The 576,716-nt window shown below is 38.7% G+C and overlaps 4 protein-coding genes across 16 annotated transcripts; all 4 read right to left on the reverse strand.

Moving 5' to 3' along the window:
• Positions 1-14,630: 14,630 nt before the first annotated feature.
• On the reverse strand, positions 14,631-359,053 carry DCLK1 (doublecortin like kinase 1). Of its 10 annotated transcripts, none has more exons than XM_072720012.1 (18): positions 358,867-359,053; positions 353,320-353,714; positions 336,178-336,524; positions 181,475-181,574; positions 113,494-113,610; positions 95,738-95,832; positions 80,697-80,784; positions 77,781-77,889; positions 70,954-71,011; positions 70,353-70,472; positions 66,168-66,314; positions 54,546-54,679; positions 52,716-52,793; positions 52,245-52,341; positions 49,574-49,654; positions 39,211-39,324; positions 33,677-33,750; positions 14,631-20,308 (listed from the first exon to the last, which is right to left on the reverse strand). In XM_072720012.1, exons 2-18 carry the CDS (start codon positions 353,693-353,695, stop codon positions 20,251-20,253), a joined length of 2,193 nt encoding a protein of 730 aa, XP_072576113.1. In that variant the 5' UTR covers positions 353,696-353,714; positions 358,867-359,053; the 3' UTR covers positions 14,631-20,250. The 10 variants fall into 10 exon arrangements, with proteins under 10 accessions (XP_072576113.1, XP_072576112.1, XP_072576115.1 ...); XM_072720011.1 differs by lacking the exon at positions 358,867-359,053 and adding an exon at positions 358,472-358,718; XM_072720014.1 differs by having other exon boundaries at positions 16,965-20,308; positions 80,700-80,784.
• A 43,942-nt stretch (positions 359,054-402,995) lies between these two features.
• Positions 402,996-455,879, reverse strand: SOHLH2 (spermatogenesis and oogenesis specific basic helix-loop-helix 2). Its single transcript, XM_072720016.1, has 11 exons — positions 455,740-455,879; positions 444,192-444,406; positions 435,848-435,909; positions 435,667-435,771; positions 433,617-433,716; positions 431,842-431,952; positions 412,011-412,158; positions 411,742-411,833; positions 410,545-410,666; positions 405,435-405,691; positions 402,996-404,011 (listed from the first exon to the last, which is right to left on the reverse strand). The coding sequence occupies exons 1-11, from the start codon at positions 455,785-455,787 to the stop codon at positions 403,991-403,993; spliced, it is 1,281 nt and encodes a 426-aa protein (XP_072576117.1). The 5' UTR covers positions 455,788-455,879; the 3' UTR covers positions 402,996-403,990.
• Positions 455,880-470,996: 15,117 nt separating this feature from the next.
• Positions 470,997-510,474, reverse strand: CCDC169 (coiled-coil domain containing 169). Its single transcript, XM_025996596.2, is given in 10 exon segments — positions 470,997-471,197; positions 483,206-483,282; positions 483,850-483,903; positions 484,125-484,140; positions 484,142-484,218; positions 503,389-503,429; positions 503,713-503,823; positions 506,956-506,996; positions 509,377-509,490; positions 510,374-510,474. Coding segments are annotated over 10 exon segments (732 nt in total). The 3' UTR covers positions 470,997-471,097.
• Positions 510,475-520,109: 9,635 nt separating this feature from the next.
• Positions 520,110-550,290, reverse strand: SPART (spartin). 4 transcript variants are annotated; one of them, XM_025996795.2, is made up of 9 exons: positions 549,841-550,290; positions 545,370-546,181; positions 542,896-543,093; positions 540,657-540,824; positions 536,779-536,902; positions 531,373-531,567; positions 530,242-530,400; positions 530,072-530,162; positions 520,110-521,734 (listed from the first exon to the last, which is right to left on the reverse strand). In XM_025996795.2, exons 2-9 carry the CDS (start codon positions 546,177-546,179, stop codon positions 521,461-521,463), a joined length of 2,019 nt encoding a protein of 672 aa, XP_025852580.1. In that variant the 5' UTR covers positions 546,180-546,181; positions 549,841-550,290; the 3' UTR covers positions 520,110-521,460. The 4 variants fall into 4 exon arrangements, with proteins under 4 accessions (XP_025852580.1, XP_025852579.1, XP_072576119.1 ...); XM_025996794.2 differs by lacking the exon at positions 549,841-550,290 and adding an exon at positions 549,509-549,797; XM_072720018.1 differs by lacking the exon at positions 531,373-531,567 and having other exon boundaries at positions 549,841-550,253.
• Positions 550,291-576,716: the final 26,426 nt, after the last annotated feature.

A 576,716-nucleotide genomic window follows, 5' to 3' on the forward strand; every position in this document is an offset into this window, starting at 1 on the left:
TAGTGAGGCCTCAAGACAGCAGTGGCTAAGCCCAGCAAAAGCTCGCTGCCATTCTACAATTAGAGGGGGGAGGTGGTTGCACAACATTATGAATGTACTTAATGCCACCGAATTGTACACTTTAAGGGGGTTCATTTTATGCTATGTGAATGTCACTTCAATTAAAAACAAAACAAAACAACATCAATAGCTGTTGCCACATGGGCCTTCTGCTGGGCTACGGTGACTTAAATACCTGAGATTCGAGGCTGAGCGTTACCACCAGACAGGACGAAGGAACTCACAAGGTCAAGGCCCAAAGGCATCCGTATATCCGCACAGGAGGACCTCGTGTCCAGTGAGAAGGGAGGCAGGAGGAGCTTACATCCACACTTCTCTGGAAAGGCTGAGGACGCGCAGGGGAGAGGTGAGACTCCGGTAGGAAAGGACTGTCGGGCAGAGCCTGTTCTTAGCCAGCCTGGCCTGCACCTGCAACTTACCAGGCATCTGATGGGGCAGAGTGGATTTTATTATCTCGACCTGCCTCCCTCAGGGTTACTCTTTCCTTCACCTTTACCACACGATAGCTCGTCTCCTCCTCCTCTCTCTCCTCTCATCCTCCTCTGGCCCAGTCTGTAACATTTTTCTAGGTGTGAAATGCTTGGCAGTGTGCAATGCAATATTGCTCTTATCATCTCGTTGTTACCATTTGCCCTTGGAAGGCCTTCTGAAAATGCCTTTACTACAAGGGTAACGCTTTATTTTCATGCCTCCAGACCCACCTCCTTCTTCCTCTTGGATTCCTCCCAGCTGGGGGATTAGGCCTTGGCAATTTAATCACCTCGCCTCATTGACCCAGTGTCTATGGCCTGAGTAACATCATCGTTTCCTTTCACGGCATAATGTGTATTTTCTGGCCAACTGTTCTGTTTCTTCTCTTCTATACAATTATGGGAAGACAATGCAATCAACATGCCTCTAAGCTCTTGTTTCTTTTCTTTGAGGGAGTATTTAGGCTTTCTTCTTAGCTCCCTGAACTGCTCATTTCTTTCTGGTTCAACAACACTTACTTGTCCATGCGCCCAAAATGATCCTTTTCTCCTGCCTTGATATTCTCCTTATTATTCGCACTCTGACGTTTTGTGTGATGGTGTGTCCTCAACCCACCCGCACAAGGGTGTTCTGTGACTCTCAGTAGATACAAGTACATTTAGGTTTGTGGCTGCCCATCAGCGTGCATACACAAGCTATTGGATCTGTGATTCATATCCTGATGTTTTTATGCATTGGCCTTCCTGAGCCAAAGGCAGACGCTCAACTACTGAGCCACCCAGGCATCTCTGGGCTGATTTTTTTTTTCTGATTTTTTAATAATAGCTATTTACCACATTTGTGAGCATTCAGTGAGGCTGTGACTGGGGAGGTATAGAAAATATATCTGGAAGATAGTAGGTGTTCCATAAATATTTGTTGGATTTAGAGTAAAATTATTTTGATCTCATGAAATATTTTCTCTGATCCGAATCTCTGAATTTAAAAATGCACCTGAGTGCAAGAAAACAGTCACTCATTGTGGTGGTGGGAACATAAGTTGGTACTTTTCTGGAGAGAAATTTTACCACATATATCAAACATATTAAACATATGTAAATGCTCCATACCAGCAATTCCAGTTTGAGAAATTTACACTAAGAAAATGGTTGATCTGCACAAAGATTTTACTCTGAGGATATTCACTGAAGTCTTGTTTGTGGTCATAAAATATTGGAAATGCCTAATTGTTTATCAGTAAGGGATAATGAAAAAGATCACGATATACCCATGAAAGGAATAGTGCAATTATTTAAAAAGATGTAAAAGAATACTGGATGACAGGCATGATATACATGACATTTTAATTGAGAAAAGGTTAAAATGTACTTGGATATTTAATAGACAAAAATTAATCTTGATTATTTAAAAAATATGAAGTCCTGATGTCCACCCATTTGCCAAATAGGCTTTACCTATAACCACTACCATGGCAAATGGCAATTCCCTCCTTCCATTTGCTTGAAACAAAATTTTGGAATCATCCTTGATTGTCACAGCCTGCATCCAATCTCTCAGGAAATTTTTCGACCCCTACTTTCAAAGTGTACCTAGAATCTGAGCCTCACCAGAATCACTGCTATTGTTCTAGTGCAAGCCACCATCATCTCTCAGCTGGTTGGGTACAACAGTCTTTCCTCTGGTCTTCTTGCTGTTATACCTCACAAGCTCTCAACACAGAGAGCTAATGTCTTGTAATGCCTTGTAAGGCATTAGAGCTAGGCTCATAGCTTCAAGCTCACTAGGAGTCCAACACATAAAGTATCCTACAAAGTCCTCCACACCTCACTCTTCCCTCATTACCTCCACCACAACACACTTCTCATTTCTCCAACACACCAGGCAAACTCTTGCTTCAGGCCTTATCTACTGGCTATTCACAGATACCTTCGTAACTCCTCCCTCAGCTGCTTCCAGTCTTTGCTCAGACCTTCTGGGTGACCTTGACTGCCTTACTCAAAACTGCACCTTGCCTCCCCATTTTTTTTTTTTTTTTTGGTTATATCCCTCCCAATCACCTTTCATGGTTCTTTTTTTTCCCCATAGACTTATGACTTTCTAATTGCCATTTTTCATTGACTTATGAGGTGTTATGATTTCTATAGTTAACATTGCTGATACTGAGATACAACTGACAATCACTATGTCTCCCAATTTATGGGCAGCTTTTCTCTTTTATTTTTTAATTTTCTTAAGTAAACTATACCCATCGTGGGGCTTGAACTCATGATCCTGAGATCAAGAGTCACACGATCCACTGACTGAGCCAATCAGGCGCCCCACTTTTCTCTTTTAGAGTAGTGTATAGGATGATGGTGCACGTTACAGTTGATGTATGATGGATTGTTTGCAGAAACTTTTGTGATTATTCCCTTCTTTTTATCCCCTCCCCTCTTTTATTTTGTAGCCCCTCTATTTCCCTACCTGCCTGCTATGCTAGCTGGCTTTGATAGATATATACTGTGGCAGGAGGGGCCAGTTCTGAGCCTGGTTCTTAAGAAGCCCTGGAATTCTGCTTCTGCCATATGAACAACCCCAAGCTAGTCTGATGGATGACAGACAAATGGCCCAGTTGCCTCTACTGTCCCAACTGACAGACAGAAACTGCTGAAAGCAGAGCTGGCCAGCTCCTAGGGAGCTAATTGTGAATTAGAGGAGTAATCTCAGAAGAGGTCATAAGAACCACCCAGCTGAGCCCAAACAAGTGACCCACAGACTAGTGACTTAAATAATGTCTTTTGCTTTGATGTCTTTTATTAGGCAATAATAACTAATACCAATGGTGCCTGAAATTCAACGAAATACATGAATAATTTTCTTATTATGTTGATAGTGTATTTCCCTCCAAGTAAAATATAAGCTTCAAGAGGGAGGGATGTTTGTCTCTTGTTTTACTGATATATGCATCTCTTCCACCTAGAAGCCTCAATAAATATTAGTTAAATGTCTTGAATGTATGTAAATATGGGATAATTCTATTTTTTTAAAGATCAGAAGCATAACTGCTGACATCTTCATAGTACTTATCTCCCGGTGGTAGAATTACAGATGATTTTCCCCTTTTTGTTTACACATAATGTACAATTTTCAACAATGAACATGCATTTCTTTAGTCAAAAATCATTTGGGTTGTACTTACACCTTGCAACAATAAAACTGTAACTCATCTAGCCACTACTCTTAGGGAGATATACCTCCTCACTGCCACATTGTGGGCTTAAGTATTTTTATTTTTGTGGCATCTGGAAGTTCTAAGGTTAATGATACAAGCATTTTCACTGCCATGGGAAAAATATCAACTCTGAACAACTTCCCACTTTAGGGCATGGGTCTATAGAAATTATTGTTACCCCAAAACTTTTCCTGATCTGCTTTTTCAGTTCCACATATGCTAAAATTTAGTCAATACCTCTCTTTAGTGCTAACTGGTCACTCCAGTTATTTGCAGCTATTAGCACATCGAAATGGTGCCTGTTGGTTGGAGAATCAAAATCCTGCCTCTATCTATCTATCTATCTATCTATCTATCTATCTATCTATCTATCATCTCATATCATATCATCATAATAATATTTATTTATTTTTTTATTTTATACTCAGGGTTAGTATGTATTTCTTGAACATCCCTTCTACATAACTAATAAAAGCCAGGTTTAGACTAACAAGATAAACAACCCTTAGGTGGAAGAGGGTGGTAGGGCTGACACCCCCACAATCTATTTGTTCACTGTTGATGAATGTTCATCATTGGTGGACTTTAGTCAGTATATAGGCACAATAATTATAATTTCTTTATGTAATTTAATGTAAAAGCTAGAGTACTTTTTTAAAATTGAAATATAGTTGACACACAATGTTACATTCATTTCAGGTGTACAGCACAGTGATTGGACACTCAACCACTGTGCTCCCAGTCCAGTTGCTTCTTAAGGCATTCTTCTTGCTTCCATCCCTCCATCCTTTTGTCCCCAAACATTTGTTAAGCACCTCTTCTTTTTAGGTGCAGTGCTAAATGCTACAGAGAAAAATGTAGATGAGAGGAAGTGAGAGAACTGGCCTTCCAAAAAGGAGAGACAGGCATGCAAAAACATATTTGCCCTATAGCAGAGTGAGTTTTATTTATTTTTTATTTTTTTTAATTAATTTTTATTGGTGTTCAATTTACCAACATACAGAAAAACACCCAGTGCTCATCCCGTCAAGTGTCCACCTCAGTGCCCGTCACCCATTCCCCTCCAACACCCGCCCTCCTCCCCCCTTCCACCACCCCTAGTTCGTTTCCCTGAGTTAGGAGTCTTTATGTTCTGTCTCCCTTCCTGATATTTCCCACACATTTCTTCTCCCTTCCTTTATATTCCCTTTCACTATTATTTATATTCCCCAAATGAATGAGAACATACACTGCTTGTCCTTCTCCGATTGACTTATTTCACTCAGCATAATACCCTCCAGTTCCATCCACGTTGAAGCAAATGGTGGGTATTTGTCGTTTCTAATTGCTGAGTAATATTCCATTGTATACATAAACCACATCTTCTTTATCCACTCATCTTTCGATGGACACCGAGGCTCCTTCCACAGTTTGGCTATTGTGGCCATTGCTGCTAGAAACATCGGGGTGCAGGTGTCCCGACGTTTCATTGCATCTGAATCTTTGGGGTAAATCCCCAACAGTGCAATGGCTGGGTCGTAGGGCAGGTCTATTTTTAACTCTTTGAGGAACCTCCACACAGTTTTCCAGAGTGGCTGCACCAGTTCACATTCCCACCAACAGTGTAAGAGGGTTCCCTTTTCTCCGCATCCTCTCCAACATTTGTGGTTTCCTGCCTTGTTAATTTTCCCCATTCTCACTGGTGTGAGGTGGTATCTCATTGTGGTTTTGATTTGTATTTCCCTGATGGCAAGTGATGCAGAGCATTTTCTCATGTGCATGTTGGCCATGTCCATGTCTTCCTCTGTGAGATTTCTCTTCATGTCTTTTGCCCATTTCATGATATTTCATGGCATTTCTATACACTAGCAATGAGACTGAAGAAAGAGAAATTAAGGAGTCAATCCCATTTACAATTGCACCCAAAAGCATAAGATACCTAGGAATAAACCTAACCAAAGAGGTGAAGGATCTCTACCCTAAAAACTATAGAACACTTCTGAAAGAAATTGAGGAAGACACAAAGAGATGGAAAAATATTCCATGCTCATGGATTGGAAGAATTAATATTGTGAAAATGTCAATGTTACCCAGGGCAATTTACACGTTTAATGCAATCCCTATCAAAATACCATGGACTTTCTTCAGAGAGTTAGAACAAATTATTTTAAGATTTGTGTGGAATCAGAAAAGACCCCGAATAGCCAGGGGAATTTTAAAAAAGAAAACCATAGCTGGGGGCATCACAATGCCAGATTTCAGGTTGTACTACAAAGCTGTGGTCATCAAGACAGTGTGGTACTGGCACAAAAACAGACACATAGATCAATGGAACAGAATAGAGAACCCAGAAGTGGACCCTGAAATGTATGGTCATCTAATATTCGATAAAGGAGGAAAGACTATCCATTGGAAGAAAGACAGTCTCTTCAATAAATGGTGTTGGGAAAATTGGACATCCACATGCAGAAGAATGAAACTGGACCACTCTCTTTCACCATACACAAAGATAAACTCAAAATGGATGAGAGATCTAAATGTGAGACAAGAGTCCATCAAAATCCTAGAGGAGAACACAGGCAACACCCTTTTTGAACTCGGCCACAGTAACTTCTTGCAAGATACATCCACAAAGGCAAAAGAAACAAAAGCAAAAATGAACTATTGGGACTTCATCAAGATAAGAAGCTTTTGCACAGCAAAGGATACAGTCAACAAAACTAAAAAACAACCTACAGAATGGGAGAAGATATTTGCAAACGACATATCAGATAAAGGGCTAGTTTCCAAAATCTATAAAGAACTTATTAAACTCAACACCAAAGAAACAAGCAGAGTGAGTTTTAAACAGTAAATAGTATGAAATAGTACAGTAGTGCACAAAGCAGAAATGCCCCAGTTTAATTACTGGGGGGTGAGGGTGGGAGTGGTTGGCAAAGAGTTCACCAAATGGAGATGCACTGGTGGGTCTCCCAGGATGATTAGAACTTGACTGGGTAGAGGAGGGGGTGTTGGGGGAATGGAGGGGCACAGGCAGCAGATGAAGAAGGAGAGAGAAAATAGGGACATAGAAGTCTTAATTTTGAGGGGCACCTGGGTGGCTCTGCAGTTGAGCACCTGCCTTTGGCTCAGGTTGTGATCCTGGGGTCCTGGGATCGAGTCTCACATCGGGCTCCTTGCAGGGAGCCAGCTTCTCCCTCTGCCTGTGTCTCTGCCTCCCTCTGTGTGTCTCTCATGAATAAATAAATAAAATTTTTAAAAAAGTCTTAGTTTTGAAAAATAACCACTTTTCTAGACTATCATGGCTTTCGCTGAGTGTAGTGGCATTTCCATGCTGGTTGTCCCCTGCCCCTCCGGGGCTGACCAGTGTCACCGAGCTGGAGCAACAGTCACCAGCTGTGCACAAGTTCCCTCACTCAAATCAGTAGCTGCTCTGTCTCACTTTGCATCTCATAGAAGACACCCTCCTAAAGTGTGCAATTCAGGAGTTTCTAGTATCTTCAGAGTTGTGCGACTTTTACCACTGTATCATTTTAGAACACATTCATCGTTTCCAAAAGAAACCCCATGCCTTCTAGCAGTCACTCCCGGCTACCAGCTCGCCCTAATCCTTGGATTTGCCTATTCTGGATATTTCATATAAATGGACTCATACATTATGGGACCTTTTGTAAGTAGCTTCTTTCTCTTAATGTAACATTTTCGAGGCTCATCTGTGTTGTGCAAATCAGTGCTTCATCTCCTATGACAGCAGAATGCTACTGATGGTATGGACGTACCATATTTTGTTTATACATTCATTAATTAATCACATTTGAATTATTCCACTTTTTGGCAATGACGGATAATTCTGCTGTGAACGTTTGTGTACAGGTTTTTGTGTGAGCGTATGTTTTCAATTCTCTTGGGCATATACGTAGGAGTAGAATTGCTGGGTTATATGGTAGCTCTATCACAGTCTGAAGAACTGCCACACTACTTTTCAAAGTGGATGCCTCATTTTCAAATCCCACAAGCAATGTATGAGGTTTTAACTTCTTCAGATGCCCTCCAACACTTGTTGGTGTCTGCCTTTTTTATTTAGTCATCCCACCGAGTGTGAAGCGGCGTCTCATGGATATTTGAGTTTGCATTGTCCTAATGAGGAATGACGTTGAAGCTTCCTGGACTTTTTCTTTTGAAAAAAAAAAAAAGATTTTATTTACTTATTCATGAGAGACAGAGACACAGGCAGAGGGAGAAGCAGGCTCCCTCATTGGAGCCTGATGTGGGACTCGATCCCAGGGGCCCAGGATCATGCCCTGAGCTAAAGGCAGATGCTCAACTGCTGAGCCACCCAGCTGCCTCCACTCCTTTTACAGTCATTCCTTTCTCTCAATGTATCTGCCTGCTCTGCTTTTTAATACATAAGTGTTTCTCTGGATTTTAAAAAAAAAGAGAACACCATTAACTCATTCCCTTTTAGCCACATTTTTATTTCTGGCTTTCAATTCTCAGCTGCAGCTCTCTAAAGAGTTAGCTATAACTGCCTGGCTCTATGTCCTTATCCTATACTCATTCCTCCGCAGGTCACCATGTGCATGGCTCCCGAATCCAATGAGATTGGTGCTGCCTTGAGCAGTCCAAGGGTGGCTGCTCTGCTCCTCACTCCCCACTCCCTCTGCAATCTGGCTTTTAGGGTGCATTGCTCTTTGGAAACTGCACTTCCTTGTCAGGCACAGCTTCTCAGGTGTGGCTGAACTCAAATGGAGGAATGCAGGTTTTCTCAGAAGAAGGGGAATTTCAAATTCCTTCCCTCAGTTTTGATCTGCTGCACAGAATGAGTCCCTGCTTATACTTACAAATGTGATCCGTTCCCTCCCGCGACCCCAGCAGCAGGCAAGGGGCATGGCAGGCTCCCTCTGCTCTCCAGGGACCCGGGAGCATTCCCAGCAGGGACTGGGAATGACACTAGTGTCAGCCAAACCAACAGGAAGAAAGAAAGTCAATAGCAAGGGCAACTGGCAGATTGTTAAAGCTGGGCCTCGCGTGGAGGAAAGATAATGGTCTGGTGATTTCACATGTAAACATTTTTAAGATGCCAATAGCCAGCAGGCAGCCTTTCACATCGGATATCTGTGAAGAGCATCAGCTCCAGGGGAAGGCCAGGAGGCAGGAAACTCTCACCCTGGACTGAAATATAGTAACTTGTATTATAGAGAGGAGCGACTCATTTCCAAGTGCCAGATTGTGCCTTCCTGATTTACGGCAGGACTTTTGAGGCTGACTACTCAAATCTAAAGTTACTGCAGCTGCCTCCCGTGCTTGTGGAGGATGATGATGACATGGAAGACAGTGTAGGAGAGTAAATAGAGCTCTAGGGGGCCAGGTCCGGCCAGGAACTAGGTCCCATGTTACAGAAGGTACCAAGACTGTCGCGGTGGGAGAGCAAGGATCGTCTTTATGGAGGGCAATAAGATGGCAAACATTTAGATCATTAAGCTGTCTCCAGCAGGAAGCTTGCTGCACTGTGTGATGCGGACTCACGTTTTTAAATTACCATTCCCCTTTGCATGCACACAGAAACCATGTGCATGTGTGCACATGTATATACCACACATATGCACACATAGATACATACACACATGCACACGTAGAAACATACACATTATACACACATGCACATGTACACCACACATACCACACACAAATACACACACGCACACATATATGCATATGTGCCACACATATGCAACCATATACATATATATATACCACAGATACCACACATATACACATCTACATACCACATACACATGTACGCACACATATATACACCCCACATGCAACATATATATACACACACCACATACACATGCACACATATATACATATTTACCACATACATATACGCCTATACATATACATGCATATATATATACATCATATACACCACACACATACACACATGCATCCGTAAGGGCCTACAAAGATGCCACACACAAACACACACGTAAGCACACACACCCCATACACACATATGCCACATACACACACATGTATACACACACTGCACACACACACCCCATACACTCTCCCTCTCCGTGCCGCCGCCCCGCATCCACATTCTTTGAGGGTAACTAGTTAATAACACCACTGGGAACTCTGGTAATGGCACTCGTGCCCCTGAGGCCGTGGGGTAGGCAAAGGAGCTTGCTAACTCGCAGCCCGGCCCGGAAGCAGCGTGGTGCAGGTCTGCGCTCTAAAGCTAAAGACTGATGTGATAGAAGTTAGAATGGAAAAGCTCCACCTCTATGTCGCAGGCTCTCTGGCTCACATGGGATTCCTGAGAGTTCCTGTAGTTGGGACATTTCTCAGGACATATTCGTGCCCCGCAGCCCAGGAAACAGCAAACAGCCTTCCCACCAACTGTGCTTTTGAATACCTCGAAATGCTATCTGTTTCTCTAATAGGGGCATACAGCCTCTCTCGTGAAAGCTAACCTTCTTGGAAATGATTCCCAAGTCTCCAGACTGTAAGAGGCATGGAGGCCAAGGCCAGAGTTGCCCAGAGGCCAGTCTGGATTTAGGACCACATTAAGGAGAAGTGAAACCGTGTGCATTTATGGTGGGGAAGCCACATGGGTTTCAGTGGTAGATGGGCCCCTGGGGAGGAGAGCAGTTTGGAGCCTGGGACTGAGCAGGTACAAACCATGTCATATCAGGGTTGTTTTTGCTAAAACCTTGCCGGGGGGAGCTGGGGACTGGGAGGGGCCAGGAGCCTGTGATGGGAGGCCTGATTTGGCCACAAAACCTGGCCTTCCTCTCATACTTGAGAGCAAGCACCGCTGACAGGTTGGGGCTAGAGCTGAGCAGGATGATCCCGAGAGTGACTAACAGGAGTGTCCCCTTAGGCCCAAGGGCATCCTCTGCTCCTGTAAGCACCATTGCTGCCCACTGGGATCTGGTTAAGAGCAAGTCCCAGGGGCTCTGCTCAGCTGATACTGAAGAGATCCGAGGTTCATCTGTAAATACCCTCTGGCAGTTGGGTCAGCCAGGCTGTGGATCTTTGTTTTCCCCACTTTCATGAATGCAACTCTGGGCATTCTAGAGACTCAGGCTGCCTGGCTGATTTCTGCCTCCTTCCTTTTCTCTCCCTTGGTGTATTTTCATCAGATATTCCAGTGCAAGGGTGTTGAGAGAGGGTCTGTTGTGAGAAGCAGCAATACTAAGGCATAATCTGTCAGCATTTTTGCAGAAAAGCACAGTCAGGTATGGGCAAATGAGGAGAACCCACAAAACTGTGAGGAAGGAGAAGTACCTTGAGCAAATCAGAGGATACAAGTGTGTAAATGAGGCTCCCCTCCCGGCCTCGAGCAGGAAATTTTCAGTTTTCCAATTTAAGAAACCACTGTGACCTGTTAAACCTCCACAACAAGGAAAGTAGAAACAATAGAAGCTATTGATGAGCAAAAATGGTTTACTCGGCAGGAGAGCAGGATTTGGAAAATGTTATTAAAAAACGGGACATCCACGATGGTGAGAACAATGGGCACCATGATGAGAGAGGAAATTGAAAATGTGTGCGTTGTTTGGGGCCTTGATTTACCTGTTGAAAGTGAAAGGGTATTTCACATTCTGAATAACCTGCCAGCAATGACAAGTTCACTACTTAATCAGAAGGACCCAGCAAATTAATAGGTAATTCTGGTGGAATAACAAAACCTCTCTTGGGTGGAACATTAATTATCACCCTGCTGTAGGGAGAGGTGACAATGTGGATTTGTCCAGGAAGAAGGAGAGAGAGTGCTATTTTCAGGGTCAGTGAATTTCTCTTTTCTTTCTTTCTTTCTTTCTTTTTTTTTTTTTCAGAAGTGAGCAACATAGGAGAGAAAAATGATTTTTCCCTGTGAACAGTGAACTGATAAGCTTTGTGAGGTGGAGATTCTATTCCTTATAGGAAAGGATTAATGTGGGACCAGCTCTTCTGTTGGCAAAGGGAGGTTGCCCTCTGCTATTGCTGTGAGGGGGTAATTAGGATCCATATTAGCTATGAAAGTGTCTTTAACATCCCCTAGAGAGCCATCTGCCCTGCCTTACTTCCTCCTTAGCCAAGTCCTGGGGATCTGTATCTGGAACTGTCTCATTTTTAAGTTTACTTACCACACACAATGAGGATATGTGCCAGTCCCTGCCCTGTCTCTGGCATGACAGCTGATGGTCCGTGAGACCCAGATCCCTGAGCTGTCCCCTGGCCTCACTGGGCAGACTCTAGGCCTCTGTCTCACCAATTCTGAGCTTCTCCATGTTCTCTATGTATGTTCTCATGGCTTGGAGTGTCTTCCTCCTTCTCTTGGCTGACTCCTACTTATGCTTCAGGCCCTCGCTCTGGGGTGTCTTCTCCAGGAATCCTCCTCTGAATCCTCCCCATCACAGACGAACTGCAGAGTGCTCTCAAAGCATTCCATGCTTTTCTCTGTCACAGCCCTGATCGTTCTGGATGATACCTCTCTATTTACTTGTTTCATACACAGGACCTCAAGCACGGCAGAAACAGTAGTTAGGTGTTTTACCTTGTGACTTAAGATCCAGCAGAGGGCTTGGCACCTGATAGGCATTTGCTAATGATGGGAGATGACCTGCCCTCGAGGGCAGATGGGGGAGGGGGATCTCTTAGGCTGAAATTTCTGTTAGCAATAGAGGTTCAGGGAATGTTCTCCCAGGTGGTGAGGAATGGGTCCTCCAAGGGGATCTTGAAAGTCAAGGAGAGAATGGACAGCACAAGATGGGAATTAGAACATCCTTGGGAAGAGCCCCACCTCCTGCTTCCTGCAGAAATGCAGGGATGGTGCCATGGATGAGATCTTACTATTATGCACCCTATCACTGGGGACCATTCACTTGGCTAAGGAATGTGGAAGAGGCAAAAGCCATACTGTATCCACACCAAGGTATGTTCTGTGATTCCCACAGACAGCATCTCCTGAAACTGGTTTTGACGAGCACGCCGGGAGACATTAATATTAATATTTTTCTTTTTCTTTTTTTTAACTCTCCAGATAATCCACCAGGTTGTAAGACTGAGGCACCTTTGAGCTCAGCCACCTTCATGTCCTCCTTCCTTTCCTCCCTCCTTCTCGCTCTTATCTTTACTCTCCTTCCTTTTTTCCCTTCTTCTAGAGGTCTTCTAAGGGTGGCATTGTGAATTGTTGTAATAGAGCAGGCTGCAAATGTATTTGCATGTGACTGATGCTTGGCTTACAGACAGCCACAGGCTACACATGCTGAGAGTGTCGGTCCAGGGCTGGTAGGGATGCTGCGCCCCTGACAAACTTGTGTTCCACCATCTGTGAGCGATAAATCAGTCTCCCCAACCCAGGGACATCCAAAGTAGAAGATTTCTCACTAGATTGGAGAGCCTTAAAAACAGGAATTGTGACTTATTCGTCTTAGCCTGCACAACATATCACCTACAGTGGGTCCTTGGCAAGGCTTGTTGAATAAACAGACACGGTTCAGTATTAGCCTATGACAAGGTTTAAAATCTCATGCTAATTACAGATGGCAGAGAGGACTCTGGGAGGCCCTCCACCTCAGAGGCCAGGAGCAAAGCCAAAAGTACCACAGGCTGTGTGCACCGCTGAACAGGCAGATGGTAAACACGTATCTTCAAGCGAGAAAATCCAAGTTGCCATGAAAATCCAAAAGTCTCACTGGGCAAGGGTGCATCCATCTACGTTATCTGACCTCTGGACCCAGAAGCCTCAGAATAAATGGCAACCCTTCCAGCTGGAGACTTTTTTCTTGCCTTAAAAAGTCTTCTGATCTGTAGTAAAACCAAAAATGGACAGCAGAGTTTCCCTTTTCTTTTCTAAGCCCAAACGAAGTGCCTTCCATGTGGTTGGCACTTACTCAAGAAACATTTGAATGAATGATTTGGATGTGCAGGCAAGCTGGCAGGGACATCTGTCACAGCGCTGATGGCCAGCCTGAATTTGGCTGGTCCAGCTGGCTGGGCGGGGTTCCTCGTCTTCCCTCGGTGCTCCTCCCGGAGCTGGGGGAATGGGCTACCTCCTAGGACACAGCAAAGCTTTCCTTCTGTTTAAGGAGGGGTTAGAAGAAATGGCCCAGGAGGCTTCTTTGCCGGTCTCTTGTTACCCGTTTACCTCCATTTTGCATAAACTTCCTTTCCTGCAGAGAAGCCCTACCTTTCCAACTACCAATCCTTTGGGGTCCCCAGAGGCTGTTCCTTCCGAGTTTCCTCCTGTGGCAGTTTTATCATCTTCCATCCCAGAGTCCTTGCCTTTTGAGGCTTCCGCATCAGGGCCCATTTTGGAGATGTTCTGCGCCTTCACAGGACACCAGGGAATCTGCAAGTCACTTTTGCTGGCCGGCTTTTCAATCTTGTAGCATTGAAAAACTAACACAGGAAAGAATTTGATTCCATTGTACAGTTTTGCAATGTTCTCGATGATCAATATTGCATGTGAAATGCCTAAAGGGGAATTGCTATAAAAATGGCAGCTGATTACAGGTCAGTGGATAAAACAACACTCTTCTCAGGAGGGCTTCTGTGCATAGGTTGCAGGATAGAATAGGGCTGAATGGTATTTGATTTCTTTGTGTTTATCCAAGTCACTGGCCCAGGCAGGAAGGTAATATATGAAAAGGGACATTTTTGAAATAGTTGTTTTTGAATTATGCCCATGAAATATACACTCTGCTGTGGGGGACATGTGGGAAAGCTATTCTCTGACCGCATGACTAATTTTTAAAGCCTTGCATAGAGAGAATTCCCCCCAAGAACACAGCTGGGTTATTCCTTCGTGGACTGAATGTGTCAATTATGAATTGAACTAAAATGAAATTTTACTCCATTATGGCAAAGAGAACCAAGGAGTGGACGCTGCAGCTAGGGTATTACATAGTAGTTCATACACCAAGTACTATTGTTTTATTAACTTTAAGAACATGTTTTACATAAAAACAGGCAACATCAAAAAAGCTCAGTTGAGATAAATAAACATAATATATCACAGATGATTTCATTCCACATTAACCTACATTTATTAGCTTAAACTGAGAGATTAGGGGAAAAATCGGATCTCATTCCAGCTTTAATCGTGGATACAAATCGTTCAAAAGTTATTTCATTAAGATTCTGAAAATCAAAGATTAACCTATGCCATCTGATCCATGCAGCAATTGATAAATTCAGTATTTTCAAAGGAAACATTGAATTTTTTTCTTGCACCAAATTGAAACCTTTCAGAAACTTGTTTAAACACATCAAGTACCTAGCCCACCTTTTTAGTATGCATGAGCAAAATACTATTTAATTTCACACCCAACTAATCCTTTAATAATTTTCTTTCAGCCAGAATGAAAAAGGCTATTATTAATTTCCTAATAAAATTAAAAAAAATAGTTATCAAGGCTATGACTCTAACCTTGGACCAGTTTCAATTTCTTTTTATTTTTTCTGAGCATACATCAAAGATTAATGTCAATGGCAAGTGAGAAATTGTCCCTAGAGAACTATTCAAGGTCTTTTTCTTACCACATTTGATTGGACTGGAATGAATTGACATTATAGCATCTTTATCATCACTTTTAAAATCCTACTTTCTCTTAATACCGACAGTGAAGGCTTTTAGAACTATTATTTACTTTAAATCAATAAAGTATATCACAGACAAAAATATACAATTTTACAGTAAAGCAACATTAAGGGTCTCTTTTCAGTTGACCAAAAAAGAATGCTGAAGAAATTTACAGGTATGGTTTAATTATAGCGATCGCACTTCCTTTAGGGCAAGATACTGCAAACCTCATGATCAAAACACCTGCCAGTTAGAAGCTTGATCACTGAAAAATGATCACGGCAGCCTCAGTGTTGAAGCCTATCAACAACAACAACAAAACCGAAAAAATCCACCCTAACCAGAGGCATTCTAAGCCTCTACGTTGAATTTCCTGTTTCCCACCAGTTTACGACCCTTAATGTTACTGGATGGATGGTTGCATATTTGAGATGATTAAAAAATAAAAGACAGGCTTAAAAGCACCTCCTCCTCGAGTATGTAATTACATACAAATTAAAGATTCCTTCTGACAGTCCTAGGAACCCCATTTGTTACTGTTTTATGTATAAGCACCATTGAGCCAATTTTAAAGCACATTTGCAGTAATCAGATGTTTAGTATCTTCAAGTTGTGTTGATTTATTTGCCTTTGAACAACCAAAAAAAGTATAAAGTGTGTTGATTTATGCTCTTACCATATCTGAATTGACAAAATGTTAATTCTGGAAGTGCTTTTAATCACTATTTTCCCCAACAGACAAGAATGGCTTCCTGAAACCTAATGATTGAATAAAGAAATCTGCATCTTCAGAAGAAGCCTATATCTGACCCTCTATCACAACATGCAAAGTAAGGGTAGGTCTGAGAGTATTTTGCCCAAACTCCTAAGGGAAATGGCAGATAACATCCAGGAAAGGTTAACTTTTGAACTGACAACTTCAAGTTTCCTAAAGATCTTTGGGGAAAAAAAATCATAATCATAATCATGTAGCAGTTTAAAAAATAGCAATTTACAAATTATAGAAAAGATATGTTATCTACAATAAATGCCAGGTGACTCATTAGTGTTTTTTTAAACACACATCCAAATGAATCACTACGTTGAAACCACCATCTTGCATCTTGGTGCTTTCCACAATTCTGCAATTACAGTGAAGGGGACATGCCAAATTTGTTGTTGTTGCTGCCCTTTTCTAGGGAGAATTAGGCAGAAAAGGAAGTGAACAGGCCCTATATAGCAAACTTCAGCCTGGGGCACCTTTTTATGGTCAAATTAAAAACCTTTGAAAACAGAAGTTTATCTTGGAAATGCTGACAGATCCTTACCCTGAGAAGGGCTAGCAGGCAACACAATAATATTAGGAAAGCTGTCCCTCAAGCACAATCGTACTTCAGCGTGGGGTACAGAGTCGTCTAATGGGCACCGTTGGCCAGCAAACAACTGTGATTTAATGTGTGTGAGCCTTGGTCGTACGGTAGCTCCATGACCCTCTAAGCTAAACCAATTTTTCTTTTTTCTTTTCTTTTTCCAACTGAAATATGCCTCAAAGGGTAAAGGATTGCAATTTTAGCCTTCATTCATGGATATATTGCTTTCTTTCAATAATATCTGACGGGCCTGTTAACCACCACCCATGGGGGTACTGAGTATTGCAGGAAGGTCTCACTGAATACAAAACACTGAGTGTTTTCAGCAGTTTATTTGTATTTTTTCTCTGCTTATTTTAATATGCACCACGTGTTAGTTAGATGAGGGCTACAGTAAAAACATTTTCAATGACTGAAATCTTACTTTTCCTTCTAATGATGTGGAGCAAATCACATATTCATTGATTATGACGAATAAAATGATTTCTGCTACAATGTCTTCATCAATAGGAACAGTTCTCATCTACCAAGATGATTTACACGATGCAAGTCATGGAGTTCTTCTTTAGTTAGTCTACTACCCAACTAAAAAGATGTATCTAAAAATTCCCTTGAAAATACCATCTGGTTGGTCATGTATCGATAAAGGAAAGACAGTCCCCATCACCAGGCCACCACCATAAGAGCTATAGTAAATACTTAGAAAAAAAAAATATATGGAAACACTGTGGCAATGATTAAATCGATAATTACAGAGATACACTGCCATAATGATACATATTTATTCTATGATAAAGTGAAATAAAAAATAAGATCAATTTGGTTATAGAAATTCCTTAAAGAACACCACCACTTAATTATTTCAAACTTGAACTATCCCAAGAATGTCGTGAAAAAAATTTGAAAGCACTGGCTAAAAGCAAAGCAGTCTGGATACACCAATGTAATCAGCATGCCTTGTGCTTGTCTGTTAACCCTCTGAGTACATCTCTGACATTCAGAATCTCAATAGCTTAATGCTGAAGATTGCATTCCATCTGATTACTCAATATTTCTACTTGACAGGTCACATTCCACTGTTTATTCAGCATAGATCACTCAAATTCTACAGTGATGCGCTAGGATCCCCATGCTGAATGGGCCCCGCATTCCTCCAAGCTACTCCTCTGCAGTGTGGAAACACTCCACAGCTCTACAGGATCCACAGTCCCCCTAGACTTGGACAGAAAAAGGCCTGATCCATGCACTGTAAGTTCTGTACATAGAGGCTATAGCAATATATGTAATGCCCACCGGAAAAACAGTAATTTGGACAAAGAAATGAAAGTGACAAACTTCTGCAGGTAGGTCTCTGTCCATAGGATTCTTCATATTCACGCATTTAAAGTTGAGGCCAAGCTATATCGCTACTCCTTAATCTTAGAATAGTGCTTTGCTTTATAGTTCTAGAGAAAGCAGTGACTTCTGACCAGTTCAAGGTATTTTACTAATATGGAATCTACCTACACATCAACACCCTTCCTGGTGTTCTGTGCTCTCCCCTCCACCCCCCCAAAAAACCCAACTGCCTTGTGCTACTTTCTGATGCTGTGTGCTATCATTTCAGAACTCTCTAAAAGGGGAGAAAACTCTCAATAAATGATCTACTGTTTATATGACAGGACAACATGGACCAAAGAGATAAACCAAAATGTGGAAAAGCAAAAAAAACTGGGGAAACTCTGTTGCAAAAGTCACGGCGTGTTGTGATTTTTAAAATGTATGTTAACACAGACTATAGTTTATAAGTTGAAGAGTTAAAAACAGCAATTGAAGACCAACATGTGTTTGAAAATAAAGAACCGACTATACGAATTTCAAGACTTTCAGATACTGAAGTATATTCAGAACAGAGATAGTAAGTGCTGTTTAGCCATCCAGTTGCAAATCTCATGAGACATCACTCACTGGTTGTCTCCTGGGTCATAGAGCTGAGCAAACCTTAGCAGGACATTTGAGTTGGACCCTGGCCTCCAAGATGCCATGGCCAGCCTCTTCTCTATGCATTGCAGTGACACACTGGAGGCTGTGGGCCCCCGTTCTGAAATGGAACACGTTCTAGAAGAAACTCACTGGGGATATAGGGCTAGGCAGAAAGGTTTGGTAACAGGAGTGAAAACGCAGGTCTTAGACAGAACTTGGCCCAAAGGGAAAAAAACAACACATCTCTCTAGACAGCTAAAGACAGTGGTATAAAAAGGTCATCTCAGGGAACAGAGGTTTTATTCTCAGGGGTATCTTCCAGGTCTTCCATCCAGTTCTTCCTGGGAGACTGTAAATAGGTAAACCTAAAGGTGCCCATGGAATTCTCTTACCAATAGTTTATTTTATTAAAACCCATTCTTAGAACATTCTGGAGTGTGCCTCCCCTTGTACTTTCTCCTTGGCCACCTTGCAAAGCACTTGGCTCTAGGCTCCTGTGCCCCAGCACTCCTCTGTATGGATCTTATACCCTACGTGAATTTCATGCTGAAGACTGCAGTGCTCGAAAAGCAGGTGAGAAAAAGAATGGGGCCTTGTTTCCTCTTTCGGTTTGAAATCCCAGCCCTATTGAGCACCTGGCAATTTATTGCTCTTTTCCACCAGTTGTTTTTGCTTTCCTGTAGACGTCTCATACTGAGCAGGCAGTCCCTCACTCACCACGCACAGGACAAGGCATGGTGACTCCCGAGGGTCTGTGCTGGCACTAGCAGCAGCTGATTTGGAAGCAGCATTTCTGGGGTATCACCAGCCTATCTTCATGTGGAGGTGATATGGTGATGGTTGGCCGGGGTGGGGGGGTGGGTCGCCATCTATGTCCTGGGTCAGGCTGTCGGCCAGACCCAACGGCCTCCACTCGGGCTGCAGGACTCACAGCAACTGAAAGTCATACCTCTCAATGAAAAAAGTCCCTTTCATAATGGGATTGTGAAGAAGAGAGGTCTTATGTGTAAGTTATAAGCCTGCTATATTCTAAACCCACAAAAAAAAAATGACAAGCAAGATATCGTTCTAGATGTCCTTCTTGTCTGGACATCTCAGCATCTAGTAACATCCCTTGATCTGCAGCAAAATCAAGAAATGTGTGTGTATACATCCAAAGGCCTGAAAAACTCTCCAGGGGTTCTCCACAAAATCCTATGCACTCAGAGGGTTAACATGTGCTATATTACATACTGCAGATCCTAGTTTGACTGATGAACACATTCATTGTTTCTATGTTTAAAAAAGTTGCAAATTAGCCTTAACCCTTTGAGGACCCTATTAGCAGCAAGTTGCCGTCTTCGCAAACAACATGTGGTCATCTCACTCAGCAAAGAGAAATCGCTACAAAGATACCAGAAAACACACTTTCTGTTTTGCCATTCAAGCATTGAGTGCTAGATAGATCAGATGAAACTGTTTTACATTAATTTGGAAAAGAATCTCAGAGTCTCAAAGGGTTAAGCCAGGACTTTGAGTAAAAGGGTCTTATTAAAAGGGCGAATTCGGGGAGCGAACAGTCTCAGATGAGCTTGGGGAGTAGTCTTCCGATTCCGAGTTGAGTTCAGGTGGAGCTGGCTGGGCCTTGTACCGGCTTCTCACATCCTGGTTGCGTCTTCGTCGGAAAACCTGCCTCTCCTTATCAAGAGCGGTGGTCTAGCAGGGGCATAAAATGAGAAAGAGGACAATTAGGCTGAAGGAAGTGGTGAAAGAAACACTTTCTGGAACTTTCTGAGGTCTGAAAAATAGGCTGGCCAGCTTAACTGTCCATTATGGCTCACTTTTGTTGACAACAGTCACCACAGTTGGGGAGCTTTCTGCTCCCTCCCAATGCAGCTCTTAAGAGCACCTGGTCATGACATCAGAAGGCACAGGCAGGATGGATGATGTCGTGGGTTCAACCTCTCCCCAGCCTTCCCCAAGCTCCACATCTATTCCTTCTGGTAGCTCCCAGGCGAGCTAGAGAGCCCCTGGTAAATGGGAGCCCCAGGCGTGTGTGTCTGACATGTGAGGACGCCAGGCGTGCCTCATTCATCAACATTCAGCTCCAGGTGGCTGTATAATAAAGATGAAAGGTGATGAGGTTGTCAGACATGGAAACAGAGCCACAAGCTCATCCCGTTATTTTAGCACCTCCTCATTTGCAATTATCTTATTATCTGTTGATGAGGGAGTATGGCTCAGTCTCTGGGAAGGACTGGTTTAACTTGACTGAAACCAACGCCTGTAATTCCAACTGCTTCGAATGCAATTAAGCCAAATGGAAACCTTCCCCTGGATTTAACTTTGCAAAGTTCATTTTCACCAGGGTACACGGTAATTTATGGAATGGAGACCCAACTTTGTAGGTATTTCAACTGTGGGTCTCTATGCCTCATTTTCCTGATGAAACCTCAGATGATCTCCAGGATGTGCTACCCAGCTGTAGCTCTGGAAGTTATTATGACATCAGAATTGGGAACGGCATGACTTCATTACAGATTTAATGGGTGTGGGGAGGAATGGGGTCATTACAGAGAAACCTTACACAGAGAGCAGAAGAGTAGGTACAAAGCCTGAAGAAAAATATAGAAGACATATAAAAGTTGAAGGCGTCCTTGTTTGAAAGTCTCTCTTTAAAAGGATGTAGCCTGGAGGTTATTCTGCTTTTAAGAGATTACTTTTCCTCTGTAGGGATATATACCACCATTTTCCCTCTTGAAAATTTACTGTTAGCTTCTTCAAAGAACAGAGATAAATTTATAGCCAGCCTGGTTCTGAGAACAAAGTGAAAACTAAGCCCCTCATACAACTGCAGTATAGCATTAGAGCAATCTTAGATCTGAAATAGGCCAATCAAAGTTCCAAAATGAAGTAATAAAGAGAAAAAGAGTGCCAATGTGTAGAACCAGTACAGTAAATGGCTTTGTAAGGCTGAACTGCTCTGCTTTAAAAACTCTCCGCATACTGAAGAACAATGTTACAAATCAATGAGGGAGATAAACCTTAATAATTCACTTCTCCTTTCACTAGACAGTTAATACAAAGATTCAATAACTGGTTTGTTGACAGGTCTACCTTTGACTCTTCCACTTGCAGAATTTTAGAGGACACATATACAAATAGAATTCTTGGTCTTCTACCCTCGGATTTTGTGATATTTTCAGCGTTATAAACCCAAATTCCTAACTTTATTTAAAACACTGTAGAGTTACGACACATGGTATTTTGCTTTCAAAGCAAACTGAAAATGTTCTGTTTGTGTAAAGTTGAATGTTTGTAAAAAAACAGGCGTCTATTTAGTCTGACTTACATAAAAAACCATTCTGTATTTAATCCAAGAGTAATATAAACTCTCCTCTTGGTCATAAAAAATATTTCTATTTCTACCTTCTTGAGAAAGAAAAAGTCATTGGCATTGGACTAAATATTGAACCATGGACTGAGGCTTTCTAGGGTGGGGAAGAAAAGCACACTGGGATTGTAGTCAGGAATTCTGACTGCTCTGTCCATCACTGGCTGTGTGAACTATTTACTAAGCTCCTAGTTAAATAAGGAATAGTAATAACCCCTTCCTGCTGTCCTAGAGTTGCTCTAGGTAAAAAAGGATGTGCAAATGCTTTTTAAATGGCTGAAATGCTCAGAAATGGAAGGTGTTTGTTTGTTTGTTTTTTTCCCTTTATCATTGGATGTAAGATACAGTTTTAAAATTAAGGAGCTGCAGGTCAGAGGAAAACATGCAAAACAAAGCTCGCATCAGAACTTAAAGCACTTTCCCTTCTTTCTTCCTCCCCTTGGCGCCTTCTCCATATTTACTGTCTCCCCATAATCTACTCAATTACTGCAAGTCATGCTCTTGGCTGCAGCCACTGAAATGGGCCCTGTCTCTATAAATACTGCAAGCTGGTTTATGCAGGGGCTGGTGGCACTCAATGTTGAGCCCAGGCTTGGATGGTTCCATTCCCCTTATTTTCACTTTCATTTCAACAGATCCTTAAAAGGGCAACCACATTCTCTCCCTTACTTACTTCTCTCTGGACAACACTTGCCCTTGCCCTTTGACCGGTCAGTTCTCACCACTCCTGCCACTTTCTCTAGTTAGCAACTTCTAAATATTTGCCCCCTTTGTGGATGAACCCTGGTGCTCAAATGCTCCAGTGCTTTCAGTTGTGCCACTAACCAGTAACTTCAGTTATTTTTGGAAATAGATCATGTCATGATCACACGTCATGGAATAAGGGTGTGATGGTTGTTTCTGTAGGATTTATAGGCAGAGAGAATTTTTAAGGCATTCTTTGACCAAGGCTTTGCCTTTACAAGCAGGGAAACTGAGGCCCAGGCATGTGCAGAGACTGGCCTGAATGGCAGGGAGACTGAGGCCCAGGCATGTGCCGAGACTTGCTTGAATTGCACTGCTAAGTAGGAAGGGAACTCAGTTCTCCTCCTGCAGAAGGCCCAAGCAATTTCTTCCCATTTATTCTGAAGTCTATTGAAATAGAATAAAATGGAGTCACCATATACCAGTAGCTCACTCTGTTGTTCCCAACCAGAGTGAGCTGGAGAGAAGACACTGACCACAGGCAACACCAAATGCCCAAAGACCAGGGCTTTCCCAGGCTGATGGCCAGAGAACCCCTCTCTTTCAGAGACAGCAAGCCAGGCTCCACTGCCAGTACAATCCCATTCTGAGTCTGTAAACTCCAGGAGAGGCCTATCTGATAACAGAGAGGCAGTTTCCTACCTACCCAGATTCTCAAAGGCCACACAACTAATGATTGGGTCTCCAACTGACTTGCTCTCAAAGATGTTCCAGAGGGTGTCACTGTCTATAGACCTCTCTTCCCTGGGTTCCTGCTCACTTGGCTTCCAGCTCCATACTATGGTTCATTTTAAGAATGTCTTCCTTCTCTGTGTTCCATGAAGCCTAGTCTTGCTATCACTGTGCACCCTGCCTACACCACAACTGCCTCCAATTCATTGTCTTCTCTGCCACCCTGTAGACTCTTTGAAGGGCAAGATCAAGTCTTGGGCATCCTCTCTGTATTCTCCATAGTTCACAAGCACACAACAGATACTCTGCAAACATTGCAGCTTTTGAAATATGGGAAAGTACAACAGAGGTCACGTTATCTCCCTCTTGAGCACCCAACCCCCAATCCATCCTGCACACAGCTGACAGGTCAATTATCCACAGGTCCAATTTATTTACCATTCCTTATAAGGCCAACTCCTTGTCCTAACATTCACAACATGCTTAAGGGGAAAAACTTCCAGTGTCTAGTTCCTGTAATTACTCAAAATGACCTGTAGACTTATTCTCCATTAGCAGACACTTGATTTTCTTACACAGCATCCATTCACTCTGTTTACAGTTAACCATACCTCAGTTTTCCTTTGGACATGCCCCACTCCTGTACTATGTGGTTCCTGTCAGGATGACCATATTCTCATCTTTGAGAGTGGGGCAAGGATGGGCTTATGACCCAGAAGCAAGTGTGAGCTTACTGCATTCCTCAATATCCATGATGGGTTCAGGATGGGCATCCAACCCAATTAACAGGACACAAGGAGATTTTCACAAGGACTTCATATTTATAATGAATCCCGATTTTGGAAGAATGGTAGGTTTGGAGTTACTTCCCATATCCTGGTACCATATGCAGCTCCAGACTAAGGCCAACATAGGGAGGCAGAGTAGAGGGATGGAAGGAAACCAGGCCATGACTGAGTGCTGAATCGATCCGTCACTGAAGGCAGACCCAACCCTGGAACCTTTCAGATTAGATGACATAATAAATTTCCTTTTTGCTTAAGCCAGTTTGGTTTGGGTGTTTGTTGCCTACAATCAAAAAAGTCCTAACTGATATGTCTGAGTACACTTCATTCTTGCCCTACATCTTGGCTCAAGGTGCTCACTTATCTGAAATACTTTTTTTTTTAAGATTTTATTTTTATTTATTCATAGAGACAGAGCGAGAGAGAAAGGGGCAAAGACCCAGGCAGAGGGAGAAGCAGGCATCATACAGAGAGCCTGACGTGGGACTCGATTCAGGGTCCCCAGGATCATGCCCTGGGCTGCAGGCGGCGCTAAATTGCTGCGCCACGGGGGCTGCCCTGAAATACTTTCTTCCTGTCCACTCAAACTTATCTACGTTCCAAGGTTTGATCAAATTTCACCTCCTGCATCACACTTTCTCTTTCTAAATTCCTCAGGCAAGTATTGTCTTAACCAAACTTTTGGCACTTTTTGCACATTTGCTTCCTAATTATCTGTCTATACATATGTCCCAAATACCATGAGAGCTCCTCAATGGTAGAAACTGAAACTTCTTTGCATTTTCCAGAATGCCTAGCAGACTATGTCACACATATTAGAGACATATTAAATATTTCTTAATTAATATAGAATTAAACCATTTCAGATGATTGTGTACTTTCTGAATAACCCAAACCAATTGAATAATACAAAAGAGTAAGAACTTAAAGGTATCACAAGTCAATATTTAAGGATATGTGACCAAATGGTTACATCACATTAATAGTCCTTAAACTCATATACTTATCTATTCAACAACCATTTATTGTGAAATTCTCAGCACAGGAAGCACTCTCATATCATATTTTTTTAGAATTTTAATTGTGGCTATAAAATGAACTTGCCTCTAAAGTATGTACATTTTCAATTTTACACTTGAATTCTGTATTCCCCACTTGTAATTCAGGACAGAAGAATTCAGCAAGGAAAGAGAACAATGTGCTATTCCATAATTTTAAAAAGGCATTGCTGTAAAACTATATGTAATTCAACTGATAATTTATTTCCCCCCATCAAAAAGCATCCCAAACATCATTTTTCCTCTACAGTGCTGCATTACAAATTTAAATTCTGTACCCTTTCAACCATTTCTGAAAGTCTGCATTCCTCTTTATCAATTACCCAAATTCCCAGTATCAAGAAAATAGGGTCTCTTCTTCCTAATGCCTATCTTCATAAGGGAAAGTCATCCTCAAGTATAGCCTTTATGTTCCATTAAAATTTAAGACTTATCCTTAGATAAGGTAATAAATCCTAACAGATTTATTATTTTATTAGTTCTTTTGCACATGGTTTGTAGGTTTGTTAGAACCAATATGAATGAACTTGCAATCAAATTCCCAAGTGTTTCCTCGGTAAGTTATCACTTCGTTAAGAACTTGTAAGAGAATCTGAAGCCTGCATTATCACATTTTGGTGCTAATTACCACAGGTTAGAGGTGAGCAAGAAATCTCTTGAGATTCTGGAGTTGACCAGCAGTAACCAAAGATGAAGCTCTAATCTAGTTACTTAAAATATGTACCCAGTAATGACAGCTCTCCTGTGTACTTAGTTACAGTTAAATAATAGTGTACTGGGGGAGGGATCCTGGTATACAGTACAAATAATTGACCAAAGAAAATGATAAGGAGAAACTAATATAAGCCTGTCTCACACAGAAGAAACTCTGTATGTCCCTATCTCAGACTGTAAGCCCTTGGGAATCACAGTGTCCATAGGAGCTGCTGGATCAAGTGTAAAAACTGAGGATTGTTAAAATAATGCCAGTTACCTGGCAACTCAGCTGGGTGCACGCACAGTAGTTGGAAATCTTAGAGAAATTAATTACCATCAGGTTTCGGAGCTTGCTGTAATACCAGGCATGCATGAATGAAAGACAATGCTTGCCTGGGACGACTTTCCCTTATGAAGATAGGCATTAGGAAGAAGAGACCCTATTTTCTTGATACTGGGAATTTGGGTAATTGATAAAGAGGAATGCAGACTTTCAGAAATGGTTGAAAGGGTGCAGAATTTAAATTTGTAATGCAGCACTGTAGAGGAAAAATGATGTTTGGGATGCTTTTTGATGGGGGGAGATAAATTATCAGTAGTTTTACAGCAATGCCTTTTTAAAATTATGGAATAGCACATTGTTCTCTTTCCTTGCTGAATTCTTGTGTCCTACTGAGGAAACACAGTCCAACAATAGAGACATCTAATGAATTCCATCAGTGGCCTCTTCTATTACAATGAAATGATACTATCCTCCAAAGAGCACTCAGATATTTTAAGTCTTTATTTCTGACCTTACATCTGGAAATCAGCATAAATATGGAGGACATACCCAACTGGCCTATCTATGCGATGTTGAAGGGAAAATACAAGATGAGGAAGGAAAGTAAGGAATGCATCAAGAATGAACTAGAACTTCAGCTTTGTTTCTCCTAGTGTGCAGCACCCACATGTCTGCAATATTTGTCTTGCTTGGTGGCTTCCGCTCAACCCCCTTGGAAGCAGCAGTAGGGGTTAACCAGGAGAACTAGTTTTTTGTCCTAGCTCAGCTGATTATGTATCCTTGGATATGTTTCTTCAGCACGCTGAGCCCCAGTTTCATGGTCCATAGACTGAAGGGGAGGTACAGTGCGTGATCCCTAGGGAAACTTGCACCTAAGATACACTATGAATATGCTTAATATCACCATTAATCTACTCTAATGGGGTTATGTTTATCTCCTAGCCAACAATAGGCCTTGCAGTCTATGGATCAAAAATAATTCTGTTCTGCAGTATACGTGCAGGACTTGCAAGAGATGCACCTCATTTAAGTTGTGAGGCAATGTTTTCTGTCATGGCAGTAATTATTGGATTTAAGTAACTGCATTTTTCAGAGGCAAACGTTGACTGCTTTTCCGTTTTTGCTTTTCTTAATTTATTGCTAGCCATCACAAGTAGTCTTCATTTCATTAATAAAAGAACATTATTGTGCATTTTGCTTTTTAGCCCATCCATTATTCATACCACCAAGGAGACTGAACTGAGGATGCAGCTGTTGGGCATTAATCTCAGGAACCCTTTCCCTTGCTTGCCCTCACTCTGTAGGGACTGAGTTACGATTTGCTTGCCACTCTGGAAATATTTTGTCTGCTAGTAAAATTAAACTGGCAAATCGATTGAGATATCCATCCTCCTCATTTTATTTGGCTTACTGTCATACTTATTACGAATTGTTTTGTTTTGCTTTAATATCCTTTTGGGGTCGTGCCAGGAACTGCACCACATATCTGGATCTATGACATGGTATTTCCCTGAAGTTAAGATTGTTAAAATGGCAAAAAGAATGTCTCATGGAATGAAACCTAGTAGCCTTCTAAGCTACTTTCTAGGTGTGACTCTCCTAAATGCTTTCCTTACCTCCCGGGGGCAGAGCTGCTCCCATGCTTTTCCATCACTTCTACATACACAGGCTCTTCCTGCTGCTCCATTCCTAATGGAATCCCAAATTGTCTTTGCTGTCTACAATGGGTTTCTGATGGCCTCCCACCAGAGGGTTAAAATCATAGCCACTTGCTGAGCTTAGGCTTCTAGAGGACAAAATTCATGTGCTTCCTCTGCTCTACAGACCCTAGTTTCCTTACAATAGAAGCTAAACTGAGCTACCGTCTTGTTTTTCCTTCATCATACTAGTAACCTAAAGCACAACCACAGCCATAATTAATCTTATGAAAATCTACGAAAATTTAGAATTTACTAAGCAGGTTAAGTTAGGGGTAATTCCTTTTTTTTTTTTTTTTTTTTACAAAAAATAACTTTTTAGCTTTAGAGACTTACTCTTGGATTGCTATAAATGGAATGCTATTCTAGAGCATCTCATGTGTAATTTGATTGTCCAAACTTTAATTTACTCCAAATCCTTCAAAAACACTTTTATCCTCAAAATTAAGGTTCCTCTATATTAAGGGTTCCCTGATTATTCAGTTTAATAATTTATGCATTAATTTAACAAATATTTATTGAAGGCCTACTATGTGCCAGGCATTCCAGTAGATGGTAGAGATACAGATTTTAACAAGATGGTACCTTTTATTTTGGAAACATTTCTCCTGAGAATAGGAGTCGAAAAACTTTTCCTTGGAAGGCCAAATAGTTAATGTTTTAGCCTTTGCAGGCCACAGGATTCTTTGACCCAACTACTCAACTCTGCCACTGTCTGGCAAAAACAACAATAGGCAATTTATACATGAATGTGTTCCAAGAAAACTTTCTTTACAGAAATAGACAATGGGCTAGACTTGACCCTTTGACTGTGGTTTGCCAATCTCTGCCCTACAGGGTAGCATTCAAAACTTACACTTCACTAGGATATTTGGTAATATACTACCTTAAGTAAACTTTAATGCCACAAATGCTCATAAATAATACAACATATAAACTACTCAGGGGTTTATTCCCATCAGAGCATCAAAAAAGATGCTCTGATGGGGATGAACTCCTGTTTATGTTCAAGTTCAATAACAAATGCTTTGATCTGCAGTGAGATCAGTTTTCTCAGGAAAATCTGTCTGCTGTGTGGAGTGGATGATTTTCTCTTGGAAGTGAAGGAGAGCCTGTGAGTCAAGCAGTCTTTTCTGAGTTCTTTCTCTGGGCTGGGGTCTGTGAAGGCACTTTGGCATAGGCAGTTCATTTAATCCTCACCACATATTTGGGAGGTTGGTAATACTCTCCTAGTGTTTATAGATGGGGAAATTGAAAATCAGAGAAAAACATGTAACTTGCCTAAGGTCACATTGCAGGAAGTACAACAGGCTGGATCCCAAACCAGGGCTTCCCGACAGCAAAATCACAAACTTCCCACATGCTATGGTGCCAATCTTTAACCAAGTTCATTTCATCTCAATTTTCAAGACTTTTTGCTTTCTACAAGTGTCATGTGGCTGACATGAATTTGAGAATTGTCTGACTTCAGCAGATCGACTTATGCTCTTTCTTAATAGAGTAACAGTGTGCCAATAGTTATGATTAAGTTCCTCACGACAATTCTTTCCTACATGCTTGCACCAAATAAAATCTATATCATATCAGTGAACATCACTGAGAGCATCTGGAGTTAAAGTATGGCAGGAATAAATACGGAGAAGAGTGCAGATTTTTTTTAAAATCAAAAAGAGGAAAAGAGATTCTGAAGCAAGGTCAAAAATAAATGTAATATCACTAAATTTTTTAAACAATATTGAATCACTGAGGGTGGGGGAGAAGTATAAAATCTCACTTCCATTTATACCCCATCAGTAAGTCTTGGAATGCCATGGCAACTTCTCACTTCAATAACAAGTATGTTGTATTTTTAAAAGATAGATATGGTTGGCATCCTCTCTTAAGGGGTGTCTGAAAATAAGGAGGAACAAAATCCCCAACAGTAAGCAACCTGTCTGACTTGGTGAAATAACCCAGATGCTTCATTCTTTCCGTACTTCTCTTAATACCATCTGTGGAACTACCGTGCCGGGTATTGCCCATCTTTTGAGTCTCTGGGCTTCACTTTTTAACATCATGGTTGCAAAACCAAACTTCCTACTTCCCTGACCTTTTTCTCTGTAATCACCGTTTGGGTGGTTTTGAAGTTAAATCTACACCTTTCCTATGTGTTCAACTCTTGTTACAGAGGGAGTCTCAGGGCTGGCGTGGACAAGGGTGGTTAATACCTTGCTGGAACAGAGGCATCTGCTCGTCCTTCTGGCAGTGCTCTGACACTCATCAGGGAGAGCTTTCTCAATGGCAGAGCAAGGCCAAGGCAACTTGCAGTGAAACAACCTGCAATGCATGGAACTTGCTGTAGACATTTGGCTGCTGGCTGGGGCTGGCCTGGGAGCCCTTCTGACACCATGCTGGGGTTCCTCTCTGGCTTTCATGGGAACTCTCCTTTCAAACCCGCACCAAGCCAGAAGCATTTAACTGACCCCATTCCTTTTATCATAGCCGAGCATGACAACATTTAATAGCCTTGCAAAGATTGCGCACGACTGCCACCGCTCTGCCTCATTACTCACTGTTTCAGGATGGTGCTTGAATCCAATATGCACATTTTAATCCCATCATGCCTGGGAACTCAACCACTCTTTTGTCCTGGCTCATCTCCGCATTTTATCTTATTTAGCATTTTTAGCTTCTGTCTTGTGATATTTGTTTTATTTAATTGGGTTACTCCATTCTGCCTGTTGCCTCATTCTGTGTACAGAAGATGCAGGATTCTTCTCCGTGTGCCATAGCACCTGCCACAGGGAAAGCTTCACTTGGGAGAGGCACAGGATATGTGTGACCACATCCCCTTTGGATAAGGATGCATCTTCAGCGGGGGGAGAATGTAATGGGATGTAAGTGCGTTCCAGTGGCTCACAGTAAAGCCAGGAGGGAGTGGAATGGCCCAGGCAGCTCACTCCTGGGGGAGTGTCCCCTCTGGACTCAAAGTGACAGGAGCCAGGTCTCCTGGAATAATAAGCCAAGCAGGAGGCTACTCCCCTAGCTACAGCCTGAGAGGAACTCTCTGTTAAGAGGCAAGAGAATGAAGGAGAAAGAGGGAAATGGGCCCCCACCATTTCTCCACCAACACCATAAAGCTTATTAAAGAGGGACATGACAATTCTGGGCACCCAGAAGAGATGCTTTTTCCAGCCTATGGCTGAAGTGAGCTGCTTTACAAAAAGCAACCACGACTCTCAAGTGTTCTGCTCAGAGTAGTGAAAACAGCCATGAGCACTTGTAAACACAACAATTGGGATCGGGGATATTTGCCTGTAATGATTGTTTATGTTGGAAGTTGGCTGCCACCACAGTTAGACAAATGCTCCCACTTCCGTGGAGATAAAAGGCAAGCATTTGCAATCAGGGAGGAGAGTGTGTTCGTTCTGAGGCTAAATGGCATTATAAAACTTCCTAATTAAGCATATATGCCGATGAGTTTTTAGCATCCGTTCTCCAATTTAACTTTACGTACTGGGTGTGCTGTTTACTACAACATTAACTATAAACATTGTTGTTACTGCCCCCAGCTGGAAAACAGAGCAGTTTATGTGTGGAAGAAAAAAGAGATTATCTCCCATCTGCTCCTGCCCATTATTCAGGAACTTGTCATTTTGTCTGCTGATGGGAACCATCACTAGGATTTTAGTCAAATGGCCTTTTTATACTTGGCTACGTTTATTAATTATTGTGTTTACTTGGCATTTTGCTCCCATCCTTAATCCCACAAATTTAGCAATGTAATTGTCTGCAGCTCTCTTTTTGAAATCAGATTTAATTTATGTGCAATTTTTGTTAAACGAATATGCACAACTGTAATTAGACATATTTGATGCATATTTTTAGTTGTGTATCAATTTTACTCGTATATATTTGACTACTATGCCTGAGGTTAGGAGGCATACAATAACAACAACAAAAAAAAGGGCGGAGCATGGTGTGATTCGATTTATATAAAGTACAAAACCAGGCAAAGCTAATTAACGTTGATAGAGTCCAGGTCAGGGTTTACCCTTGGGCCTATGTGACCCTCCTGGAAGGGCCCTGAGGTGGGGAGGGGATCTCTGGAGGTGCTAGAAATGTTCTGTGCCCGATCTGATCTGTGGGCTCCTTACAGGGGCGTGTTCCATTCGTGAGAATTCATTGAGACGTGCATTCGTGATAGCTGCACCCTTCTGAATGCAGATTATCTTTCAGTGCAAAGTAAAAGACGGATGGACCATTTCTTACATTAAAAAGCCAAAAAGAAGAGTCTGCATAAAGGCAAATCGCGATTGATCCCTCCTCCAAAATGGTTAAAAATAAAGCAAAGGTCTTGTTATGCTTATAAAGTTAATTTACTTAAGTAAATAAAAAGGTTCTGTTGCACCACCTGCATGCTTATCAGTCTAGAAGATACAAACAGGCTTCTGTGTAAAACTGATTGTAAAACATTTCACTTAAGTTTAGAAGTTTTCTGGCTTTAAATAGACTTGGAAATTATCATGATTTTAATATACTGAATAATTTGTCAAAGTGTGCCCTTTACTGCTTCCTTAAGTCCTTTGTTTTGAGTATAGAAATAAAAAATTAGGAATAATTAATTGGGGGTTAAAATTATGTATTACATATATGTATATGTATACATATATATATATACACACACACACACACACACATATATATATATATATATATACTTCTCTTTTTGTAAAATTTAGTAGGCCAATCCATGAAAAAAAATCAGGTAGCCACCACATAACTGCAGTGAGGCTTCATCATTTGGGGGAAACAAATATCAAAACCAATGAAATTTTTCTGTGCAAACACGAAGATGTGGAGCTTTACCAGGAGATCATTTCAGAAACATTAACGTGGAGGAGAAAAGTTCCCTGGGACTTCTCAGAGTAAATTTTTCAAATCATCAAAAACCATCCTGCCTGTGGATAACTTTAAGAGACACAAACAATGCCCCTTGAAGAAAATGCCAGGGCAGTTGACTAGAATAGAAAAATGATTGGATAGAATTCTTAACCCAGTTAAAAAAAAATCGATACCTCCCATACACAGTCCCTTTTGCTTCTGCAGATAAGCCAGCTAAGTAATCTGACAGTTACAAAATACTGTAAAATAAATTCATGCAATAGCTAGTACATAAAGGGATTTCCAGGGGGGAGGGAGGTAACAATAAAACGAAAACAAAACAAAACAAAAAGGTGGAGAATTTGAAAACACAAGCTTACCAACACACACAATGCATTCTATAGCTCATTGTACTTGGAGGAGCTTCTATTGCTAACGTGTAAATGCATTGTTTCATCCATCTAGTAAGGTCAAGGTTGGGCTTGATGACTTTAAAATGACAGTATATACTTCTATAGAACGTACGTGAAGGCACTATTGTTCTTCCATTTGTTAAGGGACAGAAGAGCACCAGAAATCATTGTTTTAATTAGCAACATCAGGAAAAGGCTTTGGCATTAATGCTAAATATACTGTCCTTTTAACTGTAAGGAAAATTGATACTGAGCATGTGCAATGGAAAGAAAGCTGGCAAATGTCAGTGTGAATAATGGGTGAAAAAAAGGAATGAGGGGGTGTGGCATCTCAATCAAGATTAAAATGAAACTGATAAAGCAGCATATGGACTGGATAACAAATCAAAAGCATGTTTATCCACTGAAGGAACTGGTTAATGGAGACTGCCAGCACGTTGCCATGGAAACACTGACTGTTGAGCTGCACCATCTCATACCTTATCCAATACATTCCTGGTTGTTGGTAGTAGTCCAAAGACCCTGATCTCTTGATGGTAAACCCGTGGTCCAGCTGAGCAGAGAGAAATGGGGGCAACTCAGTGGATCGACATTGTGCTAGAGAATTACGACTCCAGACCAAGCTGTTCTTCATTGACTATATATTGAGATATAGTTACGATGCCTCTTCTGTAGGGTGACTAGCTAATATCCTAAATCTGCACATTGAAAATAAAAAGGCAAGAAAAGACACTAATCCCTCATGAATATCTCGGAGGCCAATTTGTTAGAATAGATCTAATTTGTCAGACAAGGTTTTGAATGCACATTTAATAATGTCCTCTCAATTTCAAAAGATATAAACACCTCTTCATATGCCATAGAATGGAAAATGCTTTACAATTAAATAAAGTACTGAAATCAGTTTTAGCCACCTAAGAGAAAGCAGATTGGACTCCCTCCTCCCCATCCTATCCCATCAGGCTTAAATTTGAGGGCTTCATAAATATGAAATAAAAGATGAAAAGAACCCTCACAAGTCACAGCAGTTTGGATTTCTTTCTTTAAGAGTTAATCTTCAAAAGCAGAGCTACTCTTAAAGGTGAATCTTAATTACATTTCTGAACTAAAAAGATATAAAACAGTTTTCTCCCTGAAAATATAGAAAATAAAAGGAAAGAGTTTTCACTGTATATTAAAAATACATATGTACAGTTAACTGCTTATGATTAACAAAAGGTACAATAAATAGAAGACAGGGTAAGTTCTCAAAGTTGTTCATCCTGGAATAAGATGTTAGCCTTTGGCTACCTAGGAATGAAAGATTCAGTCCCCAAATTGGAAAACAGTAATCATGCTATATGCCCACTCCCTCCATTCCGCCCATGAAAGGATGCAACTTGCACGCTTTTCTTTAGAGAGACGCTCATGAGTGCTTTCAAGTGTGGTACTGGTGCCCTGCTGACAGTTCCTACTTCTGAATTCACAAAGGCATTGCAAATACATGCCGGCGAACCAGGCATTCAAACTAAAAACTGTTTGGAGGATTTGGTGTTCTGATTACAAACTAGGCTATCCTAGTGTTCAAGGAACAGCAATGTGAGATTTTAATCCTAAAGGGAAAAAAAAAGTGCATTTCGTTTCATTTAGGGGGAAAAAAAAATCCAAGTATCCTTGCTGTTAGGGAGTTGTATGAAGTCCCACGCTTCTGTTTCAGTCCTTGGAGTTGGCTACTTAGTAACTAGTCCTCTGTTGCCATCTACAGGCAAAGTGTCCCATAACAGGACACACGGGGATGTATGTGCTAGTGCTACTGGCTTTCAGGTACAACTCAGCTTCCCAGAATCACAGTTATTTGCACACTGATTAGTATGGATTTGTTCAATTAGACTAAAGTGCTCTATTTGCATGAGCAAAATGCAAAAGAAGAACTTTAAAGCATTAGGAAAATTATCAGTTAAAATAATAAACAGAATTAAATGAGGAAAAATAAATTGGAACTGACATCTTAGTCATCGGTTCTTCATCAAGCTGAGCAAATCTAATAACGCCTCCCTCCCTCCCTCAGCTCCCAAGAAGTCCACCGTTAAAATGTCATCTCTAATTCCATTTTATGTCTATAAATTGCATTTTAATAACCTTTTGTTTCCCTTTCTCTGTTCTGTTTTGCCTGTGTGTGTGTGTGTGTGTGTGTGTGCGCGCGCGCACGCACGCACACGCGCGTTTATCCCCCAACTACTGCAAAAGGTAGTAAAGGGACAATGGAGTCTTTCTGAGAGGCAGTGTTGCAGTTACAAGGACAGCAGTGGGCTCCCACCTAATCATGTTGCCTGACCTCAGTGTCAGAACACCCTTTCTCCTTTTAGAAGGGCTGGATGATCCTGGTGAGCCTCCTACTGGTAATTACTCTCCTGGCCAACTGGAGGACCTCTTGCAACCTTAATACAAAGTTATCATTTGTCCTTTCTTTGGTCTTAATGATGTAGGGCGTGGAAAGCAGAGAAGGAAAAAATGACAACAGAAACAAAGAACACTGAGCTTCAGAACCGTGAGCGCAGGCTAAGAGACGCTCATGTCACATATTACTTCTGTGACGAGATCCTGCTTGTTATGACAGTATGCTCTATTTCCTCTGTCACTCTAGGAAAGAAGTGCCATGAATTCCTTTCTAAGCATTGCTGATCTCCAGTGGGTAGTTAGGTTTCTAACTAAGGAAGGAGAAGTGCCAGCTATAGGCTAATGATTTAATTGTTGATTTCCTGAAAAATACAAGCTGATTAACACAACAGTCTTAATAGTAGAATTTTTCATTTTAAAGGGTATATATAATTTCCAACCAATCAGTTGGAAATATAGAGGCAGTTTAAAATACAGTGCATTATTTTACAGCCTCTGGGGAGAGCATGCATGCCCATGGGAAAAAATTGTTTGAATGAAATTTATGCTGCAGTCAGTTTTTTCTACATCAATACAAGCCATTACAAAATTATATTAATTATAAAGGAATTTTTCATGAAGGTGAATTAATAATTATATTGCATTATTAAATTGTCAAATGGTGTTTACAGAATGTACCATCTATAAAGGAAATTCTTTCTACCTACTGCTTATATTCTCTCTCACAGCAGAATATCATTCTTTTGCAGGAAAACCTTCATTTGACTTGGAATACAGTTGGCTCTGGAACAATGAGAGGGTTAGGAATGCTGACCTCCAGCACAGTCGAAAATCCATGTATAACTTTGACTCCTGCCAAATTGAACTACTGAGAGCCTACTGCTAGCTGGAGGAAGCCTTATTGATAACATAAACAATCGATTAACACATATTTTGGATAAGTATTACATACTGTATAAATAAAGCACACTGGAGAAAAGAACATGTCATTAAGAAAATCATAAGAGAAAATACACTCCAGTCTTGTATGTATTTATTTTAAAAAAATCCACATCTAAGTGGACCCGTGCAGTTCAAGCTGGTGTTGCTCAAGGGTCAACTGTCATGTAATCATTTAATCATTTAATGCCAGGGCTCCCTCCTCTTGTGATAGTCCCCTGAGACTTAGTCTCTGGCCTTTAAAAATGAGAAAACTGGTGTGGAGTATAAATTGACTTATCCAACGCTATTCTGAAAGTTAGTCATGAAGGCAGCCAAACTGGCTAACTTTTAATCTCCAGCCCCGTCCTGCCACTGGTGACCTCTCCCAGGTTCTAATGGAGGGTGTGCATATTTATGAGAGAAAAGCATTCTGGAGAGGGTGCATAAATGCGTAATCATGGCAGGCCAGATTCTCCTGATACAACCCTTGAAATTTATAGTTGCGCTCTCTTTAATGCTTGAAATACTGGCGATACTAATGTGAATTGTGCTTTAGAGTGGACAGACACTTTTCCAGATATTTTTCCAAATAGTTAATTATTTTGAGTCTGGGTTAATTTGATATTTTTCTTTATCTTTGTAGTGAATAAAGAAGACTCAATAAGCACACAACTAATGTGTAACTCAGCCATACACAGTCCATTTCACAATTTATAAGTATATTGCTAGTTTGTACAGTTTCCATGGAAACATGTTAGTGATGAACCGAGAAACCAACATGGAATTGTATTCAGGATAGTCCAATCATGATATTCAGTGGGGAAAAATCGGTAGACCTTGATCTTCAAATACTAGTTGGGGTTTTCTGAGATCTACTTAGATAAAGTTTTAATAAACTCAGATGGATTAGGTTTTGAAACTTATCCCAGTTCGATTAAAGTAGGATTTCTTCTCAAATCTGTGTTGTCTATCCATTGGAAAAAATTGTCCTGAAGTTCTTGCCCTTAATCATTATAAGACTCCCAGAATACTGTGAACAAACCATTATTGAGCAACCAAGGCAAACTTAACCAAAGACCAATTAAAATAAAAGACCAAGAATAACGAAAATAAAAACAAAATGACAAAGGTGGAAAAGCACCCTTTCTAGCAGCTGTAAGCCCTCAGCAGAAGCAGGAAAGCAGTCTTTTTCATGGAAAAGCGTGCTGGCAGTCCATTCCAAAAGAAAATTGTGGAACTGAACGTTTTGGAATAGACATATCTTGAATGAATGATGAAAACAGAGTAGAGAAGGTCAGGTTTAGCTGAGAATCACCATAAGATTGTTAATTCCAAAAAATTACTGGCTGAATATTAGCTGATAACAAAGAACACTGACATCTATAAAGACATGGACAATGTACTTCTACACTGCATTTCCTTAGAACAAACTAAAGAGAGAGGGCAAAAAGAACAACTGGCAGTTTAAAACCCTCAGCAGCACTGAGTAGCATCTGAAAGAGTCTACATTCTATTCAACACCGTGAGTGGGCTCATGAGCCAGTTATTCACTCATAACTCATGTTGAAAGGGTTCAGTCAAAAAACATGAAATGCAAACAGTACAAGAAAGTGTATATACATTTGTGCCACCTGCAAATTCTGGAAGCTCATATCAAATAGTTAGTAACCCAGATCTGGGATGGATTGTATCAAATATGTCACTTATTTGTCTTTCATTTATCTGGAGCTCTAGTACAACCAAAAAAAGAAAAAAAAAAAAAAAAAGGAAAAGAGAATAAAACACCCGAAGAAGTGGTGAAACATTCAGTATTGCTCATGAGCATAAGGTACTGTTTCGCAGCATATATACTTTTTAAAATTCGATACTGCAGTGTCTAAGTTCTTTCTTGAGAAAAGAAAAACAGCTCAAGCGATTCCACATTGAATATGCTGTTAAAATTTACATACTCTGAAAAAAGAGGAAATTATTAAAAACTCAAGTAATCAGGGACTTGAATATATTTACTCTAGAATATGACACCAGGAAGTATGAGGTTTCATTATTTCTCTGCCCAATTTAATCTTTGCCTAGAGCTGCTATCAAATTGCATATAGTGTATGTCTGCATGTATAGAACAGAAAAAAAATCCTTGTGCAGCCACATCAATAAAATGGTAAATGGAAAAAGACTTTCAACTTTAAAAACAGGAATTTCTAAGGAGCAAGACACCATTATTTCTTTGGGTGTTCACAGCAACTCAATTTCGCTGAAAATCTTACTGTGCAAGCCTTCTGCTATGTTTTGGCTTTCATATGGGTCTTGTACAAAGATCTATAGTGTTCCAATCTCTCTCTGCGGTGTTGTCTCTCTAGCTTCCCTCTCCTTCCAGGCCTTGGCAAAAGGACACTATGAACTCTTTTTCTCAGAGCCCCAAAGTTTGCATTGGCACAGAGTCCACTGTGGGGGAGGTTTACTGCTTTAAAAAATAAATCATGAAATTAATATATACTGCAAGACACCCTGGAGGTGTTGGATAATGATGCGATTCCTAGGGAAATGTTCAGCAAAAACACATAATACATATAAGCCCCAAACCTCCCCCAGTGCATTAGATGGTTGAGCTGTCTAAAGAAATGACCCATTCTGCTGTCTCTGGGTGGAATCTCCTGAGTAATGCCTGTCTCTTAGGTGGATTGCTTTTAAAAAGTTATAGGTGGATATTTCAGATGCTTACTGCTATGACAGAAACTCCGGCTGCTGTGCTATTCGGCTTGGGGCCTGTGTTGAAATGCTTCTTTATCTTTCCAGCTACTGACAGCTGATGTTCATTTTCTGGGAGGCCGTCATCCTAGAAAAGAAAAAAGAAAGAAAAGAAAAGAAATGAAAAAAAGGAGAAAAAGAAAAAAATGAGATAAATGGAAAATGAAGCCAAGATCTAGTTACAAGTGGTGATCTTAGAACTCCTAAGATTTCAGAAATAAAGTAACCAATGTCTTCTCATTAAACATTGTTGTTGAAAGTATTGCTCTGAGGTCTCATTCGTTTCCACATCTGCCCTTAAATTAATTTGCTGTATCATCTGACCCCCAGAGTTCTGTTCCTAAATAAAAGTTTTTATTTCTGGTTTTGGTTTCTAATAAAATTGATCTCAGCCACGGCTCTAGGGACATATGTCAAAGGGCAAGTTAAATCTGAAAAACCAAAAAAAAAAAAAAAAAAAATCATAAACATCATCTTCTTCTTCTTTTTTTTTTCTGAGCCAAGAGTTTTATCCTCTTAGCCCATCATTCAGACCCCAGAACGAGGAATCTGACAGTCCTGGAGTCATGCGAGGGCCCGTAAATAAACTCTGTCTGGTTCCACTGTTACTCAATTGACCATTCTATAATCCCAGACAACCTTCCAGGCAAAAAGTTCTTCCTTAAGTTTTAAATCCTCCTTACTGCCTTCAAGTCATCTGTGATTCTGACATACTGAGGCTTATTTTAACGAATGCTTCTGCTCTCTGCGGGAGTTGTCTATGATGGAAGCTAGTCAGGCTGCTCCCCTTTGCTAAATACCGTTAGGATAACAATAACCAGAGCCGTAACTATGTGCCACCACTTACTAGCTCATGTTGAAAAGGCTGCCCAATCCATGAAGACAGAGAGTACATTTTGTTCACTACAGAACCCTCAGCACAGTGCTTTGGCACACGGTAGATGCTTAATACATGTTTGTGGAATAAATGAATGAAGGGGTAATAAAGTGTTTGTTACTATCTGTTAAAACCCAAATTCCTGGCAAGACTTCAACGCCATTCATCATTTTCCTTCTCTCTTTCCTTTCCATCATTTTGCATGTTATTTCTTGGCTCCACACAGGAAAATAAATTGCTACTTCCCTCGCATTACATGCTTACTCTTTTACATAATCTAGGCTTTCCTTCTTTCAGCATTTGGCTATTCATTTATTCAGTCACTATTGACTGCATGTTTATAGTGGACCAGGTACTATATCAAGAGATGGGGAAAGATGGCGAGCAAAACTAGGCATGGGCTTTGCTCTTACAGCCTGTGGCCTCTCTTGTTCTTCAAAACATGGGTCTAAATCACCTGTTCCAAAACATTTTTCCTCTACTAAGTGTAATTCATTATAATGGTTCTTCTGTAAACTCTTAATACTTTTTCATTTTATACATATATATATATCTGCACTATTTACATTCTTTTTGGTGTTGGGTGATTCTATATATATATACATATATAGCTTATATATGTGAATTCATAGAGAGAGTTTAGAGTTTTATATATACAGAGACAGACATAGATATAACATATCTATATCTATATATTATATACATAATATATTATCTACTCTGAACTCTTGCCTTTGGCACCACATCTTCCACATTTTCTGTAATCCTTAATATAAGCACTTGGTTCAGCACCCTGCTCACACAAATATCAATTTGCGATATTCTTGGACTGACTTATTAATGACTAGAAGAATCCACTATTATGCTTATTAAGTCACATCTGAAATCAAATCTGGAGGAAGGATGCTTTCCAGTGATTGCAGAGAGAATTCAAAAACTTCTTAAAAATCTGCATTCTAAAAAGACTCAGAAATAAAGTGAAGGATGGGACGCCTGAGTGGCTCAGTGGTTGAGCATCTGCCTTCAGCTCAGGGCCTGATCCCGGAGTCGTAGGATCCAGACCCACATCAGGCTTTCTGCAGGAAGCCTGCTTTTCTTTCTGCCTATGCTCTGCCCCTCTCTCTGTCTCTCATGAGTAAATAAATCTAAGAGAGAAAGAAAGAGAAAGAAAGAAGAAAGAAAGAAAGAAAGAAAGAAAGAAAGAAAGAAAGAAAGAAAGAAAGAAAAAGAAAGAAAGAAAGAAAGAAAGAGAGAAAGAAAGAGTAAGTAAGTTAGGTTATCAGTGGGATCATACTTGGGGAAGGGACATACACAGGGACATATGAAGTACTTACTCTGTCCCGGGCTATGTCGAGGATGGCAGGGGTAAGAGAAAAAAGGTCCCTGCCCACAAGAACCTTGTAGGCTAATTGAGAGACAAAGTATGCACACAATATCAAATAATAAAGCAGATCAACAAGATAAGAAAGAGCTGTCATAAGGCATGTAACTTCATGGCTCAGCTAGAAACATGGAAGGAGTTCAGAGGACAGGACATATCTTCAGTTGTGAACACAGCAGACTTCATGAATAAGATGGAATCTAGCCTGGTCTTTCTTCAATGATGAGGAGCAACTGATGCTTAAGAGCGGAGGGAATGGATGTTTTGGTGTACGGATATGAACAAGTGGGGAACCTCAAGGCCTGTTTGCCAAACAATGAGTTAACCAGTTTATCTATAGTTAAGAGTATGTGGGAGAATAATGATGGAGAACACTGAGAAAAACAGGAAAAAACTGGCCACAAAGGACCAGAGATAGAAACCTTAGTCTCCACTTGGAATAAAACCAATACTTTTTAATAAGAGGGGTGTAAGGGTAGGAAGGGTGGAAGACTACCCTCACTCAGAAAGAATTAGAATTATGCAATCTGGAACTTTAAACACAAGGGTGGATTCAGTGGTATATGTGAACCACTTTTTTAATGGTGGACGAAACAATAGGCCTCTGGAATCTGAGTTAGAGTTCTGAGAGCATTTGAACATTTGAGGGATGAAACGTGCATTTACCGAGAGTCTTCCAGGTATTAGTGTCATGTATCTGACACAGATTGGAGCTCTGCCTGAGGGAAAAGCAGCCTAATACAGGGGTTTCCCCATTGGGCCTCACCCCCAAGATTATACATATATGTGTAATTATGTCGTAATAGAGTTCTAGGCTAGCACAGGCAAAGTGATTTGTTTGAGTTTTAGCTTATAAACAAATTAGAAAAACAAAACTGGGAAGTAGGTTGAAGGAAGGGTTTTCTCTTTAGGACAAAAACATCTTGGGCGTATCTGTAGTCTCAGGATCAGAAGCTGCTGAAAAGGAAGAGCTGGAAGACACAAGACTGGAGCTAATCAGAGTGAAGGGCAGGGATGGAAGGGAAATGAGGCAGTTCACCCTGGGGAGGTGCAGGTTCACCCGGGGCAAGATGAAGTAAGGAAAGAAAGGGTGAGGCCCGAGGAGTTTGAGGGTAGAGGGGAGCAAAGATAAAAGAGAAAGGCAGGGAAAGAAAGATGACCCAAGTATTAACTGCTATGTGGCTCTCAGCGAGTGACTTACATATACGAGCCCCTTAATCCTCAGATTATCCTCTATGTTATGCATTACTAGGACCATTTTGAGGATGAGCAACCTGAGACTCAGCAAGGCTGAGTAACTTGCTCAAAGTCACACAGCTAGAAAGTGGTTGAGTCAGACGGGGACTGAACCAGGTCTGAAAGTATTCTTTCCACAGCACCACCCTGCATCCATCCAGGGCATTCATTAGCATGGCATCAGTTACAAAAGGGCTCCCTCGGGTTAAATCATAGGATTCCATGAATCCTCTCTCTCATGATAAAGGTGGGACAATGGTAAGGAGAAAGAAGGATTGAATTAGGGGCTGAAAAAAACCAGAGAATATCCATGCAGGCCTCAGTGGAGCATGGGGAGCATTTGTATAGAGGGCAGTAAAAGGATCCTGAGCACTTCAGGGGTCCAGGGAAATGTGGTTGACTTTTATGTCAAGACGAGACTGGTTGTCTATTCATCTAGGATGTGGCAATGTGACCTACTACAGCTCTGGAATCCTGTGTAGAAGAGGCAGCAGCAGAGGGCCTGGCTGACACTGGAGGACGTGAAGCTGCACTGGGTCACGGCGGGGTCCTATGATCCATACAGGCAATGTTGAACAGGCTTGGTGCAGATATAGAACAAATAGTAAGGATTCCATAGGAGCAGTTCTTCCTGACTTACTGAGGGCGATTAATCTCGGGCTGCACCCATCCTGCCATCTCCTCAATTCCCCAGCAGGGGTTCCATCTAAGCCAGAACTTTCCTTTTTCTGACTTTTCTTCCTCCTGCCAATTTCTGAGATAAGTTTGCTTTCTCACCACCCTCAGAAGGGACTTGATTATTATTTCCCTGCTCTGTCCTGGTCCTGATCTCCTGTCAAGACTCTTAGCAACTCTTTTAGATGTTGGGTCCTGAGGGTTCAAGCTTCCAACTTTAAATTCTAGCGAAGGTTTCAGCTTCCCTTGGGTTATTAGTTCATGTTGAAGCAATGAAAGTCCTGAAACAACCTGCACAAGGTGTCAGAGACGTTTCTGACTTCATAAATCTTAAAACATTTCAGTTTTTTTTCCCCAAATGAAATAAGGTGTCTCAGAGAAGGTAGAGAGGGTGTGCATGTGAGTGTCTGCATGCATGCGCACACATGTACACACACACACACACACACACACACACACCTCACAGCAACTAAAAGTCTGCAGAATTTCTATATAAATTTTGAAGGCTTTGAGCATAATTGGATTAAAAGACAAACAATTGGTTTTGCAGGGACCTAATCTGTACCTGAGGCATACAGATTGATGATGGAGATTTAGCTAACTTACTGTCTTGCATCAATAAAATAAATAGGGCCATTAAAAACATACATTTTTATATATACATCTTTATCACCATTATTCTGAATAGATTGCCAAAAATGTGCTATGAGTTTTCTAAACGTGACAAACCTGGCAGTATGTTACAAATAGTTATAGTATTATTACCATACGTTCTGGTATGTAGTTTCTGGGAGTAGTTTCTGAAGTTTGACATGGGCTGGTTGTGGTTTGAGGTTAGTGGTTTTTGATTTAGAAATTCCCATCCACCACTTGGCAGAGCATTGCAACTGACAAGAAGAAAATTAGTTTGCAAAATGGAAAATGAACTCTCACAGCTGTCTGTAAGAGATCTAGCCTCCTGGTCTCCATTTCTCCAGCGGATGTTGGGGAGCAGCTGTGGGGAGGGATGTGAAGGCTTGGATGTGAAGTCACTCAGGGGAGTGAATTCCCGTCTTTCCTCAGGGAAACCATTCCAGGGGTCATGCCTCCTCCTCCCCTCATGGATTTTTGTTTTTGACTCATGGATCTGGTTTTCAGTCAATTCATTATCCGACTCTATTATTAATAATAATATGTGAATTTATGAGAAGTATGACAGTCTTGAGCAGTTTACTATCAGAATATCCTGATTTAGTTTTAAAAAATCTCTCAAGTACATTAGAGCACTCTTCAATAGCAGCTCCATTTTGTACCCCAGGGTTTGGCCTTTTGACTCTTGTTAACCATCTCCAGCTGTATGGCACCCAGCACCTTTGACTCTGTTCAGCTTGGGCCTATGCATCCTCTATGTCTACAATTCGCACTGTACTGGAGGAGAAAATGTGAAGTAAATTAAGCTCTAGCTTGGAGAAAGGAGAGGGTAAGGTGCCCAAATAGAAAATGGAATTCCATTTCATCATTTATAATTTATGAATATAAATAGGTGTTTTGTTTATTATTACAGTATCACTGAGGATTCTCTTAATTTCTAACAAATTCTGACAGCACAAGATAAATGCATATAAAGTTTTGTGCAGGGAGAACTGCTTTTTTATTTTTATTTTTTTAAAAAAGATTTTGTTTATTTATTTGACAGAGAGAGAGAGAGAGAGCATAAGCAGGGGGAGCAGAAGGCAGGAGAAGCAGCCTCCCTGCTGAGCAAGGAGCCCAATGTGGGGTTTGATCCCAGGACCCTGGATCATGACCTGAGCGGAAGGCAGATGCTTAACTGGCTGAGCCACCCAGGTGCCCCAAGAGCCGCTTTTTGTTAGCATGGAATATCTTGGTAGATTATCCAGGCTCTTATTTTGTCTTCTCTTTTTCTTTATTCTTTTTGAATATCTTGGCTTAGTAATATTTATTTATTATTTATTTACTTATTTACTTATTTATTTATTTTAGTAGCCTCTCCTTAAAAAGAGTAGATTGGCAAGATAAATGAAATAAAATTTAAAGGCTAGGGAGGTGATAGGAAGTCTTGAATTGGCTGACTACCTACATTTGACTTATTTTTTTTTTTAAGATTTTTATTTATTTATTCATGAGAGACAGAGAGAGGGGAGAGAGAGAGAGAGAGAGAGAGAGGCAGAGACACAGGCAGAGGGAGAAGCGGGCTCCATGCAGGGAACCCGACGTGGGACTCGATCCCAGGTCTCCAGGATCACGCCCTGGGCCGAAGGCAGCGCCAAACCGCTGAGCCACCCGGGCTACCCTACATTTGACTTATTTAAACCAATCCTTCCCACCAGGACAGAGGTTCTCAATCTTGGTTTCACACTCTAATCACCTGGGACCTTTTAAAATTCATGATGCCTGCCTAGATGCTAGTGTAGACCAATTAAATCGGAATCTCTAGGGACATAATCCAGGCATAAGACCTTGTTCTAGAAACTCCATTGAGCTTTATGCTAGAGACTTCTCTAAGGCTCAGTTTCCTCATCAATAAAATCAGAAAAATAACTGGAAGTAAAACATAAACTGATAGAATTGTAGCATTCAGATGGACCTTTACCCTAGTATCAGGTGAATAACATGGGATAAAGTAGGTCAACAGTTTGAAAATAAAAATATAATAATAGCAATACTTTTGGGATATTATAATGGTGATATTTAACCCTATTTAAGAATTTTGGGTGCTATGTCAATTACATTTATGTCAATTATGTTTACCACTAACCTATCTTTCCTATTAACAAAGTGTTGTTTGGGGGAAAGTGACTCCACCTTCTCCCCAATGTCTGGAATGATCAAGATGTATTAATGCCTTTTTCAGCCTCCTATGTGCCTAAATTCTGTGGTTCTCCACCAGATGAGTACTAAGGTATATCAACTTAAGCCAAAACAATTCCTGTTGGTATCCTGCAGCCATGGTAGAGGTAACAGGTGTGATACTAAAGAAGACAACAGAGCAGATAATGCACACACTATCTATATGGAGCTGGGGATACACTAATGGAATTTTTCGGGAGATGAGAAGGTTTTCCTTCTTAATCAAACTTCTTATACACCAACATCCATCAAAGTTTATATTTCATCAGCACATAGCAACAGATGACAGAGTCGTTGCCTGTCTCAGACCCAAACTCTCCACATATCTATCAAGTACCTACACAGTACTTGTGCTTAAAGACTATCCTCTCAGACCCTTCAAATATATATTCCTTTCTCCATCCTCATTACAACTCAAGAGGCTGATTCTATTATCTTTAGTTCACAGACACAAAAACAGGTTCAAAGGAGTGAAATGACTGTCCCAAGGTTACAACGGGAGGGTGAGTTGATGCTCCTTCTGGAAGCCCACATTCCTCTGCTAGACACCTGGCTGCACACTGATGCTGCTTTTGTCCATCTGGTTTGCTAGAGCAATCCACTGAGACACCTTGCTCATGACTCTTTCGATAACAGAGCAGAGGCCCAGAACACTAAGGAGCACGGTGGGATTCCCACCCAGAATGAATGAAAAAATGTGTCTGGAGTAAGGTTAAAACAAGTGATTTTTGTTGACTAGGTTTTCTGATTCTATTGTTCCACTCTATGTTTCATAAGAGACTCCCTTTTCAATTCCAAGGGCACCAAGTTGAAAAGGTCACTATATGAGCAACAGACAAAATTAGGACAAATGAGAGTCAGGAAATGCTCTCTGATGACTTCCTCAGGGCTCAGATAATTATTATTACCTCTTTCCCCCTTAGGTAGAGTCCTCAGCAGTGATCAGATAATTTGATCGCCAAATGCAAAATGTCTTGTTAAATGGACTTCCGTTTAAATGCCTAATTTATTTATTTTGATTGGTTGGTTGTTCATTCGTTGCACTTGGAGACCTTGACAAATACTAAATGCTGGCTGTGAAAACTTATGTGTGGTTTTTCATTTATGTTTTTGAGACAGTAATCATTTTTCTGATTTAGTTACTACATAAATAAAATTTCAAAAGTTAAGCAATCATTTCATACATTTTGGGTTTTTTGGTTTTTTTTTTTAAGTTTCTGCTAACATCAATATACATCAATATTTTTTCCCTTAGAATCTAAGATCCATTAGAATTATATAAAGGGTATATTTTAGTTTTAAATCTCCTAGATAATTCCTTAAGTGTTTATCCCTGCTTTTAGGAAATGTCTTTAGGGAATCTGAGAGGGAAAACTAAAATGACAGCAGAAGTCCATGTTTTAGAGGGAGTGGTGGAGCCTAATTACCAGAAAAGCGGGACCATGTGTAAAAATGTGTACAAAGCAGGTTGAGAAGGCAGAAAGTTACTGCTGATACATGTACATGCCTTCTAAGGAGGATCCTAGGAGCAACCTAGTTTTTCAAAAGTAAAAGCCAAAACCTTCCTAATTTTGTTTCTTTATCCCACAGAGTTGGGATATATATGGATATAGGGTTATTTGGTTTGGAATCAGGTTAAGGCTGTTTTCAATCGCATTACAGTCCCCTCAAATATATAGACAAACTTGCTCACATCCACAAAGTTATCTTAAAACTAATATGCATATCCTGCTGGAGCTGGCTCTGCTGGACATCTCCTTTCCAGCCTCCTTCAGGATGGAGCTCTGATCTCCTCTTCTAGTATATATCCTGTATAGGACCCCTGTTCCTACACAGAGTCTAGCTGGAGTAGCCCTTCCCCCACTGTCCTGTGACTGGTTGTATCAGAGCTTCCAGAGGGTGGACTTGGCAGGCAGTCAAGATTTTAAAAATCTAAAATGGCTATTTGCAACCTATGCAATCTCTTTCCTTTATGGCTCTTTGTGAGCCTTCAAAGGCCATGTTTCAAACTCAGATTTTCTGGCTTATTCTATGTGGTCATAATCTCACTGATTCTAGTGCTACCATGCAGTTTGACAATTTGTAGATCATGGGCTTTTAAGCAGCATGTAGATCAATCAGAACCAACTGCTGCCACCAATAAAGGCTGCATGCAGCTGGTCTGTGCCTCTTCCTCCCAGCATATCTAAGGGAAAGGTGCCATGACCTAGGTAAGTTACTTTGGAGACATTGCTAACTTGTATGAACAGTCATTATAACGATATGATATATACATGCATTCGTTTGTAATATTCGTGGTGCTTTCACATATAACAAAGGACAGGTAGATATACTGTGGTGCATAGGAATTTAAAGCAAATGGACTTGGAGAGAGGATACCTAGCTGCAAATTTTGGCTCCATGATAAACTTTGCTACTTCGGGCAAGTCACTTGCCATAGCCTCAGTCTCTGCATCTGTAAAATGGGTATAATAATACCCACTCTGCCTATCTTACACACTGATTATTAGGCTTACATGAGATGTTTCCTAACTTTTCTCACTTCCTAGAAAAGGATAGTTTTTGTTTAGCAACCTGGGGTAAATGAAAAAGTTTTGAGGCTGGAGATGATCACTCCCAGACTCTAGCTGCCCTGCCTGACTACCCTGGCTGAGGGTATTAATGTCTTTACATATCTGTACACCAATGGGGAAGCTCTACTCTATGAAAATATTTAAACAAACCTTCGCTGTATATCTATGCACATTCATATTCAACATTCATAAACATGTATCATGTATCATGAGACTCTAGTACTCAAGTAGCAGCAGCAGCATCTGGGAACTTTTAGAAATTCAGAGCCTCACATCTACTGCATTAAAATCTGCATTTTATTAAGATCCTCAGGTGACTTGTGAGCATATTCAAGATTGAGAAGTCCTGTGCCAGAGTACCTCAAGCCTTATGTGGAGACCCTTGGGTCAACTGTATTTTTGGTAGGAATAACGCAAAAGCAGTACTGACTCAGAAAATCTGCTCTTATTGATGTATTCAGAATGCAGGATGGGGGGCAGAGGGTAGCATCCATGTGCATGCACCTCCCCAGTCAGAAGGTAGTCCCATCTGAATCAAATGAAATGCTCTGTTCCAGGGACCATGGGAGTGCACATCGGCACAGCTACATCAGAGGCCCTCTGAGACCCCCTAACCATTTTGGCATGTTTGAGAGGGAGGAACAAACACAAACACAACAGTTGACAAAGGAGGCAGCATCATGAGGAAATCTGCAATTTTACAAGGGAATGTTAGGAGTCAGTACAGGGAAAGGAGGAAGTCACTTACGTTAACCCAGGGATGCTCAAGGACCTGCACAGCCGAAAATCGCTGATCCACGTCGACCAACAACATCATGGTGATGAGCTCCTGTGGAAGGCAAATGTTTGATCCCGTTTGTCTAATTTTTATGGCAAAAATCTGAGCGTGCAGCCATACTCTTTTAGTTTGGAAAAGCTCTAAATCTTAAATATATCAACTCAACTTACCCACAGCCACACCTTTAGAAGTCAAAGGAAAGGTGAATACTTAGAATTATAAATCAATTGCTTAGAGTCGAGAGAAAAAAAAGAAAGAAAGGAATATTAGAATAAATTTCATTAAAGTATAGTTAGTAGAGAAGAAATCAGTTACACAAATTAAAGAATTAATATCCCTTTCTCTGTCTAGAATTTTGTGCTTTATTAGCAGATTTCTAAGTTTAAAAATTTTTTTTTAATTTTTTATTTATTTATGATAGTCACAGAGAGACAGAGAGGCGCAGAGACACAGGCGGAGGGAGAAGCAGGCTCCATGCACCGGGAGCCTGATGTGGGATTCGATCCTGGGTCTCCAGGATCGCGCCCTGGGCCAAAGGCAGGCGCCAAACCGCTGCGCCACCCAGGGATCCCAGATTTCTAAGTTTAATATAGAAATCTGTTACGGGGAAAAATTAGAGAGGAAGATAAACCATGAGAGACTCCTAGCTCTGGGAAACAAAGAAAGGGTTGCAGAAGGGGAGGTGGGTGGAGGGATGGGGTAACTGGGTGACAGGCACTAAGGAAGGCACTTGATGGGATGAGCACAGGGAGTTATACTATATGTTGGCAAACTGAATTTAAATAAAATATTTTAAAAATAAATTAAAAAGATAAAACTAAAAAAAAGAAATCTGTTAAACTTGCCTCAAAAATTTCCACATCAATCAATGCCAATAAAATGGAACTATTAAGAGGCAGATGATTTAATGGTGCTGAGATTAATGAGACTTCCTCATGAGCTCAAAATGATTGGGACCAGGAAAGCACAGATTGAGTTTTAATGATGAGTCTGTCTTACATGTGTCCACTTTGGATTAGAAGTTCCCGTGTAACAAAATGGTTAGATATGTGTTATCCAGGTCCTTACATTCACGGGGTCTGAGTATCATTCCATGATGGAGATGATTTATTTCCACTGATGTAGAGATTCTCCCTTAAAGTTCTCATTATGTTCTTCTCCCACTTCAGACTCCTTTGTGCAAGAAGGCATTCATTCCCTTTTCAACCTGGGCCAGAACTTATTAGAGCAACTATGTTCTGTGATGCCCTTTGCCAGGGTACATGGGGGTATGGGAAGGAGATGGTCCTGTGTGTCAATGACTTTGAGCCCTCTTATTATGTGATGACAGCACTGAGGTAGATAGGTTCCTGAAGAGATTGCTCACAGGCAAAAACACCTCTACCCCACAATATGATAGGACCACCCCATCTCCTTTCACCCTGCTGCCTTTCTTCTGACACTTCTCTCAACTCCTCTACATTTTCCTAGGCCTAGAGGTAGCTAGAGGTCCTGGACAGCTGAAGAAAAGGAAAGCTTTGGACCCAATGTGGATCATTTTCCATGGAAAGTGGCCAGGCAGAAAAATTCAGATTTTAAATTGAACTCACACTCAGGAATGGAGAAGGTAAAGGCATGCTGAATAATCAAGAGTCAATTATTTCTCAACATCAATTTTTTAAAAATTTAAGTCAATGCTTAGAGATGTAAGTTTAAGGAACCAATTAAAAAGTTTTCTTTCTTTTTTTTTTAAAGATTTTATTTATTTACTCATGAGAGACACAGAGAAGGGCAGAGACACAGGCAGAGGAGAAGCAGGCTCTATGCATAGAGCTCAACGTGGGACTCAATCCTAGGACTCCAGGATCATGCCCTGAGCTGAAGGAAGACACTCTACCGCTGAGCCACCCAGGTGCCCCAAAAAGTTTTCTTTTTTAAGTTCCACTAGTATCTCCATGTGAGATTTTTACAGTTTTCTTTTTCTCTTATTCATTCATTATAATACATGTTAAACACCAGTTATATATTGGTCACTGCACAGGCATTGATGATACACCAATAAACCAAATACACAAAATTCCTGGTCTTGATGAAATGTGTGCTTTAGAGGGGAGAATCAGAAAATAAACGACATAAGATGTATCCACCTGTCTGTATCTACCCATCTAGAAAGGTAGATAGATAAATGTAATTAAATGGTATACCAGATGGACATGTGGGTGTAAGTGCTATAGAGAAAAATAAAGCAAGTGAGGAAGATAAGGTGAGCTAGGTAGGTTAAAGAGCTGCAGTTGAAAAGAAGGTGGTCTGGGAAGCTTCCCCTGAGAGGATGAAATTGAGTCGAGACCTGAACAAGGTAAAGCCACAAGCTATGCTGAAATCTAAGGCGGCCTGGTATGGGCCAGGTGTAGCAAGAGGCTATAGTAATGTAACTGGAGTGGCAACAGCAAGTGAGAAGGCTGGGGAAACAGAGGCACTTGGGATGGCTACAAACAGATGATTTGATGATCCTGATCTCTTGGAAAACCTAGTAATTATAACCAAAATGGACAGAAATCGCATTTACAATATCATTAGGTCTTTTTGCATAAAATGAGTCAAAATTAGTAATTGCATTAATACACACTGGCTGTAAGGAAAAGGAAAGGCACTGGAAACCCACCTTTGCCGAGTCAGAAACGTTATCCCAGTACGGAGAAGGAAAGTCCACTTGTCCCATCAAAATCTGATCGAAAAGCACCTCCTGGTCGTCACCACTTCTGTTCAGGTGAAAAACAAGGGAAAAAAACAGCACTAAAATGTCAACTCAGGGTATGTCTCTTCATTCTTATGCATTAGAGCCCTTCCTTTCCCCATAAATGTGTAAAATGTGTGTTTTTAAGCAATTCAAAATGTCAATATGGAACTGTTTTGGACAATTAGGAAAGAATGAGTTTTTAAATTATATGAGGAAGATTTATGGAAGGCATGTAAATGAGCATGTACAACATAGAAAAAATAACAGGCGCTGGAAGTGAAGTTCTTATTATGTTCCTTTCCTGCTTCAGGCTCCTTTGTGCAAGAAGGGGGAATGGATCACTCAGAGAATGTAGAAATGCTTTGTCGGTGCTGAATAAAAGATTACTGCCCATACCCACGGAATGGAGGGAAACCGCACAGCAGGATGTAAGTGATTACACCAGCTGCCCAGATGTCCACCTTGAGGCCATATCTGGAAAAGTAAGTGATGTTAGAGTTAGCAAAAGTCAGGCCAGGACAAATTATGGGGCACAGTAAAATAGATGACTCTTCTATTCTAAACCAAAAACCAAATGAAACAAAATTTAAAAAGTCAACAGCAAACACTAAACTAAAACCCACTGGCTAAACAGAATTCAAGGGAAGAGTAATAAAAGAGAGAGAGAGACTAAGACAAATGAATAAAAATTGAAGTAAAGCATGGCTAAAGATCATATCTAAGTATCAGTGAGAGGTTTCATCAAAAAGGTTATCAATTCAAGTCAGATCAATTTTAAGATAGTGATGGACCCTTGAAATGAAGTCTCTGATTTTAGAAATAATAATTACGAATAGGACATTTTTTGATTTGTGAAGCACTGACATACAATATCTTATGCTGTTTTTCGAACCACTCTTTACATTACATAGATAAGTACTATCACCTATTTCATAGAGGAGAAAACCAAGAATCAGAGGGGTAAGTAGTTTTGCTCAAGATGGTGGCAGAGCTGGGTTCCAACCAGGGTCTCCAAGAGCCCAATTCAACCCTCTTGCTACCCTGGGCCCTCCCTCACAGCAGACTGTCAGAGTATTCACAGTAATAAACCAGAAAGTGTAGCTATGCTGAAGGCAGCACCCTCTCAGGAATGTCAGACAAGGTTACAGGTGTGGGCTCCCAAATCACTCAAATTTGACAAATAAAAAAGTCCTTATCACCCCACATCCCACTTCGGGATTTCCTGATTGGCATTCCCTTCTCATCTATTCTGTTTCTCTGCCTTTCTGGTCTATGGTCAAGCAGAAAAACTGTCTCTAACAGGTCTCAGTGAAAGACACCACCAAGACTCCCAGGTCTGGGTTGGTGCTTCTAATTGAGGGGGAAAAGTAGGGCCATCTCCCCTTGCTGTACTACCCTTCCCCAGTCCTTCTGCGGGGGGGCAGGGGGTAGTGCTTCAGAACTTTGCCTCTGACCCTTGGTAAGAAATAGAGCTGTATCCAGAAGGAGCCCTTTATTCACACAGCCTTGAGCTCAAATGCTGATTCAACCACTATCTAGTCATGAGCTTCCATGATACCCAGCCATCGCAGTGAGATTATTCATGTACAAAATGGGAATCATACCGTCTACTGAGAGAGTAAAAATCAAGTAAAGGACCTTAAGGCCTGGCAGATAGTAGGTACTTCGTAAATGTTAGCCCACTCACCTTCTCCCCCCATTCTAGAGATTTTCATTCATCTAATACTGCTGCACACAGAAACCTGAAAACTCCCAGTGGCCCTCTGATGCCTAAGGGTGTTTGTACTGCACAGATAATCAATGGACCACCAAGAGAGCCAAAATGAGAGTGGGACAGGAGAATAAGGACAGCTGAGAGAAAAAAAACCACAGGAGACTGTAATCACCGCACACAGCAGTGTCTGTTTCTTTTATCCAAAAGCGAGTTAATTACCATCACTATATGTTTCTCTGTTAGTCCGAACATTTCTTACTCTGGGGTTAATAACTGCTGTTCCACCTTTAACAAAGGCCGCATGGAAGCCTTGAACAAGATTGCCGTAATTGGCAACTTGATTGGAGAAACAGAGAAAATGGCTCTCCCTTTAAAGTTTAGAAAAAAAAAAAAGTGAAAGAAATCTGATAGCTAATTCTGTCTTGATGGGACAGAGCTGTTTTCTCCTGTTCTTGAAGCAGACTAGTTCTTTGGCAAGCACAGCACTCCAATAAACCAATGGAAGCTTTTACCCAGTCTCCGCGATGATTTCTGGAGCCACATATGTTGGGGTGCCACAGACTGTGTACAGGGGGCCATCGACAATGGTGGCCAGACCAAAGTCACCCAGCTTCAGCGATTTGCTACCATCTTGGTGTTCATATACCTAAAGTAAAAGGAAAGAGTGAACTCACCTTATGACCAAGAGCTCAAAAGCTCTTTTTTGAAGAAATGAGGGGCTTTGAGGCTTAAATTTAAGGTATTTATCACAAAGTGAAAAAAAAAGAAAACAGGCAGTTATGCAATGATATACATACAAGAATATCTTTTTTTTAAAGATTACTGCAGAATTGGAAACATGGTGAACAGCCAGCAAATGGAAATTCAATAATAAATGACAGTATGTTGATACAGTGGGATGCTACAGGACCATTAATGTGGTGATGTGGGTTTATATTTATTGAAATAAATTATTTGGGGGAACTAAGGACAGATTTCAGACTGGCTTGCATAAAATGTGTATTAAAGAAAAAAATACATGCAAAGAAAAATGTCTGAAAGAACACAATGTTAGTGTGTATGTCTCTGGGTGGAGGATTATGGGAGATTTTTTCTTTTGGCTTATCTGTATTTAATGTTTCCTACAATTAAAATTGATTTGTGTAATATTATGAAACATAGAAAGTCTCTAGTGCAGTACCTCCAATTTATGAAAATAATTACCTCTCCGTTTTAATATGTAAGAAGCTTTAAAAATATAGTTTTTTAGTAATTGAACAAAAAAACTACATGTATATTAAAATACTTTATATTCAGTGGCCCACATTTCCAACAAAACCTATTTACATTTTTTTTATTAATAATTGAAAGGGATATTAACATTTCATTTCACCTGAGGCAATTTAGAAAGATTTATCAGGTGCAGAGTCAGCATTCTGTCCAGGTTTCCTTATTAAGGCAGTAAAAATTTCCAGTCCTTCACCCAACAAATCAAGAAAAGGATGCATGTGACCATAGGCAAGTATTTATACCACTTTAATTCCAGCCCATGATCAAACCAAATGGGTCTGCTCTAAAAAGTATCCCAAACAACTTCTACTATTTCAAAGAAAAGATCAAAGGGCATTCAGGATTCTAAGTCAGTGTCCTCCATTGGAATCAATAAGATAAAACCACAGTAAAAAGCTAGTATTCCCAGCAAAGGCAGTCACCAGGAGATGCCTTGAGGAAATAGTGAAGTTTTCCATGTACATCAAAATAATCCAGCTAGCAAACTGAAGCCTGCATGTTCTTCTGTTGCTGCCTTGTGATCATCTGAACTTGATACAACAGCCTGAACCTCTTGCACAGCAAGACACATATCCACACATCAGGAGCGCCACTACTGTTCACACTCCACGTCACCTTTTCTTTGGAAAAAGTAGATTAACTTCTCAGTTCACTGCAGCATAAAGTGCAGATGTTTGGCCAGCTAAGTGGCAGTATCAGCAATGGTCATTTGGATCTAACTGTTTTGGCAGAGGCAGGGAGTCAATCTTCCCTTCTGGAGAGACTGTGTCTTTTCTGGGCAAAAAAATAATATGTATATATATATATATATATATTCTTTTACCTTTCTCCACACTCAGAACATGGAGTCTTCTCCTTAAGGGCTTGACCTGCATCTAGTTTAGGCTCTTGGGCAGGTGTCCAGAGGCTTGCGGGGTCACCTGCATTTAGGCTTTAGGGCAAAGACAGCTGTGTGTCCTTCATTGATGTGGCTTTGCCCAGTTGTCATGTGGGACGGACACTGTCCTCTCTCCTTTAACAAAGCAGCTCTCCAGCCCATCAGTGGGAGTAAGGTCTGAGTGAGGGACTCCGAGGCATTAGAGCTGCAAAACACAATCTCATTCCCAGCCTAAATGTTCTCTGGCAAAAGAAATTTCTAAATCATAGTCTGAGCACCTCAGCCATTCTGGTCATCCAAGTGACAAGCAAATGTTTTTCATGAACAGAAACCTGAGATGGAAACATCTAGAAGATCATCTAGTTTATTTCCCGAAGAGAGAATTGTTTACTTCCCTAATTCCATTTTGTTAGCAATAAGCTTTCTAAAATGCAAAATAAACTCTCACTTTGATGTTCTGTTAGGTCCAAACATCCATAGTTCGTGTTTTATGAGTTTGTGCAGATTTCAATTTACACAACTCCATTTACACAGGAATTTTGTGGTTTTTCTCTAAACATACTATCTATAATCACCTAACTTTATTCAAAAGTTGGATGAAAGAAGATGTTGGCAGATCCAGTCATAAGTCACATTTTGGTTCTGAATATGAACATGTATTTCTCCTACACATAGCAAAGGTTTTATTTTTGAGCCTCTACATCTTACTTAATAGGAATTCCATCTCATATGCAGCCATATGCCAGTTATATTTAATATACTGAGCAACAAAGTTCAAAGTTTCAATAACTAAGGGGAAAAAAGCACGAAAAAAAATCTTATCTAAAATAAAGAAAATTAGGATTACATAAAAGTAATGACTCTTTTAAATAAACCAACAGTATTAAATAAAACACACAGAATCTATCGTTTTAATGTTCTTTTTATCTCTGACACTTCCACAACGTTTTTGCTTTGAAAAAACATAGAATTTTCATGAACACAAAGAAGTTAACTTGATGCTTATGATAGACAATAAGAGAGACAAAGCCCTAATCCATGTAATTGAAAACATTTCTAGACACAACGACATTAGAAATGCTTCAGCAAAATGTTTTTGCAGGTGAATAAATGTCCAGGCCTTTGGTTTGGAATTCTGTTTAACTTACTGTCAGGCAGGGCAGGAAACAAGGTTGCCTTGGGTTTTCCTCTGTCAACACTTTGAGAGAAGGATACAGAAGAATATATTCCAGTGTTTCCTCTCCTCCAATGGGAGAGCACCTTTCCTAAGCAATGTAATAAGCCCACTTCACAACTGGGGTTCACCATTAGCGCTTGCTACAACCTGCGCTGGGCTCACCCTTATCTTTTACCAAGCCAGTTACAGAGGGGCACGGAGGAGGCCATTTAAAAATGTAATTTAAATTCTGTTAAAATCACAGATTGCTAAACACATCTGTTTCAAACATACAGGCGTGTGTGTGTGTGTGTGCACGCCTGCGCGCGCGCGCACACACACACACACACACACACACACTCAAAAAGCCATCTTCAGAAAGTATTTTCCCAAATGGCAGCTATAAATTTACTTTGAACTAAGTTTTTAATTAAAAGTTAGGAATTGGAAACGCTTCTAACAAGTTCACATTTAAAATGGCTTATAGCGCTCCCTGAATCGATTCTGACCTTTGGTCCTCTGCATGTCTCCTCATCCTGAACATCTTCCAGGAGGGACATTAACAGGCTGCAAGCACAGGCTTGGGCAGCCCAATCCAGCAAGTGGAGTTCTGCTGTACAAAAGAACTTTTTGCTATAACTGTATTTTAAAGCCTCCATAAAACATGACCCACAAGTGAGGTGGGAATACATTGATTGTCAATCAATGAGTATTCACAACATGAGATATAATTTAATGTTCATCCCAAGCCCTTTAAATACTATAGATGTTCCCCCACATTTTAAACACTGAGAGGCTATTAAAGAGACGGGGATTAGTGCAAATTACCAGTATGTAGTGCTTTCACTGTTTTAACTAAGCAATAAAACTGTGTAATTGTACAACACTAATTGAATGCAGCTACACATAATTGTGGGCTGCCATATGTATCCTATTACCATAAAGATTGTCAGTATTTTGTAAGCTACTCTTGTGATCATTGCAGATGGCTACAGTCAGAGAAGTTGTTCTCTAGGGTTTATTATACGGCTATAAAGACATCCCATGATTTGACAGACTAAATGTGTTAAATGGCAACAATTATGAAAGAAGTCCCAATTAAAAGCTGAAGGCATGTCCCACCAAGAATAGATACAGTGAAAGGTCAGGTATTAGGTTTTAGGCACACTGGCATTTTATACAGGGTTTTTCCTTTTTGAGGAAGAGTTTTCTTTTTGTTTCTCTTTCGTTTATTTTGGGTTTTGCAGTAGCTGTAACTTACTGAACAGTAGATGTTTGGGCATAGGCCTGATTTCCTTTGGATTAGAAACTGAGACCATTTGGAAAAGTTATTTGAAAAAAATAAAACATTTAATATATAGTCATAAAATGCAGCTGGTGGCCATAAAATATTATGAAAATTCACAGATAACCTGAACCCAGGCAAATGGTTTCTGAGATTCCCATAATAGAGAACTAAAAGCTGACTAATATAACAGATGTGTTGGAACAAACATAATTCTCAATGTTGCTGTGAATTCAAAGATAACCCTGTTGAAATGCTGGCTAATGAATCATTAGCATCCATTGAAATATTTTTCACAGAGGAGCCCAATAGGTACTAAAAAAATTTTTCACCAAATAGAATTGAACAAAGGTGGCGTGAAATTGACAGTCATGAAAAAAAGTCAATTTACTTTTTAACAAATATGGTGTCCCTTTAAAAAAGACACTCATTTTCCTCCAGCCACGGTATATAGCCTTTACAATCCTTTCTAAGGAAAATGAATTAAAATTAAGTCTTTAATCTTTAAGAAGTGAAGTAAAACAACATTAATGCAGGAGATTATTTTACAAAATGCACTTTATGGTCCACATACTTTAAAATTAAACCTCCTGGAAAAAAATTATTGTAATGTAAAAATCTTTATGAAATCAAACAAATAATAAAGATCGCATAGACGTCAGAACAGGAAAAAAAGAAGTCAGAAGAGGGGTAACGATATCAGAGGGAAAAATAAAATAGCTCTCAAAGTATTAACTCTAGAGATATCTGGGAAGATGGAGGATGAGTGGAAACTCCAGAAAGCCCGATTCTCACCCTCACTTTAAAAGAGTCATGAAACTATCTAAAGGGGAGTTCTACATAGCTGCAGTGAGATCCGTGCAACAGGCACGTCTGGATTCTGTGAGCCATTGCACATACATACCCCCTTGCTAAAACTGTGGGAACTTAATGTCATTGCAATTTTTAAAACTCGTATTACATTTTTGTCACACAAGCAATATCCAATATGTCATTGTAGGGAAATTAGAAAAGACAGATAATTACAGAGGGAAAGGAATTAAGCTCACCCATAATCTTGACACCTAGAAATAACCATCATTAACATTTGGGGATATAAACTTCCAGCCCTTTCTTTACCTCTCTTTCCTGCTTTTCTCTTGCCACTGGACAATATATCCTGAGTGAATAAGCATGTATCTACATCACGATTTTCAGTGGCTCCTGGATATTCCATTGCATGGATGTACCTACCATCAGTAATAATCCCAACAGCTACTACAACTGCTATTTACTGAGCACACGAGATATGTCGGGCATTGTGTTGAGGAGTTCATGCTCTTTATCCTATCTGATCTTCACAACAACCTATTAAATCATCTTACTGATATTTTGCAGATGACAAAATTGAATCTCAGAGATGTTTCACTGTTGTTCAATGTTTGCACAGCAAATATGTGGGAGAACCAGAACCTAAATTTAGGTAACATCTGAGTCCAAGATTTTAACCAGTATGTCCTCCTTCCCCCTCATCATGCCATTATTTAACTAATTAGTGCCCTAAGTTGTTTCCAAATATATGTATATATTTTTTTCATACTAAAAACCACTGAGATGAACAACCCTACATATGGATAGAGATCTGATTTTTTTCTCCTTAGGTTACATTTGCAGAAGTGGTATTACTTGATCATGGGATACTCATACTATTTAAGGTTTCAATTATTTATTAGCAAATTACCTTTCAGAAAGCTTCTCTGAAGTTACTCTTGCACCAACACATGTGAGATAATTGGTATCCTAATAACCTTTCCAATACTATATGTTCTTATTATTAATCTTTGCTAGTCCAGTAAGGCCATGTCATTTTAAATGAGATGAGTGATACTACTTCAGTCCCTAATGACAGAAGGGATGAGTAGTGGAGCAGACAGACCCAGGCCAACCAAGGCAACACACTACACTTTTATTTCCTGTGTTTTCTCATGTGCAATCACAGGTCCTTGGAAAAAGGCCCTCAGCAAATGTGCTAGTAAAGTAGCTGGTATATTCTTATACTAAATGATGTTTTGGGAAAATGTTGTCTTACTTCTATTTTTCCCTTAACTTTTATCCAAATTAGGAGAGCAGAATTTTTTTTTTTTCTAAACACCTATAAAAAATGATCATTCAGGTTCTGCTTGGTCATTTTCAATGACCATAATGGCTACATGTAATAAAGGCCAATTCTGTCATTTGCCACAATAGGTCTTCATTTCACATCAATAATAACGCAGGGCAGTTGGGGCAGGGCTAGTGACAGAGTCCTGAGAGGCCTCGGGCTCCTTTCTCCTGGATCCCCCAATCATCAGTCAACACTCTGCTGGCTCAAGATCATATGACAGTGGACTGACTGCAAATCTACTCAACTGTGCTTTTGCCTAGGTCTTCTAGATGCACTCTACCTGTGGCACTTGCCTTGTGTACCAGTGTAGTTAGCTATCTTACCATAAAATGGATTTATTTGGAGATTAAGGGTCATGGGATTAAGGCAGAAAGAAATCTGCCATCTTGTGGGCTTGGGGCTGGCTTGAACTGGAAACCAAGAGGAACTGGAGCATATCAACACTTGGAAAGAACACGATACCTTACCTTACTGTTACGTATAATCCAATTAGTGAAACAGAGGGTCATGTGCTAGGCATGCCATTTTGATGGGCAGCCAGAAGCAGGTACAAATACCTGGATAGACAGTTTCTAAAAGGAAATTTCTGGCCCCGATAGGCAGATTTTCTGAGAAATTGCTTTCTCCCAGAGCTGGGGAGTTGAGAAGGAAAAAGGTTTTTGAACATAAACTTTTATATTTCAAGAAAATGGCTGTTTATTTCTGGAATCTAACAAAAACTCATCTTCTAAGTTATATTTTTGCCATTAGATACTTTGATTTTCCTAAGGAGGTGGCATCTGTATATACATTTTAAAAGGCCCTCCCAGGGGCACCTGTGTGGTTCAGGGGTTAAGTATCTGCCTTTGGCTCAGGGCATAATCCCGGAGTCCTAGAATCTGGTTCCGCATCAGGCTCCCCACAGGGAGACTGCTTCTTCCTCTGCCTGTGTCTCTGCCTCTCGTGAATAAATAAAAAATCTTAAAAAAAAATAAAATAAAATAAAAAATAAAAGACCCTCCCAACTCCTTGGAAGAAACTCAGGCTGCTATTGAGAATTTTTCCTGCCAAGGGTGCAAGCTTGCCATCTAGTGGTGACTCCTGCAAACTGAAGGCGGTTGATCCCAGGAGGACAGTTCTGGTGGTTTTGTTTGTTTTTTAAAAAGCAAAATGTCTCTTTTAGTTATATACTATCTTACACACACACACACACACACACACACACACACACACACACACACATCCTGTGCACAAGTATAGCTGGGGAAACACTGCACTATCCCCACTCCGTGGCATTTAGACTGAGGCCCATGTGAGTCCTCAGCGTAATGAATGAGTTGAAGAATGGCTTGGACCTCTCATGTTGTGTCTGTCCTCTAGTCTGTGAAGAAGTGTCACTCATTCACTCACTCTTTCATCTCATCCACCGTCCCATCCCACTGGTCACTCCTCTATGATCATTAAGCTCCAGGCCTGACAGCAAAAAGAACCATGTAAGATCATTGAGATGATTAACTTGTGAAAACAAAAACAAAAGAAAACAAACAAAACAAAAAATTAGGAATGATACAATAATTTTATTATTGGGTCAATTCTCAGTTTTCACACCAAATGTGGCTGGAAACACCACTGTAAATCAAATCATGTTCTCTCATTAAAAGACCTTGACCTGACAAATACATAGACTTGAATAGGTCAATATAGATCCCTAAGGCCAAGCTACAACATTTTTATATATCTCTATAAGGATTAAAAATTAAAAATTCTGGAAGTTCCATAAATATGGTACTGTATAAAATAAAATCTATTGCTGAATTCGACACTTAAAAAATAATTCTTTGCTAGTTATAACAAACATTAAACACTTAGCTGGCAAGAATCTTATTAGTAATCTAACAAATTTGAAAAAAAAAAAAAGTAATCTAACAATTTAGGCTTTTTTGAGGTTCCTTAATAAAAGAGTAATGCAAAGTGTGGAGTGAAGCCTTTTTATTTGGTAAGTTTATTTATTTGGCAGTAAAAAAATGGACTCGAAATCTTTAAATTTGTCATAGCATTTTTCAAAAATAGTCTCTAGCTCTACATTTTGCCAGGAGATGGCAAATCCATGCATGGGTAGATAGTAAAATTTTAAAAGCAATGTCAAAAAAGATGCAAGATGATTTTTATAACATATAATTTGTTGTGAAACAGTTTTATTTTTAGGAATAATTTAATTTTTATTACAAATAAAACGGGAATAAAAAAGAATGAAGCTAATAGTTCCATGTTATCTTTTTATCTTTATAAAATCCCCTTAAAGGAGGCTCAAAGGAGTTAAAGAAACTTGTTCAAGGTCATAAGACCAGCCAGTGGAAGAGTGAAGCACTTGGTTTTGAACTTTGGTGCATCTGACTATAAATCCTCAGTATGTGAATGTGCCTCCCATGACAATTTGCTCTTATTTCCACATAAAAGTCAACAGAACGTGAAATTAACAGAAGTCGCAAGTTCAGTTAGCGATATCCTAATTTTGTTCAATTTTTCTATTCTTCTACCTATTTTTTACTTAATAGATTTATCCCTGTAAAACTCACCAACTCTTATTACTTCCCTAGAAGAAAGTACTAAAGTGGAGAAGCAGAATTACTTTAGTTCATATACATATATATCAGACCTATATTGCAAATGGCTTCAGTGGTGTGTGTGTGTATTTCACATTAGCGATATCTTAATTTTGTTCAATTTTTCTATTCTTCTACCTATTTTTTACTTAATAGATTTATCCCTGTAAAACTCACCAACTCTTATTACTTCCCTAGAAGAAAGTACTAAACTGGAGAAGCAGAATTACTTTAGTTCATATACATATATATCAGACCTATATTGCAAATGGCTTCAGTGGTGTGTGTGTGTATTTCACATCCCTGCATTGGAAAAGAAAGGAAAAAAAGAGTGAACCTTTTTCTTTTTCAGTAATTTAAAAAAGTAAAATATGTTAGAACGAGCACAGTATTTTCAAAGTGTCCTGCAAATTGTAATTTTAGAAAAAGTACCCTGCTAAGTAATCATGTATGGCATTTACAGAAATAGATAACGCTCTGGTGAGAAGCAAGTGAGCAGTGTCACACAAAACCAAACTGCAAAGGGTGGGTGGGTGGGGGGAAATGAAACTTTAATTTTTCAATCACTGAATTTTTGGGACTTAGAGAAGTTTTTAAACAAAGGCTAATTGTGAGTCTGTTCCCATGAGATGATCCTACATAATTCAGGACAGAGGAGTAATGAATGCAGACAAGAGAAAATTGCTGCAGGTTATGGAGGCAACTATGCAGAAGAGAATGTTCTGGCGACTGCGGAGATGTGGAATTTGAGGGGCAATTAAGTCAGAACTCCGGCACTTGACCTCAGCTGCCTTCATTAGCCAGTAGCTCCAAGTTTATGAACGTAATTACGGTGAACTAACTGCATGTGTATTTATTTCTTGAATGCCTCTTTTTCCTACTTGAATCTCAACTCCATGAAGGCATCTGTTTCTCTGTTCCCTGGCACCACATCTGGCACAAAGCAAGCATGCAATAAACCTCCTTCATGCACAGCTTCATGTCGTCTAGAGGTTAAAATCTTGGACTCTGGAGTAGGGCAGAGCTAGGCTGAGATAGGAGTTCTTCCACATATGACTTATAATGGCTTTATGCAGGTCTTTTAACTTCTAGGCACTCAGTTTCCTTAACCTGTGAAATGGGACAGTAATAGAATTTACCCCATTTGGCCATTGTGAGGATTAAATGGGATGAGGGTAAAGCGCAGGGCAAACTCATGGGTAGGTGGCCATCTTAGCAGATGTCACCAGCCCTTTCTGTGTAGTGGGAGTTGGGTTGCTCATCTGCTTCTACACTCAAATGCTCATTTGGGTCATGTGGGGGAGCTTGTTTCCAAGAAGATCTGTACCCTGTCACCAGTCACCAGATTCTGATTTGCTAGGGCTGCAGGGAGGCTCAGAAATCTGCATTTTTAAAAGGCATCTGGGAGTAGTTCAGATGCAAGGAGTCTTGGACCACCCTTGGAGAAGCACTGCTTTAGAGAGAGAATCCTCAATTCCCAGATTTCTGAAGAGATGGACAAACTAACAGTAATATATAATACATGACTCTTGGGCCTGGGTAATGAAAGTTAAAGAACTAGCATCTTAGTTGGGGTGGGTGGGTGGGGGGAGTTTATTTTTTTATTTTATTTATTATTTTATTTATTTTATTTATTTTATTTTATTTATTTTATTTTATTTATTTATTTATTTGTTTATTTATTTATTTATTTTTGGTGGGGGGAGTTTAGAAAATGAATAGGTTTCATTAAAATTCCAGCATGGAAAGCCAGCAAAATTTATGTTACTCCCATATTTACCAGTGACAGCTCGCAGATGCCCAGTTTCTGTCTTCTCAATTATTTCCAATACTGTCCCTTTAACATCTGGACTAGGAAAGGACTCTCGTTTGTTTGCTTCAAGAACTCTCAGTGTTTCCCCAGAGACATGGAGTTCAGAAAAGTAAAACAAATAATTATAGAAGGGGATAGGGATGTCTCTGATTTTTTTTTAAAGATTTTATTTATTTATTCATGAGAGACACAGAGAGAGAGGCAGAGACACAGACAAAGGGAGAAGCAGGCTCCATACAGGAAGCCCAACGTGGGACTCGATCCCAGGCCTCCAGGCTCACACCCTGGACTGAAGGCAGCGCTAAAAAGCTGAGCCACCCTGGCTGCCCATGTCTCTGATTTTTAAAACCAGTGTTATGATTATTTTTATGCTGAAGGGTGTCTTTAAAACTCATGATTTATTGTCTTAGCCTTTAGATCATATTATTGAAAACTAAATTTGGGGGGGGCTTCCTTTTTTTCTAAGTAAAAACTTTTTAAAAAAGATTTTATTTATTTATTCATGAGAGACACAAAGAGAGGGGCAGAGACATAGGCAGAGGGAGAAGCAGGCTCCTTGTGGGGAACCCAAAGCAGGACTCGGTCCCAGGACCCTGGGATCATGATGTGAGCCAAAGGCAGAGGCTCAACTACTGAACCACCCAGGTGTCCACTAAGTAAAAACCTTTAACATCAAAGTGCTGTAGATACATTAATATACATGTAAATAAATGCTCCTCAGGGACTCTCTTGGTCTAGCCCAAGGTGTCAACCACAGCCCTGGATTTCCCAAGCTCTATTCCCCCAAGGCTGTCTGAGGTTTTTATATGCTAATTATTAGTCAAGTACTCCCAACGGGCCCTGAACCCTTAGAAATACACTTAAAAAGGTTAGTTTCCAGCTCAAGTCCAGCTAGAAACTAGCCTTTATAAGAAAGAAAAGAATATTGGAAAGGAAAAAAAAAAGAAGTATTCATATTCACTTATGAGTGCTTAGAACTCAGGATGCTTGAGGTTAGAATTCCTCTTACCAGTAGATTCTCTGGCTTAATGTCCCGGTGGACGATGTTCAGGCTGTGCAGGTATTTGATGGCGCTGGCCAGATTGTACAGCATCCCACTGGCGTCTCGTTCAGTGTATTTGTTAGTTGAAGTAATGGCATCAAAGAGGTCTCCTCCCTGAGAAGAGAACAGCAGGTGGAGCAGCACGTTAGCAGATGATCCAATGGTGCCTCCTGGAGAGGTAACTGACAGATTATCAAGGAGATGAAGAAGCATGCAGGATCTTTGGGCTCCTAGGGCTTTCCCTGCCACTTCCATTGCAAAGGCCCACAGACTTCCTATGGGGATTTCTTTCCCCACCGTGAAAGCCAGTATGGCATCTCCTCCATAGCTCAAAGGAGCAGGTGAGGATTCTCTGCCATCCAATGTGCAGTGGTTTCCACAGCCCCAACCAGGGAGGAGAGGCGGAGCCAGGTCTCCAGGGCAGAGGCCTGTGGCCCCTGGGTGCCCTGGCAGCATGTACCACCTGCCTCATACTAACTGCCAGCAGAAGTTCAAAGTCATAATCCCAAAGCTCTCAGAATGAGAAACAGGTAATACTGCAGATCACATCCTTAACAAAATGTTCTGCTGCCTTATGAAGTACGCACGCGCGCGTACACACACACAGACACACACACACACACACACACACTCCATTCGCTTCATTCTCTAGATTTAGCTCTCTTGGAGTGGGTGTAATGTTTTCTTTTTCAATAATGTGCTTCTTTGTAAGAAGCAGAGAAAAGGACAGAAACTGTCATTCCAATGACGAGAGAGAAAGAGAGGAGGAGGGGAGAGGGTGGAGAAATTTCAAAGAAAGTTTTCTAGGACCATTATTCATCTGAACTTTTGTTTCCCTTGTTCCTTGCTAACATATTGTTATTTGGAGAAATAGAATGCTTTTAGGCTCCAATTTTAGTTCTATTTATTTGAAACCCTTTCAGAAATTTGGGTCTGATTTACTAACAACGTTTGCATCATTCTTGCACACAATGCACCAAATAGCTGAACATAGGAGCCAACTGTGTTCATCTATTGCCTAATGTGGTAAGGGATTTCATTTTTTGTTTTTAAATAGCAAAAGCAAAATATAGGCCTTACAGGCTGATGATTTTTGAATTTCACGAGCTGGCCTACCCTCTGTTCCCCTGTACCAGCCTCCACTCAGGAGGCTGCTCCCACAGCCCATTCAGCCTTGACAGTTCCCAACCTGAGCACCTACATTTGTGTCAAAATGAACACTTTCTCAGCTTTCTCTTTCTCTCAAAGGCAAGGCTGCCAAATGCAGGTTTACAAGTTGTTTCCATGCCTCCAGGAGGCAGGATTTTCAGTGTGGCTATGTGAACAGCACCCTGATGTAGTGAGATGTGTGTGTGGCTGTGTATGATGATCCCGCGATGACTCCACAGTTGTCCTAGTTATCTAGGTAAGCTTCAGGCATCCTGTGAGCTCGCTTCCTCTGCATCCTCAACAACACAGTCAGCCAGTCCTTCCTGTAAGGCATGCCACATACACAGCTCTTCTCCTGGGTAAGAGCTATTGCCGCACTATCCCTGGGGGCTCCATGTGGCCCCACAACCTGCACTGCCTCCCAGGCTCTTTATTTGAAGCATCCAAGGAACTGACTGTTACCTTCCCACCTGGTATGTTGGCCTTCTCCTTCTCTCTTCAAAAAGTTGGCATTCCTTTCCCATGGCTCTCCATGTTCGGGTGCCCTCCTAATTCCAACCTGTCTCATTGCATCTCCTGCCACTAGCTAGACCAGTTTGTCGACTTTATGCTCCAGGGAGGATATTCTTCCCCCATCATTAAAACATGCCCAAATCACCCTGCGTTCCAAGCCTGTCCTTCTTAGAACCCCCTTCCTAGAATGTCCCATCTAGTGCCTTTGTCTCTCTCCTGCTGATCAGTTAGGGCCTGGCCACAGGGCAGCCTCCCTCACCCTTCCTCTGAATCCCTTCCTCTGAACACATTTGCAATGTGCATGGGCACATATCTGTAGGCAGAAGTCTAAAGTCTTGTTCTTATTAATTATGGAATTTCACTTGTAATTACTGTTACTTCACTATTTTCTAGAATACAGGCCTTGTTTATCCTAAAGCCACAGGCACTCTTTGGCACACCATCAGACTCATGACAAGTATGGCCCTAGCTACAATTCTCCGGGGAAATGTTTATGGGAGCCTTTCAACTCAAGCCTGGGGTTGGCCTTCACTTCTCAGGATGCTTCCAGATCTGGCCTCACAGCAGTTCTGGAGCAACCTAAATGTAAGGGTGTGATCTGGTGGTACAATTGAGAAGTCCCGATGCTGGACTATGCAGACACTCTCTGGCCTTGTTGGGCTATCCTGGTCAAATTCCCAGAGGGAATCTGCAAAAGGCTGTTAAGTGAAGTGAAGCCTCCCAGTGGTAACTGAGCTATTGTCACCTGACCTAGGCTTTCCCACCAAAATGTATTCTGAACTCTTAAGCTTTCACTGCTTTCATTTCTCAGCTTCAAATGTGTTTGTCTTAACTCTTCAAAAATCAGCCAATAAAAGGAGGCTAATCAGTTTTTAACAGCATACAGAAGGGCAACAGGAATGGTTTGAATTTGTTGCTCTGAAAATTAAAATCATTGTAAAAATATTATCCTTGGACCTAGAGAAAGTATATTTTACAATATGGGTGATTACCAAACTCTACATGGCAATAAAGCACCAATATGAAAATCTTCCAAATAACTGAAATCAACCTTTCTTTGTTGAAATAATAGTTTACCATTTTTATCTCCCTCGGTCTCAAATGTGGCAATACCTTTGCTTCACTACAAATCAACAAGTCCCACTTCTCTGAAAGAAACAAATCCTAACATAAAGTAGGAAAAAAGTAGGCTTCATCTGCATATATAAATAACCACAAAAAAAAGCCAACAGATCTAGAGTAAAGCAACTCTGAATAATAAAAGCTTAAAGGGCCCTCAAATGAGCATTTTTCTACATAGTAACAGATTAGCTTATTACATGCTGTCTTTGTCTTAAGTCTTTACAGAAGGAAATGCCACATTCCACAGTGCTGATTCCTGCCACCAGCTGGGGCATGTGATTCCAAACATGATTCCCGGAGCCCCAGGCACTCACTGATGGGTACACACAGTTGATGCAGAGGGTGGTGTGACTAATTTACGACATTTTACAACTAAAGTAGAAATTAGTTACACCTTCAGTTAGATTAACATAATAGGAAAAAGGCTTGAGAAAAACAGCACTTCATGAACACTAGACACTAAATTGGTAAAAGCTTTTAGTTACTGAAAATTTTAAATATGGAAGTAGAGGGAACAGGAGAGTCACCTTTCACTTAGATTCAACCATTATCAATATATGGTCATTTCTATCCATATTCTATGATTTAATAAAATACAAATGTAATTTTATGTAACAGATGAGGTTGTAACATCTACTGAAAGGCAGCAGAATATTTTCTACTGTGATTTTTCTATGACATTGGTGACTAAAAGTTTAAAGCTTTTTCTTTCTTTTGTTTTTTTTTAATAAGAATGGTTGATACCTTTGGATGTGGTTTGTGAAAAAGTACACAATTTCTACTACAATCTTAACAACAATGATCATATTGGTACCAAATACTTTCTGTGTATTAGAAAATACATAGTGGAGGGTGCCCAGGTGGCTCAGTCAGTTGAGTATCGGACTCTTGGCTTTGCCTCAGGTCATACTCTCAGAACCATGAGATCAAGTTCCACATTGGGCTTAAGATTCACTCTCTTCCTCTCCTGCCCTTCCCCTCACCAAAAAAAAAAAAGAAAGAAAAAGAAGAAAGAAAGAAAGAAAGAAAGAAAGAAAGAAAGAAAGAAAGAAAGAACATGGTGAAAGCCACCTTTCTTATCTTCACCATAACACTCCTAGTACGTACTATTAATCTTCTCATTTTACCTTTGAGGAGACAGGTACAGAGAAGTATACCCAACATCAGAAAGCTATATGTCAAGGTTGGGACTTGAATTCTTGCGGTATAACTCTAGTGTTAATACTCTTAACTGTTATGCCAATACATGGACATGAAAGACTAAACATTGGTAGAAGGAAATAAAGGAGATAAAATAGAAAATAAAGAGCTCGATCAGATAGGAAAGTGTGGTACCTTGTGGGTTTATTCTTTTTCTAAGATACACACCTTTACTAATTCCATGACAAGATACAGTTCTGTTGGCACATCCATCTCTTCGATCAGAAGAACAATATTGGGATGTTTCACTCTTCTTAAAATAGACACCTCATTCTGGATCATGTGCTCCTGTTGAAGAGAAAAATTACCTCAATCAATATACACATCAAAATACATGAGGAGCTAACTTCAATGAGTGAAACTATACTGAGGATCAAAGGAGATATGCTTTGGTAAAAGAGAATGAGTATATCCTAGATTGAGATACTCAGCCTAGAACTGCCAAAAGATGTTGAAGGTCCTCAGATGATGCTTGCATCCTATCAGGATAAGTATAATTGCATATAGAAGGATGGAATGAAACTTAGATTGCAAAAGTAAATGAAGAAAGTAAAGAGGCAAACAATGATAATGGAGCAGAAATACAATCATTCCAATTAACTTTTATTGCAAGAATATTTATAGGATAAAGTTATGTTCCAATAAATATATAACATTCTATTCCACCAAAATGCAATTCTTGGGGTGACCTTATGTTTATTTGGGAACTGATCTTCGTGTTTCTACCCCAGCAACCCCCTATTTTCATAACAATATGCCTTATACATACTTTGCCTCGACATTTGCTTTTCTTGATAATTTTCAGAGCATACTCCCTAGCGGTTGACCTGCAAAGAGAAAGTTATTTGTAAAAAATAAACTCAATTTCAAATCTGTTGAGTCATTTTGTTAAGGATTAATTTATTAGCCCATATATCTTGCATCAAACTGGTGTGAATATTTTGTAAAAGATTCCTTTTTTCAAAGAAATATGTAAATCTTAAGGAGTGGACCAAGTGTACAGACAACAAATATGCTAGGATAGAAACATCTTGAGCTGTTTGTTACCATTTTTGCAATAAAACCACCACCATCGAGGTGCCTGAATGGCTCAGTAGGTTAAGCTACCAGCTCTTGATTACAATTCAGGTCATGATTTCAGGGTCCTGAGATGGAGCCTCACATCAGGCTTTGAGCTCAGCAGGGAGTCTGCTTTAGGATTCTCTCTCTCCCCCTCTGCCCCTCCTCCCTTGCTCTCTCTCTCTCTCAAATAAATAAATCTTAAAAAAAAAAAAAACCATAACTCAGGACTCTTGTTCTTAAGGACTCTGCTTCATATACAGCCCAGCCAACTCTGACCTTCCTCTGTGATGGGTGTGGGAGGGAGGGCTTAGTCATATAGGCACCTTTAAATAGCTTCCTAAATTGTGTTAACATTTCTAAGATACTGTAGTGCCAAAAACAACAGCTCTATTGTCGAAAGATGTATACTTAATAATCATAGGAAACCACTATTTTACAAGCATTGCCATTTCATTTCTTTTTTTTTTAATTTTTTTTAATTTTATTTATTTATGATAGTCATACAGAGAGAAAGAGAGAGGCAGAGACACAGGCGGAGGGAGAAGCAGGCTCCATGCGCTGGGAGCCTGATGTGGGATTCGATCCCGGGTCTCCAGGATCGCGCCCTGGGCCAAAGGCAGGCGCCAAACCACTGCGCCACCCAGGGATCCCCGCCATTTCATTTCTGTTGGGAAACCAGAACAGCTTAGCTTCTTACCCATAGATAAAAGCCACCATGAGGGATGCAAATGAAATACAGTGGGAGTCGGATTGATTAAGAACAAAAGTTTTAAATAGGGTTTTAAAATCTTCAGTATGAAAAAAATAAAAATAAATAAAAATAAAATCTTCAGTATGAATAATCAAGGGGGGATTTCCCTTGATTACATGTTTAGAGCAAGAGTAATTTGCCCATAAATTAAGAGGTCAGATATTAGCAGTGTTTCTCAAGGGCATTTTAGACACCACTCATATCATTTGCTAAAAGTGCTTCTCCCACTATACTTCCAGGCCCCTGCGTGGACAAATGAAAGAGTGAAGTCATGCACATGCAAGAGGATTCTTCACCTCATAAAAGGACCAGGGTCCCTTTAAGTAGTCTCTTCTTAAGAGGTTTCTGAGGAGTTTGTTTGCAAATTTGAAAACGTCTAATCAAGAGGAAAACTAAAAGCTGAATAATTTCTGGATTCTGCTTTTCATGAATCACTAAAAAAACTATAATAAAACAAATCTGAAGGGTGTCTGTGTGGCTTAGTTGGTTAAGCATCTGCCTTTGGCTCAAGTCATGATCCCAGGATCCTGGGATCGAGCCCCACATTGGCCTCCCTGCTTAGTGGAGAGTCTGCTTCTGCCTCTGCCCCTCCTCTTCCTTCCCCTCATGCTCTCTCTCTGGCTCTCACTCTCAAATAAATAAATAAAATATTAAAAAATAAAAATAAAAAATAAAACAAATCTGAGAATTGAATCCCTGACACTCTCATATCTGGTTTAAAACATTTCATCTGATGACAGAGAAAACTAGATTATTGGACTGACCACTGTGATAAAAGCCAGCAATTGCAGGCAGGGCCTGTGAGCTTGGGTGGAGGTGACACTTCCATTCTGTGCCTCCACAAAGGGGATGGTGTTGGTGAGAAAAGAGGGGGATTTATTAGTTTTGTCATTTCCCATGTTACCATTTGATCCTGTTTCCCTGGAATAAGTAACATTACAGGACTCAAAGTAAAGGGCTAGTGTGGCACCAGGAAGGCTGAGTTCCCTCAACAGCCAGACGGACAAGGAGTAGAATTTCCAAGGGTCAAGTGGGTGTGTTGCTGGCTTCCAGGACACCAGGCCAATTAGGTTATGTCCTCAACCTAGGACTGAAGGACAAATATGGGCAAGCCTGGGCTGCAGTGGCTTCAGGACTTACTGGGAAAAGGGACTTAATGGGTTCAGTACCCAGAACCTTACGTAAGAAGATCCAAAACTCAGTTAGATTGACCCATAATTTATATCAGATGGTGAGCCCTGTAGAGGACCACCAAAATTAATACTGAAAGTTTTCTTTCTTGATTCCTTGAAGGCAGAACCATAAAGTCCTAATAAAATCCTTAATTATTATATGTTTATAGGAAAGTGGCTGAGTCTGGAAAATAAACCTGAGAACAGCTGTTAGTACTAAATGTATACCATAAGTATAAAAACTTAACTTCTTGCTCTAAGTTGGTAAATGAAAACACTTGGCAAGAAATAAAACCTTAAACCAAGTATTTGCCTTCCTGCGGACCCTAACTCTGAGGACCACTGTGCCTGTGTAATTCTTCAGTGAGTGATTACAAGCAGGGTTCTTTGGTGGCTACAGAGGTGAACAAAACCTGGGCATTTCAGACAGGTGAGCAAAACCTGGTCCTTGTCCCAAGGAGCCTACAGCTTGTTGTGGTGAGAACACCAGACACCAGGATTGCTAGTGAAACTAAAACCCATTTGCTCATTCCTGAAATTACATTCTTGACCTTGCACAGAATCACGGAGCTTTGAATGTCACAGCAAAGGCAGTGGCAGCAGCAGCAGTAGCAGCAACAGGACAATCTTTGTTTGCTTTTTCCTTCTATTCTATTTCCTTCTATTCTATTCTTCTATTCTATTCTATTCTTCCTTATATTAACTCAATTTGTAAGGTCTCCTTCCTATTAAGATTGACCCAAGGTTAGAGCTTGAACTATTAAGAGAGAAATTTCCAAATTTTATGAATTTGAACTAAATCTAATTTTTTAATGTTTGTGCTAAAAAATAATGGTTTGGAGAAAGCAGTCTTGTTTAGTGATTCTCAACCCAGGGCCAGTCTGCTACCCAGCCCCCTTCCCTCACTCTGGGTTGGGGGGGGGGGCAGCAGAACACTTATTGATTGGGATGCTCTGGACTAATGTGCTTTTTGTTGTTGCTGTTATGGGGGTGGTGCTAGGTTTTCAAGGCACTAAAGTTCTGTGGAAAAGGAAAAACAGCTTCCCAGGCATTTCCATTGTAGAATTTGATGGATTTCATAGCAACCGATCCATTATGGATTAGGTTCTCAAGCAAAGAGACTGGGGGTCTCGTCCCTCTCTATAGTCCCAAATATGTCCAGTGTAGGCCTGAACTAGCAAAGGCTCCGAGCATGTTGGCTGAGTTGTGGAAATTCCAGAGGATGTTGGCAGTTAGGAACCCCCCCACCCCCCGCAACAAAGAAGGGTTAGTAAGCACCACCCTTCCTTTGCCACATAATCATAAGCCCATCTCAGCCTCTTCAGAAGAGGGTAATTGTGGAGAGCAGAGAATTGAGGCATTCCAGAATGTCTTGTCAGACATCTCTGGAAGTAGAGTCTGATTTTGAACTTGAGCACAAGCCCAGTGCCAGAGCATCCTCAGGAAGAAGGGAAGGAAGAGTACTGTCAGCTAGCTGAGAAACAGCTAAGCTTCACCCTGACTCATCCTCCAAATCACACTTCAGAAGGAAATGCCTTCAGACTTTAGGTCCAAGGTTTTGGAGGTTCTTGAGATTTCTGAAGACCTTCTAGGAAGATGCAACCCATTTTTGTGGCCTTGAAGTCCCCGTCCGTTCAGATGGGTTTGAGCCCACCTATATGTGCTGTTCAAGCCAATGGTTTCCTTGCGCAGTTCCTTGGGCTTATAGGGGAGGCAAGGAGAGAGGGAATCATGAGCAGCTAGAACCTCAATACAATTCTGATGCATACACTGCTAAAAAATGCAAGCAGTGCAGGTGGAGAGGAGGACCAGAAGCCCCTGGAGACACTGGCCCTACTCATAGCTGCACCTCTTATACCCTTGGCTTGTAGGTAATTAGCCCATGAAGAGCCCCCAAAGCCAAAGATGAAAGGCACTTCATTGCGCCCTGTACTCATGCTCTGAGCCCTCATGGGTCTCTTCAGCTCTCTGAGTTCTCTTTGGGACCTCAAGTATTCCATAAAACAGCTTCAGAATAGAGCAAGTCTCAGTTCACCAACCTCCTCTGGCATGTCCTAGGGACTCCTGAGGCCGCTGGCAAAACTGCTACAGGGGAACAGACAGAAAGCTAAGTGGACCGGGCAACCACTGCTAAAGGATATGCTGGGACAGGGCCGTGGAACACAAGGCCTATGCAACACTATTATTGTGTCCATTGTTGTAGGAAAGCCTTCCCTGTGACAGCATATTACTAACAGAGGAGGACATACTTGCTCTTGTTAATACATATGCATCCTTCAAAGTATGGCAGGATGTCCCCGCAAGCAATGTGTGCCATTCACAACATTCTTAGCTCACTTTTATTTTCTTGGACCTCTGGAAAATATTAAGAGAATGTTTCATGATGCCTCCAGGGAGAGAGGGCACATGCCATATGTCCTCATTCAGCAGGAGCAGAACACTGAAACTTTTGGGGGCAATCGGTGTTTTGACTCCGAAGGCTTATACAATGAAACCCAAGATGAGAACTCATGCAAAATGAACACAATCCAAGCTAGAAAGAAAGAAATGAATTCTGGATAGAGACATGAGAAATGTCTCTTGTGGAAAGACCAGTAACTGTTAGACTAAGATGCCATCATGATCTCTGAGCAAGCTAGGAGAAACAGCACATGGCTGCCACACCAGGCTGAACAGAGGACAAACACTGGCGGATAACCAGATACCCCACATAGGAAGGGCATGGCAATCTGCTAAAAATGGGATTTTTCTGCCACAATGGAAAAAAAAGTTAAAAAGAGTTGAATCTACTATCAGTAAAAGTAGAAATGAAATATAAAATTATATAAACATACACACACACACACACACACACACACATACACACTTCCACCCTTTGCCTTACGAGTGGCTCTCCTGATTTAACTTTTATCTTTTTTGTACAGAGACAAATGTGGTATGCTAAGCTACATTCTCATGAGAGACTCCTTGCTGGAGGGAGTGAAGTGGTCAAAAGTGTGGGTTTTGTATCTATGCCTTATTAAGTACCTACTAGCGGAGCGACCTTGGGCATTTAACTTCTCTAACAGCATTCTTTGTATGCTTTATATAAAACAAAGACAATATTGGTATTATGGGATTATTACGGCAATTACATGAAAAATCATAAGGGCTTTGTCTGTAGTTTATGCTCAGTGAACAGTGGTTGTTCCTGGTTTTGGAGGTGTGAGGCCTACAAAAGTAATGGAGAACTTTCTATATTTGGCAGTGATGTAACACATGGTCAAACTCTGGTGGCAGTGGGGTGATTGAGGGCAGAGGGGAGAAAAAGTAGCCTAACAGTAATTAATAAGAGGTTTTCTTATACTACTTATATTCCATACCCCTCCTTCACAGAGTGGCTGCTACAGTGGCTTGCTGGCCCTGGGGGGAATACCCTAGCCCAGCTGGTATGCTGCGGTTGAGCGAAGTTAGAGATTTAGTGCACAAAGGTATCTTAACGAGGGCTCTGCTGCCTTCGTGGAGGAAGCATCTTCCTAAGAGTGGCAAAGGGGGCAGGGGAGCAAATCAGTGGACACTGACCCAAGTGAGGACCCTGGTGATGCCTGAGGCCCTGTGCAGACTTCGAACTCTAACATGGCACAAATCTTGTGCTTCTAAATCAAAGCCCTTAAAGAAGAACAAGTTCTGGATCTTGCCAAGACTAAAGCTTGTAGTCCAAGGCATCCTCTCTGAGAGGTAGAGTAGAGTGAAGGAGCATTATTTTCAGACAGTGCTATCTAGTAGGAGCCCAGCCTCACCATGGGCAGAGAGAAGTGACAGGGAACCCAGTCCCCAGGAAGCGCATGTGCACTTCCTCAAGAAGTGCAGGGTTTCCCCTAACTTTTCCACACTCTGTTCACCAGCTCTGAGAAGGAGCTGCTGGCAGATCAGGTCCCTGTAAAGCAAAAATCTGTTCAAGAAATGAAGTCCAACTAGAACACTGGGCTTGGGGTTTGAGGCCGCCATAATCTGGGCTATGACTTTATTAGTTGTCACTTTATCTAGGAGCCACCAGCCACTGTCTTTGATTAGGTATCAGGATCTCAGAGATAGACCTTTTACTCCAAACCTCTTGCCCTTGGCCCACAAGAGTACCAAGCTCATTCATTTTGAAACATTTTAATATATTAAACCATTTTTGTTGGGATCAGTATATACTCATTTTAAAGCTTTTCAAGGTTACTCTATTTAATTTGATGATAGTACATTAGTATACACCATATAAAAGAATCTTCTGACCTCTACAAGATGCCTCAAAAAAGCGTAGAGAAAAAAAAACATTCAATACGTATTTTTTTTTTTTTTAACAAAATGAAAGGGCTCACCTGAAAGATCTGGCAAAGTTTTGCTGAGTACATTAAAAAGGAAAAATCAAAGTCCTTAATTTATAGATTGTCCCAGGAATCACTACATTTTTCAAATCTGTTGTTAGATGGGCTTTTCCTTCTTTAAAAAAATTTTTTTTTACATCTGGAGTTGAGACAGTAACCTATTCCATATGTGCCACAGACGGCAAATAAAGACACAATCTTGGAAAACATAACGCCAAATGTTTCCTTTAAAGTCTGATGCAAATGATATCCTTCTCACCTTTCTACACATTCCTTGACAACAGCAAAATTTCCATCCCCTATTGTCCTTCCGACTTTATATCGTTCTGTTATTGTGGCCGGAATCTGGAAGCCTTCCTCCGACACTTCTGAAAGAATCATTAGTACATTTTTATTGGTAGGAAAGGGAATACAGATGTTGCCCCAGAAAGACATTTAGAAGTAACATCTAATAGACTGGAACTGATTGAGAATCGATATGTCACTTTCTATACAGTGAGGCACACCCCCCCTCTGCTGACATTGTATACTCAACAGTTCTTCCTAAGACGAATGATAGACCAAAAGGAAAGGCAGACTGTATGGTGTCCGCTTCCACGGACGGAAGAGTGGCTGACACTTTCGCTCCTTGCGTTTCATGCCAATTTGATCAATAGTGTTTACTGACTGACTACCCACCGTCTTCAGAGAAATGACATTCCTAGGTATGGCTCAGGAGGAAAGTGGAGGTTATAGGGGACCCGGGCTGCTTGACATTGGACAAGCATGACACATGCCTGCTGTTTGGACACTTAGCTTTACTACATCCTGAAACGGAGATCTCCGTAAAATTCCTTATGAACTAAGCCCCGATTGCCCGGCCTGCCTAGTATCAAGGAGCAGATTTTAGACAAATGTTCTCACCAGCAACCTGCATAGCAGATGTTGAGTTAAAATTGCAATATTTATTATGTCTGTGAACAGAACAGTTTTGTAGTTTCAATTATGTTAGTGCCACTAACACAACACATTTTCCCCCTTAAAATGCATTTTGAAATATTTTACAAATGCCTAATAATGCTTTAAATATCTAAGGCCATAAAACTAAATAAGCCACACTTAGGTCACATAAATATACTGGATAACCTTTAACATCTTTGGGGTGTAAAAAGCTTTTTATAGCTGGGCTCTAAAATTTACATGCTTTAAAGTTATAAATCCTAGCTCTCCCTCAGGCAACCTGAATACAAAATGTGATGGAGGCCTAGTGTGCTTTCTAAATGTGCTCCTATTCTGACCTTTAATCATAAACTGAGACTAAACATTTCTTCTCAAAATAAAATTAAAACCTTAGGTTGTGCACAGGCTTTCTTGGTGATTTTGTATTCTCCAGGAGTCTGCAACATTGGGGAAGAACAAATGGAAACTCACAATTATCACACATCTGCTTTAGGACTCTTATTCTGGTTCTGATCATGCTCAATCTGCACCACTCTGGATCCTAGGGTGGAAGGAATTTCTGGAAAGTGATGTACAAACGTGGGACATTTGCTGCTACTACTTTTACCTTCGGCATTTTGTGCAGCCTCTTTACCTCTTTATAGGTGACATTTTAGTCTTAACCCACCAGAAGCTATCACAGTGGTCTCCAGAATAAAGTGAGAGCTGATGCTAATTGACACCCCCTCCCTAATCCCCACCATCTCACAACCAGAGAAGCCTCTGGTTTCAGAGACTCAGCCTGGGGATTTTTGTCTACTCCATGGGAATTAGAGGAGATCTTTGGAGAAGTTTCAAATCCACTGCAAAGCACCGAATTTATAAAACATCACTCAGATGACACGGTCTTAAGGCTCTTTACTACATGGATAATAAAAATAACCATCCTTGGCTGTCAGAAGCAAGGCTGACTCCAGATGGGAAATGGAAGGAGGTACTTCATCCTTCCTTCCACTGGGAGCATCAGTGAGGCACCCATCTGGAGCACATGGCTTGGGATTTTTTCCCCCCCTATGGATAAAAATGTATCCTTTAGGCTTTTGACTAAGAAGGCTGTGCCAAGTCTTAGCCAAGGACCATTTCATTTCATTAGGTAAATATAACACAGTTGAACAAAAAGACTTCTAGATGGCTGAATTTCATACTTCTGGAAATATAAAAAAATATGATACTGCATGGTAGTCAGGAAATAATTCATGTGTGTATCACTTATTTCACTTGACATAATAAAAGGTACTTTTTTGGAAAATTAAATCATGTTTCAAACAAGTAAGAGATGCTGATTCTTGAACAATGGCTTGATTATATCAGTCTTACACTTTCCTAAGTACTTTCTCATAATTGATTTGAGGCTGAAAATGACCCCCAGGGAGAAACAGGTATATATTACAATCTTATACAATTTTATAGGAGAGGAACTAAGATGTAGAGAGATGAAGAGGGTTATTCAAAACAGTCTAGTGAGGGGAGCCTGAGTGGCCCAGTTAAGCGTCCGACTCTTGATTTCAGCTCAGTCATGATCTCAGGGTCATGAGATTGAACACCTATCAGGCTCTGTGCTGGGGGTGGAGCCTGCTTAAGATTCTCTCTCCACCTCTCCCCCTCAACCACCCATCTTCTCCCTCTCAAAAAAAAATTGGAAAAACAAAACAAAACAACCCAGTGAGTTAGTGAAAAAAATCAGTTCTGGAATCCAGGGCCTTTGATCACATCACAGAGAAATTCTAAAATGAAATAGCCTAAGGTACAAAGAATATTTTTTGCAATGGCTATCAAGTAATTCTCTTAGTAAAGCCATATTTTCACATACTCAGTTCGCTTATGTTAGAGTACATCTGTAACAGTCAATCAAGAGAGGGCACTGTCTTGAATATACTGAAAGTGAACAGAATTCAGGAAAACACAAGCAACAATTACTTCCTTTTATTTTCAAAGTATGCACTAGCTGGCTTCTTAGAATACTTACGCCTTCCAAGGATGTGAAATATCTCCCAATTAGGCTAATTCGCTCTTCCTGTTCCCATAGAGTAGATGAGATCCCTGGGGGAAACCATATGCAATCCTATCCCTAGGAGCTGCTTTAGGCTTCTGTTTCATAATGCTTGAAAAGTTACAGTTTCCTGAAGAAATTTAGCCAACCTGTCCCCCCCTCCCCCCAAGCTAAGCCTTCTCCTCAGACACCAACTCCCAAGCTCACCACCTTCTCCGGGTCCATCGTTCTCATCCATTGAGCTGCAGACTTTGGTGGATGCAAGGGAAGTAGAGGAGCCTCCATGCTGGGAGCTCTGTAAGGGAACAGAAACAAAAAATAAAAATACTCGGTCAGACTGCCAGTCTGCAGGTGCGATGCCCAGCCCAGGATCTTACACCCATCATCGGGGAGGATTTGGTCTTTACACTCGAAAGGGGAGGTTCTTAGGCTATTCAATTAGATTACTTATCTTTCCCGCCCTATTAACCATCTATTATTGGTTAATCATTCTAAATTTGGATGTTCCATGGCTTTTTAGTCCTTTTTCTCAAGATCAGCATCCCTTAGCTCCCTGTTTAGGTTTGTCAGATTTTAAGCATCTCACCTCACTTTTCCAGTCTATCTGCAAACAGGCCTCAAATATGGCGCCACTCTGATATCCAAATTTTTTTCTGTTCTTACCATAGGAAAAAAAAATTCTCTTCAGTTTGTTTATGGAATATCCTAAAAAAAAAAATTGAGGCTTACCACATTCTTGGAGAAAGGCTACAGAGTGGGTTTGTTAATTCCACTTTGAGATAAAGACACAAGCACTAAGTAGGTTATCAATACGTTAAATGTCATAAAGTAAGTCTGAGGCAAAGACAAGAATAAAGCCTAAGCCTGGTGATTCCCTTGTATTTTGGGCATATTTTGAACCAAGACCAATGACAGCAGATAGGATAACAACTATATTTCAAAGCTCAGAGGACAAAACAATAGCAAATATTTAGTACTATGATCAGCTATGGGGAAGTACTGTAACGATGAACCTTGCCATCTCTGCATCTATTCCTTGAGAAAACAATTTGCATATTTCAATGTTATTTCTAAACAGTGAACACAGCTTGTCCTAAAAGATCTTCCTTCTGTTTCCCTGGGTTTATCCACTTTGTTGGCCTGATGGGAGCAGGAGGCGGTTGAGGGGGCGGCATTGGCTCATGGTGCTGGCTGTCTGTGGAGCAGAGAGAAGGGAAAGAGCATCTGTAGTTGAATTAATAATGAAGAGGTGGTGAGAAGCAAAGTTGACCTACTTTTCCTCTGCTTACCTGTTTCCCTTCAACCTCCTCCCCATTCCATCCAGCCTTAACAGTACACAAAGTAGGAAGGAAGAGAAAGTCTTACATAATTTCTTTACCCCCAATAGTATCTTATATAGAAAAAGCAGATTTTAGTTTTCACCAAAACTATCGTTGGGAAAATGCTACTGAAATCATTGCAGGGCCATTTGAGTCCACTGCCTGTTTTCCTAGGTGTGGCTAAGATAAGCATGTTCCACTGGATGAGTTCATCAAAGCTGACAGTTGACATTGGGGTAAAAGCTAGATTCACAGCAGTGATGCATCTGCTTCCTTAACAGGACATCCTAGAAGTTCGGTGGTTACTCTAGTATACTGCTGAATAAAACACAGTTTGCGTGGTGTGTCCTTTATTTTCCTTCCACCAATCAGTCTGGTGACTTGAGTGGTTTTTTTCAGCCTTTCTCATCCAGCCTCCCTTTGTGACGAGCAGCACACATTTATCCTATATCTGGCTAGAAAGTGGGATTCAGACTGTAACCTTGCAACAGTTTTCTCTTGAAGTGACACTATGTGGTCATAACCGACTCTGTCGAGGGTACTGTAAATGTATGAGCTTCTAAGTCATGCTCTGCTGACTTTTATGGATGTCTGTTTGTGAAAACCTTGTATTTGTAATATTGGAATACAAGGCTTAGACAAGGCAGATTTATAATGTTGATATCTGGTGAAAATAACCATTACCACATTTGAGGGGAAGGGGTGTGTTTTCCAGAAAGTGAGATCTTTTATCCTGTGTCCATTGCTTTTGCTGTAGACATAGTGTGGTTCCAAGAAGAAAAGCAGTTGGTAAATGTCTAAAATGTAGACCTTCTCTTCTGGGCTTTCTGATTCTTGAATTTCTTCCAGCATCCTCACAAGTGTGTACATTGTGGTTCAGGGTGGCAGGTGCTGTCTTGTCATATGGTGTTTTAAATTTTAGAATACAAAGACACATTCTTTCATCAAGCACTCAAATTAATAGACTTAGTAGCGTGTTTCCTAGCAAAGATGTCCACGATTATGTACTCAATTCCAAAAGCTTGTTCTTTTAATAAGAACTTCAGATACTCAAAATAGGACGCTGACCCAAAGTATATGAAAACATCGCTGTATGCACATTACAGTTCTGAACTGTAATGTTCAGAAACTTACTGGATATTATTCACTCAAGTGCCTTATCAACTAACAAATAGCATTTTTAACAGTGCCACCTAACATCTGAGGCCAGCTGTGTTCCCTCTGCCTTATGGACAAAAACCCCTCAAGGTTTTTAGGTTCTGTTTAAAAAAAGAGAGAGAGAGGATTACCACAAATTTACGTACATTTAGAATTGCTTATTTTCAACTTTAGGTTTGAAAATCTACCCCAAATAATTTAAAACTTCATGCTGAGGGTAACAGACAACTAAAAGAAAATAAAAAAAAAAAATTAAAGGGAGTTTACTTACAGATAGAGAACACAGAGTGGAAAGTTCTCCTTTTTTTTTATTATGATCAAATAGAGTAAAATAAATATATCAGATTCCTAATGGTGTTCTCTTTTCTCTTTCCCAAAGAAGTAAAATAGTTAACATTGTACACTTTTCTAAGACAATGGTTATTCATGGATTCAAAAAATTTCAGGGATTGAAGGAAATATTCATATTACATATTACTTATTCCACTGTACTTCCATCCATAAATCCCCACTACAAAAATCCTAGCCATTTAGTCAAATGGCCTCTGTCCAAACACCTCCACTACTGAACACATTTTTCAGTGGTCCCTTGATTGTTCATTGGAGACAAAGTTCTTCCTTATATTGAAATGATGTCCTACATTTTTGACTTATTGATCTTAGCTCTCACATCTGGAGCTACCCAGTGCAGGTCTAATTCATGACAGTGCTTCAGGAATTTGGCAATAGCTTCTGGACCCCTTTAGTACCTTCTCTTCTTCCATTTGTATATTTCCCGTTTTTTTTTTTTTTTATTGTTCATCATACTACACAGTTTCATGACCCCTTCCACTCTCCTGTGGATAAACTCCAGTTCTCAATATTTCTTGTTAATGCCAGTGCTCAAAACAAATGTAATATTTAGGTGTACCCTGACCAGCACAGAGCAGAGGACAGAGCTTGACCTTGTGAGTGGAATATCAATGCACTTTAAGATCACATTGGCTTAGCAATAGTACCATAACTTTTTAGCCTAACACTGAGCTCACGGTTATATCAGGTCTTGCTAGTCTGTATTTGGGAGTTTGGTACTTTGGATCAAGTCTAAGACTCCCTGTTTATTCATGTTAAATGTTATCTTTATTACATTGATATCCTTGCAAACTATTATTTTTCTTAATTCTGATTCTGCCACCTGACGTTTTTGTTCTGCCAGTTGAAGTGATTCAGTAAGCAACATGGCTCTTTGTGTATGCTAGTTACTAATCCTAAATATACTAATTTAGACAGTGTTGGAACACTTTTATTACTGCTTATAGTCTGATTGAAAGATTTTGAGTGTAGTAAAGGGAAAATGTGTAAATTCTTGCTCTTTAGAATTAACCCAAAGAGATTAATCAGCCTTTATTTAGACCAACAGAAGCTGAAAAGCCTGCTTATATTTTTTCATGCTTACAAGTGAAATCAGTTTGCTTATTTGTTTTTTCTGAACAGATAAACCATTTTATAGTATGCATAATGGTAAGATTTTGTGTTTGCTTTAGTTTGCTAATTCTAAGGCATCTGGATGTGTAGTACAGAACATATACTTTTTTTAGAATTTAACGCAATTAGTTGCTCTAAGAGACACTGTGACATTTGAAATGTTATCACCTCCAAGCAGATTTAATGGAAACCAGGTGGGCAGGTTGCTGGCACCTGGATGCTTTTATGACACACCTTCATAAAAGTACCGCCCTAAGTAAGAACACATCCTAAGTGTGGCTATTTAGCTTGGGATCATATAACAGATGGAGAACATATCACACTTTGTGAAATAAGTGAGAAAGCTGACATAACAGCTCTAACCACATTTTATCAAGATGTATTTGATGACTATGTAGTTAAAAACAGTTCATTTTAAATATAATGGCATTAGCTACCCCTGCCATTTGTATTAATGGTGTCACTCAACTGAGGATCATGAGGATCACACTGAATAAAGTTTTCAAAAATATCCAATTAATCCACTGATCTATTCAAGGTAGAAAAATCTCACCAGAAAGTTTAGCTTTGACTGGATAATTATTTACTTCCACTTCACATCCTGCCTTGGCATACAACTATTAGTTAATATTAACTTGAAAAATTGTAAAAAGAAGAAGAAGAAGAAGAAGAAGAAGAAGAAGAAGAAGAAGAAGAAGAAGAAGAAGAAAGAAGAAGAGGAAGAAGAAGAAGAAGAAGAAGAAGAAGAAGAAGAAGAAGAAGAAGAATTTAAAAATCAAGTGGATCAACTTTAGAAAGGAAACAAAATCAGGAAATATTTAACAAATTCAAACCCCTGTCTTGGTATTCTTGATTTGAAGTCTATAGAATCTCTAAAGATGACCTCCTTTAATAAAAAAAAATTAAATCATACTCTTGCTGTTGAAAGCTTGAAACCTGAGGATTCTAAGTGTGTATAAAAAAACCATTCATTTGCTTTCCAAGTGTGTATGAACAATAATAAGTTGGTCACATCAATCTGTAATAACTAATAAGATTCTACTACATGAAACAAGGCAAGGGGAATTCCTTTTTTCCAAATTCCTCTATCAAAAAAAAAAATTCCTCTATCTGCATTCTTCAGAGCATGTTTAGCATAAATACAGTTTATGGGATAGGTAATCATGTGCATAACAAGAATCAATATTGAAAAATGTAAAATATTATTATAGAGATTTGGTCAAAGTTTAAAAAAAACTGGACAACAGTTATTATGAAATTGGTTTACTCAGAGGAAAGAAAAATGAAAATGGGAATACTGGTATCAAATCGATGTTAGTGAAGCTACCCACGGGAGCCAAGATTTCAAAAATAAATGTATTTAGTTACAACTTTGTTTTATCAGGCAGCCCTCTTGGCTCTTGTGTCCAGTCTCTATACTCACCTAGGCCAAGATCTATAAATCCAAAATCTGAACCATTTGTCCTGAAAAGGCTGTTGTCTTAGGGAGGGGGGAGGCACAATGTTTCTTCTTATTTCTTCATGAAATCATAGTTTGGAAGGGACCCAGAAAGTCATCTAGGTTATCACCTTTTGATAAAATAATTCCCTCTGTGATTTACTTCTCAAATGAGATTCCTAGTCTGTGATGAAGGGAGTTCACTACAATTTTTGTCACCCACTATACTTTATTTTAAACTCTATTATATTAAGAAAGTATATATACAATTTGGAATTTTATAAATTTGTAAACATTCCTTATAGTTGTGCCATATTGCTTTGGGCACTGGTTACGTTTACGTTATCATGAAAATAATAAAAAGAACCAACTAAAGCAACTCTAATTTTAAGATTAAAATGAACCTAACAAAAACATTAGATTTAAAACTAGAATTTTGGACTTCTATAAGAATTTTAAGAAAAATATTTTTCTAACTAAGCCAGTAGAATTTTCTATATTCCTTTATACCACATTATGAATGAAAGTGTGTTTTTTTTTGTTCTAGATTGAAGTTGGGTAATCAAGTACTTTATTATCATCACTATTTCTTTTATTATATATTTATTTTACATATTCATTTATTCAGTGACTTAAAATAACTTGTATACACACCCACATACATATATCCACATGATCATCTCCCTCACCCTACAATTAGAAGACCTTGGAAAAAAAGGCTTCACACTCAGGAGACAGCTCGTATGTCTAAAAAGTGCATGTCAATTTTTTTTTCAATCAGTTGACCATTTGCCTGACAAATTCACCATTAAAACAACCCTAAGAGGAAAGCACAATGATTTTAATATAAGCAGCCAAAACAGAATTCTTCATCAGATCCCCTTATTTTGTCATATTGCCAGTATTTTATACTTTAGATGGCAAGGAATGCCATTCTACAGTATCTCAAGTATCAATTCACTGACACTAATTACATCACAAGAAAGCCATACACATAATTATGAAAGCAACCATTACTCCTCACAGTCATTTCAATGTCAATGTCTTCTTATAAGTTTTCTGAAAGAAACTCACTGAACAACATAGGTGTTTTTTCCTGTTTATTACATAGTTATTCTAAGGTGGTAAGTGTCACAAAGTCAACTTTGAGGGGAGTAACATGGTCCAGTGGGAAATACAAGCTATAACATTTTACAATGAAACCACAGCACAAAGTGATGGAACTTCCAAAAGTGGGTAGTTAAATGAAACATCTCATAGTTCTATAAAACTCTGCTGAGGGCCTCAGTTAATGGATTTTTAAATTATATTGCTGTTTAAAACATTTTAACACCAAATGCTCTTTTTAAGAGAATATACATCCAAGCAACTCAAGTGTATGCAGAAAGTATGTCACCTCTTTGTAAAAATTTCATCCAAATTTACAACATTCATAGTGTATTTTGAAGTAAAAGTCCTTAGAACAAATAATTTCTTGCTTGTTGATGAATATAAACTAAAAAAAATACACATCACAAGAAAATTAGCTTTCATAGTTCTTTGCCTGTGACCTTTTAGATGCCTACTATCCTGGCTTCGAAACCTTTTTGTGGCCATATATAATACAAACACCCATGTATTACATGCACCATTTATACTATCTTGGAATTTATCCATCATCCTTACTAAAATGAACCACATTTTAAAGACACTATATATCATGCACTCTTGAAAATTACAGCTAGCACTTCAGATTTCCTATCCTTTCCACATGCGTTACAGACACAAAATTACAAATATTTTTCAGCTGGCAGTATAACAAACTGCATCAGGCAACTGGTATATTGAATTCAATATATCTCTAATTTTTACACTACACTCTTATGGGATATCTCAAACAAATACAGTTTTCACTCTCATGCATAATTAAAGATGCTAGCAAGGCTAATGCAAACATGTATAAATGGGCAAATGTATGCATATATAACAAATTCATTCAATTAACATTTTCAAGTGTGTATACATTAATATAGATATATACACACATATAGCAATTACAGGAAGGTTACTACTGCAAATATGTCAGCAGTTAGAATAGTGTTTTGAAAGAACATACAAAATTGCCTTACAGGTTATCTGGCTTTGTTAACAACTTACTTCAAATCAAACATAGTTTGGATTGTTTTATCTTTATGTTTCAGCTACCACAACTCTATATATCATTATTTCACTTTTTAGTGACTATTGATTGACAATCAATACATCTCATCAATACATACACATTAGAGAAAACCACAGTGATAGGATTCACTCATTTTGATAATTGAATGTCAAGACGTAACAATATAAACATTAATGTGTGCTTATATTTAATAATTAACACAATATTGAATTTGTTTGAATTCACGTTTTTTTCTGTATAACTGGATTCCAATTTTTTTGTTTGTTAAATAAATCAATACATCTACTGGAACCATCTTGCCTTACTAGTTAAGCATACTAATTTAGCATACAGCTTTTCAACTTAAAAATGCCCTAATACATCACATTTAACAATTTATGACATGAAGTTTTTACACATACAATTCCACAAAAGCCAGTAACTCATAAGGCTGTGTCACCATATTTTACTATTTATGGTCTACAAACATACACAAATGCGTACATAAGCACACCCATATAAACACTGAGCCCTGAAAATTTACATAGACACCCACACACCTGTATAGATATATGGCCACATATGAAAAATTTAGTAGCCCAATAGCTCAAATATATGGGATTATTTTTCAAGAATACTGTTCTCTATTTTCATTAAGAAATGTAGCTTTCAGGCTTCATTGTTTTTAAATGGGGAAAGAAATAAAAACAAAAAGCTAGCCTAATCATGTATAGATGGTAAAGGATGCAATGTGGGGAACACATACCATATATAAATGTTGCTTCAAATGGTTTTTGAAGATATTAATATTTAGATGAGTCAATGTAAGAGCACAGGGATGTGTACAGATGGGTGGGTCTGAAATGTCTTAAAAGCCTATGACAGTATAGAAACATTGTGGATCTTTCCCCCTTAGGACAAAGAAGAAATCAACCACATGGCTTCAGAACCAGTCTTCTGAGTACACACTGAACTTCATACTTGATAGACTATTGTTTTACATTTCTAAAATGCTGAAAGCAGGGAAATCCTTATCCTATCTTTTTCTATGATGTCTAAGGGAAAAAAAGCGAGGGCAAATGAAGAAATGTCAAACTTTTAACTCGAGCACAATGTCTCTATAGCACATTTAAGGTTTACCATAAGGACGAAAATGGATGGCTTTTGCTGGAGCTCTCTCCCGCTCAGTAGAACAATTTTAAAGTTCAATGCCTAATTTTTAAAAAATAATTCTGTACGTAAGTAAATTTTAAGTGCCTATAAATCATCAATTTGATTCTACCAATGAACTGAGAACTGCTGGTTTGTTGCTAAGAGGTTTTTTTTTTTTTTTTTAATTTTTGCTTTAGTATAATGGAATTATGCTCTGCATAGAAAGAGATCTCAAAGTCTATAAATGGTGTGTTGTTTCAATCTCTGAGGGGCTTTCGTTTCAAAAAGTAAATGACATATATTGCCTCTGAACAGTGCTTTAATAAAAGTCATATGTTCAAAAGATTAAATGCTGGGGAATAGCATTTCCTTTGGAACTGCCTGAATGGAAAGCTGGCCATGATATCTATCGGCAATTAGCACAAGTACAGTTTCTTTTTGCCATGTCTAAACAAAGCCATGAGCTTCATATCAATTGGCAATATCTGCCACTTATCCAGAACAAATAGCATTTATTGGGCCTTTCTAAGCAATACTTGTCCCTAAGATTGACAGTGCAGGGAAGTTAAAATTTTTGGAATTTATTTTTGTTCTGGACCATCTGACCCCACCAGATTTAAGTTAACTGTTCCACTGCTTTCTTTGCATTTTTGACAGTTCAGTCAAATACATACTAATCTTTTATGGACTCAACTGTATTAAGTAATGCATTTTACAAAGACATAACTAGAACAGACACTAGCATAGGCAACTTCACAGATGTTTACTGTTTGAGCTAAAACAAAGCAGCCTTTTGATCTCAGCAGGAGTCTCTGTTCATTTCTATTGGAAACAGTTTTAAAACCTGAAGTCTGGAACAGGTATTATTATGAAATGTTCTTTCAAGATGGAATGATTCAGTTTGTGGTTCGAATAACCTGCCAGAGAAGTGTCTTTCTCTCCAACAGACAGGATAATGAGGCACTAATTATTATAAGGCTAAGTTTTCAGATGCTGTTAGATTGCCTGGACTCTTTTCTCTTTTTTTTCTTCTTTTGGGTGAAATGTTTTATTCACTTGAAAAGTGAGATGGTAACATATGTAACTATAAACCAGATGGTAAAATTTGATAGTTGAGCAATTTATCAAGGAGATAAATTGATGCCATTTAAAACGGTATGTGACAACTGAATTTCTCTCCATCTTGAATCAAACATTTTGTTTTTAAATTCAGTTTTCAAGTAAAATTTGAAAAGAACTCAAGGAAAGGCCTCCAAATGGCATCATACAATTTTAATTTATCACCTACTGAGATATGTCAAGCCTGTAGAATATCAAAACCATGCTTCACAAGTCTTAAATTGTTAGTGTTTGAACTAGTAAAACTAAATGATCACTAGGGTATGGCTTACATACAATAGACCATACACGTAAAATTAATTTTTAACATTCAGATCTTAAAATAATTATTTTATGTTTAAGCAAAGCTGACTATGATTTTTAAAACAGAAGACCAGAAGAGCAGAATTAGTAAGTTAATGTTAAACAGTGGGTTATAATCATAGATTTACTGGGTTTAACACAAAAGGAGTTTTGCATACGAAAATTTCTACAACATCAGGACTTTTCGGAATGGCAATTTGGATTTTTGGGGTCTGATTTGCATAGCACCATTTAAGAGAATTTTTCTTTTAAATTGTTTCTTCTTAGAAGAAATCCAGACACAATTTTTTTAGGTCTGTGTGTTAAAAAAAAAAAAAGAGTTTTGTAGTTTCAGCCTTTTCACATTTGAAAAATTACATATATGGTTGTAGGGAGGAATTATGTAATTTATCGCAATGCCACTGAACAAGTTCTTCATGTTGGTATATTGTTTAAGCTATATTTATGTTGCTTCCAATGAAAGGTAAGTTTAAAAAAATTTACTTGACAACAAAAGCAAGTAAAGTTCCTAATGCCTAATTTTAGAGTCTTCATGAGCTGTGTCCTTGACACAAGTGTTTTTTCTCAGATATTTTAACCCATAAAATGGTAAGTAGCCGTGTCTACTGGCCAGGAAGAAAAAAAAAACTTGAATATTTTTATTATTTTGCAATAAAGTATCTTTAAAAAATCAGCAATCCAAACTTTAAAAAGAATATAACTTTAAGAAAAAATGTCTGCTAGTACCATTTTAATTCCCTTGATCAAGAGTATAGGAAAACTGTATCTATATGTCTACTTATGATTAAATGAAAAGCTCATCTGCAGAAATTATTGCCTTATATTGCTCTACCATTAGCTCGTTCTTACACTCAATATTGGGTCCATATATGAAATTCATCTAAAGCCAGGCCTTGCAAAAAAAACCTCAGCAATGGAGCTCCCCAACCAAATCAATGTAGGAAATATATATATATATATATATATATATATATATATATATATATATATATATATAAATCTTCAAGGATTAACGTGATGAATATAAAATTCCTGTAAATTCCTGTGTATTTACTTTTATATAATTTGAGTTCATAATTTCAAGGTATGCAAAACTCTTTTGTGTATTTTGCTGTTAGACTTTTCTTAGGAAATGTGAAACACCTTCACCGAATCACAAACCATATACATTGCTCCATTGTCTCTTTTACACTGAGTCTCCTACTGAATCCAAATCATCCGAAGAGAGGGGGCGATACAGGTCCTGTAAGATGAAGGGCGGTATAGATTTGTTTACTTGGCTTTCTTGGGTGCCCTGTGGCTCTCTTAGGAGTGAAGCACTAATGAATGAGCATCCTTGGTTTCTAATGTCATCAGACCTTTTAGAGTCTTCAGTTTTGGGTAAGAGGAAAGATAATAACTGAGAGACCATTGAAACAGACAAAAATAGTGCTTATTTTGCCTAACTGGCTTGAACTGCTTCTGAGCTATCCCTTTCTGTGTCCTGTTGAGTTTTATAAATCCTGAGGTCTATGGATGCCAACTCCACTACTATGTGTCTAGGCAATTCCTCCTTGAACATTTCTTTCCCATTCTGGGTAGACAAGGAATGTGCTTACCTCACAAAATAATCTGTCAGGAACCCCAGATGGTATTTAGCAAATTCTGGTCACAAAGCAGCAACCCAATGTTGTTGCACTGCATATCGCCTAAACCCAATAAAAACTGCCTTTTCAAAATTTTATATTTAGATAACAGAAAAATTGCACACTTGACCTCCCCTTCCCTTCCCAATGGTCTTCCGGTTCTCCAACCACTCGCCATCACCTCTTTACTTCCTCCCTCCAGCCTTTTCTGCTAGGAGATCTCTCAGTTGGTAGCCAGGCAACCGGCTCAGATCTGCAGACAGTCTAGAATTCTGGCTTCTTTTCTATTTTGTACCACCCACATCTCACATCATCTGACTGATCAGATAATCTACACAAGTCAGCCCTGTGGGAGTATAATGGGGAGCTTCATTCAACCTACACAGCACAGTACATTTCTTCCTGATGTATTAAGAAATAAGACCAAAACGAAGTTCATGGATAGAAAAGATCCTATAATATCTGCTTCTGTGATCAGTTAAATGCTTCTAGACAGCAATTTAAATAATAGTGTTTTGAAAAAATAGGGAGGTTGTTTGGTACATTGCCACCAATGCTTTTATGAAGAAAACTAACTGGCATGCAGACTCTTATTGCATATGACTATTCTAAAATACCAAGAGCTGTAACATAAAAATATGATTTCAAAGGAAGGAAAAAGCTGATTAAATCATCATAATTAACATAAATAGGAATATAGATTTTTCCTGACTGTGAAGAAAGCGGTCAAATGTATCAAGATTCCTTTAAAAATTAAAGAAATACATTCCTATTTTTTTAAACGAGGTAGGCAGTGTAAGTGTGTGTGTGTGTGTTTGTGTGTGTGTGTGTGTCTGAGTGTGTTGGGCACAGCCAACTCATTTTCCTGGCCATGTTGCTAGGCAACACAGAAGGAAAAATAGAACTAGCTACTGTTTTCCAATTTGTAATAAAAAGAGTTAATTTATTCTTTGAAGTGTCTTCTTTTAGCACTTACCATCTTTTACTTATTTCAGTATTTCCTGCATAGGAGTATAGCCAACCATTTGAGAAGAACATTAACCAAATTTGAAACAGGATCAGTTTTTAGGGATATGCTAGGCCCGTTTTAACTGGGAGGGGTTATTTGATGCAGTTGCCTCCACACCAAGATGAAAGCTTCTCTCGCTAAAGCATCTGGGAATGTCTCCATGCATTGACATGGTACATGGATGGAGGATGTTCATTTACGGCCTAAATTTAAAAGCCTGGAAACTGAACCATCTCTGAATTATCCAGTGCTCTGCTTACAACATGTGCTTAATAAATGTTTTCAGATGACCATAAGCCTCTGTCTCCCTGAAACAAATGGGATTATTTTCCCTCTCAAGTAGATGCTTGCACTGGTAGTTTAAATGATGCAGTGAAGAATCTACAAGAGAGCCACCCTTTATAATCATTTCCCAAGTGCTGGTAATGTTAATTATAGAAGCCACTGGCCACACAGCTGCTAGTCTCTGGAGAGAAATTTTCTGCTTCATTGGGACAAAATTATAGTGATGAAGAGAATACAGAGGGCAGAAGAAGCAAAATCTACCCTCATTCTGCCAGTGAAGGGACAGTTGGGCAAAGCACTTTATATTCTCACCCATGGAGGTCTCCATGATACGCAAACAGGGAGAGAAGCTCAAATCTATGGCAGGGATTCTCAGTCACCATAATTTAGTCTTAGCAACTAAGTATGAGCTAAAGCCTGAATCTGAGTTTAATTTGTTCAAAGGATGAAGGGGGATTACTATGCCAGGTGTATTCTCCAAAGTATAAACTTCAAAATAGAAACTATTCTCTCAAAGAGCACTATCTGTGCTATATATGACTGCTCCTATAGAAGGGGGTAACTTTTCTAGAAATGAAACACCCTAAAAAAAAAAAGAAAAAAAGAAACACCCTACTACACCTTCCCCAACTCAAGTATAGACACTTAGGGGATCATATGAATTTGGCCAATTCTTCTTTTAGAAGTTCACTACTGATTCCTGTACTTTAAAATGCAAAATTAGGGCAGCCCGGGTGGCTCAGCGGTTTAGCGCCGCCTTCAGCCCAGGGCTTGATCCTGGAGTCCCCAGATTGAGTCCCACGTCATGCTCCCTGCATGGAGCCTGCTTCTCCTTCTGTCTGTGTCTCTGCCTCTCTCTCTCTGTCTCTCATGAATAAATAAATAAAATCTTAAAAAATAAAATGCAAAATTAGACTGTGGCCAACAAGAAACCCATAGTGAAAACACTCAGATGGAACAGAATTATTGGATTTCCTATCTGGAAGGAGCCTCTTTCTTGTTTTGCCTTGTTTTTCCAACTGAGACTCAGGATAGCAGACTGGAAGCCTTTTAGTGGAGGAATTGGTGCCAAACCCAGGCCTCATCAAATAATCTAAACCAGCTACACCTGATGCCAGGAGGCTCCATGGAGAAAGACAGCATAAGCTGACACGTGGTGGGCCAGGTACCAAAGGGACCCGGGTCTGATGGAGTCCCCAGCCCCCCGCTTTTAGATGGGGGCATGCGGATGCAACCTTGCAGGAAGCTTGAAGGGAAGAGCTTCCATCTTGGAAGCAGTTTAAAGTTATGGAACTCAGAAGTTTCATTTTAAAGCATAATAAAAGAAACCAAACCAAGAATCTACTCTTTGAGTTCAGAAGCCTCCAAGGAGCCCTGGCTTATTATTAAAATGTACAGTAAGCACCATCATAAAGCCTCCTAAGAGCACATATTCCTCTCCACCTCGCTCATGAAATCAGGAAGTAAAAGGCCCTCGCTTCCCTCCTCAGCACCTTCTTCTCTTCCCTTTCCCACCCCTTTTATTCCTGCTGTAGTATTACTAGAAAAGACAGACAGTACAGGTTTTGAGAGGATAAGAACAGTAGTTCTTCCCCCTTCCTGAGCATGGAGAAGCTAACGCTGTTTCCAGTAACTTTTTGACTTTGGTTTCCAAGCTCAGTATACTTCTCTAGTATTACACAAGAAGCTAAAAAAACAAAAACAAAAACCAACAACAAAAAAACCCCACCAAAATGCACATAGTGATGAAAGAGAAGGCACTTGATGTGGGTTTCATTCACAAAAACACATGTCACATGTATCCATCCTCGGTGCCACAGACCCTAAGCGGCTCTGGACCACCATTCTGTGCCATAAAGCAATCCCCCACCATAACCCCCATTTTCCTTTTCCTTCTTAAGGAAGGCTGATGGTCAGCAATGAGATCTAATAACCTCATTACAACTAAGGAGCTTCCAAACCAGTGCCAATAAAGTCTTGGTCCATTCAGAACAAAAAGAGGTGGGGTATTTAAAAGTGAGGCAGCAACTGTTAATTCTTCTCAGAGTCAAGATTCGGACAAACTCAGAGAAAACAAGAGCCCTGAGTTCTAGCTAAGAGGCCACAGCCATAGCCCACCTGCCCTCACCTGGTTATTACTTAGAGACAAGCAGTGCTCTTGGGAGCTGGCACCTGGGTCACTGCACCGGGAGCTCAGGCAGGTCTTAAACAAGGAGCTTGCTTTTAAGATCCTTACCCTCTGCTTCCGCAGGCTTCCCGGGCTGGTGGGTGATGGGCTTGGCGACTTGCCCGAGCGCGGAGTAGACAGCTGACTACCAGGGGTTCCATTAACTGGAAGCAAAGAATCAGAAAAAGAAAATGGCTTGTTAAAAATTTTTCATGACAAATCATCTTTGCAGAGAAACAAGCAGTTATAGAGCGATTTTTGCTAAAATTCCAGGACCCTTTCTATGTAGTCCTAAAAAACAGCTTCAGTGAGTAATCTTCGCAGAAATTCACTGTCTTGCTAATCTTTTGTTAAATATAGCCATCAGGCTACATGAACATCCTGAAAAATGTACTTTTGATAACTTTCCTGATGAATGTATTAACGGTGCCTTTAACTGTGCCCATAGTTTTAGCCATGTGGTGAAGGTCCTGAGACATTTTCAATGGGATTCATCCTTCGTTCTGTAGTTTAGCTTCCCAGAACCACCCAGTAGGAGTAAATATTTCCACGGCTCCCAAGTGATTTTCTCAGTGTCTTGTTAAAAGAGACCCCTATCTTTTTACAGTTAACAACTCCCTTCTAGAAGCTCCTGCATCCACTTGTCCCCTACATATCCCTCTGGCCTAACTCTGAAGGACCTGCCTTCAGCAGGACAAACTAATTGGCACACACTCAGGAACTCCTTACAGTCTGTCTTCATTGCTACTTGAAAATAAAAGCTGCTTTCTGATAGGTTTAAAATCACTGGAATTCTCCCGGACTCTGAAGACTTTCAGACATTATCACTAAATGCAGTCAAAGCCACAGAACTCAAGTAAGCAATTCCTTTCTCTGAGTAACATCACCTCCAGAACTGACAAAACACTCTGGACACAGGACTTCTTCCTAAGAAGATATATAAGGTTGCCACTCTATTACCCACACACATGACAACATCTTCTCATGTTTTACAACCACAGTCCATGAAGGAGAATTAGCAACAATAAACATTTTCCATGAAAGAGAGCAAGAATGCATTTAACTTACCTTCTATGAGTTCTAACATGGACACAGTCTGAGTGTTTAACCTGGCAATAGCAAGAGACGAAATCCCTTCTCAGCACTAAGCCCAGCACCCGCGGAATTGGGAAGCAGTTGGATTAGTTAAGGATGGCTAAGGCTGCTCCCCGAGCAGGCTGAATGAGATTCAGGATTCATCAGCAGATGCCTTTTCTGCGTAAGGCTGACGTCTTCCAAGCAGCAGTGGGAGGTGCGGGTTCTGTCTTAGGCTACATCAAAGGTGTCAATTAAGCCTCATGCCAAAGCAGAGCCACCGCAACCCCCACCCCCGACACCAGTAAGTCCCGGAAGCCAGAGCCCTCTCCGGCTTTGTTCTGAATCATAATGAAGTGCCTGGGGGGCAAGAGGCCCAGTGACTCACCCGAAAATCAAAATGACAATAACTTCTAAAACCTGGTGACTACCTGGTAATAAGGACGCCCTCACAAAATTCAGTGGCCTGGGACAGTGTTTATTGGTTTATCACCAACAACGTCTGCACAAAAACTTAGTGCCCACGAGAGTGGGAAGCTCCCTGTTTTGTCATCTTCTCTAAAGACCTTTAAAAAAAAATGTCACAGAACCCAGGCTGCACTACTGTGTAGTTCTGGCCTTTGGAATGTATTCCGTGACGCCTTCTAAACAACAACAAACAACAATTTTGGGGGTGGGGGGGCAGATTGAAGTAGGAAGTGCTGAGAATGTTTTAATTTGCTTGCATTCAAGTCTACAATCCTGTCTTTGTTGAAAGCGAGATGCTCAGGCCTCCTCTTTCTTGCCAGACTGCCAGCCCTTGGCCTCTGTGCGAAGGGCTCAGACACAGGCGAGAGAGAACCAAGGAACTGCAGGCAGAGGCAGAACCTACAACTACCAAGCCAAGAGATCCCTCTGAGTTGACAGAAAGACAGGTTCTATGACAGTAATATTTTCTTGGTCCACTTCTCCACTTTGCATCTCTACATCACACCTAAATGCTACCCAGACTGGGGGGAGAAAGTAAACGGGGAAGCAAGCTGAGTATTGACATTTTTGACTTTTGATCCACAAATTTTATAAAGCTAACGGAAAACAAAGAAAAAGAGAAAGTGGACTCCAGTATGACAGCCTTAGTCTTTTTAAAAAGCAAAACTGCAACACGTTTGCATTTAGTAAGTGCCCATTCTATGTGCATCCCAGTTTATCAAAGAATTATCTTCTATGGATCAGTTAATGCACTTAAACCTTTTACATGTGCACTAATGAGCTTATATGTATATATATATATACACACATGTATAGTTTATATATATATACACATATATGTATATATATAAGCTCATTTAATACTCACAGTAACTATGAGGCAGGCAATATTAATTTACCGAAGAGGAAACTGAAGCATAAAATGATAAGCAGCTTGACCAGCAAATATGGAGACAAGAGCCCCAAATCTAACCAAGAGAATCCAGAATCTGTACTTTTCACCACCACATTGCCTAAGGCTCCAGCTTGCTAGCCCGCAGGGAAATCAGATAACTGAACTAGTAATCACAATAAAGTATTTTGAGGAGGGATGTTTTGGCTGTTGCCTCTGAAATCCTAATAAACTATGGGATCAAAGTCGCCCTACACCCTACAGAAAGGGTAAGGAAATCCAACCTAAGTGTTAATAGGATTTTGCAGGTGAAAGAGGATAGGGCTCAATGAAGGAAAAGTGTTGGCAGGGATAGGGGGAGGTGCACCTGTTTTGTGGCTCGGCCTGGGGAGGGAGGGAGCAGTGTGGTGCATTGAAAAGACCTAAAGAAGTTGGCCTGGCAGGTAAATGGAGCTGGAGGGAAAAAGTCTTACAAATGAAGATGGACGGGGATCCCTGGGTGGCGCAGCGGTTTAGCGCCTGCCTTTGGCCCAGGGCGCGATCCTGGAGACCCGGGATCGAATCCCACATCAGGCTCCCCGTGCATGGAGCCTGCTTCTCCCTCTGCCTGTGTCTCTGCCTCTCTCTCTCTCTCACTGTGTGCCTATCATAAATAAATAAAAAAATTTTAAAAAAAATTAAAAAAAAAACACAAATGAAGATGGAGGAGTTGGTAGGGGTCCCATAATACAGGGCTTTAACATTCATGTTATGGAATTTGATTTTTATCCAAAGGGCAATGACAAGCTCTTGAATGATTTTAAGCCGGAGCCAGGAGATCACATTTGTATTTTTAAAAGCTCTCAAGAGCTCCTGCCCATCAAGAATGGATTAAGGGAGAACAATAATAATGGGCTCGGAGATATACCTAAGGAGGATGTCTAGGCAGGAGGGAGTATGGCACATTTACAAGTCCTGTGGTCAGAGAAATGGTGTAGCTGGGTCAATGAGGGTGCGGAAGGGGGAGAGGTAAATGGAAACATTCAGGCAAGATTTTAGAGGTACAAAACTATAGGATATGGTAACTGAGTGGTTGAAGAGGATTGAGGCCATGAAATGGGCAAAAGACATGAAGAGAAATCTCACAGAGGAAGACATGGACATGGCCAACATGCACATGAGAAAATGCTCTGCATCACTTGCCATCAGGGAAATACAAATCAAAACCACTTGAGATACCACCTCACACCAGTGAGAATGGGGAACATTAACAAGGCAGGAAACCACAAATGTTGGAGAGGATGCGGAGAAAAGGGAACCCTCTTACACTGTTGGTGGGAATGTGAACTGGTGCAGCCACTCTGGAAAACTGTGTGGAGGTTCCTCAAAGAGTTAAAAATAGACCTGCCCTACGACCCAGCCATTGCACTGTTGGGGATTTACCCCAAAGATTCAGATGCAATGAAACGTCGGGACACCTGCACCCCAATGTTCATAGCAGCAATGTTCACAATAGCCAAACTGTGGAAGGAGCCTCGGTGTCCATCGAAAGATGAACGGATAAAGAAGATGTGGTTTATGTATACAATGGAATATTACTCAGCCATTAGAAACGACAAATACCCACCATTTGCTTCAACGTGGATGGAACTGGAGGGTATTATGCTGAGTGAAATAAGCCAATCGGAGAAGGACAAGCAGTGTATGTTCTCATTCATTTGGGGAATATAAATAATAGTGAAAGGGAATATAAAGGAAGGGAGAAGAAATGTTGGGAAATATCAGGAAGGGAGACAGAACATAAAGACTCCTAACTCGGGGAAACGAATTAGGGGTGATGGAAGGGGGGAGGAGGGCGGGTGTTGGAGGGGAATGGGTGACGGGCACTGAGGTGGACACTTGACGGGATGAGCACTGGGTGTTTTTCTGTATGTTGGTAAATTGAACACCAATAAAAATTAATTAAAAAAAAAAAAGAAGAGGATTGAGGCAAGAAGAGAGGGAGGGAGTAGGTTTGGAAGGACATAAAAAATTTGGACATGTCAGACTGAAACAACTTATTTAACATCAATTCTGCAGTATAGGTAGATATAATTTTTCCTATTTAAGATGAAATAACTTGCCCAAAGATGAACAGTTGGAGAGATTTCATTTATGTCTTCTCAAAGAACTGTACTTCTTTCCTGTGAGAGTCCTGTCCTGATGCCTCAGGACCCATCTAGAACTTTTGTCTCCTGTATTCAGACCTCTGGATTTCCTTCTTTATCACTGGGGCACCTCCTTCATTTAAAGCCAGTGGACTTGGGACACCGGGGTGGCTCGGTGGTTGAGCATCTGTCTTTGGCTTGGTTGTGATTCCAGGGCCCTGGGATGTGTCTCTGCTTATGTCTCTGCCTCTCTCTGTGTGTCTCTCATGAATAAATAAATAAATTCTTTAAAAAAAAAAAAGCCACTGGACTCAGGACTTCCATTTGTGTTGCCACCTCTCCTGAGAGATGTAGCTCAAGTGCCAAACAAGCCATTTACGATCAAACATTTTTGGAACACAACCTGCTTGAAAGTTGGGAACAGACTGAATTCTTAGGGTCAGAGTTCTATTCAGATTCTTCCTCTTGGCCACCTAAAAGAAGCATTAGCAACTTCTTAAAATGGTTCTTGACATCCAGACAATACCACATAGTTTATTGTTGAATCACTGCTGGAATACATAATTTTATTTCAGAAGTAAGTCTGACACATGTATTGAGTTCAGTTGTTTTTTATCCTGTAATACCAGAAGTCTCTGAATGCCAATAAAATGGGCTTTGTCACCTATTTAGTAGAACTTATTAAAATTCAAATGACAAATGGCATCATTTTACAGAGTAAAGTATTATTTTATTAAAGGATTCTATAGGGCAGCCCGGGTGGCTCAGCGGTTTAGCGCCTCCTCAGCCCAGGACATGATCCTGGAGACCTGGGATGGAGTCCCACATCAGGCTCCCAGCATGGAGCCTGCTTCTCCCTCTGCTATGTCTCTGCCTCTCTCTCTCTCTCTGTGTCTCTCATGAATAAATAAATAAAATCTTTTTAAAAAAATAAAGGATTCTATACTTCGAATGGGAAAAATTAAACTCAATATGGTTGTTTTTAGGGTACCTGGGTCATGATCCTGAGGTCCTGGGATCGAGTCCTGTATCTGGCTCCCTGTTCACAGAGAGTCTGCATCTCCTTCTCCCTCTGCTGCTCCCCCTGCTTGTGCTCTCTCTCTCTCTCAAATAATAAGTAAATATTTTTTTTTAAAAAAGAATGGTATATGGGGCATCTGGGTGGCTCAGGTGGTTAAGCAGAGGTCTGCCTTGGGCTCAGGTCATGATCCCAGGGCCCCATATCAGGGTGTCCCTGCTCAGACGGGAGTCAGCTTCTCCCTCTGCCCCTCTACCCCGCTCCTGATCTCTCTCATGCTCACTCTCTCTCTGTGTCTCAAATGAATAAATAAAATCTTAAAAAAAAAAAAAGATTGCTTTTAAGTGGCCAAGCAGGTCTAACGATTAATTATTTCAATGTGAAGATGGCTACATTTGAATTACTGAAGTACTCATCAGATCCACTGCCTTGAACCCATTAAGGTTTCCTTTACTCAGATCTATCTGGGTACATTTTCCTTTAATCCTGTATCCCTTGGTCTTCTTGTTACCTCCTGAATGACAAATGCTAAACTTTAGGCTGGATTGTTCACAGATCCTATGAGGATCAATCACATAACCAGCCACCCAAGAGCTGTGTATGACATCTGTGGAGCTGACTTTACCCCCCTTACTTTGTGCCCTGCCTCCATCCAGCCGAGTCATCATCTAAGCCCATCAGGGACACAACAGCATGAGCTGGTCACAGGATATTACTCCTCACGCAGGATCCAGCCTCACCTTTCCCTTTATCATCTCAGATAAATGATCCTGCCCCATTTTACTCACTGAAGCCATAATTCAGGTCTCTGTAATCAGTCAGCACACACAGTGTACACCACATACTTACTACACGTCTGACTCTATTGGTCCCTATGTCCCAAAACTTATAATTGAATATGAAAGTGACTAAAAAACTCTAGAATTCAGAAATACTTCACTTATTTTTACTCATTCCTTGCTCCTTTTATTTTTTTTTTCCTTGCTCCTTTTAAATGACTAGACTCACATGTATATTAACTCAGTAATGCCTTAAAGGGTTTCTTCTCCTTATAGTCTCATTTTAAAAAGTCTCGGACCACATGTGGAAGCTAAATGTTTAAATGTCTCAAACTGGTCTCAAAATCAGAGCAATCTCCAAGCAAGATTAACTAATTACAAGGGAACTTTTTAGACATGAAAATCTACCTTGTCTTTTCCTGATTTCCTTTCTGCACTTAAGATGGCTCATGTATCTATAACGCTGCTCTTGCAGAGTTAAGAGGAGAGAACATGTTTGCAAACATATGGGGTCCGGCTGTGTATTTAGAGAGTAGGGATGCAGGCGTGTTGTTGAAGAGATCTAACTGCTTGCCTTAGACTTTCATCCCCTGATAATGGGAGGAAGCTGTAGATACTCTAAAATCTCTTTTCTTAGCCCTTGTCCATTGTTTGCTACCTTATTTGGAAGAAGAAGAAGAAGAAGAAGAAGAAGAAGAAGAAGAAGAAGAAGAAGAAGGAGGAGGAGGAGGAGGAGGAGGAGGAGGAGGAGGAGGAGGAGGAGGAGGAGGAAGGAGAAGGGAGGAAGGAGGAGGGAGGAGGAGGAGGGAGGAGGAGGAGGGAGGAGGAGGAGAAGGGAGGAAGAGGAGAAGGGAGGAGGAGGAGGGAGGAGGAGAAACAAAAAGCAGAGGGAGTCAAATGAGGCCAAGAGAAAACAAACTAATGGGGTGGGGGATGGGAAGACTTAGGGAAAGATGCTTTTTCCTAATTCTGTCTTCACAGATGCTCAACTCATAGGTGAAATGGATCATATTTTTTTAAGAGAGAGAGAGAGAAAGCGAGCAAGCCTGGAGGGGAGGGTGCAGAGCTCAACTCAAGGCTTGATCACAACGACCCAAGATCATGACCTGAGCGGGGAAACCAAGAGTCAGTCGCTTAACCGCCTGCACTACCCAGGCACCCCTACATTTCCTTCTTAAACTAAAATAATGGATTCAATTCAAAGGGACTGTCTGCTGAGAATAATGAGAACTGAGAAGCCCACAGAAACTGTGGGGATGTAGGAAGTGACCTGACTGTGAATTAAATTTTTTTTAATAAATATGTACAAAAAGACCCTTGAACACCAGGAAATCTAGGCAACTTGAACAGATCCTAGTATTTCTCAATTCACTCATCTGGCCAATTTACCCAGTAGTTATCATGAACTTTTAAGCACTAAGCACTATAGAATGTATAAAAAAAAAACAAAAAACAAAAAACTCCTGCTTTCAGAAACCTTAAAACCTAGGAGGGTGATATGATGTGTCTCCTATAGGCCAGGAGCCAAATCAATTGTCACTGGATCGTAGAGGTGCAGAAGACCCTAGATAGTGAGGTGATCAGAAGATCCTACCTACATTGTGAGGTTGCACAGAGTCATCTGGGCCAACGGCGTGTGTGCCCTTTTGACAGCTGAAGGGGCAAAAGAAGGCTCTTAAGACTCAGAAAGGGGGATCCCTGGGTGGCGCAGCGGTTTAGCGCCTGCCTTTGGCTCAGGGCGCGATCCTGGAGACCCGGGATCGAATCCCACGTCGGGCTCCCGGTGCATGGAGCCTGCTTCTCCCTCTGCCTATGTCTCTGCCTCTCTCTCTCTGTGACTATCATAAATAAATAAAAATTAAAAAAAAAAAAACACACACACAAAAAAAAACAAAATTATAATTAAAAAAAAAAAAAAAAAAGACTCAGAAAGGTATCAAGTAGGGATCCCGGGGTGGCGCAGCGGTTTGGCGCCTGCCTTTGGCCCAGGGCGCGATCCTGGAGACCCGGGATCGAATCCCACATCGGGCTCCCGGTGCATGGAGCCTGCTTCTCCCTCTGCCTGTGTGTCTCTGCCTCTCTCTCTCTCTCTCTGTGTGACTATCATAAATAAATAAAAAAAAAATTAAAAAAAAAAAAAAAAGAAAGGTATCAAGTGGAAAAGCCCAAGGGGTATCTGCTAGTAATTTAAATTGGTTCACAGGATGAAGCATGAGTCCAGAGGAAAGGTGGGAGATAGGGCTGGAAAGGAAGACCGTGGCCAAATCAAGATTGTTCTTCATCTGAGAAGAAGGAGTTTGGACTCTTTTTTGGCAGGCAGAAGTAAGGACAAGTCTGACATCAGGGTGCAGGGCAGATGTAAGGGGCAGAGGAAAAAGGCAGGGAAGAGGCCACCTAGCAAGCAGTTTCTGTAGCCTGTGAGAAACTGGAGTCCTAGAGCAGCACTGAGAAGGGGAGCCAGGAAGACAGGTGATAAACTGAATGGGGGGGGGGGGGGGGGACGAGTTAAAGATGATTTCAGGGTAAAGGGGGAAAAAATCTAATTCAACAATGAAATAGGATCACCTGGAGACCTTTGATTTAAAATTATGAAAATGTGGGCTGCCTGGGTGGCTCAGTAAGTTGAGCATCTGGCTCTTGATTTCAATTCAGGTCATGATCTCAGAGTCCTAGGATTGATCGCCACATGGGCTCTGTACTCAGCAGGGAGGCTGCTTCTCTCTCCTTCTCCTTCTACCCTGTCTCTTGCTCACATGCTCTCTCACTCTCTCAAGTAAATAAATGAATCTTTAAAATAATATAAATTAAAATTATGAAAATGTGTCAGCTGGGATCTCAGAGTCCTTCTCTGAGGGAACTGGACATGTAAAGCCCAGTGTGGATGAGGGTCCTGAGACTAAAGGGCTCTGAAGATCCTCTGGTCCCCATGGGGTGCTTTGCCCCCACCCCACAGGGTATTGCAGGAGAGCCCTTAATTGTAAATGGTCACCACGCTGCCATGCCCATTCTTATTCTACAAACCTTTCATTGGGGTGGAGGGAAAGACATCCTATATTTCTATTATTTAAAACACTACTATATGCAGGGTCTCCCAGATATGCATCATTGGCTCAAATCTGACTTAAACCCAGTTACTTTTTTTTTTTAATTTTTATTTATTTATGATAGTCACAGAGAGAGAAAGGCAGAGACACAGGCGGAGGGAGAAGCAGGCTCCATGCACCGGGAGCCTGATATGGGATTCAATCCCGGGTCTCCAGGATCGCGCCCTGGGCCAAAGGCAGGCGCCAAACCGCTGCGCCACCCAGGGATCCCTAAACCCAGTTACTAATTCCTAATTGCCTACTGATGTTTTTCTAAAGCAACTCACACTCCACATACCTGAAATGTATTCACCTATCATTCCTCCTCAACCTTCAAACATGCTCCTGGTCTCTGATTCCTCTCTCCTCTTCTGGGCTCATATCCAGTTAAATTCCTGGTTCATTTCCTTTTCAAAGTCTACCCTATTCCTAACATTATTGTTTAAATTCTATCCGACAATTTCTTTCCAGCATGACTACAATAGCCTCATAGAGTTCCATGGCTCTTGGCCCCTCATGTGTAGTCACCCTCTCTACTACTGCACCATTGTCTCTAAAATTCAAATAAAAAATCATGGTCTTAGCTTAAATTCTTATTCACCCCCTAATACCCATAACAAAAACACACCTTCATAAGCCTTTGCAATGATCAACATCAACGTGGCTACCACCATCTTCTCAAACCCTTTCCTCCAATCTATCATGTGCTTTTGTCAGACTAGCAACTTTAAATATGCCATATACTTTGGGCAGCCCAGGTGGCTCAGCGGTTTAGCACCGCCTTCAAACCAGGGCGTGATCCTGGAGATAGGGGATCAGGGCGTGTCAGGCTCCCTGCATGGAGCCTGCTTCTCCCTCTGCCTGTGTCTCTGCCTCTCTCTCTCTCCTCTCTGTGTATTCTCATAATAAATAAATAAAATCTTTAAAAAATATATGCCATATACTTCATATTGTGCCTTACTTCATATTGTTTCTTCAAGTGGTGATGCCCTCCTGGTCCTTCTTACGCTGGCAGGATCCTTCAATTTGTAAGTTCTTTTCTCTTGGAAATTTTCTCTGACTCCATGAATGAGATCTAATCCTTTCCTCCTTTGGGCTGTCATGGCACTTTCTACACTATTACAGTAAGTGATATATATATATATATATATATATATATATCAACTTGAAGGCAAGAATATAAGCAACATGAAGACAAGAACTGTGCTTTAATCATCTTCATATCCTTGGGACCTAAGATATGACTGGAACACGGCAGATGTTCAGGGAATATTTATTTAGTTAACATGGGGCATTTACAGTGAGGAGTTCATAAAGGCAGTTGATGTAGGGTTGCTGCCTGCCCCCTACAGAGAATGGGTCAAGATCATGGTTCAAAGCTTTGAAAAATACCTTTGGAGATACTCATCTGCTGAGGGTAAGGAAGCACTACCAGGAATTGATCGGTACAGGGAAAGGGAATGGAAAGAGAACTAACTTCACATGCAGCAGAAAATTCCAAAAACACAAGAGATGAATCATCAGCCCCCTTGATCTTTCTGGTGCACTCTGTTTTCAAGAATTCCCTTGGAACCCCAAAGCAGCCAAGATCCTCCAAAGAATGTATAAGGCTGAAATATTATAGGAAAAGACTAAGCTAAAAAAAAAAAAAAGCTAACAATTTGCCTTTGAAGGTGTCTGATATAAATCTAAAAAGTTGACATATTGGACTAGAAAGCTGATTAAAATTCTCTTTGCTTCCCCAGCTTTAATTCCTGTCTTATCTGCATATGTTGCATAAAATATGTTTATATAACCACAAAAAGGGAAAATTCGAATAGCATAAATAAGAAAACTGCAGGATTTCCAGAGTCACATACAAGTGTGAAGCATGGGGAGGACAGAATGGTGCTTTAGCCATGGTAGGAGGTCATTAACTAAGTCACCCAGCTTTATCCTCTGTCAAATCTTTACCCTTGCACTTCCAGCACCCAGCATTGCTGGTCAATGATGGAATCTCCATGCATATTAGATGAATGAATGGTTGTTGTCAGGAGGGTTCCTACCTTAGACCACAAACTTATAAAGTCAAGAAAGTCCATTAGCTCATGCTTGAAGTGATGGCACCTACTGGGGCTCCATTATGTTTCCCATGGCTTCTAAAGAGACAGTCTAAATAGTTATTATTTTAGGATAAAAAGTTGGCCATCCATTTCAATGGGAGTAAAAACTCTAAAGCAAACAAAAAGCCCCAAAGTTCTTCTAAAGTGATCAATGAAGAGGTCAAAATTTTGAAATCTGTAAATTTTAAGATAGACTATAGCAATGAAAATTCAGGATAGGTAAATGTGGTTTTCTTACATTTTTAACATTAAGAAAACAATATAAAGCAAAACTAAACATCATTCTTACTGAAATAAAATTAGTTGCATATTATTCTTTTATTTTAGAGATATTTTGTTATAACCTCTTTGTGCAGAAAAAGGAATTCGTTTAAAAGAATTTCACTTTTAAATTACACATTTTATGAGACGTCTGTGTTCCAAAGATAAACACACATGAATAAAGATTCAACCCATATTAAACACTCTTTATGATACTCTTATATATTCTTGTTTCTTTAAGAAGCAACTAAAAACTACATTTCCCATTTCTTAGTGATAAACGCAGTCAAAGTCTCAGCGCACAATTGTCTAGGGACACATCATTCTTTGTGTGTTTTAGTAAGGCTCCTGGTTTCTCTTTTCTTGTAGTTCCAATTGCCTTTTCCAACTCTCTGTTAAGGAGATTAATAATAATTCAACAAGTATATGAATTATGTTATCTCTAAATTATTTAGGGGGCTTGACCTGTGTACTTCTTGAGAATAGAGGCTGTTTCTTTCATCTCTGCCTTATTAGTGCCTAGCTAACACCTGACACTAGCAGACCTGCACTTGATATTTCTGAATGTGTAAATGAACACCTTACATTCATAAATCACCTCTAACTTCCTTTAGTTCCAAGAAGAAGAATGAGTAAGGGACGAAGAGAAGATTTATAGAGGTTTCCCATTCTTGTTCTAACACTGACTTACAAAGGAAAGTTTCTGTTTACCACTTAACCATACATCATGAAGCTGGAGTGAATCATTTCACCTCCTGGAATGCTGGTCCTGGGACTAATATTCAGGCTTCTATTGCAAAGTGTTATGCTGTTGTAAATTGCAACATTGAACTAGGTACTGTATTAGTTATTTTCTGGAGATCAAATCTCTAATAAACAGAGGTGAAGAAACAGATATCCAGGATGGCCAGCCTACCTTGTCTGGAGCACTGGGAGCCCCAGGTGCCAGCCCTGAGCTGCCACTCTTAACTCAGTCACTCTAGGCCAGGCAGTTCCCCCAGACCTCACTGCTTCCTCATTTTCAAAAATAGTCTATATTATTATATAACAAATAATACTATCATGTCTTGACTGTAGTTGGGAGATGGTTAGGAGAATCAAAAACGATCAAAGACATAAAGATCCTACGTAAACTCTGATGTCATTTAAATATAGTTAACAGTATTATCATGAACATCAGAATGGCACAAAAACTGAGCAAATCTTGGGACACCTAGGTTGCTCAGGGGTTGAGCGTCTACCTTTGGCTCAGGGCATGAACCCGGAGTCTTGAGATTGAGTTCCATATCAGGCTCCCCAGGAGAAGCCGGCTTCTCCCTCTACCTATGTCTCTGCCTCTCTCTGTGTCTCTCATGAATAAATAAATAAAATCTTAAAACACAAAAAAGAAAACTGACCAAATCTTAACTTTATACTAAGCTCTAATCTCTGTATAATATAGAAAGGTGAATATTGGAAGTAGAAATTGAACAAACGAAATAGAAATTATTTCAAACTTTAAGTTAATACTTTAAGGGTAGAAGCAAAGATTCTTTAATGTTATAAAGACAGGTTCATGGTGGCAACTGGGTCTGGGGCAACATCAACCTTAAGAGGTATGAAAGTAAAATTATTCACATTCTAGTCTTTATGATTTCTGAAGAACAGTGAACAGGCCATCTTAGGAAAATGGTGATGCAGTTAATGTAGCGATAATTCAGTGCTCCTTTCCACTGGGTATAAAAGCCATACTTGGGTGAAGCCAAGAGTCTTAGGTGACCACAGTGCAGGGGCCCAAGGCAGGCACTTCCCTGACACCCAGCAGCTGCATTTGCCCAGAAAAGAAATGGAAATATCATGGGACTTCCTAAACTCTGAGCTTAGATACTAGGGAAAGAGAGTGGTCTTGGGAACACTGACATAATCTACAGATTTGTGACGGGGTATTGCAGAAGGTCTGTAGACCTTCTCTAAGTTAGAATCATCCAGAGGAAGGTGATAGGGTTTGGTAGCAAGTCAGAATCGAGATAGTCATTGCATATTATAAGCTGTTATACAACCAAGAAATGGTTGCATAAAGTGCTTTCTAGATCAAAAGGCAAAATTTTATATGCATAAAGGTCTCATGTTAAACAAAATGTGATCAGTACCATTTAATTAATTTTGACCTAGAAGTTAAAAACACCTTGATGAAGTTTAATTTTAGAATGGATTCAGATTCCACTTTCTTTATAGAAAAGATACTACCTGCCATGTCACACTTACCACAAATTCCAAGTTAGTGCCAGTCAAATCAACCAGATTTTAACTAGAGTTGAAAGGGCTCAGGGAAACAAAAGTAAAGAGAAATCCTTGTTTGAAAAAAATCTACTGATTTTGAAGTAATGCATTCTATCCATTTTAAACTTCTAAAAGGAATAGTTACAAATGTTGGCAGTGACAAATACAAATACATTCATTACATTTGCCTGTCTGCTTTTTAGTTTCTGAAATTACTTTTAGTAAATGATACATTCATTTATATTTATAAGATTACAAGTAGATATATTAGATGTATTATATTTGTAAGATTTATATAATCTTCAAGATGCTGAGTAGTGATTATGTTACCAGTTAATTCTCAAGTGAAATGATTTCCTGTATTCATAATTATCTTTTTAAAATTAGATTCACAATTCCTTTTTTCAAACTCAAATTTTTAGATTCATTTTTGGAGTAACACAGGTTTTTCACTATTTATGCAGTTATTTCTGAGTTGCAAAAATTCTCTCTCCATGTTTTTCTCTTGTATTCCCTCCTTCAATCTGGCTGCCATAAGCAGACAGAAAACAGGACACTTATTCTGAATCTATAGTAGCAAACTTAGTAGCAGACAGTAACTACTCCAGATCTCATGATTCCATTCTTTGACATGTGCACGATAATCCAACTTATCCCCCTTCCTTGACTTATAAGGACAAAAGAAAAAAAAGAAAAAGAAATTCCTGCCCAAGCCTAGGAGCACTTAACTGCCTGCCTACAGGTCTTAAAAATAAAACCTGTTAAACGAATAAACAAAGAAAGAAAAAGCAGAGGGGGCCCATAAATATAAGAAACAGATGGATGGTTGCTAGAGGGAGGGATGTGGGGGATGGGCACTATGGGTGAAGGAGAGTGGGAGATACAGACTTCCAGTTATGGGGTGAATAAGCCATGGACATAGAATGCACAACATAGGAAATGTAGTCAATGGCATTATAATAGCATTCTACGGTGAGAGACAGGAGCTACCCTCGTGGAGAACACAGCATAATGTACAGACTTGTCAAATCACTATGTTGTACACCTGAAACGAATGCAACATTGTGTGTCAACTCTACTTCAATAAAAAAAAAAAAAAAACTACTAAATCTACATTTTAAAAACTGTTAAAAACAGTAACAACAAAAAGTCACCAGCTATCATGCTTAAATTATGTATATTGATTCTGTTGAAATAGCTATCCCATAAAAAAAAAAAACATAAGAATTTGGTTAATCACCCATTATTAGATATCTCCCCCACTACACCTGGTATATACTAAGAAAGAAGAGAGAAAAGATTAAAAATTCGTCAATGTCGGAGTGTTTTAGATTGGGGACTGATTTTGTTTTGTAATATTGTTGTTTTTTACAGTATTGCTAATATTTCCGTTAATGTGGGGCTTCTTTCTCCTTTACAACTTTCCATGATTATACCAAATGACCAAGATTTTAGGAGCGACAGGCTGACTAGGCCCGCGATCTTGTTCTTCCTTTCTGCTCCATGGGGGTTCATTTGACAGCCCAGGTTTGCTCAGAGAAAATGAGCAATTTTCTTTGGTCAAGACTGAACATGCTCTAAAGAGCTCAGGCTTCACCTGCTGGCTGATTAATGAACAAGCTAAGGTCTCCAAGGGGAGTTGTACATGCACCTCTCTGCCATTTGGTAGAAGTCCACATCTCTGTGTACAGGTGGTATCTCTCTTAAAGGGAAAGACTTTCCCCAATATCTGTTTCCAGGGAAGGGATGATCTTCAGACAGAAATTCTCTCTTGACCCAGGTAATAGGCTCTCAGAAGGTGGGTCATTAAAACCTTGGTCTATACTTCATGGTACCTAGAGCTCTGCTCTTGGCTTGCAAGGTTAAAGATGGACATTGCCACTTGGAAGCAAGTAGAGGCATAGAAAGGAAGTCATCTCTGTCATGCCAATAAATGAAGATGAGCAAGTCATATCTTTTACCAGATTATGCAGTCAAATGACTCCCTATATTTATTTCCCTTTTATTATCTATAATTCATTAGTTCTCAAACTTGGGTGAGCATCGGAATCATCTGGAGGGCTTGTGAAAACCCAGACTGCTGGGCCCTAAACTCCTGGGTTGCTGACTCAGTGGGTCTGCAGAGGGCCTCATCAAGACTGCATTTTTAACATGCTCAGATGATGGTGCTACTGATGGTCCAGGGAACCACATTTGGGGAGCCACTTCCTTAACCCCTGTGTTTCATAGTATGGTACATACATAGATCATCTGATTAAAATTGCTTAGAATACTTGCTAAAACATAGGTTTATGGCCTATGTATCAGAATCTGAGGCATGGGGGCAGCAGTCAGAATGACAAACTTTACTGAGTTCCCAAGTAACATTCATGCACTCTATACTTTTGAGTCTCAATACCTCACTCATTAGCAAAGTCTCATTTCAGGGTTCCGTTCAATCTGGGTGAGCTATGTCATATTAAGGAAAGAGTTCTCAGCCTACCCTTAAACTAGGAGAAGCAAACAAGCTGCATCTCAAGGGCTAACCATGATCTGAGACTTATTCCTTGACTGGTTATGATGTGGGGCATGCTGTGAGAAGGGGGCAGTGGCCACCCGTTGAACATCAAAGAAGAAGATCTTTGGAGACTAGGGATTTGCTGTGAACAATAAAAGCCCAGGGAGAAGGCAATTCAGAGAGAACCAAGATGAGCTAGGTGCTCTAGCTACCCAGCTTACTAAGAGTTTCTTTTTCCAAGACTTCCTTTGGAGGTCATAGTTTTATTTTTTAATTAGGAAAAACAGATCGGAGCACCTCTCTCTTTTTAAGTATGGAGGTTATAACTCACACTGTAGTTTAATAGCTGGCGAATGATGCCAGAGACAGGCCTTGTTGCTCCAGCTTAGAGATCTCTGCACATGTCTCTTGGCTCACGCTGGCGAGTACAAGGCCTCCATGTAGCCACAAAGTGTCTTTGTCTCTATTCATAAGAGCTTCCTCTGTCTTCATGAAATTAGGGACAATCACCTTGATGTACATATCATTTAATAATTCCCATTCAACAATTTATATTATTTAATAAATAATTCTCTTCAGGAGTGAAATAGACCTTATTCCTGAAACTAAAAAGAAAGAACCAAAAACCAAACCAAACCAAACACATACCTTCTGACTCATTTTATTTTTAAGACCAAAGAAGGAAGATGCAGGGCTGAGACAGTCATTTGTTGAGTACACATCCTGCTATAGCACCAGCATAGAGCCCCTGAGAGGCAGGACACTGACCCAGAGTCAACACAACTTTTCCTGCTCCAGGCTCTTATTCTTACTGCTTTTAGTTCCAGAGCCACTCTGGGGCCCAGAGTAAAACATGTGTTTTATGGAAGTTCAGTAAATACAAATTGGAAACTCCTCATAAGCCAGTGCCAAGTAGAAGAAATGCTTCAACAGAGGCTTTTGGAGTTGGAGGGGAGGGGGGTTTGCTCTTAGCGTGAAAAATTGATTTTGGTGGTAGAAATGACGCAAGTCGGTAGTATACTTCTATTTGTGGGCAAATTTGGGTTTCCTGAGTCTTTGCTAAGTAAGTTTTCCCAAGCTTGATGCTTTTCCTTTAAGCTAACATGCTAGACTCCAGCAAATCTGTTCCACACCACTCCAACTTGTTCTAAAATTATAAACCGGAATCTACCCTATCTTAAAAACCTCATGCTCTGGGCTTCACACACCCTCTGCTCATCATGCGTCAGAAACAAGACAGTTTCTTCATCTCCTGTGGTGCTTTACCTGAGCTGGTTGATGCAGGGGATTTGCTGCGCCTGGAAGGCCCCGGGCTCTTGGTGGCGCTCCTGCGCGATGATGAAGCTATTTTGGTGTAAGAAGTGGACTTCACCACTCGACATTCTGGAGAAAGAACAACAACCACACATCATTATAGGAGCATGGCACAAACCATTCAAAATGCACAGAAAACCTGGAAACAGATATATATGGCCACCCTCAGCCGCATCTACTTCCTGCCAACCCAGTGCTTATCTATAACAAAAGCCAAAAAACAATGAGGAAAGGGTACGGTGGGCGGGCGTCTTAGACACTGAAGTAAATAATACTCTAAGCCTTGTAGTTTACCTTGTTTACAATAATATTTTGGATAGATGAGGAGTAATAGCTTAGTAAAAGGGTGCTTTTGTTGGTTCTCTCCACCCGCCTTGTGTGTTATTTGTGTTTATGTATTTCTTTCAGGATAAATTGTTCTTTCTTCCAAGAAAAATGTTAGACCAAAGGTCAATCTCATAAACCAAGATATGCAGTGATTGAGGATTCTACCCATCAGGTCCCAATTTATTGGTCTTAGGGATTCCTTGCAGTGCTAGCGATGTTTTTTGTTTGTTTTTGCCATATGTTAAGAAATGACACCATTGGCTCAAAAGAGGTCAAATTGGTGGAGATGACTTTACCCTGCTACAAGGGCACCGTGTGAGTGTGTGCCACCACACAACAGTGTTTATAGGATGGTTCTAGGCCTGAGGATGAAAAACAATTTGCTTTTGTTAGATTTAAATCTTTGGTGTTTGTGTTCATGAAATTTAACATTAAACTTGGGTTCAACATTTCATTACCATAAGTAATTATGCTAAAAAACACCTTTCTAAATAAGTGTGCATTTATCTGATTATTTCTTTAGGAAAGATTTAACCTCTGCACATGAAATTTAGTTTCTAGTTACTGGAAACCAGGCACATTGCAGGTGCTTAAAAAATTCTGTTGAAGAAAGTAGGATTTTGATTCTAAAGAGATGCACTTTTGAAAAGCTTTTGACGAACTGCCCTCCAGGGAGGCTGACCCAAATTGTACTTCCATCAGAGTATGAGAGTACTCATAGCCTAACCCCTCACTAAGGTTAGGTTCTATCTTCTCAAAAAATCTTTAATTTCTACACAATATCAGACTTCATTGCCTTAAAACTGAATTGCCTTGATTACCAATAAAGTTCTATATTTTTTCGCAGATGCTTATTAGCCATTTGTATTCTTTTGCTATTATTTGCTCATGTCCTTTGGCCCTTTGCAATTCGCATGTTCTTCTTCTTATTGGTTTCTAAGAATGCATTCTGTATTAAAGTTCTTTCCTTTTGTCTACCACATTATAAATATTTATCTTTGTAGGTAGTTGTTGAAGTATGTTAGCTTTAAATGTGGTATTCTTTTTAGGTATAGTAGTCTAAAATTGAAATCTATTGATTAGCTTTTCCCTTATGCATTTTTTGCCATTTTATATTTCAATAACAAAGAAATCATAATAATTCCAGATCTATTTCTGATGCTTGAATTTGAAATTTTCTTCCCTACTCATGAAATTTCTAATTTTCTGAGCTCAAAACATGTTTTTCTCTCCTTTATACATTCTGAATGGCTTTATATAAACATCTTTTCCTATTTTTCCCAGACCAACAAAGTAGTTCATATTGTTTAACAGAGAAGACATGTAAGTGTACATAAAATACAAATGTTGGAAGGCTGTACATAGGAGATAGGGGAGAATGTCTCCTGGAGAGCATTGAACTATAGGGGGTAGTGAGGCAAAAAAGAAGAGGAAGGATTTCAGGAAGAAAAAGAGAGGAAAGAAATTCCACCTTGAGGTATTAGTTATGTGGTCTTTTTGTCAAAAGCAGAGAGAAAATGATCCAGGGCATTACTGAGCATATCCAGGCTTCCCTGGTAGTTACTTGGGTCACTGTTGGCTGCTCTAGCCTAGCCAGATGGTCCTGAAATAGACTTCTATTTCTTATAGAGGGAGAGGGAGAGAGAGAGAGAGAGAGAGAGAGAGAGAGAGAGAGAGAGAGAGATATCAGCAAAAATTAAATGACAGAAGTTAGCAAGAAATATAATAAAAGATACAACCAGAACCTCAAAAATTATTCTCATGGGGTGACAGTGTCCACAGTGTGTCTACAGAGGTTTAATTCACAAAATAGATTTTGGGACATGTGAAGAGGACATCCAATTAGCTCAAGGCTCTGTCCATGTAACAGACAACAAATCCTGGAATTTGTCCTAGCCTTGGATACTGGCCTGGCCTTTTGGAAATATATTAGCAACCAGATTGGATGGCTGCAATATTGCTGGTCCACTGGCATGCTTCCAATTAAACTTCCATCATGTGTCCACTGTGTGCCAAGTGCTGAGCATGGCAGGCATACTGAAGAAAATACAAAGTTTTGGGACTCAAAATACCACCTGGTAGTGCAGTATGGAGTCTTCTAGCCACCAGTAATTTGAACGAAATCATTGTTGAAACTGAGGGTTCTTTTGCTAATTTTTATGTCATGAAACTCATGTTTGAAAAAACCTTGGTATGAAACAAATTGTTTTGAATAATAATACATTGTTCATTTTAACTCAAAATCAGGGCTATAACGAGGGCAGGATGACCAGGACTTTTTGTCTCAGATCATGAATGTTTAGGGGTCACTAAATTTAAAATAATAATTTAAAAAGCTCAGTATCTAGTGAGCAAGAATGAAAAGTTAAAATAAGAAGCTACCAGATGGTGCACATTGGTAATAACACCCATCTGTGAGTCGCAACATGAATTAAAAAGCTGATTTTAGGGTTTGTCGCGTGCTGGTTGCCACAGGTGCCAGAACTGCTAGTTATGGCTCCAACTACCAACCAGGGCTCTGGGATCAGCAAAACTGAACCAATCTTACTACACTAAGTAGTAGCTACCATAAAGATGTTAGGTAGCTCAGCCTTGTCAGAGCCAATGTGGGCGTTTTGTTTGATTTTTGAAGTATTGAAAAGAACTCATGGGCTCATGCCATGCTTCTAGAGCTGCTCTTGCTTCTCTTGAACCTAGTTTTCACCATATCATTAATCTATCAAAAGTATCCATTTATTAGTCTGCCCCCTCACCTCCTACTCCACTTGGTACTAACCAGTCCTGGCATGTGAAAAAGTGTGTAAAGTTCCTCCATAAATATTGGCCCAAATTGCTACTGATTCTTTTTTTTTTAAGATTATTTATTCATTTATTCATGAGACACACACACACACACACACACACACAGAAAGAGAGAGAGAGAGAGAGAGAGAGGCAGAGACACAGGCAGAGGGAGAAGCAGGCTCCATACAGGGAGCCTGACGTGGGACTCATTCCCAGGTCTCCAGGATCATGCCCTGGGCCGAAGGTGGTGCTAAACCACTGAGCCACCCAGGCTGCCTGCTACTGATCTTCTTACCACTTGTGTGAACTCTTACTATTCACTGACTTCATCCAACTTCTCATTTTATAGAGAAGGAAACTGGGTCTCAGTAAGGCTAAATGACTTCTATCAGAACCCTAGGCTTGGATTGGTGGCTTCTTCATGACCCCAGGATCTGATGTTGTCACTTACGCAAGCTGTCCTACTGTGAATAAAGGATGAAAAATTTCTATCAGTGCCCATGGTTGGGGCAGAGAGACAAGTAAGTGATGGTGGATAGTGGGAAGCATTGCAAACAACCAGTTCCCATATTGACATTAGGGTAAAAAATGAAGATACTAGAGCTACAACTCTATCAAGATGCCTATCGTATCAGGAAACAGAACAGAACAAAACAATAAATGCTCTTTCAGAAGTGGAGTTATAGTGAAGTATTAGGCTGGGGGTCATGGAGTCTGAAAGATAATTACAAATATTACAAATCTTGTACCTCTTGCCTTCAGGATAATAGTGAAGCTTCATGAGTCATATAAGGGATTAGAATAATTCTGAAAGGCTAGGGCTGAATAACAGAAAACAGAAACAAAACAATGACAGCAACTGCTTTTTTCCTAGGGTCAAAATAAAAGCAACTGAAGAAAATTGCAGCTCCAAGCCATAAATTAGGAAAAAAAAAAAAAAAACCCAACAAACCAAAAGACTTCAACCATCTTTCCCATTAAAGTTTAAATTTTAAGTACTTTAATTAGTTTAAATGGTAATGGTGTTTTATAATGGTGAAAAATGCAGTGAAGAAGGACAAATGCTTCATTACTTTAGAGAGAACACCAAAATCTTTGTCAGCTTAGAACCACAACTTAGAAACATCATAAATAATATGATCTAAATGGCTAGTAAAACAGAAACCCTTATTTGTTCTCACAAAAGACAATTTCATAGCCTCTGGCAAGGAAAAAAACAGCACTCTCCATTCTCCTTCTCTTGTGGGGCCATTTGTTTTGGGAGGGTAATCACTTCATTCTGATATTTTTGGCACCCTTGTATTATGAGGGATGCATTTCCTTTGGCAGTGGAGATAATGGACAGAACAGACACTCCTTAAGAAAGACCATATTGGGGGCGCCTGGGTGGCGCAGTGGGTTAAGTGTCAGACACTATGTCTCAGGCTCGTGAGATCCAGCCCCATGTCAGACTCCATGCTCACTATGGAGTCTGCTTGAGATTCTCTCTCCCTCTCACTCTGCCCCTCACACTTGCTTGTGCTCTCTCTCTTTCTAAATAAATAAATAAATAAATAAATACATCTTAAAAAAAGAAAAGAAAGACAATATTGAAGGATTGCAGGTAAGCCACTTGAAGCTTCCAGATAGTAATTTCTCTTGCTACTAAAGGTTGAAGTCTACCCAAAGTATAGAAAATCAGATCAAGCACATTAAATGGGTGTCTGGTGAGTGAAGCTACCACAGCAAGCAAACCAGATTTAATTAAATCTCTGCTTTGGAAAGTCCCTATACTCACAATTCTGTGAAGGAAAGTATAATTCTCCATATGGTCTCTATGAATGTTTGCCTTACAGATGTCCTCAAGATTTGGTAAGATAGGAATTAGAATATTTTCCACCTTCACCCTGGACCCCAATTCAAGAAATGAGCCTTCTGTAATGGACAAATTTAGAAAGACAACCCAGATGCCGATGTATAGGGAAGAGACTAAAACAGGAACAAATTCTTTGGCCATGTTCCCAGTGGCATGAGAACCTCCACTTATGCAGATTCTCCCCCCACTCAGAAACAGTTGGTAGGTAGGCTGTAGTGTTGTGGAAGGTGCTAGAGAAGAGAAATGATGGCAGAATGCCACCACAGGCACTAACACCTCACCTGAGTTCACACAGCAGGGACATTAGTGCCTTCAGAGGGACCCACTTGTGCCTTCTGTAGAACTCTGAAGAGCAAAGGGGAAGTCCCACGTGCCTAGACAGCCTTAGTGACATGCTGCATGCTGGCTAGAGAATATTCTTTAAACAAGGTATGTTTCTACTCCTCTACTCTCTTTTCAAAACCAACCAGAATAAAAGCACCGTCAAGCAGAGGCCTCTCAATTGATACCTGCTCGAAATTCAGTTGTTCAGAACTGTTAAGGAGATGAGCAAGTTCACCTGGAAGAATCCATCACGAGCAGTAGAGGCTTTGTGCTTTCCTCCCCACCCTGATTACAAAGATAAGCTTCCTCTCAACTTGGCAAAAGCACAAAGCCTCCAAATGGAATAGCATTCCTCTCTTTGGTTATATGCAAAAGGGAGTCAGGAAGCACATTCAGTTCTAGAGACTTTTTATAAAAATGACACAAACTCAACGACCGAGAGAGAACTTGGGATTCTGTCTCTAACTCTCCACCACGTCGCTCTTACATGTTCACATGCCCTCAGTTGGAAGGAGCCCTCTGAGAATGCCAAGGTTATCAGCGGTTACCAAATCAACTCTCCTTAATTCATGAGTATCTTCTCCTGTCTCTAGAAGTGGCTGTCCAGCTTTCTCTGGAGCACCTCTGGTGCTTGGAGGATTCACCATGTCTGTCTCATGGTTTTGAAGCCTTCACCATCCTGCTTAGTCTCTGGATTGTCAGCACTGGTGAACTTAACAGAGCATTCTTGGTTATGTCTGGCAACTAAGGTTTACTTCTGATAGAAACATGATGATTTTTGCACTTCACAGTAGCATCACAGGATATCCAAATACAGGCTCCTTGCAGGAAGGGTCAGTCTGCATCTCCCCAGCAAGGACTGAAGCCCATTCTCTCATTCCTGTGCCACCTGCATTCTGAGTCAATCCTGACACTTTGACAGTGAAATTCCCATCCCTACTGGCTGTGGGGTTGGGAACCAGTGTTACTTCCCTAAGCTCCATATGCAGCATGTCTAGAATAAAAGCAGTCGAGATTGAAACACTCTGAGACATGGTTTTTCAAAAACGAAGTATGTAGCAGACTGAGCTGAAAGTGAAGGCATTGGTTGGAGTCGCTTAGCTGGAGAGTAAAGTCCCAGAAATTGAGATTTTTAAAGTACCTTCTAAAAATACAGCTACGCGTGTCTAAACCCAGCACCTAGACTGGCCCACCACAACTTTTCAGAACACTCAGCTGAGCACTCCAGATGGCGCACACGTGTTCCCACAGCCAGGGCTGCTGGCTGTGAAGCTAACACCAACCAGCTCTGGAAGCACTCATTGGCTGAGACTCCTTTATGTAACCTCTGCAGAAGACTTTAGGGCACTGGGATTTTCTGTACTAATGTCACAAGAGTCACCCCTCAGAATGATTCTCTTCTCTAAATACTTTCCTTTCTCCTAACAGTCAAGTAAAAGTTAATTTTCCCTTCATAACAATGTAGACATATATGGAGGTCTGGGGTGGGAGCAGTTTTGCTCTAAGACATTAGCCTGGTAACCCAGGTTCCTGCTATCTTATTTCTGTCACCCATGAGTGTTCTTGTCCATTTGGTCCCAGCCTGCTGGTCAGGCAGTCCTTGCGGTTCAGCCCTGGAGGAGGGAGAAAGGAGGGCGACCTCCAGACACTAGGCAAGAAAAGCTGCTCCGTGCCTTGTTCTGTCCGGTCCTCATTTCCTAAAACGAATTCTGTTATTTCCTTTGTCCCTCATGTCAGTGATGCCTGGCTGAGAACCACTGCTAGATCCCTTCATCAGGCCACGTTTCCCATGGTCTTCCATCCATTCTTAAGTTCCTCCTTGAGGGTGTTATGAAGCCATCACTAACCACCTGCCTGGGTCCCTGAAACAATGCATTTTGCACATTCTTTCTATAGCTGTGGCCAACATGAATTGATAGTTTCAGTCTTCTATGCATTCACTATAGTGCAGATGATGCAACTGGCCACACTGAAGGTCTTCCAATTGTCTGCTAAAATTGGATCAGCGTCGATTGCTTCACCCATCTCTGAGAGCATGGGAGGACACAGGGCCTTGAAACACTGGGGGTTTCTCACTTGAGAGTTTGGAGAATGGAGGAGGTTATGGGGGCACAGCCTTCTGCGCTGTACAAATCTTAGTGATAGAGAAGGGCCAGGAACATCGCCCAAATAGCTGCTCTCCAAGTCATCATTTCCCTTCCAGGGACCACCTGACCTTGCAATGAAACTTTTGGAGCCCAGCCCCAAATAATGCTACCCGGGCCATGTTAGTTTGAGGCCAAGTACCCAGGCAGATACCTTTCTTACCTACTGAGCCTGGGAATATGTAACCCTATTCGTCAAGCCAGGCAGAATTGCCTCAAAACGCCACAATCATATACCCTTTTGCCAATATGAAGTCAAGATCTTGTCTTTCTGGAAGTCTAAAATATACCTGTAGTTGTTAAGCTTGTTTTCCCATAAAAGCCCAACATCATAAGCTTTAAACTTGTCCCTGAGGGCAGCCTTTTTTTTTTTTCTGCATTTGCCCAGGATCTGCTGCCTCATTAGCCCATACAATTCCACTAACAATCTTCATCTTTTTGAAAGTAAAGCAGTTACTAAAATTGAGAAGCACCCCTTGGCTCGCTCTGAGCCTCTCATCAGAAACCTGTGTGCCTTTGGTGGGAGGTTTGAACAAATTACAGACCAGACATTGAGGGCCTTCCTCCCAATGTGTTCCTGTTGATAGACGCATGCATGTCATCTGGCTCAAGAGGGATGCATTCTCGGTCTTCACTGAACACTGAGTGACTGAGTATACAAATGGACAATAGCTGGACCATGCAGAACAATAGAACTCTGACCCACTACTTCAGCAAGCAAGCCAAGCCTCATCTATGCTCACCAGCCAGGAAGCCAGCCTGCTGTAAGTCAGACTAGCCACAAGTCAGATTGCGTTCCCTAGTAACGACCCAGGAAGCTAACCAGTAACTGCTGTAACAATCAGCCCAACATGGCCAAGACTTGATTAATAGATGACAGCTTCCCCTAATTTTTGTCCTTGTTTCCAACTTAAAACCAGAGAAAGCTAAATATGTACCCCAGCCAATCACACAGCTAGCCCACCCACAGCTTCCCCACACCAACAATCAGCCCACACCTGAAGCCTTCCCTTTTCGCCGTTTATAAAGCTCTCCCACTCCTCTGCCTGCTCTAAGTCTCTGCCAAAATGCAAATGATGGCGGCTAACTCCTTTGCTCTAGCAAAAAATAAATAGCCTTAGCATGATCTTGTTTGGTTGGTTGGTCTTTGTTTCTATAACACACACAGCTCTCCCTTTTAGCCTCAAATAAAGTAACTGGCTTGAGTCAAGCATCATGTCGTATGAAACAGGCTTACCTTCATCCATTAGAGTCATGAGAACATTCACAAGGGGAAAAGGCTGACTGCAGAAACAGCAGATGAACGAACATCTCCAGTCTCACACTCTGGGCCTACACTGATGGGGTGGGTTCCCATGTGTGACAGCGCACATCATCTGAATTTCTATTTCTATTTCTTCTTTTTTGCAAAGTGCGTGTGTTAATTTATGAAGGCTGCTATAACAAATTGCTGCAAACGTGGTAACTTAAAGTGACCAAAATGTATTCACTCAAGATGCTGGAGACCAGAAGACCAAAATCAAGGTGTTGCAGGGCCACGGTCCCTCCAAAGGCTCTCTAGGGAAAAATTCATTTCTTGCCTCTTCCAAGTTCTGGTAGCTCCAGGCATTCCTTGACTTGTGGCCACACCACTGACATCTATGCTTCCATCCCTGCACGAACATCTGCTCTGTGTGCCTGTTTTATCTCCTTTTGCCTGGCTCATATGAGGACGTTTGTGTTCGGGACCTCCTGAATAATCCAAAGTAGTCTCCTCATCTCCAGATCCTTAGCCTAATTATATCTGCAAAGCTGCTTTTTCCAAATAAGGTAATATTTAAGAGTTGATATCTTTGGGTGGTCATTAGTCAATCTACTGCAGCAGGTGTGACACAACTTCAGGACAAGCATTTCTTGAGAATTTTTTGCAGAAAATCTCTTGTTATTCCCCTGCCAAAAACCTTTCCGTGACTCCTTGCTGCTTTTTGAGAACATCCTTGGCACACTCCATAAGATTCCTGTCTACCTCAGCCTCTGTCTCATCTTTCCTTTGGGTACAATATTTCAGTTTCTTACATGCACTAAATATCTTCCTACCTCTGAGCATTAAAACCTTCATTTCCCAGCATAAGACTCAAGTTGGCCATACTACTACCTCACCTGGCTAACTTCTGCACATACTTCCTGCTCAGATTAAATTCATTCATTTGAGCAACTGCCTTTGGCTCAGGTCATGATCCCGGAGTCCTGAGATCGAGTCCCACTGCTTCTCCCTCTGCCTATATCTCTGTCTCTCTCCCTGTGTCTTTCATGAAAAATAGATAAAATCTTAAACAAAACAAACAAAAAAAAACAAGGACAAGTGCTGGTTTTATAAGTGCTTTGCCAAGAATTGAAAGGGTGATGTGACAGTGAGTGGCTGAGTGAGTGGTTTTTCTCTACTGGTGGTCAGGGAAGGTGTCTGGGAGTAGAGGACATTGAAGGTGAGCTCTGAACACAAGGAAGAGCCAGCCATGTGCGGATTAGAGGAAACAAAGGGAGGCAGGGAAGAGATCAATCAAGTCAGGAGTGAGAAGACTAAGAGAGAGGTTTGGATTGTACTTTATGCAAGATGGGGAGTTATAGAAGGGTTTTAGGCAAAGCCATTTTATTTGTGAGTCTACAAGGTCACCCTGGCTGTTACGTAGAGAAAGGGTTTCAAAGGGGCTAATATAGGTGAGAAAAGATGCTGGCTTGAGCTATGGTGAAGGAAATGGAAATGGACAGAACAGACTAACTTGGGGTATGATGCAAAGATGGAGTCCACAAAACTCAAGGATGCACCAGATGGGGTGTGGGGTGGACAGGACAATTTCAGCCTACACGATCTTTGGTGGGTGTACTGCTGAGTCCTGATGAAGGGTCTGTACATGCAGTGACATCACATGCCAAAGGGCAGGGAGCAAGTGTTTACCAAGGCCTATGGTCTTCCTGCAGGATAAAGGACAGACTCTCCAGCTCTTTACAAATCCTTGTCCTTCCCTTGACCTATTCAATTAGAATCACTGGAAGTGGGACCTGGGGCATTAACAAAATCCCGTGGTGATCCTGATGGTGTGGATCCACAGACCAGAAAGCTTTTGCCATTCTCTGGTACACAGATAAGAAAATTACTAAACGAAATTCAGAGGCTCAGAGTTTGAAGTAATTGTACAATGTGGCATTTGGAAAGAAGGATAAAATTAACAGAATGAGATGAATTAGCAAGACAAATCAATCTTGAAAAAGCAACAGGTATCTGTCCCACTTTAGATTGGTCCCAATTCACATGTTCAAAAACAATAAACTATCATACTGAGACCTAGCTGAAAGCAGACTTTGAAAAAAGAATAAGAATTCACATTTATTAGCAACTCATGACCACCTGGTTCTTGTTAGCTATAAAATAGAAAGGCTCTGAAAATAGACAAGAAATAAGAAACAGATAAATTACTCAAGAACTGAAAGCTAGAAAATGGGTATGAACTCCTAGGGAAAAGAAAAGGATATAAAAGAAGCTCCCCCGCCAAAAAAGAGCATAGAACTATAAATTGAAATTAAATTTGATAGCTTTAGCTCTCTCGTTGGGAAGGCTCCTCTATGTCTGGCTTTATCTCAGCCATGCAGAAGCAAGGATAATGTACATCTTTGGTTCAATGGTCTAGCACAGGTCTGAGTGCTTCATGGTCAGGAGGTCTGGAAGGGGCCTCACTGGGAAAGATGAAGGTGTGGAGCTGGTGGACAACACAAAGTAATGAGAGTTGAGAAAGCCAGGTATGTCATTCACAAAGGATAAGGTTTTATTCTGAATTGTCACATGCCCCCTTAATGGGATTAGGACTAGAACCATTTAGATGACAATGGGGTCTGCTCTTCTCCCACTAAAACAAACTCACAGGCTCTGTGCTGTCCAGTAGTTTGGGTTCTGTTTAGGAACATTCCTTCCTACCTTGTGCTGATGTGGTCCATGGACCAGCAGCCTCAGCATCACCTGGGAGCTTGTAGGATCTTAAGTTCCACTCCAGACCTACTGAATCAGAATATGCATTTTACCAGTGTTCCTAGTAATTTGTATTCACATTAAAGCTAATGCTATGGAGAGGTACCCTTAAGTCAGTGACTCTGATCTGAAGGAGCATGTGAAAAAGGTTCCTGGGCCCAGGTCCCCAGAGGTTCCAACCCCATAGGGTTGAAATAGATCTTGAGCAAGCACCTTAGCTGACTGTGATTCTAACACTCAAACAATAATTTAAGAAACAGGGCCATAAGATGGTAATAAATAGGAGTTAGTTGCTCTAGAAAGGAATAAATAACAGATAGACCCCAACAACTTACTGAGAGCAATATTTAAAAAGAGTGTTTCTTGACTTCCTTAATGGTAAGAATCACTTGAGGGTTATTGGTAAATATTCAATTTCCCAAACCCCTTCCCCTAGACCAACAATCTAGGAATTTATATTTTTAATATGTTTCCTGGATGGTTTCTTATACCTAGAAAGGCTTAGAACTACTTTGCTGGGAGGCACACAGCTCAAGAAAAATATCTATGCTACAATTAAGTACCGCTGTGCAAGGTGGGCCTGAGCTATCCAGCTTATCACCTGGTCAATTAAAGAAGAGGACCCAGGTTCTTGATAGGGGGAGGAGTTTACATATAAAAGAAGTTTCCAGAAAGTCACTGACCCTCATCTAGATGTTCAGGACATCAAGCCTGATTGGAAATAGAGATTGTCTACCAGGAGGGGGTATACCTGCATTTGAAGAGAAATCATCGGAGTCTCATCCTGAGAAAAGACAACCAAACCTGACTCCACATTGAGTAAATGAGATTTGGGAGTCATGCTTTTGTGTCTGAAGGTAAAGATAAGACCTGAGGAGATAATTCTCCATAGAGTTGAGGGCCCATTTCTGGGTTCTCTATTCTGTGCCATTGATCTATGTGTCTGTTTTTGTGCCAGTACCACACTGTCTTGATGATCATAGCTTTGTAGTACAACCTGAAATCCGGCATTGTGATGCCCTGGGCTCTGGTTTTCTTTTTCAATATTCCCCTGGCTTTTTGGGGTCTTTTCTGATTCCACACAAATCTTAAGATTATTTGTTCCAACTCTCTGAAGAAAGTCCATGGTATTTTTTTTAAAATATTTTATTTATTTATTCATAAGAGGCACAGAGAAAGAGAGGCAGAGACACGGGCAGAGGGAGAAGCAGGCTACATGCAGAGAGCCTGATGTGGGACTTGATCCGGGGTCTCCAGGATCACACCCGGACTGAAGGCGGCGCTAAACCACTGAGCCTCCGGGGCTGCCCAAGTCCATGGTATTTTCATAGGGATTGCACTGAATGTGTAACTTGGCTGGGTAGCATAAACATTTTCACAATATTAATTCTTCCAATCCATGAGCATGATATAGTTTTCCATCTCTTTGTGTCTTCCTCAATTTCTTTCAGAAGTGTTCTGTAGTTTTTAGGGTATAGATCCTCTACCTCTTTGGTTAGGTTTATTTCTAGGTACCTTATGCTTTTGGGTGCAATTATAAATGGGATTGACTCCTTAATTTCTCTTTCTTCAGTCTCATTGTCAGGGTAGAGAAATGCCACTGATTTCTGGGCATTGATTTTGTATCCTGCCACACTGCCGAATTGCTATATGAGTTCTAGCAATCGTGGGGTGGAGTCTTTTGGGTTTTCTATGTACAGTATCATGTCATCTGCAAAAAGGGAGAGTTTGACTTCTTCTTTGCCAACTTGAACGCCTTTCATTTCCTTTTGTTGTTTGAGTGCTGAGGCGAGGACTTCCAGTACTATGTTGAATAGCAGTGGTGAGAGTGGACATCCCTGTCGTGTTCCTGATCTTAGGGGAAAGGCTCCCAGTGTTTCCCCATTGAGAATGATATTTGCTGTGGGCTTTTCATAGATGGCTTTTAAGATGGTGAGGAAAGTTCCCTCTATCCCTACACTCTGAATTGTTTTGATCAGGAGTGGACATGGATGGAGCTGGAGGGTATTATGCTGAGTGAAGTAAGTCAATCGGAGAAGGACAATCATTATATGGTTTCACTCATACAGGGAATATAAAAAATAGAGAAAGGGATTATAGGGGAAAGGAGAGAAAATGGGTAGGAAAAATCAGAGAGGGTGACAGACATGAGAGACTCCTAACTCTGGGAAACGAATAAGGGGTAGCAGAAGGGGAGGTGGGCAGGGGGATGGGGTGACTGAGTGATGGACACTGAGGGGGGCACTTGATGGGATGAGCACTGGGTGTTATACTATATGCTGGCAAATTGAACTCCAATAAAAAATATATATATATATATTTTGGACCATATGTATATATGATAATTCTCCTACCAAAATCATCTTTGAGCCAGCTCTGTCATCTCAAGGAGGAAAAAAATAAAAAGTCAATAGGGAAGCTGAAGGGGGGAAAAAAAACCCTAACTATAGGACAGGAATAAACATTCCAACCCTGGTATAGAAGAAAATAATCAGAACGTCATGATAAATGATAAGCTGAACTTATGTGGTTATAAAAGGATTGAGTAATACTCAAGAATGGTAATGCAAATCTACTTCTGAGCAAAATCTCATTGGGATGGAATTTAATTTAAAGGTTTTGCCTTCAAGGAATAGGGACAATCACAGGAGTTGATAAAACTTAGCTACTTCAGGGAAGAAACAGGTAACACAAATGTGTACATTTGGCAGAGCACAAAAAGTCAGGAATTGAATCAGCCATACCCTCCCTAAACTCTTCAAATTCATGTTTTAATATATAATTCCACTACTGGTTTGTGACCCCATAATCAAAATTAAAATAATCAGAGCCTTAGAATGCAGAAGTAATGATTCAAGTAATGGTTCTATAGTCTAAAGAAATAAAACTTTGTAAACAACTTGTGATTGTTTTTCCACCATAAATAATTACTATGGAGATAGCATAAAGGTGTTCTGTACCTAAAATAATAGTACCACTTACAGGAGGGGATTAAAATGCTAGAAGTTCCCTAGACAGGGGCGCCTAGGTGGCTCAGTTGGTTAAGCATCTGCCTTGGGTCAAGCCATGATCTCAGAGTCCTGGGATAGAACACCATGTCTGGCTCCCAGCTGGCTGTCTGCTTCTCCCTCCTACTCGTGGGCAAACTTTCTCTATTTCTCTCACTACTCTCAAATAAATAAAAAAAAATCTTCTTCTCCTTCTTCTTCTTCTTCTTCTGAAGAAGAAGAAGAAGAAGAAGGAGAAGGAGAAGAAGAAGAACTACTAGTAGTAGAAGTAGTAGTAGTTCTGGAGGCACATTATCTAAAGGCTAAATAGGTTCTTAAGAAAGTTTTCATTTCCTTCCAAGAAAATACATAAAAGTATGGCAGCCAATCATGTTTTTCTGCAACGGTTTATCTATTGTTCTAACTATGAACAGGCTTTAGAATTAGTGACTTCTTGGCATATTACAGAAGTACCTATCCTGAAGAAAAAAAGATTTTAGTAAGAGTTCCCCCTTGGTGCCACACAAGCAATACTTCTTTTCTAAAAGTCTCTGAAGAGTGCCACCAGGGAGATCTATTCAAAAAATTAAATTAAGTGCTGCATATAAATTCATTTTCTGTGAATCCATTATGCCTATGGATTTCTAGGGTACTCTTTGAAGGTAGCGGCATGAAAGAACCCAGGAAACAGGGATGAAATAAATTCTTTTCCTTTTTAAAATAACTCAGTACGTGAACCAGACAACACCCACATTAGGACCACTTTTCTAGACTTAGTGTTCCGGACTATTCTACTGCTCCAGGAAAAACAGCAAGTCAGTTTATTTCTTTTGAAGATTAAATAGGATAAAGAAATTTGAAAAGCCAGAGACAAAGTTTCACAGGTTTAATGCAAGTCAGATATAAATTTTGCTTCCTAAGATCAATAATGTATTCTAAACTTCTCCAGGTTAACCACCTCCCCTCAGCCCTACTACTGCCCATGCTGAGAAAGTAACTGTGTTTCCAGCTGGATGGTGAGTCCCCAAATATTACCTTGCAATACAATTGGAAAGAAGAAATGTTTCTGGATTGCTTATACCTTTGGCAGAGTGAGCTTGCCTCAGAAGATAAATCCTGCTATTCTACAGTCAGCAATTTCTTAGGTGACACACTTGTCACACACAGCTAATGATGTGACATGTTAAAGTCTTGGGGGGACATCACAGGTTGTCCAAGAACCACAGATGACCCGTCCGAATGGACAAGGCAGGGGGATGAACACCTGAAAATGGCTAAACCAATGTGAAATGGGCAATCCTGGTGAATATCCCAGCTATTCCCAGACCTGCATTTTTAGCAGCTCGGATGGGTCTTTGAGTTTTGGATGGAACAATTAAAATGTTGTACAAGCAGATAAGATATTTGCCATCATTTCTGTGACCTGTTACGCTGATCACTAGATTTCTGGCTGCATGATCTGAGCTGCTCACAGATCACAAAAGATACTGTGTGTAGGGAAGAATAAGAAAACGGGAATTTGGGGAGAGTAGCCATAAATATTATCTTTAAAACAAAATTCCCGGTTTTTATTCAATGAAAACCTGAGGAAGGCCATTATCTAGGAACTGATCTCATGAGCATAATTTAATCACTTAAGTCTTGTAGCTAGGTTTTTTGTTAAGCACAGAGTTATATCAGATACAAATAGAAACCTTTGCCGGAAAGTATGCCCACCCATAAATAGGGAATGTAAAGTTATGAATGACAAAGTTTTCCTGGATAAGACAAACTTCTGAACAATTTCTTCTTTCCAAATTCTTTCACATTTATGCAATGTGAGAGGGACATTTTAAGGGTGAATTAATTCTTATGGGTAATTCTCTCATACTCTGAAAACTTAAAATTTCCTTTCCTCACTTTGCCAAAGAGTGTAATATTTATTATCCTGTTTCTCATGTTTCCTTGTTACTTGACTTTTTAATGAGAAGTATCCTCCCCATCAGCAGTATGGATTAGCAGCCTAATAAAATCTTTGGTTGTATAGTTTAATTTTAAAGTACTCTCTTCATGAGCCATTTATCTATTTTCCCTTCTATTCCAAATGACAGACATTAAATTACATCTCTGGGTAGATGTGATTAATCTTCTGTTCCAAAGTGAAGAAAAGAAGAAAAAGGTTAGAAACATTTAAAGCCTCTTTTCTTTTTTTATTAGGAGAAAGCAGACTATGGGTTGAAAATCTGATTTATTTCCCTTAAACCTATTTGAAGATCACCTTTAAAACAAGGGGTCAAATGTGGCTTGAAACGAATTCCCTGTGCAGTACTTATGTAAGTCCCTGGGTTATAGTATTTCAAGGCTAATAAATTTTGTAGTCATAGGAAGACAGCCATCTGATATGACAGTATATAGGATTTTGGAGGGATTGTGGTCTTTCAGTAAAAAGGGTCTGGGTAGAAGGGAGATAATATAGTCGACTTGCAGGGAAGCTGTCTGAAATCGGATGACATTCTATTTGCACTTGGCCCTCAGCCATCAAACAAATGAGTCATTACTGTAATCCTCATGGTAGTTATCTCCGGTAGAGTAATTCACTGAATGACTTCAGTAGGCTTCTTTTCATGGCTAGACTTATCATCTTCAAATATTTACCCAGTAAACGGAGATGTTGAGCTAAGGTAAACTTGTATTTTTATGGTAAATTTGGTCCTTTATTTCCAAAAACAAAGAAAAAGTGTCAAGAGATATTTAAAGACATTCAATTTCACATAGAGAGGGTTTTATTCTTTTCTGAAAATATTAGCAGAAATGTATTTAAATAGTTGCTAAAAGCCTATTCTCTGTTAGAAAACAGAAAAGTCATCTTGTTCTCCTCAGCCTTCCTGGCACATCATGTACCCAACAAAAATCAAAGAGTCCTAAACATCATTTAGGCTAAGAGAGACAATATTGAACATGATGGTCTCTTAGTAACGACAGGAGTCTACATGAGGTCCACTGGGCCTCACTTAGGGAGGAAAGCATATTCATACGTGCCAAATATAAACATTTAATGAAGACTTTTCCTCTTCTTCTTTGAAAATACCTATCAAAATGTTTTAAATGGATTTATTGTTTTTATAGGGATGATATATACCCATTGTAAAAATCCAAACAAAGCAAAAAAAGTTAAAAGAAAGCAGTAAATCTCAAATTAGAAGTTAGGAGCTAAGTCATGCTGGGACATACTAGGATTTTCCGTGCCCTTACTTAGCAACCACTTTTTAAAGTTTATAAACTAGACTTCTTTCTTTGTTTGTATACAGCTGAAGATTTATTGATTTTTTTCATTTTTAAAAATTATTTAAGTTCCTTTTTGTCAGTTTTGTTAGGAATACAGCATAAGACATCTTGGGATTCTGGTTCATTTCCTCATCTTTTTCTTCCCCCCAAAGATTTGGTGATACATATTATTTTTTAAGAAGAAATTTTGCTTGGGGCACCTGGGTGGCTCAGTGGTTGAGTGTCTGCCTTTGGCTCAGGTCGTGATCCTGAGGTCCTGGGATAGAGTCCTGCATCAGGCTCCCTACAGGGAGCCTACTTCTCTCTCTGCCTATGTCTCTGCCTCTCTTTCTGTGTATCTCATGAGTAAATAAATAAAACAAAATAAAATAAAATAAAATAAAATAAAATAAAATAAGGAATATGGCTTTTGATTTTCAGGGTCATTGTTCATTCCTCGCCTATAATATTTTTATTTTTACATCTTGATTACTGTTTTCTCCCAACCTTTTTTCTTTCTATATATGAAGGGAAATTAAGAGAAAATGCCCAAACAGGCTATCACAACCAGACAATTACTAAGGATACATTTATTTAAAATGTACTATAAAATAGTATTTCATGACATAGAATATTCTATGTGTTCACATAGAATATATGTCATGAAAAAAGTGGATTATCAAATGAGAGCATACAGTGCATATGTATGAAAATAAATGTTTCTTGGGATCCCTGGGTGGCGCAGCGGTTTGGCGCCTGCCTTTGGCCCAGGGCGCGATCCTGGAGACCCGGGATCGAATCCCACATCGGGCTCCCGGTGCATGGAGCCTGCTTCTCCCTCTGCCTGTGTCTCTGCCTCTCTCTCTCTCTCTGTGACTATCATAAGTAAATAAAAATTAAAAAAAAAAAAAAAAAAGATTTTATTAAAAAAAAAAAAAAAAAAAGAAAATAAATGTTTCAAAGGATATTTATGAAGAGTTTTAATGCTGTTTTTCCTCCCTAGGTCAAGGGATTACATTTTTAAGAAGTTTTTTCTGCATTTTCAATTTTTTGTAATATATGAGCATTGATTTTTAAATGTAAAAATGCTCTTAAATTTTACAAAGTTTAGGTTTTATTAGAACAAACCCAAACAATAAAGAAAGGTATAATGTAAAAATGTCTCTCCCCTACTTCCCCATTTAGTTTAGCACCCAGAAGATAATCAGTGATAATTTCTTGGGAGTCTGTCATAAAATGTCAGCGCATATATAAGCATGCACAAAGATGCATATGTGAACATATATGTGTATATGTGTTCTTTTTATTCAAACAGAATATAATATATAATATTGATATTTTGATTTTTTTCCCTACTTAATAATATGTATTGTGCAACTTTCTATATTGGCCCATTTAAATAGGCTTAATATTTATTAGTGACAGTGCAGTATTACATTAAATGGATATATCTTAATTTATTTAGCCAGACCTCTGTTAATAGCTTTTAGTTTTTCTTTAGATTTTTGTGGTTATATATAAACTGCAATAAACTTGACATATAAACTTGTGTACACAAAATTTCTAGAGACAGTTGCTGGATCAATGATCAAAGACAAATGAGCATTTAAAATTTGTATAAATTAGAGCTGTTTGGCACTATCCAGATTCTCATCAACTTTGTATGAGAATGATTTTCCTCTTGCTTTCACAACACATCCTTTTTTTATTAATGTTTATTTATTTGAAAGAAAAAGAGAGAGGGAAGGAGGGGAAGGAGGAGGGGGGCAGAGGGAGAGGGAGAAGCAGGATCCCCATTGAGCAGGACCCTGGGATCATGACCTGAGCAGAAGGCAGATGCTTAAGGACTGAGCCACCCAGGTGCCCATACAACACGTTCTTTACATGTTGAGTAAAAATGGCATTACACTCTTGTGTTAATTTATATTTTGCAACTACTTCTTGAAAATTTTGTCATTTGGGCTTTTCTGTTTGTCCTTTTCTTTATTGATCAGCATATACTCTCTGTGTTACAAAATTTAGTCCTTCATAAGACACATTTTACACACAGTATTTTTTTATCTCCTAACTTGAAATTTGTATAATGTTTTGCCATATAGATTTTTAAAAAAGATTTTTATTTATCTATTTATTTTAGAAAGAGAAAACATGTGAGTTGGGGGAGGGGGAGGGAAGGAGGGGGAAAGAATTTTGAGCAGATTCCATACTGAGTGCAGAGCCACACAGGTCCGGATCCCACTACCCTGAGATCATGACCTGAGCCTAAAGCAAGAGTCAGGCACTCAACTGACTGAGCCATCCAGGAGCCCCTGTCATACAGAATTGTTTTGCATTCTGATTGGCTAAACTTCTGTTCTACAGGTTCTGGGAATTAATTATTAAAAGGAACCTACTTGGGCAGCCCCAGTGGCTCAGGGGTTTAGCGCCGCCTTCCGTCCAGGGCATGATCCTGGAAACCCGGGATCGAGTCCCATGTCGGGCTCCCTGTGTGGAGCCTGCTTCTCCCTCTGCCTATGTCTCTGCCTCTCTCTCTCTATGTCTCTCATGAATAAATAAATAAAATCTTCAAAAATAAACAAATAAATAAATAAAAATAAAAGGAACCTACTCAATATGACATTTAAACAAAAGGTCACAAAGTATTTCCAAAGAACGTTCTCATTAGATGGGTGACACAGTAGGTTCTGTAAATGACCAATAAGGATTCAGGTAGACTATAGAGTTCTATCTCCAGAAACAGCATAAAATGTTGAATTTTAGAAAATTTTTAAAAATCATAAAAATGTTTACAAAAAAACCTAAACTGGATTAGCTAAGTAATTCTCAAGTTGCTTTATCCCCAATTACACCATGACTCTTGTAAAAATAAAATGACTATATTATAAATCCAGGTATATAAATACAGAATTTTTCTCCTTGTGCTTGAGTAAAAATGAATGGTGGGATTGCTAAAGGGTATGGGGTTTATTGCTGGGGTGATGAAAATCTAAACTTGATCGCAGTGATGGTTGTGTAATGCTATGAATATACTAAAAACTAGTGAATTGTGCACTGGTTGGTGCACTGGTCGGTAGGTGAGTTGTATGGTGTGTGAATTCTATCCCAATAAAGCTGCTATAAAGGAATAAATCATGGTGTGTTTTGAGTATAGCTGTGTGCAAAATAAATTACTGTGGTTTGCCCCCACATTGCCTGTAGCATCTTCTGCCCGCGCTAGGAAATAGTCTCCTTAGAAAGCAGGTTTTCAGGGGGCTCAGCTTTGTGGAGACGCCCTTCTCTCTTTGTTTATTCTCATTTGCCCTCTTTCCCTTTTTGGGTTCTCTGGATAGGGTGAGGGGCAGGGCAGATAGATGGGGACTTGCCAACCTTCTCTTCCACGTTTTTGTTATTCTTCTGATTCCTGGTATTAGACCATTTTACTTCAACATAGATGCTTTATAACATATCACGCCACAGTGTAGATTTTAGCAGAATAGTTTCGGATGGTTCAAGGAAATGTATCTTGGCTAGTACCAGCTGGGACATACATATCATAAGGGAATTTTATGCCCCAATGTGCCCTCATCTTACTAAAGGGAGTGTAACAAGACATGTTATACAATCACTACTTCTTGGAGAATCTCACCTCTCACTTTAAATACCTGCACTGATTATTCAGTGGTAGACTTTTTTGCTTTTTATATATCTTTCGTTAGGATCTTTCATTAAAATGCAATACGAAGAATAAAACTATAGGCATTATTACATTATTTCCAGCAGCTTTCAAGGACTCTTAATCATTATGAGTATGAGTCAAAACTCAAGGTAAACTGCCTTTCTCTCTTTTCACAAATCTGAAGTGAGTCAGAGATGAGCAAAGATCTCTAAAACTAATTTAATTCAGTGGAATCATCCTTAATACACATAACTGGGGAACACTGTCAAGGTTTTTGATCCCATTTATTAATATATCTGTGAGGCCTTATTACCTAGGAAAATGTTAGCCAGATCGCAAGTTAGTACCAATAAAAAAAAAGTACTAATAAAAAAAAGTGGGTACTGAAAAGTTGAAAAGTTCACCTAAGCTAAGGACCATACCCTCTCATTCTTTTTTGGGTACTAATAAAAAAAGTGATCAAACCATAAAAATTTATCAAGTATTCTGGAGGATCCCACAAAGGGTCCTCCCTTTGGTGAGGACCTCAAGGAATTCAGTGTCCATGAAGACCTTTAGTCTGTCCTTACCATGTAAAAGTGCTTTTCTTTGATAAAGGGATAGTCACTATCTTACTAACACTAGCAGTTTCTGCTTTGACCATATCTCACTTCCCTGTACCACACATGTGACATTGTCTGGTAGCCCTTCCTACTAAACATCTCAGGATATTCACCTGTTCATTTGGAGATTTAGACATAAGGTAAGTAGCTCTGGATGATTCAAGGAAATTTTTCTTGGCTAGAAAGATAAATGGAAAGCCCCTAATATCTCAGCGGGAGAAAGGCGTAATTGGAGTATGTTAAAGCATGATTGTGCACGGATACAGCTTCCTATATAACAACATACAAGCCCAAATGGATTCCTTTTTGGCAGTATAAAAGTGAAACTCTGCTTTCAGATGTACAGTTGTGCCTGCACACAAAAGAAAAGCTCAACAGTATTTGTTTAATAAATGCTCAGTGAATACAAGAGACTCAAAACAAGGACTTCTACTCTAATTTGTGGTTTCTCTCAAGGGGTCCAAACTACCAGCGGCCCATAGGAACTCCAGCAGGCAAAGGGATAGGAGGTGAAGGTGGGAAGCAGCTTTTCCAGAATGATATGAAATTTTCTTGCTGTTCATTCACAGCCACCACTCTAAACTTTTTCATTAACTGAATGAATTACCACTTGGTAAACATTTCTCAAGTGTCTGTGTGCCAGACACCATAGATATTCAAAGAATAAAATCCCATCTCTTTCCTTAAAGAATGGTGCATACATGATCACCTTTGACAAAGTCATTAATGGTTTCCACACACTGAGCACTTCCTCTGTGCCAGGCACGATGCTCATTCTCTTATACGCATGATTTCATTCCACACTATGATGTAGTGTAGAATTAAGTATGACTTGGTTATATAGATGAAATGAAGGCTTTGCATGGCAAAGGACCCAGGGCCACACAGACATACGTATCAGAGCCAGATCTTGAACTTGGTGCACTCTGATGTGGGAGCCCCAGAGTGTCCTGCTGTCCTAGCAGGGAGGGGCAGGGCTCCTTCCAGCCTGAGGGCCAGGGGAGGAGAAAGCTAGTGGGCATGGAGAATGCCTCTGCCGGGCATTCTGATCTTTGAGCTGGGCCTAGAAGTAGGATCCTGTGAGTCTTCCTTAAGAAAAAGAGGAAGCAGCATGGAGAAGGGAAGAGGGACCAAAATGTACAAGAAAGTGGGGGGAAGTTCAAAGGGACTGCACAGGAAAGTGCTCAGGGGAGGGCCGGGAGCTGGAAAATAAGGTTGTGGAAAGCCCTGTGGTCCTACTGCTCGTATTCTTCTATTTTTCCTTTGTGATTCTTCCTGGATCTTAAGCCTGCCACTGACATGGGCACTCACGAGGAGCAGAGATGACAAAGGAGAGAAGATGCCCAAGAGCTCAGATCCCAGCCATGTTTCATCTCCAAACTCTACCAGACAACAACCCTCATTTTCAAATCTTTAGATGCTGTGAGGATGATTAGCATAAAGGGCGATTCCAGACTGGAGTGTGACTAAAATGGCAATCATATTCAGGTATTTCTTGAATGCATATTTTTCCTATAGGAAGGAATATAACTTCAGATGAAAATTCTTTGGGTGGATTTTTTTTAAAAGATTTTATTTATTTATTCATGAGAGATACAGAGAGAGGCAAAGAATAGGCAGAGGGAGAAGCGGGCTCCCTAACAGGGAGCTCCCTAACAGGGAGCCCGATGTGCCACTTGATCCCAGGACCCTGGGATCATGACGTGAGCTGAAAGCAGATGCTCAACCACTGAGCCACGCAGGTGCCCCTCTTTGGGTGGATTTTTAAATATGTTTTGGTCATTCAGAATCATCCTTAATATGCCTTTATAAATATAACAATAGAAGACCAATTGTGGTTGGATGTTTCATGGTTTGTGAGGACAGTATTTAGTTTTAGATTGGCTCCCTTTAAGTCACCACATGGGTGTATTTTTCTAAGCTGTATTTATTTTAAGTCTTCTCTATAATCAAGGTACACACTACCCTTATTCTCATTTCCTTTGGGTAGGCTGTCCTCTTTAAATGATATCAGAGATGGTTAGTCACATCTTCACATTTATAGCATGTGGTTAGCTATTTCTATGAACTATTTTATGTCAAGACTTTAGAGAGGAACATAAGATAGCATCTATTTTATGAGAAAATATAACTTTTACAGTGGTCTTTATAATTTGGTATCCATATAGTATACCAAAAAATCAGGGATTGCTGACACTGCATAAACTTGAAGATAAACCTTCAGCTCAGGTTATGATTCCAGGTTCCTGGGATCAAACCCTGTGTTGGGCTCCCTACTCAGTGAGGAATCTCCCTCTCCCTCTACCCCTCCTCCCTGCTCATGCTCTCATACTCTCTTTCTCTCAAATTAATAAAATCTTTTTAAAAAATTCTACGAATACCACAAAGACACTTAATTCCAAAGCACTGCCAAGATTATAGATTACTGTCAGTGGTTGCTTGACCTTCTCATGAATGTTTTTTTTCTAGTTCACACAAACCTAAAGCTTTCTTAACAAAAAGTGCTCTTTCCTCCATAACTTAACCACATTCCATTACTTCCATTCTTAGAAGAATACAGCTATAGTGTACTACTTTGACATCATCATTCAGAAGAACTTCAGAAACGAGATGTTAAACATATATATTCCCCCAAGAGAAAGAAATATTTTAAATATCTATTTTGAAACTGGGTAGAAAATTGGTGAAATCTGCTTTAGAACTCATAGGTCTCTGAGAGGCTTTGGTTAAACTGTATGTAGCAACAATAAAGAAAAGTAAAAGTGAGTGAAACAATTTTAATATGCTACTAGAATTTAAAAGAAAAAAAAAAACAAGTGAAGATCTGTTTTCTTTGAAAGCATATAGAAAACAGGGATGCCTGGGTGGCTCAGTCATATAAGTGTCTCTTGATTTTGGCTCTTGCATAATCTGAGGGTCATGAGATGAAGCTCAGCATCAGGCTCTGAGCTCAGTGGGGAGTCTGCTTGGATTATTCTTCTCTCCCTCTGTCCCTCCCCCCACTCATGTGCGCGCACTCTCTCTCTCTCTAAATAAATCTTTTAAAAAAGGAAAGAAAGAGACTATATAGAAGATAGCAACATTCTTCTTATCAAGGAATCTAGTAAAGCTCCACAGGGAAATTCTCTTACATCTCATAAGAGTTCAGCACTAGCATGTCAAAATGAAGAGAATGAAGAGGGTATGGTCCTTAGCTTAGGTGAACTTTTCAACTAGAGGTTAAAACAAATCTACACACAGATCATTTCCACATGAGGTGGTAAGAGTGCAAGGACAGAAGACAGAGGTGTGTCTAGGAGCTCGGAAGCTCAGAAGAGGGACATACTCCATCTGGGTGTGGGTTAAAGACTCACAGAAGAGGGCAAACTTGAGGTAAAATGTGAAGAACCTGTAGACATAAACTAGGTGAAGAGAGGTTAATGTATCACAGGCTAGAGAACACAAAGTCAAGGGCAGAGCAGGTCTAAGGCAGCACAGAGTGGAGAACTAAAGCCATTCATTACTGAGTCATTCAGTAGAACAGTAGAATGAAGGAAGGGGAATGTGGAGAGGCAGGTAGAGGCCAGATGATTTAAGGTTTGGGGGACCACTTAAAGGAGTAATGACTTTATCCTTAGAGGATGGGGAAGGGGCAGTAAGGAAGGTCCTTGATCTATTAAAGTACTGCATTTTAAGGAATGAGAGTGACTTGATCAGGTCTGCATTTTAGAGAGTACATTAAAGGCATGTGAAGGAGAGATGTGAAAAGTGCAAGGCTGAAAGCAAGGAAACCAGCCAAGGTGCTTCCCAATGCCAGGAGAAATGAGGACTGCCTTGACCCAGCCTACATATGAAGAATGGAGGGCAGGGACCAAGTGTGAGTAAAACTAGCTGGATTGGATAGTGGGTGAGAAAAAGTCAATATGACTTTTCAGGAGCTCAGTGAATAGCAAAGGGATCAATAAACTGATGTGTGCAGTAAGTATTTGACAATATTACTGGGACTATGGCAAGCAGAGTCACAATAATGCACATTCCAGGACAACTTTTTTTTTTTTCTATCAAAGGCTACTAAACCTTGGGAAACCATGGGAAGAAAATGAGAACTAGACACATTTTAAAAGTACTACATCAACCAATTCTTAGAATTAGTTAGTTGGAGGATGCCATTGGTGGTGAGGATAGGTAGTGGGCTAAGTCTTCCCCTCCCATGTAAGTGAAACATAAAAATTCCAAATCACTTACTTAAAAACAAAACAAAACTGAGAACAACAATGAACTTGATTCAGGAAACACTACCAAAAACATACACACCTGATACAGGAGAGTGTAACTGATAAAACTATTTTACATTTAAGTACTTAGATGATTGGCTTATTGTAGCTTAAACATTTTAATTTTTTCTTAATTTTCGTTCATAATAATTACATTTCATTCAGAATTGAGAGGCCACCTCCATGAGCAACAGGCATTTTTTTTTAAGATAGATTTATTTATTTATTTATTTATTTATTTATTTATGAGAAAGGGAGGGAACTGGGGGAGGGGCAGAGGGAGAAGGAGAGAGAGAATCCACAAACAGACTTCCCACTGAGCATGGAGCCTGATGGAGCCTGACATAGGGACATGGGGCTTGATCCCAGGACCCTAAGATCATGATCTGAGTTGAAACCAAGAGTCAGCTGCTCCACTGACTGAGTCACCCAGGCATCCCAAGATCATTATATTGTAGAGGTCTTCAAAAATATATGAAAACATTAAATAACCTGGATCCAATATGTATGATCCAAATAGCACAAGGCACCAAAGTGAGGCACATATGCCTGGTTAACCCTGTTCTTTTAATGTGGTTTTCTTTTATTCCCTTCCATTATTGCTTCTAAAGGTCACCTTTTAACTCACACTTAAAGTCTGGGAAAGCCTAAATAAGTTCCAATTATAGATACAAGATTATTTCCTGGAACTACAAAATGCCTATAAATGTCTTTTCCTAGGAAAGTAGGCCACAATGGACCGTATCTTCAACTGTCAGCTAAACAGTTGCCTGGTTTTCCAGGAAAAGCTTTGCAAAAGAAATGAAACATATTTCTCATTACCCCAAGTCCTTAAGAAGATACTTAAGAAGATACTTAAGACTTAAGTCTTGTATGTGTAAATAGAAATGTCTGTAAAACTTGCTCTTACTAATGAGTGAGAGGACACATTAGCAGTAAACATTTCCTATACTATAAAGATATCAATCGTAAATAATGAGAATTAAAAATTTCATAGATAATAAGAATCAAAACTGGCTGTAGTCTCACCATTTTAGCATATTTGAAACAACAGTGAAGAAAAAAATTTAGACTAATCTGGTTGGTTTAAAAGGAACTGTAGAGTATAATTCTAAAACTTCATGTCCAGGTAAGAGAGGGAAAATGAAGGAATCCTATGAAGGATGGCTTTTTTTGCCACCTCTATTCTTGCTAGGACCTGCACCTCCACCTTCCACATGCCTTACAGTACAAATAATGTATGTCCTCCTTATAAGGAGCAAGGAGTTAATGATTTCTTTGGAGTCTTCCAGCACAAAGATAACATCTAAAGGAATAACTAGGTAGGGCTGTCATCTACATTTTCCAGACCAATGATTCATCAAGATCCCTGGCTCCAGGGCCTAAGTGACTTAGGGAGGACACCTAGACACTCATTTTGTTCTAACTAGTTCCTGGATGCCTGAGAGGACATATACATCAGACCACCGTGCTCAATAAAAACCCTAGCTCCCAAGCAAAAACAAGACTCAATCTCCTTTTCTTTCTGAGTTTTCCAGAAACTCTGCACCTGCACTTTCTCTGTATTCAATAAACTCTGCTCTCACTTCCTCTCAGCTCACATTTGATTCCCATCCTGTGCAAAGCCAATGGCCCTCCTGGCTGGTCCTGTGGGACTTCCTCTGGTCCTTGGACCCAGCCAACCTACACTACAAGCATGAATAGATAAAATAAGCACAAGATAGTTCTTGGTTGGTATGTATGACCAATGGTGCCATTTTGTTTGTGTGCCACAGTCTAGTTACAGCTTTGAATCTCTGTGCTTTAGAACATGATGTTTTACCTCTTTAAGTTACAGGCAGAAAATGAGGCCCTGCTTAGGGGAGACACACACAAGCAATCACTGGCACCTAAGTCTGTCTTGGGCTCTAGTTCATGCCATTTTTCTTCTATTTTTTATGACTTTTTTCTTAAACAAAAATGATGAATTCATTCATATTATCAAAAATTATGATAAACAGAGGAGTGGCTAGTGTCATCTCCCAAACATTTCCTTATTCCTAATTTTCTCAAGCCCCAGGAAAATAATACAAGAAAGGGAGCAGCTTGAGTATGTTAGTCTTTCATGTATGTCTGAATGAGAAAAAGTGATGTGTGTGTGTGTAAGAGAGAGAGAAGACAACTAAAGTGTACAACAAGTATACACAGTTCCACAGTACTATATGCGGGAGAATGTCAACACTGACATTGATTATAGCCACTGGGAAAATAACTAAGCAAGCAGGGGGAAAAAAAACCCTTACAAAAATGTAGTTTGGCCATGTAGAAGGAATACTAATTATAGTAATTTCTCTGAACTGCTTACCACATGCCTAATTACCAGGCACCATTGTGATGAATATGTAAATCATTAACTACACATGAGATTAACTTGTGCACATTTTCACTACAACATTGAACTCTGCTAATGTATAGTTAGCCTTCATAAATTATCGTTCTTTTGGTATGATCACTGGCCCATAACTTAAAATCTTGGAAGCTTATAAGAAATGACAAGGTGAGGATGGAATCAAATGAATATTTTAAGTAATAATAATTTAAGAAAACTGGCATTTATAAATAAGGACAAGGAGGAGGCTATTGGTAAAAGATATGCTGGCTGTTCTATATCACAGGTTGTTTACATATGAAATATGCCTCAGAGGTTTTAAGAGGGGAAAAATGGATATACTGAAGTAAATATCTGGGAAGTTTTATAATCAAATTCCTAAAGAACATTTAACAGGTATTTTTAAAAAATATACATGAAGAAACCATCAAAAATACCCCCAGCTTTCTCTAAAATCATACATATTCTGTAACAAATAGTACTAAATACATTGACTAAATATTTTTTTCTTCATTAATTAGAATATGACATTGTGGAAAAATATGTCACAAGAATTGGAAGAAGAAATCACTGAACATCAGCAGTGGAAAAAAATCTAGATAATTTGAATACAAATATGACTAAGGAAATGTTACAGGGGAAGCATAAGTTGATTCCTTTAGCTTTAAGACATTTTAGTTTCAACTAAATAAACACTTTATAGAAATTATTCACCAAGTTTTCAGTCTGAGCACCACATAGGCTTATCCTAATTTATAACAGTGTTTCTCCTTGGCACAAATAATAGTTTGGGCCAGATAATTCTTTATTGTGGGGGCTGCCTTGCATACTGTAGGATGGTTAGCAGCATCCCTAGCCTCTATCCAGCAAATACCAGTAGCACTCCCTCCCATCCCTAGTAATGACAAGCAAACATGTCTCTGTATATTGCCAAATGTCCCCTGGAAGGCAAAACTGTTCCTTGTCAAGAGCTACTGCTTTATACAATGTGGAAAGATGTACACAAATAAAAAATTCTGTTAATGTAGTCATAATTTAAATGCACTAGTCAAATTCACTATTTGAGACAAGGATAGGGAACTTTTTCTTTGATGAAAATTATCAAGCCACAGGAAAAAATTAAACTCAGCAAAAGGAAAAACTCAACAAAGTGTGTTTTATTTATTGATTTTTTTAGGGTAGGTGTTGAGAGAGTGAGAAAGAAACCAGAAATAAGGAAATATTCTCCTTTGCTTGTAAAATTAAGAACAGAAGACATAAAATTAATTCAGTAAACACAGCAGATTATAAAAATATACTTGAGTTCCATATTATGCTTTCAATAGAGAGATGAAAACTGAAAGATAAAACACAGGAGACCTAATCAGGAGAAGACAGCAGAGATGGGGTGGTAGTGGAGGTGGAAATGGGACAGAGCTCTGGAAGAGAGATCAGCGGATTGGCAGTTAAAAGTGGAGCTTCTCTTGGCTCCCCACTCTGCCTTCTCTTAGCCTTCTCCTATTTACCCTGAGCCCAGCCCCTCAACGCAGGCTGCCAATATCCTTCTCCTCAGGCTCCACCAACTGCTCACTGTGGCCATGAAGGAGGATGTGTGGATAAGAGACGAGAAAACAAGGCCAAATCACTGCCAGGAGTGGAATGACGGTTACCACAGAAGGCTTGGGAACTGGAGGACAGCATGATCAATGCCTCGCTGTATCCTACAGAACAATTTTTTTTTTTTTGAGGAAGTGTTTCTGTGGAGAATAATGAGGGAGCTAACTGCTCAAGAGAAAGGTAATGAGAGCCTAAGACATTGCACACCATAGAACCATTTACATTTTGTATGATACTTTAGAGGGTAATAGCTGTTATTTGCTCCTCGTAACCATCAACAACAAATTTAGATTGCTTTACGCACAGGAAGTGTTTAATAAATGCTAGTTCAGTTTAATTCGATTCAATTCATTTGAAGTTAATCTATGATCTCTATTTAACATAAGGAAACTAAATCCCAGTGAAGATAAATGACTCGCCCACAATCTCATGGTTGGTAGGTTTTGCAGCCGTGGACGAAACCCAGGTCTCCTTAATTCCAAAATCTAGGGCTTTATTCACTACATTAGTTGCTACAAACTTGAGGCAGATGTACTGATCCTCTCTGTTTCTTTATCACTGCAAACAAATTGATTTTATACCAAGAGTTTGGATATGGCCTCAGAATCCTTTTGAAGACAAGGCTCCAGAGAGGTCCCCTGAAAGAACTTCTCTGTGTCCTGCAGTGCACCAGGCTACCTATCCAACTGGAGGAATAGATGATAGAGTAGAGATGCTTTAAGAGAGAGAGAGGGAGAGAGAGAGAGGAAGAACACACATGAGCAGTGGGGAGGGGCAGTGGGAGAGGGAGAGAGAGAACCTCCAGCGTACTCTCTGCTGCGCATGGAGCTGGAGGCAGGGTGATTTCACCACCCTGCGATCCTGACCTGAATCGAAATCAAGAGTTGGTCACACAACCAACTGGGCCAGCCAGGTGCCCCTCCAAAGTCTTGATTTAAAAGACACTGCTGTGAATCATTTTATAAGGCAAGAAGAACATTCTCTTATAATTTAAATAATCACCAAATAATAAAAATTTGAATTCCTTTGTGCCAGGTTCCATTTAAATGGGAAGGGGGAGCAGGAAAAGAAACTTTCTTTTTTGGCACCTATAAAACGCTGCAAACTAAATTCCTGTAAACAATTCTTGTAAAACTTTGAAACTAAATTAAGTATTAAACTTTAAATGCTTAATCACAAGATGTTTTTACTTAAAAGGAGTTTTGATGAATTGCTTCTATCAGTTGTCCTTCAGCAGAAGATTAAAAATTCAAGGTCTTTTTAAGCTCTCTGATGTGACATAACTATATTATGTCACACACACTTGGCAAATTAAAGAGAATGCAACGGAAAATGTCTGATTCTAACTCAGAGGCAGGAATACTGCTATGGAAGCCTTGATATAACTTGTTGAAACATTTTCTAACCTTAAAACAAATGTGTTTTCTATTAGTTGGCATTTAATATGTCTCATTTTGGTTGTTTTTTGTTGTTGTTATTTTTTGGCTTTGTGTGTGTTTACTTTTTATTTTATAATTATTATTATTTTTTTCTTTAGCTTGTTTATTCCCATTTCATTGTCATCCACTTTATGAATGCTTTGGTCAAGTTACAAAATCAAGTTATAATGATTCTATATGTCACCATACGGCTAATGTCAGACAAACAGTTTTTAATATTTTCTAAGAAACAAGATATTGTAGTTAGTGCTCTCAGAACTATTTTCAGTCTAAAAAATGTTAAGGCTACACTCACACACAAATGTTTTAGAAGGAGACTGTCCACCCCCTCCAAAGCCCAAGTTTGATACATGGCCTAAGAAAATACCAACGATTCAAATATGGTCTTGGAACAACCTACTAAACCACAAACAATATAATTTCCATACAAAAGCATAAAATCACTAGGATCCATTTGCCAAAAATAAAAAAAAAACTCCCTTCAAATTTATGGATGAACCTACCAACACCAGATCTCAAGAATTCTTCATATGGTTAGTTTCACTGCCAGTGAAGCAAATATCAAACAGGGTCTTATATGTTTATTGTTAGATATAAATCCAAGAAAGACTTCTCAATTACACATATTTTTGAAAAGCTTAAAGTTGTGTGTCTACATGCTGAGGGTACAAATAACAAATAACAAAGCTATGGCTATCCTAAAACAAATACTATGGAAATAGCATTTCAAGCAGCTCAAAACATCATGTAACATTCCAGTAGTGAGGAAATGTCAATCAGCATAGTTCTAGTAGGGAACTCTTCTAAAGGTCCTGTTCAACAGGGGTCTCTATTGAACATTGCGTGTTCAAAGGAAATGAGAAAGTGTCTGAATACTGGCTGGGTGAGGGCAATGGTTTCAGCTCTCCTTCTACTTCTATCTTCTTCCCTTCTGCATTTTAGAAAGAAAGGGTGGGCCAGGAAAGAAGAGACCCTCAGAGAGCCAGGATGGCTAATCTGGGTTAACAGGAACTGTGAAGACCAGCTGAGATGGGAAAAGCTTCCTTTGTGCCTTTCCAGATTGATCTGGACACCTCTGCTTGGGCACTGGCAGCCTCCATAGGACAGGAAGTGCCCTCAGTAAAACTGCAAAGAGGCCAGCCAGTGCCCTCAGTAAAACTGCAAAGAGGCAAAGTTTGGTTTTTTGCCCTCCTCATCTTCTTTCTGAAATCTAGGCATCCTTCCTAGAATCCCTCACCACCTATCTCTGCAAGGCATCCTGTCAATTCCTTCACAGCAATACAATCTGAAATTCTCTCGTTCACTTCATTTATTTCCCTTTCCAATAGATTGTAAGTTCTGTGAGGGTAGGAACCTGGTCTGTGTTTTCACCTCACAACTCCGGCACCTAGACTAGTGCCTGGCACAGAGCAGAACAGAGGTTGTTAAAAGATAAATGAGCCCCTTGCTTACTCCCTGCCTCGTCCTGTTCCTGTTGGGGAATTCACAGGTACAATGACTTCATGCTGCCCCCAGACAGTTCTGGCCTCCAAGCCAGCCTAGGGTGGATAGACACTGTCCTCACCACATCAGTATCTGTATTGTTTGTGGAGGATCAATACCACCCCCCACCCCAAATCCAGGTTACAGGCCTTGATTAGCCGAAGCCAATCATCATTTTCTTCCTGCATACCGTGGAGGTAGACATGTAATATAATTTAGTGCAATCAGAGGGAAGCTCGGGGATTCTGTTCAATAGCTGATGAAAGAGAAGCTTCCCCCCTTCTTCTTCCTTCACCAGAGCTGGGAACCTGCAAAAGCCCTGGGACCTCTGGATGGTCATCTTACTCCCATGAGGTCAAAGATGGAATACACAGGACAACAAAATCAAAAGCTTTTCAAAGAAATCAAGCCACAATCCTGAGACCTCATAAACCTCTGGCTCAAATCTATCCTGAAGGCCACATCTGGATTTCCCACTTAGGTGAGCTCATTCATTCTCTTGCCTTGAAGTCTGTCAATGGCGAGGTTTCCTAACTGATACCTATCCCAGTCAGAAGTCCCATTTCCCATTACAAATTCCAGCAAGGTATCATTTGACTAACTGAATAAAGCACAGCGCAAATGAGGTTTAACTCTCCCAGAGAGTACTTTTACCTAAAAATTGAAACAAAGACACACAAATGTGTTTCATTGTTCTTTTCCATCCTAAGCCACCATCATTGCTAGCTTCTAGGACCATTCCACTCAACCCAATTACCTAATGGTCCAGAGAAAACAGAATCACCATTGCAACCACACAGCATGAATTCCTATCTTCACCTTCATAAGTGGGATTCATGATAGACAAAGTCACTGGAGTAAATTCAGGAAGCAGATGTTTTCTTCTTTTCATTTTATTAGTTTGTCAAATAAAGCACTTTTAAAAATCAAGGAATAACAATAACAGCAAAATCTTGTGCTGTTTGTTGAATAATTATAAAATTGAATGAAAGCAGTGCATAAGAAATACATATAAAGGGCTAAGAGATTTCTGAGGACAGAATGACTACTTCTGACTTGAAGGTTTGGAAAGACTTCACAGATGCTGCATTTGTGCTAAATTTTGAAGGACAGGAATGAGCAAGAGGCAGAATTGAAGGACAAGAATGAAACCCTGAATTCTACCTGGCAAACTGAGGGTGGCTCTCAGTTTGATATGAGCATAGAGCATGTGCTAGTTGCGGGATGGAAACTACTGATAAAGTCTAGAAGTGTGGGTGGAGAGCAGAATGTGCAGGACTCTGAAGTCCTGTCTCAGTACTGTTGTCCTTGGGAAGATTTTTTTAGTAGATAGTGACATAACCAGGTCTGGGCTGTAGGAAAGATTGATTTGGCAATGGCCTGAAGAATGATCAAAGAGGGAAGTCACAGAAGCCTAAACTAGGGTATATGGGGAGGTTTTGCGGACACCAGAAAGACTTTTGCCTCACCCCTTGCCCCCAGCTTCCCCGCAGGCCAGGGCTCAGAGGAAACCAGGGCCCAGGGTCAGTGTAGGTTAAACAGCTTTTGGTGAATTAGCCTGAAACCTTTATCATCACTTTTAATGTAATTTCTCCAGAAAAACAATTTTGTTTTAAATCTTCAAAAGAATAGCCTAAAAACAAAGTTTTAGTGATCACCTATTTAGAGGTAGGAGTTATTGGGTTTAATAATTAATATTATTATTTAAATTATCTTTTAAGTTTAAAAATAACATTTCTAAGAACATTAAATTTTTTCCCGACATTCTAGGGCTGCTTTGAGATTGTAGTCTAGACAGATTCTCACCCTTAAAAATGAGCTTTTGAGCTTAGGATCTTAAAATAGAACTGTGTTGACATTCTAATACAACTCAAGAAAGAATAATGGTTAGAATAGGCTTTGTTTCTCTTTTCCTGATGAGGTCTGAATTAGTAGGAGATGGAGAATACAGAACAGATAAATTATGGAAGGAAATAAAATGTGTTATAGGTATTAGTATAAAAGATCTAAGACATTTTGAATAAGGCATAGGAATTAGGAAATCTCAGCCAATACTATCTATCATTTCTCAGGAGAAGATAAGAAATTTCTTATCATCCAAACAAGACAGGCCATTTTATTATTCAAATCAGGCAGGAGAAAATGTTGGGTGAAGGACAAAGAAAAAGAATATCGATTATGCTAATTATAAACTAGGTTAGACAATAGGCTTCTCAATTTGTCCTTTCTTGTGGTCGTATAATTTGTGGGGGCATGATGTAAGTAATCAATTCCTATTGTTGAGTTAGCAAAGAAAGGGCTTTTTTTCCTTACAGCTTTGTGCTGAGAGATGGATACTCAGACGCACAGATTTTCTTGAACAAGAAACCCTAAAGCTTTAGCAGTAAAAAATACATTACCAAAATAAATAAATAAATAAAAATTTTTTTTTATTTTTATTTTTTTTATTTATGATAGTCACAGAGGGAGAGAGAGAGAGGCAGAGACACAGGCGGAGGGAGAAGCAGGCTCCATACACCGGGAGCCCGACGTGGGATTCGATCCTGGGTCTCCAGGATCGCGCCCTGGGCCAAAGACAGGCGCCAAACCGCTGCCACACCCAGGGATCCCCAATAAATAAATAAATAAATAAAAATAAGTAAAAATAAAAAATAAAAAATACATTACCTCTTCAAAGTATTTGAAGGAAAAAGGAACCTGTTTACAGAAGTTTGCATAGATATCTCGGCAAACAGAGACTGGGGCTCCTAAGTTGTTGTGAGCATTCCTAATATAAATGCTTTATTGTGTCAGCACGAGGCAACACATTTTCACTATCATACAGTAGCGGCTATTTTATGCTGTAGGAAAGGAAATGAGATCAAGGGATGGACAACCTGGCTGCCAGCATCTCCTGGGTCTGAGCCTCTGCTGCTAGCTGTCCTGCCAAGACTGGCCTCATGGAGGGGGGGCTGGAATATAAACTCATGAATGCTACTGCTCCTATTTAAACCTATAACTTCTGGTTAAAAAGAAAACCATAGGCTCAAAATGGTGTCATTTAGGCCAAGGCACCCAACTGGGGCTTAATACTAATAGCATTTCCAACTTTCCCCCCAGAAATGTCACCTTAACTGTCAGTCAGAAGAAATTTTTGGATTAGACTCAGTGTGGTAACGTGCCATAGAGCTCTCTCCATGCCTCAAAAGATGAGGTAATCTGCAGGAGAAGACCCCCTGCTCTTCCTCCTGAGGAAAACTGACCTTGCCTGAAATAAGGCCTTTTACTAATAACTCTTTGCCCCACCCTCCTTCCTATAAAAACTTGCCATTTTGTGTAATTCCTCAGAGCTTCCTTCTCCTTGCTAGATGGGATGCTGCTCAGTTTGTGAATAAAGCAAATTAGAACTTCAAATTTACTCAGTTGCATTTTTTTTTTCAGATTTTACTAATTTATTCATGAGAGACACGCAAGAGAGGCAGAGAAACAGGAAGAGGGAGAAGTAGGCACCCTGTGGGGAGCTGGATATGGGACTCGATCCCAGGACCTCGGGACCGTCCTAAGCCAAAGGCAGATGCTCAACCACTGAACCACCCAGGCATCCTTGATTTTTTTTTTTTAATACTGTCAACCTCATCTTTGTCCAAAGAGGGTATTAGAAGTGAATATTTGCATATGAAACTGAAGACACAATATCTGTGAAAGCCATACCCCTCCCCCTGCCCTTGCTCCCCACAGGTTAAAAGCAAGAGCCCTGGAGTCAGGCAGGCCTGTGGGGAAACCTGGCTCTCCGTTGTGTGACCTCAAGCAACTTACCTGCTTCTCTAAGATTTCCTCATCTGCAAAGCAGGATAATACCAACGTATAGCATTTGGGGTGGGTTTTATGAGATCATGTGTACAATGAAGCAATGCCTGACACACTGTAAACCTCCAATTAACTCCAGCTATTAATTGTTATTGTTATTTATTTATTTTTCCTCAAAGGTAAAGGATGCTAAAGGCTTTATAGGAAGGCATCTGGCAGAGATTTCAAAATCCAGGGTAAGGAAGGAGGCGAGTACTGAGAGATTCACAGGGCAACGAGGCATTTTGGGTGAAAACTAGTCTGCTCTTTAACTTCAAGGACTTGAGTACTCCTTAAAAGAAAACAAAATCCCCTCTGGGAATGAGAATTGCCCATTCCCACCTGAAACAAGCTTGCATCTACAACTCCACATGGAGAAACTTCCAGCAACCAGCACCTTCCTCTCTGGGAACACTGCTGCCCTATACCACCCGTCATTCTGCTTCCTCTGCCTTGGTAAAGACGTCTGCCCCCATATGCTTCTCCTTTCTTGTCTTCTCCAGATGCTATTTTCAGAGTTCACAGAGAGCTACTGACCCAGTACATGGTCCCAGCTCCCCTAACAGAGTTTGGTTTACTATGACAAAACTGGATGGGTGCCCTGCAATTTCCTTACCTGTCTGTAAGCTACCTTCAGATGCAAATTACATGCTATAGAAACCAGCAATAATAACTGAAAGGCACCAATAGGCAGTACAGTGATAAAATTACTCTACAGAAATCAAGACATTGTTACTTCTTTTAAAACTAATCTGTGATCTGTGATCTGCCTCTTTAGAGGAGATAATGAAAGAGCACAGAAGACAAAAGAATTTGACAAAACAGAAGTACACTCAGCCTGAGTATACACAATGTTTTTGTCCAGTCAGTAGCCATTTGAAAGGGAATTACTGATTTTGTGCCTAACAAAAATGGAGAGTATCCCCAAAGTAATCTAAATACTTGTTTCCTTTTTTCCCTTTTTTCCTTCTAAACCTGAAATAGGAAGGGTGGATATCCCTTCCTTAAAACAGACCATTTCTTTTTTTTTTTTTTTTTAAAGATTTTATTTATTTATTCATGAGAGACAAAGAGAAAGGCAGAGACATAGGCAGAGGGAGAAGCAGGCTCCCTGCAGGAAGGAAGCCTGATGCGGGCCTGGATCCCAGGACCCCAGGATCACGCCCTGATCCAAAGGCAGAGGCTCAACCACTGAACCACTCAAGCATACCAAAACAGACCATTTCTTGAGGGACCTAAGCCCTTCCCAATCCCTCAGATTGCTCTTGGACAGATCTATAGAAAAAAACTAGCACTGTGGGGACATTCTAGGGGGGCCACTGCGGTTGCATCCGGGCACAGAAGGTGCAGTGAAGACCCTAATGTGGCATTAAACCAACCTCTAGGAAATAGGCCATAAATTGCTGATGGGGTCCGGGGAGGGGGTGGGTAGAGGAGGTAGTGAAAAGAAGAAGTGTATTTTGTGTATAGTTCACACAAAAATGCTATGTCTTTTTTTTTCTTAGAAATTTTAAAAAACATTTTTTTTTACAATTAACAAAGACATTGATTCATAATCTGCCAATGGGGAGATATAAGAATTGATAAAAATTTTCAAATTTAACTTTTTTTTTAAGATTTTTATTTATTTATGAGAGAGAGAGAGAGAGAGAGAGAGAGGCAGAGACACAGGCAGAGGGAGAAGTAGGCTCGATGCAGGTAGCCTGACATGGGACTCGATCCCGGGTCTCCAGGATCACGCCCTGGGCCGAAGACGGTGCTAAACCGCTGAGCCACCAGGCTGCCCCTCAAATTTAACTTGAAAAATCATCAGTGGTTTCAAATTTTAGAACAGAGATCTATAGAGACTGCTAGATTTTCCCAGCAGTGGCCACCTTTCCTGAGCTAAACTCCTGTATCTAAGAGAAAGGTAAGTTGTTCCATGCAATGGCCTCACCTCTCTAGGGATGTCTGTCACCACTGACAGGCCCACCCATGGGATCACAGTGGCATATCTGCTCTTTGAAAGAAGATGGTGGGTATCTATAAGGTTCCCCTAGAGCCCAAGCATCAGACATGGGAGGATCAGACACCTGAGGTCACATTTGCTAGGGCAGACTCTAGAATGGCCCTACTGTCGCAGTATTTGTGCCTGAAGCAGAGGGTGAAGGGTCTCTGGGACTGGTACCTCTGCCACACAGATCATTAATTTCTCAATTTTAGCTGCCCCGTGCATTCTGAAGGAGAGCTACTACCAGGATATGGATTGGATTTGAACAGTTTCTTGTGTCGAGGTTAACCAGACAGGAGATGTGTTAGGGCCATACAGATCATCATCTCAGAGTTCATCATACACACCTTAACTAACAAGAGGATCCAGTGAACTGAAAAGGTTAAAACAGTTCTAGCTTCTGTAGAGGGCTGACGGTTTTTTTTAGGAGAGTAAGATGGTATGACAGTCAATGGCACACTCCAGGAGTTCTGTCACAGACATGGCATCTTTGGACAGGCCCCTCGCCTTGTCAACCACACTCCCCATGTGAACAAATGAGGATCATCGAATCCGCCTCCAGGATGCTTGTGGAAATGCAATGAAATAGATTTCCCTCAGTGTCTGTTCCATAATAAAACCTACTCCAGGGGGACCCGTACTTCCCAAACCGTTCCTGGATGTCTTGGCATCCTCATCACAGTAATCAGCATGGATAGAGCTGGGCAGAAGGGGTTTCTGACTGTGATGAGCTGGGAAAGTATATGACTTATACCGGGGAAGTGCTCTGTGTACCATGCAGGGAGATGTGAAAATGTCCTGATAGAGGCCACATGGCTTTTACTAATGTCTGCCTGAAAGGCCTGGTGTTAGGTCGGACTCAGCTGAAAAATAAAACCCAAGTGGATCCCTAAAACATCCTCAAAGCAAGGTCCCACGATATTTTCCCTGGATACTTAGCAGGAAAAAAGAAGACTATACATTCTTTCACCAGAGCCTATATAAAATGTATTGTCCCTTAGTATACAGTATTCGTATGTTAAGTTATTTCCCCTTGGGGCACCTGGATGGCTCAGTGGTTAAGCATTTGCTTTATTTAGGCTCAGGTCCAGATCTTAGGGTCTTGGGATAAAGCTCCTCCACACCCCACAAGTCCAAAGGTCTCCCTGCTCAGCAGAGTCTACTTCTCCCTCTGTCTCTGCTCCTCTTCCCCATGTAAGCATGCTCTTTCAAATAAATAAATAAAATCTTAAAAAATATATTTGCCTTTGACTTCATATCTGAATAAATACTTTTTTGAAATTGCATCCAGTTATGAATTCTGGCACTGCCATTAACACCTTTGTTTCATAAGAATTTTAAAATACTTTTTTCATTTTTTTCTTCCTAACCATCTTCTCAAATAAATGATTTTTAATGGAGATACACAGAAAAAGGTTATATGCATAACTCCTTTGCTATCACAGTTTTAATTTGCCCACAAAATCACTTTTTTTTTCCCTTGTCTTAAAACTCTGGCAGCCCAGACTCTCTTCACAATGTGAAGCAAAAACAAGATAAATATAATTCTCTTTATAAATTGTTGCTCAGTGGTTTTACCCAGCAAAACCTGTGATACTGTGTGTGAGAGAATTTCAGAAATGCTGAAAAAGTTAAAGTTCATGCTTATGGGAAAACAAGGTTTTAGAAATATGACATGATAAAGGAATACGTTGGCTAGAACTTTGTATGATTGGCAGGTGACAAGTGCATTCAGCTGATCACAGCACTGACCAGAGAAAAGGATTAATTTTCCTTTGATTCTAGTCTGGATTATTTTTATTCCAAGTTGGTAATGTCAATTTAGAAAAGAGGAAGGGATTTTTATAGAAGAATAAAATAAAGCAGCAAAATGATTGTTAATGAAAATATTAACCTGATATTTTCTGAGGTTGCCAAATTCAGAGTTGATCATTAATTATCTCATAAGCAAAACAAACAAACAAGCAATGACAACAAAAAAGACCACAGGAATTATTTGAGGGCAAGGATCACAGCTCTGTTTGTTTGTTTGTTTGTTTGTTTGTTTGTTTGTTTGTTTTAGAGAGAAGGTATGACCAGGAGGGAAGGACATAAGGAGAGGGAAGAGTCTTTAAGCTGGCTCCACACACAGCACAGAGCCCAAAGTAGGGCTGAGATCTCAGGACTCTGAGATCATGACTTGAGCCGAAATCAAGAGTCAGATACTTAACCATCTGAGCCACCCAGGAATCCCTAATAGCTTATTCATTATTATATCCCCAGCATCCAGTTTAGTCCCTGGCAAATAGTAAAATCTCATAATTCAATCAAATATAAATAGGAAAGAGATTACTTGAAAGGTAAAGATAATTGGAGAGACCCAGTGATTTTAGGAATTGTTTTACAAGGCACTAAGTAGCAAATAAATATTGAAAAGAAACATTTATGGTTGCATTATGTTCTGGAATCTCTACTAATTGTACCCAAAATTTCCCATGAGGAATTTAAAGCTCTATTCATGAGAAATGAATGAGAAAATATAATAATAAATTAAGCCTAAGTATAATAGTATCATAATACGATTTTAAAGCAATTAATTCATTAATCCTTAGAACATATCATAACTCTGAAGACTGAAGAAAAGGAAAGATTCGTTCTTTTTCTTTTTTCAAAGTCACAGAAATTGAATAGTTCTAGGTCAACAATGAAAACCATCTTGAAGGAAATAAGAAGTGTTTTAAAACAAAAAAGCCAGCAAATCAAGAGAATTTGATTTTTAAGGATGGGAGTCAGAGGGTTGTGAGTCATTGTACTCCTTACTCACATCTAAACTTCAGGCTCGGGAGGGATGAGGTGCCTATCGGCTTCAGGTCCCAGTTGGTGAATTAACTGACAACTACAGGGAAAGCCAGATCAAACTTCCAGAATACCAAGAAGCAAAACCCTGAGTATCCCAAGAGCAAAAGAAAAAAAAACATCCATAAAACACACACACCATAAATAACTTTTGCATTTGAAATCCAGCATCATGAAATCCAGCCACTCGGTTACCCAGAGTGGGACACTCAGTAGATCTAAGAGTGGATTACACAACTTGGAACTTCCAGAGACTACTGGTTCCTCCAGGTAGCTCTCTTCCCCTCTCAAGTTCTTCCCTTCTCTCCACTGGTTAAGCTCATCTCCCCATCCCTGAGTCTTGGTAGTCCTTCCCCCTCCAATAAGATGCCCAGCCTGCCTATATTTAGCAAGGGACATAGAGTAGATGGCCAGTAAATCTTAGCTTCATCATCCAATCCTACCCTTTCCTTTTTCCTTTTACCTCTTTCACTTCTTCTTCAGTTATGCTTCCCTCCTTCTTTCCCTCTACAACCCTCTAGATGCCTTTCCTTAATAGCCAAAGTATAAAACTAAAATTAAATTCTGTATGTGTGTATACGAATGATGGTGAATATTCACCTATCTCTACTTTTAGAAAAATGATCCTTGGATCGCCTATAACTAAAACAGCTACACTGGGTATTGAGGTAGAGTTTTTGTTTGGTTTTCTCTGTTTGTTGTGGTTGTGGCTCTTGGATCACCTGTGGTTCATGTTTCCTGTGGTCAGTGGCATTTCACAGGGATCAGATCCAGTGCCCCTTCCCATGTGAAAGCTTTCAAACAATCCCCACCCTGCCTTTAAAACAGAACACCAGTGGGAATTTAGGAGGTAGAAGGCAAAACTACCAGGAGGAGGAAAGGCAAAAGAGTAAGCAAGCCAAGCCTGGTAGGATGGTTTTCTCATTGTGTTTCAAATTAAGCACAAACTAAAACTTACAACCTGGAGACTTAATTTGAATCCCAACTACATGACCCTCCACCCATATGTTTCATGTACCATGGTAACGTGGCATTTTAAAAGTAATTAGTTATCCTGAGAATGTTTTCAGCAGAGATTAGCATAGATTTTTTATGGGGAGTCGCCAGTTGAGAGGTGTTCTCTAGATGGCTGGAGACTGCCCAACTGGCCTGACATGCATTTTGGAATTTGAGGAGATTTCCAGAGCGTGAGGTAGTGTAGCCAGCTCATGGGCCTGCCAGCTCACGCTCCTTAAAGCCAGACAGACCAGAAAACAAATAGAGACCATGTCCAAATCCTGCCATGGATCTTTATTTATTCTCTTCTCCAAACATTTTTACAGTCAAATGCTATGCTTATTCCTAACAGGCATACTAAAATGTAATAATTTCAAGTGACTAGCAAAATGAATGAATCCATTCTATAGCCTCATAGAACTCATATATAACATCTTAATTTTTCTTTCTAAAAATGCATTGAATATTTTGTAATAAGTAGCCTCTTTCCCCCAAATCAGGATAAAGTTCACTCTATAAATTGCATCAAGGTTTATAATCAAAGAAACATTTCATTGTTATAGGTGGCAGCAGTAAGAGTTAATATCTGGCAGACACATTGTCTAGGAGATTGTACAGATTCCAACCTGAAATGCAGAAGAGTGAGGAAGTGTAGGGGGAGATTTATCAAGCTCATGAGACAGGAGAGAGCATTGTTATTGTTTTTTTTATTTAAGATTTTATTTATTTATTTAGAGATGAAGAGAGAAATGTGACCAAGGGAGAGAAGGAACAGAGAGAGAGACACAAACAGGCTCCATGCTGAGTACAGAGCCTGACACAGGGCTCCATCCCACAACCCTGCTGAGATCATGACCTGAGCCAAAATTAAGAGTTGGACAGTTAACCAACAGAGTCCCCCAGGTGTCCCCAAAAAGGGGCATTCTAGATACTAAATTGATAGATGAAACACAAAATATTGATTTCCACTGTTAAATTTATACTCACTTACAGTGGTAACTTCCCATAGACTAGACTCTTGCCATACTTTAGACAGGGTGGGATAATAAAACTAGACTCAATTTTTGTTTTGTTTTGTTTTTTAGAGACAGCGCAAGAGTGGGGTTAGGAGGTGGTGGGGACTGGCAGAGGGACAGGGAAAGAGAATCTTAAGCAGGCTCCAAGACCAGCATGGAGCCTATCTCCATGATAGGGTTGGATCCCATGATCGTAAGATCATGACCTGAGCTGAAATCAAGAGTCAGACACTTAACAGGGGCCCCAAGTCTCAATTTTGAAGGGCTTGGATTCCAACTCTGTCACTCACTGTCTGTGTTCAATGAATTCACCAAACACTTGTTGGGCAACTGTTACGTGCTAGGCACAGGAATTAGAGCAGTGAATAAGCAACGAGTTTGAGCAAATTGCCTGACCTTTCTGTGTCTAGTATTGGCTTGGCAAAATTAGCTAACTAATGGCTGGCCATATCTACTTCACAGGCAGTTGTAAGACTCAAAAAATACTCCTATTTAATTAGTTGACTTATAATTTGTCAAAAGAGCCAAAAAGAAATTTTCTTTCCCAAGAGTTTCAAAAACAAGTAAACAACTTCTGTTGCTGATTTAAGTTTTTTAAAAATGCCTTAATTTAAAAGTTAGAGCTAGTGGATTCATTTCTTTGGGAATAATAAATATCCCTTCTTTTCATTCAGGAAGGCTTTGACAGGCTTATAGGATCTTAGGCAGTGCCTGGTACCAGTTCTTTAGCTCCCTTGACAAGCCAAACAATTGAAATCCTAGTGATTTTCAACTTTTTTTTTTTTTTAAGCAAGGGATCCTTTCTTCAAATCCTGTTTAGATCCCCAATGTTAAGACAGATGCCAGTGGGGATGCTTTGGCTGAAGGGGAAGGCTCCTCTTCACTGCAGGCTCAGAGACTCTTCCTGGAACCCTAGCGATCCCAGAATCAGTTTGAAAATCACTCTCCATTCCCAGCACACACTTGGACTCCTCTCTTTTTCCTCTTCTTCCAGAAGACACTTTAGTGTAGTGGTTAAGAGAATGGGCTCTTCAGTTAGGCAGCCTAATTTTGCATCTTGGCTCCACCAATGAATAGTTTACCTTCTCTAACTTTGTACTCGTGCTCTGTAAAATGGGGATGATGATAGTACCACTCTCACAGGGTGGTTCATCCATGTGAAATGCTCAGCAGAGAGCCTGGTGGATAAAAAGAACTCATTAATCACTAGCGATTGTTTTCCCCTTCAAACCTACCCATATGGAAGAGTCAGATAATTTTTATAAATTACTACATTCCATGTGTCATCTCCCCATTTCAAACTTTATAATGTTTTCTCTCTCTGTTATTATACACCAAATAAATGATTAACCCCTTATCCTTCGATGTATGTGTCCATGTGTATAGATACAGCAATATGTATCTATAACTATGTCCACATCTACATATCTTCTATCAACCTTCTCTTCTCTATCAACCTGCCTCATCTTTCACTCCATAGACCTGCCCTTTGTATGTCCATGCCCTTATATATTTGGAGGATAACTATGCACAGAGCACTGTGGAAGGAGGTAGGCATGAGGTACATTATAATTTCTGATTTGGATTTCCTAAGTAAATTAGAAAAACAGAATCCATAAAAGGAGAAAATAGCAGGGATGTTGGGTAGAGTGTTCCAAAATGAATAGCAAGAATAAAAAGCTTGAAGTAAATAGTCTGGGAGAGCTGAAAGGAGTATGTCTGAGGAGACTGAATTAGGAATTGGAAGACATATGAGTAACGTGGAGGATAATGCATGGGAGCTGTGGAGGAACCCAATGAACTTTATAGAGGGGGGCTCATGAGAGACAAGCTTTGGACAATGGAGGGCAAAGAGGATGACCACAGTTCTACAAACAGTGTTTCATTGAAAGGTCCCTAAAAGGGGATGATGTGGTCAAGATGGAGTTTGAGGGCCACTAATCTGTGTGCAGAAGGAACTGGGGAGGGGGAGTGGTAGGAAGAGGGACACCTGTTCTGGGGGTACCTCAACCCAATGTCTCCCACACAGACAAAGCTGGAGTGTATCTACTTCTCACTTCTCCTATGCAAACAGTAGTAGTGAACAGTGCCACCATCCAAGAGGCACCCAAGCATAGGAACTTCCAGTTGTTCCTGACCCTTCTATCCCTGATTCCTTACATTCAGTAAGTCACCATGACCACTCACTTGTGCTTTTGCATGCTTCTTAATTCTGTGCACTGCTTTCCATCCCCCTGTCAACAACCCAAGAAAGGTCACCAACATCCCCACAATGACAATCTTAAGTGTCATCTGATTGGTAGTATCTTGCATTCACTCTTGGGTCCCTCCATCCATTCTTCATCCACTCTGCTTCCAGAGAGATCTTTTTAAAATGTGAATTGGGTCATGCATGTCATGCCCTGGTTACTATTGTTCCAAGGATGTTCCACGTCATTAAAATGGTTTTAGAAGATACACCACAGCCTGGCCCCAAACTCATTTCCTGCCACTTTTTCTCTTCCTCTCTCCACTCCAGCCATTCTGGATTTCCTTCCATTCCTCAATTCTAGTATTGAAACATGCTTTCTCTCCTCCTGAAAACACTCAATGTTACCCACACGCTCACTGACTCATCCACCTTGGTGACCTCGCTGACACCTACTCCTCCTTCAGATTTCAGCTTTCCTTCCACATCCTCAGAGAAGTCTTTCCTAAACCCTGACATTAGTTCCACACTGTCTCCTGGCCCTTGTATTTCCTTTATCATAGTGCACATTATTCCTAGAGTTATTCTTTTAATGTCTATCCCTCACACTAGACTTTACGTTCCCTCAGGCAAAGACCATATCTGTTTTACATATGGTGGCAGCACCCAGAATAGTGCCTGGCTCAAAGGAATGCTCAAAAGATACTTGTTGAATGAATGAATGAAGAGAAGAATAAAGATCACTTGAGAGGTTCCTGCTGGGACTCAGAGAATGAAAGAAGAATTAAAGACACTTGGGAAGATACAGGGATGGGGCTGGTACCTGTGGGAAGGAGCTAGTGAAGCAGAGGGAAGGCCAGATGACAGGGCAGGGTTAGAGTTGCCACTTCTGGAACTGGGAGAAAATGGTATTAATGACAGCACCAGATTTCTGGACTACAAACTGATTTTTGGTACTTAATATTTTGGGTCAGAGGTATAAACAAATAGAGAGGAATATTGTGCCCACCACCCTGAATGTTTCATACGACCTCCTTAATGAAGATGAACTCTATCCAACAAAAAAAAAATGTATCAAGGCTAGAAACCCTGCTCTGCCCTAGAAACACAGAGTGGGAGTTTATTTATTTATTTATTTATTTATTTTTTCCGATTATGACTTGAGCTGAATCAAGCCTCACTTTTAAATTCTGCTTCTCTTAAGATCCTTATGAAAAAAGTGTCAGAAAAAAAAAAAAAAAAAAAGAAAAAAGTGTCAGGAAAAAGGAATCACATTTTAAAAAGTAAACACTATGTACTGTACTTTCACAGCCTTGCATACATAAATATTTCTTGTTTCACATATCTTCTGCCTATCACCACCCCACTTAAGTCACCCAAGATCTCCTGGGGAGAAGGACCATGTCCTCCAACCCCTCTGCATAGTACTAAGCTCAGAGTTGAACATACAGCAGATGATCAGTAAGTATACATCAACTGGCTGTTACACAAAGAACGGAGCACTGACTTGAAGTCAGATCTGGGTTGAGAATCTGTTTCTTTAGCCGTACAGTGTAACTAACCTCGCCCTTCCCCCTACCTATCTATACCAGGTTCTGGTGAGGACTGCAGGAGGTAGCACACATAAAAGCCCTTCCCAAGTTGTAAAGAACATATAATTGCATGCTTTCTGTTGTTATTAATACAGTATGGAACTTGAACACTGGAAGAGTATAGAAGAAGAGGGAAGGTATTTGACATTTATTAGGCATTGATGCAGATCAAGGACTATGCCAAATGCCTAGTGTGTGCTACCTTTTTTAATCTTCATAAAAACTCCATGAAGAAATGGGCTCTGAGCTATTAGTTACCCTCCCAAAGTTGCATACAACTGCAAGTGGCCCAAGTGACTTCAAAGCCCATTGTCATCCCAGGGCACCTCAGGCTTGTCTTAGTCCACCAGCTGCTTCACACCTGACCATGCAGCTGCCTCCCGGGACCAACACACAGGAGTGGAGCTCTAGCATCAGACCTCAGAAATGGAAAGCCCGGTCATCTCTCCCTTGTGCCTGAAAATGACTCGGCTTCTGCACTGGCTCCTTAAAGGAGCGGAATAACTGCTATGAATCAGGAACTTAGGAGAAGTAACTAGGTCAATTGGTCAGTATATTAACCCGTTGAAAGGCTGCAAAAGACCGGAGGAACAGAAGGCAGCTTGAGAGATCTCCCAAAGTTTTACACTAAGATCGAAGAGAAATGTGAACATACAAGGACAGCCAGGAAGGACCTTAGAAACCAGGTCAAAGGATCTTCAGGAAGTCACACTCCAGTCTGGTTTAGAAAAGAACCCAGACTCCTAACCGAGCTCCAGAGCCAAGTTCAAGACGCCCCCATGTTGACAATTTCACCTTTCCTCTGAGCTGTTTAAAGGGCATCTGAGTCACCAGGACGGCAGCCGGGGCTTGGTGGGCTGCCCTGGGCCTGAGAAACATAATGGAGGAGGAGACGGTGGAGGCTGTGGGTGTCAGGACTCTTACGAGAGAGCAGTGGGGGGCAGAGAGGCTAGAAGACAAGTGATAAAGCTGGTGGCACAAAACGTAAAGGACACACAGGCTGGCTCAGCCCCTTGATTCACCACTGAGTCAGGCTGTGAGCAGGAAGCACAGCCTTGGATTATGTTTTGGAAAAGGACAGTGAGGTATATTTCAGGTCTCTGTGTTCCCTTTGATCATCAGAAGCAAAAAGAACAATAATTAAATAGAAGCTACACTTTTATATTAATTAAAAGCCACACAATGAATATCGTGGCCAATTTTTAAATCCCTGAGAGCTATAATTGATCCCAGTAAGAAATGGCCCCATGGTGAAGATAACGTGTTACGGTGCGGGGGCAGGCAGATCTGGGTTCACATTCCAGTTCCACCATGTACTGTGTGTTGTCGCGGAGGTTTTATTGTTTCTCTGACCCTCAAATTCCTTATTTCTATTCTTCCTGAGAAAATTAAAAATACCATAGATAAATATGAATACTTACTGCCTAGCACAATATTCAGTCAGTAAAGGGCAACAGCTACTTTATTATTAGCAGTAGTGGTAGCCACGATGTTTCAATGCTGTCTATCTATCTCTATATATTGCAATTCCTTAATTAGGAGGGCATCAATGGTTAGAAGTCTTCTACACCTGTCCCGGAAGGGTGCCAGTCCTGTGAAGGATGCCCCGGAAGGCAGAAGAGACCCTCGGAGAAGAGACCCTTGGAGCGGCATGTTCCTAAAGGTCTGTGTGTCTAGTAGTCAACTGCTTGTGGATTCAGTAGCCAACTGGCATAGCTGCGGTGTTCTTTTGACGTGGAATCGTTCTTTATATGGTACATTTAAGTCTCACAAAAAGCCTATGAGGTACAGACTATTGTTAGCCATAACTTACAGAGGGGGAAACTGATTCACAGAGCTGTTAAGCTAGTATGGGTTGGGGCTGGGATTGAAACCAGCTAATCCAGAGCCGATGCATTTAGCCACCAGCCTTTGACCTGGGAGGACGCTGGGAGTATCAAGATACACACCCAAGCCCATCTGTTTGTAAACTGACACTAGGGCTTTGTATTCATCTGATCCTGGTGGTAGTCTGGTAATGCCGATGTTAGAATATCATGTGAGCTGGTCCTAGATTCTGTCCCTTTGAAGCCAAGTAGATTCAAGTAGGGAGACCCCTGCACAGCCAGCCCTAGTAGTCATCCCAGTAGTCATGCCAGTGCTTGGGCCACCTGCCACTGGTAGTGAACAAATCACCACCCCATAGCCATCACTTCTGGAAAACTGATTCCCAAATCTCACCTCCTGTCTCCTTTAGGAAGCTGTACCACTTTAGTTTATAGCAACATCACCAGGGGGCCAGGACATGGGAGCCCTTGTGTGGGGAGTGTCTGTGGAGAAAAGGGCCGACATTGCCCAAGGATGCTCATTCAACAGGAGAACACAGCCTCATCTGCATGCTATTTGATCTAACACATTTCTCTTTATAATTACCACTAAGTCAAAAAAAGAGAAATGTTGACGGGATGGTCTTAGAAAATACTTAGAAAATAAATTTACTTGAAACTCATCAATTTCCTTCTCTTTTATTGTCTTATTTCCCTTCTTCCTATCTTGTAGTTACCGTCAACCAGTAAGTACTTGCTTACTGAGGACACCATTTGTCTGTCAAGCAAATTTACTCTCAGACAGTGAGTGCCCGGGCTGTGTTACTGCTCATGGACTCTTCAAGTAGACCAACAGGGACGCAAACAATTATAATCCAGTGAGACCCAGTCACACACTTCGAAGCATCAAGTGCCATAGTAACACAAGAGACAGCCACGAGTGCCATATTGAGGTTGGGGAGGTTCCAGGAGGTTCCAGGAGAGGTGGTAACACTGCCCTGACTCTTCACGGATGACCAAAAATTAACCAGGTAGAGTGGGAGGGGGAAGCCAAGAGAACAGCATGGACCAGCATACAGAGGCCACAGGCAGAACAAGGGTCTGGTATGTCTGGGAAGCTGGGTGTAGAAGGGAAACCGGGGAAGGGGAGGTGAGGCACAAAGACAATAGTGAGTATACAAGACAGTATAAAATACTAGCCCCTGGGGGTGCCTGGCTGGCTCAGTCAGAAAAGCATGCAACTCCTGATCTCAAGATTGTTGGAATCTTGAATTCAAGTCCCACACTAGAGAACTAAAAAAAATATAAAACTTCAAGTCCCATGCTGGAGAACTAATAAAAAAAAAAAATATATATATATATATATATATATATATAAAACTTAAAAAAAAAAAAAAAACAAAAAATCCTAGCCTCTTGCCTTTAAGAATAGCACAATAAATTCAGGGAATCTTGACACTGACACCCAGAAGACAATGAGAGAAAAATTTTAAAGAGCAGAACAAATGTAGATAATAGAAAGAACAAGGTAAGCCAGGACAGCGCAAGAGGGGTCATATGGAGGTGGGTTTTGCAGCCATATCTAAAAGTACAGACCCAAACCCAAGTAACCCACTCTTTACTGAAGTGTAACAAGTTGACTTTCTCTGATCCCTCGTCTTTTCCCAAGTCTACCTATCTTTCCAATGTGTCCACGACTTCTTCTCCTTAAAGCTCTAAGGTGCATGCCACTGGTCCTTCTAATGCAGGACTTCTATGTTTTCATAGAAACTGTAGAGTCTGTTCAAAGTCTAGATCTTCTGATGGGAGGTAAGTAGAAGCAAAATCTTTTTTTTTTTTTTTTTAGTTTCTTTGAGGAATGGGTGGATTCCAGAGTATCCAGCACGTCACTACAAAGGCTCTTGGTCAGGAAAACAACTAGATCAAGAGTTCTTGACCTTGATCCATATATGAATTTTGGGGATGTGTAACTTCTTGGTATTGAAGGTTCATATATGTGAATTGTGTGTGGGTGTGTGTACACTTGGCAGGAAATGCTGATTTTTCTAGACTAGGGTCCATACCTCTCATTTAATTCTCATGATGGAGCATATTCCCCAGAAGATTAAAAATCAATGATTTCAGACCAGGGTTCAGCAAACCACAGCCTGCAAACCAAATCCAGCCTGTTCTTACAAAGTTTTCTTAGAATACAGCCACACTCAGGTGTTTATGTGGCTACTTTCACACTATAACAGTAGAGACGAAAAGATGCAACAACAACAACAAAAAACACCGTATGGTTTATCAAGCCTAAAGTATTTGCTGTCTGGCTCTTTACAGACAAAGATGCTTACCCTCAATTTAGAGAATTTTTTAAAAGATTTTATTTATTTATTCATAAGACACACACAGAGAGAGAGGCAGAGACATAGGCAGAGGGAGAAGCAGGCTCCATGCAGGGAGCCCAACGTGGGACTCGATCCTGGGTCTCCAGGATCATGCCCTGGGCTGAAGGCAGCACTAAACCACCGAGCCACCAGGGCTGCCCTAGACAATTTTTTTAAAAGGCTTTATTTATTTGTGTGTGAGAGAGAATATGAGAGAGAGAGAGAGAGAGAGAGAGAGAGAGAGGGAGAGTGTGTGAGAGAGAGAGAGAGTATGAGCCGGGGGGCAGGGTAGAGGGAGAGGGAGAGGGAGGAGCAGACTCCCCGCTGAGCAGGAAGCCTATCCTGGGGCTCTATCCTGAGATGATATGACCTGAGCTGAAGGTAGACACTTAACCCACTGAGCCACCCAGGCACCTCTGGACAATATTTTTTAGAACCATCCACTACAATTAAGTGCTTGTTGCTAATAATTCATCACCACAAACTAAAAGTGAGCAAGTAATTTTAGAATCAAAGTTTACCTTGCCCTAACTGGCAACCTCATAGATTAGTTAACGTGCTACAGGCTGGCCCTTTCTCCTTCTGTCCTCCTTGGAAGTCTGCTAGACCGGGGAGTGGCTGAGAGAGACCAGCTAGAATTTTTCCAAAATGACCCTACTGCAGGCATCTTAGACCCAGCTTCTTTTGCAAACTGTGAGAGAAGAGATAGTTAAGCAAGAGAATTAACATCACTCTAAATAATTCAAATGGAGTCCTGCTGCTGGCTTCAAACCAAAGATGAGAAATTATATAATTAGCTGCAGCAGATTTAAAAGACTATATAAAATATGCTAATGCTCTCACAATGTTAAGGCAAAGCTGCAGAAACAACACCATATATTAACTAGCTTATAGGAGCAGTCCAAATAAAAAGAAACATCCTAAGGGTATTTTAAAAATAACGATATCTCTCAATTTGATGGAATACCATTCTTGGGTTGCAAAATAGGTGAAGAAAAAGTTTAATTCCACTTTAAAACATATTTTAAGTAGCACATATCCACGTTCAGTGCATTTTTTTTTTCAGTGCATTTTTTTAATTAAAAGTATATTGGTTTTTAAGTCATTAAATCAAAAATATTTTTTATGTGTTTTTCACTGTTGATATTGTTTGGATAGTTCTCATCATTCTGTTATATTTGCTGGCAGATCAGCTTATGTACATGGGCTTTAACTGTACATGTGCAGAGAACAAAGCAGGCAGATACCATAGCAAATATGACAACGCATGAACCCCAAGCTATGCAGCCCTATTCTGTGTCAGTGTCTTCCACACTGAAACCTAAAGAATAGTATGCTTGACCTAAACTTGCAGTTTCTTTATAAAGCGAGGTATCTGGAGCTGGGAGAGAGAGCTGAAAAAAGTAACAGTCTCTTAGCCAGAGGGGAAGAAATACTTGCAAACCTAATCTTAATGTCAGGGAACCTCAAGTCTTATCCTCCTCAAGAGTGCATCATCACATGCTTGAAGTCTGAGTCTTCCTCTTTGGGTTGCTACACGGACCTCATGTGGTTTTTCAATCTCATTTATTAAAGTGCTGCTGCCTACCGTGGACAGCCTCGTTGCGTGAGTTAGCCACTTGTGGTGAAAGTTTTTTATCATAAATTGGCATCTTCCATATTCACTAATATATTGTTCAGATAAATATTTTTAAATAGTTCAAAATAAAGATCTAAAATCTGTTCCACTTTAATCAAGAGATGAGGGTTTCTAAGCACCCCCAGAATAATTTGTCCATTACATTACAGCTTTGCATGTGATTTTCACCCACATCATCTAATTTAATCCTCCTGGCAACTTGTTCTGATTGGTACTGCTTTTGTCTCCATTTTGCCAGTGGACAACTGACTTAGGGAGGGTTAGTACTTTGTTCAGGATTACTCAGGTGATAAGAGCAGGACCCTCCTTCTCCAAGGGTGGTGTTCTCTTGAAGATGCATTTTAGGCCAAGGCTTTGCACTGACTGATGAACTGATGCAACCTCACACAATAGAAACCCAGGACTGGACATCGCAACCTGGCTTCAAGACTCTCTCAGCTCTAACACTAGCATGCTGGTTGACTTAGGGCAGTCAACTTAACTCCCCTCTGCTTCCTCACATATGAAATGGAAGAACAGAACAAGACATTCCCTGAAGTTCTTTCAACCCTAACAACTAGGAATTTTACTGAGCAAAAGTAATCCAGTTCCCAAATGATCTATCTGAAGGGAATGTACACAGTGTGAAATACCAAGTACACTCAACAAGAAGATGAAAGAGATTTTTGTACTATGCACATTTTTAGATGATTCATGCCACAAGTCCCTCTCAATTAGCACATTTCACCAAAAGCTGATTATCCACACAGTTATTAAAACATTTCTATGATCCTTATACAGAAATTGACTTTTGAGATGGAAGGGTCAAGTGAGAGGGGTCAGTCTGTCCCTTCTGGATTGGAGCTAGTCATTTTGCCTTTCTCTGTGTGTAAAGGTCCAAGGTCTTATCAAAAAAACTTATCAAAAAAAAACTTATCAAAGAAACTTAGCAAAGTTCATTGTTTTTGTTACTTTGTTTGTTTTCTCCTCATTATAAGTGGTTAGTATGGTTATCATTACCTAATTAGCATGATGTTTTCTGAGATCTTGACAGGGTCCGTGTTGTATAGAAAAATGTGTCTGAGATCGAGCCCTGTATCGGGCTCTTCACTTAGCAGGGAATCTGCTTCTCCCTCTACCTTTTCCCCTCCCCCTCCTCATGTGCTCTCTCTCTCTCTCTCTCTCTCCCCCCCCTCACAAATAAATAAATAAAATCTAAAAAAAATAATTTAAAAAATGTGTTTGTTTTCTTCCTGGGTTCCTAGGAGGTAGGTTCTAAGCCCTTGAAATTTCCCAAGTGATAGGAATATCCATGTCATTTATGGCAGGTCCCCTGAGTCACATCTGAGTTTAAGCTAATGAGATGACCCAAGATGGGGGGTTGGTCATATCAAACCAACCAACTATGTGATGGGAGGTGGGGTGAGCTCTGAGCTGCATGATAACCACATGACCTCCTACGAGTGGGAGAGCTACAGACTGAATGAGTCAATCAACCAGGCTTATAGTAATGAACCCCCAATAAAATCTGTATATCGAACTCAGTGGAGCTTCCTGGTTGGTGAACACATTACAGTGCCAGGAGGGTGACGTGTCCTGATTCTTCAGGGATACAGCATGGAAGCTCTACCTCTGGGATCCTCCCATATCTTGCTCTCTGTGTCCCTTCATTTGGCTGGTCCTGGTTGTATCTTTTATAATAAAATTATAATCATTGCCAAAGCACAGCAATGTCCTGAGTTCTGTGAGTTATTCTACCAGATTATTAAACCTGAGGGGAGTGTGGTGGTAACCTCTGAATTTTAGCCAGTTGGTTAGAAGTGTGAGTGGCCTGGGGACCCCTGAATTGGCAGCTAGCATCTGAAATTCAGGTGGTCTTGTTGGGGACTATGCCCTTAACCCGGGAAGTATGTGCTAACTCAAGGTAGTTAGTGTCAGAGTTACAGTGCAGCGCTACAGCCCGCCTGCCACTATAGAGCTCTACCAGGGTGTACATCAGGCACCTGCCCACCTAAGGCTGCTTGCACTGTTACCTTAGCCTGGAACACTCTTCCTCTGGGATCTTCACAGCTGGCTCCATCACCTCCTTCAAGCCTTTGCTCAAATGCTACCTTCTTACTGAAGTCTCCTCCAACTACCTTACAACTGCACCGCCACCCCCCCCCACATCCCACCCACCCCCCTTTCTTCCCTACTTCATTCTCCTTCCTACCACTTATTTTCTGATACATTATGTAATTTGCTTATGAATCTGCTTATTAAATATCTTCCTTTCCTAATAAGCTTCACGTGGGCAAGAATTTTCCTATCTTTGGTTCGCTGTTAAATGTGTGGTGCTCAGAACAATGCCTGGCACATAGTATTCACCAAATATTAGCCAAATTGGGTAGAATCTATACCTATATGCACACACACACACAATTGTATTATAAGTGATACAATAAATTGAATTCATGCTAATCGTCTATAAACTCTGCTATGTAAGATGTTAAGCTACCCTGATTTCCACGTTTCAAAAACCCATTCCATATGGGAAGATTTTATATCTCACTTAAGGAAGAAGGAACAACAGTACTGATTTTCCCATAGGTTTTTAAAAACTAATCATAATGTAAATTATCTTCTGACTTCTAATATTATCCTTAGAATAATTCTATTGAAAGGCTATTAAGTATGAAATGAACACAAAAAAGGTATTAAGACATAAGTTTAGCTAAGGTGACACAAAGGTTGAGAGGCAAATCTATAAAAGAAGAAATTTTGTGTCCTCCAGAGCTAATAAAGTCAAAAGCTTAATAACCTCAGTTTTCAATAGTTGGGCAGGAGCTCTGTGGTCCTACCAGTGAGATGTCCCAGCTATCATATCGGTGGGATGCCCTGCAAGCAAACAAAAGGCACTGACTGAATCAGTTGGCCCTAGTGCACCTTCACAGTGAAACTAACTGCAGAGCTTGATTCTGTCTTTGATCAGGATGATGCCAGTTTCACCCCGACCTCCTGACAGCGGTTTGCCTTTACTCACTACCCTCTGCTAAGCTTACAAGATGTGGCTTCTTTCAATTCCATTGCCTGCACTCCTTGATAAGGCTGCTGCTTTTGTTTGGCTTTGTTCTGATTATTTGATTAAGATTCATATGAATTCAGACAAATTCTTATTCAAATCTGTTTCAGGTCTCCAAGAAAAGTTGGACTTAGGATTTCACAGTGATTCTGCCTATTGAAACATGAAGCTAAGTCACCCACACAATCTTTTTTTTTTTCCAAAAGCTTTATCCGTTTGTTTATTTTTCCAGAGCTATCTCAAAAAAAAAATATCTAGTTTTAGGCAGCAGAGAATCATATAACATCAGTATCTATTTTATTTTAGTTACTCAGAACACTTACGATAATGGAAATCTAGAGAGACAACCTTTAGCCACCCACATACCAAATTATTACTCAAATTTGGAACTAGATTTTGGAATTACCTTCACATCAAGTCTTTTTCCACAATAATATTCACTTCATTGGCTTTCCCTGAGTAGATATCTAACTTTCCAGGACTTCTTTGTTTAAACCCCAAGAATGCCTGCCACATAGTATGCTCTTAACTTGTGCTTGGTATGGGGAATTGAACAGGCAGATCGCAGAGGCACACAAACCTCAGTGCATATGCCTTGTGGCCGCACGGTAAGAGGAAGGTCCTATCTGTACCCTCCTGTATTCGGGGGCATGGGCAGATCAGTGCATAGGACAAAAGAACATGTGTTGTCCTCTTCTATGGCACTGCTCCCCTGCTGCAGAAAGAGACTAGCCCAGCCAAAGCTGGACATTGGGCCTGAGGCTGCCCTGCCTTTGCCGTCCCTGAGGACACACATAAAGATTATTATAGCTTTTCCTTTCTTTTTCTTTTGGCCTGAGAGCTTTCAGGCAGCTATGTTACTGGTCTTTAGCTAGAGAGGTCCCTAGTAGCATAACTTAGTTGGGAAGAGCAAGGACCTGGAAATCAGAGAGATCTTATTTCAACTCTGTCCTCTGCAATTATTTATCCTCAGGCAGAATTTGGATGCCTAAGGCTCTAAAGTGGCCAGAATTAATGACTAAAATGACTAAGGTGCTCTCTGGCACAAATACAAATTAAAGTGCTGGATGGAGGTTCAGCTATGCAATGAAACAAGTAGAATGTGGCTTGACATCACATCAGAAAGCCCCAGAGAGTTCAGGTGATTGCAAGCTAACCATGAGCCCATATGGCTTGGCTGGTGCTTAAAGAAACCATGATTACATTTTGGCTGCATTTGAACACATTTGATGCCTTTATTAAATAAGTTTATATTCTCTATGCTATTTGAAGCCTTCAAGGAGTACTGCATTCAGCTCTGGGTTTATTTTGAGGAGGATATTGCTGACCAAAGTATTCAGAGAAAAGTAATCAGGAGAGTAGGGTGGTCTTAAGAGAAACAGTTGAAGAAATCTTCCTAACAGATCTGGAAAAACCAGCTCTTGGGAAGTGTAGAGCCTCATTCTTCAAGCGTCTACAAGGCGGACAGGTGGAGGAGATCCCTTCTGTATCTACTGACTCAGCTAACTTATCTTGGGCTTCTACGACATTCAGAGCACTGTGATAAGTGCTGGGGGATACAGAAATTAGTGATACAGAGGACACTGGGTATGTGACCTTAAGCAGTTTCTTAACTTGTTTTAACTTGGGGTTCTTTATTTGTAAAGCAACACTGCAGAGTTTTTCTGAGGATTAAAAGAGATAAATATCTGTAAAAAGAATGAGAACTCAGTAATTGAAGGAAACCATCAAGATAGGGGAAGGCAACTTTTCAACTGGATTTCAAAGGGCAAAAGGGAGTTTGGTGGGTAGTGATGGGGAAAAGGAAGAAGAACATTCCAGGTTGATGGGTATGAGCAGGGACGGAGATACTGAAAATAAATGGCTTTTGGGAGACCAGCAAATAATACTGTGTGGGTGGAGTACAAAGGAGGGATAAAGCAATGAGAAGGCTGTAAAGATACAACAAACCTAGAATGACATGCCAAGGAGTCTCTGGGCATCAAGTGAAGGAGTCAAGTGAATACAGGAAAATCAACCTGTGTACAAACACATGATTATACAATTGAAGACTGAAACCAGGAAAACAAATTAAAACGTCACTGTTAAGAGTCTAAGCAAGAGATTATGAGGCAATGGCCTAAAATAATGGTGGTGGCATTGAAAGCAGGTGATAAAACGAGGGATACGAGGAGTAAAAAGGTGAGGAGCAAGTAAACGACAACTCCATGTGTTAAAGGAGAATGTTGATACCATGAACTAATACAGGAGACACAGAAGAACAGATAAAGTTGACTCGGAAGATGATGAGGTTAGTTGTGGGATAACACTGGATTTCAAGTGGCTGTGGAATAACCATAAGGAAATCCATACCAGCATGTTGGAAATACGGTTCTGGAGTCCACGAGAGGAATCAGGGTCAGAGATGGAGATCTGAGAAGAGGTGTACTTAGAGTATATTGTCAAACATAAACAAACTTGGGTTTGAACTCTGCCTCCAGCACTAACTAGCTGTGTGGCCTTGGACAAATTATTTATCATCAAAGCTTTAATTTCCTTAATTGTAAAATTGGGAAAATTATACATACTTCAAAGACTTTGCTTATTGCATACCATCTGGTTGCCATTTGTCACCATCACTGTCTACCATAACCATCATTGCTGAAACCATTAAGGTAGATGAACTTGGCTAGGAATTGAAAGTAATTAAGTAGAAAGAAGGGTTGAAGAATGAATCTTCGGGAACAATTATTAAGGGATACATGGAAAAACAAACGTGAAAGCAGCTCAGGAACAGTCAAGAAGGTAGGGCAGAAGACCAGAACAGCAAAACACCATGAAGGACAAGAGGAGGATTTCAAGGAGGATATCCTCAGACACAAAGAAGTTGGGGAGGAAAAAGAAAAAAAGGGCATTGGATACAGTGATTTGAAGGTTATCCTTGTTTATGGAACTATCGTATATGTGGTAGGAGTGGAAGGCAGTCACCAATGAAATAGGATTCAAAATGGATTTTCACCCAGACTGTGAGGGGATGTGTATCAGCTACCGAAGTGAATTGTAAGACTGATCACCTGCTAGAAATTTCAGAGTAGATATAAACCAATGACATGCCTTAGTTTTCTTAGCCATTTCAAAGGTAGAAAATGCTTAATGTTATCAGAGAGAAAGAGAATTTGTGAGAAGGACTTCTTTAGAGAGAGTTTTTCTATGAATTCCCTCATTCCAAAGGAGGGGAGATACTTCTCTTCATCTCAGTTAGGGCTTCACTGGGAGATCTGAAAATACTGGCCAGCATCATCTGCAGATGGAGGGGAATAACACACTGGTGTTGGAGTGTTTGGCTTTCCCTGGAGAACCACTGGCAGCAGAGTAAAGGAGGCTTGATTGCATTGGGTGGCCTTTTGTTGGGGGGGAAAGGACGTGTGAGTGTATTGATGGATCTGAGAGTGTGAGTTGGCATGTGGCTCATTTAAATTCTTCCCAAGAGGATCATCTGAGGCCAACAGGGAGAGCTTTGGCAAACAAGAACTGAGGGAGAACACCCAAAACTGGAAGAAACTGAACTGACCACATCAAAAAAGAAGAGTGCAATGTTCCCAATAAGAGTCCCTGAAGAACCCTAAAAACACCCATAAGCAGAGTTGGCTTAATATAACATCTGCTAGCCCTGACAGCCTGAAGCCATCTTACAATAGTGTGGTCATGTAAGGACTCCTCAACTCGCCTTTCTCATCACCCTGCTCTTCGCCACTCTTTTGTATTCCAGCCCTGAAAGCTTCAAAAACAATAGGGAGGAGGTAAGTAAAAAAGGAGAACCCGACCCCTTTCTTTCAGAGAAAGGACTTATTACTTTGGGCCCTGGGTGGGTATGGAAAAATAATTCCAATTTTGAATGACTATTGAATGGGGCTAGATATTTTCATTTCAGAACTGAGATGGTGATTTGTAGCTAGAAGAGTCCATAATACTTTTTAGTATCTTGGGTGAGAAGAGAAAAGTCTCGAGATTTGTGTCTCAGCATCATATAGTGGCAAAAGAAAAATTTGCACTACTATATAATTTTAAAAAGTTAGTAAAAGATAATTTTTTAATGAAAAAGACTCCTCTTAACACATTCTTATGTTTAAAAAGTGAATCAGGACGAGGACATGGAGGCCTCAAGGACAGTAGTTTAGCTTTTTTTTTTGTAATTTTGCCTTTTAAAGCTGTTTGGCAGAGAAAGGGCGCTGTGGTTTGATAAGATGTGATAACATGTTAGAGATGACTAAAGGCTGTTTGAGGAGAGGAGAAATTCAGTTGTGGCTGCAGGTTGAGGAGAAAGAGACAGCGAAGATAGGGTAAAATAACAGATTCACAAGGAGAAGAGGAAAGGAACACTGATAAGGCAAGGTCACAAAGAAGAGGGAAGACAAAATCAAGAACTTTGCATTTGCCCTTAAAAGAACTAAAGGCTCTTCTTCCTTTGAAACATGGGGGGTGGGTTGGGGGGGGGGTGGGTAGATACAGAGACATTTTGCTTTAGGAGGAAAGGCAAATAAAATAGTTTACAGTGAACCACTTTGATCATCCCAATGCTACTGGGATCATCAAATGAATGGAAGCTCATCTTCTGCAAGTGAAGGCAGTGGGTTTTATTACCCTGAAGGACAGAACCAGGACCTCTGTGTACAAGCTAGGGAGAGATTAATTTGAGGCCCCAGTAAGAAAGAACTTATTTAAAAAATCAGTGTTGGCACACAGTGGCCTTCAGACATAGTTGTAAACTGCAGAACAGAGGGTTCTAGCTGTGGATGGATGAACAGCTGTGCGAGGGTCACCTGCACTAGACAAGGCAGTGGGCTGGTGGCCTCCAAGAGTCCTTGTGTGCGCACTCATTGTCAATGTTAAACGTGTAGGGTATTTCCACATTAACGATTCAGGTATCACTGTGACTGAATGCAATAAATAGAAGCCGTAAGGACCAGAAGAGAAAGTGTAAAGGGAAGACTGCATGTGTTATGCAATGACTTGCCTTCCTAAGTAGAAAATCATCTATTCGTTGCAAAGGAACTAGCTTGGGCTGGAGTTAGAGCTTGTCTCCAAAGCATAATACTCTATATGTCTCCATAGCTTGGCAGCTATGAAATTTGAAAATATCACTATGTTCTGGGGAACTTTGTATTTATGCATGAGTTGAAGTGTAGCTATGGTGGAGAAAGTCTCAGAACCCCTCTAGTTTTACCACTGCTAAGAGGTGAATGGGAACTTGCTGACAAGAGCAAAGCACATTACCAATGTACTCTTTGGAACTCAAAACAAACAAAACCCCTAAAACCCTCTAGTTCAAGCATCAGGCTGCATTCTGTAAATCAATGCAGTCAAGATTATACTAGATTTCTGCAGGACAATGAAATGTTGATAGCCATCAGGTTTTGTTTTGATTTTTTAAAAATAAGAACTATACGTTCCTAGAATTAACATTTATTGAAACAATAAAATATTCCAGCATGAAGTACTATGCATCTCAAAGAAATGTGCCCACAGATGCAATTTAAACTGGTCACATAATCCAATTAAAATTTAAATCTATAAAGAGAAGTCAGGATGTTGTGACCCCATTAGTCATTTCCCACAATATTTTTCCAAAGGAATAAAATACACTACAGCAATGAGTATCAAAGCAATATTTTGAGTCAAAGTTGAGTACCAGAGATTCTTTGACATCTTTAGACATAAAAGATATTAAAAGTGATATGATGTGTCACATTTCATATAAGTGTCAAGGCTGATAGTTGTTTCTGCCTAAACATACTACCTGGCACATGCTAAGTTAGCTTGGTCTATTGAATAAATGAATGGAAGCATGAAAGAATGAACGAATTTTGTTAGCAGTAGCTCAAAATCTACTCTGTGAGGAGGACTGGTCTCTTTCCAGACTCAGCATTTTCCTGGTATTCACAATGACCTTGTGGTTTCCCAACATCACCAGCCCCAGGACAGGATGGCAGGCCATCAAAATTGATGTGGACATTCATGCTGGGATCTCTGAACGTTATCTATTTGAAAAGTCTGACTGGTTCTAAATGTAGTTTGGTTTAATCTTCCAGAGATTCCCTCCAGAAAAGAATGGATATTTTCAAAGGTCCTTTCATTCCCTTTTACCTCCACCACAGGAATAAAAGTTGAGAATAGGAAGAAAGCAATAGATAATAATTGCCTTTTGGTTCTAAAGAGCACCCAAACCAAATCTTGGTGACATCTGCCTCCAATTAAGGGCAAATGAATCTACGTGGCTGAGTCCAGCTGCAATCCACTATGAGGGATATTTCAGCTGAGGTGTCATTCACTAACATCATTCACTAAGTAATAAGGAACACAGTTTTGAACGTGCTTTGACATTTATTATCTTATTTGAGGTCCATTACAAGTCAGGAAAAAAGGTGTTTCACAGAATAGGAAACAGGCTTGGAGATACAAAGACCACACAGCAAGTAGGCCAGGAGCTTGGACTACACCTGTCTTCTAACCCTACACCAGTCTGTTTCTACTATTCTAGGTTCTAACTCCATTTTCTTACCACCCAGAGTTGGAAAAAACACTCAGGGATCATTGCTTGGGGAATGGTGTCTAATGCAGCTTCTATCTTATCTCATTCAGGACATGGATCCCCGGAAAGCGGTCATGATGGAGTATTTCTAGAAAAGTTTACCCGGTGGATTCTGGGCACCCAACACCAGGGGGCCCATAAGAGAAGCCAAGGATGTTCCTACTAGAGTCCTATACCCAAGAAGAACACCACACTCCAGACAGGTGTGTCTAGTACAGAGAGAAGCCGGACTGGCATTCCCCAGAAATAGGACATTATGCACACACATGCACGCACACGGACACACACACACACACACACACACACACACACACACATGGTATTTAAAAGTCTTAGTGCAGTTTTAAACTTTCATAACTTTGAAAGTATGAATGCTACCAACTTACAAAAATCATGTGAAAGGCCAATTATTTAAATGTTGTCTATTCTTCTATGCTATACTTATTAGAGTTCTACAGTCTTTTGTGAATTCTGAAGAACGTTTTTAATTTTAACTTTTTGTTTCAGTCAACATTGCCATGTTCAGTCAGAGGGGCTGAAAGGTTTTATAATATATGACATGCCTACAATCCATACAGCAAATGAGCCATATCTTACAAGAAACGTGCAACTAAAATCTTTGCGTGTTCTACTGTTAAAACTACATCACTCCAAACTAAGATTGTAGCACTGGCTTTCTTTTAAATTAAAAAAAAAAATACCTAAAGCACTACTTTTTGTTAATACCAATTCAATCTTATCTTCTTGGATTCAATTCATTCTGCTAAAATCTGCTAAAATCCTTATGGATCCTTGTTTTCCTACCAGATGATTTCATCCACACACCATCAATGTTCTCAAATGGACATTTCTAGCCAGACTAAACTATACAGAACCCTATTGGCATGACTTTCAGCACATAGTCCCTTCCATCAGCATGACCTTATGGGCCAACTCTAATAGAGATTTCCTCCACACACTGCCATCAATCTATAAATCAATACCTCTTGGACAAGACAGTTCTAGCAATTAAAAACACAATGACCTATGTCCTTCAGACCATATATTTTTATCTTAGTCAAAAGGATTTCAAGAGAAGTTCTGTCAAATGCACCAACGCACTGCTCACATGATCTCACAGCATTCTTCTGACCTACCAGGTGAGTGACCCTACCTATGAAAGGTCAGACCAGGGGCCAGTCTTGTCACAGCTCTGTTGTCTATGTATTCTACTAATTAATATAAAGCTGTAATTGTACAAATTTAAAGACAGGTCAAAACAAACAAAAATGAGTTTACTTGTAACTCAAGTTCAAATAAAATCCAGACACCTTCAAACATCTTTTTGTGGGTTGAATTGTGTTCTCACAAAAGATATACTGAAGTCCTAACCCTAGCACCTGTGAAGAACCTTATTTGGAAATAGGGTCTTTGCAGATGTAACCATGTTAAAATGAAGTCATACTGGATTAGGATGGACCTTAATCCAAAACTGGTGTCCTTACAAGAAGAGGACAATTTGGACACACAGAGAAGGCCTCATGAGGTCGGAGGCAGAGACTTGAGTAATGCTGCAGTAAGCCAAAGGATTCCAAGGACTGCCAACAATCACCAGGAACTAGGATTATAGCTTAAGGATTCTTACCCAGAGCCTTTGGAGGGAGCATGGATTTTCCCGTACCTGGAATTTGGACTTTTGGCCTCCAGAACTATTAGAGAATCAATTTACGTTGTTGGAAGCCACCAACACTAATTTATGGTGCTTTGTTACAGCAGCCTTAGGAAACTAATACAGTATCTATGCAAAAATTTGTAAGTTTGAAGTAATGCCTATTAACATCAGAATCAAGAGTACTCAGGACTTGGTAAAAAGAGAGTGGGAGAGATATACCTAGATTCCTGAGCAGGTGGCAGGTCCAGCAGGGGTGAGATAAATGGGTGAAGAGACCAGCCAAGCAAGTTTGGGGGTGTTGGCTTGAGGCTGGGGGACAGACAGGAAGTGATACCCCAGGACAGGCTCATCACCAAGGAGCTAACTGTCCCCCTGCCCAGGTGTGAGGTGGGCATTTCTCCACAAAATCCTGTCGCTTTTTAATGACAACAAAAATCACCAATTTGTCAGCTTATCATCAATACATAAGCAAAACTATGTTAAGCTTCCTGTCTCCAATTTGGCATTTCCCTTGCCTATGCTTCATCGTTCTAAATGAGACAGCAGCCCATGCAGGGGAAGGAGCTGTTGGCCTGTCTGTCTCTATATATAGTGCTGTATCCACCAATTTTCCAAGGTGCTAAGATTCCACTGATTGATGACGATATTGCTAAAATGGGTTACATTTTAAGATGGAAAAAGGAAGGCATTTTTTTTTTTTGGTTTTTCTTCCCATGTGAAAATTTAGGGGAAGAAGGATGCTCCCTCACAGTTTCTAATATTGATCCGGCTCCAATGTAGCCCATGAAATATAAGTCTATAATGGCAGGATTCCTCATTGGAGAGACCTTATGAGGGGTCTCCAGGAGCTTTCCCAGCAATAATTAGGGGGATGTATTATTGCTAATCCTGAGCACACCATGAGCTGGGTTAATTTTGAAAGATAAAATAAAAGTGCTGCCTTGTGGCAAAAGGCCACTTCTTGATGCCATTAAATCAAGCCCAGCTCTGCTTGAGTATTAATTCTAAAGATGTCTGTACCCCCTGCTGATACTCCTTTTAGGAAGCTACTATGGAACAGGCCAAATGAAGCCTCAATGTACAAATACCATTTAGCAAGTACAGATAAGCTGGGATAAATCATCTCAGAGCACTTAAAAAAAGATTCAAATTTTAATACATTAGCACTAGAACATGCTGTACAAGCAACAGGGAAATTGCAGTTGTCAATGTGTGAATTTAGTCTCAGAGTAAGTTCATCCAAGGAAGTAAAATCTCAATTTAGATTCTTTTTCTACCCCTTCCCCCAATCCGCGTGTTTCTCTTAGGATGGGGGAAGATACTGTTACTCAGCAAATGGATTTCACACCACAAAACGGTTAGGGTATATTCATCAGAGGTAAGAATGTGAAGTTCTCACTTTCTTACTAAAATAGTTTGAAGTGGTCTTTCAAAGTGCCAAACCATAAATGACGGGCGTGGTGTTTTGATGTATCATTATGCATGTATGTAGATAGATATCTATCTACCTATCTGCCAGCATTCTTTTTAATGAGAAAGGTTTCGAAAGATAAATCACGATGGATTTTCTGGTATTTTTCTGTTGTACTTTCCAGAAAGCTTGTCTGCCCACTGTCACAGGGGAATGGGATGGGAATGGTCTGGTGTCAGAGCACAGTGTAAGAGAGGGAAAGCCCAGGACAGAGGCCTCACCAGGAGGGGTTAGGTTGGAGAGAGACCCCAAGTCCAACTGGAGGCTGGATAGAGACCTTGACAGCTCCCAGGTCAACAACGCTGATTTGAAACTGAAGTGTATTCCAGTTGGAATTTGACAGGTTGTTTTCTATCAAAGCAACAAACGAAACATTCATTTCAGAACGCATCTGTTCTTTCAGACTATTCTACCAGAAGCAGCTATTTTCTTTAAATTGAAAGTCAAGGCAGTTTATTTTTCTCAAAACTGTGCTGTCAGTTCCCCCGCCTGACTCCTAACATTCTCTTGTTCTATGTTACAGCAAAGCTTTCTCACCTTGTAGAAGGAAGGGGTGGGTGGGGGACAATCCTCCCTGAGGGCACCCTGTGCATGGTATATTTATATAAATCTTTGCTCCCAAAGGGCACATCAACCAGAGATAAAGATGGAATGTATTATTTAGAGAGAACTTATTTAGAGAGAAGGAGATACTTTCCAGTTAGTTTCTTTGAACCAAAATAACTTAAATCTCTTCAAATGACACTTCTGTCATATTATCTATCTATCTGTCTATCTGTCTAACATATCATATCATATATGTACTTTCATTGGGAATTTGAAGTTCTTACAACTCAGGGGCAAATCTCTAATTCTTATCCCTCCCTATATATTCTAAGTCATTTTTAAATGATGAAATAATTATACTACATTTAAATGCACAGAGATGATATGCATATGTGTGTATTAATATAGACACTGTATGTGAATGTGCATCAGCAGTGGGAGAGCATGACCCCTACCTCTCATCCCTTATCCTATCTTGTCAGTGCTTAAGTATTCCCCATCCACTTTGTCAAAAGCTCACCAATTTGTTTCTGCATGCATTTAAGCAGAAAATTCATTACCACTTCAAAAAGCATTTCCAACTATCTGGTGTCTGAATTGTCCATAAATATGTAATATTTCCCTAATTAAATTAGATGTAATATGATTAAAGAGAGGTCTCTTTTGTCAGTGCAATAATCTTTACTGTGATGCTGTTAAGGTTCTGAAATGACTTACAGCACCAGAAAAAAATCATTCTTGAAGTCACAACCTTTTGCATTAACTTCCTGAGACACATCTTTCCCTCTTAATGGACTGTCTCTTCTTTTTAGAAACAATCACATTTCAATTTGAATCGAAGGACACCACCTTCCTCTTTTTTGGTCCCTTACAGATGCTAATATAGACATACAAATTCTGTAGTAGTTCAAGGAAAAAGGATGTGAGGCCACCGTCCTAGTTAGGAACCAGAGGAAGCTAGTGAAAGCTCTATCTAGAAACACACTCAATAACTTTATGATTACAAATCTCTCAACTACCTATGTTGACAAAAATAGATAATTAAAAATGTGCATCTTGGAAATCTGCATTTTGGTTTTCTATAAAGCATCGATTTAGTTATTAAATGATTATAAATTAGCCATTGGTGATTTTCTCTTCTGAATGATTTAACCTTTCCAATTATCATTTCATCTGTTTTCTATATAAAAAAAAATCAAAGAAATTCGAGATATGGAAAAGACATGCTGGGTGAGGATCTGAAACTGATTTGGTAGCTTTGGGGTTGACATAATCTTGGCCTGGTTCAGCTCATTTTGGAAAGCTGCCTCAAATTTCCCCTGGTTTTGAACTTTTTTTTTCCTTACCACTTTCATCTAGCAAGAAATCATCCTGGTAACGGAACTTCTCCGGTCCACATGCAATAAAAATGTCATCGTCACCAAAAAAGTCCTGAAGGCACATCACCTACAAGAGAAAAGCATGGCACTCAGCAAGGGGTCAGCAGAACAGCAATTACAACATTGCATCCCTGCAAGTAGACATCTGCATAAAGCCACTTCCCACGTCTAATGGAATCAACAGGACAGCTTTCTCTAGAGGAATTTCAAAAGAAGGTTTCCAGCATCTGTTACTAGTAAGAAACATGTTACATTTCAGTTGTGCAGGAAGACGGGATAAGGAAAGTAGAACCGGTAACTGTCACATTTATTACTTGACATGTCAATAGGCTATGAGGTAAGAACCCTTTATTTTTCACAATACAGTGGATGCAGCAACATGTGGGAAAGGAACACCCCTTTATTCATTTGAATGTAATATTCCTTGAGCAATAAAAGCCAGCATAAGATTTTAACAACAAATATAGTATACACGCGGTGATCACTGTTTGGGGAAACTATTGAAAAAAATTATCTGTATCATAATATGCATTTAAGGATCTCCTTTAGACCCATTCTACCTCTAGTTGAAACAAAAGTGAAAGTTCTCATAAAAGGAATGATCTTATTTCTAAGATTCAGATACAGAGACTGGGCAACAGTATGCTCACCACTCAAGTCATGCCAAACTTTAAAACTCCTGTGCTGTCCAGTTTCTCGTAGTTATGCAAAAGAAAAGTTTTAAAATAACCTTTTGATATTTATTCAACTTATTATCCAATAAGAACTTTAAGAGAGCTAAATGTTTTCTTTCAAGTACCTGTGGTCAAAAGGAATAATTTCAAGTATACTACTTACTGTCTTTGGATGTGTGATGCAATATTTTGTTTACAATATGTATGATGCCAACAGAAAGCACAGGGAACACTGCTGATTTCTATCCATTTTCAATTTCTTTTGCTTAGAGCACATTATGAAGCGGACAATTGAAGGTACCCATTCAGAGCTGCTAAAATAGACTTTTTAACAGCATTTTCCTTTGAATATCTGAGGCCCACAGACAAACCCCCCTGGAGAGCTAGATCCTTTTGGCCTGGATTTACTATGAGCTCCTACCTTTATTTTCTTTTGCAGTTATCTGCAGGGCATCTCAGATTCTACTCTCTGTCAAAGCTTGGTAGCACTGCCCTGACACATTGACAGCACTGTAAAGCTTACAGTAGTAACTTGGGAGAACAGAGCATTACTTAGAGACCCCAAAGACAATGATGTGTAGCCGTCAGATAGTTTTTCCAAATAAGCTCTCATTTCCAAATAATTGCTTGGCTGAAATTTTAAGAATGGCATTTCCATAATAGTTTGATGATAAACATTAATTATAAGTGAGGTACATCCATGACATATTTTTGAAAAGCTTAAAAATATAGGTGACTTAAGAAGGACATTGTAATTATCACGGAAAACAGACTAAAGATCTTCATGAGTGGTATCAGAAGCTCTAGTCTTCTACTTGGATTAAAAACAGGCCCTTTGAATCCAGAACCCACTCCACTTCACTCCTCCTTTTCTGTCTGATCCCAACTGTGACCCTGTTCATCTTTATCTTCACAACAAGCACCCCACCCAGCCTTTGTGATCAGCAATTGATGTCAACCCCATATAGGTCATTTTCATTATACACACCGAAGTCTTTATTGAGCCTACTATATGCCAGTTAGCATAGAGCATATACACACAAAAGTGAATAAAACATCGTCTCTCCCTCAGGCAAAAATGTGAATAATTAACTTCAAAAGGCAATTATTTCCTAAAATGTGAATGGTTAAAACATTTTGTGCAGGGGGGTGTGGGTGAGAGGGGGAAGGGGAGGCTTATGGCCAAATAGATTTGGTAAATACTGAGCTCATTCAATATAAACAAGTTTCTTTATTTCTGGTTCTTGCAAAAACCCTTAATGGGCTAATGTACACCACTACTCCAAAGAGGAGATAGAAAATACGTTATTTCCCAAACTTATTTGATTCTGGAACTCTCCTCTTCACATAGTATCCTATGGACTAATGTGTGACAGGGTTCCCTTTGGTTCTGTACTGACGGCCAGGGGTGAAAAAAACTCAGGGAAACAACACACAATGGAAAGTAATGTTACCCACTCTCCTGGGCAGCCAGATTTCTCTAGCTGATAAACATTTATGATGGGCCTACTGTGTGCTAAGCTGTGTGGCAAACATTATGATGACAAATCTCTACTACATAAAAAATGTTCTTTTCCAAAGGAAATGGTCCTTTCATTCCACATATTCCCATCATTTGTATTCTAAAGCATCAGATTGTAAACCAGATCACATTCATCTGTGTGTGAATGTTTTACGCTCTTGCTAAGCAGGCAGATAACTATCATCAAAACTACAGCATGGGATAAGGGGGTTGCCAGCTAACTAACCTCCTTCCATCATATGCCCATGACCATCCTTTAAGCCTGAGACTCAAAGAACAGAAGAGCCAATGATCCAGCTTGGACAGTTTAGGTTTAATTCTGTTGGCAAGTGGGAAATGAAACATGATGAACTTTTGATGTTGTTTCCAACTCCAGGATTCCAAGAACATAAAAGGAATGCAGCGATTGTTAAAGAAAAACTGTCATCGCCTAGCACAAAAAGACAGGGAAAAGTCATTTTGGTGCCAAGCAACATGTATTCATTTACCTCTCAGTCTTCAGTGACTAAAACCAAAGAATTTGTTGAACTATTAGAAACTGTAATGTCTTCTGTGCTCTTTGCTCTGGCATCATTTAGCCATTTCCCTGCTCACAACCTCCCACCACAGAAGGTGTATGGTCAGTAGATCAAATTCAAATTTATAAAATTGCTCCTTGTTAGAAGCCTTGGTAAAAGATTTGGTAGAAAAGGAGGCTTAAACACAAGGTTATGATAAAGATGGATTTAGGATAATCTGCGCACTTCAATTATCCATGCTTTCACTCTCTATCATTGATCTAGAGGTGGCTGTAATGTATTCCATCTAAAAAAGAAAGAGTAATGGAAGATGTATAACCCTCTCCTGTAGGCCAATACATTGTGAGAATTTTCCTTTAGGCATTACTGGACATTCTAATCAAAAGATTACCAATGTTTTGCACAAAGATCTGATTTTATATATCTATACAGTGTTACTCCTTTTAAAATTTGAGGTTCTCAAAATTCAGTGTGATAACAAGTTTAAAAAAACAAATTCCATGTATGGATTAACATCTTTCAGACCTGGGCCTTTTCCTGTCCTCCTTCCTCCTACCACATCACTCCTGAATTTATCCTCCTACCTGTGCACCTTGGCATTTCCCTCAGGTGCATTTCTCACTTTTACCTCCTTTATCCCCAATCCATCCTGTTTAATTCAGTTAATCTATTCTTTCTTTTAAACTTTCAAAAACTCTCTCTATGACTCAGAAAAACATCAATGGTTTACCATCATCAAATTAAAGTTTATCTTCTGAGTCTGGCATTCCATCTGGTTCCAACCTACTTTTCAAGTCTACAGTAGTCATGCCATGTACCTGATACTTAATAAGCATTTCTTGGATGGTTGGATGGATGAATGGATGACTGGATGTTTGGATGGATGAAGGGATGGGTGATCAGATGTTTGGATGGATGGATGGATGAATGGATGATCAGATGTTTGGATGTTTGGATGGATGGATGGATGGATGGATGGATGAATAGATATAAGGACAAATACAAGGACTATGCTCTAACCCAAAACACATTCTAATTTATCTACTTTACATATTCTTCTCAGAAAAGGACTTCTTTCCTACTTGCATGGGTTTTTGTATGACTTTTTTTTTTTTCATTTGATACCCCCTCTTACCTAACTCTGCCTGTTCAAATCTCTCCTATGACTTAAGGCTCAGTTGAAGATTCAAGCCTTACCTTCTCTATCCACTTCAATCCCAAGTGATTTACCCCTTCCGTGAACCCCTAGTCATCATTCAATAAATGTTTACTAAATACATATTATTTACTACCCACTGTACTAGCCCTTGAGATTACAACTACCCTAATCCTTCATCTCTTCTTTTCCAGCACATAGTGTATAGACTTACACTCCAAAGAATTCCTAACACATTGTGTATCAGTAATTCAGCAAAAAGTAAACTGCATTACCTACAAGTGGCTTATGTCATGAGGCTGGAGTCGGGTGGCTGAGTTGCAGTCTTTGCACTGTAACCACCTCTGACTTAGGCAAGTCAGGAAATCCCACGTAGCTATCTTAAAACACATCCTATTTCTAGAGATCCTACATTTAGTCAGGGTAGACATAGTGCCTCCTGTAGGGAAGTATTCCTCAGTACCACAGAGATATCTGCTCTAGCACAATTTCTGAAGAGCCCACCCAGGTTCTGAATTAACCCAACTCTGCCACTTAGATGTTCATTTCTTTGTGCCTCATATCAAACACGTTTATTGTATACTGGTTGCTTCAAAGATTAGATGAGTTAAGACTGAATCAAAAGAGAATAAGTCCTCAATACATTTTATTTTTATTAGCTCAAATGCAATTTTACTTCCAAGTAAGTATAAGTGAAATGTATACCTAATATAAATGAATAAAAAAATAAAACAAAGTAGGTAGCTCCTGGGCACTATAGCAACAGGCTTCCTTTCTAAGTGAATTTGGATAAAATACAGCATATGGGTGCCCCTTCTCACCTGGAGAATAGGGATTCTACTAGTATAATTGTTTTTGTGAAAAGCATACTTGGAGTTATGCTCAGGAATACGGTGCAAAGCTGGTAGAAGTTGCTAGCATGATGCTGGATATGGTGCATGCTTCTGATTTCCATCAAGCTTCCACTGAAATGATGCTGTGAATGTCATTAATGAGTATGATCATCATAGAACACAGGTCTGGTTCTATGAACCACTGTCTGAACTCAGGACCCCTTGGGATCTGTCACGACTTTTAATTTTGTGGGACCCAGAGATTTGTATTCCTCTGAGAAAACTGTCCTCTGTCAAAATGTCCTTACACTAGAAAAGAAACTCTATGTATATCATATGCAATTCATAAAGGAGGTAATCAGTTTATGGCATACAATGCTTAATATACCATCAATTAATTTTCATTTCTTACCTGGTGCTTTGGTTATTATATGAAACTCTAACCCCAAATAATGACATTGCATTTATTGCATCAGACTTTATCTCTGACGGTGCTTAGCATAATGCCACACTCACTGTACCTTAAAAAATATAGGTGCCTATAATTGCCAGATGTGCTGGAAAAAGCCCTTGAATGAGAATCAGGACACTTGGGTTCTGAACCTAGATTTGACATAAACGTTGTATAAACTTGGAACAAGTTCCTTAAATTCTCTCGGTTATCAGCTTCTACATTGGTGCTACAATGTTTTACCATAGTACTTTATATGATAAAGATATAAAGAAAAGATGAAAATTTTTCTTGGTATGATAGCAACAAGAGTTCTCTTGGAGCCTGGGTGGCTTAGTGGCTTAAGTGTCTTCACTTTGGCTCAGGTCATGACCTCAGGGTCCTGGGATAGAGCCCCACCTCCAGCCCCACCTTGGTCTCTGTACTCAGTGGGGAGTCTACTTTTCTCTCTCTCTCTCTCTCTCTCTCTCTCTCCTCCCCGCTTTCTCTTTCTCTCTCTTTCTGCCTCTCCCCCACTCCTGCTCTCTCTTTCTCTCTCAAAAAAATAAAATATTTTTACATGTAATCCTCAATATATATTATTGCATTGAACCCTCTCTGCTATAAAAGGAACAGACTCTATTTACAGTAGTTAGGTGGTATTTGTATCCATTGTACAGATTAAAAAAACAACTTAGCCAGATTCAACATGTGTAGAAATTCGAAACCATTCAAAAGCAGGCTCTTAATTACCAAGCTACAGGAAAACAAATCTATCCAAAGTATAGAAAAATGTGCCCTTACATTTGTGTATTATAAATTTCAGTTAATAAACTCATTTTAATAATAGTTATCACATATATTATACATTAATTGTTTATAGCAAAAAGTGTCTAGCAAATTTTTTTACAAGGAAATTTGAATTATTTCTTTGATCCTAGGAAAACATATTCAGTTTTGACTCTTTTTACGTGAAATCTGGATTTATATCTTTTCCATTAACTTGTCACCATACACACTGGTCCCGGGAGACTGAGCTGCTTCCAGGGAGTAAAAAAAACACTATATACAAATATGGACTTCCTCTCCTCTGAGCTTCCGGCTTGAGTTGCGCTGTACCGACAGACATTCAAACAAAGGCAATAAAAGCATCTGCTATTTACACATTTCCAAGAGCAGGACGGTGGAATCCATTCCGCCTCACTGGAACGAGATCTCCATGGTTACACTGACGTCACGGAGCAGTCCTTATCTTTTCTTTTACAGGAGCGCCCTCTACCAACAATGGGATATCTCTGCAGCCATGGCCTCATTTTTTTTTAAAGCCACGCGAGTCATTGTGTCCCTATAAGGTGCCTCTCCTTGCATGAAACACTAAAATATTTTACTATCACCTACCTAATGTATTTTAAGTGAAATTACGATCACAAAAGTAAAAGCCATGAAACTCAGTCCATTTATTGGAATCACTGAGTATGCCATATCTTTTGTTTTAATTTTTTCTTTTTAAAATACTTATTTATAATTTCTCATTCTTCTTGATACCAGTTAAAGGGGACATACTGAAAGGTTCAGGTCTTTTTTTTTTAAGATTTTGTTTATTTATTCATGAGAAACACACAGCGAGAGGCAGAGACATAGGCAGAGGGAGAAGCAGGCTCCCTGCGGGGAATCTGATGCAGACTTGATCCTAGCACCTTGGGATCATGCCCTGAGCCAAAGGCAGATGCTCAACCACTGAGCCACCCAGGCACCTCTGAAAGGTTCAGTTTTAAGGAGATGCTCTTTACCAAAAAGAAATGCTTATACCCGTGTTTAAAAAAATCCAATCACCTGTGCATCTAAAGCATCAGAATCAATAATCTCCTTCTTTCTGCACAATTCATAATGTGACCATTATAATTAGTTTTCAGCTAAAACTTGGCACATGTGGGCCTCCTCATCCCACCAAAACCTAATTTTGATAAGGTTTCTTTTCCAATTTCATTCCATACTTGGCTTTTTCTCCACTCTTAGCAGTGAGCGTTGTTATGCACATGATATTATAAATCAACCACTGTGAATTTTTCTGTTCTATAATCATGTAACTCTATACATTTCTGATTCAATAATATGCCTATAATTTGTCTTATTGCCAAATATCAGGAATGTGTTCTATCATATTATTGTCAGTAAAAACACATCCTCCATTGTTTCTTTACTTTATCACTTTTTCATTTCTCTGATAATAAACTTATGTAAATAAATTTCTGATGAAGAAAAATCCCTTAAACTCTGGTTCTTGCCCAGAGAAAGATAAAGCCATTAATAAAAGAAGTAAATTACTCAAATAATAATAACACAGAGAGGAAAATAAAGATCCTCAAACTACTTTTCACTAGTTTGAAGCTCTAAGACACTTTTTTTTTTTTTTTGCTGAGTCAATAAAAAAAACAACAATTATGAAATTGATAGTATATTCATTCCTTGGTGGTGTTCTCAGCTGCTAGTCTACATGAACAGCAGCTAGGGCAGTGTATTGTGGAATATACTCTAACAGAACATATTCTTAAAGAAAAGGAGTCACTAAAACACTAGCTAATGTGAGGCATGTGTTGGGGATCTTGGCATGCAAGTAAAGCAAAAGCATGTGCATTACAAAAGTTGGGCTTCAAACCCAGAAAAATAAACCGAACCCACAAAACCCGTGTCAGGCCCACACCCTCCAGATATAGTTCTCTGGGTCGGGAGCTGAAAACGTATTTAGAGCAACCAGTTGCTCTCTTGCCATTTGGTTAACTCTTACTCAACTTGCATGTGACCAGTGAATCACAGTGCTATGAATTTCCCTTCTGAGATTTTTCGAACGACCCTAAGGCCAGTGCCAAGATCCACAATGTGCCACGCCCAAAAACACTTGACTCACATCATTATACTGATTCCTCACAAGGACCCTTTAGTGAATCCTGATTTTTAAAAAGTTTAATAAGAAAAATCACAATCCAAAGAATTGGTATCTGTGTGAGGGCTAAAACCATAAAGACAATCCTTCTGTCTTTTATATTCTTGCATACTGGCTTGTTGCTTAAGGTTGCAGGCAAAAAATGATATTCCTAAAGCTATGGAAGTATGTGCCTGCCAGGAACATTAGTAAATGTTCCTTGATATTGAAGTATGGAATTGGTTGCTTTAAATATTTCTACTTCTATTTCTAATCTACTTGCCTAGATAAATGGCTTAACATCAAAAGAGATTTTTAATTTGATTCAAACTAGTCTCCTCAAGTAAATGATGTTTTACTTTTTCTTTTTTCTTAAAAAAAAAGATTTTATTTATTTATTCGCGAGAGACCCAGAGAGAAGGCAGAGACGTAGGCAGAGGGAAAAGCAGGCTCCTCACAGGGAGCCTGATGTGGAACTTGATCCCAGGACTCTGGGATCACGCCTTGAGCCAAAGGCAGATGCTCAACCATTGAGCCACCCACGTGCCCCAAATGATGTTTTCTAATGATAATACTGTAAAGCTAAAATCACCAAAATGATTGTTACTATTATCACCATCACTACCATGAGCATCAGCATTGTCTCCTAACCATCAGCACCACTGCCATCATCAACATCACCACCTTCATGGTCGGCACTCTCATACAATTTTGGAAGTTTTTTTCCCCCCTTAAATAAGCTGAGGACAGAGCCTTTTGTCTTGTGTGGGTTCAGTATTGGTCAGTGTTCTACTCATAAGATGGTTAACCATTTCTAATTGAGAATAATGATTCCAGTAGTATTTAGTACAAATGCAACCTAAAATTTCATTCTAAAACTATTAAGTGAAAAATTGCTTTTTTTTTTTACCCAAACTCAAATGTAGCTAATAAAAACATTTATATAGAATTAAAAATATTACTGGAGTAAAGTACTCCTTCCAAAAATGTCCTTCAGAGTAAGTCAGCTTTTAAAATTGCCAATAAAAACATTCTCTGGAATAGTTTGAATAAGATACCATTTTTGCATAGTTGTATTAAGATTCAAGCACAGCTAAGAAAAGGCTGAGAGACAGAGATTGGCAGTGGTAAGACAAAAAATTTTACAGTCCAAAATGAAGGCTTGGCTTAAAATATTGTTTTTATAAATAAACGTTGATATGGGTGTACAACCATGAATACATACTTGGAGATATTCCTTACTCAATGGTCTTTTAGAAAATTATATATGGTGACCAAAACACTCTAGGCCAATATTTCTTCTTTGTCTTCACCTTATACCACATATATTAGAGTTTCCATAATTCTTTTTTCATCTAAATTTAGAGTTGAGTGAATAACAGGGCTGGTTGCTATTTCCCCACAATGCATGAGCTATGTGTGTAAAGCATAAGGACTTCAAATGCTTTCAGAGGCCTGGAAGATAATACAAACAGTGAAGGGGGCCAGGCATAATAAAACAGTGCAAATGGGGCGATAAATGGTAATTAACATAGGCAGACAATAGGAAATTGGTGGGGGAAGGTAATAAACTAGAACCTTCCCTTCTCCTAAGGGCAGCAGCTTGACCCTTGTCATGCAGCAAAGTAAGGCCAGGGCTGCTAGACTGAGTTTTTAAGAAAAAGTGAAATCAGATTTTCATTTAAAAGTACCTGATTTTTGAAAGTTGGCAATAAATTCTTTTATTTTTTTCTTTCTTAAAAAAAGCACTGTGCACTCCAAATAAAACACACCTGTGTCCTGGATTCGACCCATGGGCAGGCAGTTTGCAATCTTTGGGGCAGAATTCCCCACTAAGTGGCCATTAGCAATGGTTAATGTGCACAAGGCGGGTCACCATAGCGGTGCCAAAGTCGCAAGGAAGGCAATGAGGCTTCCCAATAGACCCCGATTGCTAGAATTTCTGAGCATAGGGTAGGACATGGTCAAGACCCAACACATGTGCTTGCTTACACAGGTGTCCTGGGAAAAGGGTGGATTTGTCGACTGAACTTGTTTTTTGTGTCCTTCCTCTCTTCTACCCTCCCTTTCTCCTTCCCGGGAGAGAAGAGGAGTGAAATAGCATGGAGAATCAGTAACATGAAATTTCAGAGCAAATGTTACCAGCTCAGTAGAGACGGAACCAAATTAACTCCCTGTAATAAAGAGCAGAAGCACAGTTCACTCCTCTCTCCCACCCCTTATGGCAACTCCTGTCTACATGGTCTAATGGTGGTTTCAATAGCTACTGGCTTCATCATAAAAATGAAAGGTCTCTTCTAAAAAAAATGAAAATCAATCATAAGCAGTAATTTTCTTTTTGTATCACATCTGCTCTGCCCAATTATGAAAAACAACCATGGCTACTAAAAATTATTAGAAATGTTAGCACTAGTTGGAAGGGAGCAGAGTAAATAAAACTCAACCATCTAGGGAAATAGATTTGGGGCCTAGCACATCAGAGTGAGAGGAGAAACTCAAGGGTTTTCACAAATAACTTCTTTCTTGGAAAGGTGGGGCGGGGGGCGCTTGTGTTTTATTCTTGGCCTATCAGCTTCCCCCAGGTAGGAGGGACGGGGTGTGGGGAAGGGGAAAGGAAGATGGGCTAGGAGGGGGCGGCCAGCAGCTGCCCTTTGTATGCATATTCCAGGGCTGTGGCAATGCTGCGCATGTCCAGCTCGATGCTCTGAGCCCAGTTCTCCACATCCCCGATTTCCTTGAGTGCCTGATTGAAGTTCTCCACCATCCCGATCCACTGGCCTGTCTGCTTGGCAAACTGGGCGGCCTAGACCTGTAGGGTCTTCGCCTCGTGGTCCAGCTTTCTCTGGTTCATGGAGGCCTGGGCCACACCCACACTGAGGCGATGCAGCAGCGCTTCGGTGAGGCAGGTGAGGCAGGTCGCTGCGGGGATGGCCTCCCGCCTCCTCTTCTCCTGCAGCTTCTTGCGTTCCCTCTGCTTGGCCTGGTGCTCCCTCAGCAGGCGCGACAGCGTGGCGGCGGCGGCTCACAAATAACATCTAATGGCTAGTTTTTACTTACTAGGTTTCTCACAAGTCAGGAGTAATTTGACATGATTCTTCCTTCCTTTCACAAACTTGTCTAATATTACTGCTGGCCTTCTCTCAAACTGTGATGATTATTTACTCAGAATATCTTTAAGGGCATATAAAGGGTTAGGCTCATTTTTACAGGGGACATCTACCTAGCACAGGGAGATTCTCTCAATATTTGGACAAGAACACTCATGTTTACATTTTCTAATGTTCTAGCTTTCATTTAACAATGCACCAATATAGACCGCATACAATAAAGCTGTCAATGACAACAGTGGCCTTGAAAAGTTTTGCATAGTAGCACTGGAATCAGAGAAAGTCACATTTAAAACTCAATTCCAGGGGATCCTTGGGTGGCGCAGCGGTTTAGCGCCTGTCTTTGGCCCAGGGCACGATCCTGGAGACCAGGGATCAAGTCCCACATCGGGGTCCCTGCATGGAGCCTGCTTCTCCCTCTGCCTGTGTCTCTGCTTCTCTCTCTCTCTCTATCATGAATAAATAAATAAAATCTTTAAAAAAAATAAAACTCAATTGCATTAATTACTAACTGGGTGAATCAACTGGAAACCTCCTTTTCTTCATAGAGAGAATGAAGATAATATTGTATCCACCTCCCAGGATGGCAGAAAGAATTTGTTGAGATAATGTACCGACAGGTGTCAGGGAGAGGAAATGTTGAGTAATGAAAGGCAAAAAACAGTAATGAAAGGCCTTAAGTTAATGCTGCTGAAGCATAAACTTCCAAGATCACACTCAGAAAAGTCAATGATCACAGAATGGAAGGCAGAATAAATCAGCAGTTTCCTGTTTGTCCTCTCTTGCACTGCCTTTCTGATGAAAATTATTCCATCTTACTGCTGTCAGACTTTAGACAACCGTAAGACATTAGAATTGCAATCAACACTAACCAAAATGCATGAAAATAACATTTTCTTTCCCTCTGTGTATTATCCATTTTTCTTTCATATGTGAAGAATACAACGCAATAACTCTATTAATATAAGCTATCTCCTTACATCCCCTGAAAAAATCATATTCTTTTCAAGTGCCTGACAAGTAGATGACTAAACATCCCCTCCATGCTGAAACATTTGTCCATGCCAATCACAATTTCCTTGATGTTAAGGGAAATGAAATCTAAGCATGAACTGCCATGATGAGCAGCCACTTACAGCTTTAAAACCATAAAAGAGGCATAACCGTTCAGCAGGAATCTCAACATTGAGCTTCTCTCCTCGTGTGTCATTTAGACAACTTCAGGTTTGAAATCTCCCCCATTATTAGGTCTCATTGATATAAATAAGGTTAAAATCACCATATACAACAACCATGCTACTATAAAGCATCATAATTTAATTTCTACAGTAACTGGGCTGGAAACTTCTTGCATTATTTGTAGTGTTATACTGCCCTTCAGTGTCCAAACATATGAACTGTTAACAATGTTTTTTGAGCTCAAGAAATGTCTCTGTATGAACCTTTATAGAGAACAGAGTAATTGTTTTTTAACAGTATTTCAGTGAGGGGTGTTGCTATGGTTTAAGCTGTGCCTCCCCCCCAAACTCATATGTCGGAATCCTAATTCCCAAGTACCTCAAAATGTGACCTTATTTGGAAATTATGGTCTTTGCAGACATAATTAGTTAAGATGAGGTCATGCTGGAATGGGGTAGGCCTCTAATCTAATCTGTTGGCCTTATAAGAAGGGGATGTTCGGAGATGGACATGCACACAGGATGAACATCATGTGATGATGAAGGCAGAGATCAGGGTGATGCTTCTAGAAGTCAAAGAATGCCAAAGATTGCCAGCAAAGCACCAGAAACCAGAAGCAGGCATGGGACAGATTCTCCTTCACAGCCCTCAGAAAGAATCCTGCTAATCAGTCAATCCTGTTAATCCTTCATTAACCTGATTTTAGACTTCCGGCCTCCAGAATTATGAGACAATAAATTCCAGTTGTTTAATCACCCCACTTTGTGGTACTTTGTTACAGCAGCTCTAGCAAAACAATACAGGTGTATATCCTTCATGCACACAAAGATATGGAGTAACATAAAAATTTTCCATGAAACACACTCATCTCGTTTTAACCAAAAGGATTAAGAAGGAAGGTTCAAAGCATAACATTATTGTTAAACTTTAACCTGAGGATTTTTTTAGTAGCATCAGCTGTTAGTGGCTTCATTGTCCTATTAAGTTCTAGAGCATTTTAGAGACAAATTCTGAAGCCTAGAACACTTTATTCAAATATTATAGATGTTGTACTAACCTGAAAGAAAGGCAAACACATGATTTTTATTCCATGATTTTTATTTTTAACTGCCATTTATGCCAGTTAGCTTTTACGCCACAACGACCAATTCTTCATTGTAGGAGAGTTGTGCAGACTCTGGGTTATCTAGACTCTTATTTTCTCTTTGTCTTTTCTGCTTTGTTCATGGTTGGCCAGTTGTTTTACAAAATATATACAGGGTAGAGTATTAAGAACAGAAAAGCCTTTATGGGATGTCTCCTTGACTTCTAAAATAGAAGCAGGGAAAGAACTAGTCCTGAAAATTCCCCAAGAACAAGTGGGTACAGGCAGGACCCTAGACTACAGGGAATCAGAACTGGATTGTCATAATCTTGACTCAAAATCACTCTTGTGAGATCCTGATGTCTCTTGAGTGCCCTCTTGTTTTCTCTAAAGAGGGATTATACTAAATGAGTGGCAGCAATACCACTCTTTTAGCTCTTTCAATTCATGACTTAGAAAGGACCACATGCAATAGACAAACTGGGGAGGCAAATGAATGTTTATCACGAGTCTACCAGGCCCAAGGTCCTAAAGATTAAATTCATGTTTATTACCACATTGAGGGGCCTCTATAGTTAGACTAGTGGGTAACAATGAAAATATCATTGATTTTACAATTTATTATATGCTCTTATCTAATGCTCTGGTAAGGTAGAATATCAATAGAAAGCTTTGGGGCATGTTTTATGAATATGAAGACTGTGACTGTAAAGCACTGATTTTACGCTGAGAAGTGAAAGGTTATTACTAAATCTTTGGCATATTCTAGTCAATGATAACCTTAAAACTTCAATGTTCCAAGTGTTTCTAGAACCATGAAATAGTTAAATTATCACTGCAGGATTATAACATCTTGGGAAAATCCTTTATTTTTTTAAGATACAAAAATACTTCTAGAACCATGAAATAGTTAAATTATGGCTACTATTTTATAAAGTTAAACTTGGGAAAACAGTCTTTTTTTAAATTAAGAGATACTTTTAAAAATGCAGTAAAATCCTCTTGTATTAAATTATAAGAAGATAATTGGGAATAATCATGAATTATTATGGGCCCTTTTCCATACAGAACTTCTGAAAATGAATTAAATTTAGAATATAACAGGATGTGTAAAATTACAGAATTAAAGACATTCAAAGGAATAATGCTGTGAAGTGCCAGGTTTTGAGAATTTATAATATAGGGTTGTGGAAAAAAAAAGAAAAGAAAGAAACCACTTTCACTAACAATGAAACTATAAGAATTCCAGGAGCAAACATTTTATAAAAGAGGAAACGAACATACAAATTGTATGAATGCATGATTTAAGAATTCATAGACAGTGCCACAGTTTCAAAACTCTCCACATTGCTCTCCTATTTGGCACGTTCACTTTGCTACCTAAATCTCTGCGTCCTTGAAGCTATTAAATGCAGCTAACCAAATTACACTGAGGCATGTGGCTGGAAATATTTGTCTTCATATCATAAGTTTAAATCTTCATTAATAACTTGCCAGAACATACTTTTTAATGTTTTTTGCATCCAAGTTTTTCTAGACATACAAAAAAGTGAGCATCAAAAATAAACATTCTTATGACTTCCAAGGGGTTTTTGTAAACTGAGACTTGTGGGCAAATCTGTCCCAGCTGCCTGTTTTTATAGAGTCCAGGAACTAAGAATGGTTTTTTCATTTTAAAGGAATTGAAAAACAATCAAAAGAAGAATAACATTTTGTGTTAGGTGCAATTCAGAGTTAGGTGTTCATGAATAAAGTTTTATTGGAACACAGGCAAGCTCACTGGCTTCCCTATAGTCTATGGCTGATTTTGCGCTACGATGGTGGAATCAGTAGCTATCTCAGAAACCAAATGGCTCAGAAAGTGTAAGGTATCTTCTATCTGACTATTTCCAGAGAAAATGTGTTAACCTCTAATATAAGTCACAACTCTGGTTACTTTGATATGAAATCAGCAAGCTCCTTTATATCACATACCAGGTCTTAGGTTACCAGTGCAGTTCGTTAATCATTATAAATCTAGCAGTCTCCTCAACACAGGGTAGGTTATTTCACAAATGTGTCACTCATGGTGCTAATAATTTTTAAAAATAAATATAAATTTAAAATTTAAAAATAAATACACACAACTAGCGGGCATTGTAGGAATATTCCTGTAGATGCCAATATCTTGCTACTCTGCTCAGGCCAATGATCCAGGCTAGGTGAGTGCTGGCCATTTGTATCTGTATGACCAGTTGATCCAGCAGTGCCACTATTTCTTTCTTTCTTTTTTTTTTTTTAAAGATTTTATTTATTTATTCATGAGAAGAGAGAGAGAGAGAGACAGGCAGAGGGAGAAGCAGGCTCCACTCAGGGAGCCTGAACGGGGACTCGATCCTGGGTCTCCAGGATCACGCTCCAGGCCGAAGGCAGGTGCCAAACCACTGAGCCACCCAGGGATCCCAGTGCCACTATTTCTTTACTCTGACTCAAATTTAATTGAATTAACACCAGAACCTGGAGTTTCTGTACTGGGTATACATGGCCCTAATTCCATGTGATACTGACATGCTCTTCTCTAACCAAATTTTATTCATTTGGTTGTAAGTGATGTATCAACATTTATATATATATACATATATATATATATTTTTAAAGATTTTATTTATTTTTCACACACACATGCAGAGAGAGAGAGAGGCAGAGACACAGGCAGAGGGAGGAGCAGGCTCCACGCAGGGAGCCAGGATCACGCCTTGGGCTGAAGGCAGCGCCAAACTGCTGAGCCACCTAGGCTGCCCAACATTAAAAAAAAAAAATATATATATATATATATATATATATATATATATATAAACACACACACATATATATATATGTTTGTGGACATGTATATATATATATACACATATATATCTTAGTATATATAGATATATTAGTTTACCATATCTTAGTGGGTAATATATAGATATATAGATATATATCTTGGTTTACCAGTTGCTGTGCAAAGCACAGAAAAAGAATCCTATTTACTGAAACCTTAAAATGTCCTCCCTTGAAGAAGAAAGTTCATTTGTGAGCAGCTAAGGACTAGTTAAAAAACCATGTTGTTGTTTTTTTTTCTGTAAGGACCAACTGGAAGCCACTGAGAATCAATCCACACTTAATTCCTGTTTTTTTAGGCCCTGTCCACTTTTAGGGGTGCATTACCTGTGGGAATGTAGAATGGTACAGCCCTGGTGGAAAACAGTATGGAGGTTCTCCCCACATTCAAACATAGAATTACCATATGATCAGCAATTCCACTTCTGGGTGTCTACTCAAAAGGAGTGAAAGCAGAGACTTGACAAGATATTTGTACACTTATGGACACACCCATTATTCACAGCAGTCAAAAGGCAGAAGTAACCCAAGTGTCCATCAACAGAAGAATGAACAAACAAATGTGGTATATCGATACAGTGGAGTATAATCAGTCTTAAAGAGGGAAGACTGTCACATGCTACAACGTGGATGAGCCTTGAAGACATTATGCTAAGTAAAATAAACCAGTTACAAAATCCTAAAGATCGTATGGTTCCACTTATATGAGGTAACCAGAACAGTCAAATTCCTAGAGGTAGAAAGTAGAATGGTGGCAGTTCCAGGGGTTGGGAGAAGGGAATACACAGCTACTGTTTAATAGGTACAGAATTTCGGTCGGAGAAGATGAAAAAGTTCTCAAGATGGGTGGTGGTGCTGGTTACATAATCATGTGAAAGTACTTAATGTCACTAAACTGTACACTTAAAAATGGTTAAAACTGTGAATTTTATGTTATGTGTATTGTACCAAAATAAGAAAATATTGGCTTCCAAGAAAACATCAGTACACTCTCTTGCTGGACAAAATAGTGGTTACTTCCAGCAAGGACTTACTTGTGCTTTTCTCCCTCAAAGGTCTTACAGGAAGGACAGGAGGCAGCCTTGACTGAGTTTCCAGTGTGATCAAGGGCACTGTGTTGTTTTATCTAATTCTACAGCTTTCCAACCCTGGTGTCAGCATCTCCTTAATTCAGAATGTGACCACCGAGGTGCTGAATCACAGGGCTGATCCATAGCAGCTGTAACCCAGGAGTGGAGATGGGAGGGAGGAGAATGAACACAAGAATGGGAAGAGGGAAAGAATGGGAAGGGGAGAGGGGAGGCGATATGGGAGAGCAGTGTGGGCAGGGAAGTGGGGAGGAGAGAAGAGCAGAGAGAAAACACAGAGTGTGATTTCTGTGACTAGTTCTCAGTGCCAGACCCCTGGTGCCAGCCCACAACTCCAGAGTTGTGTTCTAAGTGATTTCTCAGTGTCTTAATAAGCTCCAAGTTGCATGAGCTAACGTGGGTGGGATCCTGCTCCTGGCATCTTACGATACTGGACAATTAAGTGAACATTAGGCATACCCTGATGGCATACTCTGAGCTGCAGCCCTGCTAAACAACAGATCACATTTTCATGGAGGCATCAGGGTCACCTTAAAGTCCCTTAGAATCCAAGTCTGTGAATTCACCACAAGAACGGATCCATGCTCTGGGGACAGGAAAGTAATCCTCTAAGAGAGGACAGAGATCTACAGAACCTTCCTCATCTTCTGGAGCAGGGGCTTACAAAGCTCTGACACGCGCAGCTGAGAGGCTCTTCTTTTATAGGCTCTGTCAACCCCTAGCCACCCATACCTCTCTTCCAGTGCCTGTTGGCCTAGCAGCACTCCCACTGCCCTGGCTCAGCCCACGTGATATTCCTGGGCCTTCCCTCTGTCACCTCTCAATTAAGAAGGGAGGGAAGAAAACTGACTGGAAACATCTCTCCTAAATGTGAATGTTCCTGTTCTCCTGCCAATCAATCCCCTCCAGTGTCAGTACTTTTAGAAAAGGAAGCTTATGAAGCTAAGCACATATTTCACCATGAAAGGTTCCCAGGCAACAAGGTAAAGTGAGGACAATTTGGAAGGAGGTGAGAAGACACTTCATGGCCCAGAGCTAATTCTGGCTGTCCCTGAGTCAACTCCAGCTCCCCACGGCCATGAAATCATACAGCTTCTTCCAGTCACAGATTTTCTAAAATGTGTATCAGAGTTTACTGTGGATTCCTGGATAATGTCAATTTCTTGTGCATCATGTTGCTAAGGAACCATGTTGGGCGGGGCTGGGATCAGCTGGTTGACCAGCTCACTGAAGGACCCTTAGGCACAGAGGACCACAACCACTTCTCTGAGGTTTGAGCCTTGTTTTTTGTTTTTGTTTTTTTTTAAAAAACAAGGGCTCCAGAATGGATTGCCACTCGCCCTGGGGTGGGCTCGAGGACTTTTCAGGATGGGTAACTGAAGGCCAGCCCGGAGGTAGAGAGTTGGACATAAGTTTGGACCTACTTCGAGACAGGTTCTTTCCATCCTCACCCCTTCTCCGCACTCACTATTCTCTTTCTCTCATAAATAATTTTAAAAAATATTTCTATTTATTTATTCATGAGACACACACACACACACACACACAGAGAGAGAGAGAGAGAGAAAGAGGAAGAGACACAGACAGAGGAGGGAGCAGGCCTCCCTCAAGGAGCCTGATGTGGGACTCGATCCCAGATTCCGGGATCACGCCCTGAACCAAAGGCAGATGTGCAACTGCTGAGCCACCCAGGTGTCCCTCTCATAAATAATTTTTGTACTATAATTTTTTGTTTCATGTTTAATCAAACTGTATTTCAGTTCTGCCATCAGAGACCCATAAAAGGAAAATTTTAGTGGGCACAATCTTGGATCAATAATCGACACTTTCATTTCAAAATTATTAAGACATATGAATAATAGTCTGAGTAGTTTTTTCAAGTGTGATCTCTAATAAACAGAACCAGAAAGCTGTGTACCCACATGCTACTTTGGAAGTGTGCTAAACCACATGACCTCTGGTCTTGGCCAAGGTGGGTGAGCAGTTAAGTCGTAACTTGATCTGTACCTCCCTACACTTCTCTGAGAGATGAGTCATCTTACATTAAAATATGAGTCTGAAAAAAGAAGGAAAACAGATGCTTACAGTTTCCACAAGTCTAAATGATATAACTTGACAGAGCAAATACCTAACCATATGAAAATTGAGTGATAATGCAACATTGCTCTCAGATATGGGCAGGAAAATTCTGAAGAATGTAAAACCTTGACCTCAAAAACAATTCCAGAACCATAGTCATAGCTCAGAGTAAGTCCTAATACAAAGATCATAGTTGTTAAAGTTTTGTGAAATATTTACTCCCGGTTGGAGGGAATGAAACACTTCTGTTTAAATCTCAAAAGCAAAAGCATCCTTCCCTTTTTAAGGCACCAGGCAATAAATTTGATGAACACCTTCCACAGTTCTCATGGAGGTTCCCCCACCACTGGGCTGGAAGGGGTCAGTGTAAAAGGAAAGAAGTAGGGATACAGCTCCCCTGGGGGGAGCTTGGGGCCCTAAGCCGTCTGCAAAAGAGCACCTTCATTCAAACAGCTTCCTCTGGCAGATTTTCCTCTTGCTTCCCTTCCCTGAACACCAGATAAGGCTGCTCCTGTTTACAATAACCATCATCTACAGTATTTGGTAGAAAGTCAAATTAACAGTAATAGCTGCCCACACTGAACATAAAATGAGGGCATTATACTATGGCCCACAAGGCTGTCGATCTATTAGACCTGCTCTGAAACTCAATTATAATAGGGGACAGCTGAAATGCTTCTCTCACACAGGTGGGTTGCAAATGGGGGTAGTGCCACATCGAATTTCTGATTCATACATTATTTCTTCAATAGATTACATATTCTTGGCCTTCCTTTCTAAGGCAGAATAAGAGTAAAATAAGAAAAGGGAAAAACACCACCTTACATCAAGCCCAGAGGACTTCTCTGCAAATAATTGCCCTTCCGTGGACCCTGCCGAAAAGGTTTTTTTCAAAATGGTACAGACTCTCTAAACCCTGACCTTCTTCCACCGGCCATCTTAACCAACCAGTCAGCCAACAAGAAACAAAACAGTCCTCACCAGTTCAAAACAAAGCAAATGCTCCAGGTTAAATCTCTCTGGGTCTACAGTAAAACAGTGCAAGTTAACAGAAAATGAAACCGGGGAAATCATCCCACCATGTAACAGGAGACCAGTGCCTCAAGCAAGTTTCACCTCTCCTACACCTGTAAGGAGACTAGTTTCGGAATCAACATTCGGGACACATAATCTGAGTATCTGAAGCCATGATCACATGGCCATGTTGGTGTGGCATGTGTAGTGGGTTGAATGGTGGCCCCCCAAAAGATATGTCCCAGTCCTAACCCCCAGACTGTTCATATGACACTATTTAGACACCTTATGGATCTCTCGAAATTAGATCCCTCTGAATTAACTGAGTCCAGTGACAGATGTCCTTATAAGTGACAGAAGAGAAGACAGAGAGGGGAGGGCAAAGGAAGACAGAGGCAGAGAGGGGAGTGATGTGGCCACAGCCAAGGAATGCTTACAGTCACCAGAACCTGGAAGAGGCAAGAAGAATTCTCTTCTAGAGCCTTTGGAGAAAGCGCGGCCCTATTGCCATCTTGATTTTAGACTTCTGGCCTCTAATTTGCAAGAGAATGAATTTCTCTTGTTTTAAGCCAAGTTTGTGGTAATGTAGGGCAGCAGCCCCAGATGGCAGACACAGTCTGTGCACCAAAGCCTGAATATCTCCTTACTGGGGTCCCTCTTTGCTGCAGACGTGTTTGCCTCCACCCAACACACACTCACTCAGGTGTGACACAAGCAAAATCAGTTTGAGACCTGTCTCACTCATCTTCTTCCCATTCCTCCTCTCTCCCCTCCTCCCATCCCCCATTTTCTCTCCAACTCCCTCCCCTCCTCCTCCCATCCCCATCTTCTTTCCATCCTTCCTCCCACCTCTCCTCCCATCCCTCACCTAAAGACCTCCTTTCTCTTTTCCTTCAGGGGACCAAGCTCCTCATTTTTGTTTTCTTTAAAACTGCTTAGCTTTCCTAAGTTTTGCTCATCTTCCTGGTGAGTAAAGAGAATTTTCACCCATAGACTCTGCCTGAAATTAGTTGAGAGCAACATCAGATTAAAATGACCCACATTCCCATATTTGAAGGCCGTTCACTTTTCTTTAGGGTGTGAACAGGCCTCTAATGGTATTTGCATTTTTTGAAAGGTAGGAATTTCCTAGACAATCCTGCTTCTAATTTTTCTCCAAAGGATACACATGGTTAATTTCACAGATATTTTGGCTAGAGGAGAACTGGCAAAGGAGGGAAGCAAGAAGGGTAGCGCCATTTCAGGGCCCCCAATGTCACTGATGGGCCTCAGGCCACATACAGGGCAGTGAAAGAGCAGAGATCAGACTGGGCAGTATAGGAACCTTCCAGACCATGGAAATGGAACTACAAGGAAAGAGGGCCCAAGTCATGGAGAAACAATTTATATTCTCACTAAGGAAATATACCTGATAAAGCAAAGCAAAAGCGCCAGGAATACACTCAGTTCAGTTAAAAAGTGGGTCAAATCCAGCTGTTTGGCATCACGAAGCTCAGAGAGCCAACTGAAGTGATAGGATTTCCACCCTATGCACCATTGTTGTGCTACAAATGAGGCAGGCAGAGAATAATCAACTGATTCCATGTAGATGGAGCACTAAGAGAAAGAGAAAGAATCCAAAGGGGGTTCCCTGGACCCCAGATGGGAGCTCTACCATTAGGAACAATACATACACATGCACTTGCTGAATGGAAGCAGAGGCTCAGAGCTTCGTGAAAGTCCCATGAGAGGTGAGGAGACAGGAGGAGACGTGTGCTTTGATCAAGACTTCACAATAAGGGAACTCTCCCAGGGGCCCAATGCTGGGTTCTGGAGCTGCTAACACAATGCAGGGATGAAATCCCATCCTTGGGTTTTGTTTCCATTTGGCAGGACAGCGATCAAGGTACAAACTACTCCTATCTTCTAATAATAGTCCTACCTTGGACTTCCTTTCAATGTCTAGACTAAATCCTTTCAGTTCTTCCTTACTGCACTCCCAGGAGCTTCTTCTTTTTCATCCACATTATTAAAATTCTCATCCACAGACTGCTGACCACAGACTTGGATTCCTATCTCTTTCCCACTGCTCAAGTATTTCTATAGTCTTTGCCCTCTACTTGGTTCAACACCAGCACAGCTCTAGCCCACTCCTGCCCACAACCTGGGCCACATTTCTCTCTCCTTTCCTTCCCTTAAGATTTTTATGTGCTTCCCAAACACTTTTCAGCAAATTCTTCCTCCATATCAATTCTCAATTACACAAATCCATCAACCCTTGGACATGTACTGACTGCTTACTAAGTGCTTAGCTTGTGTGTGTGTGTGTGTGTGTGTGTGTGTGTGTGTGTGTGTGTGTTTAGACAGGGAGTGAGAGAAGCAAGGAAGGCTAGAGACAGAGAGAAAGAAAGGCCTTATGTTCAGAGCTACACACAGAGTGCTCAATAAATATTCCTAAGGAATTTACAAGCACATAATTAGGATGGGGCCAGATTATAAAGGTTCATGAAAGACTAGGAGAGGCATTCTTCCTTAATATGGTGTGGATTGTGGAGTCACTGTAGGTTGCCAAACACAAAGAAGTGACCAGCAGCCTGCAGCATGTTAGAAAGGCATCAGGGAGACGGGGTGGGAAGTTGGGAGGGGGCACCACTGAAACAGATTTGGGAAAGAAGCAATGATGAATACTGCTGTGAAGATGGAAATGAGAAAGAAGCTTCAAAAGATGGCCAGAGTGCAAAAACAAAAGAACTATGTGGTGAATTAGGCATAAGGGACAAAGTAAAAGGAGGCTGAGTGGTGGTTCAAATACATCCCGTATATTGATAACCTTCCACCTTCTCCTGTAGGGCTGACCCCTTCCCTCTCTCTTCTGTCCATGAAACATCATCAGTCATGGAACTCACAGTCCCCAAACTGAACAAATGCATGAGTTTTCCCACCACCCAGTGCCTGCTCTTCTCCCACCTTTTGGTAATATCATTACTAATCCACTTGCCCACATCAGCTCCCAAAATATCCACGAAGAACACAGAAAAAGAAAGATGTGAAAGGGTTGAGGACAGCCAGATGGGTGTGGTGCCAAGGGAGAAGAGATGCTAGGAGGAGAGATGGTCAAGCAAGACAAAAATGCAACAAATCCCCTGGATTACATAGTTGGGTCCACTGTGACCCCACAAATATCCCTTCAGTGGAATGGCACATGCACAGTCCAGTGAGCTGAGGATTAAATGGGAAGAAAGAAAACTCTGCCCACACAGAGGAACCCAAGTCCACTTGCTTGCAGAAAAGAACTCCCCTCATGCTCATGACCCACCTAATCCTTCTAGACACAAGACTCTCTTCTGGAAAGTTCTCCCCAACACCTCTGCCACTGCCTGATTGGACTGGATGTGCCCATGTTGCCTACAGGGCTCACCAGGCTCTTCTCTGTCAGAGCACAAACCTCTCTCCTTCTATGTCTTGGACTGTGAATATGCATCTTTGTGTCCCCCACACTTCGCCCAAAGCTTGACAAAGAGAAGGTGCTCCACAAGCGAATAAATAAATGAGGAACAGAAGGAAATGAATGGAGAAACTTTCTTCAAAGGCTTGGATAAGAAAAGGAAGAGAGAGCTCAGCAGAGAGAAGGAGGAAGGGCCAAGGAAGCCTGTTTGGAGGAACGTGTTCAAAGGCTAAAATGAAGGAAATGTCAAGTAGTTGAAGATGCAAAGAAGAGGGAGCAATTGCTGACCAGGTCCCAGAGGACAGGGGCCAAGGGCACTCAGGGGTAGGAGCAAGCTTGGGGCAGGAAGAGTCAAACCTCACTTTCTGAAGACTGTGAGGAAAGGAGGTAACGTACGTAAGGTTTCTGGGGTGAGGGAGAAGAGCAACAGTCTGGAAGTTGAATGTGTTTATGCTTTGGTACCTCTAAGTGAAATAAAAGGACCATATATCATCAAATAGCAAATTGAAGCAGTAAAGAGATATTAAAAAAAAAAACAAGTAGGAAAAGTGACAAGTTTAGAATAATTACCCAGGAGGAAATATTTATTGAGCACATGGTATATGCTAAGTGTTATGGGTCAGACTGGGTCTCCCGCTCCCAATGTGTATGTTGAAGTCCTAACTACTTAGCACCTCAAAATGTAACCATACTTGAAGACAGATTTATAGAGGCAGCTGTATTAAAATAAGGTCATTAGGGTGGACCCTAACCCAATCTGACTTGTGTTCTTATGAGAAGAGTAAATTTGGACAGACATACAGAGGGAAGATCTTGTATAGACAGAGAGACAAGACAACCATCTTCTAGCCAAGAAGAGGGGTCTCAGAAGAGACCAACCTTGCCAACCTTGTCCCTTGATCTGGGACTTCTAGCCTCCACAACTATGAGACTATAAATTCTCAGTCTCGGGGTGCCTGGGTGGCTCTGTTAGTTAAGTGTTTGCCTTCAGCTCAGGTCATGATCCTGGGATCTTGGGATCAAGCCCCACATCAGACTCAGAGGGGAGCTTGTTTCTCCCTCTCCCTCTGCCCCTTCCCCTGTTCATGCTCTCTCTTGCTCACACACTCTCTCTCAGATAAATAAATAAAAATAAATAAATTCCCAGTCTCTGGTACTTTGTTCTGTTGCCCAAGCTCACGAATACACCAGGCATGGAGATAAGAACTTTAGCATAATTAACTTATTTAAATCAACAGCCCTAGGAAGCAGGTGTCATTGCCATCCTTGGTGGGCAGCAAGGAGGTGAGGGAGACGTTGTGGAATGTCTCCAAGGACACAGAACCTGTGTATGACCACATCAGTCTGTCTCCAGGGGTCTCAATCCTTATGTAGTGTTCCATGACCAAAGACTGGTTAAGGGCATATTTCAAGTCAACTCTGGTTGAAAACCACATCTTTGAAAAGCATCAGTCTCCACCATTAACTATTTCCCCAGTCATGAACAGGAGCAAAGAGGGCAGATGGGGCTTATGGTGTGGACTGGGCAGCAGACAAAGGTATCAGAGATCAGGGTGAGTGAGGCATACACAGGAAAAAACACATATGAGCCATGGTGGAGAGCCAGAGATGACTGGGGAGACAAGGGTTCTGACCTACATGGGACTGGAGACCCCACTGTCCTATGTCATCCAGCTTATCACGGTGCCAGCCTGGTATGCCATAGACACAGGATGCAGAGTTTCAGGGATGTAACACCAAGATATCTACTCACCATTTCTAGACAAGTCTCGCTTCACACTGTATGTGAAGGAGTGTCAGGGAGCCTATCTAGTCAACAAACTCAAAGGTAAAGCCAGGGACACCTCCTGAGCTGGCTGTCACTTCCACCCTGACCCCATTTTGTACCACAGCTCTGACACTATCGCTTAGTATAAAGTGGTTCTGGGGGATCCCTGGGTGGCTCAGCGGTTTGGCACCTGCCTTCGGCCCAGGGTGTGATCCTGGTGTCCCGGGACTGAGTCCCACATCAGGCTCCCTGCATGGAGCCTGCTTCTCCCTCTGCCTGTGTCTCTGCCTGTGTCTCTGCCTGTGTCTCTGCCTGTGTCTCTGTCTCTCTCTCCCTGTCTCTCATGAATAAATAAATAAAATCTTTTAAATAAATGGTTCTGAAATGGGAAAGAAAGGGAAAGGAGGTCTGTGACCCATAAGCAAGAGGGTGAGTTTGTTTTTTGAAATCCTGAGTTTGAGCATCACACAGATCTGCCTATGTTTCTTCTCTTGCTTTCCACTGCTCTGGCCTAACTCAACTGAAGCCACTTTATGGATTTCATACAAGGGCTAAGTGGAAACCCAGCATCTAATGTCATTTGGGCTAATCTTTCTCACTCTCCTTGTGCCAACTCACCAGGGCAGGAAGCCCTCCCTATCTACTCTGAAAGTCAGTGGCCATTTACTTGATGTGACTTGGAAACTTTCACAATGGACATTAGCCTCAAACCCAAAGTGCTCCTTCCTGCAACTTGTAGGGGGCCACATAACTCCACCCCAAGTTTCCCCAACCAGAGTGGTACTGGTAGACTAACTGGGACACTGTCTTGTCAATGACACAGACAGGAGACAGCCTTACAGGGAGTCCCTGTGGCACCCTACAGCATGAGTAGCATGAGTTATCCAATTAACCTAATTGTTTTCCCAAGCTCCAAAAGGATGAGGACACAGAAAAGGTTCTCTTTGGAACAGTGTGAAGGGGTAGGCTTGGAGGCTGCAGTGAGGGAGAGAGGAGCTGTCCTGCCCAGTTCAGGTCAATCCAAGGATGACAGGAGGGGCCCAGTGGGTAAGGAAGGACGGCACAGATACATTAAGCCGGTGGGTGGTGGCAGCAGTCAGAAACCAAAAGGAAGTTCTGGAACACCTCTCCTCTTGTCAGCATTTTTCCAAGGCTGGCATAACGTTTACCTCCTCTCCCTCACAACCTCAGAGACACTTCTGCACACTGTTATGGATGAAACTTTAGCCATGAGCTTGAGGCAAAATTCCGTGAATGGTAATAAGAAAGGCTGTCCCGGGACCTCAACTTTTCTTAGGTTAGGAATGAGGCTTTGTTGGAAACTGTACAAAACAACTCTTTCAGGCGGTTCCAGTGAGCAGACCCAATCATCACTGCAATGTCCTAAAACAATTAACCCAGCTGTAGAAGGATCCTTAGTACAATCTGGATATTACTCTTTAAAGAATTGTGTCGGGAACACTCTGAAAGTTTTACTTACAGAATTCACACTTTCTCCAGCTCTTTACAAAATGACAAATATAAGACACTATTTCCTAAATATATATGAATTCAAATTATATTAGCTGTTCTGAATATATAAACTACTTCATGTATACCAAGAGACCAGATGCAAAGCCATATTCTTTGTAAATTCCAGTTGATTATGGTCTTCCTCAGAGTGTCTGAGCTGCTTGGACAAGTCTTCCCTTTGTACAACTTCTGCACTCCTTCACTGGGGACTAGCAGGCACGAAAGGTATGTTAGCCACTCACGGCCCACCTCAAATAAGTTCCCTGAGAGCAAGCAAAGGATTCATGTGTATGAGGACTGCTTTTTGATAAACCCCACTTCATTGGAGGAGTGTTGCAAAACACTCACAACTTGAGCATATTGCTCTGATTACTGAATATTAAAATTGCTGATGAAAGTTTAGAAATGCATGCATTTAATACAGATCACCACGAGTGTTCTGATGACCTATCTCTTGTCTCTTCTCCAGGGCACCTTGAGTAACAAAGGAGAGAAAATAACCATGAGGTTGGAACACAGAGCCAGGTGTGGGCACAGACAAGGTAAAAAGAGGTTGAGAAGGAGCGGGTTTAGAAAAATCCAGTTCACCCAAATGGCTCTGCTCATCAGTAACTAAAGCAATAATAAGCACATGAGTACAGTTCTATGCTCAGCGACTAACTCCAAACCCACATGGCATCCTAGGAGTGTAGAAGAGATGGAGAGGTGTTCATTTTTCTTCCCCATAAGGAAAGTGAAGGTAGGAAGAAGGAATTTATTTATTTATTTATTTTTTTAAATAACAACATTTTTATTTTTTTAATTTATTTATGATAGTCATACAGAGAGAGAGAGGCAGAGACACAGGCAGAGGGAGAAGCAGGCTCCATTCACTGGGAGCCCAACGTGGGATTCGATCCCGGGTCTCCAGGATCGGGCCCTGGGCCAAAGGCAGGCGCCAAACCGCTGCGCCACTCAGGGATCCCGGAAGAAGGAATTTAGATACAACTTTGGGAATAGGGCTAACCTACCATACACGGTGGGCCAACTGCACTGCCAACAGTTCTGTGAGTGCTTGAGCGCCAGCTCCATTGGTGGAGTAGGGACTCCTCCATTGGTGGAGGAGGACTGGGGTAGATAATATGAAGTAGAATGCCATGGGCCCTGGATGAAATCTTAATGACTTGTTACTAATGATTTGTAATAAATCAATATCTGTTTCAGATACTGTGTTGACATGATATGAAGAAAGCACTTGCCTATCTAAGAATTGATTTTCTGCTTTGTACGATTCATCATGCCCTTCCTCTCTTTAGTTAAGTCTACATACAATCCTTCCGTAGTCAATTTCCCATTTTTAACCCTACTCTTTAAAACAAGGTTATTATTAAGAAGGAAAAAATTAGAAATGATACATAGCAAACTAATTTGCCATTTAACAATGCAATGTAATTTGAAAACCGCTGAAAGAATGATCGACATATATAACATATTTGTCCACATGGTGTCACTAGAACCCCAGGAAAGTCAAATCTCAACCTGCACTATTACATCAGACTTCTGTGCTGGCTTTTTTTTTTTTTTTTTTTTAATCCTTTAAATGCCCCCATTTCATGCAAAGTGATTACAAAGCGAAAATGGTATGAATTAGAAGAGGAATAAAATTGTCTTCTAAGAGAGTTGTAAAGTCAGGTTAACCCCCAAACACCATACACACCTATGACATATAATACTGTAAGAGTCCTAACCATCATTTATTGATGGCAAGGCACAGTACTAAAAGCTTTATGCACACTGTCTTATCTAAGCCGTATAACACTGCCTTCTTTGCATGGCGGTTATACCTGTTTCTAAATGAGGACTCCGAGCCCTCTAGCGTTTAGTAATTTATGGAAGTGTCCCCAATGCCCAATCTTTGCTAAGCAAAGAGGCCACAAAGAGGGGAAAGCCATGTCTCTGGCCTGGAGGACTACAAAACAATCCAGCTGAGAGACAGGCTCACCCATGAAAAGGCAGCAGTCCAAGGGCTGTAAACTAAGTGCCAAGAGGCTGTCCAATGACTGTTAAAAGCCAGATAATTCATCCCATGATCTAGGAGACCTAAAACTAATCCCTGAAGCTTCCTGGAAGTCAAAGGATGCCAGGTGATTGATCCTCACAGGGGGTTCAGAAATAAGACACCCACAGAATCTGCCAGCGGGTGAGGGGCAGAGAGCTGGTGAACAGCCAGCCACTGCCCTTGCCTGACAGATGCGTAATAGCCCCTGCATAAGTGATATTGTTCCCAGAGTTATCCTTTCCTGTTAGATCCCTACAGGCCCACCCATTTCTACTGCTTTCCACTCCCAGTGCCAAAGTACTGACTCAGAGCTGTTGGGGTTGAAAGGGAATGGGCTGATTTTTTTTTCCCCCAAAAGCTGCTGAGCTGGCTCCTCCGTCAAATGATGATTCACTGGGAACAAATGCTGGCAGTGAAAGGCCAATCATGGTCATTTACCTCGTTCAAATCTTAACAGCTGGAGAGCTGCAAGTTTCTGCAACATGTTACCCTGCAGTAGGGCTGAAAATGACCTTTGTCTCCACAGAGGCACCCAAATGTGGGCAGTTGTTTCCTCTTCTATGAGATGTGGATGATTCTCTGAGCAACTCTGGCAGCGAGTCAGCTGGCTGGGAGCACACTGGTTCTTTTGTCATACTGGTAAACCCTATCACAACCGAAAGTTTGCCATTGGGAATATAATGAAATCTCATATACTTAGGACTCATAGGAGAAACCTCTTCACATATATATATTTTTTAATTCTGGTGAAAGACACATAATGTAAATTTACCATCATAACCTTTCTCAAGGGTACAGTTGGTAGTGCTAAATACATCCATACTGTTGTGCAACCATCACCGTGATTCATCTCCAGAACTTCTCATCTTGCAAAACTGAAACCCTGTTCCCATTAAACAATGACTCCTCATTCTCCCCTGACCCTGGTGACCTCTGTTCTACTTTCTGTCTCCTGGAATTTGAATACACTAGATACCTCATATAAGTGGGGGAGAAATATTTGTCTTTTCGTGACTGGCTTATTTCACTTAGCATAATGTTTACAAGGTTCATCTATATTGTAGCTGTTAAAAAGAAACAAAAAAACTCAAAATGGAGTCACTTGTACTACAGCTCATGTCACAAAACTAGGGCTTAATACCTAACCTAACTATAGTTTCAACTTTCCATAGGAATGTAGTCTAAATTAGTCAGTCTGGAATTTTTCAGCAAGCACCAATGAGGTAATCTGCAACATAGATACTTCCCATCCCCTGAAGGAAGATGACATAATCCACTCTTTGCTTCTTCCTTCTCTCTTCTGCCCAGAAAAGTCTTCTATTTTGTATAGCTCCTTGGGGCTCTTTTCTACTTGCTGGATAGGATGCTGCCTGATTCATGAATCACTGAATAAAGTTAACTAAATCCTCAAATTTGCTCAGGTGAATTCCTGTTTTTTAATAGGTTTGGTGGCAGCAGTGGGATTTAGAGCAAAATTGGGATGGCCCTTGGGGCAACAAGAAACACAGGCATAGCATAGTATCTGCAAATGCCTTTTTGAGTTCTGCCTCTCTTGCTATTTCCGAGGGCCATGGGTAAGTTCCTCTTGGTTGTAAACTCTGATCTCTTTGTGTCAAGCTCCCAATCTAACTGGCTTTCCAGTCAGCCCCTATTTGTTTAGAATGACTGGCTTCCCATTGTGAGCTGCTAGTGCTATGGGCCACAGTTCTTCATTTGATTGGGAATTCCATCCCTGAGATTCCATATTAGGAACTACTGGCTGCAGTTCCTCATTTCTTTGGAATCCTTCCCCAGATTCCACATTGGGAACTGCTAGTGGCAGCTGCAGCTCCTCATTTGTTTAGAGTCAGTCTGTAGTCCCCAGTTGTTGAGGTCTGCGGGTTCAATCCATTCTGTAGTCCCAGGTTCCACGTTAGGAATTTTTGGAGTAAGCGTAGGGCCTTTTCTTGGCCAGGCCACAGTAACTGGTTACTGCTGATGTGTTAAGGCACATGTGTTTGAGGTTGACCTAGTGTCAATCTAACCCATTCTGCGACCAACTCATCCTAACATAGGAGTCTTTGGGTTAGGTAATGAGAACCTCAGAAGTAAAAAACCTAAAAAATTGATGGGCACAGGGTGAGCATTTAAAAGCTGTTGGGGAAGGGGCACCCGGGTGGCTCAGTTCGTTGAGCGTCTGACTCTTGGTTCCGACTCAGGTCATGATCTTAGAGTCATGAGATCAAGCCCAGCATTGGGCTCCACGCTCTGCAGGGAGTCTGCTTGAGATTCTCTTTCTCCTTCTGCTCGTTCCCCCACTTGCACACTCATGTGCTCTTTCTCTCAAATAAATAAACACATCTTAAAAAAAAAAGTTTTTACAACATTCATTACCTAACCCAAAGACTCCTGTGTTAGGATAAGTTGGTCACAGAATGGGTTAGAATGTCAATAGGTCAATCACCAACCTCAAGAAAATTTCTGTGCGATGAGGTACACTGTAAAACACTGCACAATTCTCAACCCAGGAACACATCCCTCTTAAGTATTAGCTTGATTCCAACAGGACCAAAGGCTTGGCTGAAAGAAATATGATCCTTAAAATCTAAAGAGTTAATTGTATCACTTTCTGGTACCACATTTCTGGTACACACGCTTATTTTATATCTAAGAACTATGGTCCTGGAAGCTATAAATATTTACAAAAACAGCAAAATCTTACTCAGCTTGTTCTTTGTCCTGAGAATTTGTATTGGTAACAGTCAGGTTAGGAGTTCCAACATATGGCCAGACAAATATGTGGATTGGACTCCATTTGTGGCTAGACATGACTGGACAGAAATGTGAGTTGAACTCTGTTGGCAGCTTGGGTCTCACCCTGCTGCTAGCCCTCACTGGAATGACAATGGCCAGTAGAAGGAAGGTTCCAGTTAGATAAGATCATTTAAGAAGTGCATTTAAAAGTAAGCATTCCCAAATTAAATAAACAGAATGGGATACCTATTTTAATACGTATGCAGAGGCTTCCAAAAACCTTCAGAATTCCAAAAAGAGCTTCATGAAAGTTACATTGCAAAAAGATAATGAAAAATTAAAGATAAGAGGTACCTAAATTATGGACATGACTCTTACTGCTCCCTCCTGTTCCCCTTTATTCAAGTACTCATCCTACTAATCCTCTCTCTGAATTGCCTCTACGTGACCATAAACAAAAATTACCAACTTAATGCCTCACAAACACCTATGTGTCTACTTTCAAAGGAGGGCCCCTCCTAGAGTTGAAATTCTGAGGGATTTTCTGGTAAACTGCTATGCTATTCCTTTAAGCTGTTAAGGGAAGCAGAAATTAAAATTAGAGTCTGTAGAGGGGGTCCTGAAAAGACTAACAGAAGACAGTGATGGGTGAGAATTCTTACCAGAGTTAGCTCTCCCAAACCTCTACCCATAGTGCCCAGTTAGGAAAAAAAAAATAAAATTTCATGTTGTTCCTTCCTTTCCATAACCAGACCCACTGGTTACTGAACCTTTCTCTCTCAGGGATAGTTACTGCCTTCTTTCTTGTCCTGTTTTGTGTTCTAAGAGCTTGGCTTAACTTTCCGTTTGCCTGGAACATACAGTCAGTTCTTTCCCTTGACTATCTTTGGGAGTGAATCTGGATTTTGGGAAGGTAATGACCTTTACTACCTCTTAGAGGATGCCTCTTAGGGCCATGGAGTTTTTTAAAGACTGCCAGATATATTTACTGTGAGTTCTGGCTGAAACCTTAAAAGATATTTTAAAGGATTTAATGACTTTGTGAACAGAAATTTGGCCCAACTGGAAACTGATATTCAAGGCCGGATGGGAATGTTTTTTAGGGCCTCTAAGCTAAATGGACCCAGAAGGAAAGAAAAATCTTCTAAATAAAAGGATTTATGGATGGATCCACCTATGATGTCTTTATGTTGCAAAACAACTCTTTGAGGAATTAAGAGCAACTGTCCTCATCTTACAAATGTTGGCAAAACTAAAAATGCAGCTCTAGAGACAGTTCAAAGTTCACCTAATTCCTTTTTACCAATCTCCAAAACTCCCCTATTTATCTTAAAAAGGCTTGTAACTTGCATTCTTCTCTGTGACTTTGAGACTGTAAGCATTAAAGTAAAAACTTTAGAGAACTAATTCTTAATAGAAGAAAAACAAGGGGGAAAGGTCATTTGGAATCTGGACTAATGGGAAATCTTAAGTGTATGGTAGCTATAAAATCTGCTTACATCTGTCAGTCTGTGTGTGTGTGTTACAAATGTGTTGTATTTTCTATCTCTGGTTAGTATTGCCAAAATCAATTTGTAGAAGAGTTCTATTTAATTGGCTTAAAGAAAATCAAGCACTTATATAAATTAAGTATTCATAAAAATTCTCAAAAATGTAACAGAAACTAACTCAACCACTTTTCAGGTCTCATGACTCTCAGGTTCACGTGATCTGGGATAATCTTTGGCAAATAAAAGCCAGTTTAAGTTTGGCTTTGTTAAAACAGGCCATGTCTTCAGAGTGACCAGCATTAAATATAATGCAGACACACAAAGTTTACTCTGCCTGGGCTTATCAGTCAAATAAGCTCATGTTGTCCCTTAACAGAATCTGACAGTCAGAAAAACAACTTAGAATAATGGTTGACTTTGATGTCTCATGAAGTTTTTGTGGGTCATCTAAACATAATTATTAAGAGTAAGTAAACTAAATAGATGTAATAGAATAAAAGAAATGAAACTTTAAAAAGTTTCCCCAAATATTTTTGGTAAATTAAATCCTTAAAGTTTTGCTAAGTTAAATCAAATGATGGATAGTCATTAAATATCTAGACCATTTCTCCAAATTAGACTGAATACTAAAATATTAATTACTGAACACGGGCTTCCTTTTACATAGAAACTAAAGATGTTTGTGTCCATTAGTGAATGTGTTCTGTGCCATACTGAAAAATTTACTATGAGAAAATCAATTCCTAAAAAGTATTTTTACATTTGTCAAGCTATGGAATGCTAATATAAAAGTTCATAATTCTTTATTTTCACTAAAAATTAAGGGATTTAGGGTTAAAATTCTAATATATACTTAAAGCTACTAGAAATAATAAGGGAAATATCTCTGTGTACAAGGAAAAAAAGGATATGTGTTTTGGGTTAAAGAAAGCATGAGGAATGGAGATACATCTTGTTGAGAAAAGAGAAAGTTATAGAAGGTTTTTGGAGAATGAATCTTTGAAAAGGGAGTTTCTCTGGTCACAGCTGGCTAAGATTGGAATAAATTTAATTAAGTGAATGAATTTTAGTATAAAAACAATTTTTAATTTTTTGAGCAATTGTCATACTGTTTTCTGTAACAGCTGCCCCATATTGTATTCCCACCGACAGTACAAAAGGGCTCTAATTTCTCCATGTTCTCACCAACACTTGTTATTTTCTATTATTTTCTTTGATAGGAGCCATCCTTGTGGATATGAAGTGGACCTTTTAAAACTTTCCAAGGCTGGAGTGCCTGGGTGGCTCAGTTCGTTAAGAGGATGAATCTTGATTTTGCCTCAGGTCATGATCTTAGGATCCTGGGATGGAGGCCTACATTGGGCTCCACACTTAGTGAGGAGTCTGCTTGAGGATTCTCTTTCTCTGACCCCTCTCCTTGCTTGTGTTCTTTCTCTCTCTCTAAAATAAATAAATAAATCTTAAAACAAAAACAAAAACAAAAAAACACCAAACAACCTCTTCCAGGCTTGAAATTCTAGGATAAAGCCCTGATTTAGTACTTAATAGTTACAGAAATGCATCACACATTTAAGATTTAAATCACTTATGGTCTCCAGATTCTACCCACCACATAGAAGGATGTCAGGTTTGAATGGAAGAGTTTTAGGGTGGGTCCCAGGTCCCTATGAGTATTTCTCACAAGGGAAAGAAGGAACCAGAAATCTGACCTCCCACATGAGGACAACCAATTTAAGTGAATTCCAGCTTGGTGAAGTCAGAGTTCATAAAGTTCCATTAATTTTTAAACTTAGAATGAGCCCACAATGAAAGCACAATGTGAATATGAACAAAACTGAACAAAGATCACTATAAATGACTCAACACAAGTGAGTGCTTTTTCATCAGTCTTCAAACTTGGAATATAATTTTTCAAAAATCTAAATGCTAATCATGTGCTTAGCGGGAGATTCAAATGATTCAGAGGTGTTTGGTTTCCAAAGTCCATTCATTAGGGTGAGTGGCTTTTTCATATGTTTTATCTGTCAAGCTTTCAGTAGGGTCCAAAAGTCTTTTTTTTTTTTTTTAATTTTTATTTATTTATGATAGTCACACACACACACAGAGAGAGAGAGAGAGAGAGAGAGGCAGAGACATAGGCAGAGGGAGAAGCAGGCTCCATGCACCGGGAGCCCGACGTGGGATTCGATCCCGGGTCTCCAGGATCGCGCCCTGGACCAAAGGCAGGCGCTAAACCGCTGCGCCACCCAGGGATCCCCCAAAAGTCTTAAAAAGTCTAGAGATACAGGGGAAGATCCTTCTCCAGAATTTGTTTTCTAAGGTTGGTTGAGAGTTCATCCCTGGAAAATACCACTGCCAAGGGGCCAAGCCAAAACCATGCTTGGCCTGGTTACCACCTCTTAGGCCTTCCATTACCAAACCTATAAGTGGAACGAAGGTGAGTCAGTGGAGATTCCTTAGCCTGAATCTTCCCATCAGAAAGTTAGGGATTTGGAAAGAAGAAGTAGCAAATACAGGAAACAACAATGAACTGGAAATCTTGGTTTTTGATTTGACTTCCTTGACTGTGGGCAAAAAGTTCAACCTCTTTGAGCCTCTATATTCTCAACTGTAAAATGGGATGGATACCACTTACACCTAGTGGTGCAGATCTCAGCATTATGTGAAAACTTCTGGTCCACAACTGGTTGTCAACAGGTACTCAAAGATCAACAAGAGACCAGCCAAATAATCCCAGAAGGTTCCCTTTTGGATGCTGTTCCCTAGGTGGATGTCTGTCTTTTAGCTGAAGATATGGCTTCAGTCAATGTTCACAAAATAAATGCTAATATAATGTCATTCTTTGGATATCCTTTCAAGTTCTGTGATTAACAGTCATACTCCGTGTGAGATCTAGATGAAGCCATCATGTCATTCACTCAGACCAGGGTGAGACGGCTCTGGGTGCTCTCTACCTGTTTGTCCCACAGTGTTGGCGTGGTGAAGTAATGGCTTCATGTGTCCCCCTAATCCTGCAGTGAGTGAGAGAGCAGCTTCCCACCTCTCCCTGTTGCACTGTTAGCAACAGCAAACCATCGACTCTGGAGTTCCAGAAATACAGACACTCAAACCACCTGCACTGCCTGCCTCTGTTTGCTAAATTCGATTTTTCTCTTTTCCGTCTTCACGTAGGATAATTCTGCCACCATAACCCTTTCAAAGGGGGATCCCTGGGTGGCGCAGCGGTTTGGCGCCTGCCTTTGGCCCAGGGCACGATCCTGGAGACCCGGGATCGAGTCCCACGTCAGGCTCCCGGTGCATGGAGCCTGCTTCTCCCTCTGCCTGTGTCTCTGCCTCTCTCTCTCTCTGTGACTATCATAAATAAATAAATTAATTAAAAAAAAAAACCCTTTCAAAGGAAGGGGAAAATGCTCTGCAGAGACAGAGATTCTCCATTTGCTTTTGCTTTTTCCATCTGTATCACTTTTTTTCTTTTTTTTCTAGAATTCCCCTGATCCAGGTGTCACCTTACCTCATCTCTCCCCCCCAACCCCTCCCCCCCCCACTCTACTCAGTGAACGCCCCCACCCACCTACCATGCTTTCCCATAACCCTTTCAAAGGAAGGGGAAAATGCTCTGCAGAGAGAGAGATTCTCCATTTGCTTTTTGCTTTTTCCATCTGTATCACTTTTTTTCTTTTTTTTCTAGAATTCCCCTGATCCAGGTGTCACCTTACCTCATCTCTCCCCCCAACCCCTCCCCCCCAACTCTACTCAGTGAACGCCCCCACCCACCTACCATGCTTTCCCAGCCTCTTCCTTGTTTGGCTCTCTCACTTGACAACACCCAACCACCTCCAGCACACACACACACATACACACACACGCACACACACACACAGACAAGAAACCTCCCTGTGTGTCAGCACCCTGGTCCCAGCAGCACCATGATGGAGCCTCTGCAGTGCCATCCATCACCATGGAAACGAGCACTTGCAGGCACTACAGACAGACACAGCCATTACTGGGGCTAGTGCCTGTCAATCCACATGTGAGTGTGTGCGCTTAAAATAGAAGTTCTGCGAATAAAAACAGCAATTAGGGAAATCTGGAAATCTTTCTGAATACAGATTCATTTAGCCCTGCTGCCAGCTGACTTCCCTTTCATGTTGTCTTTCTCCACCGTTGTTCCTTCGGAGAGGTGTGGAAAGCCAATAAGCCAGTTCTCCCTGGAAACAATGCCTCCTGAAAGGAGGATTAGCCATCCTTAGGGATTTTTAGGTTATGAGTATCAACAATAGCAGGTGTGGCACCAGCAATCCCTTTAGAAAACCTGACACTGATCCCTGTTCTCTGCTTCAAAAAAAAAAAAAATTGAGACACTTAAAATACAAAAAGGGGAGAAGAGATAGTCTTTAGAAAATGATAAGTGAAATGTAATGCTAAAGAAGCTAACACATAAATACCAGGGAAGTAGAGGAGGCTGTAAAAGAAAGCTGACTTCAGGGTGTTTATTCTGCAATTAGCAAAATGATAAGTGACTAAAAGGTAATTGACAGCTCCCTAGGCACCAGTAAAGTGGTTACTGCAAGGAGAGGGCATGGCAGCCTTGGCCCCTGGGGGTCAGGGACTTGGTGGTGGCAGTCTCAAAGTCAGGCTGGCTGTGATGGGCCACCTGGAATCCATGCTGCCTTGTCAGGCCATCCGTTCTTCCCTTTGCAGAATCTTCCTCCCCTCTGGCCATGTGGCAATGTCAACTAGCAGAAAATTAAGAGTTCATTTTAAAATGCATAGTTGACCCCCAAATAATCTGCAATGGAAAAAAATAGATATCAGAAAGAAATTCACATCCTCAGCACAGAAGCATTAGTATTCATATTTATGCCTAGGTTTAAAGATAAGTAAAAGGGGGCGCTTGGGTGGCTCAGTCAGCTAAGTGTCTGCCTTCCACTCCACTCATGATCCCAGGGTCCTGGGATTGAGCCTCACATTGGGCTCTCTGCTTAGTAGGGACCCTGCTTCTCCCTCTCCCTCCTGCTGTGCCTACTTGTGCACACTCTGCCAAATAAATTAAAAAAAAAAACAAAAAAAAATAAAGAGAAGTAAAAAGAATCTGAAGGATCATTATCAGAGAGCTGGAGAAGATATCAAGGGTTCATAAGGTCTAGCTGTACTCTGAAGCTGGATAAAGTACATGATTCCCACTTTACAAGAGGAGGCAAGGGAGGGCCAGGACGTTGATTTATTCCTGAACTCTGCTGAGCAAGGGACCCCTTCTCTCCTTCTGTAGTTTATTCCCGTTAGACCTTTTCACAGGTATGCATTTGGCTTTCATTGCTATATATCAGCCTATATACAGACTTTTAATGAGATCTGAATAGCCAGCTAAAGTCATAAGCACATACCAGAGAAGCAGAATTGGTAACTTCTTTCACAAAAAAGGCAATTTTTTATCATTTGGCTGAGATTGGCTTCATGGGATGGTTTCTTGTGTGGATCACTACTGTCCTTCTATGAGTAAAGGACCAGAGGTTGGGGGAGGGGTGCTGAAGAAACACAGATACCACTGGGACCCTCGTGATGTTAATAGCAGACCAAGACCAAGATCTTTCCCTAGCAACAGGTTGCATTTATAAGTAGACCTCCTCTTGGTTTTTCAGTACGTAAACCAGCCAGTAAATACAGGTTCAGTGTATGCTGAGCACAGGACAGACACATGGTCAGAGGGGAGACACCTACAGAGTAAAGGAAAACATGGTAGGAAGGCAAGTTCTGCTGCCTCAAGGTAATCTGGGTAATCATTTTTAAAAAGTCATTTACATTTGCACTAACAACGTTTCATGGTTTTTGAAAGCTGCATTTTCCTATGATATTTTATGTAGAAAAACCTTAAAATTATTTGTCTTTCCGGTGCTCGCATTAACTGAGCAGAGAAAGGTTAGAGCCGGGGACTGGCTCAGAACGAAATAGTGATGGTGACCTGTCCATGGAGGCAGTGGCATGCATGCACATGGCCAGCCAACAGCCCCTCCCACGTCCACAAAAACACAGATCTCCAGGTGGCCAGACACTGGGCAGCTGGGCCAAGCCCCGCAGAAGGACTTGGATGGGTCACTGAGAGACCAGGGTCAAAGCACCACCACCACTCCTCCCTCCACAAAGTGAGTTCCTGCAGAGTCTGTCTGGTCCAGCTGCTTCCTACACTAAACTGAGCTTCTTCTGCTACCCCCCTTTCTAAGAAAGGAGAGACCTATGCAGACGCTTTTGTTTTTTAACTCATAGCAGTCCAATGCTAGACACTGGGTTAAACCTTTTTGCACACATTGTCTCCTTTCATACTTAAAATGACCCTGAGGAGGATCACTGCCCTGGTTTTTCACATATCAGATGGAAAGAAGTTCCCTGTGTGTCAACACCTCACTCACCCTGAGCAATGAGTCCAAAAGTGTGTGTGTATGTGTATGTGTGTGTGTGTGTGGGGGGGGGGGGGGACGAGATGAAATCAAAGTCTATAAAATTTGGTTCTCTTTCCTTAGATTTTAGGTAACCCAATGCTATGTTCTCAAAAGGCCAAAAGCTTAGTGTGCAGAGCCACTTTTCTAATATATTACTCACGTCTGAACAATTCCAGATTTCTTATTGCATTGTTTCCCACTTCTTTTCTACTAGGGCCAAGGCACACCCCCATTGCAGGGGAGTCCCTGGTCTCCCCGTCCTCTCTCCATCTATCAGTGATAGGGCACCACTGTCCTCAGGGCTCGGCTACACCAGCCTGCCCCACACACTGGCTGAGTCACAGCATCAGACTAGCCCCCGATGTGAGAGTAGCAGTCTAACATCGGTGCCTGCAGTGGGGACAACACACCCAGGCCACGGGCAATGCATCACTCATACACGAGGCCAGGGGAGTGTTTTGTACCAGTGCTGTGCAGCCAGCTGCTCTCGGCGTTCCTGACACAGGTGCCCATCCTCCCCACTGCATCCCAGAAGAGCCACCTGGAAGATGTCTGACACTCATTCACTCTGTAGCCCACCCAGTTGCCAAGTCAAAGTTCTTGGGGGGAAAAAAGTATTAACTCATTTTTTGATTCACATCTTACAGCTTAATATTTATTTTACCATTTATGAAAATCTAAAAGAATGGCCTGAAGTGCTTCCCCATTGCATGCCGATGGCTTTTTCTTTACTCATTCTGGTCTCCATCTGTGGTTTCGAAATCTATATTTCAACACCTGACCCAGAGTTACAGAAACTGGTTACTCCTTACCATCTTCTGAAATACTAGCATGTCTTGATAAATAGCAGTTTCCATGGAGATGACAAAGGAACATTACCCACTTCGCAGTGAGCTTCTGATTTTTATCTTGAACCATTAGCTTTCACCACAGCTCATTCATTATTCATCTGCAGTAAGGAAATGGCTGCAGCCCAGAACATTTCAGGAGACCTTCTTCAGCGTGGCCACCCAGAACTACATGCAGGTCAGCGGCAGCACATGGCCAGGAGGGAAGCCAAGTCCAGAATTTAAAGGGCCATTGGAAATTACACACCAGCCCTCTGTTGCCTGCGGTCACATCCTCCATGGTGTAAGCTAAGATACGCAACAAATGATAAATTAGGAACTTTACACATTACCCCATCACTTAGAGGATAATGCGATAAGGGATCCATCCCATATTCACTGTCTCCAATGCTGAGGGTGTGCTCTTCTTCCTGGAGTGAATTCTTTGCCGCCCCACTCCCTCACTCCCTTACAACATATGTTTACTGGAAAAGTTTATGGGAACTTAATTTTTGTAAAAGAGTAACACTTTGGAATTTCAAAACATGACCCTTATATTTTTCACCTTTGAAGAAAATCTTTAATCTTGAAAGAAGAACTGACATGTGATAAACTAAGAGTGGATAGGTACCAGATATAATCATTGTACTTGGAAAGGGGAAAGATGCCATCAAAAATTACTTCTTTTTTTTTTTTTTTAAGAAAGTAGAACTCTGGGGCAGCCAGTCTTAATCATTTTCTTCTATGTATATGTAATAAAATATGAAAATCTTATCTGAAGGCAGCATACTTGTGAAGAGGCTGAAATAAGTACAGAAAACACATTCCTGGCCTGAGGTCCAAATTCCCAACAATGTCTCCCTTTCAAAAACCATGTTTTAATTGTCCTCAAAGATATAAAAATAGGCTTAATATCAGAGTACAGTCTGTACTAATACTAAATACCAAAACACAAAATTTTAAAAACCTAACACCGCATGTTAGTAACATATTCTCTAATATGAAACTAAAAAATTATAGCATCTACTCCATCACCTGTATTTTAAACATTACAGACCCACAGCTACTACTTTTTCTCTTCTGGAAAAATCCTTTCCACATCCTGCCCAGGAGAGTGCTAAAGGCTACATGGGCTTTTAAAAGCAGCCCAAGATTTTCCAGAGCTCAGCAGCTTTGTCAATAAATCAAAACCAGGGACCGTTTCTGGGTAATAAAGGGGGGTTTAAAGTGCAGCAATATGCATTAAAGTTCTGGAAGACCACAGAAAGAATTTGGCAACAGGTAGGAAAGGAAATGGGCCCCTTTTCTTACTGAGCGAGAAGGCACCTCTCACACCTGGCTAAGGTGGGAATGTCACCAGCAGCCTGCAAAAAGCCTTCATATTTCCCAGGATATGGGAATATGTCGTGTCCCACAGAGGGACGCTTTTCTGTTCCCCCTTGAACATCAACTGCCTTTGGCTCTCTTGGTCTGCTCTCCACCCTGCCTGCTGGGCCTCTAGTGGTTCCTCTGTCCACTTTCTCCTGCTGGGGTCAGGCCCTTCTTGGCTATTCTGATCACAGGTTTTTACCCTTCTCTGAACTTGTAATGTATTCAGAGACAGGGGCTCTCAGGGTAATAGACCTCTGAGCTCCCACTGGTTCCTTGGTATGAGTTCTGTAATCCCAAGCAAATGTGAATTACTTAAGGCCAAGCCTGGACATCTCTGGATTCCACACGGCACCTGAGTAGAGCTGTCTATACTCACTGACCACTCCCGATTAAATTCATCTTGAATTCCAGGTGAGCCTTCATGGGCATAGCTGTGGTTAATTCTCATTTACTGGTTTTTAAACAGATACTCAAGGCTGGAAATCTGAGGGAGGGAGGCGTAGATCCTTCTGAATATTCCAACCAAGTTATTTCGAATTTGAAGGATTCTCTTATAGATAATGTCTACAAAGTAGGCCTGGAGAAAAAAAATAACGACACTGACTATAGAGAATGACATTTTCAAATTCCTCCAATGTGACTGCTCTGTTTTCCTTGTGAACTGGGCTCCTGAAGGTGGGGAGGACAGATCCTCTCCTTGGCAAATCTACGTCTGGTTCAAGAACTTTGTGTGAGCTTGAAACTACTTCCCTGCCCTACCCTCATGTAACAAGCGACTCATCTATCTAGAAAAAAACCTAAGAAGATCATAAACATTGGCATTGATGAAGCTTTTTAAATGCCTTCCTGGAAAATGCCACATAAATCACCTAAAATGTCACAACCACACACACACAGAAAAAAAACCTACAACAAAACCAACGACACTTCTAATCATGAAAATTGAGCTTTATAAATTCACTGGCCTGAATGTATGTTGGTTTCATTGTCACTCTGAGAAGTACCAAGGCAACTGATAACAAATGAACAAATCCTTTCTGATCTGCAAGTAAATCAAAGACAGTAACTTGGTTCCCACAGCTTAGCTTAGCTTTCTAGTTCACACTTGTTCCTCCCAAGAACCTTAACTGCCAACAGGTAGACAGTCAACATTCAGTTCTGCTCTTTAGAAACTCAAAGCTGTCTGAACCCACTTTGGAGACAAATAAGCCCCTTTGATGTGGGAAAATGTGCATGGCCTTGTGTTAGCAATCCAAAGACTTGCGTAGATGATGAGTTCCTGACAGTATATCCAGGCTCAAGTTTCTAACATGAATTGCAATGTAACATGTTGGCAGCACCAGGAAAAAGCCGCCATTTCTGACTTCTCTTGCTTTAAGAGAAAATGCTCTAGATCGAGGAGGAATGGAAGGTGAAACCAGAAGGATATACAGACAATGTTTTTACATTTCTACTTTCTACTGGAAATCTACAACTGACATCCCACTGTCATCCCAAAGCTTTAAATCCAAGACCATTGGCATTTCCACAAACTTAAGTCTCATTGCTGACTTTCCTTATCTCCAGCACAACTGTTCCGATCTCAAAACCTTAGCATCTTTCTTGCCCAGTATGCGCATGGGTCCAGTTTACCTGGGATGATCCTGCTTTATGCTGGTTTCCGCAGGATCCTGACCAGTTTAAGCACGTGTCCTGGAAAACAGGTCCCAGGTTGGACAACAAACTATATTATCACTCTATGTTTCTTCTTTTCCCCAAAAATCTCATCAATTTTTCCTTTGCAGCACTTGATCATCCACTCTTCATTTCAAATCCCCCTCCTTATGAGCTGCACTAATACTCCCTCGCATATGGTCTCCAGTCTAATCAATTATACGCATGAATCTGCTGCTCTAAAACCCTCAGTGTCTTAATTTCATTTAACGGATGAAGTGCAAACCCAGACTTTCCAGATCTTTCCCATTCTGGCCCTTATGCTGTTTCTAATTACTTCTAATTACTTTACATAACATGTGAGTCCAACAAAAGGGCCTGCTCAGCTTTCACCGAACCTATGAACCTGCAACAGTGATCCCACTGCTCAGGCTGCTCCAGCTCCAACTTATCTGAGGCTGATTCTCTTTATAAGACCCAACTCAAATCTCATTGCTCTTTAAAACTCTCTCTTCTGTCCCCTGCCTTCAGTACCTCTCCTATATGACATTCCTGCAGCAAAGAACAAGGTGGGCTCAGCACTTAGCAGAGCCCACTACCCTGCCTGGCCTCCTCCGTGTCTCTATTCTGCCTCTCTCCAAGTAGATCTTAAGCATCCCAGTGCAGGGACCTTATAATTTTCTCCTCTCAACGGCATCCAAGTCTGCTCAGCAGACAGGAGGCAATATGAAGAACAGGAAAAGTACAGGATCTGGAATGGCTTGTCTTAGATTTGTCACTTACCAACTGTGACACCTTGGGAAAGGGACATAAGGTCCCCTCCTCAGATTCCACATCTATACAATGGGGATGGTGACGATGACAATAATTGCCAGGTTGTGGTGAGGAAGAACGGTAAGTGAACCTGTTATAAATTACCAAGTCCTATATACACGAGGAATGAATCCAATGTTTTTTTTGATAATGGCAAAGATAATTATACCTGGCCACAACCTAATCAGAAGTCCTATCACATGATGCCTCAGAGAGGTATCATTTGGACTTGAGCCGACTGCATCGTGGGCAAGCATCGCAGCACCTGAGATCAATTGCTTTCTCTGAACATGCACGAGAAAGGCACTAGGAAATGTGTTAGTCTTAGGGTTACCATATTCCATTTTCTCTATGCAATGCTGAAGTCTTTTAAGAGCTGACTGTGGAATATGAAAGGCAGGAAGAATGGGGGAAAGGGGCCAGCTCACTTGTCAGTTCTAGCATTCAGACTACTTTCAAGTTTTTTTCTCTCATCTGCCAGACATCCTTTTGAGATATTGGAACCAGTACCATGAGCCCTTTGAAAAGAAGAAAGAGGGGCAAAGGAGCATGCAGCTTCCAAAACAACAACAACAAAACCCCTAAGCCATTCGGCAGGGATAGTTTGAGGTCATTTTGAAATGAACTACATCTTACACTTCCAGCACCATGCTTGGCTGAGGTATTCCAGCTACACAGCTCTTCTGGAACATTCCAGGTCACAGAAACCTGTGCATTGATGGATGTTTGTGGCACGAGTCAAGCAAATTAGACAAATTGCATGCATGAAAGCAGGGAAGTGGTTCTTCTGAAGCTGCTTTTCTTTCTGAAGGCTTCCCACACCATAGCATCGTCAATCACATTATGGCCCACAAGAAAAATCTTGAAAGACTAATGCTCAGCTGACTTCAAGCCACGTATTCTTAACTAATAAAACATCTTTGCATCAGCTTGCAAAGATACAGGCTCTAAGCTAATATAAGTTACCAATTTTGCAAGACAGTTTGCTCCTGGTAATTATACTAAAAATAAAAGAAGGCAGCCAACTGGCGAGTTGTCTGTTCCTTTAGAAAAGATATTTCATGTTCCTTCAAGCTTCATTATCAATGATTGGCTCAGATGAATGAGAGGCTTCCAGCAGCTTTTGCCTAAGACCAGGCTTGACAAATGTGGCATTGATTTTGGCAGAGTTCAGGCTCTGCTTCAGTTTTCAAATGTCTGGCACTGTACATGAGCTTCTGAACCTGACCTGAAGCTATTATGGGCTTTAAAATTTTCAAGCAATTGCATCATTAAGCAACCAGCATGTGATGGCATTACTATCTTATCCACTGCCCAAATACCACAACGCATTTAAAGTCGTTGACATAAATCAGCAAAGAAAAGCACAGAGGACAGCAGTAAAAAATGGCCCATTATTAAGACCCGTTCAAAAGCATACTGGTTGTAACTGTAGCATATTCAATTTGAAAACGCAGATCTGCCACAAATTCAGAAAGCTATAAGGAGCAATTTGGGGATTTCCATCAAATAGCATATGTGCTGAGCAAGTTTTTTCCAGGTATTTTCAAAGGTACCTTGTAGTCATAGGGTTTGTTCCTTACCTTTTCAAACCTCTGCTCCAATAGAATAAGATCAAGAAAATGGACAGAGCTTCTATGTACAGTAACAAGGGTTTTCTTTGTTACATCAAATCACTGATATTTCCTGTTTTCCCAGTATCACCTTGGAAAGATAAAAAAAGTGTCTGTATCTAAAAGGATTGAATGAGAGAAATTACTGAAAGTTTGAGTGAATTAAGTTCATTTTACTAGTAAATCTAACGCTATACATTTTCTTTGTTTCTTTTTTAAAAATTTTATTTATTTATTCATGAGAGACACACACACACACACACACACACACACAGAGAGAGAGAGAGGCAGAGACACAGGCAGAGGGAGAAGCAGGCTCCATGCAGGGAGCCAGACAAGGGACTCGATCCTGGGTCTCCAGGATCACGCCCTGGGCTGAATGTGGCGCCAAACCGCCGAGCTACCCGGGCTGCCCTGTTTCTTTTTTTTTAAGGAATCTCCTTTTATTTTTTTTTAAGTCGACTGTTTTATTTTTTATTAAGTTTTTAATGTCAATTCCAGTATAGTTAACATACAGTGTTATATTAGTTTCAAGCGTACAATATAGTGATTCAACAATTCTAGACATTAGGGACACCTGGGTGGAGGAGGAAACTAATCTGGTAACTCTATTAACAAAATCAGAATGATAAGAACATTTTTGTTTTATGTAAACATTCCTTTGTCTCCTTTATTTTTACTGAGGCCAAACACTGAGGAATAGTCTGAAAGGCTCTTCCAGATCATCACTGATTAACAGGAAATTATCATTTGCAATAAAAATTTCCCTTCTTTCTAAATCATTAGACAAAATACACTGGCTTTTCTGACTAAATCCCACGTGGGTAGAAAAAGATTGCTTATTTTTAGTGGCATGCTGTGACAGACAACCTGAAAGAATATAAATTAACCTAGGTATGAGATCATACATATTTTCCATAAACCTTTGTTTCCTCACTGGTATTATAAATGCAAACCTAGCAGAAATGTTTCAAACATGAGCAACCACCCAAAACAGTTTGCCTAAAAGATCTTCTAAATTAGACTTTTTCTTAAGGCCAACAGTATTTTTGATCTACTTTAAATAAAGTAATCAGTGCTCTAAGTAGGAGAAATAGATGAAGACTTCTCTTCCTTGAAATTCAGTTGCGCCAGTTTAAATAGCACTGTGTGCAATGCTATCTAATCTCACCTAAAATGGTTAATTTCACACGTCAACTTCGCTGGGCCATGGTGCCTAGATACATGCTCACACCATTCTGGATGTTTCTGATGTTTCTGTGATGGAGGTTTTGGATGAGATTAATATTTACGTTGGCAACTCTGAGCAAAACATTGGCCTCTCTAATGCAGGTGGGCCTTATCCAATCAGTTGAAGGCTTGAATAGACTAAGACTGACCTCCCCAGGTTAACAGAGAACTCTGCCAGCCACAGCGTTCCACTTGAACTGTAGCACTGGCTCCGAGTCTCAAGCCTGCTGGCCCAACCTGAAGATTCTGAACTTGCCAGCCTCCATAAGCATATGATCCAACTCCTTAAAGTAAATCTCTTTCTCTCTATATATATTTATCCCATTGATTCTGTTTTTCTGGGGAACCCTAATGCACCACTTATCTGAAGGGTTATTATCCACTCTGTATCTCCTCTGTACACATCTTGCTTTCATCTATTTGGATAGCATAACTTTATTTTTGCATATTTAATACTGAGCATTTAATTTCTTGGCCACAAAGTTATATACAACTGTACTTAGAGCTTTTTTTTTTTTTTCTAACCCTGTGATTCCTGCATGCAGTTAAATTCTTTAAAACCCCTTAGCCACTTCCTTGCATTTGCATGCAGGAAAATAGTTTCTTCTTAGCTAGGAAAGGAGTTTAATGAAGCAGTGAATGAATAAAAGGTCGGATGGAAAAACCCAATCAGTTTCCAGAGTGGCTTCTCTCTCCTGAGGTTACATCTCTGATGTGAAATTAATTCCAAGATCAGACTCATCCACATACAAATGCAAATCCAAGGATAGCTGATCTCATGATCCTCTCCATGAAGTATGAACGCATATTGTCTAGATCGGGTTCCTCTTAATGATGAGGGAATATGAGATGCATTATTGATGAAGACAATATCTTCTCTTTATTGATGAAGACAATTCTCTTCCATTTTAAGGGATAAAAAAATTATGGTAGAGCAGAAAGTTGAAAACTTGATTTGGAAAAAAATTAAAAAATAAAAAAAGAAAAAAAATAAAAAAAAAAAAGAAAACTTGATTTGGGGGTAAAGGACATTTTCACTTTCCTGACTTTTTCCAGTGTGAATGGAACAAACATGGCTCTAATTTCAAGAGTTGATTTTACTCTGACAAAGCAAAACAGTTCCACAGCCAATCACATGTTTATATCTATCAATAGTTTTTAATATCACTAGTCATGAGGTAGTGTTGGCCTAATTAAGTTTTCTGACTAAACTGAAAACGACTGGTTTGTAGTAAAAACATTCTTTTTAACACAGAAATTTTCAAATAAGGTTATTAAGTCAGAAGGCTTACAATGACATAGTCTTTAAATCAGATTTTTTTTAAAAAAAGGCAGACAAAAATCAAAGTATGCCTCTCATAGATCAATTACTGTCAAGTGCTTTGTTCCATTATAAAGAAATAATTCAACTAATCAAATGAGCAAGTCTGAGATGTTCTGGATAGCTTGATGCTACAGTCTGAAGTTCAGCACTGTTGCTACAAGCTTTGTTACTAAAACCTTATCTAAAATACAATGAGTCTAGGGGTGCCTGGGTGGCTCAGTCAGTTAAACATCTGCCATGTTGGGCTCCCAGCAGATGACCCCTCTGCCCTCCCCCCCACCCCACTCCCACTCATGCTAGTTCTCTCGGCCAAGCTGTCTTTCTCAAATAAATAAATAAAATCTTAAAATTAGTAATAACAAATAAATTTAAAAATACAACCAGCCTATTCTCTTGCTAAAGATGATCAACAGTTTCCCTTGTTCCAATCCCTAATTCAGACCATTGTTCTGGTAGCATCACTCAGTAAATTCTTCTTTTGATGTACTGTCCTCAGCACTGACTTTGGTTACTGACTGCCTCTCTGTGCATTTTTGTAGCCTATTCAAGTGCCCTAAGGTTAAATAAAATTGAAATAAAATTAAAAATTGTATGAAATTGTAGGAGTCTTAGAGGAAAAATGTCAAGATAAATTTGAAAATATGACACAATATTAAAATACTGAATACTTTTATAAATAATTATTCAAGTGGAAGTGCTTTTGAAAACAGATTGACTTGGGGCACCTGGGTGGCTCAGTCAATTAAGTGTCCAACTATTGATTTTGGCTCAGGTCATGATCTCAGGGTTTTGAGATTAAGCCCTGAGTCGGGCTCTGCGTTCAGCAGAGAGTCTGCCTGAGTTTCTCTTTCCTTCACCCTCTGCCCCCCATACCTCTCTCTCTCTGAAACAAATAAATATATCTTTAAAAAAAGAGAAAGAGAACAGATTGATTTTTAATATCCTAAAATAAGAAGCCTTTAGTAAGTGGCCAGCCCTCCCGTCTACTTAGGGCCTGATATGACTGCGGGCCACCTCATACCCACACCGGTGGCTCTTCTTTCTCCTCATGTTCTGGTTCTCTAGCCCTCTCAATTCTACCACTCCTCCTTTCACTCCGCTTCAACCATTCTATTTTTTTTTAAGATTTTATTTATTTATTCATGAGGGACACACACACACACACACAGAGGCACAGACACAGGCAGAGGGAGAAGCAGGCTCCAGACAGGGAGCCTGATGTGGGACTCGATCCTGGGTCTCCAGGATCACACCCTGGCTGAAGGTGGTGCTAAACCGCTGAGCCACCCGGGATGCCCCACTTCAACCATTCTAATCATCAGACTTTCTGCAAACCAAACTCTGAGTTCCTCTTTGATCACAGGTTTCCATATTTCCACCCACCCTCCTTCAATCCTGCCCACTGGTCCTTCATTCTTATCATGGCTTCTGTCTGGACCCATGATTGGCCTTTTTAATCCTACTTTCCCCTGAAACTGGAGAATCCCTCAACTACTTAATCTTTTTTCATAATCGAAAATTCTGGGTAAATGCCATCACCTTGAATTTCTGGCTGGAAAAATTTTTACTGGAAGAAACCCAAACTGGATCTGTTCTCTGTCCTACAAATCTGTGAACCAAATCGCACCTCAGCCCGGCACCTATAGTCTTCGTTTCTGAGCCACAACAAATTACTTTTCAGTAGCTGTATTAGGGTTCTTCAAAAGAACAAAAAATATGTATATGTATATGTGTATGTGTATGTATATGTGTATGTGTATGTATAGGTGTATGTATACATATGTCAGAGGAGATTTATTATAGGAGCTGGCTCATGTGGTTACAGAGGCCAAGAAGTTCCATGATCTGCCATGTGCAAGCTGGAGAACCAGGGAAGCCAATGGTATAATTCAATCTGAGTCCAAAGGCCTAAGAGCCAGGGAGCCACATGTGTTAAGTCCTAAGTCAGGATGCCCAAAAGCCAGGAGCTCCAGTGTCTGAGAGTAGGAGAAAATGATCTCCCAGCTCAAGAAGAGAGAGAGAATTCACTCTTCCTTCACGTTTTTGTTCCATTCAGGGACCCCATGGATTGGATGATGCCTGTCCACACTGGTGAAAGCAGATCTTTCTCAGTCTACCAACTTAAATGCTAATCTCTTCCAGAAACATCAGCTATTTGGGCATCTGAGCCAGTGAAGTTGACATGTAAAAATAACCATGACAGCAGCTGTTACCTAATCACAAGAGGTAGGTCTGAAGATTCAGCTTAACCTTCATAAATTTGCCCTCTCTCCTCCTGAAATTTCCTGGGATTGTAACCTATCCTTTTCTCCCTCCTTCTGATTTTGAAAAATGATATGTCCCTCACCTTCCTAGAGTGAAATCCTTAGTCTGTGCCTTAGATGTCCCTTTATCTTTCACTAGCAGACCTTTTTCTTTTTTCTCTCTCTTCTCCAGACAGTGAACTTACTTACTTCTCCTTTCTCCTAAAGAAGGGTTCTACCCTCAACCTGCCCTGCCCCTTCAGCTTCCTTCCATTTGCCACCAAACCCTCAGGGCACACTGTCCATTCTGCTCATCTGCATTCCACCTCTCGACCTCTAAAATTCAAGCTTCCTTCTGGCACCACTTTTCCTGCACCCTCATCAGCTAGTAGCCTTCTGTCCAAGCAGCTAGTTGAATTTGGGCTGAGCCTAGCTCCCCACCACAGGACAATTTAAAGTGCTCCCTGCCCCATTTCTTCCCACACGTCACTCTCCCAGACTTCTGCTCTGCATTCTTGATGCCTTCAGGAGGCTGTCTGCCTTCCCCCCAAGCATTTTGTGACAAAGATTCTACTGAATATCTAGGGGTCAAAGAAAGATCTTCCTTGATCTTTCCTGGGCAACCAAAAAAATTCTTCCCTCTCTTTTTATCCTTTAGATTACAATTTCCCTTCTTCCTATTGAAACTCGGTTAGTACACGCACGTTATAGACACTAAATAAATACCTGCTGAAGTAAGGTGAACATAGGTATATTTTTAGTATGTTGATTAAGTATCTTATGAGGCTTATATCAAATTAACATTTAAAAATGACAAAATAGAACATAGAGGGTTTAAAAACTTCAGTGTGCTCCATCATGACTAAGTAATTACACAGTCAGGGGCTTCACCCCTGCCACCAGTTATACAGAATAGGGCCTGAGAGAGCTTATACTTAATGTTTGTAAATAAACGATACATTATTGAGCTTCATTTTCTTTTAATATTTTATTTTATTCATGAGAGACACAGAGAAAGAGGCAGAGACATAGGCTGAGGGAGAAGCAGACTCCCTGCAGGGAGCCCGATGCAGGATTGGATCCATGACCTAAGTCAAAAGCAGATGCTCAACCTTTGAGCCACTCAGTGGCCCTACATTATCTAGCTTTGTAAGAAAATCTCTCATGAGGTTCTTTAAAAAATCACTGATTTTTAATTAAATGTGTAATGCACAAATTGAGAGATTTTTAAATTTTGTAGTCATGCTTTAGAAGAAAAAGGTGCCTATAACTTTTAGAGATACACTGAAACATTTCCAGATGAAATGAAAATTGCAGAAAGAGTTGCATTAAATGAAGCTGCAATTAGTAAAGGTTTTACTACTAAAGTGTACTGGGCATTTACCACTTTCTGGGCAGTAAAATCCAAAATATATGGGAACAAGATAAGCACAAATTTTCATGGTGATAAAGGATTTTGATTTTCTGGCATGGTTTTTAAATTTCCCTGAGTAAATCTCTGCTACCACAAGTAGACTTGTTTGTGGACATCACAGTCACTCAGCACAACGGAGAGCCTAGTCATTATGCTCATATCTGTGCTGAGCTGGACCTGAGCCTCTCCCCAAAAGTCAAAACTGTTTTGTGGGGTCAAAGTCAGTGGTGGTATCAGTGGCCTCAACTTGTTTTCCTTCTCTTCTCTGTCTCTCTCCCTTCCAGAACACTTTTTTTTTTTAAGATTTATTTATCCATGAGACACACACACACACACACACAGAGGCAGAGACACACAGGCAGAGGGAGAAGCAGGGAGCCTGACATGGGACTTGATCCTGGGTCCCCAGGATCACATCCTAGGCTGAAGGTGGTGCTAAACCGCTGGGCCACCGGGGCTGCCCTCTTCCAGAACACTTTTGAAATAGAAAAACACTTCCTTTAATCTCAGGCCTCACACAAAATTGCCTTCCTTCCACCTGACCGAGCAAGGCCTTTTCCCCCATTGTCAGGGAGACGGAACCTTTAGCCCAATGCCTTTGACTATCATCCTTTCTGGCTTTGTTTTTCTTGTTATAAACAGAGAACCATTCTGAGCTGGAATTTAGAAAAACAGTAGTACTAAAATAAACTAGGTTCCTTTCTCCTTGTGAATGGTACCTCATGTCTTATTACGTCCCAGCACCAAACTCTTCTTGAAGAAATTGGCAGAAGGCCTCTTTGAAAGCCCTCTGTAATGATAATGATTCTCGGGGGCTCAGGGCCTCCAGTCAGAGCTAATTCCAGACTGTTCCTTACAAAAGTACTGACTTGCTTACAAAAGCAATGGTAATAATTGCAGAAAGCTCCCAATCTACTCCCCAAATGTCTTAAGCTCCAGGGAGCAAAGCTTTTACATCTGGGACAGTGATGTGTGGAAGAGCAGCCAGCTACTTCAAGTAATTGTTAGCCTCAAGTCAAGCAAGGTCTTTCCCCACTTCACTCCTAAACTTGGCTACCATCCCTCCATTCCAGGAGTCTAGCCCACTCTCTTCCCTCAGTTCTTCCACTTAACCCTCAAGCCAGTCTTAAACCCCATATACAGCCCTCATCCCAGGGCTGATTCCCTCCTCTTAAAGCCCTCACTGGACACTTACACTCTACGGACATTTTTCTTTTGGCCTGGAACTCCCAGAGTTCATGACTTGAGGGCAGAAACAAGTCAGCTTTCTTTAGACCTAATATAGACTTTGTCCCAACTGATGGGTGTCCCAGGGGTGAAGATGAAGGAAGCCAGGCCTCTGACTGAGCCATACATTGGCAGCTACCAGACACTGCAGGGGACAAGCTCTGTAGCTGATGCCTATTTGATTTGTCAGAACTTTCATGTGTACAAAACTGCATGCACTAAAAGAAGGATGCCATATACTGATATCTGAAAAGAACTAATTTTTAAATATCACTATACAAATTAGCATTATATTCCATTTATATACCATTCTATACCATTATTGGAAGTACTGGAGGTGACTTAATTTCCAAGTCTTTATTTTATTTTTTTAAAGATATTTTTTATTAATTCATGACACACACACACAAACAGAAATAGAGAGAGAGAGAGAAAGGCAGAGACATAGGCAGAGGGAGAAGCAGGCTCCATGCAGGGAGCCTGACGTGGGACTCAATCCTGCGTCTCCAGGGACTCGATCCTGGGTCTCCAGGATCACAACCTGGGCTGAAGGCGGTGCTAAACCGCTGAGCCACCTGGGCTGCCCCAACTTCCAAGTCTTTAAAAGGTTTTTTGGGGCAGCCCTGGTGTGTGATCCTGGAGACCCAGGATCGAGTCCCACATAGAGTCCCACATCGGGCTCCCTGCATGGAGCCTGCTTCTCCCTTTGCCTGTGTCTCTGCCTCTCTCTCTCTCTGTGTCTATGAATAAATAAATAAAATCTTTAAAAAATAAATAAATAAAAGGTTTTTTGAGGGACGCCTGGGTGGCTCAGTTGGATTAAGCGTCCAGCTCTTGACTTGGGCTCAGGTCATGATCTTAGGGTGGTGAGATCAAGCCCTGTGTCAAACTCCAGTGCTGAGCGCAGAGCTTGCTTAAGATTCTCTCCCTCTGCCCCTCCCCTCTCTAAAATAGATAGATAGATAGATAGATAGATAGATAAAATTAAAGGTGATTTGAAACAACACCTTGAGAAGTCTAGACATTATAAATAAAATGAAGCTATCTAGAAAAATCACACCATGTTAAGCATATTGTGTTTATAGAAAAAAACCTTTTTTGCCCTATAAAATATCTTTTTTCTATATATAAGTGCAGAGATCATCTGGGATGTGATTTGATATTGCCAGCATTTAGCACACAGATGGCATTCAGTACATGTTTGTTAACTGAATGAGCAAATATGAAGTTTATTCACATAACCATTTATCTTCAAAATAGTAGGTATGTATCCTATACATTGTTATAAAAGGTATACATGGGTGATGCTTTCCTAGTAGGACAAAACACAATGTTGAAAGAAACATTGAACAAAGATTCTTTCAGCATCATTAAATTAAGAGTTTAGTGGAAAGAACCGGGTATAACAGAAATCAGAAGATTAGGTTCCAGTACCTTCTTGCTTAATGGGATATTGTGCTGGTCACGTCACTTCCCTGAGCCTCAGTCTCTCTGTCTGGTCCTCCCTGTCTCTGATATTCTAAGACTATATGGTTCCAACAGCATGGATCACTGGTAATGCATTCCTCCTTTGAAAAAAGGCATCTCATTGAATTTGGACTTTAAATGGAAAAGATGTGTGATATGGAATATGCTGTGTTCTCTACAAATGCCAAAGTTACAAGACACAGAACTGTTTTGAGAAAACAGGATAAAAAAATATAAGACTCATCACCCTGGAGAATCTCTCAACAAAGCCTTCCTTTTAGTTTGTTTTGATTTGCTGGGTTAATTTTTTTCTTGGAAGATGAAAGGTCAGAACCTATGGTCTGGATCTTATTGAATCCCTCTTAATTAACTAGGAAAGAAGCACATCATTGTACAGATCACACTAATTGGGAGCTTTGCTTGGTTTCTTTTCAGTATTAGCTAGATGAAGTTGGATGCACTCTTGCCTTTTTGTTGTTGTACAAAGAACTAGTTTAGCTCTGATTATCTACCTTATCCCTTTTTAGAAGTATGATGAGTTTGGAGAAAAAAAAAATCTCTTACAAGACAAAAGCTGTACTCACGGGGCCAGATATAATGTGTGAAAAGAAATATCCAATTTTTATTCTTGGCAATGGACAACTCAAGGTTAGTTTAGGCAAGAACCAAAATATATAAGCACAGGCTTTTTGGTCTTTTCGAGATTCATCCTTTTTTTTAGCAAGAGAGATAACAAATATTTTTTCCCAAACATGTACAGTATAGTTGATTAAATGTGCTGACAACTTTTAAACTTTTAAAATAGTCTTGAATTTCAATTTGGCATCATCCAACTTAAGTCACAGGATTTCTCCAGTAAAACCCAGCAACAAATGTTTGCTAGAATAATATGTTCTGGAGAATAAAATGAGTTTGAAATACATTCCAAAACAATCTGTAGAGCTAAGCTTATTTCTTTTTAAAGATTTTATTCATTTATTTGAGAGAAAGAGAGAGCACATGAGCAGGAAGAGGGGTAGAGGGAGAAACAGACCCCCTATGGAGCAGGGAGCCCAAGTTGGAGCTTGATCTCAGGACCCTGAGATCACAACCTGAGCCCAAGGCAGACACTTAACTGACTGAGCCACCCAGGCCTCCTTAAGCTTATTTTTCAGTGAAGAACCAACATATTCCTTTGAAGAAATGAAAACTTATTAAGATTTGAAAAGTTACTGAAATGCTGATGCCACATTAAAATTTTTCCAATGAAACACTTTAAGCAATAAACAAGTAGAGAAAAATTCACCTGTAGTTTTATATTGGGGTATACAGAGAAAATGATACTTGCTAGAGGATTAAGAATGGCAAAATAAATATTGAGACCAGTAGAAAAATGCCATATTTTGACTCATTTGCAAATGTGTGTGTGCACACATGTGTATGTTTGTGTGCATGTGTGTCTGTGCACACGGCTATATGTGCACACATACGTGTTCTTCCAGGATTGTTGCCCTGTTCAACAATCCACCATCCTAGTGGCTATAACTTCATGATTTCATTGTCTATTGTTTTAAATCCTGTGGGAAGGGATCCCCGAGTGGCTCAGCGGTTTGGCGCCTGTCTTTGGCCCAGGGTGTGATCCTGGAGTCCCAGGATCAAGTCTCGCATCAGGCTCCCTGCATGGAGCCCACTTCTCTCTCTGCCTGTGTCTCTGCCTCTGTGTGTGTGTGTGTGTGTGTGTGTGTGTGTGTCATGAATAAACAAAATCTTAAAAAATAAATAAATAAATAAATCCTGTGGGAAATTAAATGAATAAATACTGAATTCTAAAAGATCCACAGTTCTTAAGAGATGTAAGAAAGAACAACTCCAATTCTAAGAGAAGCTTTAGCAGGGATACGGGTCCCTGCTTGACAGACCCCTGCTGTGCCTCTGCCCCTTCACCCTCTCCTGGTCAGCTCACCTTGTGACCAAAGCTGGTGGGTGTGGGCCAGCAAGGCTAGGCTGGACAGCACTGGGTCCTCTTCTCAATTATCTGCCCAGATTTTCTAATCAATCTAATCTAATATTGGAAAAGCAGTTGCATAAACTATTGAATGAACATTCTGATGCCAAACTGATTCTAATCAATCTCATGTGACTTGGTGACCATGAGCTCAATTTTCCAGGCTCTGAATGTTCCCAGAGTTATTAAACCTGAGAGACTAGAGAGCAGAAAATGACCTTGCCACAGACAGCCATGAAGAAAAGCCACAGGATGGGAAAAGAATAATGAAAACTTCATTTCCCTTTCTGTATATATGTTTGCCATTCCCCAAAATCAAGGATGAGGAGAGACATATTCTCTTACATTGCTGGGAAAATATGTTAAAAATCTCTGTGAAAAGCAATTTTGTGATACATGACAAGAACCATGGAAGCCTGCCCAATTTAACTTCTGATAATTTGTTGGAAGGAAATCTTTGAACATATACAATATATTTACTATGAGACCAGAATTCACAGCAAGATTGCTTGTAAGAATGAAAAGACCTGGAAATAAATTCAGTAGGTAACAAATATGATATTAACAAACCAAATTAATTTAGATCCATACAAAAATCTAAAGCTTATAAAAATTATGTTTTTTACAGTGATTGCTGGCATAAAGAACTACAAAATATATTGACACATGAAAAAGTCACAAAACAATATACACACTATGATTCTATTTTTAAAAAAGATATGTGATGCACTGAAAATTGTGAAAGGGTAAAATAGAGATTTTGTGTAAGTAGTTATGAATTTTAAAATGTAATTATCTGGGGGCGCCTGGGTGGTGCAGTTGGTTGACCATCCACCTTTGACTTTGGCTCAGGTCATGATCTCTGGGTCGTAGGATCAAGCCCTGTGTCACGCTCCATTCTCAGCAAGGAGTTTCTTCTCTCCCTCTCCCTCTCCCTCTGCTCCTCCCCTCACTCACGCTCTCCCTCTCTCTAAATAAATAAATAAAAATTTTTAAGAAAATGTAATTATCTGTATTTTCTGTTTCTAATTTTATCTAATAATGAGCACATATTGCTTTGAAATTAAAAATTACAGTCTTTAAGTGAAGTAAGTCAGTCAGAGAAAGATAATTATCCTATGGTTTCGCTCATGTGGAATTTAAGAAACAAAACAAAGAAAAAAGGAACAAACAAAAAACAGACCGTTAACAATAGAGAATAAACTGATGGTTATCAGAGGGAAGGTGAGTAGGGGAATGGGTGAAGTAGGAGATAGGGTTTGAGTATACTTATGGGGGGTGCCTCGGCAGCTCAGTCGGTTAAGCATCCAACTCTTGATTTTGGCTCAGGTGATGATCTCAGGGTTATGAAATTGAACCTCACATTGGGGAGTTTCTCTCTCTCCCCCTGCTCTTCCCTCTCCCCACTACTCTCTCTCTCTCTCTTTCTCTCTCTCAATAAAAAATATACTTATGATGAGCATTGAGTAATGCATAGAATTGTTGAATTACTACACTATATACCTGCAACTAATGTAATACAATATGTTAATTATGCAGGAATTAAATTTGAGGGGGAAGAGCAGAGAAGAGAGAATGATCCTACGCATTGTTGGATATTTAGCAGTATCTCCAGTTTCTATACACCAGATGCCAGTGGCACCCTGCCCCCTCCCAGCTGTGACAATCAAAAGTGTGTCCAGACATTGCCAAGTGTTCTCTGGAGGATACAATCATCCTGGTTGAGAACCGCTGGTGTGGTACATATGGTGTATTTAATTCTTTTAAATAAGCTCTGGTTATGTCCAGATGAATGACAGATGGAAAAGATGGAGAGCTTGGACACTAACATCCTTTAATAGATATTTTCATATTAACTTCATTTTTTCAACTTGACCTAATACATTTTCAGAAAAATGTATGTCTTATCACAGAAAATACATGGAAAAGTAAAATGGACATCAATCAATCAAAATTAAAAAGTTCTTATTAACGAGTAATGAATAATCAAATTTTATGTCTTTGTGTTAAGTGTATTATAGAGGATTTTGTTTGTTCTAAAAAAACCTTTTTTACTTCCCAATTATTCCTTACTAATTTTTTTAAAAGATTCTACTCATTTATTCATGAGAGACACAGAGAGACAGAGAGGCAGAGACGCAGGCAGAGGGAGAAGCAGGCTCCATGCAGGAAGCCCGACGTGGGACTCCATCCCAGGACTCCAGGATCACGCCCCGACCTGAAGGCAGGTGCCAAACCGCTGAGCCACCCAGGGATCCCCATCCTTACTAATTTTTTAAATGATATTAATAATTCAAAAAAGAAGCCCAAAAAATAAGGTTTACCTATGAAAAATCATGTAATTGACAATAGCAACAACAAGGTAATACACTTCTCTGATATTTTGCCTTAATACAAGTCCTTCCTTGATTACTTCAAGTGAAGCTATGTCACCTGATCTTTTAAAAAGCAAGATTACTTTTTGAGCTTTTTCCAATAATTCAACATATGGTCACACAATTATTTTATTATCTTTGGGCTTCCACATTCTTTGCATGTTACACAGGCTTTTTTTTTTATTAAAATGCCAAAAACCTATAAACATTGGTTCTACAATATTATCTCTATGAAAGCAGGGGCTTTTATTGTTCACTGCTGTCTCTCCATAGCCTAAAACAGGACCTGGTACAAAATAAGTGCTAAAATATATGCGTTGAATAGATAAAAGAATAAAGAACAGGGGGTAACAAATAGGGAGATAGAGAAGATACAGCAAGAATACCAAACTTAACGTTTTCTTAAAAGAACATAGAATACTGTCAGAAATGAACAAAACTGCTTATAAGTTTTAAACAGTAATAACAGCTACCTCTCTTTCTCTTCCTTCCTTTTCTCTTCCTTTCCTTTTTCTTTCTCTTTCTTTCTTTTTCTTTCTTCTTTCTTTTCTTTCTTTCCTTTCTTTCTCTTTCCTTCCTCTTTATTTTTCTTTCTTTCTTTCTCTTTCTTTCTTTCTTTTTTCTTTCTTTCTTTCTTTCTTTCTTTCTTTCTTTCTTTCTTTCTTTCTTCCTTCTTTCTTTCCTTCCTTCCCTCTCTCTCTCTTTCTGTCTTTCTCTCTCTCTCTCCTCTCTCTCTCCCTTCCTTCCTTCTTTTTTCTTTCTTTTCTTCCTCCCTTTCCTTTCCTTTCCTTTCCTTTCCTTTCTTTCCTTTCTCTTCTCTTCTCTTCTCTTCTCTTCTCTTCTCTTCTCTTCTCTTCTCTTCCTTTTTTCTTTTCTCTTCTCTTCTTTTCTTTCTTTTCTTTTCTTTTCTTCTTTTCTTTCCTCCATGTCCAGCATGGAAATTAACTCAGAGCTTGAACTCACAACTCTGAGATCAAGCCCTGAGCTGAGATCAAGGGTCAGATGCTTAATCCACCGAGCCACCCAGGTGCCTATACAGCTACTATTTATTGTCTACTCTATGCCAAATGCTTTACTCACTGTGTCTAATTTGATGGTCATAACAACTCTATTAAGTATTAATACTTTTATAGATGAAGAAATCTGTGGCACAGAAATATTGAAAACTAGCATAAAACTAATAAAAAGAGTCTGTTAAACCCAATGGAACTAAGTGAAATACCACCACATATGATTCTTTCACAGAAAGACAGAATATAAATTTCAAAAGCTACTTTGATTTAGAGATGCTAAATTAGATATAGTATACGTCATAAACCCTAAACAAGGAGTTTGAACGGTAGCTGATTTTATTAGATTATAAACTAGTAGTGCTAAGAGTTAAGTATATGAAAGAGTACCAAATACTGTGACAAAGGAGATCTATCTTTAACACTGCGCCTTATACCCCTTCACCATCCTGACTCACACGCACAATAGTCTTGAATGTAAAGAATAATAAATATAAATATATGTGCAAAAAGAACTCACAAAAGCCTGTCATCAAATATTATTCCTCCTAGGGATCCCTGGGTGGCGCAGCGGTTTGGCGCCTGCCTTTGGCCCAAGGGCGGATCCCGGAGACCCGGGATCGAATCCCACGTCGGGCTCCCAGTGTGTGGAGCCTGCTTCTCCCTCTGCCTGTGCTCTGCCTCTCTCTCTCTCTCTGTGACTATCATAAATAAATTAAAAAAAATATTATTCCTCCTATTGCAGAGACCAGGACACGGTGACATAATGATGATTATATACATTAAAAATTCAGTACTTAACCTTGCATCACAGAAAGTATATGTCTAACTATTAGCAACTTTCTTTTAAAGGTCAAAGTAGAAACAATAATAAAACACTAAAATGATGGTAAGGTGCTTTTGTAAGGATACCTACTAACATTTTTAAGTATCTTTTGAAAACATTATAAAGGATGTGAGAAAATACACTATTTAATGGCAAAAGCTATACCTGCAAAAGTTAAGTTGCAGCGAAGAGTAGAAATGAAGGACCAACAGCATGGTCCAACTTGTGATGCTGGAGGAGCGAAAGGAGGTTTGAATGACGCAGAAACTTTTTAGAGAAACCATGGGTAAAGGATAAGGAAGAAAGCTCAAAAGGCAAGCACATCTTCCAGGGAGCAATACCAAGGAGCAGGGTGTCCAGTAAAGGTGGGGGATAGGGGGATGAAAATTCCTCAATTTAGAGAAATTCTATGGAAAGCTCTGGTTTAAACAAGCAAATGGAACAAGGAAGGACCACAAAAATCATAGATGCATGGAAAACTATGTCAAATAAAGCAAGAAACATGATATACTATTACATAACATTACCAAATTTGTATATATGTTTACATTTATGTTTTAACAATTCAGGCCCTATGGTGAAACCCTTTTTCCCTGCTGTGCAAAAGATGCTTTGCAGCTTCTCAGGTTTTAGGACACTGGAGGGCAGGGCTCCCAGGGAGAGGGCAAAGAAAAGATCAGAACCCCAAAAGCAGATGCTTCCGAAGAGAAAAATATTACTGGATTTTGTTGTCTGAGACACTGACTTGCTACCTCTTGCAAGTATCTGAACCTTGTATCTGAAGTGACATGGATCCAAGAAGCAATTGTGGAAGGTAAACAAATAGGAATTTTGGGACCAAGGACCTGGGCTTGGTCCATAAAAGCTAGCTGAGCCCAGTCAAGTGATTTATAATCTCTTAGCTTTAGTTTCTCCACTTGTAAAGTGGAATAATGATAATATTATGAGAATCAGATAAGATAACGTATATTTGAAAGAATATGTCTCAGTACCTTTCACCCTTAAATATTTGTAAATATTATGGAAATGTCTGAATTGCTGCTTCCTCTGCTTATATTCATAACAATTCTTTTCAATTTTCACAGTGATTTTTATTTCACTCGAGAAATTAACACAAGGAAATCAAGTTTTTACCACTTAGGGAGAGCAACCTTACCTAAAAAGAGAATAATGCCTGGTGTCCAGTGAGGCTCATATGTCAAATGAATGGCATGTGTCAGCCTAGCAAAAGTGTGGGCTGACTGCTCAGCATTTCAGGTGCACCTCAAAGAAATTTTGAATTCCTATAAATCAAGGACCTTTGGGAAAAGATCCAAACACCTGAGATTATAAACACCAAATCCATGAATCCCAAGAATGCCTTATCAATGAAGCTTGATGGAGATTATTACTGTTTTTATTATTATTTCACAGGCAGAAGCTTCAACCAGCAAATGCAATTTGAACGTTTTAGAGTATTATGAGTGGGGGAAGGCTGTACTAGCACACCCTTTAAGGTAGAACAACACAATCTTGAATTTGCAAATCTTTATCCAAGCTCTGCATGTTCCTAGCAAAATCTCAGCTATATTCCTTCTGTAAATCCTTCTAACGTTATGGAATTGTGAGTAGAGATGGACACTGCATAAAAAAAGGACTTAAATAGTCTTAAAGAAGAGTGGCAGGAGGGCCTCAGTTGAGCATCTGACTCTTAATTTCAGCTCAAGTCAAGATCTCAGGTCATGAGACTGAGTCCCATGTTGGGCACTGCTCTGGGCATGAAGTCTGCTAGGGATTTTCTCTCTCTCCCTCCCTCTGCTCTCCCAATTCTCTCTCTCTTTTTTTTCCCCCTTCTCTATCTATCTCTAAGACAAATCTTTTTTTTTTTTTTAAAGAGTGGCAAACAAAGGCAGATGATCTTCACAAAAGGAACTGGAATATAGTCTGTATTGGAAGAATATCAAATATATTCTATTCTCTAAAGCCAGGCTTCCTTTAAAAAACTTTATAAATCCATTCTATTCACAGGTAAAGAACTTCTTAAAGAGGGAAAGAGCAAAAGGAAAAAAATAGTGAAATATAACTATAAGCAATTTCTACCTTCAAATAACTAATAAAACAGATTTGCACATCCAATCACTTTGGCATATGATAAAATACAATAAAATACTTAAACTGTGTCATATTCAGTGTATTTTCACTTGTCTTTTACTTCCAGGAAACTGAGGATAATTGTTTGTGTGTCATTTATAAACCTTGAATATCTATACTATACAGGCAATCCTTCATGAGTAATTAATAAAATCATCATTATTTTATGAAAACCCACATATGTAGTTAGGATTCTTCTTATGAGCTAATATATTTCCAATTATACTTAACTTGCAATTCTGATCATTTTCAATCACCTAACCACTAACAGGGTACTGTTTTTAACAGTAACCATCTTGTCAGTATTTCATAGAGAGCTCAAGGTCATATAAACAAAATGCATGTTTGAAAGAATGAATGGCTTTGATTTTTGCCATTTGAAAGACTTCTCAATTCAAACAGCTTGTTTTGCACTCTTCTTCAGAGCTATGCAGAGAGCAACTATTTTGCTGCATTTATAATTTTAAATTACAGCTGATAAGCTGTTTACCATATTTTGTCACACCTGAAATGCTTGTAACCTAGGCTTGTAAGTTAAATCTATGAATGTCTGATGAATCTATTAGAGATAAAAGACCAATCCTGATTAACCATTTTCCAAAAATTTATCTTGCAGGAGAAATGTTATCAAAGCATTTGCAATTTCTTGGACTTGTTGGGGGGAAAAAAGGCATCAGTTAAGTCAGAAATAAACTGACCATAATTCTCTTTTACTATCCTGCAAAAAAAAAATTAAGTCTTCCAGTAAGAACAAGTATTACTCAGAACAAATCAAATTATTCAGTATAACAGCATGTTCATTTATATTTTAAAAATAAAATGGATGCTCAAATTTAAATTGCAGACTCATCAGAATGGTTCTTTCAAGTAAAACTCACAAGTTTTCAACCTTGCCCCATTTCAGTAACCCACAGAAGAACGCCCCACACAAGAATCTGTGGGCAGCTTCTTCTTATCTCTCAGATCTTGGCTTAAACATCACTTCTCTCTAGCAGTTCTAATGTCCAATTATTCTCTCCCCCACCCTCCTTCTACACACACACACACACACACACACACACACACACACAAACACACACAAAATTTCTTTATTTGATTGTGTCTGATCCATGGGCCAGTTATTATGTTTGTTTCATTCACCAATACATTCCCAGCCTTCAGCATCTAACAGATACTCTATACATTTATAGGGATTAATTATGCCAACATCCTCCTAATTTCTTTAGGAATATGAAATGCCACCTCTCATCTGCAGAGTGTTTGAAGCCTATGTTTTCTAAAGATTTCTTATTTAGCTGAAGAGCTAGTGACTCCCTATGTATGATTCCTTCTTTACTGACAAAATCTCAGTGCTATAAGAAGGAAGGAAAGATCATCCAAAATTGTTTTACAGTAAAATCCCAATTAACTAGCACTTTACTAAATGAAACCCTCAAGTCACACAGCTCCCTCCTCCCCAGGGTGGATTCCAGTGCCTGGCACAGAACTTTGGAAACAGGGCATTAAATATTCATTATATTAAGCTGCCAGTATGACCACAAGTTATTGGATTAGATAAACTTTAAGTATTCTTCCAACCCAGAGCTTCTATGATTTTATAATCTCAACATGCCTAACGCCAAGACTGTCACAAATCTCCCTCTAATGACCTACTCACTTTAAAGCCACCCACACTCTGTAAAAGGCTTAGCATTTACCTGTGAGCCAGTGCTACCAATCTGGGGCTTACCTGGGATTTAGTCCTTACTCTCAGCCTCTCACAGCTAATTGTTCCCAAAGCAGCTGATTCTACTTTTTTCTTTTTTGATATTTTTTTAAATTCTACTTTCTAAGTGTTTTTGTTCCAATTGTCCCTTCCATCTTTCTCACTGCCTAGTTTAGGACTTCATTGTATTTATCAGACTAGAAATGAAAAATATCAATAGGTTAGAAGACTGACCCTCATTACCATATAAATTCTGGCACACTTGTGAAAATCTATGTATAAATGGGTTTAGAAATCAGAATGTTTAGTTAATACACTGAATACTTTTCATGTATTTATTTGGGTAATGTCTTCATAACAACTAGTAAGAAGGAAGGAAAGATCTAGAGCATTGTCAGTTTATTTTTTTCAGATGCCTTCGCAACAGATAATAATAGAAACAACCAGATTAGTTTTGAGTAAAACTCATATTTCATGCTAAATGGCTAAAACTGATGTGGCCAAATTATTGTTTCATGCATTTAATATAATTCAGCTTCACAGATACCATCATGCAAACTGCTATATGTCTTTTCTGTAAAACAGGTTGACGGGGCCCCTGGGTGGCTCAGTGGGTTAAGCATCTGCTTTAGGCTCAGGTCATGATCTGAGGGTTTTGAGATTGAGCTCTCCATGAGACTCCCCAGAGGGAGCCTGCTTCTTCCTCTTCTTCTGCCCCTTCCTCTGCTTGTTCTCTCCTCTCTTTCTCAAATAAGTAAATTTTAAAAATCTTAAAAAAAAACAGGTTGACAAATTGAACTTATCTATAATACACTGAAACTTAATATATTTTACATTTGATTTAGCTATATTTTAATGCTAATTTGCATTCCTCTTCTGCTATCATGCTTTCCAGAGTCACATGAGTCAACAAGTCATCATCAAAAAATCAAAGGGTTATTATTAAAAGTAATCCTAAAGAGCCCAGTGATTCCACTCCCTCCTCTATGAGCTTGGGAAAGCTCCTCAGCTTTCCCAACCTAGTAATTAAACAAAGTGGAACTTCTCTTTCTTGTGGAATATTTTAAGCATTCCTAAGATATCCGTTTAAAACATTTTCCCATTGGGGGCACCTGGTTAGCTCAGTCAGTTGAATGACCAACTCTTGATTTGGGCTCAGGTCATGATCTTGGGGTCATAGGATCTGACTCCACACTCAGCAGGGAGTCTCTTTCTCTCTCCCTCTCCCTTTGCCCCTCCCCCTGCTCATGTGCTCTGTCTCCTCCTGTAAAATAAATAAATAAACATTTAAAAATTATTTTCTATGACTATTTATAAAAGTTATTAATCATATTTAATAATCTCAAATATAATCTGTTAAATGTTTATTTTTTACATGGTTGCACAAATTTCATGTATCAAAATTTACACTTTCCTTTTATACACAACCAGAGCTTTTCAATTTTAATTTCAATTATGCTAATTTACCACAGACATTTTTATAAGGCTGCATGTAAAAGCTTTCTCATGTGGAATTACTTATGGAAAAATATGTTTTTTAAAGGAAAAAACAAGCTATCCATATTGGACAATTTTCTAAAGTTTTATCCCTTTCCCACTAAAATATTTTTTTCTTATTCATCTTTAATTTACTCTCATATAAATTATAAGTGAACTTGCATACTTGCATAATCCTCTCCAGGTTCAGCTTAGTTCTTAAAATATTGATAACATATGCAATTGACTGAATGCATTTCCTTCCACTAAAAATGCAGACAGCACATATTCAAATGAGTATGTTCTAGAACATTATAGTACCGATTGCTTGTTTCTAGATTTTAAATTTATCTTGAAGTATATGTAGTATCTTCTTATCTAATTGGTATGTAAATTTATTCTCACTTTGGTTTTTTTTAAATGCTCCAAGAAAACTGAGCTGCATGTTTCCATGATTAATGTCAAAGATACCTTCTGAATTAATTTCTTTCTGTCATTTTCTCCAAAAGTTTAATTAAGCTGATTCTTTACCTTCTCAGATTGTGTTCTTCCTGCTATCAGAACTGATAAGATGATTTCCGTGATTAAAAACAAACTGTTCTGTATTCTCAAGATCTAGACCCATGCAGTAAACAGAACTCAGTTTTCAAATATCTTGGCCACTGTCATCTTAAGCTTTGAAGCTTTCTACTGAAGTATTTCTTTTTCTAGTCTCAAATTCTAGGGCTGAAAAAAGTGTAACTGACAGATTAACAGGTAAGTATCCCAAGCTTTATAAAAAATATTAAGTCAACCTATTTTTTTGCTTTATTATACAGTATATATGCATCACTAATGTATGCATCTATGCATTAAATTTATATAATAATGGTCTCATTTCTTCGTTCACATTGCATGTCTTCTTCATAGCTCTAAAGCACTCAAGCACTTGGCAGCAGTTCTCAAAATTCCAAACACAGTTAATGAAACTTCATGTAGAAATTATGTCTTTATTACCCTAGAGATTTTCTTTTTCTACCTATTTCTTCACATTCCTCTTATTCAGTGCCTACTCTTTCTTAATTAATGTATAAGGGCAACTATGAAAAGAATTAATGTAAGGAGTACCTAGTTTGAAAAGCCAGTGAAAGACACATTGTAATCCTCAGCAGCCAATCTGTGGTTTGTAGTATTATTCAATAGATAATTACTGAATAACTTACAGAACAGATGACCATAATCTTTAGATTGAGAGAATCATGAGAAGAGGCACTGAGTTAAGTAAGTATATGGTGGGGACGCACTTCTGGAATGACTCCTCCAGAACAAAGAAAAACAGTAACAAAAATGATCAGAATAAGCTTTTTCCCAGAAGCCTAGAAATCAACCAAAGGCTTGCAGGATTAGGGCCATTTGTTTGAAAAAATGGCTGATTCTTGGTAAGAACTGAGAGCTTTCTGGCATTTTTCTTGCCCTATTCCCAATCAATGGTCCCCAGGTCAATTGAGAAGATCCAGTCTAAAGAACAGAAAGGAAAAAGAATGAAACAAAAAGAGTAGTCTCATCAACCTGAGGATGTAGCAAGCATACCGACGTACACCTAACAGGAGCCTGAGAAAAAGAGGGAGATAAGGGCAGAAAGAATATTTGAAAAAATAATGGCTAAAAATCCCCCAAATTGATGAAAAGCTTTGATTTGCACATCCAAGAAACTCAAGGAATCCCAACTAGAATAAAATCAAGAAGTTCAGCATCCTGATAGATCACAATCAAATTGTCAGAAGCCAAACCCAAAGAGAGAATTGAAAGCAACAAGAAAAAAGTGACTCATCGTGTAATAGTGATCCAAAATAAGATTAACATCTCATCAGAAACAATGGAGACCATAAGGCAGTGGGATGACACATTCAGAGTGCTGAAAACGACAGTCAACTAAGAATTCTATATCTGGCAAACTACCCTCCAAAAACAAAAAGAGATAAACAAAAACTGAGAGAATATATCACCATGCTTTAAAAGAAATACTAAAGGAGTCCTTCAGGCTGAAATTAAAGGACATAAGACATTAACTCAAATCCACATGAAGAAATAAGGAGTACCAGCAAAGATTAGTAGGTACATAGTTAAATATCAAAGTAGATAAATATAAAAAACAGTTATAAATGTATTTTTGTTTGTAACACTCTTCTTCTACCTGATTCCAATACAACTGCATAAGCAATAATCATAAAATTATCTTGATGAGGTTAATATGCATAAAGGTGTCATTTGCATGACAATAATCACACAAAGGCAGGAAAAGGGAAAAGAGATCTAACCAAAGCAAAATTTCTGTATAGTATTCAAATTAAGTTGGCATAATACCAAACTAGACTGTTTTACGTGTATTCTTTGGGGCACCTACTAGAAAAATAACTAAAAATATAGTTAAATAAAACAATGAGGAAATTAAAATGATATACTAGAAAATATTTATTTCACACAAAAGAAGGCAGTAGTGGATTAATAGAACCAAAAAAGGGACAATATATGTATTTAGAAATAGTATACACAATACTACTTTATCAGTAATTACATTAAATGTAAATGGACAAAACAATCCAAAAGCAGAGATGGGCAGAATGATTAATAACAAAAAATGATCCAATTATATCCCGTCTACAAGAGATACATTTTAGGGTCAAAGACATTTAAAAAATTGAAGGTAAAAGAATAAGAAAGGATACAATATGCCAACAGTAACCAAAAGAAAGCTGGATTGGTCCTGCTAATATCAGATAAAATAAGCTTTAAGAGAAAAGTTGTTCCTAGAGCCAAAGAATGATATTTTATAATGATAAAAGGGTCAGTCCACCAAGAAGGTATGCCAATTATAAACATACATGCACCTACCATTAGAGCTCCAAACTAAAGGAAGCACATATGAACAGAATCGAAGGGAGAAATGGACAATTCAACAATAATCTTGGAGATTTCAATACTCCACATTCAATAATGGATAGAAGTAGGCAGAAAATAAAAAAGGAAATGGAAACCTCGGACACTATAAAAGTTAGACCTAACAGACATGTACCTAACTGTACATTCCACCCAACAAAAGAAGAATAAACATATATGGACATGGAATATTCTCCAGGATAGACTATATCTAGGCCATAAAATAAGCCTCAACAAGCTTAAAAGGATTGAAATCATACAAGGTAGTTTCTCTGATGACATTGGAATGATACTTAAAAATTAATAAAGAAGGAAATTTGCAAATTTACATACATGTGGAAATTAAAGAATTCATTTCTAAATAATCAAAGAGTCAAAGATGAAATCACAAAGGAAATTAGAAAATAGTTCAATATGAATGGAAATGATAACACAACACAAATCTATGGGATGGAGCTAAATCAGTACTTAGGGAAAAATCATAGCCATAAAAGCCTATCTTTGAAAAGAAAAAGATCTCAAATCAATGACCTAACCATTAACTTAAAGAAAATGGAAAAAAGAGCAAAATACACCCAAAGCAAAAAGGGAGCAATAATAAAAATCAGAGTGGATATAACTGAAATAGAGAATTTTCTAAAATGTAGAAAATGAAACCAAGTTGATTCTTTGAAAAGATCAATATAATTGATAAACCTCTAGTTAGACTTTTCAAGAAAATAAGAAACCTCAAATTTCTAAGTCACCATTTCCAGCCTTGCAGAAATAAAAGGGATTATAAGGGAATACTAAAAACAGTTATATTCCAATAAAAGATGAAATGCACAAATTTCTAGAAACCAAACTACCAAATGAATAGAAATTCTGATTAGACCTATAAGATATTAATTAGTAATTAAAAAAAAAAACCTTCCCCGAAGGAAATCTCAGGACCACATGGTTTCTCTAGTGAATTCTACCAAACATTTAGAGAATTAACATCAGTCCTTCACAAACTCTTTAAAAAAAAAATAGAAGAGGAGAGAACACTTCCCAACTCATTCTATGAGGCCAGTTATTACCGTGATCACAAAGCAAGACATAGATAATACAAGAAAACTACAAACTATAATCTCTTGTGAATATAAATACAATAATGCCAACAAAATACTAACAAACTGAATCCAGCAACATATAAAAAGGACTGTATACCATGGCCAAGTGCCATTATGCCCAGGAATGCAAGATTGGTTTAACTCCCAAATATCAATCCATATAATACCATATCAATAGAATAAGGGAAAAAACCCATCAGACCATTTCAATATATGTAGGGAAAAAGCATTTGACAGAATCTAACACCCTTTCACATTAAGTGTTAAAGAAAAAAAGACTAGAAGAGACTTAACCTAATAAAGGAGCATCTCAAAAATTCTACTAAGAAGTTATTAAAGGAAAACTAACAGCCTTCCCACTAAGATGACGAACACAACAAAGATGTCTGGTCTTGCCATTTCATTTATTTTTATTTTTTTTAATTTTTATTTATTTATGATAGTCACACAGAGAGAGAGAGAGAGAGGCAGAGACACAGGCAGAGGGAGAAGCAGGCTCAATGCACCGGAAGCCCGACGTGGGATTCAAACCCGGGTCTCCAGGATCGCGCCCTGGGCCAAAGGCAGGCGCCAAACCGCTGCGCCACCCAGGGATCCCTGGCCTTGCCATTTCTATTTAGTTGTCTGAATGGAGGTTCCAGCCAGACTAATTAGAAAACAAAAAGATATGAAGGGCATCCAGATTGGAATGGAAGAAACTATCTCTATTTGTAGATGACATGACTTTGTACATAGAAAATCCTAAGTCAAAAATTAGCTGTATTCCTCTAAACTAGCAATAAACAATCTAAAAATTAATTTAGGAAGACAATCTCACAAAAAATCCAAAACCAAGCAAAAGTAACCAAAAAGTGCAAAATGTATACAATGAACATTATAAAACATAATTGAAAGAAATTAAGGAAGACCTACATAAGTGGAAAGACATGTTATGTTCATGGATTTGAAAACTTACTATTGCTAAGATGGCAATACTCCCTCAAACTGATTTGCAGATACAACACAATCCCTGTCTCTCTCTCTCCCTTTTTTTTTTTTTTGCAGAAATTTTAAACTGATTTTAAAATTCTTATGGAAATACACTGAACCTAGAATAGCCAAAATAATCTTGAAAAATGGGAATAAAAATTAGAGACTCAGACTACTAAATTTCTAAATTTACTATGAAGCTATAGCAATCAAGACAGTATAGTACAGACATACAGAGAGACATCTAGATCAATGGATTAGAATTGAGAGTCTGAAAATAAACTCATACATTTGGGGTCAATTGCTTTTTTATAAGGGTCTCAAGACAATCCAGTGGGGGGGAAAAGAATAGTCTTTTCAACAAATGGTTCTGGGACAACTGGATATCCACATGCAAAAGAATGAAGGTAGATTCCCAATAGAATTTAAAATACATGGCCATACAAAAACATGCAGATGGACATTCACAGTAAGATAATTTCTAATAGACAAAAAGTAAAATCAATCCAAATATCCATCAACTGATTAATGAGTAAACAAAATGAGGTGAATTTATTCAACAGAATATTATTTAGCCATAAAAATGAAGTATAGATATAGACCATAACATAACATGAACTGTGAAAATATTATGCTAAAGGACCCAAAAGGCCACATACTGCATAGCTCCATTTATATGAAATGTCCAGAAGAGGCAAAAGTGTAAGCATATTTGGGCAAGCTACAGCATAGCTCATGCTAAGGATGATAAAGGAAGCGGTAGAGAAAGATAAGTGGGGACAAGCTTTAACACCATGATTAAGAACTTTTGATGTTGCTCTGAAGAAAAACTGAATTGTTTTTAAAAATCAAAAGTGACATGATCTAATCTCTATTTTCAAAAAATCACTCAGGGAGTAACATGGGGGAGAATGAAGACAATTCTTACAATTTAAAAATCTACATCAGAGGTGATTAGGGCCTGAGTTAGGGTGGTAGCAGTGCAAAGAGGAAGAAGAATGAATTGTAGATTCCCACCAATTCTGTTTGATTGTCAAATGTGTCTAAATTTAAGCACATTTAAATGAAACTATCATGTTACCTACACATCTGTTCCTATTACATATATGATTACAAATAAAACATGAAGTCTATTAGATTGTGCTTGTGAACTAGGTATTCTGAGAGTTCTCTGACGCTTCTGCCACTGGAAAGGAAATAATGTGCTGGTTCGGCATTACCAAGTTAGAAATAACCTGACATTTGTCAGCTCTCACTCTGTCTCTCTCTCTTTTTAAATATGCCTAGAGCCATAAATACCGAATACTAGCCATGCAAAAAAATGTCTTCAAATATGTTGAGAACTTTACATTAACAAAGACTTTCTATAACATAACACAAAACAAATTATAACTCAAGCCCACATACAATTCCAGAAATTTGAGACAAATGAGATTTCATTACACAAAATAACATATTTATTGGTAAAGAAAGCAAAAGTCTACAACCAATTCTTCATTAGCAGATCACTACTAGACATAAGATGTTAACTTTCAAAACTATGGATACATCCTAAAGGTGAATCATTTACTTTGCACCAATAAATGTTTGTTTGACATACATTTTATCATGAGTTTATTAAATGGAGTCAATTCTGCAAGAAATTTAAACCTCTTTTAATTGCTGCTTTAGGACTGTGAGGAATATTTAAATTCACATTTTATAATAGATTTGATTACTTTTGGTAAATATTTTTGCATTGCTTTGGGTGCATCTTTTCCTAACAACGAATTAGTTCCCTTGGAAACGAAACTACTCAGAATTCAATATGAGTAGGAACATCCTTACTCAACAGCTTCTTGGGCATTATACAAACTAGGACAATTCACTTGACTGTCAGAAATAATATATTTCCTTATACTGTATTAATATAATGTTAGAGAAAATATATAAGCTTGCTCCATTAACTCAAAATAAGCTATACTTATATTAAAATCAAATCTACTTATGAAAGAACTTTAAGAGGTATGAAAATTCTTATACTGGTTTCCTAATTTTATGCTTTCAAATACCAGTAAAAATAATAGGGTTACTATCTACGACTTCAAACTATTTTCACACAGTGAGATTTTTCACTTCACCATCATTCTCTGTGATAACATTAAGTGTAATGAGATTGGACATGCATTGCTAAGGCATGACCTCAGAAATATTACAGAGCTTTGGATGACTGCAGAAATTTGACAGCTTCAACACGTGCCCATTGGGATGAATGTGTCAACTGCTGACCCTCCAGGATAATTACTGCAGTTCTAGGGCCCATGTAGAGCAGGTGAGTTAAATATTTAAAGTACCACAAATTTCTTTTTTTAAAAATTTTATTTATTCATTTTAGAGATACAGTGTATGTAAGCAAGGGGAAGAGAAGAGGGGCAGGGAGGGGGATGGTGGGAGAACCTCAAGCAGACTGCGTGCTGAGTGCAGAGTCCCATGGGGTTCAATCTCAGGACCCTGAGATTATGACCTGAGCCGAAACTGACTGAACCACCAAGTGCTCCTAAAGTCCCACAAATTTCTATATGTGAAGAAAAATATCTCTTTACCTAATGCATTGGATTGGGACAATCAACTATCTTTTATTGAGGATCGTGGTAATATGGATACACACTTGATTTTTAAATTTTTTTTTTTAAATTTATTTTTTAAAGATTTATTCATTATTTTAGAGAGAGAGTGCAGGGGGGTAAGGGAAGACAGAGGGAGAGGGAAAGTGAGAATCTCAAGCAGACTCCCCGTGGAGGGCAGAGCCCAAAGCAGGGCTTGATCTCAGGACCCTGAGATCACAACCTGAGTGGAAATTAAGAGTCAGACGCTTAATGGACTGAGCCACCCAGGTGTCCCAGTTTTAAATTATGTTTTTAAAGACTTGTTTTCAATATTCCAGGTTTTCTTAGATTATTATGAGATGTAATTTGCATTTCTTTGTGGACTACAGAAATAGCTCAGTGGCTATTTGTAATGGATTAACCACATGCAATTCTGATTTGATTTCTCTAAATTCCAACTGCATGGTGGAATTATTATGTAATGTTTGGTTAAGTTCAAAACAGATATTTTGATATGATACTCCAAAGAACCCCAGTGGAACTCCAGGTTGGTCTTCTAAAATGCCGAACTGAGCACATCACTCATGAACTTAAATACTCCCAGGCTTCCCTTTGCTCCTTCACAGGGGCTCCGATTATCTGGCCTTGACCCATCATCAGCTGCACCTGAGGGCCCCCTGCTCACCCTGTTCCACCCACACTGCACTTCTCTGTTCCCTCTATTTGCTTTGCTTCCTCTTGCCTTCACACATGCTGTTCCCTTGGCTTGGGAAATGCTGGCCTTCTGTCCACCCAGTTGATGCCTACCCCTGCTGCAGCTCAGCTCTTTGGAGTATCATAGCATATCACGCCCTCCCTCACCTCCCTACACAGGTCAAGACTCTCAACTGCACCCTCAAACAGTACCAGTTTTGTAGCTTTCACATCACTCATATTGACAGTTACACATTTATTTGTGTGGCTATTTAATGGATGTCAGCGCCCAGGCAGCAGAGTACAGTGTGAAACTAAAGGAAGACCAACCAGATGAGAAAAGCATAGGCCATTTATCCTGGGCTTGCTATAGAAAAAATGTCAGCCAGTTGTCACTTGTATTTTGGGAGAAACGTCAGGGCAGGCTGAAGGATTGGATAGCTTTAGAGTGGAAAAAAGGGAAGCTTTTCTCTGATGAAAAGGTAGCTTTGGAATTTAACATTTCCTTTCAGAGAGGTATTTTGTGCACCCTAAGTGTAAACACACGAAGATACTATTCCTGTCAAGATTAAGCACTATGCAGATTTCCTTTGTTTGAAAGAAACAGGAAACAGAAACAAAGTAAAACACTGTTGGGTCACTTTATAACTCTTAAGTGTCTGAATGAACTCCGAGAGTTTGAAAGTACGGTTTAGACAAGTGCATTCTTTTGATCTGAATGAGATGCTAAATTACTTTTTAAATCCAGTGATTGGGGCATGTGGGTGGCTCAGTGGTTGAGCATCTGCCTTTGGCTCAGGTTGTGATCCCCGGGTCCTGGGACCGAGTTCCTTGTTGGGCTCCCTGCAGGGAGCCTGCTTCTCCCTCTGCCTATGTCTCTGCCTTTCTCTGTGTGTCTCTCATGAATAAATAAATAAAATCTTTAAAAATAAATAAATAAATCCAGTGATTGTTTAACACTCTACTTCAGTCAATATTTCCAAGCTTTTGGGATGCCTGGGTGGCTCAGTGGTTAAGCATCTGCCTGTGGCTCAGGGTGTGATCTTGGAGTCCTGGGATCGAGTCTCACATCAGGCTCCCTGCGTGGAGTCTGCTCCCTCTGCCTGTATCTGTCTGTCTGTCTGTCTGTCTGTCTCTCTCTCTCTCTCTCTCTCTCTCGGTGTCTCTCATGAATAAATAAATTAATTAAAAAATATTTCCAAGCTTTTGAAGGGATGACACCTCCTTTGAATGCATCCCATCCTCAACCACCTCTAATTCATTAAAGAGTTCCTGGCCTCTGCATTTGTAGATCTGGGTCAATGCCTTAGTTCCGGGTAGTGTGAGCTGTGTTATGTTGAGCAAGTTACTTAACATTTCTGAGCTACATCTTTAGAACTGGGTTAATCATTTTTGTATCCCAGGTTATTATGGGGATGACATGAAATTTAACAATTTGTGTAAGCCATGACAATGCCCGGCATAGAGGAGGCATTCAGACAATTATTTCCCCAATATGAAAACAGAATGCAATGAAAAGGGACAGAGAGACCCAGTGGGAGACTGAAATATATGAACAGACTTTTGCCAGAGCATATATAAAAACAGAACTCTGACTCTGAGCCTGCAGCAGCCTGCCCAGGAAACCAGCCCTTATCTACAATAACCAGATCAGGCCGCCAGCCTGCTACACTTCAGACTTAAAGGAAGTCAGACTGCTGTGCTTAATAACAATTCTTTATACTTTTCTCAAATTCTCTGCTTGTGGTAGAGTACGGGTCCCTGGAAACCTGACCACCTAATCAGTTCATCCTATTCAGTTCATCCTATTCATTCATCCATGAGACCTCACCACACCAATCTTCTTTAGAATACCCTGATTGTACCTTGCTATTTCAGACCTCCATGTCTTTGGAGGTACTGTCCCTTAGCACCTTGAAGAAAGAATATTACTCTGGGTTCTGCACAACTCAAAAGCCATAGGACTTATTTCTAAACAACTTATGAATACAAATAGGCTATGATGTATACAAAACAGTCACCTCTATACTTGCCCTGACACCACTGTGATTGCTTAAATCTCATCGCTGGGGATTTAAGCTTTCCTAGCCTGGGCTCATTTCTCAAAACCCTATAGAGTGGTGAGTCATCAGGTTTTAAATCTGGATTTGACTTTGGAAAACAGCCAAAATCAAATTAGCAAATAATATGTGTGATCGAACTGGATAATTCTATTTAAGCTAAAGGAATAAAAATACAGAAGAGTAATTGTCTTGTGAGGCTTGAGGATGGGCTCCGATATTGACCACAAAAAAGGAGGACCTTCAAAATTATTTTGCTTTTCTATAACATGGCTGCAAGAAGTTTGAATTCTGCAGTGGTGAGGGTTTCAAAAGAATCAGGGCTCACTTAGATATATGTGTGTATATGTGTATGTATATTATATACATGAATTACCTGTTCATAAAATATGTATTATATATGTGTATATGCATACATTCACACATGCACACACACACACATCCTCATGATCAAATCTATTTTTTAATAAAAATCAGACCTATGATTTCATTGCCATTAGACCCTAAATTATTTCCCAATAATAAATTTGATAACATAAGGAATCTCCTTATTCTTACTAGATAGTTAAGAGTATCATTTGTTAAGTTGCAAAAATGAATTTTGTCACTATGATGTTATTTAGAGTGACATAAATAGATGATCATTTAATGGTGGGTTGCTGTTAACTGGGTAGTATGAAACTGTATCACATGATCTTTTGGTGTCCCCTGCAATCTTTTGTTGTTGAAATTTGTGGCTGTCATCTCACCCAGGGTAATGAACACTTTTGCATGTGGCTTCTGCACAGCCTGGCTGCTCCTCCTTTCTGAAAGAACCACCCTGTTGGCTCACTGCCAGGTCCACCTGTTAGACATGAGGGGTTACAAGCTGAGGATGAGGTTGGATGTGCAGCCCAACATGACAGGCAGAAGTAGAAAAGAACAAAAGGCAGGGGACAGGTCTGTGGAGGCAGGCCCCTTCTAAACCACCAATTAATCTTTCTTGCACTGTTCTGGGTGGCTCAGAATCCCACAGTGCACTGTCAACTCGAAATTAGGTACTGTTGCTAAAAATCAGTTAAGTCCAAGTATCTATTACTATTTTTATAGTCTGAAACAAAGTAAACCTGAAGATTCATACCATGACACTGAGCTTGGCTCTCATAACTGCTTTTGCAACAAATCCCTCCATCAGCTAGGCAAAGGGATTCCAACTTGGCCCCATCATGCTCCCTGGGAAAAACAGTCCCCTTTCCCAGTGTCCAGTGACCCTTTGATCCATGCCAGGAAAGGAAGGCAGGGAAGGGGCTCCTCTCAATTCAGCCCCATTGGGAGGATGCCCTCTTAGCAAATACCCTTGATGTTTTCTGCATTTTTGTCTCTTTTCGTTCTACTTCCTTTTGTCACAAATGCAAGGTGTGAATTTGGGTGACCAAAAGTTCCTTGGGTGACAGAATTCTTTTCAACTCCCTAAGAATAATCCCTTGTAATAAAAAAAAAATGAAATGTCTCATTTTCCTAAGGTGGTGGTGGGGTCCCAGTAATAGGGAGAGGTAGATGGTTGAGAATGGAGTACTTCCCAGAAACAACAGGATTGATGAACACAACACACTGTGTGCCAAACATAGTCTGACTGAAGCAGGCAAACAGCAACTAAAGACTTCTTTCTTGGCCTATACACTTGCTTTTGAAATATGAACCATTTGAAGACATTTATATGTGGTTTGTATTCAATCCAGAAGAAGCTCTTATGAGTTTGAAATAATGTCCTACTGAAGTTTCACATTTAGATATGATCATCTCGTTTTAATTTTGTTATTGCTCTTGTAATTTTGGCCATGTGGGGAGCAGCACCGGAAGAGAAGTCAGAAGTCCTTTCTAGCTTTCTGATTTTAAGTCACTTGTTGCCTCTAAGCCTTTGTAAAAACTTAATCTGTAGAATAGTGATAATACCTGCTCTGTAGTATTCTTCACAAGCTATTAGGAAGATTAAGATCACATAATATATGGGAGGCAGCCTGGTATAGTGCAAAGAATTTAAGCTTTAGAATTTAAGCCACTTAGACTTACTGTGGCTGTGAAGCTAACTAAGCAAGTAACTTGCTTTGAAACTTTTAACTTTTGAAAGTGGAAGAGGGAGTAATAATACCTACCTACCTGAAATAATACCTATTTCACAGCAATATGAGATTGCTGTGAAAATTTTAAAGACAAAACAAATAAAGTGCCTGCCAGAGACTGACAGAGTTAGCAGTCAATAGCTATTAGCTCTATTTTAAAATATAAGACTTTATCAAATATAACGTATTTTGAACATTTCCTGAAAATAATATAAGCTTAACGAACAAATGAGCACACTAATTATCCTTTAAATCTATGTGACACATCATGGAAAAAAGCAGAGAGCCAGAAGGTGAAGGTACTGATCCAGGCATGTCTACTAACAAGATATATTAAAGCCAACTCAAAATGTTATCATTGAAGTCATAAATATAAAAAATTTGAAATAAACTCTAGTCTAGAAAGAAGTAGCATGTATATTAATGTAACTATAAGAATGAACAAACAAATGGAAGACTTCTTGGGGGCTTACCCCCAAATGGAATCACCAATAATTTTTTAAAACATTTTATTTATTTATTCATGAGAGACACACAGAGACAGAAGCAGAAACATAGGCAGAGGGAGAAGTGGGCTCCTCACAGGGAGCCGAATCTGAGACTCAATCCCGGACCCTGGGATCACACCGAGGCAAAGGCAGATGCTCAACCGCTGAGCCACCCAGGCATCCCAGAATCAACAATAATAATATCAGAATTTTAAAGTTAATGCCTACCAACATTAGCATTCTGAGTTTGATTTAAAAGTGAATAAGTCTTTTTTTAGCTTTACTGAAGTACAATTTATATACAAAATATTGCAAACATTTAATGTACATATCTTCACGAGTTTGGATTATGGATACACCCATGATGCACCATCACCACAACCAAGGTACTAAACATATCCTCACATCAAAATAAATATGAAAAACTCTTATACAATATATTTCTCTTGTACTTTTGGTTTTCTGCTTTGTTTTTAAAGATTTTATTTATTTATTCATGAGAGACACAGAGAGAGATAGAGGCAGAGACATAGGCAGAGGGAGAAGCAGGCTCCATGTAGGGAGCCTGATGCAGGACTCGATCTCGAGACTCCAGGATCATGCTCTGAGCCAAAGGCAGACACCCAATCTTTGAGCCACCCAGGTGTCCCTGTTCTTTTGTTTTTATTTCTGAAAATAAGTTCTTCTGAATTTATCCAGTTTTCCTTGAGATGATCTCCTGGAAGTGATGATAAGTACGCCTCTAATGTCAATCCTAACTGTAGATGTTTAAGTTTTGGATTTGCATACTGTTTTAAGTTGTAAAGTTGGCCCAATGATCAATTCTATTCCCTAAATTTGGAAGGATGTAAGTTATGACATCAATCACACAATACAAAGGAGCAGGAAAATAAAATGAGTTTCATGTAAATTTTATTGAGCCAAGTCCTCTTCTCATGGGTATGCTGATAAACTGGCTCTCCAAGAAAAAAAAAAAAAAAAAGCTTTCATTTGCCAATTTCCAAGGTGTAAATTTTCCCACCTTGGCTGATTCCAAACTACTAAAAATTTAATGACCAGCTCACAAAATTTCTGTATATTTAACAAGGGCCAGGGACAGTGAGTTCCAGCAAACCATCACCACTTGCCACTTAAAATAAAAGGTATTGCTAAGGTGCAAGTGTAGGAAAATATGAAAATATCAGCCAAATGTCAAGGGGCACCACAAAACTCTGCCATCTTTAACCACTTCTGTCCACCAAAGCTAGCTGTCCTCTGTCTCTGCCTCTTTTCCCATTACTGTGGCAATCTGGCTCATTGTTTCCCCATTCCGTCCACCTTCACTCATTTCTTTCTCAGTGTGTCCATCTTTGGCTTTCTTTCCCCTCCTCTCTCTACCTACCTCTGTTTCTGTCTCTCTGTCTCTGCCTCTCTCTGGGTTTCCGTCCTTCTCTCCCTTTCCCATTTTTTATTCATACTGCCCCCTTCACCTCTTTTCCATAACCTCTATTACACAATGTTTATAGAATCATATTTTGACTATCTTTTCAGGTCTGTCCTGACCTCCCAAAATTGAAAATTTAACTTAGAACAGAAACCTAAAGTCTTCTTGCTTACATAAAATATTTGATAACTAATGTCTTTTTAATTTTCCTGTGCTGTCTCTCCTAGTATTTCTTATTGATAGGGCTACTAAGTACTATTGGGGGCTCCAAATAACTTAAAGCTTGAATCTAATAGTTTATTTAACATTCAGTCTGTGCTTTTATCATTTTGTTGCAAAAAGAAATCAGGTTGCTACTTACAGCACTATTTTTATGTATCATTTTAATTCCTAGAAAAGCAGTAGTCAACTATGGTCAGCACAGATTTTAGGGCAATTTGAGTTATGTACTACATAAAAATGGTAAACCAAGAATATGGATCACTTCTCTCCTTGGCTATATGCTGACACTTATAATGATAATAATATTGTCCAACTAGATACTATTTCCATGGGTATAATATGTTGTTTTTTGAAATTCTTGAATGGCAAACCTAATAATATCTTGATTTTCTACAAAGCACTGTAACACCATCTGCTACAGATTTTAATAACAATGACTCCTTTTTATGTGTTTTTGAACCAAAAATGATGTGTGTATAGAATCATATTTCATTCACGTTATCAGATTTCATATATGTTAAACATTACATACTATATAGAATTATAATTTTAATGAATAACTTCATTTTGAATGTCATTTTGGAAAGGCTCCTTAGGGAGATAAAAAAATAGAGTGTTATCCCTTCCCATAAAGAACTTCTAGTGTTGCTGAGGAAATAAAACTTATGCTCCTAAAACAACTAGAGAAACAAAACATACACAGAAAATACAAAACTGTGTATCACTGAGTCAGAATTTTATTTTATTTTATTTTATTTTTTTCGAGTCAGAATTTTAAGATAGAGTGACCTGTAGCTTGGGATGGCAGAGACAGGATGGTTTCATGAAGAAGGAAGGCCTTTATGAAGATAGTTGACCATGCCATTTATTTTTACTTAAAATAAGTCCAATAACTTACTGAATCTGAGAGAATGACAGAGGCAAGAGATCATAAACATTATCTTTTGCAGTTTTCTCTTATGAAGGAGGAAGCTCAGTGGCTTGCCTAAAGTTACCTAGCTAATAAGCTGGGCCCTTAGGGAGAGATGTGGCTCAGAGAGGTAGAGGAGGGCTTTCTGCACAGAGGAGCAAGAGCCAAGATGGTGGGCAATGTCCATAGGTCCACTCTTACCCCTGAAGCTTGTTCCAGGACCATGGGATGGTTGAGTCTGTTTGCTTAGTGGTTAAAGGAATAGGGGCTTCCCGGCACAAGGCAGAGAATCCTGAGATCCAAACACAGTGGCAAGAGCTCCAGAGCCTAGTTCTGATTGGGGAAGAGAAGTGAAAAATGGAATATTGAAGGCCCCTGGAGCAGAGCTTTCTTTTAAATCAAGAACCAAAGAAACACTGGCATTTCTTGGCACCAATATTTTTTTCTTTTAATCAAACATATAATCCCAGAGGCTTTTCTGGTAGGCATTTTTAAGCAACTTATACACAATTGATCTTTTTAGAAGCCATATACTTGGTGGCACTATTCAGGTAGGTCCTGGTACATTTCCCATAAATGCCAGCATGATAATGAAAATCACTGACACTTAATTTTTCCTGTGTACTACGAGAAGCACAGCAGAAAGCTACCTCACTTAACACTAAAAAGCAATCATGTGCATTGTATACTGTTTTCTCTTTTCACCCTCCAGATAAGAAGACTGAAGTGTAGAGAAGTTAAGAAGGTGCCCAAGTCCCTGTAGCTAGGAAGTGGCAGGTTTGAAACTTGAATGAAGTTTCTCTGACTTCAGAGCCAAGGATCTCTATCATCCATTTTAGAAAGTAACTCCCTGTGGGCTGAATTTTTGTCTAACATCTTACAATTCATATCCCATACTCCATGAAGAAGGAAGGCATTTTACAAGACTTAGAGTCATTAGTCAAGGTGCCTACGAAAGGAGGACTCTTTCAGATGTTCAGCTGGCTTTTTGGTCTTTGGTTCTAGCAAATGCAGTTTTCAACTTTAAAAGTGACTTAGTTAAAAAAGATACAAATATCTCACTTGAGGTAAGGAATGACTAGGGAATTGATTTAGGAACACAGAGAATCTCAAAAAACATTAAGGCTTTTAAAAAAATTACAGAAATAACTCCTGGCCAACCATGTATTTCTGAAGTGTGAAACTGCAACCCCATTGCCAGATCTTCTGAATAAAATCTGTGAAAATCAAAGGACATAATCTGGTAGGATTTCTTCTGCCATTAGAACTATACTGAGATACAGACAATTCTGGTTGAAATGTTTCACTCTTCCAAAAAGCAGCAGCTGGCCTCTGGTATAAAAAGCAAATTGGTGAATAAAATTCACACTCTTCAAAATGTGAGAACATTGGTGATTTTTTTTTCGGCACTGCTTTCTTCTAAAGCTAAACTAGGGAGCAAACATGGTCTTTTTAAAATTCCTTTTAAATGTAAATTTCTGTCATTTTTCTTGGTAAACTGTTGTATTTACAATGTGGCATAGTAAAGGTTAGCATGTATGTGTGTACACACACATGTGCACACACAAATACACTGCCCTTCCAGCTTCAAAACAAGCTACAAGCCCAAAAAATGATCTGTGACTCAAACAAAGACCTAATTTTATCACAAAATTCTCAAGGTATGCCTGAGAGCCATTTATATATTGCTGCATAAAGTAAATCATTTACTGGCAAAATGCTTCTGAACTCAGTGTCTAATAATGCATATATGATTGCCCTAAATTTAAAATTGAGGTGGCTCTACTAAGTAACATATATATAACACAAATAATTTTCCTTTTCTTTATATTTATCAGATTATGTTAGGTTCAGGCACCAAAGTTAATTTCATAAAACCCAATACTCTTCCAGCCCCTTGGTTCAGTGAAATGACAATACTTAAATCACTACATCTATTGTACTAAAAGAATCTTTGGAAAAGTGAATATCTAGAAGGGATTTCCATCTATGGGAGTCTATAGGATTTTTTAGATGAGGTTTCCCCCAATATTTGTTAATGGTTTTTTCTAGTTTTATTTCTTAAGTTTTTAAAAATTCATTTGAGAGAGAGGGGGAGAAACACAGAGAGAGAGAGAGAGAGAGAGAATCCCAAGTAGACTCCACACTGAGCATGGAGTCCAACCGTCCAACCTGGGTCTAAATACCACAACCTTAAGATCATGACCTGAGCCAAAATCAAGAGTCAGACACTCAACCAACTGAGTCCCCAGGCAATCCAAACTTATCTAGTTTTAAATGAGAGAATCTCAGATGTAAACTAAACATGCATACCATTGTTTACTAGTTTGACTTTTGCTATAAATATCCAAACACATACATTTAAAAAAAATAAACTTTCAGGGGCACCTATATGGCTCAGTCGGTTGAGAGTCTGCCTTCTGCTCAGTTCATGACCTCGGGGTCCTGGGATCGGCCCTCCACTGGGCTCCCTGTTCAGCGGGGCTTCTGCTTCTCCATCTCCCTTTGCTGCTCTCCCAGCTTCACTCTCTCTCTCTTTCTAACAAATAAATAAAATCTTTAAAAAAAAAAACTTCATTTTTAGAACAGTTTTAGATTTATAGAAAATAATGCAAAGATAATACAGAGTTCCTATATATTCATTCCCAGCTTCCCCTATTATTACTATTCTATAGTAGTGTTGCATTAGTACTAGTATTAGGTCTTGCATTAATATTACAATGAATACTAGTTAAGTTAAAGTTAACCAAACTTCTTTAACTAAAGTCTAGACTTTATTCAGATTTCCTTACTTTTTACCTTATCTACTTTTTCTTTTCTAAGATCTTCTTCATGATAGCACATTATACTTAGTCATTATGTCTCTTTAAGGCTTCTCTTGGATATGGCAGTTAATTAGACTTTCCTTGTTTTTGATGACCTTGACAGATTCAAGGAAAACCAGCCAGATATTTGTAGAATATCCCTCAAATGGGATTTGCCTGATGTTTTTCTCGTGTAGAAACTAGGGAATGGGTTTTGGTGGGGAGGAAGACCACAACCATTGAGTTCTTACCACATTATATTAAGAATACATACTATCAACATGACTTACCACTGTCGATGTTGACCTTGGTCACCTGGCTGAGGTAGTGTTTGACAGGCTTCTCAACTGTAAAGTTAATCTTTTATTCTCCTTTCAATACTGTCCTCTTTAAATGCAAGTTACTATGTGCAGCCCACACTTAAAGTCTGTGGAGTTATGCTCCATCTCTCTGAGGGCAGAATATCCACGTAAGTTTTTTTTAGAATCCTTTTGCATGGAAGATTTGCCTCCTCTCTGCTTTTAATTTATTCAGTCACTTACATCAGTATGCACTCACAGATATTTGCTTTATACTTTTGGTTATAATCCAATACTACTTTATTTAATGTATCGCTCAAGTTGGTCCAATTTGGCCTTTGGGAGCTCTTTCATTTGGCTTCTGTGTTCTTCTGACATTGTGGTTATTTTATTTTTAAGGCACTCACTCACTTTATGGCACTACAAGATGCTCCAAATTCATCTTGTGTACATTCTGCTCCAGTCCTAGAATCAGTCATCTCTCCAAGGATCCCTGGTTCCTTTTACTGGACAATGGTATTAAAAACCAAGAATGGGCAGTAGAGGTACTCACTGTTACTGGGGTACTGTTGCTTCCAGTCCTTCTTGTCTGATAGATCAAGAAAATATATGTGTCTACTATCCCATGTAAATACACATATCTATAAATATTCCTCTATGTCATATCTGTATATAAAGCTCAACATGAGTCATACCAACTCTAATCCATAAGTCCTTGGTTCACTTTAGCCTTCTCCCCTTGCTTATCTGTAAAATTTTACTCCAACAGTGAGAAACCTGGCTCTTATCATTTGCCATTCATTTACCTAATTGTTCAATTCCACTAAATATGTGTAGCCCTATCAGAATTCTCTCTTTTTTAAAAAAGATTTTATTTATTTATTCATGAGACATAGGCAGAGGGAGAAGCAGGCTCCCCGCAGGGAGCCCAACGTGGGACTCAAATTAGGATCCTGGGATCACGACCTGAGCCAAAGGCAGACACTCAACCATTGAGCCACCCAGGCATCCCACCATATCAGATTTCTTAACCCATCCTCCCATAGGAAATCGCTTTATCAGCTACAGGACAGCGTTGGTACACTATTTCTTTTGTCTTCAGTCTTACAGACTCTACTCACTCCTAACATTACTTAGGTAAGCACCTCTCCCTTGCCTGCAGTATGGTTGTTCCACACATTTGTAATACAGTTAGACTGTTTTGTCATATCCATTGTACTTTAAAAAGAAAAAAAAGATCTTATATATTACGCTGTTTTATTTTATTCTAGATGCCAGAATATTTAAAATAGGATTATCTTTTACTCTAGGTTCCCAGGTATTTTGGACACTATGTTTAATCTCTTCAGCCATTAAGTTTATTCGTAGTGCTTATCCCCCCCCCACACACACCCCTGTACCTACACCCATTTACTATAATAAATTTTATATAAATCTACATGTTGGAACATTTCATATTTTAGCTTCTAGTGAGATAAACTATCTTTAAGAAAAGAAGTATGTGCTAGAAAGAATGTAAGAATATAAATACACTCAGAAATGACTCCATCTATAAAGATTTTTATTATTTTCTCTCCTCTTCTTTCCCTACTTTCAAAAATAAAAGCAAGGGAAACGTCGTCTTGGCTACTCTGCTCCTTTTGTTACTGGAACAAATTGAATTGAAGACTAGACAGACAGGGGCTGTGAACAAAGTGCAAAGCTAGAGCTTTGCTTCAGTAGCTCAGGTGTGCATTTCCAAAAGGGATGGTGACATACAAAATAAGCATGGGCCACACAGAACATCTGGTACTTTGCCCAGTTTTATAGACTTACCAAAGATAGTTATTTGTGTGACTGTATCACGGGCTATTTCCAAACACATCCAAAATTTCCAAACATAAATGTTAAATTATGTCTATCTACATAATAAAGTATGCATAAAATTACTTTCAGGTTTCCCTTTATTGTTGTAATCTGATTTAAAGAAAGGATATTTGCTTATTAAGTTGGTTGAGAAACCAGCGGCCAGATTTGTAACCACCATCCCCTAGCCTTAGAAAGTCACAATTACCCACCCTCAGTGAACAGTCTCTACCTCCCACTAAAAGTACTATGCATCATTCTATACATGCATTTAGCTTTATCAAGAACTGATAAAGGCAAGGTGGCTCCCAACCCCTCTATAAAACACTGAAGAGAAAGAATGTTCAAATAAGAGTATTGTGATCAGGGTTTACTAAAGGGCAGAAATAGCAGCAAGTCTATAAGACAACCAAATATTGCGGAAAATAGCACTAAGCCAGAGGCTTTCAATGAATTCCCTTATAAAACAGGCATCTAATAGCACCACTACATATAAATTGTGCCTCTTGCATTTTGCATCTTTAAGAAGCAAAGGGGATCATAAAGAAACCCAAAGTCATTCATTTTAAATGAAGTCAAATTTTTTGTTTATTCTATTCCATCTTCATTAACTTTTTCTCCCAATGAGTTCTGGTGAGAAAATATCCAAATATATTTAATGTGTTTAATATTTAATAATTGAGATTATTTACTTTCTTCCATAAAAGCATATATTTAACTCATATTAAATTTGGGATCAATTTAAAATTCAGAAGGAGAAGGGTGCCTGGGTGGCTCAGTCAGTTGAGCATCCGACTCTTAATTTCAGTTAAGGTCATGATCTCAGGGTCCTGGGATCCAGCCCTGAGTCAAGCTCTGCACTCAGCACAGAGTCTGCTTGGGGACTCTCTTTCCGTCTGCCCCTCCTTGCCCCTCCCTCTCTAAAATAAATAAATAAAACCTTTAAAAAATTCAAATGGAGTAACACAGCCATGCTTAATATTTAGGTAGTTAAGTTTGATTAACATCCCATTTCACTATAAAGCAGGTGAAAGGTCAAAAGGAGGGCCCCAAGAAAATGATGAAAGGAATGCTATTGTGCAGAATGCCGAAGTTCAATGCAATAATGAATAGGAGAATGGAGGCTTCCAAGAAATGCTTCCAAAAGAAATGTAATTAGTGGCTACTGTGATGCATTTAAGCACAAGGAAATCATTGATTAATGTTTAACATATCTCAGAAGCATGTGGATAGGTACACAGGAAACTAGGCAACTGTATATCCAACACCCAGATTCTGCCGTTGGCATTTTGTCATACCTGTCTCATGAATATCTATTCATCTATGCATTGTTTTGTTGGTCAAAAATTCATCTTCTTTTTGGATGCATTTCAAGGTAAATTGCAGACATCAGTATGCTTCCCTTAAGTACTTCAGCATACATATACATTTTTTAGAAATTTTTTTCAAAATTTAAAAACCAAAAAAATTAATGAACAAAATAGATATTAATGAGAATAAAGTACCAATCTTCTCAGCCAAAATCTGACTTTGCATATTTTAGCTTTAAACTTTTTTCCCATCCAATAAGTGTTCCTCAGAGTCAAATGCAATGCTTATTAATAAAGGAGCCCAGTGAATGTATATTTAAGTAAATTGAGATTTCAGCTGTCTGAGCACTGTTTAGTTAATTCATGGCCCACTTCTAGGAGAGATGACTAGCTTCCATTTTGTAATGTGGCATTTTTAAACAAACCGTAAGTTTATAATTAAATAACAAGAGTCCACAAATGTTATCACAGAAACCTCAATGTCGGTTCAGTAAAAGAAGTTATCAGAACTGGCTGGTGTGAATATTTACTTACTTTTCTAATATTTCCCTCCTTGCCTGGTAAGCTTGGAACAGCAACACAAAATTTTTTGTGGCCTAACATTGAGTTAGAAACATGTGACTAATTTGAATGTCACAATGCAAATTGCTGAAGTAATTTTAATGGCTCTTTATGGTTCTCTAATCATTCAATAGTGTTTAAATTAATGCAAATTATATCATACACAGCCAAAGAGTGCCTGAACAATGATAATTTTATGACTATAGTTTAACAGACAATGCTAAATCTAGCACATCCCTTAAAATACTTCCATGACTTTGTGGCAATGCCCAGATCCATAAATCACATCCTCTAAGAAGCCAAAAAGTAAATCAGTAGTTTGAAATTTCATTAACCCTTTGCTCTGAAATCTGATGGCTTTGCCAGCACAGGGCACATGACGGACAAATGATAGCAAAGAAAATTAAGTGGGACATCCAACAAAGTGGCAGCATCAAATCTTTTAACAGAAATCCAAGACTCACAGCCCTCAGGGGAGTGTGCTATGACCCCATTCCTTTCAAGTTAATGATTTTTCATTTTCTATTTTTAGTAACTCCTGACTTAAAATATAAAATAACTAACTTCAGGGAGAAGGACTGGGACTAATGAAACCAGACCAACAGAATGAAATTGAAACTTGAAACTCCAAACCCATAAATGTCATAAAAAGGCCACCTTGCTTGGTGGTAAAGCAAGACTCAAGTTTAAATGCAGAATAATCAGCTCTCAGAATGAGAAGGCAACTGCATCTGCCTAGGGAGGGGGCTGCCAGATCACAGGCATTTTGCATGGACAGCTAAACTCCATGCCTCACTGCTAAACTCATGCTTCTCTCTGGCTAAATATTCCATGATAGCCAAGCTGGAGCCAACTGTTATATATTCAGCACTGGACAGGGGCTGAAACTGGAAACCATTAGCCAGGGAAAAAGCATTTATTGATCAAGTTCTTGAGAATAACTGACATTTTAGTCCAAGAAACAAACAACTAAAAAAATGAAAACATTCTTTTTACATTGCTTAGGGAATCAACAACTATCATCCATCTTAATATATACTGGAAGACAGTATTATTTTATGTGGGGTAATTCTGTATTTCCCTTTGCATGGTTATGGCATATAGAGAACATTTTGACTTTCTGACTCTGAATATTCCCCTGTGGATAAAAACGGTATATTCTCCATCGTGTATTTCCCTCACAGTAGTGAACTTCAGAGCCTGTAAGAGCCATTTGACAGTGTTTCATTCAACTCAAAAATAATTTCCAGGGTATAAAAGTAGACTTTATGTAGAGCTGTGTGCTCTTGGCAAAGTCAATTTCTCTCTTTCTTTGTTTGAGATGATCAAGAGCCCTCACAAAGTTTACAACTTTATTATTCTTGAGCATTTGTAAGCCAGGGGTCACAGCACCTGTGAGAGATCACTTCAAAGTTCTCAGAATTCCATTCTGTCTCCTTCTGCTGTGGATATAGCCCCGGCTTTGTAAATCTGTTCAGCAGGGTCACTGGGTTGGAAGAGGAGGGGGTTGGGAGTGGATTCACCTATTACTTCCTACCCATAATTATTGACTCTATCATCTCGTCTTACACCCTTCTGCTTCTCCTCTCTCCCTTTAAACACTATCTCATAGCTTCCATGCACTTTGCCTCTTACCCTCCTCTACATCACTTTCCAAAGACAATAGTAAGTCTAAGAATATGTAACAAAGCACTGTACAAAAAGGAAGCCATTGTTTTCTGGGCTGATTATAAGACACTGGACTAAAGAGACTGAATTATTTTAGATTGGTTTGTACTGCACCTGACTGGGGCAAATGTGGCTGCTTAAGAAACATGAGCATATTCTGATTGTTTTCTAAGAATTGGCCAATCTATGCCCAAACCCAATGACCTGAAAGAGGAGATGCATATCTGAAAGCATCTAGCAAACTTTCAGGAGACATTTGAGGCACAGTGAAAATCTGATTGTTGCTAGATCCCTTCCATTAAAGTATTATTTTCTAAAATAAACTTTCCAATTCTTTGTCCATTCTGCTTTCTAGTGCTCCATTCCCCTAACATAATTCCCTGACTGTCTCATGTGGTCTAACACAACTCTTTGTCAATTATTATTGAAAAAATTAAATCAAAATTCATATTTTTCTACCTTAATCATCTATTGCCCTTGTATACTATTTTTTATGTACCAGATTTTATTCTTGATAATTTTATCTTAAGCTAATGATGCTTTAAAAGATCTGCTAATGTTTGTCCTTCTCCGATTGACTTATTTCACTCAGCGTAATACCCTCCAGTTCCATCCACGTCGAAGCAAATGGTGGGTATTTGTCGTTTCTAATGGCTGAGTAATATTTTGGGGAATATAAAAAATAGTGAAAGGGAATAAAGGGGAAAGGAGAAAAAAATGAGTGGGAAATATCAGAAAGGGAGACAGAACATGAGAGACTCCTAACTCTGGGAAACGAACTAGGGGTGGTGGAAGGGGAGGTGGGCGGGGGTGGGGGTGACTGGGTGACGGGCACTGAGGGGGTGCACTTGATGGGATGAGCACTGGGTGTTATTCTATATGTTGGCAAACTGAACACCAATAAAAATAAATTTATAAAAATAAAATAAAATATCTGCTAAATTATTCAGTTTTCTAATTGAACTTTCTTTACAACCATACTTGTGGTTTTAAAAAGTATTTTTCAAAAAAATCTATAAGCTAGTCCCTTAAAGAAACTGATTATGGAAAAATAGCAAATGTGGCAATAATTGTAGAGTTGTCATAACGAAAATAAAGAATAAGCACTCTAACATATTATGCTTGATTTAAAAATTATTTAATAAAAATGGGACTTACTACCAATGGAGGGCTGGTAAATGTTTAACAACTGGGTTTCTGGGTGAGGATAGATGGGTGAAGGGTCTTGATTTGTGGTCACTGCTGGTATCCATGATGTAAATATTCCCACTGTGAAATCTATGGCCAATTTCAAGCTACCAAATGTTTAACAACTAGCTCAGAAAATTCTTGAAATTTTAACCATCAGCTCTAGCAAGCTGGTACAAGCCAGCTGCACCACATAATTGGTGCTTATTGTGTTTAAAATATCGTTCAACTCTCACCATATCACTGAATAAAAATTTACCATGTCTGGTATAATCATTAGACTTGTTTGGCCCATTAGTAGTTGATTCTTTAATGATAACTTTTAAATAATTAAGTCTGAGGAGTAAAGTAGGATTTCTTAGTCAACCTGAAATATCTTCCTATCCTAAAAAAGCTACTTGAGAGAGTACAAGTTGAATAAGCACATCAAAGAATAGAAGACTCAACAGAGGCATAGCAATCTGACATTCACTGATGGAAATTAAATTCTTGGTGGACTTGAATAACAGCAATGATGGAGAAGTTAAATTCAACGGTGAGAATCAGGGAGAATTTATTTTAATTTTGACACTCTTTCTAAACCATTGAGTAATGACCAGTCAACCTCAGAAAATGCCAAAATCATAATTTCATTCTCAACATTTAAGAATCCCAATGCCAATTCCTTTATCTGCCATGAAATCTACACATTCAGACCGTCTTGACATGTGAGGATTAGACTCCATTATTTCATTTGTCTTTTAAATGTGCTTTCCCTTTATATCTAAGGATTAAATTAATCCCTTCCTCCATTATGCATGAGGTTTGAGTTCTCCTTCAAATTATGGGATTTGCCCTGGTCCACACCATCCTGACCAGTGTCCCTTGTGATTAAACCCACTCAGTTCATTTCTATATTTACTGAGTGTCTTCTGCCTGTTAAAAACCATATCAGGTTCTGAGGATTCAAGGATGATGGAGGACAGATAACCCGCTGTCTGGCAGTCTAGTGAACCAGGTAAGAACCAGTCAGAGTGAGCAGTGCCAAGGGGATCATATAAAAAACACAGAACGTTAAGCATCCAGATTTTGCCTGTGAGCACAATGACATTTCACAAGTCATCCACAACAATGATACTTCAGTTAACTCAGGATGAGGCTACAGAGGTGGAAATACATTTCACTCCACCCAAAACACCACCTGTGTTTAATGAGAAAGTACCAGTTATTTCCTTTTATATCATTTGCTATAAAATAAGTAAACAGATACTTCAAAAATTTAGAAAATGGGGAAACATAATATCCTCTCCTTATACACTAATCCTTCTAGCTTGTGTTTGCATAATCTTGAAGGATTCTTTTTTTTTTCCTATCTGGTTATCAGGGTCTCCAGGGAATCCTCTGTTCTTCAACACATCAGAATGAAAAGCATTGATGATTCCTCAATTGCCAAACCTCACCAATCACCCCACTTGGATAACTAACCTTACTGCTCAACCATATCCACAGCTTCGGGTAACAAAAGGTTATTTCTCTCTATGGATGGGTAAAGGTCTTTTTCTTTAACAACACATCGGTAACATCTGTCTCACTTGATTCTTGCCAGTTTAGGTCATAAAAGCCTCTGTCTAGTTTATCAAACTCCATCCCTAATCTCAAGTGCAGTCTCTTTTTTAAAAAAAAAAGATTTTATTTATTTATTCATGAGAAACAGAGAGAGAGAGAGAGAGGCAGAGGGAGAAGCAGGCTCTACGCAGGGAGCCCGATGTGGGACTCGATCCCAGGACCCCAGCATCATGCCCTGAGCCGAAGGCGGATGCTCAACTGCTGAGCCACCCAGGCGTCGCTCAAGAGCAGTCTTATTTGTTAATAACTACGAACATTTTTTTTTTGAAATTCACTGTTCTTTTCATTTTGCTCATTCATTCACCAAATCTCATCCAGCACATGTTTTTCCCTCTGAAATTACTCAGATATGAGCAGAAGAAAGAGAGCTTCCTTTATAGAAGTGAAAAATCAAAGTAATGTTGAGAATGAACACTAAGGTATTGTTCACCTTCATCTTTCTTTAGACTAAAAGTACAATGCCCCCTTTTTCTCAATAGCAGCTTTCTGAATTTCAATACTTTGCTTATTATAGTGATAGCCATCTGGAGAGCTTTGTTTACAGATTAATTTTATTAAAAAGGAACCTTAGAAGTGAATTAATCTGTTTAAGGGAAAAAAAGACCCATCCTACATAAGAGGAAAATTCTTTAATGAAAGTTCCATTACCTCCACAGAATTAAAGGTTGCTGTTCTCAGGGAGCTTGAGTCTCCTGGGTGATTCAGCATACAATTCCACCTGCTATTCCATTCCTACACTTTCAAGGTAGCCAGTGCAACTTGCTAAATATCCCCCTAATTAATTTTGTAAATATCCCCCCCCACCACTCATAGCCTTTTAAGATATTTCCTTTTATTGAATGTCCTTGTTTGATCTGACAGCAGAACTATCCTTCTCTTTGAAAGGCATTATTATTAGAAGAAAACAAAACCATCATCATCCTACAGTGATTCAACGATGAATTCGTTTTAGAAGAGCAAAAGTAGTGGGGATAATATCTGGGAAAGAAAGGCAATATTTCTGAGTCACTCACCAAGTCAGGATAGCAAAAATAGAACTCCAAAACTTGAGTATCAATGATAGAGAAAGTGCCAACTTCAGAATGGTTATTCATTCATTCATTCAATGAAAATCCAATGAACCCCAACAAAGACTCTGGGTCAGATAGGAGGAATAGGGATTTAAATAGGACATGGTTTTCACTCTTAAGGAGTACAAGGGTTCCTAGAAAGACAGACATGTAAACAAATACTGAAATAAAAAGAGAGAAGTTTAAAAAAAAAAAAGAGAGAAGTTTAAGAGATATATTCAGAATGTTGTACGATTTAAAAGACAAAAGAATTGATGGAAATAAACTGTACTTCAGGCTCAGAACATGCTGCTCCATATTCTTACGTGATGGATGGGTAAATTATATGCACATAGAAGTCACAGAATCTAAATTGTGGACAGGACTTCCTTGAACCCCCTAGTCAAGCCATATCTCACTCCACACACCCCATTGTGTACTTGAATCTGCTGCTAAGTAATCACTGAGCCTGAGTTCTAAGGACTGAGCATAATCAGGGGTATTCAGGTGGCTCTGAGGCAGTCACTACCTTTGGAAAATTCCATTTATTTTATATTTAGCTAAAATCTTTTTCCCTTAGTTTCTACCAATTGACATCAGTTATTTCCCCTAACTTCTGTTAGAGAGTGTACTCCAATTACCCAAGACACATAGCTAAGTAAACCAGGATAAAAAAGAATGCTATATTTTGGGCTACTTGGTCTCCTCACTTACAATGAAATACCATGCGTATTTACTGAGCGTCTACTACATTAAAAGGACTGTGTTATATCTTAGTCCTATATTAAAAGGACTAAAAAGCTACTAGAATAAGAGAAAGGCTTGGTCCTCAACAAATTGACAGTCTGATGGAGAATATCTGCAATGAGAAGCAGAAAAGGATTATCATCACAGAGAAGAATAAGTAAGGTAAAGTTAAGGTTTAGTGGACAGAAAGATCACATTCCACTTAGCAAACCTGGAAAAAGCCATGGAGAAAATGAAATACAAAACCAACTGCATGAATCAACCAACAGTTATTTACCATCTACTTTTTGGTTGGGGGGTGGTGCTGAAGCTGTAGTAGAATATCAAACGTTCAAAGTCTTTATTTTCAAGGAGCTTAGATTCTTGATGGGGAAGACAGATTACAAACAAGGAAATATACGTCACAGAACAATAATGATAAAGAGGTTCATGTTGCTGGGCAGAGGAAGGCTTCTATTTTAAGTAAGAGAAAGGCCTGTCAAGGTGCTTGTTACACACAGACCTTCAGAAAGCAAATAGGCAGGCTATGCATGTATTAGGAGAATAGATGGATCTTAAAGAGGAGACTAGGTTTTACCTGGAAGAACTTAGAAGGAAAAGTATACACAGAGGCATAAAGCAAGGAAACCATATAATACAAAAAAATGGCATGTGCTGCAGTTTGGTGTAATACAGGAGAAATGTGAGAGTCATGGAAGAGAAGTACAGAAAGGGAGAAATGGGGAGCTATTCTCCATGACATTTCTACCCATCTGCTTAGTCCTAAACTATCTTTCCAAAAATATGTATATAGGAAAACAGCCTTGGAAGATATAGGTGATTTCTTATGGGGTTGAGGGCAGATTTGCTTCCCAATATGCATATTAAATGTGTTCTCTCTCTCTGGGGCAAGGATTTGGTAGCAGCCCTATTATAAGATTGAGGGGATTTTTCACTTGATCTTAGCAAAAAGGCCAAGAAGTGATGAGATTGAGGGAATTTTTAATCTTGGGATTTCTCAGCGGCGACACAATGCCACTGCACACACAGCTTTCATCTGGACCATTCCACATCACTTCCGTGGAACTGGTGGGGAAACTAATGAGAACATGAAGCTCATGTTGCCTGCTGTGATGGGAATAACAAAGTCCTTGCCTCTCTGACTCAGACGACTCATGTCTTCAGTCAGTCTCTATGAAACTGCCGCAGGCTAACTTGTTAGCTTGTAAGTAGGGTAAAATCTCAGAATCACACAGCATAGCAGAATCCTTGTTGTCATGAAAGTTGAACCCTGAGCTGAAGAACATTCATCCAACTTTGGAGAGGGCAAGGGGAGGTCAGTCAGTGATGGACTTTAAGCAGAGCAATGTTTGGTAAGATTAAATGATCAAGATGGCTTAGGATCACCTAGGGGAGAAAATGATAATGAGGATTGTGAAAGCTCATACTCTCTGGGTAATGCACTTTGATACATGGTCTCAACCCTTACAATAGTCTCTATATTTATTTATTCACTCATTCAACATGTAATTATTGAGTATCTACTATTTCCTGAGAATTCTTTAGGCATTTAGCTATAACCATGAACAAAATCATAGGCAAGATTCCTGTGTTCGTGGAACTCACATTCTAGGGGTTAATAAAGACAGACAACCAACCAAAGAGTTGATAGAATATCCAGTGGTCATAAATGTTATAAAGCAAAATGAAATGAAGCAAAGGGACAGAGTGATGGGAATGCTAGTTTAGAGTCAGAGAAGACCTCTCAGAGGAGGTGAGCATGAAAATAGACCTGAAAAAAATGAGATAACTACTATTATTATGTCTACTTGGGAGCTGAGGACATTGAAGCTAGAAGAGACTCTTACTAATGAATAGTGGGATGGGGATATGAACCTTGGAATCTGGTTGTAGCCCAAGAATTTCTACTGCCACACTATATTCCCTGCTGTGGAGACCAGGCAAGAGGCTACTCATCTCTGTAAGAGTAATAATGGCTAGAGCCATAGGAAATGTGGTAGGACTCATGAGAAGGGGTAGACATAACAGATTTCACAAAACTGGCCACCAGGGCTACTTGAAAGGCAAACTCCAAGAAGGTCTGAGAGGAATTGAAGCCTTTAAGATGGTCAGAAGAAACCATTATCAGACATATAGGCTCAAGAAGGAGGGTCCAGGCTGGAGATGAGAAAATGGAGAAATAATGACTCAGGCTCTGACAGAGCAAGCCTGATGCACTAGTAGAAGAGGCTTTGAAATTTCACGTCAGATTTGAGGTATCATGGACTTTATTTGTCTGCACTCTACTGCTACTTTTATCATGTTCAAACTCCAGTTGTATCCCAGCCATTGGGCCCTATTAGAAAATCAGCAGGAGAAAATTGGTTGTCCCATGCTGGTTGTTCCTAATCAGCCTTTCTTTCAACAAACTAAGGTATGAACTCAGTGTATATTTTTTACTAGCATTTACTTTTTCTTTTCCTTTGGAATTGAATGATAATAATGGGGGGGTACAATTTTCTCAGTGTTTCACAAGTTCCCAAAACCACCAATATACTAGTGTTTGATTTATCTCCTCTACTTATATCAGACTTATATCAGGTCTAACAAATTCAGACAGCACACAACCATAAAATCCTGTCACATGTTATCCCTTTGTGTCAACTGTAGGACTAACTCACTTCATTCTAACTTCTGTAGAGCTTGTCAGACCACACTGTAGTTAAAGTCAAGTCAGAGGTATTTCATTTCTAGTTTAAAACAGTTCTAGTTTATCACAGAATTTTAAAAACAGGAAATATTACAAATATAAGAAGGTGGGCAGCCCCAGTGGCACAGCGGTTTGGCGCCGCCAGCAGTCCAGGGTGTGATCCTTGGGGACCCGGGATCAAGTCCCACGTCGGGCTCCCTGCATGGAGCCTGTTTCTCCCTCTGCCTGTGTCTCTGCCGCTCTCTCTCTCTCTGTGTCGCTCATGAACTCATGAACTCATTAATGTCGCTCATTAACTGTTGAATAAGTAATAAAGTTATATCATTCAAACACTGAAGTGCACTCAAAATATATAACAAATGTATGTGCACATATTCTTACATATGTGTATGTATGTATGCATATAAATGGCAGCATATTATTCAAACCTTGAGAATCAAAATATACTACTTTAGAATCACTTCCATGGGTTGACCTCTAAGTACGTGTGTGTATTCACACCAACACACACTTAAATACATACTTGTGAGATATGGTCAATGTTTATGGTCAATGTTTAAAATTTTAATAGTGTCTTAAGATCGTCCTCTCTTATTGTCTTTTATCACCATCATCACCATTCTTATTACTCTGTAACTACTATCAGTGGTGTGTTTGCCAAATGAATCTTCTTTCCAACGTGAATCAGAACCATGGACAGCAACATAACTCTTCCCACCCCTTTCCTTCACTTCAAAAAGATTTACTCTTTTACAGGAGTAACTTCACTCCAAGCTCCACTTTCTATATATGTGTATACACATATATATATTATATTATAAAAATATAAAAATATATATAATATATATATTATAGGTGAGGTTAAAGAAGTTCCAGAGGTGTGAATTCTGAATATTAGCGATTGCTTATTTAAATGTATGTCATATGCATTGCTTACTTAAATGCCATATACATTTATTTATGGATATAAACAATACACATTGGAAATGAACATTATTTCAGGCAGGCCTCAATTATTTAATCAGGTTGGTAAGTAAGGCATAAAAATTCCACTGTAAAGCCCCTGGTAAAGGGAAAGTGAGCCACAGCACTTTGCTTTAAAGAGATTTAAATCTTTGGTCAGGCCTTGATTTACTGGGGGCATCCATGAAAAACTATTTGTACTTTTAGCCCATGCAGAGTTCAGATGAGGATTAGATTGAATTTATTCAATAATACAATATTGGATTTATGGAATGAACTAAAGCCATGCTTTTGAGCCAGCACAGGCTTTTAGTTTGCAGAATAAAGTATGAGGAGAAAAAGGGATTTCAAAGTTCACTATTCAGGCTGAGCTTATCTTTCTTCCTATGATCACTTGGCTTTGAGAAGTATTTAAAGAGTCAGCCAGTCATGAATATCTGTCTGCTAAAAGTACAGACTTGTGATAAGGGCTGTATAGAATGTGAAGATACAGAGCAGGCCTTCTGCCCTCCAGATGTTTACAAATTGGGGGATGGGGGTGTAAAAGAAACAAGACTTAAAATAGTCACTTCATTTTGTCCTTCTACCTAGACATATCCTAAGCAGTAGCAGTAAGTATCAGTAGAATAGGATGGTTCATAAGTGTTCTAGAAAGCCTTCAGAGGAAAGAGGAAATCTGTGAGCTGATGGTACTGAGAAACTTAATGGAGCAGATGGTATTTGAACTAGGTTTTTAAAGAGTAGAATTTATACAAGCACACATGGGGTAGGGGCATCTCTGTGAATGGCAATAAAGTCCAGTTCCCATTCAGGGGACAGAGCCAAACTCTTTGCAATACTGGCCACAAATGTCGAGTGGGAAAGGGTTCTAGGAGCCCGAGGGATTGAGACAGTGAACTTCTCACAGAGTTACCAAGGGCAGAGCTGTGCAAGAAGGATGAGTTTTAGTAGGAGCTAAAAACTAGAGATCAGTGCCGAAGGCAGTGTCAGGTATCAAAAGGAAGGGAGGAACTTCTGAGAGTTTGAATGCCCCAGAGAGCCTGGCTTAGTGCTGGGCATTCTCTTGAAGAGGTTTCACAGAACAATGAGGTTAGTACTTTCAGTTTCTATTTTACAGAGGTTAGAATAGACTGTTAAGGGACAGCCAGAAAGGACAAGAGAAGTGACAGCCAGAGGTTGAGAAGGGCCAGAGAATCATAAAAGCAGACATAGATCTGGGCGCCTCTTTGTAACATGATGGTTCTTATCACAACCCTGGATCAAAAAGGTTAGTTTGGTTTATAATGTTTAATTGTTTATAATGTTCAAAGAGAGTGGGAAGGAGGGTAAATAAAAATTTTGGTGCCAAAAAAAAAAAAAGACTGAGAGAAAGATAAAACCAGAAGGCAAATTAAGAAATATGAAGCTAATATCTGAAATTAGTCTGGAGTGAGGTATGAATCAAGAAAGAGTGAAGCAATCCTAGACATAGACTGAGGATGTTAGAGGTCCAGAGATATGAGAAATGACTAAAATGAGGTGATGACAGCCAGGAGAAACTTAAGGAGTATATATAAAGTTGGTCCCATAGCTTGGTACATGAGTGGCTATTTGGAGAAAAAGAAGAAGAATCATATAAGGACGTGAGGCTTAGACGAATGAAGGTCTCATTGATAGGGAAGGCTGCTGAGAGAACTTGATTGAGCATTTGATTTTGCTTTATGCTGAATCTGACCTCCAGGCCAACATTTAATTCAGTCAACCAAAGATAGAGGGTTGGAATTCTCTAAATCCTGTCTCCTTTATTTTTCTCAGGGACAGGGTATAAATGAATGGGAAATCTAGTGGATTTCTCATCAGCACCCATGGCAATAATGGTAATATCTGATTGATTTCATTACTTTTCTAAAACATTTTCCACCCCCAAAACTCTGTTGCATAGGAAGACCACCCTGTGGGTTTAGAATTGTTGGAATGATCTCCTCAAACTAGATGGCAAATCATGTTTTGCAAGACCATGATTAAAACCATCAGTCATGGTGGTATGGCATATGGCTCCATGTGCTGATAAGAAACCAAATAAAATTAGGGGTTACACCTCAGAATGATGCCATTGTACGCTTGGGGTCATTTGTATAGAAATATTCTTTCAGTCAGGTGAAGATGAAAACTGGGAACATTCTCTCCTTCTAATTCCCTATGGCACTACTCCACTTTCTCATCCATTCTCCCTTCACACAGTAATACGAATACACACTTTATTGCTGCACAGAGAAATCTTAATGTTAGAAACTTGGCATTTAAATAATACCTTCCTCCCACAAAGCCAAAAGCAGTTTATAAGCCAGTTTTCTGCGAAATCATCACAGTGGGCCTGGAAAATCAAGGTCTTCATCCCTCCAGGAAACTGTTTTTTCCACTAGACCCCAGTGGCCAGCTGTTAGCTTCAAAGGAAAGATATACAAACACAAGACTTAATTTTAAAATTATCTCTAGAGATAGAATAGCAATATTCAATTTTCATGAAGTATCTATACATTAACATGTGTTTCTGGTAAATTCCAGGATTTTAATAATAAAATGTCTACTAATCAATGACATACTCATCCATTTACTATTTATTCTGTCTCAGGTCATTCTGTCAAAGCCCCACAGTTGATTACCTTTTAAATACAAATTCCCACTTTTGGTGGTACAGTAACCAGAAAGCATACTTTTTCTTGTTTTATCAACCCCATTATCATAATTATTGAGCTCTCTGTGAGTATGAAATATAGACTTCTGGATATTCATGCCAATTGGAGAAATATCCAACTGTGGCCATAGCTCAGAAAGCCAAGAATGCAGGCAGAAAATACCCAAAGTATTTACTTTGTGTCCAGCAAACACCAGGACACAGTGACTACAAGGACTGGAGGAAATGGTCCACAGGCTAGATAAGGAAGCATTCATTACGTCAGCTGTGAAAAATGCAACACAGGCTTAGAAATCGGGTGTGGAGTCGTACAAAACCATACAGGAGTGGAAGCAATGGGACTGATTATGACAGAGTCAAGATCTCAGAGAAGAAATCTTTCAGGAGACCAAGAGAAAGCATGTAAGGATGGAAATGGAGTGGAGTTCAAGGAGGGCATGTAGGGCCATGAGGCTGGATGGCCCTACATGAGACTGGATTCTTAAAACTGAGGTCACCAGGGTACAGCAACAGCAAACTAGTTCCTCCCTTTCTTCAACTGAGTGGGAATTTCTTCTCACCTATGGCCAGTTGCAAGATTCAATCTTAAAATAAGTCCTAGCACATTAAAAAAAAAGAAGTACCCTGTTACATGTTTTTTTTTTAATTATAATAAGTAAAGAGGCATCTAAAGACGAATGCTTACTCTGAAATTAGAATAGCTAGTTGTTCACACCATGCACTCTGATGGCTGAGAAAGTACTTAAACTATAAGCAAAACATTTTAAAGTCCCAAGTCTCCAAAATTTCCACTTGGATGCCTTTTTTTTTTTTTTTTTTTTTAGCTACTGTCTCTCTGTCTCTCCTTCCACCTATAGAGTGACTGACAAATAATCCTACCAGTCCATAGGACACTTAATAAGAATAATATTATATCTGGAAGAACTAGCAGAGACAATTTCTAGTTTAAATGCCACAACGCAGATAGAAGTGAAGTGACGATATGTGAATGTCTGGCTCAATTTAGTGCTTGACAGGAAGCCCAACACAGCAATATTCCAAACAACCAAACATTTAATATGGTAATCTAGTATCTACTCAAAACTAAGTAGCAGCCAGAGATTTTTTTTGGCACTAAATCATACCATAGTAAATTTCAAAGTCCCCCATCAATGTGTCATCTTTCATAAAATACCATTTGAGTCACCACAATGCCTTGGAAACCCTAAAGTCCTATTTTTCAGACTTTTCATCTATTTAAGCAGCCCTCTGTCTAAATTTGGAATGCTTCTGTCAGGTACAATTCTGTTTGAGTCCTGGTTGTGATCTGTACTTTGGTTGAGCTCCCTGTCATCTTAAAATGTCATTCTTGTCTGGAAACACCCCAATTCTTTCAACCATGCTTATTTATCTGGTGGCTTTGATGTTTAAGAAACACTGTACTTAATTAGAAGAAGCCACAAGGATTACAGAATTGTCTTTAAATTTCACTCACCAATGATCTATATAGAAAGATTCAAACAACCCTAAATCATGCCTCCTTGACCAAACCTTCCTATGTCTAACTGGGTGTTGCCTGGCATCCACTGGAATGTGGATACCCATAGTGGTGTCAAGGACTTGCTGTCTTGCTTATTGCTCTATTGTCAATGCTGAGAATAGTACTCAATAAATCACTGCTAAATGACTCAATTAGTGAATAATTTCTGAACTCACAGAGGAAGAGACTGGGTTCACAAACAAACACAAAGCCAGGAGAGAACAATACAGAGAAACATGAGGAAGCCCCATCTGTGTTGGAATGAGAGGGGCATGGGTGCTGGGTCCCGACAGTTGGGATCTCAACTATTACTTAATATATCCCTTTGAAAATTAAACCTCTTGCTTCATTGTTAAAATGGAAATAATAACACCTTGCAGCAGAGCTTCTGTGAGAATTAGAGATAATTACATAAAATGCCTGCCTGATACATAAAGACACCCAAATAATAGCAATGACGATGGCACTGTTGACCGTGATAATGGCAAATGCAAACTCTGATGGCTCAGACTAAAAAGCAACAGAGAAGAGTACTTACTGGCCATCAATAGGAGTCCATGTGGAAACTTCTTTGAAACTAGACTTGGTCTACCTTAAATAAAAGCTGAAGACACAAACCATCATTCAAATTTGACATTCCAATTTCATAACACGTTCAGGTCACTCTGACATCTCCTAATGTCAAAAGATCAGTAACCTTGGCCCAACTGTTATCTGTACGCTTGAGTATATTTCCTCAGATGACTACAAACAATGCAAGGTCTTCATTCATGCATTTGTTTGCTGATGTCTGTATCTGATGTCCTTTGGCTGCCTGTCTGTAACAATGCTGCCAGTAGTGTTGTAAGAACAGTATCTGTTTAATTTGACTTGCCTGGAGCCAATACAGCAGCATGCGCATATGGAAAAAAATGATTTTGATATTGATCATGATTTCCATCATCTAAGCTAAGATAAAAATTATTAACTTCTAACACAAAAGTCTTCCAATGTCACCAGGATACTGCAAAGTACATTTAGATTTGATTCTTAGATACCTTGGAAGGTTCTAGATGACACCTTCTCAAGCCGGATGTTCAGTGCCCCCAGATGTCCCAGAGACATTACAAAGGGCAGAAAAGAAAGGAAAAACCTAATTCAGAATATTTTTGCTTTCAAATGACTTCTCTACCTCTGGGAAAGTTATATCACTGGATCATGGCTTCAGTTCGGCTCTGACCATTTTTGAAATATGTGAAAGAAAAATTATGCATAGTTACTCTGCTTCCCAGCAACTTGAATGCCCTTGAGACTCTTATTTTTGGAGAAGGTGTGGCATAGGTCACTTGGGAAAGGGGCAAGGAAGTCTAAGAAGAGTATAGGTATGCTGGATATTTCAAAAGTTACCATACTTGCCAAAATGCCCACCCTTTGCTAAATGGGAATTAGAGAAACGGTCAGTATAGAGGGGTTTGTTTCTTTTCACCATAAGAGGAAGAGCTGTCAGTACCCCATTTGAAAAAAAAAAAACGTGGGAAGAGCTAAAGAGAACTGTTCTCTTACTGGAAAATAATATCTGGTGTGTTTTCAGAGTGTCTAGTTAGAAATTCCACCTTTTTGAAAGGCTTCCAAATTGTAGGTTCATTCATTAACATAGATTCAGTTCGTAGCACTCATCTTGGCACAAAATACAAGCAGTAAATCTTCATTGCATGAAAAAGTGAAATGATTAGTGGTTGTTGTTACAAGAAATCCCCACAAAGAGTTTCATAAATCCATTAAACAGATGATTACACTTTTAAAACATGACTTACAGGGTAAGTTTTGACACTCTGATAGCTATAATCAATCTGTAATAAATCAAGTAAAATGAAAAGTAATAAAGGTATGCCAAACGGTTCTCACAAAAAAAGGAAGAGAATGTGGGTCCTGCACTGTTTGCTTGTTTTATTAAAGATTTTATTTATTTATTCATGAGAGACACAGAGAGAGGGGCAGAGACACAGGCAGAGGGAGAAGCAGGCTCCCTGTAGGGAGCCCGATGTGGGACTCGATCCCAGGAACCCACAATCACGACCTGAGCCGAAGGCAGATGCTCAACCACTGAGCCACCCAGGTGCCCCAGTCCTGTACTATTTAATGAATACTACTCATATACCACATTCCTGCTGTAAACAAGACTGACTGGAAGCATTCACTGGATTTAGTAAATAAGGTAAAATAATGCAGCTGCTCATCTGAAAACCTACAAAGCTTTAAGCATCATTGAGTATATTGCAGTTGAACAAATGGCCAGAAGAAGACATATATAGCAAATTGTCCATCATAAATTTGCTCTTGCTCAACACTAATGCCATCGGGCTGTAGATGAGACAAAGGTCTACTGAACTTTATGAGAAGGCAGAAAACAGTGAAGGAAAGGGGTAACTTCATCCTTACTCTGGACAAGGAATAACAACATCTATTGTACAAAAATAAATAAATAAATAAATAAATAATAAATAAATAAATAAGAGAGAGAGAGAGAGAAGTAATGAAACACGAAAATTCTGTGTAAAATTTTTGTATTTATTGCATAATAGCAGTACCTAACTCCAATCATCAGAATTTTAGTCTCAAGTAAAAACAGGATTGCAACACCATTACTTTGAGATCATTACCTTCCTTCAAAGGTGATTAAATCAGGAAAGGCAACAGTCCTAATGATTCATCCACTTTTCTAAATAATGCTGGATATGTTCTCCAAACATTTACTCTTCTGTAAAAAATATCTCTGGGATTCCTGACCTTAGACAGATTATAAATGTGTAATAATTGAACAAAATATAGGTCATGTTTCTCAGCTACCTGTGTCACGTAATGCCTAGGACTCCTCAGAGAAGATACCTAAGTTTAAACCCTAGCTTCAGGGACCCCTGGGTGGCTCAGTGGTTGAGCATCTGCCTTCAGCTCAGGTTGTGATCTCGGGGTCCTGGGATTGAGTCCTGCATCGGGAGAGAGTTTCATAAATCCATTAAACAGATGATTACACTTTTAAAACATGACCTACAGGGTAGGTAACTTACTTGATTATTCCCCCGTAGTGGGAAATCTGCTTCTCCCTCTCCCTCTGCTTGTGCTCTCTCTTGCTCTCTTTCGTATAAAAAAATAAAATATTTAAAAAACGAAAACAAAACAACCCTAGCTTCAAAACTCATTCACTAGGTGATCTTAACTTACTTAACAGCTGTGTGCCTCAGTTTACTCATCTATATAATGGAGATTATAATAGCACCTATCTTAGGGTTCTTGTGATGATTAAAACAGCTTTATATGTTAAATATGTGGTGGGCATAGAATAAGCATGCAATAAATGCTAGCTAGTATTCATTCCTACAACTTGGGTTGTTCTTCCTTTGTAAAAGGAAAACAAAAATATGAAAGGAAGAAGGATTTGAGAAGACAACCCTTTAATGACTGATGTAGAGACTCAACCCCCTGAACCCCCCAAAATTAAATAACAATTGAATTTATAGTGTAACACAGGAAAATACATATGCCATTACATTATGTAAAAGAAACAGAGGATATCAAATTGAATATATAGAAAGATATCTATATACACTCTTAATCATTTATATATGACTATATCAAAATGCTAATAGCAATAGTAAAGGTCTAAGGTATATAATTATGGCTGTTTTGAAGTTTTTCCTCTACTACCAAACACTGTATCTGCACAGGAAAAGAAAAAACACTAAAAAAGCAAGTCCCAGATAGCAGAATAACAACAACAACAACAACAACAACAACAACAACATCACTTCTCATTTGAGTAACAATTTACAATTTGCCAAGGGTTACAATACACGTGGTGTTATCTGCACCTCAAATAACCTCCTGAAGTATGCTGAGCACATACATATAGCATTTCCATCAGACCAGGCACCTAAGGGTTAGAAAGGTCAAGTCCTTTTCCACAATAAAGCAGTGGGTAAGGTGGGGGCCTGAGGTCAATACAGGGCTTTCTCACCCAAGTTATAGTTCTTCCCATGAGGGCATTCTGGATCAGAATGGATCCAGAATACTAGAATCCATAGCTGTAGCTGCTTTGTCAATCACTGGGAACATTCCTCTCCTGGACTGTGAAATGGGGAGTAAATGGCACTACTTTCCTAAACACATCTTGTCATAATAAGAAACAAGATACTGTACTAGCCTTTGAAGTAACCACTAGTACATTCCTCTCTGAATGAGCTCAGCATGGCCCAATAAATCAGGCACCTACACCTTCTTCCATCATAAATTGGGAGGTCTGGAAAGAATCTGTGCTAATAACCGATTTCTTTTCTTTTCTTTTTTTCTTTTCTTTTCTTTTCTTTTCTTTTTCCTTCCTCCCATCCATCCTTCCTTCCTTCTTCCCTCTTTTTTCTTTCCTCCTTCCCTTCTTCCTTTCTTTCCCTTTCTTTCTCCTTCTTTCATAACCTTTCATTCCTTCTTTCCCTTTCCCCTCCCTCCCTCTCTCTCTTTCTTTCTTTTTGGCGTAATTCAGCAAGTAAGGCTAATAGCTTTGAAGAATGTGGTCCTGGTACCACACCACAGCTCCATTTCCTGTAGGGCAGCCAAAATGCCAGGGCTCTGTCTTTCCATTAGATTTCCAATCTGCTTCTCTTAGGCTATCCTTTCTGCCCCAGGAGATGACAGCATGAAACATTCCCTTCTATTTCATTCAACACCACTCTACAAAATGAGCTCCACCCCACCTCACTCCTCAAAATTAGTTTTGTTCTTCAGTAAGATGTAGGGGTGCTGGGCAGATGCTTTAGTGGGAAACAAAAAGTTACAGATATGAGCTTTAGGGAGCACAAAAGAACTACATACATACATAAAAATTGTTCATATTTTTAGAGTATAGGAAAAATTTTAAGTATTCAGAAGAACATAGTAAGAAAAGATGACCAAATTGATGAACATTTAAAAAAATTCACAATACCAAGTTTCGATTCCAGCATTTTATATTGTGATTTTTGAAAATTTATGGTATAAAAAACACAGCCAGATGTGCTAAGACTATAAAAGCATACTGTTCCTATTATTTTGGCAATAGATGACCTGGTTAGTTTCATGCTGGGCAACAAAGATGAATTTCTCTAATTCAAATGCTTTTGACACTGTACATCATTTTGGCTGACTATACTATCTTGGTCTCAGGTTATAAATAAGAGGCCATGTAAATCAATCTTAGCCTCTTTAAACAAAGCCACAATAAGAAGAATGGTTTGGTATTCAGTGAATATAAGCCACTCTAAATAAATCTTAAACTCAGCTTAGAATGACTTCTATGTAAAACTCATATACAGTTTTTACAGGCCAAAAATCAAAATCTTGGATTTTTAAAAAATTCTACTCTTAAGCTTCTTCTTTTTCTAAATCTTGGCAGAGTAGTCTTTTATACAAACTTTCATAGTTCTTTTACAAAGAAATCTCCAATATTTAATAAATAGTTAACAAAGAAAGCTTTAATAGAAACTCATGACAGGGCCTAAGACACAATAATTCAAATTAAGTGTTCTCTAAAATAACCTTCTAGAGTGCTTTTCTAAAAGATGCAGGAGAAAATAATTCATTTCACTAGTCTCAAAACAGGGTATTTCAAATCCTCTTCCTAAGAGCATGAATAATGGGTGCTATGAAGTACATGGTCTTTCAAAACATACTACCTAGTTTGGATGAACTAAAAACTTCAGGATTATATGAAGATAAGCTAAAATAAAAGGAAAGAAATAATAAAAGGTATGTTACTATTTCCAAAGATATCAATCAAATAAAAGTATAGCTTCTAACTGATTTATATTTAATAACATAATATAATATCACTTTAGGGTAGTATAGTCAAATACAGTAGTCAGGTAAAAGTTATATATCAATTTAGGGTAGTCTAAAGCACTTTCTAGGGTACATGATTTGCACCCTGTGCATGACATGACATGCATGACATTATAATAATTTCATCCTCTTACTCACATGAGATACTTAGCATTAATTTCCATTTGTTATAAGAAACTAAGGTACTACAAGAATTGAACAATGATGGAGAAAGAGACCAAGCACAAAATTTTGTTGGAAAACTGGGGTCCAGAAAATCATTCTTGGAAAATGTTATTTTGAACCATAATTAAAATGGAGGAAAAAGCTTCAAGGGATTTTGATTCTTCTATAACACAATCCTCTTCCTGAACCCAAATAATATTAAACTGAATTCAAATTAAGCTACATAACTCAGCCAATACGCAACAGAAACAAAAACAAGAAATGAAGAAATCAAGAATGCTATTCAAGACTCTTTCTTCAATGAGAACATGACTTAATTTATTAAAATGTATTTTGGTTTTCAGCCCAAACCTCCAAGTTATTAGGCTTCATGAAAGCCACAGAGCTTGCTCTTGAGGTGACACTGAGTCACTAGGAAAGTAAGAGGAAATGACTCTTGCATGACCTCCACCAAGACGGCCTTTACCTCCCCTTCCCACTCTCACTTGGCACCACTGTTTTCCCGGTTCCCTTTTCCTGAAACACCCTTTCCCTTCCTCTCTACCCATCAACTTTGTACCCTCTGCCTTCCAAGAAATAGTTTCAGTCTCCTGTCCTTCTACCATCCAACTGTTCCCACCCTGATCTTGCATTCACTCAGGTTGTGTCACAACTTCAATGCTTACGTGAATGTTGCTTTAGAATTATCATCTCACTGTCTTCTTTCTAAGAACATGAGTAACGGGATGTTTTCTATCACTCTCAGAGTAGTGATAGTATTGAACTTGTGTATTTTCCACAGTGACTTGCAAGACATACGATCTAAAAGGATTTAAATGCTAGAATTTGGTGTTATTCCTTTAAAATAAGTGCTGAGTATCAGCAGCAATGAACTAGAATTATCACCTGGGCTCCAACAGAATACTGCAATCAGCTAGTCAACAAAGAAAGAGTTCTTGAGGACCAACTGTGTCTGGTGAAAAGAGAGTGAGTTTAGATGTAATTTTGACTCAAGAGACTTGTGTTATTAAGAAAAATTAAATCCTCGGGTATCCAAGAAAGCTCAGAATTTTACAATTCCCATTTGTTGAAAAGAACCTGAAAAGGAGAAACGTTAAGTCTTTAGGTCACCAACTTCTTCAGGTGGCTTCAGTCCCAGCTCTGACCCAAAGACAATAAAGTCCTCTCCCACAGAAACCAGTTTGTTTCTTCTTAAAATGGATACTAATTTCAAAACTGATCTCATGAGGTGGTTCTGAGAATTATAGGCAACAAAGCCCAAGGAAGTGTTTTTGGAAAGATTTGAGTGCTACATAAATATGAACTTGTGGTAATAACACTAATATTAGCTGTTCAACATCCTTGAAAAATGACCAAGAAGGGTCAAAAGTGATTTGAGTCACTTCAGCTTCCAATCAGAGAATTTGTATTAGATTGGGGCAGATTCTTACCAAACAAGGCCATACAAACTCTTTTTTTTTTTTTTTTCCATTAGATTATTCTCACTTGGAAGGTTTCTTAGATGATTGGCTGACCTTGCTTCCCATATCTTTGTTTTTTTACCAATAATTATGTATCATTTTTCTCTATCTTTATAGGGAGGCATATTCTTCCCTTTTGTAACATCTTTAACATTTCAAAATTTTTTACCAAAAATAATGTTAAAATATTTTCTTACATTGCCATTGTATAGCTTCATTCTCTTTGGAACCCAAGTCTCCCTTGAAATTAAACACTTAAAACTGCAGAAGTGTGTTAAGATTTATTCTTTCTTAATATATAAATCTAATGTAAGAGGTTTAATACATTGAAAAAACAATCTCATTTTAAATTAGTGAAATTAATATTTGTACAGCACTTTGTAAGATACCACATGTTTATAAACATATCAGTTAATTCCCTAAATAACATCATCAACATGATTGTCACTATTATTGCCATTTCAGTCATAAGGAAACAAATTCAACAATGCTCGGATGGTGTGTAATGAAACCAAAGGATAGCCAGTTCCAAATCCTGTATTCTTTCTACTTTCATTACATTATTTCATGTCAAAATATAGATTAATAGCTATAGTAACAGCTAACCTTCACTGGGAAATTTATACAGGTGCTGCTGTGGGCCTAAGCACTTTAACTGTATTATTTCATGTAAATTCACAAAATTCTACAAACTAAGAATTTCTGCCACCCCAAATTTACAGATGAGGTAGCCAAGGCTGAGAACAACTAGAAAACTTTCCTGGCTCACACACCAAGAGGGAGCAGAACAGAGATTCAAATCCCAGGCTGAATGACATAAAGTGAATGGACTTAACCACTAGATTATACTGCTTTTTGGTTGTCATGAATATTCACATTAATTAATTCACATACATCAGGACAACTTGAATTTTATTGCAGAAACTGACAACTTGCAAACTGAAACTCAAAAAATACTAGTGATTATGTGTTATCAAGATAGGCATTACGAAGAAATTATTATCTGTTAGTCCATGTAGACCAAATGCTCAATGTTTACAGAGTCAAATATCTGATTAAAGCCACTCATATTACCCTACTTCCTTCACCAGCTTCCTTCCCATTCCTTCCAGAATATGTCCCATTGCCAGCATGTCCAGGTGTCACTGCCCTCCTGCGTACTGCCTTCACTCAGCTTCCAGAATCTGCTGATCCCCTCATCTACCTGGTCACCCCCCTCAATCCTCTATATGATGTCTTGTCTTCTCCTTCATCTGTTGTTTTTGGAGCACTGCAAAATTAAGGTTGTTCCTTGGAACTCTTCTTGGGTGACTCTCATTTCCTTGGTGAGCTCATCCAGTTTCATGGCTTTAAATATTACCTGCTAACTCTTCCTAATTTATATCTTCAGCCCACATCTCCCTCCTGAATTTCAGACTTGAATCAACCACCCATTCAGTATCTCCACTTGTATGACTAGCAGAGGTCTTAAAACTGAGTACATTTAAAGCTGAGTTTCTATCTTATTCATAGATCTACCAACAATATGTAGAAAATCACTAACACATATTAGGCACTCAATAAAAGGGTTGCACTGAATTAATACATACAACCCAGTTGAATGAACACAAGTCTCAATAGCAGAATAACAGTGATATACTCTGCAACTAGCAGCTCTACTGCTTTAAAAGGATTCGATCTGAGTCAGTTATAAAAGTACAGTAATTATTTTGCTGCCCTCACACAGTCATGAAAAGTCAAGTTTCCTAGATAACTAGAAATTCTGTAATTTAATCACAAAAGTAATTATGTTCTGTTGTGTCATAATATGTATACGTACAAAAGAATTTCATTATTAACCATGCTCTCATCATTACATGTTCTGGCATATCCTGGCTTAAATAACATTCTCTAGGACATTACTAATACCCCAAAGACAGCCTGTGAGAAACATATTATGGCACAGCAAAGATCCCCCACTGGGTGAGGATATCATTCACAGACACACCTACTTATCTGTTCACACCAGGAAGTATCTTGCCTTATCGAGATGACTCATTTTTAAATTATTTTTAATTTTTTAATTATTTTTTAAATATTTTATTTATTTATGAGAGACACACAGAGAGAGGCAGAGACACAGGCAGAGGGAGAAGGCTCCCTCTCATGCAGGGAGCCTGACGTGGGACTCGATCCCAGTTCTCCAGGACCACACCCTGGGCAGAAGGTGGCGCTAAACCGCTGAGCCACCCAGGCTGCCCGAGATGACTTATTTTAAAAGTTAATAAGAGTTTGGTCAACTTAAAATGCTTTGTTTCTCACCTTGGGATTAGCATAGTTGGAGAAATACAAACATACTCAAATTCCTTTTTATATATGCACACATTAAAATTCATTCAAAGATTAATGTACATACCATCTCCATTTAAATTATATTTCAATAATTTCAACTTAAGCAACAAGTAAGAAAAGGAAGGGGAATAAAAGATCTGCTATTTCTTATAGCTACTACTTTTATAAACAGCTTTATTAAGGTATAATTTATACATTAAAATTGACCCATTTTAAGTGTAGAGTTCAATAATTTTTAGTCATAAAATTCAACCACTGTAAGTTTATGATGATTTTTAGTGTCAATATATACATATGGTGTGCAACCATTACCACAATCCAGTTCTAGAACACTTACTTATATCAGCATAGAAAAACTCCTCATGCCATTAAGCAGTCATTCTCTGCTCCCAACTCCAGCCCCAGGCAACCACTAATCTACTATCTAACTTTATACATTTGCCTCTTCTGGAAAACAGATACTATTTTTAAGGACCTCCTTTGGCCTAGATCTCTAACTAAACATTTCACATATATTATCTCACTTAGTCCTATGATAACCTACAATAAATACAAGATATTATTATTTGCCCAACACTATAGATGATGAACTTGAGGCTGAAAGGGTAACTAATGTGTCCACTGAGACACAATAGTCTCAATTATTTGGGGCCACAAAATAACCTGCTTGTATTTGAGGATCTCCAATAGATAATTAATACAATATAAGAAATTTATAGAATTCTATCAATCCAAACCAAGCAAAGAGAGTGAATGGTACTCAGTCAGGGTTTAACCGTATCACCTCCTGCCATAACCCAAATCAGCCCTCCAGGCCTGACAGCCAAGGACAATGGCTCTGGCTGACTCACACCTGAGATATGGAAATAGAGCTTGCACTTGTCCTTAGCACCTATTTTAAAAATAAGGACCTTGCTACTTCTGACCTCAAAGACTCACACATCACTGATGACCTAATGCAACACACACCCATGAAATAGGCCCGTGGGCCATAACAGACAGATATGCACCTGAATTACTATGCCTAAAACAGCTTATAAAATCATAGTCAAAAATCCATATGAGCTAAGTTAAGAAATTATTTCTATAAAAACTACAATATATGTTGTACACCACTATAGAAAAAGGTTGGTTAAAGTTTCCAGGTTATTTTTTTAATTGGGAAAGCCATTTGATTGTGGTACATGCACTATAATTCATACCACTTCCAACTGGAATATTAGAAAATGTAGATCATACACAATCGAATATCAGTATCATACTTCCACACTGACCTACAAAGATGAACAGCTTCCTTTCACACGAGAGCCCAACATTTAAGAAAGAAGACTGTACAGCTTATTTGGTGTCTTGTAAATGCAGCAATAGATTCTCTTTTGTTGAATAAGTCATTGACATCAAGTGATTGATGAGACAGAGATGAGAACTAAGATGCTCTGAAACACCACACAATTGTCAGTTTCCATAAGCACCTATACCTAAGTGTAACTGCCAGGCTAAGGAAAGTCAGGAAAATCCTTCGGAATCCTTCAGGCTGAAAATAAAGATGGAGGCCTAACTCGAACAAGTACTAAGATTCCCACTGCCTGTCACTGCCAAGAATGAAGTCACTCGGTAACAGACTCACAGCTCCTTATGCTTTGTGCAGCAAAGGCTGCTCCTTAGCAACCCATGTCGACAATTGAGTTTCCACGGAAACCAGAAAGCTCAATTTATAAAACTAGGAAACAAAGCAACTGTAAAGGCAATATTAGACACAGAAGGTAACTCTATTCTTATCATCGCTGCTGAATTCCTACCAGTGGAATGGCACAAATATTTTATTTTTAAATCTTTAAGGAAAAAAAATCAATTTATACCACATTACTCCTATCCACTGATTCTTTCTGAAAAAAGGGTGGGAAATACATTTTTAGATGCATTTTAGATTCTCATTCAAATGAGAATTAGCATTAAAAATTTGTGTTTTTAAAAAGCAGATGGTTTTTGAAGGTAAAGAATATCTTTAGAATCTCTGCAAAATATAAATTCCTTCCAGATCACAAGCAGAATTCTAAAGACTTCATTCCTGTATAAAACAAGGAGATATATTGTCAGGTTTGTTTCCATTACTTCTTGTACACAACTACTATGGCTTTCTGAATAACACATTTTTCTCATGCAGGGAGTAGTATATGGGAGCACAGAATGAGAGGAAATATGAGTGAGGATGAAACCAATAAACATAGGCATTATTTATAAGCTACATCTGACTATTCTGGGAAATCAAGCATATGTCACATGTCACCAACTGCCATATAACTTAGAGCTCCCAAACAATTTTATAAAGGCAAATGAATGAACCATTTTCATGAAAAATTTCTCTCTATTGTCTGCCTCTTAAGATAGATCAGCCCTTTTTTATTGCAAAGCCTTATTTAACCTGTGAGCCTCAAATTCTCAGACATAAAATGTGGATGGAATTAATAAGAATTAAATGAAATTGGATGAATAATAGCCGAAGCACAGTATAGGCACTTAATAAATGCCAGTGCTGGCTTACTGACCTGACCGACCTTCTTTCAATATATTTTGTATTTTTTTACCGCTATCACATTTTTAATCTGTAAGACTACTTTTTTTCTTGAGGAAATAGAATGAATAGAACTTGCTGCATGGAAAAACAAAGTGTTTAACAGGGAGAAAATTATGTTTTGAAATTTATGCAAAGAAATGCTGACTGGCAGTGTGCCTGGGTGGCTCAGTCAGTTTACTGTCTGCCTTCAGCTCAGGTCCTAATCTTAGGGTCCTGAGATCAGCCCCACGTCAGGCTCCTGGCTCAGCGGGGAGTCTACTTCTCCCTCTCCCTCTGCCCCTTCCTCTGACTTGTGCTCTCTCCTTCTCTGTCTCAAAGATTTTTAAATTTTTTTAAAAATGGTGACTGACATAGGGTTACCAATTCAGTATCGTAAAGGATGTCAGATTTCTGTAGTCTGATTGATATAGGTGGAGCTGACACTAGTATTTGTGAGCACATTCACAATAGTCACGTACCTTATTTTCGTATATCATCTTCACTTCCCTAGTCTTCCTTATTGAATGGAACCAGTGCCTGAAAACTGCAGATGGCTCAACTCTCAAAAACAATCTGAGAATTAATGCAAGTAGTCATTTGCTCAGTTCCTGAAAAGCTCTGATTGCACTTGACTTCTCCTTCCATTTCTGCTATTGTGTGCCATTCTTATCATATAGTTCTGAGAATTCTTCCTCTGCACAGTTTAACAGAAGAATTTTTCAAACCTGATTCTCCCTGGCGAATATAAAAAGACCCTGGTTCTTGTATCAGTACCAAAATTACATTAATTCAATGATTTGCTGATTCCTTGTCATCTGCACAGTACCACTACAGATGCAAGGACAGGAGAAAGACTTAAGAAGAGTATAGGCTTAAATTAAGAAGAGACTTAGGGACATCTCTGACCCAATGGGTAAATTACGTCCTTTCAGCCCTGTTGACTAGTATTCTGCTTCTCCAGCTACTGCATGCACACTTTCCTAACAACAGGAAATTCCTGATTCCAACAGCAGCTCCGGTGGTTAGAAATTCAGATTGTACCTGCCACCCTATACTTCACCTGGGTAACATCTACGCATGTTTCAGCTCTACCCTTCAAAGCAACACGCTCTAAATTGTCTCCATCTTCTACATGATGCTCTCTCAGATGTCTGAAGATGAGGTCATCCAGTCCAAGAAAGAATGGACTGGGGCGCCTGGATGGCTTAGTCTTAACATCCAACTTTTGATTTCAGCTCAGATCTTGATCTCAGGGTGGTGAGATGGAGCCCTGCAGCAGGCTCCATGCAAGTGAAGCCTGTTTGGGATTCTCTCTGACCCTCTCCCTCTCTAAAAAATAATTAAATAAAAATTTAAAAAAAAAAGAATGAACCAACAGTTAGACTATAGTTCCTTCTTTCACATCTTCCTAAGAAATCTCAAACAAATCAGTTAACCCTTCTAACTTTATCTTCCTTGCCTATAAAACAGTTATAATAATCCTCCTATTGAAGGATACAAAGAAGGGGAAAAGAGAAAGTGGGGAAAGAGAAAAAGCAAATAGAGTAGTAGAGAAAGTGGTGTCATTTACTGAACACTTGATACCAGGCTTTCTCCAAGTGCTGAGTACTTCTCAACTATACTCACTATGTTCTGTCCCATTTTACAATGAATACATGTAGACTTGCCTAGAGTCACACTGCTATTAACTCTTAACCACTATGCTTTATGACCTTTCTGTATCTCACGTTCTTTGTTCCCCAAATTGTAACATATTGAGTACACATAATTATTTTCCAGACCAAGCGATCCCAATTCACCAATTACTTCCTATGTAATTTGGATTCAAGAATTTTCGGCAATCTACTCACCCCCCAGTGGATGCACACTGGCTTGCCAACATCCCCTGGAAATGGATCACTGAGACATAACTGTGTACTAAGAGGGAATGATTAATTACCAACCACTTTGCTAGTGCTGGAGAAAGCAAAAGTGAATAGACAGTTCTTGTCCTCAGGCAGCCGAAAGTCTGTTAGAGTGAAAGACATTTAAGTAGGAAGAAATAATATTTTTTAAAATGTTATGTTAAAACCATGAAGAAGGCATCATGGAAGAAAGTGGAAGAAGAACCAGAAGCAGTCAGCACTGTAAACACAGACTCAACACTTGGAAGAACGCAGTAAGACAGTCAACCCCCTAGGGCCACACATTCTGCTGCATATGTCCCCTCAGGATTTGCCTTAGCAAGTCATAATACATGGTTGACCCATTCTGGTTAACAAAATTCATGTCATTTCCCCATAAATTAATGCCAAGCTATTGCCCTAACCAATACTTATATAATTGGTATTGAGGACATAAATGGAGAGCTTGCGGTATCATGAACATTAATATGATTTTTTTGTGACCCATCATTTGTGTAGGTCATAATCATCTGATTCTTTCACTAACCCTTACCTTAGTAATATAAGTACTATGGACTGAATGTCTGCTTCCCCTAAATTCATATGTTGAAGCCCTAATTCCCATTGTGGTGGTACCTGGAGGTGGAGCCTTTGGGAGACAATTAGGTTTAGAGGAAATCATGAGGGTAAAGTTCCATGCTGGGATTAGTACATTATAGGAAGAGAAAGAGAGCCTGGAGCATCCTTTCTGCCATACAGTGAGATGCTGAACATCTACAGGACAAGAAGAGGGCCTTCACCAGACACGAAATCTGCTGGCTCCTTGATCTTGCACTTTCCAGCCTCTAGAAGTGGGAGAATAAATGTCTGTTGTTTCAGCCACCTACTTGATGGTATTTTGTTATAGTAGTTCTAACTGACTAAGACAATAAGCCTACCAATTATGTCTTCTTTAGCACACGGGCCAAAATGTGTTAAAAGCATCTAAACAATGTTCACAGGACTGAGGCTTGCTGTTGCAACTGAACCCCCTCCAAGGCGGCAAGCTGGCAATGTTTGCACTAGTTGGCTCAAGTTATTAAAGGGTAGAAATCCTCCTACTAGTTTTTCATGTCAGCCTTAAGAAAACCATGGTATTTTATCAAATTATTATTAAAAGTGATCTACAAGTTGAATATACTAAAACTTTTGCAGGGTGTTTGGAGAGATGAGCTGTGTGTAAATGAATTATCTGAGTAGTGGAGTGAGTGGATGTAAAACACCACAAACTACAAGCAAAGCACTGATGGAAACACAAAGTCAGGTTAGTTTTTGGTAGAGTTCTCAAATAGCCTTATTTTTTTTTTAAAGGTTGACTGATTGATTTGAGAGAGAGAGAGTGCACAAGTGTGAGCAGGGAGAGGGGCAAAAGGAGAGGGAGAAGGAAAGAAACAGACTCTCCATTAAGCATGGAGCCCAACATGGGGCTTGATCTCAAGACCGTGAGATCATGACTTGGGCCAAATCAAGAGTTGGACGCGTAACCAGCTGAGCCACCTAGGCGCCCTCGAATGTCCTTATTTTATATAGACTTAAATATTTTGATATAAAACATTAATAAGGTTGTCAATTTATGCATACAAGAAAAATCAGGCTTGAATTTTATGACTCTGCTATTTTACTGGGTCTTCAAGAATGCATCCCTCTATAAATGGTGACTCATCACTTAGGGAGGGCTGTTTGGAGAAGATAAAACTGCAGGGCATGATGGACACTGATTCTGAGAAAAAGGAGCACTTCCGTTCAGTGACAGAAAGTAAACAAAAAGCAGGATACAGCACCCAAACACATGACATTGAAGGGTGTATGTGTCTTGCTGGAGCAGAGGAGTCCAGGTGCCCCATTGCTAGAGCTAAGGCCACGTGTGGGCGGTTGTGATGTTACCACCACTGTGGGCTCCCAACAGTTCCTTAATGTAGAAAAGCACCACGGAGGCTGATGTGGCAGCTCAAGACTAAAATCACTGATCATGATAATGGAAATGAAAAGAAACTTGTGCATGAAAGGCTGAGAAATTGAGAAAAGAGAAAAGGAGACATTACAACAATCCAAAGTTTTGTGGACAGTAGTACTTAGCACCAACAAGAGGAATATTGTTTCTTGAAACAAGGAAAATGAATTGCCATAATTTTAAATGCATTATTTCAAGCATTAAAAAAAGGTTCCATCTATAGCTGGAGATACAAAAGGAAAGCAAGAGATCATTAATGAGGGATGGGGGTGGGTGAAATGGGTCAAGGAGGTCAAAAGGTACAAACTTCCAGTTATAAAATAAATCAGTCCTGGGAATGTAATGTACACCATGATGACTACTGTCAACAATACTGTATTATACATTTGAAAGGTGCTAATGGAGTAAACATTAAAAGTTCTCATCACAAGTATAACAATTATAACAATATGTGGTGATGGATGTTAACAAGACTTATTATGGTCATCATTTCACAATATATCCATTTGTCAAATTATGTTGTACACCTAAAACTAATACAATAGTAGGAAGCTTACTATTTAAAGCGAGATTAGAATGAATGCTTTTGTAAAATAAATAATCACTGATTTTCCTTATGACCTCATCTGGATTTCCAGATACTGAAATTATATAAAATAGGGCACAAGTTTAAATAGCTTTGTTTTTTGTTTTTGCTTTTTTTTTAAGTAGCTCTGAAGAAAGGAGTGAGTTAAAATAGAACTTCTTATTGGATTCTAAAACTAAAAATAAAAAAAAATAAAAAAAAAATAAAACTAAAAATAAGCCTACAGTTATCAGTAGAATGAATGGCTATCTTAGCTTTTTCAGGTGTAAGATGCTTGTGGCAAGCTCTGACTTGCAATCTTACTCTTTGGTGAATAAAATATCTTTCTTCATTTTATGAATATCAATTCTTAATCATTTAAATGAGTCACACATCTCTAGTAGGTTGCTTATCTGGTACTATTCCATGTCATCTGGTGCACATTTGTTAATGGACCTATCGACAAAAATTTCCCTTTTACTCATTCAAAGGATATGGTCCAAAATTAGTTTAGTGAGATCTGGTGCCAAAAAACATGAGAGAGTGCATTAAAAGCTACTGATTTGTGATATTCCACATGAAAATAATATAGTCACACTTTATTCAATGCTTGGGGGGCCCGGATCATTTGGGAACTCTGGGTTTTTCAGATTTTAGAAAAAGAGTACAGTACACATATCACACATCACTTGTCCCTGCCAGTGGCATCTGAAGCAGTTTCCTATGATCAGCATATTAATAAGTCTGCAGTGAGATGTATATACATTCACACTGGATGGGAGAAATAGGACCATAAAATAGCCTCACAACTGGGGTCAAGTTTTGCCAACAGATAAGTAATGACAAAATTCCTGTTTCCACAGTTTTGGGGGATTGACTAGCAGAAAAGGGATCATGGGCCTGAATTTAACGTGACTGAGAGTTAATGAAGAAGGAAGAAGGAAAAGGAAGACCAGGACTAACTAGCCTGTGGGGGACAACTAGTGGTAGGGTGGAGAGACAGAAAGGAAAGCAAACAGATCAAAGGAACAACATTAAAACCAAGAGAATATGGCATCGATGAAGATCAAAGCAGGAAGATCAAGATGGAAATGTCAAAAATCAAACAAATGTTAACAAATTAACATTTGTTAATGTCAAAAATCAAAATCTGGAAATTAGGAATGAAACAAGAAGCTTCTAGTCCACCTTGGATTCTCCTACCTGGGTCTAGGAAATTATAAGGAAATAGTCATCAAGATCAATAACATTTTAAAACTGATGTGTCTGTTTCCTCTAGTAGTCTAAAATTCAACTACAGTTGACCCTTGAGCAACGTGAGGGTTAGGGGCACTGACCTCTCACAGAGTCAAAAAAATCTTCATATAACTTTTGACTCCCCCAAAACTTAACTATACTTAGTCTACAGTTGACCAAAAGCCTTACTGATTATAGAAACTACCAATTAGCACATATTTTGTATATGTATTGTATATTGTATTCTTACAATAAGGTAAGCTAGAGAAAAGAGTATGTTATTAAGAAAATCATAAGGAAGAAAAAACACAGCGTTGTACAATATTTATCAATACTTTATATTGCCTGATTACAAGATGAGTCACCTGTCAGTACCTACATCAATATTGTCTTATATGATATGCTATAGACATATATATTACTAGCATTGGTCATCAAAAACTAAAAAGATAATATGAAAAAAATTTGTATTTATTTACAGGTATAACAATTTGTGCCCTGATAGTGAAGAAGCAAGACTATGTTTGCTTATGATAGCCTTGTGTTATCAATATGATTGCCTCATGGTAGCCTAACCTATACACTAATGAATTGTTATAAAAAAAATTTTTTTTAATTTTTATTTATTTATGATAGTCACACAGAGAGAGAGAGAGGCAGAGACATAGGCAGAGGGAGAAGCAGGCTCCGTGCACCGGGAGCCCAACGTGGGATTCGATCCCGGGTCTCCAGGATCGCGCCCTGGGCCAAAGGCAGGTGCCAAACCGCTGCACCACCCAGGGATCCTTGTTGTAAGATTTTTATGGCATACAGTATTATAGTCAAATTCACAATATAGTTTTGTAAACATTACATTTTTTCAGAAACCACTTACCTGTGAATATGGGTTGATACGCAGTCTCTCCAGTTAGGAGAGAGGCATACCATATGGTAATGTAGCAAAATTTTGAAACAGTAAGAAAACTAACACATTATTAGTTTTATATTAAATATCATTCACCTTATATGATTAAATATCATTCACATGTGTAATGATAGGCTGTCCACTTCCATACAAGTCTTGCACACAATGTTCTACATGATGAATACTTAGGTAATGATGATGATGATGACACAAAAATGTCTCATTTTTGTCTCAAGAAACACAGTTATTAGATGTTTGCATGAAAACACACACATCCACAACAGAGAAGTTTATTAACTGTACAGCATGATGATTATTATTAAGTAAGTAGAAAGGATCATCATAAAGGTCTTCATCTTTGTCATTGTCATGTTAATAGGCCCATTGTTAGTAGGCTGAGGAGGAAGAGGAAAAGGAAGAGCTAGTTTTGCTGACTTGGGAGGCAGAGGTGGGAAAGCGGAGGCAGAAGGGGAGGTGGGGGGCGGGCAGGCACACTCAATGTAACTTTATGGAAATATGCCATAATTTCTCTCTGACTTACTTGATTTTTCTGAGAATGTTTTTATGTGGTACCAATCCATCTTCTGCCGCTGACTTCCGTTTCAGTGTCTATATCATAGAAGGATCTATGTCATAAAAGAAGTTGAAAACGGTCTTCAGTCATCAGAACCCTTCTGCCAGATTGCTCTAATGTCAATTTGTTTTTTGGCTCTGCTCCTTCTGCGTCTTCTTCTTCATCGTCTGGCACTGGTTCATCTCCATCAAGTGTGGCCTTCTGTTCAACCCTCTGATGTGATGTCTATTAGCATTTGAATTTCTTCAAGATATCTAGAAACCCTTCACCCCTCCCCCATCTTTGCTGCTATATCCACAATCTCTTTCATGATTTCCTTGATTGGCTCTGTCATAAATCCTGCGAAGTCCTGTGCAACATCTGGACACAGTTCACAGGAATTTATTGTTTCAGGCTTGATGGCTCTCACAGCTTTTTCTATAACAACCATGGCGTCCTCAATGGTGTAATCTTCCCAGACTTTCATGAAGTTCTGTCTGCTGGGTTCTTTCTGTTCCACAGTGCTGACAATCCTTTCCACAGAGCACAGTGTGTAATGAGCCTTAAAGGTCGTTAGACCCCCTGACCTACAGGCTGGATTAGAGACACTATGTTTGGGGGCAAGTAGACCACTTTGATGACACCCGCAAGTGTTAAACTTATGGAGTTCTGTGGGGTCAGGGGCATTGTCCAATATCAAAGGAACTACAAAAGGCAGTTCCTTACTGGCAGGGTATTTCCTGACTACAGGGACAAAGCATCAATGGAACCAATCCAGAAAGAGTTCCTGTTGTCCAGGCTCTCTCATTGTACAACCAAAAGACTGGCAGCTGGTGTTTATCTTTTCCCTTCAAGGCTGAGGCGCTATAAGCTTTGTAAGTAAGAGCAGTGATGATCATAAACCTGACTGCATTGGCACAAAACACTAGAGCTAGTCTGTCCCTTCTGGACTCCAATTGCTTCTTTTTCTTTACTAATAAGTACCATTTGTGGCAATTTTTTCCAGAATAAGAGACTTTCATTCACATTAAAAACTGTTCAGGCAGACATCCTTTCTCCTCACTGATTTTCTTAACAATGTCTGAGAACTCTTCTGTTGCTCTTGGTCTGAAGAAGCCGCCTCTCTCGTTGTCTTGACATCTTTTAAGCCAAACTTCTTTCTAAAATGACCAAACCATCCTTTGGTAGGATTAGATTCTTCAGCTTTACATCCTTCACTTCCTTCTGCTTTAAGTTTTCATATAATGACTTTACTTTGTCTTAAATCATATGAGAGTTTATTGATACATCTTTCTTATATTAATCCTGTGGGTACCCATATAAAAGCTGCATTTTTCGATACAAGATAAAAAAGTATTTCCCAAAAAGCGCAAGATTCCAGCACCAGCTGGCATAGCCACAGGAAGGAGTTTACAAATTTCCTTTTCTTTTCTTACAACAAGCAGAGATTGTGAACACTGGCAAACATCCTACAAAGTACAGGGCAGTCCCCTGAAACAAAGACTTACCTGGCCCAAAATGTCCATAGTGCAGCATCAAGAAATTCTGCTTTAAATTCACAGACTTTTGATAGAAGCTTTGTATCACTTATGTCACAAAATAATTATTTCAATGCATATAAAAATTCAGTGTAACATTAATGAAATGGTTAAAATGAAAGCAACTTTTAATGGAAAAATAGAATTAAATAATTGTTAACATAATGAAATCAACACTTAATATGACTCAAATATATTTTCCTTCAAATTATTCCTTTTTTCCTAACACCTCATGAATATAGTTAATATCTTAAAGCCTTACAGAAACAATGTGAATTTTGAAAACACAATCATTACTCAGTGTTTTATTAAATAACTTTTTGGCCAGATTATAAAAAGATCAAATGGAGCAGAAAAAAATTTGAAGTCAAATATTAAAAAGAAAATTAAGTATGCTGAAATCTACTTAAGAAGACCACCAATAGTTCAAAAGTATACAAGGCTAATGGGTGGCTTTGAAATGCAAATTTTCCTAGTTCCAATTTAAAAGTCACATGCAGAAAATGTGGCCTTAAAAAGTAGGACCTCACTTCACAGAAATGGCATTCTTGGCAAGTTTCATTGTTCTAGAATTCTAACCTATACATGGGTAGAAAGCACCTGTTCCCATTCCCACTACACAAGCACACAGAGGTCTTACAGTGTACGAAGGATAGCATCGAACCATTGCTTGAATATGCTTTCACTTCTTCCAGGAAAAATGACACTCATTCAACTTAAACCGAAAGGTTATAGAAATTAAGCAGAAGGATGCCTGGGTGGCTCAGTGGTTGAGCAACTGCCTTCAGCTCAGGTCAAGATCCCAGGGTACCAGGATTGAGTCCAGCATCGGGATCCTTGCAGGGAGCCTGCTTCTCCCTCTGCCTATGTCTCTGCCTGTCTCTGTGTTTCTCATTAATAAATGAATGGAATTTTTTTAAAAAAGAAATTAAGCAGAGACTGACTTTGACAGGCATTCCTCAGAGAAAACTTGGTTTTCCTTTAACATCCCATTTGCTCCAATCATCTGGAGTAAGGAACAACAATGTTATCCGATCAAAATGATTTAAAGAAAAAAAAAATGATTTAAAGAGAACTGCTAGCAGGTACTGGATAAGCATTAGCTAATGAGGGTGAAGAAGCTTCAATCTGCCCTCTGTAGATAATATTATCTCCAGCATTGCTATTTTAGCACTCATTTAGATATGTCATTTGTCACTTAAATTCTCTAGAAAGTGCACAGAGACAAGCCATGTTCCCCAGACTCCCTGCATCAAGAAATCCTGATGGTGTCATCAAGTGCCCCCTCTCCTAGAACATCAGCTGAACAATTACAGTTCTTGGTTAGACCACTTTAAGAGAGTATAGTTTTCAAACCTCACTGTAATGGAAGTTGGCAGAAGCACTAAAGTTACTAAAATATTTTCATATGAAAAGAGTCAAATCCATGCACTGGACAGGATAAAAACCTGAGCCAGATGAACCCCAGCTACCCATCTAGCATTTTCTCTTCAGCATCTCTTACTTTGCTTCCTTGCTCCCATTTGGATAGAAGAGAATACAAGTAGATGACCACAGTTAGACAACAGTTGCCTTAGAAACCCAACTCTTCATGAGTCAAAGTTATAGGGAATGGGCTCTGACCACAAAATTTGTTTCTTTAAAAATCTTTTGAGCATAAGAATATCTATAATCTCAGTTGAATTCCCCAACCACCTGTTCAGTGTTCAACAATGTACCCACACATTCCAAACTGGTATCTAGAAAGATTTTATGGAAGGCTAGTTGAAAGAATGAACAATCCATTCTTCAGTTGGCCATAAGGAAACATCTTATTTAAGAAGGAAAAGGCTAGGTTATTGTAACAGACCAAGATGGTGGACTCTACCCCTAAATGGTCTCTGTCAGAGCCTTTAAGTGACCTCAAAGGGTAAGAATATTACCTAAAATATACTGAAAAATTCTAGTGTGCTCTTCAAGTGTCCATGAAGTCTCTGCAACTTTTCTCCCATCTTATGATTAAATACTCTGCTGGGCCCCTTGTCAGTTCAACTCCAGTCCCTAGCCTGACATATCAGCTTATGGAATAGAGAGGTACTTACTCTCTGTGATGATAATGAAAACTTAAATGGCTATAATAAAATGTCTATTGCCTATATTGCCAATTAACAACCATGCAATAATCAAAACATAAGTACTACAACTTTAGAAATGAGACTCAACAAGACTGAACATGGAACAGATTCTAAGAAACATACAACTGTGTTATTCACATTCTAGCCAATCTGCAATATCACCATGTAACAAGTAGATGATCGACGAAACTCCTCTAGGAATAGTATTTTCCCTTGTGTCTTCTCATTCCTTTTTCCCCCAATTCAACAAATATTTATGAAGCACCCACTATGTGCCATCCACTATGGTATTTAGCATCTTGGCTTTTTAACCCTACTCTTGGTCTTTTTTTTTTTTAATTTTTATTTATTTATGATAGTCACACACACACACACACACACAGAGAGAGAGAGAGAGAGGCAGAGGCACAGGCAGAGAGAGAAGCAGGCTCCATGCACCGGGAGCCCGACGTGGGATTCGATCCTGGGTCTCCAGGATCGCGCCCTGGGCCAAAGGCAGGCGCCAAACCGCTGTGCCACCCAGGGATCCCTACTCTTGGTCTTTTAAAGAGAGAGATGGGAAACTTGTTTCTTTAAGATGCTTTATACATTCTATTAAGCACAGGATTAGTGAGATATATTCATTGCCTCCTAGTCAACAGATTCATTTCCTCCTAGATTTCTCGAAATTTCTTTGTTGTTATTTTTGTACCTAATTAGAATGTGCTAGAAAAGCACAGAGACAGGTCAGATTGAGACTCTTCTTTCTCAAGCAACTGTTTTTATCAAAAGGAAAACTAAATTTATTTGTGTCTTGACATTAAAAATAGATTAAGGCAAACAGACACTTGGCAATGGACTGTCACAAAATAAAAGTCAAATTATTCCTGAGGCTTTCAAAAATTTATGCATAAATGTTGGTAAACATTGATGAGTGATTTTCCCCTGGCAGAATGAAAAGTATGAGGGAAAAAACTACACACAAGAATCACCAGATAGTAGCTAGGAACATCTTCTTCCATCTCCTTTCCTCCCTTACAGTTCATGATTCTTGGATTTAGAAACTGGACTCCAAAGGACAACAGCTGGATGTTTGATTTTTCATTTGATTTTTCAAATAGCTGATATACATCACTGAGATCACACAGGAATCAAATCTTGCAGGAATATTTTAAAAATTCTTATATATAGTCTGCTGAAAGAAATGGTTAAAAAGAATAGGCAAGAAAACAACTTGAGGTTCTGGAAGTCTTATTAAGAATCACTAAGCTGACAGCATAGAGGTGGGAGGAATTTACAAAGGCTGGGGATAAAAGCCCAGATCTGGAAATAGTTACTCTATTTCAAGATTTGTCCTACAGAACTCTACTTTACAAGAAGTTAATTACACTTGTGACAGACAATCACCCTGCGATTATCTATGCTTCCACTAAATCCCTATTAGAACAAGGGATCTGTGTGTCAGATTAAGAAAAATGTAAACCAAACAAGGTGTAAAAACTGATGTGAAAGCAATAAGCCAATGCAAGTCTTTACTACTATTGGTTATATGGCATCTAGTTTAATTTTTTTAAAAACTAATCCTAGGTTAGACCTACATATACCACTTTCCCATAAAAAATCAAATCAAATTACCATTCCATTCTCAAAAAAAGTCATGAGATTCTATAAATCAAGGTAAGACTTGACTACCTTGATATACCACCTGTCAAGGAAACAAATGTCTTCTTATCACCTTAATGTCAAAGAGAAATTACTAATAACTGATGTTTTCTTTAAGTATCCACTTTTAGATAAACTTAGATACTATAAATATGCCTGGGGGCCCCCAAAGCAACACTTGTTACCAATATTTTAAAATGGTGATTTTTAACCTCAAAACTGTATACAAAGTATACTGATTTCTCTCCCTAGGAAAAGTCTGAAACGAAAGCCTCTATGCTCTAAATGTTGCTTTTGGAGATTTTTACCTTTTATCTTTATACTTAAAATACATGTATTTTATGAACAAACCAAATGATGCTAAACAAATGAATTCTTTATAGACTTCAGTGCACTGTCTTTCTCAGAGGTAACATCTTTTCCATTTGTTGTGGTTTCTGAACCTCATTCCATATGGATATACGTCCTAGGGTTTTTTATTATAATTATGAAAGAAATCATATTGTACATATTCTGCAAACTGCTTTAGTAAAGGTAAAAATTACTAATGGTAAACAAAGGTTAGACACTAGCTCTGTACCACCATTCCCAAAGAGGTAAGTGTCCATCTATAATTATCTGTCAAGCTTCAACTATGAAATTCCCGTGACTGCTCATGTTTGCCACAATTCACCCTCCTGCCGCCCATCAGAAATGGACACTGCACCCTGTTGTCTGTAACTGGGGGGACGTCTCCCAATATCCCTAATATAATCAAGTGAAATGACAGTTGGGATAAACCAAGAAAGCTACAGTCTGCCATTAAGCACAGTAAGCAGGGAGGGCATCGCGGGTGACTCAGTGGTTTAGCGCCGCCTTCAGCCCAGGGCCTGATCCTGGAGCCCTTGGATGGAGTCCCGCGTCTGGCTCCCCGCAGGGAGCCTGCTTCTCCCTCTGCTTCACCCTCTGCCTCTCTCTGTGTGTGTCTCTCATGAATAAATATATAAAATATTTTTTTAAAAAAATTAGCACAGTAAGCTGGCTAGCTGCTACAGAAGCCCTTGGAAAGGGCAAACCAAAAATGAGACGGACACAATGTGCTTCCCACAAGCGCTTGGCGCTAACTCCTGAAGCTGCCCCCTCATTCTTTCTTTGGATGCTTATCTTCTTGGTGCTTTGGCAATGCTGAATAGACAGGAACCCAAAATAGAATGTCTCATCTGCACGTTACTGACTTTTCAGTTAGTTACCCAGTAGTAAGATACTTTTGTGAAGAAATACTTAAAAAAAAAAAAATCTCTACACAAACCAAATCTGTGGCACTTGGGACAAGGGCAGACACTTTCAATAAGAAATTACTATGATCACTCTACATTAGGTAGAAAACTCTCATCCTTCACCAGCTACAACTAGATCCCCTAGCTGTGGGTTTGTTTTCTTTTCGTTCCTCATTCAACTCAACAGTCAGATGTTTACCCATCTGACATCACTGTTTGTCAGTTATTAGCATTATTTAATTAGTTTCTTCAACAGACCAAGTCAGCTCAGGAGCTGTTTCTATGACTTAAAATATTACTTGCACTGGCCCTCTGGAGTTCACCTCCGTACAGCCCAAGATCCCCTGGGTTCCAGGACACCTCGGGTGTTGGGACAAAGCACAGGGGAGACAGAATCCATCCCCAGACAAGTGTGCACAAAAAGATTTCAATGCTTCACACTTCAGCTGGAAATAAACTGTTTTCTGGACAGCTTTTAAAACACTGTAAAGTGATAGAGACTGTTTGCATATCTGCCCAAATGGGATTGCAAAGTTTGCAACAAAGTAGGGCATGTATCGGGAAGCCTGGGTGGCTCAGTGGGGGAGCGTCTGCCTTGAGCTCAGGGAGTGGTCCTGGGGTCCGGGATTGAGTCCCACATCGGTCTCCCTGCAGGGAGCCTGCTTCTCCCTCTGCCTATGTCTCTGCCTCTCTCTATGTCTCTCATGAATAAATAAATTAAATATTAAAAAAAATAGGGCACTGATCTTCCAGCACAGGTGCTGCCACACAGAAGATAAGCTCTTGTAAGGGGTCCCGTGATTTCTTCACCCATTTTTGCAATTAACAGTGTTAGGTAACAGTGTTAGGTAGTAATTTGGTAATCGATTTCTGAGCATCCCCCAGAGGCAAGCATTCGTGGGCACAGAGGCACGAGAAGACCCATCCTCTGACTGTAAGAAATCTGTAGCCTAATGACAGATACAAATGTGTAAAAATGTGTCTGGAAGACCAGGCCATGTGGACTGCCAGCACCCAGGAGACACTCCGTGGATATGGATGCCTCTGTTCCACTGAGCAGCCTTCTGGAGGCTGACATTTGCTCCTCTCTTGCCCTGACTCTCTTTCAACAGGAGAAGAGCTTGGCTGGGGTAGGCAGGCTGAAGTGAATACTTAATATTAGCACATCAGTGTCCAGCTGTAGACATACCCTTCTCCCAGGGCCTGAACAGGGCCAATGACAAAGCTCCCCCGGAGAATAAGGAGAAAGCAATGAAGGTGGTTAGAGACCAGAGAGCAAGAGACACAACCTGTGGTTTTTTGTTTTTAGCAAAACTTTTAGGGTTGCCCTTGGGCAGGACCAGGATGTCGGTGCATATAGGATGCTTTGGCTGGGTCTGAATTTTTTTTTTTAATGTGATGCAGGAAAATGATAAAGTTAGGTGTTTCTTCAGAATTAAAGATTCAAATTCACCTCTGGGGATCAATCACTGACATCTGGTGGAAAACACTTGAAGGGCCTGTGGCTGTGCAAAAGTAAAGCCAATGTTCCACCCTGGAAGAGGGTTCAAGACTGGAAGGAGTGAGCAGCCCTCACAGCAACTAAAGGATGTCAGTTGAGGCATGGCTCTGCACACAGCACTTGCTTTTAGGGAAATTTCCTTCTAATTGGCAGGAGAGGGTCTGCAAGCAGGGGCCCCGCATCCCAGGATGAATGGGCAGACAGACGGAGGGCACTCCCACTTTGGGCAGGTGAGCAGGTGCTCCTGCCAGGCCAGACAGGAACTTGGCTCCGGACTCCAGGGGCACTCCCATGGAAGGTCCCATTTGAAGGCTTTCCCCACACCTTTCTTTCATGTAGAAAGCTTCCAGAAAGCTTTGTTAAATATCCTAATTTGGCCTCAGCTCTGCTGTGGGGAATGATAGGACAGGCTCTTTTCCACACTGGGGAAGAAGTGAGACAGGGCAGAGAACCACAACCTGGGAAAGCAGGTGGTGAAATGGTAGGAGAGCAGGGCAGCAGGGGGTGCAGGTGGTGTCTGAGGCGAGGAGAGAAAGCTGGGTGGTCTGCACGTTGTAGGAGGGTTCCCAGGGGTACCTGGATGGAAATTCTCCAGGGAGTGGAATCTTAACACTAGCGCCAGGAAAATATCTGCATCTCTTGACAAACCCAACTACTTTATTCTGTTGCTAATAAGCCCCATGACAACCACATTTCCATTTGTGTCTTTGCTCTTAACAACTGGAGGATGCGAACTCTTTTAGATCAGCTTTCTAGTGCAACCATTTCCTCAGCAGATTATTATATTGCTTCTCAATTCTAATCTCTATTCCTATGTTCATATGGATTTTACATTCTTATGAATACTTTTTATAGAAACAGATGAAATACCAATAACCAATAAAAGAAATAAAATTTTTAGTCTTTATGTTTGAAAAATGTTCTCAATTTACTTATCACCATTAGTGCAAAAAGTCTGAAATCAGTTTAAATGGCTTTTACCAGAATCATTAATATGAATTAGAGTAGATTTTACAGATTTTTTTCTAATACAATCTTCAATAGGCCTCTTGTCTAGTCCACTTCAAATCACTCCTCCTCTTCGTAATCTCATATTATTTATGAATCAAGATGTAAACTCCTCCCTACTTGACTGGAAAAACCCACATTATAAATAGGTGACCCAAGAGAAACAGGCCCAATTGCCCGGGACCATTGGCCTGGTAGCCTCGGATAGAAACACAGGCCTTTCCCCAGCATTCGTGGTACGGCTGATATAACTCTAATTACTATTGGAAAAAGAATCATGTTCCAAGTCAGTCTGTATATGTTTCTTCCCTGTGCAACACTCTCCAATTATTCCATTCCCTTGCGACCTTCTCCACAGGACTGCCTTCCAACAGGAACGCCAGGCTGTCCGTTTGCAAAATGTTCCTTTTTGCTTCAAGTTTCCCGTCACCCACCTCTTCCGACAGCAATTCTCTGGCAAAGGCACCTTTTTTCTTTTCTTTTCTTTTTTTCTTTCTTTCTTTTCTTTCTTTTTCTCTTTACAAAGAAACCTATAACTGGCAGTTCTGGTCACTTGGTTTCTCTGACTCCCTTTCTGTTTCTTAGGCATTGGTTCTTGCTGCACACCAATAACACCTAACACGATTTGTGTTTTTTTTCTCTCCTACAGTTAAAATATGAAACAAGACAAAATCTTATTTCCTCTGGTACAAGACTACTCCAAAAATAGCTATTGGGAAAGGCTGATGACACTTTGCTCACCACTTATCAGCATGAAAGAACCAAAGCTTTTTACTCTACTGCTGATTAATCATTACTGCGGTCAAACTGGAGAGGATTAACAAATTTTAGTAATCCAGAATGTGTTTTTTCAATTACCATAGCCCTCAAATGTGCCACATGCATTGTGAGAATGAACAACCTACTGCTATAAAAAAAAAATGTAATGTACTTTATCTTGATAAACTGTGATGCCCTACAATGCACTACTATAAGGCAGTGTTGACTTCAGAATGGGCTGACATAACAGTTGTAGGTTTACCAATGTGGCAAAGAAAGGCATTCAGCCTTTATTGGTCTGGGGAAGGACAGAGACAAAAAGGAAAATACTTCTCTTTGGGTCTGGACATTCAGGGCTTTCTGGACGAAAATTTTCACAGCTGGAGATGTTGGACCTATCCTCGATGAGGCTGCTCATTGTCTATTTACAGAGATGTCTAAAGGCACCGGAGGAGCTTGTCTTAAGAGAGGAGTCACCAAGAAAACCAGGGTTGGGGGCGCATCTCAGGAAGTGGGATTGGGCTGCACAGACAATTGGGGTTAGAAATTGTGAGCTTTCTGAGAACTGGGACTTAGGGTGTGCATGAAGAAATGGCAAGAGATGGGAGAAGCACCCCCCCCCCTTGAAGGAGGAGCCATATCTTACTCATCTTTGCATCCATCATGACTGGCACATAACGTCTTCTTACGTGACAGCTGCCTCATCTTCCACTGTTATTTTTTAAAAATTTTTAAAGATTTTATTTATTTATTCATGGGAGACACACAGAGAGAGGAACAGACACAGGCAGAGGGAGAAGCAGGCTCCATGCAGGGAGCCTGACGTGGGACTTGATCCCAAGGTCTCCAGGATCACACCCTGGGCTGAAGGCAGTGCTAAACCGCTGAGCCACCTGGGCTGCCCTCATCTTCCACTTTTAATGTACATTTGGCCATAAAAATGGAAAATGCCAACAGCCCAAACTTCAGAGAAACATCTGTTTGCTTCTCTTATGTTTACAAAGTTAAACTAGAAAACCTCTTTAGTTGCAACACACTCCAGGTACAAATATATGTAAAACATGAATTGAGGCACATAAAGAAAACAGCCACCTTTCCTATTGTGATATGTTCCATATGATGAAGCACGTAGACATTAAGAAAGTTGCCATGTCTTATTAACCCGGATCCCCATTCCCATTCTCACCACTACTTACCCATTCCTCCCTGCACCACTATCACTTTCCACCTATTTATCTGTCTTCCTATTTCCTGTACTTACTATCAACCTTCCCCAAATCCAATACATCCATCATCATTCTGGGCCAATCCCCTTGCTTTCTTACCCCAGGCCTTTACCATATGCTGTTCCTTTTGCCTAGAATGTCCTCTATCTGTGCTTCTTGCCAATATTCTGCAGACTTTATTTTGCTTAATTACTTGGCAGCATGTGACACTGTTGACTATACACAATTCCAAACCTGCTTCATTTTTCCCACTGGAAGGCAAGAGTATGTAAGAGTTTTGGCTTTTAGATTATCTTGTAGCTGTGTTACACTGAATGTATAACAAACCCATCTGAAGCTCAGTTTCCTCATCTGTAAATGAGAGAAAATATAACTTACCTCATAAGATTAGTGTGAAATTTAATTTAGCAATGCACAGTCCCTAGCACACAGCAAATTGCTGAACATGTGTCAGCAGTTCTTATGCATATTCTATTATTTAACTTTTATTTTTCTTAAATATTTTATTTATTTATTCATGAGAGACTCAGAGAGAGAGAAAGACAGAGACAGGCAGAGAGAGAAGCAGGCTCCATGCAGGGAGCCTGACGTGGGACTTGATCCTGGGTCTCCAGGATCACACCCTGGGCTGAAGGCGGCACTAAACCACTGAGACACCTGGGCTCTCCTCTATTATTTAACTTTTAATACCACCTATCTCCACCCTACAGCCAGAGCCTTCATTCATCTGAAATGCCTTTCTTTCCTTTGCTTTTCCCTCTCCTTGCCCACATCTAATCAGCCCCCAAATTCTATCAAATCTACCTTTTAAACACCCTATGAACACTGGTCAGGAGTCCAAACCACATAAAATAGGCATGAACTGAGTAAAAGGGATTGAAAATAAGACAAATCAAAGAAAAAGGTGGCTATAGATAGGAAAGTACTGTTAACTTCTATATCAAAACCTAAATATGTAATTGGTTCACTTTACTATTACTTGAAAACTGTAGAGGCAGGAGTGTCCACATAGCTGATTTTTAAAACGTTAGCAATGTATCTTATTTGGGACAGATTGGGAAAGTATTTAAGAAGACTCCTGGAGGGCAGCCCCGGTGGCCCAGCGGCTTAGCGCCACCTTCAGCCCAGGGCGTGATCCTGGAGTCCCAGGATCAGTCCCACGTCGGGCTCCCTGCATGGAGCCTGCTTCTCCCTCTGCCTGTGTCTCTGCCTTTCTCTGTGTGTGTCTCTCATGAATAAATAAATAAAATCTTTTTTTAAAGTCTCCTGGAATAATAAAGTAGGCATATTTTTCACTTAGGTTGACAGAAGTCGCCATGTGTATAAAAACCAACATCTCATTTAGCAGCACTAGGTCTTGGACCAGTGAAAGGGTATTTTGCTATCATGAATCTTGAAGTTGAGGGTTCCCATATCAGCTACAAGCCACCTAGTTAACTTTCCATATATTGTAGTATGACTTCCATTTTTTAAATGAAAACATTACTGTATGATTAAGGTACCACATGTTAAATGTAAATTTCTTTAATGAATAAACATTTACCAAACATCTGATAAAACCAAAGTACCATGTGGGAGACACCAAGGTTCAAAATATTCCCAAGGTACTGTTAGCTTCCTGACATTCAATCACCCTCTATAATGCATTACCAGGTACCCATCCTTTTTTTCCCAAGAATCTCTTTCTAGAACTATTTGATTACTTGAACGCCCTAAAAAATTGTTATATAATTTTGATGCTTTTGAATGATGGTTATTTAGATGAAATGTCTTAATGTAAATAAGGAATGACAAAAGAATATTTATGAAATATGAAGACAAAGTTTGTTCTTCCCAATCAACTTTTGTTACATGTTTCCAAGTAATTTTAATTTATAAGGCAAATACATAATTGATCAGAAAAATGATATATCTTATTTGGTATTAGAGTCAGCTCTATATCCAAATGTAGACAAAAAAATGTAGGCAAATTAAAATATCCATTACAGAAAAAACCCCAAAACAAAGACCTGCCTTTGTGATCTGACTTATATTTTGTACCAAAAAATACCACCCTGTTTAGTAATGGTCAACGTCAATAGTTTTAACCTTTGTAAATAAAAACTAAATTGGATAAAAGTCTCATGACATTTTGTCAAGTACTTAGAAACACCATGAGGTCCCTATTTAAAAAGTGGTATCATCACTTTATATTCTGCTCTGTATTAACTTCCTATATTTAACCAATAGTCCATTATGAATCTAAATTTCACACCATATGGTTTAGAATAAAGCCAGTCTAAAGTCATATAATGGTCAAAACCATGCTATTGACTGGTGGTGTTTCACTGAATCAGAGACCAACTCAGAAACAGGCCATGGGGACTCTCACCTGACTTCCGCGAACTGCTATGCAAGGCTATTTGACATACACTTGGATGCTCTAAAATGGATTCCTTTTTAAGGTAAAGTTTTTAAGCAGCAAATATGTTTGCAGTTTTTTTAATATATTTAAACAAACACAATTACTGAAACACTTTCATGGGCCCCCTAAGGACTTCCAGAACCATCAGCTGGGAAGCACTTAACCACTCTGAAAATGTGTTGTCCAGAACAAAATGATGAAGAGCCCTGGTGAGCATCTGTTGTAAAAGAAAGTACAATTTGAAGCCAGAAATGTGATTTCCTAGAAGTGGAAGAATTAGATAAGAACAAAAATGAGATGATCTGACACAAACTAGAGGCTCAAAGGAAAGGAAAAAATTAAGGGGAGAAGAAAAAGGGAGAAGAAAAAACAAAGAGGAGATGGTATGTATGAAGAAGGACCCCCTGCTTGTGTCTTCTTTGTACAGAAGCATGAGACTTTTTGTTTTGATAAAGAAGCAAGTGAAAGAAAGCAAATCCCTGCCTGACTGAACTCATAATCCCTCCATGAAGGGGAAATGTTTTGTCAAGAACCAGAAATTTCTTTAGGTCATCAAAGGCATGAAAGAATACAGGTGGCACAATTTACCCTCTCAACACTCTAGGCTTAATCTCCTAGTTGTATTAAGAAAATCACTACTAAATGCAAAGAAATTAAAAGTGATCTAAAATAGGATTTAAATTATATCACTGGATCAATAAATATCAAAGACATATAAATCCCCCCAAAATGATACAAAAATAAAAGACTGAACACTATTAAGTGCATAATAAAAAATTTAAATGCCACCTCACTTGGGAAGTGCAATTCTCTTGGGGCTAGGTTTCTCAGGTCATTGCAGTCATAAGCCTCTCAAAGGGGGATGTGATCCTTCAAATTTGAGAGCCACCGTTGTAGATGAAATAAGACCACTTCAGTTAAAGATAGAGGGTTTTGGATTGCTTGAAAACATTGGAATTAGTCCATCTTTTTTCATTTTGTTATTGCTATTCTTTGTTGTTAGCTTTAGCTAAAAGAATTATAATAAAGATCATTCACCTTACTTATGGTAAGAGAACTAGCCAAAAAAAGAGGGTACCTTAAAAACTGTAAACCAATTATAAAGAGTTTTCTATACATGATCCTCTCCAACGTATCTACCCACCATCATAAATCCTTTGGTTCTCTGGGTGGACAGATCACCAGGAAACCCTGGATAGCAATCTGAACATCTCATCAACCTCAAAATGGTGCCTAGAAATGAGCCCAGGGCCTTTGGATCTTGGCAGATGGCCAGCTTCTCTTCCCCACCTTCTGAGAAGCCTCACAGGGGAGACTAAGTCTTGTTTTGGGTTTAGAGATGGCCTTGAACAGCAATAAAAAGGATATATGATATAAATATATGTGATAAACATTAGATATTATACTGAATATACAAAAGCCAGCAGCACCTGAACAATGAATTGCAAAGGGATTCGATGATGGTTTGATGAACAGAATCCCGCCCCGCACCCCTCCCAGGTGCAGCTTTGCTGTACAGCAGGATACTGGAATTCACAATGAAGTCTCTTTCGTTGAGAAGAGAGAACTAGGTAATAAAAAAAAAGCTCTCAAAGATCTTGAATAGTAAAGCGATGAAAGGACAAGTGGGAAAACCGCCACAAAGGGGAAGACAGAGATTACAAAATAATTGGAGCTCACCCAGGAAACAGACAAAGCACATGGAAAACATATTTAACTATGAAAAGCAAGAAGATATACAGCTTGAAATATGTTAATATAATTTGAAATCTAATCAGCCTATAAATGGTATTTTGGACTGTAGCAAAGTACTGCCAAATGGAGCATGCAGCATGCAGGAGTGCAGAGCAGACCTCAGAGGAGCACCCACGGGGCATGAGAGGACAATAAGTATTATTCCATCCTGCCATGAACAGTCAATGTTTTTCCTCTTAGTTGCCTAAGTTTGGAATTAATTCAGAAATGCCATATGTGCAAAGAGTGCAAAGATAATAAGTGGTTCACTGTGCTAAAACTGGCTGCATAATCTTCTCTGCTCTAAGTTACTTATAAAACCTTGGTGAGACCCAGTGCTATTCACACTGAGCTGCAGAGAATGAAGATCACAGTAAAAGGTTAAAGAATGATGTACTTAGGAAATCCATAATTATACATATGACTTCAAAGGTGAAAAAAAAGAGTCTTTTTTTTTTTATAAATCTTTCTATACTGAAAGATGAAGTCAATACTCAAAAGCTGAGGCAATTTAAAAGCTGATCAGTGGTTGCTGGGCTGGGGGTGAGAGCGAGGAACAACTGTCTGTGGACATATGAGGAAACTTTTATAGTGAAGACATCCTAACACTGGATTGTGGTGATGGCTGCACTGCTCTTGAAGTTTCTTAAAATAACTGAAAAGTATACTTACAGTGGATAAATGTTATGGTACAGAAATTATACCTTAAGCTATAAATGCTTCTTAAAGTTAACATGTGTGGGGCATCTGAGTGGCTCAGTCAGTTAAGTGTCTGCCTTGGGCTCAGGTCATAATCTCAGGGTCCTGGAACTAAGCCCCACATTGGGCTCCTTGCTCAGTAGGGAGCCTGCTTCTCTCTCTCCCTCTGCCTTTCCCCCTGCTGGTACTCTCTCTCTCTCTCTGTCAAATAAATAAATAAAATCTTTAAATTTGACATGTTTAAAAATTCAACAATATTCCCCTTCTATGACATAGCTGTATTTCTTGGTGATAAGTTACATTAAGAATGTTGTTTTTCCATTGTTGGGAATAGAAATCTTTATGACAACTTAAAAAAAAGATTCTTATATATTTTTTAATTACAGGAAATGGATTGATTTCATAACCAACAATCAAAATAGGAGGAAAAACTGAGAAGAAATCGAATCAAGACATTTCAGTAGCTTTCTCAACATTTACTATTCTTTTGGCAAACCACTCAAGTTTTCATATTGACAGATCACTAGAATTTGGTTAATTTCAGAAGGGAGGGCAGCCCAGGTGGCTCAGCGGTTTAGTGCCGCCTTCAGTCCAGGGCGTGATCCTGAAGACCTGGGATAGAGTCCCACGTCGGGCTTCCTGCATGGAGCCTTGTTTCTCCCTCTGCCTGTGTCTCTGCCTCTCTCTTTCTCTGTACTCTCATGAATAAATAAATAAAATCTTAAAAAAAAAATTTCAGAAGGGAAGTATTTTTAAATCCCAATGAGTAAAGTAGATAAAACAGCAATGAATCATGAGCATTCTTAGGAAAAAATATATACATGTGAATTTTATATACTCGAAACATTTTCAAAACACTGTATAAAGCCAGGTAAGGCACCGTGGTTAAAAGTATAGGTTGGCCTCAATCACGAACTAACCACATGGGTAGGCTTGTTACTTCGCCTTCTCTGGTTCCTACACCTGTAAAATGGAGATAACAATGGTGTCCGTCGCACAATTTTGTTGAAATGGGAAAAAGGAAACATTTAGTGAGGGCCTGGCATAAACATTCAAGGAATGCTGACTGCTGTTCTGTTCTTGTTGATGTTATTATCTCCAAGTTAGGTTCAATGTACAGATAATTTTATTCTCTTTTCTACAAAGCCTCACATCCAGGGACATTTCCAGGCCCATAACTTACTGGAAGGCCAATTACTCAGCAATGTTCATGCCAATTATTTCCAGCTGTTTTGAAAGAAAATATCTTCCAACTTCTGATTCATTACACAATGTGATATTGCTCATCTGCTGGCCCAGAGCTAGTGCTACATCCCAGAACTGGTCTAACACACTTTCTTCAGCTGGTGTTAAACCAAATTATAAGGCAAACAGGACAAAAGAAGTCAGATGAACAGAATCCATTTACAGTGGGGTCACTTACAGCGAGGTCCTTCTAGATGAGAAAAGTGTCAGAGAGAGAAATACATAACGTAAATACAAAGGGTAAGGCCTCATTTTCCTTTTGAAAAGGGCTATTTTAAAACCTTGAGAACAGTATTATTACCGTTGCTGATTCTCAAAACATATTAACCTTTCCCCTAGTTCTTCCCCTTACCTCTTATGCCCCAAAATGTATGCATGCACATGTAAAATCCCTCTAAGTCAAGTTCAGAGACATTCTGATGAACTTATATAGCCTTCACAATAACTTCCCTCTCACTTTGACTGATACAAGAAATAGTGATTTTACAGAACTGACAGCCAGTACACATTACTAGGAAAGAATGGGCTGGTAAAACTGAGGGCTAATATGTTACTTATTTTCAAGGCTCCTAAAAATATGCCATAAGCTCTGAGCACAGGAACTAATTTAAATATAAAGCTGTTTACTAGGATGCTGGTTCACAAAAGTAGGCTTCTAATATTATTTATAATCTGAATGCACTAGAAGTATCATTTAAGGGCAGCCCCAGTGGCTCAGCGGTTTAGCGCCGCCTTCAGCCCAGGGCCTGATCCTGGAGACCCGGGATCGAGTCCCACATCAGGCTCCCTGCATGGAGCCTGCTTCTCCCTCTGGCTGTGTCTCTGCATCTCTCTCTCTCTCCCTCTGTGTTTCTCATGAATAAATAAGTAAAATTTTTAAAAATAAAATAAAATAAAATAAAGATTCCTACTTTCACAGGATTAAAAAAAAGTATCATTTAAAGTATAAAATAGGGGATCCCTGGGTGGCGCAGCGGTTTAGCGCCTGCCTTTGGCCCAGGGCGCGATCCTGGAGACCCGGGATCGAGTCCCACATCAGGCTCCCGGTGCATGGAGCCTGCTTCTCCCTCTGCCTGTGTTTCTGCCTCTCTCTCTCTCTCTCTCTGTGCGACTATCATAAATAAATAAATAAAAATAAAAAAAAAATAAAGTATAAAATAGAGCATATCTTTCAGTTATTTAAAATATAAAGGCAGCATTGCTTAAGAGTGGTTTTTGATAGTCACATTTCCAAACAATACAACGTCAAGTAAAATTAACTCTATCAATCATCTCCTACTTACGTGAACACACAAATATGAAAATGCAAGTTTCTCCAGCAGTGAAGCCAGAAAGTCCAACTCCACCTCTTACAGTCTCATTATAAGAAAATCTTCTAAGTGTTCCCACTACCCAGTAAAAGAAAACTGTGATATTCCCAACACCTGGCCCAGAGCCCACGCTCAACAGATGTCTACTGATCTCACAAATCTAGGAGAACACACACATTCTTAATATTAGAAGGCACTTAAAATAAAAACGTTAAAACATGACCATCTCAAACCGAACCCACGTGAAACTTGATCCAATTTTGCAAAATCAAAGATTACTCTGTAAATAACCTGTTCACCTAACAAACTCTGCCACAGGTCTTTGCTTCTTTGACCACCATTAACAATGGACACTACACAATAAATTCATGTATGAGATTAGATTTCCTCTACCTGAGAGTGTCACAGAGGCATCAGTACACGCCATGGGATCTTCTCTTTTCCTTTAAGGTTAATTAATAACTGTAGTCAAACTGCAACAAGAATTTAATAAACAAATGTATTTTTAACTTTTTAAAAGATTTTGAGAAAGAGAGAGATGGGGGGGAGGGAAGGGGAGGTTGTGGGAGGGGCGGAGAGGCAGAGGGAGTGGGAAAGAGAGAATCTCAAGCTGACTCCACGGTGAGCACAGAGCCTGACGCAGGGCTCAATCTCACTACCCGGAGACCGTGACCCAAGCTGAAATCAAGAGTCAGATGCTCACCAACTGAGCCCCCCAGGCACCTTCAAAGATGTATTTTTTTAAATACAGAGTGGTTAGGTCTACCAATTTGTCATGAAATGTAGCTAAAGGAGAAAAGGAATTTTTGCTATAGAAGAAAATAATGATGTTACTAAAAAACAAAATGGTCAACATACCCATGCTATTCCTTTCACAGCATACCAATTCCAGAAAAGTCTTGAGAAATATGTAATTTTATTTTTCCCAGAGCCATTGCATCAGCCACTGACAAAAATGAACTTTCTATTGGTTCTCTGTATAGAGACTCCATTTCTTTCCAGAGCTTATTTTTTCCCCCAATTTGGAGCCCTAACCCCGGAGATAGAGCTGACCTCCCATTCAAAGAAGTCTCTGTTGATGGGGTCACTGGGTATCATGTGACTGTTTGCAAAACCATATCTGCCTAAGTGGTTTGCAGTCATTGCCAGCCGACAGCTGAATTAAGTAGGGTACATCTCAATCTCTTAACCCCCAAGGCTGAATTATAAGAAAACTACTACAATTTTGATTGCTAGGTGATTACTTCACACCAGTTTACCCCACCCATTGTTGTTCTCAGCAGCTGAGTCTGTGATACATAAGACTCTTCACCATTAAATAGCTAGGCCTGCTAGCCAGAAAGTATTTTCAAAAGTCACCCCTTCATTCTCTACACATATTAAAAACGTCTCCATGTTCTTCTGGACATCTTCCATGTTGAGAGTCTTCCCATACATAGGGACTCTGTCTGTCAACAGTTGGAGATCTAAAATCAACTCTCAGGAAAAGTTTTAATGACTTCCAATCATCCCCATGGAAGATAGTTAGAAAAACCATGAGGAAAATATTAAATCTGTGCAGCCTATTGAAGGGAGCAAACAGATAACTTCTAACAGCATGCATATGGACTCTGTGGCAACCATGTGCATTAATCTCTCATCAGGATCAGCTTTTCCACAATAATTGCTCAGCCTTCCCTGAATCCCTTAACTTTCATTTATTCTCCATATAGGAAGTTATCCATCCTCCACACACAGGCAGCTAGATTGCAGTGGGCACACATTTCATACTAATGGACTGGCTGCTTTCCAAAATATCATGGATGGTGGCCATATCTTGCCAGTTGATGTTAACATTGATGTTCAGAGCATGCAAATAAAACTGCTAAATAAGCTAAAATTAATGTAATTCTACCAAGAAATAGCCTGGATTTACCATCCTTAGGTCTTTGGAATAATGTTCCAATCATGATGGTTAAATGCATAAGCAGTGCTTCCTCATCTTTAAAGTGACAGTGGGTCACATGAGGATCTTGTTAAAAGGCATGTTCTGATTCAGTAGGTCAAGGGTGGGGCCTGAGAGTCTGCATTTCTACAAACTCTCTGGTGGCATTACTGCCACTGTCCTCAGACCACCCTTGGGAGCAAGGCTGTTAAGAATATGGCTGAAGCATTCACCTGAGCACACGGCAGGACTTTTTACAATTTGTTTCTGTTGTATAACTAGTTATCAGTTCCCATACTGTTAATTTGAAAGCACACACGAGTTCCCATGCTACTATTTTGAAAATACATTAAATGTCTACCTTTTTTTTTTAAGATAATGCTTACCTTGAGTTATTTTCTTTCTAAGAGATTTTCTAAAAATAAAACATTGATTTTATCTTACTACCTGTCAAGGTAAGTTTAGTTTATGGTCTTCCAAGTAGAGAAAAAGAAAAAGCAGCAGAATAATCCCTTGTCAGGGGCAGTCCTGGCCCTAACATTCTCTAATTCTACGTATCAGACTCTGAGCCACAAGTTAAAATCAAGAATCATGTGCGGAATTTAAGAAACAAAATAAACAAGCCAAGGGGGGAAAAAAAGAAAGAGAGAGAGAGAGAGGCAAACCAAGAAACAGATTTTTAACCATGGAGAACATACCCATGGTGACTGGGGGAAGGGGGGGAGAATGGGTGAAATAGGTGATGAGGATTAAGGAGCACATTTGCTGTGATGAGCACAAGGTGTCGTATGGAAGCGATGAATTACTATATTGTACACCTGAAACTAATATTACACTGTGTGTTAACCAACTGGAATTTAAATAAAAACTTCAAAAAGGAAATGTCATTTAATAAATATTAAGCATCGGGATCCCTGGGTGGCGCAGCGGTTTGGCGCCTGCCTTTGGCCCAGGGCGCGATCCTGGAGAGCCAGGATGGAATCCCACGTTGGGCTCCCGGTGCATGGAGCCTGCTTCTCCCTCTGCCTGTGTCTCTGCTTCTCTCTCTCTCTCTCTGTGTGTGACTATCATAAATAAATGAAAAAAATTTTTTAAAAAAATAAGTAAATATTAAGCATCTCACAAGGGTAGTCAAGAAAATTAAAGTCAGTAAAGCATTTTATTCTTTCCCTAGGATGTTTCTGTCTTGCACAAGCACACACATGGTTATAAGACAAAGCAGAAATGATTTGGCATGGAAAGAAAATTACCTTGTGTTTTTACCTCCAGGAAAGACTCATAAAGGATGGTGACTGTGCTCCCATTGACCTAATAGGCTTAAGTTATCTGGAATTTATGGAAGAATACTAGACTTTATTTCATCAGGATAGGTTTTGGAAAATGTCTATGGTCTTTTTCCAAGAGGTTTCTAGACAGGATGGATGAATTCTGAGATACTTTAAACCTCCAGTAACTGATTAATTGAACAACATCTCATGAGTGACTATTCCTTGTGTGCTTTCCAGTTTGACTTTAGAACACTATTATTTTCAGCCATAGGTCAGAACACAGATAGAAGTTCTGCAGATAAGTTACTAGAGGGGAGAGTATATTAGACAACTTGCCTTCCAAGGATCTTATGCTGGGCAACAACAAAATTAGAGGGGAAATGGCTTAATAATTTCAAGACATTTCCCTACATGAATGTACATAGTATCATGTGAAATTACAAGCAAGAGACCAAATTATATACAGAGTAGTATCAGAATTTTTTTTAAAAGCAAAGGAAATAAAGCCAATATATCAATGAGTGCCACCTCATCAATGAGACCATGGATCATTTTATCTTAATATTTTCTGATTTGCCTCAAAATTCTTTACAATGATCTATATTAATGCTAAAATAGAAAAATTCAATTAAAACATAAATCTCCCATCTGTCCCTTTGTTTCTATGGCATGTTGTTTACAAAATTGTTCAGGTTTTAAATTGGATATTAAGTTCCATTTAATTTCTGAAACTGCCTTTCACATAATTTAGTTTCAAGGATTTAAACTAATCAGAAAAATCTGCTGTAACATATTGTCCTCAACCACCACAAACACCCTTGAATACTGTAGGTTTGCATTTCTGAAATAATTGGGCCAGATGCTATTCATGTGAGTCTTTTACTGGTCTGTCACCAATTTTTAAATCCATAGGACATATTGATTAGTTCTTTTCTTTACTCACTGAATGGCTGAAGCAATGTCAGGAAATTTAGAGCAATTTTCCTGACTCAGACAGTAAAAATTTCTAACAGAATATTGTTTTCCCACAGAACAAAAGTTCTTTCAATAGAGGAAATGCTCTAAAGTTGGCAGATGAATTTTTTTTAATTACCCTAGCATCTTTAATGAAGCAGGAGCCTGAGCTAGAAAACAAGCACCATGGTGAGGCACCTTACTTACAATCTCTTCCACTGCAGAGAGCACCATCATTGTTGACAGATACACAACCACAGGTCACTTCCAGGGTGACCACAGAGTTCCTACATGACCATATCGCACTTCACAGGACATTGGAAGCAGTGCACTAATGCCAAGTGCAGAGCGCGTGGGCCAACTGGTCAATCATCCATTCAGTCATTTATTGAACAAGCATTACCAGGTCAGGCCCTCAAGATTCAAAGGCCAAGAAGACAACCTTCCCTAGCCTCAACCTCTAAATTCTAAAGGGGAAGACATGGTACCATAATAGTCACAGGCCAGCATAATCAAGACCTGTAGGGCTATCTACAATGGACAAGAATGGAGTTCCTCTCTGAAAGAGAGGGGGCTGCCAGTTCTACAAAGGCAAGTCAAGAAATGTTTCACAGACAAGGCCACCTTTGAACTGAATCTTGACAAATGCGAAGGTTCTTGCTTTTTGCAGAGCTGTACGATGGTTCAGTGAGATAAATATGCATATAGCAACTAGTTCAGAGCACCAGACACACGGGTGTTCAACTAATGATAGTAATAATAATGTTAGTATCACTATATTGTCATAAGGGGTCACCATTAAGACAGACACCTTAAGGAATAACAACTGAAGAAACAAGTAAAGAAAAGAATATCCAGGGACCCCTGGGTAGTTCAGCGGTTGAGTGTCTGCCTCCAGCTCAGGGCATGATCCTGGGTCTGGGGATCGAGCCCTGCATCAGGCTCCCTGCAAGAAGCCTGCTTCCCCCTCTCTATCTCTGCCTCTCTGTGTGTGTCTCTCATGAATAAATAAATAAAATCTTCTTTTTTAAAAAAAAAGAGGATATCCAGGTTACATTCACAACTGACTGACAATAAATGGAATGATAAAAACAGTCATTAGTAGTTTTAGAACTATTACTACATTGGAAACAAGGCAAGATGATCAATTCTACAGTGACAAAATTATGCAACTATAAATGTCCCATACTTTTAAGAAAGCCTGGACTAGGAAAGCAGAAGGCAGAGGACTAATATTTATAGAGGGTCTATCATAAGCCAAGCCAGGGCCCTTATATACATATTTTCTTTTTAAAGATTTATTTATTTATGGAGCAGGAGGCGCAGAGGGAGAGAATCTCCAGCAGACTCCCTGTTGAGTGTGGAGCCCAACACGGGGCTCAATCTCACAACCCTGAGATCATGACCTGAGCCTATACCAAGAGCTGGATGCTTAATTGTCTGAGCATGCAGGGGCCTCTACATATTTTCTTAATTATTAATCCATGAATATTATGAAATATACATTGTCATTACCATTTTAAAGAGGAAACAAGTTCAGAGAATGTTACTGACTTGCAAAAGGCCACATAGCTAATGAATTTGGTCAGAATTTGATCTTATAAGCATTTTATCTCAAATCCCATGCTGTTCTCATTATACTCTAAAGTATTTTCATGTGAAAAGCCACATTTACGGACATAGGTATGATTAGTCATTACTAAAAGATAATTTCATCCTTTTTTTTAAAGTAGACGCCATGCCCAGTGTGGACCCAAACCCATGACTCTGAGATCAAGACCTGAGCTGAGATCAAGAGCTGGACACAACCAACTGAGCCACACAAGCACCCCAAAAGGTCATTTTAAATAGTTCCTCAACACATTTAAAATATAATTTATTTTTATTTTTTTAAAAGATTTTATTTATTCATTCATGAGAGACACAGAGAGAGAGAGAGAGGCAGAGACACAGGCAGGGGGAGAAGCAGGCTCCATGCAGGGAGCCTGACATGGGACTCGATCCTGGGTCTCCAGGATCAGGCCCTGGGCTGAAGCCAGCACTAAACCACTAAGCCACCCAGGCTGCCCATAATTTATTTTTCAAAAACAATTTACCCTGAGCTTTTCAGATACAGTAAATATTGATAATTCAGTATCTTCCACAGGGCTGAGTTTTGTCATGCGGATTGTCATGTCATTTAATCCTCAGGACAACTAATAAAGCAGGATTGTTATTATTCCCATTGTATAGATGAGAAAACTGAGTATCAGAGACTTAACTCTTTCCAATGGAAGAATATAGTTCACTGTGTCTGGGGTAGAGATCAGACAACTAGGTGTTTGAAACTCGTCTATAAAGACTAGTGTTCTTCATCTAGATGATGTTACTTCACATACCTATGCTTAAATTACAGCACACCTAAGCAAATTTCCTCATTACAAGTAGGTTTGATATACAGAATTTCTGAACCTAAATAATCATTTAAATGGGGAACTAAGTTAATTTTTCAGGCCTGAACAAGAAACTAGATCCAAAAAAAAAAAAAAGAAGAAGAAAGAAAGAAAGAAAGAAAGAAAGAAAGAAAGAAAGAAAGAAAGAAGAAAAAAAAGAAACTAGATCAAGAGAGATTTCTTAGAAATCTGAGTGCAGGCCCAGCTGACTCTGAAGTCCAAGTTCCTTACATCATTCCAGCGTGCTCCCTTGGGGCACAGGAGACTCACAGGCCAAATCAGGGCTCTCGGCCTTTGCAAAACAGAAGTTACGATTAGGAGATGACCCCAACCCCAGAGTCCTGTAAGTGCCCCAAGGATCCTCAGTATATTAGAGAGAGGGCTCAGAGAACACATCTAGAGTAGGACACAGGGGAACTTACAATGCATTTTATAGCAAATTAGTTTTCAATTTACAGAAAATTGACTTGCTGAGACTAAGCCTTAAAATATACATCACTACAGGAACGCATGATTAATTACATTATCAGAGTTGCTCAGACTGGAACAAAAGAACTTAACTCTTCTCCATTTGGGGAAATTAATATCTACATAAGAACAGGTGTAGCTTATAAATCCTGAACATCAACATAAGGTGTAAAACCTGAAACAGCCCATTCTGTCCCAAACATTTTAATTCTCTAAGTGAAGTATCATAATTACTTTGAAAACAACTAAGACTTTCCATCAATTCAGAGCTCTAACCAATCATGAGGATAGTTTAACATGTGTCTGAGCTTTTGCAGGAAATTTTAATTTGACATTTTAAAATGTAAACTGAATTATTTGTATCAACAGTATTTTTATATCAATTGCAAACAAAACTAAAAGGTGTTACAGTCACCTTTACAACATAGATAATATAGCGAATCATACAGTAAAAAAAATTTTACCAAGAATGAAGGCTTTAAATATGCTTGAAGAAGTTAATTAGAGCTGTCAGAGAAGTTTGCTTTTTAAAAGAGAGAGAGAGAGAGAGAGAGAGAGAAAAGCCACTATTAGCAACAGCTACCGAAAATTTTACTTTCTAGTCCAACCAAATCCTAACACATCCTAAATTCTCTCCTTTTCATTTGAAAACATCTGACTTCCATGTTTTCTATGCTCATTAATTGCTATATCCAAGGAAGATGAGCAGCAACATGTACCACTTTGTTTTAACTTATGAGGAGAATTCTTCTAAGGTCTCTAAAACTCAAGATTAAACCAATCATTCTTACTTTGATTAAAAATCAAAACAGAAGCAGTGCCTGGGTGGCTTAGTCAGTTAAGCCGCAGACTCGGTTTTCGGCCCAGGTCATGATCTCACGCCCTGCAGAGATCAAGCTCCACATTGGGCTCTGTCCTCAGTGGGGAGTCTGCTTGAGATTCTCTCCCACTCCCTCTCACCTTCGCCCAACTCCCACACAACTATGCACGCACTTTCTCTCTTCCTCTGTCAAATAATCTTTTTTTCAAAAACGGAAAAAAATAAAAAACCATCTTGTGATATCTGATAGATTCCTATTGATCATATTACCATATTCTGAATTCCAGTAAGCTCATATACCAATTACCTAAAATAAATGGCTGCAATTATTAAGACTCATTTACAAGCATCTTTCCAGCTTTGTGTTTATAAGATAAGGGGATTCAATGATCAAAAGATACAGAGAAGACAATGTAGTAACTGAATAACTGATTGATGGGTACTGCGATTACCTTTACATAGCACTACGGCTGGAATGTTTATATCCCCCCCCAAAATTCATATAATGAGATCTAACCCCTAAGGGGTTGGTATTAAGAGGTGGGGCCTTTGGGAGGTGATTAGGACATATGGGCAAAGCTCTCAGATATGGGATTCGTACCATTATAAAAGAGACCAAGAGCCTAAGGATAGTCCCTTCTGCCATGTGAAGGTACTGCAAAAGGCATAGTTTATGAACCAGGAAGTGGAATCTCACCAGACCAAGTCTACTGGCACCCTGATATTGGACTCCAGTCTCCAGAACTGTGAAAAATAAATTTTTGTTGTATATAAGCCACCCAATCCATGGTATTTTGTTCTAGCCACCCAAACAGAGTAAAGCAGCAGTTATGATGTCTGTTCTCACAGTTTACCAGTCTAAATCAGTTTATGAATATCTTTACTTTAGCTCACTGATTCCTGGTGTTTTCTGTATTAGAAAAACAATAAGTCGTTTGCTTACTCTAGCATGCTAGCAGTGGTGGATCTTACAAAGTGTATGACCTATGTGAAATGTCTGTTAAGATAAAAATATAACATCCTTGAGTGAGTTTCTCCTCTGCTACTAATGTATGCTGTTATTTTGTATAGATCTTCAATATTGAGAAGTAGATACCATGGGGATGTGCATATCTTTCCTTCTTAAAGAGCAATTGAGTTTATCATTGCTATATTTCAGTGGGGAAGGGGAGGTCATTGGGAAGTGCCTTATCTGTGATTTCTACAGTATAAATTGCCTGCCTAGGCACTAGCTATTCTAAGATTTGCTATTGTTTATATTTCTAAGCAAGGATTTAGTAATCATAGATTTACAAGATTTAACAGCTCAAGACAGCCAGATTTGCTGTTCCAAAAAAGGAGCCAGGAGATATACAAGTATTTTTGGTAGCAAATCTTGTACCTTTTGGGTTTATTTCAATCACTTAAAAAAACCATCACACCCTAAATGGCCTCTCCAGGTAGCTGCTTGGCAGTGAGTGAATAATCCACAAAAAATCCCAACATCCAGTGCCTGGACTGGGGCAAGAAGAAAAGGCCCTCACACCCTGCAAAAGCTCCTTTCAGATATGGAAAAAGGAATGTAATTATTACCTTCAGCTAAAAATAGCCCTGTTTTCTTTTTGGGGGACCCTTATTCAAGACCCAGATAAATAATGCATCACTGAAATCAAGACAAGGCAGGTATTTCCTTAACCTCCCAGCCTCGCACACAGAAGTGCCTGATCACACAGTGAGCAGAGGCCCCCTGAACAGTGTGAGGAGGAGGAGGAGGCATGGCTGGGGCAACCTTTCTTTTTTTTTTTAATATTTTTTAAATTTATTTATTTATTTATGATAGTCACACAGAGATAGAGAGAGGCAGAGACACAGGCAGAGGGAGAAGCAGGCTCCATGCACTGGGAGCCCGACGTGGGACTCGATCCCAGGTCTCCAGGATCGCACCCTGGGCCAAAGGCAGGCACTAAACTGCTGTGCCACCCAGGGATCCCTGGGGCAACCTTTTACCGAAGCTTCAATGCCCCTGAAGGAAGAATGGAGTTGAAATGATTAGAAGGGGTTTGCTCTCAGGTAGGCTGCACATGAGCCTCAACAGGCATCTGGGGAAACTGCAACTTCTTGCAAAATATCTTCTATATGGTGCAGTATTTCCTTTTCTGGGCCTAAAAATCTAAAAAAAAAAACAAAAAACACTGTATAATGAACTCTTGGTTAAGGTTAAAGCACACCCTACGGCAGCTGAGCAACCAGGCTGAGTGGTAGGAGGAACACGTGAGAATGGCATGTGGTCTACGCCCTCCAGCGCCCATCTCTGGGTGACACATGTAACAGTACACATGTGCTCTCACTGTTCATTTGTCACTGTTCCATTGTCAAAAAAAACAGAGTCACCATCTCCATCCCATGCATACATCCTCAAGCTGCCTGAAGGCAATCTGAAAAGCCATCCCTGCTTTATGTGTCACTTGCTCTCTACTCATTTACTCAAAGCTCTCAACCTATTAATTTTTTTAAAAATTTTATTTCCTCAATACAAAAAAAATTTACCTTTAAAAGCTTTTTTGGGCATTGGATTTCCCATATCGTTTTTGGAGTTTATAGGAGGGCTGTTAACACTATTAAAACAACTATTAAAACAAATAAGAAAGAGGTGAGACAAGTGATCTTGAGGATAATGTCCTGCTGACAGCATGTGGACCCCAGTGCCACAGTGGGCAGGATAAAATGGTGGCGGCATGGGGTGCCACTCTGCCAGGGCAGAGCATCATGCCACAGGAAGGCTTGGAGGAAGGTGGTTCAATTCTCAGAGGCTTATTAAGCCTTGTTCCCTGCCAAGGCTGTCAAAGCATTCTACTCTAACAAACCTCTCATGGGGGCAGACTTCTTCCACGAGCAGAAATGATTCTAAAGGCACCTGGGGTCCATGAGAAAGAAAGCATCTTTGTTCCTATTGGGAACCCAAGCAAAAAGTCTTTATATTCTTTCCACTCTATCTTCCAATTCCTCTGCAGCTTTTCATCATTCCTGCTATGAAGAGAATATGCCACAACAGAGGAAATGCCACAGCAACAAATTGAATGCTACACACACACACACTCACAAAGCTGGATAAAACTATCAGCAGAATGACTGCAGGAAAAAAATACATAGCAGAAAACTTTCATATGATATTCCCTGGACAAATTCCTCACTGGAAAATTCTTTCTCAGTGCATATACATCCCTTTAGTGTTTTAATATAATCTTCTGTGATACAGTGGTTAAGAGCACAAGCTCTGGAGAGACAGGCTCAAATCCCAACTCTGCCATTTATATCCGTGTGGTCTTGGACATGTTTTTTAAACAAGTTCTATGCTTTAACGCCTTCCTCTGTTAAACAGGGATAGTAATTGAGTTGCTATGAGGATTAAACATATTAATGTATGCAAAACATTTAGAATAATGCAAATAAAACTATGATCATTATTTTTATAGTTCAAAATTGCTTTCACATATTATAGTTGTTCCTACAAGCACTCTATGAAACAGAGGTGATCATTTTATCCATGTTTTACCAATGAGTATGAGGCTCAGCCAAGTGATTTGCTAAAAACACAAATATTCTGGGCAAAACAAGATTTGAATCCTGGTCTTCTGACACTAAACTTTGGATTCTTTCCCAATACATTGTATTATTTACATGTAAACAACAGCAAAAACAGCAATTATAAAATACACTATAAAATTTACACTAGTAAATTCCTTAAAGGAAGAAAACTATTGAGAACATCAGAATTCATTCTTGGAATAAACAAATGATGAGCTAATGGCAGAGTTTAGCTAACGTGTTAAAGCTCATTTTCAGATTCATCCAATTAGGAATCCCCAAAATTCTGAAGTGAAGGGGGAGGAAGAAGATATATCAATTTGTATTTGTTGTCGTACATTGTACTTTTTGTAAAAATAGGTAAGCTCTCATCTTGGGAAAATCCAATATACAAAAATGCAGAACTAAAAAATGGTTGAGTGACTCACTACCAAAGGAAACACTGAAGGGCTCAAATGTTTAAATGTGAGCCCTGCCATGTTACGTTGCTATAATTCACAAGCTAGCAAGGATTTTTTGACCAATGACATTCAGGCTATCCCCTCTTAGATCTAGAAGATTGAGAATTTCATCCCTCAGAATTCTTATCCATATTACACTTAAAGGGGACACGTTTTATGAGACAAGCAGAAGACTGGTGAATATAAATGAACAACTGGCAGATAATCCTTCTTTCCTAATGAATTTTGTAATTTAGAGCATTTGAATGGATCCCTATGGGAGAAATTCTTTCATGACTCTTTCTAGTAATTGCATCTATTTCTAATTCATAAAATTTGAATGTGTGTTACCCTTCAAGAACTTGACTTCTATTTAATAAAGATTAACCTTTTATTTTTTTAAAAGATTAACCATTAATATATGAATCTAGTTTTTATTTATAATATGCACTCTACATACAAATTATCTCTCAAGATAATTTTTTAAAAACCATATTAAAAATAGACCTGCCGTACGACCCAGCAATTGCACTGTTGGGGATTTACCCCAAAGATTCAGATGCAATGAAACGCCAGGACACCTGCATCCCGATGTTTATAGCAGCAATGTCCACAATAGCCAAACTGTGGAAGGAGCCTCGGTGTCCATCGAAAGATGAATGGATAAAGAAGATGTGGTCTATGTATACAATGGAATATTACTCAGCCATTAGAAACGACAAATACCCACCATTTGCTTCAACGTGGATGGAACTGGAGGGTATTATGCTGAGTGAAGTAAGTCAATCGGAAAAGGACAAGCATTGTATGTTCTCATTCATTTGGGGAATATAAATAATAGTGAAAGGGAATATAAGGGAAGGGAGAAGCAATGTGTGGGAAATATCAGAAAGGGAGACAGAACATAAAGACTCCTAACTGGGAAACGAACTAGGGGTGATGGAAGGGGAGGAGGGCGGGGGGTGGGGGGTGAATGGGTGATGGGCACTGAGGGGGGCACTTGACGGGATGAGCACTGGGTGTTATTCTGTATGTTGGTAAATTGAACACCAATAAAAAATAAATTTATTATTAAAAAAACCATATTAAACACTAAATTTGAAGCAAAGATAGTATGCTAAAAACTATCGTCTTAAACAAAAAGACTCTGATAAACTCTGAATGACCAGTAAGTATATATATATATATATATATATATATATATATATATATTCAGCTCACTATTCAGTTCTGGCAAGGTTTTACAAAAGTCTATGCAAGACTTCCCTTGAAGTTCACCTGAGCAACTCACATTTAGATGTCCTCTCATCCAAGTCAACTGATGTCCATTCCATAGCTAAAGAAACACCCCCCTCTTCTGTTAATTCTGCAATTATATTTTCAATACACGTATAATATTTCAGAAATATGCCTCTTAAAGCCATTTAGTTGGAAATATTTCATTCCTTTGATATGTACTTAAAAATCTATAAAATTCAAATAAATCTCACTAGTGAACATTACTGAGACACAGAGTATTATTTAGGCCAAAGAAAGGAAACGAGGTTTTTCTCTAATGATCAGAGCTTACATCTCTCTCAGCCACCCACACTCAAGGCTATAAGATAGCACTACAAAAAAAAAAAATTGAAACAGATGGTAGAAAAGCACCTTTATGTTAAGCAATTAATAACTGAAAAAAACAGAAATCTCTGAGTAATCTTTTAAGCATTAGAGCAAGGTAATCTACTTGATTCCTATGGTTAATCTTGTCTACCTCCATCCTTGGTCTGGTTTGAGGCCACCAGTTATATATTTGTTGACTAAATGATCCAACTCCCTCAACTGCAGTAAAATGCATGTGTCAGATTTCCTCCCCTACCCACCCACTCCCACAACACCACATAGATCCCCCAACTCCCTGGTTCTTTCCTGTAAAGTCAAAATCCTCCCACAACCCTGTCTTACCTGTTTCCCATCTAGGGTATACAGGCGCTTTACCACTCCCGAGTCCAGCTTGATCGCATCAGTTATGTCAGTGAGAACCTGCTCAAAGGAATGTGCGGTTTTCTTGTTCAGCAGAATCCTGACAGCTTTTCGTGGCTTCACCCCACTTCTGATAATGGTGACCAGCTTGGGCCGAATGAAATCCTTATTCTCCCGCACCTCCGAAGGGCTCCCTTTGGCAGTAGCCAGTGAGGACACGGCCCGGGAAGCGGAGGTGGTCTTGACATTCACCGACCAGTTGGGGTTCACATTCTTGGTGTACTCCAGTTTCTTGAAGGGCTCTATTGAGCCACACACATAGCTCTCTCCTGAGAAAGAGAGAAATGTATTTAAATTTACACTAAGGCAAATGCATTTCCTTTTTCCTAGTCTTTTGGTTTCTTCCTTTTCTACTAGAAGTGCGAGCTAGTTGTGACTTTTTAAACAAAGGAAGCATGATTAACACTTAATGAAAAGAAAGATTTTTTTTACTCCTAATCTGGCTCTGTCAACAATAAAGTGATATTCCAGAGGAGAAAAAAAAATCATCATTCCTCCCTTTTTTTCATTTTCCAAAGGCTTTTTCTGGCAGAAATATTGATAGTGAATAGACCTCAGAAATAAATTGGATTCAAAAAAAAGTATCCTCTGGGATTTGGGTGTATTTATATTTGCAAAAAAACTTCAAAATCAGAGGTACCTACATGTAGTAATAATGTAAATAACAGAACTGGAAAACAAAGTGGATCAGAAAACAGCTTCTTAAAATAGCTCTATAATTCATTGCACTGATGATAAATGGTAGTAGCTACAGTTATGTGAGCACAGCATAATGTACAGAGTTGAATCACTATGTTGTATACCTGAAGCTAATATAACACTGTGTGTCAACTATACTTAAATTTTAAAATCTAAAAAAAAAACCAGCTATGTAATTTATTGGTTTGATGGGAGTGTGTGCTGAACATTTTGTAAAATCAAGGAAAACTCCAAAAGCAAGCAAAATAACCATCACCAGCTGGACTCCAAGAAGTGACCTCTGCTGCTCACCTGCTGAACCCACCAACCTAGGTCCCACATTATTCCTTAAGCTCTTCTCTCCAGTTTGTCTCTTAATCAGGTAAAAGACCCAAGGAGTATAGCATCCTCTGAAGGAAACCAAACTACCCCTCAAGCAATAATGACTGCCTGGAGAGAGCGCTGGCCACCCAAACCCCCCAGACTAGTTTGAGTTTAATCCCTAATTAGGGCTGCGCAGACGGACCATGGTGTGACCAAGTTACCTTTCCCTCATTACAATGCTAAAACTCACATCCAGAGGTGGAGACTTAACATGCAAATGACACATGATGTTTGAATCAGGTTGGTCTGTCAACTGCACCTGTGTACCCAGTTCTGCGGAGTTCCCTCCCTTACAGGTTTAAATAGGGCTCCTTCCCTAACAAGGCTGCTGTAAAATCTTTGCTGGCTGTTGTTCAGGGAGTCAGTCTGAGACCTTTGTCCTGACTGTGTGTCCCTTCAGCTGCAGCTGGTGCCCCCAATAAAACCTTGCCTGTGCTTTTAACTATTGGGTCCAGCCTCGTTCCTACTGTTCCTGGGTCCCAGGACCTGAGTCCGGCAACGTAACCAGGCTACCTTTCCTCCTGTCAACACTGGGCCAAACCCAGTGATCCACATACAGTAGGAAGCCAATTCATATCTGTTTATAGACAAAAGGTTTTGAGAATGGTTAACTTATAAACTAGCTTCAGAAACTGACTCTAAAATAGATGTAGTTACATAGATGAATAAGGTTTGAGGCTGTAATGAATAACATGGTGATGATAGGTTATAACACTGTGGTATAACTGAAGTTTGCTATGAGAGTAGAACTTAAATGTTCTCGCAAAAAAAAGATAAATATATGGGTTAATGAATGTGCTAATTAATCGGATGGGGGGAATCTTTTACAATATACAAATATATCAAATTGACATGAAGTATGCTTTAAACATCTTAAAATTCTGTCAATTATACTCCAAAAAGGCCAATGTAAAAAAAAAAAGAAAAAAATAATTAAATTAGATTTTTAAAAAATGACTCCTTAACAGAAACTCATCTAATGAAAATATCAGACTATTAAGAAGATGGGGCTAACACAAAAATGAAAGTAACACATGTACCAGGTGATGATAAATCATAAAATGAATGATCCCATCTATATATATTTCATAAAGTTAGGTCAACACATTTTGAAGAGTTTTATAATGGTTTTTCTGTGGGTTAGTAAGTCTTTGTAACAGGGAATAGTTAAAATGAGAAAAAGCTTTCATAATTGCAGGTAAAGTGACCTAGGACTAATCCTACACAGCCCATTTACTTTTATCTAAATCCTTGTCCTATTTTTAAATTAATAGTCCAAGCATCCAAGGCCACAGTATTCACGTAAAAATAACTGAACCAGGGTTTTAAAAATAGAAAAGCACAGTTATACATGTTATCAAACATTTACTCTGTACATGCTTCTAGACTTCACTCTAATGTGTACAAAAAGTAAATGTAGTAAACTCCTTTTCTGTTCACCTAGTAGATTATTACTGGTCCCAACTATGCTTTTCTCATGATTTATATAGATATCAAAAATATATGCATGGAGGTCACAACAACAGTGGTGCTTCTGAGGGCTTTGTGGAGAGACCATGAATGCTCTGGTGGGAAGAGAAATGGAAGTCTGAGCTCTGGCCTCTCCAAGCATGTGACCTTGGGCAAGTCCCTTAGTCTTCTCAGTGGTAGTTTATTCATCCATCAGACGTAGTCTATTCCAGTGGCCACTAATCTCACCAGGTTTTTGTGAAGATCAAATTAGAAAACAGGCCAGAGTAATCTCAAATACAAAACTGCTACACAAGTGAAAACCCCCTCTAAGGCTGCATTACCCTGATTGTGCAATAAGCCTGAAAGGAAAACTTAAAAACAAAATTACTAGAAATCAGTGAGCAGGTCTTGCATTATAAAGTGTTCATGGTTTCTAACTAGTTACCAACAGACGTCATTTTGGGTCCATCTCAATAAAAGGATCCTCGGAAATGTTGCTTAACTAGGCACACACAGCCCAAATAGAACAGGCAAAACCAGTCTGTCAGAATTCCGTGCTAATCAGAGATATGCAAGGGTCTGATTATTTGTAAGTCTATATGCTAAGCTAATAATTAATATCAAAACAAAATGAGTGGTTTACACTCCAACAACAAAGAAAAATTTTAACTTTAAATATATATATATACATATATATGTATGTATATATATAATTAGAAAAGGGAGAAACTGTAAAGTACTCACATTAACAATGTGGAGTGGATTTGTTGAAAAAGAAAATACTTTTTTTATATCTTCTTAAAGAACACTGAAAAAACCTTTAAGCATGACAACTTTGACAAGATAATGCTGATGTGGTTCAAGCAACAATGATGGGAAGAAACTTAGGTTAAATCTGTGCTGGTACTTTGTGGCTCCTCTGCCTGGTTTACCAGATTCAAAAATTGCAACAGAATCTTGGGGAAGGGTGTGAAACTCCAATAAAGAGTGAACTTTAAAAAAAAAAAAAAAGAGTGAACTTGTGCTATAAGGAAAACTACCAGCACTTTCAGAAGACAGAGCTGGCCACCCAACCCAAGATTACACACCACTCAGTACTGCCATTTTGAATCTATGACACTCCACGAATTCAGTAAGACAAGATGGGTTTCCTTACACTAAAAAGCTTCTATTAAATTATGCAAATGGATTTACATTAAAGACTTATTTGACCCATAATTTGACAACTTTTCTTTTAATAATCATTCTGAATTTCTACCCACTATTAAAGATCCTGCCTTATCTTAACTCAAAGTTGATTTAGTCTCTGATTTTGTTAGGAAACAACTTTTCAATTAATGTGCTGATATCTTCGACAACTAAAAACCAGCAAATGTAATTGTTCTGAATGGAAAGAACACATAGTCTTAATTTGATCAAATAGCTCGGTATCCAGTGTTTAATCTCTCCCTAAATGGGGCCAAGACTTAAGAGATTTGTTATATTTTTTATTAGAGAATCATCAATTAGTTGTAGTCAAGCCCTGACAGAGGAATGGGTATTAAAGGTCATTGAAAAATTAAAAAATAAAGTAAAACTTAGAATTACTATAATAAACTTCTTATACACACTAAATCATCCCAAAGTTTTATGGTGTGATTTATATTGCAACAATAAAATTAAAGTTAATTTAAAAAAAAAACAAAGTATATTTGAGCAAAATGGTCTGATGTTGTGATTTGTAGTAAAAAATATATACTTGGTCTTCAAACTATTTCTGGCACAGGAATGCTGAAACCTTTGGAACTTCCTAAGTAATTAGAGCAATAAAGACATCTTGACGTGCATACTCAAGCCCCTTTCAACCACATCTTAGTTCATGTTGCTGAGGAGACTGAGAAAACACCTAAGGATGTGGGCCATAGGCCAGGAGAACCAACTGAATGATGAGAGGGTAGGAAATTGCAGTCCCACCTCCCCGACCTTGGGGAGGAGATAAGGGATACTAGTTAAATCCAGTGATTTAATCAATCGTGCCTATGTAATGAAGCATCCATTAAAAAACCTCCAAGGGACAGGGTTCAGAGAGCTTCTAGCTGTTGAACACATGAAGATTCAGTGGGAGTGGTGAGCTCAGAGAAAGCATGGAAGCTCCAAGCCCTTTCCCCAATCCTTGCCCTTTTTATTTTTATCTCTTCCATCTGGCTGTTCCTAAATTATAAACTTTTGTAATAAACTGGTTATCCAGTAAAGAAGGAGTTCTGTGAGCCACTCTAGCAAATTAATTGAACCAAAGGAGGCAGTCATGGGAACTTCTTATATTATCCAATCCATTACAAGCACAGGTGACAACCTGGATTTGACTGGTGGATGTATGGTGAAAACCCCACATACAGAGTGGAATTAGTGACTAGAACTTTATAACCCCAAATTTGCTTTGAAAGTTTGGGATTATTTACTATAGGTGAAGCTTAACTAAGAATGGAAAGAAGGCAAAGATCATACATGGTTTAAAGGAAACAGTATAACAATCTATTTAGACATTGAGCTGGGAATTACCAAACAAAATGATTTGCTGGTTGGTTATCATACTGTTAGTTTTGTTCCAGTTTATTCAAGGCCAAAATCTTTGTGTTAAGACTGATCCTCAGGGCACCTGGGTGGCTCAGTGGTTGAGTGTCTGCCTTTGGCGCAGGTGGTGATCCCAGAGTACGGGGATCGAGCCCACATCAGGTTCCCTCGCAGGAAGCCTGCTTCTCCCTCTGCCAATGTCTCTGCCTCTCTCTCTGTATCTCTCATGAATAAATAAATAAAATCTTTAGGGCAGCCCTGGTGGCGCAGCGGTTTAGCGCCGGTTTAGCGGTTTAGCGCCGCCTGCAGCCCACGGCGTAATCCTGGAGGTTCCCTGCATGGAGCCTGCTTCTCCCTCTGCCTGTGTTTCTGCCTCTCTCTTTCTTTGTGTCTCTATGAATAAATAAATAAAATCTTAAAAAAAATAAAATATTTAAAAAAAAAGACTGATCCTCAAATTGAAATTTAATATTCTGGGTGTCCAAGACACCCCAACAAATAGCAAGAGTTGCAGAAGCAGCATCTGTCTGAATTGCTATGGCATTTACAGAGCCAAAAAACTAATATTTGCTTTTAACTAGAGATAAAGATAAAGAAAATGATATAGTTAAAAGAAAAAAAAAGTAAGGAAATAAAGAGAATATTCCAATTTCTTCCCTGAAAGCTTTAGGCATTTTTTGGGACTTGGGGAAATGGAATGATTTCTGTGTAAGCATATTAGATTATTTTTAAGATATTTAAGGTTCTATATTTTGTTTTGTTTTCAAAAAATCACATATGCATTTGTAAACTATATTACTGTTATTTAAAGTATGGAAATAAAAAAATAAAGTATGGAAATAAATGTTCTCTAACAAAGTTCATTATTTAAAAATCTGTAAAATTAATTCTACTTGGCCATCAGCTTCCATTATGAAATTAAAGGATTTCCATTTAAAAGAAATTATCTAAGTCACTACTAAAAACTTCCAGTAATGTGGTAGCAGTTTCCTGGTTGACCAGGCCTGTGATGAATGAGTTAGAAGGTATGCCTCCACAAGACCCCATATTAGGAGATTTTAGAAGTTTGCTCTATTTCCCCTTACTGCTGGAACGTTTTCACTGGTTCATGGTGGGACCTGTAAATATCATATGTAATATCACTTGACCTCAGTCTGAAAATGGCCTAATCTCTGGTTGCTATCCCCTCTACGAGTTCTTTAAGTTCCAAATGTGGCATATTCAAAAATATCTTAAGTTAGAGATACCTATAAAAGTTTTATTTTTCCAGAGAATAAAATTTCTCATTAAAAAATTCTAGCAATTAAAAAAAAAATTCTAGCAATTAAACTTTACTATTGTGAATTATAGTAAAATCTGGGAAAAACTCAAATATATATTGACACCTCTGAAAATACACTGACTAAAACTACATGAAGATATTATTTACAGAATAAAATATAAAGTGCCTTCTGGATATTATATTTTATGATCTTATCTCATATACATGCAGCAACATTTCATAATCTATCTAAAAGGCACTGATTTAAGAAGATGATTTTGATAGTGCCATTAAAGTCAAGAGAAAAGATTCCCCAAAGTACTCTGGGTCATTCTTCCATGGAAGTCTTTCATAATATAATAGCACATAAAAATAAGCTTACAGAAAATAAAATTTGAATGTGTATGTCAGGCCTGTGGAAAATGTCAAGTTCTTAAACCTAAAGCAACAGAAAAATAACATAAAGAAAAAAATTGAGAGAGCTAAAATTTTACATTTAAAGGTGATATAATTGAAAAGTAGAGAAACTAAAACTAAAATGGGAAAACAGACTGAAGATCTATACAGAACAATGGGTTACTATAATGTGCAAAGCTTATTATAATTTACAAAAATACAAGATACTAAAATATATGACAAACGATAAAAACAAAACACATAGAAAATAGAAAATACTACTAAGGACGTTATAAATTGATAACAACCTTTTTTGAAAGCAACTTATTTGGAATCATGAAATTGTATATTCTCATCATTAAGAACTCTTAAGAACTAACAGAATAACAAATAACAAAATTACAAAAAGTACGTACAGTGTTAGCCATGAAAACTAAAAATTAAATACACCCTCCTAAATCTTCAATGGTAACTACAAAATCTGAATTTGCCAGTCTGGAGAGTGAAAAGAATCCTAAGTCATGAACTTGTCTTCAAAAGAGCTTAGAAAGCAAGATGTGTATATGAAAGGATTTCACACAAGGCAGTAAGTGATAATTGCTAAATAAGTGGTCCAGGCAACCCTAACTCAGAAGAGAAAGAAATCACTTCCCACTTCCCGCTGAGCAATCGATAAAGAAGAAATGGGATTCACACTGGCCTTGGAAGTGAGGGTAAGATTTTTCACTAGCAGAAAAGAAAGAGGACAGCATTTCAGATAAAAATAAGATAATAAGATGTTCTACTACACAGTACAGTAAGGAGATAGTCTGTGAGATATTAGTACATCTTTCTCAAAAAAATAAAATAAAAATGGTTCCATGGACAAACAAGTTAGAGTAATACTGTAGTAGGAAACAAGGTCAGGGATCCCTGGGTGGCGCAGCGGTTTGGCGCCTGCCTTTGGCCCGGGGCGCGATCCTGAAGACTCGGGATCGAATCCCACGTCGGGCTCCCGGTGCATGGAGCCTGCTTCTCCCTCTGCCTGTGTCTCTGCCTCTCTCTCTCTCTCTGTGACTATAATAAATAAATAAAAATTAAAAAAAAAAAAATTTTAAAAAAAAAAGGAAACAAGGTCAAAGTTTTTATGCATGATCGGACCCAGGTTTCAGAAAGCTCACACTGGCTTCAGTGTAAAGGGGGTGCTCAAGGTAGGACATGGGAAGAGAGAAGTGGAGAAAGCTACCACAACAGGATAGGAGAGGAGATGGACTTGACGCATGTGCACTAGGGGCAGAGAGGAGTGGGTCCTCCGAAGAGTAGTTGGCAGATAAAATCAGTTGCCTCGATGGGAGAGGTGGCAACTGTCTGGATGCAGGACCCAAGGAATCTGAGTCAAAATGATGAAAATGAAATGATGACATTAGAACTTTCATTTTGGTTGACTTCCCATATACCACAATAAGTAAAATAAGAAGGGAATCAAGTTTGGATTTGATGGTAAGGAAAGAAATTAATTTGGTTGTGCACATACTAAATTTGAAGTTCCTAGGAGCCAACTAGCTGGAGATTTCCAGCAAGCACTTAGAAATATAAGCCTGGAGTTTGGAGGGCGATGCACACGGCAGCTGCAGAAACAGAACACTCCGGGAGACCACGCCCAGCTGCAGAAGAAGAAATCCAGGGCACCACCGGTCTCTAAAGGGTGCCCAGAGATGGAGGAGCCACTGAAGAGAATGAAGAGAAATCAGGTGCCTGGAGCCATGGACTGAAAGGTGGTGAGTGTGTGATGTAAAAGATCCAGACATCAGCATCCAATGCTCCGGGGATAACATCGAGAATAAGGACTCCTAAGAGATCACAGGTCTGGACACTAAAAGGCCACATGTGGCCCTAAAATGGCCACCTCAGTTGGGTAGTGATGCCAGCTCTGATTCACTCACTGATCCATTCATTAATTCTCTTTCCTCTTTCTTCTCATAATATTTATTGAGTACCTACAATCATTATGCTAGGTGGTGAGGACCCCAGTGGCTCCCTGACTTCCAGAGACTTTGATATGAAATAAAGAAGTATTTTTGAATACTTCTTTGAATACTGAAATATTACAGTGTCATGATGCTAATCAAGGAGTTGAAGTATGATTGGAAGCTGAGCAAATATAGACAGCAGATGCAGATATTTCTTATCAGAAGACCTCTGAGTTTGAGAGATCAGAAAGACCAAGGCAAGAATTTTTTAGATTGTGGGAGATTTACGTATCTGTAGGCTGAAGGATTAGCATGGAGATGCCATTGGCAGAAGAGGTCATGTGAATGAATGTCTGCCATGTAGCAGATCTTGTTCTAACCCATGCTATTTAACCTATAATCTTCAACACAACCCTATGAGCTAAGTAGTAACACACCACTTATCACAGGGCACAATGAGGAACAGAGAGATAGGCAAAGGTGGAGCCAGGATTCAATGCAGGTGATGTGAATCCAGAGCCATAACTTAACCATAACATTGTGACCCTCGGGAGAGCACCATCTTACCACCGTTGCAGGAAAGAAGGGAACCCTGGAGATAAGAGAACACAAGCAAAGACCGCAGCTGAGCTCACTGCCAAGTGTATCAATGAGTAATAGGAGACATGGACAGAGGGAAGGGTCAGGAGCAGGGTCACTGAGAGAAATCCCTTAAAGACTGTGGGTTGTGTTCTATAACTAAGTGGAGAGCCATTATGAAGCAAAGGTATGGCACAAAGTGGTTTGTCTATGGCCAGGTTTATAGGCAGGAAAAGTGGTTTAAAGATTACTGCCTGGGACACATGTGTGTCCTAAATGATCTGACCTAAGAGAAGCTATGGAATGGAAAAGCAGGGACAAATACAGATTCCATAAAGAAGAGAAAAACAAATTGCAAAAGAGAAACTAAGATATGTATTTTTAGCTTATAAGTCTGTTGCAATAGTGCAGGGAAGAGACTACAAGACTCAAGTGGTAGGAGTATGAAGAATTATTGTTTACTTTTTTAAAACGGTTTTGCATCTTTCAAATTTTCTACAATGCTCACTATCTAAAAATTTTTCGCCCCTGCAGTAAAAACTGTAATATTGTTAAAACAGTGATGAGAACTTGAATACCCTGATGGTGAAGAAGACAAATTGAAGAAATATCTTAAGCAGGATCAACAGAGTTCAGTGACAGCTTGGATTTGACAGGCAAAGAGAAAGAGAGGTGAAGGGGGATGCTAAGTTAGATGGTGACACCCTTTAACAAGATCCAGAATATGAGAAGAGGAATGAGTTCTGGGGAGTGGAAAAGGACAAGGTCATATTTATGCAGGTTGAGTTTGAAAGGACTAAGGACTAGAGTATCAGTTAAATAGATCCAGTTGGTAGAAGTGAAGAAGACTGGTTTTCTTATTATTTGGAAGAAATGTGATGCAAAGACAGGAAAGTAGAGGACAGGGCAGCCCCGGTGGCACAGCGGTTTTGTACCGCCTGCAGCCCAGGGTGTGATCCTGGAGACCCGGGATCGAGTCCCACATCAGGCTCCCTGCATGGTGCCTGCTTCTCCCTCTGCCTGTGTCTCTGCCTCTCTCTCTCTCTCTCTCGCTCTCGCTCTCTCTGTCTCTATGAATAAATACATAAAGTCTTAAAAAAAAAAAAGAAAGCAGAGGACATCTATGTTTAAGGGTGAGACAAGCAAAGAGGGAAACAGAAATTCACCATTTGAACAGCACCGTAACAACTGCTGTTATGGCAAATCCACCAGTAAATGCCAAAATTCATGGGCAAAAGTTGGAGGAAAAAAAAGATATTCACATAGCCTCAAACTGTAGTAACTTCAGAGTCAAGGTGACTGGCAGACAGACATCATCCTCACCAACTGGTCGTAATTAATCTCACCAGTAATGAGACACAGCAACATCCTATACCCCAAAACGATGCATTGCAAGAAACACAGCATCCTTTCTGCGGAATTCTTGACACAAATGCATAATGTTAATCTAATCATCAGCTACATCCAAATTGAAGGGCATTCTACAAAATAAGTAACCAGTAATCTTCAAAATGGCCAAGTCATCAGAGACAAGGAAAGATGGAAGAACGGTCACTGCTTGGCAGTGATGAAGAAGATGTGACAGCTGAATGCGACGTGTAATGCTGAAACCTGTTTTTGAAAGTATTGGTGAAAGCTGAAAACATGGGTAAAAGTTGGAAAAAGCCTATGGTTTAGGTTAGCATTGTTCCAAAGATAACTTTCATTTTTGATCATTGTACCATGGTTATGTATGCTATTCTGTTCTGAGAAGGACACATGAGAACTCTTTATCTTTATGACACTCCTAGTAAGTCCACATTAATTTCAAAATAAAAAGTTTTTTAAATGAGGATGCAGCCTAGAAAAAGGTTAAATTGGACCCCTATATCACACACTGTACTAATATGACAGCCATTAGCATATTTTTTAAATGAAAACATAAAAATAGTAGAAGAAAATGAAGGAAACAGCTTTATCATTAGAGTACAACCGAAGAAGCATGAAAATCATGCCATAAATGAAAAGGCTGATACATTCGATTATTTCCATTTTTGTCAATCTGCATGGCAAAAAACATAATGACCAACATCACTAAATCAAGGACAATCCAGGAAAAATACTTTCTTTTTTTAAAAAAATATTTTATTTTTTAATGATTTTTTTTTTTATTCAGAGATAGAGAGAGAGAGAGAGAGAGAGAGAGAGAGAGAGGGAGAGAAGCAGAGGGAGAAGCAGGCTCCATGCAGGAAGCCCGACATGGGACTCCATCCCGGGGTGTGATCCTGGAGACCCGGATCACACCCCGGGATGCAGGTGGCGCTAAACCGCTAAACCGCTGTGCCACCAGGGCTGCCCGAAAAATACTTTCAATTAATATCCCAAAGGGCTAATATCTTTAAAAAAAAAAAAAATCCTAGGAGTTAATTTAAAAAGACCCCAACCTGGAAAAAAAAAAAAAAAAAAGGTCAAAATCTATGAAGAAACAACACATAGAAAAAGAAATGCAAAGGCATTTTAAATTATATAAAAAGAAAAAAAAATATATAAAAAGATGAAAATTATAAGGAGGAAAATTATAAGGAAACTATAAGGAGACATATGCCTTTCTTTTCATAATCGGTGGGCAAGTAGCAAGATATTAGATAAAACATTGTCTTGAGGACATAGGAAAACAGCCAGTCTCATATGTTACTGATGGGAGTATAAAATGGTCCTACATCTATGAAGATTTGAAGATTTGCAATAGCTCGTAAGAGTTTAACACTTATAGCTCTTTATTCTGAAGTATTACTTCTAGGAATTTGTCCTACAAAGGCTCTCCTACATGGGTAGAAAACTAAAATTCAAAGATATTTACTGCAAAATTGTGTCTAATAAAGGATTGGTCATAACCTATGAATAAAAGCTCCTCAATAAAAGACTGGCCAAATAAATTAGGGTACGTTTGTATAAAGGAATACTATGAAGTCAGTAAAAAGGACACAGCAGTCCTAGATGTATAATATAATGTATTGTTAGGTGCACAAAGCAAGGTACGGAACAGTAAGTTACCCTCTGGGCAAATGATATGTACATCCTCAATATGCACTGGTACCTCTGAGATGATACTCAAAAACAAAAACAACAACAACAACATTAGTAAAACTGTTTGCTGGAGGGGGATTTTCGAGAGAGCATGCTTTAGAGCCATCCAGAATTAATTTAAAAATCTTCATATAGCAGAGAGAGGCATAGAAGAAGCTAGTGAATTAGAGAAAGATATCAATGACACCATATCAAGGGAAAGAAAAATTACCAGGAGAGCTGGGTGACCGGAAGTAGTGGTTAGAGCTTCCCTAACTGCTCCTGAGAGGCTGACTCTTTTCAGAGACTTGGGAACAGCCCTGACACTCCAGCTCCAGAGTCAGACAGTTCCATGAAGTGAGGGGTCAAGGTGCGTGAGAGCTGAGAAAGAAGGGGACTCATTTCTAATACATACAGAATTGGTGTGTAGGGGTACCTTGGTGGCTCAGTGGTTGAGCATCTGCCTTTGGCCCAGGGTGTGATCCTGGAGTCCCGGGATCGAGTCCCACATCGGGCTCCCTGCATGGAGCCTGCTTCCCCCTCTGCCTGTTTCTCTGCCTCTCTCTCTTTCTCTCTCTGTGTCTCTCTCTCTGTGTGTCTCATGAATAAATAAAATCTTTTTAAAAAAAAAGAATTGATGTGCAAATTAACTTATTTATATCCAGAAGACAACATATCTGAATAGTGTTTATGTTAATGTCTACAGGGAATGCCCTGGCCCTCTTCTATCCACATTCACACAAGATGTTAAAAGAATGCCTATTGAAGACACCAAATATACTAATGGTTACCAGGGCTTAGGGAGGGATGAAAAGGCAGAGCACAGAGGATTTTTAGGGCAGTAAAACTATTCTGGATGATACTGCAATGGTGCCTACGTGTCTTTACATCGCTGTCAAAACCCACAGAACACACAACACCAAGAGTGAACCCTAATGTAAATTATGGACTTTTGGTGATAATGATGTGTCAATGTAGATTCATCAATTATAACGCCCCACCACACTGATGACAATAGGAGAGGCTATTCATGTGTTGAGGAAGGGAGTATATGGGAAATCTCTGTATCTTTGGCTCAATTTTGCTCTGAACCTAAAACTACACTAAAAATAAAGACTATTTAAAAGGAGGGAGCATGGGGCAGTCCTGGTGGCACAGCAGTTTAGCGCCACTTGCAGCCCAGGACGTGATCCTGGAGACCCTGGATCGAGTCCCGGGTCAGGCTCTCTGCATGGAGCCTGCTTCTCCCTCTGCCTGTGTCTCTGCCTCTCATTCTCTCTCTGTGTCTCTATGAATAAATAAATAAAAATCTTTAAAAAAAAAAAAAGTCGGGAGCATGGATGGCTCACCCCCAACACAATGTTACTGATGCTTGAGCATCTGATAAAGAAAAAAATCAATCAATCAATGCTTGGGATTCATACTATAGCTTTCTCCTAAGAGTTCAAAGGTTTTAAATATTATTCCTTCATTTACCTTCACAACATTTACACACTTATAATGGAACATAAAGAATGTAAAATTGGGGGAAAAGAGGCAATATTGGGAAAATGAGGCCAAGTCTCAAGGTGAACCACTTGCAGAAATAGGACTGCAATTCAACTTTCCTTATTAATTATCTGGCTTTCCTAGTGTATTAAGGCCATTTTGAAAGCAAAAAATGAAAACTGCTATCCAATGTCTGCTCTTACATATGCGTGTGCATGTGTGTGTGTTTATACACAGATGCATAAAGACATACAGTTATATGTACACATACACATACACACTCACTCATACATTTATACTTGAGGCAAAGAGCCATCTCTGTCAATGTGCTTAAACCAAATTTAGGCATAATAATCTGTGGATAATAATAACAAAACAGTGCAAGTGACCATGAGACTGTTATAAATAAACTCACATATGTCATTGTAATTCAGAATTTTTAGTCTGTGGTAAGTGAGAAAGAACAAGCTTTAAAAAAAACAATTGCAAGTCAAATACACTTGTCACTGCATCCACTAAAAGGATTTAATTTAAAACTCAAACATCAGCATATTGGAAGGGGAAACGAGAAGCTAATAACATGCATTGACGTTTACATAAAATTAGTATGTAAAGTGAGAGATATGAACCTAATGATGAATATGAAGCAACCGTTTGCATTTTAACAGACTAAGCAAAAATGTAATTGACAAAGAGGCCAATCTAAATGAATTTCCAGCTACTTCAACACTAAGTGCAGCTGCATGCTGTCAGAATTATAAATGAGGAAAAAAAAACTGTTTAAACTGGATTTAAAAAAAAAAAAACGCAGCCAATATGTGAACTTATACACTATACTAAAGTTATCATTCATTCAATCAGAAAAAAATTTTTTTCCAAAAAGTCATTTTTTTAACATCAGAATAGTCAATATGCAACAGCTTCATATTGACTGGAGAGAAAACCATTTGGAGGTAAATGAAAATATTAAGGTAAACGCTTCTAGGTGCAGTAGCTGTAATTCCTGGAATTAAGTCAAAGTTAAAAACATTTGTTTTCAAGAATAATCTCATACAATAAAATTTCATTTAAAAGCCACTAAGAATAGCCCACTTGGTATCTTATTAGTGGCAGGTATGAGCTCAAGCTCTGGTACCAGCCTTCCTGGGTTCAAATCCTAACTTCTATTTCTTGGTGTGTGACTTTTTGCAGATCACTTAACACACCGTGCCTCACATTTCTCATCATGGTATGTGGATGTTAACAGTACCCAGCTGCTGGGGTCATTGTGTGAATTAAATGTATTCGTATATACAAGACACATGCTCCATAACTGTGAGCTACCACTATTATACCAGGACAGCAGTCTCTTAGAGCAGACATTCTTTTGTGTTTAAAAACTAACAAAGAAGATGGTGGCAAGTATGCCATGATTTTGCTGGTCCTTGTATGTAAAGAACTGTTGTTTCCCACGCCTCACGCCCTCTCCCTTGTGGACAGGAACCGAGGGAATATCTCTGGCCACTTCTCGGTGAAGAGCAGTTCTGGGTGGACAACTGACTGAAGTACACCACCCCACTGCATAGATGCCACACAAGCAGTCAGACTCTAGGACAGAGTGAGGAGCCAAGGCTGGCTGCCTGACAATGTGAGTTGATATCCTGGCATATTCTGTCTATACTACCATCAGTCCTCCAAGGGATGTTTTGGTGACTGATGATGCACCTGACTTTGCATTTCATCTTATTCAGATCCCTGAGAATAGCCCACCAAATGTTTTCTTTATCCCTGTATTTTCCAAGGTCAGGAAAAGGACAGAGCACAAAAATCAAAGCTGATGCAGTTTCATGTTCGTTCTTCCCCTTTAATTTACTGAAAGTGCCAACATCTGAATAGAAGGAAAAAGGCCAAGTCTACAGGCATCTTGGCAGGGTAACGAGTCTTTGAAAAGAGATGTGAATTCCCACATAGTCAACACACCAAACCCAGGCTCTCCACACCCTCTTAAGTCCAGTCATACTGTGACCGGACTAGCATCCCTGCCAAGGGATAAAGGGAAGGAAAATGGGAGAAAGACACGAGACTCCCTTGGCCTTGAATCACGTACGAACTCTGGTTCAAGAGTAGGACAAGAGGGCTGGCCTGTGTGTGGTCAGGGCAGAGGAACCCCACACTCCATGGGATCCTGAAACGGATGCTTCCTGCTACCTGCAGGAGAGAGGGAGGACATTACATGGTTGGCATTCTTCCAGGACCCAGTGAGACAACAGGGTCTGGCAATATGAACTCAGGGTGAAGTCAAACACTTTCAAAACTCTAAACTTCTTTTACCATGCTCCTCTGCCCTGAGAGCTACTTCATAACCTTAGCACCAGACCTAGAAACTCCTACACCCCAAAGAGGATCAGCCAACCTCCTTTACACCTTAGCATGAATTTTACCCATTATCTCTCTTCAAGTCATTTTACTTTGCTTATGATTTCTAAGGTCACTAGAGGCTCTCTGTGCTGTTCACATGGAGTTGGTGCTGAAGCAAGTCTACCTACACTGCTACTCAAGACACTAGGCCTCATCCATGACTCAAACCATTCCACTTCACGTGAAATGTCTAAAACAGATAATGATCAATAACACAGATTCGACTTTGAAAACCAATAAGCTGAACAGATTAACTCCTTTGTACCTTCAAATACCACAGAAAGACAACAATCCTTTAAACTTAAGAGGAGAAACCACATTGGAAAGAAATGACAGAAAACCTAATTTTTAGTCCAGTATCAATACTACCTTACCATGTAACCACAGACGTGTCACTCGAATTTTCTGGGCCTCAGTCTCTAGTGACAGAATTAATGGGTTTGATGCCTATATAAGGCTCCTTTACACTCAAAAATTTCACGATCCATTAGTTATTTTCAGTTCAAGTAATTTCAACATCATAACAACAGAAATTCATTTGCATCTAGAAATGAATATGAACAATGTGATTCCAGATATAAAAAGGGACTTTGAAAATGTAGCATGAGAATGACAAAAGGAACAGAGAATGTTGGAGAATTAAGACAATTTTTCCCTTCAATCCATTATTGTAAGATGGCAGACCTAATACCATTAGTGGGTTTGTTTGTTTGTTTTTTTCATTTTGAACTACAGTAAACAAAGTGAACTCCCAAAATGTGAACAATAAGGATCACAGGCACAGGCTGGATGCTACCTCTTAGAGATCAATCAAGCGCAGGTGCCTAGAACAATGTAGAAACACGAGAATGCATCCTCTAGGGTCACTTGGGAGTTAGCGCTCACCTTCCACCAGTTGGTCCAGGCTGGAAATCTTCTTGAGTCCATCAATGGTGTAGATTGTTCTCACTCCCTGGGGCAAATTCACGTTATCCGACAGAGTTCGGGTCAAATCAGCCAGCAGGGCCTCAAATGATCGGAAGCGGTCGGGGGAGATGGCATACACAATCCCTTTGAAGTATCTATCTCCGTTTCGATAAAAACGAACTTTCTTGGCCTTCTTCTCAGAACTGAGGGTCTGCAGTGTACGGGTTCGGTAGAAGCTGCAGTGGGCGCTGTGCGTTGGGCTGGGCAGCCCATTCACCCGCGACCCTCTGCTGTATCTCTGAGCCTTATCCCGCTCATCAAAGTGCTCCAGCTCCATGTCTCTGCCGAAGGACATGATGGAGTTAAAGTGGAACCTATACGGCACAGAAGGGGGGGGGGGGGAGAGACATACTGATGTTATTTTAAGATCATGATTTGAAAGACTCAGCTCAAGAGCAGCTGGTAGAAATACTGCTGTAATTGATGATATATTTAATATGAGTTGTCTAGTTGAAAGAGAAGGAAGACAGCAAAGAGACAGAAGAGGCAACCCCTGCTTATTAATTAACCCCAGTTTGGGGAGAAATGGCTCCTACGTAGTGACCACCTACACCATATGAGGCGTATCTGGCTTTGAACAGCTGTTATTTCTAAATCACAATAAATCTTTCAACGTAGTGTTATCCTTACTTACTGATGAACAAAACAAGGCACAGAAAATTTTCTCCTAAATTTCTCCAAGTCATACAACTGAGAAATGTTTGAACCAAGACCTCCCACGCAGGTTTGCTGGACTCCAAAGCCCAGACCTCCCTGCAGCGCGCTCACCCCGGTGGCAGGCGAAGAGAAGACTGCACGTTACCACGGGGCTGAAGCGAGCCGCGGTGGGCCGGGAACCCAGAAGAGGGTGTCCGCACTGAACAGTCAGGTTTCAAATGAGCGAAGGCGCTCAGACAGACTGCAAACTGGAATCCCCAAGTTCTACCAACTGAAGATTTTCCAACGTATTCCCATATTCAACAGCAGTTTTTTTTTTTTTAAGTGATTTTACCATAACTCACTTGCTTATATTTAGTGCTTTGGATACGCTGGGTTTAAAAAGAAGAAAAAAAAAAAAAGCAGAGAAAGGGTGAGGAGGAAGAGGAAAAAGAACAGAAAGGGTAAGTCACTTCTTGGGAGGACTCTGCCCTTCCTTCCACTCTATCTTCACGAGTGGGGGGATCGAGGCTTAGAGATATTGATCAAGTATATTTCCCAGGGTTACACAACTAGCACAGGACCAAGTCTGAATCAATATCTTTAAAGCCTCGCTTCCTCAACTACACATAGGGATACAAATCATACATACCTCATAATTAATATTGAGTATTAATACACGAAACACTTGGGAGAGTGTCTAGCACGTGATAAGTATTCATGTTTTTTATTAATAAAACTTGCTTTTCTGTTCTTGACTCTGTCACAGAAAGAACTAGTAAGAATTAAAAAAAAAAAAAAAAAAAAGAACTAGTAAGAATTGAATCTCCCCCTTCTGGTAAGGAAAGTTCCTCATGAATCTGCCTGATTTTCATCTCACAACCTTCTGAAAGGTATGCCTGCACCCCCATGGCCCCCATTTTACTTTCTATGGAGCCCTGTCATCAGCAAGCTACCCGTGGGGTCTATTCATCCTTGCTAAGGGGTTAGGTGGTAATACCTTGTGATGTTGACCCTTGAAGGGAATCGGATTTTTAACAGGACAATCTAAAAACATTCAAAGGAAAGACGTTTTGATGACAAAATTTCAGGCATGTTGAAATACAGTATAAGGGAAATGGAAAATCTGGGGCAAGAATCTTATGAGTGCCACCCAAATCCCACCACATGGATGATGTTGCCTTTCTGAAGCTCAGTCCAAACTCACCAAAAGTACTGCCAAGCCTCCCCGACCTTTCCTTGACCTAACTAACCTGACTTCTAACTAACTTCTAACTAACTAACTAACTTCCTTGACCTAACTAACTAACTAATGTCTGGTCCCATCAAAGTGGCTAAAAATTCATGTTTAAAAGCAGTGCTAGAGATTGTATACCCCTGAAATGAAGTGGAAAAAGCTCATGTTTATTGAATGTCTATGATGTGCCTGACACTAGTATTCAGCAATCAACTGTTGTATTAGATGCTAAAAACTGCCTTCTAAACCTCAGGACAATGCAGTGAGGTCAGTAATAGTATCATGACAGAAGGCAAGTATGAGCTATATCCAGGGTCCTGGAGTCATAACTGAGGGGGTTGGGATTTGAACCTAAGTTATCTCTAAATGACTCTGAAGTTGGCACTCCCTCCTTTCTGCCCCAGGTACTGTGCCTTCAAGGCCAGACCCCCGGAGACCCTCTAGACCCCCTCACCCATGAAAATAGAGGTTTTTAAAGCCCTCACTCTGAACTAGCCCTGTGACCTGGGGGAGACCACTTAACTGCAGTAGGTTCCATTTGCAGACTGTGCCGGGGCTAATATCTTCACCTGCTCATTATTCTACTGCTGACCTTGCTGGGGGCCAGAGTACAATTCAAACCTGGGCTGATTATTAGTTTAGTGTATTTTTTCCTCCAAACACAAAAACTACCTCATGTCTCTTACTAAGTCATAATAGTCTAAATTTGCATTTTCAGAAAAAATTATACCACACATAGGTAGATTTGAACCAGTTTCATTGATTTTGAAGTTGGGTAACTTCAAAACAGTGATCATTTGATATCCAGTTCTTCAGGCAGTTATAAACTGAGTAATGACACCAAAATTTTGCTCTTGGTATCATAACTGCTTCCACTTTTAAAAATTCATCTCCTCTTGAAATGAGCTCTTTCGTCTTCTAAAAGGGATGGGGGGGGGGGAGGAGTACTCATGGCAATTCACTAAGCTCTTCAAACTTCACATATTATAAAGGCCAAGTTGGCTTTTGAAGCTCCCGTTTTATTTTTTTTTTCCCCGTTTTATTTTTAAAGGCAGTAATCAATCTTCCAACCCTAGGGGTTTCCTCCCAAATCTATATAAACCAAGAGACAACAAGCAGGACCATAGGAAAGGATGGCACAATTGTGTCACCAGAGAGTGCTGATGTAGTCTGAAGGGCTTTTATCGATTCACAATCAGCAAAAGCCAAATAATTTAGCAACTGTTGGAATTCCCTAGAGGAATCAGGCTTTTAGAACTAAGAGTTCTATGCCAAATGAAAAAAAAAAGTCAATTTTAATATAGGCAAAAGTTGATTTTGTTTTATTTGTGTATTTCCTCCAACTTGATCATATGTTCAACCAGGACATGTACATCTTTTACTTCTCTTCACTGAGCCTGCCCAAAAGTCAACAATGATGTTGGTGACAAAGAAAAACCACACTCAAAGTGAAATCATTTTCCAAGCTATAGCTACCACTAAATGAATGTCAAAAACTACACCATACACCCTAATGTTCCAACAATTATGTGCAACATCAAAATAGGTGTTCCTTCTCTTGCTTTGGCTGGCTCAGCTCTTCAGTAGGCTTAGTCATACATTCGAACCACGAGCTCCTGAAGAAGATTCACAGGTTCTTGCTTTCTGCACAGGAAACCGCTAAAGCACAGAGACACACATTTATAGACCATTGGTGGCTAGGGGTCTGAGCCACACATGCATCATGGTACCAAGAAGGTAACCACATCACCCTAACCGAAGAGATTATTGGCACTTGGGAAGGGAAGAAGGGGCCCTGGCTCTTATCAGAGATTTTTCTATAAACAATGCCATGTCAAGAAATCAGTATCCTTAATTGTCTTCTGTGGAATTTCTCACCATTTTGAGGAACCTCTGTTCATCCTTCTCTAGATAAGGATACGAGTTCCTGTTTCAGAGATTTATACATGCGCGTGTGCGCGCGCGCACACACACACACACAGAATAATTTGGCATAAAGAGGACCACATCTAAATAGATGCTGGACCTGAAAGTCTCAAGGCATATTTTGCCAGTGGGATCAGGATGCCCGTGGATGGGCAGGCGTGGAATAAGAAGCATGCACACACACACACACACACACACACCCCTTCAGAGTGCATGCACCACCTTGGACACGTCACAGGATGTGTGTCAATCTTTTATAATGTTCCTATGTATAACCCCTCTTAAAATTCCTTCTGACCCTCCTTCATGTGACATTTCATACTCAAAAGACTGTCCTACTTTCCTTTCCAGAGGAAAGGTGATCTATTTGGGAACATTCATAAAGCGCATTCACGGAACACCCTGCAGTGTGGCCGCTGAATGCGTGTGCACCATAATGTGGACACACGGTCACAGGTGCGGAGAGGGAGCCGCTTTGAATGAAACCTTTCATTTGCTCTACCTCTTACAAGCATTTCCCCTCCGAATCCAGCAGTGATTCCGCGCAAACCTGGTTTTCAAAAGCAGCCTCTTTTGTGGGGCAATGCAGGGCTGTGCCTGCGCTCCCACTAGGAGCAAAATGCCATTTCCTCTCCGCACGCTTTTAGCACTGCAGGTACTAATCTGTACCCGAGGCAGCCTCGCTGCCCCCGAAGGAACCTGAGCCCCTGCAAGTGTACTCGCAACCCCCACACGGCGGCCGCCCCCACCGCAGATCGCCCGGTCCTCAAGCACACCACCCTCCCGGGCGCACGGGAAGCGCACACAATAAGAGGCCTGGCTCGGCCACTCCTTCGAGGCGCAGTCTTGGTCCTGCTCCGTGGCCAGCTCTGACAACGACAAGCACCTCGCCCAGCTCCTCCGCCCCGGGTTCCACCTCCACCAACGACGCGGCCAGCAGCCTGCGGGGCGGGCGGGGGCGCGCGCCCTGCTCCCCGGGCGAGGCCGGTGGCACCAGACAAAAGAGGCAGGTGCCAGCAGCCCCGGAGCCGCCCGCACGCGCCGCCCCGGCCGAGGCCAGCCTGGCCAAGGCCGGGCAGCGCCCTTCGAGGAACGGCGGGCGGGGAGGCGGCGGCGGCCGAGGGGGCGCCCGCCCTGCCCTCCACGCCCCGGGCTCCCTCGGCGCCCGCCGGCTGCGGGAGAAGCGGGCGCCGCGAGCCCCCGCGGGGTCCCCGGCGGGGTCCCCGGCGGCCCTGCCCGCAGCTCCCTTCCCAGCGGAGGCAAACCACGCACCGGTCCGCGGAAAGACGCCGCCGGGGTCTTCGTGGCCGCGCTCGGGGCGGCCTCCTGGTGCTGCGCTCGCGGGCTGGGGCGGCGGGGCGGCGGCGGGGCCGAGGCCGGGCTGCAGCAGCCGGGGGCGCGGGCGTCTGGGCTGCGGCCGCTAGCGCGGGGAGGTGGCTCTGCCGGCGCTCATTGAAATGCGGCGCTTCGCACAGCCTCACTCCAGCCTCTCTCCGAGGAGGGCGGCGGCGGCGGCGGCGGCGGGCGCGCTCCCTCCGCTCGCGGCTCCCTCGCTCACACGCCCCACCCGCTCCCCCCACCCCCCTCCCCTCCCCTCCCCTCCCCTCCCTCCCCTCCTCCGCGTGCGCGCTCCGGCGCCCCCGCCCTTCCTGGCTGGGCGCACCCACCACGGCTGCGCCCGGGGTCCTCCTCCTCCCGCGCCCGCTCTGACCGCAGCGACCTCGGCGCCGCCGGCCGGAGCACACCCCGAACCGCCCCGTCCCGCACGGGTGGTTGCCTGGAGAGCGGGGGAGATCGGATGGGGGCCTGGGACGGAGCAAGACAACGTGGATGGGGCCTGGTCTGAGCCACGAGAAGTGCGAGGTGGGGAGGAGCGGCGGCGCCACGGAGAGCCCCCCTCCCTCGGGGGGACCAGGGAAACGATGACTTCCTCCTCCCTTGCCCGGTGTCCCCCCGGCACGCACACACACACACACACACACACACACACACACACTTTATGTGACCTCATGATTTAACACGTTTCCCAGGATTACGGAAGCCAATGTAATCCACCCTCATCACTCTGGTCCACGAGGCATCCAGGCGGCTCCTCCAGGAAGAACCAACCACGGACCCTCCCAATCTACACACTCTAACGTTACCCTCAGTCCCCTTACTGGAAGGACCAGATCTGTTCGTAGACCCCTCCAGTCATCTCCATTGGACCCCAGGAATTGAGTCACCCTTGAAATAGTGACCTCTGCTTAGAGCCGGATATGTTACAAGAGGCGCTTGATAACTTCAAGGCCAGGTTTCGCTACTCCTGGTTGCCAAGGCTGGCGGTCAGCGCTGGAAAGCCCCAGGAGCTCACCACAAGCCTCCTTCCCGGGCAGGAATGTTCTCGGAACCCAGGCTGCTGACGGCTCCAGCCTTCGCGCAAAAGCCCTGGGGGTGGGAGCAGGTCGCTGACTCCAGTGAAACCGTAGCCAGGTTCACCGGGCAGCCTAAATTTTGGTCCAATTATTCTCCTTCGGTCAGGTCTCTTGGGACATGTATTTGTCCCACATATGTATACACAGACAAATACACATGTGTATTTTTCTATCTTCCCGAGTTTCAACCTTTTCATGGAAAAATCAAATTTTTGTTTTTCTCTTGCCCACTAAGCTCACTTACATATTTAACTACTTATTATTAATAACAGCTAACCTGGGGACCCCCAGGTGGCTCAGCAGTTGAGCGCCTGCCTTCAGCCCAGGGTGTGATCCTGGAGTACCAGTTAGGCTCCCTGCATGGGGCCTGCTTCTTTCTCTGCCTGTGTCTCTGCCTCTCTCTCTTTCTCTCTCTCGAATAAATAAATAAATAAAAATATTTTTTTAAAAAAAGCTAATCTGAAATGCTTTCAAAGTATTATGTAAATAGTAAATTATCACCATTTGTTATAAAATGCCACTCAAATAAGATGTATGTTGCATATTCAACAAGTTGCAGCAATATTCATCTTTCAACTATTCAATAACTGAGGATTGAGAGTATGTGAACTCATCAGATTAACTAAATGCATAGTACTGAGCCTATCCTGTCAAATTCTAACACAAAATGAGGACCAAGGGGTAAGCACAGAGAAAGTAAGGAGCCAAGTGTATTTTCTTGAGAACGGAAATCAGAACTTCTGTTTATCTTTCAAGTGACAAATGCCAAGTAATTTCTGCCAAAATGCCAAACCAAGAAATAAATTCTGTTTCCTAACCCTTGTGGATATGCCATCAGGGTCATTTCTTAAGCACTTTAGATAATTCAACCATATATTACCTCTTTCCTAGCTGGCCTATCTGGGACATGCACATAACACGTTTAAAAAAAAAAACCACCAAAAAAAAACAAAACCCAAAAACAAAAAGTCACTTTTGAGTTTGACTCTCTCAAACTGCTCTCACTTAGATGTACTTGAACATCATTGGCTTTTTCAGGGAAGCAAGGGCACTGATAATAGATGGGTACACTAATAGTACCCAAGCCTACTACACTGTGGTCACATCATTTCTTCAGAACAGCAGGCTGGTACCAAGTGACACCCAGTGACCAGACAGAAGTAATTACAGAAGTGCATAAGTTACTTGTAGGAAGTTTAATGAAATTTAACCAGAAAACTCCTAATTCAAGTCATTTTCAATAACTGATGTTACTTCCTTTATATTATCAGGGTATCCATCAAAGAAGTGACTGGAATTAATGTGTCCTTCCCTGGTGAAGATCTGAAGTTAATGGAGATCTCTCTCCAACTCCCCAAAGCTAATGCTATTTAAGCTGTGCACTCCAATTGCAGCCCCCGGCAGCCACAGCTCTGTATCCCGCAAGACTGACCATGGTGTGGCCCCAGATCTGTCAGTGACTCCTATTAACTGAGTGCTTGCTTTTTGCTGTGCCAGGGCCTCTGTACATTTTATTTCACACTTGTAAGAACTATTCAAGGTACGTATCATGATTCTTACCTTACAGATGAAGGAATTTAGGCATAGGCGAGTTACGTTATTTGCAAATAGGCAGCTAATAAATGTCAAACCTGGCTGCATTTCTGAAATCCCTATGTTTTAAAATTCAAGTCAGTTTTCCTATTGCTATGGCTGTATGCTTAGAAAGCAATATCAAATTCTAGTCTGAAGTGTACTCTTTTGGAAAATGCAGTCTTTTAATCAATGAATTTATTTCATAACAGAGAGAACAACTCTTTGCTTCCTTTAGTGATGGATATCATCAAATGTATGTATTCTGAGCTAAATTTTTCATGAGAATATTTGCATGCCACCCTCTGACACAGGTTGATGGACAATCTTAGCTACATGTGTTTTGTTTGTTTGTTTGTTTTTCCTGAAAGTAAGTTTTCAGGTCCAAGCCAAGGAAGAGAGGAAGAGAAAGAGAACTAAAGAAAAATAATTTGTATTTGACCATGTATCCTTTTTCAGTTACCTTTTATTGACCCCTTCATAGAAAATGAATTCCATCAAGTAGATTCAAAGAGAATAACAGAAAATGGGATATGAGCAGGAAGAGTTGCACTTTGTTTTTCTCTCTAGAAGGGGAACTTCCTCTGTCTCATCCATGATCTCTCTGCAGTCTTCTGGGGCCAAGGGCTTGCAGTGCTCCTGGGGTGGGGTACCTAAACATATTTATTGACCACCACAATTGTGAAAAACAGCCTTATAGAATATGATCATCATTCTAAGTTTCCTTGTATTTCATCACATATGGTAAAGGCTCTTTATGCCATTTCCCCCATCTTTTCCTAATTCCCCCCTAACTACAGAGCTCTTACTTCTGCCTTCCACTGGAAAGACAGAAACTCAGTGATGAGGGATCTTAACAGCAGCTCGTCCAATTTTTACCCAGGCACAAATTCCCTCTATAACAAGTGGTCTTTCAGCCTCCACTCTGTTGCTTCTAATGGTGGCCCATGTGACAAAGATAAAGAGAAATAGATTATTCTCTAGAGTTAGGCTGGATCAGGAAATTCTAGACACAATGGATGAGATCTCTACAATTTTTTAACTGGACATTTCTCTGGTTTGGCACTTCAAATATGCCAAAGGGCCAAACTACACAAGGTTCTAGACATGCACTAGAGAGGGAAGGACTCTCCCTTGAGATGGCCCTCTTAAGCTGACAGAGAGAGCTTCCCACAGCTCATTTCGCACTTTCCTGTGTAATTCTTGAAGTGTAATTTCCTTTAGTAGAGGGGGAACCAACAGAGAGCCCACCTCCTTGCTGGGCAGCTCCTCACATTAAACTGAGATACACTTCCCTGTAACTTCCCTGGTGGCCCTGGGTGTCTCTTCCAATCTACAAGAGAGTAAATCTAATGGCCTTGCCTTTTACTTGACAACCCAATTATATTCTACCAAATTCTACTCCTCATTAACTAGGAATCCCCAGCCCTTTGACTCTTTCTCCTGTGACACGGTTTGGAAGTATCAGTAGTGTGCAGCAGTCTGTACCCCTGCCCCCAACATCTGCGTCTCAGAACTGGATATGGCACCGCAAGGGTGGTCTGATGGGGGAAGTTCCATGACTTCGATCATTCTCCACACACTGCTTCTATTAAAGGAGCCTAACATCAAATCAGCATCTCTGGCAGGCACGCCACATGGCTGACTCATGCAGTCAGTTAAAATGTCCATGCACTTCACGTGTTTTGCTCTTAAGGTCCTTTCTCTTGTATTTGCTCAATTAGATTTGGGGTACCTAGGTCCAATGATCTGTATTTTCCCTTATTAAATTGCCTGTTGTTATTTGATCCACCTTTCTAACCTGTTGAGTGAGACCCTTTTGGACACATGATGTCACTCACTCCAGCTTTTTTTTTTTTTTTTTGTCAGTCTCATTAACAGTACACCAACAGCCTCATCTGAGTTGCTGATAAAAGCTTTCAACAGGAACATGGTCACAGCAGGCTCCGTCAGCTCACTGCCCAAGATGTCTCTCCAGATTGACCACTGATGGCAAATGACTCTCTCAACGTATTTGGTAATTATAGAGGTTAAACATGTTCTCTACAGCAAATAAATACCTAGAGATCCAGTGATAGCTAACATTCATGTTTTTAGGTCTAAGATTGTCTCCTTGACTTGCACCCCATTTTTTCATTCATTCATCCATTCATCCAATAAATAATTTTGGAGTTTCTCCAATGTGCAAAGCACTGTGCTAGGTGGCAGTAATGCAGTCATGAGGTAGAATTACAAGTATTCTCTGCCCATAGCATTGATGGCCTTTGGGGAGAGAGGTGTTAAACACATACTTACACAGATAATTATTTAATTTCAAAATGGCTAAGTACTGGGAAGGAAGAGAACAAAGAGCTTCAGAGAAAGCTTCCCTAAGGAAGTAACATTTAAGCAGAGACCTGAAGCTAGCCAGGCAACAGAGTGGAAGAGTATGATTCCAAGGAGAAAAAAATAACCCTGTGAAGACTGAGTGGGAGGTAGCTTGTTCTAGGAGCAAGAGATGGGCGGGGTGGCTGCAGCAGAATGGAGAGAGGTGGGCTACGAAGGTGGGCAGGTGCCAGGGCTTCAGTTTCCAGGGTCCATGAGCCATATTAAGGAATGTGGACCTTGTCCTAAGAGAGAAGGGAGATCACTGAAAGGTTTGAGCAGAAAACTGGCCAGAGTTGCATGTTTAAAAGCTCCTCTGAGTTCCCTGACTGCTGTTGGAGCATATTGGAGAAGCACAGGGGAATAAGAACAATTTCACTTTCAAGGACTCAGTTGGAAAGGGTGGCAGGGACTAACAGTGGGTGGGAGGGAAACTTCCGGCTGTTACATATTTACTATGTTTCTCTTGTGATGTGAATCTGAGCTTATTAAGGTACCTAAATCCTTGGCATCTTTTTAAATCCTTAGATTAAATGCAGCATCTCCAAGTGAAAAAATTTTAAAATTATAGGCTATTTTTGATACAGTCATTTCAGAAAAATAATTTTAAAGTGTATATATGTACATTCTATCATTGCTCCAAGGCTTGGAGGAGCCAGCACCTCCTGTCCCCAACAAAAGGAAAATTTTACTTAAGGATCCTAAAATTAACCTTAAAATAGTGACCTTTAATAAAATGCATTTGACTAGAATTTTAGTTTGCCACATTCATCCAGAAGTTTCATAAGTAAATGATTCCCTTTTTTATATTCATTAAGGCACACTTATATTAAAATATACCACTTAGCTGATTCTCATTTCCTGAGATCTCTCACTGATTCTAAGGGACACACCTACTTAAGAAATCACAATAGTTATGCAAGTACTCTGGGAATGTAGCAGAACAACCGAACCAGAAACATCGAGGACTTTTTAGACTTGGGAGACCATTTTTTTTTAAAGATTTTATTTATTTATTCATGAGAGACACAGAGAGGCAGGTACACAGGCAGGGGGAGAAGCAGGCTCCCTGCAGGGGGCCTGATGTGGGACTCGATCCCAGGACCCCAGAAGGCAGATGTTCAACCAACGAGCCACTCAGGCACTCCCTGGGAGACCATTTAAACTGAGTTGAATACTTGAAGGTTTTTTGAGCCACCAGGATAGTATACATTTAGACAGGTAACCTCCATGGATCCCAGCTTATGCATCTAAATTCTTAGAGAGTAGTTTTCTTCTCTACCTAACACCAAATTTTGAGACAGGTACTCTTTTGTAGAGAGTGCAGCCCTTTGAGGTCACAGGGTTTCCTTTTCCTATTGAGTATGTTCTAGGCTTTGCTACCAGTCCTTCTGCCTTGGGAAGCTGTGAACACTGAAACTCTGTGGAAACTTGCTGGGCTCAGGATAAAGCCAGTTCTGCTTCCTTTCCCTTCTGTGTATTTGTTACTTGAATCCTGCTAACTGATTTAAAGAAAACAACAACAACAACAATGTTTTCAGGTGCCTGGTGGCTCAGTTGGTTACATGTCTCCCTTCAGCTCGGGTTATGATCTCAGGGTCCTGGGATGGAGCCCCTCATTGGGCTCCCTGCTCAGCCAGGAGTCTGCTTCTCCCTCTCCCTCTGTCTCCTTATCCCTGCTCATGCTCTGTCTCCCTCTCTCTCAAATAAATAAATATTTAAAACAAACAGAAAAAAACAATGTAATCAATCATTTGGCCTCATGTTTTGTTAGAACAAATAAGGGTAGGATTGTGTCTAGTGTCACATGCATGTACACTAGATTAGTGTATTTAGATTTGTGATACATTTTGAGCTGTTAAATGAAAAAAAGTTCCAAAACATTATATATATTAAAATACCACTTTTCTTTCTATTTAAGACTATATTTTGTATGTGTACATATGCATGAAAAAGTTTTAGAGAAATATATATATATATATATATATATATATATATATATATATCCTTGATTTTTTTCACCTAGAAGGTTATCAACAGCAGAAATTAATAAGTTTCTCTTTGTTTGGAAGATACCTTTCAGAATCTACTTCCACAAATATAAAACAAAATAAAGTGCAACTTGGAATACATTCAAAAGTTGCCAGAGATTCTTTGATTTTATGGATGAAGTTATTCAGTCTATGAGCATATTTGATAAAAGGACAATCACTGTTGTCTGAGCTCAGGTCTAAAAAGTCCTAGATGTTTCTGGATGTGCTTTTTTGTTGGTGATTTTTCTGTTGAAAATGCCTCCCAAGCTTGGTGCTGAAGTGAAATCTTAGTGTCCTGAAGTGCAAGAAGGTTGTGATGTGCCTGACAAACGTCTTTAGATAAGTTTCCTTCAGTCGTGGGTTATAGTGCTGCTGGCTGTGAATTCAATGTTAATGAATCAATAATATATATGAACACATAAAAACAAGGTTATATATTGATCTTTGATGAAAATGTTGTGACCAGAAGCTCACAGGAACCTAACTCTATATTACTTCTAGGAACAACAGTTCAGTATTTGCTAATTCAGTGTTTACAGCAACTTCATAGAACAAAACTACTGCAAATAATGAGGACCAGCTTTGTCCAGGAGGGAATGAAATGGAAGCCAGAGAACAGAGGAATGACATCTTCAAGGTGCCAAGACAAGATAATTATCAATACAACTGAAAACCAAAGAAAATCATTCTCAAGAATAAGAGTGGTATAGGGGCACTTGGGTGGCTCGGTAGTTTAAGCATCTACCTTTGGCTCAGGTCATGATCCCAGATCAGCCCTGCGTCAGGCTCCCTGCTCAGTGGGGTGCCTTCTTCTCCCCCTCCCTCTGCCTCTCCCCACCACCCCTGCTCATACTCTCTCAAATAAATAAATTATTTTTTTAAAAAAAGAATGAGTGGTACAAGGATATTTTTCAGAGAAGCTAAAAATGAAAGTGGTTACCATCTATAAATTTCACTTCAATTCTAAAATAAATGTATTTCTAGAATAAAAAAATTCATTCAGGTGGTATAAGAAATGAATAGCAAAGAAAATAACACTAAGTGAATAAAAATAATGTGAAGTTGCAAAATGATGGAAATAGAATTTAATGTTTGGGAGGTGGTTAAAATTTTAAATGTTTTGAGTTTCAAAGGAGAACCAAAATGTTGATTAAATTTATGTGTTAACAGATTAAACATGAATGCTTACGTATCTTAAAGAATTATAAAAAGTAGGTTAGGATGTGTAACTTCCAAAATAATAATTATGTTACTAATAATTATTAATAATCTTACTCTAAAATAATTCTATTATTTTTCTAACTAATGTAAAATAAGATAGGGAAGGAGAATTTAAAAAAAAAAAACATAGAACAGTAGAGCAAATAGAAGGCATAAAATAAGATGCAGGAATTAGCCCAAATATGCCAGTAATAACAAAAATATAACTGTGCTGAGAACTCCAATTAGCAGGCCAAGTTGCTAGACTTGATTTTTTAAATCCAGGTGTATATATGTTGATAAGAGACATCTAAACTATGACACAATAAAAAAAATTTTAATTTTAAATATAAGGATAGAAAAACTATACCACACAAACAGTAGAGTTCTAATAACGAGGAGGTCTTACATAGTGATAAAAGATTTAATTGATCAAAAACATACAATGGTTATGAGTAGGTATGCACAAAATAACATGACCTCAACAATATAAGGAAGACATTGACAGCAGTATAATAAGAAAATGAAAAAATTTTCAACAAGTTTTCTAGTATTGACATCACACAGTCAATATTTTCTCTCCTACAATGAAATTAAGGAAGAAATTAATAATTAAAGGGAAATAAATTTAAAAACCCATACATTAAAAAAATTTCAAATATACTTTTAATAATGCATTGCGCAAAGAGGAAATTATAATGGATTTTGAAAAATACTTTAGAAAACTAATGAACTAATCATCAAATTTCAGAAGTGGTAAACAGAATAAAACATAAGTGTTTCTTTTAAAAATAAATATAAGAACTTCAAGATTTCTGTCCTTGTGGACACATTCAATCTAATCCTCTATTGTTGCTTATGGGTTGGTATCACCTAATTGGGTGAATCCTTCTAAAAGAGGATCTAGAGGCCTGAGACAGAAGTCAAAGAGATTCAAAACTCTAGCAGGGTTCTCCTGCTGATCTGAAATAAAGCAAGTACCCATGCTGTGAACAGCCTATGGGGGTCACATGGCAAAGAACTGTGTTTGGTTGTTAGAAGTTGAGAATGGTCCCATCATGAGCTAGCAAGAAAATGAGGGGGACCACTGTCATGGAACCACAAATTCTGTTAAAACCAGTGAGCTAGGAAAAAAATCCCAGGTTTCAGATGAGAATCATCGCCCCAGCCAACACCTTCATTTCAGCCTGGGGGCCCCTGAGCAGACGATCCAGCTAAACCATGTCCAGATTAGGATAATAAATGGGTATTGCTCAAGTTGCTAAGTTTGTGGTCATTTGTCACACAGCAATAGAAAACTAATACAGAGCTGACTTAATGTTACAGAAAACAAAGATAAAATTCAGAGAATCACCAAAGACAAAAGTTGGTTCCTTAAAAATACTAATAAAATAGATAAACCTTTGGCAATATCAAGTAACAATAAAATAAGGAAGGTTAAAATTTGTAGTAATAGGAATAAAAAGTGGACATAACTTCAGATACTGCAGGTATTTAAAATAAGAGGATATTAAAACAATTTTATACCAATACACTCTAAAGCTTAGATGAGATCAATTCTTAGAAAATATAATAGAAATTAATGTTTTCATTATCTTTGGGTAAATAGTATAGTAGAATTACTGGATCATGTATTTTTATTTTTTGAAGAACCTCTGTATAGTTTTCTAAAGCAACTGTACCGGGATCCCTGGGTGGCGCAGCGGTTTAGCGCCTGTCTTTGGTCCAGGGTGCGATCCTGGAGACCCGGGATCGAATCCCACGTCAGGCTCCCGGTGCATGGAGCCTGCTTCTCCCTCTGCCTGTGTCTCTGCCTCTCTCTCTCTCTCTCTGTAACTATCATAAATAAAAAATAAATTAATTAAAAAAAATAAAAATAAAAATAAAGCAACTGTACCAATTTGCATTCCCACCCACAGTGCATGAGAATTCTTTTTCTCCACATCCTTGCCTACACTTGTTATTTATCTTTTTTATTTTAGCCATTCTGACATATGTGAGGTGATATCTCATTGTGGTTTTGCGTTATATTTCCTTGATGATTAGTGATATTGAGCATATTTTCATGCATCTGTTGGCCATCTGTATGTCTTCTTTGGAAGAATGTCTATTCAGGTCCTCTGCCCATTTTTTAAATTGTAGTTTGTTTTTTTAGGTGTTGAGTTGTGTAAGTTCTTTATTTATTTTGGATATTAACCCCTTATGGATATGTACTTTGTAAGGCCTTTGTGACAACATTAATGGGCCTAGGTGGTATTATGCTAAGTGAAATAAGTCAGACCAAGAAAAACAAATACTGTATGATTTCACTCATATATGAAATCTAAAAAAAAAAAAAAAAATGAACAAACAAACTAAAACCAAAATCAGATCTATAAATACAGAGAACAAACTGAGGATGGCCAGAGGGAAGGGTGGGGGGGGGGTGAGCAAATGGGTGATGAGGAGTGGAGGATACAGGCTTCTAGTTATGGAATAAGTAAGTCATGGGAATAAAAGGCATAGGATAGGGTATATAGTAAATGATACCATAATAGTGTTGTATACTGACAGATGGTAGGTACACTTTGGTGAGCATAGCATGATGTACAGAGATGTTGAATCACTATGTTGTACACCTGAAACCAATGTAATATCATGTGTCAACTATAGTCAAATACATTTTTTTTTAAAAAGGAGTATCTTTTATTTCGACTTCCCCAATTACAGGACATATATAAAGGTAAATGTTATGTTTGCCCTGATTTTTTCATATCAGTAGAATTGTGCACATATTATCAGGAAGGCACAATTCACCAAAAGAGTGAACTGTATTGGCTCCAAATCTATCTACTTATATGTTAAAGTCTATATTTACAACAAGTATCAGGACCCATCTCAGGAGTTTACCTTTTAAGTATGAACTGTTGGTTTAAAAGTTTGAAATAAACAAAAACATTGAAATTTAGTGATAAAAGGGTTATTAGAAAAATAGATCTAACCTCCTAAATTTATTGTATCATAACTTCAGATCAGCATATTATATTACTATATTATATTATTGCATAATGAAAAAGGAGAATAAACATTTGCTGAGAGTCTACTCTATGGCAGCCACTTTACGTATTGCTTCATTTAATCCTCACAACAACTTTTTGACATAAGCTTTCAGCTCCATTCTTACTTCTTAAGAAAATTATGTTCACTGACAGGTAAAATAAGTTTCCAAAAGTTCTCTTAATTATAAGGTGGGAGAATAAAAATTTGGAGGCAAATCTGTCTCAAAATTCAGAGCTTCTTCTACCATACCATTAAGCCTAGAAAGTGCCTAGAGAAGACAAATGCATTTCAGGGAAGTTGAATAAAAAGCAAGTTGTGGGGAAAATACATAAGAAATGTACTGAAGGGTAGAGTAACATAATGTAACTCACATTAGGAACAGAACTCATGTAAGTAGATGCATCAAGAGAATTTGTCCTACAATAATTACTGTATTTGTAAAAATATTACCAACACCCAGAAATCAGATTATTTTTTATTTTCTTTTTTCCTAATATTAGCTATTGTTGAAATTATATGATTCATCATAGTGATAGGTAAAAAGTGGATCTAAGAATTCTAAATGCTACATTTGGAACTTATGTACAGCCTTTATGCCACTCTACACAAAGCCATATAAATTGCAATAGTCTATCTGCTTCTGGTGATTAACAGAGTGGAGTTGGGTGGAAGACAGATGAAATAAATGAAAGAGAGTAAGAGTACACTTGTTGGGATAAGCAGAGAGTAATAATGTATAGAATTATTGAATCATTATATTGTACATCTGAAACTAATACTGGATGTTAATCATACTCAAATAAAAATAGATAGAATAAGTCATTTACAAACTGTAAAACCTAAAAATATAGTACCTCTAGAAGAAAACAAGAGAAATCTCTGTGGCCTTGGGCCAGGCAAATGTGTCTTAGATGCAATGCCAAAAGCACAATACATAAACAAAAGAAAAAATATATTTCATCAAAATTAAAGGTACTAAGACAAATGGAAAAATTATTAAGATATTAAAAATTAAAAGAATGAAAAGATAAGGACATTGGTTTGAAAAATCTTTTGTATATCATATTTCTGATGAAGGACTTGAATACAGAATATATAAACTCTAAAAATTCAATAAGAAGACAAACTAATTAAAAAGTGGGGAAAAGATTTTAATGAACACAAAGACAATACATTGATGGCAAATAAGGTCAAAATCATTAATTGTGAAGTAAATGTAAACCGAGCCAAAAAGATATCACTAAAATCCATTACTATGGCTAAAATTAAAAGACTAGACTTATCAGATGTTGATAAGGATATAGAGAGATTGGGACTCATTTACTTCTGAGGGAAAGTAAAATGGCACAACCACCTCAGAAAATACTTTGGCCACGTTCTAAAAAAGTGAACACATACCCTACCATACGATCCAGCCATTCTATTCCTAATTACTCAGGAGAAATGAAAGTATATTTCCATAAAAATACTTGGACAAGAATGTTTGTATCACCTTTATTTGTAATAGTCTAAAACTGGAAACAAGCCAAATGTCCATCAGTTAGCAAATGATCAATATATTTTGGTACATCCATACAGTAGAATACTACTTAGCAACAAAAAGGAATGAAATATGTTACATAAAACACAGGTAAATCTCAAAATAATTATGCTGAGTTTTTTAAAAATCCAGATTTATAAAAAGAATAATTACTACAGAATTCCATTCATATAAACTCTAAAAAGTGCAACTATTCCTTAGTGATTCAATGGTTGCCTTGAGATGGGATGTGGGGCAGGAAGGAGAAATCATCAAGGGGCAGGGGAAAACTTGTGGGCAGTGGATATGTTTGTTATTTTGATTGTGGTGATGATTACACAGGTATATACATTTGTCAAAGTTTATCAGGTTGTGCACTTTAAATATGTACTGTCAATTATACTGCAATAAATAAATATTTATTTATAGTTAAATAAAAGTTCAGTTAGCTGATTTTTATTTCTTCATGATCTATGGCTTCTCTTCCATCACTCCACTGGGGATGAAAGAATTCATGAGTCTCTACTTCTGGGAAAGACCCATCAATTTCTGAAAATAGTTCATTGAGCTGTCTTTGTACCTTCAATTCTCTGATTCTTCTTTTTCTTCTTTTCTTTCCTTTCTTTTTATTTTTAGAGATAAACACCATGCACAAGTGGTGCTAAAGGGGTGCAGGGAGAGAATCTTAAGCAGGCTCTACATTCAGCATGGAGCCTGACACAGGGCTCGATCTCAAAATCCTGAGATAATGACCTGAGCCAAGATCAAGAGTCAGAGGCTTGACTGGTGGAGTCACCCAGGTGCCCCATGTCAAGCTTTTTCTTAACAATAATTTGTTTTCTATGCTTGAAACTTTCTCTTCACTTTCCTTTTTTCTATTTTCTTTTTCCTTCCTTCCTTCTTTCCTTTCTTCCTCCCCTCCCTCATCTTATTTCCTCTCTCCTGCTCGCTCCTTCCTTCCTTCCTTCTTTTCTTTCTTTTGCTTACTCATTCTCAAGTTCTCATCCTGGATGTTACTTCCACCAGAAAAGACTTTCTGACCCAAGTCTGGGCTAGGTGCCCTCTGGTGTGCTACCATACCACGTGCTCTATCCTATCACAATGCTTACTATATTATTATTTACTTGCCTTCTTGCAAACCTGCTTGTTGTCTTCCCTGCCAATATTTGTAAAGTCAAAAACTATGTTGCTATGTTTTCTTGACACTTTCTCCCCAGAGGAGTTAGTCAGTGACTGCAACATAGTAGGTGGTCAATTAAGTGTCTATTGAGTAATGAAGGAATATATTTTCTCTTGCTATGTGTTAGTCTTCATATCCTTGAAATCTTTACAATGTGTCCTGTTATTCTCTTTCTCTCTTTTTTGCCTATGCATCTTCTCATTAAATAAGAATCAATGCTACACAACTTGACTTGGCCGCTGGTAGAAAATGAGTAGAAAGGGCCAATGTCACCTTACAGAAGGATACAAGTATAGAAAAAGTAGTTAAAAGTATTAAAAAATAAAAATTCATATATATAAATACTTAAGTAAAGTATATTTTAAATATAAACACTTTATGGCACTGGACTCTCTCTTGATAAATTTGAAAGAGGAAAAAGCACAAGAAGAAAACACAGTGGAGGCTAAAAATATAATTTTTTTCAAGTTTATTAAATAGAAGCCCTTTGAGAAAAAAATGTTATAATACTAAGGATCTTAATATATTCTCCCCAAACAAGAAACAAACTAAGGAGACTATAGAAAAACTTGCCTCAGTGTGAGCCTTCCACTCATAAAAGTCAACAGGGAGGACAAAACAAGTGTTTGCAAAGCCAAAGTACTGATGGAGGTAGTTCATGAAATAGCGAGAAGCATCTTAGAGCCTCCTAGCGACCTCAGAAGACCTCTCACTCCCCACTGCCTGGATGAGGGGACTGCTATGCCACAGATCTCTTTTAAGGCAGAAAATCTGTATTTCCTTCCCAAACAACCTAATCTTTTCAATATTTGTAATAGCAAGTAACATTTGAAACATTTCATTTATTTATTCTTTTATGCTGCATCCTTTCCATAAAGTATTTAAGGCAGCTTAAGAAAGATAATATAATAAGATTACAAAAGAGCTGGAAATTATACAAGAAAAATAAAGATGAGCACATAAAATAGAGTAGAATAAAGTCGAAAAAACAAAACTAATGACATATGCACTTGTTTCCAATTAAGATAAAACTTGTTGCCAAGCATTCTGAGAGTCATGCTTTTATTTTATTTTTTTTTTGAGTCATGCTTTTAAAACTAAAAACTAACACAATACTCAAAAGACATAAAACTGTTCTTAAAATAAGAGCTGATCAGGAATTTTTCCCACAGGGCTCTATAATAAATACCATGGGCTAAAACATTTTAAATCCCACAAGATATTTTTTTCCAGCATCTTTCAGTACATTTGGGGATCATACAAGGCACACAAGAGCCTGAGCAGTTCTGCAGGGGACCAGCATAATGAGTGAGGTCTACACTAGCCCAGAGACTAACTTGGCTTAAAGTAGAGGTGCTTTAGCTATGCACCTTGTAAACAGCATAGAGTTGGGTTTTGCTTTAGGAACTTACTTGAAATTATTCTCTTTTGATGGGTGAGTTAAAACCCATTCACATTTATTGATATCAGATTTGTGTAGGCAACAGATTTGTGTAAATGCAACATTAGTATGTTGCATTTACATTGCTTTAATTTTTATTTGGTGTGTCTTCCTTGCCTAATTTGTTTTGGTTTTTAAGAAGATTTGCATTTTTCTTCTAGTGAGTGTTTTGTGTGTTTACCACTTATAGTGCCATTAATCTCCTTTTTTCCTTCTTTAACCTCTTACAGGTTTGTCAGTTTAAAATCATATCCTTCAGGTCTCACCAATTAAAAGAGTCAGTCAATGATCTCACTTTTTTCTTCTTTCATTTTTTAGTTACATTCTTTCTACGTCATCAGACTATATCACCTTTATATTATTCTTCCACCAATGTTCCCATCTTTGCTTTAATATTCGCTTTACACTTGAATAACTTAAATTCTTGACATCTTCTGCCAAGTCTCCTCAGTTCTCCATTGGTTGGATGAATTTGTCCTGAGTAGATTGTTCAGAAAGTACTTCTTTGTATTCTTTGAGCTGTTGCATGTGCAAAACTGTTTTTGTTTTGGTTTTTTAAATAGTCTTGGTACTTGAAGAATATCTTGGCAGGATTTAAAAAAAAATATTTGGCTCACATTTTACTTCCTTGAGTTTCTTGAAAACCTTGCTCCACTATTTCTTTTCCTCATATATGGCTCTTGATAAATCTGATGCTAGCCTAATTTTCTTACTTTTATATGTAACGTGATCTTTTGTTCTGGAGGTCCTGAGGGTTTTTCTTTTATTTTTCTAGGGTTATTTATCATAGTTAATCTTTACAGGTACCTGCTAAACCTTTTCACTAAGTAGACTTGTTTTCTCTTATCTTCATTAGGATTTCTTATATTATACTTTTAAACATTAGTTGTGTTCCATTATTTTGTTAGGGGCTCCATTATATATGTATCAGACCTTCTTTGCCTGTTGTTTACTTCTACCACTTTTCCCTTAAATTTTTTTTTATTTTTTATTTTTTTAAGATTTATTTATTTGAGAGAGAGAGAGAACGAGAGCAAGCAGATGTGTGGGGGGAGGAATCTCAAGCAGTCTCCCTGCTGAGCATGGAGCCCAACACAGAGTTCCATCCCATGACCCAGGAGATCATGACCTGACCTAAAAACCAAGAGTTGGATGCTCAGCTGACTGAGCAACCCAGGTTCTCCTTTTTTTGTTTTTTGTTTTTTTACATCTTTTTACCTCATTTTCATTTTCTTTGTTGTTTTCCTACCTAAATATCTTCATTAGATTTCCATTCAACTCTGCTCTGTCTTAGTCCCTAATAATCTGTGGGATTTCTTTTAGAGCTTGAGCATCTTTTATTGCATTTCTTCCCACTGTTTGTTTTGTCCATTTTTGTTTTTAGTTTTATAAGTTTTGATTGGGGGTATTTTTAATATCTCAAAATGCTTATTAGAGACTATTTAGTTCAGTTTAGAGTGCAGTGTTATGGTATCCTACTGCTTCATTGTTAGTTTCTGGAGAACAATACTTATTAGATGAAATGTTTGATTTTATTTTCTTTTTACAGTAGCTTCATGTTGATTTGATATTTTTGTATCTTAAAGCACTTTTTGGACAGAGTTATTAGTCCTCTGTCTGTAAAGTGCACTTTCTTTAATATTGATAGGAGTGGGGTGATGGTGTATCTCGTTTCTCTTACATTTTTTTAAATCTCATTCTTAGCCTAGCAGGTACCTCACACCCCACTCCCAATTTTCCACATGTGTCTGCTTGGAAATGTTTTCTCTCTGGAGGCTAATATAAGTATTGGTCATAGCTAGTCTCCAGAGAAGGTCTTAACATAATATGGCCTGCTTTTGTTCCTAAGGTCCTAATCAGTAAACTGAGATCAGCAATAGCACAAGCTACCAGGTTATCCTCAATTTCCAGTAAGAGGACTGGCATTCATTATGAATCTGACTTTATAAAACAGGCCTTTGGTTTTGTTAAATAATACTCAAACTGAGAAGGGAACTGAAGTCCAAAGATTGACTAAGTATGTACAGATTAGCAACAGCATTCAAATCTCAGATAACAAATTCTGATCCTGAATGAAGATAAAACTTGTCCAGTGTCAATTAGACCTAGGACCTATTTAAAAGTCAAATTTACTAGTTGTGAAATTTTTTAAAATGTAAGCAACTCCCCTTAGGTTTTTCCCTTTTCTAAAAGTAAAGTGATAATACTTATCATACAGTTGTTGTAAGCATTACATGAGAAAATGCAGAGAGTACTTAACAGAATGCTGGGCACATGGGGGTTCACTATTACTTATTATTATTATCACTATTTTTTTCAATTTTAATTTTAATTTTTTTATTTACTTTTTTTTTAGAATTTTTTTAAAATTTTATTTATTTATTCATAAGAGACACAGAGAGAGGCAGAGACACAGGCAGAGGGAGAACCAGGCTCCTCACAGGGAGCCTGATGTGGGACTTGATCCCGGGACCCTGGGATCACAACCTGAGCCAAAGGCTGACGCTCAACCACAGAGCCACCTAGGCGTCCCTTATTTTTATTTTTGTATTATCACTATTAACTATGTTTCTGGTGACTGTAGTTGAATGTAGAATCTGTAATTTTCTTAGTTATAAAAGTAGCTTTTACTTATTGAGCCCCCTGATGTACCAGACACTTGTGCTTTACATATACTATCCTATTCCTTATTTGTAATAACTTGTGAGGTAGATAGTAGCCCAGCTTTACAAATGAGTAAAATGAGGTTTATAGGTTATGTCCCTTGCCCTGGGTTACATGTCTACTTAGTGATAGCAGAACTAGGATTCATAACAAGATTTATTTGACTCCAAAGCCCATGAATCTGTCCTACCTCCTCTCAAGATCCTTTCACCCCACTACTAGCACTTATATTCTGAGCTACCCAGTGCCTTATGTTTTTATTTTGTCTTATTTGCAGCTTTCTGAGCTTGGTCTTGATTCTCCAACAGAACTGCAGTGTGCTCTTTGAAGTGTATATTTTTAAAAATTTTAATCTCAATATACTTCCTCTTCCTTCAAATAGCACTTGACTCATGGCAAGTTCTTAGTAAGTGCTTATCAAGTTGACAAAATCAACTTCCCTTTACTCAAGGAAAATATAGTTAATGACTTTCGTAGCTGTGTCACATCATCTATGTCAAAATGAACATTCATTCAAAGTTCAAGACAAATGTCATAAGAGTATCTGGGAAATGCAGAAGGAATGTTTAATCTAAAAACAGAAGAAAATCTAAATATAGGAAACACCAGACTTATTTGGTATTCTTAGACCTTTTTTTAAACAACTTTGAGTTATTTGAGTTTGAAGTTATAGAACAAGGTAAGTATATGAGTTTAGGAAGAAAATGTCCAATTACTAAGAAAATATCTCCTATAAATTTCAACAAAGCCTAGACTAGTTTGAGACATGTGGCTCAAAGACCATTCTCCGTGCACTGTTGGCCAAGTCTACTCTCTAGAGCTTTCTTTTCAGAATGACATCATACTCTGCATCACCACCCACATAATCACAAGATTCTGTGACCAAAGTGTTGCATCAGTGTTACAGATTACTACCTCATAAGATGCATTAAATACGCAGAAATAGGGATACGTAGAAAATAGGGATTAATTGGTGAGTTGGTCAACAAAAATTCATTCAACATTAGGCACTGTGCTAGTTGCCAAGACACAAAGCCTAAAAGATACAGTCTATGTTCTCAGGGAGATATCACATCAATGAGTATGTTGACAATTATGGATGCTGTGAGTTAAAAATGCATAGAGTACAGCAGGCATAAATGGAAGAATGGTTAAGTCTAGGTGGTGAATTATAAAAGGTGTTGAAGAAGAGATTACACTGGAGTTACTTCTAAAAAGAAATTAGCATTGTAATGAGAAAGCACTGAGAGCCAGCACATGATTTTAATTTATGTCAGGTCTCCTAATTCATTGACTTTTACTAACCTAAAAGTATAGGAGAACTTATTCTAAATACTTGCTCCATTCCAGTTGGCCCTACATCCTCTTTTCCTTTTAATGTGTATTTTAATGTGTATTTTCCCTAAGGTACTTTTTGTTCCAATATCTCCTCTGGCCCTCAATATGTCTCACATGACAATCTCCTTAGAAATCAGACAATGATACTCCGTTCTTCAAAAACTAATTTAGAGTCTATCTGCTTGAGGAAGAAATCAAAATCCACCCAGAAGGGAGGTGAGTGGTCTTCTATGGATTCAAGGTAATGTCTACATGTCAATTGTAAGGTGTCACATTGGACGAGACCACGTTGAAGGGAAGATGTTTCTTCTTCATCTTCTACACTTCCATCCCTGAGTGCCTAACACATTGCCCTATAGTCTGAGATGGAACTTTTGTCAGCACTCAGCCAAAGCAATTTCTTTGAATCAAATTAGTTTAACAGATTTTTTTTTCTGTGATTTAGTTCCTTCACATGTAAAATTAAAATAATCTTGTCTCTTCTTTCCCAAAGAACTGCTGTGTAAGCTATTCTACCCTTGAACCTAAAACAGTAACAGCCATGTAATAGAGCCTAAGTAAATATTTGCTGAATGACTAAGTGAAAAGGCTAAATTCTGAGACATCTGAGATGAGGAATTATATATGAACTCAAAAAGTACTAGGGCTCTAATTAGAAATAGGATTTATAGTAATTATCTATCTTTTAAAGAAACATTCCTAGTGTTTTTAAGATTCTACATTAATAGCATTATTCAGAAAGTAGGAATATTGAAAAACAGAAATGGCTCTATCAGGATGAGAGGTGGTATAGCAGAATATAATTCCAGCCTTTTCCCACTGAGCACAGGTCCCCTTGACAAGGAATGACTATGAATTTGGGAGGAATAAACTCTATGTGTCCAGTGAAAACCGCCATTTGCTGGATGCCCACTGTATTTCAGAATAGAAAAGTCAAAGGTAAAGTAGATTTTTAAAATTCTGGGATATATAGAATTCATATGGAAAAGTATAGATATACAAATAGCTGAGCAATCTTGAAAAAGAATATAAAGTATTCTTGTTTATTAGAAACTATTCCATAGTCAAATTATCATAAATAAAACAGCACATTGTTTGTGTCACAGCTGACAAATAAGTCAATGGAACTTTCAGAATCTAGGAACAGTCCCACTCACATAGGGAGTCTTGGTATGTGACAGGGATGGCATCAAAAACCAGTGGGAGAAAGATGCACTCTTCAAAAAGTGGATTGAGAATATTGGTAAAGTGAAAGTAAAATTAGATCATTGCCTTTATACAATATACAGAAATAAATCCCAGATTTATTAGGGAACTGAATATAAAATGCAAATTTTAAAAAAATTTTTTTTAATTTTTATTTATTATTTATGTATTATAGTCACAGAGAGAGAGAGAGGCAGAGACACAGGCAGAGGGAGAAGCAGGCTCCATGCACCGGGAGCCCGATGTGGGATTCGATCCCGGGTCTCCAGGATCGCGCCCTGGGCCAAAGGCAGGCGCCAAACCACTGCGCCACCCAGGGATCCGTAAAATGCAAATTTTAAAATTATTTTTAGAAAGAAATAGAGTAATATATTAAAGGCCTTAAAATTGAGAGTGACTTAAGTCACAAAAAGCACAACTCATAAAGGAAAAGACTGGCATATTTTACTGCATAAACATACAACATTTTTGCCTATGGCAGATGACATGAGAGGCAAAGTTAAAGGACAAATGAAAAGGGAGAAATTTTCAATGACATGGCATTTAAAGAATTAGAATATGAAAGGATTCATAAAACTCAAGCAAAACAAATCAAACAAATATAAAAATTAGCAGGATATGATCTGGTGATTCTCAGAATAAATCCAAATTGCTAATAAATATATGAAGATATGCTCAACCTCACTAGTAATAAGAAAATTAAAATCAAATAGCAATGTGATACCAGTTAGCTTTTGTTATCAGACTGATAAAAAAATTGACTGCATCCTAGCAAGTTGTTGCCAAGAATGTATGGGGAACAGAAACTCTTACATACAGCAAGAGGGAAGAAAAATTACTACAGCTTATCTAGAGAGCAACAAAGCAGTTCTACCATATGTGGTAGATTGCAAAAATGGCTGTGATACATTGTTTCTCCCTTCCCAATGTGATTTTGCAGTTCTATTTGCTCTCCTCTTCTATCTAGGCTGGCTTTCCATTCTGTTGCTATTGCCAACAGAATGCAGCAAAAGAGACTTTGAAATCAGGGCCCCAAACATAAGCACACCTTTTACTTATTCTCTTGCTTCCTGCAAATGCCCAGAAAACAAGCCTGCTGAGGAAGTCACATGGAGCAGAGACTAAGTTTTCCCGGTTGAGGTGGTGCTACAGCAGCCAGCCCCCAGCAATCTTTCAGCTAACCACAGATGCATGAGCAAAAGTAACTACAGTTTTCTATTCCAGAAGCAAATACTTCATGGTCAGAGTCTCATTGTCCTCAGAAGGGCCACTTGTGGACAGAAAAGACATGCCCCAGGAGAGCATCTCCTAAAGGTCCCATCCCACTGCAGGACTACATTTCCCCCAAGAAGTTCCCTAAACAACTTTGACACACACACATCTAATTATGAAGCCTTTTGGTTTATTGGCAAAAGGGCCTAGGCAAAAGCTCGTTAGTTTCATTTGCTCAACTCTTTTCTCAAAATAGTTACTTCGGGTCCATTATTCCCACAAGAAAGACCTTCCCTTAGAACACCAGTCTCTGAGGATTGATTCTTCCATGAGTTTCCTAGCGAAATCTTGATTGAATTTAAGAACGAATAGTCAAATTAAATAATCTCAGCTGCTAAGAAGCTAGGGCACTGTATTTTTATGTATTTTCAAACTACTGAAAAAATATTTTGGGGGTGCCTCAGTGGGTTAAGCATCTGCCTTTGGCTCAGTCATGATCCCAGAGTCCTGGGATCAAGCCCTTTCATCAGACTCTCTGCTCAGTGGGGAGGGGGGAAGGGGGAGTCTGCTTCTGCCTCTTACTCTGTGCTCTCTCTCTCTCAAATAAATAAATAAAATCTTAAAAAAGTATTTTCTATACTTTCAATACTTTCTATACTTTCAAAAGTATTTGAAATTAAGTGAGACAGATTTATATGCATTTATTTCTAAAGATAAGAATTCTGATATGGATAACAAACGGAGGTACATTAAAAGTCTAAAGGACCCATTTTTGAGGTCAAAAACATCCTCAGAATCAGTAATATTCTTATAATGAAGGCATAAAAAAAAGCAACTATTATTTATTATGATATATTAAAAACTATAGTAAGTTAAGTACTTAACAAAATGATCTCACTTAATATTTCAATAATACTAAAATACAGATATTATTATCTCCATTTAATAGATGTTAAAGCTGGGTCAAAAAGGGGTTAAAGTCACTTATCCATAGTTACAAAATCAGTGAATTGTAAAGCCTGGCTTCAAACAGAAGTCTAACAGAAGTTGTGCTTCTAGTTACCACACTCTACTACATGAAAACAAACAAAAATAAGCACAAACAAAAACCAGTATATAATGCTTTAAATAATCCATAGACTACTTTGTCACACGTTATTTTATTTGATTCCTATAAAACTCTTATGACTCCCATTTTACAGATGAGCAGACTAAGTTTCAGACCAGGAATGTGTCCAGTCACAAAGCTTTATGTAGAAAAGCTGGAACTCAGTCTAGTCTATGGGTCCCAAATCAATGTCTCTTCCAGGAGGCCAACCTTCCAGATGCTGAGGGAACTTAAAGAGATGTTGTGGAATATGGTAAGCTATTAGAAGGATTGTTCACAGGGGATGGAGGTACTGATGAAGGAATCAGGGATCTTCCCTGAGGCTTGACTCAAAAAAGCAATTGTGTAAGTCGCTTTGCAGGAAACACCTTGCAGGAGGCTTGAGCTTCTTCCAATTTGATGGAGGAAGGCAAGGATCAGATTCTGGGGTTTCTGAAATTAATGAAATGAACAAATGAAAGAATAAGATGGAGACTATCCTAAGAGCAAATGGGAAAGGCAAAATATTTATCCAGACCCTAAGCACTCTTGCCTCTGGGGCCTGGCCTGAGTAAGTACCAAGAAGCCAGGGATGGAGGCAGAGTTGCAGTAGGAACAAAGCACATGAGCCCTGAGAGCTTGCTTGGGAAAGGTTCAATGTAACTAAATAGAACCAAACCCCACGATGACTATTAACTCTCCTCTTCTGTCCCAAGGCTGAGCAAGCTGGGAAACTCTAACGCAATATGAAAAATCAAGACAGTAAATGCAAAAGTATTCAATAAAACATTAGAAAACCAAAAGTCAAGAGTATATTAGAAGGATCATACACTGTGATCAAGTGGGATTCATTCCTGGGATGTAAGGATGACTCAACATTCACAAATCAATCAACGTGATAACACATTAACAAAATGAAAGATACAAATCATATAATTATCTCAACAGATGCAGAAAAAGCATTTGACAAAATTCAATACAGATTCATGATAAAAACTCTCAACAAATTAAATATACCTCAACATAGTAAAGGCCAAGTATAACAAGACCACAGATAACATCACACTTAATGATGAAAAACTGAAAGCTTTTCCTCTAAGATCAGGAAAAAGACAAGGATATTCACTCTTGCCACTTTTATTTAACACAGTACTGGAAGTTCTACCCAGAACAATTAGGAAAATAAAAATAAGAATAAAAGTCATCCAAATTGAAAAGGAAGAGGTAAAATTGTCCTTATCTACAGATGTCATGATACTATATATAGAAAACTGGAGAAACTTCACCAAAAAAACCTGTTGGAATAATAAACAAATTCAGTGAAGTTGCAGGATTTAAAACCAATATCAATATGCATTTCCATTCACTGATAACTACTAGAGAAATTAAGAAACTAGTTCCATTTACAATGTGTCCATACTACCCAAGTGATCTACAGATTCAATGCAACCCTATCAAAATTTCAATGACATTTGTCACAGAAATAAGATAAATAATCCTGAAATTTGTATGGAACCACAAAAGACCCTGAACAGGCAAAGCAAACTTCCTGATCTCAAACCATATTACAAAGCTATAGTAATCAGAACAAGCTGGTGCTGTCATAAAATAAATTCAAGCATATAAAATCAATTAAGTTTTTGGCAAAGGCCCCAAGAATACACAGTGGGGAAAGAATAGTCTTTTCAAATGATTTTGGGAAAACTCAATATCCACATATCAATAAATGAAACTGGGCGTCTATCTTACCCAATAACAAAGTCAACTCAAAATGCACTAAAGACTTGAACATAGACCTGAAATTGTAAAACCTCTTGAAGAGAACATAGGTAGTAATCTCCTTAACATTGGTTTTGGTAATGACTTCCTGGATTTGACACCTAAAGCAAAGGCAACAAAAGCAAAAATCGACAAGTAGGAGTATATCAAACTAAAAAGCTTCTGTATAGCATAGAATACCATCAACAAAATGAAAATGCAACCTATGGAATATGAGAAAATATTTGCAAACTACATATCAATAAGAGTTTAGTATCCAAAATATACAAACTCATATAATTCAATAGAAAAAAATAAGCAACCCAATTTAAAATGGGCAAAGAACCTGAATAGACATTTTTCCAAAGAAGTCATGCAAATGGCCAATAGGTACATGAAAAGATGCTCAATGTTGATAATCATCAGGGAAATGCAAATCAAAACCACAATGAGCTATTACCTCACAACTGTTAGGATATGTGTTATCAAAAAGACAAAAGAGATAAATGCTGGCAAGAATGTAGAGAAAAGGGAACCCTCATGCACTCTTGGTGGGAATGTGGGGAAAAAATGGAGGTTCCTTAAAAGTTAAAAATAGATCTACTATAGAATTCATCCTATCTCTGGATAGGTATCCAAAGGAAACAAAACCATTATCTCAAGGAAGTATCTATATGCTCATGTTCATTATAGCATTATTCATGATAGCCAAGGTATGGAAACAACCCAAGTGTCTGTGGACAAAGATGAAGGGATGAAGCAAATGTGTGTATGTACACACACACATGCACACACACACAGAGGAATACTATTCAGTCTTAAAAAAGAAGGAAATTCTGTCATTTGCAACAACATGAATGAACATTGAGGGCATTATTCTAAGAGAAACAAACCAGAGAAAGACAACTACTTCATATTATGACTTATATGTGAAACCTAAAAAAGTCAAGCTCATAGAACAGAGAGTAGAATGGTGATTGGCAGGGGGTAGGAGGTGAGGGAAATGGGGAAAGGTTGGTAAAAGCACACAACTTTCAGCTGTAGGATGGATAAAGTTCAGGATCTAATGGTGGCTATAGTTGATTACAATGTGCTGTACACCTAAAATTTGTTAAAAGAGAAGAAAAGTGTTCTCTCACACACAAAAAGGTAAATATGTGAGGTGATAGATTGGATTGTGGGAATGATTTCAAAATGTTTATGTATATCACGGTACACTTTAAATATATTATAATTTTACTTGTCGATTATACCTCATCAAAGCTAAAAAAAAAGAAAGAAAAAAGAATATAAAAATTTTTACCAAAATCGATAACCTGGCAAATTGGTCAATTGTCCCTTACCTGACACTGACAAAAATATTGCCATATGAAAACAGCAGATGGAATTGCTATATCTGACCTCAGTGTGAGAAAATGCCTCAATTTTTGGAGTCTGATTAATGCTCAGAAAGCAACTAAAATTTAAACAACTTATTTAAATGCTTTATTTCACAATTGAAGAAGCTGAGGATTACTGGCCCCAGGTCATGCAGAATTTTGGCGGTAACTAGCATGGATGCCTCCCCAGTCTGGCTATAATCAGCTGGTACAGCTGTACTTCTTTCCTTATCTTCCTGGTCAGGAAAACAGAAAGAACTAAGAGAATGTCACTACAACTAGGGTGGCAGAGAAAGAAAGAACTCTTCCCTGAAATTGGTGGTCACTTTCCCCAGCCCCAGGGGTAGGAGTCAAACATATTACTTTAATAACCTTGCGTTTCTAGATGCAAAAGCAGACTGTGAAGGAAATTTCCAGGCACTGGTTCACAGGGTGTATGTAAAGGTGGGTCCGGCACCTCCCACATGGATGTTGGAGCTGATTACTAATCACTGGCCACTTAAGAGTGACAGCAGGGGTGGGAGGTGCTGGGCCCCCAGCCGTCAGGCCCTAGGGCAGAGGTCATCATGGGGTCTCCCTAGAGTAGGAGAATGCTGCCAGTGGCAGCCGTACAAGCCTGGTCATCCTCCCCCAGCCCTGAGCATGGAGCATTGCCAGAAGGCTGGTGAGGGATCCACAGCCTGGTTGGTGGGAAGGTCCTCTAATTAAGGCGTGCTGTGCTCTAGCCCAGGCTCCCCAAATGGAAATCACTGCTGGGCCTTCCCTCCAACCATACCAGGGTCTCTTTAGGGTTCCCTTCTCACTCAGAACTGGCTCATCAGACTCTACAACAGCTGCTAATCCCCCTTGAGATGCAAAAGGTCTGTGTGAACACAATAAGGGGATGCCTATTTCCATGCAGGGATTGCAGGGATCCACACCCAAGCATAGCTGTCACCATGTGATTGAATTAGGTGAATACAAAATACCCAAAGCCTCATAAATAAGTAGCTTTGGGGGTTTAAACTGTCAAAATGAGGGATCCCTGGGTGGCTCAGCGGTTTAGCGCTGCCTTCAGCCCAGGGTGTGATCCTGGAGTCCCAGGGTCGAGTCCCACATTGGGCACCCTGCATGGAGCCTGCCTCTCCCTCTGCCTGTGTCTCCGCCTCTCTCTCTGTCTCTCTATCTCTGTGTGTGTGTGTCTCTCATGAATAAATAAGTGAAATCTTAAAAAAAAAATGTCAAAATGAGTTATGACTTTCCCGACTCCACATAACATTATACCTACCTATATTTTGAAGAAGCGGGGGGAAAAAAGCCCTTCATAAGTATCTTAGATTCCAAGCATTAGGTCTATTAATTTGCTATTTTCCTTCTCATCGATACAATTAGCCTCGTCATGTGCTTCCCTGTGGTTTCTGTAATTAAGGGTCTCTGAACTAAGGCTGGATGAAACACAATCAGTGGCAGTGTGAAAAACAACAGTTACAAAAATACATACCTGTGTTTAAAAATGGATTTAAATTCCAAAAGTCCCCAAATTACCATTCTCTAAAATAAGTAAAGAAGGAGTTTTTAATGGAAAAGCAACAAAGCGCTGAGGATAATAAACAAACAAAAAAAAATGAACTTAACTAATCTCTGATACAGAAGCTTTCCATTTGAGGTCCTTAAAACAAAACAAAACATATAAATAAACTTCTAGAAATTTTGCACAGGTCAACACTACTAATTTGCTCACCAATATTGACTGCTGAGGCAGGTGCCCATACAGAAGGGCAAAGTCTCTTTGGTGATAAAGGCTCTGAGCAGTGACTTGAATGAAATGTTAGCCAAGCAAATTTCTGGAAGAAAATAATTTGTAGAAAGAGTTGCAAGTGCGAAGTGCCTGAGGTTGGCTTATTCAAGGAACACCAAAGTGAGCACTGGGATTGGAGCAGAGTGAGTTGTCTGAGGCAAGAGTTGTCTGAGATGATGTGAGAAAGGTTGCAAGGGTCAAGGTCATCTAAGGTCTCTCAGACCCAAGGCAAAGCCTTTGGCTTTCAATGGACAAGATGAGAGGCCACTGGAGGTTTGTAAAGGAATGACATCTGATTTAAATATTAAAAAGATCATTCTGGTTACTGTGTGGGGAAAAAAAAAACACAGATTGTAAGGGGCAAGGAGGGAAGCAGAGAGACTGGTTAGGAGGCTGTTGCAATAACCTAGGTGGGAAATACTGGTGACTTGGTTGAGAACAGTTACAGAGGAGATGGTGTGACGTGGTCGGGTTCCGGTAACATTTTAAAACTTGAGCAGACAGCATTTGCTCATCAATCAGATGGAGGGTCTGATAGAAAGAGGAATCAAGAATGACTCAAAGTTTTCTGGCTCATTCACAAAGAGGGAGGAAGAGGGCTGGTTGGGGTAAACAGGAGTTCAGCTTCTGCTTTGCTTTAACCCACAACCCTCTCTATGATCTGGTGTCTTTTCACACAATTGTTAGTTGGGCCTCAACCCTCTTGGCCATCTTCTTTGACCTATTACGGCAAGTCTCCCCCTTTTGTAATAATTTTGTGCCTTTCTCATTCTCCCATCATGCAAGAATATTTGCCAAACATTATTTTCAGATGTTGGTATCATATAAACATTGAGATTATTCTTTTTTATCTTGGACACCAGCCATTGAAATCACTGCCCCCATCTGAGCAACAAATTCTTATTTTCTATGCAGGTTGTGATCTGCTGAAGAGAAAGGAAAAGTCCTTTAAGCCCCTTTTGCAAGAAACTTTCTGCTCCTGCAGGAGGGTCAAGTTGAAAAGAAAATCCCCGTAACATTTGCAGGGAAGCACTGATAAACATTCCCATACTCTTCTCTTCCCACCTCTTCATAGCTAGCTCCTTAGCCTGTTTAATCCTATTGCATCCAGAAAGTTGCTTGTCATAATGGTGATGGTTAGTGTGAGGTGTCAAAGTAAATTAGTAAATCTTTATTAACAATAAAGATAGATGTGAAAAATACTCATTTTTGGAAAAGTGATTTGGAGCTAGTTAAAGTGGATTCCTATATTTGTCACTCTCCCTTGCATTCTGGATGGGAATAAAGTGGAATTACAGGTGGCTGGTATGTTGGGAATGTCACAAAGTCTTGAGCATCCCTGTGAACCTGAGTACTCTTGTAAATGACATCCATTGTGTGAATCAATAGAAAAAAGACTAAAGGCTGTTGACTTAGCTATCTAAAAATCAGCTGTGTGGAGGGACTCAAGAAAGAAAGGACACATTCTCTGTCTTTACAAAGCTTAACATTTCATTAGAGACTCCAGATGTAAATGGAGAAAGGCCAATTAAATGCTAGCATTTCCTGCACCCATGGGGTGCTGGGTTTATAGATCTGCCATTACTTTTTCCGTGATCACCTCCCTCTCTTACAAATTCACTCCCCCTGCCTCATCTCACACACAGGGCTCCATCCATGTTATTGATTGGTGCCTCCAGCAGGCGGGAAGTCCAACAAAGCAGCCTGAAAAAGAAGTAGAGGCAGCTGCTTCCCAGTAGGATTTGGGGTGGGTGTGGGTATCCATTGACACAAAACTCATTTGCCCCCACTGGCCTCAGATGGGAACAATAATAGCATCAACAGCAATAATCATAGCAGCTAACACATAATGGTGACTGTGTGCCAGGCCCATTTTCTCACTGAATTTTCCCATGACCAGGCTCTATTAACTCTTCATTTTCACAAATGAGACCAGTGTAGAGGGGTAAGGCAATCTGCTGGTAGTAACCCCCTCGTAAATGATGGAGGTTTGTCTGACTCCAAAGCTTTTGCACTATTGGCTTCATGTTTAACCTGGCTTCAGAGTGTCATTTGATTCCTCTTTTTTGGTCAGAAGATATACACAAAGGCATGGTCTTCAGTTGATTGGTAGAAAAAATAAAGATTCTGAGCAGTTGATATAGGGAGAGCAATATTCAGGTTTTGAGTTACCTGAAAAAAAAAAACCTGGGATGCCTGGGTGGCTCAATAGGTTGTGTGTCCAGCTCATACTTTTGGCTTAGGTCATGATCTTGGGGTTATGAGTTCGAGCCCCAAGTCCAGCTCCGAGGTCAGCAGGGAGTATGCTTGAGATTCTCTCCCTCTGCACGCTGCCCCCCCAGCCACTCTCTCTCAAATAAATGATTTTTTTTTTAAAAAGCCCATACTGGGGTCAAACCCCTGTAGAATGGGTTTAAGAGAGAATTAGAGAGATTGGAGACACAAAGTATAAATCCTTTTGAAGAATTTTGCTCCATAGAGGAGCATTTCTACGAAGTGGAAAGAAGTTGAAAATAAAGTAAGCTAAATGCATTACCAAGAGATATTTAACTGGTAAATAAGTGAGATTTATTTATCAAATTATATAAATAGAATGCTAATCTTATATAATGTTGATATTATATGAAACAGCTTTCCCCACAAAAAAAAAATGCATCAGTGCCTTAGAGAAATTACAGTTACAATTACAGCATACAGCAGTGTTCTAGTATTATTTGTCATGTTCCTAGATATATTTATCTTTACGTGTGTGTGTGTGTCTCTCTCTCTGTCAACACCCCTCTTTTTGGTAAGAACATACAAGTTCTAATCTCTTAGCGAATTTCAATTATACAACACAGTGTTACCAACTATTAGTCACTATGTCAGACCTTATTCATCTTATAACTAAAAGTTTGTATGTAACCATTTACCGACCTTTCCCCATTTCCTTATATCCTAGCCCCTGGAAACCACATTTTTACTATTTCTATGAGGTTTTTTCCTCTTTTTTTATATTTCACATATATCATACAGTAGCATTTTTTGGTCTGGCATATTTCACTTAGCATAATGCCCTCTAGGCTCATCCATATTGTTGCAAATGACAGGATTTCTTTTTTAAGACTAAATAATTTGGGATGCCTGGGTGTCTCAGTCAGTTAAGTATCCAACTCTTTTTTATTTAATTATTTTATTTATTTATTCATGAGAGATACAGAGAAAGAGAGAGAGAGAGAGAGGAGAGAGAGAGAGGCAGAGTGAGAAGCAGGCTCCATGCAGAGAGCCCAACGTGGGACTTGATCCCAAGTCTCCAGGATCACGCCCTGGGCTGAAGACAGGTGCTAAACCACTGAGCTACCAGGGCTGCCCAAGTATCCAACTCTTGATTTCAGCTCAGATCTTGTGATTGTAGGATCAAGCTCCACATCAGGCTCTGTGCTCAGCATGGAGTCTGCTTGTTCCTCTCCTTCTGCTCCTCCTTCGCCCTCTCTCCCTATCTCTCTCAAAAAAAATAAAATCTTTTTAAAGACTAAATATTATATATATATTAGGGTGTATATAAATATATATTTATGTATATATAAATTTATTATATATATACACACACACATCTCTTCAAGATAATGATTTTGTTTCCTTTAGACACATATTCAGAAATGGGATTGCTGAATTATATAGTTCTATTCTTAAATTTTGGAAGAACCTCCATACCATTTCCCACAGTGGCTGTACCAGTTTACATTCCCACCAATAGTGCATGAGGGTTCCCTTTTCTCCACATTCTTGCCAGCATTTGCTATCTCTGGTCTTTTGATAAAGGCATCTTAACAGGTGTGAGGTGATAGCTCATTATGGTTTTGATGTGCATTTCCCTGGTGATTAGCAGTGTTGAGTGTCTTTTAGTGTATCTGTTGGCCATTTGTATGACTTCTTTGGGGAAATGTCTATTTAGATTCTTTGCCCATTTTTTGTTTTCTTTTTCCCTTAGTTTTTGCTATTGAGTTGTATGAGCTTTTTCTATATTTTGGATATTAGCCCCTTATAGGATATGTGGTTGCAAATATTTTCTCTCATTCCATAGGCTTCCTTTTCATTTTGCTGGCTTCCTTCGCTGAAGCTTTTTAGTTTTATATAGTCCCACTTGTTGATTTTTTGCTTTTGTTGCCTTTGCTTTAGGTGTCAAATCCAAAAAGTACCAAGACCAATGTCAAGGAGCTTACCACCTATGTTTTCTTCTAGGAGTTTTATGGTTTCAGTCTTTAATCCATTTTGAGTTGATTTTTGTGTATGACTTAAACTGGGATCTGTCATGTTCCCAGATATAAAATCCATCAAGTTTCAGCCTGATTTCCTATCCACGGTGCTATGAAAACCAACACAGAAAAAATATTTGGATCTGAGTAAAAACATTAAAATTTTCATTTCAAAAGTTGAGAACTCTCAGGACCAAGACCAAATGTACAGTCATGGATGAAAACCCAACCACACGTAATCCTTGGTTTCAACCGAATCATTTAAAAACACTTGTTACCAAGAAAACAAATCTTTGTTTTTGTCCTTTGCCACAAATGCTAAGAATAACAAGAATTATTGTAAACAGTAATGCAAAATGCTGGATAGTATGTTATTGTATCTCCAATATGTATGTCCGGGCAATCTATAGATTTAACACTGCTTATCAATCAGTTTTTGATGAGCATTATCATCCTGTCCTTTTCCCTTGGAGCTGAAATTAGTTTGGTTTCCTGGCGTTGAGTATGTTTTTTGTGTTTGATGAACACAAAAATTTTGCTTTTAAGACACAAATTTTCAGAATACTGAAGCTTCTATTTATTCTCAGCCATAAATTATCCTATTTTAATTTTTAAAATTACAGTTGTTTCCAAAGGCTATTTTTGTTGTGAAGGTGTTAATTATTTTCCGGGCCTAAACTGTGATAGCTGGCCTAATTATTGCAGTCCAACACTGAGCTTGGTTTATTATTGCTTTGTTTAGCTCCACTGAGGGACTGACCTAAAATGCTCTTCTTTTTAGAGCTGGAGAATAATGTGATCGGATTGTTGAAGCAGTTTCCTAACCAATCTCTCTGCTTTCATTTTCATCCTCACTCTCCAGCTCAATCTATTCTCAAGGTAGTAGCTGAATGAGACTTTTAGTGCAAAAATCATATCCTGTTGCTCATCTCTTAAAACCTTCCAAGGGCTTCATTACATTCAGAAAATAAATCTTCAGGCCCTACTAGGTCCTATATGATCTAGCCCCTGATACACACCACAACTTGGAATAAATCTCACAAACATAATAATGCACAAAAGAAATATGCACAAAGAAATACATATTATTCCAAAGCAATTTTTCAAAACAGGCAAAATGATGTGCTGTGTTAAAAGTAATGATAGTTATTTTGGGAGAAGAGGGGGTGTATAGTAAGTAGAAGAGGGAATAAGTTTTCTGGGTTGTAGACTGTTCTATTTCTTAACACGGGTGTTGGTACAGGGTATGTTCACTTTATGATAATTCATTGAGTTGCATATCTACTATTAGTGCACCTTCCAGGAGGTTAATTATACTTCAGTAAAAATGTTTAGAGAGAGAATGAGAAGTGATGAAGAAGGCAAGCATAAAACAATTCTCTCAAGAAGCTTTAAAAGAGACTGGAGAAATGGAGTGGTAACTGGAAGGACGTGACTATGGGTGGACAGTTGGAGTGTGGGGAAGGAAGTGGAGTCAAAAGATTTTTGTTTGTTCACTTTTTAAGTAGGATCTTTGCCCTAAGTGGCTTGAACTCGCGTCCCTAAGATCAAGATTTGCATATTCTACCAACTAAGTCAGCCAGGTGCTCTTTGGGTTTTTTTCTTTTTAAATGGGAGATATTAAAGCATGTTTATTGTACTACGAGATCTACTCTGTATATAGGGACACTCATCCCCTCTTGACTACTAAGGACATTCCTCTAGCAATTGTCCCCTCTCCCTCTTTAATACTGGAGAGTTCCTAGGGTGGGGATATAGGGAAAGGTCTAGAAAAGAGTATGGTACAAAAGATTTTGCTGATGACTGTATTCCAGAGAGTTTGGGCTCAAGGTGGGGTGGGAGATTGGGTCCAAATAGCAAATGTCAAGAGCTACAATGATGGTAGAGTAACACGAGAACCTTAAGACTTCTTCTGGTGGAGACAATTAAATAGGCATGGGACTAATTAGTCCATGTGGTCTTTGAGGGGCAATTGTTTCTAATTATTGGCTCTTTGGGGATTGGTTTCACTTTTAGTGGTGGGGCAGATTGTGCTGTGATTGGAGGGAAAAAGAAAGGTGATGGCTGTCTTTATGGCCCTTATGTCACCTCTGGGGGAGAAGAAGATCTTGAACTTATAATGAATTCCTAGGTATGGGATTGTGGAATTAAAATACATACATTTAAAATGTTAACCAACATTGCCAAAAAGGTGATGCAAATTTAAACTCCTCTCCACATATGAGTTTTTCCCCACTCTCTTGCCAACACGGAGTTAAAGTTTATAACTTTTGCCAGATCTAGTAGTGGGAAAATAGCTCATTGTTTTTACTGATCGATGATTATCATAAACCTCTTCCCATACATTTGTTTTCCATATGCTTCTGCATGAAAATATTAACTTTGCCCATTTTTCTTTCTGGTTGCTTGTCTTTTCCTTATTGATTCTTTTTTAAAGATTTGTTTATTTATTCATGAGAGACACAGACTGAGAGAAAGAGAGACACAGGCGGAGGGAGAAGCGGGGGCCACTCAGGGAGCCCGATGCGGGACTCCATCCCAGATTCCGGAATCACGACCCGAGCCGAAGGCAGGCACCCAACGGCAGAGCCACCCAGGCGTCTCTCCTTTTTGATTTAAAAAGCTCTTTTAATACTAAAGAAACAAGTCATTTGCCAGTTATATTAATTGAAAATATGGTGTGTGTGTGTATGTGTTTAATCACATGGGTCTGGGTTTCATTGCCATTCTGTAAAAGAAGTCATCACTTCAAGTTTACAAAAACATCTGTTTTAATAATTGTTTTGGTTTTGATTTTTAATTCCTAACTCTTTAATATATTAGGAATTAATAATGTTGAATGTGGTAGGAATACAGCTTTACTGCTTCTATCTTTTCTCCCAAATAGCTAGCAGTGGTCCAATCACTGTTTCTGGAATAATTGACTTTCCCTTAACAGACTTGAAATGCTAACTTTATCCTCCCATTTTAAACATACTTACCATTCAACTCAAGAGGAGGACTCATCTGGATCCAGTCACATTCTATCAACCTAAAGACTTATCCGTCTTTCTCAGCACATTAAGTACTTGGCACTTACTTCGTATTCCTGAACTCTGTATCTGGGGTTACATTAATCTGGGCCTCTTACAGTGTTTCTGTTTCTTTCGTTTCCTACATATTGCTATTGACTGGAAATAAACAACTAATCAGCAAATAACTAGAGTCTCCTTCCTACATCTGCTATAAAAATAGAAATTTATTACCTTATAAAATCTAATTTCTGGGAAATGGTTGATCTCTGAAAACATTGGCATTTCTTTAAAGTGCTCACATAATCTCTCTTACTCTCTTGTACTTTTCTGTCTGTGCACATATTCTCTTCAAGTACAGTCTTATCTTAGTGATAAGATCTAAGCTACTCAGTTTACTGGCCATTAGAAAGAATTCTATCAAAATTACTAAAATAAAACATAAACTTGTTTTGTATTTGAATATTTGTTTTCTGGAGTGTTCATATCCTAAAATATGATTCTCAACTGCTCATAGTATTTTTTAAATAATAAATTTTTTATTGGTGTTCAATTTGCCCACATACAGAATAACACCCAGTGCTCATCTCGTCAAGTGCCCCCCTCAGTGCCCGTCACCCATTCACCCCCACCCCCCACTCCTCCCCTTCCACCACCCCTAGTTCGTTTCCCAGAGTTAGGAGTCTTTATGTTCTGTCTCCCTTTCTGATATTTCCTACCCATTTCTTCTCCCTTCCCTTCTATTCCCTTTCACTATTATTTATATTCCCCAAACGAATGAGAACATATGTTTGTCCTTATCCGACTAACTCATTTCACTCAGCATAATACCCTCCAGTTCCATCCACGTCGAAGCAAATGGTGGGTATTTGTCATTTCTAATGGCTGAGTAATATTCCATTGTATACATAGACCACATCTTCTTTATCCGTTCATCTTTCCTTGGACATCGAGGCTCCTTCCACAGTTTGGCTATTGTGGACATTGCTCATAGTATTGGATAAATGAGGCCTGGCTGTGGTTACTGGTGTATGTGTTCTCTCAATAACCCTGTATGATTACTTTCTCACGAATGAGAAAAAACACTCCAAAGGTTACACTAATAAGAGCACCCACTCCATATGCATGATGCTGAATATCCCATTCTCTAACCACTACATCTGATCCTACCCGCTACTTTATCCTTACATCTCAACACTCTGTCTAGTGCTGTGGTGCCAATTATTTTTTTTATCCATACTCCAATCCAATCATCCTCTTTACAGTGTCCTTCCCACCCTCCTTACCTAGCCAACATTCCCTGGTTCTTTTTTTCTCCCCTGAATGATATTTTTAAAAGAAAATTTGGGGGGCATCTATGCGGTGCAGTCGGTTGGGCATCTGACTCTTGATTTTGGCTCAGGGGATGATGCTGGGGTCATGAGATCAAGCCATATATGGGGCTCCATGCTGGGCATGGAACCTACTTAGTATTCTTTCTTCCTCTCCCTCTGCTCCCTCCCCACACGCATGTATGTGCACTCACAGCTCATGACTAGCTAATATAACATTTTAAATTTATTTATTTAAGGTATTCCCCCTTAGAAATTAAGCTTCATGTGGAGGGTACTCAATAAGTATTTCTTGGCTAAAGATATCACACAGATACATTTTCATAACCATGCAAAGATATAATTATAATAGTTTGTAAAGAAAACTTAAAACTGAAGAAAAAATAAATCTCTGTCATTGGGAAACTATATTTTGAGATATTCTTAAAATAGAACACAGCTATTTAAAAGAATGAAGTCTTGACATAACAGTATGGAAAATGCCCATAAACAAGGAGGGGGAAAAAATGAATGCAGAACAATACTATATGATTCTAATTTTGTTTGAAATCTAAATGTCTCTCCACATGCATAATTCATATGTTTTTGTGTGCATAAAAGAAAATCTAGAAGGAAACATACCAATCTGTTAAGAATGGTTACCTCCAGAGAGAACGGGATTTCAGAAAAGATTTTTACTCTGTTATACAATGTTGTTTGAATTTTATAAACCTAAGTTAGGTTTATAAAACAAATGAGTCTTTGAAAAGATCAAAATGGTACCAATGATTAGTGTTGTTTGATGGCGTCTGTGGGTCTAAATAAATAAAGGCAAGAAAGCAGAAATTATGAGGGAAAATGACCAGTGGGATACTGCATGCTTTCAGCAAAGAAGGGACAGAGCAAAGCTTATCCAAATATAAAGAGTAAAAAAGTATAATCAGCAATTATTTATTGAGCTCCTACTATGGGAAAGGTGCTATCTTCAATGAGGATATATTATGTGCATTTTCTCTAATCCTGGGAACAAACTTGCAAGTTAGGTATTAGTGCCTTAGATGATAAGAATGAGGCTCAGAGAAACTGAGTACTCATGAACCCTGAATAAAGAGAGAAGCAATGGAACTGGGGATCAAATATGCCATGCTGCCTCTCACATAAATAAGCCCCTAAAGCTGGCCTATGATGGTGCAAAAGAAACCCTGGACATGGAGATTAATAACCCAGGAGTAGGCTCCTTATTAACCTTAGAGTCAGGTGGAGAATCCAAATTGCTTATTCCCTCCCTGCTACAAAAATGCTTCAGCCTGACTTTGGTGGGAGGTGTGGAGAGTGGTGGGGGATGGGGATGAGGGTATCAAATATAAGTGTTGTTCTGCTTTCTGGCTAGTCACAGAGGAAGGGAGACAGCTTCTGAAAGAAACCCTCACTGTTTAGGGTCCTACAAAGCTGTAAGAGTGGCATGAAATGATATTGAGAATTGTGATTCTTTTTCCTCCTGTGTAGAGTGTCCTCATGAGCAGAGATGCTGTAGGAAGGGAAGCAAAAACTCTTCAGCAAAATAATAGCAACTACTGCTTAGGGAGGATCTACTGCATGCCAAGAACTTTATAAATATTATCTTCAGTCCTCAGAGCCTGATCAGCTAAGTGAATATTGTCACCTCTGTTTCACAGAAGAGGAAACAGGTGTAACTAAGTAAATAATTAGCTCAAATTTATGCTGCTAATAAGTGGTGGAACTAGGCTTCAATCAAGCCACTCTGATCTCTAACCTCATGATTTTTCCAAGACTACTCTGGGAAGCTTAGGGGCTCATGTGTAAGGCAGTCACCCACTGCTGAACAGAACAAGAGCATTAGGCATTGCTGACAAAGAGTTAAGGGCCAGGGGAATGTAATAGAGCAAGTCGTATTAGGGACATACTGTGGGAAGCCTAGACTGGCCATAGAAGGAACACAATCACCAATGGGTTTGCTTTGCCTTTAAGGGGTGGGTAGCAGGATACATGTGTAGACAGTGAAAAATAATTTTCAGTTGGAAGCCTGCTGTGACTAGCTTGCTTGCCAATGGGATCTGATTAGTATTCTTGAGCTTCCATTAGCATTTGAAGAAAATACCCAAATGACACAAAGCCAATTCTAGTGGCTGAGATTTAACATTTTAACTCAATTTCTCTAATGCAGCTAACTGGCTAGGTACTCTCTTTTTGCAAACTATTTTGAGCCTCAACAAGCAAACCACTCATACAGGCACCTTCAAGTTCACCTCCACCAAACAATGCCAGAGGATGTGCCTTTTTGTAGAGTGAATTTACATCATTTGCTGAAAAGCTGGAGAACTGGGAGTATTTTTCCCAGCCATAGCTGGACCAGAGCCAAGGTTGTAAGTACAAACCCTTCAACATGATCTCCCTGTAACTGCCCCTTGGATTGACACAATGCCACCCTGGGAGCAGCATTTTATTGCATCCTTTGTTGTAGATTTTCCATTTTAGGGAGAATTGATAGTGATACTAAGTACAAACACACTCTCTGCCAGTCAGGGTCTGTGGCTAGGTTTTTAAAAAGGAGCTGGGAAGTCTTGTGGCCAGTAATAATATTTATATTGAAACTCAGCTCTTGCTACAGAGAGTGAGGGCAATAATGGTCAAGAAAGGAATCCCCCTCTCCATATACAATTCTTCTCACATGACTCAAAGTAAGGGAGTATTTTGAGCTCAGAGCAAATCCTGCAGTCATTTCTCAGCTACTTAAGATTAGGATTAACCCTTTATAACGGCTTTTTTAATGCCAAGATAATGCATTCATATTCAAAATTTTCAAACTTTTTTACTTCTAAAGAAAAAGAAATAACTTAATTGGTATCTCGCTCCTTAACCCTTCCTTTGACTCTATCGAAAGCTTAGAGGCATTTTTGTCCAGGTCTGGACTCACTAACCCTATAAAAGACTTGAACTTCCTATTATTCTGGAAAAAAGTCTGGAGTTTTTTTCTTAGCAAGATATTTAAAATAATTATTTTGCCAATTATATGTCATAAAAGAATAAGGTCTAGAGTGCTCCACAAGGAGAGAAAACCAATGTTTCAATCACACTGGCCTTCTTTTTTGATTATAGTAAATAAAATTTAAAATATTTTTAAAAAGCCAAAAAAAAAAACACCTCAACATATTTTCCAAAAATATTTTTAAAAAAATAATATTCCCTTCCGATAGGAAAGTAAATCCTACAAGTCTTTTTATCCTTCAATGCTTTATAAACAACAGGTTTAAGAGTATTAGAATACCACAACATGAGAAAAGCAGTATGAGACCAAAGCAGTTGGGGGGAAAATCAATGTTTATTCTTGTTTCTGTGTACCTACCCTAACATACACATGGCTATGGGAAAGATTTCCTATTTTCCAGTAGCTTGTAGTCCAAAACTGAGCTCAACTTCAGGTCTGTGGAGGGAAATAACTGGCAAGGACTTTTCACAGTGCTTGCAGTACTGAGACCTGTTGTTGGGGTTTAAAAGTGGCATGGGGTCTTACAAGGCCTAAGCCTTAGAATTTTTAAAGATTTTGGCTGTTTTTTTGAAAGACACAAGAAAACAGCCTGAGACAAGAGGAAAGGAGACAGAATTCAGTGTTTGAAAAAACACACCCCCTCCCAACACCCTCACATTAGCCTTAATACTATTTGGAGAAGAAATAAGTGGAAAGGAATATACGTTTGCAGGGACTTCTTAGGATATATGGTTCAGCAGACTTTTCAGAACAAATTTATCTATGTATTTTTGAAGTCTGTTTCCCTGAAGTTTCTCCCAGCAGTGCTCAAGCCCACCTTGTTTATAATCTGACTTTGAGAAATCTTTGCTTCCAGGAAAATATGAAAAAAAAAACTTTTTTTTCTGGAGTCTGATGAGTAAAATTCAACAGCATACACATAAGTAATGTGGTTATGTGTGTCTGTCTTCCTGTTTTTTGTTTTCAGAAAGAACATTATTCTGAGATGTAAAAAGAATCTTGAAAAATACAGAGATAAGAAGTTTCAGTGTCTTCCATAGGAGTGTCATATTTCCACAGTGATGAAACAAGCTCTTGATACCCGATTAACCAAGGTGATCTGTTGGCTTCCTGTTTTCTTATCCCATGTAACAGGCAGAAGGAAAGGGGAAAATCAATGGTGTGCCCAAAAGTTGCACAGAAAATTGACAGGTTCTGGCCTCAAGATTTTGTTATGTCAATGTCGAGTATTCAAAGAAATGACATGTTTTCCAATGTTCATTGTTCTGCAAAAGTGGTGTTCTACTTTTAACAGTACCTTTAGAGTAATTTTATAAAACATGAAAGATTTAATAAAAATGAGAAAGCACCTGCCTTCACATAAGCAGTTTCCAATGCCATTAATATGAACTAAAGGGATCAAAACCCTACCCTCCTTTTTTGGGTTTTTACTATTTTTAGTCATGCTTTAAAAACCCTCTAGTCTACTCTCGAACCTTTGAGTTTTCCCACAACTATACTTAGGGCATAAAAATGTTTTTACTTAATTATCTTTCTGACCGACCAAAGGAATTTCTGAAACCCGCCTCCTCAGCAAAATCTTTCTCTATCACCTAGTCTAGAATTATCCTCTCAGTGCTGACTTGTCCAGTTCAGAAGAGCTATTCTCCTTGTGCTTCACCTCTTGACATCTGCCCTTAACATGCATGTGATAAATCTAACAGTGGCTCCCAGACCTGGCTGCCTAATCATTCTATGCAGGGTACCAGGCCCCATTCTAGAAATATGGTATCAGAATCTCTGGGATAGGAGTTCTGTTATATATAGTTTTCATAAATCCACAATTGTGTATGACGCACTGCCAGGTTTGGAAGTCAGTGATGTATGGTTTTACTCACTGTTTTCATGTCCTCTAAGGGCATCTGCATCCATTTATATGCATTGGTTTTTGTTTTGTTTTGTTTTGAGAAAGTATGCATTAGTGGTAGTGGGGGGGGGGGGTGCAGTCAGAGGGAGAGAGAGAATCCCAAGCAAGCTCCCTGACCAATGCAGAGCCCAGTATGAGATTCAATCTCACCACCCTGAGATCATGACCTGAGCTGAAATCAAAAGTCGATGCTTAACCAACTAAGCTACCCGGGTGCCTCTATATGCACTAGGTTTTTAAGTAGGATAATCAGATACCTGCAAAATATCTGGCCATGTTAAAATGTGGATTCCCAAGTATTAGCCCAGCCAAGTCTACCAATTTGACCCTGTAGGGTATGGCCTGGGAATCTGTATTTTAACAGGCTGCCCCCATCTCTTCCCCAAAGTGATTTCCCTATATAGGAGTCACACTAGAACACCTACACGGACTAGGCAAGTCACTTCAATAAGTGAGGCAAGTTAGATGGGAGGTGACCAAAGTGAAACTGATGCCCCATAAAGAGGGGTAGGCACTGCCTGCCTCAGCAGCTTGTTACTATTTTGTCACATTAGAGAACCAGTATTTCCTAAGTTTTTAATTTTTCAGAAACTAGAGATATAGAGAAACTTCCCACAATTCAAAAAGCAACCAGCAAACAAATACAGTTGCCACTGGCAAGTTGTACTCTTTGCCTTTGAGAGTTTTACCAAAATATCTCGAACCTCTGGTAATTTACGTCACGAGACACTATGAGCCTGCCCAAGTGACTCCTTATGATGAATTATACTAGAATTGCAGGGTTAGAAGGTTCTTATGAATCATCTGGGCCAATCTACCATCTAATGTTTGATCTAAGTAAGCACCCAACTTTAACATTCCCTCTACCCCAGGGTGATGACTCCCCAAACCATATTACCTCTCATCCAGATCTCCCACCTGTGCTACACAAATCTGAATGCCTCTAGGATATCCTATACACAGCATGTCCCCACATAAAACTGTCATCTTCCAGCACCAGACCTCCAAATGCTCTTTCCCTGTGTTCCCTTAGTGGTCATTTAGTACTATCTGTCCAGCTACCAAAGCCAGAAACTCATGTGTTTGTTAGCTTTACTTCTTCACAATCCCCATACTGAATCATCTACTAAGTCTTGCTAACTCTGCCCCCTTAACATTAGCCAGATTTATCTACTTCTCTTCATTCCCACTGCCAATGACTTATTTCTGGCTATCTCTTGCCTGGATTACCAAAACAGCTACCTCCTTTCCCTAATTGGTTTTAGCCCCCTTCAATTCATTTTGCCTTTATTTAATTCACTGGAAACCAGAGTGGTGATCCTAAAATGCAAATCTGACTACATCAATATTAATGACAGCAATGAGCACCATGATAAGTTCAATCAAGGCAATATCACATGGCCCTTGGCTGTCTCTTTGCTCCAGTCTTTCTCCATCCCACACCTGAACTCCATGAATAGCTCTGTGGAATTTCCTTTACTCCCCCATTTGTTCTATGCAGTCCTTTCCTTGGTACCTTTGCAAATGCAGTTCTCACTGCCTGAAAACTCATCTTCCTCACTGGTCCCCCACATCTCCACCATCTGGCTACAGCTATGCCTCCGGATTCTTAAAATCTCAGCTTAATTATTATCACCACGATTAACACATACAGGTATTGAATGCTTTGTATGTTCCAGGGCACATTTTAGGGGTTTCTACACACATCTCACTTAACCTTCATAACATTAGGAGGCAAGTACTTTTTCACTAGTTTCAGAGATGAGGTTATCTGAGATGCCACTATCCTCGAAAGCCTCCTGTGAGTTTCCTGAATGGATGCATGATGCTTCTAGGACCCCAGTAGTACTCATATTCTCCCCTGTCACAGCATTCACCAAACTCCACCATAAATCTGTTTTACTTGTCTCTCCCAGTAGACTCCATGCTCCTGGATATAGAAGGTAAAAAAGACTATGCCTCATTTATAGCTGTATCTCCAGCATTTAAGACAGTACCTCTCAAAGAAATAATTGCTGAACAAATAAGTGACCGAATAATTCCTGAGTTATTCAATATTTGAGTGTTCTCCTTTAAACATACGAAAGTTGTGTTTATAAACATTACCAATTACTGTCATTTCTGCCATGCTGGGAGACCATCTAATTCATATATTTGAAGAGAAGGGAAGGAAATACGTGTAATCAGATTGATAAACCATTAATGAAAACTATACTGATGGCTACACATTAACTTTCATTCTTCCATCTATCTTTACTTCACATGGGTTCCTAAGTACTTGACTTTGTCTCTTGCTTTCCTCTATCATAGTCATTACTCAAACTCACACCCTACACCTCTTGTCTCCACATCCAAGCACCTGTGCATCCATCCATTCATCCAACCAGCAAGATGGCTGACGTTGAAAATACAGAAGTGATCAAGACTAAGTCCTTAGTTTTTCCCTTGGGAAAAAGTCTAATAATTTCTCTGGCCACAGGAAGAGCTCAATAAATGTTTGTTTCCACCCTTCCTCCTTGTTCATACAGGGCCAGTGTCTGCTGTATCACCAGTGTGAAACCTGCAAGCTGTCACTTTTTCTAGGCAAACTTCTTGCACCTTTTTCATTGCAAAAGTAATACTTCAACTGTCTCATGACCAGCCAACTTGGTTCCACAAAGGAAAGTCCGGCTTTTTTTTTTTTTAAATGGGCTAAAGCCCAACTGTTTCTTTTTCCTTGGCTGAGAGTTGAACTTACTGGGAAGAGCATAATTTAGAAACAAACTTGGACACCTGCATGAAGTTCAGGATCATGGGAAGCAGCACTGGAAAAAACAGAGCTTTAACAATCAATCTAGTAGCCTTGCTCTTCATATTGAAAGGAAAAGGGGGTCTGAGAACAGCAAGGAGCCAGGACTCTTGAGGTCTTCTGCTGACTTCCCAGCCACAGGCTGTCTCTCATGATCCACATGTGTACCTAAGGAAATTCTGATGCAAAGTAAAAGTCCCAGTAACAACAAAGATAAGTTGTGAACATAGGAAGTGGTCTCAAGTGCCCAAAATGCCTCAACAGGTTTTCTTACAATGTCTAATAAGCAATCACTCCTAAAAACAAGCATATAAACAGTCAAGCACACATTTGTAATAATAAGCATAGAATCTTAATTGGAAACTTTTAGTTCCTTTATAAAGTTTGTCAAACATCTACAGGTTCCATCATCATGGCATCCTCAAAGAAAAATTATACAATTTAACATAAAAATTAGGCTATGCCTAATCTTACTTTTCAAAAAGTAAAATTAAATTCCCTACATTGTACTACTAAAAGAGGGAACACATTTATTAAACAAAACAAAGATAGATTAGCATTTTCAGGGTCAAAAAATATTTTCTTTAACAATAAAACTTATATAATGCATAAGAACATTTCAGTGAAATATAAAACAAATATTTTTCTCCCCTAACTTTCGGCAGTCTTTTCTAATACCAGTTGCGAGGAGAAGGTGAAAAACAAAGAAAGATCTATTAGGCTGTAAATGAAGATCCAGAAAGAAAAATCTACCTATTAGCTATCATTTCACTCAAGGGATTATCAAATGCAAAAACAAACACATTAATTTATTCATTAGGAGTCAAGTAAGGAGATAAACACCTCTCTCAAACTAAGATATCTTAGTTTGAATAGTGAATAACAAAGGAAGCTCTCTAAAATGTCAAATCTAGAAAGATACCACCTAGAAATGAGAGACAGTAATTCACAGTGATACTAAAAATAAGAATCAGATTGCAACATCTACACTCATGCTGGACCATCAAAGTACCTCCCTAATCTGGACCTTCCTTATAGTGGATCATAAATTGTGGAATCTTTTTTGAAAAAAAAAAAAAAAAAAGTCCAGGTCACCAGGCCATTTGTTTTTGTGGTGTTCTGGCTGGGGGAGATCCAAGTATATATGAAGATAAGTGAAAGCGGATGGCTAGCACTTTTGCTATCTATCTGCAGAAGCTTTTAGCACATTTATCAGAAGCCACAGAGTGCAAACTCTTTTGATATTAGGTCTCTGGGTGTAGCTTTCAAGATCAGTCTTTGTTCCATTCTTCCTGTATTGTCAAACTGCAACCAACAGGTGGTCTAGAGTGTGAATTTCAAACATGTGCTATTAATATGCCCAAAACTGCTGCTGCAAAGGGGAAAGAAAATCACATTAATTGAATCCTGGCCTGTTCTTACTCATAATGTCACAAATATATTTTCTATGTCCTAAAGCAATATGAAATGATTTATAAAATCATGTGGAATCTTCAGGTGAATAAGCCCATTAAAATATGTATTTTTATTGTTATTAAAAGTAACTGTTGTCTTACAACAATTCTCCAACAAAAAAACTACACACAGAAGTATAGGTCTACACTTGAAAAAAAGTTTCAATCTTTTTCATTTACCCTGGTTTTACTGTTGGTATACTGATGATCATTAGCAATAGTATTATAAATGTAGATAATTTATATTTCAAAATTTCTTTGTAATTATCTTTAAAATATTTTTCTCATAAATGTTTTTTGGGAAGGTCATTATTATTCCCATTTTAAAGATGTCGTATGGAAAATAATAATAGTACCTACCTCAAAGGATTGTTTCAAGGATTCATTAAATCATCCACATTAAGTACACATAGTATTTAGCACATTACTTATTGAGTGCTCAAAACATGTTATTATTAATATGCAAAAGTATTAGTAACTATATTATGGTTATCAGAAGTCTATTTAAAAAGGCCAGGCTGGTTTGGATCTTCTCCTAAAAAATTCTTCCAAAAAATAAAGATATATTTTTTATATAACTAACAAGGATTTAAATAAAAACTTGAAACATTTTTTAAAAAAAAATAACATTGTTTATAAATACCTATTCATCTGCCTAGAATCCTTTTGCCCTCCTTACTCCCAATAGCTCTACTTGGCTAATTCTTATTCTTCAGATCTCAGCTTAGATAGTATATTCTAGATTATACTACATATACTAGAGTGCTCCTTCTACATGCCCCAGGGGGCATCACAATTGCTTGCTTCTATGTCTGCATCCCTATGACACTAAGGCAGGGATCACATCTTTCTATACATTATATTCTTGGTGCTTACCACAATGCTAGAACAGAATGGATGCTCCATAAATATCTGTGACACGAGGACATCTAGAATCTGAAATCAGCCCAATTCATGTTGGAAGATCAGATTTTCATTTAGTATGATTGACTACTCCCAGCCAAAGAGATAAAGCAGCAGCCAGTTAGGGGGCCAGTTGAGGGGGAGGCTGGTGAAATGGGATGTGGCATCATAGAAGCAGAGGGGCTGGAGGGGCTCTGGAGGACATGAGGTCCCACTTGGCCACTAACAGTCACAGTTAGCAGTGCCACATCCAGATTTACTAATTCTGGATATCTAAATACCAGCCCTGCAGTATGGGGAGTGAGAGCCTGAGTTAAATGCATCTGGTCCCAATCTAAAAGACTTCTGATCAGACTACTAACAATGAAATACAAGCTAGAGGACCCTAATGGCTGGAATGAAAGAATCCAATCTGATTGAAGATCCCAGAGGACTTACCAGACAGTTGGGATGTGTTGTGCACGTCTGGCCCAGCACAGAATTGCAGTGCTGAGGAAGAAACTTTGAGACTTTAGGAACAGCTGATGGAAAATGAACTGAAATGTTCTGATTTGTTATGGCAGCTGCATCATAGGAAGGGATGACTTTAGAATAGTATCTGACAGCATGGAAAGAATTAAGAGAGAGAGCTTTGCTGGGAATTCGAGTTTTATACATATCACCAATTGCATTCTCTGAAGTAGAGCTGGACTGACCTTTAAGAAAATAGAAAACAAATACCCATCAGTATTCACAACTCTGTAACTTGGAATTACTGTATTGAAATCAATTGTCCTCTATTTCATTTCCTGATGTTATAAATTTATACTACTCATATACTCCAATGCTGATGGAAAAATACAGTCAACTTGTTAGCAGTGGCAGCTAGTGCAACACACATACTATAAATCAGTGTTACTATGTCATCAAAAGACAGAGTTTATTTTATTTATTTATTTATTTATTTATTTATGAATGAGATATAAAGAGAGAGAGAGAGAGAGAGGCAGAGACATAGGCAGAGGGAGAAGCAGGCTCCCTGCAGGGAGCCTGATGAACGACTCAATCCCAGGACCCTGGGATCATGACCTGAGCCAAAGGCAGACGCTCATCCACTGAGCCACCCAGGTGCCCCAAAAGACAGAGTTTAGAGGAGCATCAGATATCTGTGCCTGTGTGTGTATGTATGTGTGTGTGGCTTTCACCAAATGAAAATTGTGGCTATCCCTATGACCCCTACAAAGCAAGGGAGAATGTTGGAAAGTAGAACTCTAGTCAGTCACAAAGTTTGGCTGATTTTCTTTCAACGAAGTGGGTTGTATAATTATGTATCTATATTCTATATGGTAACTATAATGCATGAAAAGATTTAAAAATATGCTATGAATGTTACCAATGTGAATCTGAAGTAACACTGTGAATACCTACTTATTTTCTTTTGGATATTAATAATAATGAAAGTAAAGACATTTTTGTCTATTTTACATACAAATGTATCTAGAATATTTGTGAAAAATCATTTTGGCAAATATGTACAGAGATTTATGGAAAAAAACAGGTAAGGGAACCTAATAAAATCTAAACACTGAACTAGATCAGTGCTTCTGTGTTACAAGTCAGACATTAACAGATACCTGGTGACATCACGAGGTCATTTCACTTATCCAGCCTTCAATTTATTGACCTAGGTGGTGAAAGTGACTTTGGAAGACTTAACTGATTTTAACTGTTCCAGGACTCTTTCAAAAACAATTTGGCAATCTGCATTATGAGCTATATTATGTGCTGACATTCTGGAACTCATTCATTACACACTTCCACGTATCTAGCCCAAGGAAAAGTCCAAAATATAGAAAAATCTATGTATAGGGAAATATCTCCTATATTATAGATAGAATCACTCTCCCCACAAAACTACAAACACTAAAGTAGCAACTGGAAGATCATTAAGAAGACTTTTCTAGAAATTATTTGATAAACCACTAAATTCATTAAAATGGTGGTAAGGGCTACAAAATAAAAAGTTAAAGTGTATATGACACGACGTTAAGTACAAGAAGAAGGCAATAAAGTCAGGATGTCCAATGTGAGTACTATTGTAGAAATATATACCCAGAAAAAGACTTGAAGGAAATATATTAAAAACGAACAGTGATTAGCTGGGCTCAAGAAGGACTAATATTGCTTTCCAAATAGAAAACCATGTATAAATAAAATTCAAATTGGAGGGTCTGACTTAACGACCTTCAAGGTCTTCTCCAAGTTGAACATGGCGTAAAGTCTATGGTCCTAGCATATCTGTGTCTTCATGGGAGCAGCTGCTTTAGGTGATGAAAACCGAGAGACGCTGGGGCACAGAGAGGCCTGAACTTAGCACCAGGAAAACAGTGCTTCAGAGTTTCTGCAGAACATAAATAGTGAGAACGCAGAAGTAAGCACTGGATGTCCAAGAGGTAACACTGACAGGCATATGCCTGGGGCCTGACCTCTTGCTAATTTAATCTAAGCTGACATAATCATTCTGGGTGATATTCAGCCACCACTCCTTGAAGTAGATTAATCATGGCTCATGGCTACTTTTTCCTCTCTTCTTCTCCCTTCTCCCCTAAGTCAGGAGAAAAGTCTAAATTAACTAATAAAACACCCTGAAGCTTAATTTGATTTTAGAACAAGGAGAGCTATATTCTATTTTTGGTCTCTTTCTCTTTTGACTTTAGTCAGCATCCCTAGTAACATCATTTGTTCCTATGGCTTTGACTACGTCCACATGTTATGCACAGTGCCTCTACTCTAGCATTCAAAGTACCACAGGAATCATATTTTGCTTTTGTAACTTTCTCTGCTACTAATTTGCCAGCTTCGTAGGAATAAGGAAGCATCTTTATTCTCATGCCTCCATTTTTCAAGGAGGGACATTTAAGCTGAGAACTAAGGGAGTTCCCCAGGCACAGCATGGAAAGAACATTCCCAGATAAGGAGAGGTGAAGTAAACAAGTGGAATCCTTTCAAAGAAGTCAGCACAAGAGTGACCTCAGACCTGGGCACGGAAGACAGAGGTAAGCGTGTCCTGTCACCTAGCAACCAACATGAAGATTAGCAGTGCGGTACCTTACTGGGCTCTCAGTGAAGAATAACCTTCAAGAATAGAAAAGTCACAAGCTGGTAGCAGTGTTCTTTTACTCTGGCTCTGCCTTTTTCTATCTTCTTATTTCTACAAGTACATGGGCATGCCTGGACTTTATAACATAAGTAATGCCTCCCAGTGGGTAAATACTTGTTCCACAAGGAATATGCATATAGGGAAGGTTTCTTGAGTACAGACTGTATGCTAGTCATTGCTCTAGGTACTAGAAATACAGCAATGAACAGAACAGGCAAAAAAAAAAATTCCTTGTCTTCACAGAATTGTTATTCCAGTGAGAGAAGACAGGCAATAAGAAATATCCAAGTGGGACACCTGGGTGGCTCAGTGGTTAAGCATCTGTCTTTGGCTCAGGGCGTGATCCTGGGATCTGGGATTGAGTCCTGCATGGGGCTCCTTGGCTCCTTGTAGGGAGCCTGATTCCCCCCCGCCCCGTATCTCTCATGAGTAAGATCTATAAAAATAAATAAAAATTTTTAATAAAAAAAGACCATATCCAAGATCTATAAAAATAAATAAATAAATAAATAAATAAATAAATAAATAATTTTAATTTAAAAAAAAGACCATATCCAAGGTAAAGAATATTAGAAGGAAATACGTGCTAGGAAAAAAAATAGAGTAGAGAAAGTATATAAGAAGTCTCATGCACTATGTGATGCTGGAAAGGAGTATGCATTTTTAATTGAGTGGTTGAGACTCACTGAGAAGGTGACATGTTAGCAAAGATGTGAAGGAGGTAAATAGTCAATATGCTAAATGCTCAGTACATAGTACTCAATTAATTTGTAACATGTAACAAAGTCACCTAAGTGCTTATCATCGATCAGTAATATGCAAAAGAATGAAACTGGATGCCTATCTTACACCATACACAAAAATTAACTCAAAATAGATTGAAGACTAAACATAAAACCTGAAACCATAAAACTCCTAGAAGAAAACAGCGAGTAAGCTTCTTGACACTGGTCTTGGAGATGATTTTGTGGATTTGACACCAAAAGGAAAGGCAACAAAAGCAAAAATAGACAAGTGGGACTGTAATATCAAGCCAAAAATCTTCTGCACAGCAAAGGAAACCATCAATCAAATGAAAAGGAAACCTATGGGATGGGAGAAAACATTTGCAAGTCATATATCTGGTAAGGGGTTAATATCCAAAATACATAAAGAACTCCTATAAGTCAATATCAAAGAAACAAACTGATTTAAACATGGATAGAGCATCTAAATAGGTATTTTTCCAAAGAAGACATAAAGTGGCTAATGGCTAAGATACTCAACATCATTAATCATCAAGGAAATGTAAATCAAAACCACAATGAGATATTACCTCACACCCATCAGAATGGCTATTATCAAAAAAGATAAGAGATAATAAGTGTTAGTAAGGATATATATATTTGTGAACTGTTGGTGGGGATGTAAATTGATGTAGCCACTGGAAAACAGTATGGAGGTTCCTCAAAAAAATTAAAATAGTGTTACTATATGATCCAGCAATCCTGTTTCTGGGTATTTATCCAAAGAATATAAAAATACTAACTCAAAAAGATATAGGCACCTCTTTGTTCATTGCAGCATCATTGACAAGTGCCAAGAACCTAAGTATCCATTGATAGATAAATGGGTAAAGAAAATGTGATAGATATAGATCTATAAACACACACACACTGAAATATTATTCAGCCATAAAAAAGAATGAAATCTTGCCATTTATGACAATATAGATGGACCTTACGGGCATTATGCTTTGTGAAATAAGTTAGAGAAAGAGAAATACTGTATGATCTCATTTATATACAGAATCTCAAAAAATAAGCACATAAAAATCAAGCTCAGAGATACACAGAACAAACTGGTGGTTTCCAGAGGTGGGGCTTGGGGAATGAAATGGGTGAAACCAGTCAAACTGGTATATACTTTAACCAGGTATAAAACTTCCTGGTACAAAATAGAAAAGTCATGGGGATATAGTGTACAGCATGGTGATTACAATCAATAATACTGTACCATATATTTGAAAGTTGCTGAGGGACTAGATCTTAAAAGTTCTCATCACAAGAAAAAGAATATTATAATCTTACTGCGGTGATCATTTCACACTGTATATAAATAACAAATCGTCATCTTGTATACCTGAAGCTAATATAATGTTATATGTCAATTACCCCTCCATAAAAAGGAGATGAGGTTTCCAGTAACAATGGTCAATTTTGAGCTCAATTTCTGAGATAACACCATATGAATGCCTGTGGCCATCTTGTGTACCTGAAACAGGCAACACCAAAAGGACTCATGGTATAACCTTCTAGCCCTACTCCTTTCCCTGGCTACAGCAGTGAATGTACAGGAACACAGGAGTGCTTAGGACATCCACGTAACCCAAGCATACTACAACCACACAGGTTATCAGGTGGAACTCACCTCTTACAGGTTCATCCAAGGAGCCCCCTGAGGCAGGAACAGAGTACACATTCAAGCACTTATTAGCCAGGAATCTGATCCCTCTCATAGGTGAATAAGTGCTTGTCAACACACCATTTTCCCTTAAATGACAGAAAAACCACTTTATACAATTCTCAAGGAAGACAACATGCATACTGCTGAGTTCAGTTGTTCTACTATCACTCAAGTCCACAGAGCCTAAACTATGGATGATTTAGGCATAAGAACAAATGGTTTGAATAGGATTCATGATGATAATTTCGGGTATGGAGGAATGATTTGCTTTATAGTTTTTCCTTGCTTATGTATTCTAATAATATTAAATAAGGGACATTCATTTGGCATGTCACATTTTGTATTAGCATATTCTTCAAAAACTCCCAACTAAAACAGGTCTGGACTGCTCCAGGGCCCATGACCTCCTATAACAGAGGAATGCTAGAATGCATCCTGCCCCTGTGGGTCTGCCAGTCATGATCATCACTACAGATAAAACATTACTTTAAGATCTTTGGAATTTATAAGAGAAGAAATAGAAGTGAGTCAAATGATGAAAGGATAATGGGACTGAGAATATTATATATTTTATCACTGTGACTAAATGACACACATTGGCAATGGGAAGAGTTCACTGATTTTGAGACAGAGAGAGTGCTTGCACATGTGTGTATGCATGGTGAGGGGGGCGCTTAGAGGGGCAGAGAGAGAGAGAGAATTTCAAGCAGGCTCCATGGCCAGGGCAGATCCCAATGCAGGGCTTGGTCTCATCACTCTGAGATCATGATTTGAGCTGAAATCAAGATCTGGATATTTAAATGACTGAGCCACCTAGGTACCCCAAGCTCACTGATTCTTTTTTTTTTTTTAAGATTTTTATTTATTTATTCATGAGAGACACACACACATACAAAGAGGCAGAGACACAGGCAGAGGGAGAAGCAGGCTCCATGCAGGGAGCCCAATGTGGGACTCAATCCCGGGTCTCCAGGATCATGTCCTGGACTGAAGGCGGTGCTAAACCGCTGAGCCACCGGGGCTTCCCAAGCTCACTGATTCTGAATGAAAAACCTGAGTTTTCATTACAGGTGGATTCAGTGTCTGTCTACAATACTTCTAGTATTAGCATCAGAGGAAAGTAACAAGCCAACTTTCAATGCACAAGAGCCCTCATCATACCTTTGTGCCATGATTGTGCCTGGAAAGGACAGCTGGATGGACATTTGCTGTTTCTTACAAAACCTCCTATTGCTCTGAAGTACCTCTGTAATCTAAGAGAGAGAGAGAGAGAAAGAGAGAGAGAGAGAGAGAGAGAGAGAGAAATCTTTTTAGATACAGATATTTTTTCATATATACAAACACACATATATTTCCAATTATAAAAAATAAAACTATGGCTTTAAAGCACTATATATGAGGATAAAATTCAAGGGCTTGGAGTCAAATACCTGGCCCATAATAGCTGGAGGGATTTTCTCCCGGATGTACTTCACATAATCAACGGTTGCCTCAAGAATAGAAGCCGTGTCATTCTTTCTCCCCTTTATATATGGCAACAGAGTACGCAGCTGCTCACAGCAATACTTGATTCGTTCTCTGAGCAGAGAAAGGATAATTAGTCTCATTTTCTTCCTTATACACAAGGACAAACAATCCTTCCTGTTGGGTTTGTTTCCAGAGGAACTACCTCCCTTCCCATCTAGTCTCTTTCACAGAAAGGCCATGTCCCTAAGCCAGCAGCTTCCCCAGGCCCTGGAACCACAAAGCTTCCTAGGGCATCAGCTCACACTGCTGTCAAGCACAATGTTGTGGTGACGGTAGTCCCAGTTCCCTTGCCCCGGGCCTGCTGCAGTGTGGAGGATGACCCTGCCTGTGGAAACCTCCCTCAGAGGATAGAGAGGCATGCTACACATAAGTGCTTTTGTGATTCACACTAGAGCCTAGGAGACAAAAAACAAGAGACAATTCATGTCACTGTGACCTGGACCACACTTCCAAAAACAGATCAGTTAGTATCTTGTAATTACATGGGCTTTACATGTAACTCTGTGTTCTGAGCCAAAGAAAAATCAGAAAGCTGCTTTCTTCATGAGGTAGACATGAGAACGAAACAAAAAACCAATATGCAAATGAGAACATCGTTCAGGCTAGTATCAGCCTGATAACCTAAGTCTTTCACAGTTCTGAGAGGAAATGCACAGGAAATGTAAATCTAAGCCTTTGGTACCTTCATTTATGCATGCATTCATTTAACCAACATTATTAAACACCTGTTTTGTGCTACACAGATTTGTTCATTACCTTCACACACACACACACACACACACACACACACACACACACGTAGTCAAATGGTGGTTCTGCCAATTACCAGCAGGAATCTGTGGCCTCAAAATGGAAAAAAAATCCATTAAAAAATAGGGAGTCTTCTAGGAGTTCTGTGTCTTCCTCCCTTTTTTATGCTCTCACACTCTCTCAGAAAAAAATCTTAAAGAAAATGCAATTTGATATATAACCTGTGAATAACTCAAATATTCTAGGTCAGTGGTGTCTTAACTTTGAGCAACCTCTTTTAGGGTTCTATAGAGGTACCTCAGGGACTATTCTAGAAAAAAAGGTCAACAATTTGACAATGTGTATGAAGAGCTTTGAAATTTTTCTTTTTTCTTTTTTTCTTTTTCTTTTTTTTTTTTTTTTTTTTTTGAAATTTTTCATACCCTTTGATGTGGTACTTCCACTTACTAGGGCCTAAAACAGAACAAACTTTCTGCGAAATAATATCCATTATAGTGGTATATCAGTAAGACATAAAAAAAACCCTAAACACACAAAATAGATGGGTACTTAAGTAATCTATAGTATACTAACTCAGTAGAATACTATCTGGCAGGGGAAATGATATGCTATAAACCTTACTCGGGAAAAACAGAATATTTTATAGGATATAAGTATAAAACATAAGGAAATATATAAAATATGATCACAGACATTAAAGTAAAAATAAAGCACATAAAAAGACTTGAAAGCAAAACCATCAAGTAATAGTTATTTCTGGATGGTTGGGCTTTTCATTTTTTTATATTTCCCAAATATTTTTGCTGGGTACAAGTCACTTTTACACTAAAAAATCATATTACATTTTTTTCCAACATTCATTAGGAAAATGTTCAAAGACACAGAAAGACTGAAAGAATTTAAGATATTAATTCTTAAAAGCTGAAAGAAGGATTTGTAAAGAGAACATATATATACTGCACCTACCTAAAATATACAATGAACATGCTTTGTCACATATGAATCATCCCACTGGCCATACAGTGATCCATTTTATTATACTGAAGCATTTCAAAGTAAATTGTAAACTTAAGACACTAAACTCTTAAACATATTAGCTAGAAAGTTAATTATTTTTTTCAAATAAAAGTTACATAAAACAAATAAACAAATCTTAAAGGTTGAGTTTTGACAAATGCACAAAACTATGTAACAAAAACCCTAATTAACACTATCACAACTCCTGAAAGTTCCTTATATTCCTTCCCAATCTTATCAAAAGGGACAACATTTCTGAAATTTTTCCATCTCATATTAGTTTTGCCTGTCTCTGAACTTCATAGAAGTCAAAACTTAAAAGCATATACCATTTGATATAAGATTTCTTTCACTAAGCACAATATTTTTGAGATTTGTTCATTATCAGTAATCTGTTCCTTTTTATTAATAGTATTCCATAGTATAAATATGCCACAGTTTATTTATCCATTCTCTTACTGATAAACACTTCCACTGTTTCCAGTTTTTGGTCATTATGAATAAAACTGCTAGATCATTCTGTACATCTTTTTGTGAATGCATGTTTTTATTTCTCTGGGAACATATCTAAGAATAGAATTAATGGGTTAATTTAATAAATATATAAGAAACTGGTAGTACTTTGCCCAAAATAGTATGATTGTACACTCCCACCATCAGTGTATGAGAGTTCCTGTTGTTTCAAATCCTTGACAACATTTAATATTGTCAGCAGTTTTAATTTTAGCATTTTGGCCTTTCTGAGGTATAAATGGTAGTACCTCATACTTTCATTTACATTTCTATAACAAATTATGTTAAGCATTTTTTTTTTTTTTGGTGCTTGTTGGTCACTTGCATATCTTCCTTTGTGAAGTGTCTGTTCAAGTATTTTTATCTCCATTTTAACTGGACTGCAGATCTTTTTGGTATTGATCTTTAGGGGTTCTTTATTATCTATAATACCAGAATTTTATTATTTATTTTAAATTTTTATTTAAATTCAATTTGCCAGCATACAGTGTAACACCCAGGGCTCATTTTATCATGTGCCCTCTTTAATGCCTGTCATCCAGTTACCCCATCCCACCACCCACCTCCCCTTCTGCAACCCTTTTTTGTTTCCCAGAGTCAGGAGTCTCACGGTTTGTCATCCTGACTTTTCCTCAGTTTCCTCCTCTTCCCCTAAGGTCCCTTTCACTATTTCTTATATTCCACATATGAGCGAAACCATATTGTAATTGTTTTTCTCCAACTGACTTATTTCATTCAGCATAGGACCCTTCATTCCATCCATGTCAAAGCAAATGGTAGGTATTCATCCTTTCTGATGGTTCAGTAATATTCCATTGTATGTGGACACACACCACATCTTCTTTATCTATTCATCTGTCGAAGGACAAGGTGGCTTCTTCCACAGTTTGGCTATTGTGGACACTCTGCTATGGAACGTTGGGGTGCAAGTGTCCTATCATTTCACTGTATCTTGTAATACCAGAATTTTGTCAGCATATTTGTTTTGCAAATATTTTCTCTCCATCTATATTTTGCTGATTTGCTCTCTTACTAGTATGTTTTGATAGCAAAAGTTTTAATTTTTGATGAGTCGAATTCACCTATTCTTTCTTTTATAGTTATTGTTTTCTGTGTCTAAGGAACAGGTGCCCACCCTCAGTTTATGAAGACATTTTCCTATGCTTTCTTCTAGAGCTGTCCTGTCCTATATAGCCCATTAGACCGGTCTACATAGACATATATAGCCATTAGTCTATCTAAATATAAACTAAAGTTAAATAAAATTTAAAATTAACTTCCTGTTTCAATAGACAAGATTTCAAAAACTCAACAACTACATAATGACTAGCAGCTACTTCATTAGACAATGGATGCAAATATAGGACATTCCTAACACTGCAGAAAGTTCTACTAAACAGTGCTATTCTAGAAGCTTTATAGTTTTAGTTTTATAATATAGATCTGTCTATGCTCCATATTGAATTAATTTTTATATGGTATGAGTAAGGGGTCAAAATTCATTGTTTTCCATTTGGATATCCAGATATTCAAAGACCAATTATAGAAAAGATTTGTTTCCCAATAAGTTTGCTCTGGTGATTTATTGAAAATCAAGTGAACACAAATGTGTGGGTCCAGTATTAGGATACTCTGTTCCATCGATCTATTGGTCAACCTTTATGATAGTAACATACTGATTATTGTAGCTGTATATTAAGTCTTGAGGTCAGATAGTTTCTTCCAATTTTGTTGTAGTTTTTCAAGATTGCTTTATTCTAAGTCTTTTTATATTCTAGGTCTTTTCCATTTTTATTTTTTTCTTTTCCATTTTTAAATCAGATTATCAATTTTTACCCAAAAAAAATCCCTACTGGAATTATGATTCATATTCAAATAAAGTTATATTTCAATTCAGTGAGAACTACTATCTTAACAATAATGACTCTTTCAATTTGTAGTTATGGTATAATGCATGATTTAGGTTTTCTTTAGTTTCTCACAGAAATATTTTGAGTGATCAATGTATAGATCCTATGTGTCTTTTGCATATTTCTTCCTAAGTATTACAAGGCTTTTTTTACTCTGTTGTAAAAGTAATTATTTTTGGGATCCTGGGTGGCTCAGCGGTTGAGCATCTGCCTTTGGCTCAGGGCATGATCCCGGAGTTTCAGGATAGAGTCCCACATTGGCCTGCAGGGAGCCTGGTTCTCTCTCTGCCTATGTCTCTGCCTCTTTCTGTCTCTCATGAATACATAAATAAATCTTTAAAAAGAGGTAATTATTTTTAATTTGCATATTCTTTTTTTTTAAGATTTTATTTCTTTGAGAGAGAGGAGAAAGAATGCAAGTAGGGGGCAGGAGAAAGAATTTCAAGCAGACTTCACACTGAGCAGAGAGCCCAATGCAGGGCTCGATGTCATGACCCTGAGATCATGACCTGAGCCAAAACCAGGAGTCTGATGCTTAACTAACTGAGACACGGAGGTGTCCTAATTTTCATTTTCTAATTGTTTGCTACTCATGTATAAAAATACAATTAAATTTTATACATTGACCTTATATCCTGCAACCTTGCTACATTAATTAATCTTTTGGTTCTATAGGGTTGTTTTGTAGGCATCCTAGCACTTTTCACACAATATTCATGCCATCTATAAGAAAGCTTTGCTTCTTCCTTTTTAATCTGTATGCTTTTAATTTCTTTTTCTTACGTAACTGCAATGGCTAGGATAGTTTTGTCCATGATGAATAGAAGTAGTACAAATGTACACTCCTTACTTTTTCCAGATCTAATGAACATGGTCAGATTTTCATCATTAAGTACAATACTAGCCATAGGTTTTCATAGATGCCCTTTAATAGACTGAAAAGGTTTTCTTCCATGTATGATTTACTTAAAGATTGTTTTGTTGTGTTTTTTAAACTTGAAAGAGTACTGAATGTAGTCAAATAATTTTTCAGAATCTGTTGATCATATGTTTTTTCTCCTTTATTCTGTGTAATGTGAATTACATTGATTGATGTTTTGAATGTTACATCAGCTTTGCTTTTCTAGGATATATCTGGTGTGGTCATGATGTACTACATCTTCATATATTACTTGATTTGATTTGCTAAAATTATGTTAAGCATTTTTATGTCCCTATTCATGAGCGATATTGGTCTGTAATTTTTTTAAATAATGTCTTCATTAGGTTTAGGGTTATGCTGGCCTCATGAAATGGGTTAGGAATTATTCCCTCTTTTCCATTTTCTGTAAGAATTTAAGGTTGATATTACTTCTTTAAATGTTTGACAGAATTCATCAGTAAAACCACCTAAGCTTAATGTTTTCTCTTTGGTAAGGTTTTTAATAACAAGTTCAATTTCTTTACTATATAGGGATATTCAGATTTTCTGCTTCATCTGATGTCAGTGTTGGTAAATTGTGTCTTTCAAAAATGTGTCCATGTTGTCTAAGTGGCTGAGCTTACTGGCATAAAATTCTTCAATAATATACCCTTTTTATATTTAAATGATTACAGGATATATAGCAATAATTCCTCATTCAAGATATTGGTAAAAGTCTCTCACTTTTCATTCAAGATATTGGTAAAAGTCTCTCACCTCATCTGCCTGATTTCCCCATTTTCTATTTACTTTTTTTTTTTAAGATTTTATTTATTTATTCATGAAAGACACAGGAAAGAGAGAGGCAGAGACACAGGCAGAGGGAGAAGCAGGCTCCATGCAGGGAGCCTGACGTGGGACTTGATCCCAGGACTCCAGGATCATGAGCTCAGGCGCTAAACCACTGAGCCACCCAGGGATTTCCCCTCTATTTACTTAGGATTTAATTTACTTTTTTTTTTTAGCTCCTTAAAATGGACTTAAGAGTCCAATGACCTAAGGGTCATTGATTTTTAGACCTTTTGCCTTTTCTAATATAAACATTTAAAGCCATAGTGTTTTCTATAGCTTTGCTTCAGCTGACAGTTCACAAATTTTGAAATAATCTTTTCTCACCATCATTCAGTTTGCAATATTTGCTAATTTTTCTTGTGATATTGTTCTTTTACCCATGGATTATTTAGAAGTATATTTTTATGTTTTCAAATATTTGAGGTTTTCCTTTATATCTAATTCTTATTGATTTCTAATTTAACTTCACTGTGGTCAGGGAACATACTCTTTGTGAATTCAACTCTTTTAAATGTATTGAAATGTTTTATACCCCCCAGCATACAATTTATCTAAGTGAATGTACCATGTGCCTTTGAAAAGAAAGCGTATTCTGCTGCCATTGCTGTATATAATGTTCTATAAATATCTACCAGATCAAGGTGGCTAATACTGTTCACATCTTCTATATCTTACTGATCTTTGTTGTCTAGTTATCAACTGCTGAGAGAGGGATGTAAAATCTCCAATAATGCTTGCTAATATTTGTATCTTTAATTCTGTGAATTATTGCTTCAAATATAGTTCATATACTATTTGTGATTGTTGTATCATTCTGATAAATCAATTCTTTCATCATTATGAAAAGCTAATCTTTACTTCAAGTGATACTGGTTGTCTTGAAGTCTACTTTATTTGGTATTAATGTAGCCAGTCTAGTCTTATACATATGTTTCACAGTATATATTTTTCTATTTATTTACCTTACTGTGTCTTTATATTTATAGTGGTCTCTAGAGACAACAGATAGATAAATCTTTGGGTTTTTTTGTTTGTTTGTTTGTTTCTATTCATTCTGACAATCTGTGCTATAAGTTGGATACAGGTGGATAAAGATCTACTGTTTTATGTTTTTTTTCCCCTGTAGTTTCTTTGGCTTTTTTGTTCTTCCTATCTTATCTTCTTTTGGATAATTTTTAAAATTCAATTTTAATTTGTTTATTGGCTTCAAAGCTATGCCTTATGCATAAATCTCTTTAGTGTTGCTTCAGGGATTACACTATAACTTTTCACAGTCTATTTAGAGTTAAAGTTTTATGACATTATATAAAATACATAAATTCTGCAATGATGTAATAAGTACCTTTGCCCCACTCATCCTTCATGCTATAATTGTCATATGTACTACATCTACATATACAGTTGATCCCTGAACAACATAGGTTTGAACTGCATGGGTCCATTTATAAACAGACTTTTTTCAATAAATACAGTATATTACTATAAATGTATTTTATCTTCCTTATGATTTTATTAATAACACTTTCTTTATTGTAAAAATACAGTATATAATAAATATATAAAACTACGTGTTAATCAACTGTCTATATTATTAGTAAGGCTTCTGGTCACTAGTAGAATATTACTAGTTAAGTTTTGGGGGTGTCAAAAGTCATACACAACTTTTTGACTGCATGGGTATCAGTGTCCCTAACTTTTGTTTTGTTGAAGAGTGAACAGTATTACCAGTCCCACAACATAATAATTTTCACTTATAACAGTCTGATGCATTTTAACTAAACATAGAAGAAAACTGTTTTCTAATATTTACTCCCATATTTATCATTTCTGATTCTATTAGCCCTTCCTAAAGATTCAACTTTCCATTTGCTATCATTTCCATTTAACCTAAAGAATATCCTTTAGTTTTCTCACCCTGCAGGTCTGCTGGTATCAAAATCTCCAATTTGTCCTTTATGTAAAAATAGCTTATTTCATTATTTACTTTGAGGAAATAATACCTGATGGAAATATGATTTACACAAATAAGTGATGAGTATCAGACATAACAAGTATGGTGGCATACATAAAAGGCTGATTTATTTCTAATTTATTAATATCTTAAAAACCAAAAGTAGCCTCTGACAGATCTGGAGCAGTTATGTCTGCTGCTGAGGTTTCTACTTCAGATGCAAGAACAAAGTATTCTCACACTTTCTACCTGTCTGTTTGTGGCAGCCAAGACTGAATGGGAGAATACAGGGGAAAGACATGGTAATACAGAAAAAACATGAAGAAAGAATTTTTGCAACTCAGAAATAATCTTGCAAACGGTGAAGATGCTGCCTTACTAAAAAAAATCTAAAATTTGAGCTAAAAGAAAAAACAATAGTTACAGGTTAAAATGACTGAAAAATATTTATCTTCAATAAAGTTGTAGGATCAATTTCCTCTCCCTCTGAATCTCTGATGGCCTGTGCCTGCTTTAATCCAAAGATACCTGGAGAAGTGACTACCAACAGTTCTAAGACTAGCATTTAAGAAGACATAGCTTCAGTGTTGGTCTCATTAAACCCTGAGCTTTCAGGCAAGATGTCTGGCTGGCTGGCTGGAGAAACCATGTGGAGAGGTGCTGGGACTACAGGGAAAGAGAGCAACCCATCTCAACCACCCTCCACCAAGAGAATATCTGTGTGGATACTGGGTTCTCTGGACAGGCCATTACCAGCTAAACACTTACCACACTAAACACCATGTGGAGAAGAATCACAGAATCAAATTGATGATACTCAAATTTATGATCCATAAAATTGTAATATATGATAAATAGGCTGTTGTTTTAACCTACCAAGTTTTAGGGCAATTTGTTACATAGCAAAACATAACTGGAAGAACAGCTTACAATTTAGCAAAAATAATAAAAATGTGGGATTGATAATATATGTAAAAGTAAAATGACAACTCTAACAAAAATAGAAGGTAAGTGGAAATATGCTATTGTATATTAAGTATCATAATATCAAAGTAGACTATGTAAGTTAAGGATGCATGCTATAACCCTGGAGGAACCACTAAAAAATGATAATTTCAGCTCAAAAGCCAATAGAGGAGATAAAAAGCAATGCTAAAACATACTTGATTAATCCCAAAGAAGGCAGGCAATGGAGGAGAAAAACGGAAAGGAAAATAGAGCTAGTGAAAACAGAAAAATCATATCCCTAAAATCAAACTTAACAGTAATTATATGTAAATAAAATAAATATTCTAAGTGAACAGTAGAGATTGTCAGAATGGGCAAATTTAAAAGGAAAATAAGATTCATCTACATGCTGTTTACATGAGATATTCTTTAAGTATAAAGACATATTTAGGTTAAAGAAAATCCATGCTTTCATAAGAAAGCTATATGAATATAAAAGTGGATTTTAAGATGAAGTATTAGTATAGATAATTTGCACAGTTCATTAAGAAGACAGGCAACTGGGGTGCCTGGGTGGTTCAGTAGTTTAAGCGTATGGCTTTGGCTCAGGTCATGATCTCAGGGTCCTGAGATGGAACCCAGCATTGGCTCCATGCTCAGCAGGGAGTCTGCTTCGCCCTCTGCCTCCTGCCTCTCCCTCTACTCATATGTCTGAATGTGCTCTTTCTCTCTCTCTCTCAAATAAATAAATAAAATCTTAAAAAAAAAAAAGACAGGCAACCAACAATTTCAAAATATATGAACCAAAAACTGACAGGAATGAAGTGAAAAATAAAGCAATCTATAGTCATCACTCAAGATTTTAACTCTCAAAAAAAAAAAAGATTTTAACTCTCAGAAAAATCAATAAGGATACAGAATACATATGAAAAACACTACTAACCGATTCTACCTTATTAATATTTAGAACACTATACTCCCAAACAGCAGAATACATATTCTCTTCAAGTGCATGTGGAATACTCATCAAGGGCGACCATACTTTGGGCCATAAAACAAATCTCAGAAAATATCAAAGGATAGAAACCTGACCAAATATATTCTCAGATGATAATATAATTAAATCATAAATCATATCTGGAAAATCTCCAACATTTGGAAATTAAAGTTACACACTCTAAATAATCAGTGGTCAAGGAAAAAATTACAAGGGATAAAGAGAAAGAAAAGTATTTTGAACCAAATGATAGTGAAAATCTAATATGTCAAAATTTATGAAATACACTTAAAACACTGATAAGAAAAAACTTTTATAAAGGAAATTTATAGTTTTAAATGCTTTTATTAGAAAAGAAGAAAAGGTGGGGTACCTGGGTGGCTCAGTTGGTTAAATAAGTCTAGGTATATGCTAGTTATGAAAATTTTGGATATATGAATAAAAATTGCTTAAAATTTATCATAAACATTCTTTTATATATGTTTTGCAAACTTTTTTTCCAGTCAGTTAAGTGGCTGACTCTTGGTTTTGGTCATGAGGTCATGATCTCAGGGTTGTGGGATTGAGCCCTGTGTTGGGCTCTACACTCATCAAGATGTCTGCCTGAGGATTTTCCCCTTTCCTTCTCCCTCTGCCCCTTCCTTACCTGCTTACTCTCTCTTTCTAAAATAAATAAATCTTTAGGATGAGGGGGGAGGGAGGAAGGAAGGAAAAGAAGGAAGGAAGGAAGGTTAAAATCAATGATTTAAGTTTCTCACCTAAGAAAATAGAAAAAAGAGCACAATAGAGAAGAAAAAGGAAATGACAGAGTGGAACCAAATATAAAATGGGCAAATACTACAAAAAATCAATGAAAAAAATTTTGCTCACTGAAAAAAGCCAGTAAAACTAATAAACCACTTGTTAGACTGATCAAGAAGAACTAAAACACAAATTATCAATGCCAGAAATGAAAGAAGGAATATCATCAGAGATCTGCAGACATTAAAAAGATTATAAGAGAATATCATGAACAAAAAGTCATTCAATAAATTTAACACCTTGGATTAAACAAATTTCTTGAAAGACATAAATTAAACCAACTGAGAAGAAAAACACAGAAAATCTAGTCTTAAAATTATTAAAGAAATTTAATTTTTAATTAAGACTTCCCACAGAGAAAATTCCAAGCCTAAATAACTTTACTGTTGAATTCTATAAAACATCAATCTTACATAACTCTTTCAGAAAACAGAAGAGGAAGAAAGACTATTTCATTTTATGAGGTCAGCATCTCCTTGATACCAAAATCCAATAAAGGCATAAGAAAATTAGAGACCAATAACCCTCATGAACATGATACAAAAATTGTTAATGAAATATTAGCAAACCAAATCTAGCAACAAATAAGAGAATACATCAAGACAGAGTATAGCATTTTAAAATAATCAGCATAACCAGTACACTAACAGAAAAGAGAACACTGTATAATCATCTTAATAAATAATGAAAACACACTGACAAAATTTTACATCCATTCATGATGACACTTGAAGTAGGAATAGAATAAAACATTTATTTATTTATTTATTTATTTATTTATTTATTTATTTATTTAATTTATTATAGTCACAGAGAGAGAGAGAAAGAGGCAGAGGGAGGAGCAGGCTCCATGCACCCGGAGCCCGACGTGGGACTCGATCCCGGGTCTCCAGGATCGCGCCCCGGGCCAAAGGCAGGCGCTAAACCACTGTGCCACCCAGGGATCCCAGAAGAAAACTTTCTTAAGGTGATAAAAAGCATGTATAAAAAGAGCCTACAACATCAGTAATGAAAAGACTTAACACTTTCCCTGCAAGATCATAAAACAAGGCAAGGATGCTACTTGCATCACTTCTAATTCAAAAAGCTGGTGAATCTAGTCAGGGTATTAGGCAAGAAATAGAAATAAAAGCCACAAAGATTGGGGGAAAAATGTCTTTATTCACAGATGACATAATTGTGTATGTGAGAAATCCACAAAAAATGACTAGAAGTGATGAATAGATAAAGCTAGGTCATGGGGATAGTAGGTCAACATAAATTTAACTTTAGATGCTAGTTATGAAAATTTTGGATATATGAATAAAAAATTGCTTACAACAAAAAATTTTAAAACCTGCTAAAACATTCAGAAACTTAATAAACTACAAAACTGTTGAAATAAAGACCTTTAAAAACTGGAGATGGATGGCCAGAATCAATACTGACCGAAATGGAAAACACCAATTTTTTCTCAAACTGGTCTACTTATTCAACACAATCCTAATCAATATCTTAGCAGGATTTTTTAAAGGAAGAAATTGACAAGCTTATTTTAATATTCACATGAAAATCCAAAGGACCTTTTAATATCCAAAGCAACTTGAAAATGAAGAACAAGCTGGAGAACTTTATCTGATTATGAGAATAGTAAAGCTACAATGTAATACTGAAGTGAAGAAGATAGAGAAGTAGATCAGTGGAGCAGGTAATCTAGAAATACACTGATAATTATATGGTGACCTCATGAATATTTTTATATTATATATATTAATTATATATATAATTATATGGTGACTCTCATGAATAAGTAAATAAAATCTTTTAAAAAAATCAGAGAGACACAGAGAGAGAGGCAGAGACAGAGGCAGAGAAGAAGCAGGCTCCATGCAAGGAGCCCAATGTGGGACTCAACCCTGATACTGCAAGATCATGACCCAAGCTGAAGGCAGATGCTCAACCACTAAGCCACTCAGGCTTCCCTAAGGTAATTGATTTTTATGAAAGTACCAAAGCAATTCACTAAAGAATGGAATGTTTTCTCACAAAATCTTGAAAATCTGAAACGTTTGAAATTAAACAATCTCAACACTTCATCCCATAAAAATTAAGATAAATAATCATAGAAGCTAAAACTATAAAACATCTTATAGACAACACGTATTGCAACTTAATAGTAGGCAATGATTACTAATACAGGAAAGTATAATACATATTGTAAAATATTGATAAATTGGACTTTGTCAAAAATTTTTAAAGCTTCTGCTCAACAAAAGAGGTAACAGTTCACAAAAATGAACACTGAGCTAGAAGAAAATATTTCAAGACATAAATCTGACCAAGGATTTGAATCCAGAATATTAAAGAGCTCCTACAACTCAATAACAAAAACATAAGTGAACAAAAGTTTTTTAATGGACAAAAGGTTTGAACAGACTTCATAAAAAAATAGATACAAATGGCCAAAAGCATACGAAAAGCTGCTCAACCTCATCAATCACCAGGAAAATGCAAATTTAGAATCACAGATCACACTGCACAACTGCAAGAACATCTAAAACAGAAAAGACTAAAAATATCAAATGTTGATGAGGATATGGAGCGACTAATACTCTCATATATTGTTAGTGGGAGTGCAAAATGGTGCTGCTATTTTAGATTTCTGGTCGGAGGTCTCCTAAAAAGAGAAACATACACCAACCTTGCAGTACACAACTCTTTCTGAGAGAAATGGAAATCTAAGTTCACAAAATATATATAAAAGAATGTTTGCAGTAGCTTTCTTCTTCTTCTTTTTTTTTTAAAGTAAGCTCTAACCCCAAAATGGGGCTTGAACTCACAGCCCTGAGATCAAGAGTCACATGCTCTACTGACTGAGCCAGCCAGGCTCCCCCATAGTAGCTTTATTCTTGATAGATAAAACCCAGAGAATTAATAACTGAAGTATGGTATGTTTACACAATGGAATATTCCTCAACAGTAAAAAGGAACAAATCACTAAGACACACAATGTTAATGAATTTAAAATGTTTGCTGGGTGAAAGAAGCCAGACCTAAGTGTACATATTGATGGTTCAATTTACATAAAGTTCTAGAACAAGCAAAACAAATCTATAGTGATAGGAATCAGAAGAGTATCTGCCTCTAGAGGATGGGAAAGGATAGACCAGTAAAGAGCATGAGGAAATTTAAATTGCATGTTTTATGATCATTCAGGTATGGTGAGGCCAACAGATCAGGAGATGGTTGCCTTTAAATGATGGTTACTGACAGTTCCCAAAAGGAGGGGGCCACTTCACACCCCATAGGGCCACATGGGAAAGCACCAGAGGCAGTTAGGAGGCAGGAGGAGTCGAAAGAAAATGAGGGCAAGAGCCTTTACTATGGTTTCTGAGAGAAGGAACAGGCAATGTAGGCAAGCAGGCTTTGGACTGGCTAGTTTGAATAATTTCAGCAAGCTCTGGGATGTAGGGGTGTCCAAAGTTGCGTGGTAGCACATCATTTTGAGGTGATAAGGGCAGGGGAATATTGGCCTGGAGCATAAGAGCCAGATAGAGGGGGTGGGTGTCGGATAGTCTCTGGGTTGGTCAGTTTGCACATATGCAAGGCATGCTCACTGGCAAGTCATTTACTATTTCTAGAAATTGGCTACCCCTGGGATGAGCAGTCTCCCCATGGTCAGGAAGTTTCCCGATGATAAGCCATCAGAATAAAAAGACATGCTTAATACACAGGGGAACATTCTAATATAACGGAAATGTTGCGGTTTAGATGGGTGTATGCATTTGTCTCCCTCATGACCAACCCTGGTGCTTCCTTATGTAGCCCTTGAATAGGGCTAATACCTCATCCTCTTAGGAGCAGTGGGTAATAAACCATCTCTTTAAAATGCATCAAACCATACACTTAAATACATGCAACTGACTTCTTAGAAACACCAATTTAATCTTCTGACATCAATCAAGTGGAACTCTTTATCCTAAATTCTCTAATATTCCTAAGGTTATGAAATGTATTAGCAAACATTATGGATCTAGCCTTATTCATTGCTTCTCAAATTTTTCTGGCTCCAACATCAAGGTTAGGAACTTGAGGTTAGGATAGGCAGGAAAATAGGAGACCTGTATCCTAAGTGATAGTGGAGCAAATAGATTATGTAAAGTTTCGTCCTTTGAGCGAGACACAACTCAAAGTGACCTCTCCAAGCAGAATTTCTTTCAAGTCTTATGTATGAACTAAAAATAGGTATATATCAACACACATGGTCTGAGAGAAGATATTTGCAATATAGATATTTGGCAAAAGCCTAGTAGCAGAACATACAATGAATTTCTAAAAATTAGTAAGAAGAAAACCCCAGAAAAACCCAGTAGAAAGGTAGACAAAAAAAAAAAAAAAAAACCAAACACTTAATGAAAGAGATTTTAAAGACAGATACTGAAGATTTCATTGTATGAAACTTCATTGCATTTCCTTGTATGTTAATTATACCATGATTTTTTTTTTTTTAACTAAAAGACAGAAGACAAAAATAAGGAGGAAATGTTTAGTGAAACTTTGAAGGAGGTCATTGTTGGCTCAACAAAGTAGGATTAACAGGCTCCAGAAACACCACAGAGTCTTGTCTTTTTCTTTTTTCTTTTAAAGATTTTATTTATTTGACACAGAAAGAGGGAGAGAGAACACCAGAGGGAGGGAGAAGCAGGCTCCTCACTGAGCAGGGAGCCCAGACGTGGGGCTGATCCCAGGACCCTGGGATCATGACCTGAACCAAGGCAGATACTTAACCAACTGAGCCACTCAGGTGCCCCTAGTAGTGTCTTTTTCTTTTTCTTTTGTGTAAGGAACAGCAATAGACAACAACAGGTCAAAGGGCATGTTTTGTCTTTATCATCTAACATAGTAGCCAGCAGCCAGCTTGGTTATGATCTAATTCAAATAAGTCTGGAAAAGAACCAACCTGGTTTCATTCTCCCCCAGTTAAGAGTGATTCTGAGAAGTTGTAAGGGATCCAAGGCCAAAGATCTCGGCCCAAATTAAGTCCTTGGGTCTCTCTGTACAAATATGTCTCAAGCAAACAGTTCACAGAGGAAGGCCTTTTGGCCAGATAGGATTTGGGACCCTCTGAGAACTTCCTGGGGTTCTACTTTCCTTGAATTTCTAAGCCTTCATTTGTGAAAGACTATCTCATATTCATGTCTTTTCAAGTGAGTAGACATTCCAAAAATTATTAAATCACCATCATTTTAGATCCATGGACACACAAACAAAATGATGGCATCAGTCTGAAAAGTATACCTCAACAAGATAAAAACATATGTAATATATTTAAAATATGTATGACAAATGGGATTTCCCCAAGAATATTAGAATTAGGTAGCCAATTTTTATTAATCTGTTCTGATAAAGAAAACAGAGTTATTAGATTCATTTTTTTAAAAAAATTCTCAAATGAAAATATTCAAAACCATTAGCTGGAACCATTATCTCCTTAACATTAGTCAACATCATGTTACCTTATGCTGCTAAAAAACCAAATGGAGGGCAGCCCTGGTGGCTCAGTGGTTTAGCACCGCTTTCAGCCCAGGGTGTGATATTGGAGACCCGGGATTGAGTCCCATGTCAGGCTCCCTACAGGGAGCCTGCTTCTCCCTCTGCCTGTGTCTCTGCTTCTCTCTCTTTCTCTCTGTGTGTCTCTCATGAATAAATAAATATTTTAAAAAATGAAACAAAACAAAACAAAAGCATATGTAAAGCTGGGGGGAGAAGGAGGAAGGGAAACAGAGTATAAGCATCCATTTCAAGATTCACAGGTATACTCAGAAGAGTTAAGAGGAGGAAAAGGAGGGATCCCTGGGTGGCGCAGCAGTTTGGCGCCTGCCTTTGGCCCAGGGCGCGATCCTGGAGACCCAGGATACAATCCCATGTCCGGCTCCCGGTGCATGGAGCCTGCTTCTCCCTCTGCCTGTGTCTCTGCCTCTCTCTCTCTCTCTGTGACTATCATAAATAAATAAAAATTTAAAAAAAAAAAGAGGAGGAAAAGGAAAAAAAATAGGGACAGATTCTTTACTTTCTGTTATGTCTCAAGCAAATCACTAAAGGGAAAGATGGGGTGCCTGGTTATAGCTTTCCTTTTTGGGAAACTAAGACTTCTAGTTCTATAAATAACGCTATGGGGGTACACAGCTTCCAAAGCATCTTTTTAGCCTGGTAGATGAGGGATTCTCAGATTTTAGTTTTCATCAACCATTAAAATTTTAAAATCTCAACGCAGAAGTTTGGAGGACCAATAAAAGGCTTCTAATGTTAGATCTCAACAAGAAAAATAATGAAAGAGAGGTAGCATCTCCCAATATCCTCTCATTGCAACTGTTTAGAAATATCATAATTTTAACACCAAATAAAATATGGAAAATACAATCTTAGAATATAAATTGTATAATATACTGCTTTAAAAATACTCATTGCACTGTATTTTTCTCATTCAGTGCAGATCAGTGAAATCTATGGGCTAGCACTAGCCAGCAGACACTACCTTCATTCAGCCAAAGCAGCAAACCTGTGAGTGAAGGTCTTTTGGGCCAAACTAGCCCATCCACCAGCCCATCTCACCAATTCAAACCCATTTACCCTCTGGTTAGTCTTTAGTGGATAATGGAGGTCATTTGGCAGAAATTACTCAACTTCTCCCTCCTTTCTGGCCCCCATGAAAAGATTCATCTTTATCCACATTTGGCTTTAGCTCTTTCTCTCCATTTTCAGTAGAAGAGGTATCCTCCCACCTGATTCTAGATTCCATAAGCTTCTATATACTTAGGGATGCCAAGTCCATTATCAACTTCCCTCTCCAGCTCTAGGGGATTAATATTATTTGACATTCCACCCACTGAGAGGTGGAGTTCTATGTACCCTTCCTTCAGATCGGGATAGTTCTCTGACTGCTGTGACCAGTAGAACATGGGAGAAATAGCACTGAGCCAGTTTCTTGTCCCAGGCCTTAAGACAGTGGCGGCTTTCTCTCCCTGCCTCTTGGAACATTCTAGGAATCCTGGGCTACCATGTAAGAAGCCTGACAACCCTGAGACTACCATGCTGAAGAAGCTTCAATTGATAGCCTCAGCTGAGCTTAGACTTCCAGCCATCTCTGCAGAGGCTCCAGACATAATGTCTTGGACTGTCCTGACTAGACCATGTACTAGCTGAATACTACCAAGCAACCCCAGCTGATGTTATGTAGGCAAAAGAATTGCCCACTTTTCTGGGTGGCTCAGTGGTTGACCATCTGCCTTCAGCTCAGGGCGTAATCCTGGAGTCCCAGGATCAAGTCCCATAGTGGGTTCCCTGCGGGGAGTCTGCTTCTCCCTCTGCCTGTGTCTCCGCCTCTCTCTCTCTCTCTCTCTCTCTCTCTCATGAATAAATAAAATCTTTAACAACAACAACAACAAAGAATTACCCACTTAGCCCTACTCAAATTGCTAATCCATAAAGTCATGTTTTCAAGTGAATAAATTTTTGTTTCATTTTTTATACCATAAATACATCTTTTCCAGCTACTTCTTTTGGAATATAAATAAACCTATTCAAGCCTGGCTCAATCTTATCAAAATTTCTCATTTTACTCTATATCTCCTTTTACATAACACACACCCTCATTTTCTCTTTACTTTCATTTGTGCTCCCACCTTTCATTTTCCATCTTTCCACAATGGTGCTTCTTCCCTAACCATGCTAATGGAAAATGTTTTTGCCAAGACCAATGATGTTTAGGTTTTGCCTAAGATAAATTGTTAATTATTAGTTCTCCCCTTACTTGCTCTCTGTGTCACGTGATATTCTTAAACAGTCATTCCTTTAGGAAATTCTTCTCTCTGGTCTTCTCAATTCCACTCCCTCTTGGCTTTTGGATCTCTCTTTTCTCCAATTTCTTCTCTGCTGCCTGTACCTTAAATAGGCTTTTCCCAAGGTCCTCCTTTTTCCACTTATCTCTTCTCTACATGCTCTACAAAGTCATCATATCCATCCCTACATCCACTGCTTTAAGTAGATGCTGTATCCTGAAACTCTAAGTCCATATTTGTAGCCTAAATTTTTCTCTAGAACCTAAAGGCCAACTCCTGACTGAGCAGCTCCATGTAAACCTGGAGTGTTCACACCCAACAAATGCAAAAATCACCTCACACTGCCAGACTGCCATTCTACCAGACTTCCCAGTCAGCTGGTAGATGCAACATCTACTTGCAAGTTACACTTGACTCCTCCTGCATCCAAGCTTACACTGAATCTACCCACTTAGTATATCTGGAATTGGTTTATTTATTCTACCTTTTCCTGTTTCTAAAACCATCATTAAGGATTCATCACTTCTTTTGACAGATTCCACAGGCTTCTGGATTCAATTCACTAACATCTTGCTAGGGTGTTCACTCTAGATGCAAATCTTATCATTATCACTCCTTTGCAAAAATCCTTCAGAGCTTCCCCAACAGTTTCAGATTCAAATTCAAATTCCTTAACATGATGTGCAACACCCTTACCTACTACTTCTCGCCTCCTGCCTCTTCCCACTTGTGCCATTATAGCCAAGTACATGGATACACCTGCAGTTTCATAAATTCACTAAACTTTCTTATACTGTCAGCCTCTGTATCTGCCATTCCTGCTACATGAAATATCCTCCCCTGACTTTTAAACCAAATTAATAGTCATTTTTCATTTAAAGCTCAATTTAGCTATCATGTCCTCAACAAAGCCTTCCACCTCCCTCATTCTGTCTTAGGTGACTTTCCCAGTGTGCTTACTATGTGTTCTTCTCTATCATGACATTTATGAAAACATAATTTTCTATCTAATAGCCTACTTAAAAGTCTATTTGAGCACTAGACTAAGGTCTTGAAGGCAAGAATTTTTTTAAATCTTAGTTCTCCAATCATATTTTGGCACATATCAGATACTCACAGCTATTTGCTAAATGAAAAAATGAGTGAATGAATGAGTGGCATGTATTTAGTTGCCAGATTTACCAGTTTCATGGAGACTTTTAACAGTACTACAAAAAATTATGAAATTCATGAAAGTAAAAGGGATAATACTAAAAACAGACTGTATCATAATTCACCTTCTCAGCTTTTCCTTGCTTGAATGAAGAAGAGAAATCTTTTTGCTTTTCTCAGAATCTGGCACTGGAGCCTTTAATTCAAGCCCAATGTCATTTCTTAGAGCTTCAGAGCTAGAAACAAGAGAAAATCATGTCACAGATTTAAGAGGAAAATTGTCAGGCAATATTAAACAATAAGCACCAATATATTAATCAAAGCTACTTCTCAAAGTCCCTTGCTTCATGCAAAGGTGCAGTAAATATCAAAGCACTTCACTACCTTACTTATTTGGTGCAGAATGTTTTATTTCAAAGACTCTAAAGAATTTATTATCAAGATCATCATAAATCCAATGACTAATCAAAATTCTAAAATATACAAAGAGTAACAGATACAAGCAGAATTAAAATATTCTGACCTCACTGATTACGACTACTCCAAATTATACGACTGTATTAAAAGTGTGTTACAAGAAAAAAACACAAAGGATTAAAGGGCCATAGTACACTATTCCAACTTGATCAGCAAAGGTCAGGTTCCTTCCATTTAGATATCTTCTGGTCTACCATTTTTCTAAAGCTTCTCTAAACATTTTAATGAATGTTTTTTTAAAATATTTCCCTAAGAAACTTATAACCTAATACATTTTATTCCAAGGTCTACAACTTGATTTGAAAATGTATTTCTATTTGTAGTGGTAGGATTCTGAGGAAAAATAAAGATTCAAGACAAGAAAGGTTCAAAAAGAAGTTGCAAGTAATGTAAGAAAATCACAGAGCCTTCCAAAACCCTTCCCAAACTCATATTTCAGATAAGGTTTAATACAATAAATTTCTTTCAGGTTAAAATGTTAAATAAGATTAAGAGACCTATTAATATCTCTGTACTACTTAAGTGAGCACATTTTTGGTTTGACCACACTTATTGGTTGCCAAGTCTTTTCCTTCAAAATAGTATATGGTCACATTTCTACAAATACTTGATGGTCACATTCTACAAATTCCGGAAGTGACTTATTCAAAATTCTCACCATCATCACCAATGTCCTTGGTAGCTACATTCATTCTTTGTAGCCCTATGCTCCATTTAAAATCTCCTTGGAAATCAGCTTACAGTGAACAAAAAAATTTCACAAAAACGGAATTTTTATAAGTAGATAACATCAGCATTAGAAAAGTATGACCCCAGACAACTGCTTATCCAATGGAGGTTTGAATACCAGTTATAATATCTCAGGAAGGGAGAGATGGAGACAGAGACAAAGAGACCTTTTTTAAGGGTTGTTTTCAGTAATTGGGGGGATAGATTTATGAATTCAAAAAAGAACGTCAGTGAGAAGCTTAGTAGTAGGAAGATAACATCTGGGGCCACTCTTATCTGTTTAAATACTGGGGTTATAAGTAAAATTTTTGTTTAAAGAAGATTCTACTGTTTCCAAAAGGTGTGAATACCACTGCTATTATTAAACTTTGATTAATGATAACCCAGACTCTAATACATCCAGTGTTGGGAACATACTACCTTGCAATTCACCCTGGTCCCTGTGGTCAACCACGATTGTTATGAAGTATTTCCTTAGATTGAAGTGAATACTTCTGCAAGTATTCACTACCCTCCATCCCAGATCAGGACTGAAACACAGAAAAAGTCACATTCCTCTTTTATAACACAGCCTCTTCTTCCTTTTGGATCACCCCTAGCACTTGAACTAGTGTTCCACAATCAATAAGTTCTTCAGAAATTATATAGTAAAAGTTGTTATTATGAAAAAGTAAAAACAAAAACAAAAACTAACCAAGCAAATAGATCAGCAGAAAAATATCCCAATTGTTCACTGCAGGACTTCTGCAGGGGCAATCCAGGTTCTTCGGGCTTCATAGAATATTCATTCTTAACTGAAAGTTTTAAAGTGGGGACTATTTTAATTCTAAAATCACTGGGGAGAGGGGTTAATGTTAATCATACACACAAGTCCTAATCAAAAAGCAGTTGCCATTTTTTACTCAAAAGATTTTACAAAGCAATATTTTTAAAATAGATAGCAATTTATAGATTTCAGTTTGTAAAACATGAAACCACCCAAGTTAGGACACAAAATGAAAATATACATTGTTCACTCCAGGACATCCTCTTTCAACTAGATTCTAAACTTAGTGGCAGGTGTGCTTAAAACACATTCAAATGAGTTTACTTATTAACTTATTTATAGGTAAATGTCAAGGATAGAAAATATGTATGAGTCTGCAGTAAGCAGCCGTATTGTCAAAATATGACATCTGATGTTTTTTTCTCTTTTGTCCTTTTTTTTTTTTTTTTTGCAGCTGCTTATCCTCAAAGCAAAGATGAAATGACCAGAAGCAGATGTGGTTATGACCAATAGGGAGGGTGTTAAACAGGTGGTGATAAGCAGCTGCTCTATTTCCACCGAGAGCCAAATGAGAGGTTGCAAAGAGGATCTGGGTCACCCGTTAGCCATTTCCAGAAAGAACTCTGAAGCTGTAGTGGTTGAGAGTCACTGGAATGTTACAGAACAGACTCACTAATCTTCCCTGAATGTTAAAAACACACAAATACACACACACACACGAAAGAAGGAGGGTTGTCCTATATCATCTGGAGTGTGAGTTTATAGAAATCATCCTTAAAGTGTTTTTCAGGCCTCTTTTAAGAAAAACATCATCTTAATTTTTAAAAGTTCCCATCAGTATCTCAGGCCTAGAAAAACCATAAATACTCATTGACCAACAATGACTCCAGTAGAATTTAATTTCAGAAATTGGAGTCTGAAAAATTTAATAAAAGAAAAAAGAAAAATTAAAAAAGAAAAAAGAAAAAAAAGAAATTGGAGTCTATCCTTTTATAAGTCAAATTAAAGTTAATTTAATTAGCTTAAATGTTTAGATGCTGGTGATACACCTAATACAATATAGGTGAAGAGTTTAGAAATGTGAGATCTAATGGAAGCATTGACACCAATTATCTGTGTCTAAAAATCTAAGAGAGGGACAACCATCCTATTAACTTAAGTAGACTAAGTTATGAGCAAACGTTTTGCAAAGCAGAAAGTATAAGATAATTCAAAATTAGTGGCCCTGCCTTTTAGACACTCATACAATGACACAGCATGGTTAATTCCATTTTTAAAAAATGTATTCATGATAGACACAGAGAGAGAGAGGCAGAGACACAGGCAGAGGGAGAAGCAGGCTCCATGCTGGGAGCCCGATGCAAGACTCGATCCCAGGACTCCAGGATCACGCCCTGGGCCAAAGGCAGGCGCCAAACCACTGAGCCACCCAGGAATCCCGATTAATTCCATTTTGAAGAATAAGAAATGATGGCAGCAGCACCTGGGGCACTAAAAAGAAACACCCTGTGCCTGCCACAACACTGCATTTGTCCTTGGGCAACACATTTTAAATTTTGGAAGTTGTAAATTTTTTTGTTACAGGTAGAGAACATGTTTATTTTCATTTTTCCCTTTTACACTATAATTAATAGGAATTACATGTTCTTTACAGTACACAGCATATAGTTAATCCTTAGCAAATAAAAGGCATCAATGGAAAACCAACTTAAAAATGTATAAATAGGGATCCCTGGGTGGCGCAGCGGTTTGGCGCCTGCCTTTGGCCCAGGGCGCGATCCTGGAGACCCGGGATCGAATCCCACATCAGGCTCCCGGTGCATGGAGCCTGCTTCTCCCTCTGCCTTTGTCTCTGCCTCTCTCTCTCTCACTGTGTGCCTATCATAAATAAATAAAAATTTAAAAAAATGTATAAATATAGTTTTTGTAGAATTTAATTAGAACTTTTCAAACCTTTGGAAATCTCGTTTTCACTCACCAGTATTTGAGAAATAGGTTTTCCAATATTTTACCACAATACTCATTTTCTCGATTGTCAGTGGTTCACTTAAAGTAATGTCAGCTCCATGCCCTGAAACACAACCTAAGAATTTTTGTTTTAAATATTGACCTTATGATTTCTATTTGGAGAAAAAACAATATGTCCAGCAGGCACATACCTCTAAAATTTTCAGGGGTTATAAAAACAAACAGCAAATGTGTATTTTTCTTCTTGCCAAATCTGAGAGGAAAAAAGTGTTAAAATGAAGCAAAATCATCATTTAAAAAATTTAGATTCGATATTTTACCTTACTAAGAACTAAACTAGAGTGGTTTTCTTTATTTCTTTAGAAATTGGGGATCCCTTTTTACTTTTTATTTTTTAAAGTTTTTATTTCTTTAAGTAAGCTCTACACCCAATATGGGGTTTGTTTTTTTTGTTTTTGTTTTTTGTTTTTTTCCAACATGGGGTTTGAACTCACAACCCCAAGATTAAGAGTTGCATGTTCCTCTCAGCCAGCCAGCTGCCTCATCTTATGATTTTTTTAAACTGTTAGTTTATACAAATCAAGATTCAATTTTCCCTTTCCTCTGTTTTTATTTCTTTTTATCTTACTCTTTATTTATATATATATTTAAAAGGGGTCATTTATCTTACAGAATTTTTCACATTCTGCATTTTAATGATTTCATCCCCACAGCATTCTTTAAATATTTCTTTTTTTCTTATATTTCTTGTAAACTAGTGCTTAGGTCTGGAATCTGGATAAGATTTAGGCTCTTTTTTAAGCAAGAATAAAAGTGGTCTTTTTAAACATAGCTAATTTGAGATGCTACTTTTACTAAACTTCCGTATTAATGCCACCATTTTAATTTCTAAAGAAAAGTTATACATGGATGAGAACTACATTTGAATTGAGATATACTGAGTAAAATAGATTGCCATTCCTAAAGTGGGTGGGTTCCATCTAATTAATTGAACCTAAATAGACCAAAAAGTCTGAGTAAGAAGGAACTCCTCCAGCCTGACCTACTTAGCTAGGACCTTGGCCTTTTCCAGCCTTCAGAATCAGATGGAAATATGGGCTCTTCTTGTGTCTTGAGACTGCCAGCTTTTCAAATGAAATTTATACCATCAGTTTTCCTGGTTCTCAGACCTTCAGATTCAACTGACTACACATTGTCTCTCCTGGGTCTCTGGCTCGCCAACTACAGATCCTGGGACTTCTTGGCTTCCATAGTGCATGAAGCACTTCCTTAAGATAAATCAACTTCTTTCCTTCTCTACCTCTAGGCAGATGGACAAATAGATGATACATAGATAGACAGATAGATAGCCATCCTATTGGTTCTGTTTCTTGAGAATCCAGAATAATATAGCCACACTTTGTTATCCATCCATCTCTCTATGGACATTTGGGTTGCTTTTACCTCTCGGTTATTGTGAATAGTGCTGCTATGAACATGATGTGAAAGTATTTCAGACACGTCCTTACAGAGGAATGTTTGGCCAAATGTCTGAGCACCCATGGCCCAATTAAGCTGACACATAAAAATCAACCATCACAGTATTATATGCATACATGGAATATATTATTCAGCCTTAAAAAAGGAAAATATGTTAAATACTCCAATACAGATGAACCTTTAAGACATTATGTTAAGTGAAATAAGCCAGTTATAAAAAAAGTAAATACTATATGATTCCACTTATATGAGGTGTTTAAAGTAGTCAAATTCATAGAAACTGAAAGTAAAATGGTGGTTATCAGGGGATACAGGGAGGAACCAAAAAAAAAGGGTTGTTTAAAAGGAACAGAATTTCTGATTTGCAAGATGAAAAAGTTCTGGAGATATATGACAACATATATCAGCAACAATGTGAATACACCTAACATTACTGAACACTAAAAAATGGACAAGATGGTAAAAATTTGTGTTATGTGATTTTATCACAATAAAAAATATCCCCTGCAAAAAAGTTATACATGGACTTTCGACTGTGCAGGGAATTGGTGCCCATATCCCTCACATTGTTCAAGGGTCAACTGCATACGTAATTTATATATCTGAGTCACATATATCGAGAACCACTGTGTGCCAGACTCTGTGCTAGGCTCTAGGGGATATCATGGACAGGTCTCTGCTCTCACAGAGTTAATAGTTTCTTGAGGGGATCAGACATTGAACAAATCACTGTAGATAATTAATTAAGTAGCCAAATATGTGCCTAGTGTGAAGGAAAGCCACAGGGGCCAGGAAAGTCTATACCTGTGGAACGACCTTACTCTGCAGCCTCGGGCTTCTAAGCAGAAATGCCTCTGTGGCTGACTAGGGGTTAATCATACAACAGGTAGAATTGGGGGAGTGGGAGGGCAGAGACAGATAAGAAGTAAAGTACATTCTGGACAAACAGAACTGGCTGCGGGAAAAGGCCCTAGAATAGAAAAAACAGGTAAGTCTGAGAAAGTCAAAGAAGTCCAAAGTGGTAGAGAGCATCTGAGGAAGAGACACATAAGACCAGAGAAGTTACAGAGGCCTTTAGGCCAAATTAAAGATTTGGTATTTTATTAAAATGGACAATGGGAAGCTATTAAGCTATTAACAGGACTGTATTTGCATCTTAGAAAGACCACTCTATGATGGGATGGACAGGGGGTGATGTCAAAGGGTGGATTTGGGAGACCGTATTGCAGTTAGGCCAGCAAGAACTGATGGTAGAGAAAAGTAGCCATGACGAAGAACTTTCTTTAAGAAATAAACACCTCGGAATATTTACTAATTACTTCAAACAAGCAGAATATTGCTAACATGTGACATACATACAACTGAGGTTTCTTCAGGCTTGATTCTGCTCTATGAATTCTGAGGAGTTTAGGCTAACAGAAAAAAGAAGAGAATGAGGAAATGAGAAGCTTGGGCAGAAATACTACCAACAAAACAGGCATACATGGATTGATAAGGATTAACTGGCAGACTGGACATGGAGGTAAGAAAGGCACATGAGCATATTGGTGTAGGAGGTTTTGGTGGCATTGGGGGTGACAAGAACGTCCCCTGCCACAGTGCAAGTATTTCATGTATGCTTTTAAGTGAGGTATAATGGAAGTATGACAATTGGATGAGGAAACAGAAGTGGAAGGGAAAAATGGACTGAACAAATAGGACCACAGAAAGAAACGTACAAGATGGTTTAGCCAACTGTTGGAATAAAAAATATTTTGCTGACTCACAAAGAATAAATTATAAGCTTAAAACTCTAGCATTAGAGAATTTTAAATAAAACAGAGTATTTGCTTTTAAAAATATTCTATTTTTTTTTATTTTACAAACTGATGTTATTGGCACAAAAATAGGTTAGATTTGGATATGTGTATTCACATGCCTCATGATGACATTCAAATTTCTTTTTTTTTTTAATATTTTTCTTATTATTATTTATTTATGATAGTCATACAGAGAGAGAGAGAGAGAGGCAGAGACACAGGCAGAGGGAGAAGCAGGCTCCACGCACCGGGAGCCCGACGTGGGACTCGATCCCGGGTCTCCAGGATCGCGCCCTGGGCCAAAAGCAGGCGCCAAACCGCTGCGCCACCCAGGGATCCCGACATTCAAATTTCAAGTTTTATATCAGAGTTGGAATTGCTGGATTTTTGTCATTTGTACAGAATCAATTACCCACCCAAACACTTCCCCTGCCAGTAAAACCCTAATTGTGATGCTGTACAGGAGCTCCACTAATCAATAGAATTCCCAGAATCCAACACACCAGTCTGGAGCTCAGCTGTTCATTCACATTCTGTACAGATCAACAAGCTAAGAGTTTCTAGTTTCCAGGATCACCAAAAAAAGTTCTCTTCCTAATGAATGAATATCCCTTAAAACTAAACAACACTAAATAAAGCAAAAATCTTTCATTCACTCCAACTAATAGCACTTCTTCCATATACCAAAGTCAAATTGCAGGTTCTGAGACCTTATGAGTACCTTCTCAGTTGAAATCTCTTGGGTTTTAAAAATTTGCAATTCTTTGGGGGGAGGCATTCATTTCTCCTTATGTTTCATACAACACACTATTTAAATGTCATGATGGTTCTTAAGACCATACTCTACATATAAGCCTGGATGTTGATATTCTAAGTGTCCCTTTTTCTATGCCTGTCTCTAGTATTCTCTGGAACTGGAAGCAGTAATAAGCTCAAGGTGCAGCAGTACAGATGCCCAATCTAGCCCCTATCCCCAGGTCTGGTCCCTGGTAGCTGAAAAAAGTTAAAAAGATCATATAAAGTACTTGAGCTGAGTTGTATACTCAGCTGACTGAAGAACCTCGAGAAAGCCATGGCCTCTGAAATCTATCATCTAATAAGAGGACCAGTGGTGTCTTATAAGTCTCTATGAAGCCAGGGGAAATTCCTAAAATAATTTCCTTCAGAGTCACAGGACTTAAAGGGACAAAAGCCAGTGTCCCTTTTGGGTGGTAGCCTTCTTGAGTACAGCTATCCTTTATGCCATCTGTGAGGCAAATGCAGCCAAACTAACCTGGCTGGCCTATCTGGGACTTGTAACAAATAATGGTCTTTGCTAATAACTTAATTAAAACAACCATTTTCAATGAGAAAATTGAGAGCTTTACTATATATTTGAAAACACTAAGTTCACTTGCTCCTAATAGGGCACCTGTGATGAAATATAGTTGAGTTCTGAGAGTTTATTCTGGTTAATAGTGAAGGTTGGTGTGCTCTGTTTCCATGCTATTCTTCAGAAGAGTTCCTGCTGTGAACCTTGTAAGTCAGGGTCACCACATTTAGAGTCAACCATCAATTTATAGAACAATGTTTTTAGTATAACTACTTCAATATTTTGCTGTTATTTTGTTTATCATCAAGCATACAGGGAGCTAGGTCATGCCAATTGGGTAATAATATTTACTGAGCTGCATGGTCAAGACAAAGATGTTTTAGAATTGGGGATACAAAAAGACAGCTTGTTACATGGATCCCTGTAGCTCACAAGATTAGGTTTTCTTAGTGAATTAATAAGTTAATGATCAGACAATTGAAACTACATGGGAAAAATAAAATCAGATCCAAACTTGATTTATAGCCAGGGCAGATGGAACCACATTCTGCATTCCGTTGCTACTGCTGAACTGCTCGGAGCTCACAAGGATCACAGAATTCTAAGAACTGTAGAGACACTTCATGGAATGGAAAAAAAATTACAATTTTAGACAGGATCCATACATTATTGATGATTTTAAAACATATTTTAATTTTCCATACCTGCCTCTGGGAGATAAAGTATTAGGATGTGTCTGAATTATCAAGTATCTGCTTTTTTTTTAAAGATTTTATTTTAAAAAAAAACGAAAAAATAAAGATTTTATTTATTTATTCATGAGAGACACAGAGAGAGAGAGAAGCACAGACACAGGCAGAAGGAGGAGCAGGCTCCATGCTGGGAACCTGACATGGGACTCGATCCCGATCATACCCTGGGCTGAGGGAGGCGCTAAACCGCCAAGCCACCTGGGCTGCCCAAGTATCTGCTCTTCGAGCGTGGTTCAAATTTGGAATTCTGAAGCCAAGCATATGAACCCTTCAACTACCTTACAATATTTTATCAATGGGTAGGATTTGAGTTCATCTGGCTCAATAAAAATGTATTCATAATATGAAATCAAATGGGGGAGTACTATTAAGAATGTTAACCTATAATTGAGATGTGCCATAATTCTTTTTTAAGATGTTACTTATTTGAGAGAGAGCACAAGCAGGAGGAGGAGCAGAGGGAAAGGGAGAAGCAGACTCCCTGCTGAGTAGGGAGCCCAACACGGGGTTGCACCCCAAGACCGCAGGATCATGACCTGAAACAAAGGCAAATGCTCAACCAACTGAGCGACCCAGGTGCCCCTAAGATGTGCCATAATCCTCAAGAATGTCAGTCTTTTTAAATAGGTTGTTTACATTTTATTCTAAAATAAGTCTAACATTATAGCTAGCAGGCTATATACTTCATTCTTCAATAGAAATCCATGTCTTATATAGATTTGTAATTATGGGCTCTAATATTGCAAATAAGTGTGAACATTTCTACTCTATATTAAGCTCCCCATTAACTGATGAAACATATAAAGTACCCAGAGAGAGAAATGAAAGATAAATACTTGCATATTTTGCAAAGCTCATCCAGATTTTGAGATATTACAAAGCAACAAGGATCTGAAAGGGAAAAATCTAAAATACAACAAAAGAAAAGCTAAACAAGACATTTCATTTTGGTTTGGACATTAAATGTCAGCTCAAACTCAAAAGATACAGTGCTTTAGGAATGATAAAGGTTTAAATGCCTTACAAATGGGGCAGTAAGTTCACAAGACTCATTGCTCTAAGAAAAAAACCACAGCTTCAAAAATATAAACATGCTCCACAATAATTCATGTCATAAACTCATAACAGTTCTGAGGGCAAGAAAGGGAATTCCAGAGATATCCTAAGCCTCTGAGGCCAGTATCATGAAAGGCAAAGACTCTCCAAAGAAACTATCCCCTTTTTAGGGAGGAAGACAAAAGCTGTGCAAAGAATGCACTGTCTGCCCCGGATGGCATTTCTTCCACATATCCACACAGGTATTCACTCATACCCACAGCAAGACACTGAGTACTTAACTAGTCAAGACCTGTCCTAGATATTGGGCATAAACAGAACAAGAGACAAGAAAAACACATCCAGGTGTTTTCAAATGATCCTCCTTTTCTTTTCAAATAAATGTTTTTATAGCAAAATATTAGAACTACGATGTGCATTTCTGTATATTTAGTAACTTCATCTACCTTCTCTTCTTTGCTGAGAAGTCTTTAGCTGTGTTATTCTGAGCAAAGAAACCACCAGTGGGGAGAACTCACACAGGTGAGCATCAGGGAAGGAGTTCTCTCCAACCTAGCCTTTAATAATTGCAACAAGACATAAAACTTGTTCTTAAATAGAACTTTAATCTTATCCTGTTCACGACATGTCGCTTCAATGCTGAGAAAATACAAAGCCTTTACCTACATTCAGAGGGACCTGGCTAGGCTCCTATTCTTGGAATGAAGAGAGAGATCAGCCACACTAATTTGTTCTTTGCTCTTCCAAAATGATATTAGTTTATAGGAAGTTTGGCATACACTGAATGCATACAAAGAACATGAAGAGAAAAAAAGAGTTCAAGTCTGAGTTTTGTAAAAATAAGTCATGTGGCGCTTAGGCAAATCACTTCACTCTTCACTGTTTGTCATGTGGGGATGACAAAACCCTGCTCTACCACCCTCATAACACTGTTGTACACATGTTGGAATACTATAATAAATGCAATTATTATGATGAGGTCCCAGCCAGGGGAACTCTGTATAGGAGTTGTTTTTTAAAGATATGTTAATAAAATAGGCAGATCTTCAGAAGGAGGACAGTTCACAACATAACTTGGAAGTGAAATCCACTTTGAGGTAATTTGCCTGGTTTGACTAAGGTTAACATTCTCAGTGGAAAGCCAAAAGAAATGCAGATGTTCACCTGTTCTAAGAAACCCCAGGAGCTGCATCCATCTACCCATCTCTCTTTTTAAAGAAACTCATCACTTTGGCTTTTTCCCATTCCAATTTTTCTTTTCCTGTAATGTAATATGCTTGCTCCTTTTCATTCAGGGATAATAATATTGTCTCTGAACATTCTCCTTTAGTCTTGAAAGTCCTGTCTTGTAATTATTATAAGTCTTTATATATTTCAATATTATCTGCACTTACGCTTTCTCTATCAAATTTTCTTGTAGAAGAGGAACGCACTTGTTTTGACCTAACTTTGTTTAAAAACATCCAAAATGGGAGGCACTGGCATGGCTCAGTTACTTGAGCATCCAACTCTTGATTTCAGCTCAGGTCGTATAGCCACGCCAAGAAAGCACCTAACTCTCCCACCACCAGACACTCCAGATCTCTAGCATGGAGTGGATCAAATAGAAACAGAATGTCTATGGAGCTACAAGATGAAACAAAAATATAGGAGGTGATATTGATCAGGACTCAACAGATCCAGAGAGCCTCAGGGCTCTTTCACATTAGGACATCTTTGAAAGAGACAATTTTAGTCCATTGCTAACATGACATAGAACTAAGAGTGCTCACTTGCTTTAGTATCTGCCATCACAATTAATGAACTCTGAAAAGATGTGCCATTTTAAATGACATAGTTATTAAAAAGGAGTACCTATGAGAATAAGGTAAGTACTATATACTAAATAAATTTCTACAACCAATTAATTCTCACATTCTCAGCCACATCAATTACTTTTTAATTAAAATAATTCCTATAATAGTACGTCAAACTGGCAATAAAAACAATGTGTATACCTATTCTGCCCATGAAAACATCTTTCATCTTAAAAATTAAAGCATAAATAGTACCTTCTTTTAAGGTTTTTTAAAAAATAGAAATGGGTTTCAATAATAACTATTATAAAGATAACAGAGTCAAGGTTTTTGAAGTTCACCTAATTAATTCAACTGCTTCCAGCTCTTCGGCAGTTGGTAAAGAAGTCATCTTTAGAAAAACCACATCAAATGGGCAGTTCTCCAGAAGTACTGCTGCCTCTTCCACATCCCTCATGGTTATGGTGACTTTTGCAATATTTGAAAAGGATTTCTGAGCAATATCGGCCAGGTACTGAACAGTGACATCTCCAACTAATAAGAGGTCTATTTTTGCCTGAAAGAGAAGAAAAAAGCAGAAGTACCACATAATTAATATCTGATCATCGAGGAGATGTCATGTACCAGAGGATACAATAAATAAAGGTGACAAATAACACAATGACTAACTATGCAAGTAGACTGGTCAACTCTAAGGAGCTCACAGACAGGAACTATTAATTTCTTGTCTTCAGTACCTAGGGTGGTGAATAGATCTGAAGGTAATGCTATTTTTAAAAGTTTTGCCTACAAATGCTATTCTGCTGTGGCTTTCCCACCAGTTTCTTTCTATCCTAGGAACAATAGATAGAATTTGTAAGGCCCGTTTCCCAGTCACTCATCCTGCTGAAAAATCCATCTACTAGTGAGAAAAACAAACTGGTGACTCTCCCAGATCATTTATTTTGATGAATGCACATTCCAGAGAACAGAGTAAGATCTAAATTCCTAAATTCCAAGAGACACTCATAGTCTTTTCTTTAGATGGAAAAACATGCTATTCAAACCCCAATATTTTAGAGCCCAAAAAAGCATCTTTCTTTCCTTTTGGGGTTATTTTCAAGGACATTTCAAGTAAGAAAAATATAATTTCCATCTTCACCTTCTATTTTCCTATGTTTTATTCTCTACAGTTATTGAACACAATCCACCAAAACTGTCAAAGGGGCATGCCTGAATTCATGCAAAGAGTGGACAGTTGGAAGTGGCAGGCCACAGAGGGTCCTTGCGAGAAAACAGATTTGGTTGCTGACCAGAGCTGAAGCCAAAGAAGTGGGTGAAAGAGTTGGAAATGCCAAGAAAGGCAGCTTGCCAAAGACACAACTCCGCAGGGCATGCTGGTTAAGGTGGTCCACCATGGGGTTTTCTCTCCCCTTCAGCCTGCTTTCTCAGGGGTTGCTGGAAGGAACATTTAAGGTACAAGAAATTGGTCAAGTTCAAAATAAGCAAAACTTTGGCACTTCTCATTTCTCTCTGCCTTTTAATTTCCTTCCTTCTTTTGTTTAGAAAAAAAGAGATGAGTCTTTATTTAACCATTTAATCCCCTCCTCAGAGGCAACCACTGTCTGTAGTTTGGTCTACACACTTCCACATGATTTCTATGTCGTGTGTGTGTGTGTGTGTGTGTGTGTGTGTGTGTGTGTGTGTATTCCTCAGAAATGCCAGTTGACTGGGAACATTCTCACTTTCCAGGCTGTTATAGATTTATTCTCTTCAATATATATTTTCTATCATTTGATGGGATATGGAGTGGAAGGAGAACATGTGCCCATCTGTCATCTTGATCCAATGTTCCTCATTTATGATGATAATTTATTAAACCATTGTTCTTACAATGCTATAATGAACAGCTTTGTAAATATATCTTTGTACATACGTATCTTTAGGCTCATTAAATTGAAGATAACTATGGATGATTTATGAAGGATCTAATTATGAAAAACAGACAGGATTGAATCAAAGAAATAAATGAGATTAATGTTTAAAAAAAAGAGAGAAAAATGTGGAATGTACACAGAATGGAATACTATTCAGCCTTAAAAAGTTAGGGAATTCTGAAACATGCTACAACATGGGTGAACCTTGAAAACATGCTGAGATAAGAAAGACAAAAAAGAAGAAATATTGAATTATTTCATTAATATTTTATGTCCCTAGAGTAGGTAAAGTCAAAGAGACAGAAGTAGAATAGTGGTTACTATGGGCTGGTGGAGACAAAAAATGAAGTTAGTGTTAAATGGGACAGAGTTGCTTTTTGGAATGATTTTTCAGAAGTTCTGAAAATGGCTAGTGGTGAAGGTTGCATAGCATCATAAATATAATTAATAACACTGAACTGCACACTGAGAAATAGCAAAAGTGGTAAATAGTATGTTATGTATATATTACCACAATTTTAAATAGGTGATACATTTCTCAACACGGTTGAAGCCTGAAAACCTTATACTCAGTAAAAGGAGCCTGTCTCAAAAGACCACATAGTGCATGACTCCATTTATATGAAATGTCCAGAGTAGACAAACTCGTAGGGACAACAGGTACTTTAGTGCTTACCAGGGGATACTGAGGTTGAAGAGACCCCTAAGAATTTCTTTTTGGGATGAGGAAGATGTCCCAAAATTTACCTTGATGATGCTAGCACAATTCTGTGAATATAATAGCAACCATGGAATTGTACACTCTTTTTTTATAAATTTACTTTTTATTCGTGTTCAATTTGCCAACATATAGAATAACACCCAGTGCTCATCCCATCAAGCGCCCCCCTCAGTGCCCATCACCCGGTCACCCCCACCCCCCACCCACCTCCCCTTCCACCAACCCTAGTTCGTTTCCCAGAGCTAGGAGTCTCTCATGTTCTGTCTTCCTTTCTGATATTTTCCACTCATTTTTTCTCCTTTCCCCTTTGGAATCATACACTTTAAATGGGTAGAATTGCACGGTATGTGAATTGTGCCTCAATAAAGCTGTTTATTTTTAAAAGAAAAGTAAATAATCTTTCTACAAATAGGCATTAGTCGTAGAGGCAAAACTGTAAGATTAGAAGGTAAGCTTTTGTTTTTCAACTTAGATACCACCAAATTGTTTTCTCCAAAAGCTAGAAAAATTTATTTCCCTGCCAACAGTGTTTATGAGTACCATTTCCCCAAATCCTTAATAAAACTGACTAGTCTTAATTTTTCATTTTTGCTAATATTGTGAGCAAAAAAAGACCCCTCAATTTTCCTTTTCATTTTCCTTTTTCTAATTAACTGTGAGGTTAAGTATCTTTTCATTGTAGTGGCAATTTCCATTCCTGTTTATTGCATATTCTATTTACTATTCTTGTCTACTTATTACCTTTTCCATCTTCCTATCTGCTGTTTATCTTTTTCTTATTGCTCTGTAGTTTATATATCCTGGATATGTCAGCTACTTTTTTCTACTTTGTCATGGCTTTTAACTTTGATTATAAGGTCTCTTGTCACAAATAAATGTTTAATATTTAGTAACATTCACCTACTGTTTCCTTTATGGATTTGATGAATTTTGTCTTGCTTTCAAAACCTTTTCTATATTATTAAAACATGCTTTCATAGTGTGTTCTAATACTTTCACAGTATTATTTTTGGCATTTTACTTTTTATCCCATCTGGAATTTACTTGGTGATTAATATGAGGTAGGTATCTAATTTCATCTTTTTCTAATGCAGGGCTCATTACCCAAGTAGCATTAGTGAATAGCTAAACTTCTCTCAGTATTTTCAAGTGCCACATATGTATGTATGTATGATTTTCTGGGCTTCATTCTGACCCATTGGTCTGTCTGCCTACTAATTAGTGCAACCTTAATTCTTTTTATGTCTTTTATTATTTGATAGAATTTAGTTCCCTCCTTGCAATTTTTCAGTTTAGTCCTTAGATATTTTCCCACAATTTCTCTTCCAATAGAATTTTAGCAACAGCTTGTCAAGCTCCATAAAGGAAGCCTGTTAAAATTTTGATTATGGTTGCATTATTTTACAGAATAATTAGGGAATATCATTATAGTATTAAATCTCCCTATTTGGGAAGAATGATTTAGAGAATTCAGGTCTTTTTAAATGTTACCTTCATATGGATTCTGCACATGTCTCCATGTTTATTCCTAGATATTTTCAAGTTTTGGAGCCATTATATAGGGGGTAGCTCTTCTCACTCACTATAGATTCGAATTGATTATAATTAACACAGAGAGTGGCTACTAATTTCTTTTTATTTATTTGGCTACTAACTTCTGATGAGGAATTTGCTTCAAGAACTTTAGAGTCCTCTTTCTTTAGTTTTAATATATTTTAGGTGATTCTTCTGAATTTTCTAGGTATATAATCATTCAGTCTTCAAAAATGACATTTTTGGGGATGCCTGGATGGCTAAGTGACTTAAGTATTGGACTCTTGATTTCAGCTCAGGTCATGATCTCAGGGTTGAGAGATCCAGCCCCATAACAGGCTCTGAGTTGGGCATGGAGCCTGCTTGAGAGCCTTTCCTCCTTCTGCCCCTCCCCCACCTCGAGCACGCATGCGCACACACTCTCTCTCTAAAAAAAAAAAAATATATATATATATATATGACATTTTTATCCCTATATCCATAACATATACTTTTTACTTATTAATCTTAAAGCACTGGCTAGAATATTCAAAACAATGGCAAATAGCAGGAGTAACATTGGGCATGCTTGTCTTGTTCCTGAGTTTAGTGGGAATAATTCAAATGTTTTTGCCACTGAATAGAATACAGAAAGTTTCTGGTCAATACCCTCTAACAGGTTAATGAATTTTAAATCAGAAACGGGTGCTGAAATTTACCAAATGTTTTAGTATCAACATGATCATATTCTTTTCTCCTTTATACTATGTTCTATTAGGTAGTAAATTCCATTAATAGATTTTCTAATGTCAAGCCATAATTGTCCTGCTGGGATAAGCCTATAATATATGCACTAAATTCATTGATATCATTTTAGATTTTTCCATCCATGTTCCTAAGTGAAACTGGATACATTTTTTGTTTTATCATATTGCCTTATCTGGTTTGGGTATCATCAGGGTTATGCCAGCTTTGGAGAATGAAGCAGAAAGTTTTAATATTATTCTATGGTCCTGAATATTTTATAAAACAGAATTATCTGCTTCTTGAAATTTAGATAAACATGTCTGTGGAATCTGGGCCTGAAGCCTTTTAGAGAAGATAGATTTTAGAGTACATTTTACAGTTCCTTATTGATTATCAAGAAATGTAGATTTTCTACCTTAAGTGAATTTTGTTCATATATTTTTTTTATTTTTTTAAACATAATTTTTATATTTTTTAAATATAATTTTTATATTTATTTATATTTTTTAAATATAATTTTTAATCCATTTTATCTCTTTTCAAATAGATATGTTTTTAAATGTATATGTTATTACTTGCATTGTTATTCTTGCTTTCTAACTGAAGATTAATATATAATTAAATTTTCTTATCTTCTTTTTCTTGGTGATGCTTTATTAGAGACTATAGAACTGTGTGGTCCAACATGATAGCTGCATGTGGCTATCTAAATTTATGTTAACCAAAAATAAAGCTTGAAATTCACCTCAGTTGCACTAGCCTCATTTTAAGTGCTCAATATCCACATAGCAAGTGGTTGTCCTATCAGCCTAATTATAGAACATTGTCACCACTGCAGAAAGTGCTTTTGGATGGTACAGTATCCCAAATGGCACTGATGTACCCCCCATAGATCTTGATATATATTGTGTTTATGTTCATTCATTGCTAGTTTGCAATTTCACTTACTACTTCTATATTAACCTAAGAGTTACATTAAACACCTACATAAAAATCTTTTTAATTTTCAAGAGTTTAGGGTTTTGGGTTTTCATTGTTTTTGACTATTGACTAGTTGGTCATTTCTTATTTCAGTGTATTGCCAACAGAGAATGTATTCTACATGACTACTCCTTAGAATTTGTTGATATTTTCTTGTGCTATAGTAAACAGTCAATTTTTGTTAATGTTTGTTCCATGGATACTTGAAAATAATGTGTATTTCCTGCTGGGCATATATTCTGTATTTTTTAGACAGAACTTAATGTTTTCTTTCTTATTTTAGGTCTACTTGACCTTTCAGTTTATGAGATGTGGTAAAATCTTTCCTTTCTAATTACAGTTTGTGAATTTATCAATTTATCCAACTACAGACTCTATCTAATTTTGGGTTCAATATATAAAGTTCATGATAATTATACATGTTCACATATTCACATTAGATTATATATTATATAATAACCTACAATGTTTATATAGCCCATTTTATTTTATTTTATTTTTCCCATTTTAAATATATATATCATACATTTTAAATATATATCATACATTGATAATTGATATGGACAGAAAACTATTTGAAACATACTTCCTTGTGCTTTTTAATGCTTTCCACTTGAAATTTTTTTCTGGTACACAGTAGTTTTCCAAAGCTATTTTGATCCTTTCTATATCATTTTGACTTTGTGTAAATTTTGTAAATAGCATATATCCGAATTTTTAGGTTTCTTTTCACAATCTCTGATTTTTGTTTTTAACATAGGAATTAATTACATTAATGGCACTAATATACATTAACTAAGATCATGTAGTAATCAATGTTAATTGCGAAACATTTATAACTTAATATGAAATGGTCTTATTACCTTCATTTGTTGTTTCAGGATTCCCACCAATGGTAATTTTGTTTCTTTTTTCCCATGCCTTTTGTTAGGCTGATTGAATTTTCCTTTCTCCCTCCTGCTGCTCCTGTAAGACTTTGGGAATTAAACTCCTTATTTCTATTACTTAATAGTGGCATTAGGGCCCACAGTTCAGTGCTAGTTTTACCTGGTAAATACTTCCAAAGTCAAAAATCCCTTGCCTCTGAACCTTGAAGCTATTGGTCCATTTTCGTCTAGCATCCAGCTGTTGATGAAAAGAATAAGCTGCTTTATTTTCCTTCCAGTGCCTTTCCCTTTATGCTGTGGGTTCTGATGGTTTTCTAGGGTGTGTCTGTGTATGAGTCTTACTCATCCTACTTGGCACTCAGTGTGGATCTTTGGCTCTGGAAGTTTCCTTCAATTTTTCAATTCTCTCTGCTTTCATCCCTCCCTGGCAATTTTCCTCTAAATGCGGAACATCCACCATTGATTCTTCATGTCTCCATTTCTCTCAAAGAGAGTCCCTTTCATAACATCATCAGCTCACTTGTCCAAAGATTTTTATGACTTCACTTAATGTGAATTGGTCACTTACTTCTAAGATTTTCCTTTTTTGGTAATTCCTCAAAACTGGCTGTTTTTAGGATGTGATACCCTCACTGAGAATACAAATTAGAATTTTAAAAGTTTTTTCTGTCCCCTTAATACCCTGTCTATGGAATAATTGTGTCTAGTATCTGCATTTGCATCTAGTTCTGTTAATGTCTGGAGATCAAACATTTAGGTTATTCAAACATAAACACAAATCAAAGACTAAGCTGACATGTACAAGTAGTGTCCCCAGTGGCTGCTTCCTTCAAAGACACGACTGTGGGTCATGGTGTGAGTGGTCAGGACAGTGGCAGTAAACCCAGAGACCAGAGAGGCTGGAGCTAGTTGTCAAAATAATAATGGAAGGCACTACTCTGAAAGCCAAGCATTTTATTTTATTTCCCTCCTGGGCAGAGCTGCCGTTCCTTTACTCCTCCTGGTCAGTGATAACGGTCTGGAAATTACCAACACCAGGAACCTGGATCCCACACACAGTTCATTCTCTTCAGGATGAAGTAGGTGTGCACTGGGAGAGTCCAAGGGGTAAGCAATCCAGGGACCCACCTGGTCCAGGTGCTTTTCATACAGCTAATTCTTCACCAGGTGAGCACCATCTGGTCAACTTCAATCAGTTTCTTGTAACATTCAGTCTGGGCTACCACTAGAATTGTTTTCCCTCTGCATCTCTTCTTTAGACCTTTTTAAAGCTGCAGGTCTTGTTCTTTTCTTTTAGTGGCAATTTGATCCCATCTGCTTTCTAAATTCCAAGTTTTCCTGTGAAATTTTTTTTTTTCCAGAAAACAGCTACTTTGTTCAAACCAAGATCCCAGGAAGAACTATATATTGCATTTGGTTAGGTCACCCTTGGACTTCTAATTTGGAATATCTGCGCCCCCCCCAGCCCCTCACTCCCCCCCCCCATTTCCTTGTTGAAGGCATCAGCACATGTTTAAGTATGTCCTACTCTGGGGTCTGGATTGGACCAGAGGATTGATTTGTGCCAATCTCACTAACCCTAACCCTGTTTCAAACAGGTAAGAATTCAAACTCCTTAGCATGGCCTTTCAATAGCTTAATATCAACCCATGTCACCAGCCTTATTTCCTTCCATTTCCTTCAAATGCCCTATGTTCTAAGAAGACAGCATAACACTTTGGAATTTCTACACTATAGAGTATCAGGATCTTTCTAGAGTGTTCCATTTTCATTTTATAAACATCTCTCATTTCCAATAGCACTTTAGGAGCAGTGTGGGAATCAAAGTTATACTGTGGTACTTTTGAGTTCAGATTGTGAATCTCCATCGCAGCACAGGATTTCTTCTATATCAATATATTCCCTTGTGAATCAAATGCCAAAAACTGAAATGGTCATTAACAAGTGGTCATAAAAGGAGTGATTACAGGTTTTTTTTCTAATTAACCTGGTTAATTGAAGCAATCTATGACCGTCTAAAACTAATCTACCACAAAAAAAAAATAAATAAATAAAAAAAAAATAAAAATAATCTACCACAGACACAGTGATCATTTGCCTTCCAAACTGAGACATTTTTGAGAATGAAAGGGGGTGTTATTAATAATTGCACTAAAATAATATATATAAACCAAGGGGTCCTATGAATAACTTGTAAAACTTTCTACTACCAAGATTTCCTTTCAAGCATCCTGCCACTTTGCATCTGCTTAAATATGATTGCAATCTATTTATTCTCTCCACAGATATTTATTGAGCTCCTACTGCAAGGCAGATGCTGTGTTGGGAATACAAAGTGAACAATGTCCCCGCCTTCATGGGGCTGACATTCTAGTAATCCTTTTTTCCGCTGCTCAATATACCTTTCAGTCTTTGGAACACAGGAAGAAACATGTATACGGCTCAATTCCAGCAGAGCTACTACTGATTCTTTCTTAACGGCTGGATGCAATGCAAAGAGGGCAAAGGCTTTCTAGGCACACAGACCAGGTTCTGTTACCAAGTCCAGCCACCTACTAGTGGCTTTCAGTAAAACACTTGTGATCCTCAACTGGAAGGCAATAATACTTAAATCCAAGATCATTACAATGCTAATACAATGCCCTGTGTTTGATAGTTATTGCCATGTTTTCTCAAATACCACCAGACCTGTGCACAGAAAATATCCATTCAATCTGATGGAGAACAGAGGAAGTGGAGTTAGATGTGTCCTCATCAAGCACTGAAAACAGCTCTAAGTCAAATGACTCTTTGCCCTAGAGCTCTGAGCCCTAGAGAAGGGGAAATAAGGCCCACAGAGGAGAAAAGGTAAGCCATGAATAACAGAAATCAACTCCTAATTTGAACCCTTTCCTACTAACGCTGATGCTTCTGACTGCAATATTCCCTTCAGAGGCTCAGGGTCTAATTTCCCCCAGAATCTCTCAGCTAGCATGGAGAGATGTCAAGAGGAAGCTCCAAAGAGCAGGACATGGGTACCCCGGGAGAAAAGAGCAAAGATCCAGAAAGGGATAAGGATGTGCAACACCACTAACAGGCTGTTTTGCACAGGGGTCTATAGTTGTGTGCTGTGGTGTGAGGTACTTCACAGGGAGCATGAAATAAAGCAGCTCTGGAAAGAACTGACTTCCAAAGAACTGACCATCAAAGGCTTCCTTCTCTGCTCTACAAAAATCGGTGCCATAGCACATGTGGAATGTTAACTAACAAACTACAACACTGCCCTAGTCCACTATCCCAAAGTAACAAATTAACTGAATAGCTTATAATTCAAATTAAATCTGAATATTCAGTTAAAAATATCTTGTTGGCAGTGTAACATGAACACAGGTGATGAGAAGAATCTACTGACAGGAATAATAAAAGGAAAATGAACAAATTCTAGTATATTCTGCCTTGGGAAACTGCCTTTTTAGGATGTCCAAGATTTTCACCTATGAGCAACACAACCTGATGCATGACTTCATTAGGTGGGTTTTTTTTTCCTATTTGAATTGCATACTGCACCTTTTATGTTTTTTTAAACAAAAACAATATAGTCATTGGGAAAGACTGGAAAATTCAAAAGAAGCCTAAAGAAAAAATAAAAAGCATTTGTAATTCCACCACCTGAGGATGAACACTACTAAAACTTTGGTGTAGATCTTTGAGGTGTGGGCAGTTTTTCTATTTCGACATCGTCGACACCAGTGGTTCTTTATCCACTCAGTTTGATTTCTAAATCACAGTACCACACAGGGCACCCCAGTCTCTACAGTGTTTAAAACACTGGATTTCCATTTGCAATCCGCAGCGGGCTAAGCCCTTAATTAGTAACAGCAGGTGCTCAAGTGCTTAAAGCAAATCACTCCTACATTTTAGTGAGTTGTTATTTATGTCATTCTTATCACCAGGAGCAGTGCTGACAATCAGCAGCAGCTGCATGGGCTGATGCTCTCACGGGGCAATTGCTGGCCTCTAGATTCCCCAGGAGTCAAGGGATTTAAACAGCTCTATCAGGAGAAACTGAACAGGCTGCTCTTCAAATGCAAACAAAAGGTTCAGTTGGGGCTTCAGACTTTCCAAGGTTAGGAAGCCTCGATTATTTAGGTACTACTAGATAATCAGATTTTATTCAGAGTTCCATTTTGTGCAGCTTTGCCTAATCCTGTACCCTCACATACCAATTTTCCTTTGAGTTTAAATGGGTGCCTCCATTTTAAATGATTAAGAAAACTGTATTAAACTGGTCCACTCCACAGTGGTAATTTCAGGAAGCTTGTGCTTAACTAAAGAGGGAGGAGACTGACGCACGCAGAAGAACATTCTAAGGGCAAGCAGCTTTCAGGCAGCCCAGAAGGTTTGCCTCTCCTCTATCAAGATACCTGAAGTAAGAGAGCCCAGCACCATCTTGTCTCGCTTTCTGGGGTGGGTGAGGCTCTTCCTCCTCACAGGAAGGCTCGTCATCACCTTTTTCTTTTTCTTTTTTTTTTTTTTTTTTTTTAATCTAAAACCGTCATGGAAGTGATTTTGTGCTTCTGCTAAGGGGAAGATAAATCAGGTGCTTTCAAAAGAGGCCAGTGGGCTTTTTGAGATCCCGGGAGGGTGGGAGGACGTGTGAAGAGCGCAGATGCCTTTTCCCGCCGACGGCTTCGGTTTCCAGGCACAACCGCCTGCTGCGCGCATGGAAGCCTGAGGAGGACACGCGAGGACTTTTTGGCCCCCGTGCCCGTAAGCAAACTGAAAAAAGCATGCCAAGCTGTGCAGAGACAAGAATGCCCAAAATAAACTTTTGCATGTTAAACAAACTTTCCTATATTCAAAGTAAAACCGAAGCTGTCGTCCTTCACATGCCGTCCTGATACCTGCTAAGTCTCACTCCCGGTAACCCTCTGAATGGTTGGCGGCCCCGAAAAGCGGAGGTCGACAAAGGTCAAGCGCCTGACAGGCAGGTCCTCAGGCAGCGGCGCGCGCCCCCGGGGCGGCCCTCCTCGAGCGAGCGCCTCGCGCCCCCGAAACGAGCGAGACCTGTGCGGCCGAGGGGCCACCGGCCCGCGCGCCCTCGTGGACGCAGCTGCCTCCCCTCCTCCTCCCCTCCGCCTCTTACCTGGCCGGAGACTTGGCCGCCCTGCGGGCAGGTAATTGGGGCCGCCATGGCCCGCGGCCCACGTGCCGGTCCCGGGGCAGCCTCGCCGCAGGAGGAGCTCGGCCACGCTGCGTCCGGCCGCCCGCTAGGCCGCGGCCCCCGCCCCCGCCCCCGCCCCCGCCCCGGCGGCTCGAGGCCCAGGCTGTGGCGCGCACGCCCCTCCCCCCCCCCCCCGCCTTAAAGTGGCCCCGCTGCGCGGCCTGGGGCCGGGGAACTGCAGGCGGCTCTGCTGCGGCCCGCGGGCCCGGGCGGGAGGGGCCCCGGAGAGGGGCCCCGGGGGCGGCCCAGGGGGTCCTGGGGTCCGGGGTGCGCCGTGCCAGCGGCGCGGGAGGGGCCCCGGGGGCGGCCCAGGGGGTCCTGGGGTCCGGGGTGCGCCGTGCCAGCGGCGCGGGAGGGGCCCGGGGGGCGGCCCAGGGGTCCTGGGGTCCGGGGTGCGCTGTGCCAGCGGCGCGCTGCCCACCCACACGGCGACAGACCCCGGGTGCGGGCAGGTCCCACCCAGCGCCCGCCTCACAGCCGCCACCCTCGCCTGGAGGAAGCGGAAGCACCGCCTCGCCTCGGGCTGCTCGGAAAATCTTTGGAGTGTCTTACGGGAAATCTTTCAGTTTGAATATTAGAGTTGAGCAAATGCATTTTTTTTTTTTTTTTAATTCTTGTCCCAGACAAATATATGTAGAAGCTAGAGAAGGCGAGCGCTGTTACGACGCTTTCTTGTGGAATCCCCAATTCCATGTTGTCCGGTGATGCCACATGGTCCCGGTATTCCCCACGGAGAAGGGCAGACGGTCACGCAGCCTTCGGGGAGCTGCTGCTACGTAGCTCGCTTTATTCAGGCTTGGCTAGACGTTTTATGGAGATCCACTGAGGGCCAGGGCCTGTAGGGGATCCTTTCTCTTGTAGGTCTTTACTAGTTTTCTGATTTTTCCATTGCCAGAAATTGGGTTGGGTTGGGTTGCCTGAGCTGGAGGTGGGGGCTGTGAGGATGAGGCAGAGGGTAATATCTGGTTGTCACTTTGGATTTCCCTAAACTCTTCATCCCACTTGAACATATAATACAAACGTGCTCTGCTTGAATCTCCAGGGCCTGCTGTCTCTGGCAAGCCTTTGGTTTCCTGAGCAGGTGGTGCTGTGTGTTCTGAAGGCCTGATTTTGACCAGAAGAGCATGCAAAAATAGTATGGTTCTCTGATTTTGATGGGGAAAAAAAGGTGCAGATAAGCTTCTGATGGAATCATTCTGCAATATTTTTGGAAGCATAACACATTTTAATAGTCATGAATGTTGGCTCTTGATTTTCCAGTTAATCAGGAATTGAGTATCTAGATGAATATTTCTGAGGCAGTTAGTTTGCTCACCAATAGTGGACAAAAGTGAAGTCGTGCCCAAGCACTGGGTGGGGTGTGAACAGAGGCAGCTTTGAGCACTTGCACCCTATATGGTAATCCGGGCACTGCTCTACACAGAGAAATATATTTTAAAACTTGCACTCAAGGGGTACCTGGGTACCTCAGTCAGTTGAGTGTCTGACTCTTGGTTTCAGTTCAGGTCATGATCTCAGGGTTGTGGATTTGATACTCAGCCAGAGCTGAGATCTGTGCTCAGCATAGAGTCTGCTTGAGATTCTCTTCCTCTCCCTCTGCCCCTCCCCACTGCTTGCACACACACTCTCTTTCATGAATATATAAAAACTTGAACTCAAAATTGTTTCTTAAAAAAGTTTTCTGCTCATTTAAGGTTATTAGCATTCATAATATATGCTTTACATTATTTTCCCTTCCTACTGTGTATTTTTCACAATATATATATATATACAATGCTGAATAGGTTTGTACACGGTCTATTCAAATGAGCTCTTGTAAAGAACCTATGCTTAAATGTTTGGAATTTTTCCATCCAGCTATTTTACAGGAACTCATGTATATAAAGCCATGTCCAGTATTATTGCTTACCTGGCTGGTTCTTAAAAACACAGAAATTTAGAACTCCACGAGACCCCAGAGATTACTTAATTGCCTTTCCCTTTCAAAGATGCTGAACAATATTCTCGTAAGTAGGACTATAACCACAGAAGTTGAAAACCAGACTTAACTAATTGCAATCATTTTTACTAATAATTTTTTACATTTAATAATGCACTGAACTCACGTTTTTTGTGTGTTGAAACCTGGACGTGAATAAACACACACACTTTTGAACACCATGCTTATGCTATCTTTGGAATGTTAAATCCGGGAGTCTACCCTAACCTGACTAAACATTAAGTTCTAACATAGAATTATAACCAAGGATATTCTCAAAATGTTAACTGAGGAAGGTGATTTTTGCTTCCATGTGTACCATTTTCCCCCTCCTCCTTTCAGGTAATCCATTAAATAATAGCCAGAATAATCTTTTAAAATATAGACTGAAGTATTAACTCCCTTTCTCAAAATCATCCCCTCGGGGGGAAAAATCCCAATTCTTTTCCATGTCCAACAAGACTTTTTATCATCTGACTCTACCTCTCCAACCTTATCTCTTACCATTCTTATGACCTTTCAAGACCTCTAGTCACACTGCCTTCTTCTGAGAATACCAGGTAAGTGCAAAGCAACACTTTGTCCTTGTTCTTCCTTCTGCTTAGAATATTCTTACCTGTTTTCTCCTCAGATTGCTCCATTTCATCTAAATTTTTGTTATGAAGTCACCTCCTTAAGCATTCTCTATCAGAATTTAACCTATTACTCTATTTTTCTTTATAACACTTTTCTATGTTACATAGAATATATATATATTACTTACCTTTCTCCCGTCTCACAGAGAATTTATCTGTACTACCCACTGCTATCACCTTGGCCTGGCTCATAGCAGGCACTTAGCTGAATGCACGAGTTCCTTCAGTGGCTGACTGGTATATGTGGGCTTGGGTTCAGGTCTTTCTGGCTGTCTATGATTGTTCTCTATTTCATAATGTCACTCATTTCACAGTGGAAAGAAAAAGACAAAGTTTGAAGGAAGGGAAAAAATATCGTTTGCACCAAAATAACGAGCTTGGTATTATAGTTGGAACTAGGATAAATAATGTTGGTTGTGGCACAGGAAAGATGAAAGATCAGTTTTAATCCTGTCCTTTCCATATTTAAAAATGTGCAAGGGCTCCTATGTTTATCAAATTAAATTCTCATTCCTGAGTGTGTCAGTAGGGCCCATATTATCTTGCCCCTATTTGGCTTTCTAGATTCAGCTGTTAATCAAGTTGACTAGATTTGTTTCTATTCCCTGACAGTGTCCTGGGATTCCCCCCAACAGGGTCCACTGCAGGGCCAATGGGATGAATCATTTGAAGGCTTAATGCATCCTGAGCGACTTCTAAAGAACAGTATTTGCCAGCAAACCTCTGGGAGCGCAGGTCACTGATTTGGGAACTCCCCTGGATTTTTCCTCCTAACCTTCCCAGCTGCTAATTTATCTTTGCCCTGATCTTCTTTGATTCTGACCTCGGTCTAAAAATTTTACCTGCCCTTTGATCCCTGTGTCAGAGAGGCTCAAACCTCTCCTGCTCACATGCCTGCTTCCTTGCCTCTGGCTCAATTCCCCTAACTGCCAGGTTCAGTTCTGACAACCGCCTACCCTGAGCATTCTCCTTTGCCTGGACTTGGGGGGTCTCTCCCACACTACCCTCTGACTCACTTTCTCCTTTTGTGGAAAATCTGGGAAGACAACAGGAAAGGTCTCAAAGAATTCCTAATTTCATCTTACACCTCTTCTCAATAAGTAGAACTCTGTTTCTCTAGAATGTTAAGGCAGAGGTTGTTTTATCAGACTTCATATCTAGTATATAAAGGGTGATCAATAAATACATGTTTTCCCCAATGAGTTAGGAACTACTGCAAGGAGGCAGTGATAAAGGTCAGAAAACAGCAACTTCCAGTGATGTCCTGCAATCCACTGTACTAAGAGGTGACCGTATCCTCATCATCCAATATACCAATTTGTTTCAAAAACAGGAGTTCGTTTTACTGAATTAAAATGAGGCAGATGCTCATTTTAACCACAAGTCTTTGTCAGGGACTGTGGGAACTATACCAAAGTGACACCTGTAACTCTGGTTAAGCGGGTTCTGAAATACACAGTTCAGAGAGAGAGGCTGGCCTTATTGATTATCTGGGAGAGCATCCTCCCAGGGCAGCGCCAGAGCAGAGCCATTAGAGAAGCAGCTCCCACCAGGGTAATTGATTAAGGCTCTGCTACCTGAGCAGATCACATAGTTACAAAGTAACTAATTTTTCTTTTGCTCGCCATGACCACCAGTTTGAAGTCTTGAGGAATTTCTTCTTCACAAACAGGTCAGAGAGTCTTAAAGGAGAGGTTTCTTGTATGTGAAGGCAGGGGATAAGGCAAAGGAGAAAAAACATGTAGGTCACACTTCCCTGATGAATATGTAGATGTACACTAATGATTTAAAAGTCAGGAGTAGGGGATCCCTGGGTGGCTCAGCGGTTTAGTGCCTGCCTTCGGCCCAGGGCGTGATCCTGGAGTCCCAGGGTGGAGTCCTGCATGGGGCTCCCTGCATGGAGTCTTCTTCTCTTTCTGCCTCTGTCTCTGTCTCTCTCTCTCTCTGTGTGTCTCTCATGAACAAATAGATAAAATCTTTAAAAAAATAAAAAAACTCAGGAGTAATTTTTATTTTTTATTATGGAAAATTTTGTACAGATCTAAGAGTACATATATTAGAGATGTACAATAGAAAGTATATGAATGTGTATATACCTATGACCCTGCCTAACAGACTACCAATAATTTTTGAAATCTTTTATGTGCTTCTCCCATTCCCATTCTCTTTTCTCTCTCCCAAGATGCAAAGCTTACTCACTGATAGATTTTCTTGGCTACTAACACCTAAATGGATTATGCTCTGAGAGAGAAATAAACCTTTATGCTAAGCCTCTCAAGTCTGGAATTGTTTCTTATAGACATAATATAGAATCAATTGGATTTGGGTGCTGTATTAACAAAATGCCAAAATAAAGAAAGTGATGTGGCATTAACTTAGCAGATCTGTAGTGGGAGGCAGGGCAATGTGTGAAAGAGAAGAATTGGACTTCCCTGTTACACAGAGCAGACCAAATGCTTACCAAATCTGTAGGTCGAAGAAAAGATCACAAAAACCTACTACTCACAGTTTGTGGTGCATCTTACTGCCGGCCTTTGAAGGAAAGATGAGCTTAGGATATCATTAGCCAGTTCGCAAAAAAATAAAAAAAGAAATAGAATCTGAGAATCTTGAAATCTGGGGCATCGAAGGGCATTCAAGGGTTCAAAAAGCCAATACTTTTAGAACCCAAAAAGCAAGAGATAAGACAGAGAAGGGTTCTTAGCAACAGGAGGCCATTAAGACAGTCCTATGGCAAAGATTAGATTATGGGTATTAAATATTCACCCTGACATATTAGCTGCCATTAGGTAGAGAAACATATAGGCCAAAGAAATGAATCATGCTCTGAAATTACCATTATTATACATGGAACTGGCTAATATTTTGATGTAGTTATATTAGCCAAGAAACCATAAACTTTGACTAAAAGCTTTTGACTTTTTGAACTGTGAAGTCACGTCAGAGTACTTAACGTTTGTTCAAACAGAAAATGATCCCTAAAAAAGCTGTTCATCCACAAAGGAAGGCCTCATCTCCAACATCCGCTTCAAACATGGGCAAGAAGACTGAAAAGGAAGAAACTCCCGTGGAATAGTGCCGGAGGCCACTGAGAAACATGGATAAGAATATTCCTCTCTGGAAACAAAATCAGAATCTGATCAAGGAACCTACCCCATTCCCAGAGAAGAGGGCTTTCACCATATCTGCCCAATGGGATTCCATAAATGCTATGGACCAGTGATGTTCTGCATTCTTCCTTTTTTGAGTAAAGGTGAGTATGGGTATCCTCCCCTGCTCAGGCATTGGTTGGTGCATTCCACCAATGTTTGAGCACAGTCTCTTTGGCTATCAGTCTGTATAGCCTTTGTATTAGGCTTAAAAGAACAATAACCTAGAAAGTCATTGATGGAAAAGCAAGAGATTCTGTTTAGTAAAAAATAAAAAAATAAAATTCTAGTTATGTTCAGCAAACTGAAAAATACACTGAGTTAGAACCAATTTAAAAATATCAACTAAGGGGTGCCTAGTGGCTCAGTCAGTTAAGCATCTACCTTCAGCTCAGATCTTGATCTCAGAGTCCTGGGATCGAGCCCTGCATCAGGCTCACTACTCTGAGGAGAGCCTGCTTCTCTCTCTCTCCCTCTTCCTCTGCCCTGCCCCCTGCTCGTGCTCTCCATCTCAAATAAGTAAATAAAACATTTTTAAAAATAAAAAGTATCAATTGAGGGGTGCCTGGATGACTCAGTTGGTTTAAATATCCTAAATATCCAACTCTTGATTTCAGCTCAGGTCATGATCTCAAGGCCATGAGATTCAGCCCCACCTTAGGCTCTGCACCCAGCACAGAGTCTGCTTGAGATTCTCTCTACCCCTTTCCTTCCGCCCCTCTCCCTACTCCAAAAACAAAAACAAAAAATATCAATTGATGTTCTAGAATTTGACTCAATGATGCAGGCAGGCCAGAGGCCATCACTACCAATAAATAGCTGAATTTATCTCTATGTGGTTTCAAAGAACAGTATCATTATCTACTGAAAAGAAAAAAAAAATATATGTAAGACTTAATAAAAATAGTTTGGTGCTTTAATAGCGAATATCAGTTAACTGTTTCAACAAATAAAACCCAAATCTCAGTGACAAATCTCAACAAATAGTGAATTTTCAACAAACAAAACCGAAATCTCAGTGACAACACATGCACATGCACATGCACATACACTCATTCACAAAAGGATTTACTTTTCCCATACACCACAATCAAATGAGGGTCAAGAAGCTGAGATCAGTGAATCTGCCATATGTAATAATTCAGGCACACATGTTTCTTTCATCTGTGGCTCTACCATGCCCTGATGCCTTGGCATTTACTTCTCAACCCTAGATGTCCACTCATCAAAATTTTCAAAGAGCACAACCAAGAATGATCACCTGGGTGGTTTCTATGGGCCAGCCACAGAAATGTGTATCATATATGCTTAGATTATATTTATAGTCACAAGACCACACCTAGCTGCACACAATGTTTCACAATCGTATTTCTAAACACAGCAGCATATATACATTACCCACTACTTACCAGCATGTTTCACACATGTATCACTTTAAAAAAAAGTAGTATATGCACCAGGCACTGTTAGACCATCTGTTTCACACATGGAAAACGTGACCTTGTTCTGCCCCATTAGAGAAAAGGTAAGGAAGTCTGGTAAGCACATAGCAGCCTCACCACAGTCTATCAATTTGATCACCAAATATCCTTTTGTTCCTTTCTTCCCAGAATATACTTACCTCCCCACCAACCAAGACAAGACAAAGCCCTATCTAGTCATTTTACCCATTGTAAGTTTCAGTGATTAGGGTGAGAGAAATTTATTTAGGTGATAACATAAAAAAATGTTATAGACTGGAGTGTCTATGTGGCTTAGTCAGTTAAATGTCTACCTTCAGCTTGATCCCAGAGTCTTGCGATAGAGCCCCATGGTTAGGTCCCTGCTCAATGGGGAATTGGCTTCTCTCTCTCCCTCTGTTGTTATCCCTGCTTGTTCTATCTCTCTCTCTGTCAAATAAATAAATAAAATCTTTAAAAAATTGTTTTAATGCAATGCCCCCATATTTCTCATTTACCTCTATCTCTTGGCAGGTTATTGTTATAAGAGTTACTCTCAAACTACAGTTCCTTTTCTTAAGGCCTTGATTCTTGGGTTATTCATATTTTGCTTTGTCATTCTTATATTTCTTACACTACAAGACTTTTTAATTCCTTATGTGCTTAAGGGTCTTTATAGAACATTTACCTTATGTTTAGATACGCCTTTTCATTTCTGATATTTAATGAGTGTTAAAAAAATATGCATGTCCCTGAGGTAAGTTCTGATGGAGATACAAAGATGAATAAGACATGGCCCTACCTATACCCAGCCCCACCCTATCGTCCCCCTCCTCCCTGCCGCCAACTCAAAACCTGTCCTAGAAGCCAACTCTCTTGTAACAGAAAAGACAGGGAAAGCATACAAGAAAATAAACCTATTATTCAGGACAGAAGGTGGTTAGAGCCACAGAAGTGGCATAAGCAAGGTAGTTAATCAAAGGAGTTTATTTACTAAAGAAGTCAATTCTAGTTAGGAAGATTAAAGAATTCTCCATGTCCATCAACAGGAAGGACTGACTCTCAACACCCTAGTATGAAATTTTTACCCCCTTTTTCTCCTTTGTCTAGCTATCTGGCTATAATAAAGGCTTAACTAAGTTGTAACAATAAGAAAAAGGAAACGATAGAGATAGAGGAAAATATTATCCCTGAAAACTCCTAAACCCTAGAGTAAAATTATTTCATTGACCTCTTCCCACTATTTCCTTATTCTTTGCCTCAATTCCTTCAACATTATATAGACAAATTACTCTAGTGCTGTCAGCTACTTTCAAAACTTTCTTAACTATTTACAAACTGGAAAGTCAGAATAATTTTCTAGATACTTTATGATGTTCTATAATTTCTATTACTTGTTTTTATTACATTAAGATACCAGAATTGTTGCAATACAAATAATAAAAAGGTTTATACTCCCCTCTCTGTGCCACACACACACATAAAGGTACCTTTGAGATCAATTATTTCTATCTTCACTCTACAAAGTAAAAACTTGACAGGAAGTTAAGCAAGCCTTCCTAAGTTCGGCACTGTGTCAAGGTATGCTCCCTTGTACTCCACAGGTCTCCTCTTCTCCCTCCCGCTTTTCACTAGCTCACCATTTGGAGCCTAATTCACATTCCTTTGTAGAGCTGGACAGTAAATTTGTAAAGCAGAAACATGTCTTTTGGCATAAGTAGACTAAAGCTCTCTTTTTGTCTCCTACAGATATATTTAAATAGTTAAAATCAATGGATTGACATTGTACCATTATGTTAACATTCACTACTAAATCATCCCACGATATTATAAACTCTGTTTTGCAAACATTCATTTAAGTTAAACAAAATGTATTAACTACCTGTCCTATACTAGGTATTAAGCTAGCTGGTGACAAATGATGAGTAAGATTGTTCATTTAAGTGCTAAGATAAATGACACTGAAGTGCTTCAAGTGCAGGAAATGTATGAGAGGAAATAATTTCAATATTAGAAAGTGCTGATTGCTGCATAGTAAACTATGTGGATGAATCATAATCCACTTATGCATATAATTGTACAGTGAGGAAGTCTCCATTTTTTAGTATTATAAATGCTGTTAAACCATTTAACATCCTGCATTTTCTATACGCATGATTTTTCATTACAATAGATTATTAGAAATATAATCATGGAGTCAATGTATGAATGTTAAGGCTAATTGGAAATATAATCAAATTGTTTTCCTAAAGAATTATATTTTATATCCCTACCAGCAGTATACTAGAACTTTTAAACTTCAGATGTATTAGTATTGAAAATTATCATTTTGAAACCACTGTTTAAAGAAAAAAGAAAACCACTGTTTCTTATAGATGAAAAAATATCTGTTTTTGGTTTACATTTAACAAGTGGCCATTAATAATACTATACCTGGTTTTGTTAGTTGTGGCTACTGGTAAAGCCATAATGTTTTGTTTTTTAAATTTATTTATTCATGAAAGACACACACACACACACACACACACACACACACAGAGGCAGAGACACAGGCAGAGGAAGAAGCAGGCTCCATGCAGGGAGCCCGACGCGGAACTCAATCCCAGGACTCCAGGATCACGCCCTAGGCCTAAGGCAGGCACTAAACCACTGAGCCACCCAGGGATCCCCTCCATAAAGTTTTTGAAAGTCCATATTTACAGCCTACATGATACAATCACATTTCAGGAAGTGGATTTTCGTCTCTTGTTTTCTTATCTGATAAATGAGCAGGGAATCACAGAAGGGATTTTTGGCAGTCTTTGAATCCAACTTCCACTCATTGCAGGAATTCTTTCTAAGACATCCCTGACAAAGGTCTCTCAGCCTTGAACATTTCCAATAATGATAAACTTACTGTTGGGTTGTTCTCCAGATAACAAGGCTTTCCCTGTAACTGAGATAATATCTATGAAATTGCCTTGTTAAAATAAAAGGATGTTCTATAAATTCAAAAATTTTCTAATTCATAGATCAGATCAGTCTATTAGCTTCCTTTTATTTTTATTTTTTAAGATTTTATTTATTTGTTCATGAGAGACAGAGACTCAGGCAGAGGGAGAAGCAGGCTCCATGCAAGGAGCCCGATGTGGGACTTGATCCTGGATGCCAGGATCACGCCCTGAGCTGAAGGCAGACGCTCAACCACTGAGCCACCCAGGTGTCCCTATTAGCTTGTTCTTAAAATAGTGCCCTAGTGTCATGATGTGATCTCACTTTTAAGTAGTGCTTTATTACTTTTTTTAAGGTTTTGTTTATTCATTTATTTGAGAGAGAGAGAGAGAGAGAGAGAGAGAGAGCACACACACACGCACATATAAGTGGAGGGGAGAGGCAGCTGGAGAGGGAGCTGAACAGGGAGCCCAATGCAGGGCTTGATCACAGGAACATGCCCTGAGTTGAAATCAAGAGTCTGAAATCAAGAGTCACTGCTCAACCGACTGAGCCACCCAGGCCCCCCCACTCTGTGCTTTTTAAATACCAAAACTCTAGCATCATTGTTGTCATAATTCTGTTATTCTGGTATTTAAAAATAAATCTATAAATAAATAAATAAATAAATAAATAAATAAATAAATAAATAAATAAATAAATCTAAATTTTTTATAACTTGAAATAAATATCTGTAACTCAATTATTCAATTTATGAAAAAAAACACATAATATGTGGTCTGTAGTCTAAGCAGGTCCTCACTTGTGCACATAGGAAAAAAGAAACTAAAGAGTGTTATTAATAAGCTTCTGTTACAAGAATAGTTTTTATTCTAAAATAAAGAATTTCTGGGGGATCCCTGGGTAGCTCAGCGGTTTAGCACCTGCCTTCGGCCCAGGGCGTGATCCTGGAGTCCTGGGATCGAGTCCCGCGTCGGGCTCCCTGCATGGAGCCTGCTTCTCCCTCTGCCTGTGTCTCTGCCTCTCTCTCTCTCTTTCTCTCTCTCTCTCTCATGAATGAACAAATAAAACCTTAAAAAAAATAAAATAAATAATTTCTTGTCCAGTAGAGTACAAATATCATGGTACTAAAATTGAAATAGATAACTCTGCTTTTGAATGTCTAGCTGCACATTATAAAACTAACAGAAGATGATGAAACTAGGAGTAATTTCTTTGAAACAAAACTATGTAGCACTTTACAAATTAAAACAAATCTAATCTTAGTCAAAAATCAAAAGGTATTTTACAACTATCTCCACAAAGTTATCAAACAAGAGATGATATTATTCAAAAGACGTCAAGGCAAATACATGCCTTCATGTGAAAAAAATAAAAGAAGTCAAGGAAATATTGGGAAGTAGCACTTAATCCTCATTATTCTTCTGACTAGTAGTAGTATCTGAAAGTTTCTTAGTTGGAAATTATGCTCTTCACGCAACAATAGCACCAAATGATGATGCATCTTAATTTTTAAGATCACATCTTCTGAAGGTGATCAAATAATATTTCATTAAAATTTATCTACTAATTTATTAAAATGTTAGCATGTTTAGCATTTGGTTTTTATAATAGCTTTATTGAGGTACAAATCATATAGCATGCACTTAATGCATTTAAAGTGCTCAGTGGGTTTTAGTATACCCACAGAGTTGTGCAACTATCACCACAATTAATTTTAGAACATTTTCATCACACCCCAAGAAGAAACCTTGTATACATTAACAGTTATTTCCCATCACCCACCCCTCCCTTGGCCCCACCAGCCTTTGGCAAATACTACTAACCTACTTTTTGTCTGTATGGATTTACCTATTCTGGACCTTTCATATAATTGGAATTATACTATATATGATCTCTTGTGACTGGCTTCCTTCATTTAGAATATTTTCAAGGTCTATCCAAGTTGCAGCATAGGTCACTATGCTGCAACTTGGATAGACCTTGAAAATATTCTAAATGTACTTTATTCTTTCTTATTGTTGAGTAATATCCCATTGTTGGGATATATCACACTTTGTTTATCCATTCATCGGTTGATGGACATTTAAAATTTTTAACTATTATGAATAATGGTGCTATAAACATTTGTATACACACTTCTGTGTAGACATAGGTTTTCATTGCTCTAGGGTATATACCAAGGGGTGGAATTTCTGGGTCATATAACTCTGTTTTAAAGTGGTTATGCCATTTTGCATTCCCACCAGCAGTGTATGAGGGTTCCAATTCCTCTTCACCCTCACTTTAACTCACCATCATCTACCTTTTCTATAGCAACATATATTTTTATAAGTGATACTGATATTTTGTAATATATTTAGACATTAGTATTTTGAAATATATTAAGTATTACGGATATTTTGCTTAATGGACTCTAAGCTCTTCAAAATAAACACTGATATCAATACATATTTCAGTATTAAAGTTAAAACCCCATGCTGTCATTTTTGCACTGGTTATTTCAATAAATAATTGCATTTTCCTATAAAACTTTACATGATACATTATCTTTAAAGTTCAGAATTAGGTAAAACTTTTTCTTTACTGGTGTCTTCTACAAAAAAAATGAGAGCTGTACAATTCATTCCTTCTTTGTGCTGAATGCTAGAAAGCTTAAAAGCTAGAGCTTTTCTTAGTTGGGAATTCTTACAAAACATTAACTTTTATCTGTTTTTTTTTATGAGGGTTGTTTTTATACCTCTATCTTTAATAAAAGGTAACATAATCCTTTTTAGAAATAGGATATAAAAAGTAAACAAAGAAATATGTGGTAAGTATCCTTGATCTGCACAGAAATTCATTCCCAATTCTATAAATGATGAAAGTGAGGCAATGAAAAGTGACGTACTCAAAGTCAGAATCTTCAAAGTGGCAAAGTGGGTATTAGAACTTAGATCTGGGCAGCCCCAGTGGCTCAGTGGTTTAGTGCGGACTTCGGTCCAGGGCGGTGATCCTGGAGACCCAGGATCGAGTCCCACATAGGGTTCCCTGCATGGAGCCTGCTTCTCCCTCTGCCTCTCTCTCTCTCTCTCTCTCTCTCTCTGTGTGTGTGTCTCTATGAATAAATAAATAAAATCTTAAAAAAATAAAGAACTTAGATCTTAGAGAGTCCTCTATATCTGTTCTTTATTGTTACTCCATCCCTCTGCTTAAGATAGGCCTTTTCTGTCATTAGAAAGTATCCCAGAGTAGCTCCTGCAGAACCCATACTTAAGCATGACTGGGTCTCCATAATAATATGTTCAACTAATATTCTGTCCTAGTGATGGAGATAAATTTAAATGTTCCAAATCCAATCCCCACAATGGTTTGCTTTGTATGATAGAAATATATTTTTCAGAGATGACTCTGTAATTATAAATATTATGAATATTTAAGTCATAAACCTACTGCAAATGCTAAGAAAGATTGTATAATATTTAAAAATCGAATATTTGTTTAATAATATGGGTCATGGTATCTAATCTCTGTAGTTAGCTTAAGAACAGGAGGGATATCCCCAAACAGTTCCTATTTGGAATAATTTATAGAAAGTCACTTTATGTTCTTCTATATTAACTTTATAAAGTCACAAAAGAATTCTTTATTTCTATGAAATTTATGAATTTTTCCTTAAAGAAAGTGAATATCTATAAAAGTTATTATAGGAATGCATTTAGTATTCATTACCATTGATACTAATTAGAAGCTAGGTTTTAGTTCCAAATATAAAGTGAGAATACTATGAGCTGGAAACTAAGTTAGTTGTGAGTTATTTCTGGAAGTATAAAGTCCAATTATTTTACTTATTAAGTTGGGCAAATACACCATAGGTATGTTCCAAACCTAGGTAACAATTACAAAAACAAAACAAAACAAAACAAAACATATATAGAAAAATTCAAGAAGTTGTATAAATGCCTTAAACAAACACTTCTCCTATCCTTACTACATCTCCTCTTTGAGACTTGAGTATTGTGAATGCTTGCAGTGTTTGGTCTAAAGAATTAGACCATCACTGTGAATTTTTTTAAAAGATTTATTTATCTATTTATGATAGACATAGAGAGAGAGAGAGAGGCAGAGACACAGGCAGAGGGAGAAGCAGGCTCCATGCCGGGAACCGACGTGGAACTCGATCCCAGGACTCTAGGATTGCGCCCTGGGCCAAAGGCAGGCGCTAAACCACAGAGCCACCCAGGGATTCCCCCATCACTGTGAATTAAGAAACATCATAAAATGATTTAAATTACTATGTGCTAAGTAGTAGGACCTTGTAGTTGAATAAATATTGGTTTTCTAGCAAAGTACAACGCTTAGAAGTTGTATCATTTGCCTCCATCATTTTACAGATGTGGGAAATAAAGATGAGATGAAGGAATCTGCCCAAGATCTCCTAAGTTCATGGCAGGGTGGGAATTATAACCAAGCTGATTATTGGTTCAAGGCTATTTCTGTAACACCATGATACTTCAAATCAAAATTTAAAATCCATCTGTTTTGGGCAGCCCTGGTGGCGCAGCGGTTTAGCGCCGCCTGCAGCCGAGGGCGTGATCCAGGAGACCCGGATCGAGTCCCACGTCAGGCTCCCTGCATGGAGCCTGCTTCTCCCTCTGCCTGTGTCTCTGCCTCTCTCCTGTGTGTCTCTATGAATAAATAAAATAAAAAATCTTAAAAAAAAAAAATAAAATCCATCTGATTTGTAGCTTTGTTTAAACCATAAGTTTAAAAGACCCAAACAGGATAGAGCCTATAATAGCCAAATGTTTTGATGAATTCATATTTTTAGCTGATAGTCAACTAGAAACCAAATATAATAGCAATGTTACTATCAGCATATGTTATGGGTATATTATTAAAAGTTAAGTGTAATAATGCCAACCTTCAGGCTTTCTAGGATATTTCTAAAATCATAAGCAATGCTATTAGATGTTTTAGGATCAATCACTTGAGAAAATTACTTTCATACAGACAAAGGAACAAACCTCTGGAAGAGGAGCTAAGTAGAAGTTTGATAGTTCTTTCTTGTCTCTTTCATTCCCTGAAAAATGTGTTAAACATTAACTTCACCAGTTGAATATTACAGATGAAAAAAGGGAAGATATAGAAATCCACCCAGTTCTACAATTACGGATTGAGTTTTGGAAGATGGTTTGATCTTGTAATCTTTTTTACTGGTCCTCTCTTGGCATTCATTGTCTTCCGATTAACTGAATTATATCTTCTCCTGAAATAAAAGAAGTGTTAATCATAATTTTTCAGTCATCATCATGTACAGCAAAAACATGATATGCTTATAGTACCATCCTAAACAGTCACATGTATTACCATATTATCTCATTACAGATAGAGGAAACCAACTCAAGGGCAGATAATCCAAAGGCCTGGAAGGAGTCCATGAGGTGGCCTAATGTAAAAAGCTCTGACCAAAGAGGAATGAGATGGACCATTCTGATACTGCCTCTGGAAATATGAATTAAAGCTAAGAAAGTAGAGAGAAGCCATGAAGTCGGGCAGGGAGAATAAAGAAATAAGGATCTGTGAGTAAGCCAAACATATGTACCTAAAATTATAATAAGATTGAAACTAAGATATACCAAGGTCTGTGATATTAAAAAGATGTAGAGAGTGAAGACGGCAGTCAGTAATGAGAAGAAAAGTGAAGTAGACACTGAACTAGTTGATTATATAAAAATAACAGCAACATTTTTAAAGAACATAATTTATGTCAGGGGCTATTCTAAATTCTATTTATTAACTGATTCACATCAACCTCACAAAATCCCTATGAAGTAGGTACTATTATTAACCCTGTTATATAGATGTGCAAAACAAGGTTACATAGTTAGTAAGTGGATCTGGAATTTGAATCCAGAAAGGCTGAGTTCAAAGTCTATGCCTTTAACTACTTTTCTGTATGACAGACCACTATAGTGAAGAACTAAGATGTTCTGCTCAGGTTTTTAAAGCTTCCTTGAATTCTAGTTTTAATACTGTGGGCCCAGTTATACTGAGATACCTGTTCTTGGATTTCCATGGGACCATCTTTCCATTATTGATTTACAGATCTTTATAAAGCCAACTTCCCTACACCCTTACCTAAGAGTAGAGTCAGCTTCAATTCCCTGGAAGGTGCTTTTCAAAAGTACCTTACTCAGGGAGTGATGTCAGGAAAAATGACAGAATAAGGACTTTAGACATTTTTTTCCTCCATAAAAGCAATGGAAAAATTGGGAAAAGTGGTCAGAAGAAACTTTTTCAGAGCTCAGGAAAGTAACCAAGTACCTGCAGCAATCTTGGAGAATTTATTAAACACCACACACACACACACACACACACACACACACACCTGAAACTTAGCAAAAATACTAAACTTTGTAGCATTTTAACTTGCCCCCTTTTCCCAGCTGTGTGGTATCCCTATGGAAAAAGTTGAAAAACTGATCCTAAAATTCATATGGAAATTAAAGAGACTCCAAAAAACCAAAACCATCTTGAAAAAGAAGAATAAAGTTGGAATAATCGCACTTACTTATTTCAAAACTTACTGAAAAGCTAGTCATCAAGACAGTATGGCACTGGCATAAGGATAAAATTATAGATCAACGGAGAAGAGCTGAGAGTCTCGAAATGTATGTTTATGGTTGACTGATTTTTTAAAAGGGTACAAAGACAATCAAATAAGGAAGAATAGTCCTTACAAAAAAAATGGTGATTAGGACAACTGGATAAACATGCGCAAGACTGAAACTGGACCCCAATCTTACACTATATATAAAAATTGACTAAAAATTGAATTAAAAAGAAGCTAAAGCTATAAAAACTCTTCGAAGAAAACATGTATAAATCTTTGTGCTCCTGGATTAGGCAAAAATTTCTTAGATATGATACCTAAAGCACAAGTAACCAACAAAAAAGGTCCTAGGAAGCCAAGATCAATTGGGCTTCATCCAAATCAAAACTTTTGTGCCTCAAAGAACATCATTAATACAGAAAAAAAAACAACAGAACGGGAGAAAATATTTGCAAATCATGTATCTGATAAGGTCTAGTAACCAGAATATATATAAAGTACTCTTATAACACAAGACAAAAACCCAAGTTAAAAATGGGCAAAAGGGGGTGCCTGGGTGGCTCAGTTAGTTAAATGTTTGTCTTCAGCTCAGGTCATGATCCCAGGGTCCTGAGATTTAGTGGCATTGGACTCCTGCTCAGTGGAGAGCCTGCTCCTCCTTCTCCCTCTACCACTCCTCCTACTTGTGCTTTCTTGCTCTCTCTCAAATAAATAAATAAATAAATAAATAAAATATTTTTTTTAAATGGGCAAAAGATTTGAACAGGCATTTCTCCAAAGAAGATATACAAATAGCAAGCAAGTACACAAAAAGATACTTAACATCATTTGTCCTGGGGTAAGTACAAATCAAAACTACAATGAGATACAACTTCACAAGTACTGGGATAGCTAGAAAAAGAAAGAGTAATAACAAATGTTGATAAAGATTTGGAGAAACTAGAATCCATATACATTGCCAGTGGGAATATAAAATGGTTACAGCTGCTCTGGAAAATAATTTGGCAGTTCCTCAAAAAGGCACAAGAGTTACCAATTGACCTAGCAATTCAATTCCAAGGCATATACCCAACAGAATTAAAAACACATATGCACAAAAACTTGTGTAAGAATATTCATAGCAGTATTATTCATAATAGTCAAAGGTATAAACAACCCAAATGTCCATCAATTGATTAATGGATAAACAAAATGTGACAGATCCAAAAACTGGATTATTCAGCCACAAAAAGGAATAAAATACTTATATATGCTCCCACATGAATGAACTTTGAAAAATTATGCTAAGTGACAAAGGCACATAAGGCCACGTATTGTTTGCTTCCATTTATAGGAAGAATAAACAAATCTATAGGGACAGAAAGTAGATTAGTGATTGGTAGGGGCTGGAGGAGGGAGGAATGGAGAATGAATGTTAAAGGGTAAAGGGGTTTTGGGGGGATGTGAAAATGTTCTTTAAGTATATAGTGAGGATGGTTGTACAACTTTGTGAATATACCAAAAAGCAATGAGTTTCACTTTAAAAGGATAAATTAGGGATCCCTGGGTGGCGCAGCGGTTTGGCGCCTGCCTTTGGCCCAGGGCGCGATCCTGGAGACCCAAGATCGAATCCCACGTCGGGCTCCCGGTGCATGGAGTCTGCTTCTCCCTCTGCCTGTGTCTCTGCCTCTCTTCTCTCTCTGTGTGTGTGACTATCATAAATAAATAAATAAAAATTAAAAAGAAATAAAAGGATAAATTATGTGGGAGATATGAAACTGGACCACTTATGTGGAAGAATGAAACTGGACCACTTTCTTACACCATACACAAAAATCAATTCAAAATGGATAAAAGACCTAAATGTGAGACAGGAATCCATCAAAATCCTAGAGGAGAACACAGGCAACAACTTCTTTGACCTCAGCAGCAGAAACTTCTTGCTAGGCACATCTCTGGAGGCAAGGAAAACAAAAGCAAAAATGAATTATGGGGACTACATCAAGATAAAAAGCTTCTGCACACCAAAGGAAACAATCAACCAAACTAAAAGGCAACCTATGGAATAGGAGAAGATATCTGCAAATAACAGATTGGATAAAGGGCTAGTATCCAAAATCTATAAAGAACTTATCAAGCTTAACACCCAAAAAACAAACAATCCAGTTAAGAAATGGGCAGAAGACATGAACAGACATTTCTCCAAAGAAGACATACAAATGGCTAACAAACATATGAAGAAATGGTTAACATCACTCATTATTAGGGAAATACAAATTAAAACCACAATGAGATACCACCTCACACCAGTCAGAATGGCTAAAATTAACAACTCAGGAAACAAGAGACATTGGCAAGAATGCAGAAAAAGGGGAATCCTCTTGGACTATTGGTAGGAATGTAAATGGGTGCAGCCACTCTGGAAAACAGTATGGAAGTTTCTCAAAAAGTTAAAAATAGAACTACCCTCTGACACAGCAATTATACTTCTAGGTATTTATCCAATGGATACAAAAATAGTATGATTTTAAATCTTCACTTATAAGTGAAATTTAAGAAATGAAACAGATGGGGTGCCTGGGTGGCTCATTGGTTGAGCCTCTGCCTTCCGCTCAGGGCATGATCCCAGGATCCTGGGATCAAGTCCCACATCAAGCTCCCCTCAGGGAGCGTGCTTCTCCCTCTGCCTATGTCTCTCCTCTCTCTGTGTGTCTCTCATGAATAAATAAATAAAATCTTTTTAAAAAATGAAACAGATGGACATAGGGGAAAGGAAAGAAAAATATAAAAAAGATAAAGACAGAGAGGAAAGCAAACCATTATGAGACTCTTAACTACAGGCAACAAAATGAAGGTTGCTGGAGGGGAGGTGTGGGGGGGGGATGCGGCAATTGGGTAAAAGGCATCCGGGAGGACACTTGATGTAATGAGCACTGGATGTTATATACAACTGATAAATCCCTAAATTTAACCCCTGAAACTAATACTACACTATATGTGAACTAACTTAAATTTAAATAGAATCTTGAAAGGAAAAAAAAGGGGTAAATTTTGGGGTATATCAATTAGATCTCAATATTAATATTTTTAAATGTTGTACTTTGGGAATAAGCCATTTCCTGTGCAAAGAGTTTCCTTAATTAAATAACAATGTTTTAGAATAATTTCATCTTCTGGTATAAGAGGTAATTAACCACAAGCATTCACTTATATCATATTCAAGTAATAGCTCATTATTGTTTACTATACTACATGCTTTTATATTATGCTAAGGCTGTTTTAAATAGCTTCCTTAATATCAACCATTTCCATAAGATCTAACTGACATGATGACTCTAATCATCAAGCTGAGGTACATAACTCTAAAAACATGTTTAATCTACTAGGCCTCTTTTAAAACCGTGTTTTTTGAACTGCAGGATGCAATTCAATAGTTGATTGATTTAGTGAATTGTAGCAATATAAAAAATAGAACAAAACAGAAAATATTAGCATGCATCACACATAAGGCTAAGTATTGTTTCATACATGGTTTCAGTTATATATAAATATATATGTGGGTATACTGGGTCACAATATGTGATCAGCCATGGTCAACAAAATTTGACCTGAGTATCATAGTTTTTCATTTTTCATTCCTGAGTATCATAGTTTTTACATACATGAGAGTAGCTGAGACCCTTGCAAGATTACGCAAGCATAACAGTGTTATAGCTTTGTCACTTGCAGTTTCAAATTATTGTCATATGTCTTATTTTCTTCCCACAAATAAATTCTTTGTTACTTTATTCTTTATATTCAATAAAATACTACATTGTAGAAAATAATAATAGCTGATATTTATTGAACTGGAGATTTTTCAATAATTTCTAATTCTCATATTAACCATTCAATTTGGATTTTGTCATTCTCAGCTTATAGGTGAATAAACTAAATCTGAAGGAGTTACTTACATAAAGCCACATTAAATAATAAGTGGCAGAGGCAAAAACTGATTATCTGCTCCAAACCCAGTGCAAATTTTCATTTACCACCTTAATTTTACCATACTATTTTTAAAAATACCACACTGGATTAGGTACACAAATATTTACACTGTTGTTTTGACTTGAGTTATTCTATAGTCATTCTAGGAGATGGACTTTATTTTTATTTTATTTATTTTTATTTTTATTTCTCTTTTCTTTTTTTAATTTTTAATTTTTTCAGGGCAGTTGGATGGTTCAGTCAGTTAAGTGTTTGCCTTTGGCTCAGGTCATGATCTCGGGATCCTTAGACTGAGCCTCACATCAGGCTCCCTGCTCAGTGAGGCATATGCTTTTCCTTCTCCCTTTGCCTCAGCCCTCCACTTATGCTTGCTCTGTCGCTCTCTCTCTTTCTCAAAGAAATAAATAAAATCTTTTTTAAAAGATATTTTTTCTTTTTTTAAGTAATCTCTATACCCAATGTGAGACTCAAACTCATAACCCCAAGATAGATCAAGAGTTGCATGCCCTACCGACTGAGCCAGCCAGGCAACCCTTGACTTTTCTCCTTTTTTTAAAAAAATTTTTTTTAGTTAAGAGAGAGAGTGAGTGCATGAGTGGGAAGAGCAGAGAGAGGGACAAGCAGACTCCATGCTGAGTTCAGAGCCCTGTGTGAAGCTCCATCTCATGACCCCGAGCTCATGACATCAGTTGAAATCAAAAGTCTGATGCTCAATGGACTAAACCACCCAAGCGCCTCGATTTATCTCCTTTAATATAATGTAGTTAAAAATTATTATGAAGTACACATACTCTTTTTTTTATTGGCTGCCCCAATCTTACCCTACAAAAACAAATGGAAACACTAACAGCAATTAGACACAAGTATTCCGTTAATAATTACCCTGAGCTCCTATATATGTTTGGTTCCAAATGAAGTTTAGGGTTTTTTCTATATTTATTTAAAATCTGCATTGTTATTTCCTTAGTAGAACCAATGGAACCTTATAAAAAACAGCTCCTTATCTTAAATGCCCTTTTTGAGCTGGGTACTTTTTTGTTTTTTTAAGATCATATTTATTTATTTGAGAAAGGAAGAGAGAGAGAGAGCACGTGCACAAGCAGGGGGAGCAGCAGAGGGAGAGGGAGAAGCAGAACCTCCCTGCTGAGTAGGGAGTCCAATGCAGCTAGATCTCAGGACTCTGGGATTATGACCCAAGCCAAAGGCAGACACTTAACTGACTGAACCACCCAGGCACCCCAAGCTGGGTACTTTAAATTGTGTTAAAAGTACACATATTCTTATAGAAAATACTAGAAAGTACAAATATAAATTATCCATAATCCCACTATACTATTTTATATTATAATTTTTCTTTACTACTATAGGTAAACATTTAGCTGTATCAATTATCTATTTTCCTAGAATGTAACTTTTTGTAACTTTATAATATCATCATAGTTAATTGAATTATTCCCTTAATTTTGGATATTTTGGTTGTATTTTCTCTACTCTAGCTGCTTTTCTTATCAAAAGGAGGTTCCCTGAACAATCTGTCTCTCAATGAGTCTCAGAATTTCCTTCAGGTCCTGTGGATTCCAGGGCACTAACGATTGCCTTGTTACTTTCTTCTCTAGAGTTCTTAATCACTCTAGAACACTTCTAAGCAGAAAAAAAAAATGAGAATGTTCACACTAAAGAAAAAATAAATTTTACAGTTTTCTACTTTTAGAAATCATTACTAGTGGTATCAGCTTTTGAAGTCTTTGCTTCTAGGAAGATGATTTTTTTATAGTTAATATGTGCCATGAGTCATTGTCATAAGGTTACCTATTAAGTTGGCAATTCCAAATCTCATGCTAAAAAGATGATTTCTCCTATTTATCTTAAAGGTGATATCTCTTATTTATCTTTTTTTTAAGGTTTTACTTTTAAGTACTCTGTACACCCAATATGAAGCTCGAACTTACAAACCTAAGATCAAGAGTCATACGCTCCACTGACTGATCCAGCCAGATGCCTCATACCCTTTTTTCAAATAAGTATATATAAGGATCTCTAGGATACATCTTTCAATAGCAGTATATCTCATTCATTTTGTGGCTATGGTTCCTCAAAGTAGGAATATATGTAATAGCTAATATTTAGTATCCCTCTCTGATAGATAAGATTTTTTTATAAATTAGTATATCACAGTCAAATAGGTATTTTCTTCCTTTTTTTTTTTCTTTTTTCTTTTTTTTTGAGAGGGAGAGAAAGCAAGCAGGGGAGGGTAAAGGGTAGAAGGAGAGGTAGAGAGAGAATCTTAAGTAGGTCCCATGCCCAGTTCATAGCCCAACATGGGGCTACATCTCATGACCCTGAGATCGTGACCTGAACTGAAATTAAGAGTTGGATGTTCAACTGACTGAGCCACCCAAGTACCTCATCTGGGTATTTTTTAATGCTCTGATTTATTCTGAACATTAGGAAACTCCATAGTCAACATTTAGCATTAGCAAATGTAATAGTATCAACCAAAAGAAACATTAAAAGCCATTAAAACTTTATTTTTAAAACACTGCTTTAAGTATAGCACATATAGAAGAGTGCACAAAATAGAGAACTAAGTTCCATGAATTATAATAAAGCAAATACTCATGTAACCACTACCTAGGTCAACAAACAGAACATTGCCATCACATTGGAAAACCTTCTATTTCTTCCAATTAGCATTCTACTCCTTTCTTTTTTTTTTAATATTTTATTTATTTATTCATGAGAGAGAGAGAGAGAGGCAGAGACACAGGCAGAGGGAGAAGCAGGATCCATGCAGTGAGCCTGACGAGGGACTCGATCCCCGGTCTCCAGGATCAGGCCCTGGGCTGAAGGCAGTACTAAACTGCTGAGCCACCCAGGCTGCCCTCTACTCCTTTCTATTGGTAACCACTCACTATCCTATCTTCTGACACCACAGTTTAGTTAGTTGTACGTGTCTTTGAATATTATATAAATAGAAACATATTATATGTATTCTTTTATTTCTGGCCTCTTTTCCCTAATACTGTAGTAATTATTCGTGATTTTGTGTGAGCTTGAGTTTGTTTTTATTGTTATTATTCATATGTATATAATATAATGTTACTATTCATAAATATATGAATATTTGTTTTTACATAAGAATAACATATGTATGAATATATATCTCTCAAAAAATCTTATCCAATCTACTTTTGATGGATATTTGAGTTCAGTCTATGGCTGTTATGAATAAAGCTGCTATGAACATTCTTGTACAGGTTTTTTGGTATAAATATATGCCCTACTCTTTTAAATATATAACTAAGAGTGCAATTGTTGGTTTATAGAGTAGGTGTATGATCAGCTAAATGTAGAAAGTAATACTAAACACTATTCCAAAGTGGTTGCATGAATTTACACTTCTTCCATATATTTGATAACACTTGGAATCATCAATCTTTAAAATTTGTGGTGGCCTCTCATAATTTTAATTTACATTCCACTGAATAAGTAATGATTTAAGTCCATTGGCCATTTGGATATCCCCCTCTGTGAGGTGCTTAATACTAAAACTTGGTTTAAAGACTAAAACTTAAAAATAAATAAATAAATAAATAAATAAATAAATAAATAAATAAATAAACAAATAAGACTAAAACTTGAATCAAAAAGTTACTAAATTCCAGAGTTGAGATAGTAACTCAGAATAACAATATTTTAAAGTATAACCAATTATATATAACTAATTTGGAAGGTTATAGGTATATAGAAATGTTTCTATTTGAGTTATATGGGTTATTAATATTTCCAGAAAGTTTTTTTCCCATTTTTATGACCATTATTCACTCATGAATTCATTTGAAAAATTAGTAAACACCTATTTATTTATGCCAGGCACTGTATTCAACATTAGGTTCCATCGAAGGTGGAAGCAACATATCCAAGATCAAGCCTGTGCAGTGCCAGAGGGCACAGACTAGCTTACTGAGCAGGTATCCCAGACCATGTCATCCACCTCTGATGCACTAGCACCTCCAGCTCAGTTCAGGCCGATGGCATGGAAGGACCCAAAGAGGAACTGATCATCAGGATGATGATATAGCAGGGGGCAAGGAGGAATGGGTTGGCATCCAGGTCATCTACTTCAGTGTCCTTTAGTATCATCTTTCCCAATTTGACAGTTAAGTGGATGAGAACCACTTATACATGGCCTAGAAAGGACATGGCAAACAGGGCTTTGACCGGGTAGGTCACCCCATCAGAGGAAGAGAAAGCCCATACTTTATTCACTTGTGAGTCAGTTTGATACATGAAGACTGCAGCTGTACTGTAGCCCTATTCTCTCTGTCCAAACCTATTTCCTTCCCTTACCCTTGAGGTACTCATTCTAAGAATGCTCACAAGTAAACTTCCTGCATGCTGATTTCCATTTCAGAGTGTACTCCCTGAGAGATCCAATGTACAACAGTATTCAGTGGAAAACTAAACCGTCCTAACAGACCTATAGTCTAATAGTACAGATGTGTGTGTATATGTTAATACGTGATTAGATTGAATTTTATTTGCATTTTCAAAATCTTTCCCCGTTATTTAAGCAAATTTGAATATAAGAGGTATTATCTTTCTACAAGAAATTTGATTTGGAAGATAAATGTAACAATAAAAAAGAAATAAGTAGGGTAATTGTGCAGAAAGAGTTACTGTAGCATGGGATGCCTGGGTGGTTCAGCAGTTTAGCGCCTGCCTTTGGCCCAGGATGTGATCCTGGAGTCCCGGGATCGAGTCCCACATCGGGCTCCCTGCATAAAGCCTGCTTCTCCCTCTGCCTGTGTCTCTGCCTCTCTCATGAATAAATAAAATCTTAAAGAAAAAAAAGAGGGTTACTGTTGCAGGCCTAAAACTGCTGCCCTCAGAAAGACCTGTATGCAAGACTGGTTTAGTGGTGAAAAGTTCTCAACACTAATATAAAACTTTCCTTAAATGAAAAGGAATGGCTCACTGTACTTAAACTGTACAAACAATATGGTTTCTGTCTATATATCTTCCTTCTGGAAGTTGGGAATTTAGTATATGTTAAGCAGAGGTTAGAAGATGGGAATTTAGTATATGTTAAGCAGAGGTTACCTACATGACTGGTCCCCAGTAAAACACCTGAGCTCAGTACCTAATGAATTTACCTGGAAGATAAAATTTCATATGTTGTCACACATGTTACATGACCTATTGTTGGAGGAATGAAGTGTGTCCTATGTGACTGTACTAGAGGATTTTAAGAAGCTTGTGCCTAGTTTCCTCCAAACTTCATCCCATACACCTCTTTCCTTTGATGATTTTTCTTTGTATCCTTTGGCTGCAATACATCCTAGCTGTATGCACAAATATACGTTGAGTCCTGTGAGTTGTTCTAGCAAATCACTGAACATAGGACTGGCCTTGGGGCCTCCCAGTATACTAGTTTTCAGAGGGAAGTAATTTTCCAGATTTAATGTTTTAACCATATTATATTTCTATTGATAAAAATGTACAGGATAATGAATTATAATTTATTGATTTTATTTTTAAAGATTTATTTATTCATGACAGACACAGAGAGAGAGGGGGTTGTGTACAGAGACACAGGCTGAGGGAGAAGCAAATTCCATGAAGGGAGCCTGATGTGGGACTCAATCCCAGGTCTCCAGGATCAGGCCCTGGGCTGAAGGCGGCACTAAACCACTGAGCCACCCGGGCTGCCCCATGAATTATAATTTAAAATATTTATGACTACTCAAGGAAAATACACTTTCATCTAGCTATCAATATATTGGACAAAATGCTGCTATCCCATAAATCTCCCCCCAAAATACTTGCTATAATATACCTTGAATGTCCATATTTGAAAAAAATTCTGATTTACAGCTAATTTTATATCATGGATTACTTTTTTCATATTGTTAAGTTATATAAGGATATATTGCCCCCACTACATAGAAAAGGTTATGTAAGACAAGGATTACCTGGATTAATTCTTCTGTACTCAGTACAGAACAAGAAAATTATGGGTAGATATAACCTCCTAAACCCATAAAATATTCCCCTGTTCTTTATTCATGCTACATTGCTTTTATTTGCATAGGAAAACACAGTTTATTATTTTATTTATTTAAATTTTTAAAGATTTTACTTATTTATTCATGAGAGACAGAGAGAGAGAGAGGCAGAGACACAGGCAGAGGGAGAAGCAGGCTCCATGCCAGAAGCCTGAAGTGGGACTTGATCCTGGGACTCCAGGATCAGGCCCTGGGCTGAAGGTGGTGCTAAACCGCTGAGCCACCTGGGCTGCCCAGGAAAACACAGTTTAAACTGCACTGTCCTCTACACTAATTTCAGTGTCCACATTTAATCGGTAAAAAAGTTAAGGCTGGTAATTTAATTGTATTTATATTGTTAATGGTGTAGATTTATGTTCCTCTTGGGTAGGGTATTGTTTTAGTTTAGAAAATAAGAACTTATCATATTGGAAGACAAAACATATTCTTGGGATCTACAAAAATGTATATAAATAGTGAATAGAGAGCATAAAGTTCTTTAAGTTCTTCTACCATCTGTCTGTTATTTTATATCATTGCTATAAAATCTAGAAGTCACGCTTCCAAAATATAATGGACACCTGTTTTGTCAGTACCATTCACATGCAAATATAATTAATTAGAAAGGAAAGATATAGTTAGACTTACATTTTCACTAGATTCTCTTTCACTCTAGGCAGTTGATCCATATGTTGCCTTTTAGAAACTTGGTATGAGTCAGAGATCTGAAATACAAACATTTGAGCATTTGATCTCTTATTTCATGACTGATTTTGGAGATAAGAGTTAATAGTCCATTCTCAATTAACTCTTTTATACCAGTATTAAAAGGTTTTTAAAGATTCTGGAAACTCCTTTATCTCAACCCCACATTCCATGTAGTATTTAAAATAAATAGAGGAAATTGTGAAAAGCATATCATTTTGTGATATAAAGATCATTAAAGGTTTCCATAATAAACATTGAATATAAATAATACATACACTTTGCCATTAAGAAAGATATGACAATAGTTTGAATTCTAGAAATTATAGATCAAACTAAAAGGATAACTAAGGAAGCAAATATACAAAATATTCCCTTAATCTAGGAAACTTTTATCTCCTTTTACCTTTTTATAAAAGCTATAAATTTTCCTTTTACTTTCTATATTTAGAAACTTGGTACATTTTCTCCCATAATTCCAACATATGTTTGTTTACCAAACCAAACCAATCAAAAGCCTAGAAGACTGAAAAATGTAATTTACAGTGAGAGGAAACTCTTAAAATTTGGAAGACAATAAAAGTTACCTGTGACATTTCAGCTAGGTATATACGGCACTCATTGTTGGTCTTATGGTAAGCCTACAGGAAAGATATAAAAGTAAATAATCTAACATCAGAGAGGATTTGCAATACTAGCAAGACTATTCCTAAGTCAAGTTTATGTCTCTATACTGTTTTTTAAAATAGTGTAGGAAATAGTTTTGTAAGCATTTTGGGATAATAATATAGTAGATTTGTAGATAACATATTAAAAATAATGGCAGTTACAAAGAAATATCTAGTATAGAATGAAAACAAACCTTTGAATCTTGTTCTCAGTGCACAGTCTTTCACTTAATTTTCAAGGCTGCTTTTCTCTTTTTCTAGCTGTTTAAGCAATGTATTTAAGGAGTCCTGAAAGTATAAATAGTAAATTTTTACATGAACTCATGCTCGAAATAGCAGTAAGAAATTTCTTCTTTGGTAAATTCCTCTACCTCATAATGTTCTGTGACTTCAAATTCTCTAAAATGTACCTACTAAGTAATAGTAATAATAATAATTACAATATTTATTGAACCTTAACAACATGCCAAGTCAGTACTTGTGCTAAGTGCTTTCCACAGATTATTTCATTTAATCCTTATAAAATCCATGAAGATGACTAATATATTTATTTCCATTTTACTGTTGAGAAAACAGCATCTGATAGATATTGAATAACTGGTACAAAGACATACAGCTAATAAGTGGTAGAGCTGGAATTAGAACCCAGGTAGTTTGGAGTACTACTACCAGTGGCTGGCTCAGTCAGTGGAGCATGCAACTCTTGATCTTGAGCCCTACGTTAAAGATTTTAAAATAAAATCTTAAAAAAAAGAACCCAGGTAATCTGACTCCAAAGCCCACACATACTAAATAAACAATTATATATTTTTCATATGACTGATACCAGTGTAACAACAGTACAGTAGAGGAATAGACAATAAAGTTAATGACCAGGAGAAATGAGAGAATATTGCAAAGTGGGACAGTTCTGGAAACTAAGACCTCAGTCCAAATGCCATTCATCACAAATAGTTGGAGCTGAATATAGGTTTAGCCAAATGCCAGAGAAATACTGCATTACACCAATTTGGTTTGAAAATTTAATCCCTAAACCAACAACTAATTATTTGCAGTAACTCCAATTATTTCTCATATTCTTACACATTACCACAATAACATTAAAAAAAAAATCTCCAAATTGAATTCTACATAACCCTTTTTGGTCATGATCTAGGTAACTGAATATATTAAAAGAAACATTTAAAGAAAAACAGAAGCAGCTGATTTAAATCTCCACAAAGTGAAACTGCAAGATATTTTAGAGCTCATACTCTCCTCCTGAAAAACAGCTAATTCTCTAAAAATGCTTCTAGGTACTTAATACTTATTAGAATTTTAAAAATTGTATTGATAGGATAATTAGGTCAGCTGAAACAAGACAAGTTCTTGTCTCTAAAAATAACACCAGTGATAAAACAAATCCCTTGTTGTGACAATTCTTCACTATGTATATTTGATAACCATTAAAACATAACTGGGTGTTATTTCTTAGGCAGGCATTATTTGTCTTTGAATATCATACATTGGGCATCATAAATGGCTTTCAGTCCCTTCCCCCAAATATAAACTTGCTCCAGAAGAAAGTCCATGAAAGCTCCACAGATTTAAGAGGTTAAACTGGGTTATCTCATAGAAAATTAAACCCTTATGAAATAAACCACTGCTCAAGTATGAAGAGTTTTTAAATTCAAATCAAGGAGTGATGGAAGTAGTTCAAAATTTTTGCTGTACAGATCCTTGCTAGGGGAATTCCAAGTTTAGCCTACCATAGTAATATGGTTTAGTTACATCATTTGTTAAATGCATTTTTATAAATGTAAAAGAGAATTTAACTCTTTTTAATATTGTTTCAATGGAAAAATGCACTCTAAGTTCTAAGAGAAATTAGCTTATTAATAAACTAATACTGGAATACAAGTTATTTTATATTAAAGATGACCAGAATGAAATATAATCCCAAACTCTAGAAACTCATATAAGAAATGTGCATAAGAAATGGGTAAAATTCGGGATGGCTGGGTGGCTCAGTGGTTGAGCGCCTGCCTTTGGCTCAGGTTGTGATCCCAAGGTCTTGGGATCAAGCCCCGCATCAGGCTCCCTACAGGGAGCCTGCTTTTCCCTCTGCCTTTGCCTCTGCCTCTCTCTGTGTGTCTCTCATGAATGAATAAATAAAATCTTAAAAAAACAGAAATAGGTAAAATTCAAGGCAATATATGATTAAATGCCAAAATGTGAAATATAGATAATAAATGCCTTACAAGTTTTTAAAAGAAGTTGATCAACATGGGCTAGAGAACTCAGGATCCTCCAAAGAGGAAGGATTTGGATGGACAAAAAAGAGGGAGACAGGAGAGCTATATATTGATCAAAGACGAGTCAAAATAATTGCTTAGTGGTAATAATAGAGCTGAAGCAAAATATTTGAGCAATAAATAAGAAATAGGGTAACATAAATAAGGAAGGACCTGTTTAATAGAAGATTTAGACTGCCAGGCTCAGGAAGTAAAATACTGGGAGCTATTGGAAATTATTAAACAAGTGGCATGATGAAAGCAGAGGGTTAGGAATACTAATCAAGTGGCAGTTTCTATGACAGAAGAGTGTTTTCTGTTATTTCTTGATGTGGATTTGCAGTTCTAAGCTTTGTAGCTTAAATTTATTTATTTATTTATTTACTTACTTACTTACTTATTGAGAGTGTGAGCAAGGTGGGGTGGTGGGAAGGACAGAGGGGGAGGGAGAGAATCTCAAGCTAGAACACAGAGCCAGACACAGAGCACTATCTCACAATCCTGAGATCTTGACCTGAGCTGAAATCAAGAATCAGACACTCAACCAACTGAACTACTCAGGTTCCCCCAAAGCTTAAATATTTTTAATATGCTTTCTTTGGGTTAGACTATATCTCACTACTATTCCTATCCTGACTAAATTCTTTGTCATTTAATTTTACAATTCATTAATTTTACTCAAAATACATTAAAAAAAATACATTCATCGAGCAGCTCCTATGTGCCAGACATTGTGCTAAGGATACCACTGAGAATTACAAATCCAGACCCTGTCCTCATTGAGCTGAGTGTCTTATATGGTTTACCTTTATGAATGTTACATAAAAGCTTGAGAAGAATCTGTATTCTGTCTTTGGATGGAATACTTTATAAATGTCAATTGATTGTGTTGTTTGACACTGCTGTTCAGGTCAATTATGTCTTTATTGATTTTCCTCCCTTTTTGACTTATCAATTACTGATACGTTCAGTATTGAAGTCTCTAACTTTAATAGTGGATTTGTCTATTTTTCCTCCATTAATTCATCAAAATCACCATTTAAGTGTTCCTGCTAGTTTATGTTTCCAGCAGCTTCTGTTCCAGGTAAGCAGAGGTTAGTGACTATCTGGATTTGTCTATTTATATAGATTTCAGGATGGGAGTTTGCCTAGCAAACTCAGGTCACTGACTGATTGATTTTCAGATTATTCACCTCTTGCTTGTTGTAATGACAGCACTATGAATATTGGAGCCGAAACCAGAAGTTGCAACTGTTCTTGGTCCTCTTTTCTAATTGGAACAAAAAGAATGCATTCTCCAAATCATTGGTTACACACCCTACACATGAAAACTTATTAGTCTGCTTAGTGATAATACTACATCTGGCAAAGCAACTGCAGTTGGGGCTACTAACTGGTTAAGCCTGCAATGGCCTACAGTGTTTCTCCAAAATATATCTAGTTTTTGGGACACCTGGGTGGCTCAGTGGTTGAGCATCTGCCTTCGGCTCAGGGTATGATCCCTGGGTCCTGGGATCGAGTCCTGCATTGGGCTCCCCATGGGGAGCCTGCTTCTCCCTTTGCCTATGTCTCTGCTTCTATGTGTCTCTCATGAGTAAATAAATAAATAAAATCTTAAAAAAAAATTTCAGTTTTTGCAGAGGCCAGACTGGCAAATTAAACAGAGTAATAATAGGCACTAGGACCCTTGCATCTTTTAGGTTTTTAATTGTGATACTAATCACTGCTGTCTTCCCTGGGATTAAAAAAAAAATGGTTTTTGCTTTACAATTTTGGCATTGGGTTAGGACGGGACAGTTTCTAAAGCTCCTATTTTGTTTCCATTGTAATAGTTTTTACTTCAGAGATGAAGGTCTAGTGTGGGGGTTAACTTCAACTGCCAAGTATATCTGTTTTAATTATGTACTCAGGGACTGGCAAAATGATGACCACGGGGGTAGAGGAGTCTACAGACACATGGGGCCCATGTGATTTGGACTCTAGGTCTAGATTCCTATTTGAGGAATCAATGTCAACTCAGATCTCAAAATGTCTGGTTGTTTCCTTTTCCACAGTGTACAGGCACCCACATAAATGGTTAGAGGCCTTTTTGGGGGAAGATTGGAGATATGGTCATGATATATATGTGGACTGTTATAGGGTCCTTTCTCCTAGGAACCCAGACACCTCGTTGGTCAATGATTTCTGGAACTGAAAAGTGGTTAAGATCTGGGAAATGATCAAAGAATTGTGCTTTCTATTGGGTTAACTGTCCTCAGCCTCCTGCTCCCCCATTCCGTTTTTTTTTTTTTAAATAGATGTTGAACAGCACCCTCATTAACTAGCCTGGCAGCCAGAAGAGGTGGAGGCAGCTCTTGAGGGGAGAACCCACTGCTTTATCAGAGAGAGGACTCTGTAGCATCTTCTAAAACAGTGAGTATTCTAACCCTTACTAGAAGTAGACCTGGGCCAGAGGGTCCAGCTGGAGTTGCAGAGTCAATATCCTTAGGCCCATCCAGCCAGATGTCCTCTTATACTTTCCAGGATTCCTGGTTATTCTTTTTAGGGCCCTATCTTTTGCATAACACACATGCATGGCCTGAGCATTTAAATGTCTCTGGAACTCTGTAACTCACAATCTGGTCTTCAGCTTTATTATTCTACAGTGTCTGCCCTTCTACTACGGGTATAGAAGACTTTTACCACCAAGACTCTCTGGTTTTCACTCTTAAATATTAGTGCTTGTTCACTGTTCTCAGTCTCATTTATCCTTACACAGGGTGTCACTACAACTTAAAAATAACTCCATCTTTTCCAAATGCCTACATCTTGGATTCTTCTATAACATTTCCCTCTGTCATAACATTTTCCAAGGTCACCATCAGTGAGGTTTTTAGCAGTTGAACTGCTGCACTGAGCCAGGATCTACTACTGCCATATCTACAAATCAGGACAGCATCCTCTGCCTGCCACACAGTAAGTGAGCCAGGCCCAAATCCCCATCTTACCTCCTGGTTTGTTTTTTTTTTTTTCGGTTGTTTTGTTTTGTTTTGTTTTGTTTTGTTTTGTTTTGCATCACTCCCAGTACATCTAGTTGTAGGCTTAGTCTTCTGAGAAGCAGACACCAAGATGGGATTAAATGTGAAAGGATTCTGTTGTCAGAAATGCCTGCCTTAGAGGAAATAGGGAAAGAGCAGAAGGATGGGAAAGTAGTTGGATTATAATCCAACTTCCCCAACTCCCCTTAGGGAAGGGGAAAGGGAAAGAAAGTTAGGTAGAAGTGGAAGCATGCTAGGCTGGCATGCAGCCTAAGGAAAATTTGGCAAAACCATCAAGGAATCCTTAAGCCAAAGTCACGGACAATGGAGTCCCATGTTTCCCAGGAATAGGGTTGCTTTTAGTATCCCCCCTATACCTACATGGACAAAGAGCAGCCCATGGGAGGTGTGGCTTTGATGCAAAAATAGTAATGTATTTTGAAGCCCAATTCCTCAGTCAATTAACTTCCCTATTCTGGGAAGTCTGTGAGATGCATTCTCTGGGGAGCCACACTAACAGTCTTTTCTTTTCTTTTTTAGGATTTTATTTATTCATTTGAGAAAGAGAGAGACACAGAGAGAGACAGAGAGAGAGATCGCATGAGCATGAGGGGCAGGTGGAGAAGAAGAGGAAGAAGTAGATTCCCCGCTGAGTCGGGAGCCCAACATGGGGCTGCAACCCAGGACCTGGAAGTCATGACTTAAGCAGAAGGCAGACGCTTAACCATCTGAGCCACGTAGGCACCTCACTAACCATTTTTTAAGGGCATTTCCATTTTACAACTGAAGAACTGTCCAATGTCCTACCTTAGCCATTGGTTTTCTGTGAGTAGTGCAAGGGGAGAGAGCTGAGAGTTCCATTATTCGAACCACATATTTTTGTTTAATTCCATCATTCTTAGACCTCTATCTCATTCTCATCCTCCTCTGTGCCTGAAGGCCCCAAATCCAGAGATTCTGCAGTTTAATTTCTCCAGTGGGGAGGAAAAAAAACACTGACTGAAGGAAAGTATCCTATGTGGGATGGCAGAGGGGTCCCAGTGGCCAACTGTTCCATGTCTATATGTTCAACTAATTTCCCAGTTTCCTTCCTCATCTCCACCTTCTTCAATACTTGGGGCTGCCAAGTTCCAATGCACTAAGCAGATCTAAAGAGTGACTGCTTTGTTTTTACTCATATGCCTTCCTCTTGCCAACTGCTTGTTGTTACTTTCTCAACTTTGTCAAGTAAATGACTACTGGTCCACCTGAGGATCTTCAAAAATTTGTTTAAGTCTCTCACCTCCTGAGATCGTCTATATTCTCCTTATCCATTATAAACTATCATTTCAGTGCTAATAAATATCACATCCAAATCTAAATCTGTGTGCCTATTCTTAACATTTGCTTGATGCCTCAATCTTACCAAAACCACTTTAAAACAATGTTACAGGGATCCCTGGGTGGCGCAGTGGTTTGGCGCCTGCCTTTGGCCCAGGGCGCGATCCTGGAGACCCGGGATCGAATCCCATATCAGGCTCCCGGTGCATGGAGCCTGCTTCTCCCTCTGCCTGTGTCTCTGCCTCTCTCTCTCTCTCTGTGACTATCATAAATAAATAAAAAATTAAAAAAAAAAATTTAAAACAATGTTACACAACTTATATCCCAATAAACTCAATTCTTTAATGGTACCAGGCATAGTTTTCTAATTTCACATGGGATATTTGGATTTGGTTAGGAGGGAGTATTTTAGGACTTCTGTACATAGTAAGAAGAGTAGGAAGAAGGGTTGGTGAGACAGGGTCATGTAAGAGTGAATATGCCAAACAATGAATTGTAGTACTCGTTAAAATTTTTTTCCTAATAGATCTCAGGCCTGAGGCCTACTACATATACTATCTCCCTTCTTAATTTTATAACAGCAAAAAAAAAAAATCTTGACCAAAATGGGAACCATTATAATTAAGCACATTTTTAAAAGCACCATACTACTACTACTATTCACTAATAGTTCTTCAATAATTTATACTCAACACAGTGAATTATAAAATGGACTGTATTCGAGATGGTAGCTACCCATCCTGGTACTTGAGTTAGGAATTCCTAAATTAAAAAATGTTTAAAAATGGCAAAATGTTAATTTCATAAGTTTGTATATACATGTGGAAAACATATTAAGCAGAAACTTCATATCAGATGTGGACCCCTTGCCTTGTCCTTCTGACTTTCTTCGTAACTACCTTCAGCTTTAACATCTTGATTTCTTATCCTTCCTGCCTATAACACACCATCTTCCAGCTCTGTGCTTGTTTGTTCCCCTTTGAGTCTGCATGGAGACACACAGTACAGTATTTTCTTGTTAGCCTTAGGACTGCTCCTACAAGTAGAATTCCTGGGACCCACCTCACGTTTCTTCCCTGAGCCTACTTTCTACAGTTGAGTTTTAGATGCACCATGCTTTGATATTATGCAATAACTCAGGAAAGTAGGATGGTTCATTAGGGCAAGCTCACGGGAATAAGGCAAACATAAAAATAAACTGTCTCAATTAATGGCATCTGTCATAACAACAGACTAAAAAAAATCATGTGATCAGATCAATAGATGCAGAAAAAGCATTTGACAAAATCCAACACCCACTGATACCAAAAACTCTCAATAAACTAGGGATAAAAAAAATAAAATAAAAAAATAAACTAGGAATAGAGGGGAACTTCCTCAACTTGATGAAGAATTATCTTAAACAACAACAACAATTATAGTAACATCATACTTAATGGTTAGAATCTTGAAGCTTTCCCACTAAGATCAGACGGTACAAGGTAAGGATGACCTCTCTCATCACTTGCAACATGACACTAGAAGTCCTTGCTTAATATAATAAGGCAAGACAAGGCAGTAAAATGTGTACAGATTGGGAAAGAAAATAAAACTCTCTTTGTTTGCAGACAACATGATCATCTATGTAGAATATTCAAGATAATCAACAACAACAAGCTCTGGAACTAATAAGAGATTATAACAAGGTTGCAGAATACAAGGCTAATATATGAAAATCAACTGTTTTGCCAAAGGTCAGTTGAAAAGGATCTCTTTGTTCTGGGTGTTCTATTTCTGGGCTTTCTATTCTGTTTTATTTATATGTCTATCCTTTTGCTAATACTAATCTTGATTACTGTAGCTTTTTGGTAAATCTTGAGGTTAGTAAACAACAGTCCTTCAATTTTGTTCTTCTTTTTCAACATCATATTGGCTGTTTGGGTCTTTTACTTCTCCTATAAACTTTAGAATCAGTTCATCAATATCCATAAAATAACATGTTGGAATTTTGATTGAGATTGCTTTGGATTTATAGATTATGGTGGGAAGAACTGACATCTTGACAATATTGAGTCTTCCTATTCATGAATATGGAATATCTTTTCCATGTATTTAGTTCTTTGATTTTGTTCATCATAGTTTTGTAGTTTTCCCTATCCAGATCTTACACATATCTTGTTAGATCTAAGTATTTCATTTTGGGGGGTGCTAATATAAATGGTATTGTGTTCTTAAATTTCAAATTCTACTTGTTCATTACCAGTAAAACAAAGTAACAAAGATAGTCTCTTTTCCACAAATGGTGCCAGAACAACTGGACATCCACATGCAAAAAAACTAATCTAGACATCTTATACCCTTCACAAAAATTAACCCAAAGTAGATCACAGATCTAAATGTAAGATGCAAAATGAGGGGCGCTTGGGTGGCTCAATCAGTCAGCCTATGACTCTTGATTTCTGCTCAGGTCATGATCTCAGGGTTGTGCAACTGAGCCCTGCGTCAGGCTCTGTGCTCAGCACAGTCTGCTGGTCCCTCTCCTTCTGCTCCTACCCCTGCTTGAGCTCTCTCTCTCTCTCTCTCTCTCTAAGAAATAAAATATTTAAAAAATAAAAATAAAAAGAAGCCTGGCAGTATCTTACAAAACTAAACATACTCTTACCATATGACCCAGTGACTGCCCTCCTTGGTATTTGCCCAAAGGAGTTGAAACTTATGTCCGTACAAAAACCTGCATATGGATGTTTATAGCAGCTTTATTCATAGCTACTAAAACTGGGAAGAAACCAAGATGCCCTTCAATAGGTGGATGGACAAATGAACCATGATACATCCAGACAATGAAATATTATTCAGCACTAAAAATAAATGAACTATTGGAAAACACATGAAGGAATCTTAAATTCATATTACTAAAACCAATCTGAAAAGACTGGATCTATAGGACATTCTGGAAAAAGCAAAACTATGCAGACAATAAAAAGATCAGTGATTGCCAGGGGTTGGGGGTGGATAGTGGGGAGGAAAAGGTGGAACACGGAGGATTTTTAGGGCAGTGAAAATACTCTGTATTATATTATAAGGATCAATATATGTCATCATACATTTTCCAAACTCATAAAACATACAACACCAAGAGTAAATTCTAAGGTAAATTATGGACTTTGGGTGATTATGATGAGTCAGTATAGATTCATTCCAGTATGGAATGAATAATGTTGATAATAAGGAGGCTATGTGTAGGGGTAAGGAGTATGCGGGAAATCTCTGTGCCTTCCATCCAAATTTGTTAAGAACTTAGAACTGCTCTAAAAAAGGTATTAACTAATTAATTTAAAAAACTGTCCTGGGGAGAAAATGAGATCACATTCTGGATTTTGTAAAAACTGTATTAGTCATTAAATACTCTGGATCATTAAATGCAAGATATTTGTAATTATCCATTTATAAAATTATTATAAACATCAGAAATCCTTTAAAATTATAAAATTATACTACAGTAACTTCAAGGTTCATTCTAGATTTTGCTTCTTTATTTTACTAACTCCAAAATGAACTACTTTTTTAATGCTTTTATCAAAGTCACATATTCTCTTATCCCATCACTTCTAATTCATTAGAAGACCCATAATTTAATATTCTTGATCTTCCCGAGGAGCTTGTTTTAGCTAATTATATAATCAATGGTCACACACTAGGAAACTATAGCCTGAAAAAACATACTAAAGTCAGATGTAAATTGAAGACTCCACTGGAAATTAACCAAAAAGAAATCACATACACAAAAATTAATTCTCTTATCATGGAAGAGGTGTTTTGTTTTGTTTCTGATACTAATCAGTTCTTAGTATTTCACCTATGATCATGTCTTAATTTGCTTGGAGAAGATCATTTTCTAACAGCACATTGAAACTATATGACAGATATAGCACTTTAGGGGTAAGAATAAGAAATTTCAGGATGCTTTTACATACCTGAAATCAAATATACTTAGTTGTGCTTTTCTTAAGCCCCTTTTATCTATCCTAAGTAAAAAGGAAACTCTATCAGCCACCTATTTTTTAAGCAATGGTAATTGCTATACTATACTAAAGAACACATAAAAATTACAAGTAAAAAAAATCACTCTACTGAATGGTTACAAGAGAAAAAATATGAGAATATAATTACAGCTCCTAGATATGCAGTACTTTTCAATGAAGGCAATTGCAGCAATGAATGAATACAGCCTTCTGCGTGCTTAAATACCAAGTGCCCCCTTGTGGACAACATTGTTATTAAATTCATATATAAAATATGTGTTGTTTTGTGATTTGAGGCTACACCTGTCTCCAAACTGACACATGATCTTTGAGAACACAAACTTGGTGATATCTGGGACAGAATACAGAATACAGAAGCAGCCTCAGATAGATTCTACATATCTACCACTAGCCAGATGACTAGTGGGAATTTCTCCTCTTGCTTTGTTTATATCACATTCTTGATAATCCAAGATCCCTTCAGTAATCCTTTCACTATATGGCAGATATATCACTTTAAACACAAATATATTTAGGAGTGTCAATAGTGTTTTAGATTCGTTACTATTAATGCCTGGCTATCAGGTTCTAAAATGTATATTTATGGCTTTAAAAACAAAATTTCTAAGAATGTTCTGAAGGTGAAAATGACAAAATTGAACCTACTGGGAGCATGATGCTACTACAGTGAGGTAAAAGTTCCTGGAAGGTCCAAACTGGGCTAGATGTTTGTCCAGGATCCCATGAAGCAGCATAACTAAAAGAAGAATCTGAATCACAACAAAGGGGATTCAGGAAAATGAGATGGGGCATCAGGATGAACAAAAGTGTAGGATGCTGATTAAAGACATCAGCAGTCAACATGTAGAATTAAATGGACCAAAATAGAGAATGATATGAGGGGAGAGTCTTGTTTCTTTGAAGGCTCAAGTGCATGATGAAGAGACTAGTCCAGCTGTTTGAAATGCCTCTCCTACTAAGGCAGGGCAAGGAGAGAGATATTATGGTTCGTCTTAAGGAAAGCTAAAACATACTTCAGAAAGGAAACTAGGTAAATATCCAAAAGTTAATATTGCAAGAAGTCAATTGACCAAAGGATTAACTTGCAAAGAGGCCAATTCACCAAGGATTCTAAATTTACCAATTTATCCAAAACTTGCTTTTAGGAGAATCTTCCATGCATGTGAACTTATAACCTAAACATATTCTTTTTTGGAATATATTTTTCAATGATGATACTAAATGCTAAGCCATTTTCATAAGTTTTAGCTTTTAACAAATTGAACATTCTTTAAAATGCTAGGGTTACAATCATAAGAATGTATTCAATGATTTAGATTTTGGCAAATTAATTTCCTATGACTTGATTTTCTACAAATTGATCAAGAGTCTTCCAGAGAACATTTAATGTGAAACTCAAAATTTTCCTAAATATTGTTTCTCTGTTTCCATACTTTCTCCTTCATGTCTCCCATCATCAGATAGCTTTGTTGGCTTTGGGAGCAGGATCTTCTGTGCTATCTCCATCTGACTGACAGAGTGTGTGTTCTGGTGAGAGTTTTCCCTGAAGGGTCCAAGCTGTCTGGGTATAATGAGAAACAAAGGAATGCACTGATGGGAAAAAGAAGCAGAGAGAAATAGAAGTTCTGTGGTTTGAATGTCTGTGTCCTTCCCAAATTCATATGTTGAAATCCTAATGCCTCATATGATGATATACAGAGGTGGGGACTTTGGGAGATGCTCAGGTTATAGGGATAGGAGCCTCAAGAATAGAATTAATGCTCTTATAAAAAAGACTCCACAGAGGTTCTTAGCCCTCTCCCACCATGGAGGACACAGCAAGAAGGAGTCATCTCTGAATCAGAAATCAAGCTATTACCAAACACCATATCTGCTGATGCCTTGATCTTGGGACTTCCAGACTCTAATGAGAAATAAATTTCTGTTGTTTGTAAGCCACCCCGTCTGTGGTATTTTTTTTTTTTTGTGGCAGCCAGAACAGACTATAAGATAAGGGGTCATCAATTTTATGACTCCTGATGAATCAAGGAATAGCATTTCCATCATGCAATAGAGTTGACCACAGGGATATGGTAGAACTTTTTGATCAACACTTTATAGTAACTTTTCACAAGAGAGACTATCTTGTACATCTTTCCCTGAGGGATATAGATCCCCTAAATCTGTTATTATTGTTGTTGTTATTTTATATATTAGTGTTTTGCAATAGAACCTATTGTGATGTCTGTTAAAAAATGCAATGTCCAGGCCTTATCCCAGACCTACCCAATAAGGATCTCTGGGTGGTAAACCCAAGAATATACACTTTTAATAAATTTTTCACATGATTCTTACATGGTTTGATAATTAAAGGACCCCAACTCTATATACTGACCAGCAACTAAGGACATGGCAGCATTGGACCGTAAAGGGAGGCAGGGAAGTAGAGGGGCCAATCATCCTTTCTGTTTGTGGCACAGTGTCATAGATATTCAGCTTGAGTGGGCCTAAATAAAGTAATCAAAGAGAGAAGACATTAGCTACCAGTATGCTAGTAGTGACAGTAAAGCACTCAAAGATTACTCAAAACACTGCTGGGGAACCACCTACGGATGGGGCTGTCCACCAGGAGCCATAAAGTTCTGATAAAGAGTTCATCTGAATCCTCAGCTTCATATTCTAATTGGATATTAATTAGGAGGCCTAGAATGCCATGTCAGAACCAGAAAAACAGCTTCTGCTCATCAGAGTCAGCAAAGCCTAATTATCCTTAACTTTGAATCATCTGGAATGCTAAAAACAGATCCTAGTCTTCCAGTGAATGGCTACAGATCTTTGTTCAATACACCACAAAATTCTTGGGGATAACATTAGGTAGACACTAGGTTCTTCTGGTGAATGTAAATAAAAGGGGTTAGAAAGCCCAGCAACCCCAAGAGAAGTAAAATTTATGTACTTTTTATTATATCCCCAAAGAAGCCTCTGTTCTCTGGACAGGTACTAAAAGACCACAGAATTCTATAGTTTTAAGAGGTACCAGAATATTCACAACTTCTGTAACAGCACAGCTGAATAAGTGAAAACATACTGCACAACTTATCCTTGCCCTTATTTCCTTGAAATGGGCTAAACTTGATTTCACAACTGGCTTGTTCTAAGGAAGCTTAGAGCCCCCTCTAAAGTTCGAGTTATCAAAGAAGGGATGAAGGGAACTAACACTTTATCAAGGGAAGTGCTTACTCTGTATTATGCATGATACTATTTGCTTTATGTATCTCTAATAATCTTTATGACAACCTTGCAAGAGAGTATAATTAACTCCATTTTACAGATGAGGAAATTAAGCCTCAGACAGATGAAATAATTTCCTTAAAGCCCCATAGTCTGAATTTGAACCAGGATAGTCTAATTCTAAAAGCCATGTTTCTAGGCAAAGTGGGTTAAACCCACTCCATTGTCTCACCCTTTTTTTCCCACTACACAACATTTTCTCTCAATAGCCTGTCTTCTAATTTGCTTCTAACTTGCTTACCTTGTTCCCCTTTGAATCAAAGGAATTTCAAATTATGTGCTTTATCCTACCTTGCACCTGAAATTTCTTGGAGAACATTCTTCTGCTGAACACTCCTTAAACCCTTCTCCTCCCTTGGCTTCTGTGATACCACTCTTTTCCACACTTTTGCCTTCCCTCTCCCTTTCTCAATAATTTTTCTTCTTAGTTATCTTCACTGTATCGCCTCCTCAGCTAACATCTTAAGTGTTAGTACCCCCTACGGTTCCATCCTCAATTCTTCTTTTCAGATTTTGTATTTCTTTCTGAACAATCTTATACTTTCATGACTTCAGATGACACTAATGATTCCGGGATCTCTCCTTTCAGAGACAACTTTCCATAGTCTAAAACCATGTCCAGGTGGCTGATCACTATGATTTGTCTAATACATACAAAACTAAACTAATTTCCTCACATTCTGCTTACTTCTGATGCCTACAGTGCTGTTGACTGTAATCATTGTTCAAGAGAGAGTCCTTAATCTCCCTCCAATCCTCTCCCAGTCTCACCTGAGCATCCACATACTCACAAAATCCACATTCTTAAATATCTCTTCAATCTGTCACATTGCCTTCATCCCCATATACTACTGTCCAAGCTGAACAACTTACCTTCCTGTACCTGGACTGCTACAAAAGCGTCCTATCTGGTTTCTCTGCCTCAAATCTCACTCACCCTGGGGAAGCCTTTCTCCATGGGGGGAAAGACTTAAACTTCTATTAAATACTTTTTTATGTTTCCCATAAAAAAAAAAGTTTCTCATCACATATAAAGAGGTTCATATGCATATAAAATCCCTTGTTATCAAGGCCCTGCTTATATTTCCAGTCTTATCTCCCATCATCATCTCTTTTACTTATTACAGACCTAACTATAGACCTGGGGTGTCTTTAGATTGATTTAGAGGGATTCTATCATTATTTGAAAATGTGCATATCCCATGTTCTAAAACTTTCACTCTATGTATGTTAGAGCAGTTGTTCTCAAAATTGGTGTGTATCTAAATTATCTGGAGAGTTAATAAAGAACTCAGATTTGGCAAGCTGTTTAAAGGATAGGGCTGGCTGGGGATGCCTGGGTGGCTCAGTGGTTGAGCATCTATCTGCCTTTGGCTCAGAATGTGATCCTGGGGCCTGGGGTCTGGGATTGAGTCCTACATCAAGCTCCTTGTAGGAAGCTTGCTTTTCCTGCTTCCTGTGTCTCTGCCCTTCTCCCTGTGTTTCTCATTAATAAATAAATGAAATCCTTAAAAAAAAAAAAAAAAAGGGATAAGCCTAGCCTTTGTATTTTTATGAAGTTCCCTACATGATTCTGTTACCTTAGGAAAGTTTAAGGACCACTGCCCTAACCCAAGGGCTGGTATAGCCTGAAGACCAAATCCAGTCCCAGTCTGTTTTTGTAAGCCAACATTTGTTAGAATAAAATCCTATCTATTTATTTAGATATTGTCTATGGCTCCTTTCACACTACAACAGCAGCATCAAATAGTTGCAACAGAGATCATATGGCCTGCAAAGTTGAGAGTATTAATTACCTAGCTCTCTACAGAAAAGTTAGCCAATTCTGGAGGAATACTTTATATCAGGAGACATGTATAAGTATGTTCCCTGTGGCAATGTTTGTCACAGTGAGATTTTGAAAATTCCTCATAGGGGAATAAATAAATAAGTTAATTAATTAATAAAGATATATAGATAGAAGAATACTATGTAGCAAATAAAATTTACCAGATCTTTATGTATTATAACATGGACAGAATAAAAAGAATGATATGTACAATGTGATGTTTTTACATGCATTTTTAGACATATCTGCAGGAAGGTATTTAAAAATAGATTGGAATGATGTATACCAAATCCATGATCATACTTGCCTATAAAGGGAAAGAGACAGGAAGAGGAACAAAAGGGTTCTCAACTCTATTCACTGTTTTCATTAAAATATTTGAAATAAAAAAGTGACAAAAATTAAAAATTTGTTAATACTAGAATATATTGTTTGCCATATTATCCTTTGTGGGTTTTATTTTATTCAAAATTAAAACCACAAATAACCTAAAATATTCAATTATAGGGAAAAGGAATTGAACATTCATAATCCAATAAAATATAATGTAGCTCTTAAAAATATACATGAAGAAAATATAACACAAGAAATTATTGGTTTAATTGTCCATGATTAGTACAGGACACAAAATTGTCCATGAAATAGGGTTAAAATTATATATATATCTTTTAAAGTGCTGTCCTTATTTGTACCTTTCTTGGGGTTTGTTTATTTATTGGTTTGTAATTTTTAATATATTTGCATGCAAAACTTTAAAAAAAGAGTCAGCAGTAAATATGTTTGACTTAATATTTATCTTTGTCTTTATTTTTTAAATAATATTAAATGAATATATATAACTTTAAAATGAAATGGTACTGGGGCTCCAGGATCACAAGGTCTTGGGATGGAGCCCCCCCCCATTAAGTCACGCTCCCTGCTCAGTGAGAGTCTGCTTCTCCCTTTCCCTCTGCCCTTCCTCCTCACCCTTACTTGAATTCTCTAAATCTTAAAAAATAAGTGAAATAGTACTCATTGAAAGTGCCTTTGTGTGGCCAATAGAGCTAATTGCATAACAGATATTCATTCTACCCTTCTTCCTACTACTATGCTCAGTAAAACACTAAATATTCCAGCCTTTCTTGCAGATACAGGAGGCCATATGATAGAGTTCTTTTTTTAAGATTTTATTTATTTATTCATGAAGAGACACACAGAGAGGGACAGAGACATAGGCAGAGGGAGAAGCAGGCTCCCCATGGGGGGCCGGATGTGAGACTCCATCTCAGTGCCTCAGTACCTCAGGATCAAGACCTGATCCCAAAGGCAGATGCTCAACCACTGAGCCACCCAGGTGCCCATATTATGCAGTTCTAAGCAATGAGATATAAGGGGAGACTCTGGGTACAGCAGTGTTAGAAAATGCTTTGAAAGAAAGCAAATTTGACTGGCCTTCACCTTTGTTTGCCCTTTGCCCTTCACCTACTTCTTTCTATGAAAAAGAAAGTGAAGCAGTCATCTTGTGAGCATTAGCCACTCATTAAAGGATGGCAGAGTGGAAAGTCAAGTCCGGAGCCTGGAGGAGCCACTGTGCCAACCCCAACAAGGATAAAGAATCAGTAAAATTACAAGTAGTGTTTGAATTCATATTCTATCACTCCCAAGAAGTTCAAAATCTTTCTCTAATTATCAACCTTAATAGAAAGTCAAAACTGTCTGCATTCCATAAAGAGTATGCATCTGAATTTCATAAATATTGTTTTTATATAAAGAATAAGGCTTAGTATACTATCTTCTGTCCTTGAATAAAACATTTCATCACTGGATATAGGATCCTTGGATCCCAATGTTTTTTGTTTGGTAGTTGGCGACTTCCACCACCAGCTCCTAGGCTAGATTCCTAATCCCTGCTGTTTATGCAGACTCCTCCCGATTCCCCTGTGTAAGAAAAACCAGATACTCATACATGCATCTGCCTAGAGAATAAAGAGAACCAGTTCCTTAAGAGCCTGAACTTTCATTATCTTTCCTTTCTGCTTGGTACATGACCCTGCTCTTAGTTTTTCTAACGTTTCTTTAGTCCTTTACTGAAGAGAAATAGAATTCTCTGCCTCCAGATCTAAACCTCTTAGAGAACCACATTTTTTTCAAGAATAACAAAAATTCATAAAAAGAAAGAATTTTGTCAACATGAGTATGTTACAGTCTGAGGTAGCTGTGAGGAAACCAATCAAATGCTTCTTATGTATGCTATAAAGTATCATACCATGTCACACCAGCACTTGCTGCTATTCTCCAAAGGCTGGTGATACCCAATTTTTTGAGCTAGCACTGAGGATGAGTTATCAAGCAACTGAGAATCAGAATATTTTATGTTCTGTAGGTAGTATTTTATATTTTATATTTTATAGGTAGAACTAAAATTATATCCATAGTTAAAGAAAGACAAGGCCTAAAATAACCCTTGCAGTGATTTCTAAGTACCACAAGATGGGGATATAACTCCATGATTTTTCCTGACTTGGCAAGCCAGAAATAAATTTCTGAGTTGAAAATGACAGAGGTGTACAAAATAGGTTATTTCTCTCCTGATTTATGATTTTAAAAAAAGATATTTTTATGTATTTTTCACTAAAGGTCTGCAGTTATTCAATGAGCAATCTCTGTAGCACTCCGGTCCTCAGGACCTCTGTGAATATAGCAGTTAAGTGCTCTACATAAAACACGTTAAAAAACATGTTATTTCTGGTAAGTAGTATAGAAGGGCTGTTGGCATAGCACAGTATAGTCAAATGGGCATGGGTTTTTTTAGAGAAACAGAATCGATTTCCACATTTCCAGACTGTGATTCTGAGCAAATCACTTAATTGTTTTAAGCTTAGTGTCAAATGTGTTAAAGGAAATAATATTAATTTTAGCTCATGGGGTTGTGTAGTTCTGCCAGTTTAGCAGAGTATTATATTTATATTTTCATATAAAGTACCCTTGATTTTTATAAGATTTCCATGTTTTTCTAGATATTCTTGAAATAAAAATTCAGTGTGAGTTCTAAAGAAAAGGCTATTTCCAAGCATACTCTAAATCCACCATAAGTCATGTTTTATGTCTCCTCCACATTTTAAAAAACAAACGTTTAAATGAATTAAAAACAAATAAATGTGCTTTGTAAAGTACAAAACATATAAATTTAAGTAACTTATCAGGAGGAAAGGGCAGCCCAAAGAAAATTAGGTAAATCAGCCAATAAGGGTTTCGTTTTGTTTTTTTTTCATGTGATAGGGTAATTTTATAGGTTCTCTGTTGGATTTTATACATTATGTGTATGTGTGTGTGAATGTGAATATGTGTGTGTATATCTATACATGTGTATATGTATATTCCAGAGGAAATAGAATGGAAATGTTTTTAATAGGTATGATATATATTTCTGTGTTTAATAGGCTCTTTTAGGTTGCAGGAAGTAGAAACATTTTCCACCTGGACTGACTATTGAGATTTGAGATTCTTTTTCTTCCATTTTTTTTTTCCATTTTGTTTGTACCTGCAACCCTGCCCAGCTTTATAAGGGGGAGATTAAGTTGAAGGATCTGCTATAGGATTCCTTACTTCCTAGAAACAGTTCCACTGAACAAAATATTTTATTTGGAATTTTCAACAGTCTTTAAACTTTTTTGGGGAACCTATCTAAAAAAGAAATACATAATTTCTTTCCTTCAATTATTCTTTTAGTTAAACCAGTCTTTACTCACCACTGGCATTTGTTCATAGACACGGATAGAAGACAATCTATCTACAACAAAACAAATATGAACAATTAATATTTTATCACTTTTGGGGCAGCCCCAGTGGTGCAGCAGTTTAGCGCTGCCTGCAGCCCAGGGCGTGATCCTGGAGACCCTGGATGGAGTCCCACATCAGGCTCTCTGTATGATGCCTGCTTCTCCCTCTGCCTGTGTCTCTGCCTCTCTCTCTCTCTCTGACTCTATGAATAAATAAATAAAATAGAAATCTTAAAAAAATATTTTATCACTTTTAACTCAATTTATAAAACATATACATAGTTGCTTTGGTACCTGAAGGATTTCCAGGGATTTTTTCCATTTTCTCTTCTAGAGAAACAATTTGCTTTTCTAGTTGTTCATTCAGTTCCAGTTGTGTCTCATAACGAACTTTCCATTCACCACCTGAGTGAAAAGTAGGGGGATGGGAGAAAATCATCTTGTCACCTCTCATTTATTTACAACATTAATCAGCTCAATCTTACTGCACTTGACTTTGTTAGCAATATAGATGAACTAGAATGAACTAATTTTTAAGCATGCATTTATTTCTCTATTAGATAGGATCTTTGAGATTGCAGACAGTAAATTCAGTCAGATTACCACACAGCCAGACCTCACTAAGACTATTGAGATTCCTGGTCTTCTCACTTCCTATTCCCTTTATCCTTCAGTTCCTCACATACCCTTACACAGAATTTTATTAGAGGGACTATTAGGAACATGTTTCTTTCCTTGTAACCTGAAATATCCATACATAACAGCCTAAATAGTTCTAGCCTCCATCTAATGTCATATTCTTTTTTTTCCCTTTGCAAACAAATTCTGAAGTCTGTTTTACAATTACCACTTACAGGTTTGTTACATATAAAATACACAATGCTTTACATATATTAACTAATTATTCCTCATTTGAAAAAACTTCGTTACCTATTTTACAGATGAGGAAACCAAGGCTCAGGCATGTCAAATAATATTCTTAAGGTGACAAAGCCAATAAATGGGGAAACTGGGGCTTCAGCCCAGTTTTATCTGACTTGAATGTGTATCCTCTTAACCGCTGTGCTAAAACATGCAGTTTGCCTATTCAGTCATCTTCTCTTATCCTTAAACAGGTTTCTTTCACCAAACCCCTTTGGTTATTAAGACCAAAACATTTGTCTTATTGTTATAGGAGGGGAGGAGCATACAGCCTAGAACTAAAACATCTTTGGTCAGCTTCAAGGCCCAAAGCTATTTTCTTTTCTTTTTCTTTCTTTTTTTTTTTTTTTTAATCTTTAATTTTTATTTATTTATGATAGTCACACACACAGAGAGAGAGAGAGAGAGAGAGAGAGGTAGAGACACAGGCAGAGGGAGAAACAGGCTCCATGCACCGGGAGCCTGACATGGGACTAGATCCCAGGTCTCCAGGATTGCGCCCTGGGCCAAAGGCAGGCGCTAAACCGCTGTGCCACCCAGGGATCCCCTTTTTTTTGAATCTTGAAAGTACACTTTATAGAGAGAAAAATGATGGCTTGCTTCTAAACCTTAATACTCTTTATATATATGAGGCAATTTCAGCTCCATCATAGCTGACAAGAAAAATCTAAGTAGGAAGAATATAAGCATATACTACCAGCCTCAACCTTCTAACCTGGCCACATGTCTCCCATACCCCCTCATTTCTAGCAAATAGTGTTCCAAAAACAGAAGCAGGAACCCTCTCCCAAATTGAGGTTGAAAGTTATTAATCCAAATGCTTCCAGGAACGAGAAGGAAAGAGGAATCTGAGAGACTGAACATTTATCCAAAAGATATCACTGAGTTCAAATAGATGGAATTACCTGTATAACTGGCTAGGTAAAGTCTCTCTCTGTAATTGGACCTCTTTCCCCACCATGGAAATGGGGGCTTCAGATCAAAATCAGAACAGTTACCAAAAAATTAAGAATGTAATTCATTTTTAGCACATCTCACTATAGTTTGGAAATGTTTACCTCCACTTTAAAATATTGATTTAGAGATCCTCAAATATAGGTAAGCCAAATAGTATACTATCATGTATTAATGTTAATAAGTGCAAGGCCCTGGAGGTAATGATGTCAATATTCATGTTCCCCAGTGTGATGAACTGACCTCAAATGTACACCTTCAAATGTACATAGATGGCTCCGGATTGTAGAAGACAAAGAAATGGACTATTCTTGAATTACAGGAGAAAATTTTAAATGGGGAAAAATAGTCTTATGGTCTTGTAGGGTCACATTGTGACTTCCATGGCCCCTTGACACTTTTGCTACTATGCTGGTATAAAGACAAATATAGTTCAGCCTGGATCATATTCATTTTTTTCTTCTGATTTTAAAATAAAATATCTCATTGGCCTCTAGAAGTATCATCAAGGGCCCTTCATAATGTGCCCACTATGCCTAATGGATGAGTCAGCTGGGGCAGATATGAAAGAGAGCTTGATTAATTCTAGGTCAGATTAATAAAGAGTACAAACTAATCTGTTCAGAGCAAAGAATACTCTGTTCTTAAGCTATCTAGCCATGAGTGATCATTGAGACTGATTTCCAGAGTTAATCTGAAATATCTTTGTTTGGTATTTTTGCAGCTAGTTCATATCAAAATCTAATCTGTCCTCCCTGTATTAATTATTGCCTCATTGCCAAAGTTGATGTGACAATGCATTCAGTGCTGTTTTGATCTTGCTATGAGGAGAAAGATACATAAAACAGGAGAATCTATTTTAGAAAAATCTTAACCTGCATAAACTAAATGGACCCAACTGATTGGTTGCTGCTGTTGAACTGACAGGAAAATACAAACAGAGCTATCAAACAGTTAAATAATTAACATTGATCTGTTCCAGTCTATTATGTTTCAAATTCTAGCAAGATAATGTATACATTATTAACAATTCATTGATTAATAATTAAAATTCAACTGCATAAAGACTACATAAATTACCAAAACCTGCAGCCATAACTGATTTACATGGCTAATACCAAAGTGTGTTAGAATTTCTGATTCCCCAACAAGTGAATGGAGGCCCACAAAACTGGAGATTAACAAAATTGTTTTCTTTTCACAAAACAGCATTGGCTCCCACAAATCACATGAACTTTCTACTTATCAAGTATTTCTTTTTTCTAAAAGAGAACCACACTGATTATTTATTTCTCTACCACATTTTGTTCCGTGATAACACAAAAGTATCAAAAGTATTAATTCTTTATCCATCTTTAAAATGTTTAAGCTACGTTCCCAATTGGGAGTAAGAGTGGCAGTTAATAATGGCAAGTTTTTTTAATAGTCTTGATACTAAGGGAATTTAAGAGACATTTGAAACACCTGAATGAGAGATATGGTGCTATCTTTGAGATAGCCACAACATGCTTGAAACCAAAAAAGATGATCCCTGATCTTCAGCACAATAGCAGCCAATCTATAAAGCCCAACAATACACTTATCATAAACCATTATTTAAAATACAGATTACAAGGATAAAAATTTGGCAGAAACATTTGTGTCTCTTGGTGGAAAAAATACCCAAAGCAATACTTCCATGAACCATTGCTCCTTCAGTAACTCTAAAAACAAACAAACAAAAGCATCACTCTTTTTAAAAGATTTGTTTATTTATTTTTAGAGAGAGAGTGTGTGTGAGCATGAGGGTATGAGGGGAGGGGCAGAGGGATCTTGGCTAGGATCAGTACAACAGTCAGCAAAACCAAATAAAAAATTGAAACGTTTTATAAGTTTGATTTATGGCCAATTTTATGAATTGACCTTGGAAGAGGACACTCATAAAGTAAGAGAAAACTAAATTATGGTGTGTCTAGGTAGCTCAGTCAGTTAAGCATCTTGCTGTGGGCTCAGGTCATGATCACAGGGTTCTGGGATCAAGCCCCAAGTTGGGCTCCCAGCTCAACAGGGAGTCTGCTTCTCGCTCTTTCTCTGCCCTTCCCTGTGCTTATGTGCTCTCTCTCCCTCTCTCTCTCTGTCAAACAAATAAATAAAATCTCTAAAACAATTAAATTAGATAGAGCCCTATCTTTTAGATATGTTTTTTTGTTGTTTTTTGTTTCGTTTTTTTTTTTGCCTTAGACAGATAGCAGTGTTAACAAAAACAAAGCCCTATTAAGCAACAATGCTAAATAATACATTTTAAAGTGTTTAAAAGGACACAGTTGAATTGATTGAAACTTGACTCTATTTAGACTTTAATAATTCAGTCATGTTTGTGTTGATCATTGCATTTATAACAGTGATGAAGTTATGTTAATTTGCAAAGTCTGTAAAATAAGAAAATGTTAATAAGGAAAGGAAAAAGCCTAATATATGGCACTATACTGGGCACTAGAGATACAAAAATAAGATAGATACAGTCTATCATTTTATTCCAGGGTTTCTTTCTAGTGTAAAATCTCTTACTTTGAATAAGGTGAGAATTCTGGTTGAACTGTTATTACTGCCTTATAATCACAAGTCTTCTGCTATCCTTCATACAGGTTCTGAATATTTCTAATCAAGGCTTTTGTCAGATATTTTATAGTTTGGGCTGAAATTGGGAGTACAATCATTTAAAAACCCTATTTTTGAACTGGTTAGTGCTGGGTTTTTTTCTTACATAAACATTTCTTCCATTACTGCATCCAACCATTCATAATTCTTTACTAATATAGTATAGTAGTTTTTCAATTGCTCTCTGGAAAATTCTGGATATCAAATTATAAAAACTAAAAATTATAATAATTTTATCTCTTCCTAATAGCTACAACTCTTATGTCTATTTCAAATTTTATTGCTTAATGGAAACTTTCAAAAATATTAAATTTTAATGGTAGCATCTGGCATGTCTGTTTTGTTTTCTTCCCCCCAGGGGTAGTGATACCTCTAATGTTTCATTACTAAATATTAGGCCATTTTAAGATAAACAGAAGTATTCCTCTGTTTTAAAAAAAAAGACAAATTGAAGTTTATCAAAACATATTTTTAGCATTTACTGAGATGAATTAGAAAACTATTTGATCTGTTAACATATTACTCAATAGCCAAAGGGGCTTAGGGATAGAAACCATCCTATAAATGAAGATTAAAAAGAGCTCAAAGGAGAGTTCCCAGATGGAGATGTAAATTTGTGTGTTGTCATTACACAGACAGGATTTAGCAGCATCTGATCAAAGATCACCTAAGTAATGAGTGCATGTATCAAAGAAAAGTCAGAGCACTGAGCCCTTGGGCACTCCCAAGTTTTCAGAAATCATAAAGGTGAAGAGAAATAAGGAATGGCCAGTAGGTACAAAGAAAACTGAGAATATGGAGTCCCAGGAGCCAAGTGAGCAAAGGGTTTCAAAGATAAGGGTGACCCATTGTATCAGTGCTAAGTCAAGTGAGATGAGGACAAGAGTTGACACTGGATTTAGCAAATTGGAAATCACTAGTCATCTTGACAAGAGCAGTTTTGGTTGATTCGAGGTAAAACTTCTGTTCAAGAGAGAACAAAACTATCGTGGCTGTGCTGGGCAAATCTAGCCCATTTCTAATCCTAGATGAACAAGAGCCTCAGAGCCTCAGAGCCCAGAGCCTCAGTAAATCAAGTTTCTCTTCTCTAGATGAAAAAATATTGAGAAGCAAACTTGAGCATAAGAGGTTGAACAAGTAGAGGCTGAGTGTGGACTTTGATGCCAGAATGCCTACATTCAAATGCAGATCTATCACTCACCACTTCTGTAGCCTTGAGAGAGATTTAGAATCCATGAGTCTCAGTTTTTCATCTATAAAATGGGGTAATAATATGGTTTTCAAAGGGTGGCTTCAATTTTTAAAATACACTTAAAGCTCTAGCCACTACTAATTCTCACTTTTTAAAAAGTCATCTGAACGTGTTCTTTCCTCTTCTTTATCTTGTCACTGAACTTTAAGATGAATTTCAGATTTTATTAAAACATAAACCACTTCTGTGCTCACTTTGGTAGCACATATACTAAAACATAAACTATTTTTTCTGCACAGAGTTTCCTATGAACCTTAAAGGCCAGTATGGGAATGTGAAGCCCCTTGAAGTTGTATTTGCCATTTAGCCTAAAAATTAATACAGTTAATAAGCCAGATAGACTAAACAAGTATAAACATGTAAGAGTGGAAATAGAAACCACTCTTTTGAAGAGTTCTGCTGTACACAGAGCAGTGAAAGATGACAGAAGAGGAAATGTGGGGCCAAAGGAGCTTTTTCATGTTTTTTCAACAAAATAAACCCAGCCCATTTATATGCTGAGGACAATTGCTGGAGTGATGTCCTTGGTAGGTGAGAGTAGATAGGATCTATCACATACGTGGAGGAGTCCCTTAGATAAGAATATGCAGGAGAACAGGAAAGAAGGAAGAGGATATACAAAGATGCATGTAAGTGGGTAGCTTTCTTGGTAGAAACAAGTGGAAATCTTCTCATTGCTTCTCTTTCTGTTTGAAGGTAAGCTCTTAGCTGATAGTGAGATGGGGAGAAAGGTGATAGAGATTTGGGGAGAGTAGCTATGAAAGGATCATCTAAACAAATGTACCCAGAGTCGCCACTTGTGCACGTATTTCTTCTATGATATTAAAAAGTAATAAATTCATTTCAGAACTCCTTTAATATTGTTCCATTGGCTTCAGGATCAATACGAATTCATTAGCATTATATTAAAGACTACTCGTAATTTGTCTTCATAAGCGTTAATCTCATCTCCTGATATATTCACAGGACAATCTATATGCCATTTTCATCAATTACTTAAGAGTTCTCCTCAAATGGCACTATGTTTAATGCTCCCTGTGACAGACTATATTTTCCAAAGATGACTGAAATTACATACCCCATCTCTATGTTCTTCTGTACTATGAACTTGATAAGTAGAGTTTCCTACTACATCCCCTTGAATCTGTGACTGTTTTTGACCAATAGAATATAGTGGAATTGATGTTGTACCAGTTCTGGGAGTAGCCCTTAACCGGCCTGGCAGTTTCTGTCACTTGTGCCTTTTTGAATGCTTGCTGTTGGGAAACATCCTCTTGGAACCCAGGCACCATTCTGTGAGAAGCAAAAGCTACAAAAGCCATGAGTAGGTATTTCTGATAGGCAGTACCTTGCTGGGCTCCCAGCCAACAGCAAGTATGAGATACTAGCCATGTGAGTCAACTGGGAATGCCCAGCCCAATTGAACCTTCAGATAACTAAGCTCCAGACATCTGACTGTAATACATGAGACCCCAATTGCTAACCTCCCAGGTTGTCAAGCCCCTAAGTTATAAGGTGGTTTGCTATGCAGCAGTAGATAACCAGAACTGTTCAGTGCTGATGTGGTAAATAGTAGTTGTCAAAGCGTGATCACGTAGGTACGTGATCTGGGATGAAATGATATGCTATATGATCTTAGCAAGCTATTTAAATTTCTAAATTCCATGTTTCCATAAATAAGGTTAATAACAATCACCTCACCTGACATAGTTACTGGCCTTAGTTAAAGAAAGGGTATGTGTTTCTGACCCCTCCACCTCAGGGTTTAGCTTTGGCCCTGAGGAAAGAACTCTATCATTTTACCTTTTCTTTTTATACCCACATACCAGTTCCGCTCCAAGAGAAGATAATAAGTGATAATAAGATTTGTTAGGCTTACATTTTACTAGTGGGCATGGTTATTGCATTGCATGCATATTTGTGAGTTTGACTTGTTTTGTCTGTAACTGGTTAGATGAGAAAATCCCAGCTAGTCTCGCCAATTCAACTGTTTGGTAAGTGCACTGACAGTCTCTCCTGACAAAGCCAGTTATATATTCCAGTATAAATGTGGAGACATAGGAAGCTACTCCAGATGTGGGACAGAGTAGTGTTCTCCATTCAAGCCTTAAAAAGAGCCTTGGGAACTAAGAATAGCAGCATTTTATTTATCATATGGTTACTAATTCTGTTTGTTTCATGGCTTCCCCAATAGAAGAGGAGAGAGGTGTAAATGGGTTTAAGAACCAAAGTCCACCCCCATAACCCTAATAAACTCCTACTGTTCTTTAGCATTCATTTCAAGCCCTGTCTTCTCTGGAAAAGTTGTCTATGTTTTTATCCAAGTTGTGTTAGGTTCCCTTAACTGAGTTTCTATTTCTCCTTTTGCAGAACTTAATTCCTTTCTGAGAATTGCATTTTGGTTTGATACTTTCTCCCAATAGTAAACCTCTTCAGAATAGGGAAGAGAAAGGTTTTCCATTTCAAGTGTTGACATATGGCAGGGTCTCAATATTTGTGGAATGAATTAATCTTATACATTATAAATTTTACAGATATATGGGTATGTGGGTGTGTGGATGCATGTGTATGCACACAACACTCACCCCCTGCCCTTCACCATTCTTACAACACAAATAGCCAAAACCTAGATAAAGATTTTAAAGTTATAGCCAAATCCACAGAAGTTAAGATATGAGGGGTATTACTTGAGTCACACAGAAAATTTGTGACATTTTATTATTTACCAAAAACAATCATGTATTGGTGTCATGTAACAAAGGTTTTCCTAATTGATGAACACTTTGAACTTGAAAGTAGACAAATGATTATAGAGTAACAGGTTTGACACTGAAATATTAGTTTTAAAAGCCTCGATAACAAATTATTATTAATGCTGCCAAAAAGCAGTACTGAGACCTGGTACTATTATTTCCTACGTCTAATTTAATGCACTATAGGTATCTTGGTAAACTAAACAATAATTATACAAGAGTCATATATAAAAATATTTACTTCATCATCAGTATTGAGTTTGGCTTCCAGTTCTGCTATCTTGTGTCTTATTTCAAGCATTGATAGTTGCACTATATCCCTATTATTAAAAATATCTTGTTAATTATGATCCAGTATAATATGAAAATAACACAAAGTAACACACCACTACTTTAGGAACAATTTATTGTGAAACATCACTTATTGAAGGCATGGTTGAGAATCAGAAATCAAGCAAGTGGGGGATTCTGATAACCAAGTTCCACAAGGACCGTAATATGTACTAAAGCTCAGAGGCTCCTAGGTAACCATTAGTCACCTTTACTCTTAAATGATCCCAAGAAGGGGATCCCTGGGTGGCGCAGCGGTTTGGCGCCTGCCTTTGGCCCAGGGCGCGATCCTGGAGACCTGGGATCGAATCCCACGTCGGGCTCCCGGTGCATGGAGCCTGCTTGCCCCTCTGCCTGTGTCTCTGCCTCTCTCTCTGCGTGTGACTATCATAAATAAATAAAATTTAAAAAAAATAAAAAAAAATGATCCCAAGAAGTTGTTCTGGTTTCTCAAAGCCCAGCAAATTAACTGCAAATTATCAGAGAATGGAAGACTTAGGGCAATGGGTAACTGACAACCAGAGACAAAGAGGAAAAGAGAAACACATACACACAAATAGCATTCCAGAGATTATCTATTTAGGACATTAGTAAATTAGTACATTAATTGTCAAAATATGATGAGAGAACCATTTATGCAATATGTATTTTTTATTGCCTACTATACATCAAGGCATTGTGCTATGTTGAAAATACTACAGTGAATAATTAAACTGGACAATGGTGATAGCAGCAGCTAATTTCCATTGAGTGCTTATCATAAGCCAAGGTTCTATGCTCTGTACATACTTTTCACTCAATCCTGGTGACAACCACATGAGGTATTATGATTTATACACCAATCTTCGAGTTGAGAAAACTGAAGCTTAGTGGTTTATTAACTTGATCATGTAGTTAGAGTGATAAAAGCTGGGATTTGTATTTATGCAGGATTCCTCTAAAGTACTTGCTTTTATACTCTAAAATTCCTAAATTTATACTCTAAAATTCCTAAGTTTATACTCTAAATTCCTCAGGGAACACATAATCTGTCCTCAGCATGTTTACAGTTTAATATCAGCCCAAGAAATAACCAAGCAATTTAAAAAGTGTGTCAGAGCTACAACAGAGGAAAGCACACGAAGATTTAGGGACACAGAGGAGTCCAAATCTCATGGGGCCTGCTGGTCAGATTGGAGGTATTAAAAAAAAAAAAAGCAAAAAACAAAACAAAAAAAAAACAAAAAAAACTTAAAATGTGTCAAAGATTTAATACGAAGTATAACATTGAGTATTTTAAGAAGTCTATAGGAGGCGCATCATTTTCACAAAATGCCACCTTTTAAGTCCTTCTAAAGGGACGACGGAGAAGCCTAACTAAACAAAACCTTTGGAACTTGAAACAGAAGCTGCAGTCAGTGGAACATGAAAATCAAACGCATATCTTAGTGTCACAGTCTGTGCACACAGTACACTCCATCTGACCCGATCCAAAGACAAGAATCCCGCCTCCACACCTGCCTGTCTGTAATATCAAACGCCTATCAAAGGTCAAATGACTCTCTCCTGTAAACCACGGCTCTTCGCCGTCGCCAGACCCGCCGGGGCGTGGATCGCACGCAGGCCTCCCGCCAGCTGCCGCTTTCCACACGGGGCGCACGCAGGGGCCAGTCCCCGGTCGGCGCGCGCCGGGCCCCGCGCCGCCCGCCCGCCCCCGCGCCTCGGTGGATTTCTTTCCCCCGCTCCATTTTAAGGCGGTCGGTGCTCACACCGTCGAAGTTGTCGCCTCTTCCTTCCTCCGTAGTGTCAGATCAGAAATGTCCACGCCCTCCCCCTCTTCCAGCTTCGACCACAAGATCTGAAAAGCCACCGGGAACCCGGAACCCGGAACCCGGGAAGAGAGCGGGAAGAGAGCGGGAAGAGAGAGCGGGAAGAGAGCGCCGTCGCGAGCCGTCGCCGGGGCGCACCACTCCCCGTGGCCGCTGCGGGCGCCGCGCTGTCACGTCACAGGGCGGCGCCCGGGGGCGCGGGAAGGCGACCCGAGCCAGTGCCTGAGCTGGGACCCCATTCATTTTCCCAACCAAAGTGGTGGAGGGGGATGTGCACCAGCTGGTTGGCTGTAAGGAGTAGGGATCTGCTGGCCTTGGTGCTTTTTTAACACTGACCCATGTCTTAGACCTTGTTAAGGGTGAACATTTTTTTTAAATTTTTATTTATTTATGATAGTCACAGAGAGAGAGAGAGAGAGAGAGAAAGAGAGAGAGAGGCAGAGACACAGGCAGAGGGAGAAGCAGGCTCCATGCACCGGGAGCCCGATGTGGGATTCGATCCCGGGACTCCAGGATCGCGCCCTGGGCCAAAGGCAGGCGCCACCCAGGGATCCCCTGAACAGTAGTTCTGGCTGCGCCTTTCTTGCTTCCGTTTACTGCGCACAAGGGTTCTGGCAGGAGCGTCTGAAGAGAACTTGAGAAGGCACTGCCTCAACTGTTTCCAGGACGGATTATTTTGTTTTGCCAAGTGTGGGAATTGTCCCTGGACATAGCTCAAAGCTGCTTACAACAGCCTGAAGTTTCATGCCTGTATTTGTAATCACAAATTTTGCATTTTGCTCCTGCTATTCTGTGCTTTAGTTATCCCTGCTCCCATCCATCTTTGAGTAGGAAGATGGGCTGCCTTTACCTCTGACTTCTCTGGTACACTTTCCATATCCTGAATCAGTTTTAGAAGTGTGAGCACGGGACTGTTTTCTGACAAATCAACACAAGTGCTCCTGTAAAGAGCTGTTTATTCTGCTTACTGTTTCATCTTCAGTGTTGAGAAGAGTGACCCTTGGTAGTGGTCAGTAAATATGTATTGTTTATGCCCATAAGACACTCCTTCAAAGATTTTTTCTTTAAGCATAAAAAGCAAATGTGGTAAATGCTTGTTTCATTTGGTTTATGCTTACCAACATGCTTTTGGAAACTCGATAATTCATGGGAAAAATAGAAAAAACTTTTGGGACCTATGGTTGCTACACTTAAAAGTTTGTATAAAATGGTAAAATGGTCCATTGGATACATGCTGGAACTAAGGCAAGTCTTCAGTTAGAATGTGGGTTTTAAAAGAGAGAAGGGAGATTCTGGAAATTTGGAGACTCTGTACTGGGGGCTGTTTTAAGCACAGGGATGGTTTGGAATTCAATTGTTTGAACTGAGTGTAAGTGTAGTAAGTAGCACACTCTACTGACACTGTTTAATGTCCAAAAGAACAACCCAGATTTATAGGCAAAAGAGAATTTAAAGCATTTTAAAGAGTCAGTTCAAATAAATAGAAATTGAGGGTTATTATGTACAAAGTGATTTGTAAGAGATGGTAAATAGGTTCACTGTTTTAAAAAAACTACAGTTAATTTAAAAAGAAGTATAACATGAAATAATTCTGTCAATTAAATCATGTGGTAAATCTTGTATTCCCACTTTTTTTGCTCAGCCTCAGACAGGTTGTGGGGAGCAAGTTGCAGGTCTCCTCTCAGACACTCACCAGCTTCTATTTCCTGCCTTGATGGCTTTCTTCTTTCTTCTCCAGCCAGAGTTCGTAGTTCTTTCCTCTCATAGACTGAAGGGGTGGGGGTGGGCGTGAGCTGGAGGACAGCAGGGGGATAGTTATGTACTCTTTCAAATCTTTATGATTTACACCTAAACAAAAGCTCTTGAAATATCAAAAGCCAAGAATTAATGTTTTTGTTCTCTGGTTTCTTTGTAGAACCTTGTGCTTCTTTGGATCAGGAGGGTCAAGAATTCTCTCCACCTCCAATGCTACTTCCAGCTCACTACTTTTCCATCCTCATGTAAAAACCACTCCTCTGATATGGATGCCTTTTTAATGTAAAAAAAAAGATTTTAATTCCAGTATAGTTAACTTAGTGTTATCTTAGTTTCAGAGGTACAATATAGTGATTTAACAATTCTATACATTACCCAGTGCTCATCAAAAGTATACTCTTAATCCCCTTCACCTATTTCACCCATTTCCCCACCCATCTTCCCTCTGGTAAACCATTAGTTTGTTCTTTATACTTAATAATCTGACGAGTTGTTTTAGTTGGTCTCTTTTTTGTTCACTTGTTTCTTAAATTCCACTAGTGAAATCATATGGCATTTGTTCTGACTTATTTCACTTTGCATCATACCCTCTAGATCCATTCATGTTGTTGCAAATGGCAAGGTCTTATTCTTTTTTATGACTAAGTAACTTTCCATTATATATACCACGTCTTCTTTATCCATTCATCTATCAATAGGCACTTGGGCTGCTTCCATAATTTGGCTATTATAAATAATGCTGCAGTAAACATAGGGGTGCATATATCTTTTTCAATTAGTGTTTTTGCATTCTTTGGATAAATTCCCAGTAGAATTACTGGATCATTTGGTAGTTCTATTCTTTTTTAGCAATCTCCATGATGTTTTCTACAGTATTTGTACCAGATGCATTCCCACCAAGAGTGCACAAGCATTCCTTTTTCTCCACATCCTTGCCAACACTTGTTTCTTGTGTTTTTGAGTTTCACCATTCTGTCAGGTGGGAGGTATCTCATCCTCACCATCTGCTTTGAAGAAATGTTTGTTCATGTCTTCTACCCATTTTTAATTGGATCATTTGTGTTTTTTTGGTGTTGAGTTACATAAGTTCTTCATATATTTTGAATACTAATCCTTTATCAGATATAATTTGCAAATATCTTCTCCCATTCAGTAAGTTGTCTTTTAGTTTTGTTATTTCCTTTGTGGTGCAGAAGGTTTTTTTTTTTTGTTTGTTTGTTTTTTATTCAGTAGGGTTTTTATGGTTTTATGGCTTCAGGTCTCACATTAAGGTCCATTTTGTTTATTTTTCTGTGTAAGTGGTCCAGTTCTATTCTTTTGCATTATAGCTGCCCAATTTTCCCAGCACCATTTGTGGAGAAATTCTTTCCCCCATTGCATATTCCTGTTTCTTTGTCAAATATTAACCATGTAATCATGAGTTTATTTCTGGGCTCTCTATTCTATCTCACTGAGCTATGAATCTGTTTTTGTGCCATACTATTTGGATTACTATAGCTTTGTAGTACACCTTGAAATCTGGGATTGTGATAACAGTTTTGTTCTTCTTTTTCAAGATTGCTTGGCTATTCAGGGTCTTTTGTGGTTCCATACAAACTTCATTTTGTCCTACTTCTGTGAAAAGTGCTGTTGGTATTTTGATAGGGATTGCATTAAACTTGTAGATTTCTTTGGGTAGTATGGACATGTTAAGAGTATTTGTTATTCCAATCCATGAGCATGGAATATCTTTCCATTTGGTTATGTCATCCTCAATTTGTTTCAATGTTAGAGTTTCCAGAGTACACATCTTTCACCTCCTTGGTTAAATGTATTCCTAGGTATTTTATTTTTGGAGCAATTGTAAATGGCATGCTTTCCTGATGTAACACCATCTACGCCTTCTCCTTGCTTCTACCCAGAGACTTGACAGTCATGCCTTGTCTACTGCCTTTGACATTAAAAGTGGTCTTTCCAACTGAAAGTCTTCCCCACAACCTTGCCCTTCAACTTGCAACTCTCATCGCTTTTATCTCCACTCCACTTCCACAGCTATAAAAACTCTGAATTTGTCATCAGAGTGGCTTTAGCTCAGAAAATTTAAACTCAACAATTGCTGTCTACCAAAACCTCATTCTTTCAGCTCCCAACTCAGTTACTCCCTAAATAGCAATATTTTATTAACTAGGGATATTGTCTGTGGATCCTCTTAAACCTGCAAATGCTGGGACCTTATTCCTTACCATAGAGATCTTGCTTTTTGATAAGCACATTCTCGCAACCTGCTCCTCAGCTGGCTTCCAAATTTGAACAAAATAGATTGGTGTGTGTGTGTGTGTGTGTGTGTGTGTGTGTGTGTGTGCCTATGTAGAGAACACTTTCCATTAGTCTGTTTCCTCCAATGAATAGCTTCCAGGGTGACCAAACTTTTTTCATGTATGACAACTTTTTGCATAGAATACATCTGAAGATATTATTTGGGTTTTTCTCATCTATGTTCTTAAAGACTTTTTAAAATTCATCTTTATCTTTAAATATATTATGAATAGAAAAAAAATTTTGAAGAAAACAAGCTTTCAGAAACAACACAATGTTTTAAGTATTTCTGTTGCTAAACTAAATTCAAAATGGCAATACCCATTAGGAAGTGTGTTTAAACCTGAGTTTGGCAAGAATAGATCAGAGAACTAGTTTCTGTTTAAGTAGAACTTTATTCAGGCTTACCGAAAAAATGAAATATAAAATGATTTCTGCTTAACGCCCTAAGCTTCACTTTTCTTAACTTGCCCTAAAATACTTATGAATACAGAGAAAAAGACAAAAGCTCACACTATCACCAAATCTAAGACTTATGACCTATTTGCTACTAACTTGGGCAATTTTCTACTAACTACCAAACCAATGGAATGGTAATAAAAAGAGAAACTAGCGTTAAGCAGCTGGAAGCAAACGGTATCTATAAATGCCATTTGTCCTTCCTTATCTACCTCTGTTTAAGAAAAATGTCTGGCCTAACAATCACTCTACTGTGTAGGTCCCTCCTTTTTGAGCCTAGTCTATGACCTCTTTCCTTTCATACTCTTCTCTTTTCTTAGAAAAGATCCAACTAAACAGTAACCTCTCTTAACCTCACTGTATCTGCTTCCTATTCCGTAAAATGAAGGTTGCAATAGTGTGTGAATATTATGAGGTTAAAATGAATTAGCCTACATAAAAGCACTTAGAACATTAATGGTTCACAGTAAGCACTACATAAACATTAGCTATGATTATTTCTAGACAGCTGGTGCCTGAAGGTACTCCCAGGAAACTACCCCATATAGCATGAGGGAGGGACAGTCTGTAGAGGCAAAAGGAGGAAAAACCCTGGTAGCAGTCAATATTGAGTACCGTTCTTTTATACACTGTATCTGATATTGTATCAGATATTGTATATTGTATCTTTGATATTGAGTATCAAAGAGCCAAGCAGAGCTTGGTAAAAGTATACACTATACAGTGAAAACTGGGCTAAGCAGCTGTGATTTTTTCAGTTTCACTGGGCCACAGGGTATACACATACTTGGTATATTTTGGAGGTGTCTGCGAGGGTGTTTCTGGATGAGATTAACATTAACATTTCAATCAGTACACCTAGTAAAACAGATTGCCCTCCCAAAGGCAGTGGACCTCATCCAATCAATTGAAGACTTGAATACAACAAAAAAGGTAAGAAGGAACTCCTCCTGCCTTTTTCAGTTGGTATACTAGTCTTTTCTGGCCTTTATACTCAGACTGAAATGGGCTCTTCTTGGGTCTGGAGGCTGCAGGCTTTCAGATTGGAACTTATACCAACAAGTTCACCTAGGTCTTGCGCCTTCAGACTTGTACTAAAACAACAACACATCAGCTCTCCTGGGTCTGCAGCTAACTGAATGGCTACCTTAGGAATTATTCTCAGCCTCCACAATTTTGTGAGTCAATTCCTTGTAATGAAAAAAACAAACAAACAAAAAATTCCTTGTAATGAATCTCTTTATACACACACATGTGTGCACGTGTATATTTATCTCATATACTCTAATGGTTCTGGAACACTCTAATATAGAAGATACTATGATTGTGTCTATATTAATCTGAAAAAGAAACCCACAACCAAGTGAGCAGAGCAGAATGAAGTGAAATGGACAACTAAATACAAATTTAACAAATACATTTGTGACAAATCAATTTTGCTGACCTCTGCTCTAACTTTGTAAACTTTAGCATCCACTATTTGTCATTCCACATCTCAAACTTAAGGCAGAGACTAAATAGAAGCTATTTACCAATTCAATTTTATTTCCACATTATTCCTGGCCTTAGAGAAAGGATCCATCAATTCTAAGTGTTCCCAAAATAAATCCCGTGAATACATTTGAGGCCAAGTAATTCAGAAACAATTTATTCATAAAGAGCACTTTAAAGATAGTTTTGAATGAAGTCTAATAAACTAGCAGCCATTAAAGGTTCAGAAATATTAGAATGGACAACAGCTATGAAAATCAATACCAATCATTTAAAATCAGTAAACAAAAATAAAATGCCACTAGGTATTTACTTATGTATTTGTACCTTATAGGTCTGTGAATGTCCTGTCTTCTGCCAGAGTGGAAACTATTATACCTCACCCACCATGGATTAAGCCTAAAGTCTTCACATTCTTTACCATGATTGTAAATAGAGCTTTTTCTAATAATTTGTTGGTTTTACCATATAAAATCCCAATGACTAAATCCCAAAATAAAAATATATTTACCATTCAAAAAATTGTTCATATTTTTAATAAATATTTAAGCCTTCTGAAATAAAGAAGTAGATATGGTAAAGCAATTTCTTAAAGTACTTTTTTGTCCAATTCAAGTGATGATAATCACTTCAAATTTTAATACATTATCATATACCAAAATTTCCTAGGCTCCTAGATCAATACCAGTTTAAATCCAGAAGACTTGAAAATCTCTTTGTATTCATTCTAAATCAGAAAGACCATTCCACTTCTGAATAAAGAGATAAGCTACCAAACAATTCTATAGACTTCATCTTATTTTCCATGATTAGCCTATTCCCTGTATTGAAAAAGTCTTAAATGTTATCTGAGAATTATTTTAGTTTAGGATTATAGTTGTTTTTAGCTTATATACTGAAAATTGACAAGCACCTAGAAAAAGAAATCCACAATTAGTGCAAAACCAGGAGACAATATTTTAAGTAATTCCTTCCAAGTACAACTAGAGCTAAGGTTACTAAATGCCAAATTTTATGTAAATATATAATTTCCTATCTTGCTTTTTGAAAGACAGCAAATACAAAAATAGCTTAACATTAGGTTTAATGAGGTTTACAGCACATGTATTATTAGTCTTATTTTAACTGCAAAAATATTTTAGCCACATTTAGAAAAAATAAACTTAATGAGAATATAACCCTATATTTCTAAAGGCCAAATGCAAGAATACTGAATCTTCTCCTTGTAAGCAGAATACATGCTATAAAGCTTATGAAATAGTCACTTCATAGGAATGAATACATTTTTAAAACACTGGTTAATCTGTGGGGAATTCCACATTTGCCTATTTAACAAAAATGCATCCACCTTGTAAGGCTTTGGTATAGGTGATTCACAGCACTTCCATCATTTCTCTTTCTTCTTTGCCTCACTCTTCTCTAGGTCCTTTGTCTGCTCACCCGTCTCCCTTTTCATGTTTACATTTGCTCTTCCTTCTTGATTACTCCCTTTAGAATTATCAACTATTTTATAGTCTTCCAGGAGTGTCTGTCCTGTTTCTTTTGCAGTTTTCTTCACCATTGCTTTGATACCAATGTTATCAATATTATAGGCAGTTACACCAACATTGATGGCAGAATCTACTGCATCATGTGTAGCTTCTCCTGCAGTATGCCCATATCTTTAAAAGATTGAAAAAAAGTATAATGAAATTATAAATATAAATTGAGATCTTCTGATTTAGTATTAAGTCCCATGATTAGTATGTTATTCCTGAAAGCAAAATCAAGGGTTATGTTTCAATTTAATTAATAATCTAAAACAGAGTAAAGAATAAAATCAAACTGTGCCAAGGCTGTATTTCTCTTTTAGCAGAAACTGCGTGAAAATACACTCGGGCTAGCTGAGATTAATGTAATAACAACTGTTTGTGTTGAAGAATAAAATGTAAATATAATAAAGATTGTTCATCAGTCACTGTTTCCCTTTTCTAACCCACCCTTTCTGGAAATAGAAAATTTTCAATGAAGCAACTATAGAACACAAAGAATCTAGAGTCACTATAAATGGTTTCAAGTTCTACCTTAACTAGATTTGGTTAGGCCTTTTATTTATTTTTTAAAGAGGGAGTGGGGGTGGGGTGTAAAGGGCAGAAGGAGAGGAAGAGAAAGAATCTTAAGCAGGCTCCACGCCCAGCACAGAGCCTGACAGAGGGCTCAATCTCAAGAGACTGAGATCATGACCTGAACCAAAATAAAGAGTCAGATGCTTAACTAAGCCACCCAAGCGCCCCTGGTTAGGTCTTTTAAAGTATCAGAATCCAAGCTTAGCTTTAAGCAAAGATTCTACAACACTTTCTTCCTCATTCCACTGCAGACTCACTGGCATTCTTGCTGTTCTTTGAACCCATGAAACACACATGTGCCATCTTATTGGAAGTAATTCCTTCCAATAAGTAAGACCTTTTTACTGGCTGGTATCTGCCTAAACTATTCTCACCCAGGAATTCACATGTCTCACTGCCTCACCTTCTTCAAGTCAGTTAATTATTGTCTTCTCACTATCTCACCTATTTTCAACTGCTTTACCCCACATGGTCCATCTGTCAATCTCCTGATAAACTGATAAGCTGTTCTTTTATATTCAATAATTTATCACCTGCTACATAGTATAGAACTTAGTAACTTCCTTTTGATTATCTTGCTAGAATATAAACCCTATTAGAAAACAAACTCTGCCATGTTCATTAATAAATCCTATGTGCTAAGAACACTGCCTGACATTCATTATTTCTTGAATGCTTAAAATGATTAATTCCTCTGCTATCTACCAACAGTTTCTTGAGCATCAAATATATAGCAAAGTGCTTGGGAAATTATACAAGCACTATACAGAAGTAGTTATTATAGACAATTATCAATATCTGTGTTTAGTATCATTTCCATGAGAAAATACAAGTTGAAAGCCTGGGATCCCTTGGTGGCGCAGCGGTTTGGCGCCTGCCTTTGGCCCAGGGCGCGATCCTGGAGACCCGGGATCGAATCCCACGTCGGGCTCCCGGTGCATGGAGCCTGCTTCTCCCTCTGCCTGTGTCTCTGCCTCTCTCTCTCTCTCTCTCTCTCTGTGACTATCATAAATAAATAATTAAAAAAAAAAAAAAGAATTAAAAAAAAAAAAAAACAAGTTGAAAGCCTATACAAAAACACTAAAAATTATCCCATTTTTTTCTCTTACCGTTTTTAAAGTACCAGATTTTTTCTTGCTTAGCAAGCATAAACTAAAAAAAGGCACATTTTATAATTTTCTCTAGGACACACTGAAGATTCTTATATGCTTTGTGACTTATACCTGGATATTTTATACTAACATTGGACCCTTTGAATTCACAAGTCCTCTATTACCATTAGGCTAGCCTGGAACAGTGGTTTGTGATCCTATTAGCTTGTTCATACTTGGGTGTTTATTTTTTTCAATCTCTGTGCTAGAGTGTATCTTACTATGTTATTTATTTTAGAGAGACAGTACAGAGGGAGAGTGTGAGGGAGAAGCGAATTACCTGCTGAGCACGAAGCCCGATGCAGGGTTCAATCCCAGGACCCTGAGATCATCATCTGAGCCAAAGGCAGACACTTAACTGACTGAACCACCCAGGTGCTTCATATACCACTTTTATTTATTTATTTATTTATTTATTTATTTATTTATTTATTTATTTTTAAAAGATTTTATTTATTTATTCATGAGAGACATAGAAAGAGAGAGACAGAGACACGGGCAAAGGGAGAAACAGGCTCCATGCAGGGAGCCTGATGTGGGATTCGATCCCGAGTCTCCAGGACCACACCCTGGGCTGAAGGTGGCACTAAACCGCTGAGCCACCTGGGCTGCCCATATACCACTTTTTAAAAAAGATCTACTTATTTGAGAGAGACAGAGAGCACCTGCGATTGAGGCAGGTGGAGAGGGAAAGAGAATCCTGAAGCTGACTCCTCACTGAGAGCAGAGCCAGACACAGGGCTCAATTCCAGTAACCCAAGATCATGAACTGAAATCAAGAGTCAGATGCTTAACCGACTGAGCTACCCAGGCACCCCCATATCACTCTTGATTGGGGCTTTCTCACCAGTTACCAGACACTGAAGCCTCCTTAACTATTGTTTCCCAGTTCCTGTTGCTTTGCAATTTGCTGGTTTTGCAAGAAGACATGGACCCTTCTGTCAATCATGCCCCCATAAATGCTATTATCAAGTGGCAATGGCTAAGGTTAAATGATAAGAAAGGGGTGGTAGCAGTTTCAGCACTGGAAGAATGACCATGATTTCCAGTTGAGGTTTCTCTTAGGGCTCCTCTTTTCCAGACTATGTGAGCTAAAATGAAGTGACATGGTTAACTTAAGAATTTGGCCATATCAGTGTTTTTGAATAAAGGAAATCCTCCAGATTCAAGAACTTCCACTTCCCCTATTCTACTGATGCAGTTTGATACCTCCAACTGCACTCATGATATTTTTATATGTAACACAATTCCAAAGGCTACATTTTTAGCAGTAATGTACTAAAAAGGCATCTGTGTTGATACACTGATGTTTTGCTTGTTTTCCCATGCAATTCCTGTTAATTTAGGGAACAGTACCAAACTAGGAGTCAAAAAACTACATACTAATACCAATTGTGCCCAAAACTAACCACAAGAAGATTGGTGAAGTATCAACCTCTTCACATCTGATCAATTTCTTCTTTTTTATTACATAAAATGAGATGTACAGATTAAAGCACTTTGAAAATTCCACTATACAAAATGTGTAATTAAAGACCAAATAAAATGGTTTTTAAGCGGTTGTGTTTATTTGCTTTAATGTATCCTAATCTATCACCTCTGCTTCCTAATATGCCTCAGAACCAGTATTCCTGGCAGGTTATCTATTCTTCTCTTCCTTGATAAGTAACTGCTCAGTTCTTTTCTTCATTCAAACTATACACTGTAGATTCAGACTACACTGCTAAAAACTAGAAAGTCTATTTCTGGTAAAAAAAAAAAAAGACAGTATTTTTTTAAAGATATTATTTATTCATGAGAGACAGAGAGAGGCAGATAAAGAGGCAGAGGGAGGAGCAGGCACTGTGGGGAGTGTGATGTGGGACTTGATCCCAGGATCCCGGGATCACACCCTGAACAGAAGGCAAAGCTCAACCACTGAGTCACCCAGGTGTCCTGACAATGTTTATTTATTTACTCCTTAAAAAGTTTAATTACAGCTTATTAGATTTTATATGCCAAGTAACACTACCAATTGAAGAGCAATAAAAATGAATATAAAGTATGCTCTAAATAAGTCAATGAGACTTCATATACAGTTTGAATGAGACTCTTCAGAAATTTCTCCAGGGGAAAAAAAAATTCTCCAGCACATTCAGTAATGTCTACAAAGACAGCATATTGGCAGTGATTCTAGATTTCACTAATTATAACAAAATTTCAGTCATAACAAATTTCAAATAAATCTTCCTAAAATTCAATTTACATGCAACTTTCAAAACTATTCTTGGAAATATTAATATTAAATATTCAAAATAGAAATAGCACCTTCTTAGTCTATCCATCCAAGACAGGTGGGTTGTAGCCAATTTATGAAGGACCTTATAGGTGAATTTAAACTTTATCTTGAAATCCATGGCAATGGCACAACCAAATTTATGTTTCTAGACAGCTCTAACTCAGTTGCATTGTGAATTGTAAGTAAGAGGGAGACAGAGGAACCAGATAGGAAACAAGCTATAAGATAGCTGAGAAATGATGCAGGTCTATTCTACAGTAGTGGTAACAAGCCTGGAGAGAAAAGGATAAATATAAAAAACAAGACTCAGCAAATGAATAGCTGAAGGGCTATGTAGTTGGGATTTACGAAGCATAAAGATTAAGACAAAAACTGGAAACACAAATATGATAGGTTATAACTACAGACACCAGTATAGACAATATCCACAAAGAATAGAAAAGGATTGAGCATAGAGTAAAGCCTTAGAACCAATATTTAATGAATGGATATGGAAGACAACAACTCTGAGAAGTAGTCTGATAAGACAAAATTGAACAGTGAGCTAAATGACAATACTGTTGTGTAAATATAAAGTTCTTAATTTTAGGTACAAATATCAACTGTCCAAAAATAAGATGAATGCCCAGATTTTAAATAAACTTTCTTAAAAAATAAATAAAAAAATAAAAATAAATAAATAAACTTTCATTAAAAAAAAAAGTTTTATGAGTCGATAAAATAACAGCTACTAAAAAGATATCTTTGTCTTGTATTCCCTCTTTGCCAAATGCTAAATATTACCAAACAAGGGATGCAGTCCCACTGTGTTCTACCTGGAAACAACAGAAAACACTACATTCAATTCTGGGTTCCACTTTTAAAAGAATACTGATAAATGAAGGGAACTGGAAACCACAGTACATATAGAATTGTTAAAGGAGCTGGGAGTATTTAGAAGACAATAAAAAGTAAGTAAAGGACATGATAATGTTTAAATACTTGCATAGTTACAGTACAGAAAAGAGAAGGCTGATCTTATATAACTCTTGAATAGATGCTATATAAAACTGGTTTTGAGTAATATGACATCTGCCAAAGAATTAGCTTTAATGAATTTGAATCTGCCCTGTCACCCAGTGCAAATTTAAGGGGAATTTTAATTAAAATTCATTAAATAAACCAATAAAATACCTTTAAAAAAGTAAATTCCTTATAGAAAAACTATTTTACTAAGCTTATTATTCAGAAATGTGTTCTAAGATAACATTTTAGTGAGGGGAAAACAAAAATAGATGTTACTTACTGAAGTTTTATTTTTTTCCTCTCAGCAATTTATTTATGTATTTTTTAAAGGTTTTTTTTTTTAAAGTAATCTCTATACCCAATGTGGGGCTCAAACATAAGACAAGATCAAGAGTCACAATGTCATCTGACTGAGCTAGTCAGGTACCCTATCCTCTAAACAATTTGAAATGGAAAAAAAGGAGTGTAAAGGTGAAATTTAGAAGCTATGGAGAGGAGTAATAAATTATTTAGTAGATACTACACTGCAATTAATATAGTGGGTTGAAGTTACTTAATGCTTTTCATTGTTCCTGTAGGTCTTAATGTTCCTAATTTAAAATAAGAACATTAATGTAATTGACAAAAATAGTCTTAATGAGTAATTCCTACACAATTTACTAAAAATTTAAGAGTAAAATTGATTATACAGATCCTTAGTAAAACATTCATAAGCAATGAACATAATCCTGGATATAATTAAAACCATGAAAGGTATAAACAATATACTTCTGTAACACAATCTGCTTTTAAATATGCCTAAATGAAAAGATAACTTTTGTACTGGCTTGTACCATGAGAGATCAGGTAAAGAAGTACATATAATACATTTGTTTTTTACCTAGGCATAATGCACATAATTATGGCAGATTCAAAATGCTTGGGAGAATAACTTATTATAGGAAATAAGAATACAAATTTTACCTACTACCAGCAGTTGGAGGAGAAAAACAAAAAAAACTTACTCTATCAAATACTTTTCCAAAGTATAAACAAATTTAAATAAATGTAAATTCATAAATATAAAAATATAAATGTATTACTTACATTCATAAATGTAAATTTATATAAATAAATGGGAACTAAATTAAATCAAATAACTTGCTCTTCCATTTCTTCAGTGATAAAAATCATTAAATTATTACTGCTTTAATATTTGCAGTTTCTTCTCTTAAAAGAGAATTTCTACTTCTGGGCCAGATTATTCTTAGGAGAGGAAACAGTATTACAAAAACTCTTTACATCCTCACTACCCCTTCCATCATTCTAATTAAGTTTCTGCTAAGACCAAAGTTAGCTTTATATACAAGCCTACCTAACCAAATTCTCACCTGTTTTTTCATTCCACGAATCTTTGAAGGAAAGGATAAAAAGAACAGCAATACGTACCATAACAAATAAATAAGCTCAGAACCACTGTTAAAAGTCCTTTTTTTCCTATTAGGTTCTCCTCACTAAGGACCAAAAATACAAAATCTATACCAAAACCTTGCTGGTTATGTGAATTCCAAATCTTTAATTAAGCTCTTTAATTGTACTTAAACTTTTTTTTTTTTATTAAATTAGCAAATGGGTAAACCTACTGACTTTTAACATGACTATCTCTAACAAATGATACTGATAATCTAAAAATAATTCACTACTGGCATAAAAGGCACGTCTGACTTTCTTGGGTTCTTGTAACAAAAGAAGAAACTTTTTTTTTTAAATTATGACTGATCCACCAAAGTAAACTCAGAGCCACAACATAAGATGTGTTAGAGATCAAGGCTACAAGTACCAAGAGGGAAGTTGGAAGACTTGGGTTTTATATTGCCACCAAAAGAACTTCAGATCTATTCTGTATTTTCTTTGCCAAATCTTTTGGTCAAATTGACACTTCAAGATGTTATGTTGCTTTGATTCAAAGGTATGCATGCCCCAGATGGAGACCAAATCAACTCAGGTTGGAAATTAAGTTAGTTTTTCCTAAGTCACAGGTAATTTACTACGAGGGAAGAGAATGTAAATGCATGATAGATAGTGGTGGAAAATAACTCTAGATACTAAACCTGCACAGATGTCCCATCAAGGGCAGAGTTGGTTCTTTCACACTGCATGATACAAAGAGACTTGGCTTATATCCTAGTTCTACCACTTAGTAGGGGTATTATCTTTAATGAGGTATTTTAAAGCTCTATGCTTCAGCTTCCTCATTTGTAAAACGGAGATAACAGTGTTAAGGATGAGGGATGTCTGGGTGGCTCAGCTGGCTAAGCATCGGATTCTTGATTTCTGCTGGGGTCATGATCTCAGAGTTGTGAGATGGAGCTTCTGTGCTGGGCATGAAGCCTGCTTAAGATCCTCTTTCTCTCCCTCTCCCATTGCCCCTCCCCCTACCTTTCTTTCTCTCTCTCTCAAAAAAAAAAAAAAAAAAAAGAAAAAAGAAATAGTGTTAGAGGCGTGTGGGTGGCTCAGCTGGTTAAGTGCCAGCCTCTGGCTCAGGTCATGTTCCCATGGTCCTGGAATCAAGCCCCACATCAGGCTCCCTGATCAGCTGGGAGCCTGCTTCTCCTTCTACCTCTCCCTCTGCGTGCTGATCCTCCTGCTTGTGTGCTCTATCAAATAAATAAATAAAATCTTTTAAAAAATTGTGTTAAAGATTAAACATATATTGAAAAGCACTGGACACAATGTCTGGTACAGAAGTATGAACTCAACTGCTTTGAGTGGATAATTAATATAAATAACAGAGTTGAGAATACCATTAATATTACCTTTTTGCTTTCTGAATAAAAATTTTTTATTAGGCTTTAAACTAATTTAAAGCTAAGAAAGCAACTCGGGTCCTTCATACTAGATTTATTTTTAGACCTAGATTCCCCTAGGACTTATAAAGAATAAAGAGCTAAAATCAAATGATCCTGTTTTAAGTCTCACATTTAATAGTTATCAGATTGGCTTGGGCAGAACACTCATTTCTATATTTGTCCACTTCCTAATATATGAAATAGATAACATACCGTCTATCCATTCCAATAAGAATGAATAAGGGTAGAGTCAAGTAAGATGTGACAATATTTACCATTCTTTGTATACAGGAGGGGCTAATGTTAACAAGGTACAATAGTTTAATTATAATTCAAGTTTTTCCCACCAAAACTACTAGTAAACATCACCCATCAAGAACATGCAGTTAATAAGGTATTGAGTCACTATAGGCTTTTCTTTTTCATTAAGCTTCTTTGCATTAATGATGAAGAAATATAACATTAGTAATATAAGACAAAGTCATAGTAATTCTATTAATTTGCCTAAATACTATTAAGAAAAAAAGTGAAAAAATTTTTTATCATATACCCAATTATGACACAATCATTTTAACTATCTTGAATTCTTATAACTGCCCTAAGAGATTTAGTCATTAAAATGATAACTTACTTGTATCTGACAGTTTGAACAGTTTCTGCTGAAACATTATTAACAATACATTTGGCTGCACATTCCAATCCCTGCCAGACAGTTGAAAATCCTGCAAATATATTTAAAAGTAAGTAAGACTACAGCTAAATGAATGGAGTTTCCTAGTAAAATTTCTGGGCCTTTGTTACCTTGAACACTACTTGCTGCTACAACCATAGCACCATCCAAGGTAGACTTTCCATTTCTGTCTTTTTTAAGAGATTCTGGAACAAGTTTGCTTCCATGCTTCTTGACATGTGGAGCTAGTTCCTTTCCAACACAATTTGCTACAGTGCAAACTCCATCAACTAATGTAACCAGAAAAAAAAGGAAACACTTAGAAAAAAATGTATTCTTCCCTTGATTTTACCACTCTTACTTATCAAAATTCTTACATGAGTAAACTTATTTTATTGCATAACTTATGATTTCTATATAAGGATGAGAACCATGGCTGGCTAGTTTTTAAACAAAGGCTCTTATTTGGTTTAAAGATATGTTTGCAGAGCCTAGTGATTAAAACCTTGCTTCTAAAATATAATTTTCTTTTTGGCAAGGTCCACCTTTCATATTTTCCAGTTATGTCCATTTCTATGTTTTCTCCGTATCAACAAATATCTCACTGAAATAGTAATAAGGTATTTAAGTCTATATAAAAGTAAACAAACCAAAACCTGATTCAAAGAATACTGAATACCAAAAAGATAATCTTCCTCTAATGATAATTCACTAAGGAGTGATCTGACTACCTTAAAATACAAACTTTAGATTTATGATTCTCAAAGGAGAATGAATTAGTAGCATATTGCTTGGGAAGGCTGACACCAGAATCACTGAATCAACATAGTTCAAATAAAACATCCCTCCCACTTGACCCCAACTACTATGCAGTGAGCTGTTCTTAAAAGGATGTATCCTATTCAAGGATAGCAAATACATTCAGAGCCATTCCTTTTGAAAGGCACAGACACTCCCCTCTCTGATACACCAAAATAACCCTTTAACCAATGTTTCTCAAAATAATATGCAAACAACAATCACCTAGGCAGGGATCTTGTTTCTGAATCAGTTAATGTGTGCCAAGTACGTGAAATGTTTCTAAAGGCTCTCAGATAGGTTGATGTTGCTACAAACCCTATTATGAGTAGCAAAGTGAAACTGTTTTGCCCTAATCCTTTACTTTTAAGGTTAAACCATCTAAATGAACATTCAGATTAACCTAGATTAAGAAACCATTTTTAATTTAACTGAAAAAAAGCAGTCCTCCAAAGTTACTTTACCCAGGAACTGACTGACTTTCGCTGCTCCTCCTGTAGCCTGCTTTGCTATATAAAGTCCCCTGGTCACAGCTGGACTAACTTCCACTGGTTTTTCTTCTGGTTGAATCCGTTCACGGAGTTTAGAAGCACCTTTCTGGATTGCTTTGCCAGTAAATTCAGCACCTTTGACCAAACCCCAGCTCACCCAGGAAGCACCTTTTTATAGGAAAATTTTAAAGTGTACAATATTAGAGCTGATTATACCTGTAAACCCTTTAATAAACCAACAGGAAAACAAAAACAAGGAAGTCACTGTTCATATCCCAAACATGCCATAAACTTTCAACTTTACAATTCTAATTTTCTAACTGGATTATATATCTAAGTAAATTCATCTTTAAGAACTTAGGTCACAGATCACTCAACACAGTTCTGAATTACTCTATGCTTCTACTACAACTTATAGGTATCTATCTACATGTTACTCACCACAATGTTACTAGTAAGGACTAATTTTGGGTTTTGATGCCAGTAACATGGTATCTAGCTTGAGGACCCAGGTATCCTTTTTCTTTTTGCCTTAGTCCAGGAACCACTTTTCCTCTATGAAGTGTTAAAGGGTTTAGACACAAATAATGCAAATTGGAAGCCAATAAACCTAAATCTCAAACACCAAGGCAGAACTCTTGCTTGCTTGCTTTGGATGAAAGGCATAAGGCAGGGGGTCCTGATCCTCCCTCAATCCTAAACCCAAACCCCACAATCTCAGCACCTTTTAGCTTGTAACATGGACCTGAATGACAAAGACATAAGAATACTCAAAGAACGCATGAGAAGAAAAGATATAAGAAGAAAACTGGGAAGTCTAGATTAGCCATTTTTCTTGATGGTAGTTTCCAGCCCTTCAATGCTTCTCTTACAGCATGCATGAAAAATGAGACTGTCACAGAGAAAGCAGGATAGCATAGACTTCTCTAGTGAAAAGGTCCTGTGCACATGTGGGAAAAGGAGAAGTCAGAAGGAGATGGGAAAAGCAAGAAAAAATATAGAAGAATAGTTTCCTCTAAGAGGAACTGTTACCCTGCCTTGGAGAGCTTACAATTTTAAATATTTCTTTTTTGGCTATACCCTGAAACAACAAGCTTTTAAAGCCATACATATAAAATACCTAAGTATATTCTTCCAAGGTCTGTAGCATGGTTTTTACATAATTACTCAGGCCTATGAGTGAGCAGGCATTCAGCAATCATGTGAAAATCCTGTTTATTTAAAAATGCTAACAATGAAAAATAAATAAAGTGCCAAGTGGTAACTGATTAGGAGAACTGTTGTGTTTTTCTTCCTATTTTAGTCAACATGTCTACCTCTACCTCAAACACTAGCCTCCCTGGAGGAAGACCAGGTCTCAAACCCAGAAAAATACCATCCAGTCAGGAGTTCCCATAACAAAAAGGGATTGAAGACCTCTATTAAAAAAATACATATGGGTTTTTAGAGTTAACTTACAGGTTGAAAGATTTATTTTTTATTTTTATTTTTTTTAGGTTGAAAGATTTAGGAAGTAAAAAATCAGCTGAATTTGAAGAAGACTGAGAAATCATAAATGACAATGAAACAAAGGAAAGCTCAAGTAGACTATATACTCCTGCAATGAAACAAACCAGAGGGACAGAGTCCACTGATGACTAATAATAAATGGATATTAGATAAATGAAAAGTCACAGGACTGATGAAGAGAAATAATTAGGCTGCAAATTATAAAGAAGCTATCGCCATGGAAGAGTATGTAAGAGAGATAATACAGTAAAACCAAAGATACTACAATAGAAGATGAGAACATGTAATATTTTATTGGTAGCTATTAAGATCTTTTAAATGGCATGTGTAGTGCCAGATATAGATTTCTTTTATCCATATTCACATTATATGCATACATTTAATGCTGAGATATAGAAGGCAATGAATGTTTGCTGAATAAATAAGAAGTTGGCAGATGACTTAAAATGATTTCACTCAAATCTAACCCAATGGAGGGCTCTAATCAGTCTATTTTTTTAAAAGATTTATGTATTTATGTATTTATTTATTTATTTATTTATTTATTCATAGAGATGCAGAGAGAGAGAGAGGCAGAGACACAGGCAGAGGGAGAAGCAGGCGCCATGTAGAGAGCCCAACATGGGACTCGATCCAGAGTCTCCAGGATCATGCCCTGGGTCGCAGGCGGCGCTAAACCGCTGCGCCACCGGGGCTGCCCTCTAATCAGTCTATTGCTACAGATCCTCCACTTCTTCCCAAATCAGCTTACTAAATTCTCCATCTAAAATGTTTGGCAGTTGCCTTCTTAAAATGTAATTCTAGCCTTTCAAACCAATATTCTATATAGGTAAGTTTTAAGCAGTTACTTTATGTTTTTTCAGCTTTTATATTTATGAAACACAGGACTGTAGCTTTTACTGATCTTCACTGATCTTCTGACACAGGACAGGAACCAATCATGGGCTAAAGTGAATGAGCTCAGTTTAGATTCCTGATTACTTATCTTTGCATAAAGCCTGCATGGGTCAGGTAGAAATAGACTCTTGATAGAGATCATTTTCTCTGGAGTAAATCTTGGATATTTTCTGCCACTTTGTTACTTGTACCTTAAGTATTTGGTGAGCTAGTTGGTTTTCATTCTATATACAAATCAAACCCACAATGAGATACCACCTCACACCAGTGAGAATGGGGAAAATCAACAAGGCAGGAAACCATAAATGTTGGAGAGGATGTGGAGAAAGGGGAACCCTCTTACACTGTTGGTGGGAATGTGAACTGGTGCAGCCACTCTGGAACATGTGGAGGTTCCTCAAAGAGTTAAAAATAGATCTGCCCTACGACCCAGCAATTGCACTGCTGGGGATTTACCCCAAAGATACAGATGCAATGAAATGCCGGGACACCTGCACCCCGATGTTTCTAGCAGCAATGTCCACAATAGCCAAACTGTGGAAGGAGGTTCGGTGTCCATGGATAAAGAAGATGTGGTTTATGTATACAATGGAATATTACTCAGCCATTAGAAACGACAAATACCCACCATTTGCTTCCACGTGGATGGAACTGGAGGGTATTATTGCTGAGTGAAATGAGTCAATCGGAGAAGGACAAACATTTTATGGTCTCATTCATTTGGGGAATATAAAAAATAGTGAAAGGGAATGAAGGGGAAAGGATCAAAAATGAGTGGGAAATATTAGGGAGGGAGACAGAACATGAGACTCCTAACTCTGGGAAACGAACTAGGGGTGATGGAAAGGGAGGTGGGCGGGGGGTGGGGGTGACGGGCACTGAGGGGGGCACTTGATGGGATGAGCACTGGGTGTTATTCTATATGTTGGCAAATTGAACACCAATAAAAAATAAATTTATATTAAAAAAATAAAAAGGAAAAAAAAGTATGTAGAGAGATATGTATGTACTCTGATAGGAAGTTAAAATAATTTTAACGTAACCAACTATTAGGGCTATTGTCAGAATTGAGGAGATAAGATGAAAAGAGTTACAAAAGCCTACTGAAATCTCAAGTAGTAAAGTTGGCCTCTAAGTGTTACCATAGTGTAGTTTTTCTCATTTTCAAATGATGCATTGCTGAAAGTTTTTCTGAAATCTCTAGATATCTGTCCACAGGATTAGCTGATTCTAAGGATGCTCCATCTTTTTGACTAAAACCAATATGTGGAATCTGTGTGGTACCTAGGAACGTTAAGACTTTGTGGCATGCAATACCTTCCAAAGATAGCCAAATAGCATTGCCTGTTCCACATGTTCTTTCAACATGACGTTGACATTCCTCCTATTGAGAAGTGGAGTCTATGTCAAATCCCCATAAATCTAAGGTTTGTTACTTTCTTATAGTGAGTAATACCAGAAATTTCCAAGAATATATCAGAAAGAGTATGTAGTTTCTGTTTGCTATATCAGTCATGCTTGAAACCCTGACCTACCCTGTAGAAGCCTGACGAGCTTAAGGCTGCTAAGCTGTCAAACACATGGACACCATGTCTAGGCACTCTATCTGGAAGTCCTAGATTTTGAGCTCTTTCAACCCAGACACCAGATTTGTCAGTGAAGGGAGACCTCAGACTGATTCCAGCCCCCAGCTACTGAGTCAGTCATTAATCAGCCTTTGAGTCTTCCTAGCTGAGGTTCTGACATCACGAAGCAGATAAAAGCCATTCCTGCTGTGACCTTTTGGAATACCTGGCCCATGGTACTCCTAAGCATATACAAATATTTGTTGTTTCATTCCATGAAGTTTGGGATGGTTTGTTACACGGCAATAGTAAATAGAACAGTTTTATATCAGTATGAATTCAAAAAAAACTTAAGAAAATAATCTTTGAAATTAGTTCTCTACATATGTGTAAATATAGGCAAATTTCCTGAATACTGACTTAATAGTCTAGCAACCTGTAAAGTTATGGGGCAGGGTAGTAACAGTGAAGATTTTTCTTTAAAACTTCTTTGAAAATATTTTTCAAGGGTCCAATTTTAACTGTTAAAATTACAAGTGAAAAATTTGGCTTTCTCTTTGCAGCTCTCTGACACTGGGAAAGATATTATGTTAGCTCCTAATTAATTTTCACTTATTTTAGCTTGTTGGTTTTTCATGTTAAAGGTTTCCTCTGCTTTAGACATCTTTATTTTTTACTGACTTCTTATAAGGTACAGTGATGGAAATCTGTATTGACAGTCTTAAATGACGGTCAAGATCTCTTTACAGGGTCATGAATTTGGCTTGCTAAAGAGTAACTGGCAATGTTTTTTAAAAACAAAATAGATCTAAATCTGAGAGCTACAACAGCTGAAAAGCTAAAATATTAACCGATGAAAATGGAAAAACATGTCAGTAATGATCATTCCGGTTTTAAAATAACTGATCTGATGCCCTCTCTAACCAGAATTAAATAGTAGGGCCTACATCCCAAATAGCTTAGCTATAATTCTAAGATCTCTTCATACCTCAATTGCTGTGTGGTTAGGGAGTGCTGCTTTGCTTCTAAAGATGGATGAGTATCTTACGATTTTTTTTAGAGAAAGAGGAAGGAAGAGAAATGGAGAAAAGAAAAGGATTAAAGGTGAACTTCAAAGGGGAAAGGAAAATCATTTTATGTTCAGAAGAGCTATTCGGAGAGTTGTTAGGATTCCCAAAGCTTTTCACTATCAATTTTCCTCAAGAGTGAAACAGAAAATAGGCAAGAAGAACTTATTCCTTTATGATTAATATGTAATGTTCTAAAAAATTAGTTCCTTTTGTTTTTGTTTAAGTATTTATTAAAAGATGATTTGGAACCAAAATACAAAATATTATCTTTCTAAATATTCTTACAGATTCCAAAGATTTCACATTATAGAGAAAAAAAATTAACATTACTGTAATACCTGACAAAATATTTTGAGCCACTTTCTCACTCCATTCAGGTAATTCCTTAGCTTTTTCTTCTGAAACTGGCTCATAGGGTACAATGTGACTCAGATTAACTTCTTCACTTGAAGTGTCTTTGGCCTAGTCAATATGTTTCAAAATGTAAAATAAAGAGGAAAAATTATAAGCATTATGTAATAAATTATCAAGCCAACAAATACTATATATAATTAATAAAAATATCTCTAGCCAACATAGTTACCAGTGTATCTTATAACATAAAGCAAAATACCACAACTGCCATAAAGTATTTTATGTTATAAAGTATATTCTCCTAAGTCAGGTAGGTGGCTGAGAGATAGTTATGATATTCCTGTGTTATGAATTAATTCCTAATTACCAAGCACTTACAATATGGAATACAACAATGAACAATAAAAACATTTTTGTAATTTAATACTCGCAAAATGCTGTTTTTTTTCTTTCTTTTTTTTTTAATGGCCATAAAGCTTAAAACTTATATAAGGTCTCCCTGGTAAGTAAGATTTAAATACCAACATATCTCCAATATAGCATTTATCAAATCATATTTAAACTGATGAGACTATGAGTTCCTTCATAAACCTATCAATCCCTCCTTGATGACAGTATGCACAGGATACTCAATAAGATTTAGAAGATTTGTTAAATGACTCAATCAGTAAGGAAGGATGTATCCAAATACACTAGTTTTTGATAGAAATCAAGTAAAAGCCATCTAAGTGGAAATGGGGAACGCAGAAATACCAATATTTTTTGCTAATTTAACAGCTATTATGAGGCCTAGGGTCAACACTCAAAATGTCAAAACTAAATTTATTCATTTTAAGAACTTAACAGCAGGCTAACTCAGACATCATACTATAAAATTAATTGAAAATCAAACTGCCCAATAAAAATACAAAGAGAATGTCACATAAAATATAAACCAATATTAAAAACAAAATAAAAACTTCTGTATGGAGGAGGGGAAGCCATTCATAAGTAAAACCCAAAGACAAACAACATAATATTAGCAACTTCTATCTTTAATAATGAGCCAATGTCCCAATATATAGAGCCCCTGGAAAATGAGAAGAAAAGATTAGCAACCCAGTAATTAAAAATGCACAAAGGACAGGAACAGATGTCACACAGAAAACAAAATTCATGGAAACCTTAGCAGACATACAATATTATTCACAATAAAAAATCAATGCAAATTAAGATATTCCAATATATCATTTCTCATCTATCAGACTGTCAAAAATACAGAAAGGCTTATCACCCACTCTGTGAACTAGGCTATGAAGAAATAGGTCTCCTATACTGCTGGTGGGAGTGCTGAAGAGTATAGTCCTTAGGGAAGCAATGTAGCAAAATCTATCAAAAATACAAATGCTTTTACTTATTGACTCAGTAACCCCACTTCTAAGAATTTATCTGATGAATTACCTGGGAATGTATGAATCAATGCATCTATCTACAAAGTTACTCACTGAAGCACTGTTTCTAATAGTAAACACCTAAAATCATTCCAATACTCAATAAGAGATTGGTTAAAGAAATCTACTATAAATTCATACAGTAAAATACGAGGTAGCTATAAAAAAAAGATTTGAGAGGATTCTCCATTTAACACTGAAAGATTGGGATGCCTGGGTGGCTCAGCGGTTGAGCGTCTGCTTTTGGCTCAGGGTGTGATCCTGGAGTCCTGGGACTGAGTCCCACGTCAGGCTCCCTGCATGGAGCCTCCTTCTCCCTCTGCCTGGGTCTCTCTCTGCTTCTCTCTCTCTGTGTCTCTAATGAATAAATAAATAAAATCTTAAAAAAAAAAAACACTGAAAGATCCCCAGACTCTATTATCAAATAAAAAAAAATACAGGACACTCTATGATACTACCTTCTATATAAGAAAAGGGGAAGAAACCTGTTATTTGCTTTTTACATGCCTCAAGAAACCCACAGAAGAAACACAAGATCCTGATAAAAAGTGATTACCTACAGTGACAAGGAAAATGGTACAAAGGTGGGAGTAAAGTTTTTCAATGTATATGCCTGTTTATACAATTTGATTTTTTTAGTTAACAACTTAAATTTTTAAAAAATAGAGGTTTTAAATGATATGAAAAATTTCCAAATATACTGTTAAGTAAAAAAGTAAGGAGCAAAACAGTATGTCTCTCATGCTGCCATTTGTATTAATAATTGTATATAAGTGTGAATATACATTTATATCCACACACAAAATAAACATGTATATATGTTGGAATGTATCTGCAAGGATAAGAAGCTAGCAATAATGTGTCTGCAGCAGGGAATTTAGGTGGTTGATGGACAGCAGAATGGGAAGCTGACTTACTTTTCACTAAGTATCTTTTTGATTTGCTTTTTGTGCATTAACTTAAAATTTTTTTTAAACAAATACATTTCTTGGAGCCATCTTGGGCTCCCAAAGTCCTCATAAATCTGATCTAAGATGTTCAACACAAATAAATGTAGAATATTCAAGGGGTGCCTGAGTGGCTCAGTCGGTTAAGCGTCTGCCTTCGGCTCAGATGGTGATCCCAGGGTCCCCTGGCTCAGCAGGGAATCTGCTTCTCCTTCTCTTCCTCCTTTCCCCCAGCTTGTGCACACTCTCTCTCCCCCTCTCAAATAAATAGCATCTTTTTAAAAATGTAGAATATTCAAGTGGCATGAATTAATTTCTAAGATAATTATTGAGCACTTACAATATGGAATACAACAATGAATAGAAAACTGTAATTCAATACTCACACAATGCTATTTCTTTCTTCATACATTTGCTTATTTTACTACTTCTACCTAGAATCTCCTTTAACCTGTTGTATGTATGGCCAACTCTTGCTTCATCCTCAGGACTGATCTTAGGCAAATGCCCTCTCAGAAGCCTTCCTTACTGGTTACCACACCACAATAGGCCCACATTATCGATGAGGCTAGGTTGTACATTAATGGTACAATCTAGCATACTATACAACCTATGTGCCTTCATCTAATGATCACACCGGATAGAAATTTTCTTTGCTAATCTGTCCTCCCCATTAAACAATAAATTCCTTGAGATAAGAAATTTAACTTTTCCACTATGTTCAGCATTCTAGCACTAAATAAATACTTACTGAACTGTATTCCGAATTTACCATCTACAGCATATCATATACTCAAGATCTAAAAAATAAAAGAAAAAAGCCACTAAACATGTATTTTTTTAAAAATTTATTTATCAGGGAGAGAGCGAGCATGCACATATGAGCTCAGGGAGGAGGTATAGACAGAGAGGGGGAGAGAGTCCCAAGAAGACTCCCTGCTTAGCACAAAGCGAGATGTGGGGCTTAATCCCAGGACCCCAAGATCTAGACCTGAGCCAAAAACAAGAGTTGGATGTTCAACTGACTGTGCCACCCAGGCACCCCACTACTAAATGTATTTTTAAAAAAATCATTCTCTTTCCTGATGACCATCCATAAAGAAAGGAACTGAATAAAAATGGTAGTGTAAGGAAAAGCGCACCTGGCCCCAAGATCCTGGTGTATACATGAAGGTAGAGAACAACACAAAACAAAACAAAAAAAATATGCATTAACATAAATACAAAAATCTTTCAAATACTTCAAAAAAATCTAGCCCTCAAAACACAAAATATGTTTTAAAAGAGTTTAAGTAACAAACACTGGAAAGGAAAATATTAAAGCTGATTCTAATTATTTTTACCAGTGATCACTTTGTGACTATGCAAGTTGCTCTGCTTTAGTAAACAGGGATAAGATCTTATAAATAATTGAAACTGGTGAAAGGCACCATTAGAATAGAATATACACACATACCTTATTGCTTTGTTTCTTATTTTACTTACTTTTTTCCCCCGTTTTCCTTTATGACGCACGTCCTTATTGTCTTGGTCCAATGAAGGGCCCAAATGTCTCACATCAGTGCCACTGGCTTCCTTCAATTGGTCAGAGGAGCATCTTGCTCTTCCAGGAATTTGGAATTCATTTTCTCCTTCTGCCCGGTTCCAGTTGGCCTAGGGGGTAGACTAAACCTTAGATCAAATTCGAATTTTTTCTAAGCTGCACTCTAGTAATGTGCTTGTTCAAACACTGATGTGTTTGAAAGACTATAAATACAACCACTTTTGCTGGTCTTTTCTCTATACTTTTGTGTTTATCTCATCACCAAACCTCAACCCCTTGAGTTCTTTAGTTCACAGCAAATGGCCTAAACCAAATTTCTAGAGAAAAAGCATAAAAAATAAATTTACAGCAGTTGTTGGTTTAAGTTATCATTAAGCCAGATGTAGCTACATTTGAATTTAATTAAATAACATATGGTAAATTTTAAGAAACACATACATGTAATACTAAATGAGTTTAAAGGCAGTAACAAAACTTACGTCCAGTTTAACCACTTTGCATTGTTGGAAGACTGATTTTGTTTTATGTCTGTTTTTGCACTTGAATACTGAAGGTATTCTGCTTGCAAATACTTTGCTGAATGAATATTTAAGAGTAAAGACAAGTCAAAATCTCAGCTAGTAACTAACTTTTGTTTAGTTGGGAGTTCTGGGACAACAGAGCAAACTAAAAATGCCATACAACCAAAAAGTAAACATACTACCTAAAAGTTAATTTCTATCCTAAAACCCAGTATTATAGGTCCAATAAATATAGGGGTGAAAAGGAGGAACTGCTCCATAATAGGTCTGAAATAATTGAGGATGTCACTTCATTCAGCTAGTAAACAGCAAAGCTAAGTCGCGAACTCCTATCCATTTGACCATGTTTCTGCCTTTGTCAACTACTCACTCTCCATGAGCACACTGAGGCTACATACCCTTCTGTAAGGATACCATACGTTTTGTTACCATAGCTTAAATGTTTAGCACTGACTATGCTAAAGTATGTGCTGATCACCAGGTCATTCTCGTATATAGTTTATACAACCTAATGCTAGAGATGACTCTGACCTTTTACTTAGCTAGTAGTCTGCTCCCATCACCTGTGATCTTTCTGATATAAGTACAGAATGAAAGTGTACTCTACACTTCCTGAGAAAAGAAGAACATAGCTTTCAAGACTGAACTCAAAGGAAACTATTTTCTGAAATCTTCCCTGATCTCCTTCCTGAACTGTGTGTATACTTTTATTTCATCATTTATCATCATCCTGTACTATGATTATTCAGCCAACTACAAGTGCCTGAGAATAGGACCTGTTAAATAGCATCTTTATAGTCAGTCTCTTGTTCTATATTCTCATCCAGCATTTAGTACAATACCTAGTTAAATAATGGATCCTAAATATACACTGACTGAAGTAGAGAATAAAATATTATACTATCATTCTGTCAATCTCAACTTCAGAAAACTGTCAATATTCACAATCAAAAATATTCTTCCCCTCTTCTTTTACATTAGGATGGGCAAGAATACCTGATGAAAGCTTCTCCTTAATAGTCTATATATTTCAACTCCCTATGAGAGATCAACATGTGGGCAGGAAAAAAACAGGCTTAATAAGGCAAATTCATATTTTTAATTGCACTTTATTTTCTATTTAGCTTTATTTATCATGAGAACAAAGACTCCCTAAAATAAAACCCGTTTCTTCCTCAAAATGCCAATCATACCCCCAAAATGTCCAACATATCCCATCTGCTAATGCCAAAATTACCTAAACTTCACCATTTAGTCCCATTAGGCTATTTTTCCAACTAAGCAGGAAGGCTGTGGTGATAGCAATAGTTAACATTCACAGAACATTACTACTTGCCAGCACTGATATACGACAGTTAATATATTAACTTTAATCTTCACCACTGTCCAATGAGGTGGATGATATTATTCCCATTTTATGATACGGAAACTAAAAAGCAACAACTTGAGCAAAACAGCTGTAAAGAGGAAGAGTTCGAATTCAAATCCAGGTGATCTGACCCCAGAGCCCATAATCTTAATTCTATTTACTACCAATTTCTAACTAGTATTTGTGAACACACAAGCAAATTATATATTCCCAGTTTCCTAACTTTGATCACATTAGACCCTATTACAATTTCTTTGAAAGTGTCAGTGCTAAAAGGATGATACAAGTTACCTGAAGCCGAAGGTCAGACATCTGTCTTAGTAAATCCTCAAAGAGTTCTCTATCATCTTCTGGTAATTCAGAAGACAAGACGACCCCCACAAAACATCCTGATGCTTGTAACATGGTATCAGGAAACATGTAGGCACCCACAGTACATTTAAGAACTGGAGATCTATCAGGAACTAGAGGATATAACCAGTCACAAACCTGAAGGGATTAGTTAGGAAAAAAAAAATCAATGAATAGAACTAGGTTTTCATTGAAGTTTTAGAATTGTTATACAGAAAATCAACATTTCAAAATTCTAAATGCATTTTACAAGCTTTATAGAATCATTAGCATCAACAAATCCTCACTAAAAATTAGCTATTTGCCAGTCTCTTTATGCATATCACTCACTCACAAGAACTGTCCTAAAAATGTCATTGCTTCTCTAATTATAGTTTCGAAATTAGTGACCTTAAATAGCCTACACATAATCAACAATGAGTCTAGTCTTAAATAAACAACAAAGTACATTAAGACTTTTTTATAATTCAAATTAGACATGTTTTTGTGAAAATAACTAAAAATCAACCTGTTTTTAAGTACATGTATTTACTGATTTAATCCTCACGACAATTCCATAAAGTTAAATTTTGTCATTCTATGTATGAGAAAACTGAGGCAGAGAGGTTAAATTGCTCAGAGTCTATGAAAAAAAGTGGAGCTAGGATTTAGACACAAGCTATCTGGCACCAGAGAAGCCAAACAATTCTTTTAATTACAAACCCAGCATTCACAGGGTCACCTGGGTGATTCAGTTGGTTAGATATTTGACTCTTGATTTGGGGTACAATTTTACTCATGATTTATAACCAAAAATAGGAGATGTTAGAAAGAATAAAAACATTTTCATCTCAAGCACTCAAACAGGACAAATTTTTACTAGAGAACAAGTCATTTTAATGGTTGAGCTCATGCAACCAAAGTAGAGTGTTTCTGATATTCATTTCCCATATCTCCAGTAGCCTGGGCCCTAAAGGCTTTTTATTTTTTACTGTATTTTATTGTGTTTATTATACGTATGTTTGTTTTGGGGGGTGAGGGGAGAGGGAGAAAGAGAATCTTAAGCAGGTGTCATGCCTAGCGCAGAGCGTGGCTCAGTATCACAACCCTGAGATCATGACCTGCGATGAAATCAAAGAGTCTGACACTTAACTGACTGAGCCACTCAGCACCCCACCACGCCCTGGTTTTAAATTCCATCGTTAAAACAGAGCTCTATTACCAGGTCAGCAGAAAATTTTACAGCTTTTATCAAAATCAGCCTCTTCACAATCCCAATCAATATGCCTACTCTTTCTACCTCAAGGATTCTTTCTTAAAATAACCTAAAGGATCCATAATATTCTTCCTATCCAATAATGAAGTCTTTTTTTCAGCAATGCCCCAAATTATCTCCTCCATACACACCTATCACGTCTCCAACTACCTTTGAACAACTTTCAAGTTAACTCCACGTAAAAGCTACATAAGAATTGAAAGTAAAGTATACTAAGTTGCTTAAGTAGTTACTTCTACATGCATGCAAATGCCTGTTACACCCAGTGTAAATGGAGTCCTCACTTCTAGAACCCAAATCCCTATACTGATGTCCAACTTTAAAAAGATTATTACATTACCTTCAAAATAGTTCATTAATTCCACAACAATGCCCTAACAACACCAGTTGTTACTTAGCATCAGTCTTTACTACTGGACCACCAAGGGCATCCTGGTAAATTTTTCTGCTTGGAATGTTAGAAATACACCTTAAATTATCATCACAGTCTCTACTTCTATACCAAAGTTTCTCAACCTCTGCATGGTTAACATTTGGGGTTAGATCATTTTTTAATTGACAGAAGTGATCCTGTTTAGATGTTCAGCAGTACCCCCTGGCTTCTACCTACTATATGCCAGTAGCAGTAGCACAACCACTCCCCAGCTGTGACAACCAAGAACATCTGCAGACACTGTCAAAACGTTCTTGGGCTGGAGAGTGGCGGGTATCACCCCAGGTTGAGAACCGCCATTCTGTATATTCACCATTCTGAATATTCGGCTGGGTCTAGTCTAGATCAACCCCTCAGATGCGGCTTGACTATATTTGTGGAAATTTAGTTACACATCCAAATGAGTTACGTAAATCCCTCTGAAATTGAAGTTATTAAGTTTCTCCTCCAATAAAGAATTTGAAATTTTAAGGATGAATGCTCCAATGCCCCTCAGGTCTTAGGTCTTGTCATCATAATTTTAATACTAAAACACAATTCTGTATCTAAAAAAAAAAGTTATCAAACATGCAAACATTTAAAGCTCATAAATTTCACAGGATATGTTAAAAAGGAAGAATGATCTTTTTTCCACTTGATGTCCTGGACACATAATAAATATTGACAAACAAAAATAATGTATTCTATCTATATTTCAAATTATGTTTACATTTTTCTCTGGCTTACCTGAAGAAACCCAGGAGGACGGTTTAGAACAGTATCAAGAGAATTATCCAAGAACCTCACAATTCGAAGGTACCCTGGATATGAAGGTGCACTAACCTCCCCTGCAGGATTTACAAAAAAAATCTGTACTCCATTTGGTATCAAAATCAACTCATCTGCATCTAGCCCTAAGGTTTCAAGAGGAGGTGGCTGGGAATGATTCCTGTAAAAGTCTTCTCCAACTGACGAAAATTCCCCAGATTCTGTTCCATAGGATACAGTGTAGTGGCCCTCAGCAGCCTGAGGTGTATAAGCAGGAGGTGCTTCTGCTGGATGACTTTGAGATGGTATAGATAAAGAACTAGGTGCAGGAACCAACCCTGTGCTTGTCGTTGAAGTGTTTCCATTTACTTCAGCATGCTGGTGAGGTGAACTAAAGGACTGAGGCTCTGGTGACTTTTCAGACATGTCTTTAGGTGGAAATTCTGGATATAACTTGGGCACCTCCTGAAGATCATTCCGTAGAGAAGTGGCAAGACCCTTCTCTAGAATTTCCAACCTGGTACGTACATTCTGTAGTGTTTCTTTCATTTTCTGTTGCATCTGTCTAGCAGATTCCCACCCAGGACCTATGTGTTCAGGCTCTGTTGATGATATGCTGATTCCTCTGAGCAGATGTCCTATTCCTTGCTTATAGTAGCTCTTTGCTTCTTCCTTCTGACCTAATTCATCTGTATTCAGTCCTTTATTAACAAATAAAAAGGCTTTCTTGTATGCTTCCTTGATGATCTTAATTTCAGCAGGTTCTCCATTTTGTGGCTCTTGCTCCATTTCTGCCAAACAGAAAATATTGTCTTTAATTATCTAATTTAACTATTTGTTTACTGAATTATTATCAATTTCTCCTACCTAAATATATTTCAAAGGGACAGGGGCCTTTGCTGGTCTGTCCCGTTTACTACTGTATTCCCTAATCTATTATTAGATCTGACATAAAGAATGCACTCCATTGTATTTGTTGAATAGATATATAATGCTCTTATTTCTAAATATCTTTTAAATCAAAAACAGAAGAGAATAAGTCAAAATATGTTTACTGAATAATTTTCTTGTTACAGTTTCTTATAATAAAAGTTTCTGGGCGGCTTAGTTGGTTAAGCATCTGCCTTCAGCTCAGATCATCTCAGGGTCTTGTGATTGAGCCTTGCATTGGGCTCCCTGCTCAACAGGGAGTCTGCTTCTTCCTTTCTCTCTGCCTCTGCTCATGTGCATGCTCTCTCTCAATAAATAAATAGTCTTTAAAATAAGTAAATGTTTCCTACCATATATCTAATGTTGGAAACAAAGAGTCTCATTCTAAAATTCATTATAATATAAATCCAGATTTTATCCAGCTAATTAAAAATGAGGTTGAGGGCACCTAGGTGGCACAGCTGGTTAATCATCTGACTCTTGGTTTCAGCTCAGGTCATGATCTCAGGGTCATGAGATTGAGCCATACGTTGGCTCCAGACTGAGCAAGGAGTCTACTTTGGATTCTCTCTTCCACTCTCTTTGCCCCTCATGCTTGTGCTCACATACTCTCTCTCAAATAAATAAATAAATCTTTTTTTAAAAATGAGGTTGAATCACACATTGGAGAGGACATAAATGAGAAAAAATATCTAGATGAAGCTTTAAAGTTACCTCCTTCCACTTAAAGGTGGCAGGTTACTCACACGCAGTTAGCCCTATTCCCTCCCAAAACTCCATTAAAATAATTCTAGCAAGATAGAAAGGCATAACCTCTCATTCTTGTTAATGTGGAAAAAAAAAAAACATGACAGGTACTTCACAAAAGAGAATCTTTAAATGGCACATTAAAAGGTGTTCAACACCTTATCTTGTGTCTACCTACATTTCAAAGCTTATGTTACATAGTATGCTCAAAGATTTCTTGAAATAATGTGTCACACTGGAGATAATGGGCTGGCCACTGAAAAGTCAAGTGTGAGGAGCAGGGTCAGTGGTGATGGTAGTGTAATTGCATGGGTCAGTCGCTGAACAGCATTTCTTGGTGGCATCTCCATCTTGGAAGAAAAAAAGTTTAGCAGGGAAAAAAACCTGTAAATCTATCAGGTGAAATGTAGTTGATAATTTCTGCACAAAAAGTAAATTTTGTACTAAAATACTGTATTACTGAGATCTTCCAGGATTTGATATATTCTCAGTAGTCTCTGTGAAAATGCATTTCACAGTTAAGAACTTCAGAATAGTATTTTAAAAAATTAAAAGAAAATATGTCAGATCCCTAATCACAATTAAAAGCTTATCAAGTGGCTTGAAAAAAGTTATTATTACATGATTTCACATACTTCAATTTTTATTTTTTAAATTTCTTTTAAGGATTGATTTATGGGAGGGGGAGGAAGACAGGGTCTTCAGCAGACTCCACTGAGTGTGGAACGCCAGGCTCTATCTCACCACCACCTGATCTGAAACTGAGAGCAGCTTAAGGGACTGCGCCTTCACATACTTTCATTTTTAAAGTTGAGAACAGAAAATTTTGAAATGTCAATCTATAGTACTACATAAAACAGCACCCACACCAGTATAATTGTCTTAAAACAAAAACCAGGGATGCCTGGGTGGCTCAGTGGTTTGCTGGGGGGGGGGGGGGGGGGGGAACGAGGTCAGGGGGCAAGTCCCCCATCTAGCGGGCTCCTTGCAGGGAGCCTGCTTCTCCCTCTGCCTATGTCTCTGCCTCTCTCGGTGTCTCTCAGGAATAAATAAAATCTTAAAAACAAAAACAAAAAGAACAAAAACCCAACAACAACAAAACCAAAATCTACTTCCAGATACAAATGGTGCATTTCTTAAGTGTTCTAATACAAGAAGTAAAACATGTTTGTTTCGGACGTAACTGTGTGTGTGTGTGTGTGTGTGTGCGCGCGCGCGTATATATAAGCTTTAAAAAAAAATGACCTCAGGAGAAAAGGTAAAAATTCTGAATCAAACATCTGACAACTTAGTTCAATCCCATAAACCCTAAAGGCAGTAACAATCAAGCTAAAGGTCAGTATCACAAGTAGTCCCTAATACAGAAAGGGCTCTAGTGCCCTCTTACCCTGCCTCTTTACAAAAAAAGAAGAGGGAACTTTTACAAATATCTGCATGCAACTCCCTCCGATAACATCCTACGCCTTCTTTTCAGAGGAACAATACAAATGACGTTTCAGAAAGCCCCACAGGTAAGAAAGAACATAAAACCTTCCTGTTTCAAACAGGTTTCCTGTAAAATCACCAAATGGGGTGTTATCTGCAAAGAAGAGTAATAAAAAAGAAAAAATAGCTCCATTCCTAACTGGGGACATTTTTACATTCCCCTACTTTCTTCGTTTTGCTTCCGGAAATTGAAAAACAAAAACAATAAAACGTATTGAATTCTTAAATATTTAAAGCAGTATTCAGAAGCAGCAACAATCTTGAACATATATCCATTAAATTATAATGCAATAAAGTAAATTCCGAAGATCCTTCAGTGACAGAATAGAGCAATTCATTAATCAGTGGAAAACTGGGCCAACCCTTCCGTAACGCAGTAGCGCCGCGTCACGAACATGCACGTTCCAAGTGCAACTTTTTCCGGACGCGCACATCAGAGCGAGCGCCTCTGCGGTGCTCAAGCCCGGAGGGACGCGCGCATGGACTCGAAAGAGCAAAACCGTGCGCTCTGCTTTCCCGATTCAACTGCTGTTGGCTGCCGACATTCTGTAAAGTTCACCGAACTTTCACGAAGCCTCCAGTGCTAGGAAAGGGCGGGTGACCACAGCCATTTTCAAAGCCAAGTAAACAACGCGTAGGAGGCGGCAAGACCGGTCAACAGAGATGTTCCAGGGGCAGGATCTGAGGGCGGCAGGGGTCAGGGGGCGCGCGGAGCTCCACGGTCCCGTAAACAGAAGGCGGGGGCTGAGAGAACAACTTCTCAAACTAGTCTCTCGAACCTGCTCCCTTCCACGGAAGTGTCCTGTCTGGTACCCGGACGAGGGCTCGGGCCTTCCCTCTCCTCTCCCGCCCCTCCCCCCGTCTGGCCAGGCCGCGGGCATCCGGGCGCTCACGCGACCCGCCCGCCTCGGGGGCCCACGCCAGGCCTAATTCTTCGCCGCCGGCCGCCGCCCCACCTGCGCTTTCCAGGCTTCGGGCGCTCCGGCGCCACTTGAGGAGCTCCCCGCGCGGCTGCCGCGGCCCACACACCTCCTCGCTCGGACGCGGAGCCGCAACGGAGCACCGGGCCGCTGCGGTCCCGAGGTTCTGAGCGCCCCTCTCGCGCGCGCGGCCGCACGCCGCGCCTCACAAAGCATTCCAGGCCGCGCGCTCCAGAGCGCGCCACGTCACGCGGCCGCCCCGCCCCCAGCCCTCGCTCCCGCCTCAGGAGCCCGCGGTCAGCTCCCACGCGACGCCCCCTCGGGCGCCTCACCCCGGCCCGCCCAGCCCACGTCCTGCCCACTCTGACCTTGCAAGTGGTGTGTGCGAAGCGGTCAGCTCCGATGCCCGGAGTCAAGGTGAACCCGCGGGGAGGACAGGACGAGGGCGGAAGGCCCCCAGAGAATCCCGTGATCGGCGCCGCGGCGGCCCCCGACCCCGGCCTGAGCGGCCACGTCGCCTCCCCTCGCGCTTGCGCAGTATCTTTGTCCCCGGTGGCGGGAGGGCTGCTGCGGGGGCTGCGAGGGGGCGGGCGGCGGGAGCGGCACGGCTAGAGGGAGCCCTGGGCGCTGCGCGTGGGGGAAGAACAAAGGCTGATCTGCTCAACTGCTCTGGAACCGAATCTTCGTTTCTAACAGTCTAAGTTACCTTCCAAAGCCCACGTACGGTGCTTAGTGAGCTCGGGCGCGGCTCCGTGCGTGAGTGCGCGCGCGCGGGCAGCCCGTGTAGCTGTGCGCGGAGCTACATTCCTGACTCGGCCGACGGCAGCTGCGCTAAGACCGTCTGTGACTGAGGCTCCAAAGTGAGCGTACCCGACATTTCTCCCCTTCTTTAGAATCACTGAAATACAATAGAGGGTAGACCTTACATTCCTCACTAGACTTGCCTTTGAACATTTTTATATATACTGCCCTGAGCATTTACAAATAGCTAAGTGACTTGAGGGATGGCAGTGACGTAATTACAGATGAATTATTTACCTCAATTGAATTAATTAATGATGAGGATTGTTGGATAATCACTGGGTGAGGCTTTTAAATTAGGGGCCACTGGGGAATTTCCCCAAATCTAAGAAAGGTAACCGTCATTCATCCCAAAAAGAAAAACCCGTTAGGAAGGTATTTGTTAATACGGTGGTTTAAATGATTTTGCTCGCTCTTCTAATACTCTCTAAAAGAATTCTGGGAAAAAAAAATGTGACTTTTTCCCTCATTTTTATACTGACCATAAAAATTTTAATCTGGGGACACCTGAATGGCTTACTGGTTGAGCATCTGCCTTTGGCTCTGGTCTGATCCTGGGGTCCTGAAGTCCTGAGATGGAGTCCCTGATCCAGTCCCTGATTCGGGGCTCCTTGCAGGGAGCCTGGTTCTCCTTCTGCCTGTGTCTGTGCCCCTTTCTCTGTGTCTCTCATGAATAAACAGAATCTTTAAAAAATATATTTTTGATCTGACTTAAATAGTAGCAAAAGATGCAAATTGTTTTATTGTAAATTGACATTTTAAAATAAAACTGTCACATAACCCTTTCAAATGTAGCCAGTGATACCTAAATACCAGGCAATTTTATATACTTCCATTTCTTTATTCTGGAAAGTCTTTTATTGATCACCTGTCATACTTCTCTGCATCATAAATAAGTACATAAATTTAAATCTAATTTAAAAATTTTCCAGTAGCATAAAGTTTTATGAATGTGAAATTTCGAGGTTTCTGGGTGGCTCAGTCGGTTAAGCATCTGCCTTCAGCTCAGGTCATCATGATCTCAGGGTCCTTGGATACAGCCCCCAGTCAGGCTCCCTGCTCACGGGTAGTGTGCTTCTCCCTCTCCATCTGCTCAGGTTCTCCCTTTCCCCTGCTCAGGTTCTCTTTCTCACTCTCTCAAATAAATAAAATATTTTTAAAAGATTGAATTTCTAAATACAAGATAATTATATATGTAGAAAACCTTAAAATTTACTACAAATCTACTAAAATCAATCAAGTACATCAAGGTTGCAGGATAAAAGGCCAGCTTACAAAAATCAATAGAATTTCTAAGCACAATGCTCCAAAAATGAGATCAAGAATGTCATTGAGAAAACTATCAAGAACAAAATACTTGGGAATAAATTTAACAAAATAAGTGCAAGACTTGTCACCAAAAACTGCAAAACATTGCTAGAGGGTTTATAGAAGACCTAAATGAATGGAAAGACATTCTACATTAGCATACTGAAAGATTTAATATTGTTATAATGGCAATATTTCCCAAATTGATCTACAGATGTAACACGATCCCTAAGAAAATCCCTGAAAACTATTTTGCAGAAATTGGCAAACTAATCCTAAACTGACATGGAAATTCAAGAGAGCCAGAATAGCCAACAGTCTTGAAAAAGAACAAATGTGGAAGATGTACACTACCTTTTTTTGTTTCTTTTGTTTTTTGCTTCTTTTGTTTGTTTTTCAAGTTTTTATTTAAGTTTCTGTTGACATCCAATGTAATATTAGTTTCAGGTGTAGAATTTAGTGATTCATAACTTTCATACAACACTAGAGCTCATCACTACAGGTGCCCTCCATAACTCATTGCCCATTTAATCCATCCCCCTGCCCACCTCTGTCCTGTTTGTCCCCTATAGCTGAGTCTGTTTCCTGGTTTGCCTCTCTCTCCTTTTTTTTTTTTCATAGGTTCTTCGGTTTTGTTTCTTAAATTACATATATGAGTGAAATCATATAGTATTTGTCTTTTTCTGGTTGTCTTAGTTCACTTAGCATAATACTCTCTAGCTCTATCCATGGTATTGCAAATGGCAAGATTTCATTCTTTCTGATGGCTGAGTAATATTCCAGTGTGTGTGTGTGTGTGTGTGTGTGTGTGTGTGTGTATCATCCCTTCTTTATCCACCCATCAGTTGGTGTACATTTGGGCTCTTTGCATAATTTGGCTATTGTTAATAATGCTGGTATGAGCATCAGGGTGCATGTGTCCCTTCAAACCAGTATTTTTAATCTTTTGTGTAAATACCTAGTAGTGAAATTGCTGCATTGTAGGGTGGTTCCCTACTGTTTTCCAGAGTGGCTGCACCAGTTTGCATTCCTACCAACAGTGTAAGAGGGTCCCCTTTCTCTGCAACCTCACCAACACCTGTTGTTTTCTGTGTTGTTAATTTTAGCCATTCTGACTAGTATGAAGTAATATCTCATTGTAGTTTTGATCTGTATTTACCTGATGATGGGTGATGTTGAGCATCTTTTCATGTGTCTGTTAGCTATCTATATATTTTCTTTGGAAAAATATGTCATCTGCCTATTTTTTAACTCAATTATTTGTTTTTTGGGTGTTCAATTTTATAAATTCTTTGTGTAATTTGAATACTAACCCTTTATCAGATATCCTACTTGCAAATATCTTCTTCCATTCCAGGGGCTGCCTTTTAGTTTTGTTGATTGTTTCCTTCACTGTGCAGATTTTTATCTTGATGAAGTCTCAATAGTTTATTTTTGCTTTTGTTTCCTTTGCCTCAGGAGACTTATCTAGTAAGAATTTGCTACCACCAGGGTTAAAGAGTTTACTGCTTGTATTCTCCTCTAGGATTTTGATGGTTTCCTAGCTCACATTTTGAGATTTATTTTTTCATCCATTTTGAATTTATTTCTGTACATGGTGTGTAAGAAAGTGGTCCAGGTTCATTTTTTTTTTGCATGTTGCTGTCCAGTTTTCCCAACATCATTTGTTAAAGACACTGCCTTTTTCCCATTGGATATTCTTTCCTGCTTCGTTGAAGATTACTTGACCATATCATTGTGAGTCCATTTCTGGGATTTCTATTCTGTTCCATTGATCTATGTGTCTGTTTTTGTGCCAGTACCACACTGTCTTGATTACTGCAGCTTTGTTATATAACTTGAAGTCCAGAATTGTGATGCCTCCAGCTTTGCTTTTCCTTTTAAAGATTGCTTTGGCTATTCTGGATCTTTTGTGGTTCCATACAAATTTTAGATTTGTTCTAGCTCTGTGAAAAATGCTGGTGGTATTTTGATAGAGATTACATTAAATGTGTAGAGTGCTTTGGGTAGACATCTTTACAATATTTGTTCTTCCAACCTATGAGCATGTAATCTTTTACCCTGTCTTTGTGTCATCTTTAATTTCTTTCATCAGCATTCTTTAGTTTTCAGAATACAGATCTTTTACCTTTTGGTTAGGTTTATTCCTATGTATCTTAGGATTTTTGGTGCAATTGTAAATATGGTTGATTTCTCTTTGGCTGCTTCATTATTAGTATATAGAAGTGCAACAGATTTCTGTATGTTGATTTTGTATCCTATGACCTTACTGTATCAGTTCTAGCAATTGTTTGGGTTTTCTACATAGAGTATCATGTTATCTGCAAATAGTGAAAGTTTGACTTTTTCCTTGCTGATTTGGATGATTGTTCTGTTTTTGTTTTGTTTTCTTTTTGTTGTCTGATTGAACAAGCTAGAACTTCCAGTACCATGTTAAATAACTTTCTGAGAGAGGCTATTGGTACCTTGTTCCTGACTGTAGAGGAAAAGGTCTCAGTTTCCCCACTGAAGATAATATTACCTGTGGGTTTTTCGTATATGGCCTTTATGATGTTTGGCATGTTCCTTCTGAATTTTGTTGAAAGTTTTATTGTGAATGGATGTTGTACTTGTCAAATGCTTTTTTTTTGCATCTGTTGAGAGGATCATATGGCTCTTATCCATTCTTTTATTAATGTGGTGTATCACACTGATTTATTTGTGAATATTGAACCACCCTTGCAGCCCAGGAATAAATCCCATTTGATCTTGGTGAATGATTCTTTTAATGTACTGTTGGATTTGATTTGGTCGTATTTTGTTGAGAATTTTTGCACTCTATGTTCATCAGGGATATTGCCCTGTATTTCTTTTTCTTTTTTTTTTTTTTTTTAGTGGAGTCTTTATCTGGTTTTGGAATCAGGGTAATTCTGACCTCACAGAACAAGTTTGGAAGTTTTCCTTCCATTTCTATTTTTTGGAACAATTTGAGAAGAATAGGTATAAACTTTTCTCTAAATGTCTGGTAGAATTTCCCTGTGAAGCTATCAGGCTGGCTTTTTATTTGTTGGGAGACTCTTCATTACTGATTCAATTTCTTTGCTGGCTATTGATCTATTCAAGTTTTCTATTTCTTCTTGTCTCAGTTTTGGTAGTTTATAAATTTCTAGGAATTTATCCATTTCTTCCAGATTGTCTGATTTGTTGGCATATAATGTTTTGTAACATTCTCTTTGTACTTTTGTGTTGTTATTTCTCCCCTCTCACTTGTGATTTTATTTATTTGGGTCCTTTCTCTTTTCTTTTTGATAAGTCTGGCAGAGGTTATCAATTCCTGGTTTCATTGATTTGCTCTGGGTTTTTTTTTTTTTAATTTCCATATCATTTTTCTGCTCTAATCTTTACTGTTGCCCTTCTTCTGCTGGCTTTAGGCTTTGATTGTTGTTCTTTAGCTCCTTTAGGTGTCAGGTTATTTGAGATTTTTCTTGCTTCTTGAGGTAGGCCTACATTGCAATATACTTCCCTCTTATGACTGCTTTTACTGCATCCCACATGTTTTGGACCATTGGATGTTCATTTTCAGTTGTTTCCATGTATTTTTAAATTTTTCTTCTTTTGTTTCCTGGTTGACCCATTCATTCTTTAGTAGCATGTTGTTTAACCTCCATGTATTTGTAATCTTTCTAAATTTTTTCTTGTGGTTGACTTCAAGTTTCATAGCAGTGTGGTCAGAAATTATGCATGGTGTGATTTCAAGTCTTTTTGTACTTATTGAGCACTGATTTGTGACCTTGTATGAGATCCAGTCCGGAGAATGTCCCATGTACACTTGAAAAGAATGTGTCTTCTGCTGCTTTACGATGGAATGTTCTGAATATATGTGTTAAATACATCTGATCCAGTGTGTCATTCAAAGCCATTATTTCCTTGTTGATTTTCTGCTTAGATTATCTATCCATTGCTGTAAGTGGGGTGTTAAAGTACTCTACTATTATTGTATTATCAATGAATTCCTTTATGCTTGTTATTAATCATTTCATATATTTGGGTGCTCCCAAGTAGGTGGCATAAATATTTACAATTCTTAGATCTTCTTGTTGGATAGTTCCCTTAGTATGATATAGTGCCTTTCTTCATCTCTAGTTACAGTCTTTGGATTAAAATCTAGTTTGTCTGTTATAAGTATTACTACCCTGGTTTTCTTTTGATGTCCATTTGTATGATAAATGTTTCTTCATCCCACTTTCAATCTGCACATGTCTTTAGGTCTAAAATGAGTCTTGTAGGCAGACTATAGATTAGTCTTGTTTTTTAATCCATTCTGACACCCTGTATTTTTAGATTATAGTATTTAGTCCATTTACATTTAGAGTAATTGTTGATAGATATATATTTAGTGCCATTTTATTACTTGTTTTGTCATTCTAGAGATTTTCTCTGTTCCTTTCTAGTCTTTGTTACTTTTAGCCTTTCCTTCCCACTCAAAGCATCCCTTTTAATATTTTTTTGCAGAGCTGGTTTAGTGGTCACAGACTCCTTTAGTTTCTGTTTGTCTGAGAAACTCTTTACCTCTTCTTCTGTTCTGAATGATAGTCTTGCTGAAAAGAATATTCTTGGCTGCAGATTTTTTCCATTCAGCATGTTGAATATGTCATGCCACTTTCTTCTGGCTTGCCAGATTTCTGTGGAGAGATCTGCTGCTAGATTATGGGTCTCCCCTTGCAAATTAGGAACTTCTTTTGTCTTGCTGCTTTTAGGATTTTTATCTTTATCACTATATTTTGCAAATTTAACTACAATATGTCTTAATGTTGGCCTGCTTTTATTGATTTTGATGGGAGTTCTCTGTGCCTTGTGGATTTGGATGTCTGTTTCCTTCCCCAGATTAGATAGGTAATTGTTGATACCTATCAATTGTTGTTGGCTCCCAGAAGAGCCAAATCTGCTCAAATAAACCCCTCGAATAAACCCTCAGTCCCCTTTGTCTCTCTTATTCTTCTGCAACTCCTATGATATAAATGATATAAATATTACTACATTTAATATAGTCCACTGAGTTCCCTAAATCTGGTCTTGTGATCCACAATTTTTCTTTCTCTTTTGTTCAGCCTCATTATTTTCAATAATTCTATCTTCTGTATCATTTATTTGTTCCTCTGCTTCTTCCATCCTTGAGGTCATTATAACCAGTTGGTTTCAAAATCTCAGTTATTGCATTTTTAACTGATTAAAATTTAAAAATTAATCATTAAAATTAAATTTTAATTAATAAAATTAATTAAATTTTAGTTAAATCATTAAAATTTTTGATTTTTTTTTTTAGCTCTTTTTATCTCTGTGGTAAGGGTCTTTCTAGCTTTTCTCAAGCCCAGTGAATATCCTTATGATTGTCTTTTTAAATTCTCCATCAGGCCATATGACTTATGTGTGTTTCAATTAGATCTCTGGCTGTGACTTTTTCTTTTTCTTTTAGGATGAATTCCTCTTTGGGCATTTTTTTTTTAGGTCTCTGTCTTATTCTGTACATTAGAAAAGCCTGTTATGTTTCCTATTCCTGAGAATAATGGTTTTACAAAGAAGAGGTCATATAGTGTCCAGGGCCTGATGCTTCAGGGAGTGTTTCTGGTATATGCTGTGTGTGCTCTGCTGCTGTGTTTGGCTGCTCTTTCCCTCAGGTCAGTCATCTGCAGAGGTTCTCCTTGCCTGCAGTGGACAGTGTTTGGGCCTTGGCCAGAGTGGCGAGTTTTAACTAGGTGTGCACTGGTCCGCTTGTTAAATGAGACCTGATGCTTGCTACTTCTACTAGAACTGAAGCCTTGCAGAACTCTGTGGTCAGTATACATGGTGTATGCAGGAGTTTTGCTGGTCTTCTTGGGAAGGGGCCTGCTGTGCTGGTCCTTAGGCACACTTGCCTGAGAAAAACAGTACCAGCAGAGTGCAAGGAGGTGGGACTTGACGTAAGCAGATCAGGTAGCCAGGGTTGGCACTATGATATTTAGTGAAGTTGGTTTATGCTGAAGGGTGGGGAAGGGAAATGGTATCAGCCAGCTCCTTTCTCCCTGGAGAAGGGACTCAGTGCTTGCTGATCCTAGGAAGGCACTCCCAGAAGAACAAATAATTTCCCCTAATGCATCCCAGGCATTTTTCAGATCACTGGTTTCATGCTGTCTGTCTCCAGGTTCCTTGCCTGCCTGGAGCAGTGCATTGCACTTTGGGCTTTATCCCAGCCAAATCTGCTGGTTTTTAAAACTGAAAACTTTAGGGACTTTGTGTGGTGGAGACCTGTGCTGGTCTTCCAGGGGAAGGTCTCACCGTGCTGGAACTGATGCAGGTTTGACTGAGAAAGGGCAGTTATGCTAGAGCACAGGGCTGTGGAATTTGGAGCAAAGGAAGCTAAAGCTCCAGTGTCTGGGTTAGCCACCCTCAGTGCCTATACTGAGGGGCGGGGAAGGGAAATGGTGCTCTGTTGGATCTTTTGTCATCTGAGAGGCAACTCTGCAAATGTCACCTCTCAAGATGCATTCTAAGAAGAATGAACAGTCTCTCCCTGCACCTTTGGTGATCCTCAGATTGTGCCATCTGCCCCAGGATTGCTTGCATGCCTTCTCTCCTGGAGTAGGGCAGTACCTTCAAGGCTCTATCCCAGCCAAGCCCATGGACCTCTAAAGCTCCAGTCTTTGAGCCCCTCTGGTTGCAAAAAATCATGAAAATCAGCCCTTCTTGTTTACCCAGCCAACAACTTTGGGGAAGTGTTCCCCTTATGCATATCCCTGTGTGCTCCATTCTCTCTTGCCTGTTTCCACAACCTGGGCTCCCTCACCTCTGCAGCACCAAATGATCCATTTCTCCCCCAAATCCCAGCTCCATAATTCCTACCTTCCTGATGTGGCCTCTTCTCTCCCTCTAGTTGTGCAGTTTGTCTGTCAGTCCTCAGGTCAATTTCTTGGGTAGTAAGAATAATTTGATAGTTATCTAGCTGTGTTTGAGGGACAAGACAAGCCTAGGGTCTTCCCCTTATGCCATCATCTTAGCTCTCCTTCATACTTCCTGATATCAAAATTTACTACAGAGCTTCAGTAATCAATTCAGTTTGATACTGGGATGATGACAGACATATGTAGGGTAGAATTGAACAATGGAATAAAATTAAGAGCCTATAAATAAGCCTATTTACAGTTAACTGATTATCAACAAAAGTGCCAAGAAAATTCAATGGGAAAGAAATCTTCTTTTCAACAAATGGAACAATTGGACATTCATTTAAAAAGATGAATTTGGACTTACACCTTACACCATACTAAAAGGTTAACAGAAAATGGATCAAAAATTTAACTATAAGAACTAAAACTCTAAAAACCTTAGAATAAAACATGCGTAAATCTTCATAAAGTTGGGTGAAGCAATAAATTCTTAGTTAAAATCCCCAAAATATAAGCAATAAAATAAAAATTAGTAAATTATACTTTATCACAATTAAAACCTTTGCTCTTAAAAGATACCGTCAAGAAATTGAAAATACAACCCACTATGAGAAATCATTTGCAAATTATTATATCTGACTTGTATTTAGGGTATATAAAGAACTATTATAACTTAATAAGATATGTAATACAATTTAAAGATGGGCAAAGGATTTGAATATAGACATTTCTCCAAAGATATACCAGTGGCCACAAAGCATATGAAAATATGTTCAATGTAATTAGTCTTTAGAAAAATGGAAGGAAAAAAACACAATATGTCATTAATTTACCCACTGGAAAGTCTGAAATGACAAAGATAGACATTAACAATTGTTGACAAGGATGTAGAGAAATTCAAACCCTCATGTATTACTGGCACTGATGTAAAATGATGCAGGCATATTTTGGTAATCAACTTGACTATTTCTTAAAAAGTTATATGTAGTCTTATTATATGACCTGCAATTCCCATCAGAGGTGAAATTACGTACATGTTTTCATTTCTCTTGGTTCAAAAAAATCAACTGACATTATAAAATTCCTTCCTCTTCTCTTTATTTCACTTAGGGAGATAGAGTTTCTCAGCTTTCTCATCTATAAATGCTAAAATTGAAATAGAATTGGTGCTGAATCCTGCCTTATTCTGGAAATGGAATACCTATAATACATATAATACAAATAATAATACAAATACTTGTACACATATACAAACTGTACAGGTATACTTGACAGAAATGTTCATAGAAATGTTATTTAAAATCACCAAAAAGCAAAAATAACCCAAACATATATCAATCAACAGATGAATGGACTTTTGAAAATGTAGTAAATCTATATAGGGGATATTATTCAACCCCCAAAATATTGCAGTGTAGAGGAACTTCAGTAAAAGATGCCAAACATGAACATATATTGTATGATTCTATTTTTTTCATTTTTTTAATGGCAAATATTCAGAAAGTAGAGTAGTAGTTGCCTAGGGCTGGGATTGTTAATTAGAATTGACTGTAAATAGGCATGGGGTTTTTGTTTAGGGTGATAGAAATGTTCTAAAATGAGATTATGGGGGATCCCTGGGTGGCGCAGCGGTTTGGCGCCTGCCTTTGGGCCAGGGCGCGATCCTGGAGACCCGGGATCGAGTCCCACATCAGGCTCCCGGTGCATGGAGCCTGCTTCTCCCTCTGCCTGTGTCTCTGCCTCTCTCTCTCTCTCTCTATCATAAATAAATAAAAAAAATAAAAAAAATAAAATGAGATTATGATGATACAATTCTGTAAATATAATAAAATTCAACTAATGTACATCTAAAATGAGTGAACTTTATGGTATATGTATTATATTTAAAGCAGTTTGAAAAATACCTCCTGGGCAAAGAGGTTATTATAATTATCTGTATTTATAAGTATTTTAAGTTTGAATAAATATTGAACAAAGAATATATATTTATTGGAGATATATCTTGAAGAGATGACAGGGACTTTTTTCAATTAATTCATATACTTCTGGATGATTATTTCCAAAATGGGACATAATTCAGTTTCAATTCTATTCTAATTTTAATATTTATAAATGTAAAGGCTGAGAAACTCTGGCAACACAAACAAAATGAACTGATCTAGGTTGTCACTGGTGATATTACCTAATTGATCCCAGCTCATATTAAATTCAATAGAATGACTTGGTGTAAAATAAAACTCCTGATAAGTACATTATTATGTTGAAGGGTAATGTGATAATTATAACCTAAAAGTTCTGCATGAGGCTAGGTCTTCAATGTATGTCATTACACATTACTTCCTTAAAGTTTTTGCACATGGAAAGTGTGAATTTGACCAAAGGTTAATAATTGTGATGTTTTTAGTACAGTATAATTTTCCCCTTTAGAACAAATAGTGGATACTGGCCAAATGCAGCATTTGAAAAACTGAGTACAAATGGATAAAAGTAATTTCTTATTCATAGAGTTGGAGATACTTAAGTAGGCTTTGTAAGTTTATATTTCCATATGAAATATTGAGTCTGTTCCTTAGCAAATATACTTACCCTTAAAAAATCCAACCTATTAAAGTATGGAAAATAATTCCTTTAATATTTCTTACTAGCCTGATTTGGCTTTGTTCTAGCTAAATTGATATTTTTAATATTACGTTACAAAGAAGCTAATGGCTGGTTCAGTAAAGTACCTCATTTTCTATACATTTAATATGCATAACAAAGTGGGGGGATAGAGTTTAAAACTAAACACCAAAATTATTCTTATAGCAACTGCATTGCTTTCAGGAAATCTTGGTAAGCCACTTAGAGTCAGGGTGAGGTCCCCAAGAACACAGGCAAATAAAAGAAAATAAATCAAAGAATACTTATAGCATTTCGTAATACTGTTACACTAGAAATAAGCAGACTGGCAGCAGGTGGAGTGGAGAATGAGGAGCAGGGAAAACTGAAAGAGAGGAAAAGCAACATGCCAGATTGACAGAGGACTCAGAAGGAAAAAAATTGCCTTATTTTGAATTTGAGGTTGTTCTTGCCATTATGATGAAGCCTACATTTCCAGAATCCTTCAGTGTAGTTTTCAAAAAATTCTTTGTGTTTTGTTTTGGTGACAAATTTCAAAAGAGCCTCAGTACCCATCTTGTTTACATGGTCCAGAACAAGACAAATACGTGAATGATGCTGGGAGAATTCAGTTCACTGAATTAGGGAAAGTAAAGGCCCAGACCCAGAGGTGTCCTTAAGACTGTAAACCCTGTGGGAATTTCTGGACATCTCAAAGATTTTCTACGAGAGGTAGAGATGGAGCTCAAAGAAAATGTCAATGCCCTTCAGTCAGAGACCATCAAGAATATGCCTGAAGTTTGAACTTCTGTTTAAACACTGCTTGTCTTTTTATAGAAGAAATCTGTAAGTAGAATGTAAAAGAATCCCTTGATAAGACACCAAAGCAGTTACATCTTCAACATTATTAAAATGGTGGTTATATTTAAGTATTCCATGTATACTTATAAAGGTTTTTCAAGTTCTACGTAATTAGCAATTATAAGAATAAAAACTAGAAGGTATCTTTAGTGCTGGTTGGCTGTGATACTAGATACTAGCCCCTTCCCCTCTTGAGTATGTCACTTATTAGGAAGCTAAGAAGAAAAATGTGTGATGAATTGCTGGTAAAATCCACTGAACACCAGAATTCATTATTGGATATCCTGATTATCTTAGAAGAATTCCCTCTGCAGAACAGCTAACACTTTTCTGGCAATATTCAGGCAATTTCACTGGAAAGATCTAGGTCTAGAAATTCCATCTTCAGCACTCTCAGTTGTTGGAGCTGGCCCCATCCCAGCCTGACTGCCCAAATAAACTGATGTTATAGCAGACAACTAGGAACACAATACTCAACAAAACACAAATTTGAATGCATCAGTTCATAGAGAGAGTTCATACGCAAAGATCCTGTTCATGAAATAAAAAAAGAAAGAAAAACAAAAGCCTGCTAATTTTGTGAGACTTTATAAAAATACACCAAGGGTTACATTTTTATAGTTAAAATTTTCAAGCGATTCTCTCCAGAAATTCCTTCTTCATCATTCACTCATATTATTTCCTGAACAGTTTATGTTTCTTAGTTGTCGTTGTCTTCTTGTTCTTGTTCTTCTTTTTGCCAGTTTGGATTTCTAATTGAAATTGTTTTTGTTTTTAAAGATTTTATTTATTTATTCAACACACACACACACACACACACACACACACAGAGAGAGAGAGAGAGAGAGAGAGAGAGAGGTAGACACCAGGCAGAGGAAGAAGCAGGCTCCATGCAGGGAGCCCAATGTGGGACTCAATCCTGGGACTCCAGGATCATGCCCTGGGCCAAAGGCAGGTGCTAGACCCCTGAGCCACCCAGGGATCCCCTGAAATTGTTTCTTTAAAAATAAAATCTCTTTTCCTAAAGCACAAACTTTAAAAAGCATTCATCAACCTAATATAGCTGCAAAGACCTGGTGCCATGTGAAGATGAGAAATCAAATAAATTGAATTTACCTATGTTTTTTCTATAGGTTCAGTCTTTTTGGAACAATTGCTATTGTTATCACCAATAAAAAAGTTGTTGGCTATTAAAAAATCACATTCAGGACAGAGGTGGAACTTGAAAATACCTATTTCTTTTCAAAAGAGCCAGCTCTATCATCAAAAAAAAAATTCTTTAATTTACATATAGACAAGTCCCTATGGTGTCAGATCACAGCATAACTAAACATCACTGAACTGTATTTAGTCACAAGCCTTGCTTGTAACAGTGGGGGTGCTTCCTATGCACTACTGAAGTGATAGAAATTAAAATGCTAATGATACCCAGTTTTAAACAGCCCACAGAAACTACATATGTATTAAGCCTACTCTCAGAGTCTATAAATTACTCCATGAATATATTAAGTCAGGACTTTGGAACTTAACACTTTCAGATGAAAACAATTTCCATTAAATTTTCTGAAAAGTCAAATTTGGGGCCATAGTAGTGTCAGTTTTTTAAAGCTCAACTATATGGAAGGTCTCTGGCTAGTCATTTTAACTCCTTTATTTTATTTCCCTCCCCAATAAAGCAATAAGAAGGCTATCATTAGATCAAAAAATGAAAGCTCAGGAAGTTTAATATATTCCAAACAACACAGCTAATACATAACAAAGCCAAGATTCACAAAGATTGTTTTCGGAATTGCTATTTTGTCAAAATTGATGGTTTGTTGAAGAACTATTACTCTTCAGTATGTTCAGGATGAGTAGTTTCCATATATTATCTTTGAATACCCCCCTCTCCCAAACCATACAGAATAAAGTTTGTTAACACTAAGTAACATGATCAAATTCTCACAATCGGTAAGTGGTAGAACTATAATTTAAACTGGAGTTTTTTGTGGGGGCACCTGGATGGCTCAGTTGGCTAAGCATCTACCTTCGGCTCAGGTCATGATCCCCGGCTGGGGTCCTGGGATCAAAACCTGCATTGGGCTCCTTGCTTAGCAGAGAGTCTGCTTTTCCCTCTCCCTCTGCCTGCTGCTCCTGCTTCTGCGCTCTCTCTCTCTCTCTCTCTCTCTCGTCAAATAAATAAAATCTTTTTTAAAAAACCCTGGAGTTGGGGATCCCTGGGTGGCTCAGCGGTTTGGCGCATGCCTTTGACCCAGGGCGCGGTCCTGGAGTCCCAGGATCGAGTCCTGTGTCGGGCTCCCGGCGTGGAGCCTGCTTCTCCCTTCTCCTGTGTCTCTGCCCCCCCCCCCCGTGTGTGTCTATCATGAATAAATAAATAAATCTTAAAAAAAAAAAAAAACCCTGGAGTTTTAGACTCTAAAACCTTTGTACTGTAACACAATATTTTATAGTTGGTTATCCAGTTCCCAAAGATAACATACTTTGGAAGAATCTGAAACATCCTGGGACAGAGAAAATTTTGCCATGACTACAAATTTGCTGGTTTCTTTTTTTTAGCTCTAAAAATATACACTAGAATCATGGACTATCAAATGAACTCGTGTTTGAATCCTAGCAGTCTAACCTACTTGCCTAATAAATTTGGGCAATTTCCCCTCAGCGCTTCAGTTCTCACCTTTGGTAACTGAGGTAACAACAGCTACTCCATAAGACTATGCTAAGGATTAAATTAAGATAATGCAGGGTTCTGTACCTCATTAGAGGCAACCAATTGGTGTGGTCAAGAGCACAGACCTTAAAACCAGCTGCCTGAGTTCAAATTCTCAATCTGTCATTGATTGCCTCTGTAATCTTGGGCAAATTTACTTTATTCATCTGTGCCACCATAATAATAACTATTTCATGAGTTAGTATGTGAAAAATGCTTAGGATAAAAATTATTCCATTAAATCAGATGTGCCTGGCACATTGTAAGTACTATTTAAGAGGCTGTTAAATTTTAAAAATACACTTTGAACACAGCAGATGCTGAATAAATGGTAGCTATTTTACTCCACAATCACTTGGGCAATTTAAAAATAATATATACGTATATACTTCCACTGATACTTAACTTTTTTATTTTTGGAGAAAATTCCCCCATTTCCATTAAAATAACATGTAAAACTGAATCTACAGCCCAGAATAATTAGTCTTAGAGTTACCCTAATAGATTCCCTGAACTTGGGGAGGGAGAAGAGACATGAAGGGAGAGGAAGGTGTTAGGGGGTCTTTCAGATTTGCGGTTAAGCAAATGGACATGCTATTTACTGAGATGGGAGTAAATCCTCTACAATAGATGATTGTGCCAATGAGAAAAGGGGAGAGAAAGAGAACTAATAATTGTTTGGTATCTCCCAGGTACTGAGAATTATTTTGTGTCCATATTACCTCATTTCACTCTCAGAAATGCCCTAAGGGTATTGCCCTCTCTGTTTTACAGATCTGTGAAAATCTCTGAAGAAGCATGTTGTGCCATAGAGGCAAGTTAATCAATTTGTCAAATAAAAGTTTATTGCATATGGTGGTAAGAATTTTTTTTAGCTCGCACACCTTCCCCCTACCCTTAAGTTCTGAATGTTCACATCAATATTTACACTGGTGTGTTAGAGTAATCACTACTTTCAACCCAAAGTGACACTTTCCTATTCCCATTAGTCCTTTAATATCTCCATGGACAAAGAACCTTTAGAAATGCCAGGGAGGCTTTAGAAAGTTTAGTTATAACTTGACAATCTGTAATAGTTAGATTACTCTGCCCAGAAATGTCACCGGAGTTCCTGTCTTTCTCCAATACTTACCATTACACACAGACATACTATCATAGAGCTAAAATTCAGTTTAATGATACTGAACATTAACCTAGTAATGTTGTCTATATCGATTTCACCGTTGATATAATGTAATTGGTTCCAACTGGAAGCAAATCAAAGTATATATGTTTCTATTTCAATCTTCTGAATAATGCATGCCATTTGTATTCCCTGAAATTTTGGGGAACAGAATGCTTTAAACAGAACCTCATTTGGTCAAAAGAATTTGTCTTTTTAAGGGTGGTATTTCTGAACTCTCTAACAACAACAACAAAAAAAGTTCTGAGTCATAGAATCCATGAAGTTTTCAAACAAAACTACCACCAAAGAAAATTTCCATCCATTTTTCAAATTCACCATAGGGCAAATATTATTTAGAACCATATTAAAATGCTGATACAAGCATTTTCACATGGTTCCACCTAATAGATCATAAAGAGCATAGTTCGTAAATCTTAAGGAACATTAACTACCATAGTTATTTTTAAAATCCCTTCATTCTTTAAAAATCTTCTTTTTATTTGAATGGAAAACCAAAACTGAAAACTCACTAAACCTTACTCTTTATTGCCACTACTTATGTTTCCTATTATATTACAATATTCTTATAATCAAGCTCTACTAGTTACAACAGAAATATTTACAATTGGTATTTTTGCTCTTCGGTTTTATTTTTTTTAATAAATTAATTTTTATTGGTGTTCAATTTACCAACATACAGAATAACACCCAGTTCTCATCCCGTCAAGTGTCCCCCTCAGTGCCCGTCACCTATTCACCCCCACCCTCCGCCCTCCTCCCCTTCCACCACCCCTAGTTCGTTTCCCAGAGTTAGGAGTCTTTATGTTCTGTCTCCCTTCCTGATATTTCCCACACATTTCTTCTCCCTTCCCTTATATTCCCTTTCACTATTATTTATATTCCCCAAATGAATGAGAACATACACTGTTTGTCCTTCTCCGATTGACTTACTGCACTCAGCATAATACCCTCCAGTTCCATCCACGTTGAAGCAAATGGTGGGTATTTGTCGTTTCTAATGGCTGAGTAATATTCCATTGTATACATAAACCACATCTTCTTTATCCATTCATCTTTCGATGGACACCGAGGCTCCTTCCACAGTTTCGCTATTGTGGACATTGCTGCTAGAAACATCGGGGTGCAGGTGTCCCGGCGTTTCATTGCATCTGAATCTTTGGGGTAAATCCCCAGCAGTGCAATTGCTGGGTCGTAGGGCAGGTCTATTTTTAACTCTTTGAGGAACCTCCACATAGTTTTCCAGAGTGGCTGCACCAGTTCACATTCCCACCAACAGTGTAAGAGGGTTCCCTTTCTCCGCATCCTCTCCAACATTTGTGGTTTCCTGCCTTGGTAATTTTCCCCATTCTCACTGGTGTGAGGTGGGATCTTATTGTGGTTTTGATTTGTATTTCCCTGATGGCAAATGATGCGGAGCATTTTCTCATGTACATGTTGGCCATGTGTATGTCTTCCTCTGTGAGATTTCTCTTCATGTCTTTTGCCCATTTCATGATTGGATTGTTTGTTTCTTTGGTGTTGAGTTTAATAAGTTCTTTATAGATTTTGGAAACTAGCCCTTTATCTGATATGTCATTTGCAAATATCTTCTCCCATTCTGTAGGCTGTCTTTTAGTTTTGTTGACTGTATCCTTTGCTGTGCAAAAGCTTCTTATCTTGATGAAGTCCCAATAGTTCATTTTTGCTTTTGTGTCTTTTGCCTTTGTGGATGTATCTTGCAAGAAGTTACTGTGGCCAAGTTCAAAAAGGGTGTTGCCTGTGTTCTCCTCTAGGATTTTGATGGACTCTTGTCTCACATTTAGATCTCTCATCCATTTTTAGTTTAAGAGAGTGGTCCAGTTTCATTCTTCTGCATGTGGATGTCCAATTTTCCCAGCACCATTTATTGAAGAGACTGTCTTTCTTCCAATGGATAGTCTTTCCTCCTTTATCGAATATTAGTTGACCATAAAGTTCAGGGTCCACTTCTGGGTTCTCTATTCTGTTCCATTGATCTATGTGTCTGTTTTTGTGCCAGTACCACACTGTCTTGATGACCACAGCTTTGTAGCACAACCTGAAATCTGGCATTGTGATGCCCCCAGCTATGGTTTTCTTTTTTAAAGTTCCCCTGGCTATTCGGGGTCTTTTCTGATTCCACACAAATCTTAAAATAATTTGTTCTAACTCTCTGAAGAAAGTCCATGGTATTTTGATAGGGATTGCATTAAACGTGTAAATTGCCCTGGGTAACATTGACATTTCACAATTTTAATTCTGCCAATCCATGAGTATGGAATATTTTTCCATCTCTTTGTGTCTTCCTCAATTTCTTTCAGAAGTGTTCTATAGGTTTTAGGGTATAGATCCTTTACCTCTTTGGTTAGGTTTATTCCTAGGTATCTTATGCTTTTGGGTGCAATTGTAAATGGGATTGACTCTTTAATTTCTCTTTCTTCAGTTTCATTGTTAGTGTATAGAAATGCCATTGATTTCTGGGCATTGATTTTGTATCCTGCCACGCTACCAAATTGCTGTATGAGTTCTAGCAATCTTGGGGTGGAGGCTTTTGGTTTTCTATGTAGAGTATCATGTCATCGGCGAAGAGGGAGAGTTTGACTTCTTCTTTGCCAATTTGAATGCCTTTAATGTCTTTTTGTTGTCTGATTGCTCTTCGGTTTTAAGATCAACTCTTGTCATCGTGAATATCAATGATAAACATTTTATGCTTGTGGATGCTTTACGATTTGTCAGCATAATTATGCAGATACTATGTTGTGCAGTCCCTATGACCTTTCATTCTAGGCAGGCATTTATTACCACTCCAGCCCTCGCACTGACCATGGGCAAATATTATCCATGTATTACAGAAAAAGAAGTGAGGTGACCTTCCTGGAGGGGCCAGGCTAAATCCAGATCTCATGAGTCATCACTGAGTGCAATGTATTCACTTCATCTCTATTAAACAACCTGTCCAGTAGTGACAGTCATTAAACAAAACATGCGTTCCAATATTACACTCCGAAGGAAGCATGGCTGTCAAATGGGGTCATACCTCAGGATGCAAAATCCCTACTTCCTCTCTCCTCTGGCTTTTCCTGAACTCCAGCTCCTCTCAGGCAGCCTCCACACTACAGAAAAGAGAAAGCTCAGAGCTTTGGCCAGGTGGAAGCTGAAGGGGCAGTGAGTGTGGGCCCTTCCCTCTACCAAGCTCACCCACCATAACAGTTGCTTGGTGCCCAAGAAGATCCCACAGCCTGCTGCCTCTTAGCTGCTAACCCAAAACCAGCAGAAGAAAACAGACCATAACGTGGAATAGGAAGATTTTTTTATGAGATTTTGTTCACAGAGAACTTAAAAATTAGTATCCTACTCTATGGATCTTTTTGATACTAATTTTCTGTTGGTGATAATGAACATGGTGGAAACACAGGATTGTCAAGAACGGGATTTTGCATCCTTCGATGTGCATACACATCCTCCGAATACTTTGAAAACAGATTTCTCTTCAGTAGGTTTGAGGTGGAGCCTGGAATGCTGTATTTCTGGCAAGCCCCCACAGGATGCCAATGTTGCTGGTCCCCAGACCAAATATTGAGCACATGGAACCAAATCACTTCTAACAGTCCTTATATTCTCCAGAATCTGTGAGAATGGGATAAGTCTGAAGATTATTAATGATTTTATTTTTCCTGAAAGCAACAACCAAAGAACAATCTAACTGATCTTATTTTTTCCCTTATTAATTTTTTCAGTGCAAGTATGTGAATGAAACAATTTGTTCTCCCAGTTTCTTGGGAATAAATCAGGTGTTGGGTTGAATAGGCATTTCTTCCTCTCTTCGATCCCCAGTGCTGCAGAGAAGGGCTGAGCTGCTTCCTGTGGGTTCATCCCCTTCTCAGAATTTTCCTGTCTAATCTTCTCTGCCTTTGCCTGATTTTTTCTTCTATAAAGATTTAGCGGTTTTATTGATTGGAGACAGATTTTAGCAGGAATGTCACAGTAGTTTTAGCTTGTGCAGTTGGTTGCATTCTTTTAAAATTAGCCTGAAATTAGATCACTGCTTAAGAGAGCCATAAAAATAATTATCAGTGCACAATATCTTACTCTAAATTATTTGGCTGCTTTGGGTCAGCCCAATCTAAATGCTGCAGCCTTGATTTTATTTTTAACATTTTATTTTGAAACCGAAGACTCAGAAGAAGATGCAAAAATAGTGGTCTCATGTACTTTTCAGCCAGCTTCCCCCAAAATAACATCTTACAAAACCATCATATATTATTAAAAACAGGAAATCTACACAGACATAGTAAACTGGACAGCAAGACTTATCTGGATTTTTGCCAGTTTTTACATGCATTCTTTTTTTGGGGGGAGGGGAGCATACAGGACCATGAAGTTATACAGATTCATGTACCCACCACCACAATCTGATTGTGAAAGGCCAGTATCCCCAGGATTCTGTCCAGACCTACTCAGTTCTCATTCTTCACACTGTCTGTGCACCTTCTCATCCATGATCATGACGTTAGCTACCTTTTGTATTTGCATAATTCCCAAATTGATCACCCTCACCTCTCTCTTGGGCTCTATCCCTAACCCTTCCATGACCTATTTCTGGACACCCACTGGATATTTTATCTGCACTTCACACTTCAACTATTCAAAACTGAACCAGTATCCCTTCATTTTTAAACTTTTCTGTCTATGGGGATATTGCATCCTGTAGCCCAAGCCAGAATGCCCAGGGATCATCCTAGATGTATTCATCAGCCATGTCTCACCTTCACATAATAAACACAACTAATACTCATTTAGCAGCTACCATGTGCCACACATTCAATGTAAATTAGCTCACTTTATCCTGAGAGCAACCCTAAGCTTTATCAGAAATGGCTCCAAGTTCTCTGAAGCCTAAAACTTGTACAGTTTTAGGATCCCTTTTAAAGAAAAAGAACAGAAAAATACAAATATCAGGAAATCTTGCAGTACGCTATACTGTGGATGAACCCTGAAGAAAGATGTTGTGCTAAGTGAACAAAGCCAGTCACAAAAGGACAAATACTGCATGACTCTATTTACATAAGATATTTGAAATTGTTAGACTCATAGAATCAGAGACTAGCACGGTGGTTACCGGGGGGAGTTGCTAATGAATGTGTATGAAATTTCAGCTACACAAGATGAATAAATTCTAGAGATCTGCTATGCAACATGGTGCCATCATTAACACTGTATTGTACACTTAAATTTTTTAAGAGGATAGAGCTCATGTTGAGTTATTTTTTTCACAAGAAACTAAAATTTAAAAAAGAAAATTACAAATACCAAATCAGTACTTACAAAAATAAATACTTGGAAAGCCACAAGTGATGGGTCCTGAAAACTGACCTTTATTCGTTTCATGACACAACCGCTCCCAAGGCAGGGGCTATTCTTACTTCTGTTTTATGATAAGACAGTTGAGGCACAGAAAGTTTGCATACTTAACTTGACCAGGGTCTTCCTGCGTGGGAAGGCCCATCACCTGGTGGGCTCCTATATGATCTTCCTGCCACTAAACAATTCTCCTTTGTCCATTCTCCATTCTGACCCCAGAAGCATCTGTGCATTGACCATGTCTCTCCTGTTCAGAATCTGTACTTAGTTTCTTATTACTTTTAGGATAAGAGACTCTTTTGCATGACTTCTGGGCTGTCTCTGGCACTTGATGCTGTGGGATGCTGAAGTGCCAATGGCTCTCCAATACTCCACACTTCGGCTCCTTTCCATATGCCTTTCCCAGGATTGCTCTCTTCCCCTTCCCTCTACCCTCAATGTTCTTTATTATTTTTTTCCAAATTAGAAATAGCATTATTAGTCACTTTTAGCTTATAAGAGTAATACATATTTAAAAATGAAAAAATATATATACAATACAAAAAAGCAGGAACATTAAATGAAAATCACCAGGTCTATAAACCCATTATCTAGGAAGAACCACTATTAACAATTTAGTATATACACTTTCCGTATTTCCTGCATGTCAGTGTGTGTGTGTGTGTGTGTGTGTGTGTGTGTTAGTCTATAAAATTGGGAGATATTACTATGTTTTCTTTTAAGATTTTATTTATTCATGAGAGACACAGAGAGAGAGGCAAAGACACAGGCAGAGGGAGAAGCAGGCTCCTTGCAGGGAGCCTGATTCCAGACTGGGATCATGCCATGAGCCGAAGGCAGACGCTCAACCACTGAGCCAGCCAGGTGTCCCAGTTTTTGTTTTTGTTATTGTTTTTTTTTTTTTTTCATTTTTATCAATCTACCAGACTCTTGCCCCAAATATTTTGTTGTTGTTATTTTAATGCATCTCTTTGGTAACTGAGAAGGCCAAGCATCTCTTTATGTGTTTCTTCTATTAAGAACTGCCAAAGGATATGGATCCTTCTCTATTAAGCTTCTACTAAAGATATTGGTTATGTATGTTAGAATATTATTTCAACTTTATCCTTAGTCCTTTGACTTTGTAATGATGTAATTTGGAATGATTTAATTTCATATACTGTTGGTATCGTTAGAATAACAACCACATATTTTTATCTCTGTAGCACCACAATCTAGTACAATACCTGCAAGAATAGGTGGTCAACAAGTATTTGTAGAATGAATGAGTGGACTAAAGTTACATCACCTCATTTTAGGGTGCCCAATATATTGGGGATAAAGTCTCATCCTCTGATTTCCTTATCCTTTTTTACACAGAACCAAGAGCCAAATCCTATGAATTTCACCTTCAAAATGCTTTAAACATTCCACTATTGCCACTCTAGTTCAAACTACTGTCATCCCTTACCTGAATTTCTGTCACAGGTTTCTCTTTCTGGTCTCTCTAACTCAATCTTTTCTCCATCTGTGACCACAGTTTTCTAAAATAAAATCTGTTCACTTCACTCTCCCCTTTTAAAATCCTTGAATCATTCTATACTGCCTGGAGAACAAATGTAAAATCTTTAAAAAATGGTCTAAGAGTCTCCATAAAAATCAGGTCGGATTTCCCATCTCAACTTCATTTCTTCTTCCTCCTTCTCTTTACACCTCCTGTGCTCTAGCCACACTACACTTTCAGCTGTTCGAGAACAAACTATGCTTTCTATATTCTTTGCTTTCTAGATCTATTCCAAATGCTGCAATTGCCGTGGAAACTTGTCCTCTCTCTCCACTAAGATTATCACACTACTATCACCACCATCAGCACCACCAGTACCACAATAACCATCCTTGCCTTGGGCACCTTTCTCTAAATTTCTGTACTTCCTCATTATTTTGAAGATAATCTTATGTTTCTCTCCCTATTCCATCTTCTGCCTGGATAAGAATTCTGGTTCAGCAATTTTAAAGAAACAAATATCTGAGTACCTATTTATGATGCTCAACTCAGTTTCCAGCTGAAATTTTGAGCACAGCTGAGTTCTGAAAATATATTAGTTATAAAAGGCTAAAAGCCTACACGTACTTTTTTTGCGATTTTAAAATAGTGTAATTGGAGTTCCTCTTAGAGCAGGGGATCTGAGAACAAATGGGGAGGTAGAAGTCAGTATTTTCTCAGCCTTGTTAGTTAAACGGGCAAAGGAGAAGCAAGCTTCCCTGGTTACATCTTTTCACTCGCCAGTGTGATTATATAGTCCTTAACCTAAAGAATTTTTGGTTCAAACATAACAATAGATACATATTAAAATTACTTTTATTAAGCTTTAAAAACATAATACAGTCTCTGAATAAATGTGAATAATCATTTGCCTCGACAAATTTACAGTCCATAATTTATTTGTGTATTTCCTATTCTTGCTGGAACATGGCTGAAGTCTAAATATTATCAACAAGAAAAGGATTCAATACATATATATTACTATTCATAAACTAAAATGATCATGGGAACAAAATACTAAAGCTCATTATTTTTCTTTCAAAGAAATTATCAGTTTAAGGTATTTTAAACATGTCAACAAAAAATACTGTTTCTTTTGTTGCTTCCTATCTCCTTTCCGTTTTACCCACATGAGTCAGGTCTTTCTTAGCTGCTGAGATACAGGAATAAACGGGCATGTCCTCTCCCCTCACTGGGCTTACATGAGCTTCCAAATAAACAAAAACCAATCTGGAAAATTTTTGAGGAAGAAGGGCCATCAAAAATCAAATAGAATTTCAGCATTTAGAGCATGCTTATCAATCATTGAAATCTACTATTACTTCCCCAAATTTCCAAATTTGCAGCCAAGATATTTTTATTCTTCCTTACTTTAAAAAATTTGCCAATAGGAAGTTATTTCTAATAAGTCATTTTGTGTCTTTCCTGCTAGAGTTGCAAGCTTAAGTGTCAGAATCTAAAACATCTTGTCAACTTAATCAGTTCATTATGTGTCAAATGCAGTATTTAGAGAAGTCAAGCTATCTGCATATTTAGATGTTTGTTTTATATTTTCCAATCAATTTTTGCTAAAGTGAAAATTTAAAAGCCTAATGTATCAAACCATAAGTTTCTTGAGCATAAAAATAATGTATTAAAAAACATATTGCAGGGTTTTTTTTCCTTCACATACTTCCATGTTTCTTTAAATTAAATCAGCTATTGATTTGCTTCCAAGGTCATTGTTCCATATCTTTTTCTCCCAAGTGTTGACATCTTGTCCACATCACTGTTTATTAAGATTTTATATAGCAAGAGGCCCAGACAGAACAAATAAACCATCTTAACTCAGTCACTTAAAAGCCATTGCAGAAGCTATAGTAGGAAAAATATAGAATTATTAGTATTGCAAAGGAGAGACATAGTAGTTTTATACTCTTCAAGATAATTGGTGTCATAGTAATAGCAGACACCTTAGTTATATGACATATAACATTTTGTCTCCAAATCTTGGTGTGATTTCACCACTACTTTCTGTTGTTGTTAATTTGGATTTTCATTTTCATTTGGAACCATAACTTATCCCAGTTGTGAAGGCTGCCTGGACTCTGATTTGGAATGTTTCCCAACCCAGGCATTATCCTCTTCGAAAATAATCTTTGCCCAGACCAGGAAATATATAAGGATCTGGGTTGCCATGCTTGACTTCAGGGTGACTTGAACATGACTTTGTGTCTTCTAACTCTCATTACTCCTAAATGTAAAGGAAAAATCAAAGTATTCAACTCTCATCTGGCAAACAGGAAAATTTCCCTCTGATTTCCATTACCTGTTTCCCTCATCCCTCTCTCACATTCACTCAGTAATTCACCAAATATCCACGAAGCCCAGCACTTCAGGAAGCATTGAGACACGGACCCAGGTTTGACTCTCCATCCCTCTGCCTTCTGAGGATGTTGAGGCCAGGGAGAGGATGGGACAGACCTTAAAATACAAAGTGCTCCTTTAAGTGCCTTCTGAAAGGTAGGATACTGTGCATAAGTAAAATAATAGTGATCCATAATCACAGTAAAGGTTATTCCTTTACCTACTCACGAGCAATCCTTCCTAGGCAAGTCACTTATGATTTCCTTCCAGAATTGAAGAATGCATTCCCAGAAGGAAGGTGTGGCTGCTGCTGGTGCTATGCTGGGCATGGGGGGAAGAAGCAGGGAGTGAAAGACTTTCATTCCCTTGACAAAGGCAGCCTTGCAGCTGGGGCCCTGGTCTGCTCTGCTAAGCCTTGGCCTCTTGAGAAAGAGCATGTGTTCCTCTCATGATCTGAGACTTAGCCACTAGCCTCTGACAGCAGCCAGGAGATGTGGAAGACAGTTAAATGACCCATTTAATTTTATAAAATGTGGGTCAACATTTTATTTTCCTTCCAAATCAAGACTATCTACTGAACTTAAACTTTTACCTATAATCCCTCTACCTTAGAACCAGGATGGTGAATTTCTGAGTAACCTGGGCATGTCAATATATACTTACCCCATCAGCAAAACAAGAAGGTGGTAACAGATGTTCCTAAGGTTCCTTCCAAATGAAAACAAATATGATTTTTAAATCAAGAGAATTTCAAGCGACCCACACTTGACTGTCAAGGAAAAGAATATACATATGTATACATATATACAATATAATAATATATAAAATATATTAATATATATTATATATAATAAATATAAAATATTAGATTTTTTATGTGTGTATATATATTTATATATATATAAAAGATATTTGCCTGTTTCCCTATCAGCCTTTTTCTATCATTTTAGATGACTTCTTATAACTCAGTGAGTGTGCTGTGTGTTTGTTATTCTTCCACTAACACCCTGGCTTAAAACAAGCAAAAATGTAAAGGTTTCTATTCTAATCCAAAATTTTAAATGTGGACACACGCACATAGCCTGGGATGCAGCATGAAAATGAAAGCCCAGATGAAATGTAACTCAGGAGCTACATTAGAATCACCTAGCTAATTTGGTAGGTAAAGGCAAAGCCCAAGAGTTAATGTTTTTAAAAAGTTCTAAATGATATTGATGCTGCTGGTCCAGGACCACATTTTGAAAACCACTGCTTTTTAGCAGAATTCCCATGGAGACCTATCTCCAGCATCTGTTCTCTTCAGATCCCTTCAAGTCAGGACGTGCCTCAGACAAGAGTTTCTCTCCACCCCCACCCCCCCACCCCATCCCAGTGTTTGTCAAATGTCAGCAAGTCCTGATGATAATGGTGTTTTCCTTCATGTCAAAGCATTTCCCACCTATCCCAATCGCCCACCAATTTCTCTGCTCCCTTGACTATTTCCTTGACAGGATTTCAAGCCACTGTGAAACTTGCATTTTAATACTCAGCATGATGTTTTTCTTTTGTTTTGTTTTCTTTTTGCAGATTAAGAACTATCATTAGTGGGTATCCCTTTCTAATACCTGGGCCACTGTGATCCAAAACTCTGCCAAAAGTTCTCTGCTCCCCAGAACACA

This window comes from Vulpes vulpes, chromosome 9 (assembly GCF_048418805.1).
Source record: "Vulpes vulpes isolate BD-2025 chromosome 9, VulVul3, whole genome shotgun sequence".
NCBI lineage: Eukaryota > Metazoa > Chordata > Mammalia > Carnivora > Canidae > Vulpes > Vulpes vulpes.

What these genes read in the sequence shown, in the direction of transcription:
- DCLK1 (XM_072720009.1), bottom strand. Translation starts at nt 353,695, where the DNA reads ATGTCCTTCGGCAGAGACATGGAGCTGGAGCACTTTGATGAGCGGGAT. An exon ending in GTCAAGGAATGTGTAGAAAG is followed by an intron (nt 71,012 to 77,780) that starts GTGAGAAGGATA and finishes TTCTCTTTGCAG; the next exon opens with GTCAACCGCTAGGGAGTATG. An exon ending in TTGTCATGGAATTAGTAAAG is followed by an intron (nt 66,315 to 70,352) that starts GTGTGTATCTTA and finishes TTCTCTTCTCAG; the next exon opens with GGAGGAGACCTCTTTGATGC.
- SOHLH2 (XM_072720016.1), bottom strand. Translation starts at nt 455,787, where the DNA reads ATGGCGGCCCCAATTACCTGCCCGCAGGGCGGCCAAGTCTCCGGCCAG. An exon ending in GCGGCCAAGTCTCCGGCCAG is followed by an intron (nt 444,407 to 455,739) that starts GTAAGAGGCGGA and finishes CTTCTCTTTCAG; the next exon opens with GCAAAAATAGACCTCTTATT. An exon ending in CTCCAGCTATTATGGGCCAG is followed by an intron (nt 411,834 to 412,010) that starts GTATTTGACTCC and finishes TCTCTCTCTTAG; the next exon opens with ATTACAGAGGTACTTCAGAG.
- SPART (XM_025996795.2), bottom strand. Translation starts at nt 546,179, where the DNA reads ATGGAGCAAGAGCCACAAAATGGAGAACCTGCTGAAATTAAGATCATC. An exon ending in GAAAGTCAGTCAGTTCCTGG is followed by an intron (nt 530,401 to 531,372) that starts GTAAAGTAACTT and finishes TGGTTACATTAG; the next exon opens with TTGATGGAGTTTGCACTGTA. An exon ending in AGCAGCAAGTAGTGTTCAAG is followed by an intron (nt 530,163 to 530,241) that starts GTAACAAAGGCC and finishes ATATATTTGCAG; the next exon opens with GATTTTCAACTGTCTGGCAG.